Source organism: Eurosta solidaginis, chromosome 1, assembly GCF_040869045.1.
Source record: "Eurosta solidaginis isolate ZX-2024a chromosome 1, ASM4086904v1, whole genome shotgun sequence".
Lineage (NCBI taxonomy): Eukaryota > Metazoa > Arthropoda > Insecta > Diptera > Tephritidae > Eurosta > Eurosta solidaginis.
Genome location: NC_090319.1, coordinates 21,157,093 through 21,632,488, shown reverse-complemented (window position 1 = coordinate 21,632,488; position 475,396 = coordinate 21,157,093). Strand labels below are relative to the sequence as shown.

The 475,396-nt window shown below is 35.8% G+C and overlaps 1 protein-coding gene across 10 annotated transcripts; it reads left to right on the top strand.

Moving 5' to 3' along the window:
* The first annotated feature begins 115,264 nt into the window (after positions 1–115,264).
* Positions 115,265–443,821, top strand: Nlg3 (Neuroligin 3). Of its 10 annotated transcripts, none has more exons than XM_067782374.1 (14): positions 115,265–115,342; positions 116,622–117,255; positions 230,121–230,174; positions 289,869–291,245; positions 333,895–334,058; positions 396,329–396,565; positions 407,731–407,928; positions 408,003–408,395; positions 408,827–408,863; positions 423,830–424,042; positions 438,093–438,231; positions 439,757–439,908; positions 440,264–440,379; positions 442,266–443,821. In XM_067782374.1, exons 4-14 carry the CDS (start codon positions 290,380–290,382, stop codon positions 443,582–443,584), a joined length of 3,834 nt encoding a protein of 1,277 aa, XP_067638475.1. In that variant the 5' UTR covers positions 115,265–115,342; positions 116,622–117,255; positions 230,121–230,174; positions 289,869–290,379; the 3' UTR covers positions 443,585–443,821. The 10 variants fall into 10 exon arrangements, with proteins under 10 accessions (XP_067638475.1, XP_067638449.1, XP_067638469.1 ...); XM_067782348.1 differs by having other exon boundaries at positions 116,605–117,255; XM_067782368.1 differs by having other exon boundaries at positions 115,272–115,419.
* Positions 443,822–475,396: the final 31,575 nt, after the last annotated feature.

Below are 475,396 nucleotides of genomic sequence, written 5' to 3'. Positions count from 1 at the left end.
TTTCTGTGAAAAACTGGCGAAATAAGTTGAAGCCACGCCCAGTTTTTATACACAGTCGACCGTCTGTCCTTCCGCGCGGCCCTTAACACGATAACTTGAGCAATAATCGATATATCTTTACTAAAATGAGTTCACGTAGTTATCTGGACTCACTTTATCTTGGTATAAAATATGGCCGAAATCCGACTGTGACCACGCCCACTTTTCCGATATCGAAAATTACGAAAAATGAAAAAAATTACATAATTCTGTACCAAATATGAAAAAAGAGATGAAATATGGTAATTGGATTGGTTTATTGACGCAAAATATAACTTTAGAAAAAACTTTGTTAAATGGGTGTGGCACCTACCATATTAAGTAGAAGAAAATGACAAAGTTCTGTAGGGCGAAATCAAAAGCTCTTGGCAGGAATACTGTTCGTGGTATGACATATATAAATAAATTAGCGATACCCGACAGAAGATGTTCTGGGTCACCCTGGTCCACATTTTGGTCGATATCTCGAAAACGCCTTCACATGTACAACTAAGGGCTTCTCCCTTTTAAAACCCTCACTAATATTTTTAATTTGATACCCATATCGTACAAACACATTCTAAATCACCCCTGGTCCACCCTTATTATAATATCTCGAAAAGGCGTCCACCTATAGAACTAAGGCCCACTACGTTTTAAATAATCATTAACACCTTTCATTTGATACACATGTCATACAAACACATTCCAGGGTTTCCCTAGGTTCATTTTGCTAAATGGTGATTTTCCCTTATTTTGTCTCCAAAGCTCTCAGCAGAGTATGTAATGTTCGGTTACACCCGAACTTAGCCTTCCTTTTTTGTTGAGTATATTTTTGTTTCACCTGTACGAAAACACAGAAGCTTTGTTTGATTTATTTAATAATTACAATTAAAATTAAATTCCATTTGAATTGAACGCATGTAGCAGTATTTTTAAATGCATTCAAGAAAACAATGCGATACTTTAATTTTGAAAGCTACCAAGTCCGACTAGGTTTGTGTACGTGCCAGCGCCATTTCTGCTCGCTGAATGGTTGTAGCTATTTTTTTAGAAAACAAAATGATGAATAGATGTGCACTTACAAAAATTTATTTCGTCTCACTTGAACTTAAAAATTGAATATGGAATATACATACATATTAGTGAAAAGTTTGAAGTAAAAAGATAATTTAAAATTATCACTCATTTATCTAATAGAATATAATAAATAATAGCTGTGTTTTTTTAGCGGTTTTATTTATTTTGTAATCGAAAATTCAGTAACTTCCCTATAAGCTATAAGCTTGAAACTTGGAAAATAGTTCAGAACCCGATGACAATACAATAATAAGAAAAAAATTTCCGATAGGAGGCGCATGGATCGAAATGTAACAACAACTCGTATTTGTGCTGCGATAAGTCTCATATTTGGAACATATAATACATTCATGAATATAAAGCGGCATATGGAAAAAATCGCCGCAAGGTGGCGCAAGAATCGAGATATTAAAAAAAAACTTATTTTATGAATTTTAAAAGTTTTTACAGTGTAATTTTTAATACCTCTCTCGCCATTTTTTATTTTTGGATTTCAAAGTAGGTGTGGTCGCATTTCCATAAGAAGCTCGTGGCGATCCCTGTTCTAAGCGATGGAATAAAATTTGCCTTCTAGGTAGCAAATATTAGTTCAATAAGATATATAAGGTCGGTACACTACTGCGCTTTAATACATCTTTGCTACACGGCTAGTGTCTATATCTATAATTAAAGTATTGATTTTGGAAAAAAAATATTTCGAGACATTACTAAGAGTATTTTAATGCAACTCTCTTTAAAATAATTCTTATGTTTAGCTCTAAAAGCTCTTTTTTAAGTTGAACTTTTAGAGAATTATGTTTTGTAATTTTTTACACTACGCACGTCATTGCTACGAGCGAATGGAAATTCAACACAGCGGAAAGGTGTGTAATGGTGTGAGTAATAAATCAACTGCTCCTCGTTGATCCGGCTATTGAATGGGTTTGTCGTACTGCACCATACAATGAGCGTATTTTGTCTGCTAAAGTTGGTACGAGCTAAATAATAAAGGTAAAAACAAATATTTATGGTGAAAATTTTGTAACGCAGTTCATGGCGGAAATAATGGGTCAGTGTAATTCACCATTCTATTATGAAAGTGAGTTTTGTGAATATTTTAGTTTATTTTTCACATGCATAAATAAATAAATAAAAAATTGTGTTATATTTTTGCTTTTTTTTTTGTTTTTATTCTTTCTTGCTTGACAAATTGATTTAAACTACCTGAGTAGTTTTCTGAATTGAAGGGAAATAATAACACTCAAACCCCTGACATAGAAAATATTGGTTATAAATATTAAGCTCATAACCACCACATTTCAAAAAAAATTTTTTTTAATTTAAAAATTTTTTCTTTAGAGGTTATTTGCTCTTTCATGGAATGTCCCATACACGACAAATGAAAAATCCTGTACAATGATATATCTATACTAAAGTATATATACATACTTATTAATACTACTTAATCGAACTTAATTCGGGCTGAGGTAGTGAAGCATGAAAGCTTTGAAATAACAAACGAAGAAGAGGAAAACGGCAACAAAATATTTTATATAAAGCGCTGCAACAATTATGAAACTTACTCCACGGTCCGTGAGGACCTTACATAGACTGAATGAGTCCATAGTGTTACCAGAAGTTTTTTCCACGACCAAACCTTTCAAGAATACTTTCGAAAATAAGCGTTTTAAAATAAAACCAATCTCTAAGAAAACATTAGCAGCTTTTCAGCACCTATACCATTTGCTGCTTCTAGATCTAATAGCTGTGTCACCCCTTATAGCTGTAATTTTAGCCTGGCAAGCGCAGTGCATGAGCACAAACGATCCTAGGAACGTTTTCTGCCCCAATTCGTACTTCCTACATCTGCTATCACTGACTATGTCTAATTTAAAGTCAGGTGGCGCCAGATGACAGTGTACAGTCAGAATACTCGTCATGAGCATGCAATCCCCTATTTTCAATGCTGCTGGCTCATCTGAATTATCTCCCTATGGGAAATGTGAGCTGAAACGCGCATCAAGGGACCCATGATAATTACGTGACTATTTCTCATTCACTTTCTTTATTATTCCCTGAAATACATTTTCCCTTGCCATGACATTCCTCAACCACGCTCTTTCCTTGGAGCACTCGAAGTCTGCACACAAATGTTCCCATCAGGCCATCATTGCCCTGTGTATTTCGCTTTTGTTGAACATCACCAGATACCTTTCCACGACCTTTGCCAGGTTGAACATTTATTTTACTTGTTCTCTGAGAAGCCTCAGCTTCTTGCTTCACCATGGCGGCTTTGCTTTACCTCTGAATCATCATAGAGAGCAAGCTTTGTTGTGCGTAATGGTAAGCGTTTTTGATCGGTAGTCATTGTATTCTTTCAGTTCCTGCACATTGGTAACCTCTTTGGGTTGTCCGAGTTTTGTTTCTTAATGTTTCAGAAAGCTTAAGGGAGCAGTAAAAAATTAGAAACAGAAATTAAAATCTAAAAAGTAATCAGCCAGCATAAAAAAATTTCGTTTTGTGCAAAAAAAAGACCAAAAGGCATATAAGCACACATGTGAACTACGCATGGTTCATAGGAAAAAATATCACATTTGAAAATATAAACAAATTTAATTTTAAAAATGTATTTTTATCTTCCGTTAATGCAAATGTTCTTTATATTAATAACAAATTCCGCAATTGCAATTACAAAATTTATATTATTATGTAGATATGTGGAAATGCGCATTATAATAAAATAGCCTCAATCTTTGGCCACTGATTTGCAACAGTGAACTTTTAAATTTATTTTACAATATCATTACTTAACTAGATATTAATTGACAAATGTACTTCTTTAGAACCGTTTACTTCTTGAAATCAGGGACTTTTTTGAACCGATTTTTAAAAACCAGGTATTGTTTTGAATAGGGTAGTTTTTAAGTACAGGGTACATCTTTGAAACCGGATATTTAGTTGAACCGTGTACTTCTAAAGAATCGCATACTTATTAGAAAATAGTTCTTTTGTTAGAGACGAGTACCTGTTTAGAACTGGGTACTTCTTGGAACCGGGTATTTATTTGACTCGGGTACTTTTTAAGAACCATCGTTTTTCAGATCAGGGTACTTTCAGGAGCCATTCTTTGATTCTGCTAATATTTAAGAACCGGCTCCTTTAAGACCCCAGTTCTTTTTGAGCAGCGTATTTTTTTGAAAAAAGTTCAGCATCTCCTTGGACACTCCACCGCTTCTTTCTTATAAACAGTTCCGAAGTTCAGTCGGAGCTGCTGTCTCACACTTGACAAAGCATTCCGGTAAGGCAACATAGATATTTTAAATGACATGCAATATAGGATAGTGCAGTATCACAAATATTTGGGAACGAAGATCAAAGACATGGACCAAAATGTTTCGTTAATGGCTCTATTCTGATTCCTATTCTTTAATCAAAATATCTTTAATCTACATTTATCACTTGAAAACTAGCCACCTGAGCAGAATAGCATTGTAAGTCGTAAAGATGAGGGTGACAATGAAGGTGGGATTTCGGATAATGGGTTATCAGTTTAGCTTAGGGTCGTATGTGAAACTGTTTTTGAAAGTGGCGTGAGTATCAACACCAACGAACGACAGCCAGAGGAGATCGATGACGCGGAACCTTCTAATAGTACCTAATTCCGATGATTATTTGTCAAGTTTATTGTTTGGAGGGCTATGGAATGTGATTCCACCATGTATATGTATAATTTCCTAGCTAACTCGGCGTTTATAAAAGTGTTTTCAGTGTAACTTATAACTTTTTATAGACTCCTTTACAAAAGATTTTAACTGAAATTTGGCAGCACAAATAAATAAAGCACTCAGAGGAGGCGCCAGCAAAAAAATATTTGCCTATAGCTGATTTTTTGCTTGTAGCATGCGCTACAAATTAGCCCAAAACTCTTTGCGTATTTTTGGTCAACTGAACTGCAGTTATAAATTATCGAGCGCATAAATATAAAACTTTTTCTACACATATAGATACATCTTTATATAGAAAACATTTTCGACAATTTTCATACATGGATATATATAAATGTTGCCATATCTAAATCCTCATTTTGTTAAATAGTTGGGAAAAAATCTAAACAACACGACACCAGGACCACAATCCGACTGCTATGTTATAAATCTCTTCAAAGCCTGTGTGATGAATTCGTTACCGCACTTCTTCTATGATGGATACTGTTGTCTCGTGAGCGGATAGGTATAACAAGCTTTAAATCATCAGCGTACATTAGCGGCTTGCTGTACTTCAAAAAGTTGGGAGGTCATTAATGAATGCCAGAAACAACACTGGACAAAGTTGACTACCCTAAGGAACAACAGAAGTAATATCGACAGATTTAGACCGACAGTCATATATATTATTTCTAATTGTTGTTTTTATGTACGTATCCTTTTTTTGCTCTTATTTGGAATCCAAATCTATAAATAAAATTTTGGTTGTAAAGATGGATAATTAGCTAGCTTTGGGCACTATTAGTCGTAGTACTTTTGTTTAGCTATATTTATGAAAATAATTTGTTAAAAATAAACGATTGTGAGCACACAAAGAAATGTATCTGTAATATGGCACTATTGTGAATATTTGCACTGCATTACCGGCAAATGCTACCATAAGCCAGATGGCAGCGCAAGCTGTAAGTTTTAATTGAGTGTTAGAAAAGCTGGATTCTGTTGATATTTGATAAGACACTTTTATATTGGTTGCGCAAGATACGCACGGGTCCGTCTCGTTACTAAATATAACCGTTTGTTTTCTTTCTTTCAAATATGAAGATACCGAGGCGGGAAGGCTAAGCGATCGAGTTTGAACAGAAGTAGTGAATGAGAAACTTTATCAAAAGCTTCACAAAAATTTATATAATTGACATCGGTTTTGCTGCTGTTAGGCTTAAATACGCTCAGTACATGAGTTGCGAACTCCAGCAAGTGAGTCACGGTTGATTTACCCATGCAAAAACCATGTTGAGACAGATTTTTTTACAGATGGTGTGATGGTAGCGTGCTCCGCCTACCACACCGTATGCCCTGGGTTCAAACCCCGGGCAAAGCAACATCAAAATTTTAGAAATAAGGTTTTTCAATTAGAAGAAAATTTTTCTAAGCGGGGTCGCCCCTAGGCAGTGTCTGGCAAAGCGCTCCGAGTGTATTTCTGCCATGAAAAGCTCTCAGTGAAAACTCATCTGCCTTGCAGATGCCGTTCGGAGTCGGCATAAAACATGTAGGTCTCGTCCGGCCAATTTGTAGGGAAAATCAAGAGGAGCAGGACGCAAATTGAAAGAGAAGCTCGGCCTTAGATCTCTTCGGAGGTTATCGCGCCTTACATTTATTTATTTTTTTTAATCCACGCCAAACTTGGCACAAAGACAGTTCATTCATCAATTTTTAATGAAATGGGTATGATTATCGCTCGATTTCGCTCATTTTCAATATCAATTTATCCTGGGTCCGAATAAGCAAGAATTAAATACCTTTACTCGAGTGATCCTGTCAATGAAACGACGGATGGACAGACATGGCTTCATCAAAATATTTTACGATGCTGCTAGTGTTGATATGAGGAATTATATTTCTATATCGATTCCTTATGTTATTACCTACCACCTTTTACCAATTAAATTTATAATACCCTTACGTACAAGTACAATTAAAAAGAAAATCATGGTCGTCCAGAAGAAAGAACGGCTATACCATGTAAGTGTTTTTATCATGCAAAAAATTTGATTTCCCCCTAAGTTGTGCCTGCTTCCATTGGTTATTTTTCCATCTGCTCATATTTATGCCTTATATGTTTTTACATTATTACGTTTAATAGTGCTATATATTCGCTTTTATTAGAAGTAGAAGCTGCTGTTTTTAGTATCCTCATAATAAGCATTTGTCTGGAACGCATAATTATACATATTTGCTTCACTGAAATTTTGCACAAATTTCATAAATTGTTGCAGATGAAACCTCTGAAGTGATCTCTCCTACCGCCCTCTCAAAATAATTACGTCGTCGGCATTCATAACATTTATCAGAGTTCTTTTTTGCTTTCACAATTGTGCTGTTTTTGTTATTTAACACTTCATATTCACACTTTATTTGGTGATGGATATTAAATAGAAATTTAATTAAATAGCGCTCAATGTGCTCAGCTCAAGCTTGTCAAGTGTTCAAGTGTTTTTGGCAACGTTAAGCGCGATTTGCCAGTTGCTGCTCATTTCATTGCACCATCGCTATAAAATGCTCTTGTAAGACACGCAAAATTTTACTTATTACATTACTTATCAAATTGCTTATCTTAAGCTCAATTTTTCAGCACTTATACTGAACTTAAAAGCTCTTCGCTACGCTATGGTAATTTCATTTTATTATTATGCTCTATTTATTTCTGAAAAAAGTTTTAAAGAATTTTATTTTTGTTTATATTCTTTTTGGTTTGTTTATGACTTTTTAGTTATTTACTGTTGAGCATCAAGGGCACCGCAAAAATAACCGGATATGACATATTTAATGTGGAACAGATGTGGCCAAAATGTGTGCTTGCTTATGTAGTGCACATCAGCGTAAAAACATACATATATATTGTGCATTATATATATATGTAAGGATTCACGAACAAAGTCGTAGCCAGCCTTTTACTAGAGGTATGGCAGTTGCTTGGATTGGTATTATAAATTTTAATGTAAAAACGTTATGACACAAGGGGGCCTCTAACAGAGTTGGGCATTATTCGAATAAATTTTTGTATAGATTCGTATGTAAAAATATATGTAATACTCCTATATTGCTACAAAAGGCTAGGTACATCCCAAAGATCAGAGTGCCGATATATTGCTGTTTAAACTTTTTTGTTTTTGTATTCAATAATCGAATGTACCTAAATTTAAATTTTTTCTTGTCACACTTATGCCGCTACAATCACAAAAATTGTGTAGGCTGTCTTGTTTTGATTTCGAATTCAAAACACATTGCGAACATTTTCTATTAGCAATATAGGAGTATTACATATACATATGTATGAAAATGTGTCTACAGAAAATTATTCAAAAATAATTTGTCATTTGAATAAGCTATCATTGTGTAAATTTTTTATAGATTATTTACTTTTGAATAATTTACAAAATGAAAGTTTGTGTGAAAAATTGATAATTTACTCATTTAAATAAAAAGCAAAGAACTATTTCTTATCTTAACTGAAAAAGACCAAGTGTTTCTTTCCTTGTTTATTTTTATTCCAAGAACGATCAAAATAATTTATTCGTCACTCAAATAAAATTTCTTAAAATAAAAAAAAAAGTATTTGTGGTATTCCATCCCATTTCGACCAATTTTGAACCCGACCCCTTTAGAATTGCTGAAAGTTTTTCTTCTTTTTCTAGCTTACGAAAGACGTTTTTCAGAAGTTTTTCAAATTTTTTAATCCAACTCAAAAAAAGTTATGAATTTTTAAAAAAACACCGTTTGTGTTTTCAAAATGCTATAACTTTTTCAAAAATTGACCGTTTGGGATCTTCTATCTATATTCGTGAATAATCGACAAAAAATAAATTATTTTTTATTCGTTATTCGAATAAATTTTGGCCAACTCTGGCCCCTGACAGTGCGTCGAAAGCGCAATTCAAACAAAAAATCCTAAAAACGAGGTAAATAGCTATTAAAGCCCAGTTTCACAGTAGTTGGTTAAGCCAAGCTCCAGCTAAACTACAAAGCAGTTTTCAGTTACTGCTAATGCCCACCTTTGGGTTAAGATTTTTATAGGACAACATTAGCCGTGTTTTTTTACACGTGTATACGTCTACGCTTGCGGGTAAAAGAAACGCTTATCCTCACTCAGATAATGTTTTAGAGACCCATCTAGCGGCAGTAGTTAAATAACTGGCTACAGAACATGTTGTACCGAAAAGCGGAAACACAAACCTCTGTTGGCCATAGTGCATAACCTATCGCTGAATATGTTGCGGTGAATAGTGGGCACACACCATTTGTAGAGGTAATACATAGAGGTAGTGTAGAGGTGAAACATATACACATATTTCAGTTGCATCAGAATATAATGCGCAATGAAATTTAGAAGTACTACATTTCTGTCCAGCAATTTTAGAAGTGTAGATAAAGTTTAACGCAAAGCAGTCCATATAAAGTTTAAGCGTATTTGTATATAGATGTAAAAAACACACTTATTGGGCTTTTATTATCTAGATAATTTATATACACGGGAGTAGCTGGAAAAAATATTTCTACAGCCTTCGAGAAATAGATCTCTAGTTTAGAATTTCATATGCAACACCATTCTCTAATTATTACAGCTGACGATTTGTCGAACTTGTTCTCGCGAGACTCGGCTACTCGCTTGATTCTCGAATCTCGAAATACTCGTCAAGCTCGCCTACTTCTCGACATTCAATTTCATCGATGAATTGCCTGTTTTATATAAAAGCTTGCGATTTCTTCTGGGGCACAAGCGAACATTCCACCATACTACGAGCAAAGTACACCGAAATGCATAGAATACTGCCAATGAAGCGATTAAATTGAATGTTAGCAAGCTCGTGAGATTTACGAGTATTTCTAGTAACGATAATCTCGTGAGAAGCCGAGTTCTCGTTTTCTCGGGTCTCGAAATTCTCGCTTGTGTTCGAAAGACGAAAAAAAAATCATAAATACGGAAAATATTTTATTCAATAAATTAAAATTAAATTGTGCAACTGTCACGAATCTAGACGAGGTGATGACCTAATTCGTGCATGTTAGTATTGTGAGTGCAAATAGTGTGAGAAATATTCAATGAAGTATACTAAAAATTAAAAAAAGAAAAAATGTCACTAAATATTCCCACCAAAAGTTTCTTGAATAAAACGATCCTTTTATTACTTGTACAGAAGTAATTTCCAGACAGCGTAGAAAAAGAACCATACTTCGGCACGCGACATCTTGCCTTTACTTTTAATTTGATATTTTTCTCCCTTAGGGGAATGCTGGTACTCTGATTCCTGGCATGTTACTATCAACCAGGCAGTTCCTATCCTATACGATAAAACAAAGACAAGGCCACTATAACCGTTAAAATGGTATTCTGTTGCACCAGTTATGATGTTGACGATTTTAGCCAACATCATGTCCTTCATCTCTCTAACGCCAAATCACAAAAAATAGAAGGCATAATTTGCCATCTTCACCAGAGAAGTTAATGAAACCCTTATTCGTCCTCGAAGTAAACAAAAATGCAATAAAACCAAACCGATTGATTTATTACATATATACTAGCAAACCTGGCAGATGTTGTTCTGCCTAAATTTGGCCTATCGGCATACATTTTAATAAACTTTTTCCGTCTAACTCTGCCCTACTCTCTACACTTTTTCCTAATCTTTTTATTCACTGCTCTATCCGTCTTTTTCGCTTCATCTCCATCCTCGTCTCATTCTATATCTTTCTCAGTCTCCTTCTCTCTTTTCTCCTCCTTCTTCATCTCTTATTGCCAGTCCCAGAGGGTGGTATGTATTCTATTCCTGTCCCATTCCGAGTCTCAGTCCCAGTCCCACTCCGAGTCTCAGTCTCAGTCCCAGTCCAAATCCTAATCCCAGTCCCAGCCCGTCTCTGGTATACTTCCCGCATCGTAAAGCATCGTAAATACTAATATAGGCAAATATATATACGAAATTTCAGGCAAATCGAATAGGACGTATGTAAAAAGGTATGTGGGTATTATTAATTCTTGTCTTTATTTCGGCTTCGCATGCATATTTATCAGTTTTGCCAGGTTGATGCGACTAAATCGAATATCACAATAAACTTTAGAGCTCTTAGCAATAACTTTCATTTGATATCCATAATACACACACATTCTAGGGGTATCCGGGTCCATGTTTTGGCCTATATCTCGAGACCCTAGTCACTCAGCGGTGTAAAACTTACTCTGTATTATAGAACATATTGTAACGAATTTAGTTGCAAATCCTCTTATTTGCAATGCTCTGCTAAGTTCGAATCACTAAACTGTTGAATAAATAACTCCAAATTATAATAATGCAAAATGGCCTTTATTAAAGTACTTCACAATAACACTCAAACTGTACAACGAATAGCTTTCTTAATAACCAAACTGATTGATAGCTCAAATGAAACTCTACTATTCAAAATAATACTGCTATTGCTCGCTAGATATCGTCTTAATCGAAACTGCTTGACAACTCAAATCAAACTGAATTCCAGCGCCTCTACATCTGCGGCCTTTTATACTCTCTGGTTTCCCCGTTCGCATCTTCTAGAATCTACTAGCATTGTCCATGAGCTCTCAAACTTCTCAGCTGTAACTACAATTGCACAATTTTACAGTTTTTCTCATTGCATACTTATAGGAGTATCTCAGATATATGCATGTGTTAGTGCATTGACTCTCCGCTGCTCGTATACGTACATGGTTCATATATGTAGACGCAGTTATTGTTACGTTTATGTAGATACATAATGATTGAATTATTGATGTGCATTCACGTCACTGCTTAACATAGGCTTAGGGACGGCAGCACTCCTTAGTTTTGCTAATATTCGTAACAATATCAACAGCTTCAATTTGATACCCATAATATAAAAACACATTCTAGGTGTATCCGGGTCCATGTTTTGGCCTATATTTCGAGACCGTAGTCACCCAGCGGTGTAAAACTTTCTATGTACTAAAGCATACATCAACAACTTGAATTTGATACCCATAATGTAAAAACACATTCTAGGTGTCCACGTTTTGGGCTATATCTCGAGACCCTAGCCTCCCAGTTGTATGAAGATTATCCTGCACTATAGCACTCATCAACAGCTTTCATTTGATATCCATATTGTATAAACACATTCTAAGGGTACCCGGGTCCACGTTTTGATCTCAAGACCCGAGGCACGTAGCCAAAAAAAAAGGTAGATGTTGACCGATTCTCAGACCTACCCAATATGCTCACAAAATTTCATGAGAAACGGTTCAGCCGTTTCGGAGGAGTTAAGCCTCTAAAACCGTGACAGGAGAATTTTATATATTAGATATTTCGTTTGGCATTTGAAAAGGTAAAACATACAAACAAGTTTTTTTTCGTTTGGTCTGGCATTTCCACAAAGTTTGGGAGAGTGATTTAAATTTTTTTTTAAAAATCAGTAAACAATTAGGGACGGATTCTAATAATTTCATGGTATAGATGACTTTTTTTTTTAATTATTCAAACAATGTTTAGCCCAAAAAAAAAAATCAAATGGCCCTTATACCCAAGCGCTGACTGCACCCATGATCCTAAAATTTTACATCTGTTGCAAAAGGGAATGCAAAAAATTAGTAAACTTAAATTCAAAAAAGTATAAGCAGCTGAGTTGCACGGAAAAACGTTGATGATGCGCTTTAAAGCGGAAGCAGCTCCTTCAACAGCGGCGATGATGGATAAAAACAAAACGCGATAAATAAGCGCAGTCATCTTACTGAATGAACGGTAAAGCCGGTTGACGGCGCAATTTGAAAGTAAAGGTGCGGTGTAGCATTCAACTAGAACAGGAATTTAATGAAATGAATTAAAAATTAGAAACAAACAAATCTGAAAGCAAGAAAAGTGTATAATAATAATCTAGAGGTTTAAACGCAAACACACATACACACACACATACTTTCCTACGATGTATGTATATACGCGTTAAACAATGAAACAGGGCATTTACTTGCTCCTACATAAACACTCAGTCAAAATCCAGCATTGCATACAAATGCACCCACAAGCAACAACATTACTCAACGTCTTACATACATACACACAAACCATTTCATCTACTTATCCATGCTTGTGTACTTTAAACTTGAATGATTTGGGGGAAGACTTGCAAGGAGTGTAAGCATTCGAAAATAGATGATATGCAAAATAGGGGCATTTACTGTATATTCGAGACAGCAGTAGATAACAGAAGCCGCAATTCTGGTAAAGTTTGGTGACAGCAAAAATGGCATTAAATTGTCAATTTGCCAATTGCGGTATTATAGGTAATGAAAAGTGAATTGGAAATTAAAATAAAAAAACCAAAACAAATTACAATAGGCTTATATAGATTTCTTGTAGTGACTTCGTATCTGTCCTGATGTATAGCTCGTAATCATAGACGGTGTCGAGAAAAGACGAGATTGCTCTTGGAGTGTACGAAAGGAATGTTCCTTATAAGATTTTTGTTCCTGTCCATGATGTTGATGTCGAGTATCGAAGGAAGTATTATGATGACCAATGCATTTCTTATGCGTATATAAATATCGACCGCACATATTCAAATTACATCGACCCACAAAATTATGTTAAACCCAGCACAGCGGGATTTCAACATCATATACAAATCAAATCTACTTCAGGTTGATTTGGACTCATTTCAACGTTGGTGTACAATAAATGCATTAGTTCTAAACTGTTCCAAATGTAAGTTCATGACATTTCATCGGGTGAAGCCTGTCCTGTCGTCTTATGCACTTTATGGCACTCTTATGGAGCGTATATCTTCGACAAACGATTTGGAGGTTCTGTTTGACTCGAAACTGAGCTTCAATTCACATATTTCAGCTATTACTAATAAAGCAATGGGTACTCTTGGTTTTGTTAAATGCTGGGTTAAGGAGTTCAAGGGTCCGTATCTGACCAAAGTCCTCAACACTTCGCTGCTCCGCCCAATACTTGAGTATTGCTCGTGTGTTTGGTGTCCATTATATATTACTCATATAATGCGTATTGAGTCTGTGCAGAAACAAATTTAAATTTTTGCTCTTCGGGCCTTTAACTGGGACTCAAATCTTCATCTTCTGTCTTATAGAAGTAGAATTCTTCTCATTGATTTGCCAACTCTGGAAAATCGTAGAATATTACTCGGGGTAATGTTCCTACATAAGCTAATTCTAGGTGAGGTTGACTCCTCTGAGCTGCTAAGCCGATTGAACTTTGCAGTTCCTGCTAGGGTGTCCAGACACTACGTGCCCTTCCATTTACCCCTGTGTCGTATAAATTTTGGCAAAACTGATCCTATACGTGTTTGGTGCTCGTACTATAACGACTTCTATTATTGAATTAGTATCGAATGTTCGTTTGTTGCCTTACGCAATGCTATATTTTCAGTCTCAACTGATATCTTAAAGTTTACTTGTTTAATTTGTAATGATAGTTTAATTTTAGTTCTTGTTCAACGTTAAACAAAGTTGTAAATTTTTAATTAATTCCATTTTTAATTCTATACTTGTATATATTTTTACGCTATCTTTTTTTATGTTACTTTCCTTTGTATTTTGTTAGTCAACCACTCTTGTTAGTTGAGTTTAAATAATTAAATAAATAAATAAATAAATAAATAAAATGCCGACAGCAAGACCCATATCTGTTTACATTCGTCAACTCTATTTGACTGTCACATTGACTGTCATTGACCGCTAAGCAGCATGACTGACTGAACGTCATTAACAGTTTGTCAATGTAACTGCCAAAATATTATTGTTACATTATTTCTATAATTAGATCGAAGTATTAAATGCTGACTTTACATACATGTATTAAGAATGTAGGTACTTTTTAGTTTGTAAGTATTAGTGTAAACCATAGATGTTAAGTAATGATTAGATAATGCTAATGATTGCTAATTAACCTTCATTTGCGAAATTCTCTAATTCATTAAACAATTAGAAATAGTTCAACTAATTCCCATTAGATAATTGCAATTTTTTATCTAATGGTAAATCTAATTGCAATTAGTTGCCATTAGCAAAAAAAATTGGTTTACCTTTACAACTAGAAATTTAATTGACTTCTGCTAATGCAATTAGATATTCAATTAGCTCGAATTAGAATCATTAATTTTGATAAAGATAAATATTTTTCAAAGAATGATTGAAGTGAACGAATAATGATGTAAATAAATATAAATAATTGAGTCTAATTCGAGCTAATTGAATATCTAATTGCATTAGCAGAAGTCAATTAGATTTCTAATTGTAAAGGTGAACCAATTTTTTTTGCTAATGGCAACTAATTGCAATTAGATTTACCATTAGAAAAAAATTTCAATTATCTAATGGGAATTAGTTGAACTATTTCTAATTGCTTAATGAATTAGAGAATATAAACCAATCGCATCAATTACTAATTCTAATTGGAATTTAACATGTATGGTGTAAATCCGCATTGGCCATGTAAGAATTTTTGTATAAAAGAGAAAGTAGTTCTAATTAAAAATCAATGATATTCCATACGCTAGCCACTGCGCGTCCTTCGCTTATTAAATTTCAATAGTTTTTTTAAACAGTTCAAGGCTGATTCCGTAGTAATTAACGTGGTATTAGGGATCACCTTTCAATGTGTTTTTTTTGCTCCTTTTTAATTTTTCCTACAAATTGGCGGAACGGGACCTACTTGTTTTATGCTACTCCGAACGCCATCTGCAAGACATATGAGTTTTCACTGAGAGCTGTTCATGGCAGAAATACAATCGGAGTGCTTGCCAAACACTACCGAGAGGTATCCCCGCTTAGAAAAGTTTTCTTTCAATTGAAAAAAGTTGTTTTTAAAATTTTGAGGTTGCTTTGCCCGGGGTCTGAACTCAGAATCTTCGGTGTGATAGGCGGAGCATGCAAAATCAAACCTAAAGTCCAATCTTGAAGAATGCACGCATTGGACCATATATTGAAAACGAAATAATGCATGCTCTTCACGAATACTTAGCCTGGGTGTTTGAACAGCTTCACTGGTAGTTTGTCATCAACCAGTGTCTTGATATATTTTAGCCAGAATATTGCCATTCTCACTTCATCAAAGTTGGGAGCTGAAACCTGTTTTCCATCATCGGCGATTAGGGTATAAGGTTTGTCTTCTCTCGCTAGCTAGCAATGAAGAGAAATGCTCCTTCTTCAACTTAACCACGCTTTGTGCGTAATGTATCGTGGCGTCTATATCATTCCAGCAGTAATATGTCGTAGTCTTGAAACCTTCAGTCATCTGCCGAATTTTTTGGTAGAATTTCCAAAAGTTATTCCTATAAGCCAGCATAGCTCGGCCTCACGTGTTTTTTTTTTTTTTTTTGTTTTTTTTTTGTGGAAATAGGCGTTTCCTCTTCCCATATCTCGTACTTACCCAATGACTACGAGATTCAAGGGGATGGTAAGCCCAATACAAAGGTTTATAGCTTCAAAGCTTGCGCAACCCAATTGTCATCCTGAATGTATTATACACATATTAATTTCTTAAAAAAATGGATGCACTACTGAGAGCAATCCCTCCATGCCCATTAAGTTTAGTAAGTTTAATTAATTATGAATTACTTTTAAAAAACCACAAATTTGTTAGATGTATTCTATGTATAGTATACATTGTATCATTATATACAGTTGGCAAAATATATTGGATGCTAAAAAAAATATCCCGCAGAGGACCTTCAACATCGATAACACTCCCCAAAACAGAATGTCTTCATCGTTAATACAATAACAGCAACAACAACCGAATATTTACCATAAGATTGCTGTCCGCAAGTGTTGTGAACGTGCAGCGGTCTATTCTGCGAGGCAAAAAACTATAATTGTTTAGTATGCCAGCGTGTTCTATGGTTTTAGTACTCCAGCTCGGGTATAGTTGCAATTTTTTGCCAATGGATCTTTTACACGTGTACAATTTCAACTATGCTTCCTTTTTATGCCGAATGATGTTATTTTTCCAGAACTGCGCCTAGGAAATTGGCTCCATGGATCTGAACGAGATGCACACCCTTTAGCTTCGTAAGGTTTAGGGATGGTAGTTTAAACCGTTTTCCAAGCCCACAAGTAAACCTCTCGCAATGCTTCTTGCATAAGGTCCTACAAATAATATTAGCCGCGTTTTTTTTACACGTATATATGTCTACGTTTGCGCATAAAAACAGCTTATTCTCACTTAGATAAAACTTAGGAGGCCCATCTAGCGGCAACTAACTACAGAACCTGCTGTACCGGAAAGCGGAAACAAAAACCTCTGTTGAAGGTCTGTGTATAACGTATAGCTGAATCGGTTGCGGTGAATAGTGGACAACCAACATTTGTAGAGGTAAACATATAATTAGTGTAGAGGTGAAACATAGACACATATTTCAGTTGCATCGGAGTATAATGCATATTGAAATTTAGGAGTACTAGTTTTGTGCTCAGCAATTTCAGAAGAGTAGATAAATTTTAACAATTAGCAGTCCATATAAAATTTAAGCGTATATGTATATAGATGTAAAAAAAAAAATATAGCAATTACTAAAATATATACGCTATGTGCACATGAGTATAAAAATTAATAAATTTACATCATATTCACTCAAAAACATTACTATACAGATTCAAAGCAACTTTATGGTCTTGCTTATTCCAGTGATTTCATACTAAAACCAACTTACAAGTGCAAACCATAAATTGATTTTTAGCTTTATTGACAAGAAATATAAAAACTTAAAAACAGAAATAAAAAAAAAACCAAGTAAGGACGGGACTGTCTTCGGCTGTGCCGAAGACTTCATACATTTCATGAATGGGGATGAACAATAATCTTATCCCATTCGTAATCTCCAAATAATGCGCTGTATAAGATGATAAATATATAGTGAACTAATGTACATACCTAAACGATTTTAAGATAAATATAAAAAAATGGCAAAAAAATCCCTTATCTGAACGATCGGTTGTATGGGATATATATTATATATAGCTCCGATCGAAATGATTTTTTCATGAAATCTTCTATGATATATTAGAATAAATATCACCGAGTTTCACGTTTATACTTTCTAAATTGCGGCAGGAGTGACCAAAACCGTCTTATCTGAACAATCGGTTGTATGGGAGATATATGTTGTAGTGGTCCGATCCTACCGGATCCGACAAATGTCTAATATAAAATATAAATATATATAAATATACATCCTTGTGCCAAATTTCATTGAGATATCTCAAAATTTGAGGGACTAGTTTGCGTTCAAACAGACAGGCGGACGGACAGACGAACAGACAGACGGACGGACAGACGGACATGGCTATATCAACTCAGTTCGTCGCCCTGATCACTTCGGTATACATAATGGTGAGTCTATCTTCTATATTTCTCAACGTTACAAACATCGGACCAAAGTTAATATACCATTTCATGTTCATGAAAGGTATAAAAACAGAAAAAAGTCCAGCGTGGAAAATCTGTGCAAAACATGGGTTCATTTATCAAAAATATTTGTGTTGAACGGAAAACCAAACAAAAACAAACTTAGTAGTAAGTAAATGAGAAAGTAAATCTGCGCAATGTCAGGAGCGTTAAAGGCGGCAAAGTTAAACATTGAATTGAGTTTAGTGTTGGTGAGTGAATTCAATTTAGATGTTGCTTCTTAGAGCCAATTCGTCCATTTCAACCAAGTGAAGTTTACTAAGTTGAGTGGCTGAAGTTAAGTTTTAAACAAAAAAGTTCTACTAAATGATAAAAAAATTGTGAATACTTGGGTGGGGTGTTTGAGTGCAGGGCGAACGGGTGAAAATGTAGAACTTATGCAATAAACACTTAACTGCTTGTTGGTTTTTTTTCCTTTTTTCTTTCTCAACCAAATAGCCAGCAAATCCCACTTGACCTGATTCAAGTATAGCTTTCCAGCGAGTTTGGGTATAAAGAATGCTTGCGGTTTTTCTATTTTGACTTTACTCAAACAAATTTGTGTTCATTTTTTACAAAAGCAAAAGCAATTGCCAGTGAGAGTTTACCTGCTGCAGCTGCTTTGCAGTCTATCTGTCCGTCTGCTGGTAAGCCGCCCTTTTTTCAAGTGCCTTAATGGTAAGCCGCGCAAGCGAGTGGATCGGATTTAAGTGTTGAGCGTGAATGTTGCAAAAAAGTTGGCATATAACAGAAAATGGTGAAGAAGAAAACAATGCAATAAAAGGAAACAGTAATGAAAAATAATAGTTTAAAATTTTACAAAGTTTAGTCTCAGTGGTGAACGAACGTCGTAAAGGTTATGGGAATTTGTTTCGGTTTTTTTTTTTTTGAAGGAAAGGACCATTTCACGTCTTCTTTATGCCTTCCGGTGTAGGGTTAAGAAAAGTGCTACCTAGCGGTGAAGTAAGAAGGTGAAAGGGGATTTTTTTGCAGAGGACGAAGAATCGCGGCCGGACTTAATGTAGAGAAAAGGGCTAGGATGGCTCTGGTTGCCATGTTCTGCTGTTGAAGGACAATGGGCAAACTTTGGAGGCTCCCTGCAAAGGTTGTACATTGGTTTTACGATGTGTTGGTTGAACTCGTGGGCAAAATAGGTGCAGCCCGGACGGCAGTTCGGCATAGTCACGCGGGCTATGTGCTTGTGAATTACGCGCATTCCAACATTCAGAAACAACTACAATGCATAGGTTCTGGTCTTTTTGCCACGCTCACTATTCATACTCACTCATGGGTAGATAAGATGCTTTCCGCTGCTATAGCTGTTAGGGCATATTATATCTACTCAGATACTCAGGCGACTACCAAGGCGCAAAACTACCGTCAGGTCGAGGGATGTTATGGACAGATTGACTTCACTGGCGGTGGAATATAACTACTTTTTGATAAAAATTATTTCACCGTTAGAGTATGTGGTAACATAATGAAGCCACGTAGAAGTCTGCAAGTGAACGGTTCCTTAACTGGATAGCCGCGACCCAACCTTTCCTGCTGCAGGCTCATTATGGGCATTAATAAATGGCACTGGCTGCTGTCCTCACATTTAAGGTCTCCTCAGTGGGAAAAAACTAAAAGAAATTCAAGCTTTAACAGAATACTACCCTAGAGTGATAATATAATTGGACTTACAATAGTCCATATCCGGAGTTTCGTGACCATTATATGATTTTAAGCCTTTTGGAGAAAGTTATCGATGTTGATAGTTCTTTGCAGAATATAAATCCGGTACGTTCCGGTAACAAGCACCATTTTGGTACAAGCTCGATCACCTCGGGAATGATTTAATATGATCATATTGAACCTTCTAGGCCAGTCTCCCCACCCACTTGTTCCATGAGTAGCTTGGGGTCGCAAAACCTCTGCTGCTAAGGATTCGTCACGAGTAGGTGATGTTGACAATTGGGTTGGGAAAGCTGTAAATGGAAAGGCTTCCGCTTTCCAAACCCTTGAATCATTTGGGTATTTTAATCACCGCAGGCATACATGCCGCGGCTATATTCAAAGCCACCCAACCTGCTTCAGGGCTTCGTTTACTCTAAGAGCGCTGTAACACAGGAGCAACCGGTAGATCGATATCTCATTAACCGATGAGCTTTGGACACGTGTCTACACTCTACGTCTTCGGATATACCATATTTGTTAGCTAACGTCACCAAACGAAGTGACTCGTGAAAATAAATGGCTAATGCAGGATAAAGGCAGATTTATGGTCACATTACTTATGTATAAGTCGATTTAAACTATTTAAGATATTAACGCATCTGCGCTAGTTAATTTTCTCACAAATGAAACGCCTGCAGTTATTCACTTGCATTCGTTCTTTGTTTCTCATTCTCTTGCTTATCGCCTTTTTGAATAAAGAGCGTCTATTGTGGTCTATGGAGGTGCGACCGTTTTTCATGCTACCGAAGCAGCTGAGCGGCTAAGAGTGTTATCATTTGTGAAGGTATTGCAAGTTGCATTAGAAGCTTTAGGCACGTACAAAATAAGAAGATCTGCAGCTAATATCAGTGGTAGCATCAAGGGCATAACGGATTTACTCAATCTATATATGGGGTATTCCATCCCATTTCGACTAATTTTGAACCCGACCTCTTCAGAATTGGCTGAAAGTTTTTCTTCTTTTTCTAGCTTACGAAAGACGTTTTTCAGAATTTTTTTAAATTTTTTCATGCAACTCAAAAAAAGTTATGAATTTAAAAAAAAAACACCGTCTTTGTTTTCAAAATGCTATAACTTTTTCAAAAATTTACCGTTTGGGATCTTTTTTTTTTAAATTTGAGTTTAAATGTACTTTTCGGAAAAAACACAAAAAAAAATTTTATTTTATTTTTTTTTTCTTACATTTTTTTGTTATATAAATAAAATTGATAAAAAAATATTTTTTTTCAATTAAATAAAAAAAAGTATTTAAAAAAATCGGCCCACTCGGGGATTAGTGGGGATGATTGCAGAATTGATTGAAGTTTTTTATGAGAAAAAAAAAAATGGCGAAATTCGAAAAATCTCGAAAAACTGAAAAATTAAAAAAAAAAAAACTTTCAAAATTTTTTTGTATTTTTTCCGAAAAGTACATTTAAAAACCAATTAAAAAAAAAAAGATCCCAAACGGTCAACTTTTGAAAAAGTTATAGCATTTTGAAAACAAAAACAGTGTTTTTTTAAAAATTCATAACTTTTTTGAGTTGGATGAAAAAATTTGAAAAACTTCTGAAAAATGTCTTTCGTAAGCTAGAAAAAGAAGAAAAACTTTCAGCCAATTCTAAAGGGGTTGGGTTCAAAATTGGTCGAAATGGGATGGAATACCCCATATATACATCGAACAGCATGGCAGTACTAACGTTAATATATAAATTCGGAGTAGAGCTGGCAATTAAATTAAAAATATAATGAATTTTCCCCAAAAAAGTTTTTTCGTAGTTACTTTTCTTTTGTGTTTACCTTTCACTCAATTTTCACCAATTCGTGTTTTTCCTTTCTTTTTGTTTTTCTTACCAAGCATAAACATCTTGCGTTATAACATTTTATGCAAAATAGCCGCAAGTGTTTATATATATTTTAAAAGAATTTGCTGTAAAGACTTTGAATGAATTAAGCGAATGAAAAATTTTGCTGAAATTAAGAAAGAAGAAAATTAAAACAAGTAAGGAAGGATAAGTTCGGGTGTAACCGAACATTACATACTCAGCTGAGAGCTTTGGATACAAAATAAGGGAAAATCACCATGTAGGAAAATGAACCTAGGGTAACCCTGGAAAGAATTTGTATGACATGGATATCAAATGGAAGGTATTAAAGAGTATTTTAAAAGGGAGTGGGTCATAGTACCATAGGTGGACGCCATTTCGGGATATCGCCATAAAGGTGGACCAGGGGTGACTCGTGAATGTGTTTGTACGATATAAGAATCAAATGAAAGGTGCTAATGAGTATTTTAAAGAGAGTGGGCCTTAGTTCTATAGGTGGATGCCTTTTCGAGATATCGCCATAGAGGTGCACCAGGGGGACTCTAGAATTTGTTTGTACGATATTGGTATCAAATGAAAGGTGTTAGTGAGTATTTTAAAGGGAGTGGGCGTTAGTTCTATAGGCGGACGCCTTTTCGAGATACCGCCTTAAAGGTGGAACAGGGGTGACTCTAGAATGTGTTTGTATGATATTGGTATCAAATGAAAGGTGTTAATGAGTATTTTAAAAGGGAGTGGGCGTTAGTTCTATAGGGGGATGCCTTTTCGAGATATCGCCTTAAAGGTTTACCAGGAGTGACTTAAGAATGCGTTTGTACGATATGGATATCAAATGAAATGTTAATGATTATTTAAAAGGGAGTGGGCCTTAGTTCCATAAGTGGACGCCTTTTCGAGATATCGCCATAAAGGTGGACCGGGGTGACAATATAATATGTTTGTACGATATGAGTATCAAATTAAAGGTACTAATGAGGGTTTTAAAAGAGAGTGGCCCTTAGTTGTAGATGTGAAGATGTAGATGTGAAGATATCGACCAAAATGTGGACCAGGGTAACCCAGAACATCATCTGTTGGGTACCGCTAATTTATTTATATATGTAATACCACGAACAGTATTCCTGCCAAGATTCCAAGGGCTTTTGATTTCACCCTGCATAACTTTTTAATTTTCTTCTACTTAATATGGTAGGTGTCACACCCATTTTACAAAGATTTTTCCAAAGTTATATTTTGCGTCAATAAACCAATCCAGTTACCATGTTTCATCCCTTTTTTCGTATTTGGTATAGAATTATGGCATTTTTTTCATTTTTCGTAATTTTCGATATCGAAAATGTGGGCGTTGTAATAGTTGGATTTCGGCCATTTTTTATATCAAGATAAACTGAGTTCAAGTAAGTACGTCAACTAAGTTTTGTAAAGATATATCGATTTTTGCTCAAGTTATCGCATAAGCTGGCGAGCGGAAGGACAGACGGTCGACTGTGTATAAAAACTGGGCGTGGCTTCAACCGATTTCGCCCTTTTTCACAGAAAACAGATACCGTCATAGAATCTATGCCCCTACCAAATTTCAAAAGGATTGGTAAATTTTTGTTCTACTTATGGCATTAAAGGTATTCTAGAGAAACTAAATGAAAAAGGGCAGAGCCACGCCCATTTTCAAATTTTCTTTATTTTTGTATTTTGTTGCACCATATCATTACTTGAGTTGAATGTTGACATAATTTACTTATATGCAGTAAAGATATTAAATTTTTTGTTAAAATTTGACTTTAAAAAAATTCTTTTTAACAAAGTGGGCGTGTTCTTCATCCGATTTTCCTAACTTTTATTTAGAACATATAAAGTAATAGTAGTAACGTTCCTGCCAAATTTCATCATGATATCTTCAACGACTGCCAAATTACAGCTTGCAAAACTTTTAAATTACCTTCTTGTAAAAGTGGGCGGTGCCACGCCCATTGTCCAAAATCTTACTAATTTTCTATTCTGCGTCATAACGTCAACCCATCTACCAAGTTTCATCGCTTTAACCGCCTTTGGTAATGAATTATCGCAGTTTTTCGGTTTTTCAAAATTTTCGATATCGAAAAAGTCGGCGTGGTGATATTCCGATTTCGTTCATTTTAAATAGCGATCTAATACGAGTGTCCAGGAACGTATATGCCAAATTTCTTCAAGATACCTCACAATTTACTCAAGTTATCGTGTTTACGGACGGACGGTCGGACATGGCTAAATGAATTTCTTTTTGACCAGATCATTTTGATATATGGAAGTCTATGTCTATCTCGATTAGTTTATGCCGTTACAGGGTACCGTTATGAGAACAAAATTAATATACTCTGTAAGCTCTGCTCAGCTGAGTACAAAAAGAATTAAATGAGAGGCGCAATAACCTTCCAAGAGTTTAGGCCGAGCTTTTCTTCCTTCTTCTCTTGCGTCGTGCTCCTTTTTTTTCATACACATTGGTGGGACGGGACCTGGTTATTTTATTACGATTCCGAACGGCATTTGCAAGACAGATGAATTTTTACTGAGAACTTTTCATGGCAGAAATGCAATCGGAGTACTTGCCAAACAGTGCCGAGGAGCGACCACGCTTAGAAACTTTTTCTTCTAATTGAAAAAACTTTTTTCTAAAATTTTGATGTTATTCTGCTAGGGGCGTGAACCCAGGATCGTCGGTGTGGTAGGCTGAGCACCCTACCATCACACCACGGTGGCCACCGTTTATTTTATATTTATCTTAAAAATCGTTTAGGTATGTACATCTGTGCACCATATATTTCTTATCTTATACATCCGATTATTTGAAGATTACGAACGGGATAAGATTATTGTTTATTCACGAAAGGTATGAAGTCTTCGTCACAGCCGAAGACAGTCCCGTCCTTACTTGTTTTTGATTAATTACCTTTCAATACTGCTATCAACCAGGTGTTGATTTCTCACAATAAACAACTGTTGGTTTTGGTGGTACCACCTTGGATATTTTTTTTAACTCCACCAAAACTCGATATGCAATGTAGGATATCAACTGGAGAATGTGTTGAATATTCGTTTCTCAAAATCTCTCGAAATTACGATAATAATTGGAAAATATTAATGATGTTGTAGATCAACTCGAGAACTCTAAATTTTAACAAGTAAGGAAGGTTAAGTTCGGGTGTAACCGAACACTACATACTCAGTTGAGAGCTATGGTGACAACATAAGGGAAAATAACCATGTAGGAAAAAGAACCGAGGGAAACCCTGGAATGTGTTTGTATGACATGTGTATCAAATGAAAGGCATTAAAGAGTACTTTATGAGGGAGTGGGCCATAGTTCTATAGGTGGACGCCATTTAGGGATATAGCCATAAAGGTGGATCAGGGTTGACTCTAGAATGCGTTTGTACGATATGGGTATCAAATGAAAGGTATTAATGAGTATTTTAAAAGGGCGTGGACCTAAGTACTATAGATGGACGCCTTTTCGAGATAGCGCCGTAAAGATGGACCAGGGGTGACTCTAGAATGCGTTTGTACGATATGGGTATCAAATGAAAGGTGTTAATGAGTATTTTAAAAGGGAGTAATCCTTAGTTCCATAGGTGGACGCCGTTTCGAGATATCGCCATAAAGGTGGACCAGGGGTGACCCTAGAATTTGTTTGCACAATATGGGCATCAAGCGAAAGGTGTTGATGAGTATTTTAAAAGGGCGTGGGCCTTAGTTCTATAGGTGGACGCCGTTTCGAGATATCGCCATAAAGGTGGGCCAGGGGTGACTCTAGAATTCGTTTGTGCAATATGGGTATCAAACGAAAGGAGTTAATGAGTATTTTAAGAGGGAGTGGGCCTTAGTTCTATAGGTGGACGCATTTTCGAGGTATCGCAATAAAGATGGACCAGGTGTGACTCTAGAATGCGTTTGTACGATATGGGTATCAAATGAAAGGTGTTAATGAGTATTTTAAAAGGGAGTAATCCTTAGTTCCATAGGTGGACGCCGTTTCGAGATATCGCCATAAAGGTGGACCAGGGGTGACCCCAGAATTTGTTTGCACAATATGGGCATCAAGCGAAAAGTGTTAATGAGTATTTTAAAAGGGCGTGGGCCTTAGTTCTATAGGTGGACGCCGTTTCGAGATATCGCCATAAAGGTGGAGCAGGGGTGACCCTAGAATTTGTTTGTACAATATGGGTATCAAAAGAAAGGTGTTAATGAGTATTTTAAAAGGGTGTGGGGCTTAGTTCTATAGGTGGACGCCTTTTCGAGATATCGCCATAAAGGTGGACCAGGGGTGACTCTAGAATGAGTTTGTACGATATGGGTATCAAATGAAAGGTATTAATGAGTATTTTAAAAGGGAGTGGTGGTAGTTGCTTATGTGAAGGCGTTTTCCAGATATCGATCAAAATGTGGACCAGGGTGACCCAAAACATCATCTGTTGGATACCGCTAATTTATTTATATATGTAATACCTGCCAAGATTTTAAGGGTTTTTTTATTTCGCCCTGCAGAACTTTTTCATTTTCTTCTACTTAATATGGTAGGTGTCACAACCATTTTATAAAGTTTTTTCTAAAGTTATATTTCGCGTCAATAAAACAATCCAATTACCTTACCATATTTCATCCCTTTTTTCGTATTTGGTATAGAATTATTGCATTTTTTTCATTTTTCGTAATTTTCGATATGGAAAAAGTGGGCGTGGTCATAGTCGGATTTCGTTCATTTTTCATACCAAGATAAAGTGAGTTCAGGTAAGTACGTGAACTGAGTTTAGTAAAGATATATTGGTTTTTGCTCAAGTGATCGTGTTAACGGCCATGCGGAAGGACAGACGGACGACCGTGTATAAAAACTGGGCGTGGCATCAACCGATTTCGCCCATTTTCACAGAAAACAGTTATCGCCATATAATCTATGCCCCTACTAAATTTCAAAAGGATTGGTTAATGTTTGTTCGACTTATGGCGTTAAAAGTATCCTAGACAAATTAAATGAAAAAGGGCGGAGCCACGCCCATTTTTAAATTTTCCTTTATTTTTGTATTTTGTTGCACCATATCATTACTGGAGTTGAATCTTGACATAATTTACTTATATACCGTAAAGATATTAAATTTTTTGTTAAAATTTTACTTTTAAAAAAATTTTTTTTTTAAAAGTGGGCGTGGTCCTTCTCCGATTTTGCTAATTTTTATTAATCGTACATATAGTAATAAGGGTAACGTTCCTGCCAAATTTCTTCATGATATCTTCAACGACTGCCAAATTACAGCTTGCAAAAGTTTTAAATTACCTTCTTTTAAAAGTGGGCGGTGCCACGCCCATTGTCCAAAATTTTACTAATTTTCTATTTTGCGTCATAAGTTCAACTCATCTACCAAGTTTCGTCGCTTTATCGGTCTTTTGTAATGAATTATCGCACTTTTCCGGTTTTTCGAAATTTTCGATATCGAAAAAGTTGGCGTGGTTATAGTCCGATAACGTTGATTTTAAACAGCGATCTGAGATGAGTGCTCAGGAACCTACATACCAAATTTCATCAAGATATCTCAAAATTTACTCAAGTTATCGTGTTAACGGACGGACGGACATGGCTCAATCAAGTTTTTTTTCGATCCTGATTATTTTGATATATGGAAGTCTATATCTATCTCGATTCCTTTATATATGTACAACCAACCGTTATCCAATCAAACTTAATATACTCTGTGAGCTCTGCTCAACTGAGTATAAAAAGTTTCTCAAAGGATAGATAGTGATTGGAGAATGAAGTTCGATATCAACTCTAGAACTATCTGGTTTAAGAATAATTGAATAATAATGTTGGATATCACATCCGGAACTAGATATATATTTCGCTGGGAAAATTTGTTTCCCTTGTTTTTGGGTAAACAAAATACAGCTGTTGCCGTATCTACAAATTATTTAGTTAATAAAAAAACAATGTTGATGCACGAAAAAGCCTACCCCAAAAGCGAGCTCTTAAACTGTGACTGAAGTTAAACTGCTCAGTAGTTTAACTGGAGTTTAAATTTGACTAGAGCTTAAGTAAACTTGGTTTAAGTGTAGCTTAACCAACTACTGAAAAACTGGGTCTTAAAGAGCAATACTTACAACAACAGTACTGTTATCAAGGCAGCAAAACATTTAACCCTCCGATAGATTGTGGCACCTGGCCAGACGAGAAGGCTTTATTTTCGTGAATAACTTTCTTGCTACCGACCCGATCGTGAACAGATTTAGTGACTTTTAAGTTTAGAGGTGGTCTTTATAATAATTCCGAAATCGATATTTCTTTTCTTATTATTTTATCTGTTTTTTTCTACCAAAATTGATTATGTCACATTTTAGCGTAGTCGCCTGTCTAGAAGAACGTATTTAAAAGCCTATAAAACCTCATAGATCGAAATCATTTCAAAATTTATCAATAAAAATTCAAACTTATCACAGTGTGCCACGAGTTTTCTTCAAAATTTAAATAAAAATTCAAATATTTGTGGATAAAGTTCAAAGTGTAAAATTTCGTCTGGCCAGACGGCAACGCTAAGATGTGTTGAATTTATTCACCGCTAATCGGAGGGTTAAAACCGCACGGTTGTAACACTTGGCAGGGGTGCATAGAGAGAAAGCGAAACACCTCTAGCAATTTCTGCTGCAAAAGCGATGCACTAACAACGCGAAATTGCCGGCAGCTGACAAATGAATGAAGAGATAGAAAAAAAATTGGGAACTGTAATCTTAGCTTGCAGAAAAAAAAGCGTAGATACTCATTTACTTTTTTTAGTATATAGCGAAGATAGATACCTAACACAACCGTATATGTAGGTATGTCCATTTTTAATTTCAATACATACTATGTAGATAATGAATATAACTTTTACGTTACAGCAGGAACACAAATTGGAAAATTATATAGAGGGTTTTCGCTTGTAATGCATCCCTTTTGTAATATTTGGCATTATATTTATACATTTCGCATACCTCGATTTAATCAGTGGTCAACTAAAAAAAAATAAAACAAATACCAGGCGCGATAAGGTTTCTAGGCCGAGCTTCTCTTTCAATTTGCGTCGCGCTCCGTTAAACTTTTCCTACAAATAGGCGAGACGGGACCTACATGTTTTACGTCAACTGCGAACAAAATCTGCAGGGCAGATAAGTTTTCATCGAGAAGCTTTTCATGGCAGAAATAAACTCGGAGTGTTTGCCAAACCGTTACCAAATGCCACCTCGCTAAATGAAGTAACTTGTTTCTAAATTAAAAAAAAAAAAAAAAAATTATTTTTTTTTTTTTTTTTTTTTACAATGGCAATAATATTCTTGTTCATTCAACATTGTTTCTAACTTTTTTATGCTTCTCTGCCCGGGGGGTGCGCCCAGGATATTGAGGCACGCTACCACAATACCACAAGTTAACAATCTACACAACTTCGTGAGCTAATTGTCGGAACTCGAGGCAGTATGGCCACGGTAGTATCCTCAAAAAGCTTCGCGGTGTGACTCCGACAATATAAATATAATATATACATATGTATAACAACTCCATCTGATAATCATATTACGTCCTAGCTAAGATGAGACAGGCGTCATAAGATTAATTTACCCTGCAGAAGAGAATGCAAGGGCGATAGGGTGCAAAGCAAGGACGCAATTTAACTCTACAACAACGGTTCCAAAATGGACTGCGATGTGTGTGCGCGTATCTCCTGCGAGCATGTTAAAGTGTCGCTCTTAGTCCGTCCACCCAACTTTTATGTTCCAATATATGGAGAGGGCATGTACGCTCATATTCATTTATGCAGCGAGAGGTGTACATTTACTCAGATAACAGCGCTCATGGCGCTTAGCTCTTCAAGAAAGATTTCTTTTTTCAAATAGTATCCATCTCTCAAGGAAACGCATACGTTTTCTGCTACCTTTTTTTAAAGAAATATATGTGCGCTTTATTAAAACTTGAACACAGGTTGAGTACCAGGGATAACAATGATTTATGAGTTTTTATACTCAGTTGAGCAGAGTTCACAAATTATAATAACTTTGATTGGATAACGGTTGTTTGTACAGGTATAAAGGAATCGAGATAGATATAGACTTCCATACATCAAAATCATCAGTATCCAAAAAAAAATTGATTGAGCCATGTCCGTCCGTCCGTCCGCCCGTCCGTCCGCCCGTTAACACGATAACTTGAGTAAATTTTCAGTTATCTTGATGAAATTTGGTATGTAGGTTACTGGGCACTCATCTCAGAACGCTGTTTAAAATGAACGAAATAACCACGCCCACTTTTTCGATATCGAAAATTTCGAAAAACACAAAAAGTGCGATAATTCATTACCAAAGACGGATAAAGCGATGAAACCCGGTAGGTGAGTTGAACTTATGACGCAGAATAGAAAATTAGTAAAATGTTAGACAATGGGCGTGGCACCGCCCACTTTTAAAAGAAGGTAATTTAAAAGTTTTGCAAACTGTAATTTCGCAGTCGTTGAAGATATCATGATGAAATTTGGCAGAAACGTTACTTCTATTACTATATGTATGCTTAATAAAACTTAGCAAAATCGGAGAACGACCACGCCCACTTAAAAAAAATTTTTTTTAAGTAAAATTTTAAGAAAAAAATGTAATATCTTTACAGTATATAAGTAAATTATGTAAACATTCAACTCCAGTAATGATATGGTGCAACAAAATACAAAAATAAAAGAAAATTTCAAAATGGGCGTGGCTCCGCCCTTTTTCATTTAATTTGTCTGGAATACTTTTAATGCCATAAGTCGAACAAAAATTTACCAATCATTGTGAAATTTGGTAGGGGGTTAGACTCTAGGACGATAAATGTTTTCTGTGAAAAAGGGCGGAATAGGTTGAAGCCACGCCCAGTTTTTATACACAGTCCACCGTCTGTCCTTCCGCTCAGCCCTTGACACGATAACTTGAGCAAAATACGATATATCGTTACTAAACTCAGTTCACGTACTTATCTAAACTCACTTTTTATTGGTATAAAAAATGGCCGAAATCCGACTATGACCACGCCCACTTTTTCGATTTCGAAAATTACGAAAAATTAAAAATTGCCATAATTATATACCAAATACAAAAAAAGGGATGAAACATGGTAATTGAATTGGTTTATTGACGCAAAATATAACTTTAGAAAAAAAATTTGTAAAATGGGTGTGACATCTACCGTATTAAGTAGAAAAAAATAACAAAAGCCCTTGGAATAATGGCAGGAATACTGCTCGTGGTATGGCATATATAAATAAATTAGCGGTACCCGACAGATGATGTTCTGGGTCACCCTGGTCCACATTTTGTCGATATCTCGAAAACGCCTTCACATATACAACTACCACCACTCCCTTTTAAACCCTCATTAATACCTTCAGTTTTATACCCGTATCGTACAAACGCATTCTAGAGTCTCCCCTGGTCCACCTTTATGGCGATATCTCGAAAAGACGTCCACCTATAGAACTAAGGCCCACTCCTTTTAAAATACTCATTAGCACCTTTCATTTGATACCCATATCGTACAAAAAAATTCTAGAGTGAGCCCTGGTCCACCTTTATGGCGATATCCCTAAATGGCCTCCACCCATAGAGCTATAGCCTACTCCCTTTAAAAATACTTTTTAATACCTTCCATTTGATACACATGTCATAAAAACTCATTACAGGGTTACCCTATGTTCATTTTCCTACATGGTGATTTTCCCTTATTTTGCCTCCAAAAGCTCTCAGCTGAGTATGTAATGTTCGGTTACACCCGCACTTAGCCTTCCTTACTTGTTTTTTATTAGAGTTTGAAATTCTGTTTGAGCACAATTGTTCTTTTTCTCTTGTTTAGTATATTCTCTTTGTTTCGAATTTGTTAATTATTTGTTAATTATAAAAAAAAAAGTTGTTTATAATGCATTGCTGAATCCGAAAGTGACGCCTCTTCAGATAGTAAAGAGAGATAAATGAAATGTCTAAATTACTTGGCTGTTACTATTTTTCACACAAGAAATATGTACATTAGAAATTTTTCTGGAGCTTTTCTGAATATCACACTATAATTAAAATATTGATGTTGTATGGAAGATTAAGTTCAATGTAGAAATAAAAAAATAAATTCAAGGCACGATAAACTCCGAACTTGATGTTTCGGACTCGCTTTTTTGCATTAAAAAATCTGTTCTTTCCTCTCTTGAAAGTAACTAACTGTTCATTAATTACTTAATTATAATAATTAATAATTTTTAATTACTAATAAGTCATGAATTTTGCTTAGATGGTAAAGTTTCCTCTGTAGCTGAGCAGTTTTAGATTTCGACGGTTAACAAACCACTGCCTTGCAACGACTCGGTATGAACAGGATTAGCCTGGTTTCATTGGACCACTTGAGGGCGCTGTTACAACGTCCAATAAAGAGATTTTAGACCGCGCTTCTCTTCCAATTTGCGGCGTGCTCCTCTTACGGGACCTATATATTTTATGCCGATTACGAACGAAATTGAAAGGCAGATTCGTTTTTACTGAGAAGGTTTTCATGGCAGAAATACACTCGAAGTGCTTGCCATATCACTGCCGCGGGCTTACACCGCTTAGAAAAACCTTCTTCTAATTGAAACAACTTTTTTCCAAAATTTTGATGTTGCCTTGCCCGGGACGTGAACCCAGGATCTTCGGTGTGATAAGCGGAGCACGCTATTTCCACACTACCGTAGAAAACTTTACTAATTATTTCATTAACACTATGTGTGAAATTGGTATTAATTTACTGCTATTGTAACCCCTCGATTCATGATAATATTACCAACAATACAAAAGTTTGAACAATCAACGTAATAAAACAATACAGAGAAGCATTTTTCTTTGTGAATATAGGGGAAGCGGGAAATATAAAAATCACAACACAGAAGCTGCAATTACCAACTAATTAGCATCGTATTGCCTGTTGAACGCGAAAGCTTTTAATTGCATTAGATTAGGGTAATTGCAAGCACTAACACGCGTAATAAGTAATAGAATCAGAAAATTCTATCGCAAGTACCACAACTAAGCGGTGAAGGGAGTGAAATAGAGAGGGAAATACAGTAGAAATAAAAAAACAATTAATGCAATTTTAGCGGTCATGAAAGATCAAATATGCGAAAATCTTGTAAAAGAAGTTGCTGCAAAAATAGAAATTTCCGCGAAATACCAAGCGTTGAAATGTGAGCGAGAACGCTACGTGTAAGAGGAAAGAAATAGCACAAAAGCGTCAACAATTTTCCACAAACTAAGCGCAACAGTCGTGGCCTCATCAAAATACCCTGCAAGTGGTTTTAAGTAATAAATGCGCTTTCGTGGCGCTCATAAAGAAAGCGCATAGAAAAACTGCTTAATAACGGAATTCTCTCACGTTGATATATGGGTGATTCGACGTGAGGACGCAGTTTTGCAATTTGAAATTGTACAAAAAAAAATGTTTACTTTAATAACTTAACCCCTTCAATACTAATGGTACATATACATCTCAGGGAGTGCTTTCGTTTTACTAAATGCTAAATATTTCCTTACATCGTTGTTTGTTTTCTTCTCAACAGTTTTTACGAGTTATACAATCAGTTATGCTCTGTATGACCCGTTGTATGATGGAAGGGGATCATGCAAATAATTAAAAAGGTCACCTAATACCGAATGCCATCCAAAATATAAAACAAAATAGTAAGTGAGGCTTCAATACTATGGTCTTGGCATGCCTTTCTTGGCTAGGTGTGCCACCTATTCATTGGGTTAGGGAAATTATAACTAGCGCTTCATTTGTTGATATACTCAAGATCAACATGCTGCCATATGTCAGAGACGAAATGGCATTTGCTTGCACATTCCAGCAACTCGAAATATTTGAGAAAATTAGAAAAAGTTAGTTTAAGGACAGCGATAGCAACGTCAGGAATGGCCACCATAGTCATCAGACATAAACCCCAGTAGCCAAACGCAAGCCAGCATCGACCACGCAACTATGGGCAGCTGCTAAAAGCGCATGAGCGTCGATTTCTGTTGATAAATGACAAAAACTTGTTGACACAATGACACATCGCTGTGCCGCAACTCGAAGCAATAAGGGTCGTGCGGGCGGCCACCGTGGTGTGATGGTAGCGCACCCCGCATCCCACACCGAAGATCCTGGGTTCACGCCCCGAGCAAAGCAATATCAAAATTTTAGAGACAAGTTATTTCAATTAGAAGAAAATTTTCCTAAGCGTTGTTGTCCCTTGACAGTATTTGGCAAGCACTCTGAGTGTATTTCACCCATGAAAAAGCTTCTCAGCGAAAACTCATATATGTGCCTTGCAGATGCCGTTCGGAGTCGGCATGAAACAAGTATGTTCCGTCCCGCCAATTTGTAGGAAAAACTAAAAGGAGCACGATGCAAATTGGAAGAGAAGTGCGGCCTATAATCTCTTCGGAGGTTATCGCGCCTTAAATTTATTTCTTCAAGGGTCATGCACCTAAATACTCATTCCAGTATTAGCCGAAACCAATTATTTTACTTACTTACTTAATTGGCGCTTAACCGTTTAAACGGTTGTGGCGTCCAACATGGCACGCCAGTCGCTCCTTCTCTCTGCCAACCGGCGCCAATTGGTCACACCAAGGGAGTTTAAATCTTTATCTAATTATCTATAATATAAATATAAGTCGCTGAACTGCGTTGTAAGCGCGAATCTCGAGAATGCTTGAACCGATTTCGCTAATTCTTTTTTTTTTTTAGAATATTCCTTGAGGTACGAGGATATTTCTTACAGAGAGCAAAATACTTTCCAAGAAGTGAACCAGAGACCGACCTATTCGAGCGATTTCTGTTAAATTTAGTATATAGGTAAACCTTTGTCTAAATTAGTATTTACGAAACTTTTTTCCGGAAAGTGGAGCGGGCATTCGTTCGATTTACCTGAAATTTCCTATATAGGTAGCCCTTTGCCTAGATTCCTATTCAAGACACTTCCACCTAGGGACCGATATATTTGAACAAGTGCTGTTCATTGTTCGATTTGCTTGAAATTTTTCCAGGAAATGGACCACGGACCGACTGTGAGCCGGATTGGGCCTGGAACTAAACTGTAACTAGGACTGAAAATGGGATTGTGACTGGGACTGAAACTGAAACTCGGACTGGGATCGGGACTGTCACTAGAACTGGGTGGAGGTGAGGTATAAACTCCTTAAAAGATATGCAGATAGACCAAGGTTAAGGGAAACAACGTCTGTGGGGTCTACTAGTGTATATATGAAAATTTTACTTACAATTTGTTATACTAATAAGCTTTTGACCACGCAATATTTGCTGCAGTTTTTCTAAATATTTGTTTATCTTTTTAAAATAATGTTACGAATATTAGCAACACTAAGGGGTACTATCATCTCTAAGCCGATGCTAAGAGTGATTTGTATGCACATCCATAAATCAATCATAATGTATCTACATAAACGAATCAATCATTAAGTCTACACATATGTACGTACACGCAGCGGAGAAGCAACGCACAAACACATGCAGATATCTTATCTGTGATATGCAATTATAATTGTGGAAGTGTCGCTCGCAAACACACGCGCATATGAGAGCTATACACGTACATCTGTAGTTATAATTATAACAGATAATCAACTAGTAGATTCTAGAACAGAAGCGCCTAGAAGATGCAACGAGGAAATCAAAGAGTATAAAAGGCAGCAATGGTAGCGGCGCTACAATAAGTTTGATTTAAGCAGTTGCAAAGTATAAATGTTATTGTGAACTAAGCTTTAATAAAGACCATTTTGCATTATTGAATAGTGGAGTTATTTATTCAACAGTTTAGTGATTCGAACCTTAGTACAAGATTTGAAATAAGCGGAATTTCAGTAAAATCTTTACAATAAGATAAAGGTTGAAAGCCTTTTACGATTTGATTTGATAAATATTTGTGCTACGAATATCACAGGGAAAAACTAAATTTTTTGTATAGAAGCGATTACAGGTACTTTTTTAATTCATTCCTGCAATTTTGACCGTAGCTTTAATTCCAATACAGTGATACTTCAAAACTTAAAAAGAAATAAAACTGCGCCCTCGCATGGAATTCCCCATATACTCACGCGGTGAATTCTGCGTATATAAGTAGCGTTCTTTTTCTTAGTGCCAGTTGCTTTTCGCACTTAACACCCTCTAATCTAACTTTCTTTACTCCCTACAATGCTTTCTTCCCCTAATTTGATTTATTTGCTGAACTTATTTTATATACATATTCATTCTTACATTTTTCTTGGTTGTTTTTCATTTTTTTCTGCGCACATTTTCTCTGACAATGCTTTTGTTTTTTTCTCTAACTAAAATTCTTTATCATTTTCTACTGTTTTAAATTATGAAAACAATTTTTTGCGATGTTAGCCTTTAGAAGTCTTCTCGCTTGTGGCAAATTGATTTACGCAAAGCAGTTTACTTTGATGTGATTGGTTGAGTGAATTGCTGCACTTGATTTTCTAATAACTTCGGAAAAATTGTTTGTAGAGTAGATGTTGCATAAATTGCAATTTAGTTATATTGCCACTTCAAGTGTTTCGTTTATGGAATCCATTTTCGGATTATAAAATAAAATTTTTTTTTTGCTCCATGCTTATATTTGTAGACACAACGCAGAAAAAATTATCAAGTGATAAAAAAAGGCCTGATCACTTTGAGTTGACTACAAAAAATCCACTAATGACTGGTTGTTAAAGCACACAGCCTTGCCAACGCAATCACTTAAACTCAGAAGCTGATGTAGTCAACAGCTAAGAGCAGAAGTTTTTACTCACACATACACACGCATATTGCTAAATAACCAAGTATGAGATACAATTCTTCTAGAAGGCATGTACATGAAACGTCTAGACCTTAGGAGAAAAGGGGGAACGAAGTAACCGAGAGTATAAAAGCAGCGCAAGCTGAGGATTCAGTAATCAGTTTGATTTAAACACGCTATTAGTTGTGAAGTATAATTGTGAAGTACTACTACCAAAGTAGTCTAAATAAAGACCCTTTTGCAATGCTGAATATTGGAGTTCTTTATTGGAGAGTCCAGCGATTCGAACGTTAGTAGAAGGTGCATAAATATCAGGAAATCACCAAAATTCGTAACAGTATTATTTTTCTGATTTTAAAGTAAATATATAAATTAAATATTTCATACTATTGTTATTTAATATATCAGGATCTACAAGTGTGGCTGAGCAAAGTAAACTTTATGAAAGCTACCGACACTAAGATCGCCCCCCGCACAAAATTTTTTTTTTTTCCAAAATTTATTCGGAGCAAAATTTTTTTCACGAAGTCCCAGAAACCCACTATTTATATAAAGTATTTGTATAAATATAATGATGGATATTTGATCGTTACTGCAGTTTTTGTATGCATGCTTTAATCGAGTATCAATTTTCAAATAATATTAGCGCTCAACAGTAAGAATGCTCATGCAAATCAGTCCAATGCTCAGAAATATTTGCGCTGTTGATAACATACTGAATCAAACCTTACTTTATTGAATACAGTTTATTTAGAATCTTATATGATGACAATATAAGAGATTTTGTAACTTTCCTTGATGCGTACGATTCGATCCGAGATGTTATAAATGGAGAAAACAAATTTACAGGTGTAGCCTTGGAACACACAGTGGTTTAACCCTTATGGATATACCAGTTTCATATACCTTATACCGTACACCATAGGTCTGGGCAGACCTATATGCATTTTGTAAGGAAAATTGTAAAAATTTCATGAATTCATGAATAAAAACAAAGAAATTTAAATATTTATAAATTTTTTTTATTCAACTTTTCGCAAATTTTCATAAATACATATGTGTATAGATAAGTTTTTTTTTTAAATTTTCTTCACTTATGCATTTGTGGTACCTCAGGAGCTGCTCCGAATGTTGAAGACAAATAGGATCTAAACAACTCATATAAACAAATCGCGTTCTGCTTTTCAATTTATCATTATTATAGCATATATTTTACGATTTGTTTCCACTTGAAGTGCCACTTGTACTTGGTGCAGATACTTTAGAAGTAATAGGGTGACCTGATTCATCACCTGAGGACTATTCGACCTGAGGATGTACTATCGCTTTTACCAAATCTTTTAGGAAAATACGTCGTGCATCGGTTGCTTTGCATTTCTCTTTTTAATTTTTTATAACGTTAGATGCCAGTGCAGCCACATCCAACATATTGTAGAAGAAAGCCAATGGCCACCTATTAGTTTTCCTTTTGCATGTCTATTTTCCTAACATTTGATTCATTATGGCAATGCCACATTTCGTTTTATTATAAAACAGAATCGCATCAGGTTTTTGCAATTGCCCACTGGTTGTGTTGTCTTCATGATGGAAACATAATAAACAAACACATTTATTCTTTTTTGGGACATATGATATGAGGCTAACGTTATCCAGAAACCCGAATTCTGTGGATAATACCGGGCGGGATTTTATGGCCAACATTTCTTTTGGAATATATTTTCTGTTACGTCGTAGAGTTGTTCCAATATAAGCTAGTCCTGCATCTTTCAATTTATGGACGCCATTCAGAGTGGTACAAAATTATCAGCTATGACGGTTCTTCCAGAAAAGCGATATCTATTTGTAAGGCTTAATAAAATACGCTCGCCTTGATTGACATCTCTTGGCTGATTTCGTTCCTTGCTAGTGTACAAAGTTCTCTTCAAAAGATATGAATTGGAAGCGTCACAGGCTGAAAATATTTTAATGCCATACTTGGCGGGCTTCGATGGTATATACTGTGTAAATTTCGTACGCCCTCTGAATGGGAACAACTGTTCATCTACAGTTATATTTACTGTTGGCTTATAAAGTTGCTCCAATTGTGTCTTTAGCATAGTCCAAATGACACGAATGGGCGGAGCTTTATCATTATCCTGGCATGAAACACGCTTTCTTTCGTCGTCAAATATTATAAATGCAGTTATAGCATTAAATCTTTGTATGGATTTAGCGGCTCTATAGATTGGCAACGAATCTGGTCTCCACAATTCTGAGCAGTGCTGCATATTTGCATGATTCAGTGCTGCCGCTAGCAAAATTCCGATGTAGGCGTACAGCTCGTTTTCATCAACCATTTTCCATTGCTTTGGTTTTTTTCGGATTTTTTTTATGCTTTCTATTTGTATGTCGCATAATATAACTATCATATCCTCAGTTATTATAGACTTGAATATTTCAAGTGGACTTGAGGATAAAGAACTCTTCACAGTTCCACCAGTTTCTCTCAATATATTGTGGTTGCGAAAATGACCAGATGGTGGTGGAGTCTTACTCCATTTTGTTCCATTGGGAGCTACAAAAAATTTTGTTTGGTCGGGAATACCAACATGTCCTTCGCGCTCATCCTCGTCATCCGGGTTTTCAGGATCGCTTTCCACTTCAAGCATACTCACCACGACATCTGAAGCATACTTACAACCAAATAAGATGTATTCAAAATTTTCCGACATTTTTGGTCCCACTTTTTCACAAAAAATAAGAATAGAATAATAACTTGACCACAACTTAGCACACTATGATGTCAATTGACAGAATATTTTTTTGAAACAGTTACAATTTCTATTTGCTTTATCATTTTTACCGTTTTTTTTGAAAGTAATGACGAATAAAAAGCAACCATTTTATTAATTGTTACACTGATTGCCTCATAGGTCCGGCTGGACCTATGGTGTACAATTAAGGTATAAGTTTCTTAAATTAGTAATAAAGTCGAAACTTACAAATATTTTTAACTTTTTTATTTCATAATTATAGCTAATAGGTGCGTTGAGGATATCGTAAGATCTCAGGTGCGTAGCTTTTAAATTTCTGTGTGAAAAATGCAGTTAAATTTCGTATAGGTCTGGCCAGACCTATGTGTACCCATAAGGGTTAATAATTTAGGACTACCCTTCGAAGATTGCGATGGAACTGGAACGGATGGATGTTCTGTAATGACATCAGAAGTTAAGGGAGCTGTGCAGGAACTTATTAAAATATGTACCAATGCTAATCATTGTCCGTGTTTCAACCATTGTCTTAATAACTCGCTTGCGAAAACGTCGAAAGTCCTTCAAACAAAGTATTGTACTGCGCTGATGAAAAAAATGATCAGTTTTCGAAATCAGTCTCCGAAACGTACCATAGTTTTCAAAAAACATCTGCAGGAATCATTAAGTGAACTATGTGAAACGCGCTGGTCAGAAAAACATCATGGTATAATGCAGTTTGAAGAAAACATCACAAAAATTGCTGCTTCGTTTCAAGAAATTTCTACTTGGCAAGATTCAACAACAAGTTCTGAGGCCCGTTCTATGTTGAAATCTATTTGCGAGACAGAGTTCGTGATTTCAATGATTTGTTTGAGTAATGTACTTTCTGTTACACGACCACTAAGCTTACTTTTGCAAACACCATCAATAGATTTGAATCAAGCTTCTGAAGCATTCAGTGACACTTTGCGAACATTAAAAAACCATAGACTTGAAGCAGAAAGTCGTTTTTCGGGACTTTACAAAAAAATAGTCGCTTTAGCAGATGAGTTGAAGTTTGATATTGTCCTCCCACGAATTGCTAAAAAGTAAATACATCGAGCGAATTACACTTCATCAGACGCTGAAGAGTATTAACGAAAAGCAAGAAGAGGTATAGATCATATCATTATTGATTTACAAGGTAGATTACTTGAAGATACATTGCAAGTTTTTAATCTTAATTTGCTACTCCCATCGCGAATCATCAAAGAAAAAAAAGAATTTGTCTAAAGAGCTTGTCCAAGATCTTGGTAAAGGATACGCATCTCTTATTGGAGGAAATAAAATTTATCTAGATGGAGAGTACGAAGTGTGGTCAGAACGCTGGTCTGATAAGCAACACAAAATATCAATTCCATTATCAGCTGAAAAAGTTTTAAATGATAACAATGAATATGCGTTTCCATCAATAAATGCTCTATCAAAATTTTGGCCACGCTTCCAGCTAGCAGTGCTTGTGCTCTTCGACACTTCGCAGGTTGAAAACGTGGTTACGGTCCACAATGTCCGAGAACAGACTCACTGGTCTTGCACTTTTAAATACCCATTTCGATATTGAGATTGATATCGATCATATAATTGAAAGATATGTAAAAAAAGGGAAGCATAGAATTAAATTTACTTTGTGAATATGAACTATGCAGAAGATAAAAATGTTGTCAAAAAATTGGATGTACTGTTGTTAATTTGAATAACTAAATGAAACCACCGTGGTGTGATGGTAGCGTGCTCCGCCTATCACACCGTATGCCCTGGGTTCAACTCCCGGGCAAAGCAACATCAAAAATTTTAGAAATAAGATTTTTCAATTAGAAGAAAATTTTTCTAAGCGGGGTCGCCCCTCGGCAGTGTCTGGCAAGCGCTCCGATTGTATTTCTGCCATGAAAAGCTCCCAGTGAAAACTCATCTGCCTTGCAGATGCCGTTCGGAGTCGGCATAAAACATGTAGGTCCCGTCCGGCCAATTTGTAGGGAAAAATCAAGAGGAGCACGACGCAAATTGGAAGAGAAGCTCGGCCTTAGATCTCTTCGGAGGTTATCGCGCCTTACATTTATTTTTTTTTTTTTTTTAAATGAAACCAAATATCTGTATGAAATTATTAAACGATGTAAAAAAATACTAATAAATTTACCCCTAAAAAATAACGGTCCGCTATACGTCTCCCTTGTTGTTTTGTCTTGAATTTTCACGTATAAAGTATCTTGATGTGAACTTTGTTCGAAACACATCATCTATTGGGAGAAACAATTACTGACTGAAATCGCCCCCTCCCCCTAAAAAGGCAGCCTGGATCCGCCACTGGTCTGAACTAAAAGTTGTAAGAAAATTTGCCTTGTTTTGTGAGATTTCGTCAACTAAAAATGAAGTATAACCCTTCCAGTTCATTGGTTGAAAAACGCATTATCTCAGAATTCTTTCATAAATACCTTATCACATGCCAAATGTATTGAATTTCTGTTCAGACAGGACGTACTGAAACAAATTCAATGACAAAGCAACATCTTTATCATTTCACGAAATACTTGATAAAAAAAATTATTATTTCCCAAAAACCTTTTTGGCAGTTACAAATTAGTAACTCTACTAATATACCGCTTAAAGTACTTTTCTACTACAATTTACGTTGAAGAGGATTGACCTACTCCCCTGCTTTCCCTGCTTCGTAAAAGCAATCCGATTTGATATTTAAATTTGGGAGTGTCAAAGCTCTGCTCAAATTAAAGAACAACCCTCTAGTGATTGAATTATTATCTTTTTAAGCCACGTTGTATGTTTTAAATTGCAAAACTGGAAAAAACTTTTATCCTTTGTTTGGATCAGATTTCACTCCTTAATAGAGACAGCGATTAAATGCCCAGGGAAGATGATGAACCCGAGCGCGCAGTCATCATAACCGCCACCGACAATGACGACGTCAGAATAGCAATAAAAAACTACAAAGCCGCGGGCGCTGTTGGATTGCCTGTGGAGCTATGCAAGTACGGTAGCGAGGAGTTGGTAAGGCGCAGGCATCAACTTCTTAGCAAAATATGACCGAACATGCATGCATGCCTGACGGTTGTAATTTAAGTGTTCTTTGCTCAGACCATAAGAAGGGATATTGTGCCAACTGCGCCACCTACAGCACAATCAGACTTCTTAACATCGCACAGAAGGTGCTGTCAAGCGTATTATGCGAAAGTTGTAAGACTACCGTGAATCGGCTGATTGGACCTTGTCAGAGTGGCTGAAATTCTAGTAAATCTAGCATCGAACAGATTTTCACTATGTGTCAAATCTTGGAAAAAACCGCGAAAAATTAATTAACATAAATTAATTTTAATTAACCTATATCAGTTTTAAAGTCGTTTGAATATAGTTTCCCAGCAAAACTTATATGAATGTGTATATGCAGCTGTGCACGCGTATGTTTTTCCCCCATATCAATCAGCGCAGAATTGGTTCATAGCCCGCTAAAATTTAATAGTTATTAATTAAGCTGCGTACATACATACATACCTCGACATTTTGTCTACATATGCGTGATTTCAATATTCCAATTTGTTCAATATAAAATTTCAGCGCAGATGTTAAATAACATAAGTAACATGGAAAAAATTTAAATATTGGTTTGTACATACATATGTATGCATTAGGCCGGGTCGATTTGTGGGGAGGCAAAAAAAATCGCCCATTGCTCTGTGAAAATCATATTCCAGGAATCAAAATAAGAAACGTTGCCGAAGGAGCCATACCTCTAAAACGAATTCTGATGTCCCCCCCCCCCCCCCTCCCCTTTGGGTCGTAGGGGCAAATTTTGAAAAATCCCACTTTCAAATGCCTATGTTTTTTCTTTTTGGAGTTTATTTTTCTCTTTAGAAATTTTTTTAGTCAGAACATATGTAAATGAAAAAATGAATTTAATTAACTTAGTAATAGAAAATAAATTAAAAAAAAAAATATTAGAAATTAGCGTTTTTACAACCCCCTTTTAAAACCAAGGCATCACTGTGATGCATTTGCATGTCGTAAACATAGTTGTGTGGGTCTTTTATTCAACCGTTTTAAAAAATGAAGGTATCACTGTGACAAAATTGCAGATCATAAAATTGTTTGTGTTGTTTTTTTTAAGCCACCACAAAACACAGCAGGTAGAATTGAAATTACCCCTACCCAAAAGTTCGACCCAAAGGGGGGACATCAGAATTCTTTTTAGAGGTATGGTTCCTTCGGTAAAGTTTCTTATTTTGATCCCTAGAATACGATTTTCACAGAGAAATGAGCGATTTTTAAATCGACCCGCCCTAGTAGGCATGTACGTGCGCATGTAGATAAAATGTTGAAATGTCGCAAAACTCAACAATAAATCCCTTTTTAACTTTCAGTGTGTGTGTGTGTGGCACACCACTGCCCTGCCATTCAAACAACTTTTGATTTACATAGCCACAGTTTTTGCTTGTAACACAATTCAAATAAAATATTTCTTTCTACGACATGAGAAAATATGTTTATAAGGGTTGGCCACCCCTTCAGGCATGTGTATATGCATATACAAATTTTGGTCACGCTAAAAAGCGTTTAAGTAGTGTGACTGACACAGTGATAAAATCTCAGAGTTTAATATACAAAGTCTTTCTAGAGAAATCTGAACTTGGTTTCCTGTACAACACGCCGTTACTGTTTTCAATCGAGCCCAAAATGAATATTTGACATTTTGACCTATGTATTACCTACACGGTTCACACAAGAGTTGAGACTGGAAAAAAAAACATTTTTTTTATTTAAAAGGACCAGCCTAATGTATATACACCCAAATAAATTGGGAAAGGCAGTGATAATGGTTCGAACTATAAGGTATCCCTTCAGCCTACTACGAGAAAAGAAACATTTCAAATTTCAGTTGATGAGAGTGAAGTATGCTATTTGTTTTCACAGAAAACCGGAAACAGCTGTAATGACAGCTGCCACACCATCCACGAAACTAAGCAGGAAGGTACCTTTTGTCATGTCTAATTGAAGAATACTTTCGTGAGTAATTTTCCAGAGATTGGGGCCTAATACCGAACTCTGTGCTGCTCCGCTTGATACCTTAGAAACTGGTTTTCCAAATCTCGGAATTTCTAGCATGTATGGAGGTATACTGAAAAGGCTGAGTTAAAAGCATTATTGACGCCTAGCATGACCAACAAGACGCCTGATTTTGCTCGGTAGAAATCTACAAATTACAATTCTAAAATTACTGTTACGATCCCTGCTGGATACGAATATAAATGATCGGATAGCTTCGGAAATTTATTCGGCGCTCACCTACATGTCATATGAGCGCAGCGATTGAGATTCACTAGAGCAAGCAGTAAATCAGTTTTAAGGGCCAATTAAACTTCCTTAACCCTAACGCCATAGTAATAACTATATTTTTACTTATCCATATCAAATTTGCATCAGTTATTGGTGCCTTAACCAAAAAATCGTAAAAATTTCATAAACATGAAGAAAACGAAAAAAATTACAAACATATACCACAAAAAAATAAGTCTTTTAGTCAAAACGTATCCAAAACAATAAATAAAATCTACAGAAAGTTAATAAATTCTCCAAATTTTAGGTTATGGATATGGCGAAAAACCAAAAACCAATTGGTTGGCATTGGAATGGTTATGGCGTTAGTGTTATAGTATGGCACCAATTATCGATTACATTGATTTCCATAAATAAGGTTGATTCGATCAGCTGTTTTATCTGGTTATGGATAAGTCACCATTAATTGGCCCTTTAGCTTGTCCTTCAAGCAATAAACATCTCATGTGGAAACTCTATGCTCAAACTTTTTTCTCCGTTCTCCTTGTACACACATACAACTACAAAATTTTTCGTTTCTGTTTCTGATTGCCGAGCCACAATGAAGATTTTTATTAAGATGCTTTCAACGCATACCATTCCATCGCATATGTATACTAGTAACATAGCCAAAATCACCTAAGATATTGCGTTTATAAATGTAAAGAAACTTCAGACTTAGCAACTTTAGTTAATTTCGCCTTGCCCATTCGCATACAAAATTTCGCGATGCACTGTTATAAACATTCTCACTATAAAAGAAAAATACTTGCTAACATATTTTATGCCCTATTCATTAGCAGCTTTTACATTTGCAGCTTTTTCACTTGTAAAGTGTGTAAGCACCCTTGGCCAAAGCAAATGTCGATTTCCTCTTCTTATGCTTTGCTTGCAAAAAAGTTGGGAATGGGCTACTTTTTAATGTCAGATGGCGCCTGTTTTGCTCGAACTGCCGTTCTCCATAAAATACGTGCAATCTACTCATGTCGCATAAGTAGATTGCACGCACGTAGATTAAACGCAACTAAGGGCTTATGTGACGGGGCTTTGAAGAGCTGCTGGTTTTGTGCACCACTGTTATAAAATATCGCAGAATGGGTTAAAATAATATTATTTTACAAGATTATTGCCAAGTGGTTAAAGATAATTTATACAACAACTATGCAAGAATATGTAGATATGTGATAAATAAATGTTCTCGAATGCACTGCAACACAATTTTGGCAGTTAAAGCTGTGTCGAGTTTCCTAGCTGTAAAAATATCTAAGGCAATTCAAGCGCCAGAACATTTGGTAGAATTTTATAAAATTCGCGCTGCTATTATTCTTACGTATAAAAATATATTCACAAATAAACAAACATATATACATACCACTCTCCAACTCTGCCATAAGCAGTCATGACTTAAAAATGGAAATATTTTATAGTCATCAACATTTTAACCAGAATGCCTTCAACACTTTTTTTTACTGATTTGTGACATTTTTACAATTCCGGCTGCCATTACTCAGCATCTTTATGGTGTCCTTTTCTTTTTTTTGCTAACGGCACACCAACATAGGTTGATTTTATTGAAAGTGGGCGCTATTGCCTATAAACTTATTTATATCCATTGCAAATTAAGTTGAATTGTTGTAAGTTGAACCCACCTGAACCATTCTGATATTTCAACTGTGTTTGAATTTAGTTTGTGCGCTTTAGAGATTCAACAATAAATGTGAACTAACGTAAATTTTTATACTCAGCGGAGCAGAGCTCAGAGAGTATATTTAACGGCATAAACTAATCGAGATAGATATAGACTTCTATATATCAAAATGATCTGGGCGATAAAAGAAATTAATTTAGCCATGCCCGTCCGTCCGTCCGCCCCTAAACACGATAACTTAAGTAAATTTTCAGGTATCTTGATAAAATTTGGTACGTAGCTTCCTGGGCACTCATCTCAGATCGCTATTTAAAATGGACGAAATCAGGCCATAACCACGCCCACTTTTTCGATATCGAAGATTTCGAAAAACAGAAAAAGTGCGATAATTCATTACCAAAGACGGATAAAATGATGAAACTTGGTAGGTGGGTTCACCTTATGACGAAAACTAGAAAATTAGTAAAATTTCGGACAACGGGAGTGGCAACGCCCACTTTTAAAAGAAGGTAGTTTCAAAGTTTTGCAATCTGTATTTTGGTAGTCGTTGAAGATATCACGCTGAAATTTGGCAGGAACGTTACACCTGTTACTATATGTGCGCTAAGTAAAAATTAGCAATATCGGATTACGAACACGCCCACTGTTAAAAAATTTTTTTTTTTTAAGTCAAATTTTAACAAAAAATGTAATATCTTTACAGTATATAAGTAAATTATGTCAAGATTCAACTCCAGTAATGATATGGTGCAACAAAATACAAAAATAAAAGAAAGTTTCAAAATGGGCGTGGCTCCGCCCTTTTTCATTTAATTCGTCTAGAATACTTTTAATGCCATAAGTCGAACAAAAATTTACCAATCCTTTTGAAATTTGGTAGGGGCATAGATTTTATGACGATAACTGTTTTCTGTGAAAATGGGCGAAAATGGTTGAAGCCACGCCCAGTTTTTATACACAGTCGTCCGTCTGTCCTTCCACTCGGCCGTTAACACGATAACTTGAGCAAAATCGATGTATCTTTACTAAACTTAGTTCACGTACTTTTTTGAGTTCACTTTATCTTGGTATAAAAAAAGGCCGAAAACCGACTAGAACCACACACACTTTTTCGATATCGAAAATTACGAAAAACGAAAAAAATGCCATAATTCTATACCAAATATGAAAAAAGAGATGAAACATGGTAATTGGATTGGTTTATTGATACAAAATATAACTTAAGAGAAAACTTTGTAAAATGGGTGTGACAACTACCATATTAAGTATAAGAAAATGAAAAAGTTCTGCAGGGCGAAATAAACGCCCTTGGAATCTTGGCAGGAATACTGTTCGTGGTATGACATATATAAATAAATTAGCGGTACCCGACAGAAGATGTTCTGGTTCACCCTGGTCCACATTTTGGTCGATATCTCGATAACGCCTTCACATATACAACTAAGGGCTACTCCCTTTTAAAACCCTCATTAATACTTTTAATTTGATACTCATATCGTACAAACACATTCTATAGTCACCCCTGGTCCACCTTTATGGAGATATCTTGAAAACGCATCCACCTATAGCACTTAGGCCCATTCCCTTTTAAAATACTCACTATCACCTCTCATTTGATACCCATATCGTACAAACACAATCTAGAGTCACCCCTGGTCCACCTTTATGGCGATATCCCGAAAACACGTCCACCTATAGCACTAACGCCCACTCCCTTTTAAAATACTCATTAACACCTTTCATTTGATACCCATACCGTACAAACACATTCTAGAGTCACCCCTGGTCCACCTTTATGGCGATATCCTGAATTGGCGGCCACCTATAGAACTATGGCCCACTCCCTTTTAAAATACTCTTTAATACCTTCCATTTGAAACCCATGTCATAAAAACACATTCCAGGGTTACCCTAGGTTAATTTTGCTAAATGGTTATTTTCCCTTATTTTGTCTCCAAAGCTCTCAGCTGAGTATGTAATGTTCGGTTACACCCGAACTTAGCCTTCCTTACTTGTTTTTATTTTGTCTGAGCTATCGTTGCATTCAGCATTCAATTTTACCATTTAGTTGTACCAACAATACGCAATGCAATGCTTAGCCGCCTCTCTACCTATTGCGATTGAGCGACGATATTTGACAAAGGAAAAAATAACATTGATCAAAGTTTTATCATAACGATAAGGTAGATATTGTTAAACGACTGATTGCTATGGTCTTTCAGAATACGTACGTTAATATTAGAGATGGAAAAGTAGGCACAGTTGTAGCCTTTTAAAGGCTTTTTAGCGCATTAAAAAAGTTTTAGTACATTTCAGGTACATTGAAATGTTATTGTAGTCAGTCACAAATGCCGTAGAACAAACATGAGCCCTATCACCCAGGCAACATGGCTTCAAGCCCGGAAAATGCGCTGTGGGCGCAAGTGAAAACGTCCTTACAAGCGTAGAAATATTACACCGATGTTACTCTAAATCCAAGCGAGTTGTCCTTCTTGCAATCTTAGACGTAAGAAAAGTTAGCAATTCCTTAAACATCAAACTTCAGAGGGTCCTTGTACCATGAAAGTCATATAATGTCTTTTGTTGTAAACAGTTGTAATTCAAAATGTTTACTTGTTGGAAAAAGACAAAGAAAATTTTATTTTTTCATACAATTTCATTACTAAAATTTAAATCAAAAACCTTTGGCCCGGTCACTTTTTCCCGCTAGGAATATTCTACGCATGTTAACATAATCGCACCAGTCGACTCTTGTGTGGCATATTTAAGTCTCGAAAAACTAAAATTTTGAATAACATCTGTTTACAATAAAACCGGCGATATGCGCAGAAGCACCGGAAACAATTCTTGAACCTGACCTATGGAATGCCAGCTACGATCAAATTTTCACTCCGGAAATGCTTGAAAATACATTTTAATTTGGTTACGCATACGATATTGTTGCAGTCTTTACAGCTTGAAATGCAAAAGAAACTTGCAAAAAGCTCAATCTTTTCATGATACGCACAAATGAGTGGCTGAACTCGCGCGTACTCCAGTTGTCAACAGAAAAAACGAGGACTTGATACTCCCGAAAAAAACGAACACATTGCCAGAAGTAAGCTTAGAAACCTCTCTGGAAACATAACATCAAAGAAGGTAGACAACTTTTTATGAATAAGGCTTGCCACCGTTGCAGAGACTCCTAATCTTGGAACATTTCTCCCATTTTTAAAAATTTTCTAAAAGTCTTTTGCTGTCCATGCTTAAACTCTCGACTGTTGTCAATAATTCCTCTTCATCAAACAAAAAAAAAATATATATATACAATTTGAATATTTTCCTTTCCTAAAAAGTCTAGGTACACATACGTTTTTTAATACGTTTATTAATGCTATCGAAAAAAAAGCAATTAATTTTATATAAATGCATTTCCAATCGAACAAACAGGATTAGTGGAGGTGGAAAGATGTGTACCTTAGGGTGGTCCTTATAAATATATGATTTTTCCTATATCACCCCTTCGGACGGTAGTATTTAATTCAAAACTAGCACATACTGCATGGAGTGTCTTCAACTGGCAATATATCGCTTTAAACATTCCACTAAAGAGGGTAGAGAAGGGAACAACATTCTGAGACCAAGACTGGCTAAAATTCCAGAAATATGTATCATGAAGACTTGGGAAAGCTAAAGAGGTTACCATCGTAGAGACGTTGAAGGAGTGCAACAGCTTTTTATCAAAAGCGCTGAAAACTGCGTACAATAAAGCTCATCCTCAGAGAAGATTCAAGGAAAAGACAGAGCCACCATTGCAGTAAGGAATTGAGTCCTCTTGGTATTATTTTACATATAAATAGCTGACAAAAGTTGGGGAAAGCGAAGTGCTGGGACGAATATAGAAATCAGTGGAGGATTTATAAACGTAAATTTGAAGGTGAAAGAGGGTTTGATTGGCGAGATTGAGGGAAATCCTAGGGATATACATACGAGGAAAATCCGAGGGATATACAGTACAGGGAGTGATGAAAAATTACGACGGGGAAGGATCTCACCACATTAGTGAAGATTCCCTTGAGGCGCTACGAAACACACACTTCCCATAAGGAGATGACGCGCAAGATTTGTGAAACAATAACTACACTCCAAATAGGGAGCGAGCAGTGTCAGGATTGGAGAAAAATGCCAAGATTGAATGGGCGATAAAAACTTTTCCCAATTTCAAATCGGCGGGTCCAGATGGAATGTTTCCTATTGTCACGGATATTAACATCACTAAGTTATACCATCACTAAGGCGATGCTAAGGCCACGATAAGCAGTATTTACGTCAATAATCAAATCATGTATACACATATATAAGGTAGCCGAAAGATGTCACACAGATGCATTTACTTATACGCCTATGCATGCGCGAGATACTGTAAACTACAAACATTCACATCAATAATTCAATCATTATGTATCTACATAAACGAATAAATAATTGCGTCTACACATATGTACGTATACGAGCAGCGGAGCGGCAATGCACAAACACATGCATTTATCTTATCTGAGTTGTCACAAGAGAGAGCAATAATTTGTGCACGTAGTTGTGGCTGGCGATTTTGTAGCCGAAACTAACTAGTAAGTTCTGGAAATCGAAGAGCCTAGAATTATGCAGGGTAAACTATAAAAGCGGGGCAGGCGAGTAAGAAGTAATTCAGTTTGATATGAGATTTCGATTAAGCGCTATCTAGCTAGCTATAGCAGAATTATTTTGAATAGTAGAGTTTCATTTGAGTTATCAATCAGTTTGGTTATTAAGCTTGCTATTCGTTGCAAAGTATAAGTGTTATTGTGAAGTACTGTAATAAAGGCTATTTTTCAATTATTCAATATTGGAGTTATTTATTCAACAGTTTAGCGATACGAACTTAGCAGAGGGTTGCAAATAAAAGGATTTGCAAGTAAATTCGTTACACTATTATGTTTCAGATGGCATGTGGAACGTTTATAGAATGCGTTAGAATTATCAATGAGGGTTGCATTAAACTGAACCACGTCCCACAATCTTGAAGAACGGCTCGAATAGTCTGCATACCAAAAGGTCTATAGCTATTAGTTTCACATATTTTCTGCTCTCAAAACTCTAAAGAGATCAAAATATAAATATATAAAATCAAACACGAATGAAGCATTATTCTCCTGAGCACAACATGATTACACCAAGGCAAGTCAGTTGATACTGCACGCATAGGATGATCATGAATATTGAGATATCACCAGAGTGCGAGAAATATGCCCTAGGTATTTTTCTGGTCATTGTAGGAGCTTTCAACAATGTCTTCAAAGGAGTAGTCGTCATGTACTGTCTCAACGCGATCGAAGTACATCCGGCCTTAAGAAATTTGATTGGATCTATGTTAGGGTCCAAATGATCACGTCGTAATGAGGTCCATTCGAGGTTACACAATCTGTAAAGAGGTGAAGGCCGCAGGTTGGAGTATTATCACCAACGCTGGCTACCAACCAATTGCTAAGGAGGTGCGACAGAAGAAGAGCCAAAGTTACGGCGTTTCATCGATCCTAAGCGGTTGTTATCTACCAACAATCAGCTCTCTGATAGAGCTGGCATTTTGGGATGTACATGCCTAGGCATCTGGAGTCGGGTTGAATAGGACCTAATAGCAGGAGCTACTGGTGATCGCATAAAATTTTTGACTAAAGTTTTATTTACACGGTTTCGCAAAAGTGCTATGCGTGGTTTTTCACTTTCACCTACGATGTGCATAAATTTATACAAGTATGTAAATGTTGCAATGCTACACCCTTGTTGGCATATTTACAACAAACAAACATGCCGCACAGACAGCCAGTCTAACATATAGGGATTGCGCGCCAGATCTAAATATGAAATAAAAAAATTCTTATGCGGACACGCTTCTACTTTACACGTGTATTCTCTTAACTAAAATACTTACATATTAATACATAGATATTTTTGTATTCAAGCACATGCTTTTGTTGGCATAGTAGTCTAGACAGAAGTAATGCTAATTCGAATTGACTCAGAGATTCAAATAAGCTTAATAAGTCAAACACGGAAATGTTAGTTAAGTGTTTTGATTAAGTCCAGATTTGTAAAGTGAATTTCATTGAAAACCAATACAGACGGAAACCAACGAGTACGACTTTTTTGCAGTCATAAGTGCAAATATTGAGGTGTTTTAGAGTCTAGCTAAGCGGTTGATCGGTGTAAGAAGAAAGCTGAAGTACAAATACATAGTGATCGGTGTTTGGCCGTCTACACCACACTATTCGCGCTTATCTCTCTAAATAAATCTTAAGCGGAAACGCGGAAAGGTATATGCGCGTCAAGCAAAAACATGGTTATTTTCGCGCTAATTGCTGGTGATGGTTTTGTTTTATCTTTTTTCCAACTTCATCAACTTTCAGTACAGCCAGCAATGTAGTAGACTTTTTGTTATTATGCCCAGTTCGTTAATCGAGATGATCGTCTGCTTTCCTATAAACCGGATATCAAACATATATGCAAGTAAGTGTACATACATACAAGTACTCGTGTTTGCAATATTCGTGTATGATTAACCATGATTGATAGCTCAACAAAGTGGCTGATGAAAATAGCATCGACTCTCAAATGTGCAAAAGATTGGGGTGTCCAAAAATAAACACGATTCCTGGATCACACAACAACACCATGCATTAGGAAAAGTGCTGAAATATTTGGCGCTTAGATTAATTGGGAATATGGAAACAGCATTAAGTGCTGGACAGAACATAAAATAGGAGCATTGGTAGATCAGTAATTGCCTCAAGTATATTTCCGACATGAACAAATTTTCATTTGGCCAAAGAGATGCCGAAGGCAGTAGGTAAGAATAGCAGGAATAGGAATTGGGTTACGAATAGGAGCTGCATTAGGAAAATGAATAGGAATAGGAATTGGAATAAGAACAGGAATAGGAATATGAATAGGAAAAGGAATAGGAATAGTAATTGGAATTGGAATGGAAAAAGGAATATAAATAGGAATGGGAATGAAAATGAATACATATAGAAATAGGATCAGGAGAAAGAATTGGAAATGGAAGAGGATTACGAATAGGAATAGGGACAAAAATAGGAATAGGAAAAGAAAAAGGAATAGAATAGTAACAGGAAGAGGAATAGAATCAGGAATAAAACTAGAAATAGGAATAGGAATAGAAAAAGGAATTAAAAAGGATTAGAAAGAATTAGGAAAAGAAATTTGAACAGGGATTGGAATTGGTATAATAATAGGAACAGTTATAGGAATAGGAATGGGAATAGAAATAGGAATTGGAAAAGGAATAGGAATGGGAATAAGATTGGGAATAGGAATAGAAGTGGGAATAGGAATAGGTATAAGTATAGGAATAAAAATAGAAATAGGAATAGGAATAGGAATTGGAGTAGGAATAGGAATAGGAATAGGAATAGGAAAGGGAATAGGAATATAAATAGTAATGGGAATAGGAGTATGAATTGGAATGGGAATAGAAATATGAATATGAATAGAAACAGGGAGAAGGAATAAGAATCACAATTAGCTGTTGAGTTAACTTCGCACAAATTATTGATTCGGTTTTAACAGTTCACAGCCATAGTTACCATCGCACTACCATAGCTGCCTAACTCTGCTGTGTGAACTAACAAATTTTAATATCACCCTAGAAATTCGAATGAAAGCTGTTAAAATATAACAGTGACTGTTAGTATTACTTTCTATAGATTTCTGTTTAGCGATAGTCATAAGAACAAAGTAGTAAGCGCCGTGAGGGTAAGTTTCCCTCTTTAAGATTGCCTGGTGAATTGGCATAATATTGAAAGTTGTTTGTTGTTGAAATAACTAGTGAAATCAGTTCTTTTAACAGAAAAAATCATTTGGAGTAATTGAAAACCTGTAATTTTTACCGAGTATTTTAGATTTGACAATAAGAGTTTTACTTCTATTAAAAAAAGTAATTTGTTACCTTGCAAAACAACCATAATGCTATAAGTGATGTACGTATATTGGAATGATCTTCCGTCATCCCTTTTCAAATTTGGTTTCGAGACAAACCGGTTTCGGCGTTGTGCCATCACATCCACCCTGTCGAAAAAACAACAAAATAAAATAAGTCAGATAATGCTATAAGTTTTACTGAAAAACTGTTGATTCAAGAACACAAAACCTGATTTGTTGATTTAACTATCTTAATTTCTTTCAGTGCAATAGATTAAAATAAGGTTTATTTTGGAAAAAGTTTCCGTCATCTCTCGTAAATTTTGGTTCGAAGAAAACGAGGTTGTGCCATTTTCACTGCTCAATTTCATTCTGTTGCGTTTCTTGCTGAACTGAACTTCGTGTGTTCGTGAACTTGTAAGTTCGTGTGTATTCGTGACGCTTGCTACGTGATTATTTGCTGTATGACTGCAGGCGGTTTATTGGCAGGTAGAAGTTAGTGGTCCTAATTTGTTTGCCCTCTGGAGTTGATTTCGTGTTTTCGTGCTGACTTCAGCTACCTGCGTTTTCTACTTTTTTAGTTTAATTTTTCGCATAAAGTGTGCTTTATTGTTTGTTCCTTTATTTTACCTCCTTGACATATGGCATCAATTTATACATTTTAAAATATTCTAACAAAATAAGAAGCTTCAACTAGGAAGTTTAACTTATATATTAAAATATCAATTCTAGTTTTGTGAAAAATATGCAATTACTGTTTTTTTCTCAAATTCATAACAATTCCAATGCCTGTTCAATGAAAAAACAAAAACAAGGAAACCTTTTTTCAAATGATAAAAATCACGGTAATAAAATTGAACTTTTTCACTACTTTGCTGTTTCTCGTTTAGAGTGATAATAAAAACTGCAAAGCTTTCTGAATTGAATAGCGAAATTTATAGTTTTTCATAATGATTTTTTCAAAGTAAAAATGATTCGCAAAATAAAGTGAAAAGTTCCGATAAAAATTAAATCGATTATCTTTTGTTCCTTCATTTTTTCATAGAAAGGAGAATCGTCCTTTTTTGTTCATTAGCGAAACCTAATAATTGCAAGTAGCGAAAAAATTTCATTTTGATGTGAAGTTTGCTGCACCTAAAACGACTATGGCCGTCATATCACCTGCTGCTATTTACCAACGTTAAACCAAAACAAAGGGGAAAATTTTTTATTAGCTGCAGCGGCATGTAACGAAACCACAATAATTACACCGAGAAGGGTACAAAATTTGCTTGAATGCTGTGCTGTTTCTTATGCACCACGGCCTCAAAGCATATGCTTTAGCACAGTAAGAATGGTGCAGCATTTTTAAAACTCAGGCACAAGCCGACTGACGCAACTTGTAAAGCTCAATGTGCACTCAAATGAAAAAATGCAATTTTTGTTTACTTGTCATATGCCACGAAAAATTTACCCAACTACATTTTGTGTATGGTAAATTTTTGGTCCGTTATAAAGATGCATACATACCCAGCAGGAAAATAATCTTACTACGAGCTTACTATAAATTGGTTGCTAAGAGACCAGTAGCGCTAGCAATTTGCAACAGCGCTTTAAGCCTCGGGACAGTTTGCGGGTTGGCCGTATGGTCACAGCAGTATAGCGCCATTAAAAATAGGGCGAACGCACGACATCGCCTGAGCGTCTAAAGAAATCTTTGGTCCACAATAGAGTTAACGGATTGGCGATAGGATGCAGAAATGGCAGAAGTTACTACACACTTGTGTAAGAAGGGATCGAGTCTGCGGTTTATTGTGTTGATCCAGAAATGAGTAGATACTGAAGGCTGTCAGTTCCCTGAACGATATTTCAGGCGAAATTTGTAGCTATAGACAGAGTAGCAGAGACTCTGGAGGAAACGTATTTGAGCTGCAGTAGCATCAATAAAAATATTGCTAGTCAGACAGTCAAGGCAATGATCTCAAACAGTACTTCATCATCCATATGCCAGTTAATCAACTCTTACCGCATTCGTATATCAACCACAGTCAAAAAGATGCTCCCGAAGGGACTACCGCAATGAGCAAAAACGTAGCACATGCTCCGTGGGCTATCTGCTCCCCGCGGTACCATCTTTAGAGTCTTTGTCGGACCTTTGTTGCCGAAGCTACTACCGGTTAAGTATACAATTCCTCCGGATATGTGGCCTAAAGATATTACATTGTGTCTGCTCCGTTTGAAAACATCCGAAAGATATCCATTTAAGGATTCAATTGACTGGCTAGTGGAGAGGGCCCCATACCAATTATCCCTTGAATATATACAAAATTATCTAAATCCCTTAATTTCGAGTACTTGGCAGTTGCACGTATATATTGATAGCTCAGGCCCAAGAATCTTTCTTACTTAACTGGCGCTTAGTCATTTAAATGGCTACGGCCGTACGTTCGTTGAGCCGACTGAGGGCAATTGGTATCTAACACTATGGGAATTTAAAAAGATTTTCACCTGGCCTGCTAGTGGAGTGGAGGCCTAAAGTAGTATTTTCTGGCGAAGTCTGAGAAAGAATGATTATTAAATAAAATAAGAAGACTAATCAGCTGCTAACGCTTATCGGAAAAATTGTAACAATGGTAACGTATGAAATGTGTAGATCATATAAGAACCGGGAACTATACCTCAATGGCATAGTAGCTTTGAGAAAACATAAGGAATCAGGAACAGGAAAATACTTTGTCAGCCTTTTACAGGGGTTTGGATTATGCAATTTCCATAGTCATTCTCATTTAGTTCATTCATATGTACGAAGTGTGCTCTTTAAGTGGGTATTTTATGAAATCAATCAACAATAAGATAAAAACAATATGAATCACTGACTTCTACCTGCCAACGAATCGCATACGGCCATAAACATTTTAACTTGTCTCAATTTTCCTATTGGGTATTCCGAAATTTTTGTTTATGTGCATTCACTTTCTCTAACAAAACTGTGTGCGCTCGAAAATATGACAAACCTAACTTGTTGTTTACACATTTTTTCTTTTAGTGAAAAGTAATTATTGTTTACAAGTTTTGTGAAATTCACAAATCCATTTAATGTTTTGTTTATTTTTTAGAAGTTCTAGACTTTAAATAAGATCTCGGTAATTGTAAATAGAGCGCGCAAAAACTTGAGGCGTTTATAAAAAAACATTTTTTTTAGTTGGATATAATCCCGGGATACTGTTAGAACTTCTTTTGACCTACCTGTTTTTTTTTTATACTCATAATAAGCTCGCACGTAAGCTTGTTGAAATTTCAGGATATCTTATTTAAAATTGGTATTGTAATGCATTGCAACTTATCTTCAATCGCCATTTACGATGTGTAGCAATTAAGTTCCGTGAATTTATCGATAACGAACAAGAAACTAAGGTTTAAAAAATTTTATTAAGGCTTTCACAATAGACTTCTACTAAATCCGCACAGTATTCCAAAGTTTCTCCCATGATTATAAGCACTCTTGGTAGTCCTCCGAAGTTACACATTTAGAATCACGGTTCCACTGTTGATTTTGTTTACGAGTCTCAGGGTCAAACTAAAATATTCAAGTCTCAGCTCCAGTGACTACCCGTTTGGGCATTTCGCCACATTTCAATAAAACTTTAATCACAACACGTTGCTTGTGATGTACGTCACACATTTTCACTACGCCCCCAAAAAGTTACGTCTATTTTGAACTCTAACTAAAAGGAACATTCCCCTCTAGAGATGATGACGCATGAAAAAGGGTTGCCAGTTTTTGAATTATAACTAAATTCGCCGTGAAAAGGACGATGAAACGAAGACCACACCGATAACTAGTTGATCACACTAAAATTAATAATCGAAAATTTTTGATAAAAAATCGATAACGTTTTGTTAATAAATCGATAACTTTTCCATAAAAAACCGATAACATACCGATAACAAATTTATAAGACACCAATAACAAATCGATTATTTTGCTGTAACAAATCGATAACTTTTGATAGCAAATTGATAACTCTTCGTTAACAAATAGACAATGCTTAAAAAAAATCGATAAATTTGTTATAAAAAATCGAAAACTTTTTGACAAAAAATCGGCAATACACTGATAATAAAATGAAAACTTTCCGATATCTTTTGATACCAAATCGAAAAGTTTTTATTAACATATCAATAACATATTGATATCATTTCGATAATAAATCGAAAGCTGTTTGATAAATAATCGATAACTTCTCAATAAAAAATCGAAATGTTTTTAAAAACAAATCGGTAACTTTTCGATAGTAGATCCATAACGCTGACTTCAAAATAACCGGCAGCAAATCGAAAAATGATTGATAACATATAGATAGCCTTTCGATTAATAGCCGATAACTTTGCCAGAATAAATCGATAACTATTTGATAACATTTTTATATAATATATTGATGAATTTTCGATTATTTTTTGATAACATTTCCATATCTAACTTTTCAATAAATGATCAATAAATACACTCCTACTTTACAATATATATTTCCTCATATAGCATACTGGTCCCTAAGATTATGCTTACGCTTACATAACGCTAAAGCTCACATTCAGGATTCCCCCTACCTTGAGCAGAGATGTTAACACATCAAAAAGGGTATGCGAGAAATCAAATAGCGTTTTTTTTTAAAAAAAACCCGAGTTATTGCAATACATAAACCCGACTGTTGTAGGAATGAAGCCTACACTATGGACATGTTCAGACGTATCAGCCACTTCAACCCAAGAATGTAGCCATGCTATTCATGCTTTCATCGAATAAATAAAAAAATAAATAAATGTAAGGCACGATAACCTCCGAAGAGGTCTAAGGCCGAGCTTCTCTTCCAATTTGCGTCGTGCTCCTCTTGATTTTCCCTACAAATTGGCCGGACGGGACCTACATGACTTTATGCCGACTCCGAACGGCATCTGCAAGGCAGATGAGTTTTCTCTGAGGCTTTTCATGGCAGAAATACACCCGGAGCGCTTGCCAAACACTGCCGAGGGGCGACCCCGCTTAGAAAAATTTTCTCCTAATTGAAAAACCTTATTTCTAAAATTTTTGATGTTGCTTTGCCCGGGATTTGAACCCAGGGCATCCGGTGTGGTAGGCGGAGCACGCTACCATCACACCACGGTGGCCGATATAATTAATATTTAAAAAATCTTGAGCTAAATATGATAAGACGAGTACATGCCTCCGCACCTTTTTGTAGACTTCAAGATTTTTCCAGAAAAATGATGATTTCGGTGCCCTCTAAACACATTTCACGTTGTGTGTGCATCTATGATTCCCCAAACCTTTTTATTTCCCTTCCGTTGTAAGCCATATACGCCAATAAATTCAATTAAGGAATCAGCGACGCGCACACGTCAATTTCAATTTCTTATGTATTTACTACGCGTGCTAAATTTAGCTGCCCACGGAAATTTGCTGCACGTTAAGCGCGCATTGTTGCAGCTGCCGCAAATAGCATAAAATACACGAAAAAAAGTTTTTGTTGCACTCCTGACGTTGCCGCAAAAATTTAAGGGCACGCGTAGATAATTCCCATGTTGACGTTACAATTACGGTTGAAGTAAATTGTTTTCTTATTTTAAAATTTTTGCTTTTGCTTGCACATATGTACATATATATGAGCTAATGTTTGTTGTTTGTTTTGTACTGGGAACATTGACTTCGTCGACCATGTAGTGCGCATCTGGCATGCCTCATCACTTTCGCTTGCATGCGCCACGCCAAAATTAACTACTCATTTTATATACTCATATGGTTTTATTTATGCAAACATTTGGAATGGTTGACATACATATATATGTATACTAAACACCTTTCACTAAAATGAGCTAACTTGAAAATCAGAAATTTTTAAATTGTGCATATAAACTGATTACACAATCCGATAACTGCTGACCTGTATTCTTTATCAAACAATACCTTTTTTCAAAAGGGAGAAATGGATTCGCAAAAACTAAAATTTTTCTTTCGCGCATAGTTACGAGGCGGGTACGCAATACACGCTCACCATTTCATTTTTATAGTTGATCGCTTGTTTTCGCAGTGGTATATATGGGGCATTCCATCCCATTTCGACCAATGTTGAACCCGACCCCTTTAAAATTGGCTGAAAGTTTGTCTTCTTTTTCTAGCTTACGAAAGACGTTTTTCAGAATTTTTTCAAATTTTTTCATCCAACTCAAAAAAAGTAATGAATTTAAAAAAAACAATGTTTTTGTTTTCAAAATGCTATACATTTTTCAAAAATTTACCGTTTGGGATCTTTTTTCTTGTAAAAAATTTGTTTTTAAATGTACCTTCGGAAAAAATACAAAAAAATTTTTAAATTTTTTTTTTTAACTTTTCAGTTTTTTAAGATTTTTCGAATTTCGCCATTTTTATTTCTAATAAAAAACTTCAATCAATTCTGCAATCATCCCCACTAATCCCGGAGTGGGCCGATTTTTTTTTTTTTATATTTTTTTTATTTAATTGAAAAAAAAATTTTCAAAAATAAACATTTTTTTTATCAATTTTATTTATATGGCAAAAAATGTAAGAAAATGATTTTTAAGTATTATTTTCTTTATATATTATGGTAATGTTTACTGTTATGTAATGTTTACTGTGCCAGTCATTAATCCTGGTTATTTTAATCGTAGATTGCCATAATATATAAAGAAAAGAATACTTAAATATCATTTTCTTATATTTTTTTGTTATATAAATAAAATTGATAAAAAAAAATTTTATTTTCGAAATTTTTTTTTCAATTAAATAAAAAAATATAAAAAAAATCGCCCACTCCGGGATTGGTGGGGATGATTGCAGAATTGATTGAAGTTTTTTATGAGAAAAAAAAAAAATGGCAAAATTCGAAAAATCTCGAAAAACTGAAAAATTAAAAAAAAAAAAATTTAAAAATTTTTTTTGTATTTTTTCCGAAAAGTACATTTAAAAACCAATTAAAAAAAAAAAGATCCCAAGCGATCAGTTTTTGAAAAAGTTATAGCATTTTGAAAACAAAAATATTGTTTTTTTAAAAATTCATAACTTTTTTTGAGTTGGATGAAAAAATTTGAAAAAATTCTGAAAAACCTTTTTCGTAAGCTAGAAAAAGAAGAAAAACTTTCAGCTAATTCTAAAGGGGTCGGGTTCAAAATTGGTCGAAATGGGATGGAATACCCCATATATAAACATGACTTTTATGTTACAGCCAGCACTCTTGAGTAGGAAGCACTTGCTTGGCAAAGAGAGTCAGTGTTTGTATGTTATGAAGAAATTTTAAGAATTTTTTATTTATATATTTTGCCAAATTATTCCTGATATGGGGAGAAAGTTAGGATAGTACAAAGAAGTCGTATAGAGTTGGGAGAAAGGGCGACGGCGTTGCCATCTACTGCAGAAACCCAATTGATATTCACACATTCTGCTACTCAAATGATAAAGGTCTAGAATTCTTCGTTGTTGAGCTATCTGATCGCTCTAATAGGGTTCTAATTGCATATGTTTACTGTCCTAATAAGCATGTTTCGTTAGATCCTTTTTTTGTGTCCCTATCTCCTTTCCTTATCGATTACGAACACATAATTATATTTGGCGATCTCAAAGTAAATATTCATCCTTGTTAACTATTGTGCACTATTAGATAGCGTTGTGACTTCCGGTCTGTCTATTGTGAATAATTCCGTACCCACGAGGTTTGGTAACAATTGTAGCCACAGTCTTCTAGATTACTTTATAGTATCCAGCCAATCATGCGTTTTTAAATTTAATCAAATATCAATCGTTTTTTCCACGATCTTGTATTTTGTGCATTTGATATCCACTTTAACCACCCATCCTCTGACCAGATCTGTACGTATGGAGATTTTCGTTCTTGTAATATGAAAGCACTTATATCCGACCTTAATAGAATTGAGTAGCGTGGCTGCTGGTATCTACCCACCGCTAGTGAAAAACTACAGTTTCTTAGCTACTGCATGCTAACTGCATTTGACACCCACATCCCAATCCGACATTAAAAAACGAGTCCTTTCCCCTGGTTCAAAAGCATTGTCCAGAAAGCTATTAAAGCTCGCAGTAAAGCATATCGTGTATGGAAGTTCAATAGAAGTAGTGCTAACTGGGATGGCTTTCGCATAGCTGGAAATAGCAAGGAATGAGAAATTGAAGTATTTATCTGCTAAGCTTAGCCCAGCTCTACCGTCTGGAACTTTGTGGCGTAATATCAAAAACCTTCGAGTTTGGTCAAAGGGCAAATCAGAATGTACTTTAGAAGTTGATGTAATGAAGTGTATATACAAAATAAAATGGAATGCTATTGGCGATGATAGGCTACCTATTAAGTATATAAAGTTGATTTTATCCTATATTATAAGCCCCTTAACTCATGTAATTAATCGTTGTTTCACCACATCATCCTTACCTGATTCGTGTAACAGTTCAAAACTTACCCAGAGAAATTACTGTTATACCTGTCTTTTGATTTTCAAGGATATCCCTCCATGGCCATAAGTCAAAGCTTCTCTTCAAATTGTGCCGTAACATTGCATTATTTTAACATATTGGCCGAACTTTCAGTTTTTATGACTAAAATAGAGCAAGAAACACGAAGAAAGCAGTGGAAAGTTTTTTAAATTTTGTCATGTATTTTTTTTTCTGTTTTCATAGGTTAGGTTCGGTAAACTGGCCGCTCAATAAACGTATCACATTCAGATAAATCAGTACAAATATATGGTCCGGCATGGTCGAAGTATCTCTAATGCTTCCCTACATTCCAGGACATATCTTGATAAAGTTCTGTTTCAGATTATTGCCTTGATCAATATATATACTGACGCGACTGCAGCTTAATCGCGATTCCTCCAGAATTTCTTTTGCTTTTTCACGACTACAACTTCCGGCTGAGAGACACCGCAGTGGTCTGGCAGACTCTAGGATATACTTATTTAAGTATCGTAGCAGCTAACAGCAGACCCAACCCTTTCTAATTTTTTCAAACCATCGGTATTCACGTGCATAGTGGCTCTATTGTGGCCAAAGATATATTTGATATACGTACTTTTTTGCAATGCTGTCCAGCAAATAAAGACTACGTACTAAAGTATGGGCTTGAAAATTGCGCAATGACACAGTTTGGGCAATAGGCCCCACGGATATTCTAGCATTCTCTTGCATGCATACATTGTCTTGGAGGCTTCTTCGCTCTCTCTTCCACATAAAGTTTCCATGATAACTTATTATCCATTATAAATCTTGGATATTTGGTACTGTATTTTTCTGGTAGGGTTACACCTCCAAGTTTAGGCTTAGTCCATTTCTGAACTTTATTTCCCAGTAAGTAGTAGTAGTTTTGCAACACAGCATGTGATAACACTATTAACACATCCAGTCTATGTGTGCACCTTACGCTTCAAACAATTTGACTTAACCCATTAGTGCCCAGAGAGATCCAGATGGGTTAGGAACATAAAATTTTCAGCCAAGTATTTGTTTGCTCGTAGAAGCAAAATATAAAAAAATGAAATTTCTACATCTGCTGGTTTTGGAGTTATGAGCTGTAACATATGTGTAACGGTGGGCACTACTCAGGAAATTTTAATTGCCTTATTGGTAACTAACGATAAACGAAAATTGTTGAACTTTAAGACACAGTTCACTGCTTTATTGTATTTCACTTATTTATGTAGAGAAAATAAACAAATTCAGGGAACTTACGAAACAAATACATATATAAAAACTTATAATAAATACACATGTATATGCTTCATTTAGGAATAAAGATTTAGTTAGTATTGAAATAATGATATTTCTTTTATACATAAACCAACGTTACATTTTTTACACATAGAAGAAGGCTGAGCTGCACAATTTTGACCAGCGCAGCGACGCCTTTTTTTGTCTATAGTTTCGACCACAAAACGATTTATGCCGTCAAAACGGCTAGAATATTGAGATTCATAAGTAGCAACTCTACGGTAACTTTGAGGGGATTTTGTTACTCCGTAAGTTCTGCAATAACGAGAAACAATAGCTCTCCGGAAGTCCAGTTGGCTAATGTGTTGTCCTCCTTTTCGATGTAAAATCCAAGCGTTTTGTATTGAAACATCTATCAGCCAAGTAAAAATTGAGTGCCACCATTTTCTACCACGTGCTCCAATTCTATAGGCATTTACATTTTGGTACATTCTATCCGTTCCATCCATGTGTTTGTTGTATTGTTGAATAGAATATGGCAAAGGTAACATAATACGTTTCCTTTCCAATCGCGAATACCTACCACTGGTGGTAACAGGTACTTTGCCATGTATAGTAGAAGCTACACTCACCACTGCATTGTCAACCCATTTAGTTATTTTAATATCGGTTGATTCCATCTACGCGCTTTCCATGTAACCACGTTCAAGTTTTCTCAATTCTTCTTTCGACTGCAAAGGACATGATTTTGGAATTATGTTTGGTCGAATGGTTCCGGTTCCTTGGTAACCACGTTGCCTTAGTCCAACTAAGGCTGAGGGTGACGTGAATAAGTTGTCAAAATAAAAACTGAATTCTAAACTCTTGATACTTTCGTCAAACTCATCCTACATGCAAAATAGCGGGTCTATGTTTTTCCCGTATTGGAATGCATATTCCTCTTTCATACGAGGTACATCTCGAAATTTACTAAATACCCTAAAGGAGTATTCAGACTCCACATTTTGTACCCAAATCGTAATGGCTTACCTCTTATGAATTGCTTACAGCCATGGCGGCCATAATATTCCACCACTGATTCATCATATGACAAACATCTTTCCGGGTGAAAATGTTTTAAAAACGCTGCTTCAAAGCATCAGTATATGGCCGTAACTTCCATATTTTATCGTTTATTTTCTGCTTACCGTTATCTATAAAATGGATACAGTGAAATATTATATCAAAGTGGTTTCGACGCATAGCGTCACTAATCATTATGTTATGAAGATCTGTCTCGTTTGACCAATATCCTCTCTTCGTTGGAACATGGGAATAACCTGTGACTATAAGTATTCCAATGAAAACTCGCATTTCTTCTGCAGTTATATTTGGATTGGGCAGACCACAATACACAGCATAGCTATTACTTTCATTGCATAGCATATTTATAAGCTCGTCGTCAAAAAATTTTTCAAATTGCTCATGAGGTGAGATGTTACTACAGTCTACATAGTTGGGCTCAGGAAAAATATTGGGATGCGTTATATTATCATCATCTACCCACTGAAGACCTGATTCAGTGCGCAGTTTAGTTTTTTTGTTTGTTTTCCTATATATTTTCTTATGTTTTGTAATTTTTTTCCTACATGAAATCGTTTTTGAACCTGATGGTAGTGGGCCCCGATCTGGTCGTGAAGAGGCTTTGTCGCGAGAAATTTTGGTTGGCGTTTTTCCCAATAGCAAACTAGAAGCTGTAGAATCCAATGTAGGTGTGGTGGCATCAGATCTTAAAATATCTATATTTAGATTGTTATATGAGGAGTTCATAACGTCTCTAAGTGCATCTTCAAAGATTTCTGCTTCACTTTCATCTTCAGTACCCTCAGCAGTGAACCTTGTTGTACCTGTCTTTCGCATGATCATTTCACAGGGCTGTATTAACTGATATTTGGGCAAATTGTCTGGTCGTCCAGTACCATCTTCTTCTCCAGAATCCTCATCAGTATCAATGCTTTCACCACTTGGTGATTCAATAATTAATTTATCTAGGATCTCATCACCCTCATCATCCGAAATCCACTCTGCGATCATTTTTGTAGCTTCTTCCAAAGTCAAATATCTAAATTCAAAAATTATTATCACTTATGTGAACATATGACGAAAGAACTTTTCTACGCCTTACACATGCACAAAAACAATCTAAATATAAGTGCTGAAGAGTGCCCACTGTTACATATACGTAACGCTCCGATTGTCGGTTATCCCTAGAAGCGTACCACTACCAAACATTTCATTTTACATTTGCATAATTTTATATATATATCTCTTAGTAAATAAACACAAAACTTTCACTGCTAAAATGTTTCTTTATTATTTTAATATTTGTTCTTACCTTCGTTTCATTGTCATTTTGCGTTTCGCTTCACTTTTAAAAAAGTCTTTGTCACACAACGACCAACCGCGATGAAATAAAAAGTGCAACTGACTCAGTGCTTGATTGACATGGTTATCTACATTTTATTATATTTCTCGGAATGCAAAAATTTGAAATTTCACTAGCCTGCTATGATTAACGGGTGTTTCAAATTCAAACGTGCTGCGTTGCGCATATGTAACAGTGGGCAGTATTGGGTTAAGCTAACCGGTGAAAAGTAGCATTCTTTTCTTTTTTTTTTTTTGTAATTTGTAATTTGTACTTTTATTAATATGGTTATCCTGGCACAACAATTTAAAAAAATTATTTTACAGTGTCAGTCGCTATAACATAAATAAATTTTCTTAGATTTATGAGTAGTTAATGTAGTATTAGCAAGGAAATAGAAACAGAGGAATGTAACAAAGGGAAGAGGGAGTACAAGGGAGAGTAGAGTACAGTATTTAACAAGTAAGGAAGGTTAAGTTCGGGTGTAACCGAACATTACATACTCAGTTGAGAGCTATGGTGACAACATAAGGGAAAATAACCATGTAGGAAAATGAACCGAGGGAAAACCTGGAATATGTTTGTATGACATGTGTATCAAATGAAAGGCATTAAAGAGTATTTTATGAGGGAGTGGGCCATAGTTCTATAGGTGGACGCCATTTAGGGATATAGCCATAAAGGTTGATCAGGGTTGACTCTGGAATGCGTTCGTACGATATGGGTATCAAATTATAGCTATTAATGAGGGTTTTAAAAGGGAGTGGTGGTTGTTGTATAGGTGGTCGCCTTTTCGAGATATCGCCATAAAGGTGGATCAGGGGTGACTCTAGAATGCGTTTGTACGATATAGGTATCAAATGAAAGGTGCTAATGAGTATTTTAAAAGGGAGTAATCCTTAGTTCCATAGGTGGACGCCGTTTCGAGATATCGCTATACAGGTGGACCAGGGCTGACCCTAGAATTTGTTTGTTCAATATGGGCATCAAACGAATGGTGTTAATGAGTATTTTAAAAGGGAGTGGGCCTTAGTTCTATAGGTGGATGCCGTTTCGAAATATCGCCAAAAAGGTGGACCAGGGGTGACTCTAGAATGTGTTTGTACGATATGGGTATCAAAATAAAGCTATTAATGAGGGTTTTAAAAGGGAGTGGTGGTTGTTGTATAGGTGGTCGCCTTTTCGAGATATCGCCATAAAGGTGGACCAGGGGTGACTCTAGAATGCGTTTGTACGATATGGGTATCAAATGAAAGGTGTTTATGAGTATTTTAAAAGGGAGTAATCCTTAGTTCCATAGGTGGACGCCGTTTCGAGATATCGCCATAAAGGTGGACCAGGGGTGACCCTAGTTTTTGTTTGTACAATATGGGTATCAAATGAAAGGTTTTAATGAGTATTTTAAAAGGGCGTGGGACTTAGTTCTATAGGTGGACGCCTTTTCGAGATATCGCCATAAAGGTGGACCAGGGGTGACTCTAGAATAAGTTTGTACGATATGGGTATCAAATTAAAGGTATTATTGAGAGTTTTAAAAGTGAGTGGTGGTAGTTGTATATGTGAAGGCATTTTCCAGATATCGACCAAAATGTGGACCAGGGTGACCCAGAACATCATCTGTTGGATACCGCTAATTTATTTATATATGTAGTACCTGCCAAGATTTTAAGGGTTTTTTATTTCGCCCTGCAGAACTTTTTTAATTTTCTTCTACTTAATATGGTAGGTGTCACAACCATTTTATAAAGTTTTTTCTAAAGTTATATTTCGCTTCAATAAAACAATCCAATTACCTTACCATGTTTCATCCCTTTTTTCGTATTTGGTATAAAATTATGGCATTTTTTTCATTTTTCGTAGTTTTCGATATCGAAAAAGTGGGCGTGATCATAGTCGGATTTCGTTCATTTTTCATACCAAGATAAAGTGAGTTCAAGTAAGCACGTGAGCTAAGTTCATTAAAGATATGCCGATTTTTGCTCAAGTTATCGTGTTAACGGCCATTCGGAAGGACAGACGGACGACTGTGTATAAAAACTGGGCGTGGCATCAACCGATTTCGCCCATTTTCACAGAAAACAGTTAACGTTATAAAATCTATGCCCATACCAAATTTCAAAAGGATTGGTTAGTTTTTGTTCGAATTATGGCGTTAAAAGTATCCTAGACAAATTAAATGAAAAAGGGCGGAGCCACGCCCATTTTGAAATTTTCTTTTATTTTTGTATTTTGTTGCACCATATCATTACTGGAGTTGAATGTTGACATAATTTACTTATATACTGTAAAGATATTAAATTTTTTGTTAAAATTTTACTTTAAAAAAATTTTAGGCGTGGTCCTTCTCCGATTTTGCTAATTTTTATTGAGCGCACATATAGTAATAGCAGTAACGTTCGTGCCAAAGTTCATCATGATATCTTCAACGACTGCCAAATTACAGCTTGCAAAACTTCTAAATTACCTTCTTTCAAAAGTGGGCGGTGCCACGCCCATTGTCCAAAATTTTACTAATTTTCTATTCTGCGTCATAAGTTCAACTCATCTACCAATTTTCGTCGCTTTATCTGTCTTTTGTAATGAATTATCGCACTTTTTCGGTTTTTCGAAATTTTCGATATCGAAAAAGTGGGCGTGGTTATAGTCCGATATCGTTCATTTTAAATAGCGATCTGAGATGAGTGCTCAGGAATCTACATACCAAATTTCATCAAGATACCTCAAAATTTACTCAAGTTATCGTGTTAACGGACGGACGGACGGACATGGCTCAATCAAATTTTTTTTCGATCCTGATTATTTTGATATATGGAAGTCTATATCTATCTCGATTCCTTTATATATGTACAACCAACCGTTATCCAATCAAACTTAATATACTCTGTGAGCTCTGCTCAACTGAGTATAATAATAATAATAATAACAACAATATGAAAACATGATTGCATAAGTCGTGGCAGGTACGAGAAAAGTACATATAACTAGGAGAGCTGTAGTGATTAACGAGTATTAAAAAAACTAGTCACCGTATTTTTTAATTGCAGTGTATTAGACAGAAGTCTTAAACTAACTTGGAGTGAGTTCCAAAGACGTACCGCATTAATAAAGAATTGACGTTCATCTAATGTATCGAAGGATTTTCTGCGAATGACAATACACTTAGATTTATCAGGATTTATTGACAAACCATTCGCAGATGCCCATGTACTTATTTGCGTCAGGTCAGAGTTAAGGTCATTAATACACATACTAACACGGTCAATTGAACAGAGCACATATAATTGAACGTCATCAGCATAAATATGGACACTACAATGCCTTGAGGTATTAGGTAAGTCCTTAACATACAACACAAATAGCAGAGGGCCCAAGATAGAGCCTTGCGGAACACCCCTGTATACAGTTACGAAGTTAGACCTTTGTCCACCAGCGCACACGGCCTGAGATCTGCCAACAAGGTAAGACCAGATGAAGTCAATGGCGTGACTTGAGAAGCTAGACAAATTGTTTAGCTTGCGACATATAAGCTCATGATCGACTTTGTCAAATGCCTTAGAATGGTCGATAAGAGTTAGAAAAGCTAAATTATTACCATCAACTTCCATCCGGATGCTTTCGATTACATCTAGTAGCGCCGAAGTGCAACTTCGTTTCGGTCTGAAACCGGACTGACGGTGAGTAATTAGTCTGTTATCATGCACAAATGACATTATTTGCCTATGCAAAACACGCTCCAGAACTTTAGAGAGAAATGGTAGGATACCAATGGGTCTGTGCTCATTATTTTTCTTATGTACAGGAAAAATCTTGGCAACTTTCCAGTACTTCGGTAAAACAGATTTTGTTAGTATAGAGTTCACTAAGTAGGTCACATATGGCAGAATCTTAGGCAGTATTATTTTTAAAAACTTCACACTGATTTCATCAAAGCCAATGGCGTTAGACTTGATCGAAAGAATGCCTTTTAAAATATCACATTCGTCAACACACACAAATTCAAAAGGACTCACATTAATGTTTACACGATCACAATAGCTATGAGGACATACACAGGGTTTGATACAGGCAAACAAGTAAAATTTTTGTTCATTTTGTCTAAGTCAGTAAAAACAGGTGCTCTTTCTCTGGGTTTTCCCAAGCCAATTTCCCTTATTTTATTCCATGTTTGACGTGAATTTATTGCTTGGCTAAACTTAGCCTTACAAAACAGAGTTTGGCACTATTAATTACTTTGGTTATGGTGATTCGAGCCGATTTAAATTGTGTAAGTATTTCTAAACTACAATACCTCTTCCACCGAAAATAAGCCTTATTGCGCACATCTATTAAAGTTTTAATACTAGTATTAAACCAAGGCTTACTGGACCGATTAACTAATTTGGGTTTAAGGGACGTAGTAATCAAAAAACCAGCCGATTTTATCTTGCAGCAAGCAAGTTTGATCATCAACTGATATGCAATTTCGGATGAGGCTCAACTCCACCGACTCTACCGCAGAGTTGAGCAAATTATAATTAATTATCTTAAAGTCGCGATAATTAACGGAGCAGGGTATTCCAGTAGTCTGGAAATCGTACGTCATGAAGATTAAGTCGTGTTTTGAAAAACTAGGGGCAGACAGTTGGTTATAGTGGAGATATTTTTGGAGGTCACTCACAAAGAATAAATCTAGAAAAGTACTATTTGTGCGGGTGAAATGTGTAAGTGAGGAGGTGTTCACAGGGTATAGTCCAAGAGATTCCATACATAGTTTCAAGTCGGAATCGTTAAGCAGGTTGGCGGTAAAATTCCCGGCTATTGTAGTGTTACAGTAATTGCCTAGTAGTCGGTGCATAAATTCTATGAAATCCAAAAATTTGACTTGACGATTGGGACGGTATGTACATCCAATAAGGAGTTTACTATGAACAGAAAATACTTAGACATACAAATATTCTACGGGGTCGCCCCCTCCTGAGACACAACATAGTCTGCAGGACAAGCTATTGTTTACGTAAATTGCGACACCACCATCATGATCATAGCGATCATCCCTGTTCAGCTGGTAACCATTTACCCTCAACAGTTCGTTACTGTGGCGAGACGTAAACCATGTTTCGGATACACAAAGAACGTCAATGGCAGAGCCCTCAAAGCGGTATCTAAATTCATCAATCTTTTTGTATAAGCTTTGCGCATTTATGTGAATTATGCTCAGTTCGCTCGCTTGTCTGCATAGGACATGCAACATAGTAAAAGTAGCGTATATGGAACTTATAACATTAAGAGATGAAGAAGTCATAACAAGGACTTAAAAACAGAAACCTAAAAATTATACTACTGTACAACTCGCACAAGAGTAAATATATACTTAAAGAGTATATCATGGAGGAAAATTACATAGGTGGATACAAACAAGACATAAAAGTACAATAGAATATGAATATATAGAAAATAAATTGAATATGATTATTTATGAACATCCTGGTGGTCGCCACAATTATTCTGTCCTTCACGAAAGGATTGTTCGCTATCAGGGTTAGTGCATTCAAGTTCTTTCAGAAAGTCCAAAGAGTGTATAAGACAAGGATCGTCGGTTTTGCTGCTTTTAATGTAAACGAGGACCTTTCTCGTGAACACGGAAACGATTTTTTCCGTTTTTTAAGACTAAACGCATATTTGAAAATCTCGTGATTAAATCTAGTCAGTGACTCGTTGATATATCGCGCCTCGGAGTTAATTCCCACATGCGTCATACGTAGCCCATCATTGCTGTTTTGGCACCTGTATTCGGCCACGGCTTTTAGCAGCGAGTTCCTATCCTTTTCGCACTAAAATCTCATTTTCTGATGAATGAAGTCCCTCGCACTTTTGAATTTCCAGCCGTCAACAAGGACGCATCTATTGAGGCTTAAAAAGGCCGTTTTTTTGTTTGATTGAGGCAAGTTCTTGGTCTTTTCTATGTCTTTTGTACGTATGTATGTTAATCCATACCATAGCAGGGAGATCCTATATATGTCAGAAATTGCACGTTCTTATAATTTATTGTACCCTCACGGCTGGAAATACATTGAGACACATTGTTCGAGTCCTCATTCAATTTACAAAAGCTAGAAAACGGTCCTTCCAATCACGAAATAAGAAGAAGAAGCGAAAGATTGAAGCCCACCGTGAACCGGCTGATAGGACCTTATAGTGCGGCTTCAGACCTGCTAAATCTGCTATCGTCTAGATTTTCACAATGCGCCAAATCTTGGAAAAAACCCGTGAAAAGAGAATCGCCACACATCACCTCTTCGTCGACTTTAAAGCCGCCTTCGGTAGCACGAAAAGGAGCTGCCTATATGCCGCTGTGTCTGAATGTTGTTTCCTCGCTTATACGGCTGTGCAAAATGACGTCGAGCAACACCATCAGCTCAGTCAGAATTGGGAAGGACCTCTCCGAGCCGTTCGAAACTAAAAGAGGTTTCAGACAGGGTGACCCCTTATCTTGCGATTTCTTTAATTTGATGCTGGAGAAAATTATACTAGCTGCAGAACTTAACCACACTGGAACAATATTCTATAAAAGCGTGCAATTACTGGCATATTCTGAATTGATATCATCGGCCTAAACAGCCGCGCTATTAGTTCTGCTTACTCCAAACTGGAAAAAGAAGCGGCAAAGATGGGTTTGATGGTGAATGAGGACAAAACGAAGTACCTGCTGTCATCGAGTAAAGAGTCAGCGCATACGCGCCTTGGCAACCACGCTACTGTTGGCAGCCATAACTTGGAAATAGTAAAAGACTTCGTTTATTTGGGAACCAGCGTCAACACTAGCAAAAACATCAGCACTGAAATCCAGCGAAGAATTAATCTTGCCAATAAATGCTACTTTGGACTAGGTAGGCAATTGAAAAGTAAAGTCCTCTCTCGACGAACGAAAATCATACTCTGCAAGTCAGTTATCGTACCCGTCCTACTATATGGGGCAGAAGCATGGACCATGACAGCAGATGAAGCGGCTTTGGGAGTGTTCGAGAGAAAAGTTCTTCGAAAGATTTATGGACCTCTACGCGTTGGCGATGGCGAGTACGGAAGAAGATTTAATGATGAGCTGTACGAGCTATGCCATGTTATGCGAATGAAAGATGATGCTCCGGCCAAGAAAGTGTTTCTATCGGAACCCGCCTATGGAAGCATAGGTAATGGGCGGCCCCCACTCCGTTGGAAGGAAAAGGTGGAAAACGATTTAAACTCCCTTGGTGTGACCAATTGGCGCCGGTTTGCGGAGCCAAGGAGCGACTGTCGCGCCTCGTTGGACGGCCATAACTGTTTAGACGGTTAAGCGCCAATTAAGTAAGTAAGAAATCACCAATGAGCTGAAAGTGTTGCTCGATATAATTCAGGAAGCCGTACTAACTTGATAGGGCTCAATCATTGTTGCATTTTCCTTTTTATAGGCTTTTATTTAGTTTCACTTGGCTGTTGTCTGTAATCAAATATTGCAATTTAAATTTGATACACTTCCCGGTGTCCGATTGAACTGAAATTTTGCACGCATGTATAATTCCGATGCCAAATGCAATACTACTTTGCGAGAATTCGATAAATTAATCGATAACAGAGTTATCGGTAAAAATTTGTGCACACAAGCAATAAAAGCCTAAGTCCCACGAACGTCGCCCAAAGTCAGACGCGATAACAGCCTAACTAAATAGAAGTTAGGCTGTTATCACGTATGACTACCTGGTGCTAAATGTTGCATACTTTTCTGCTAAACGAAAGTTGCCATTTTATTTTAAAACAGATTTAACCCACAGAGCAGAGATATGCAATGAGCAGTTGTAAACTGAACGCGACATAGGCAAAGTCACAATAAAATATGATTTTAAGTTAGTTAACACTGTTTGACACAATTTTATATGTGCTCTCTGTCAAAAATGCTTCAACTAACTTAGTCCAATTTAATTTCGATTATGAATATGCGCCAATATATTCGGCTCATGATATAAATTAAACTAAAAAAAAAACTAACTAAAATTAACTAAAAAGTAAAAAATAAATTGACTGTAAAGAAATATAACACTTTATAATTTCATTGTAACCTGCGACAAAAAAATTCCATATTGTACATAATTATTTATTTTTTAACATTAAAACTTTACACCTAAATTATTAAATCTTACAGTTTATAACACAGTCCTAAAGGATTATATTGGGGAGAATGTCAGATTTCGCGAGGTGTAATATCTGTGGCGGTAGTACGGAATGTGCTCCCTAGACGGTTGTATCGCTAAGTAAAATATTTCTCTCAGTGACATTTATTTTTTGACTTCTTTATTATTTTTGCTCAGTTCATTTGTTTCAGGAAATACTCACAACATGTACTTTTTTTGTATTGACTATAATGAAGTATATAATACTAATCAACATAATAATTTCTTATCACAAAACGGATTTTTACTAATTTCTAAGCAAGAAAAATTAGTAAAAATCCGTTGTGTGATATGAAATTACTATGTTGATTAGTATTATATACTTCATTACAGTCAATAAAAGTAAAAGTCCCCCCTCCCCCCTGGAACCGTGACAAACCAAAACCAATTTTTCCCTCTCTAACCAATGAATATCTAAAAGTACTTGTAAACCGGCTCATTGCAATCTACATGGTCTTAAGCATATATGATTGCTTGGATTCCAAGCTAAAAAAACTGACTAAACTTTATCGGAACTTCAAAACACAAAAACAATTTCTGTCATGAAAAAGCGAGACCACTATTCCCCCAAAATTAGTGAGTTTGACATGTTTTTGTTTATGTTTTACATTTTATTATTACATTAACACTTTTAACAATAAAAACAATGCAAATAACACGCGAAAATTATTTCGGTCTCTAATGGTTCACTTTTTTCCCAAGAAAGTTGATTTTAATTGTGTTTTTATGCACCAAATTTTCAAACTAAGAACAAAATTTTCTTGTGTCAGAAAAAATAAAGAAAAAATGGCCGAATCTCAAAAAAACCTATCGAAATACAAACTGTTTCGTTTGTTTTTAATGAACTAGATTTCGTTAGTTTCTTGAAATATAGTTTACACACTTACACCAGTACTGAAGCCGTATTAGGAGGGAGTGCGACAAAAAATTTAAGATAAAGTACAAGAAAAAAATACACGAAAATAAAGTAGTCTCATATAGGTATTAGCAACATAACATCTCCGTGAGCTGCGATTCTGCTTTCCCGAACTGCAAACCTACATAACAATGTATGTAAAAACGTAATTATTGCGTTGGCGTTAGATATGCCTATTCCTATTATATTTTCGCTTTTAGATATTAACAAATCTTTTGAATTATTTTGTTATATTTTCATTGTATGCCACGAAGCCTGTACGAATCGAAAGTTAGATAAATGCTCAATTTGGTGTGGCACATTGGGATATTGACATCAATTCCAAGAGCGAATGAAACATGACTAAATGAAAATCACCGCCATGGTCATTCATGAAAATATTAAACATTTAGAAAAATTTGATTATGCCATTTTAGCTCCGAATGCTTACCGCCTCAATTTTTATTCGGAAAAACCGCTACACGTTAACACTTTAATAAATATTTTGATGGTAGCTTTGTTGTGATATAAAATTAGAATTTCTAATATGAATTTTATGCAAAAGTACAATTGGATAGTGGGAAAGTGATAAAGATATTTCTTGAAGGTTTTTGGGGAGTGTTATCAACGTTGATGGTACTTTGTTGGATTTAGATCGGATATATTCCGGTAACAAGTACCATTACTGACCATCTCGGAGACTTTTTAATATGACCATTTAAAACTTTCTCGACCATTCCGTACCCTAGTTCTTAGTTTCATGGAGAGCTTGGGGTCGCCAGATCCTCGGCTGCTAAAGAAACAGGACTAGCCATGGGTGGTAGGTGAGTTTGACAATTGGGTTGGAGAAGCTTTCATTTGTGCTGGTATCCTCAAAAACGGGTTACGCTACACAACCTCTAGAATCAATTGAGTACTTTAGTAGCTTCACACAACAGCCATACTTTCCACGGGTACATCGTAAGCCCACTAACCCGCTGGAGTTAACAACGCTGTCTACTGAGAATGCTTTCGAGAATACTGGTCCCGTATCGCGTTATACGATCCCTGATCGATATAAATTCTTAAAATCGCAATAGCCTTGTATCGGTTAATCTGATTAACGAAATATATGAAATGGTGGTTACCAGTACTTATTAGATCCATAACTTATTATCATTTCTTTGAATATTTTGAGAGTTTCAGTTTTATGGTTTTAGTGAAATTGCTTTTCAATACGAATAGCTGGATAGCAGAAGATTTGGAATAAGCGGAATTATCCGAAATTCGTTACACTATCAATTTACTAGCGAAAATTTGTTGACCTTTTATCGATTTAGTGTCAAAAAGTTGTCGATATTGTGCCAATAAATTGACGATTTATTATAAACAATTTATCGATAATCCATGAATTAGTTATATACACGTTATCTCAAATTTATTATTAGTTATCGTTTTGTTATCAAAAAGTTATCGATATATGATTATGGAAAAGCTAGCAATTATTTGTTGATAAGTTATCGATATCTTATCGATTTGTTAATAAAAGTGTATCCATTGATTATTAAAAAGTTGTCCATTTTATAAAAAAAAGTATCGATTATTTGTCAATTTTTCATTAAAAAGTTATCAGCTTTGTTTTATTTTTTATGAAATATTATTGATTTCTCATCAAAAAGTTATCGCTTTAATACCGAAAAGCTATCGATTTCTCTTCGATGTATTAACAAATTGTTATAGGCAAGTTATCGATTTGTTATCGTCGCCTCATCATAGTGCATTTTAAAGTTCACGTGAGAAAACGGCTCTAAAAGTTTTTTTTATAGACTGGCTTCAGAAGTCCCTACTGGGATGTTACTTGCACTGAGACCAATAATCAATGTGTTAATATGAAAGAAAACCCTTCAAATGTATAGGTAAGTACTTAAAATAAAAGAGCTATTTCCATTAATATTAAACTTATTCCTTAAGTCTCTCAATGTATCAACCCTGGGATAAACTTTAAATTGTTCTAAGCAACTGATTATCTTAAAATATATGAACCGTTTGGGATTCAGACGAAATCTTTTTTGTAACGTATTGAATGCGGTGGAAAAATGAGGATAAATTACTTTAACTTCGACGTTGAAGATTATATTTTAACAAATTTTTTTCTTGTTAATATCGGACAAGTTTCAATATTGGTTCAAGCAGGTTATTTGAGATATTTTAAATGATACTTTTCTAATTTTTAACATTCATCTAGCGGGGAGTAGCAGAAATACGTTTTGTAGATATATTTTGAGCTATCAAAAAACATTGTTTATAATTTTATAGCTGCTTAATTAAATGAAAAAGTTTTATTGCAAAGTTTGGTTGTTGCTTTAGATCTTGCAGTTAACGCGTTAGAAGTTAGGAAAAATAAAAAATGTCCAAATTTCTGCTGGCTTTAAGCTTATAAGTTGTCAAAGCTTTGTACCTATAACTGCGCAGAATCGTGCACAAGGGTATAAACACAGTACAGAAGGCTAAGGACTTACATAAATACAAACTAATAAAGCTTTGCTGAGAGCATTTACGGTCATATTCTAGTTCTTACCGGTAAAATTGTGTCCGGTAAATTTTGTTACTGAAAATTGTTACCATTTGTTATAACCGTGATTTCTGCCTTAATCTATTTGCATGTAGTCTGTTAAAAAAAAATACACATTGCAGAAGCAAACTTAGAATAGTATGCATTCAAAGTTTCAATTCTTCTGAAAAATGCAGAAATAAAAATAATAAAAAATCTTAATTTCGAAGCTATGAGTGTCTTCGGACTTCCTTATTCTGTACTTACTGAACTGTATACTCGATGTAATACTACCTCTACAAATCAGCAATAAGACTTTGTAAAAATAGGAATTGTATTGGGGACATAATAAATTTTTGGAGTTCCCTGCCCATTTGAATTTTTTTAATTCATCGCTGTAAATACAGTTGGGATATATACTATATATGCGACCGATCTACACTGTTTTTCCAGACAGCAATGAATGCCCTATACGTAAGCATTTGGTGAAGTTTGAAGCTTCTAGCAGTTAAAATGAGGTAGAAATCATGAAGAGCTTCTTAAATGAACATTCGGTTGTAGGAGATATATACTTTATAAGCGACTGATCTCTTTGAATTTTACATACAAGAATATGTGTTATATAAGTAAGTAAGTAAGTAAGTAAGTATATGGTGAAATTAGAAAATTTAGTTTGATAAATTTAGGAAGATATGAGAAAAATCCTGTTTCCTGAAAAATCAATTGTGTATCACCCGTATATGCTTTAGTGGTCCGATCTGGCCGATTCCGACAAATCTCTAGTCGCCCGAAGCTAAAGCGGAAGCGGTGTCCAAAAATTATAAACTATGCGGTACAACACAAATATAGGTCGGAACGAAATTGTGTCCAAAAATTTGTTATTATTGTTTAAAAGTTCTTGGTGCTATTTACATTATGGTTTAAATATATGTGTAAGGTCATCCTAAGAATACGAGCAATATAATATAAAGGCAAACTAATCTATGGTCAATATAATACAACTGTTAGGCTGACCCTACCTTAGTAATTAATCCTACGAAATACATCATCTCTGCACATGAACGGAATAATAATCAATTGGCAACCCTTACTCAATGTCAGCGACAAAAGGGCAGTTTAGATTTGAACAACGCGCCGTGAACAACGTCGGTTCGGCAACGGGCAGAGAAATCATTCTAATACTCATTTTACTTTCAATAAATTAAACCATTTAATTAATTTCATTTAAACACATATATTTTCCTATATTTAACTTTAAACTTTAATAAACATGAATTGTTAGTTATAATGTGCTAATGTGCATAAATCGGCAGCGTTTTTATTTAATCGGAATCCAGAAAATCCTGACAACCCGAAAGATCTTGAATAAAGACTCTTTCAGTTCAGAAGTGAGATGCTCCGCATAGCCTCACAGTGACAGTGTGAATTATATTGAAATATAATAGAACAAAAATATGTGTGTGTAAAACAACGAATTCTTGAGAAGATTCGTTCGTTTCAGGAAGATTGCATCAGAATACATGCAACATTCTGACAAGTGTAGACATGTTCAAAGTCTGTACATAAGACACAAACCGAAAGTTGATGTACATACATATGTTTTGTTGTTGTGTTTGCCTACGAGCGTACGAATGGACGAGCGTCGGTAAAGCATTATCGATAAAGCAGTATCAACGGAAAGTATTTGAATTGCATACGATATTGTCATGTTTTTGCGTGTTATAGAGCGTTGCTATAAATCGTAAGTTGCAAGCAAAGAAACAACGAAAATCCGTTTGTGTTCAAATTGCATGTTGTAATTGTTGTTGTGTTGCCTGTCGCGCGTACGAATGGACGATCGGTCGGTGATACATACAAAGTAAGACAGAGCAAGTGAATTTCGGTGGTTGATTTCAAATTGCGTGTTGTAGTTGTTGCCCAAAATTTGTTGCCTATCGCGCGTACGAATGGACGAGCGGTTTGCGGGGAAAAAAGGCAAAAGCAAGAAAGCAGAAATTGTGAATTATATGCGTACGAATATAACTGTGGCAAAGTATAGTTATCGGGCGTACGAATGTACGAACGGTTGATGAACATAGAAAATCAGAGCTTTGTATTTGAAGTAATAAATACAAGATTTTTTTTATTAACTCTGCGGTCTGCGTGTAGAGCGTGCGAGTGAACGAGTAAAGAATACGACAATGGTCGTTAATGTTATTGTTGTAATAATTTCAAAGTGTCGATCTCGCTTACACGACCATTCGTGTATATGAAAATATAAATAGACAAAAGAGACAACGTGTCGTAAAACTCGAACGAAAGGAAGAGTGAAGCAAAACAAATAAGTAAACAAATTCTAATTAGAATACTCGTTTTAAAAGAAGTAAACAAAATAGCAAAATGAAAATAAAAGTGTCAACGTTGAAAGTAGACGAGCTGAAAGAGCAGCTGCGTAATAATGATCTTTCAACTACGGGAACAAAAGCTGAATTAGTGTTACGATTGTGTGATTTCTTAGGTAGTGATGAAATCCAAATCGAGAATTCTGAATTAAATTTACAAACGCAAGTAAATGATTTAAGAGCAATGATGGAAATTATGATGACAAAAATACAAAGTTTGGTTCCAAGTCAACAGACAAATGCACAAGAAGTGAATGGTAGTGGCTCTAGTGTAAATGAAGGGCGTGTAGTTGTGTCACCCCAAAGTTCAATAAGAGTGGTGGGCAGAAATGCCAGTGTAAAAGAAATTGCTGAGACAATACCAGAATTTAACCCAACGAACGAAAGCTCTCTAACAGTGACACAATTTGTTAATAGGGTGGACAGTGCAATAAGTGCATACGAATGGGATGAGAAATGTTTACTTTTGGCAGTGTACAGCAAATTAAAAGGTGCTGCACGAATGTGGTTAGATGCTGCACCAACATTTTATTCTAATTGGCCTGATTTGGCAAGTGCGTTAAAAAGTGAATTTAGTTTTGAATTGAATGACGCACAAATTCATTATAAAATGGCAAGTTCAACGCGAATGCAAAACGAAAAAGTTAATGAATATTGTTTTCGAATGAGCGGACTAGGCCGACGCTATGGCTTGACTGAAAGTACAATTATAAAATACATTCGCGACGGTTTAAAGCATCGTGAGTTGCAAATAGCAATAGCTCCAATTAAGTTTAATTCTCTGAAAGATATGCGCGAAACAATTGAAGATTATATACAAAATATGTCGGTAACAAAACAGTTTAAAAACGAGTACATAAACAATCGCAATAAAGAAAGTGCTAAGGATATGAATCGAAGCGCAGTCGAAGCAAAAAGCGTAACATGTTACAATTGCAAAGAAGGTGGACATATCGCGCGAAATTGTCCGAAATCGAAACAGAATCGTAAATGTAAAGACTGTAATAAACTTCATCCAAATAATGAAGCAGAAAATTGCGGGAAAAAAGCAGTTGTTGTCAAGCGTTCTCAGTTACAAGAATCAACAAATTTTTTTCAAAAACCAGTCATTGTAAATGGTAAGTCATTAGTAGCTTTCGTAGACACTGGAAGTGAATGTAGTATGATCCAGCGATCAGCTGTAGAAAAGTTGAACATCCAAATATATCCATGCGCTGCAGAAATAGTAGGTACATGCGTTGGAAAACGTACATTAAAGCATAAGGTCAACGTATGCATGACAGTTGATGAGATAAATTTAAAAGTCAATTTATTTGTGGTCGATGACGATATTTTAACGACGGACGTACTTTTGGGCCAAGATATTTTTAAAAATGACGGCATGGTAGCAGAAATAAAAGCGGACAACTTTACATTTTCTACGCAGGTGAAAAAGATAGTCGTGGAAAAACCAGTAACAAGTTTTAGTAACATTAATTTTACTATAGACGACGAGAATTCAAATTTGCAAGCGTTATTGGAAGATAATATGGACGTTTTTGCAGAAAAGCTTTGTGACATTGGCTTAACTAATGCGACGAAAATGAGAATTGAACTGACAACGAATACACCGATTGCTCAAAAACCATACAGGGTTCCTGAGCCGAAAAAGCATCTTGTAACAGAAATGATTAATGAGCTTTTGTCATGCGACATAATTAGCCCATCGAAATCGGAATACGCAAGTCCAATTATTTTGGTTAAGAAGAAAAACGGTGGTGAACGCCTCTGCGTTGACTACAGGCGACTAAACCAGTTTACAACAAAAGAAATTTATCCTACACCAAACATAGAAGAAAGGCTGAGCGAAGCCTTGAGATACAAATATTTTTCAGTCTTAGATTTAAATAGTGGTTACTATCAGGTACCAATCGAAGAAGAGTGTCGAAAATACACTGCGTTCATAACAACAGACGGTTTATTTGAATTTAAGCGAATGCCATTCGGGCTTAGAAATGCGCCGGCGGTATTCCAGCGTTTAATGCAAAACATTAAATATAGGACTCAACCTGGTGACATGATTCACTATATGGATGATATATTGGTTGGTAGTAACAATATATCCGAGATGTACGAAAAGTTGACTAGAGTATTTGAAGCTTTACGGCAACTTAATCTTACTTTAAATGTCAACAAATGCGAATTTATGAAGCAGACAATAGAATTTTTAGGACATGAACTTCACCCCGGTGGTGTAAGTCCAGGCAATATAAAGACGGCGGCTGTAAATAATTTTTCAGTGCCAAAATCCGTAACCGATATAAGACGTTTCCTAGGTCTTAGTGGATATTTTAGACGCTTCGTGCCAGGGTACTCGATTATAAGCGAGCCGTTGCGTGAATTATTACGCAAAGATCAACAGTTTAAATGGACTGATAGGCAAGAGAAAGCATTTTTGATGTTGAAGACAGCGTTAACATCGAAGCCGGTGATGGCAAGTTATCGCGTTGAAGCAGATCATCAAATACATACTGATGCCAGTTCTGTTGGCATTGCAGGCGTGCTCTTACAGCGGGAAGGCAGTGACTGGAAACCAGTTGCGTATTATAGCAGATCCACAACAGATAGCGAACGTAGTTTTCACAGCTATGAACTCGAAGTTTTAGCAGTGGTTAGTAGTCTAGAGCGTTTTAGATATTACGTCCAAGGTAAAGAAATTGTAGTGGTGACTGATTGTAATGCAGTTACTACAGCGATGCAGAAGCGTGAGTTGATACCAAGAATTGCACGTTGGTGGCTACGTATCCAGGACTTTATTGTTAAGTTAGAACATCGACCAGGCAAAAGGATGGAACATGTTGATTTCCTAAGCAGAACACCAAACGAAAAAAGTGTAGAAATAGATACAGCATCTTTAAAAATTTCAAAAACAACAATAGAAATGGGAGATTGGATGTACAGTATGCAACAGCAAGACAATAATATTCGTTCTATTATTGAGAAATTAGAAAGCGGTGACAAAATTACAAATGAAGAATATAAGCTCGAAAATGGGCGGGTTTACCGAAAACAGAAAGGTGATAAATTATGGTTAGTACCAAAATCAATGCGTTACAAAATTATAGCTAGCGTACATGAGAAAGTTAAACACCTTAGCACGGAGAAAACTTTAGAAGAAACACAGAAATACTTTTGGTTTCCACGTATGCGAAATTTCATAAAATCTTTTATACAATCATGCGTCGAGTGTGCATACAATAAGCAGCGGGGTGGTAAAACAGAAGGGGCGTACCATTACGATGAAGTCGATCCTGTACCGTTTAAAACGATACATATTGATCATCTTGGACCTTTTCCCCGTAGTAAAAAGGGAAACGAACATATTATAGTTTTAGTGGATTCATTTACAAAATATACGGTAGTACGAGCAGTTAAGAGTACTGCAACCCGACATGTATTGACACTATTGAATGAGGTGAGCAGTTATTTTGGAGTGCCTACACGTATCGTAACAGATCGAGGGACAGCATTCACATCAAATGACTTTAAGAATTATTGTAACAATCACGACATCAAGCAGATTTTAAACGCAGTTCGAACTCCACGGGCAAATGGACATGCCGAGCGTACAAATCGAACTATTATGGGTATGTTACTTCCATCAACTGAAAACGACAAAAACTGGGATGAACAAATTCAAAATATACAGTGGGCTATTAACACGATGAAGAATAAAACAACACAGCGAACACCCCAAGAACTTTTATTCAGTTATAAGCCTAGAGATATTTTACAAAACAAATTGATATTAGCATTACATGAAGATAAAACTTTTAACAACGACGAGATGAAAGAGATACAAACAGATGCATCGAATAAATCAGCAAAGAGGGAAAGCAAAATCTAAATTCGACGAAAGACATCGTAAACCAACACAGTACAACGTCGGCGATCTTGTTCTCGCCGAAAATGAACAGGTGAGCACAGGTGGTTCTCGCAAATTGGAGCCACTGTACAAAGGGCCGTTTTGGATAACAAAGGTTATAGGTAAAGACCGGTATCTCACTGAAGACATACCTGGATCGAAACGTAAGCAACGACATTATACTTCAATTTTTGCATCAGATAAGTTGAAGCCATGGTGTGGTTTACCCAATTTTGATGGTTTTGACGACGACGACGACGGAGCCGAGGGCGACTCCAGTAATCAGGATTGGCCGAATGTAAGGTCATCCTAAGAATACGAGCAATATAATATAAAGGCAAACTAATCTATGGTCAATATAATACAACGGTTAGGCTGACCCTACCTTAGTAATTAATCCTACGAAATACATCATCTCTGCACATGAACGGAATAATAATCAATTGGCAACCCTTACTCAATGTCAGCGACAAAAGGGCAGTTTAAATTTGAACAACGCGCCGTGAACAACGTCGGTTCGGCAACGGGCAGAGAAATCATTCTAATACTCATTTCACTTTCAATAAATTAAACCATTTAATTAATTTCATTTAAACACACATATTTTCCTATATTTAACTTTAAACTTTAATAAACATGAATTGTTAGTTATAATGTGCTAATGTGCATAAATAGGCAGCGTTTTTATTTAATCGGAATCCAGAAAATCCTGACAACCCGAAAGATCTTGAATAAAGACTCTTTCATATGGTTGGCTCATTTCTACAGCAACAACATACCTTTGTTCAGAATGTCAAAATCTGCGAGTTGGTGTTAGGCGAATGGAGAGAAAATATAAAACTTTGCAATTCTTTTGTGTTGTGGGAAAATAATGCGCTAAATTAGATGCATTCACTGAAAAATATAACTGAAAGTGATGTGACTCTAGAATTGTTTGTACGATATGGATATCAAATGAAAGGTGTTAATGAGTATTTTAAAAGGGAGTGGGCACTAGTTCCATAGGTGGACGCCTTTTCGAGATATCGCCAAAAAGGTGGACCAGGGGTGACTCTATAATGTGTTTGTACAATATGGGTATCAAATGAAAGGTGTTAATGATTAATTAAATGGGAGTGGGCCTTAGTTCTACAAATGGACGCCTTTACGAGATATCGCCATAAAGGTAGAATAGGGGTGAATCTAGAACGCGTTTATACGATATGGGTATCAAATGAAAGGTGTTAATGAGTATTTTAAAAGTGAGTGGGCCTTAGTTCTATAGGTGGACGCCTTTTCGAGATATCGACCAGGGGTGGCTCTATAATGTGTCTGTATAATATGGGTGTCAAATTAAAGGTATTAATGAAAGTTTTAAAAGTGAGTGGTCCTTAGTTGTATATGTGAAGGCGTTTTCGAGATATCGACAAAAAGGTGGACCACGGTGATCCAGAACATCATCTGTCGGGTACCGCTAACTAATTTATATATTAATACCATGAACAGTATTCCTGCCAAGATTCCAAGGGCTTTTGATTTCGCCCTGCAAAACTTTTTTATTTTCTTCTACTTAATATGGTAGGTGTCACACCCATTTTACAAAGATTTTTCTAAAGTTATATTTGGAGTCAATAAACCAATCCAATTACCATGTTTCATCCCTTTTTTCATATTTGGTATAGAATTATGGCATTTTTTTAATTTTTTGTAATTTACGATATCGAAAAAGTGGGCGCGGTCATAGTCGGATTTCGACCATTTTTTATACCGAGATAAAGTGATTTCAGATAAGAACGTGAACTAAGTTTCGTAAAGATATATCGATTTTTGCTCAAGTTATCGTGTTGAAGGCCTAGCAGAAGGACAGGCGTTCGACTGTGTATAAAACTGGGCGTGGCTTCGACCGATTTCGCCCATTTCAAACAGTTGCGGTCGTAGAATCTATGCCCCTACCAAATTTCACAAGGATTGTTAAATTTTGTTCGACTAATGGCATTAAAAGTATTCTAGACAAATTAAATGAAAAAGGGCGGAGCCACGCCCATTTTGAAATTTTCTTTTATTTTTGTATTTTGTATTTTGTATTTTGTTGAATGTGGACATAATTTACATATATACTGTAAAGATATTCAATGTTTTTTTTTAAAGGTGGGGGTGTTCGTTATCCGATTTTGTTAATTTTTATTAAACACACATATAGGGGTAACGCTACTGCCAAATTTCATCATGATATCTTCAACGACTACCAACTTACAGCTTGCAAAACTTTTAAATTACCTTCTTTTAAACGTGGACGGTGCCATGCCAATGGTCCAAAATTTTACTATTCTACTCTTCGTCATAAAGTCAACCCATCTACAAAGTTTCATCGCTTTATACGTCTGTGGTAATGAATTATCGCACTTTTTCAGTTTTTCGAAATTTACGATATCGAAATAATGGGCGTGGCTATAGTCCGATTTCTTTCATTTTAAAAGCGATCTGAGATTAGTGCCCAGGAACTTACATACCAAATTTCATCAAGATAACTCAAAACGTACTCAAGTTATCGTGTTTGCAGGCAGACGGACGGATAGAGGGACGGACGGACGGACGGTCATGGATAAATGAATTTCTCTTTTCGCTCAGATAGTTTTGATATATAGAAGTCTATATCTATATCGATTAGTTTATGCCATTACGGATTACCGTTATGCGAACAAAATTAATATACTCTGTTAGCTCTGCTCAGCTTTGTATAAAAATAATCACAATTCAGTTCGGTCGAAATTTCTTTGTTTTACAGATGATGGAGCTTAACTTTTTCATAAAGGCTTGCTGGGAGTGTATCTTTCACTGTATGCTTTTGCACGAAAACTAACAAGAAATCTGCTTTTGTGGCAAATGCTTGGAGGTCAATGGAATACAGTTGGATTTATTCTAAGTTACAATTTCAGTTTGACACTCATAATTTCGATAGTTCAATTCTGAACTAAACTTTATTCCAGAAAACGAAATCCAACTTTTGAAAAAGCTTTTGTGTGAAGACAACTGTAGTTTAAAAATAGCTTTACTGTTAGCAAATTACAATAAATATTCAAAGCAGCTTGTAGGTACTTTTTTTATTATTTCTTCTTCTTCTATTCTGAACTCATTTTCGTTCAAAAGTAGCAAAAAGTATACAGAGGCTACCAGTAATGAACTTGCGTGGATAAAAGTACAGTTTAACAGCTGTGGCTATGAAAAAATGTTTATGCCAAATTTAGTTCGAATTGGGAGATTGTTATTCGATTTATAGCATTAAAGGTATGTTGGAAAGAATAACAAAAAAGCGCCGGGCTGCGCCGATTCTCAAAATGTCTTTAATTTTTGTTCTAAGCTCAACCATACCACTACTGAGGTAGAATAGCAGTCAAATGTAGTTAAATAGCACAGAGTTATTGCAAACTTTGTTAAGGTTAAACCTTTAGAAAAAGTGCGCGTGGTCCTTAACCGATTTTGATTAACTTCATTCAATCTATATAATTTGGCAAGGGTAGTCTCTCTGCCAAATTTCAATTTAGTATTTTTAACGGCTTTTGATTTACGGCTTGTTAAAGTTACAAATGTTCTTCTTCTAAATGTGGGTAGTGCCACGCCCAAATTCCAAAAGAATTATGAGCTTTGCGCGAATAAAACCCAAAGGCATCCTTGGCAAGGTCATGTCATGCGAATGGACGAAGATGTTCCGGTCGTGAATGTATTTGAGTTAACAACGCAGTTTAGAAGGATGAGACCTCCACTGCTTGGCCTGCTTTGGTGCATCCAGTTGGCGTCAATTATGGTGAAACACTGATAGTTGGCGTAACTTGTTACGAAATGGGAAAAATCGCTTAGAAAGTTAAGGGCCAATTAATTATGATCATCAACAAGTAGGCAATTGAAATTTTGAATTCTGTACTAAACTTCGTTGGCTGCAACGAAATCGAACTTTTGAAAAAGCTTTTGTGTGAAAACCTCTGTAGGTTTAAAAACAACTTTACAGGCACCACAGGGTGTTAGCAAATTTCAAATAATATTCAGAGCAGTTTGTAGATACTCTCTTTTGTTAAAGCCTAAGTTTGGGTGGAACAGCTCTACACTTGAAATGCTGTTGTTGTTTGCTTTGTGTAGTTAGTAGTGTTCATTTTCGTTCAAAAGAAGCAAAAAGATACAGAGGCTATCAATAATGTACTTGGGCGGGTAAAAATGCAGTTTAACAGTTGTGCCAAATTTCGTTCGAATTGGGAGGTTTTTGTTCGACTTAGGACATTAAAAGTATGAAGGAAAGAGTACCAAAAAAAGGGCCAGGTCACGCCCATTTTCAAAATGTGTTTAAGTTTTGTTCAAGCTCAACCATACCACTACTGAGGTAGAATAGCAGTCAAATGTAGTTAATTACCATAGAGTTATTGGAAAGTTTGTTAAGGTTAGACCTTTAGAAAAAGTGGGCGTGTTTTTTAACCTATTTTGATTATCTTCACTCAATCTATATAATTTGGCAAGAATAGTGTCTCTGCCAAATTTCAATGTAATATCCTAAACGGCTTTTGAGTTACGACTTGTTAAAGTTCCAAATTTTCTTCTTCTAAATGTGGGTAGTGCCACGCCCACATTCCAAAAGAATAATAAGCTTTGCGCGAAAAAAATGCAAAGGCGGCCTTTGGCAAGGTCATGTCATGAGAATGGACGAAGATGTTCCGGCCATGAATGTATTTCAGTCGATATCGCAGTTTAAAAGAACTAGACCTCCGCTGCTTGGCCTGCCTTGGTGCATCCAGTTGCCGGCAGTTACCTATCGTAAAACAGTGGTAGTTGGCGTAACTTGTTATGAAAGGAGCAAAGTCGCTTCGATAGTTAAGTGTCAATCAATTATGATCATGAACAAGTAGGCAATTGAAAGTAAACTACTTTCTTGACGAACAAAAATCATGATCTATAAGTCACTCATCGTTATAGTTATGATGTCTGGCTCGGAGTCATCAGCGGTGTCAATAAAAAACGAGATGGTTTTAGAGTGTTCGAGAGAAAGGTTCACTGGATGATGTAGTTATCCGTGAGGTACTGAGTAGCGAAGAAGGTATAAAGACACGTTCATTAGGGTGTTCCATATTTTTCGACTTTGGAAAAATTAACGGGGTGCGCCGTGAATTCATTTGCAGGGTTTTTAGAGGTCGCTGCCGAAGGTCAAACTTTTAGAATAATCGTTGTTATAATAAACTGATAAAACAGGAGAAAAAGGAAGTTTAATTTTCAATGTTAAGATTGTTTAAATTAGGACAAAAAAATCATTGATAGTTACAAGAAAATGTAGAATAGTAAATAATACCGTATAAGAACTATGCGCCATAAAGAAAATTAACCCTCGGTAGTGACCTTAAAAATTTAGAAAAATACTAAAATAGAAGAAAAAGGAGGATTTTTTGTTGGTGTGGTATCACTGCACCGAGCTTTAACTCTCACTTCACAATATATTGAGTTGAGAAAGTTTTTGATTGACGTTGTTTATTTTTTTATTGGCGCCCATCGCTTTAAGCGTTGTTTAAAGCTTTTATTAATTACATCCCATTTATCGGGTTTGTATTTAAACATGTGATTGAAATAGGAAAGATTTGTCGTGTTCATCTATGCGCATTCATTAGTTTACACTTTGTTTAACATTATCACTAATCATTCAAACATCAAGCATTGAGCGCCTAAAATTAGGGCTTTTCTAGATTTGTATATGTTTTGTCTAATTGCGTAACATTGTGCATAATAAATGCAGATAATATTAATTGCAATTGATACAAAAAAGAGAGAACTGTATTTACACACACATAGTGGCCCGTCGAGAGGGAAGGGGGAATGGGGTGATTCCCTCCGGGGTTTCTCAGGGGGCCCGCGATTTAGAGGTACTAAGACATTTTTATACTCAGTTGAGCAGAGCTCACAGAGTATATTAAGTTTGATTGGATAACGGTTGGTTGTACATATATAAAGGAGTCGAGATAGATATAGACTTTCATATATCAAAATAATCAGGATCGAAAAAAAATTTGATTGAGCCATGTCCGTCCGTCCGTCCGTCCGTCCGTCCGTCCGCCCGTTAACACGATAACTTGAGTAAATTTTGAGGTATCTTGATGAAATTTGGTATGTAGATTCCTGGGCACTTATCTCAGATCGCTATTTAAAATGAACGATATCGGACTATAACCACGCCCACTTTTTCGATATCAAAAATTTCGAAAAACCGAAAAATTGCCATAATTCATTACAAAAGAGAGATAAAGCGACGAAACTTGGTAGATGAGTTGAACTTATGACGCAGAATAGAAAATTAGTAAAATTTTGGACAATGGGCGTGGCACCGCTCACTTTTAAAAGAAGGTAATTTAAAACTTTTGCAAGCTGTAATTTGGCAGTCGTTGAAGATATTATGATGAAATTTGGCAGGAACATTACACCTATTACTATATGTACGCTTAATAAAAATTAGCAAAATCGGAGAAGGACCACGCCCACTTTAAAAAAAAATTTTAAAGTAAAATTTTAACAAAAAATTTAATATCTTTACAGTATATAAGTAAATTATGTCAAAATTCAACTCCAGTAATGATATAGTGCAACAAAATACAAAAATAAAAGAAAATTTCAAAATGGGAGTGGCTCCGCCCTTTTTCATTTAATTCGTCTAGGATACTTTTAACGCCATAAGTCGAACAAAAATTAACCAATCCTTTTGAAATTTGGTAGGGGCATAGATTTTATGACGCTAACCCTTTTCTGTTAAAATATGCGAAATCGGTTGATGCACGCCCAGTTTTTATACACAGTCGTCCGTCTGTCCTTCCGCATGGCCGTTAACACGATAACTTGAGCAAAAATCGACATATCTTTAATGAACTTAGTTCACGTGCTTACTTGAACTCACTTTATCTTGGTATGAAAAATGAACGAAATCCGATTATGACCACGCCCAGTTTTTTGATATCGAAAATTACGAAAAATGAAAAAAATGCCATAATTCTATACCAAATACGTAAAAAGGGATGAAACATGGTAAGGTAATTGAATTGTTTTATTAAAGCGAAATATATCTTTAGAAAAAACTTGTAGGAAAATGAACCGAGGGAAACACTGGAATGTGCTTGTATGACATGTCTATCAAACGAAAGGCACTAAAGAGTATTTTATGAGTGAGTGGGCCATAGTTCTATAGGTGGACGCCATTTAGGGATATCGCCATAAAGGTGGATCAGGGTTGACTCTAGAATTTGTTTGTACGATATTGGTATCAAATTCAAGATATTAGTGAGAGTTTTAAAAGGGAGTGGTGGTAGTTGTATATGTGAAGGCGTTTTCCAGATATCGACCCAAATGTGGACCAGGGTGACCCAGAACATCATCTGTTGGATACCGCTAATTTATTTATATATGTAATACCTACCAAGATTTCATGGGTTTTTTATTTCGCACTGCAGAACTTTTTCATTTTCTTCTACTTAATATAGTAGGTGTCACAAAAAGTTTACAAAGTTTTTCTAAGGTTATATTTCGCATCAATAAACCAATCCAATTACCATGTTTCATCCCTTTTTTAGTTCTTGGTATAGAATTATGGCATTTTTTTCATTTTTCGTAATTTTCGATATCGAAAAAGTGGGCGTGGTTGGATTTCGTTTAATTTTTATAGCAAGATAAAGTGCGTTCAGATAAGTACGTGAACTAAGCTCAGTAAAGATATGTCGATTTTTGCTCAAGTTATCGTGTTAAGGGCCATGCGGAAGGACAGACGGACGACTGTGTATAAAAACTGGGCGTGGCTTAAACCGATTTCGCCCATTTTCACAGAAAACAGTTATCGTCCCAGAATCTAAGCGCCTACCAATTTTCACAGGATTGGTAAATATTTGTTCGACTTATGGCATTAAATGTATCCTAGACAAATCAAATTAAAAAGAGCGGAGCCACGCCCATTTTGAAATTTTCTTTTGTTTTTGTATTTTGTTGCACCATATCATTACTGGAGTTGAATATTGACATAATTTACTTATATACTGTAAAGATATTAAATTTTTTGTTAAAATTTTAATTTAAAAATAATTTTTTTTTTAAGTGGGCGTGGTCCTTCTCCGATTTTGCTAATTTTTATTAGGCGTACATATAGTAATAGGAGTAACATCCCTGCCAAATTTCATCATGATATCTGCAACGACTGCCAAATTACAGCTCGCAAAAATTTTAAATTACCTTCTTTTAAAAGTGGGCGGTGCCACGCCCATTGTCCAAAATTTTACTAATTTTCTATTCTGCGTCATAAGTTCAACCCACCTACCAAGCTTCATCGCTTTATCTGTCTTTGATAATGAATTATCGCAATTTTTCGGTTTTTCGAAATTTTCGATATCGAGTGAGGAGACAAAAATAATTGTTTAGATGAATCCGAAATCGTAAAGTTTTCGTGGTGACACTGATGAAGGCTCACCTACAAAAAGTCTTCCAACAATACCACCAACTCTGTATCAAAGTCAAGATTATTTAAACGATTTCGATATCGGTACCGTGAATAATTAGTTTTTGCGATCTGATGAAGTCAACGAAATAATTCGTCGCGTCCATCAAAAGTGTCCTGTTATTTTTGCACGTGATTGTCATGACGAGGCATTTCCTACCTCGTTGTTAAACAGAATCTTGCCAAATAGAGAGAAAGTGAAGTGTGACTGGTTAGTGTGGAGTGCTAGTAGCAACGCTTTTTATTGCCTACCATGTCGCCTTTTAAGCACCAATACTTTAAATCGACCTAAAATATGTTGTGCTGATATTCGAAATTCCAGGTATGGAAGAAGCTATACGATAAAGTGCCATCACACGAAAATACTCAAGATCACATTAATTGTTATATTCAATAGCGATCTTTACAAAACCTTATTCAAAAGGAGACTACAATTGATACACTTATCAATGAACAGCTGATCAGTGAAACTCAAAAGTGGAAAGAAATTATATATAGAATTTTGGACACTATTTTAGTTTTGGATGAAAGAAATCTAGCTTTCAAGGCGAAAGTATATATCTTGGTGAACGAAAGGATGGACATTTTTTGGGCATCTAAGATCTCATAAGCGATTATGATCCCCCACCCAGAGATCATTTGGATAAAGTTAGGATTTCACAATAGCAGCACAAACGTTTACAAGTTCACTATCTTTCCCCAGACATTCAGAATGAGTTTATAGAAATTTGTGGAATTTGTGAGGGAAACTATATTAGATCAACGCAAGAAAGCCAATTATTTTGCTATTATGGTTGATGCTGTGCCTGATGCTAGTCACGTTGAACAGACTACATTCATTTTGCGCTAACTCCATTTCAATTAGAAAGCAACAGATTTTACAACTCAAGAACGGTTTTTGGCTTTCGTGAATTGTGTCGTATATATACCGAATGTCGACACACATGTATATACACGATATATTACTTACGTATCAGGATGTTCGTTTACTAATAAAAGCGTTCAAATGTTAGTTAAAATTAGTAGATATAATTAGTAATCATTTTATAGCAAAGGTATTTGTGATTACAGAGTTATGAATTAATATATGATATTTTATATGAAACCGCACTGCTCGTACTCGTATGACCGCTCTTCGGAGATATTCGTTTACTAGTGACGCCGGTAGAGTCGTGTTGTCAGTGTTGAACTTGTAGGGATGCATTTTAATAGGCGTGACAGCTCGGCTATTCCTGACCTGAATCGTCCTCGATTTCGTCGTCGGATTCAAGTTCAGGGCTATTGCTACACCAAGGTTTTATCTTATCGGAGGAGTAAACGGAGCAAAATTTCTTGTTTGTTATTTGGTAACCTGGGATGTCTTCCAATAAATAGCGATCATTTCCCAGGGCTTTTCGAACTATGTATGGCCCACGGTATTTAGGTTCAAGCTTTCTTGATTCAGCCGTCGAAGGTGGTTCATTCTCTATTGCAACTAGGTCTTCTTCGGTGTATATTTTTGGCTTTTTATGTCGTTGATCGAAACGTTTCTTCCATTTCTCACGTTCGTTGACAATGTTGACTTCGGCTTGATTGCGTTTTTCTAAAGCAGTCAACTTTGATGGCTCTTCGTCGATATCACTATGTATGGCGGCAAGTAATTCGTTAGATACGACGTCTCGGAGTTTAAAATCGAAGACAAGTTCGTTTGGACTAAAACCTGTCGTAGCATTTTTACGCGAATTAACTGACCATTGGAGATCTCTCAATTGCAGATCCCAGTCTTTCGGATTTTCGGTGGTAGTTCGCAGAAATGTTAGAATACATTGGTTCGCGCGCTCAACCTGACCATTTGCACGAGGTGTGCGAACAGCAGTTTTTGTGTGTTTAATGTTATTTTCATTGCAAAAATCTTCAAAGGCTTTCGAAGTAAAAGATATTCCTCTATCGGTTACGATGTGCGATGGAAGACCAAAATACGATGACATTTCGTTAAGGGACTTAAGAACGTGCAATGTTTTAATATCGCGAGCGGGCTTTACAACAAGAAATTTACTAAATGCATCAGAAATAGCAATTACGTAGCTATTTCCTCGCTTGCTGCGAATAAAGGGACCTAGGTGATCTATATGAATACGATAGAACGGAATTGGCTTAATAGCGTCGATATAGAGGCTGCCTTCGCTTTTGTCAGTACGTTGTCTTTGATAGCAGCATTTTATACAAGCAGCTATATAGCTCTTTACGCACCTTCTCATATTTGGAAACCAGTACGTCTGTTGAATGCGTTCGAGCGTTTTTTCAAGAGCGGGATGACCTGTCTGATCATGGCATAATTGAACAATGCGCCAGCGTACACCTTTGGGTACAACAAATTTTGCACCACCAGGTTGTTTTCTATACAAACGGTTGTTACGTAGTTGATATTCTGATTTTATTGCTTGTGTTTGCGATGACTTTACTGTACCATTTAAATTATTTATGTGTTGTCGTAGTTTTTCGTCCTGCATTTGCATCGTAAGGAGCCAATCATTCATGTCGATATTTACGTTCAATACGAATCCAGCTGGCTCAACCTCCCTAGCAGGTTGGTCAGGCATTCGGCTCAATGCATCAACATGTTGTAACCTACTACCTTGACGATGTACGCATTCAAAATCGTACTCGAGTAATTTTAGCCACCAGCGTGCTATTTTGGACTTAAGTTCTTTATTCTGCTTTACTTGCGCGATTGCAGAGCAGTCTGTTACAAGACGAAAGGGTTTTCCTAGTAGGTATATGCGAAAACGTTGTAGTGTTTCCACAACAGCGAGAACTTCGAGCTCGTAGCTGTGGTATCGAGTTTCGGTATCGGTGCAATGACGACTATAATAAAATACGGGCCGCAATTCACCCACATCGGTTGATTGTAGAAGTACACCTGCTAACCCAACACTACTTGCGTCGGTATGTACTTCATGTTGGGCTTTGTAGTCATATAACACAAGGATTGGTTCATTCGTTAGTAGGGAAATTAATGTCTCAAAAGCATGCTGTTGCTCAGGACCCCAAGTAAATTTGCCCTGATTATTTTTAGTTAGTAAAATGCAGAGTGGTTTCGATAAAATTGAATAGTCCTTTACGAATTTTCGAAAGAAACCCGTGAGACCTAAAAATCTTCTTACCTCCGTTACATTGGTAGGCCGTTGAAAATTCTTTATGGCGTTGACCTTATGTAGTCCCGGTGTAATGCCGTTCTCGTTAATGCCGTGTCCAAGGTACTCAATCTCTGTTGCCAGGAACTTACACTTATCAGGGCGTAGTGTAAGTCCTGCTTCTTTTAAAAGTTTTAGGAACCGCTCTAAACGTAGCAGTCCTTCACATACAGTTTTACTTGGTATTGCGATGTCGTCTAAATAAATTACAACTTCGCCCGAATTCATTTTAGCCGCGATTTTATTCATTATAGACTGGAAAGTCGCCGGCGCGTTTACGAGACCGAAAGGCATACGGTTAAACTCGAAGTGTCCATCTGACGTTACGAACGCGGTATATTGTTTTGACGGCTCATCGATTTCTATCTGATGATAGCCCATACGGAGGTCGAGAGTACTAAAATACCGGTTACCCGCGAGTTGCGCAAACTGTTCCTCCATGTTCGGCATGGGGAATGGTTGTTTCACTGTGTTTTTGTTAAGGCAACGGTAATCTATGCAGAGTCTATGCTCTTTGTTCTTTTTCTCCACTAAAATAACTGGAGACGAAAACGAAGATTCGCTCGGACGAATTATATTATTTTCTAACAACTCCGAAATTATTTGCGATATTATCGGACGTTTAGCAAACGGAACTCGATATGGTTTTAACTGAATCGGCGTATCATTCTTTAGAACAATTTTCATTTTTGAAACCCCGCATTTTCCAATATTTTCGATATTACTTGCAAACACTCCTCTGTACTCGTTTAGTACGTTTTCGAATTGTTGATTCTCTTTTTCATTTAACCCGTGTGGACTAGTTATGTTACGAACTTGCTCGATACGACATTCATCATTTTCAATTATTAAACGCGTACTCGAACCGCACAGTACATCCTTCCCGAGGAGTACGTTTTCCGAAATTAGCTCGTCACTAATAACCACTAGATTTGCTTCAAATGCGTGATCATCAATCTTTAACAATACATTCATTACGCAAGTGGAAATGTATTCTCCACCACCAAAACCTCGTAGCACTGTTATTACGTTTTTGAGTGTTCCTATACGGTTAGCAAATGTTTTTCGTACTAGCGTACGGGTACTACCTGGGTCGACGAAACCATTTGTGGCATGACCATTTACGCTTATATTCTTCACGATACCGTCGTTATTTTTTTAAATATTTTTATAAACAACCGGAGCTTCTATTGTGTTTACGATATCTTTCTTTGGGGCCGGACACTCTTCACTTCTATGTGTCGTGCGTTGACACTTTGAACACCTTTGTTTTTTCTGTGGCTCTGTACAATTAATAGCTAAGTGAACGAATTCAGCACAATTATAGCACTTTAGATTATTTGTTGCACGCGGGATTTGTTTATTGTTAGACGAATCAACGCATTCTTTCACAACTACTGGTTGCGATTTTGTTGTGGAATAACTTATTTTTGGTTTATATGCACTTTGTTGTACGTCGTTATAAACATTGTAACTCATTATGTCCTTCAACAAATCTTGACAGCGCGTATATTCGTTCGATATTTTGCGTTTAAGATCGTTATCATTTACACCATTTATAATGTGTCGCGCAATACTAGATTCTGTTAACCCACCTTTAGTTCCGAGTGCTAACATTTTATAAAAGTATTCAACCGGCGATTCGTTTTGGTGACGTTTTGTTCGCGAGAGTTGTATATGCGAATCCGCTTCATTAATCGTACACGGAAAATCTGTTAAGAATTTGTTTACAAACTGTGGCCAATTTACAAACGCGCACTGTAGTGAATCGATCCATAATTTTGCGGCACCACGCATTTTTTGTTGCACAGCAAAAATTATGGCACTTTCTTGCCAATTATAGGCATTTTTCAGCATTTCAACACGTTTAACGAATTGTATTGAATTTAAAGATGTTTCGCTTGTTGGGTTATAATCAGGTAATAGCTCAACAATATCTTTGATCTTATAAGCAGAATATTCGGAATACAATGGGATTGGAACACTATTTGCATGAAAAACATTGCTTCCAATTGGAATTTGTTGGAAAGGTGCAGTTGGTATCTCTGCCCTCTGCCACTGCGGCATGAAATTGCCACTTACATACGTTGTTGTTGTTGTTGGTTGCATATTTGTATTACACGTATACACGGGTGTAACAGGTGATGACGATATTGTCGGCTCGAAATTTTGCGTACGCGTATTCACTCGCGCATTTACATTTGTCGTTGTTTGTTTATTTACTAGGCGCTCAATAGTTTTCTCGAGCGCAGATATACGTTCTACCATAGTGACTTCGTCTGCTTCACTTTCATATTCGCTAAGATTATTTTCTTCATTTGTATTTAAACGTTGCAGGACTTGGTTTTTCGTGCCAGAAGTTGGCAAACCAGCGTCCTTGCATTTTTTTCGCAATTCTTTTAAAGTGATATTTATTTTCGACATTTTGTTTTGATTGCTTTATTCGATGTTATTTGTATACACGACAACACAAATGTACGAGCGATTAGTAATGACACACGTGCGAGTACGAGATAGATATAGACACGGTTTTTGAAACGTTAGCGAATGCGTATAATGAAACACAAACCAAATATAAAACGAAAATACAAAGAGATGCGACAATTGATGTACAAATGTATGCACGAATTGCAAAACTACCAATTCGAATTTTTCCGTTGAGCGCAGCTACAAAGCGTATGTCGCTGGAGCCCTAAAATTTGCCGGAGTCTCACAAAATGTGTGGTTATGTTTCGTGTTAAAACGTTTGACAATGAAACTTTCTATTTCACCCGTTTTCACAATTAAACCCGTTTTGTTATTTAGTTTTGATAACGCTTGTTGCAGTTATGCATTTTATTAATATTTTAAATTAATAATTTCACAAATTTTCGCACCGTTCGTAGGCGTAGTTCAATCTTACTTCTGAACTGTCGTATATATACCGAATGTCGACACACATGTATATACACGATATATTACTTACGTATCAGGATGTTCGTTTACTAATAAAAGCGTTCAAATGTTAGTTAAAATTAGTAGATATAATTAGTAATCATTTTATAGCAAAGGTATTTGTGATTACAGAGTTATGAATTAATATATGATATTTTATATGAAACCGCACTGCTCGTACTCGTATGACCGCTCTTCGGAGATATTCGTTTACTAGTGACGCCGGTAGAGTCGTGTTGTCAGTGTTGAACTTGTAGGGATGCATTTTAATAGGCGTGACAATTGTAACCAAAAAACTGGTCAGAAAATCGCTGATCAAATTTGCCATAATTGATTGAAGATTGTCGTGCACAAGGGTACGATAACAGCGCCAATATGAAAGGAGCTTACAACGGAGCACTACGTTACATTCTCCACAAAAACTCGAATGCTGATTGCTCGCCTTGTGCAACCAACGGCCTCAATTTATGTAGTGTTGGTGCTGCAGAATGTTGTACGGCTGCAACTACTTTCTTCGGAGTTGTACAAAAATATTTTACTATTTTCAGCAGCACTCCACAACTATGAGACATCCTCAAAAAAAAATGTACCGAGCTCTCTTCATAGTCTTTTAGCCAAAAGCCAAATTTGACTGTGCAAGCACACGGAGATGTTACCGGCTTTCTCAAGTCCTCAATTTGATTCAAAATACTGACTACCATTAATGAAAGAAACGCCGTACTCCAAGCTAGAGACGCCACCATAGATGTTGAGGTCCGACATCTAGATGCTTTATTAGCTAATTTGAAGTTGATCAGAAACCAATGGGAAACGATTTTAAACGAATGCTAAACAGTTGCTATTCAATTGAACATCTCGCCAAAGATTCCGGGCATTCGAAGGAGAAAACCAAAAAGACGTTCTGAAGATAATTCAAATGAGTTGATTACGGATGATTCAGAGTCTAATTTTAAAACCAATACATTACTGGTGACCGTTGATTCGGTAATCACTGGCATTACTGAACGACTTGCAGTTATGAGAAATTTGAACGAAACGTTTTCCTGTGGCAATTTTAAGACATGCATGAAACTACGGTTCGAGCGAGCGCAGCAAAATTTGTCGAAAAATACAAGTCGAACATTTCTCAAAGCTTATAATGCGAAATAATTCACTTGAAACACATTTACGGAGCAAATTTTGGCAAATGTCTGTCACCATTGGAATTGCTAAATGCCATCTATGTTCAAAATCTGTATACAATTTTGTTGTTGTTGTTGTTGTAGCAATGTTTCGCTCCGCCTCATAGCTGCGACCGATCGCAATTTGTCATCAATATCCTCTAACGGGAGTCCAAGGAAACTTATACTGTTTCAACAGGGGCGGACCACTATGATAGGGGTGTTAGAGGCGTTGGTTCCACATTACAATTAAAGAGATGGTTGGTGTCATGTGGGGACACATTGCAAGCGGGGCATACATTTTGTATGTCGGGGTTGATTCTAGATATATAAGAGTTTAACCTGTTACAGTATCCAGAACGAAGTTGAGCCAGAGTGACTCGCGTTTCCGTGGGGAGTATGCGTTCCTCTTCCGCAAGTTTTGGGTACTGTTCCCTGAGTACTGTGTTCACCGGGAAATTCCCGACATAAAGGTCCGACGCCTGTTTGTAGAGTTCACCAAGGACCTGCTTGTGTTTTTTGCTTCATAGGGCTGAGTTCCCAGGTGCCGTATTTCCTCAAAATGCTTACGGAGATGACTCCTTAATTCCCTAGGCGGTGTTGGCTCATCAATGAGATGTCGGTTGCGATGCCCAGGTTTCTGGGTATTCAACAGGAACTGTTTTGTTAGCATCTCATTTCTCTCCCTAATGAGGAGTATTCTCGCCTCATTATGTAGATGGTGTTCTGGGGACATAAGAATACAGCCCGTGGCGGTTCTGATAGCAGTATTTTGGCAGGCCTGTAGCTTCATCCAGTGAGTAGTTTTTAGGCTTGGCGACCATATAGGGGACGCGTAGCATGCAATCGGCTGGCCAATTTCTTTGTATGTGGTAATGAGCGTTTCTTAGTCTTTTCCCCAAGTGCTGCCAGCAAGGGATTTGAGGATTTTATTACGGCTCTGGATTTTTGGAACAATTGCGGCTGCATGCTCACCAAAATGTAGACCCTGATCAAATGTCACACCCAAGATTTTGGGGTGTATGACAGTCGATAACGTAGTGCCATCGACGTGGACGTTCAAAATGGTCGATATTTGGGACGTCCAAATTGTAAATAAGGTCGAGGATGATTTAGTCGGTGATAATGCCAGGTTTCGCGAGGCTGGAGAGATCAGGGAGGAAGCCGTTTATTCTGTTGCAAAGCTCATCCATCTGTGGGCCCGAGCTTGTGGCCATTATTGTGCAGTCATCGGCGTAAGAAACGGTAGTAACTCCTTCCGGTAGCGAAGGTAGTTTTGATATGTAAAAATTAAACAAAAGTGGGGATAGGACACCAACCTGCGACACCCCTCGTTTAGTTCTTCTTGGCTTTGATGTTTCGTTTTTTAATTGCACCGATGCCTGCCGACCACCCACATAATTTGCGGTCCACCTTTTAAGACATGGGGGAAGGGTAGACCCTTCCAAGTCTTGCAGTAACGTGCCATGGTTTACCGTATCAAAAGCTTTTGGTAGGTCTAGCGCTACGAGTACTGTTTTATGGTGGGACTTCTGATTTAAACCACAATTTATCTGGGTGCTAATGGCATTTAGCACGGTGGTGGTGCTATGGAGTTTTCTAAAGCCATGCTGATCACAGGCTAGCTGCAAATTTGCTTTGAACAGAAATGTATTAGAAATGTATTAGAAAAGATTATTTGAAACAATATGTGGCTGTTAAAAAAGAATTTTATTTCTAGGTTACAATAAAATAGTATAAATAGTAAATATTCTGTGTTAATTTTATTGTCAGCTCTTAGTCCAAAAATCATTTCTGTGGACATTTGATAAAATAACCTTTTTCAAAAATGCAAACTTTTCAGGAGAGCAAAAAAACATGTTTAGGGCATTCCACTATAAAGATTCCTTACATATAAAGGACAAAATCACTTAAACCTGGATACTGGTAATTAACGAAGTGTTCATCAATCAGTTGATTTATTTTAAACCTTTTAAAAAAATAAATAAATACAAAACAAATAAGTAAATTGTTTTGTCAAATGCCTTTCCTTACAGAAAATCATCCAACCTCATACAAGCTGTTTTTTCAAATTTCATTTTTGTAGAATAGGACATGGTTTTTTTGTCTTATGTCGACACAAGTTTTTTTGACGAAAGCCAATTAAAAAAAAAAAAACAAAAATAAGCTTTTTTTCAAGCGGCATTTATCTTTGAATTAATTTTATTAATGAATTTGTTTTAAAATAAAGAAAATATTCCATTTAGTTTTAATTAAAAAATTCAAAAACATTGTGTATAATATTTAATTACTATTTGCATTTATGTAAGTATAGAAAATAATGATAATAATTATTATTAAGTATGCTCTATATCATCTAGGTCCGAATCATCTTCGAATTCGCATTCACCTTCTGCTGGTAAATGTCTATAAAAATTATGAAAATTGGTGTTGATCAGGGGTAGCATATCCAAAAAATTTTGCTTTTTGTTTTTTGTTAAAATCAACAAAGATGTATAGCTCGTCGGCAACAGAGGAATCGCCTTTCTATGTGTATCATATGAGCAAGATAATAGCGTCGCTTGTTATAGTCCCCCCGTTTCCAGTAAGCTTTAAATATTGTTTCCTGTTGGTCCACCGTGATTTTTGTATTACACATTTTAAAGCGACCGACTAATTTTTCAGTTTTCTTTGCTGGCATTGTCTTATTCTTCCATGTAACAAATTCTTTTGCCAAATGTTTGTTTAGTTTATCAGTTTTCTTAAAATCTGTTGGCTTTGGATTATTCAGAAGTAGTTCCTCATTAAATTGTGGTGAAACTGTATCGCTAAGGTTGGATTCAACTACACCTTCCATCATTCTGAGACATTCCGATATAGTATTATGATTCGATAATGTGTTGCAACAAAAGAAACTATATATAAAGTGGGATACTTGCGTCGCTTTCGAGCATATAAGTGTTTTGAGGTGTTTTAAATGTCTGGGATATAAGCACAAAGCAGCTGAGTGCACGAATAAAGTAGCTTGTAGCAAATGTGCTGGACCCCATGATAGCAAAGAGTGCACATCTAACATTGTTAAATGTGTAAACTGTAGCGAACTTGTTCAAAAAAAAGTTATTGACGTCGATGTTAGCCATTACGCTTTCAGCAAATATTGTTCTGCGTATAAAAAATATTCGCTGCCAAGAAACAAGGCACGAGTGTAGCAACGAATACCAGAGGAGCTAAGTTGTATATATTTTAATATTAGCAGTATCGTCGCCAATAAAGCTGAACTAGAGCGTCTGATAGATGTACATGAACCACATTTAATATTTTGTTCGGAGACTTGTTCGACTGAAGAAATAACGAATCAAGAGCTACAGATACAAACATATAAACTTGTACGGTGCGATTCCCACAGCAGGCACACAGGCGGTGTGCTAATATATATAAATGAAACAATTGAATACTCAATAAGTTACAACAGAACATTAAACAAGAACATCTGGTGTATTATACTAAAAGTTTAAAATATTTTCCCCCAATATCAAATAGCTCTGATATATCACTCACCGAGCTCGCGTGATGCAGAATTTATAACGTACTTATACGATATTTTAAATAATAACTGCGTAACAAAGGATAATATTATCTTTGTGGGCGATTTAAATATAAACCTTTAAAAGAGCACAACTTATAGCAGACAGTTAGTTGACTTATTTTGATCCTTTGCTATGGAGCAAAAAATTGATTTTTATACACGAAAGGGGGATAAGGCAGATACATTGATCGACTTGTTATTTACAGATAGTAGCCCTATATCATGTTTAAAATTAGAAGAGCTGCAGATTTCAGATCATGAAACGATTAAATTCAAAATCAAATTACATAAACTATTTCAGATGAGAACGAAGAGAACAATAATTTCTTGGGAAAATTATACAAGCGACAGCCTTGTTAATGAATTACGACAGCTTAACTACACTGTCTTTGAAAATCTGAGTATCGAAAATAAGGCAACATTCCTATATAATACGCTATCAAGCGCAGTGACCACCCTGACATACTCTAAAGAAGTCAGTGTCAAACTTATGAACAAGTGGTATGATTTTGAGCTGGCTAACTTAAATAAACGTAAGCTAAATCTTTACAAGATCAGCCTATCCACCGGAGATTGGATTGAATATTATAGTGGGAAACGCCAATATAAACGGCTAATTAAGATAAAAAAAAGCCAAACACATGGAAAACAAAATCAACCATAGTGTTGGTGATAGTAAGGTCATGTGGAAAAACTTGAAAAATTCCATAAGCATGGCTAAAGAAAACAATGGTATTAAAAAAATTTTAATAAACGACCAACTCTACACAGAGGAAATTGCAATAGCGCAGTCTTTGAATGACTATTTCATTGATAGTATATTGGAGATTAGCATGAATATTCCTACTTCTTTTAGTAATGAAGGTACTATAGATGAGCAAAATGGCCATAATGTTTTTAAGTTTCAGAAAGTATCCACTTCAGAAATAATTGATATAGTAAGTAAGTTTAAAAATAAAATTGGAGGGAGTCGGAAGGAGTCGTTAAAGACTCCATAACGTATACAGGTTTTTTCTATTCTCAACTTGTTAATGAGAGCTTAGATAAAGGTCTCGTTCCTAGTTTATGGAAATCTTCTATAGTTGTGCCATTAGAAAAAGTTAAAAATACCATCAAAGCTGAGGAGATAAGACCTATTAACACGTTACAATATGATGAAAAAATTTTTTAAACAGTGGTAAAAAATCAGCTGGTAAAATATTTAGAAGATAATGTAATTATTATGCCTCAACAATCTGGTTGTCGAAAGAAACATTCCTGTGAAAGTGCTTTGCATTTGGTTATAGCTAACTGGAAAGAAGACTTAAGCAGGAAAAAACACACATTAACTGTGTTTTTGGATTTAAAACGTGCATTCGAGACGATCGACCAAAACTTAATGCTGTAAAAGCTTTCTTACATTGGCGTTTCTGGTATAGAACTAAAATGGTTTCAAGACTTCCTAATTAACAGATACCAAAGAACAGTGATTGGAACGTCCGTATCGGATAAAAAGGAGGTACCTGTTGGTCTACCTCAAGGGCCTGTGCTGGCACCCATACTGTTCAATATATATATTAATGATATAACTAGCTCCATTAAGCACTGTGAAATAAAATTGTTTGCTGATGATACATTGCTGATGATAAGTGGGAACAATATTACTGAAATATATGCTAAGCTGCAAGAAGATCTTAACAACGTATATGGTTGGTTATGCGTAAACAGACTAAAAGTGAATGTCAATAAAACGAAATTTATGGTTATATCTTGACGCAATTTTCAAAACAATGAGCTACAAAACTTAAATATAAATAACGAACTAATTGAAAAAGTCAGCATTATAAAATACTTGGGAATAAAAATAGATGATAAGCTGAATTTCAACGAGCACGTGGATTATACGGTAGGAAAAATAGCGAAAAAGTTATATTTTACACAACGAACCTGCAAATATTTAAATAGAAGGTATAAAATCATCGTCTACAGATCTATAATCGAACCCCACTTTATTTATTGCCCAACTATATTTTTCATCTTGCGAGATAGTCAGATATACAAGCTACAAAAGCAACAGAACCGAGCTATGAGATTCATTCTCAAAAAACGGTATGACACACCTATCAGAGACATGCTATGCTCTCTTAATTGGCTTAGCATGAGACAGCAACTTTTTTATTATACCATAAAATTTATTAAAAACATAATAGAAGGAACTTTGCCTGCGTATTTGAGGACTAATATAAAATATGTAAAAGATATGCACTCTGTAAATACTCGCAACAAAAATGATTTTAATCTGCCGGCTTATAAAACTGAAGCAGACAAATATAATCTGTATTATAAAGGTCTTAAATCCTATAATGAACTAACGAATGATATTAAATCATGTCATCCCAATAAATTTAAACAAAAATTGTACAATTATTGCAGAACACTACCAATTTAGTGCTGGACAGGCGGGCTTCCATAGCATCGATAGAAGTGCAGCGAAACTATACTGCTATGTAGCGCCAAAACTTCCAAGCTCTTGAACGCGTACAAAAAAGGTTGCCGAAGCACATACTGAAACGCATCACTTGATTAACTCAGTGCATCGCCGTGCAGATGTTGCCTTCGCGCTATACTAACATGCGTAAAATGCCTACATACTACACAAGCACAACACTTTGTTCGCATGATCTGGAAGTCTCCCATCCATAGTACTCCAAGGTAGGACATAGATGTAACTATTCTAGATTGCATAGTCCAGAAGACAATTATAAACATGTAAAATAGATTTAAGTTAGGCTTAGGAAAGCCGTAATAAATAAATACATTACATTATTATGTATATTATCTAATATTATGACGAAGGTACATAATCTGAATCGTTGTAATCAGTTTCATGAGATATATATTCTTCTGAGTGGTCGCTTTCAATGCTCCTAATTTGGGAAGTATTTAGATGTTGTCGCAACATAGAAATGTTATTAGTATCGAATAGCACATTATAGGATGGAGCTCTTTCATTTGGGAGTTCATTCAACACTTCACCATCCACGAAGCTAAACGGATGAACTATTTTTTTATTTTGCACACTTTCACTAGGGCATATATTGGACGTCACTTTTATTTTTTGGGGTAAAGCCACTAATTTTTTACCTCTTCCCATTTTTTTCAATAAACCTTGTTTTATTTTCGAAAAGCAACTTAAATTTGCTTATTTTACTTTTATAAGTTAAGCTAAAACACTTCTCTGCAAATAAGATTTCACTTTTTTCGCAATAAATAACCTGTATTGATGCAAGATGTTCTGTCACAACTGAATGATTGACAAATCAGCTTGTTCAAATTGAGAAAGCAGTTGTTTTAAGCATGCATTTGACAAAAGAACTTCAATCGAAACAATTTGTCTTATCAAATTAAAATTGTTGAAGTTACTCAAACGATATACAGAGACAAGTTTTTTTGATAAATTTCCGTTATGATTTTTACGTTGGAAATTCGAACTTAATCGAGACAAGCTCTTTTGTCACACGTAATTGTGAAAAACTACAAAAGAAGTTATTTCGATGACCGTTATAATTTTTGAACTAACGGTCCTAGGAATATGGCTATAAGACAGAAATATGCGCCTTGAAATTTCATATATATGATAAAAATCTTGGAGAATTGTCTTATTTCGAGAGAAGTTGTTTTGTCAAATGTCCACAGATTTGGTTGATGTGGTAAAACGTTTTTTTGATGTAATCCATCAATAACGATTCATGAACGAGACGTCATTAATTCAAGTTAATCAAATGTATTAGAGGATTTTTTTTAGGGGGCCCGTAAATTGTTTAGTCCCGGGCCCGAATTTTCTCCCTACGGCCCTGCACACATAAATACACACACACAGATTTATACAATGAATGCGAATAAAGAGGTAGTGGAAAAATTTCAAAATTCAAATACATATAGCTATTACCAATGAATCAAACAAAAATAAACACAAATTTAAACACATTCACATATGAAATTCGGCTTTTCATTCCACACAAATCGGAGACTATAGAAGAAAAAAAAAATCTGAGAAAAATTATTTGGTGCATACATACATAAATGACATGTGCATGTGTGCGTCTTTTAGTACCAATTTGGTGTGCATTGCCAAATCAACCTAAACACATCACCATACCACCAAAACATTTGCACTTTCGTTACGAATTTTACTTCATTGCAAAATTTCAGTTTTCACACATGGCTGTATCTATGATTATGATGCATATTGGTATATAAGTTTGTATATAGAAGTTAGATATAACAGAATGCTTTTGTTTTGGTAAGCTCAATGTTCAATGCGAAGTTCATGTGTTATGCGAATTTGGTGAATTTTGAATGACGTTTGCCAAGGCAAACTGCAAATGCCACAGTTAAAAATTTAAACATAAGTACACCTACCTACACACAAATATAAATGAATATGTTTTGGTATATATGTATGTATGTATGCATGTCATTCGCATTAATGTTTGCTTCATTAATTTTGATCACTCAATTACGTCGCACCAAAACCAGTTTTGGCCGCTTTGTTTTCCTTTGCTGTTGGCTCTAACACTACTGTTCGCAGTGGTTTTGGTTTCAAATTCGCTTTTATGTGTATATGTAGGTCATTTAGGATAGTTGCAAACTACTTTACAAGTAGTCGGCTGCCTTAGCGCAACATCCTACAAGATGTCAACTTACATATTTCTATAAAAGATAAATGATGATGGTAGCGTGTTCCGCCTACCACATCGAAAATCCTGGTTTCACACCTCGGGCAAAGCAACGTCATAATTTTGTAAATTACGTTTTAACATTAGAAGAAAATATTTCTAAGCGGAGTCGTCACTCGGCAGTGTTTGGCAAGCACACCGAGTGTATTTCTGTCATGAAAATCTCTGAGTGAAAACTTATCTGCTTTGCAGATGCCGTTTAGAGTCGACATAAAACAATTACGTTCCGTGCCGCAAATTTATACGAAAAATTGAAACGAGCATGACGCATTTTACACACCCGGGAAACCATAGGTAACTAGGAAACAAAACAATTCAGACGTCACTGGATAGATTACCCAGGGCAAAGAAGGCCCAGTGCTTAATCTTCCGGTAACGAAAATATAAGCCAAACTAAATAATCTAAGCAGGGAGGATCTACGAACTTTAGCTGCGTAATATACAGGACACTATGGTCTACGATATCGCCTAAGTAAGTTAAATCTATCCGATGCTCACATCCTGAGCTGGAAGATGAAATGCTGGTACACATTCTCTGCGAATGCGTCGGTCTGACAAGGCAGATACTCTCTCATCTAGGTGGTGTGTCTCTTAATCCTTATGTGCTATGGAGTAAAAAGCCTGAAGAAGTACTTAAATACATCAAAAGCCTCCATTTACGGCTTCCAAAAATTTACAATTTGCTTCTTAAAAATGCGTTGACGCCCATTTTTCAAAATCTTACTAAACTTCATTTTGCATCATAAAATCAACCAACGTAAGTTTTGTCAATTCATTGGATTTTGGCAAAGAGTTATCGCATTTTTTCTATTTATCGAAATTTTGATATCGTCGTTTTAGATGAGCGTGATTGCACACTGACTCCATTTCTTTTCACAACGTATTTATATAATAGTTAGGAAACCCTCCATGTCAAGTTTTAATGGCTTTTCGTTGACGGATTTAAAACCTTTAAGTTTAATCCTGAAAATGTGTGCAGTGCTGAACCCATTTTTCATAATTTTAAAACATTTCTATTTTAGGTCATTAAGTCAACCAACATAATATGTTCCAGCACCTTATCTGTCTTTAGTATTGAGTTTGGTAATGACTACCGCTTTTATAAATTTGTTGTAAAGTAAGCATGGTTCATATAGAGAGCAAGAAATATTCTATGACTTAATCACAAAATTAAAGCTGATAAGAAGGGACCATTTTTTTAACCTATTTAATATCATTTCTGGACTATTCGGAGATAATATTGGGATCACTTCGAGCCTTTTTGTAGTAATGTTAGGATAACTCCGGGACTAACTTGAGATCATTTTAGGATTTTTTTGTATTTTCTCGGGATTTTTTAAGTTTTGTTTCGAGATGACTTTGGAAAGGCGTTTGAGAATATTTAGGAACTATTTAGTAATATTGTTATCGTAAAGTAACTTGATTTCTTTTCGAAAATGATGCTTTCTATGTGAATGATATTTTTTCGATAACAAACATATATTTTTTCGATAGCAAATTTATATTTTTCGATAACAAGTCGATATTTGTTGGATACTAATTTGATACATTTTTGAAAAAAATCAACATTATTTCCTAAACGATGCCGACAAAGGAATTTAGCAGTTCCCGAAATGCTTTGGTAATTGTCCAAATTTTTTCTTTCTTCTATTCTAATTAAAATTGTTTCAATTAAGAAAAAATATATCATAACAATAATGATGATAAAATAATTACTGTTAGGCCTTGAGCTCGATTCGATCCCGCGATCTTGAAATGTGTAGGCCGATATAGCAACAAAATTTGTTATTATTTCGGTGACTACTTATAACAAATCGATGACCTTTTGATAAAAAATCAATTTTTTTTAATTAAAAAATCGATAACCGTTGCAAAATATTTCAAAATTGTTACGATAGCAAATGTTTAGTTTTGCGATATTGAGTCGATATTCTTTGATAATTTTTCTATATTAAAGTGATAAGTCAGCGATAACGGTTGCTCTCGATTGTAGAGTTATCTACTTCTAACAAATATACTTCTTATACTTTAAATTTATGATTAGATTATTTATTTTTAATTATCAAAAAATTTAAATATTTTAAGTCATCAAAAAATATCTTTTAAAAAAAATAATGTTTAAATATATTAATCCAAATTAAATAGAAAATTATTATTTACTATAATGGCGATCCTGCCAGGAGACCTATATCGTTATTTGATACAATTACTGAATGTGGCACTTTACGTATCGTAAAGCTACTGACCAATACAATACCGTAAATAGAAGTGCAACTAAGTGACGTGCTACCAAAGAAAATGTGTGTTAGCTGCTTAAACCAATTGCAGACTAGCTCTGGTTTCAGCAAATGTGCACACGATCTAGCCTCGAATCATCACATCATTGAAGACTTTTTAATATGACTTTGAAAGAAATTTTAAAAATTTAATTCAATGCGTTTTCATACAACTAGAAGAACTACTAAAATTTAAATAAAAAAGTGCTAATACTAAAAACTAAATTAAATTTTGTGAAATTTACAATTATTTGATTTGTACAATCTACAACAAACAAAAATCTAAATCAACAAGATAAAAATATTACTAAGGACATTGTGTTTGTGCCATAATTTTAATCATATTTAAAATAAAGGAAATGTTTCAATATGGAAATGACATCCGATAGCAGTGATGAAGACTTAGTTCCAATGAGTTATCATTGGGTGCGCTTCAAATGGATGTTATGGGTGGATTATTGCAAACATTGGAATAAACGTTGACAATTTCCATTTAGAATACTAATGCCTACGATTTTGAGTCTCATTATTATTCTTATGCTAGTCGAAATATCAACCGAACATATTACAACTACAACATATCCAACTTCTAGTCTTGAAGAAGTATGGAGAAAATTGCTATATGTAATCAAGGACCATCAAATAATACTTGAAGATTATTTTGGAACAATTAATTTATTCTGTTCAAATTAACAACATTCAAGCTCAATATCAATTTATGTTTTTAACTCCAACATCTACCTATCCTCAACATTTGGTGAGCTACTTTGTTCAAAATTTCACATTTTTTTTTGAAAAAGAGTACGTATTTTTTTTTAAATAAAAGCTTGTTGTCTAAATCTTTCGTTGAACCAATTTATAAACAAAATATTCAATATATATTTTAATACAAATTATTGATAAAATTATTAAATATATACAAAAATGTAATTAATTTTTCTAAATTGTAGTTTAATTAAGTACATTTGAATTATGTACACTTCTTCTCCAGTTTATATTCAAGAATATTTATCATCTACACATTAGAGGTTTACGCCGATCACTTTATCGGCGGCGGCGGCGGCGGCGTAGGCGGCGCGCCGGCGTACGCCGGTGTTCTTACTTTAAAAGCTTGATTTTTCTATTTAAAAATATAATATTTAGGAAAGGTTTTGTTTATATGTATTTAAGGAAATCAACGTGTTGGCCATTTCGGAAAGATCCGGGGTTTTTGCATCAAAATCTCGCAGACCGTTCAAAAATTTTCAGGAGTAGCTCCTTGCGAAGGGATTGTCCCTCGTTCGCATGCTCCAGAGAGGCTTCGAACCTAACCCCGGTCTTTGGAATTGGTACTGCTGCGTCTGCTGAAAAGAAATAGAGATACATAAAATAGTCACACTTTTGCCTGTATATCTCGTGCAAAGCGTAGTTTAACCTAGGGTTAACTCCTAATAATCGTCGCGAACACAATTTCTTTAAATCATTTGTCGCTCCTTGGCGGTCACGCATAAAGGCGACTTAGGGTTGCTATGAATGGTCTGTAAGTATTAACTCATGACTATCGTGGCACAGGGCGCCTCTACCTTTTTAGGCTGTTTTTAAGAGCTAAAATTTCCGATGTGCGAACAGTAGGAATCCCTACCGCCAGTCGCTACCACGCCTCCTGAGCCTCACACCATATGCCAGTACAGAAGCTATAGGACTGCGACTTCGAACTCATACCTTCGTCGACGTCACTTTCCTAGAAGCTCTAGGTGTAGCTCCAAAGACTTTCCAACGGATGCTTTTATCGCGCTATGCTGCCAAGCTACATTTTGAAACATTAGGGAGTGACTATTCGGCCAAAGATGCCGCCCTCGAAATCATAAGCAGTCTAAGTGGATGTCATTGCGTCATGGGTGAAAATCCGTATAATCCTCGGCGCATCTACATAATTAAAATTTTACAAGGACCCTGGGTAAAATTTTTAAAATGTAGACCAAAGATTGCAGACGTTTGTGTTCACAACATTGATTTCAATAGTCTTCGTTAAATAAAATTTAGAATGAAAGTCGACGGATTTTAAGTAGAAAGTTGTTAACTATTGTTTTCCGGCCTTACGATATAGGAGCTCATTATGGATGACCGCGTAGTTTCAGCTTTCAGACAAGTTCGACTGTCCGCTACGTTAGGGTAATATCACACATGGTCATTAGTTCTATTTTCTTGGGATTTTGCTTCACCACTTTGAGTGTTCTTGCGAAGGACAAAGCCTCACCTGGTAAATATATGTGCCTACGTATTCACAATTGTAAAAGGAGCCGTAACGTGCAGGTGACATTTAAACTTGGTTGATAGGCTATAATCAATGTGATTCACTCCAAGGGACTAGTTTTGGATAGGGCCGCCAACTTTAGGAAATGTCAAACCGGAAGACTTGGGTGTTGAAGGATGAAGTGTGAAAATCAAAATTAACATTTCAGATGCTACTGTATAGTTTCGCAAATAAACAACAGATGTTTGAATGTAAGCCCAAGTGATTTTTCAAACCCTTCTCATAAATACATATATCCTCAACTTAAGTATGAGGTAAAAATAATTTCAAAGGAGTGTTTATGCCCCTAGAACCTACTAAAGGATTTTGCATCACTGATTTCGCTTATTCTTGAGGACAGTTTAAAAACATGTTCGCCTTGGGTCATTTTATTTGAATTAATTGTTCATTACTAATTTTTTCAAAAATGCAAAGTGAGCATATATATTTATTATATAACTTTTCTTTTAGTATTTTGTTTTAATAACTTGGTGAATTGGGTGATGGAAAGTCCGTGTTAAGCTGACATCGAAAGCGCCTGTTATTTTAAATAACTTTTGAATATTTATAAAGAGTTAAATTTCGCAATTAATTTCTTATAACTGGCAGTGATGTGCATCCGTTGATACCACCTTCGACCATATCCGAACAATTTTCGACATGAACAATAAATGGTCTAAACAGTCTTAAACGAGTAGAAAATATAGTAACGCGCCGGACGCCGCGCCGCCACGCCGATATTTTTGACATTCGGCGGCGGCGTGCGAAAAACGACCAAAATCGGCGGCGGCGGCGGCGTTTATCGGCGGCGTATATCTCTACTACACATATAAGATATTTTACAACAATAGACATACAAACTCCGCAATACAAATAAATTCATATTCGAAAGTAACACAATACACTACAAAAAAGGAAATAACTTTAATTTTTAAAAATCAAACAAATTTCTACAATTTTAAAAAATCTATAAAGATTTTTTAAAATAAATTTTAACGCAATATTTTCTTAAATATCAATATTTTACATTAAAATGTAAATCATATTAAAAACTCAACAATATACCTATTAACATGACGCAATCAATGATAAATTCATACCACCCTCAAACGGATAAAAGATTAAAATTTTCATTCTCTGTCAACAACTTGGACATACATTATGCAGAGTACAATTATATATTGAACATATATTCTACATAATACAAGTTTTTAATTTTTGAATGATTGTGCATACAAAGTTGCCATCTACAATCATTCAACCTCATTTTAGGTTCTTCAAGTGCATCATTATAATTGACAATATTTCACAAACAGCTATTAAGATATTTTAAGCCTGAACAACATAGCAATAACACAACCAAATATTAATATACATAAAAATATTAATACAATAAATAAATAATAACAACACTTACCAAAAATTAAAAAATTAAAATAAACTATCAAGTACATTGAATCATCAAAAGATTGAGTACTGACATCAATACCAACTTAAACTTAACACAATTACATAAACACTTTCTCAAAATTCTGACAATTAAAAACAAAAAATTCCGATATATTTACAACAAAAAATTCAAACATTTTTCAAACTACAACACAAACCTCTTACAGTAATCAATAAACACTGTAAATTAACATTAAAAAAAATAAAACCGTTTAATAAATTTTGTTCGTTTCACTGGAGGGGGAGTATATGTAGAGTTATCTACTTGTTACAAATATACTTGTTATATTTTAAATTTATTATTAGATTATTTATTTTTAATTATCAAAAAATTTAAATATCTTAAGTCATCAAAAAATATCTTAAAAAAAAAAAATGTTTAAATATATTAATCCAAATTAAATAGAAAATTATTATTTACTATATCGATAATATTTGTATTTCGAAAAACGCCGACAACAAACCAATAATGGACCGAGTACAAATGGATAACAAACCGATATATCATCCAAAATAAATGTATAGCGCGCACATGTACCGTCGATGACAATCCGATAGCTCATTGATATCTAACTGAGAACATTTTTTTCGTTTGTTCGTTATACGAGTAAATTTTTCTCAACTCTGTTTTCTGGTACGTTTACTCCTTTCATATTTGATGCATATTCCTTTTTTTTTTTTTTGTTTTTGCTCCTGAAACGGGATCTTTTCCCCTCTAAGGGCTGAGTATTTTCTTTAAACACTTTTGCGAAAAGTACCACTAAAATACTGTGAACAAAAATTTCCTATTTCCCCTTTACAAGAGAATTATACTTCATATCGAGAGTGACTGCTACAGCGCAAGCGCCTGTAATGCAAATACTCACCGCAACTTTAACAAGGAATTTCATGGCGCTGTAAACGCTAAGCATGCGTGCAGAAGACATCGGCTGCTTAAACGGAAAATACCTTCCAAGCTATAGGAGATTTTCGTGGAGTTTCGTCAGTTGATGTGCGATATTTGTGTTGTTTGGTAATGAATGTAGATAAACACACGGAATTTACGCGTTTTCGCATAAGAATTTCATTACGGTACGGTGAAATGTGACATTTTTAAGAGAAATAAAAAGCATACAGAATTATTAAATATAATAGCAGTTTGTGTGTGTGTATTTAATTGCTAAGAAATTAAATATAAAAACAAAGAAACAAATTCCAAACTTGCTATGCAATTGAAAGCATATATGTATAACGTGAAATGCGCTTTTTGTAGAAAGTTTTGAGCAAACGCCCACAATTTTGTGGCTTTTGTAAGCCTTCTTAAAACGTGTTTGCAGTAAATTGTGTAATAATTGCTTTTGACGTTTGAAGCTATAAGATGCTTGCTGACTATCTAAAGCAAACAGACAGACACTTTGACAGTTTTTGTTACAACACGGAAATGCATTGTTACAACAACAACAACAAAATACTGATATACGTAACTGAAGCATATTACTGGTATTTTAAGCAATTTAGTTGAAACTGAATACAACGATATTCACACATACTTATATGCATGTATACATACATTTTTATGATATGTATGGATGTTCGAGCTACAACCGGCAATCGCTTTATGCAACGTGCGACAGTGCGTATGAGTGATCACTAACTATGTTACAATGGTGTGCGTGCTGTATGCAATAGCATTAAAAGCAAATCAATTATATGTATGTGAAAGGCTGCCACAAGCAACTTGGCAAGGTAGGTGCTGAGGTGTGTGTGATATGAAATAATGCGAATATATTTATATGTATGTGTTTAAAATATCACTTAGCATCCAGTTAAATGCTTTTCGCTTGTGCGTACGCGTGTTCACGTGTGCGTGTTAACACTGACTTATGTATATGGCGTGCTTTTGCGTATATGTGCTTGCTGGGCGCCAATATGTCGTCCTTGCATGGTCGCACGCAATCAAATGTCTAAAAGTCTAACGTTTAAGTATTTGTCGTCAGAAAGCTACATAGCTTTGTAGGTCGAACGTTCGTTCTAGCTGACATTCGGTTCATCTTAAAGTATGTTAAAGTGATGTCTGAAAAAATTTGAGTTTTGAGAGCATTAAAGCTATGTTTAGTTTTAAAAGTAGCTGTAGAACCTTAGAAAGTGCCTCAGTGATTTGCATTTAATTTCAAATATATAAAATCTTAAAATTTTCTTTGTGCGTGCAAAGCAAATACTGATCATGATACTCTAACAAAAAAAAAAAAAAAAAAAACAAAAAAAAACAAGGAAATCGATTAGGACTTTTCGAAAAATAAAGTGTCAAAATTTTTAACTCGTATAGAAAGTGAAACAACTTCTTTGTTCTCTAGCTTTTTGTAATGTTTAGTGTCAGAGGGTTGAACCCATATCTCAAAAGCAAAAAAGTGCAAGGAAAAATCAAAAAAAAAATAAAAATTTTAATATACTAAAACGCATATCCTTGCCCTCTCATTAAACTTTGAAAGTTGTGCGCATAATAAAAGAAATAAGAAAAAATTGCCTTTTCCCAAGAAATTGTAACAGTAAATCAAAAAATATGTATAAAAATAGTCATCGCTATCACTCGCGCTCGTTACTTAAGCTCCAAAAAATGTGTCAAGTGCAGTGAAACGTAGTTTGCGTGTTTATTTTTGATATTGTTCTGCTACACAATTTGTTGTTTGTATTTGAAAACTTGGTTGACTCAAGTCAAGCGTAATGGAATTCAATTGAAAATAAATTGAAAGGAAACAAAGAAAATACTTCGAAAGTTTCAAAGAAAAAACAAAGCAGACGAAGAAAAAAAAAATAAAACAAGTAATTTTAAGTGGATAATATAATAAAAGAAAAGTTTAAACAAAGCAAAAAATTTGAAAGAGAAAAATGTGAAAAGTGGAAAATCACAAGTGCAAGTACGTTCTTATATTGAAAATTAGCGTCGTATTTATGGCCGCTGAGTTGGCGTTAAATGGCTGCTTGCATATCACTTGAGCATGAATAAGGTAGGTGTATGAAGCAAATTTTTCTAAGTATAAGTTTATATTAGCTTCAGTTGTATGTTCGAAATTTCGAAAATTCGATACCGATTTTTTTTTAAGGTGAGTTGAGTCGCCACCCGGTTTTATTAGGCCCTTATTATGTATGTCACCGTGAGTGTTTGCGCCGCATTCACTCACATTCACATTCACCCAGAATTCGTATTTTATAACTTCTTACGTATTCGCGTTCGTTCTCTTACGTAGTCACTACGTATTCACTGAGACTGTCAAACCAAATACGTAGCCAGTATAGCCACTTATTACTTTTGTTATTTCGGAAAACTTTGCAGTGCAATTTTTTCGGAATAACATCGTTTCAACGAGCTGGCAATATTGCAGCGAAAGACCTGACAATCATTGTAAACACTGCTGACAATGGTAAAAAAAGAAAACATTGCAATATTATTTGAATGTTATTTTAAAATGAGTTGCTTGTTTATTTTCCAATATGCTCTTTTATATTGAGCTGTATAGTATATAAATATATAGTATATAAATATGTTTATTATGAAATTCCGAGGGTAGTGTTGTGGCAGGCTTGCAGCCTTTTCAAAAGTGTGTACTTAGTCAAACTGGCTACGAGTTGCGGTTGAATTTTGTATGTTTCCTTATCTTTTTTCCAAGTACTGTCGACAATCGATTTGAGGATTTTGTTGCGGCTTTGCACTACAGCTGCAATTTTGGTACCATGCGCCTTGAAGCTCATACCACAATGACCGCTTGGCCTACGCCCAAGCTTCCCTAGGTATAGCCTCGTTGCAGTTCGTAACGCTACACTGTTTGTAACGTTAACCTGTTCTTTCTCATAATATAAAACTTGAAATTTTTTACGACAAACAAAATTTCTGGTAATAGTCCAGAACAGGGGTCGACTGCTAATATGCGTCCAAAAATATAGAGGGAGGTGTCAAAAGACGCGTATTGACCTCTACAATAATAATCCGAAGGCGAAAAATAAAAATGTGTTTTCTGTCCGCAGATATTTACAGTTGAAGTCGGCAATTTTCACGTGGTTGTTGTAATGTCGTGCACTAAACAAAATTTTGTGGACAAAGGGATTTTGCACGCATTTAATTTTGATGCCACGCGCGGCCGAAGACTGCCAACGCGGAAAGGTGTTCTGCGCAAAAATAATATGGATGCCACCCCCGGTTTCGGAGGGACCCGGGGTCATTTTTCGGCTTTTCGTTTATAAATTTTGAACGAGTTAGTATTTTTATTTTCGTTTGACACCTCTCACGATATTTTTGGACGCGTATTAGCAGTCGACTGTTTTAGAGTATTATCAAATTTCTAATTTATTTTTTCAATATTTTTAGTTCGAATTTTATTAAATTCCCTCAATGTTCTTTCAAGTTGTATGTCGGGGTTGGTTCTAGATAGGTAGGAGTTAAACTTGATACAGTAACCAGATCGAAGTTTACCTAGAGTGACGCGTATTTCCCTAGGGAGAGTGATTTCTTCCTTTGCTAATTTTGGGAATTTTCTTTGAGTACCGGATTTGCCGGGCAAGTCCTGGCATAGAGGTCCGACGCCTGTTTGAGGATATCACTGAGGGCCTGTTTGTGCTTTTTTGCTTCATACGGGTGTGTTCTCAGGTGCCGTATTTCGTCATAATGCTTACAGAGATGACCCCTTAAGCCCCTGGGCTTGATGTGGCCAGGTTTCTGGGTATTAAACACAAACTGTTTGGTTAGCATCTCATTTCTCTTAATGCGGAGTACTCTCGCCTCATTATGTAGATGGTGTTCTGGGAACATAAGAAAACAGCCCGTAGCGGTTCTGAGGGCAGTATTTTGGGCCTCTGTTTTCTTCCAGTGAGTATTCTTTAGGCTTGGAGATCATATCGGGAACGCTTAGCATGCAATCGACCGGTCAATTGCTTTGTAAGTGGCAATGAGTGTATTTTTGTCTTAACTCCAAATGCTGCCGGCAAGAAAATTGAGGATTTTATTACGGCTCTGGATCGTCGGGATAATTGCGGTTGCATGCTCTCCAAAATGTAGATTCTGATCGAACGTCTCATCTGGGATTTTTGGGTGTAAAAATAAAATTACGGATTTAACTCTTATTTCCGGACTTTTATTTTTAAAAGTTCGAGTCCGGATTCAAAAAATAAAAATCCGAAAATAATTTTTATCTTGATCCAAATATATTAAAAGTCCAAAATTAATAGTTTTGCAAGGATTTATATTATAAAAGGAATAACAGTTTCGGTCCCTGTTTATAAGAAAATTCAAAAAAAAGTAGCATGGAGTAATAATTATTATAGTTATTACAAAGGCCACAATAAAATAATTATTTTTATTTTCCTATTACTCAGAATTAGTTTTTGACATAAAACTAAGAAAATAAGGATCGTGACGAAAGACAGTGACAAAACTATGGTATAACTATTGGTTATAATCATTCTCATTTTAATAGGTATTTTTTTTACTCGTAAAAGTTCTTTTAAAAACTTTTCCTTGGTGAAAGTGTATGGGATTCCGGGGATACCCATAGCATTTTCATGACGAATCATGCATCCCATTAAAAAAAAACCACAAAAAAACTAAAATCCGGACATGTATTTTATAAGGCCGAAAATAAAAGTTAAATCCAGACTTCTATTTTTTAAGAATAAAATAAAAGTGCGACCCCATAACTAAGATACGGTTCGTCGAAATGAAATGAATTTATTACCAATCCATTCTCGTAAATATCTATATTTGAAACCTGTAGCGACACTATAATTTTTTCTACTAACACTAGAAACTTGTTATCGAAAAACCATAACAAATTGTTGTTGTTGTTGTAGCGATAGAGAAACTCCCCGAAGGTTTCGGGGAATGTTATCGATGTTGATGGTCCTTTACCGGATATATATCCAATATGTTTCGGTAACAAACACCATTACGGTACAAGCTCGACCATCTCGGGAACGATTTATTATTGAACCTTCTAGGCCATACCACCAATAATTTTTTCTGAAGGACTTTTATTGCAAAAGGAATAACCGTTTGGGTCCCTGGCTATAATTTTTATAGGTTTCGCTTTTTTTATTCCTGTAAAATTTGACGAAATATGCATACACATTGAACGTAGGTCTAAATATAACTTTTCTCGGCTGTCTATGGAAAATTTCAATCTTTTTTTCACGAAATGTTAAGATTCTCAATTTTTACTCAAAAATTATAAAAAACCACAATAAAAAAGCGAAGTGAATGAAGCAAACGCGACTCAGAAGTAAGTGAATATTTTGACAGCAAAAATTAATGTTCGTGACACTTTGCGTCGCTATATAATAGGAAAAAACGTAAGACAATCACCTATAGTCACCGAGAGTCACCGAAGTGAATGAATGCTGTTATATGATACGAATTTGGTTTCACTTGGATAAAAGTGACTCCTCGCGTCGCTTTGCGTTATACATAATAACGCCGTTATTTTCATAAAGTGTATATATTGACTGCTGTGTGGAATATCACTCTATCTAGGCTGCCCTGTCGAAAACGCCCTGTCTCAGAAAACTTTTGAACAACACTCTATTTCAGAACATGTTCAAAAATGTTCTATATCAAAATTCGTCTTAAGAACGCCTTATCTCAGAAGTTTTTCATTATTACCCCAGCTAATGTTAAAATGTCTTTAATTTGAGCTCAGACATAGGATGTTATTCAAGTGTTCTGAGATACGGCGTTTTCGAAACAGCAGCCGAATTGGGACGATATTCTTCTCAGCGGTCGATATAATAGCAAGGACAACCTTCATGCCAAATTTGAAGTTAGTATCTTCAACACATTTTGATTTATGACTTAAAAACTTTAATATTTTCCTCTTCTAAATGTGGGCCGTTCCACGCCCATTTTCCAAAATTTCTATTTGTCGTCTTAAAGTCAACCTTCGCACAAAATTTCATCCATCATCATTTTTCCATTTGTCAAAATTTCGATATCGATTTTTCTAAAGTGGATATGGTCGTCTGCTGATTTTATTATTTTCCAACAAGTTTATATATGTTATTAGCAGCTAAATTTCAACCTGATTTCTTCAACGGATATTGATTTATGGCTTAAAAGCATCTTATAAATGACTTTACCATTTATCTATTTTTCGTCAAAAAGTCAACAGTCTAATCAGGTATCTAACATCATTTTATCTATCTTTGGTAATGAAATATCGCATATTATCTAATTTTCGAAATATCGATATCGATTTTGCTCAAAGTAGGCGTGGTCGCCAACCGATTCCGCTAATTTTCACAAAGTGCGTTTTTGAGAGGCACTGGCCTCTTAAGCGTCGAGATCTAAAACGGCTAGGCTACAGAGAAACTGATCAGCTGAGAAATATATTTATATTTTTTGGAAGAATTGTAACCACTGGATATCGGCATGAAAAGGCGACAGCTGTTTGGATGGTACCTTGCAAATTCTTCGAAGCCTTTTCTCCGTCTAGTGGAACTCGAAATCTGTAAAGATGACAGCTGTTTCCATGGTACTTTGCAAATTTCTTCAAGACTTTTTCTCAGGGAAGTGGGGCTTGAAGTAACCCAACTGCTATGAACCATCTGCTGCCAAATAGACTCAAACTAAGCCACATGTTTTTTCTTGTACAACTTTTTCCCCAACTACCTTATGCTGCATCTAAGTAGTACTGTTTTGAATCCCTCTACCGAGAGAGAAGACTTTGAAAAGTTGTACGGGTGCGTCCGGTTTGATATAAAGGCTTTAAAGATAGCCCATTTAAAAAAAAATTACAAGTTTGTTCAACAATTTATACAAGAAAGGTGTGAAAAAGTGCCCATTTTCTTACGAACGAAAATTGGTTAAAAAATTTTTTAATAAATTTTCTATCAATTTTGAATCACTTTTTGACTAAGCTATCGTTCGCAATACAGAATGAAGCCCGAAGTCTTTTAAAAACATTGCTCTTACGACCATTCTGGGGAAAAAATGACCGCTATATAGAATAGTTATCTTAAAATACGGAAAAGTAGAAAAAACTGTAAAAGTGAAAAAAAAAATGTCACACATCTCAAACATTTACTTAGGATCGAACATGCCAATGAAAAGGCCCAAATTATGCCTTTAACCATTACAACAATTCTCATCTATTTAAAACCACCTAAGCTACAAGCTTATGAATGTGTCAAGGCAGAACAACTCAAGATTTCTCAGTACGAACTTACAAGGTACGAATTTAAAAGCCAATCCAACGAATTAGTATCTCAATTTAGCTGATTTGATTGGCCGCATGCATAATAAGCTAGTATTTACCTTCGATTATTTTCCATATGTGGGAGTTTTGTAATTATGAAAATAGTTGAGCTCGGTTGCAGCTACTCATTTCTGCGTGATTATTTAATAAAAATTCGAACGTGCATTAACTCCACTGAAAATTATACATGATATACATACAGAAAGAATATCCATTGACTTCAGATATGTGCAAAGTATGACATAATTGCGTTCTAAGATGTGCTCTAGTCAAAGTCGGTAAAAACAATATCACAATTTTTTCTCCAAAAAAATTTTAAATTTATGACACGGGGTGTTGTGTTTTAACCCCAAATGTGACCAGTTGTATACTTATTTATCCTAAAAATTTTGGAAATACTTGTTTTGTGCTAAGGCTTAACGAGTGACTGCATCGCCTTCTCGTCTTTATTTTTGTTATCCTGCTTCTTCATAAAAAAATTGACTGCTTTAAATATTCTGTAATTAGTATGCCAAAAATGTGCGGAACGGGCAACTTAAAGAGCGGCGAAAAAGCAATTAAAACTTTTTTTCAACATTTGGAAGTTTTTATATTAACAATTAGGGAGATATAAGTTTGAGTGAAACCGCTTATTATATACCCAGCTGTGTGCTGCTACATATATATATAAAGGTCCTCTTCAAGGAGGAACTTTAAGGGGGAATTTCGTGAAAATTAAATCATTTCATAGCTAAAATATGCTAGTCATACATTGGAAAATATCAACTTCCTTAGAAAGCAGTAAACCAGTTAGGTTGATTTGGCCTAAATGAGTTCATAATGTTCCGAGAAGCTTGTTAAACAGAAAAACCCTATCAAAAACTTGGACTTATGTTAAAAAACAGCTCCGTATTCCAAGCAACTACAAGATCTGACAGCTGTATCACTCCGAATAGCAGAAGTTTTAGCCTGGCATGTGCAGGTTATTAGCGCAAAACATGCGCGATCGTTTCCTCCTCCAACCCGCATTTATTTCCTGAACAAGTTTATTTTAAAAGCGAGTGATGCCAGAAGGCAGTGCCAAGTCAGAATATCCGTCGCGTTTGTATAGCCCTCTTTTTTTAACGATAGGAGTCACATTACGCTCTAAACCTTACAACACCATGCTTAGTTCCACATTAATATGGTCGACATGCACAACTCTCTTCGTTTGCCACTCACCACTATCTTGCCAATTGCGTATTCGTTTCTATTTATAGTTTAGTAGATTGGCGGAACTGGGCCTTTTTGAAATAGTTTCAAAACGGTTTGGAATAATAAAAAATATGTAAATATTTGAAATAATATTAATAAAATTGTGATTCCATCAGGTTTCGAACAGCTAGTGGAGATCCTGCTTCCGTTTTTTATACATTTCATGAAAATAAAACGGTATATTAACGACGTCACGAGTCTCAAAATTGTAAGTACTTAAAAGAAAATAGATAGACCCGCCAATTAGTATACCGAAATAATCAGGATGAAGAGCTGAGTTGATTTAGCCATATCCGTCTGTCCGTCTGTCTATTTGCATGCAAACTAGTCCCTCAATTTTTGAGATACTTTGATAAAATTTGGTGATCGGGTTTATTTAGGAATCCGATTAGATATTTGTTGGAACCGGAGGGATGGGGCCACTATAGCTTATATATACAACAGATTTTTCATATCTTCCTCAATTTATCAGATTAAAGCTTCAAACTTCACTATATGCTTTCATATATTGCACGTATTGTTGTCTGAAAAATTCAAAGAGATCGGCCGTATATATAGCCAATGTCCCCCACAACCGATTGTTCAGATAAGAAGCTTTTCGTAACTACTGCCCCATTTTAAGAGCTAGAGGCTTCAAACTTCACCGAATGCTTACCAACAACGGATTTTTCAGATAAAAACCTTTTCGTAATTTCGCCCAATTTTAAGAGCTAGAAACTCCAAATTTCAGCAAACGATTACATATATAGCATATATTATTATCTGAAAAAATCAGAGAGATCGCTGGTATATATATTATATACCTCATATAGACTGTCATTTTTGCCCCTTTTTTACGGCTAAAAGCTTCAAGTTTTATCAAATATTTTCTCTTACGTCATATTTTGTTGAAATAATTGATTCGTGGTCATAGTTTTTACATGCATACCACAAAACACATGAAACTTTGAATCCTTACACAAAGTACCTACCTATTTTTTTATTTTATATTTATTATATAATTCATATCATATGCAGCCGATTATTTCGATATTACGAATGGGATTAGATTACTGTTCAGTCCCATTCATGAAAGGTATGAAGCCTTCGGCACAGCCGTAGACAGTCCCGCCTTTATTTGTTTTATTTTTGATACAAACTCTCTGTAGAAAATTTTTCTGCGAAAACCTAAAAAAATTCAAGTTTGTCCTTATCTCAAAGTTAAATCCGAAAATACACTTTCTTACAAATTCGATGTTATAACAAAATTATCTTATCATGCGTACACAAATATATAGGAAATACAACGTACAAAATTTCAGAATTGTCCATATGTTGAACGATTAAACGAACAAATCGTCAGTCATCCACTCAAGCATATGTTTGCTGGTAATTTAATTTTCTGCCTGATAAACTGAATTAAATTGAGTTAACTTTATTGATGTTGTTTATGCTTGAGATGTGTTCAGACGTTGATAACACTTTTAATGTTGCAGCATAAAACTAAGAATATTTCTTTAACCTTTCACATAATCATACCTATGATGAATGTGGCAAGTTCTACGAATCCTGGTTCGACGACGCTTTCTCGCAGCCTTTCTGGATATATATATAGCGATTGTAAGGTCAAAACTATACTATGAGGTTTTTAACAAGCACCCAAGAAGCACCTACCAAAATAATAACAGAAGATATGCAGGCTATCAGTGCTTAGCATAACGGGAGCCCTGACAACAGCTCTGACAGCGGCACTGTATACCACTAAGAACATTTCACTTGTAGACCTTGTGGCGAAGCAATCAGCGTTAAAAACTGCAACAAGACTATATGCCTCGGAGGCTTGAGCGCATACCATATGGCCATTCTAGTAAAGCGTCATTGAATACTAGACGAACAGGCTCTCTGGTCGCGTACCTGCGCTGCGATGGGGATTTTTGAGCCACTATAGACGTGTAAAGTTGGCCCAAAGAAGGCGAAGCAATACACGTTATCCAAAGTAATAGTAACGGTAGGGACCGCAGTATACTGCGCTCATGCCAAAATAAACATATCAAAGCTGCCAGATTGTACTGTTTTAAGGCAGAAGTAATAGCGGGGCCCAAATCAGTAGACAAATTTTAGGAAATAGCTTAATTTGCAGCCAAGTCAACTATATATTGACAGCCAAACAGCAATGAAAGCAATAATCTCACGTAACACAACATCTGAAGGTGAGTAATAGCATAAGCATACACTGAAAAGAATCACGATAGGGCGAAGCAAACATATATATTGGGTACTTGAGTGTGAAGGAATAGATGGAAATGAAAAGCGCATAAGCTTGCCATTAAGGGCGTATTATATTTGCATCTTTCACGATAGACGTCCCAAATAGATTGAGAAATATTAAAGAAAGGCGGGATTTGCACATGATCTAGCACGCAGAAAAGCGCAGAGCTGTAAAGTGGCCTAGGCTAGCGAGACAAACTGGACACTTGCTTCTAGCGTCATATGTTTTCAAATTAGTCCTTGTGTAGAGCAAAAAGTGAGGGTTGGAGAAGGCATGTATTCAATGTATGGTGAGCTTAGACGTAGCGCCGAACCTTTTGCTGCATTACAGCCCTAATTTTCCAAACTCCAAAAAATGAACAACAAAAAATTTGTTCGATTTGCCTTCGAAGAGATTAAAGCTGAGCTTCTCTAGCAATTTGCGTCTTGTTCCGTTTTAGTTTTTGCTACTCTGAATTCGAACGGCATCTGCAAGCCAGATACATTTTTTTTTTATTAGCTTTTCATGGTAAAACTGTGCTCGGAGTGTTTCGTAATTACTGTTGAGTGGCTACCCTGCATAGAAATTGAAAAGTACTTTTTTTAAATATTCGGCATTGCTGCGCCGGGACTAGAGCACTTGGATGTCGTCGAGGCAGCACGCTACCACCACACCACTGTGGCGGAAGAGGAGCACTCAGCCTTAGGCTGCGGAGAAATAAATTATGCTAAATTTCTAAATATGCTAGGAGGCCGAGTATATATAATACCAAGAGCCAAAAAAAGGTCTAATTGCAACTCTTTCTCGTTATTGGGGAGGACTTGGCGTGGTTGTGAGAGAAAAGTCAGGAATCTTATCAGAACGAAAGCTTTCTGGAAGATTTGTTACTTATTTGCCTACTTAATTTGCACTTAACCGTTTAGAGGGTTATGGCCGTCCAACAAGGCGCACCAGTCGCTTCTTCTCTCTGCCAGCCGCCAGCAATTGGTCACTGGTAAAGTTAACCAAACAAAAAATTGCTATTCTCTTGGTATTCTTGGATAAACGGCTTCGCAATGTTTTGCTAGTTGGTTTTTCTTATAAAGTGGGCAGACATAGAGAAGTACTATTATTTTCATAAGATTATACATACATATTTGTCTTTATTTTAAATTAGTTACAATTTTTAACAGCTCTGTATATATTAATACAGTTTGTTTAATATTATAGTTTATTTTGTTATTAATATTATAAAAATATTTCCAAATTTTCACACGACGATAGTTACAATGGCACTTTTATAATTTAACTTCTTCATCAGCTATATCGTCGGGTGCTGAGTTTGGACTCAAATCCTCTTACATTTATACTGGGGTATATGCAAAAGATTATATGCATTGTATAAAACAATGTGACCTGTCTCGCTAACTAAATACATATAAATAGCAAAAATATAAAAGTGAACGGCGGAATCATTGTTGATAATGAACTGCTAGAAAATTCTATAACATTGATCAGGTTCTGTTGAACGCGCCTGAAAATATTCTCCACAAAAACATACAATACATATTTAACTTATTGTGTTTAAAAAGAATAGTAAAAGGAAATTTGTAGAGATAAATTACAACCGTGCAGTGGGCTGAGTAAATAGAGGTCTCTGCCTTTACACCAGAATGAATGAAGGAAATTACGAGTTTAAAACTCAGTTTCAGAGAAGCTAGCTTATAAAGAAGTGAGACCTGTTCACAGAGTAGTTGTAAACTTTAATCTTTTTCCTCGCAAACTTAAATTTTTGTTCTTTGTTTTTAGTTCTCATTTTAAAGTTCTTTTGTTTTGTTATCACTTCCACATACATGAATTAAAATTTGCAATACAAATGTAACAAAAGGTGAATGCGAAAAGCAAAGGCGTATTTTCATGCATACAAATAAATTTTGTCAAGGTTTTTTGTTATTCTTTTGCATCATGGAAATGTAGAAAACAAATGAATAGGTAGTAATAAATATATGTCAACTCATGTATGCATTAATTTAAATTTTATGCAGTCACATTTCTATATAAATAAAGTAAAATATGTCATTTGAATATTACCAAAAATATGAACATGAATTTTTATATTCAGCCTGCTTTGCACACAGAGTATATTAACTTTGATTGGATAACTGTTGGTGGTACAGGTATAAAGGAATCGAGATAGATACAGACTTCCATATATCAGAATCTTCAGTATCGAAAAAAAATTTGATTGAGCCATGTCCGTCCGTTAGTCTGTCCGTTAACACGATAACTTGAGTAAATATCGAGATATCTTCACCAAATTTGGTACACGACCTTATCTGGACCCAAAATAGATTGGTATTGAATATGAGCGAAATCGGATGATAACCACGCCCACTTTGTATATATATAACATTTTGGTAAACACAAAAACGTGATTATTTAGTAAATAAGACACCCAGAATGTTGAAATTTGACGTGTGGACTCATACTGAGACTCTTGATAAAAATTTGAAAACAATTTTTAAAATGGCCGTGGCACTGCCCACTTGTGATAAAATCAATTTTACAAATATTATTAATCACAAATCAAAAATCGTTAAACCTATCGTAACAAAATTCGGCAGAGAGGTAGCCTTTACTATAAGGAATGCTGTGAAGAAAAAATAATGAAATCGGTTAAGCACCACGCCCACTTTTATATAAAAGATTTTTGAAAGGGTCGTGGACGAATAAAATAAGATATATCTTTGCAAAAAAGAGCTGTATATCAATGGTATTTCACTTCCCAAGTAGATTTATAACAATAAATAAGAAAAAATTAAAATTTAAAAAAATGGGCGTGGTACCGCCCCTTTTATGACTTAAAAATTTTCTATGTTTCGGGAGCCATAACTCGAAGAAAAATTAACAGATCGTAACGAAATTGTGTACACATATTTTCCTTATAGCAGAAAACATTTCTTGTTCAAATTGTCCGGGTCGGTTAAAGACCACGGCAACTGAGATACAAAACAAATTTAAAAGGGTCGTAGACTAGAATAGTAAGTATTAGATTAGAAAAAATAGTTTTGAATCAATGATATTTCATTTATCAAGTTTTATTATAAGAGGAAATGGGAAGACATTTTTTTTTAAATAGACGGTGCCACGTGTTATGTAGAAAAGTAATTTATCTGAAATGAAACGTACAATTGAAGCTCACGCTGAGTATATAATGTTCGGTTTCAACCGAACTTAGACACCTTTACTTGTTATTCCATAACACACTTATTTCAGTACTTACATGTATGAACTTTCTAAAGAAATTTGCTGGAAGGTGAATCAACATAAGCTTCCTTTTGGGCTTTTGAGTCTATTTGAATTAAGAAGAAGAATAAGGAAGTGAGAGGGATAGTGTGAAAAATAGGGCGACGTAAACAGAAATTTAGAGACGAGGGAGAGTGATAAGAGGAGGGAAAGAGAGAAGGTGAATGAGAGGAAGGGGCATAGGAAGAGAGAAAGAGCGGAAGACGGAATTGAAGAGGCTTAGGGATAAAAAGAAATGGAGATATTTTTCGTTGCTTACTATTTTAACTCGTAAAAGCTAATGTTTCAAATTGAAATGCCCATGACAAAATCAGGCGCCTTTGGCTCAAGTAAACAAAATTAATAATAATGTATTGGACTAAATAAATTTATTAAAAAGATCTAGGCAGACTAAAAAAAAAAATTCCTTTAAACGAGGAAAATGGCTGCGAACATAAGAAAAAAGGGGTTATGATATTTTGCAACAGAAACCCTTTCTCAAAACTGGTCAAATAATTTTCCTAAAAATTTAGAACATAAAATATATAAGAAAAATTACAAAGTTAGAAACCGCATTTGTTTCTTAATTTCACTTCTTCTACAGCTAGATTCTCGGGAGCTGAGTATTGAACTCGAAATCTCCAACATTCATACTTCATTCTATTGTAGAAGAAGATGCCTGTTTGTTGCTATTCAGTTATACACCATTAGGTTCAAACAAATTCTAAATGTTTTTAGTCCCAATTGTGTGCAATACTTATAGGCGCGCTACCAAGAGCTTAGTAACACTGTATTTATAGAAAATCTTCAATACTCAGCTCCCGAGAAGCTAGCTGATGAAGAAGTGAAATTCAGAAACTACCGCCGTTTGTAAGCTTTTAAATTGTTCTTTAATATAAACTATCGTATAAAGGGCACTCATCTCAGATCGCTATTTAAAATGAACGAAATCGGACTATAACCGCGCCCACTTTTTCGACAGATGGTTTTCTGGGTCACCCTGTTCCACATTTTGGTCGCTATTTTTGAAAACGCCTTCACATATAAAACTAGGGGCCACTCCCTTTTAAAACCTTCACTAATACCTTTAATTTGATAACCATATCGTACAAATACATTATAGAGTCACCCCTGGTCCACCTTTATGGCGGTATCTCGAAAAGGCGTCCACCTATAAAACTAAGGCCCACTCCCTTTTAAAATACTTATTAACACCTTTCATTTGATACCCGTATGGTACAAACACATTCTAGAGTCACCCCTGGTCCACCGTTATGGCGATATCCCGAAATGGCGTCCACCTTTAGAACTGTGGCGCACTCCCTTTTAAAATACTCTTTAATACCTTCCATTTTATACCCAAGTCATAAAAACACATTCCAGGGTTACCCTAGGTTCATTTTCCTACATGGTGAGTTCCCATTGTCTCCAATCTCCAAAGCTCTCAGCTGAGTATGTAATGTTTAATGTTCGGTTACACCCGAACTTAGCCTTCCTTATTTGTTAAGATAAAAATTCTAAGATGTGACACAAATAATTAACAGGTTGTAGCACAAAAATTAAAAGGTAGAAAATGCTGCTCGTGTGTATGTTCGCTGTGAACTATACGAGCAAATTTTGTCGGGGGGGGGGGGGGGGGGGGGGCTTTCACCACATCACATTATGCGTCACATATAAATTTACATGGTGAATTAGATCAACTGGTAAAAAAAGCTGGCATACGCTAACGCTATTTAACTTCGTGAATGCATTGAGAGGAATGAACGGATGTTTGTTTACATATATTTTTATTTCATATAAGCTTGACATACAAACGTACATACATATTTATATGCGTTATTGTTGTGTGTTTAAGAATGCAAATATTTCTTTAGAAACATTTTTTCGATAAAATTATTCAACGTTTTGTTAAAACTCGTAAAAAAAGTTCTACTTTCTGGTCTGTTTGTATAGATATATATCCTAATACACCAAAGCGATTAAATTTACGTACATATGTATAAATGTATCTATTAAGCTTGATTTACATAATCTGCATGCTTATGGGCTCCGAAAACACCCCGTCGTTTTTACTCAAATTTGTGGGATATTTTCACAGCTATCCGGAGAGTGCTTACGTGAAGCTTTTTTCTGGCAAATGGATCAGAAAATATCTATTCGCATAAATTCTATTCCCGGTTCGATTTGCCAAAAATTTTGTATATTGGTAACTCTTTGCCTAGTTTGGTATTTACGATACTTTTTTTTCGGTAAGTGGATCAGGGCCTATCTACTAGAAACAAATTATATTCATTGTTTGATTTGCTTCAAATTTGGTTTATAGGTAGTGCTTTTAATCATATGCCATTTTTGGAAAATGCTATGGCAGTGGATAACATTTAAAAATAATAAAATTCGACTAATTCGCGAATATGTGTTACACTTAATGTACGAAAATCTTATATATTATTTCTAATTGCTGTTTTTAGAATCCAAATATATAAGAAAAGTTTTGGTTGCAAAGATGGAGATACGTGCTATTAGCGAGTTTTGGGCATTATTCGTCGTAGTGCTCTTCTTAGCTATATTTTATTACAATAATTTTTTAAAAATAAACGATTGTGAGAACGCAAAGAAATCTGTTTGTACTATGGCACTATTGTGAATATTTGATAAGAACTAACACTGTGTTACCGGCAGTTGCTAAGATTTGCCAGATGGCAGCATAAGCGCATGTAAGTTTTTATTGATAGATGATTGACTGAGAGAACAGCTGATTTCTGTTGATATTTGATATGAGACTTTTGTATTTTGTTGCGCCAGATGAGCACGGGTCCGTCTAGATAATACTTATTTACATAATTTTTCAAATTCAAACTTATCTTTATTGACTTTGTAAACTATCTTGTTCCAGTTATTTTATGATTTTATTCATAAATAATTTCAGTAAAAAACTATTTTTAAGTGATGACAAAGAAGTATAGTTAGTTTCTCTTTTTGCTCAATTTTGGTAAGTGCTTTTTCTCAGTGTACAAAAATATCCAATATACCATCTGGGATATACCATATTATTGACACAAGATAAATTTAATTCAATAAACTGCTATTTGTTTGACGTTTTGATTGATTTTGTTAATTCAGTTTAAAATAATTAATTGTATTTCCTATTGGAATGCTGACATTATTATTTCCGTTGTATAATAATGACGTCTTTCAAGCAGAACTTAAAATTATGTCAGCCAAATAAACGTTGTCAAATAAATTGAAAGCTAAAATGAAATTGTATTAATTTTATTCAGCAATGAGTAACTCTGTCTCGTTAAATTTAATTTGAATGGCTTTTATTAGGCATATTTAGCAAATTTTCCGCCTCGAATGCAATGAAAACAATACAATTATATTATTTATGTACTTTAATTTATCATTCTGACAAACTTCTTCAATATCAAATTCCAAATTTACAAAAGGGGAAAACAATTTTACAGATACTTAAGCGATGCTAGAAAGATGTCACTTGTAACTAAATTCTATTGACATTTATTTTAGTTTTATTTAGTTAGAGGCGAATAAGTGGACTTAAGTAAATTTGGCGTTGTTGCTTTTGTGAAGTTATCAAAGTAATAAAAGTAAAAAAAACTTTATTATTCGCGAAATTATAAAAAAGAAAATTATGTTAACGGCTACCAAGTTAATCAGTTCAGCTAATATGAAGAGGCTTAAAAAAAAAACAAGTAAGGAAGGCTAAGTTCGGGTGTAACCGAACATTACATACTCATCTGAGAGATTTGGAGACAAAATAAGGAAAATCACAATTTAGCAAAATTAAATTAGGGTAACCCTGGAATGTGTTTGTATGACATGTGTATCAAATGAAAGGTGTTAATGATTATTTAAAACGTAGTGGGCCTTAGTTCTATAGGTGGACGCCTTTTCGAGATATCGCAATAAGGGCGGACCAGGGGTGACTCTAGAATGTGTTTGTACGATATGGGTATCAAATTTAAAGTATTAATGAGGGTTTTAAAAGGGAGTAGCACTTAGTTGTATATGTGAAGACTTTTTCGAGATATCGACCAAACTGTGGACCAGGGTGACCCAGAACATCTTTTGTCGGGTACCGCTAATTTATTTATATATGTCATACAAGGAGCAGTATTCCTGCCAAGATTCCAAGGGTTTTTGATTTCGCCCTGCAGAACTTTTTCATTTTCTTCTACTTAATATGGTAGGTGTCACACCCATTTAACAAAGTTTTTTCTAAGGCTATATTTTGCGTCAAAAAACCAATCCAATTACCATGTTTCATCTCTTTTTTCATATTTGGTACAGAATTATGGCATTTTTTTCATTTTCCGTAATTTTCGCGTCATAAGGTCAACGCACCTACCAAGTTTCATCGCTTTATCCGTCTTTGGTAATGCATTATCGCACTTTGTCGGTTTTTCGAAATTTTCGATATCGAAAAAGTGGGCGTGGTTGTAGTCCGATTTCGTTAATTTTAAATAACGATCTGAGATGAGCTCCCTGGAACCTACATACCAAATTTCATCAAGATACCTCAAAATTTACTCAAGTTAACGTGTTTACAGACGGACGGACGGACGGACATGGCTAAATGAATTTCTTTTTTCACCCAGATCATTTTGATATATAGAAATTTATATCTATCTCGATTAGTTTATGCCGTTATGGATTACCGTGATGCGAACGAAGCTAATATACTCTGTGAGCTCTGCTCAGCTGAGTATAAAAATGACAGCGCTTACACAAGTAAGCAATAGAAAATTTGATTTATATATAAACATGATTGATAAATTGCTAGTGTAGGTTATGATAATAACAAAATGCGCAATAAATCAAAAAAAAAAAAAAACAAACAAATTTGAACTCCTTTGTGTAAGCTTTAGTAGCAGCCCACTTACAAAGTGCTGCCAATGAATCTTTATTGTACAAGTTATAGCTATAATTTATAAATATAAACGTAAGTACATATAAAAGTTAAGTTCAGTTAATTAGAGGTCCTGGTGTTTATAATCCATGCAAAAAAAAAAACAAATTAGATAGAATATAGAAGCAATGTATGTAAAAGTATGTTTGTGTGTTTATTTGATGATGCACAATTAATCAAAGCTAATGCTTGCACTAGAATGAAAAAATTATAAATATAAGCAATGATATCTCATATAAATAAGGAAACGAAAACAAAAAATAGGAGCAGGATAATAGAAAAGTTAGAAGGGTAGAAAATCATAGAAGTTACTTTGGTAGGGGTCACACTGGATAGAACCCTCACGTGGAATGCTCATTTGGATGCTATCCTAAACAAAAACGCAAGAGCTTTCTTCGCCTGTACTCGTCTCTACGGTAAAACATGGGGGATATCTCCAAAAATAGTATACTGGGCATTTAATACTATTGTAAGGCCAATAGTCACCTATGCTTCCCTAGTTTACTGGCAGAAGGCCACGCAAAGAACGGCAACAGCAAAACCAAGCAAACTGCACCGACTAGTTTGCATTGGCATAACGGCCCCTACTGATGCACTTAGTGCCTTAGTGGGAATACCTCCATTCCCTATTCTGAAAGAGAAAGAGGCAACACTATGCGCATTAACACTTCGAAATTTCTGAGTTGGAGCAAGAAAATATGAGAGGATATATGAAGTTAATAAGAAAATTCATAGGAAATCCCATATTACAACTGCGTGAGTTATGTCCCCTAAGCTCAGAATCTTACGAAACTATGAAGAGCACATTGTGGACAGAACCCATTGGCAAATAGGGAATCCCTATAACGACCCTGACGCAGAGGTCTGGTTCACGAATGGATTGAAATTCGATGACGGACGAACATGAGTTGACATATATGGGCCGAAATTCAGGAAATCGACACCAATGGGATGCTACCCCACCATATTTCAGGCAGAAATCCAGGGTCTATGAAATAACTCTCACGAAATAAGTCCCACTTTTAAAAGCGAAATAAGTCCCACCAAAAATTGCTTAAAAAAATGAAATAACTCACATGAAATAAGTCCCACTTTTGAAAACGAAATAAGTCCCAACAAAATGAAATGATTTAAAAATTTACTTGAAATGAAACAACTCCCACTCAAAATGAAATAACTCCCCCTTGAATAATATATTTCTTAAATGAAATAAGTGCCACTTTCATAAACGAAATAAGTCCCACTTTTTCACTGCGATTTCAAATAAGAAGTATTTGGCTCTTCGAAAAAAAAACACACGACGAATAACATGAATAATCAAAGCAGAGAAATAATAAAGAAAAATCGTATGCAAGCTTGCAGAAGGCTTCTTAATGGAATGGATACTACGAATTTTGTTAGAGTTCCAGAATTTATTATTAATTATTTTTTCGGTCAAGCAACGTATAGAGAACGCCTACTAGTAACAACGTTTGGATTCGTAAATGGATTAAGTACAGATCAATTGTTCTTATTATTAAGATGGAAACCGTTTCGGAAGGACCATCAGATTAAAATTATCGACCCTTATAAATGGTTTGAAGATCCAGTGCATGGTAGACGGCATTATAGTTTTAACGTGGCATTGGGATTAGTTGTATTTTGTAATGGTGATATTAGAAAACATGGAACTCGAATTCCACATTCCTACTAAAAATATAATAAAACACATACATACGTAATTCATCAACAACTTATTTTAATATTGTTTTTCCCGTAGTTAAGTTCGGTAACAACACACATTTCTTTAAAGTTTTTTTATTATAGTAAGTATAAAGTAGTTTATAACAAAAAAAGGAGAGCCATAAGAGAGATAAGGACAAAAAATTATGGTTGTCCCTTTTACGAAATGTCCAATATATAACTTTTTGCATAAGAAAAAAATGAGAAATAAAGCCATAATGGCCTTATATTTCACGGCTCTATCGCACCCCTCCATAAAAAAATCATTTATTTATCAGATAAATATTTGAAGGGTTTCATGAACTTCTGCACGACAGTATGGACATACTAGTTTACTGGTTTGATCAATTTTGTGAGTTTGCATTGTAAGACAGCATTCACTGCAAATTTTTTAAGTGCTTACAAGGAATAAATAAGATATTTGGCTACTTTATGAAACAAACCACACACATATTATTATTAATTGTATTCTGGTTGGTTTCAACATAGTTTAACGATTCGTGTTCAATGTCCTCTTCCAAATATGATAATTCTTCAAAAAGATCTTCATCAGGCTCCATTTGTGCAATTAAATTATTTTTTGATAACACCAGTTGGTCAAGGAATTTTGAAGGAGTTATAGTACCTTGTAAGAAATCATTCTTGAATTTCGAAATCATATCTGCTTTCAAAACACAGGACTTTTTAATACGCTTTTTTACCACACAACCATTGGTATTCAGCAATAGTTCAAATTTTCTTACTTTTTCAAATTCTTGCACCTGTAAAAATGCTACAAATTTGAAAAAAGTAGCCTTCTTTGGAATGCTTTTTCCTATGGCGCCATTGTAAGCTTCTATTGCAGACGTAGTGCGGATTTCAGAATCGAAAACTGAAAAGTTATGTAGACCGATCTGTAATAATGAAATCATAACATCTTTTGTAAATATTCTGTAAAAGGGAATATTGTACCTTTTGCATCCATTGATTCTCAAAATATTTTATAAATGATTTGAATCTATCTAAAGCGTTAAATTTTCCTAAATCTTCGGTTAGTAGTTGGAAGCTACTATCCGAAATGTGCATTCCAGGTAATAATGGAAGAGATAGAAATTTGTGATAAATTCTAGATGCTTCTTTATTTTGCCGAATATATTGAGCGAGCCTTTTGTCCTTCATGGTTATGAATCGACGCAATGCCTGGCAATAATGGAACCAGCAACCAAACATTTTTGAATCAGGGAAACTTTTTTCAATTGCGCTTCTCAATCCTGTTTCATAATCTGTTATAAAAGTTGCTTGTGACAAATCAATAATGCTCCTTTGTATATAACTAAATAAATGCTGGTATACTTTTAGAGACTTTTTGGTCATCAGTACGAAAAGAAAGGGGAATACCTAAAAGAGAAAAAATAATAAACATATACATATGTATACATAATATAAATCATATATAGTTATGAATGAAATTAATTACCGAACCAAAGTATTCAAAATGTAAGATTAATAGTTGTTTAAAGCTTCCTAGAGGAAGTACAGAAAAAGTACCATCAATTAAAATGTTTCTTTTCGAATTAACAGGAATGCATTCTTTCATCAGTTCAACAGTTCTTTCGGCACAAAAAACGCAATATGCAAAGTCTTCTTCTTGGTGGCATATGTTGAAAAACTGCCATTGTTTATTTCCATTTAATTTGGAATAACCAAATTTATCATAAACTGCTGCGTCTTGGAAAACTTCCTGCACTTCTGCCGGTGTTTTGGGAGAATTTTTAAAATTTTTATTCGCAATATACTGCAAACTCCGCTGTATTTTATTAAAGACAATATTTTTGCTTTCGTTTTGATTTCTGCAAAGGCTTTATTAAGTACTTACTTAATAAATAATAATTATCATGTGGGTGGTACTTACTCCATGCTAGTATTCACAAAAATATTGCGAATACTTCCAGCGCAATTGTTTTCAGTTGGCTTTTCATTAAGACGTGCGCATTTTGTTTTTACATTATTTAAAAATTTTAGTTCTTTGTACAGAGCCTCTTGATTATCGTGATTGTGCGCTTTATAATTTTTGCTTTAATGCACTCGCTGCCAAATAAGATAATTCGTGATGGACAATCCTTTACATAACAAACATATAAATGTTTTTCTAATTTAGTGCACTTTTTAATATATAATTGTTTCTCAAAAAAAATATAAAGAAGCTTGCTGTTACTCCTCTTCCCTACAATTATTGCGTATGTCACACTCATGTTCACTATTGAAATTCACAAACTTTACTAATCAATATAATGATAAGGTCTTGTAAACAGCACGCTTAACAACAAATTTGAAACAATACCATTCATTTCGTAAAGAGCAAGAAATAACGGAACTTTTCGAAAGCATATTCTACAATACAATAATTTTTTTTTAAAAAGCAACAAAAAGAACATTATGTAATTCAATGAGAAACAACGTGAAGAGCAACAAATAACGGCATTTAGGGGTATGAAATAACTCCCACTTTACAAAACGAATTTATTCCCATTCAAAACGAAATAAGTCCCACTTTTTAAAACGCGTAACGAAATAACTCCCACGAAATAAGTCCTACTTTTAAAAATGAAATAACTCCCACTTTCAAAATAGCAATTTTTGGTGGGACTTATTTCGTTTTTAAAAGTGGGACTTATTTCATGGGAGTTATTTCATAAACCCGAAATCCATGTAATAGACGTCTGTGGTAGAGAATGCCTTCGGAGAGGCTCAATATCGAACAGCGTCTACATTATGTCGGAAAGCTAGGTGGCCCTGCGTGCTTTGCAATCCTACACAGTTACATCTAAGCTAGTGGATGAATGTATTGACATCCTTAATGACATTTTAGCCAAAAACAAGGTTTTGTTAGAATGGGTTCCCGGACATCTGGGATATGAAGGTAATGAACATACAGATTACCTAGCAAAGCAGGGTGCTAATGCAGCGTTCTATGGCCCAGAGCCCTTTTATGGACTCACAAAAGCATACACCAGAGAAAACATAAGTAACTGGGAAACAAAACATTTCAGACGTCACTTGATTGACTGCACAGAGCAAAGACAGGGCAAACTGTTTATACCTCTGGTAACGAAATTATCATTCAAACTGATTAATCTAAGTAGGCAAGGCCTAAGAACTCTCACTGGGTACTATACGGAATACTGTGGTCTACGATATAACCTAAGTAAATTAAATCTATCCGATACCCAAATTTGTTGTTCCTGTGAGCTGGATGATGAAACGCTGGTTCACATTCGCTGCGAATGCGTCGTTCTGGCTAGGCACAGACTATCCCATCTAGGTGGTGGGATTCTTAGTCCCTATGAGATATGGTGTAAAAGGCCTGAAGATATATTTAGATGCATCAAAAGCGTCCAGATACAAAATTGGGCTGAACGATCTTTCATAATAGATCTGCACAAAGGTCGCAGTGCTTCCAGACCTAGTAGTAATAATAAATACTTTGGTATCCATGTGAAACAGTTTGAGTTAATTTTAACGTCTATTGTCTAGAAGTAACTAACTTGATACGTACTGCAATTAAATTCAATTCAAAAAAAAAAAAAAACTTTACCAGAATTTTTTCTTCCAATCAGATATTTATTTAATAGTTAACTGAAACCTTTTGACTTTCTTTTATTTCAAAAATTTTTTAGAACTCTTTTTCGAGGACCCATTTTAACAGTTTTTTTCTTTTTTTGAGTCTGAAATTGTCCCAAGCGAAATTTTATGGGATTCCGAGAATGATCCTTTTTATTTTTCGGACTTTTTTTAGTCCCGCCCTATTACTCAAATGAAACGTATATTTTACCAGTAGACTCTTCTAAAAATGTAGGTTTGATACCTTTATGGACATTTGAAAGTTTTTGTTAGCAGTACCTAAAATTTGTGTCAGAGAAAAACTAAAATCAACTCTTAATGTTATAAAGTTAAACTTTTCCATAGTAAAGTCTCACCTGTTTTTTGCCATTAAATTTTATTCAATTGAGATATTGGCTCGAAATTTAATACACCGCATTCTATTAAAATAAGAAGGATTTTGTATGGAAAAAAAATCGTCTCGTTTGGATGAGCCGTTCCGTAGTTATAGGGCCAAACTTTTTTGCTGTTTCAAAAAAAAAAAAAAGCCGCATTTAACTTTTATTTTCGGACTTATAAAATATAAGTCCGCATTTAATAATTTCTATCGGACTAAAAAACTAGAAGTCGGAAAATAATTGTTTCTTAAACACATTTACTTTAAAAGTAATAACAGTTTGATTGGCTGCTTTCTTCAATCAAGTGTTGTTCATTTCCTGAACTTGATAAAAACTTTATTGTGGTGAATGTTCCAAACAGAGCTTGTTTTCAAAACCTAGCATTTTTATCCAACCAAGTTATTAGCAAGAACATACTTTCCCTTTTTTATTTATGGGGTACAAATTCATTCACATTTTTGGATAACTTTATTTTCCAGAGGCGCTTTGACAAGACATTTGTAAAGGTATCTCTATTTGCCTGTAAAATTTCTTCCTATGATTGTGATTTTCTCATATCATTATGAGTCTTTTTTGCCTTTTTCGCTATCCAACTAATTTTCAAGATACAAAAATACTATATTCCTCGACATTTCATGCGATCGCTTAAGGAACTTATGCGCCTCATTCTTTATTACGAAAAGAAAGTTCGTTTCGCCTCAGAGACAAATCGCTATTGTATTTGCAGTATGTTAGACGATAGCAACATATCATTGACAATTGCTTTCGTCGTTGAACATAAAGGAAGAAGCGTAAAGGACGAGCGAAAACGATAAAGAATACCATTGCTAGGGGAAATCGTTGGGAGGCGAATCGTTCGTCTGAGATATCGTTCGCAATACAGAATGAAACGCTATATTCCTATTGAAATATTTCCCAAATGCTGTGTCGCTTTCGTATCTAAAAGTGGTTTTGTAATCGACAATTGGCGCTTAGTGAAAATCTGTCCAAGGGTAGATTTGCCAAGTTTGAGGCCGCGCTGATAACGTACAATCACTTGATTAACAGTTGACTTCAATCTTTCGACTTTGGCTATTATGAAGGTTGATTCTACAATAGCTGGCGTAGTTTGCAGGATCACGCTTCCTGTGGACTGGACAAAGAACACTAAGTGGTAAATTATGTTTAACGCAACGAGTAATTTTTTTTTCGTGTGTGCCAAAGTTTCAATCATATAAGATCTTCCATTCACTTCAGTGAGTTTTAAATATTGGGTACTGTGAATGTGAGTGACTGCGTCATACATAATCTGGCCCTAAGACTTCAATCGTCGGTTACGCACTCGTTCGACCATACTTTGCATAGAAGTTTATGCATGCGCCTTATCAACTCCCCGCCATCGTATTTGCACAAACTTCCGCGCTTTTGTTGCTTTTTAATCTCATTATCGCTATTTTTACTTCGTCTCCGTCAGGTGGATTCAAATTTTTTCCATCACCATCTATTTCTGGTTTATCAAATTCTCTGTGTGTTTCAATGCACTTTCCATTAAGTAGCACAGATAAGTTTTCTCTTCATTATCTTAGTACCATCTGGACATCGGTTACCAGGTCGCCGTTTTCGTTTTGACATGTGTTTTTTCCGGACTCAAAACCATCTGTCTGTCGCTGAATTTCTCGGTGAAAAATGTAAGCGTCATTCCTGGCGGATAGCAGCTGAAGCTCCTCGCACTCACGCTTTTCGCTCTCTTTTTTTCTTTTACGTTGTCTCGCATTTGCTTTTAAGGTAGCCCTGCAGGCAGCGTCCTTAATTTTCGGATGCAAGGCGCATTTTTCTTCTTACCAGGTCTTAAACCTCACCAAATATTTGCATTTTTTTAAATGGTTAATTCTTTTTAAATTTTTTTAGATGTTTTTCTATTTTTCGTAAATTATTGAAAATAATTTATTTTTGATTTCTATTTGTTAAATTGACAATAAAATTCGAAACACTAAGAAAAACCGACTATATTTTTGAGATTATTTAAGCATTCCATAAAACAAGAAAAAAATGTGTATTGTGTAGACAGTTCAGTTCAACAAAGGCTTTAAATTGAAAACTTGGCTAAGTAAATCATTATCCTGCCTTATAGGTAGGCATGCAGAAAGGTCAGGAGCGCCTCGTAGTCGATGCTGTATGATTTTTAAAGAGGATGGGAAGGAGGAAACAGTGGTTCACCTCATCTGCAACTGTCTGGCACTAAGCGCAGCATGGAAGTGCTTTCTGGGTGGTCCATTTCTATATAATCTGAGCCAGGTTGTGGAGTATGACGTCAAGGACCTGGTAGCGTTTATCAGGTCCTCAAAATGGTTCGAAGATGAAAGGTAACGGCGTATTTTCGTGGTATCACAACGGGCCTAATATTACTGGCCTAAGTGTGCCCTCGGGCAGCCACCTCAACCTAACTTAATCTAAATCTTTAACCCTCTTGGTGAAATTTTTATTCATCTTTACGTTTCATCCAACAACCATCTTTCAAAAACATCATCCCATGAAAATAATAAAACCTATTCAACGCAGCTTTCAATAAGCTCTATCGTTACGGGTTACTTAATTAATTTCACCGCCTGCTAAATAGAGCAGTTGAATGTATAATTTAATTAATGACTCCTCACAATTGTCACATGGTTTAAGTGAATGATATACAACTTTTTTGTTTTACGTGTATTAGTATTTACTTTCGTGCAATAAAATTTATTGTAAATTTGCCGATAATCTGTTGGATTACGATCTCCCTGAGCTTAATTTACACACAATTTCAGAAATATGTAGTTACATTACACCAATCTAGATTTTGATAAATACCAACATAATTTGAAATGTACATACAAATAGTGATTATATACTTAGAAATTTACTTTTATTAGCTTAGTTGAATACTGTTTCAGTTTATTACAAGCACACATATATTTTTATATGTATGCATTTGTAACAAAAGTACTTCTTCTGCTTCAGCAACTAAATGAATTCGCAGAAAAAAAAATCTTTTTATTCATCAAACGTGATATAACACATTAGCCTCAGTACAAATTTATATGTACACACATACATATTTATCACACACAAAAGACTAAGTAACAATACATATTTATACATTAGTATATGTGTAAATAATATGTAGGACTGCCTAAGGGCAGCTCATAGTGGCGGCACAAATATAATAAATTAATCATTCGTCTAGTGGTGCTTGACTCGCTTAGACAACAAAAGCAAAGAAACAAATTGTACACAAAAACACGAATATTTTTGTGACAAAAGGAATAGGGTAATATAACATGCATATGAACTGAAAATGTTTATATATATGTACCAGAACTATTTACATATATGTACATACACTCACGAAAAAAATATAGTGGCACCATGTTGTTTAACACTTTTCAGCTAGTTTTGCTTAAACGAAATAAATTTCGTTATTTACAATTATTAGAGAAAAATTAATAGAATTTCACATGCTGATGGTTACTAGGACAATATTTTGAATATCACTACTTCAACAGCTAACATTTTGGGAGCTGAGTTTTGAACTCGATATCTCCAACATTCATACTGAATATTGGGATGTAAAGGCAGATGCCTCAATAAACGCAGCCATATATTTGTCCCGCTGAGCGCTTAATTATTTGTCTCTTATTATTTCCTTTTTGTTGTTGTTCGTTTTAAACCCAATTGTGTGCATATATAGTTTATGTGTGGAATAATTTTAGGCGCGTTCAACGGAACTTTATCAGCGGCATTAAATAAAAGAAATTGTTTACGCAATTTGTTTATCAAAATCTGTATAAATATGTAATAAAATCAATACTAACCAATGTTCAAGATCTTACGCAAAATTGGTTGGAACTCCATTCAAACTCGAACCACGAATCATTCGTTATATTTTGAAACTTTCACCAAAAATCTTTAGAAGTTTTTTGAGTATTCAGTTTTGTAGCTCATGGAATTTTAGCAAAATAAAGTTATAGTCTTTATCCCATTAAATTTTTTTGTATTGCGTAATTTTTTGCCAGCTAAGCTGAGCAATTCTTTTTCCTACAAAAAATTACGTTCAAAGTTTTTTTTTTGGAAGAAAATGCCCAACACAGATAACAAAAACAATTAGCAAATTTCAGCAATTTTTTTAGGTGATTTATGAAAGATTAACACTTTATTACACTAAAATTCAATTGTTCACAAAACTCAGAAAAATTCTAAAAATCCAGAGAGAAAGTTTACTGAAAATTCGTGTTTGAATATAACAGCTAGTATTTTGGGAGCTGCGTTTTGAACTCGAAATCTCCAACATTCATACTGAATAATGGGATGTAAAAGCAGATGCCTCAATAAACGCAGCCAAATACTTGTCCCGCTGAGCGCTTAATTATTTGTCTCTTATTATTTCCTTTTGTTGTTGTTCGTTTTAAACCCAATTGTGTGCATATATAGTTTATTTGTGGAATAATTTTAGGCGCGTTCAACGGAACTTTATCAGCGGCATTAAATAAAAGAAATTGTTTACGCAATTTGTTTATCAAAATCTGTATAAATATGTAATAAAATCAATACTAACCAATGTTCAAGATCTTACACAAAATTGGTTGGAACTCCATTCAAACTCGAACCACGAATCATTCGTTATATTTTGAAACTTTCACCAAAAATTTTTTAATTTTTTTGAGTATTCAGTTTTGTAGCTCATGGAATTTTAGCAAAACAAAATTATGGTCTTTATCCCATTAAATTTTTTTTTGTATTGCGCAATTTTTTGTCAGCTAAGCTGAGCAATTCTTTTTCCTACAAAAAATTACGTTCAAAGTCTTTTTTTTTGGAAGAAAATGCCCAACACAATTGACAAAAGCAATTAGCAAAATTCAGCAAATTTTTTAGGTGATTGATGGAAGATTAACTCTTTAATACACTAAAATTCAATTGTCCACAAAACTCAGAAAAATTCCAAAAATCCAGAGAGAAAGTTTACTGAAAATTCGTGTTTCGAACTCGAATATCTGTGAATTTTCCGCACGATTTTGAACTTCCATTTACATTGATGTTATTGCATATATGCACATGTTTTTATAAAAAAATTGAAAAGTATTCCAATGTTGCTGATCAAGTTCCGTTGAACGCGCCTAAAATTATTCCTCACAATTTTGCTTAAAAAACAGAGATTTTATAAATATGTACTCAATTTGGTTTAAAAGGAACACGTATCCTTTCGAATTCGATATCCCGCCAATTTTGTACAAAATATTGTAGTTTTGTTGACATTGATTTTAATACGTATTTGCACATGCTTTTATAAGAAAATAGTGAAAACTACTTTCCTTGAGAATAACTGTAAGAAAACTTCAAAAGCCCCTTGTTGCAACACTATTTTCCGTGAGTGTATGCAAATATGTAGCCAACTAATAGTTAAAGTCGAGCAGGCGTAAAGTTTATGATGCTTTGCTAGGCAAGCAAATTTATAATGCAATAGAAAGCGTGTAGAGTACATTTGTCCTTTTTTGTTTTTTGTGTCCTAGATTGATGAGTAGAACAACGCCCACCTTGTGTGATAACTTTTACCCAAATGTGTGATAAACTAAAAGTATTTCATATATGTATATTAAGCAGCAGTAAGCTTTGTAAGTACGTAACTTGTTTGCATATGAGAGAGTACATTCAAAAGTGATTTTATCCCAAAAACTTTGCTAGAGTTTTAAAGTGGTTGCTCATATGTTAACGATGAGCTGGAAAAAGCCTTTAAGTGACACTAATTTAACCGCTTAGTTGTATATTTGGTTTAGAAATTTTACAAAAAATGGTTATTGGTTTAGCACAAAGGGTTTGCATTTTTAGCTTACATTTTTCTTTGACGTAATCAGCCGTAGTAGGGCAAAGGCTGTGAAAATTTTGCTTAGTTGTTATCACCCAGCGTCTGAGGTTGCAATCACTATCGTATTTCGTCGCCGAATGCTCATTTCCATATTCAGTTTTCCATATTCAGTTAAAGGATTTATCTAAGTAAACAGGTCCAAGAATTATCAGCAAATTGTTTCATAGGCTTCTTCTCGATGAGAATCCTTCGTTGTGTAGCTGCGCATATCTTCTTTGTAGCGCATAGCAGATAAAATTTTCTATTTGATATCTTGGTGTATCTTTTAAGTGCTGGAATCTGGTACTACAGGTAGTACGAATGACCGTCTTTTGGGCAGCGGAAATATCAATCAACTTGTATTCGTTTGAAGGTTTATAATGTTTAGTACATATGAATTTTCCGAAGGCAGAAACCAAGGGCTGCGTCTAGTGAAACTTCTGCCATAAATCTTCTGCTACGTAGCTAAGCGTATATAATTGTTCTTTGCGAAGAACTATCTTTTTCAGCAAAAATCTCATACCATAATTTCCGCTTTCCCTTTCATAGACACCGTTGTAGATATAACACATGGCCTGTCCTGCAAATCGCTTCTAATTAGTTGTGCTTGTAATTCAAGTGGATATCAACCAGCCCTTCGCAGACTCCTTTCGTTGGACGGCTTAGACATTCTTGAAAATTTTATAGTTCAAAGTATAAATTTATAAGCAATGTTCGAGGATTTTTTTAATACATTTCATTATTCCTGAAATTATCGGCTTATCCTCTTTTTAACATGCTTGAATTAGCTTCACTTGTATGTATGCTTGTTTGTCCTTATTGAAGGCTCACGGCAGCGGTTAAATAACTCGCTACAAAACGAGTTGTGCTTAATAGCAGAGACACGAAACTCGGTGCTACGATGTTGTCAACATCAAGTATCTAAGTGGATTGTGGATAGTAAAACGGCACCATATTTAACTAGCATGTTAACCAGCGTTGCACGGGATGGACAGATACTAATCTAACTAAGAAGGTGTATTTTATCACATTCCTTCCCGTTACGCAAAGTCAAGTTATCAGTGTATAAGGTTTTATTGATCTTCTACAAAATGTATCTCCAAATTTTTCTCATTCTTACCCTTTATAATTTCGTTATCTCTCCCTCTTCTTTTTTTACACCCTATGCCTCTCTCCTTCTTTTTTCTTAGATGCCTGGTTCCTCTAATTTATCATTCTTTGCTTTACTTTTCAAATTTTATTTTGTCACACACAATTCATATTCAAAATCTCGTAACTTAATTAAAATAATTTAACTGCACAATTTGTGTCTATCATCTCATATAGACAGCTATTTTCACAATGGAATGCTTAAATTTCACAGAAATTTAAATCACTCAATGCAATCGATTTAACTTTTTGTGAATTCAATTCTAAGACGAAACAAAAGTTCTGCACTTAAATACGTACATGGCGTATGAGTAACTTTTGCTGGCATACAACATTTGTCGCACCACCCAGTGGCGCACGCGAATTTGAAAAGAAAAATCAAAAACCTTAGTCTTGATTGCAGGAACCTATAGTCAAAATTTGGTGATGATTGAAGTGTGGAAAACACACACACACAGAATTTAATTTGTATATATAGATTGTGCAACTAAGGCAAAATTTATTAAAATTGAGTAATTGAATAATTAAAATTTCAACAAAATTATACCAAATATTTTCGCGAATTCCGTTGAGTTAATATCAACATATTTTATTTGTGATTTCAAACAAATGTTTGTACTCACTGTGATACAATCAACACCAGCAATAAATATCACATTGTAATTCACATTAAGAAAATTACTCATAGGCCGTGGTATGTCAAAATGGTTTCTTCTTTTTGTTGCAACCACATCACATGAACACAAAAATAATTTTTTTTTACTGCACATATTACTAGTGTTGTTCAGATACTACCTTGCTCTCGGTATCGTACTTTTTAAAAATCTCAGTAAAACTTATGCAAGTTCACTCCACCAAGGGAAGCTCAACTGCATATAAGATAACTGCGAATAAATTCAACTCCTAGTAAACCGTGACCGATATACTTTCGCCCAGATCTGTTAATTACTGAGCAGTCAAGCATTAAGTGTCTCGATGAAACCATACATGCATCCGTAGTAAGAAGTGTCTTTCATTATACTGATGCACTACCATTGAGCAATAGCGCGTGAAAACTTCAATCACCATTAATAGCTGGATCTGGCTAATTTCATCAGACACCTTGTTTCTACCTCCGAATATAATAAATGCACACTTTTACGGAAAGAGAAATCTCTATTGTCAACTTCAAGAATCGAAGATACTGCTTTAACCCTTGTGGCGTGTTACCAAGCGGAAACTTTATTGTAAATTTCTTTCAAAGATGAACTCTCCTTGCCTTTGAAATGAAACCACAGCCACCTCGAAACTTTCAGCTGAGGGCCGTTCCCATGAAGAGGAGGTGAGATCTGTTTACAGATAACTACTGGTTTTAGCTGCTTCCCTCGGAACATTTTTTATCGACATTGGTGTGTCTCGTAAGAGTTATACTATATTACAAGGTAATAACTTTGTGTAAATACACCGTACTCTGAACTGAGTATAGAGCGCCGAATAATTTCCGAAGCCCTATGAAACTCTTGAGAGCATCTGTGCTCTACACCAGACTTTGACAAATAATGGCACAATTGTGCAGACTCAATTCACACGTATTCTTATTCTCTTTAGTTTAGTTGTCGCTGAGTATTTGGCGCAGTAACATCGATTGTGTTCGTCGCTCGCTATGTTGACGAATGTTATTAGCAAGCAACAACCATGGATCGTTTGTTAGTTTTTTCAACGCGACAAGCGAAAAATATTCAATGTTCACCAACGCTTTTGCGCAAATATAATGTATTTAATTGTATAAACCATTGTGAATGAAACTAAGTGTGATATCTTCTGCATGGACGTCAAATTTCCAAAGCGATTGGATCACCTGATTTGTAATTGACTATCGCTGTCTCATTCTGTATCTCTTTCTATCACCCGCTGAAGATATGCGCCGCCATATTGAACACCCTGTCAAAACGCTAAAAACTAACCATATTGAACATCCTGTCAGGCAGTTGGCAGATAAGATATCACACTTAGTTTTATTCACAATGGTATAAACCTTTTGCTTGCCATTGTGCGCATTAAAAAACAATAACAAGCGATCCTTGCTTGTTGCTTGCTAATAAGGGAATGAGCTACGCAAACCGGTGCATCAAGTGAGGTGCGCGATTATCGCGCTCTCACTAACACATCTGCATTTTGATTTTGCCGATGCCTGCTCTAGACAGCTATCGAGCCCACCACTGTTCTAGAGTCAAATCATGGCGGAACGATACAAGGTGGCAGCATGGGACAGCTGATCATACCCTTTTTTTATTTGATTTGATACATCAACTTTCGGCGCAGTACGATTTTGACATTTTCCCATCGAATTTACAAAAACAAAATACATGGAATTTTTATTCATATTTGTAGGTATGTCACCATGCTGCCACCTTGTATCGTTCCGTCATGAGTCAAATACTGTCAGTGCTTGTTGGGCGGGCCAGTACGCTTTATAATGCTGCTGTTTACTGTTATTGTGGTGTTTGCTTTTGGCATCCGGTTCGTTATAATTGCTGCTTAATAATTTTTTGTTCAATATTTCATCGTATATTGTACAAGCTATTCACTGTTGTTTTTGTTGTTTTGGTCACTTTCAAGCTGTTTAGATTTCCACTTCTAATATTTTAATGTTGTTCTTATGAATTTGTTTTTGTAATTATTTCAAAATGCCAATTCATTATGCTTGTTTAATAGCTATGAAAAGAATAAATAAATCAGTCGGTGCTTAAAAATAAAACAAATTGTCATAAAAATTATTGAACATGCAGTCTAAAGCTCGAAATTTTTTATGATTGTGTATTCATATACAGGGTGCCACAAAATGAGCAATTTACTATGTTTTTGAACACAGAACCGTGTGTAGAAAAAAGTCTATATTTATAGTCCGAGAAATGGCATAGTAAATGCAAAAAAATTGTGAAAGGCTTTTTTCAGATCTGGTTGTATTTTAGTTGATGGTTTAAGTCAGCACTCTCAATAACGATAAAGGAGGAAAGCAAATTTACAAATATTTTTCACAATTTTATATGCAATCATATTAAATTTTCTCAGAAATTTTCTTGCAGAGCAAGTTTTAAATTTGTTGAGTGCCGCTATGCAGAACACAACTTTACTTCGATAATTTGATATACTTGAAATCCCTTAGGATGCGCTTAGAAGGCTTAAAATCTGGGCGGCATCGAGCCGCACAAAATGTTAGTCCAAGCACGACAGAACTGATAATCTTCAGCAAAAGAACGAAAGTACCTAAATTTTGCTGCCTTCTCTAAAGCACAAAGCTCTCGCTCTCAAGTAGGGCTAAGAACCTTAAAGAAAACAAGCTATAGTGGAAATTTAATATTGGAACAAGTAATGACCAGACTTTATTCGGCTGTGTAGAAAACTTCATACCTTTCAGGAATGGACTGAACAATAATTTTATCCCATTCGTAATCTCCAAATAATCGGCTGTATAAGATAAGAAATATATAGTGAACAGATGTACATACATACCTAAATGAATTTTAAGATAAACATAAAATAAAAAATAGGTAGGTACTTTGTGTGAGATGCAAAGTTTCACGTTTTTTGTGGTCTGCATGTTAAAGCTGTGACTAAGAATCACGAATTTCAACAATATATGACGTAAACGTAAGTATTTGATGAAATTTGATGAAATTTCTAGCCGTAAAAAAAGGGCAAAAATGAAATTTTATATGGGATATATAATATATATACCACCGATCTCTATGATTTTTGCAGACAATAATACATACTATTTACCTAAGCTTTCGTTGAAATTTGAAGCCTCTAGCTCTTAAAATGGAGCAGTAATTACGAAAAGTTTCTTACCTGAACAATCGGTTGTGCGATCTTATCCATTTTTTCAGACAACAATACGTGCAATATACAAAAGCATATGGTGAAGCTTGAAGCTACAATCTGCTAAATTGAACAAGATGTGACAAAAATTCTCTTTTTCTAAAAAACCAGATATATGGAGGATATATGCTATAGTGGTCCGATACGGCCGGTTCAGACAAATGTCTAATCGGACACCTAAATACAACCGCTCACCAAATTTTATCAAGATATCTCAAAAGTTGAGGGACTAGTTTGCATAAAACACACAAACGGATAGACGGACATGGCTAAATCAAGTCGGCTCTTCATCCTGATTATTTCGGTATACTTAATGGTGAGTCTATCTATTTTTCTTTAAGGACTTACAATTTTGAGATTCGTGCCAAAGTTAGGCTGCGTGCGAGTTAGCCTAAACTTTAGGTACCTAAACTAATGAACCACTGAAACATTCCTGCACTGCAATAATTTAGGTAAAAAGCTGTCAGAACAGTCCGAGTTAAATTGACAACGTAAATTATTTTTTATCCTAGGAAAATGATAAGAAAATTTTACATTCTTCCTGTTTGCAATAGGTAGGTACTAGAGTAGGGAGCACTACGATCCATGACAGGTAAATAACCTCTAGATAGAAAACAAGAAGGTTCAGCGGTTCCATGGAACTTGGCCGCATTTTTATCAGCTGGTGGTCCACATGGCTGGTCATTGTGATGCGTGCTTGATCCTCCGCTTACAGTCTTCTAAATCTACCGTCCACCAGAAACCATTTGGAGATTTCGCCAACAGCACCACATTATGTTGGAAGCCCAGTCGCCACACCAACTAAAGCAACAGCCATCGCCCACTGAACAATACAGTACATGCCATGGTTCATGCATAAGCGCATATCGATAAAAATAAATAAAAATAAAAATCAATTTCTATTTTTTTGTTCAAGTTTGGCATTTCAATTTAGGTTGAAGAGTAAATTTTTTCTTTTGCACTGCCTTGCCGACAGTTTCCAGTGATTTAGATTTTTTGTGTATTTAGGTAGCAATTTATGCAAACTCGCACACAGCCTTAATATACCATTTCGTTTTCATGAAAGGTATAAAGTAAAGTGTGTAAGAGAATAGTTGCCAGAAATTGGGGCCTAAGACCAAAACTTATGATGTGGCTTTGAACAGCAGTAATAAGGCCAATCCTATCGAACAGAGCGATAGTGTGGTTGCCAGTCCCCAAAAAGCAAAATTACATTAAAAAACTAAGCAAAGTTCCGATACAGATTGCACAGCAGATTATTTTTCGTCTAAATTGAACGTTGGTAAGACCTTTAAGGTGAGGTCACCTCACTATTCACTGACCGGTCAAAAATGAGCTGCGGTGCTGGTGTTGGCGTCTTCTCCAAATGGCTAGAAGTCGCAAACCGTCTTCCAGACACACCTAGGTCGCTAGAAACAACTGAGATAATAGCGGTAAATTCACCGCTCTTATAAAAAGAGTGACTTTCTTAACTATTGCAAGACAACCGCACATTGGGACGGAAAAGGCTACAGTTGTTTCGATTATACCTTGTAAATCTCTTCAAAGCCTTTTATCCTGGGAGTGGCATTCGAATCAAGATGATCTGGATAAGGAAAAGTTATGATGATAGCCACGTTTTAGGATACTGGCCATTTTTCGCACAATAACAAAAAATGGAAAAAACCTTCAAAGGCATGTGCAGGAGGTTCAACAAAGAAGGTTGTATGGAAATAGTCACCCATTTGCTCTGCAAATTGCTAAATATCAGGTACCGAACTATAGGTGATTTCATGCTTTCCGATCTAAGAGATTTATAAAAATGCTTCATAAGTGACATCAACAGGTTTACTGACTAGCAGAATGGCTCGAGTTAAAATAAACTCAACTAAAGCGATTCTTGAGCCCGGTCTCGAAGGCCGTGCAGTCAGCCGGCCATACCGGAAAGCTTTCAAAAACTACCTCAGACCTAGTAACAACAGAGAAGACTTACCGCTTTTAGTTCAATGGCTTAGCTGCCACGCAGCTCTCCATGCAAAATATTGAGTAACTAATCTGTCTTTGTCGGAATTCGAAAAGTTTAAAAATTTTTAAAAACTTTCTTAGGTAAATCGGGCTTGAATCTTAATATGGACCGACCGCAACAATTTCGATCAAATGCGCTTTATAGACATTAGACTGGATCGATTTGTTAACCGATATCGCGCCATCGATTTTTCGATAGGATTTGTGCTCAGGAAAAAAACTGTTATCGACAACGTTTTTAGCGGACATTTTTTGGTCGGAAAGGGTACACATTAGGGCGGGTCGATTTAAAAATCGCTCATTGCTCTGTGAAAATCGTATTCTAGGGATCAAAATAAGAAACTTTGCCGAAGGAATCATACCTCTAAAACGAATTCTGATGTCCCCCCCTTTAGGTCGAACTTTTGGGTAGAGGCAATTTCAATTCTACCTGCTGTGTCTTGTGGTGGCTTAAAAAAAACAACACAAGCAAATTTACGATCTGCAATTGTGTCACAGTGATACCTTGGGGTTGTAAAAACGCTAATTTCTAGTAATTTTTTTTAATTTCTTTTCTATTACTAATTTAAATTCATTTTTTCATTTACATATGTTCTGCCTAAGTAAATTTCGAAAGATAAAAATAAACTCCAAAAAGAAAAACTTAGGCATTTCAAAGTGGGATTTTTCAAAATTTGCCCCTACGACCCAAAGGGGGGGACATCAGAATTCGTTTTAGAGATATTGTTCCTTTGGCAAAGTTTCTTATTTTGATCCCTAGAATATGATTTTCATAGAGCAATGGGCGATTTTTTTGCCTCCCCACAAATCGGCCCGGCCTAGTACACATATAAAAATTTTTTTAGTAGGTCATGAAAAAAGGTAACCCTGGAATGTGGTTGTATGACATGTGTATCAAATGGAAGGTAGTAAAGAGTATTTTAAGAGAGAGTAGGCCATAGTTCTATGGATGGACGCCATTTAGGGATATCGCCGTAAAGGTGGACCAGGGCTGACTCTAGAATATGTTTGTACGATATGGGTATGAAATGAAAGGTTTTAGTGAGTATTTTAAAAGGGAGTGATCCTTAGTTCCATAGGTGGAAGCCGTTTCGAGATATCGCCATAAAGGTGGACCAGGGGTGACTCTAGAATGTGTTTGTACGATATGGGAATCAAATGAAAGGTGTTACTGAGCATTTTAAGAGGGAGTGGGCATTAGGTCTATAAGTGGACGCCTTTTCGAGATATCGCCATTAGGGTAGACCAGGGGTGACTCTAGAATGTTTGTACGATATGGGTATCAAACAAAAGGTGTTACTGAGCATTTTAAAAGGGAGTGGGCATTAGGTCTATAGGTAGACGCCTTTTCGAAATATCGCCATTAGGGTGGGCCAGGGGTGACTCTAGAATGTGTTTGTACTATATGGGTATCAAATGAAAGGTGGTAATGAGTATTTTAAAAGGGAGTAATCCTTAGTTCTATAGGTGGAAGCCTTTTCGAGATATCGCCATAAAGGTGGACCAAGGGTGACTCTAGAATATTTGTACGATATGGGTATCAAACGAAAGGTGTTACTGAGTATTTTAAGAGGGAGTGGCCATTAGGTCTATAGGTGGACGCCTTTTCGAGATATCGCCATTAGGGTGGGCCAGGGGTGACTCTAGAATGTTTGTACGATATGGGTATCAAACAAAAGGTGTTACTGAGCATTTTAAGAGGGAGTGGGCATTAGCTCTATAGGTGGACGCCTTTTCGAGATATCGCCATTAGGGTGGGCCAGGGGTGACTCTAGGTTGTGTTTGTACGATATGGGTATCAAATTAAAGGTATTATTGATAGATGTATATGTGAAGGCGTTTTCGCGATATCGACCAAAATGTGGACCAGGTGATCCAGAAAATCATCTGTAGGGTACTGCTAATTTATTTATATATGCAATACCACTAACAGTATTCCTGCCAAGATTCCAAACGCTGTTGATTTCGCCTTGTAGAACTTTTTCATTTTCTTCTACTTAATATGGTAGGTGTCACACCTATTTTACAAAGTTTTTTCCAAAGTTATATTTTGCGTCAATAAACCAATCCAATTACCATGTTTTATCCCTTTTTCGTATTTGGTATAGAATTATGGACTTTTTTTCATTTTTCGTAATTTTCGATATCGATAAAGTGGGCGTGGCTATCGGACGGTCGGATTTTGGCCATTTTTTATACCAAGATAAAGTGAGTTCAGATAAGTACGTGGACTAAGTTTAGTAAATATATATCGGTTTTTGCTCAAGTTATTGTGTTAAGGGCCGAGCGGAAGGACAGACGGTGGACTGTGTATAAAAACTGGGCGTGACTTCCACCGATTTCGCCAATTTTCACAGAAAACAGTTACCGTCATAGAATCTATGCCCCTGCCAAATTTAAGAAGGATTGGTAAATTTTTGTTCGACTTATGGCATTAAAAGTATTCTTGACAAACTAAATGAAAATGGGCGAAGCCACGCCCACGTCGTTAAGATATCTCAAAATTGACTCAAGTTATCGTGTTAACGGTCAGACGGACGGACGGACGAACATGGCTTAATCAAATTTTTTTTCGATACTGATGATTTTGATATATGGAAGTCTATATCTATCTCGATTCCGTTATACCTGTACAACCAACCGTTATCCAATCAAAGTTAATATACTCTGTGAGCTCTGCTCAACTGAGTATAAAAACTTAGGCATTTCAAAGTGGGATTTTTCAAAATTTGCCCCTACGACCCAAAGGGGGGACATCAGAATTCGTGTTAGAGGTATGGTTCCTTCGGCAAAGTTTCTTATTTTGATCCCTAGAATATGATTTTCATAGAGGAATGGGCGATTTTTTTGCCTCCCCACAAATCGGCCCGGCCTAGTACACATATAAAAAATTTTTTAGTAGGTCATGAAAAAAACCTTAAAAATCAAAAAAAAAAAAAAAAAAAACAAAAAAAAAAAAAAAATAATTTCGCAGGCTTGAAAATTATTTTTTTGTGTATGCGTAGTGGAACTTTTTTTCCTGAGCCCAAGTCCTATCGAAAAATCTATGGCGCGATATCGTTTAACTTTCGTCCATACAAATCGACCCAAGTTAATAGACATATTATGTTGACACCTTTTATCATGAAGCTGCTACAGAGATAGTTCGACATAAAGCCATCAGAAATTTATTAATGCAGGAAAAGCGACGGAGATTTTCTATAGTATTCTGTTTTGATAATCTCTCAGAAATATAGTAAATTTTGCATTTGAAAGCATCTGGTAAATATGCATAAATCTAAATGTTATAGCGTTTTCTTTTCTGGCTAAAGTGTTACGTTTTGTACGCCGCGCAAGGGTTGTTGTTCTATTCTAAAAAACACGTAACGCCTTTACGGGTTATTTCGTTCTTTTGTGAGAATTGTTGCCTGCTCGCAACGCAAAAGCGTTACACTTTTACCCTATATAAAATGGCGGTGTGGTAGTGTAACTCTGTGAAACTCTCAATTCGTTCTTAAGTTCCACAAGCCAGATTCAAAAATGCACCCATTTTCTTTTTAAATGAATACACGTTGCTTTGTTGGTGATAATTGATTAAGCCATACACACACACACACCCTAACGGAGAATTGTATCTAGTTAATATTAAAGAGTTACAGCAACCAGCCACTGACTGATATGGACAGCGTTCAACTGCTGATAGAATAAGGGAACAGTCGACGTAATATGGGTGAACGATGAATCGGTAGACGGACAATTTACGGTGGCTGTTGAATTTACTAATACGACAGGTCAGTGTTGCGATCGATAACAGAAGGCGTAGAACTATCGAACATTTCTTGAAATTCGAAAGAATATGTTTACGTCACTTACATCCAATATCCTCGTCAATAGCTTTTCAACAAAATGTCTACTAACAAAATTTCTAGTAATTTATAATAAATTTCTCAATATTTAAGTTGCTACGACTTTAAGTACTACGCGAACTAGAGCACTTACAGCCAAAGAAAATCGATGATGTAAAAAAATGCTGTATAAATTTTTGAATTCTAATCTTTTTTAAAAAGGCACTTAAACAGCTTTATTTGAATTTTAATTAAAAAAATAAAATAACTAAAAAAATAAACAATTTACAAGCATTTTTTTTTTCTTTTTCCGCGATTCGTTTTATTTTATTTTTTTTTTCATATCCTTTTTCCTACTTTTATATTTACGCACGTGCGCTTTTGAATTTGCTTGCCTTACAGCTTTTCATACAAATCCGGTTTCAGCATTTTAAATAGAGCAAAACAGCAGAAGAAGGAAAAAAACATAAATAAGATAAAATACGTGAAAAATGGTAATGCAACAGCTGAGCTATATTAATAAAGTGGTTTTGGCTGGTGCTGATGGCGAAATTATTGGTCTGAGGTCTCCGCTGACGGCAAAACATTTTCTGCTTCAACTTGCTGTGAGTTCTTGTTTTGATAAATTTTATTGCCATAATTACTTTGTAGTGTTGTTGGTGTGCTTGTTGATTATTTTTATACTCAGCTGAGCAGAGCTCACAGAGTATATTAACTGTGTTCGCATAACGGCAATCCGTAACGGCATAAACTAATCGAGATAGATATAGACTTCTATATATCAAAATGATCTGGGCGAAAAAAGAAATTCATTTAGGCATGTCCGTCCGTCCGTAAATACGATAACTTGAGTAAATTTTGAGGTATCTTGATGAAACTTGATGTGTGGGCTCCTAGGCGCTCATCTCAGAAAGCTATTTAAAATGAACGAAATCGTACAAACACATTCCAGGGTTACCCTAGATTCATTTTCCTAAATGGTGATTTTCCCTTATTTTGTATCCAAAGCTCTCAGTTGAGTATGTAATGTTCGGTTACACCCGAACTTAGCCTTCCTTACTTGTTATTTGCTATATTTTATGCGCTTCTGAGCTCTTAATTGTTTTTGTAAATAGTTTTTTTAATTAAGTTTTTTTATGCTACACTATTTAATGTCACATAGCCGCAGCTGTCAATTTTGTGTTCATTTTGGTACTTTCATTACAATGCCAAACACAGCTGCAAAAGCGACAGCGAAGCTATTTACGAAATTAACACTGCAGCACAAAAGAGAAAAAAGGAAGTTTGAGTTTTAATAGTTAGTTAAGCATTACGGTATTCAATAATCTTACCCATACTTTTACATTTTAAGGCAATTCACGAGTAGTTGCAAATGAGGTGACACAGCTTTGCAATTGCATGAATAGACAATGGTTTGCGAGCGACCTTAGTAAATCAACATAGCAACCAACGAACAAAAACAGCCCTAAAAGATTCGTCCTAAATACTGACCACTTTGTTGATAAAAAGGCGACTTAACGGTGCACGGAATGCATGGATTGCACCGATTGTAAAATCACAAGAACAAAAGAACACAGACAAAATTATGTGCAATACTTGCAATGTATAGTACATTTAAATCTTTATCGATTTTCGTACAACGAATTGTAGATAATGAAAATCAACCATGTTTGCACGGTATTCCTCTCAATACTCTTATTTTGTTCACAAAAAGATTGAAAAATTATTATACATATTTTTTTCATCCTATTTTGTCATTTTATGTGCGAATCTTTCGCGTTGCTCTCATATCTATTTATCTATCTCTCTATATCTATATCTATATCTATCTATATATCTATAAATCTTATAAAATAAAGTCGCTAAATGGCATGTACGCACATAACTTCACACAGAGAGGTCCGATTTTAAAATGGTTTTTTTCATTTGAAAGCTTAGCTACGTGAGATGGTACAGTCAATATAATTTGAAGATATATATTATAGGGGCGTGGCAAATCGCCAAAATGTAGTAAAAAATCATAAAATTTTTGTTTACACAGCTATAACTCATAAACGGATGAATGGATTTAAAAAATTCTACTTTTCAGTAAAACTTTGAAATATTTACCTTCGATCTGCATAAAAAAAAAATAATTGATTCATTTCTTATATCAGCCAAATTGTTTAAAGCAAAGTAACATTTTTACGAAAAAATGTGTGGCGTTCGCTATCAACTGTGCGCGCTAATTGCTTTTGAGTGAGACATGATGCAAAATATATGTACATATATAGCATTCGCTGCGTTATTTAACTTTGGGCGTAGGTTTATAGGTATGTAATACATACTATGTATGGTTGTACATCACTACATAGTATAAAACAAAGTCGCTTTCTCTATCCCTATGTCCCTTTGAATGCTTAAACCTTAAAAAATATGCAACGGATTTTGATGCGTTTTTTTTTTAACAGATAGTGATTGAAGAGGAAGGAAAGGATGCACATATTTGGCTGAAAATTGGTGGAGGGGTATCTTAGAACCAAGACACAGACATGGGATAATTTTTATGCCGTTCCGGCTAGTGTCTTGAGATCAAAACGTGGACCTGGGTAATCCTGGGATATGTTTGTACAATATGGGTATTAAATGGAAGCTGTTTATGAGTACTTTGATACGGGGTACTTTTCGTACCCGCGGGTGACTAGGGTCTCGAGATATAAGCGTGGACGCGGGTAACCCTAGAATGTGTTTTTATAATATGGAAAACAAATGAAAGCTGTTGAAGGGTGCTTTAGTACAGATTAGTTTTCATGTCTATTTGTGAAGAGTCTCGAGATATAGATCAAAACGTGGTTCAGGATAACACTAGGATGTGTTTTTACAATATGGGTATCAAATTGAAGCTGTTTATGAGTGCATTAGTACAGAGTAATTTCTATACCGCTGGGTGACTAGGGTATCAAGATTTAGGTCAAAACCTTGACCCGGATACCTCTAGAATGTGTGTGTAATATGGATATCAAACGAAACCTGTTGCTGAGAGCTTTAAAGTAATTTTCATTGTGATATTCGATTTAGTCGCATCAACCTGGCAAAACTGATAAATATATATGCGAAGCCGAAATACAGACAGGAATAAATAATAACCACATAACTATTTACATACGTCCTATTCAATTTGCCTGGCAATAAGGGATGAAGAAGAATGGGAAAAACTTGAGAGAAGAGTAAATAGGGAAGGGGAAGGAGACTAAGATAAAGATAGAGTGAGGCGAAGATAGAGATAGATGAAGCGAAAAGACGGAGGGTGGAGTGAATAAAAGGATTAAGAAAAAGTGTGGGGGGGGGGGGGCAGAGTTAGATGGAAAAAGTTTATTAAAATTTTTGCAGATAGACCAAACTTGGGGCAGAACAACGTCTGACGGGTCTGCTAGTTATTGTATATTTTCAAGTAGGATATAAACAAAAATCGTGACAAAGCGAATCTCCTTAATGTCTAAAAGTAACGTTTGTATCGCGAATCAAATGAAACAAAAGTATACGCAATGCTATAAAACGAGATCAGATCATATTATTATTCGTATAAACGTACACACTCACATACATACATATTAGAGCGGGCACAGTTTTTGCCCACCAGGTTATAGCAAAAACGTAATCTATAGCTGATTCTAAGGAAAATTACTGAAAACACAATAGCTCTAAGTCCGATTTCGAGGTACCGACTTTTGCAAAATAGATATTTTGCATTGAATGTAGGGTTTGGCCAAAAAATCTTCATAGCTTCTGATACAATTATAGGAAAAATATCATATTGGGCTGACTTTAAAGGTATTTTACGTAAATTTCAGAATCTGTGTTTATATCTATTATATATAATATAAAATATAATCTGTATTAATATCTATTGTGTTTTGAATTTTAGTAGAGGTATCAGGCTTAAATTATGAGAAATTAGTTTAAAATGAAATTTTAATTACTTTATTATCATTTTTAACAAATTTTTTAGGGAACATTTCTTTACAGCTAAAATAAGTTCGGAAAATTTTCAACAACTTTCATTCAGATAGTTTTACTTTTTTCGAGTTCGTTTTAGTAGAAAAAAATTAAAAAAAACCTATATTTTCAAGTAATAAGCAAACATTTTTTCTACGAAAACAAATTCGAAAAAAGAAAAACTGTCTGAATGAAAGTTGTTGGAAATATTCTGAACTTGTTTTAGCTGTAAAGAAAAACAATTTTTCATAAGAAATTTGTTAGAAATGATAATATAGTAATTAAAAGTTCATTTTAGGTTAATTTCTCATAATTTAAGCCTGATATCTCTACTAAAATTCAAAAACCGTAGAGATATTAATACAGATTCTGAAATGTACGTAAAATACCTTTAAAGTAAGCCAAATGCGATATTTTTCCTATTATTCTATCAGAAGCTATGAAGATTTTTTGGCCAAATCCTACATTCAAATGCGAAATATCTATTTTGCAAAAGCGGAGAACTCGAAATCGGACTTAGAGCTATGGTGTCTTCAGCAATTTTTCTTAGAATCATCTGCAGATTACGGTTTTGCTATACACCTGATGGGAAAAAATCCATCCTTACAATTTGACCCGCTCTAATACATATGGGGTATTCCATCCCATTTCGACTTTCGATTTTGAACCTGACCCCTTTATAATTGGCTGAAAGTTTTTCTTCTTTTTCTAGCTTACGAAAGACGTTTTTCAGAAGTTTTTCAAATTTTTTCATCCAACTCAAAAAAAGTTATGAATTTAAAAAAAAAACACCGTTTTGTTTTCAAAATGCTATAACTTTTTCAAAAATTGACCGTTTGGTATCTTTTTTTTTTTAATTTTTTTTAAATGTACTTTTCGGAAAAAATACAAAAAAGTTTTTTTTTTTTTTATTTTTCAGTTTTTCGAGATTTTTCGAATTTCGCCATTTTTTTTTTTTTTCATAAAAAACTTTTTTTGAAGAAAACTTATTTTGAGTTGGAAAACGGAAAAAATGCAAAAAAAATTTTCAAGTTTTTTTTTCAATTAAATAAAAAAAAAAAATTCTCGGCCCACTCCGGGATTAGTGGGGATGATTGCAGAATTGATTGAAGTTTTTTATGAGAAAAAAAAGGCGAAATTCGAAAAATCTCGAAAAACTGAAAAATTAAAAAAAAAACTAAAAAAATTTTTTTGAATTTTTCCCGAAAAGTACATTTAAAAACAAATTTAAAAAAAAAAAAAGATCCCAAACGGTAAATTTTTGAAAAAGTTATAGCATTTTGAAAACAAAAACGGTGTTTTTTTAAAAATTCATAACTTTTTTTGAGTTGGATGAAAAATTTGAAAAAATTCTGAGAAACGTCTTTCGTAAGCTAGAAAAAGAAGAAAAACTTTCAACCAATTCTAAAGGTGTCGGGTTCAAAATTGGTCGAAATGGGATGGAATACCCCATATATATCAATTTCCTTTTAAAACTTCATTAGAGCTTTCATTAAGATCACTGATAATCTAACCGAAATTGTCCTTGCAGGCAATATCATGTGTTGGAAATTGTGCACTTCTTAGCAAAAGATTGCTGCAAAGTATCAAATAGGTGTTTTATCGTGTATTTTATTGTTGCATTGGGAAAGTTGTGTAATGCAAAATTTGCTATGCAATGATGGTAGGCTATATCTACCTGATTGTGAACTGCCCTTTTATATGTAAATGCGAAAGTTCTTGAGTAATGTTTGCAAGAGCATCACGATTAGCACTTTTCTATAAAAAATCTGTAACTTTTTCATAATATATCGTTGACTCTTGAGTATCAAATACCGGTAAATTTTCGATGAAAAATCGCAAAAATTTTGATTTTTGTTAAATACCGATAATTCGTCGATTTGATAAATAATCGTTCCAGTACAAATCAATTAAAAACTCTGTCGGAAAGTCTACGAAACAATAAAAATCGATTTTGTTTTTTTTTTTATAAAAAGCCTTTCTCGATAACATAACACTTTTTTAACAAGTCAATATCTTGTTTACGTCTCGCCGAAAACAAACTTATAACAAACCTTTCATTTCATGCGGAACGTCTCAATATACTGGAAACTCCTTCCTGCTGCAGCTGTATGGGGGATAATGAGGTGCAATCATCAAATAATTTTATGCTTGATTGCCCAGATTTTCCAGAACTAGGTGAAAGTACTTCGGTGGCGACTCACATGGTTCTCCCGAGGATTTATCCAAAGTTGACATCATTGTAATTCGGTACTTTATCGTTGTTACCCAACGATCCTCTAAGTAGCTACATCCACGTCACCGTTATGTTATTGCATGTGGTATCACAACGGACCCTAATGTTGTCCCAGTGAGCTTCCCCTATCAGGGTAGCTACCACCAAATCTGACCTAACCTAAACCTTTCTTTTCCTCATCTTGTCTTGCATGGCTGTCACATTTTGATATAGAGTAGTAACTACATTTACGCTTACTTATTATACTCCCTCATACAGCATTTATGTACATATATCTCACACAACACGCTCAGATTCTGTATTCTCCCATATAGCATGCCAATACACTACATACTACGCTTATATCACGCTTACGCTTACATACTGGATTCGCCCATAGCGCGAGCAAAGATGTTACGTCAGTGAAAATTTGGTCATGTTGCTTTACTTTACAGTCGCGTGTTCTTATTCACTGTGCTAACTCGCACAAGTATTATTGATAGAACAAATTGTAGACACATATTTCTTCAAATTAATGAAAAATTTTATGTAAAAATTAGAAATTCTCAATTTAAATTCTTTCCTCGGAGGGTCTCTCAGACAAAGAAGTGGAAGGTTGGCGCATGGGTGCTTCAATTGAATACGAGTCGATGCCGTGAATACCGATGGCTCCAAAATAACAGAAGTAGAAGGGCCTGCAGTATCCTGCACTAATTCCAAAAAAAAAAAAAAAAAAATCCTACAAGCTGCCAGATCACTGTATTGCTTTTCAGGTGGAATTAGGTGCCGTGACTAAAGTAGTACAAGCAATGGAGGAAAGAACGGGTATAAGGAGATATTAACATTTATTTTGGGCTCATGGCAAATTAAAAAGCGGATGAGTTAACTAAAAAGGGCGCACACTTCGAAGCTTGTACCGCATATGTCCCAATTAGAAAAAAGAAAAAATTTAAAAAAACAGGCGAGATCTGCATATGATCGACTAAGCAACAAGGGTCTGGTACCAAGCGCTGGCCTGCAAAGTATCGAACAGCATGTACAGGTGTTTTTGCTTTAGACTAAGAAAGTAACCCTTATCATTGTAAATAGGAGATTTCAGGTTAATGATGGATATTCTGACTGGACACTGCCTTTTGGTGTCATGTGCTTTCCAATTAGGCATTGTTAGTGATAGCAGTTTTAGGAAGTGGTGGTTGGGGGAGGAAACAAACGAGCATGTTTTGTTCTCGTAACAAGCGCTCGCAAGGCTAAGAATACAGCTATTTGGATTGGTACAGCTGTCAGATCTAGAAGCAACAAGTGGTCTTAAGAAGCTTCCATTATTTGGCAAGAGGAAAGAATTATTTTATTTATAAGTGTTTTTTCTAAGTGTAAACTTACAAATTTTACCAGAATAAAATTTACGCATATTTGTGTGTATGTCACTTTAGTCAGCCATGTTTGTAAATATTGTATTACTTGCAAATCCTCTTATTTGCCCTTTTGCTAAGTTCGTATCACTAAACTGTTGAATAAATAACTCCAATATTGAATAATGGAAAAATGGCCTTTATTAAAGTACTACACAATAACACTTATACTTTGCAACTAGCTTGCTTAACAATCAAACTGATTGATAGCTCAAATGAAATTCTACTATTGCCCGACAGATTGCGTGCTTAATAAATAACTGCTTAATAGCTCAACTCAAACTGAATTCCAGCGCCTCTATATTTGCTGCCTTTTATACTCTCTGATTTCAACGTTCGCATCTTCTAGGCGCTTCCATTTCCAAAATATACTAGTTGCCATCAGCTCTCAAATTTCTCAGCTGTAACTACAATTGCACGATTTTATAGCTTCTCTCATTGCATACTTTCAGGAGTATCTCAGATATATGCATGTGTTTGTGCATTGATTCTCCGCTGCTTGTATACGTACATGGTACATATGTGTAGACGCAATTATTGTTTCGTTTATGTAGATACATAATGATTGATCTATGGATGTGCATGATATCACTGCTTAGCATCGGCTTAGAGATAGCAGCACCCCTTAGTTTTGCTAATATCCGTAACAGTATGTATGCAGTAATATTTTTATTTATTTATATATACACGTGTAGAAAAATTTTCACAACTGTGCAAGATATGATTAAAGTAAAGAAAGATATATTTACGTCATTCAGCATTACGCAATTCATGCGATTTGTGATTTTGTTTGTTTGCAGACAAATTGGCAAATATTCATTTTCATTTTACTGCTTCATTATTTGCATGAGTTTATAATGTGAATTATTCATAGTGAGTACATAGCTTTTATATTACGTGTGCAAACACGTACCCGAAGTATACATATATTTATATAATTATATACATTTTTATATACATATAAACATTTATACATATACTTATTTATACACATGTATGTGCCCTGCAGCGAATAAGGCAAACAAAAGCGGAAAGCGACAGATTGTACAAGTGGTTTAATGGCTCCGAAATTGGTGCTAAAAGGACAGTTTTTAGCCTTAAATGTACCAACCGCTCTAAAGTCTGAGTTACATATATGTATTTTAAATAATTTATCAATACCTGGTTATTACAGAATGGAGGTTTTTCAAACCAGCAAAGAATGCCTTCAAACAGTTTGCCATTTCGTAGGACACTACAATGTTGATAGTGTCTGTTGAAAACGGTGCGAGGGTCCAGAATATTTTCTGAGCTCTTAGTTCAGAACAAGTGCAATTTGTTGCTGGCTATGAACTTATACTTTCTTCAATGTTAATATTGATAATAAAAGTACTCATGTTAGCATTAGATACGTGGTTTATTCACACATATATTCTCAAGATGTAATAAACCAAGTGTATGTGCTAAACAAGTAAGGAAGTTTAAGTTTGTTGCTTTTGTTTTCTTCGATATAAATGCGAACATGCATCTAAATACGTCCTCGCAAGTATGCGGAAATAAATGGCGTATTAAATGCTACATCCATTAGCAACGTTAATTAAAAATAACAAAAACAAAGTTGAAACTTTTTCAAGCAATGCAAAGAAACTGAAAAAAAAATAATTAATAAAAATAAATTAATTTTTCAATTTGCATTGTATAAGTGCTAAATAGTAATGTTTTATTATATAAAGGTGGGCTTCACCTAACGTTTCTAAAAAAAATATGCAAAATAAATAAACAACTTTTCAATGTTCCAGCGTGAATACTTCCGCAGCGTTGCAGTATCAAAGATCTCACTTGTATTAGAGCTGCCACGGCCTTTTTATTTATTCAAATTATGTTAAGCCTATGACGATGCCTGAAAGGTTTCTGATGGGTTTGTCAAACTTGGTGATTTGCTCTTCATAACCTACTCTTTGATAATCCTTTGCCAGTCTACAATTCTAGATGAATGCTTATCAATGTGTTTTGAAGTCAGGCGCTTTATACGAAACTTAGTGTTTATTTTAGACATAATATCTGGTGTCATTGACTGTTGCAGTTGACTTTGAATGTTCCTAAAAGAGCAATCCACTTTCATCATAAAATCATTGGTGAAGTGCTGAGTTCGAATAACTTTAGCTTTGTACCTCTTCTAAGAGGAATCATAGTATTTAATCGGCTATTTAGAAGTCTTGATCTAAACTGCCAGGGTTTAAGGCACGCATTGGGTCTTATTACTTATCTCGTATCATAAACATATTGTAAATTTTATGCAAATTTTTTTAAGAATGAAAGTTCCTAAGATCTGCAAATTTTCAAAGTGATACAAACATGTTTTGATTTACAAAACGGTATTGTTAATTTTTATTAAGTTTGTGTATAATGGTTACGACAACCTCCTTTCCAATTTCAATACGATATATTCAACGGCTTAAGGCTATGCTCGTTTTAAATAAAGATCCTTTCTGGGTCCAGCTTAGTCAGCATACCATGTGTTTAGTGTATCTTAATTTTTGCTCAAATTATCGTGTTAACGCACGGACATCGCTAAATCAACATTTTCTTGGGTGCCAAGTCAATGTATATCATAACGTGAGCTTATACACACATTCATTTAGACCATAGGGAAGTTAGTGTTACGGTTAAAAAGATGGTTGGTGACATGCGAGGTGTGTCTAGGTTGATTCTGAACAAGTACGAGTTTGACCCATTACAGTACCCACAACGAAGTTGGGTCAGGGTGACTCATGACAGGGATCACGGGGTACGTCCTGGCAAAAGCGTTTACTGATTCTGTGCGGATTTGGACAAACGCCTTCTTATAATCGTCTGGATCATATGGCTGTGTCGGATCTCATTATTGTGCTGATGTCCTCGTTTGTGGCAATTAGGCAAAAACTGTTCGGCATTTCATTGTGCTCTTTAATTTTGAGACATGCCATGACAGTTATGACTGCAGTATTTTAGCAGGCCTGCAGCATTTTCCAGTATGTATTTTTAAGACGAAATAACCAAACTGATGACGAGTAGCACATTTTGTCATTTTTACAAAATAATTTCTTCAGAAATGTCGTGAGAAACAAACTTAAACAATTAGTATGTCTAAAAAATGAAATATTTCAACGGTCTTATCGCTTTTAGTGCTACTATATCGTGAGCTGCATGTTTGCGCATAAATATCTAATTATACCTTTCATGAACATGAAATGGTATATTAACTTTGGTCCGATGTCTGTAACGTTGAGAAATATAGAAGATAGACTCATCATTAAGTATACCGAATTGATCAGGGCGACGAACTGAGTTGATATAGCCATGTCCGTCTGTCCGTCCGTCTGTCTGTTTGAACGCAATGTATTTTTGAATTATATTAGACATTTGTCGGATCCGGTAGGATCAGGCCAGTATAACATATATCTCCCATACAACCGATCGTTCAGATAAGACGATTTTTGTCATTCTTGCCGCAATTTAGAAAGTATAAGCGTGAAATTCGGTGATATATATTCTAATATACCATAGAAGATATCCTGAAAAAATCACTTTGAACGGAGCTATATATAGTATATATCCCATACAACCGATCGTTCATATAGAAAGATTTTTAGCCATTTCTTCCTTAATTTCCAATATATAAAAGTTAAACCTGGTGATATTTAATCTAATATATCATAGAAGATTTCCTGTAAAAATCGTTTCGATCGGAGCTATATACAATATATATCCCATAAAACCGATCGTTCAGATTAGGGGGTTTTTGTTATTTTTTATTTTATATTTATCTTAAAAATCGTTTAGGTATGTAAATCTGTTCATTATATATTTCTTATCTTATACATCCGATTATTTGGAGATTACGAACGGGATAAGATTATTGTTCAGCCCCATTCATGAAAGGTATGAAGTCTTCAGCACAGCCGAAGACATTCCCGTCCTTACTTGTTTTTTTTTTAATAGTGCTTACAAAAATACAAAGTAGTCAAAAAACTATTTTTTTCTTCATAAACTTGCCATGAAAAATTATTACGTTTGAGGAAAAAAATATGAGAAATCTTGATATTTTCTTTCTCATTGCGTGCTTAACTTGGCAATTCAGCTTACCATTTGTTAGCTTAAAAAAGCTGATAAGTTCTTAGAAGTCAAAGCATATTCCCGACTAAAGTAAATATATCATTTTTCTTCGTCAATAAATTAGTAAATAGTTTCTGCACTTATTTCCGCCACGTAAACAATGAACTAACTTTACATGCAACATGCACATATTTAATTTAATAAATAGTTTTGCTTTGATTTATTATTATAATTTTATTTTGCGCGTGTTTCATACACACCATGTATTGTACTGATAATACTTCAACAAAATGACTTATTGTGACTTTTTTGTGATTTTTTATATTTTTAAGAAAAAATATTGTTGCAAATTATAGAAGTTGAAAAATGCAAATGCTAAACTGAGTTTTATATAAGGAAGATTCGTTCCGTCTTGCAGGGTGCACGGATTGTTATATCCTACAGCATTTTAAAAAAACAACTGTAAAAATGTTTATGAGGAACAAAAATATTAAGGTGGAGCGCACATTGTTGGACTAAGTGAAGTTTATATCGCAAGCCTAATTAAATGTTTGTTCCTCATAAAAATGTTTAAAATTGTTATGTCAAAACTTTGCACATCAAAATTCAAAAAGCTTATGTCTTTGTTTAAGCAGACATTTTTCGCATCTTTTGATTTATTTATATAAGTTTAAAAATCAATCAGAAGCTACGTGTCGAGAGCTTGAAAGTAATAAAAAAGAGAGTGTGAAAATATGCGATGAAGTTAAGGCAATCGTAAATAAAAAAGATGGTGTTGAGAAAGAATCATATGCAGCGAAACTAAAGAAAAATATGAGTTGTGCACATGTGATTCTGAAACCAAAAACAAACCAAGAGAGTGAAAAAACGAAAATTGATATTAAGGCATCTGTTAACCCAGCAGACCTAAAAATGAAAATAAATGGAATTAAGAAAAAAAATAATGGGGCTATAGCAAATAATTGTATAAATAGTGATGACAGAGGCATTTTAGCAGACGAAATCAAGGGAAAGCTTAGTGAAAATTACGACGCTGTTCTTCCAGGTATGCGTTACCCTAAAATTCTAGTATGCGGGTTATCGTCAAAGATAGAATGTGATAAGGTACAGGAAGTAACAAGCGATGGAGCGTTTCTCGTCGCATCGCGCGATGCGATTACGCTCGATCATAAACTTTTCCTAAACACCTCGATAGCTGTCCCATCTGGAAAACTCTTTTATCTTAGATATTACAATATTATAGAGCACAAATCTTCGTTTAAGGTTTCAGATCTCAGAGTTATTGGGAAGTTCCTTAAATCTCGAAAGCAAAATTTCCAAGTTCGGGCGTTTTTTTTTTTTAATTTAACAATCCTTGAACCACCTAGCGAAGTTTTTCTTCCTTCATGTTAAATTGTCACCGCGTTCCGATGTGTCATTCAAGTTTTGAGAGCTAGCCCTGCGGGGAGTAGCATAAAAAGACTTTCCGATTTTGTGTGGAAATTGGTGGCAAAACCTCAAACGGAGCTAATATAAAGAAAGAAAGGTGCTGTGCTAACTGACACCAATTGGTAACGCCAAAAAATTTAAATCGTTTTCTACCTGATCTTTCCAGTGATCCGCCCTCTTAATGTGCTTCAAAAGAGCGGTGCCGATGAAAATACATCTAAAACGAAGTTCTTTATACTAACTTGAGCGCGAGAGCAGAGTCTGAAATAAAACTTTAACAGGGCCAACCTTACCACAAAAAATCAGTTATTGAGCTTGCCGATGAATTATCGATAACAAATAAATAACATATTGACATCAATAAGGTAACATTCTGGTAACAAACAGATAATTTGCAAAAAGGAATTGATAACATGCCGATAGGAAAATGTCAAATATTCGATAACAATTCGATAACTTTTCGGTAGATGGTTGACAACTTTTTAATAGTGAGCTATCGAAATTTTCGATAAAAACTAAATAGCTTTTTGCAAAGTTATCGATACCTTTTTGAACATAATATCGGTAAGTTGGAATAAATAAGCGCTTATTTAGCGACAGTGAATATCTGACTTTTCTATAACTAACCGATAAATTATCACTAAACTATGCTTTTAACGGAAAATTTATAATAGCTAGATGGAAATCGATAACTATTCTCCAGGTTGTCGATAACATACCGATAAGTAAATGATAATTTGTCGACAAGAAATTGATAACGAGCTTTCTCTTCTACTGTTTCATCATCTTCGCGTTTACTTCTCTACATTTGCCGTTTCACTTTCTATTTTATGTATCTATTTTTTGCTTTTCTGCCTTCTTTAATTTCCATTAACTGATTTGCTCTCTGATATCATTCATACCAACACTACATTTTTCATACACAATGTAGTGACTACACTTACGCTTCCCAAAAGTAATAAAGTACAGAAACCGATATTAATTTATTCAGGCGATATCAATGTGATAAACTCACGATAATGAAACCACTCACATGCAAATACATATATTTGTACATATATGAAAACGTGTACAAACACAATGACATATAAATATAGTTGATAAATATTGCTTTAACTCTTTCAGCTCCATTTTTCGCATTTGTATTCCTTTATTCCCTTCTCTAAAGCGCGTGATATCACAGACTGATATGAATGAATGCACATATCTACATTTACTGTTAGTGGGTCATGAACACGATAAAATCTATACACACATATAAGTAGTTATGTATATGAACATATAGTGTGTTAACGAATAAATGACGCTTAGGTGGTGTTTCAAGTGCATAAAACAAACCGCAAGAATGAATAAAAAAGAGGGAAATAATGCAGTGACCGAGAAAAGCTGCTTGTCATATGATTTCTATTATTCTTTTTAGCAATTTTAGCCCTGTTCATTATTATTTTTCCCTTTCATATTTGCACGAACTTAGATTTTTTTCTATAGGTGACAATATGAGTATACTCGTTTATGTATGTACATAGTAGGGATGTGACGAATGTGGAATTGTTCTACTTGTATGCATGCGAATATTATTTTGTGGTCAAATCTACCCGAAGTGAGACTTTTTGAAAAAAAAAGTCTACATGATTTGTGCTAAAAATACTACATTGCCTGATAAACACACATAGGAACTTCTTGATGAGATTCCCCTTTCCACGGAAAAACATGCGTACCTGAACACCCACAGAAACAGTGCAACACGAGGTTGTAGGAACAGATAAGAATTCCTTTATGCATAAGTATTTTACGCTGGCTGCGTTTATTGATGTGGAAGGTGCATTCAACAACATACAAGTTGATGCCATAGAATCAGCTATGGGTTGGGCAGTGGTCAAGGGACCAGTATTAGAGGTACACGCCGCTGAAAAACGCCGCCGCCGCCGCTGATTGTCAAAAACATCGGCGCAGCGGCGTCGGCTGCGGCGTACGGCGCGTTACTATATTTTCTAATCGTTTAAGACTGTTTAGCCCATTTATTGTACATGTCGAAAATTGATCGCATATGATCGAAAGTGATATCAATGGATGCGCATCACTGTCAGTTATAAGCAACTAATATCGAAATTTAACTCTTTCTAACTATTCAAAGTTATTTAAAAAGACAGGCGCTTTCGATGTCAGCTTAACACGTATTTTGCTACACCCAATTTATCAAGTTATTAAAACAAAACACTAAAAGAAAAGTTATATAATAATATACGGCAGCTCATAACTCAGCCGTACGAAGCAAAAAAAAAAAAAAAAAAAAAGAAACAAGAAGGTCCTCAGTGAACCTCACAAACAGGCGTCGGACCTGTATGCCATGAATTACCCGGTGAATCCAGTACTCAGAGAACAGTACCCAAAACTTGCGGAAGAGGAACGCATACTCCCCAGGGAAACGCGAGTCACTCTAGCCCAAATTCGATTTGGATACTGTAACAGGACAAGCTCTTACCTATCCAGAATCATCCCCGACATACAAAATGTATACACGCTTGCAATGTGTCCCCACATGACACCAACCATCTCTTTAATTGTAATGTGGAACCAACGCCTCTAACACCCCTTTCATTATGGTCCACCCCTGTTGAAACAGCAAGTATCCTTGGACTCCTGTTAGAGGATATTGATAACAATTCGTGATCGTTCGCACCTATTAGGTGGGGCGAGGCACTGCTACAAAAACAACAAAAAAACTTATATAATAAATTTATATGCTCACTTTGCATTTTTTTTTTTTTTTTCAAAAAATTAATCATGAACAATGAACTCATATTAAAATGGCCCAAGGCGAACATGTTTTTAAATTCCCCTCAAGTTGTTAAAAAAGCAAATTACCCAAAAAAGGTGCCGATTTTTTAAAGAATTTTATATTGGGATTGGCTGAAAAAATTTGCGAAATCAGTGATGCAAAATCCTTTAGTAGTTTCTGGGGGCACAAAAACTCCTTTCAAATGATTCTTACCTCATACTTAAATTACCTCATACTTTAATTGTGTATAAGAAGGGTTTGAAAAACCACTTGGGCTTACATCCAAACATCTGTTTTTTATTTGCAAAACTATACAATAGCGTCTGAGATGTTAACTTTTATTTTCCCATTTCATCTTTCAACACCCAAGTCTCCATGTTTGACATTTCATAAAGTTGGCGGCCCTATCAAAAACTAGTCCCTTGGAGTGAATTACATTGATTTTAGCCTATCAACCAAGTTTAAATATCACCTACATGATACGGCTCCTGTTACAAACGTGAATACGTAGGCACATATATTTACCAGGTGAGGCTTTGTTCTTCGTAAGAACACTCAAAGTGGGGAGGCAAAAGCTTTCCTAAGAGAGTCGAGCTTTGTGTGCTACTACCCTAATGTAGTGGATAGTCGAACTAGTGTGAAAACTGAAGCTGTCATCCATAATGTGCTCTTTTAGCATAAGGCCGGAACACAGCAATTAACATCTTTCAACTTAAAATCGGTCAACTTTCATTCTAAAATATCGTTTTGATTTAACGAAGACTATTGAAATCAATGCTGTGAACACAAGCGTCTGAAAACTTTAGTCTACATTTTAAAAATTTTATCCAGGATCCTTGTAAAATTTTAAATATGTAGATGCGCGATACGATTTTCGTCCACAAGTTACGCAATGACATCCACTTAGACTGCTTACGATTTCGAGGGGTCATCCTTGGCCGAATAGTCTCACCCTAACGTTTCAAGGTGTTTCTCTGGTATAGCTCGGCAGCATAGCGCGCCAAAAACATCTGTTAGAAAATCTTCGTAGTTACACCTAGAGCTTCTCGGAAAGTGACGTCGACGAAGTTATGAGTTTGAAGTCGCAGTCCTATAGCTTCTGTGCTGACATATGGTGTGAGGGTTAGGCGACGTGGTAACGACTGGTGATCGAGATTGCTGCTGTTCGCACATCGGGAATTGTAGCTTTTAAAAACAGCCAAAAAATTGGAGGCGCTTGTGTTCGTGACGATTATTAGGAGTTAATCCCAGGTACAACTACGCTTTGCACGATAAATACAGACAAAAGTGTGACCATTTTATGTATCTCCAATTCCAAATACCGGGTGCTCGAAGCCTCTTTGGAGTAAGTGAACGAGAGACAATCCCTTCGCAAGGGGCTACTCCTGAAAATTGTTGAACGATCTGCGAGATTTTGAGAAAAAACTACGGATCTTTACGGAATAGCCAAAACGTTGATTTCCTTAAATACATGCGAACAAAATTTGCCCGAAATATTATTTTTTTAAATAGAAAAATCAAGCTTTTTAAAGTAAGAACACTGGCGCACGCCGGCGCGTCGCCAAAGCCGCCGCCGTCGATAAAGTTATCGGCGTAAACCTCTAACCAGTATGGAAATGGGATCTCTTTTCTATTTCTTAACTGAGGGGGGGATTGATAATTTGTAAGCAGATATTTAGCGGGACACCACATGGTGGGGTACTCTCACTTTTGCTATGGCACATGCCTATAAAAAATATTCTCGAAAACTTCGACACAAATTGTGTGAAGATTGTATTAAACGCAGCAGATGTGAAATCATAGAAAGGACGTTTAAAAAACTTAGTAGATCTGTACAAACCATCCACCTTTAAATTTCTAGGGCCAAGCGGCCAGCAATTAACCCTATCAAGTAGTATCAAATATGTGAGACTGACAATCGATTTTAAGCTCAACTAATAGACGCGTATCGTTGTATCGTGGAACGGCCACGAAAGGCCGGCACTGTTTTATCCGAAGATGGTGCTATGGCTGTATAGACAGTGGTGCCACCAGTGCTAACGTTTGGCTATATAGTGTTACAAGAGGCTTTTGTGCGTAACCTTGGGAGTAGTCGATGATGAAATTTGGCATTTTTACGCAAACAAGCACAGAAAAAGTGAAAGAGCACTACGGGCTGTGCAATATCACGAACTACATGGCCATACGACAGTGAAAGGAGTAGAATGAGTATACAGGATATATTTAGGGCCAACACCCGTAAAACTTATAGCGGTCTGCACTGGTCACTGGGCTTAAGGAACGCATGCGTAAAGAATGGGTATTTCGCTGAATGACCACTGCAAAAGCTGTAAAGACGTCACTGAAAAGGATTATGTTGGGCATACTCTGTATGATGAGCAGCTGTAATTAGAATACGTTAAAAATCCCTACCCTTTTTGGAAATTCTGTGTAAAATAGCTGATAAAGGGGCTCCAAATATTTCTGATTTTATAAACAACTCGGGCTGGTTTAAGTACACTTCCGATGTAGCACTCAGTGGCTTCCAACTAGTTGTATGGCATCAAGAAGGCTAATAATTAGATACTTGGGCGACCTATGTTGCAGCCATTATACGCTTCCACTTTTTATTAAAAAAATATTTTGCGAAAAGCTCGAAAATGTATACATAAAAGGTAGTTGCAAAGTAATAAGCTGGTTAACCATCAAATCTACAGGCCGACAAAGTTTAGACCCAGAAATAGGCCACTACTTTTCGAAAAGGCTTTCGATACATTAAATCTATATTAAGTGTGCAAGCCCCCTAAGACAAAGCAAATGTCAAATTCTTCTTGTTATGCTTTCATTGCAACAAAATTTGCATGTTGGATACTTTTTCATGTCAGATGGCGCCAATGTCGCTCAATCTACCGTTCTCCATAAAAATATGTGCAATCTACTCATAATGCATAAGATTGAGTAAAACGCGCCTATATGAAAAACTGCTTTAGTGACGAGAGTTTTAATGAAAGCTATATTCCTCGTCTCCGAATATTCGTTAAATCCCTTATACGAGCGTGTAAATTATATTACGTATACGCCACGGTGTACATAAGTTTTCTACATGCAAATTAAATTAATTTTTCTTAATGCTTGAACTTTTTTTTTACTAATTATGTTTTATTATACATTCAAATCTTAAAGCGTTGTCAAAATATCTTTATACTTTCCATTATAATTTTGTCATTATTTTTTAATGCACTTAATATAAAAGTTTGCATTACAAAATTATTAGCATAAATATTTTTTTGTTCTTTCCTTGAAATGCAATAACTCTCACCATACCATAATCAAAACAAAAGAATTTTGAATTTTTCTTTTTAAAGCAATAAACATAAATTATCACAATGCACGCTTAGCTCGAATGAGTGTGATTATGAAAACAAGCAAAGTAGACAAAATAAAAATATTGTAACGAATTTACTTGCAAATCCTCTTATTTGCAATCCTCTGCTAAGTTCGAATCACTAAACTGTTGAATATATAACTCCAATATTGAATAATGGAAAAATGGCATTTATTAAAGTACTTCACAATGACACTTATACTTTGCTACTCGCTGGCTTAATAACCAAACTGATTGATAACTCAAATGAAACTCTACTATTGGCCGCCAGATTGCGTGCTTAATCAAACTGATTGATAGCTCAACTCAAACTGAATTACTTCTTACTCGCCTGACCCGCTTTTATAGTTTACGCTGCATACTTCTAGGCTCTTCGATTTCCAGAAGTTACTAGTTAGTTTCGGCTACAAAATCGCCAGCCACAACTACGTGCACAAATTATTGCTCTCTCTTGTGACAACTCAGATAAGATATATGCATGTGTTTGTGCATTGCCGCTCCGCTGCTCGTATACGTACATATGTGTAGACGCAATTATTTATTCGTTTATGTAGATCCATAATGATTGAATTATTGATGTGAATGTTTGTAGTTTACAGTCTCTCGAGTACACATAGACGTATAAGTAAATGCATCTGTGTGTGACATCTCTTTCGGCTGCCTTATATATGTGTATACATGATTTGATTATTGACGTTAATACTGCTTGGCATGGCCTTAGCATCGCCTTAGTGATGTTATAACTTAGTGATGCTAATATCCGTGACAATATTATTTTAAAGGCATACGAAAGTTTTTTGAGAGGGTGTGTGCTGTAGAGATGATTTGGATATTCGCTCTTACAAAAGCTTTTGGAACCGTATTCTATGTGTCGAATGTCAAGGTACAAGTTAAGTAATTCAGTTAGGGGGAGAACAAATTTTTCTCAAAATCTGACCTCTCCGATATGCTCTGAGAAAATTTTAAATTTATTTTATAATATTTATCTCAGACTCTCTTACCAATAAGATATAACTTCATAGTTGCAAAAAAAATAAATTGCTTAATATACACCAGTGTAGAGTTCGTACTGTATAAACTATGTGGAAGTTGAGAAAACATAAAATAAATAAAAAAAATTTATTCCACACTCTTGCCAAAACAAGATGAAAGAGAAACGTAAAATATCGCAATCAAGTTAAAATTATACAATTTATGTGTGTTAACTGAATTCGAGCGGAATTGTGCTGATATGATAATGGAACCGCAGTCTTTTTTTTTTTGCTTTTTTTTTTTTTGTTTTTTCGGTTTATAGAAACATATTTAATTATACACACATTTATAACAGACTGCACTGAAAAATAAAACTTGATAATTAACTTTTAAGCTAACAGGCGGGAAAGGAAACTTTGTGGTTTTTTCGGAATCATCAATACCATGTAAGCCCTTAAAACGGTAATGTTTTTTTTTTTTGTACTTTATCTTCCTCCAATATCCTTTAGCTCTGATATGGTTCTCAGACATTTTCGAAATCAAACTTTAATTTTTCAAATTGTATGAATTTTTCATACAACTTTATTATTAAAAAGGCATAAATTTAAAATTATTAAGAAGTATTCTAATCACTTTTAGTTATGCCGAGGTAAACTTAAGTGGTTTCTTACTCATTGCATTCAGATTTTTACAAAAATATGCTATTACGTGGTCCAGCATACAACACTATGTTGCTGTGTAAAGGATATGCCGGCAAAAAGTTAAAAACTATTTTCATTGGGACCTTGTATGTGTTAGGAGTAATACCGGTGAATTCAGCAAAATATTTCTTCGACACCATGGCGGATCAAACCACAGCTTTAGGCAATGATGGACCCTTCCAAACAGTTTCTGTTTATTTGTGATTTTGGTGGGCTACTTTTTAATTTGTGAATACCTGCTAAAATTTTATTATTGCGTCATAAAGAGACATCTCGAATATCTTTTTAGATTGGTGTCCTGAAAAAAAAATTAAGTTTTGGTTTTATTCATGAGGAAAAAACAGTACTTGAATGCTGGTTTTGGGCAGTGGTATGTTGCGGTGTTTGGAACTTTTTCTTGCAAATTTCTTGTTTATCAGGGTAATTAAGAGCGACATACTAGTGTACACACATTCACATTTAGGTGCTAACAGTGTTCGTTATTTGTAAGTCAATTGATTTCTTTTAATGCACGAACGAATGCATGCGGATATATACGCTGTTACCATAATTGCATAATTGTTATTGTTTTTGCTGTATTGGAATTTACTCGTGCAAAGTTTGTAGTCATCATCAAGTAGCTGTGAGCATAAGTGAAACTAAATCACATGTGTGTATGTTCCTTTGTTTGTTTTATGTATCAAAAATAAGAAAATAAAACAAAAAGTATGCCACAGTAAATTTACGTGCACTATACTCCATCTGCAGCAAGTCTCAACACCCAAAAGCAAATGGATGAAAAAGAAATCAACAAAAAGTAAAAAATTCTACAAACAAACTAACAAACAAGAAACTTATACAGAAACTTAGAATAAAAATCTTTCACGTAGTGCAGCAAAAAGTAAACAGGACAACACGATTTTCTGCGAGGTGACATAAAGTCAACGACCAAAAGCTCAATTGATGTTATGACCGTTTTAAATGGCCAAACGATCAATTGGCCTTATAAACACTTCAAATGGTTATACGGTCAAATGATTCTATGACCTTTCATAATTTGACTTTATGGCTCATGTCTACGGTTAAATTTTATGATAAAGTAACGTACAAAATGGCTATAACAAAATTACAACATCGGTATCCATTATAGGTAGGGTTACACTTAGAGTTTGGGTTCGGTTTGATTTAGGATATGGTAACAGTCTGATTTCCAGTTACTTTTACTATTACGATTCGGTTTTTGTTTAAGGATAAAGTTACCTTTGTGCTCGGGTGTAATTAAGATTCAGGTCTGAGCTATGATGGCTGTAACTAGAAAGGTTACGATTACTGTGACTAGAATTGTTGCGGCTACTGGTACGATTAAGTTAACACTTAATGTAATGGTAACATATACAGGAATGGTTGTAGTTATATTTACGATTACGATGATGCTGACGCTTACGGTTATGGTTACTTTGACGGTTACAGCTTATTATTACGATACCGGTTAGGGTATGGGTTACACCTTTGGCAACGTTTGGGGATAGTTGGGGTTCCTGTTACGGTTACGATTGCGAATATCGAAACAAAAACGGTAAATTTTATGGCTACAATCAGTATTACCGGTGCTCGGTTACAGTTTGTCACCGCATGGCTTCATGCCTCCCTCCCCACGGCGAGTTTTTTTTTATTCCAAATGTTATCGAAACTTTGGGTATAATAAGTTCTTCTTACCTCACAGAGGAACTCACCGGGTTAATTTTTATACGACTTTTCATTATAATGGTACCAAATTATAGGAAAGGAAATGCAATTTTCGAAAATTTTATATGAATAAAAATTTGTATAAGTCGACTGAGCAAAAAATATAACGAAAGCCATCAAGCATAACTGTTATTCAATAATTGATAGCATTTTTAAACGTGTAACTGCAAAATAAAATAATTAACTTTATGGTTACTTGAAAAAAAAGTTGGTTTTATGACCATAAATCAATGTCGTTGATATCCATTACAAATTTTACGTTATCACCATTACATATGGTCATAACTTCAACTGGCACTGTGGTAATTTAAAGTGGTCATTAGGTCAGTTCATGTTATGGCCCTTGACTTTATGTCACCACCCCACGATTTTCGTTTACTTTGTATGTACTCGTCACAGATGGGCACTTGTTAAGGGACTCAAGTTACAATAGGTTGAACTGGCTACTCCGTGAGAACCTTACAAAGAAAAACTTAAAAACCCTTTCAAAAACCAAGACCTTTGCCTAGAAATATAAAAGAACGCCATCCTATTGGCAAATACTAGAAGCTTTCTAGGACCTATGTTTATTTTCTTCCTCTAAATCTGAAAGCACTATCGCTCTTTGTAGATGTAGTCTTAGCCTGGAAAGTGTATAATATACGTGATGCTAAAATGAGTAAATGCCATTGGTCTACAGACGTCTCTTTTTAATGATCGGAATTACTTTTCCTTTACCGCACTTTGGTCCACGCCTTTCCCGCTGGGTCGATCATTTACAAGTTCTCTTTTTCTGGTTATCTCCCAATCTAATTGCTGCTTGAACGGTATGCCCTTTTTGTCAAATTTGTTTTTGTTAATTCATCCACCTTTTCATTCCATCTATTCCCATGATATGTTGAACTGGCCGCTCCGTGAGAACTTTACATAGGAAAACTGGAAAACCCTTTCAAAAACCAACTATTGGCAAATACTAGAAGCTTTCTCTGACCTATGTTTACTTTCTTCTTCTAAATCTGAAAGCGCTATCACTCTTTGTAGCTATAGTCTTATACTGGAAAGTGCATAACTGGAGCACAAAACATGTTTCATCGTATCCTTCCCTAACCCATACTTCTTAAATCTGCTGTAACTGAGCAAGCCTTATTTAAAAGCATGTGATGCCAAAAGGCAGTGTTCAGCCATTGGTCTACAGACGTCTCTTTTTAATGATCGGAATTGCTTTTACCGCGCTTTGGTCCACGCCTTTCCAGCTGGGTCGATCACATGTACAACTTCTCTTCTTCTGGTTATCTCGTCCAATCTAATTGCTGCTTGAAGGGTTTGCCCTTTTTGTCAAATTTGTTTTTGTGAATTCATCCACCCTTTCACTCCCATCTATTCCCATGATATGTCGAACTGATAGATCAACAAAAACTCTTAGTTCATTGCATAATTTTTAAGAAACTATTTTAAAAGTTGAAGTCAAATTAAACTTTGGTGAAATTTTAACACTTAAGAAAGCTACCCAACTATGTCATGTACGTATGTATGTTTGTTGCCATCTTGTAAGAATGTGAGGAAAACTCATAATATACTGATGAGAACTCTGTTCAAACTTTTTTCGAAATATAGCATTTGAACTTAATTCGATAACTGTGTGTGTGTGTATTTGTTGTGACAAAGTTATGAAATGAGAGAATGTGTTGTAATGAAATAGTTTTCTTTGGTGCAATAAATTGCACTTATTAAAGCTTTAGAATAATATCGTATGTCTGAAAAGGGGAAGAGATTTTTTGAACGAAGTCAATTTCAAATTAAACCCAAACAATGGAATCTTAGAATATAAAATATATATTAACTTTAGCAAATAAAAAGTTAAAACTGAGTTATATTCATAAGTAAGTTTTGGGAACAGCGCTATTACAGGAAATTATACCCATTCCGCCTTTTCGATACGTTTATACTGCTTCAAATTACACTCATATATGAACTTTTGTTGTTATTGTTGTTGTAGGGATAAAGACACTCCCCGAAGGTTCTGGGAAGTATTATCGATGCCGGATATAGATTTTGAACTATTCCGTAACAAGCGCCACTAAGTTAACAAGTAAGGAAGGCTAAGTTCGGGTGTAACCGAACATTACATACTCAGTTGAGAGCTATGGAGACAAAATAAGGAAAATCACCATGTAGGAAAATGAACCTAGGGTAACCCTGGAATGTGGTTGTATGACATGTGTATCAAATGGAAGGTATTAAAGATTATTTCAAGAGAGAGTAGGCCATAGTTCTATGGATGGACGCCATTTAGGGATATCGCCATAAAGGTGGACCAGGGCTGACTCTAGAATTTGTTTGTACGATATGGGTATCAAATGAAAGGTGTTACTGAGCATTTTAAGATGGAGTGGGCCTTAGGTCTATCGGTGGACGCCTTTTCGAGATATCGCCATTAAGGTGGACCAGGGGTGACTCTAGAATGTGTTTGTACGATATGGGTATCAAATGAAAGGTGGTAATGAGTATTTTAAAAGGGAATGGGCTTTAGTTCTATAGGTGAACGCCTTTTCGAGAAATCGCCATAAAGGTGGACCAGGGGTGACTCCAGAATATGTTTGTACGATATGGGTATCAAACGAAAGGTGTTACTGAGCATTTTAAGAAGGAGTGGGTATTAGGTCTATAGGTGGACGCCTTTTCGAAATATCGCCATTAGGGTGGGCCAGGGGTGACTCTATAATGTGTTTGTACGATATGGGTATCAAATGAAAGGTGGTAATGAGTATTTTAAAAGGGAGTAATCCTTAGTTCTATAGGTGGACGCCTTTTCGAGATATCGCCATAAAGGTGGACCAAGGGTGACTCTAGAGTGTTTGTACGATATGGGTATCAAACGAAAGGTGTTACTGAGCATTTTAAGAGGGAGTGGGCATTAGGTCTATTGGTGGACGCCTTTTCGAGATATCGCCATTAGGGTGAGCCAAGGGTGACTCTAGAATGTTTGTACGATATGGGTATCAAACGAAAGGTGTTACTGAGCATTTTAAGAGGGAGTGGGCATTAGGTCTATTGGTGGACGCCTTTTCGAGATATCGCCATTAGGGTGAGCCAAGGGTGACTCTAGAATGTTTGTACGATATGGGTATCAAACGAAAGGTGTTACTGAGCATTTTAAGAGGGAGTGGGCATTAGGTCTATAGGTGGACGCCTTTTCGAGATATCGCCATTAGGGTGGGCCAGGGGTGACTCTAGAATGTTTGTACGATATGGGTATCAAACGAAAGGTGTTACTGAGCATTTTAAGTGGGAGTGGACATTAGGTCTATAGGTGGACGCCTTTTCGGGATATCGTCATTAGGGTGGGCCAGGGGTGGCTCTAGAATGTGTTTGTACGATATGGGTATCAAATTAAAAGTATTAATGATGGTTTTAAAAGCGAGTGGACCTTAAATATATATGTGAAGGCGTTTTCGCGATATCGACCAAAATGTGGACCAGGTGATCCAGAAAATCATCTGTCGGGTACTGCTAATTTATTTATATATGCAATACCACTAACAGTATTCCTGCCAAGATTTCAAGGGCTGTTGATTTCGCCTTGTAGAACTTTTTCATTTTCTTCTACTTAATATGGTAGGTGTCACACCCATTTTACAAAGTTTTTTCCAAAGTTATATTTTGCGTCAATAAGCCAATCCAGTTACCATGTTTCATCCCTTTTTTCGTATTTGGTATAGAATTATGGCATTTTTTTCATTTTTCGTAATTCTCGATATTGATAAAGTGGGCGTGGTTATGGTCGGATTTCGGCCATTTTTAATACCAAGATAAAGTGAGTTCAGATAAGTACGTGGGCTAAGCTTAGTAAAGATATATCGGTTTTTGCTCAAGTTATTGTGTTAACGGCCGAGCGGAAGGACAGACGGTGGACTGTGTTTAAAAACTGGGCGTGGCTCCCACCGATTTCGCCCATTTTTACAGAGAACAGTTATCGTCATAGAATCTATGCCCCTACCAAATTTGAGAAAGATTGGTAAATTTTTGTTCGACTTATGGCATTAAAAGTATTCTAGACAAAATAAATGAAAATGGGCGGAGCCACGCCCATTTTGAAATTTTCTTTTATTTTTGTATTTTTTTGCATCATATCATTACTGGAGTTGAATTTTGACTTAATTTACTTATATACAGTAAAGATATTAAATTTTTTGTTAAAATTTGAATTTAAAATAATTTTTTTTTAAAAAGTGGGCGTGTTCTTCATTCAATTTTGCTAATTTTTATTTAGCACATATATAGTAATAGTAGTAACGTTCCTGCCAAATTTCATCATGATATCTTCAACGACTGCCAAATTACAGCTTGCAAAACTTTTAAATTACCTTCTTGTAAAAGTGGGCGGTGCCACACCCATTGTCCAAAATCTTACTAATTTTCTATTCTGTGTTATAACGTCAACCCATCTACCAAGTTTCATCGCTTTAACCGCCTTTGGAAATGAATTATCGCCTTTTTCGGTTTTTCGAAATTTTCGATATCGAAATAGTGGGCGTGATTATAGTCCGATATCGTTCATTTTAAATAGCGATCTGAGATGAGTGCCCAGGAATCTACGTTCCAAATTTCATCAAGATACCTCAAAATTTACTCAAGTTATCATGTTAACGGACAGACGGACTGACGGACGGACATGGCTCAATCAAATTTTTTTTCGATACTGATGATTTTGATATATGGAAGTCTATATCTATCTCGATTCCTTTATACCTGTACAACCAACCGTTATCCAATCAAAGTTAATATACTCTGTGAGCTCTGCTCCACTGAGTATAAAAATGAGCTAGAACTTCTAGAGAACACTTTAATATAACCACATTAAAACTGCTAGGGCATCACGCCCGCCCCTCACTCCTTAGTTGCATTAGGAACTTGGTGTTGCCAGAGCCTAAGCTGTTCTGTTGGAGAAGCTATAAAGCACACAAACTATTAGACAATCGATACCCACCACCTTTTCGTCCACTTTAAAGCAGACTCTACATGCGCGAAGGAAGTTTTCTTGTATGTTGCTTTGAATAAAAATAAATCCCTCTCTCGATGAACAACTCTACAAGTCACTGCTCATGCCTGTCCTGATGTATGGCTCAGAATCATGAACTGTGCCGAGAGAAGATGAGATAATTCTTGGAGTGTTGAGAGAAAATTTCTCCAGAAGATTAAAGGTCTGGTCCGTGATGTTGACGGTGAGTACCGAAGGAGGTATAATGATGAGCTGTAGACTCCTACAGCGCAGATATGATGACAAATATCCAAAGGCTTCGTTGGATAGGTCATGTTATGCTAATGTACGAAGACGCTCCGGCCAAGAAAGTATTTCAGTCGACAACGCAGTTCGGAAGCAGAGGAAGGGCGAGACCTCTACTAAGTTGCCAGTTGCGTCAGTAATCGCAAAGCAGTGATAGACTGCGTGAATTTTTACGAAACGACCAAAATCGCTCAGGTGGTTGAGCGCCAATTAATTATGTTGATGATACCCACCTGGATGTAAGAGCGCTTAATCTATATTTAAACCCGAACCGTTATAAAAGGGTTAAATAAGTCCTTTCGTGGGACATGCTCGAACTATGTAATTAAAATTCATTTTATATCAAGCGATCACGTTCCTTGGTAATTGGTCCTGGATGCATTCGGAACTATCTGAATTTTTTCAACCTCTTTGATATGTTCGCATCAAAATTTTGCACACATTTCAATTCGTTTGGTTGTCGTCGGTTTGATATACAAACGTAAATTATAGAATTTAATAGTATTCAATTTGAAATAAAATAAAAAAATTTCTATGTAGTTTTTCAGCTTTACTGATCTATTAGGGTCAAGTGCAAATAAAATGCGATTTATTCCACTATTTAGCCCAACGTTTCGATAATTATCCTTATCTTCTTCAGGGGCGGTCTATATTTGTTTATAACAAAATACAAAAGACAAAAACAACATTAGCAATAAAATTACACGATCTAAATTACATAGTTTCAAACAAAGTATTGCACAATTATAAATTTGAATTTACATGAAATATTACTCCACAAACAATTATTTATATGCACTCACATTGGTATTTAAAAAACGACTTTATTATTACTTTACAAAAAAATTAAATGCGACCATCCCTTTAAGTATAAATTAAATACCGCCAAAAATTGTATACATAAAGTACTGACCATCAGCAATCAATGTCTTCATAACGCTAATATAGAAAAATCAAAATGACGCTAAGAAGTAACAATTATCCCAATAAATTAATATGTAGTCTAATTGGCCGTAAACATCAAGAATTAATAAATATTCCCACACAAACCACAACGAAAGAGTCACCGAACGAGCCAAAACAATATTTTAGTACGATCTATATTCCCAGGCTCTCAGAAAGTCTAGCGCAACACATAACAAAAAACCCAAAATAACAGTGGCTTACAAATCCAACCACACTCTATCAACATCCTTTACAAAAACAAAAAGCCCGATCGACATACAACAACAAAGTAACGTGGTACACCAAATAGAGTGCAAAGGAAATGAAACTGAACATTGCAACAAAATATATATTGGCACTACGAAGAGGGCGCTAAACACACGACTTGCAGAGCACCAAGCCGATATCAACAAACAAAAACACAGCACGGCGTTATCACAACACGCGGTAAACAACAAATACACAGTAGATTTCACAACAACAAAAATAATAGACAAAGAGACGAGAGAAAGAACAAGGTACACACTCGAGAGCCTAAGAATAATGCAAAACATAGAAAAGGCAATGAACAAGAAAGAAGATACACAAGACATAGCCGCGACTTACTTATTATGCCTATGACACAGATAATTAATTTTAGTTTGACAAGTTTACCATATAGTGATGGTAGCATTTAATTTTTTTGTAAAGTAATAATAAAATCGTTTTTTAAATACCAATGTGAGTGAATATAAATAATTGTTTGTGGAGTAATATTTCATGTTAAATTCAAATTTATAATTGTGCAATACTTTGTTTGAAACTATGTAATTTAGATCTTGTAATTTTATTTCTAATGTTGTTTTTGTCTTTTGTATTTTGTTATAAACAAATATAGACCGCCCCTGAAGAAGATAAGGATAATTATCGAAACGTTGTGCTAAATGGTGGAATAAATCGCATTTTATTTGCACTTGACCCTAATAGATCAGTAAAGCTGAAAAACTACATAAAAAAATTTCCTTTGGCACACCAATAAGGAGTTGCCTCGCTATTTCAAAGATCTAAACATAAAATACCGACAGCTTAGAGTAGGTGGATGTTGACATTTGCTGATTGCTGAGATTAATTGAAAATTCGTATGCATTTTCTAAGACATGTACATATGTATGTACGGAAAATCAATACCAACAACAAGGAAGACGAAATCCATAGACAACTTCCCAAAGCGCATCAAATACAAGGTATGCATGCTTGTACTTAAGTACGTAATTTATTATTGCGTATGAACATACATATGTAGATATGTATGCATATAAACAAACAAACCACAAAATGATAAGAACACAAATATAAATCGGGATTAAGGTATAAATCAAAAGCAATTAAGAAAGCCTGGGAATATGGCGAAAAGCGGCTTTATTGCTTAGTTATGATTTTTTTTTTGTGTTTAAACAACTTTGCTCACGCTATCGACTAGAAATATTCCTTCTACGTTAAGTAAATCTGCAGTGAGAATACTTACGGTTGTCTTCATAGTTCATTAATGCTACTGTATTAATGCTCCGACGGTGGCGCGTACCAACAAGCTCCCTGTGCAGAAACTGTCAGGATGGGGGGAAGATCATGGTTTAATTATTAAAGGTTACCCATGTAGCCCTAGACAAACCTGTGCTCTTCGCATTCCAAACTCCCAAATCGCTCCTAAAAATGAAAAGTGTTAGTTCTCTTCAACTCCTTTCTGAATAATGAACAAAACTTTAAAACAGTACTGAAAGTTTTACTTTTCAGAAAAAAAATGTTAATTGGGTACAATTTTTTAGTTTTGATAACATTCGTGATAAATTGAATAATTTTGCAGTAAGTTTTGGGTAAATTACAAATAAAAACGCAATTTTTTGACACTGATGATTACTAGAACTTTGTTTTTATTTTTCATATGCCACAAAATCCCGCAAGGCGAGAACGAGGTGCTGTTTTGATGCACCTTCTTGTTGCTGGCCGTAAGGTTGTTCGGTGCTCTTTTCCAAACATTTGGTTCAGCCGTTTGAATTTCCTGATTTTGTTTACGGAGTACTAAGTAACTTCCAGAAATTCTGACTGTGTGTAATTGCCAATAATTTGAAACCTCGCGTGTGCTGAAGCTGGGCATAGCTAAAGTGAGTGCGAGACTATTTCTTTGCAGTTTTCCTCGCCGCAGCTCAGTCAATGCTGTAAAAAGGGATCTCCGTTCTTTTTTCATGCAGGCCAGCGGCCAGTGATTGATGCATCTCGACCATCTATGCTGCATCCAGCATTAGCGACGACCTGAAGCGACCTCTTGCAGCTGCTGGTGGTCTTAGACGATGTGATAGGGGAGTTAAGCATCATGTGCGCTGCTTGAGTAAATGCCCAGGTGTCTTTTTTTTTTTGTTTTTCTCTGACGTTGTGGCAGCGTACTGCCCTCAAGTGGCCCGATGAAACCAGGCTAATCCTGTTATTTTTTTTATTTTATTTTTTTTTTTTATTTTTAAATTTTTTTTTTTTTTTTTGTATCCTAATTCTTATTTATGATTTATTTATAATTTGTACTTTTTTTGTTACCGAGTCTTTGAGAGGCAGTGGTTTCTCAAGCGCCGAGATCTAAAAACGCTCAGCTACAGAGAAACTCATCAGCTGAGAAATATAGTTATTATTATGAAAATCTATTCGAAAGATATTTTTCCGGATTAAAAAATGTATTGGATTTCAAAGCTTTTAAAACGCATTTTTTTTCTAAAAGAAATAGAGGATAAGACATCAGGACATCTGCTTGGAAGATACTAGCCGAGTTTGAAAGACGGCCTGACAGCGAAAGCTAAAGTTGCTGAAAAGACTTCACCTCCAACACCGCAGTCCGTATATCCATCTTAGGATTTATTTTTATGACGCGTTATGCACAGCATCATTTTCCCTCCAAGCAACTCAGTGTCAAATGTGACTAGCAGATTGTTTACTACGGCCACATTATCTAACAAAGCCCTTGGCTAAAGTTTTCTCAGTCATTGTGTCTCAAAAGGTGATGACATACTCTAGCGAGATTAAAGATTAAAATCTTGCAAGTAAAATTTTCCAGTAGCAAATTTCCTAAACGTGATGTTGATTTATGCTTCACTATATTCCATTATTATCTCTATTTTTCTAAGTAAATCCGAGTTAAAAAGATAATTTGCCGTTATGCAAGTGGGCCTAAGCTTACTAGCTCACTGTTAAAAACTCAAAATGTATACTTTATTTTAAGGTAATCCTTCACACTATTTTGCATAAATTTTTGCCGAATTTGAGCCTTTTTGAAAATAAAAAATATATAAAAATAAATGTAAGACGCGATAACCTCCGAAGAGATAGAAGGCCGAGCTTCTCTTCCAATTTCCGTCGTGCTCCTCTTGATTTTCCCTACAAATTGGCCAGACGGGACCTACATGATTTTATGCCGACTCCGAACGGCATCTGCAAGGCAGATGAGTTTTCACTGAGAGCTTTTCATGGCAGAAATACACCCGGAGCGCTTGCCAAACACGGCCGAGGGGCGACTCCGCTTAGAAAAATTTTCTCTAATTGAAAAATCTTATTTCTAAAATTTTTGATGTTGCTTTGCCCGGGGTTTTAACCCACGGCATCCGGTGTGGTAGTAGGAGCACGCTACCATCACACCACGGTGGCCTTTTTGAAAAAGGGGTTTAAATTTTTCCCTAATCTCCTCTCCTTCTAAAACACAGCCATGAGTGCGTAGTGTCACATTTTTCAAAAAGCTATATCCCAAATCTCATGTAATTGAATCATGGGGAAGATAATTTTATTCATCACTTCTTTGCCGATGTCCAGGACTGCGAACAAAATGACTCAGATTCTGGGCACAAGGGTTTTCTACACTCTGGCAGGGGTTGGGAAAGTGGATCTTTCACTACTTCTTAGGCTCAGCAGCGTAAGCAAATAGATCATTGGTACCACTAGAAATTAACCAGGTTTGACGAATGTTCCGCCATTTGGCACTCATTGAGAGCACTCAAAAATGAACAAACGTGCCTTCGAGGGAAGTATTAGAAATTTCCAGGCACGCCCTATTAACCGAATATCATACCTTTAGTAGCTCAAAAGAAAAAGTATGAATGTTTTCAATGCAATGTTTGCCTTGTTACTTAATTAAAAACTTGAAATCCATCTTTTAAAATTTCATGACATGATTTCAAAACATGAAACTTTTAACAACAAACTGTACTAGAAGACTTTAAAAAAGTTTATCAGCATTCGGACACGCTCGCTTTAAGGTGTCCATATAAATTACGAGAACATCAACACGTTTTAAGATCTTTTGATTCCCTCAGCTTTGCTATCGAAACACACTAACAATAAAGGTTTCCTTATGGACACTTAGTATATACGGATTTAAGAGTTTATGTAAGGAAATATAATACCCTCGTATGTAACAAATTAGCACAAAACACAAGGGAGATACATACATACATATATATACTTATCTACGTACATAAATAGAGCTGTGTAAATTCACGTAAATACATATGTACATAGTCATATATGTGAGTACATACTAGAGGTTTACGCCGGTGACTTTATCGGCGGCGGCGGCGTTCACTTACTCCAGAGAGGCTTCGAAACTAACCCCGGTGTTGTTGTTGTTGTTGTTGTTGTAGCGATAAGGTTGCTCCCCGAAGGCTTTGGGGAGTGTTATCGATGTTATGATCCTTTGCCGGATACAAATCCGGTTCGCTCCGGTACCATAGCACCATTAAGGTGCTAGCCCGACCATCTCGGGAACGATTTATGTGGCCACATTAAACCTTCAGGCTATTCCCTCCCTCCCTACCCCCAAGTTGCATGAGGAGCTTGGGGGTCGCCAGAGCCTCGTCTGTTAGTGAAACAGGATTCGCCGCGGATAGGTGAGGTTGACAGTTGGGTTTGGAGAAGCTATATATTTCGCTGGCAACCTGAAAGGTTGCGCTACATAGCCCCTTGAATCTGGTATTTTAGTCGCCTCTTACGACAGGCATACCTAACGCGGGTATATTCTGATCCCCTAACCCGCTGGGGGAATTGGAATTTGAGACTAACACCGGTCTTTGGAATTGGTACTGCTGCGCCTGCTTAAAAGAAATAGAGATACATAAAATAGCCATACTTTTGTCTGCATATCTTGTGCAAAGCGTAGTTTCGCCTAGGGTTAACTCCTAAGAATCGTCGCGAACACAATTTCTTTAAACCATTTCTGGCTCCTTGGCGATCACGCACAAAGGCGACTGACGGTTGCTATTAATGGGTTATTAATACTCATGACTCTCGTGGCACAGGGCGCCTCCAGTTTGTCGGCCGTTTTTAGGAGCTACAATTCCCTATGTGCGAACAGTAGCAATCCCGACCACCAGTCGCTACCACGCCTCCTGACCCTCACATCATATGCCAGCACAGAAGCTATAGGACTGCGACTTCAAACTCACGCCTTCGTCGACGTCACTTTCCTAGAAACTCTAGGTGTAGCTCCGAAGACTTTCCAACGGATGCTTTTGTCGCGCTATGCTGCCGAGCTACACCAGAGAAACACCTTGAAACGTTAGGGAGTGACTATTCGGCCAAGGATGCCGCCTTCGAAATCATAAGCAATCTAAGTGGAAGTCATTGCGTAGTGCGTGAAAAACGTATAATATTCGGCGCATCTACATAATTAAAATTTTATAAGGACCCTGGATACAATTTTTAAAATGTTGACCAAAGTTTGCAGACGTTTGTGTTCACATCATTGACATCAATGGTTCTCGTTAAATCAAAAAGATATTTTAGAATGAAAGTCGATCGATTTTAAGTTGAAAGATGTTTACTGCTCTTTTCCGGCTTTATGATATAAGAGCTCATTATGGATGACCGCGTAGCTTCAGTTTTCAGACTAGTTCGACTGTCCACTACGTTAGGGTAGTAGCAAACATGGTCATTATTTCGACAGTCTTTGGAAAGCTTTTGTTTCACCACTTTGAGTGTTCTTGCGAAGGACAAAGCCTCACCTGGTAAATACAAATATGTGCCTACGTATTCACATTTATAAAAGGAGCCGTAACGTGTAGGTGATTTTTAAACTTGGTTGATAGGCTATAATAAATGTGATTCACTCCAAGGTACTAGTTTTGGATAGGCCGGCAACTTTATGTCAAACCGGAAGACTTGGGTGTTGAAGGATGAAGTGTGAAAATTAAAATTAACATTTCAGACGCTATTTTATAGTTTCGCAAATAAACAAAAGATTTTTGAATGTAAGCCCAAATGATTTTTCAAAACCTTTTCATACGTAACATATCCTCAACTTAAGTATGAGGTGCGAATCATTTAAAATGAGTGTTTATGCCCGTAGAACCTACTAAATGATTTTGAATCACTGATTTGACTTATTCTTTCAGCCAATCGCAATAAAATTTTTTTTTAAAAATTGTTACCTTCTTTACTTTTTTAACAACTTGTGGGCAATTTGAAAACAAATTAAAACGCCTTGGTCATTTTATTTGAATTCAGTGCTTATCATTAATTTTTTGAAAATAATATGCAAAGTGAGCATATAAATTTATTATATAACTTTTCTTTTAGTGTTTTGTTTTAATAACTTGGTGAATTGGGTAATGCAAAGTCCGTGTTATGCTGACATCGAAAACGCCTTTTTTTTTAAATATCTTTTGAACAGTTAAAGGGTTTTATTTCGCAATTAGTTTCTAATAACTGGCGGTGATGCGCATCCGTTGCTACGACTTTCGGCCATATCCGACCAATTTTCGACATGAACAATAAATGGCCTAAATAGTTATAAACGCATAGAAAATATAGTAACGCGCCGGAATTTTTGACATTCGGCGGCGGCGTGCGAAAAACGACCCTAATCGGTGGCGGCGATGTTTATCGGCGGCGTATATCTCTAGTACATACATATAGTTAAAGCATAGCTTAAGCGTTCTAGTATACGCAAAGAAACCGAACAGTAGAGCGATGATATCAGAGATATTTTGCCCTGTCGCAATGGAACGCTTGTTGAGCTCATGTGAATTGAGTTAGATAGATTATGGGCAATTGTGTTGAACTGCCAGCAGCATTACGCCTCAAATTGGATCAGGTAACAAATCTCTGCTGCAGACGCCAGAGGCACATAGATTAGTAACATTAGCAAGCACACATGCATATATATGTATGTGTACGTTTGTGTATATGACAACGCATGCTAGTGTTGGTATTTACTTAGATAAATTTTCGATTTTTAGAATAAGAACGTTCGCACTCCATGTTAAGGTGAGAAACATAGCGTATTGAGATAAATAGGTACATATGTATAATAATTTCATCTCATGTATAATACATATTTATTAAGCCACAAATTGAGATTAAACCATTTAGCCATTTCGTAAAAGACCCTTTCAGAGTGGGCGTAGGGTAATTTATAATTTTTTTTTTTTTCTAGCGGAATTTAAAGGGTTGTATGGTGCAAACCTTTCAAGGCCTTGCCGGGGCAATGTAAAGCTGTTCCAAACCAATTGTTAACCTCACTTACCCTTTCCGAGTACTTTTTGATGAGTAAACATCTTTTTTATATTACGCGATAACCATTAATATAAGCGTAAGGTGGGAGTAAGCGTTAGCGTGGTCTTTAAAGTTGGTGTGCTATATGGAGTAATACAAAGTGCAAGCGTAGTCTGTATTGAAGAAGATTTGTTTTCAAAAAATTACCGAATCGTTAAACAACAATTTGTCGATTTTTTTTAAAGAAATTAAAGATTTTTTATAGAAACAAATAAAGGTGTCTAAGTTCGGGTGTAACCGAACATTATATACTCAGCGCGAGCTTCGATTGTACATTTGATTTCAGATAAATTACTTTTCTACATAACACGTGGCACCGCCCGTTTAAAAAAGAAATGTTTCCTCATTTCCTCTTTTAATAAAACTTGATAAGTGAAATATCATTGATTCAAAACTATTTTTTGCTAAGTTATAGGTTATTATTCTAGTCTACGATCCTTTTAAACTTGTTTTATATCTAAGTTGCCGTGGTCTTTAACCAATCCCGTCCATTTTTACTAGAAATACTGCAAGGAAAATATGCGTACCCAATTTTGTCACGATATGTAATTTTTTCTTCGACTTATGGCTGCCGAAACATTGAAAATTGCTTAGTCATAAGGGGGCAGTGCCACGCCCATTCTTTTAAATTTGAATTTTTTCCTATTTATTGTTATAAATCCACTTGGGAAATGAAATACCATTGATATAAAGCTCTTTTTTGCAAAGAGAAAGCTTTAGCTTTTAATTTATAAAAGTGGGCGTGGTCCTTAACCGATTTCGTTAATTTTTCTTCAAAGCATTCTTTATAGAAAAGGTAAACTCTCTGCCGAATTTTGTTACGATAGGTTTAACGATTTTCGATTTATGATTAATAATATTTGTAAAATTTGTTTTATTATAAGTGGGCGGTGCCACGTCCATTTTAAAAAATGTTTTCAAATTTTTATCCAGAGTCTCAATATTAGTCCATAGGTCAAATTTCAACATTCTAGGTGTATTATTTACTAAATAGTCAGGCTTTTTGTGTCCTCCAAAATGTTATATATATAAAAAGTGGGCGTCGTTATCTTCCGATTTCGCTCATTTTCAATACCGATCTATTCTGGGTCCAGATAAGCTCGTGTACCAAATTTGGTGAATATATCTCAATATTTACTCAAGTTATCGTATTAACGGAGAGACGGACGAACGGACGGACATGGTTCAATAAAATTTTTTTCAATACTGATGATTTTGATATATGGAAGTCTATATCTATCTCGATTCCTTTATACCTGTACAACCAACCGTTAACCAATCAAAGTTCATATACCCTGTATGCAAAGCACGCTGATTATAAATATATGTATGATTTATCGAAAAATTATCTGATTTTTATCAAAAAGTTATCGAACTGTCATCGTCAATTTAAAAATTTTTTAATGAAAATTATAAATTTCTTATCATGAGATTAACGATTAATTACCAAAAATTTTCCGTACGGTTTTCAAAAAGTTGTAGATATTTATGGAAAAGTTATCACCTTACTACCGAAAAGCTATCGATTATTTATCGACATGTCAATTAAAACCTATCGGTAAGTAAACCGTGAGTTACAAATTTTGTATTGGCGTGTTATCTATTTGTTACCGACGACTCAAAAGTTTGCTATGAAACAGTTGCCGATAAAACTTCAAAAAAACGTTTATACATTTGTAAATTGTCAATTGCAAGCCGTCAAGAAACCTATAACAAACCGTTAACTAGGAGAAAGCCAGCCAATAGCAAACCGATAACTCGACGATAATTTTGCTTTCGATAGTAAGTCGATAATAAAATAATAATTTATAGTTGCCGATGGATAACGACTAAAAGCCAAAAATATTTTGTTAAAAAGCTCTAAATTATTTGTTTCTGTTAAAGTTGCCTCTGTTAACGTGACCTCTAGTTGGCACTCATTCCATGAGAATGCAGTGGAAATGGGTTTTTTTTGATAACTTTGTCATGACGGCCGACGTGGTGTGTTGGTAGCGTTCTTCGATCACGACACCAAAGGTTTTGGGTTCATCAGCTAAGTAACATCAAAAATTTAAAAACAGGTTTTTTATGTAGAATATGGTTTTCCTAATCGCGATCGCCACTCGGCAGTGATTTGGCAATCACTCCGAAGGTTTTTCTTCCTTGAAAATCTTCTCTTTGAAAACTCATCTACCTTCAAATTGCTGTTCGTAGACGGCGTTAAACATATAAGTCGTGTCGCGCCAATTTGTAGCAAAAATTAAAAAGACACAGTACAATTGGAAGAGAAGCTCGGCCTAAATTTTCTTTGGAGCTATATCGCATGTTGCATTTTAACAGGACTCAGAATGGTATTAGAAACAATAATGGAACTTTTCGAAACATAATTATGTGAACCATTGCTCGATTGCTGTTAGGGTGAGTTCGCTCCAATCCCTTTTTCTCTGCATAATGCTTATTTGTAAGGGAATTGCCTTTTGACTCCTCAAATACCTTTACTGTTACGTTGTTGTTATTACTGTAATAATTTTGGAAGGTTGAGGGGTGTGCTGTAAATGAGAACAGTCTTGAAATTAATCTATTTCCACCCCTCGAACGTTCTGGTCTGTGGATTTATGATGCCTCTTGCGATAGGTATGCCTAAAGCGGAAAAACTCCTAGCCAGTCAACTCATATACATCAACGAAAAGATATGGTTTAGCACCATCAATTTAACAACCATTGCACCACAACTCTGAATCGTAGATCGAAAAGGTTCAGTCGATTCTCAATATTCTGATTATGAAGTCAAGGAACTCCTTCCCTGCAGCGCTTTACTTATCAGCAGATATGGGTATATATGGTTGCCCGAGTCCATCCACACGAAATTAAGAGACAGCTTCGCTGGACATGGAGGTTCAAGAATCTGCACAATCATTTCAAGCGGTTTCCAGAACAATTTATACTATGTACAAACACACACCAAATTGGGAATTTATACCATTTGGGCAATTTATTACGCAATTTATCATTTAATAAATCATAATAATAAATTGCCAATTTAAAAAAATTACGCAATAAATTGTTTCAAACTGCAAATGCAACCTTGTAAAATGTGTTTATTGAATAGAGTTAAACGTCAGTTATGCATGGCTGAACTATATGGTTGGCTCATCTCAGCAGCTAATATTATTTTTTTCATTTCACTGGAGTAGGGATTGTCAAAAGAGGATGGCAAACTCAAAATGAAACCAAAACATTGAACACATTTTCTTATAACACCCAAAATTTCAAGGTTTTATGTTTTCATTCCAGGCCTAATACCCACACGCACATTTTGACAGTCTGAACAAAGGTATGTCCTTGCTGTAGAGATGAGCCAACTAGTTATCAAATTACTATTGTCTAAGCTAAATTGAGTTGTATGAACACCACTCAATTTAAATCGAAATTGCCTCAATTTATTTTTCTGTTTGAACATAGCATTATACCTTCACCAACTCAATCAACAACTTCATATTTCCGTCTCACCGCATCTGTCTGCAAAGGCTCGGGCGATGCCAAGTTACACGAGGAAGGAGGAGGTTGAATACAATGATATTTCAGCGTAGTCACATCAAATCGGTAATGGTGCTATTTTCGGAGCGTACCGGATCAATACCACCAGCATTGACAAACTCCCCAAAGCCTTAGGGAAATCAAGCAACAATTTCGCTACGTCACGCATTTTTGTAGGAATAGACGGACTCTCAGCGGTAACTCCTTGTGGCTTCTTCGAGATAGCCACATAATAACCTGCATTATGTATTTAGCAATTCGAGCCAAATGCGATTTGTAATAAGTACCAAAGATTCCTATGTTTGCGTGTAAATATATATAGTTAATAACCAAATTCCATTTAATTTTCACAGAGACGCCAGAATTGCAGATACTCAAATCTGTGTTTTATGTACGGCGATGTGGGAGGGTGCATCCGTAGAAGATTAAAGAAGCTCGTAAAATTCAGCTCAGGAATGGTTAAATGTACATATATACACACTTATCACTTTTACACCACAACAGAAAGTGCCAAGAAGGATTAGGCCAAGTTGCTGTAAATCTGACAAAAATATATCCCACATTTATGTAACTCATGACCACCTTACATTTACTGACTTTAAAAAGCGAACAAACACATAACGGCTATTTATAAGATAGAGAAATGTCACCGAAAAGGAATAAGAATGTGCAGTAAAAAACAAAATACGAATGTCATAAAAACGAGTTTAATGTGTTTCCCGCACAGTACACATATATACATTCGTGCTTACGCTTGTATATACATTAGGGCGGGTCGAATTAAAAATCGCTCATTGCTCTGTGAAAATCGTATTCTAGGGATCAAAATAAGAAACTTTGCCGAAGGAACCATACCTCTAAAACGAATTCTGATGTTCCCCCCTTTGGGTCGAACTTTTGGGTAGGGGCAATTTCAATTCTACCTGCTGTGTCTTGTGGTGGCTTAAAAAAACAACACAAGAAATTTTACGATCTGCAATTGTGTCACAGTGATACCTTCATTTTTTAAAACGGTTGAATAAAAAACCCACACAACCATGTTTACGACATGCAAATGCATCACAATGATGCCTTGGTTTTAAAAGGGGGTTGTAAAAATGCTAATTTCTAATAATTTTTTTTAATTTCTTTTCTATTACTAAGTTAAATTCATTTTTTCATTTACATATGTTCTGAATAAATAAATTTCTACATATCTAAATAAACTTCAAAAAGAAAAAACATAGGCATTTCAAAGTGGGATTTTTCAAAATTTGCCCCTACGGCCCAAGGGTCCTTCGGCAAAGTTTCTTATTTTGATCCCTAGAATATGATTTTCACAGAGCAATGGGCGATTTTCTTGCCTCCCCACAAATCGGCCCGGCCTAATATATATACATACATACATACTCGTAAGCTAAAAAGTCATTGCTGGTAATAAAGCTTCAGTTTCCACATCAAAGTAAAAACCGTGTATTATTATTTTTTTTTTTTTTGCGAAAATGAAGAAGACACCAAAAGATTTAATAGAGTGTGAAAATGAAAAGACTGTCGTTGGCGGTGTTACTTAATCATATAAAAAAAAAAAAAATAAGAAGGAAATTTAGGTGAAAATCATTTTGAATCCAATTCTTAGAAAGGATTCTTAGGAAAGACAAAGAATCGTTGGTGAATTTTCAAACAAATCGTATAGTACTTATAAACAATCGCGTAAGGAACATCTGTGTCAAATATTGATTGCGGAATGTACATTTAAGATAAAGTTTGTATGTTTGTATTTGTTTTTCCCGATACATTTCTGTATCTCATGAAAAATTCCCTTAGAAATTATTAAAAATTTGAGTATTCAGAGCTTTAAGTAAATCTCATTAATTCATATTGGATTTGACTAAGAACATGCATATCAGAGGCTTTTTAAGGTCATATGCACTCTTTATTGCTGTGTACATCTTCGCCTCCCATATTCACTATTGCGTTCTATATACATGTAAGTATATACCCTGCAAAAAATCGTGTGATAAATCCCTAAAGAGAGTAGTCTGCGATTGATCTCTTTTATCCACATTGGGGTATAATTAATCCCCTTTAGTCCCTTTTGGGTATATTTGGCATCAGTCAGTTTGAAATTTACGTAGCCAATTGAAAAAACAAACAGCAATGAAATAAAGAAAATTAAAAATATTAAATGTGAGTGAATAGCATTGTTTAATAAAAATGTGGAGCTCTATACCGAACCTAAAATACTAGCACAATATATTCCATTATGGTAACATTTGTTTTGTTTTTATTAAAAATAGAGTTGTGTGACTCTGGCTGTAGGGACATGGAGAGAATATGTACGAAGCCGCTCGTATGGATACAAAAAGGGGTACAAACAGTAGGGAAAATTTCTGTCCGACAGTACCCGTAGGGGTAAAAAGAAGTCGTGTCGAACAATATCCAAAGTGCTAAAAAGAGGAAGTGTCGAACATTACAAAAAGGATCTATCCGACCGTACCCGTAGGGGTATAAGAAGCACCAGTCCGACAATACTCGGTCAGGTATAAACAGGTACACTTGGTCTCTACATAGGACATGCTCAAAGAGAAGGGACCTCTCCAACCCAGATAAAGAGATCAGAACTGGCTATTCTGGCATATTCCTTTTCAACTTATCCCGGATTCATCCTAGACTAGTCGCATTTTTTGCAGGATAATATGCTCTTTTTAATGGTGTGTGCATATATGTATGTCCAGAGAATTAAAACGCAGCACCTGCTTTGGCTAGGCCATGTTATGCGAATGAAAGATGACGCTCCGGCCAAGAAAGTGTTTCTATCGGAACCCGCCTATGGAAGCAGAGGTAAAAGGTGGGCCCTCTCCCTCGGAAGGACCAGGTGGAAAATGATTCAAACTCCCTTGGTGTGACCAATTGGCGCCTGCTGGAAGAGAGAAGGAGCGACTGGCGCGCCTTGTTGAACGGCCATAGCCGTTTAAACGGTTAAGCGCCAATTAAGTAAGTAAGTAAGCATATGTGTGATTTTTTTCTTATTCATCTGCTTTCCTTGATGTTGTTGTTGTGCAGCATTTAATACTACAGGAATAAAGATGTATCGACACAGCTAATAGTCGCCACAATGTCGTATGATTCGAAAATATGCCTGCATTTAACACTGGCAATTTATTTTAATTTATTTTGTAACTTGTGAGGAGTCACCATACTACATTTTGGTTCATAATTCCTCGTTATAAACAGACAGTATTTTAAACGTAACAATTTTTAATGTGTTTCCAACTTTTAAAATTGTCACAGAGTAAAAATTATATTTTGACGAATATTAGCAACACTAAAGGATATTATCATCTCTATGCCGATACTAAGCAGTGATTCGTATGCACATCAAAAAATCAATCATTATGTCTACCCATGTATCCGTACGAGCAGCGGAGAAGAGACGCACAAACACATGCATATATCTTATCTGAGATGCTCCCAAAAGTAGGCAATTAACTGTGGAAGTGTCATTCACATATACACGCGCATATTAGAAGCTATACACGTGCGTCTATACTTATAATTTTATAGCCGTAACTGAGTAAATTCTGGAAGCGCCTAGAAGTATGCGAAATAGAAATCACAGAGTATAAAAGGCAGCAAAAGTAGAGGCACGACAATCAGTTTGGTTTAAACAGTTGCGTAGTATAAATGTTATTGTGAAGTACTTTAATAAAGGCCATTTTTACATTATTCAATATTGGCGTTATTTATTCAAGAGTTTAGTGATTAAAACGTTAGCAGAAAATTTGGAATAAGTGGAATTGCACTAAATTCGTTACAATTGGTGTTAGAAAAGGAATTGTTGAATAAATTCCGAAGACTTCGAATACCACTTGGACATGGCAAAGTGGATTGAATTGAAGATCCAGCAACTGAAGAAGGAGTTGGAGAGCCGTTGATTGAATACAAGCGGCGTTAAACTTGAACTTCAGGCACGACTACGAAAGGCAATGGAATTAGAGGGAATTAACGTGGAAGGGTATGTCTTTCCTCTTGATGGCGAGGAGACAACAAAAATTGAAGAGACTTGAACACGATTTTGGCTGCAATATCTGCTCAAACATCGACAATTGCATCTCAACTGGAATCACAGGAGACACGTATAACATCCAAGATGGAAGCACAAAGACACGTATATCCGAAATGTCGTCGCAAATGTCATCTCAGCTGGAATCGCAGGAGAACCGTATAACAGCGAAAATTGGAGCACAAGAGGCACGAATATCAGAAATGTCGGCGCAAATTTCAGCACAGATATCATCGCAGATCTCTTCTCAACTGGAAGAGCAAGAAGGACGTATTTCCTCGAAGTTAGAGGCGCAAGATACAAAAATTTTACAGTTTGAGGAAAAAAATCGAGGCCGAGGTGGATGCTTTGAGAGGACGTATCGAGCAGTTGCAACTAAATCGCCCAGCAGTTTCAACGAGTAATCCAAAGGTAAAAACACCATCCTTTGACGGTTCTGTTCCTTTCGAGGTCTTTAAGCTACAATTTGAGAGACCGCAACAGTGAACAATTGGAATGCTGAAGTTAAAGTTACTGTACTGTTCATGGCGTTGAAAGGCCTGCAGCTGAGATTTTACAAACCGTTCCAGAGGGCGAAAGGAACTGTTATGAAGCATTGATGGGCGCTCTAGAGAGACGATACGGAACTGAGCATAGGAGACAGATATACCAAATGGAGTTACTGAACCGCTTCCAGAGGCCTGGTGAAACATTGCAAGAGTTTGCGTCGGATGTTGAAAGGCTGGCACATTTAACGAGCGCGGACGCACCCGTGGAATACACTGAAAAGGTAAAGATTCAGAGCTTTATAAATGGCATACGTGACGTTGAAACAAAGCGAGCTACATACGCAAACCCAAATCCAACATTCGCAGAAACGGTATCACATGCTCTGACTCAGGAAACAGCGTCGCTTCTGTGTAAGCCAGTTTTCAAAGCATGCCGTGTGGAAGTAGAAAGGTCAAAGTGGGTAGACGCAATTCTAGAAGCTTCAAAAGGAACCCAACAGAAGAATAATGGTGCAACCAAATGCTTCAAGTGCGGTAACCCAGGTCATATTGCTCGTCATTGCAGCACAGATCCTGGTAGTTCCAACTTCGGTGGCCGTAAACGCAAAGCTGGTGGAGATAAGCAAGATCGAGTCAGATGTAAAGAGCGAAAACTTGCCCCAGCTATTGAATGTCCTGTGATATCTGTGTCGCAAATTGGAAGGAAATCAAGCAGTATTACCGTCAGATGGAATGTCGATGGCAAAGAACGTGTACTGACTGTAGATACAGGCGCATATCGTTCCTTAATCCGATCTGATTTGGTCAATAGGAGAGTAAAGTTATTACCTGGAGCAAGGTTGCGTACGGTCACTGGCGAGTATAACCAAGTCCAACTGAAGTGGTATGTGAGGTATTAATTCATTGTGGCGGAGATTGTTGACGAAGTCATATTGGGAGTGGACTTCTTAGTTGACCATGACATTAGGATCGATATGCGGAGAAAGATTATACGCTATAAGAACCAGGATATACCACTTAACTTTTTTTTGGAGAAAGGGTTCAGCAATAATCGAGTACTGGTGGAGAAGACTCGACAAAGACCACGAAAGTCAAAGGTAAAGGGTGATGGATCGATTGGGCCAAATAAAGCGAAATCAAAATTACCTGCGAGAGAAACACTGACATCGACAAATCCTAATGGACGCACTAAAACGAACGAAAGAATTTTCCAGAAAGGATGCAAGGGTGGTTTCAAGCCAGCGCGCACTACTCTTGTGAATCGTCAAGATGATACTGATGATGCAAAGTCAATCCGTTAAGATCAAGCTCTGCGAAGTAGTTCTTCTTTGGCCAAAGAACAGAGGTCGTTCCCTCACAGGTCCACGGTAATGAGTAGTAAGATGAAACACAGGTACGACAAGAACAATAATTCGGAAGGTTTCCGAGATTTGGTATTGTTATACAACCCTAACCGGCGGAAAGGTGTTCCATCCAAATTTTGGTGCAGTTGGGAAGGCCCGTATAAAGTTGTGGAGAAGATCAGTAATACCATCTACCGCATACAAACCATTGGGAAACCACGAGATAGAAAGGTGGTTCATTTAATTTGCTAGCAGTGTTTAGATCGAGAGATTTGTCTGATCGGGACGATCAGACTTAGGTGGTGGGCAGTATGACGAATATTGGCAACACTTAGGGATATTATCATCTCTAAGCCAATACTAAGCAGTGACTCGTATGCACATCAACAAATCAATCATTATGTCTACCCATATGTCCATACGAGCAGCGGAGAAAAGACGCACAAAAACATGCATATATATTATCTGAGATGCTCCCGAAGGTAGGCAATTATCTGTGGAAGTGTCGTTCACATATACACGCGCATATGAGAAGCTATACTCGTGCATCTGTAGTTATAATTCTATAGCAGTAACTAAGTAAATTCTGAAAGCGCCTAGAAGTATGCGAACGAGAAATCACAGAGTATAAAAGTCAGCAACAGTAGAGGCACGACAATCAGTTTGGTTTAAGCAGTTGCGAAGTATAAGTGTTATTTGAAGTACTTTAATAAAGGCCATTTTTGCATTATTCAATACTGGAATTATTTATTCAACCGTTTAGTGATTCTAATGTTAGCAGAAGATTTGGAATGAGCGGAATTGCACTAAATTCGTTACAATATGTAAAAATACCACACGACCACAAGCATAATTTATATTTATTAAGTTTGAAATATTTTAAAACTACAGACATTTTCTTGAGTGATTGCAAATTTTCCAGTTCAAAGCTTTCAAGCACTCATTTTACACTTCAGAATTGAAAGCCTGAAATAATGAAACTTACGTCAAAAACGTATCTCTCTGCACATCTTCATGTATGAATTAATAGGAAAAAACAAAGATTTTCTAGTGACAAATTAGGCCAGTGATATATATCTATGTTTGTATGGTAAGAGACGCATGATTAACCATTTGCCAGGCGTCAAATGAACAACAATACAGTTACAACAATAACTTGTTTCAAAACAATAAACAATGAAATCGGCCTTAAGTGGAGCAACGCAAAACTTGAGAATCAAGATAAAGGATTAGGAAATGCAATTGATATGGTATTTTATTGTATGTATGTATCCTGATTTGTTTATTTGTTGTTTTGTCCAATTTTATGTACACATTGGAATATTGGCAAATGCTTTTCTCATTTTCCTGCTTGTTTTACAGCACGATATCAACTTGTTGTGAAGGTCATTTTGAACGAGTGAATGGATTGATTTCTACTAGAAAGGTACTTGGTATATAAAGAATGTGTATGGGCACATACCGTACATATCGAATGATAGACATTTTTTTTTCATATCAAGATAACACATAGATGTATAGCTGTATATAGGGATAGTATGTTATCCTGCACCCTAAGCTGTCAACTACCAATAAGCTCTCTGATGGATCAGGCGCTTCGCGATATACATGCCTGGGCATCTGAAGTCGGGTTAGCTGCCAACGTGGGAAAAGCCGACCCGCACGTGGGGTCTATCGCTCAAACTCTCGCATTGGATACCTAGTGCAATATTAAAGCCCAGGCTTAGCTATGGGGTTATTTTTTGGTGGACAGTCATACAAAAAAGATCCAAAAAAAAGTACATATACCAAAACACTTGAATGACTAGCATAACGAGAGCCCTGAAAACTAACCAACAGCAGCATTGCATACCATTCTGCGCATTCCAACTGCAAACCTAAAGGAAAAAAATATGACGTTAACAGGCTTAAGTCCTTGGGGGATGCTTGAGCGCAGGCCGCATGGCTATAGCACTATAGCGCCAACTAATATAGGGCAAGCGAACTACATAATCCCATGCCTTAACCCCCCTAACGGATCTTGAAGCACAATAGAGACGGAGGGTTGCCACAAGTGTGCGTATGTATGTGGTCGAAAATACTATACACGTGTATACTAATGATTCTTGATTAGCGGACGGGGTTGGGTCTGCTATTTACTGTGGCGATTCAAAAAAAGTAGATCCTGTTCCAGGCTGCCTGCGTTGGCGCGGTCAAGGCGCCAGCAAGAAGCAGCGGCGTAGTAGCCAGACTTAAAGGCAGCTATTAAGCTAGGTCTTAGAGAATTTCTAGTGTTTGACAAAAGGATATAGTGACTTTGAAACATAAGTCTTATTACCTCAATGAGGGTTTTCCGTTTGTTCGTCAAAATAATTCTGGTAACGCTATGGACACATTGAGTCCATGTTAGGTTTTTATTGACGGGCCAATGCAAACTTACGTAACCTGATATGGAAGTTACTTACGTATCGTGTTTTTCCCTCAAAAGCCGATGAGATATTTTCTCTGAGTCACGCAACCAAAAAGCTACGTCTATTTGACAGCTACTCTTTTTATACTCAGCTGGGCAGAGCTTACTGAGTATATTGATTTGGTTCGTATAACGGTACCCCGTAACGGCATATACTAATCGAGATAGATATAGACTTGTATATATCAAAATGATCTGGACGAAAAAAGAAATCCATTTAGCCATGTCCGTCCGTACGTCCGTCTGTCCGTACACACGATAACTTGAGTAAATTTTGAGGTATCTTGATGAAATTTGGTATGTAAGTTCGTGGGCATTCATCTCAGATCGCCCACTTTTTTGATATCAAAAATTTCGAAAAACCGAAAAAGTGCGATAATTTATAACCAAAGATGTATAAAGCGATGAAGCTTGGTAGGTGGGTTGACCTTATGATGCAGAATAGAAAATTAGTATGATTTTGGACAATGGGTGTGGCACCGCCCACTTTTAAAAGAAGGTAATTTAAAAGTTTTGCAAGCTGTAATTTGGCAGCTGAGTATGTAATGTTCGGTTACACCCGAACTAAGCCTTCCTTACATGTTTGCTCTGCACTTGTTTAGGGTTTGAATTCTAATAAAAAATTTTTTTTTCGTTTTAAATTAAAATTTTCAAAAAATATTTATACTAACAAATCAAGAGTGCACACATAAAGCCATCAAACTTTTACAACTAAAATTGCTGTGATGAGGAAATTGATTTTTACTATTCGAATATATAATTTTTATTTTTTTTATATTGAGAAATCGGAAACACTTGTGTTATTTCATTTGTTCAATTCAATCTTATTTATAGCCACACAAAAAGGTACACAGTTTTTACGAGCAAACGTCAAAATAATTTGTTGCAAAAATGTATGTAGATAAAAAAAATCGAATCTAAAAGCTACCGGCAGTGCGATTTGTCCCATGTTTTCGATTCAATGCTTCGTCAATCGGGCGATGTCTTTTTTCCTACTCAAATGCATTACATTGAAGCAATCAGTTTGTTTTTTATTTAATTTTCCGACTTTTTTCCATCAATTTGGATCGATCGAATGGTTGAGTGATTGAGTTTACGTTAACGTACCGGACTGTGTATGGTTGTTTTACACATTCACAGACACTTGATAAATTTTATTATTGATATTAGTTAGAGACAAAATTCACAAAATTTGCACTCGACGTTGGTTAAGTACGTTGGTTAAGGCCGGTCAATAAAGACCTCACATAGTCTGAATGCGTCCATAGTGTTACCAGTATTTGTTTGACGACCAAACGTAAGAACCAAATCAGGTGCCAGGACTCATTTTATAGAATAACTCAATTCTATTGGCAAATACTAGAAGTTTTCTAGGACCTTGCTTAATTGCTGCCTCGGTATATGGCAACTCTGCCGCATTTCGTGGCTGAAGCCTTGAGCTGGTGAGCGCAAGACATGAACACAGAACGTGCTCAACTATTTCTTCCTGCAGTTCACACTTTCTACAACTGCTCCTACTGAGAAGGCAGCATCCAGTTAATATGCCCATCGTTAGCCTTAGGGCTTCCTGTTTCAGAGCATGGCGATGGTTACTAAGAGGATTTCCTGATATTCACTTCTTCATTTGCTTGGTTTTCGCAAACTGAGTTTTGAACTTGAAATATTGAACGTTCTTGCTTCATACAGATGTCGAGGGCAGATCTATCCACTCAGCCATATGAATGCCTCGCTGCACGCTTTGTAAAATGTCTCTAAGTATTACCTTTCTTGTTGCTGTTAATTTTATATACAGTTAGGAACATATTGTCATGGATATTAACATCACTAAGTTATACCATCACTAAGGCGATGCCAAGGCCACGATAAGCAGTATTTACGTTAATAATCAAATCAAGTATATACATATATAAGGCAGCCCAGAGAGATGTCACACACAGATGCATTTACTTATACGCCTATGTGCGCGCGAGAGACTGTAAACTACAAACATTCACATCAATAATTCAATCTTTATGTATCTACATAAACGAATAAATAATTGCGTCTACACATATGTACCATGTACGAATACAAGCAGCTGAGAATCAATGCGCAAACACATGCATATGCTGAGCAGTTTGAGAGCTACTGGACTAGTAGATTCTGGAAGCGCCTAAAAGATGTATAAAATTGTGCAATTTTAGTTATAGCTGAGAAGTTTGAGAGCTCATGGACAATGCTAGTACATTCTGGAAAAATGCGAACGAGGAAACCAAAGGGTATAAAAGGCAACAGATGAAGAGGCGCTGTAATTCAGTTTGAGTTCAGCAATCAATCAGTTATTGATTAAGCACGCGATCTGGCGGCCAATAGTAGAGTTCAATTTGAACTAAAATTATTATAACTAATAATTTTTATAACTAAAATTACTGTGTATGTTTGTTTACTGGTGTGTTCAGTTTATACTTATATTTAAAAATTCATGAGCCTAACACCGGCTTATAATAATTGAATTTCAATGATTATGTTTTTTCTAAGAGAACCTGAAAAGAAAGAAACATTTACTGGCATATTGCGATCGACCATTTCGAAAACCGCCAACGTAATCATCATCAGGCAATTTTGTAATGTTATCAAAGGTTTCACCGGGATTCGAACCGTGAATCACATGGTGAAACTGCAGTAGCCTTTAACCACTAGGCCATCCTGCTGGTATTTGTTTTCATGCTTCAGGTTTTCTCATTTCTACACTAACAACACAATTGAGACATTCTGTCTCTATATTGATTTGTGTGCTTTTTCAGGTTCTCTTAGAAAAAACATAATAATTGAAATTCAATTATTATAAGCCGGTGTTAAGCTCATAAATTTTTAAATATGAAAATTACTGTGATCAGGAAATTGATTTTTACTACTCGAATATACATATAATTTTTATTTTTATATAATGAGAAATCGGAAACACTTGTGTTATTTCATTTGTTCAATTCAATCTTATTTTATAGCCACACAAAAACGTATACAGTTTTACGAGAAAACGTCAGAATTATTTGTTGCAAAAATGAAGAAAAAAAATCGAATCAAAAGCTACCCGCAGTGCGATTTGTCCCATGTTTCGATTCAATGCTTCGTCTATCGGGCGATGTTTTTTATAAGCTTTTATTTACTTTCACTTTTGTTGTCTGTAATGGAATCTTGCAAGTTAAATTTGATACACTTCCCGGTGTCCGATTGAGCTGAAATTTTGCACACATGTATAACTCCGATGACAATGCAATATTACTTTGTTAGAATTCGATAAATTAATCGATAACACAGTTATCGGTAAAGATTTGTATTTACTTTGGCATAACAGCCTAAGTCCCATACAAACACGCCGGTACCTATCCGTGGATTGTGATATTTGCACGTGGTGAATCACGCGTGTCACGCGTGGTGAATCTCAACGCTTGCGAAAAGCGGAGACACAACCCTCTGTTGTATTTCTGTGTATAACCAACATAGCTGAATTTTTAAGGCTGTTTAACTCTGTAATCTTTTCTGTAATTTATTTTGCTTTTGGAAAAATTACCTATTTGAAAAAAGCTGGCTGAAAAATATTGGCATAACAGCTGAAGTTAAATCAAGAATGGAAAATCTTGGAAAATTTGAGCAGATGTGGCAATTTCGCGCGTCCGTTGAACGAAATATTGACAATCTGCTGATCATCGCTAGGAAATTAGCGACATTCCATCAACTAAGCAGCACTTTAGAAATACTAATGTTATTATTTGGCCGCTCAAACACACATATATTAATTGTGCATTATATCTAAAATATACAAATACACCATAATAATTTACTCGGCCAAAGCCATAATAATTTACACGGGTCATCAATTCTTTCTCTGATTCAAAATCTGAACTACCAGCGCTACCGTCAACAGCTCAGTGTCACCATTGCCAGTAGCAATAACACCAAACTCGTGCCTGACACACAAAAGTCGTTTCACTCAATAGCGCAAGTAAAATGTACTACGCACTCACCACTAAGTAGCGTCAAAAATTCGCTTGGAGTCATTTCGTCAATGAGCTACCATTGCGCTGGCACCGCATTGGCGCTGGCGCCATGCAATTTACATCACTAAAATTGCGCGAATGCCCAGGCTCATGACTTCAATACTTATATTTACTATGCTTTAAACTTTGATCGTTTCTGATTATACGCATATGTAACTGAAATATGTGTTTTTGTTTCACCTCCTTTACTTATATTTAAAGCTTTTCTAAGAACAAGCTTCTATTACTTGTTCATAAAACGAACTAAAAAGTAAAAAATAAAATTAAAGAAAAAAAACTTTTTTAAAAATAAACTTTTATTATTTTGGTTAATAAAATTAACTAAAAAGTAAACAATAAATTGACTCTAAAGAAATATAACACTTTATCAGTTCATTGTAACCTTTAACGATAATTAGGCTTTTTCGTCTGCGACAAAAAAATTCTATATTGTACATAATTATATATTTTCAACATTAAAATTTTACACCTAAATTATTAAATCTTACAGTTTATATCACAGTCCTAATTGTTCTAATAAAAGCGTGTTACATTGCGATAGCAAGAAAAGGAGATCATAAATGTTCTTAATTATACCATCAAAATTTAACACGTTTTTTATTAGAACAATTTGGACTGTGATATAAACTGTAATATTTAATAATTTAGGTGTAAAGTTTTAATGTTAAAAATATATAATTATGTACAATATAAATTTTTTTTGTCGCAGACGAAAAAGCCTAATTATCGTTTAAGCTTACAATGAACTGATAAAGTGTTATATTCCTTTAGAGTCAATTTATTGTTTACTTTTTAGTTAATTTTATTAACCAAAATAATAAAAGCTTATTTTTAAAAAAGTTTTTTTTCTTTAATTTTATTTCCTACTCAAATGCATTACATTGAAGCAATCAGTTTGTTTTTTATTTAATTTCCAACTTTTTTCCATCAATTTGGATCGATCGAATGGTTGAGTGATTGAGTTTACGTTAACGTACTGGACTGTGTATGGTTGTTTTACATATTCACAGACACTTCATAAATTTTGTTATTGATATTGGTTAGAGAAAAATTAGAAAATTTGCACCCGACGTTGGTTAAGCAGGTTGGTTAAGGCCGGTCAGTAAAGACCTCACATGGCCTTAATGCGTCCATAGTGTTACCAGTATTTGTTTGACGACCAAGCGTAAGAACCAAATCAGGTGCCAGGACTTATTTTTTAGAATAACTCAATTCTATTGGCAAATACTAGAAGTTTTCTAGGATGTTGCTTAATTGCTGCCTCGATATATGGCAACTCTGCCGCATTTCGTGGCTTGAGCCTTGACCTGGCGAGCGCAAGACATGAACACAGAACGTGCTCAACTATTTCTTCCTGCAGTTCACACTTTCTACAACTGCTCCTACTGAGAAGGCAGTATCCAGTTAGTATGCCCATCGTGAGCCTTAGATCTTCCTGTTTCAGAGCATGACGATGGTTACTAAGAGGATTTCCTGATACACACTTCTTTATTTGCTTGGTTTTCGCAATCTGAGTTTTAAACTTGAAATATTTAAAGTTCTTGCTTCATACAGATGTCGAGGGCAGATCTATCCACTTAGCCATATGAATGCCTAGCTGCACGCTTTGTAAAATGTCTCTAAGTATTACCTTTTTTGTTGATGTTAATTTTATATACAGTTAGGAACATATGTATTAGGCCGGGCCGATTTGTGGGGAGGCAAAAAAATCGCCCATTGCTCTGTGAAAATCATATTCTAGGGATCAAAGTAAGAAACTTTGCCGAAGGAACCATACCTCTAAAACGAATTCTGATGTCCCCCCTTTGGGTCGGACTTTGCAAATTTTGAAAAATCCCACTTAAAAATCCTATTCTTTCTATCCATTTTCTTTTTGGAGTTTATTTTTCTCTTTAGACATTTTTTTAGTCAGAACATATGTAAATGAAAAAATGAATTTAACTTAGTAATAGAAAAGAAATTAAAAAAAATTATTAGAAATTAGCGTTTTCACAACCCCCTTTTAAAACCAAGGCATCACTGTGATGCATTTGCATTTCGTAAACATATTTGTGTGGGCTTTTTATTCAACCGTTCTAAAAAATGAAGGTATCACTGTGACACAATTGCAGATCGTAAAATTTCTTGTGTTGTTTTTTAAGCCACCACAAGGCACAGCAGGTAAAATTGAATTTGCCCCTACCCAAAAGTTCGACCCAAAGGGAGGGGGGGGGGGGGGGGGGGAGACATCAGAATTCGTTTTAGTGGTATGGTTCCTTCTGCAAAGTTTCTTATTTTGATCCCTAGAATACGATTTTCACAGAGCAATGAGCGATTTTTAAATCGACCCGCCCTAATATGTATATACTCTTTGTTTTACAATCAAAGTTGTGTGGAATAATTTTAGGCTCGTTCATTGAAACTTTTCACAAGTGACATAGGGTTTTTAGAAATTCTTCCATTTCTATATAAAATATATTTATATAGTAGTGAATAGCGGAATTATTGATTATAAGCATTCCTATGAAATCCAATTAATTATCGAAAGCTCCGTTGAACGAGCCTAAAATTATTACAAAAAATTTTGGTTTAAAAAAGCATAGAGTTTATATGTAATAAAAAGTAGTGACAAAAAATAAAGGCAAAAGAAATAGCAATTATACCGATGGCGCTGCTTGGTCTGTCATTTCAAGTGAGCGATTAGTCATTATTGGAGTAAGCTGTCCCTCATCCGTATAAAATACTGAAGTGAGAAACTTCTCAGAGCTACCTTCAGGAAGACACGTTCGTAAGAACTATGTAGAAATCCGTCACTTAAAAGTTCAGCCGTATGAAAAAGGGAACGCGATGTGGTCCTCAAGACCCCCTTAACTCAGTGAAGCTAGTTTTTAAAGAAAAATACGCTAAACTCGCAGTTGGGAAAAGCAACCTCCCCATGGAGACGCGCGTCTCTTTAACTAAACTTTAGTGTGGATACTGTAATACGTAAAACTCTTAGGTATACAGAATTATACTGGAAATGCCGAATGCATGTCTCGCTTGCAATATATCCCCACATGACACCAATCATCTTTTCAATTGCCTTTACTTCTCTGGTTCAACCCTGTTGAGACTACAAATTTTCTCGGACTACCTTTAAAGGATATTGATGATTATTAGTGAGCGGTCTTACGTATTGGATGGGACCAAGTACTGCATTAACAACAACAACAGTGTTCAGTCCGAATAGCCTTCATGAGTTTACGGAGCTCTACTTTTTAATGATTCGGCTAACTTTGTGAGTCTAAAGTTTTCTTACAATTTTTCTATTGCTTTGGTTACGGGTACTACTTCCTCCTCACAAACACTAAAGCATAGATGTTAAGTAATGATTAGATAATGCTGATGATTGCTAATTAACCTTCATTTGCGAAATTCGCTAATTCATTAAATAATTAGAATTAGTTCAACTAATTCCCATTAGATAATTGAAATTTTTATTCCAATGGCAAATCTTATTGCAATTAGTTGCCATTAGCAAAAAAAATTGGTGAACCTTTACAATTAGAAATCTAATTGACTTCTGCTAATGCAATTAAATATTCAATTAGCTCGAATTAGAATCAATTATTTTGATAAAAATAAATTTTTTTCAAAGAATTATTGAAGTGAACGAATAATGATGTAAATAAATATAAATAATTGATTTTAATTCGAGCTAATTGAATATCTAATTGCATTAGCAGAAGTCAATTAGATTTCTAATTGTAAAGGTAACCCAATTTTTTTTACTAATTGCAACTAACTGCAATTAGATTTACCATTAGAATAAAAATTTCAATTATCTAATGGGAATTTGTTGAACTATTTGTAATTGTTTAATGAGAGTATTTTAAGAGAGAGTAGGCCATAGTTCTATGGATGGACGCCATTTAGGAATATCGCCATAAAGGTGGACCAGGGCTGACTCTAGAATTTGTTTGTACGATATGGGTATCAAATGAAAGGTGTTACTGAGCATTTTAAGAGGGAGTGGGCCTTAGGTCTATCGGTGGACGCCCTTTCGAGATATCGCCATTAAGGTGGACCAGGGGTGACTCTAGAATGTGTTTGTACGATATGGGTATCAAATGAAAGGTGTTACTGAGCATTTTAAGAGGGAGTGGGCCTTAGGTCTATCGGTGAACGCCTTTTCGAGAAATCGCCATAAAGGTGGACCAGGGGTGACTCTAGAATATGTTTGTACGATATGGGTATCAAAGGAAAGCTGTTAATGAGTATTTTGAAAAGGAGTGATCCTTAGTCCATAGGTGGCCGCCGTTTCGAGATATCGCCATAAAGGTGGACCAGGGGTGTCTCTAGAATGTGTTTGTACGATATGGGAATCAAATGAAAGGTGTTACTGAGCATTTTAAGAGGGAGTGGGCATTAGGTCTATAGGTGGACGCCTTTTCGAGATATTGCCATTAGGGTGGGCCAGGGGTGACTCTAGAATGTTTGTACGATATGGGTATAAAACGAAAAGTGTTACTGAGCATTTTAAGAGGGAGTGGGCAATAGGTCTATAGGTGGACGCCTTTTCGAAATGTCGCCATTAGGGTGGGCCAGGGGTGACTCTAGAATGTGTTTGTATGATATGGGTATCAAATGAAAGATGGTAATGAGTATCTTAAAAGGGAGTAATCCTTAGTTCTATAGGTGGACGCCTTTTCGATATATCGCCATAAAGGTGGACCAAGGGTGACTCTAGAATGTTTGTACGATATGGGTATCAAACGAAAGGTGTTACTGAGCATTTTAAGAGGGAGTGGGCATTAGGTCTATAAGTGGACGCCTTTTCGAGATATCGTCATTAGGGTGGGCCAGGGGTGACTCTAGAATGTGTTTGTACGATATGGGTATCAAACGAAAGGTGTTACTGAGCATTTTAAGAGGGAGTGGGCATTAGGTCTATAGGTGGACGTCTTTTCGAGATATCGCCATTAGTGTGGGCCAGGGGTGACTCTATAATGTTTGTGCGATATGGGTATCAAACGAAAGGTGTTACTGAGCATTTTAAGAGGGAGTGGGCATTAGGTCTATAGGTGGACGCCTTTTCGAGATATTGCCATTAGGGTGGGCCAGGGGTGACTCTAGAATGTGTTTGTACGATATGGGTATCAAATGAAAGGTGGTAATGAGTATTTTAAAAGGGAGTAATCCTTAGTTCTATATGTGGACGCCTTTTCGAGATATCGCCATAAAGGTGGACCAAGGGTGACTCTAGAATGTTTGTACGATATGGGTATCAAACGAAAGGTGTTACTGAGCATTTTAAGAGGGAGTGGGCATTAGGTCTATAGGTGGACGCCTTTTCGAGATATCGCCATAAAGGTGGACCAAGGGTGACTCTAGAATGTTTGTACGATATGGGTATCAAACGAAAGGTGTGACTGAGCATTTTAAGAGGGAGTGGGCATTAGGTCTATAGGTGGACGCCTTTTCGAGATATCGCCATTAGGGTGGGCCAGGGGGACTCTAGAATGTTTGTACGATATGGGTATCAAACGAAATGTGTTACTGAGCATTTTAAGAGGGAGTGGGCATTAGGTCTATAGGTGGCCTTTTCGAGACATCGCCAATAGGGTGGGCCAGGGGTGACTCTAGAATGTTTGTACGATATGGGTATCAAACGAAAGGTGTTACTGAGCATTTTAAGAGGGAGTGGACATTAGGTCTATAGGTGGACGCCTTTTCGAGATATCGCCATTAGGGTGGGCCAGAGGTGACTCTAGAATGTTTGTACGATATGGGTATCAAACGAAAGGTGTTACTGAGCATTTTAAGAGGGAGTGGGCATTAGGTCTATAGGTGGACGCCTTTTCGAGATATCGCCATTAGGGTGGGCCAGGGGTGACTCTAGAATGTGTTTGTACGATATGGATATCAAATTAAAGGTATTAATGACGGTTTTAAAAGCGAGTGGCCCTTAGATGTATATGTGAAGGTGTTCTCGCGATATCGACCAAAATGTGGACCAGGTGATCCAGAAAATCATCTGTCGGGTACTGCTAATTTATTTATATATGCAATACCACTAACAGTATTCCTGCCAAGATTCCAAGGGCTGTTGATTTTGCCTTGTAGAACTTTTTCATTTTCTTCTACTTAATATGGTAGGTGTCACACCCATTTTACAAAATTTTTTCCAAAGTTATATTTTGCGTCAATAAACCAATCCAGTTACCATGTTTCATCCCTTTTTTCGTATTTGGTATAGAATTATGGCATTTTTTTCATTTTTCGTAATTTTCGATATCGATAAAGTGGGCGTGGTTATGGTCGGATTTCGGCTATTTTTTATACCGAGATAAAGTGAGTTCAGATAAGTAGGTGGGCTAAGTTTAGTAAAGATATATCGGTTTTTGCTCAAGTTATTGTGTTAACAGCCGAGCGGAAGGACAGACGGTGGACTGTGTATAAAAACTGGGCGTGGCTTCCACCGATTTCGGCCATTTTCACAGAGAACAGTTACCGTCATAGAATCTATGTACCTACCAAATTTGAGAAGGATTGGTAAATTTTTGTTCGACTTATGGCATTAAAAGTATTCTAGACAAACTAAATGAAAATGGGCGGAGCCACGCCCATTTTGAAATTTTCTTTTATTTTTATAATTTGTTGCATCATATCATTACAGGAGTTGAATTTTGACTTAATTTACTTATATACAGTAAAGATATTAAATTTTTTGTTAAAATTTGAATTTAAAAATTTTTTTTTTTAAAAAGTGGGCGTGTTCTTCATCCAATTTTGCTAATTTTTATTTAGCACATATATAGTAACAGTAGCAGCGTTCCTGCCAAATTTCATCATGATATCTTCAACGACTGCCAAATTACAGCTTGCAAAACTTTTAAATTACCTTCTTGTAAAAGTGGGCGGTGCCACGCCCATTGTCCAAAATCTTACTAATTTTCTATTCTGCGTCATAACGTCAACCCATCTGCCAAGTTTCATCGCTTTAATTGCCTTTGGCAATGAATTATCGCATTTTTTCGGTTTTTCGAAATTTTCGATATCGAAAAAGTGGGCGTGGTTATAGTCCGATATCGTTCATTTTAAATAGCGATCTGAGATGAGTGCCCGGGAATCTACATACCAAATTTCATCAAGATAGCTCAAAATTTACTCAAGTTATCGTGTTAACGGACGGACGGACGGACGGACGGACGGACATGGCTCAATCAAATTTTTTTTCGATCCTGATTATTTTGATATATTGAAGTCTATATCTATCTCGATTCCTTTATATATGTACAACCAACCGTTATCCAATCAAACTTAATATACTCTGTGAGCTCTGCTCAACTGAGTATAACAAGTCGATTAAATCAAGTCTGCAAACACCAGATCAACAGACAGCGCTGATTATAATAGCGAACAAAATGGGTGACCGAAGGATACATATATATGAATATCTGTTTGTATGCTAACTAGGGCGGCCCTTAATTATATTAAGAAGCAAAAAAAGTGTCTGGATCTTCGATCACACTCCCTAGAAATATGCGAAAAGTACAAAAACGAATATATAAAAAGTTGTTTGCCAATCTAAAAAGATGAAAACGTTTGCGCAAGGAGCTTGAAAAGACGGATTATAATTGTTTATATACCTTAAACCTACAAACGGTCACATGGGAGGCACCCTCTCGATGGTGTGGGGGCTTAGCTGAGCTCCATAGGGCTAGGCTATGTCACTGAGCGGTTTGGGGTTTTGCATCTACGTCGTTCAGCTTAGTTGGAGGGCGGCGGGATGTTGGAGACCAAGATACGCTGAACCCTCTAATGTGTGGTGTTTTTCGGACCATGCCTATTGGATGATTTTCAGCCAGAGAATATTGGGCTGTCTTCTAACGGAGTCCTACGGACCCCAGGCCAGCTCGGGAAGTATTGATGGCCTGACCAAAGTAAGGGCGTTGCTGTGTCAGACGGTTTTCTTCCTCATATCTTATATTAAACCCGTTAGCCCACCTTGCTAAGTATGATGAGAGAACGGGTTGGGGGTTGGGGGTTGGGGGCTTGGAAACGAAGTCACAAGCCAAGGAAGACAAAAACGGTATAAGCGACGCGTAGGACTCGAGAAGCGAAGGTATTGGAGAGTCAATTAGCTCTGTGATGGAAGACAAACGAGTCCAAACGGAGAAGTAGAGTGGAGAGGGGTACGGGGTAGAGACAGTAAGAGAGTTTTCCATGCAACACAAAAATCTATACAACACTTGGGAGCAGTTGTCCTCCCAACCGAACTAGAGAGCGAGCACTTGGAGTGGGCCCGTGAAGCGGTAGAAGTCGAAGGCAGTTCAAGAGTTTTGCTGCAAATAACCATCGGTAATGTAACCGGTACGAGGAGGAAGAAGATTTGAGCCGCAGACTGAAGAGGAAACGTCCGAACAAAAGCGACAATTCTGCTTTATTGCCGCAGAAAGGACCCTGTCTCATGAGCGCGAGGTAGGACAGCCTCATAGGCAAGACAATAGCGAGGGAGTTACTTCCGGGAAAGCAATAACAGGGAAAGTGTAAGTCACCGGGAGGACCTTGAAAGTCCACGGATGTGAAAGTGGGAGATTAGCTAAAGGGAGATATCGCTAAGACTTCAGTTCTCTTGGAGAGTCTTGGGGATGCTGCTGAGATTCTGGCTGATGCCTCTGGGTCGAGTGAATTGGCGAAGCATTTACTGTCTGTGGTACTAGCCGATTGTAGCAATCTTTCCGGACAGATGAATACTGAAAGATGGAGGTCTGTACAAAATGAGTTATCAGGCTCATCATTAAGCTATAATGATGCGGGAGCATCACTAGGGGTGTTGCAAAAGTCTGAGGATGATTCCGTGCTACAACAGCGCGATCCTGCGTTGGTAGGAGGAAAGTTTTCAAAGCTTTCAAACGCAAGACCGCTTATTTTGGGGTGGTGGACAGAGCGTAGATCCCAATGATACCAATAGTTAAAATATGAATACCATGCGTGAATAACTGCAACTTCGGCAGCGTAAAGACCCGATTATACCGACACAGGTTTTCAAGATACTTACTGTATCTCGGCTTATGAAGTAGGGCCGGCAATAAATCGTCCACCTATTCAAGCTGAAGAGGATACATACATCGTGCACGCACCTTACCCAAATGTCCTAAGGTACAGGCTAAATTTTGTATGTGATTCGGCAAAAGACGTACCAAGGATAACAACCCTAGCACGCTAAAAGCAAGCGAAGTTAAAAAGGACCGCGTAACCTTAAAAGCGAAATACAGGAGGATGATGCGGACATCACGATTAAGGTACTAAAAGGAAACAAACAACCACATGGTGCTGCGAGTCATGCAGGGGAGCATTTAAAAAAATATCTACGCCTCAAGAAGAGAAGTTCCGCGGATAACAAACGTAAGATGCAAGAAGCGGGAACGGTTGAAAAGGGCCTTAAAAGCTTTAAACCAAAAAGGTAAGAGGAGGAAGTAAAGTGCCGACAAAAAATGTTTAGGGTGTCAACCAGCCTGATGGTCCTGCGAGATAAACAGATAAAGTTTCAATACAGTAAAGTGACGACGAGAGCACAATTGAGCAGGGTTCGTTTGGCGTGGCGCTTATCTTAAGTCTCTTATTGGAACGCAAGGGTTTTGGACTCAGCGCGCGCAGTTATGGCGTTTACTGCGCGCATTCGCGAGGAAACGTGCTAGCTGCAGTCATGGTAAGGAAACAGCTACTTTCATCCTATATGGCTTATACTGCGAAAGCATCAGTAGGGGAATGAAAGAGGCTAACGATAGAGGAAAATCGTAAATGGCGATTGTTCATAGGCACGAATGGAAATGCGCACTACTATTTCAATATTTTGTGGAGTTATATCGAAAATCGGAAAACATTCGAAAATAAGGGCTACCCTAATGCTTACATGAGAATGAATACATTATTGTAGTTAAATTATGTTCAGCAACAAGAAGGGCAAGCAATTGGGCAGCAGTGAGAAGGTCTCTCGGATTCCATTTTATATCACAGATTTACTTTGGCTTTACTGATTGTACAACATACATACACATACACGCATGTATATGAATACAAGTACATATGAACTAATGAAGCAACCCTGCAAAACATAGTGCGATTAATCCCAAAAGACACTGGTCTCCGATTGATGTCTTTTATCTACATTTGGGTATAATTGATCCATCTTAGGCCCAATAGGGCACAGTTCAGATTAGTCAGTTTGAAATCTATGTAGCTCATTTTAAGAAATATTACACCGAACCTAAATTATTAGGACTTAACGACTACGCCGGAGTTAGGGCTAAATTTTCGGAGAATATTTTTTATTCCTTTTTAAAAAGCGGGAGAATAACTTACATCAAATATATTTGGTGGCTTGGCAAACCCTTCGATTGTGTTTCTGCCATAAAAAATGCGACTGGACCCAATTTGAGGCCCTATTGAACCGAAAAGGGACTAGTCTTTATATCTTCCCATATGGGTACAAACGGGATTGGTCAATCAATCCCTGTCGAGTACAAATGGGTACAATTATTCTCTTCATAAAACATTCTCAAACGTAAGGGAACAGTTCAACTCATACAAAGATTTCAAAACTGGCATTGGTCGCATACTCCTTTGCGACTAATCCCGGATACATCTTAGACTAATCGCATTTTTTGCAGGGAAAAGAAATACATATACATATAAATGCGTATTTTCGAATGGTAAATATATATCCGTAGCATATAATTCGATTCTGACTGCTGCAGGCGCACCTCAATACAAAATTGCTTGAAGCACGGATTATTTGACGTTCGCGTGTAAAGCTTCTAGCTAGTAAACAGTGAAAAAAAAAAACAAAAATTGGTAAAGGCGACATACACATCGCCATTATTCATACATACATACATCCATTTTCTATGCGTACAAATATGTACACAAGCAAATGTGTTCCTTTTTCAATAAATAAATATTTTCCATTTTTTTTTTTTGTTTTTTTTTTTTTTTATTATGTATATGCGTACTCGTATGCATATTGTTTTGCGGTTACGGGTATTTAAATTTACTTTTACTTATTTAAATATGTTTTATTTGTATTCTTTTGCTCTCTGTTTATTTCAGCGTTATTGAAAATATAAAAATTAAAATTTTATTTTTCGATTTTCTTTTATATGAACTCCACTGGTATTTATATAAATGATAAATGTATGCGTATAGTAGAGCTATCTTCTGTTATGGACTTTTGAAAGCAGGCATTAAAATATTACCGTAAGTCTGTTTTTTTGCGCACAATTTAATTATGTGTACACACTTGATCAAAAATATTGTAACGAATATTTGGGAGTTCCTGATAATTATACACCTTCTGCTAACATTCGAATCGCTGAACTGTCGAATAAATAACTCCAATATTTAGTATTGCAAAATGGTCTTTATTTAGACTACTTTGGGAGTAGTGATTATTTCAATCAAACTGATTACTGATTCCTCAGCTTGCGCTGCTTTTATACTCTCGATTATCTCGTTCGCAAATTCTCCTAAGGTCTAGGCGTTTCACGATCATATGTTCTAGATTAGCTGCATCTCATGCTTGGTTACCCGACTATATACATTTATATTTGTAATGTATGCTTTTCTTCTAACCATATGCGTGTGTATGTGTGAGTAACTACTTCTACTCTTAGCTGATAACTACATATGTGTACATATATGAGCATGGGTGGGCATGAGCTTACCACCTTCTAAGCGGTCATATACGTATACGACGAGCGAAAGAAAAATTACTACTTCGTCAAAATCAACGACCAAACACATTTAGTTTGATTTTGACGTCCGTACAATAAGGAAATGTCGCACGCACTATTACCACACAGGACGGTCGAAAAATAAGTACATATGAATGAAAAGTTTCCAGGATGCTTTGAAGTTATCATGGTGGAATAAACAGGTGAAGTAAGCCGTCAATTGTCTCGCTCTAAATTCTTCTTTGTTCTGTCATTCGGCCATATGAAAATTTTTCACCATTGTTGTCCCCGAAAATGTGTTGTTTTTTTTTTTGCATTTTTTAGGATCAAAATTTGGTAGTTTTAGTTTTTTTTTTATCACATTAACCAGTAGGTGACCATCGATGGAATTTTTCTGTTCATCACAATTTTAGTTTTATTATTTTTATTCGATACCAAAAGTAGTATATATATATATTGCGAGCACTGATCCTGTGTATCTCCGTTTGCATTGGCGTTAGGTGGCACTGATATACTGAAAAAACCAGTTTCTCTAATGGCCTTCGTGGCAAGGTGTTTATTTTTCTAACTACTTCTATTTTTAATTGGGGGTAAACATTTTATCCTATCTGGCTGTTGAAAATATATCCCTACTGTTTCAGACAGCGTACACCTTCAGTCGTTTTTTATTTACATCACCTGGTGATTCCACCCTGGAAGTTATTTTTGTTAAAAACAGCTAAAGTAGTGCTTTAAAAAATAATAATTAATAACAAAAATATAAAATGTTAATTAAAGCTCAACTCCAATTTATAACATAAAATAGAAAAACTACGGAGAAATGTATTTAATTAAATCATCGTAATTTAAAACGACATTTGAAACTTTAATTCTGAGGAGATTTTCCAAATGCTCATCAGTGAGTTTGCTTCCGTACGAGTTTTTAATAAAAGCCATAGGTGAAAGCACTGATTCACAGGGGATTCATGGGTGAGAGTATTTACGCTCCTGTGGAATAAAATGAAATGTCGACATAAGCTTTGCTTGTAAACCTAATTTATAGTTATTCCACAAATGAAGCATTGTAGCCTATTGGAGGTATTTAAAGCAAAAAACTTTACTTTCCATTCAACCTGATATATTTTGCGTTCATAAGTATGCCCACACATCCGTATTGTACGACCAAACACTGTACCAAGAGTGCGTGTGAAACGTGCTTACAGTACAAGCGCTGAAGCTAAACTAAATAAATATTAAATTTTTCATTCGTGCTGGCCACGTGTTATGGCGCAACGATAAACGGTGGCAGCATGGTTACATGCCCACAAACACATTTAAAATTCTATGTAATTTGTTTTTGTAAATTCGATGGACAAATGCCAAAATCGTACTGCGCCGGAAGTTGATGTATCAAATCAAATAAAAAAAGTTTATAATCAGCTGTCCCATGCTGCCGCCTAGTATCGTTCCGCCATGTCACGTGTTCGTGTATACTAACAAATTCTCAAGTTGGTAATCGTGTATATGTAGTGGTGCCCACTGCTGTATATGAGACATCCCTTCACTTCACGCTACTGGTTATGTATGTGGAATGTTCTGCGTTGCCTCGTACATAAGCAGCTGTGGGCACCACTACATATTGTGACGAATATTAGTAACACTAAGGCATACTATCATCTGTAAGCCGATTCTAAGCAGTCACTTGTATCTACATAACAAATCAATCATTATGTCTACACATATGTACATACAAGAAGCGGAGAGATATGCACAAACATATGCATATATCTAAGATGCTCACAAAAGTATGCAATCATCCGTCGAGGTATCACTCGCATATACACGCGCATATGAGAAGGTATAAACGTGCATCTGTAGTTTATAGCTGGTTTGTTTTTAGCTGGTAAACAAATAGTAAATTCTAGAAGGAGAAACGCCTAGAAGTATGCGAATGAGGAAACCAAAGAGTATAAAAAATAGCACCAGCTGAGGTATGGTCAATCAGTTTGATTTTAGCACGCTATTCTTTGCGAAGTATAAGTGTTATTGTGAAGTACTCTAATAAAGGCCATTTTGCATTATTGAATATTGGAGTTATTTATTCAACAATTTAGCGATACGAACGTTAGTAGAAGGTGTAAAATAAGCGGAGTTTCGCTAAATTCGTTACAGTATACACGATTACCAAATTGAGAATATGTTAGTATACACGAACACGTGGCGAGCACGAATGCAGAATGTAATCCTTTGAATAAGTGTTTTCACCTATGGCTTTTATTAAAAATTCGTACGGAAGCAAATTCACTGATGAGCATTTAGAAGATCTCCTCAGAATTAAATTTCAAATTTCGTTTTAAATTACGATGATTTAATGAAATACATTTTTTCGTAGCTTTTCTATTTTATGTTATAAAATGGAGTTGAGCTTTAATTAACTTTTTTATATTTTTGTAATTCATTATTATTTTATAAAGCATTGTCTCCGCACTATCTCTGTTTTTAACAAAAATAACTTCCATGGTGGAATCACCAGGTGAAGTAAATAAAAAAAGACAGAAGATGTATGCTGTCTGAAACGGTACGGATATATTTTCAACGGCCAGATAGGATAAAATGTTTACCCTCTATGAAAAATAGGAGTAATTAGGAAAATAAACACCTTGCCGCGAAGGCCATTAGAAAAACTGTTTTTTCAGTATATCAGTGCCACCTAACGCCAATGCAAACGGGAATACACAGGAAGAGTGCTCGCACTATATATAAAGATTACTTTTGGCATCGAATAAAAATAAAAAACTTAAACTGTGATAAGCAGAAAAATTCCATCGATATTCACCTACCGGTTAATGTGAAAAAAAAACTAAAACTACCAAATTTTATTCCTGAAAAATGCAAAAAAAAAAAACAACACATTTTCGGGGCCAACAAAGGTGAAAAATTTTCATATGGCCGAATGACAGAACAAAGAAGAATTTAGGGCGATACAATTGACGGCTTACTTCACCTGGTTATTCCACCATTCCACCTTCAATGCATCCTGAAAATTTTTCATTCATATATACGTATTTTTCGACCGTCCTGTGTGGTAATCGTAAGTGCGACGCTTCCTTATTTTACGGATTTCAAAATCAAAATAAATGTGTTTGGTCGTTCATTTTGATGAAGTAGTAATTTTTCTTTCGCTCGTCGTATACGTATATGGCCGCTTAGCAGGTGCTAAGCTCATGCCCACCCATGTACATAAGTGTCGCTGCTTGCTGTTTTTGTTGTTGTGATTATTTACTAGCAGTATAGTGATGTCAACATTCGCCGCAATACATTGGTATATGACCTTTTTTTTATATTGAACGCACTGTCCTCTAGTGTCCTAATGAAGTCAGGCTAATCCTGTTCGAGTATCAGCACCGCGCAGTACTGCCGCTAAGCATTGCGTTACTGGGAAAAGGAGGGTCTATTGTCACTGGGAAAAGGCGATTCTATCGTCACTGCTTCGCATGCGTACTTCTCTGTGCTGCCCCTCGGCATGCATCAATCGCGCAATCACTTGAAATGCCATTTTTCTCACAGCAGTTCAACAAGGTAAATCTCTGCCTTTTAGGGGAACTACACGCCTCATGGTAGGTTCTTCTTTAAAAACTTTTTGTACCGTGGAAAGGAGGGCAATTAAATATTATGTGTTTTGCGTTTTCCAATACGGTGTGACAGTGTGAACAAAAAATATTCTTTTCTATCCTGCGCTTGTGTAGATACTACTTGAATCCGCGGTGCCCACTCAATATTTGCGTGAGGTGAGAGTTTAGTTCACGGTGCTTTTGATCATACCATTCCACTATATTCTGAACTAACATGAAGTTCCTGCACCCTTTCTTGGATCCTTCCCACGTTCTTGCCACCCAGCTATTGCTTGTTACCTTGCACTTTTCTAAGCGTCTTCAGATGGTCAGCCGATTCTAATGTCATACCGATCGACTATTTCACTTGAAAGTTGATCTTTTGGGATTTTCCGAGAAAAAACAAGGATCGCGTCGTTAGACACCATTCGATAAGCACTTGCAAAAATATGGTAGGCTGCTAGTACATCTTTTTGGTGGGTTATTTAAGAGGCGTACCATAATGGTGCTGATAATAATGTTATCGAATTGGTTATGTTGGATAAAAGCTGAAGGATAGCGTTGCATGGACCGTCGGTGTTCGGAATTATGCGAGTTTACTTCAGAAATTTTCTCTCCCATAACACATAAGAATATCGAGCATTTCTGCTAAAGCATATGCAGAAAATTTTGAATCAGTTCAGTAGATCAACCCAAACAAACTCTCTCTGTGTTGGAATAAATTTGTCTCTGTCAGTCAGAAAACACACTGAGACTACTACTCACAGCCTCTGCAGCTAGGAGGGACAAGCGAGTAAATTTTGGACATTACAATGCCCTCAAGGGGGGTGTGAGTAGTCCTGCCTTGTGGAACATAGATGACATCCTTCAGTTACTGAAAGCCAATGGATTTGACATACAGGTGTATGTAGTGACGACCTACGATCTCTCACTGGGTACTATACGGGACACCTTTGTCAATGATATCACCTTAGAACTTGAAATCTATTCGACACACAAATTTTTTGTTTGTGAGCTTATGATGAAGCGCCGACTTACATTCTCTGCGTACGCATCACTTTGGCAGTGCAGAGTGTCTCCCATTTTAGGTGGCGTGCGTTAATATTTAACATTTTTTTCTTTTGTATTAATATATAAACTTAAAAGTCAATTAGAATCAATTATATTGGCATGAGCGCTTCTTTATTTATTAGACCGCAAAACTACAAGAAGTAGTAATCGGCTTATAATTTATTGTATGTTCTCTCTATTCCACAACCGTGTACAACAATAAATGCCCGCAACCGCAAATCAATTTGACTGCTATTTGCTTAGTAAGCCAAAGCATTTAAATGAAATTTCCGTAAGTTTGTAAAGTAAAGAAAGGCGTTTAGTCAAAGTAAAGCTGAAACACAAATAAACGGCTGAACTATCAAATATTTGAAGTGAGTTGTGGAGGAAGTAATTTTCTATCCAAATTTTCGTCTGATTAGTTGCAAACATATAGAAAACCACACCATTTGTCATGTGGGCTACTCACACATATAAGCACACAAAACTACAAAACACAATTGCAAATATAAAGATTGAATGATTGTATAGTCAAAAAAACTCAAAACATAGAAAATGGGATTGATTTTTCACTATGTATATTTTTTCATATGTAAGGCCTTCGGAAGTATTTTAGGAGAAGGCACCGATGCCCGACTGTTTTGGTTGTTGTTAATGTCCTTGTCAAGACAAAGGCCGACATCATTGCCATACACGAAGCAGGATGGACGGAACAAGGCAGCGAAAGCGATAGACCCTTGCAACGTCTATTACAGTGGCCATATTAAAAATTGTCAAATTCGGAGCATTTAGGGAGCGAAAGAAACTGCGACATCAAATATTATCATTTACGGCTATCTCACCACGATCAGCTTTAAGGCGAAGTTTACAACATCTTGTTTCGATGAGGTGGACGAAAAGAAAAAGCTCTCGTTCAATGAAAATCTAAACAAGACAAAGGATGATCGCCCATAGTGTCACGCTGCCTACGGGCGCGGCAACGAGCAGTATATTGTAGCATTATCGTTATGCAAAGAAGGAAAAGAGGCGGTGATTTTGAAGGCAAACCGTGAGACAGAATGGCGTGAGTGTGAGAAGCTTGAGATATTGGCTGATAGGAATATTTCCCGAAATTTTTATGAAAAACCCCGTCGGATGACGGAAGGTTTCAAAACCTGGGCAGATTTGTATAGGAATGATAATGGCGACCTAATAACTGATATGTGCTTAAGCTGTATAGGAAAACTTCTTCTCATTGCCAGCTAGCGAGGGAGAAGACAAGCCTGATAATTCAAACGCCGATGATGGAAAATATGTTCCGGCACGCAACTATGAAGGAGTGAGTAAAGAGCATACATCAATCAAATCCTGTACAAAATATGGTCGGAATGAGCGCATGCCTCCAGATTGGAATTTGAATATGTTCTGCTCAATACAAAAGAAGAATCTTTGATTTGCATGTAGAATCCAATAAAATTATGATTTTAAAAATTTTCAAATAAAAGACACATCTTATTTGAAGATTCGTGATTCATTCAGATCAAAATAACTCAACTCCTGCTGTTATCAGGTATACATTCAAGAGATCTGGAAACCACCTACAGCTCTAAACAAGAAGTGCCAGTTTGGACTAAATAGACAAATGAAAAAAAACAAAACCTTATCACCACCAACAAAATCCAGGCTTTATAAGCCACTCGATGTCGAATAAATTTTTGAGTATTCTAGAGAAAAGTTCTTTGAAAGATTTCTAGTCCCTCCAGTGATTCCAATGCGATAAAAATAAAGTAAAATTTGGGAAAATGCTTAATATTCCTACATGATGTTGATTGGCGACAGTTATAGCCTTATGAAATTATTGGCATAATTTACAACGCAACTGTTAGATCGCCCAATGCCTAAGCGTATAAGTGAGCGCCAAAGAAAGATTATGATCATGCGTGGCGTATGAGTAACATTTTTGGGTTGGGTATTTTGGTTAGCAATTTGAAATAAAAAAACAGAGAGTTTTAAATGCTCAGTTGTCTCAACCATGGTATAAATATTACAAGGTAAAACCGGTGAGAGACGAAATGACGTTTAAAAAATTTTTAAAATTCTCACTGCTCTCACATTTTTATTTTTTTATTTTGGCGTTGTTTTCATAACAAAAATATAACAAACTGTAATATATATATATATACGACAGCATGACACTCTTAATACACGTCCAAAATATCAAGAGGGTTATCAAAAGACGCGTTTTGGATCCAGGATCGCGAATCCGAAAGCGGAGGTAAACAATTTTAGGTCTGTCAAGAAATATTTGCGAAAGAAATTTTGAAGCAAGATTTTGAGCAATTGGGAAAAACTTTACAACAGGCATGACGTAGCTGAATGCGTTTATAACCATTTCAACTATCGTAGGAGTGCGAGTTCGACTCCCACTCCCGGGAGAAAAGGCTTTGAAGAGATTTACAAGGTATAATCGAAACAGCTGTCGCCTTGTCCGTCCTGATGTCACGTTGTTTAAAATTTTTCCCAAATTATTAAATAAATTATAGAAATTTTGAAAATTTTCATGTGGTTATTGTAATTTTTTGATTTTGTCGTAACCACAAAAAAATTGTGAACATGAGTGTTTTGCGTGGATATAGTTTTGGTCTCCAAACCGGTGTTGGACCCACCCAAGGTAATTTTTTATAAGCGCGGCCAAAGGCCGCCAATACAGAAAGCTGTTGTGCGCAAAGATACTATGGATCAGACTCTCGGTTTCGGAGCACTCCGGGGTAATTTTCGGTTTTTCGTTAATATCTTTTGAACGATCTAAAATTTTTATTTTCCTCCTTAGGATTATTGTTGTCGAGGTCAATACGAGTCCTTTGACATCTCTCTCGGTATTTTTGGATGCGTATTACCAGTGGCATGCATTCGTATAGAATTACCATATATTTGTTCTAATATTAATATTACGATATTTTATCCAAAACCGAATTTTTTACTGGTGGAAATAACGTTTTTTTTGGTGGGAAAGAAATCTCAACGGTCAACCGCATTCCAGAATTTACAATTCAAGAATAATATAGTGGTTTCCCGCAAAAAGAAACATCAGGCCACAATCCTCTTCTGAGGAATTTTCCTCTACAAATTGTTTAGAAATTTATCTACGTTTGCGCAACAAGAAGAAAAACCCGACTTACCGCCAAGGTGTACGGAAGAGATACATATCTACTAATAATAACAATTTGGTGTGATATATATCTGAGGATTTTGACGTCTAGCTTTCCATCCAATTCGAAGGATACGTATGGTGTATTCGTTTTCTACGAACTAGCTCACCTAAATACATGTTTTGTGCCGACCCAAAAATTTATCTGCTTAGGCGGACGAACTTTTGGTGCCAACGTAATGCCGAGGGACAATCAATAAAAAAAAAAAAAAAAATCAATACCATTTATAAAAATTGTCTTAAATATCTTTGATGGATAAGCCAACACACGAACTATCATACCCCAACTGGACGATGATGTTTAGCTAAGCTGCGAAGAGCTAAAGCGTTTTTGCTGGCGTGGGCAAGTTATGAGAAGATCTCCAATGGTTTCGGTGAAGCAGGTGGGGGAAGACTTTGATCTGGCGTCAGTTATCGCGGAACAGGGTTGGCTGGAGGACTTGTTACGCAACGACCAGCATCTCCTAAATGGTTAAGCGTCAATTAAAAAATGCATCTTCCAAGCGAGAGGAAAAGGACCAAAACAAACCAAAGAATATCTCCAATATCATTTTTTTCGAAGTAGCGAGGCCACTTGAGACTGGTGATCTCATATAAAGTGAAGTTTCAGCATATTTAAGGCTTAAAGACGTATCAATCAAGTCAAAAAGGATGAATGAAAAATTAATAAGGGTGGTCTCCAAGATTCGTTCTTCTTTCCCTTTGCAAAAATAGCACGTGTTGAGGCATCCATTATATTGGTAACTCACTTTTTTGCCATATACATAAAATCCGATTTCAAAATTTTCGAAACATTTTTTCACTTATTTATACTTTGGTTTGACATTTCCACAAAGTTTAAGAGAGTGATTTTAAAACTTTTTAAAAATCAAAAAACTATTATGGCCGCCAAGAAGAGTAAACGGTTTTACCTGGTAATATTTATACCATGGTATCAACTGTCGTTGCTAGGGTCAAAACAAAAAATTGAAATACACATATGGTGCGTATGTTAGTATGTATGTATATTAGACTGGGTCGATTATTACCCGATATCGCGCCATCGATTTTTCGATAGGATTTGGGCTCAGGAAAAAAAGTTCCACTACGCATACCCAAAAAAAAAATTTTCGAGCCTGCGAAATTTAATTTTTTTGAATTTTTTTCGACTTTGATTTTTAAGGTTTTTTTCATGAGCTACTAAAAAATTTTCATTTGGTTGCAAAATTTTCATGTATAGGGTATACAAAAATGTCCGTTAAAAACTTTGGCGATAACAGTTTTTTGAAAAAAAAAAAATATATATTTTATTTATGGGTCAGACATATGTATACATATGAAAATTTTTTTAGTAGGTCATGAAAAAAATCTTGGAAATCAAAGTCGAAAAAAGTCAAAAAAAAATAAATTTCGCAGGCTCCATAATTATTTTTTTGTGTCTGCGTAGTGGAACTTTTTTTCCTGAGCCCAAATCCTATCGAAAAATCCATGGCGCGATATCGTTAATTTTCATACATACAAATCGACCCACCCTAATGTATATATCATTATTCTAAAAGCTGAGTGTAACTTGGTTTAAGAACCTTAAACTTATGCCTTTGCTTTTAGGCATTACCTTTATAAGGAAAATTTTGAACTGCACATTTCCAAGCCGCTTGCTCAAGTTTTATTATGTAAGCACAATAATTTAATATGAAATTTTATGCAATAGCATTTGATAAACATGTTTATATATATTTAGTTGCATCAACTTTTTTTATCTGCTGAAAGAAGCTAACTATCAAAATGTTATTGGATGTCATTCTAGGTCAAGATGAATGTGTAATTTATATCAGCATCGTTTTCGTCTGAAATGATTCAGGTAATTCTTAAAATAATTCGCTTATATTTGCAGCTAACAAGGTTAATTTAGAGTGTTGCGTAGAATAGTTAAATTACGATCTCGATCTCTTGGGCTTTATTTTCAAAGAGCCCATCATTTGTAACTTTCTTTAAAAACGATATTTTAGCAACGTGATGTGCAAAACCTTGTGCGAACTCACAATGAGCGATGTCCAATTCTCGGGTTGCTAGTCCAATGAAGCCACACAGTTGCTTGTACGAACAAGCCAACTCATTCAATGGTGTTGAGTTCGCGTTGGTTGCAAACGACGATATTTATTTTAAAGACAAATCAAAATGACATTCGCCGAGCTTCGAATTTAGTGGTAAGAAATTCATCATTTCCCCATCTCAGTTCATTGCAGCGCCGCGAAAATACTGCCTGAGCTATTGGGCGATATGTAGCTCCATATTAAAAAGTTAAGTAGTTATTTAGAAAATTGTTTTCTTAAATTAATAAATTTTGCCCTTATATTTGATATTGAAACACCGTTCAGTTTATCCAAAACAATCAGAAAATGAATGATCTTTGAATAGTCTAGGAATTATTTAGAAAAAATTTCAAAGGTGTACCGGAATAGTCCCGAATTAACCCCAAAATTTCTCTGAAATGATACCGAACGAATACTAAAGCAATCTGCAAATTTGATCGAAATAATGCTATGGTTATAGGGACCGAAAATAGTACAGCAAAATTTTCAAATAAACTTTGGACTTTGAAAGTATCAAAAGCTATCTCGAAATCATCACAGCACCAAGTGGCCTATCACAGGTTTGCTATCATTGTCTCTCTCTTTTTTTGACATCGCAGAATCCGAATTTTGATGGGTATCATTTATTTATGATTGGCATGTGATACATAACGTTCTGTACTATTTGCCTTCAGAGAGCATTCAAGAAACCAGCTGTTCTAATTTAGGGTGCAAAAAATGCTCTCAGGACTTTGTGAATGAGTCTAACGATATTGTTTTACAATCGGTATCTTCGAAAAACCGATGACTCGTTGTTAACAAATCAATAAAAAATGGGCAGCTTTTTGAAAGCAATTCAATCAGCTTTTTGAAAGCAATTCAATAAATTTCTATATAAAATCGATACATTTTCGATAACACGCTGATAAAAAGTTTTTAATACCCGATATTAAATCGATAACTTCTCCATAGTAAACTAACAAATTTTTGTTAATATATCTAAAAAACATTTAATTTTCTATAGTAAGTCCACGCATTTTACTAATTATATTGAAAAGTGCTTGATAACAAGCTGATAATCGGACCTGTTCTGGATTTCGATTCCGACCAATTTATTCGGAATCGCAATGGATTGGTGTTCTGTATATCGATTCCGAACAGACTTGGTCGATAAAAGTTTTGCATCTGAGCAGTCGGAATCGAAAGTAATTAGCCTATTAACAACAGATAATTACATTATTTTTCCCACGAATAAGTTTTATTAAATAATTCATTTTATTTGGAAGATTTATAACAAATTTTTGTTGGAATATTTGTTTATTTAGTATAACAAATTTTAATTTAAAAATTCCTATCAAAAATTTTCCAAGCTAAACAAAGCGATTCCGGTCGAAAGGAAGCCGACGTGTTCTCAATTTCTATTGACCGATTTTTGCGTTTTTTATGCACAATTCCACATCTTCTTTTCTCTGCAATTCCGAAAACCATTGGTGCTGGCATTTTTTTTTCAAATTTCGAACGATTTGAAATCGATTTGTTTCAATCGGAATTGAGAACACCAAAAAGAAATCGATTCGGAATCAGCCTCGTTTTACTTTTCAAAACGAGTCGGAATTCAGAACAGGCCTGAATAATTTGATTTTCGTTAAAAAAATCGAGAGCTTTTCTATTTAATTAAATTGATAAGAAATCGGAAATACTCGGATAAAAAATTTATAATTTTGTGTGAATCGATATTTTTCGATAACGTGTCGATAACTTTTGGAAAAAGTCGATATCTTTCCGATAATAACTTTGCTATAGCAAACCGATAGCTCTTTGATGAAAAATCTATAACTTTTATTCTGTAAAGCCAATTTATAATACTTTGATAACAAATCGATAACTCGCTGCCAAACCTGTTTTTTTTCTTTATTTTTTTTTACTCTCCAATTAAATTGTTCCCACATTATGAAACTGAGTAGTAACTACGCTTATGCTTACATTCTGGATTCTCCCATACCGTGACCATGGATATTAACGAAAACGGGGGTTAAAGATATGACTTTCATATATATGTAAAATCTAAACCGAAGATCTATGGATGTTAACTTGTATCTAAATGTTTTCAAGTTAGAGTATGTACCCAAAAATATCTACGTTTCCTTTCTTCCACCCTTGAGCTAGTTATCATGCACAGCATTGATCGACCACTTGTGTACTACATGGAAACCTTTATATAAGACATAATTGCGGTGCGTCTCAAAATCTTAATACGAACCCAAAGCTATTTAGCACGAAACCTAATTTCAAATATTCAAAGGTAGCCATACAAAAATCACACACACGCTCATAAATACTTACATACGGGCACATGTGTTATGACTAGAGTACCTATACGAATAATTAAAAAAAAAAAAAATTCAAATGGCCAGAATTGCTTACGAGGTGAATGACGACATAGCTTCTTTTGAATATCACCAAATATATTCAAATAAATATTGTACATTTGAATTTTAAATTATGTCAATCAACTGACAAACTGATGAGAAAAAGAAAACAAGTAAACTCAAGCGTAGTAGACACATGAGAAAACGATGAAAGGGCAGCAAAGTAGAAAGTGTAAACATTGCTCATACTTGTAAGCTTGTGCGTGTGCCCCTGTTTGCGAAGCAACTCAAAAATGTGTTGATGCAGAATCAGAATGAATTTGGTTGACATGTTAAGGGCACAACAGTTGCAACAACAAAAACAAGGATATTGTATTGAAATTTGGTTGCAATACAACAAAGTACATGATTACGCCACATGTGCACTAAAACAATCGTACATAGTGGGGCGAAACTTGATGCAACATAGCAATGCTGACTTGCATACCCTGTAGGGAAATCAATAGCTAGTGACGTAGTAAGTTTTATTTAACTAAACAATTGAAGTTCCATGTAGAACTAAATAACTCGAATAGTTGAAGCAGTCCCTCACTGTGTCATTAATTGATTGCAAAAGCCTTCATGGGCAGATATCTACCGAATTATGGAAACCTGTTGAAAAGCAGCAATTTAGTGCCATGCTATCAATTATGCGGCGCGAACTTTATAAACCGCTACCACCCTTCGGATGAGCGAAATGAAGTGGAAGGGATGTTTCCTTAGCAAAGGTCACCCTTCGTTTGCGTGCACAACGGATCGCACCTTAAAATTATCTCGGCAGTGTGCAAATTACATACATGTGTGGTGTCTCGACGTCTTATAGATACCATCCTCATTCCCTTTTGATTTGGATCCTAACATAACATCCTGCCACCGTTTTGTCATAGTGGCGGTGGTTTTCAGCCCGTACGCCAGCAATAACGGGACGCCACGTAGCTCTTATTGTAAATGACGGCCACGTCGAGCAAGCAGTTACCATAGACAAACCCTGTAAGATCCACCAGTGTGACAAGCCAAAGCATAAGCCTTTGCATCAGCACTGATATTCCTATCCCGCCTTCTCCGCCACTGAAACACGCCTTACCTCGTCGCCGTTGCTGCTGTTCTGCTATTCTACCGACCCCCATCTGTAGCCGTCACCATACCCTCCCTTGCTACTGGTCAAATACAGTGCAGTAGCTGCATTCCGCTATCATATCGCTAGTCAGCTGTGAATGTTAAACGATTGTTCATCATCTCCCTGTAGAGGCAGTCTCCAACACTGTACGAGCCGAACCGGATACGGAAATCGGCTGCCTTAACAATGCAGCCGTATATGTATGTGTGTGTGTGTATTCGTATTTAGCACATAAATACTGTGTTTGTGAGATCTCCACTGAACCTGGATTTACTGAGTGTTACCTCACCTTTGACAAAAGCCCCTCCAAGATTTGTATAAATTGCGTAAAGGAGTTATACCGAAAATTCTCCCACATTAATAATCGCTTGCCTGAGATATACGTGGGCGAAATATATGACCGATCCCGATGATTTAGTTAGAGTCGGTGTAAACATCACAAAAAAAAGTTGCATTGGTGACTATTATTTGACTTATAAATGTAGGCGAATTGTTTTCATTTCAGCGAACATAACTCCAAATTTGAGAAATCATTACGATAGTTTCTATGAAACTTGCTAAATACTAGATATCTTCGCCTTCTTCTGGTTTATACTAGTTTCAATCATACCCAACTTGTGGTAAAGTTTCATATTTTTGAAAGTTTTTAAAAAAAATTTGCAGTTTTAGGTTAAGTTTCCTTATGCGCTAAAATCATACCAGTTAAAACCTTTAATAATTCCTACAGGGTACATTTTTAACGCAAACACTAACAACAAACAGTGACATAACAACAAAGAGTTTGCATAGAAAAAGAAAAATATCAACAAACTTGAAGATGGGTTGCGGTTGAGCCAGTTGCTAAGCCAATATTTGTTTGTGTTTTAAGTACAGACGAATTGAATTGAGTTAGAAAACCTAGCAAGGGAGCACACAAAAAGGGACAGAGAGGCGAAATGTGTAAATTACTTGCATAGGCACGTAAATAAAAAGGGTGATGGGCGAGATGTGTAGTAGTATAGCAAAAGTCAAGGCCTTTATATAAACAAGCTCGGAGAAAGAGATTTTAGCAAAAGGGCTATGCAAAAGCACCTAAAATGTCGCTAACCAACCGCAACACACTTTAATTTAAACATAAAATTGTACATCTTTTGTGGTTTTGTGTTGTTTATTTGGTTTGGTTACTTTAGGGGTGGCTTGTGGTTTTCAAAGTTGTATTAAAAACATTTTCCATTTAGGCAACTTACTGCACACGCCTTTCAATCAACGTTTATGTATGTGTGTGTATGAACATCATACATACATATATAGTTAGCTCACTTAGTATATATGTATGTATGTGTGTATAAAAGTATGTAAGTTTGTTTTTTTAGAAGCGTGTTTGCATATGTGTATAATCTTTGTGTGCAAGCAACCAAAACTTGCAAATGATATTTTATGACTTTTTAAAACGTCATAGCTTTTAGAATTTGCATAGAGTGTTGTTCATGACATACACGCTTATTGGACTCGCTTAACTATTCCTTCCACAAAAATATTAAATTTAGGGAAGAGAAATTTCTTATGTACATAATTTCATATATATATTTTTTTTTTGATAAATAAAAGGCTTGAGTATGAAGTACTTTAGAAGTTCTATGTATAAAGAGGTGTTTGCCGATACCGACCAATTAAAAAATAAATAAATGTAAGGCGCGATAAACTCCGAAGAAATCTAAGGCCGAGCTTCTCTTCCAATTTGCGTCGTGCTCCTCTTGATTTTCCCTACAAATTGGCCGAATGGAACCTACATGTTTTATGCCAACTCCAAACGGCATCTGAAAGTCAGACGAGTTTTCACTGAGAGCTTTTCCTGGCAGAAATACACCAGGAGCGCTTGCCAAACACAGCCAAGGATCGACCCCGCTGAGAAAAATTTTCTTCTAATTGAAAAACCTTATTTCTAAAATTTTGATGTTGCTTTGCCCGGGGTGTGAACCCAGGGCATACGGTATGGTACTGTAATTATTATTGGCTTGTTATCGGCTGCGAAATTAACGTCGAATTATCGGCTTATAATTGACGGATAACAGATGTGCAATCGATGATGCATTTGGAATTTTATCGGTTTATGTATATCGATAACACGCTGAAAGAAAACTGGGTACAACCAAAATCAATAAATTTTCGATTAAAAATCAATAACTTTTGGAAAATATATCCAAAGCACAAAGACACCAAATCGATAATATTTCAACCTAAAACCGATGACAATTCGATAATAAATCGATAACTTAATAAGCTTTCTAAAATTTTTGATGTATTATTTACATAAAATTTTTTGAAATAAATATAATGTATCGATAAGTTCTTGTTAACACAGCGAAATTTTTTCAAAATAAAATCGACCACTATTCGATAACGCAAAAATCGTCGACAAAAATTGATTAAAAAAAAAAAACAAAAATAATTACAAAAAATTATTGTTCTGGCCTTTAGCTCATTTCGAACCTTGAATACTTTTTCCTATTTATTGGCGAAAGGGAATTGTGTACATATTTTATGCCAACTCCATAAGACACCCGCAACGCAGACGAATTTTCACTGAGAAGTTTTTATGATAGAAATACAATCGCAATTTTTTTCAAACCACTGTCGAGGAGTGACCCCAATTAGAAATACTTTTTTCTAACTAAAAAACTTTATTTTAAACCTATTTTTCACGACAAAAAAATATATAGCTCGCACATACGACTTCGATAACACACTGGTAGCAAACCGATAAATTCTCCTTTGAATGGTGATATCACGCCCATAACCCTTCGATAACAAACCTATAACATTTCGATTGCACGCCGTCCGTGTTCGGGTTCGACTTCAGTCTTACCTCTGTACTTTCTAATGATTCCCTGCTTCTATCTTTCTTTCGCACTTTCACTTTAGCATTTATATATCGCTCATTAACACACCCATAACTCGCGGATAACAAGCAGATAACACTTCGTTAACACGCCGTGTGTTTCAGATTTGACTTCAGTTGCAATTTCTAAATTTTCATTTCCTCATCATTCCATACGGCGGCCGACGTGTTGTGATGGTAGCGTGCTCCGTCTACCACACCGGAGTTCCTGGGTACACGTACCGGACAAAGCAACATCAAAATTTTCCAAACAAGGTTTTTAAATTAGAATACAATTTTTCTAAGCGGGGTCGCCTCTCGGCAGTGTTTGGCAAATACTCCGAGTGTATTTCTGCCATGAGAAGCTCTCAGTGAAAAGTCATATGCCTTGCAGATGCCGTTCGCAGTTGGCTTAAAACAAGTAGGTCCACTAACGTCTATTTGTAGGAAAAATAAAAAAAAAGCACGACGCATATTAGAAGAGTATCTCGGTCTAAAATCTCTTCGTAGGTTATCGCGCCTTACCTTTATTTTAATTAATCATTCCATACAATCCATTTTCCTTTCTTAATTTTCCCTATATCAGGACTAATCCAACCCGTAAGCTAAGATATTTGTCTACACATCAAAAATCGTAGGCTGATTAAAGAAAGAATCATAAATGACCAATACCCTAAGCAAATTTGTTCAATGTACGTTTCTGGAGTATTCTAGAGCATTCGAAGAATTTGCCGAAATTTCCGTTGCTCCAAAGGTATATATCGATGGACAGCACAAGCTGTCTGAGCTCACAAAGAGGCACAAAGGGCACTCGATTACTTCTACTTATATTTTTCATAAAAACGCAATGGTCTGATTCACGACACTTTCTTAAAGGAGGTAAGATAGACCCATAAGTAACTAAACCAAAAACTATAAGGATGATGAGCTGAGCTTTTTTGTATTTCTGTACTGTCTGACTGCTTGTACACAAACTAGTTCCTCTTTTTTTTTAGATTGCTTGATGCAATTTAGTGAACGCGTATATTTAGATGTTACATTTTTCGAGTATCAAACAACTTTTTCTTAAAATCTGTGGTCAAAACTTGTATGCCAGCCTGTTGACAATCATTAAATCTCGCACTTTCATCTAAAATATATCATTTGTGGGTATGGACTTGCCCTTAAATCTAAAAATATTCGAGATGTCACAGCAAATAAATGGGAAACCTATATCTTTCTAACAAGCAATATCTGATCTCTTTACGATGAGGACTACATTCGCAATCGACCCAGATGTAATGAGTGTCAAGGGATGACAAGAGAGATTTAAGCATCGATTTCTCTATAAAGTAATCTAAAATTCGAAAAAAAGTTATCAGCTATTTATAACTTTCATGAACATGAAATGGTATATGAACTTTGGTCCGATGTTTGTAACGTTGAGAAATATAGAAGATAAACTCACCATTAAGTATACCTAATTGATGAGGGCCATGTCCGTCTGTCCGTCCGTCTGTCTGTTTGAACGCAAACTAGTCCCTCAAATTTTGAGATACCTCATTGAAATTTGGCACAAGGATGTATATTTATATGTATTTATATTTATTTATATTTTATATTAGACATATGTCGGATCCGGTAGGATCAAACCACTGCAACATATATCTTCCATACAACCGATTGTTCAGATAAGACGATTTTGGTCATTCCTGCTCAATTTAGAAAGAATAAACGTGAAACTCAGTGATATATATCTTAATATATCATAGAAGATTTTCTTCACTTCTCACTCACTCAGATCACTTTGATCGGAGCTATATGTAGTTATATCCCATACAACCGATCGTTCAGATAGAAAGATTTTTGGCCATTTCCCCCTTAATTTAGAAAGTACAAACGTGAAACTTGGTGATATATATTTTAATATACCATATAAGATTTCATTAAAAAATCATTTCGATCGGAGCTGTATATAATATATATCCAATACAACCGATGATTCAGATAGAAAATTTTTTGGCAATTTCTCCAAATATTTCCAATATAAAATCGTTAAACTTGGTGATATTTGTTATAATATATCATAGAAGATTTCATGAAAAAATATTTCGATCAGAGCTATATATAATATGTATTCCATACAACCGATCGTTAAGATAGAAAGATTTTTAGCCATTTTTCAATATAAAAACGTTAAACTTGGTGATAATTATTCTAATATATCATAGAAGATTCCCAACCGATCGTTCAGATAAGGGGGTTTTTTGCCATCTTTTATTTTATATTTATCTTAAAAATCGCTTAGGTATGTACATCTGTTCACTATATATTTCTTATCTTATACATCCGATTATTTGGAGATTACGAACGGGATAAGATTATTGCTCAGCCCCATTCATGAGAGGTATGAAGTCTTCGGCACAGCCGAACACAGTCCCGTCCTTACTTGTTTTTCTTTGTCTTGGACTTACAAATACTTGAGCGAAGTATTGAAATGCAAATTGGATCACCCTGTATAGTTTTCCATTTCACAGCATTTGTAAGTTTTAATCATACTTAGATAAAACCGTGCACACATAATTTTTAATCTACTGAAGTAAGATAAATACTTGAATATGAGCAGGTGCATTAAAAAAAAAAAATAAATTAATATTGCCTACCCAACCGCCCAAAGCATAATAATAAATTTTACAAAATTTCAGTTTTGCGTACTTTATACGATTTACTATATTAAACATTACGGCGTTTTCAAAATTAATTTGAACTGATTTGCACGCCTAAGGTATGCTCCTGTGAGTGTGCGGAAATTTAATTGAAAATCCGCTTATAAATAAAACATACGCATTTATATGTATGTTTTAATATTTATATAAAGAAAAATGTATTATAAGTAGAGTAATCATGGGTAACACTGCATTGCGCGGCTCAGTTGCGTCAACACCGTATCCGAAATTGGTAGTGCTGGCGTCAAAGAAGAAGTGGGATAGCGCCAAGTGATGGTAAGATCACCTCTGTGATATAAAAACAGCACATGCAAAACAAAAAAAAAAAACATCGTATTGAGTTACAGAATAGCACAGTGTCTTAAATCTAGCAAATCAACGTACTAACATTATGCGCGTTTGCGCTTCAGTTTGGAGCTAACGTCACATATGGCGGAAGCAGCTCAAAAATTGAGTTGTGAGTATATCGAGTATATTACAGAGACCCACACCACCATGTTGGTGCACTGAAAGGCTAGTTTGTTAAGTCCCTGTTCTCAAATCTATTGCTAGCTTTGACGAACTCCACCTGCCTTGGAAACATTTGATTGCTACGTGACTGTTGGAGTAAATTTGAACGGACCAAAATTTGCTAGAAAGTAGCCATCGATAAGCCGCTTTTGTGGCTGTAAGCAGTATAATAAAGTTACAGCAAATGCTCGGCAGCCTAAAACTTAAAGAGAGCAAAAGATTTTTTGTGTTTGGATGTAGTGTATAGTAGAGTATAATCTTAATCTTAATCTGAAACTGTTCTCGAATTGTTGGTTCTAGTTAAATTTGCTATTTAAAATAAATCTGGTGAAAGTTCGAGCCCTACCCTGCTGTTGTTGTTGTTGTAGCGATAAGGACATTTCCCGAAGTACTTGGGGAGTGTTTTCGGTGTTGATGGTCCTTTGCCTGATGCAGATCTGGTACATTCCGCTAACAACCACCATTAAAGTACTAGTCCGACCATATTGGGAACGATTTTGTATGACAACATGAAACCTTCTAGGCTACTTCCGCCATCCCACACCTTAGATCCATGAACAATTTCGGCTTACCAGAGCTTCGGCTGTTAAAGGAATATGATTCGCCACGGGCAGGTGAGGTTGACAATTTGTTTGGAGATGTTATATATTGCGCCGGCAACCACTTGATAGGGTTGCGCTACCAAAGCCCTTGAATAAATTTGGTATTTAAAACGCCTCTTACCGCAGGCGTAGCTCGCGCAGGTATATTCTAAGCCCCCTAACCCGCTGGGGGCGGTTATTTGAAAGATGGAATTTTCTAGCGCCTGGTGAATATAACTTTGCAATTTTGCACTTGATTGACTCTGAGGCCCCTTGCGCTGGATCAGATTTCTACGGTAATTCGTGCAGTCTCCAGTAGCTCGCCTAGCGTCAAGATGTCTTCCGATTGTTGTTGGAGCTATATCATTGGCATACACTACAACTTGGCAACTATTCCTTTTTGACTTCAAAAATAAGGTGTTCAACGTAAGGTTATACACTAAAGCGATAACATATCTCTTAGCGATAACATACCTTATTATGGAGAAGTCTCCCAGGCATGATCGAATAGTTATTCTCATTGGAAGTTGCTCCACGAGTGTCACAAGTGGCCGATAAAACACAATGTCCGATGTGGAATAGAATACGACCTGCGAGTAAGTGTTGTTATCTCTTTGACAGCTCCGAAAAGATAAAATTCTATAAAAACGTTCAATTTCTGGCGTAAACTGGCGACATTGGCATCATCGCCCTGAACACCTGCGCCGTAAGTTTTTCTTACTTCAAACTGAAAAAAGAAGCGGAAAAGTCGGGTTTGATGGTAAATGAGGACAAACTAAAGTACATGCTATCATCAAGCAAAGAGTCAGTGCATTTGCGCCTTGGCAGCGAAAATATCAAAACGGTAAAAGAACCCGTTTATTTGGGAAACAAAATTAACACAAACAACAACATCAGCTCTAAAATTAAGCACAGAATCTCTCTTACCAATAAATGCAACTCTGAACCAGGAAAGCATTTAAAGAGTAAAACTCTCACTCAAACAAAAGTGATGCTCCAAAAGACACTTTTCGTACTCGTCCTACTAAATTGTGCAAAAGCGTGCCCCAGCAAAACATGAGAAAATGCGGCATTGGGAGTATTCAATAGAACAGTTTTCGTAAGATTTATTGGCAACGCCAAGAACCGAAAAAGGTTTAATGCTAGAAAGCATTTTCAACGAAACCAATATAGGGAAGCAGGGGTCGGGCCAAGCTTTAAACGATTTAAGTTCTCTTGGTGTTAACAATTTGTTCAAGTTAACCCTTTAAACGGTTAAGTGTCAATTAAGTTAGTAAGTAATTATTTAGTTTCTCACTTCCTTGCATTTTGACTAAAATTTATACGAGTTGAAACCAACAAAAATTTGTGAAAAATTAGCACCCTGTCCACCTTTTTCAGAACACCATGACTTCCCCTAAAATGGACACACTTTTGCTTCGTATTCAACTTTAGGTTTAGCTATTCTTTCTTTAACATCAAAACTTTGCTTGAAATTTTTCAACTATTTCCTAAATACTGCAATTTGTACACAATTTTACTAAATGACAAATTTTTCTGGAAAATAATACAAATTCCTATTTGAAACATTTACATAAAGAAGAATATACATACATACATACATTCATACATACATATGTATGCGCTCCTTGTAGCCTCATTCCATAACAATACATGCCATTGGAAATAGTTCTAAAGTTATTTGTTGCTTGCCAATTGTTATCACAAATTGAGTACATACGAGCAAAAAGAAATCAAAATTTACAATGCAATCATACAGCCATACAACAATATGTGTGTACTACATAAGAGCGAGGCGGACAACTGACCAAAACATGTGTTAGCAACTATTTTTTCCGGACAAATTTTTTAGCATATTTCTGCCTGGTTTTTATACTCAGTTGAGCAGAGCTCACAGAGTATATTAACTTTGATTGGATAACGGTTGGTTGTACATATATAAAGGAATCGAGATAGATATAGACTTCCATATATCAAAATAATCAGGATCGAAAAAAAATTTGATTGAGCCATGTCCGTCCGTCCGCCCGTCCGTCCGTCCGCCCGTTCACACGATAACTTGAGTAAATTTTGAGGTATCTTGATGATATTTGGTATGTAGGTTCCGAGCACGCATCTCAGATCGCTATTTAAAATGAACGATATCGGACTATAACCACGCCCACTTTTTCGATATCGAAAATATCGAAAAACCGAAAAAGTGCGATAATTCATTACCAAAGACAGATAAAGCGACGAAACTTGGTAGATGAGTTGAATTTATGACGCAGAATAGAAAATTAGTAAAATTTTGGACAATGGGCGTGGCACCACCCACTTTTAAAAGAAGGTAATTTAAAAATTTTGCAAGCTGTAATTTGGCAGTCGTTGAAGATATCATAATGAAATTTGGCAGGGACGTTACTCCTATTACTATATGTACGCCTAATAAAAATTAGCAAAATCGGAGAAGGACCACGCCCACCTTTAAAAAAAAATTTTTTTTTAAGTAAAATTTTAACAAAAAATTTAATATCTTTACAGTATATAAGTAAATTATGTCAACATTCAACTCCAGTAATGATATGGTGCAAAAAAATACAAAAATAAAAGAAAATTTCAAAATGGGCGTGGCTCCGCCCTTTTTCATTTAATTTTTCTAGGATACTTTTAATGCCATAAGTCGAACAAAAATTTGCCAATCCTTTTGAAATTCGGTAGGGGCATAGATTTTATGAACTTAACTGTTTGCTGTGAAAACGGGTGAAATCGGTTGAAGCCACGCCCAGTTTTAATACACAGTCTTCCGTCTGTCCTTCCGCTTGGCCGTTAACGCGATAACTAGAGCAAAAATCCACATATCTTTACTGAACTTAGTTCACGTACTTATCTGAACGCACTTTATCTTGGTATAAAAAATGAACGAAATCCGACTATGACCACGCCCACTTTTTCGATATCGAAAATTATGAAAATGAAAAAAATGCCATAATTCTATACCAAATACGAAAAAGGGGATGAAACATGGTAATTGGATTGGTTTATTGACGCGAAATATAACTTTAGAAAAAACTTTTGTAAAATGGTTGTGAAACCTACCATATAAAGTAGAAGAAAATGAAAAAGTTCTGCAGGGCGAAATAAAAAACCCTTGAAATCTTGGCAGGTATTACATATATAAATAAATTAGCGGTATCCAACAGGTGATGTTCTGGGTCCCCTGGTCCACATTTTGGTCGATATCTGGAAAACGCCTTCACATATATAACTACCACCACTCCCTTTTAAAACTCTCATTAATACCTTTAATTTGATACCCATATCGTACAAACAAATTCTAGAGTCAACCCTGATCCACCTTTATGGCGATATCCCTAAATGGCGCCCACCTATAGAACTATGGCCCACCCCCTCATAAAATACTCTTTAACGCCTTTCATTTGATACACATGTCATACAAACACATTCCAGGGTTTCCCTCGGTTCATTTTCCTACATGGTTATTTTCCCTTATGTTGTCACCATAGTTCTCAACTAAGTATGTAATGTTCGGTTACACCCGAACTTAACCTTCCTTACTTGTTTTGTTTCGAAAACTCAGTTTAGTTATTTTTGCCATTTTCTAGTTTTGCGCTCGTCAACAGCAATAAAGATGGCGCCATGCTGATACACAATATCCTTTATACGATAAATTGCTCCTACAATGTACATACAAGTTGAGGTATGTATATATGTATGTTGGTCGGTATAGTGACTTCGAAAATATATTAGAAAATAACCCAGTAAATATAAATTCTGGACGGAATTAACAACTACTGTAGTTATTAACAGGTAGTGTGGTTTCTTATTATATTCAAGCACCTAAGTTCAAATGTGCTCCGTAAATTAGTTATCCCATAACTCTTTTCGTCTTGATTATTAATTTTATAAGCAGTATTTCCGCTGTTCACTATTATATCAATATTAATGTCTGTATTTAATTAACGAGGATATGCCCATATTGCTTTATACAATGGTTTATGTTATTGATGCTCCAGAAAAATTACAAATCCTGCAAACGGCGATGGTTACTAAGGCATGTTTCTGAATTTCACTTCTTCATCAGCTAGCTTTACGGGAGCTGAGTATTGAACTAGAAATCTCCAACATTCATCCTTTATACTCTGCTCTATATACTTGATATTGTTTTTTTTTTTTTTTGTTTTTTTGTTTACGTCAATAACATAAACCATTGTATAAAGCAATATGAGCATGTCCTCGTTAATTAAATACAGAGAAAATAATTTCATTTTATTACACGATCAATATAATCATCTGATTATGTTTGATATTGGTAAAGGATTCCAAGTTGAAATTCGAGCTCAAGTCCATAACAATAATTTTTATGAGAATTATTGTTTTCTTAATTTTTCTACAATTGAAAAATTGTTTTTTAATTTGTAATAGAAGCTAGAAAATATGTCAGACACCTGCCTAAGCTGGTGTCAGTAAGTCTAAGCTGCGTAGATAAGTCTATAAGCTTAGAAATCTTCTTAATGGATCTAGCTGCACAACTATGGCAAGTGCCTGAAAAATATTTTCTCTTATATTCCAAATTAAAAAATAAATTTTCAATTATATGAAAATTAAAAAAACAATAACTGTCATTAAAATTATTCTTCTGAGTTCGAGCTCGAATTCGAACCTGGAATTAAATTACTAAAACAATCTTATCTAAGCAGTTTTCCAAAATCGTAACATAATTTAAAGCAAAAGAAACCAAAGATAATTAAATGAGCGCTTTGCTTTTGCAATAGATCAAAAAAAAAAACTGTAAAAACTAAATTAAATTCAAATAGAGAATGGAAAACTAGAAAGCACTTTTTAATGATATTTTAAGTTTGCCTTGTGTTGTTTTGCTTGTGTTGGTCAAAGAAGAATGCAATTTATAAAAAAATATCTTACTTAAGTTTTTAATTTGGAAAAGGAAGATATAAAGATACAAGTAGGCGTGAGCCGAGGCGTAAAGCTACGGAGGATCGCCAAAGACGAACGGCAGAAAAATGGTCAAACTGGCGGTAGGTAATGCACCACTTTACCTATTTGAAGATTAGCGGTGTTTTCGTTAAAATTTCGCAAAAAGATTATTGAAAACGTTAAAAAATAGTTAAATTGAGGTCATTATATCAAAATAAAATTTTTCTTGCGTTGAAATTGACGAATTTCATGCCACATTTCCACCATGAAGAGTTACCTACCCGCGATTTGATGGTTTGCTGTTTCACACTATTTCTTCTGTTGCGATTTTCTTTACCGTTACGTCTATGGTACAGTACAAAGTATTTGTGAAATTCGAAGTGTCAACATTAGGCCGGGTCGATTTGTGGGGAGGCAAAAAAATCACCCATTGCTCTATGAAAATCATATTCTAGGGATCAAAATAAGAAACTTTTCCGAAGGAACCATATCTCTAAAACGAATTCTGGTGTCCCCCAATTTGGGTCGAACTTTTGGGTAGGGGAAAATTTTGAAAAATCCCACTTTGACCCATTTAGAGTGCTCCAATCGACTCCAGATGTATGACCGACCACCACTAACACCCCCTGGAACCCCCCTGGGGGTTCACCATACAGACATTTAAAAAAATTGCCGGTTTTGCACTTTACATGAAAAAATCAGCACAAACATATCCATACCAACTGAAAAGAGGTGCACCACTGCGTATACGTAACATTTTATTATTACGTATAAAAAAAAATTTGCAATAAAATAATTTGAAATGTTTGTATGGTGAACCCCCAGGGGGGTTCCAGGTGGTGTGCCACTGTCATCGGTTGGTCGGGCCTCCAAAGTTAGTGGGGCTCGGTCATACATTTCGACGCGACTGGAGCACTCTAAATGGGTCAAAGTGGGACTTTTAAAAATTTGCCCCTACCCAAAAGTTCGACTCAAATTGGGGGACACCAGAATTCGTTTTAGAGGTATGGTTCCTTTGGTAAAGTTTCTTATTTTGATCCCTAGAATACGATTTTCACAGAACAATGAGCAATTTTTAAATCGACCAGCCCTGGTCAACATATATGGTCGGAAACACAATGATAACAAATCTCAAAATTTTCAAAAACAAATTTATATACTTTTGTTAACAAAGCGATACATTTTTCGTAAATATCCGTTAAATTTCTGATAACAAGTTGAACATTTTTGTGAAATTGTGAAATCTAGGCAGGTTCTATACAGTACCATGAGCGACATGCATACTTACTAACTTAATCGAAGCTAAGCCATTTAACCGGTTATGGCCATCCGACAAAGATCGTCAATCGCTTCTTTTGGGGTTAACCTGCCGCAGTTGGTCACACCAAAGAAATTTAAATGATTTTCCACATGGTCCTTTCAGCATAATATGGGCTGCCGTCTTCCTCTGCTTCCATAGGCGCGTTCCGATAAAAATAATTTCTTAGTCGGAGCGTTATCAATTATTCCCATAAGAGCGGGGAAACCAAACTCAGACATAGCGGCACATAGGCAACTCCTTTTCGTGCTGTCTATGGGGGCTTGAAAACAAACACAAGAATAATAATAATCTTTTGCTTATGATCCTTTAGTTTGAACTAAAAAACGTCGTTCTTTCATATTAGATTTGTTTAGTACATACTTTGGCAACTTTTTCTTTCATATCAATAATTAAAATATCTAAATAATAAAAATTACTGTAATAATTGCTTAGGCGGCCACCGTGGTGTGATGGTAGCGTGCTCCGCCTATCACACCGTATGCCCTGTGTTCGCACCCCGGGCAAAGCAACATCAAAATTTTAGAAATAAGGTTTTTCAATTAGAAGAAAAATTTTTCTAAGCGGGGTCGCCCCTCGGCAGTGTTTGGCAAGCGCTCCGGGTGTATTTCTGCCATGAAAAGCTCTCAGAGAAAACTCATCTGCTTTGCAGATGCCGTTCGGAGTCGGCATAAAACATGTAGGTCCCGTCCGGCCAATTTGTAGGGAAAATCATGAGGAGCACGACGCAAATTGGGAGAGAAGCTCGGCCCTTCGGAGGTTGTCGCGCCTTATATTTATTTATTTATTAATAATTGCTTAATTATTATTAATTACTAGCATACGCGGCAAACGTTGTCCTGTCCTATATTTTACAACTGGACTTCCCTTCCCTCTATCACTCTCTGCATCATCGAATAGACTACTCCTTTTAACTCCATTTTCTTTCATGTCTCCTTCATATTTCTGGCCTTTTTCTTATTCCCACACGCATCTTATTTTTATTCTCCCTCGCACTCCTTATTCCATTCCCACTACCCCTTCTATTTTCATTCCCAATCTTACTCCTTCCATTCCCTCCAACCCTTCTACTTAAGTGACTTCATTTATGGAATCTGCTTTCCAAATATTGGATAGCATCTTCAAATATTTATGATAGCGAATTTTTAATAAAATAGAATAAAATAAAATAAAGAAAAATAAAATAAAAGAAAATTAAATTAAATTAAAAAAAAAAAAAAAAATTGAAATTAAAAAAATTAAATAAAATAGAATAAATTAAAATAAAATAAAATAAAATAAAATAAAATGAAATGAAATAAAATAAAGAAAAAATAATAATTAAATTAAAAAAAAATAAAATAAACTAAAAAAAAAAATAGAATAAAATAAAATAAAGAAAAATAAATTAAAATAAAAAATAAAACAAAATAAAATGTAATAAAAGAAAAATAAATTAAATAAAACTCAAAAAATAAAAAATTAAATGAAATAAAATAAAAATAAAAGAAACTAAAATAAAGTAAAAAAAATTAAATAAAATAATTAAAATTAAAAAAATTAAATAAAATTCGATAAAATAAATAAAATAATATAAAATAAAGTAAAATAAAATGATTAAAAATAAATAAGATAAAACTAAAATTAAATAAAATTGGTTTTAAATCGATGTTCTGTTATCCAAGAATTATCGATTTATCAGCTCAATTTTATCAAAATGCTATCAATTTGTTAAAAATTTTCTATTTGGAAGTTATCGAAAATGTTCAATTTTTTATCAGAAAGTTAACGGATATTTACGAAAAATGTATCATTATGTTAACAAAAGTATATAAATTTGTTTTTGAAAATTTTGAGATTTGTTATCGTTGTGCTCCCGACCATACATGTTGACACATCGAATTTCATAAGTATTTTGTACTCACGCCCAGAAACGTAACGGTAAAGAGAACCGCAACAGAAGAAATAGTGTGAAACACCAAACCTTCAAATCGCGGGTAGGTAACTCATCATTGGGGAAATGTGGCATGAAATTCGTCAATTTTAACGCTAGAAACATTTTATTTTGATATAATAATAACGTTTTTGTGAAATTTTAATGAAATCACCGCTAATCTTCTAGTAGTTAATGTGGTGCATTGCCTACCGCCAGTTTGACAATTTTTTTTGCTGTTCGTCTTTGGCGATTCTCTATAGCTTTACGCCTCTGCTCACGCCTATATATCTTAATTTTACAAAAAAGGACTTAAATAAGATATTTTTTATAAATTGCATTCTTCTTTGACCAACAAAAGCAAAAGATCTAAATAGGCAAACTTAAAATATCATTAAAAAGTATTTTCTAGTTTTTCATTCTCTATTTGAATTTAATTTAGTTTTACAGTTTTCTTTTCATTTGATCTATTGCAAAAGCAAAGCGCTCATTAAATTATCTTTGGTTTCTTTTGCTTTAAGTTATAGTTGTTTTGTGTATTTCATTTGAAAATAAAGTTTCGCAAAAGTTCAACATATTTGAATTGACAATGATGATTTGAGAGTGCTTTTTTCAGACTTATTTTTAATTTTCATCTATGTATATTATGTTTTTTTTTGGAACACAGAAATATATAAAAGAAAATAAGAAAGTTTTTGGCAAAGGAATCTTATATGTATATATGTATATTGCGTGTCTTATTTTCGTATTTTTTTGTTGTTTTACAGTTGCTGCATTTTTTGTCTTTAATTTTCGTAAAAAGTAAAAAAAAAAACTATTTAAACCTTGCTGAATGTCAATTTTCTCATTCATTTGTGAAGCTGAAATAAGTACATACACATAAGATTATGTATAAGCACATACATACATATACACATGGGAATTGAGCAGGGCTACAAACCAATACGTAAAGCAAAGTTATTAAGTACAAGTAGTTTAATAGTAATGTGACGAATATTAGTAACACTAAGGGTTACTATCATCTCTAAGCCGATACTAAGCAGTCACTTGCATCTACGTAAACAAATCAATCATTATGTCTACACATATGTACGTACAAGCAGCGGAGAGAAACGCACAAACACATGCATATATCTTATCTGAGCTACTCACAAAAGTATGCAATGATTGAAGTATCACTCACATATACACGCGCATATGAGAAGCTATAAACGTGCATCTGTAGTTTATAGCTGGTGAGTTTATACCTGGTAAACAAGTAGTAAATTCTAGAAGGAGAAACGCCTATAAGTATGCGAATGACACGGCTTCCTCGGCGGCGGTACGAAGTGCTTAAAAGATATGCTTATATTAATTTTGCTTTCTATCGAGCTTTAAGCTGCACAGAGGCGGGAGCGTATATTGCCTGCGACGAGTGAGCGATTCCAGTCGAAGTTAGGTCATCGAATCGTGTGCCCATCTAAAAAAACTGTGTATATGGCGTCCATCTATCACAATGTGATCGTTCTGATTGCGTATACTTCGATCTGGGGACAGCCATGTAGCTTGATGTTTATTTTTATGCATGTACTTCGAGCTGGATAAGACCATGTTTTGAGCACCGGCGAAATCGATAGGCCACAGTCCATTTGACAGTTTTCATTGTGAATAATGAAATTTCCGACCGTAGAGCCAAAAACACCTTCTTTGCCCACACTGACTTAAAAATCGCCAAGCACGACTTTTATATCATGGTGGGGGCAGCACTCTTATCTGCATTCTAAAAGTAGGAGGCATCATTTAGCTCACCATCATGGATAGATGGATGATATATTAAAAAATTTCACTTTTATTCAGATAGCAGCGAGATGTTCGTCCACGCGTGTGATCATCAGTATTTGGAGACAAAGTCTTTCTTTCAACACGAAGGGACATGGAAACTGAGCTTATTTGATGTTAGTTTTTGCCTTCACGAGAACATATCCTGCCAGTCATCTGCGCCAATCCCATTAATTGAACAGTCATTACAGATGCATGATCTCAAATGATAGTTCTTTAAACTTTTAAAATAAATAAATGTAAGGCACGTATAACTTCCTATGAGATTTTAGGCCGAGCTTCTCTTCGAATTTGCGTCATCCGGCCACGCAGGCAGCGCACAACCCATTTTGATAACAAAACGATAACACGCCGATGGCAAATCAATAAATCTCCGTCTTAAATCTATAGTTTTTCGGTTATAAATCCATAATTTTTGTTTACAAATCGATTATTTTCTGATAACGAATCGAAAGCAAATCCATAACTTTGGATTCAAAATCGATAACCTTTCGATAACAAATCGGTGACATGCGCATACAAAATTTATTACGCTCCAATAAAAAATCTACAATTTTCGAAACTCAATGAATAACTTTTTTATAACATACCGCAAACTTTTCGATAGCTAAACGATAACTTTCTGATAGTGAATCGATAAATTTTCGATAAATGTTTGATAAAAATCGATAACTTGTTGATAACAAAGAAATAAATTTCAATAACAAACTGATACTTTTTCGATACTAAATATGTTGCCGGCAGCACTTAGATAATCGATCTTTTATTTTATTGTAAAAATACGATAACACGCCCATAAACAAGCGATAACTCATTGATAACCTTTGTTATCGATAGCAAATTTATACCACTACGATAACGAGTCGAAAACTCAGATAGGTTCGGAACCAGATTACAACACTGTTATTTGTATATTTTTAGTACAAAAAAAAATTTATAATTTTATGTAAATATAAAATACAAGTGAAAACATTCAAATATTCATACGCATGCACAGATATACATATGTACATATGTAGGCATATGTACTTAGATTCCTTTGCATGTGTTTTCCTGAAAAATTTTCATTTTATATTTTCGCTGAACTCATCGCAAATATTAAACAAAACTTTTTTACTTCGTGTGCATTTGTTGAACTGCCATAATTTTTGTGCTAAAAACTTTTGACTTACAACGACTGAGCGTACGTTGGTGCCATAAGTAGGTGGCATTGAATGAGATGGGTGGGGGAGGTGCTGGCATACATTTGCCATACACGGAGAAAATGTAGTAAGGTTTGAAAACAGTAATTTACCAACTTCTTGATTCAAGCCAAGTCGCAAGTACAAACGACGAAAACATTGGTGTGCATGTGGTATAACGGTGCATCGACTTCCGTTGTTATATGACCCACATATTTTTATTTTCCTACTCAATTTATTCACGCTTAAAATCCTTTCATCATAGCAAATGCATTCTTCGTTTTTTTTTTTGCACTAACTTCATACATTGTTGCATACGGAAGAAAAATGTGCAACAGTAATTTTCACATGATCTTAGAAACATTGTGAATATTTTCAAATGAGTTAAGTTTGTTGCAAAATTCTATATAAGAAACCAATTTAGCTACTAATGAAAACATAAAAAAGTTGTAATTTCGCTTCTTTACTTATTTACTATTTTATGCGCTAAAGCAACTGAGTTCTTAATCAAGAAAATTTGAACAGGTTCTTGTTTCATTAAGTACTGCATACAAAGTAGTGTACCTTTCTTACTCAGTCAAAGTGCGCTAGTTATTCTTTTTCGATACCTCAAATACTTTTTTTGAATGTGTACACATCTTTACTCACGGTAAGGATAAATCCTAAATTTAGTTTAAGCGTAGTGTAATCGAGAGCGCAACTTTTGGAAGTGGTATGCCAAATAGGAGAATACGGAATGTCGACGTAGTGTGTAGTGTGTGGAATTGGTATGCTGTATGGAGAAGTAGGGAATGTAAGTTTGGTCACTTCTCTGTAGCATAATGTGGAAAGAATGCAAAACAAGGCAAGGAAAGGAAAATAAATGTTTGTTATAAAAGTGTTATCGAGTTGCTTCAAAGAAGCTACCTATTTAGTTATCGAAGTGCTATATTTTTGTTATCGATAATATAGGTAATAAATTTGTTAACGACTTCCTATCAAAAAGTTATCGATTATATATGAAAAGGTTATCTATATTTTATGAAAACAGATTTCGAAAAATTATCGATATGTTATGAAAATGTTATGGATTCACTATCGCATAGTTACCGGTTATTTATCATAAAACTTTCCATACGATATCAAAAATTTATCGATTTTTTATAGAAAAGTTACCGTTTAACTATCGGAAATTAAATGATTTGATACTGATGTATTGCCAATTTGTTATCGGCATGTTGCGATATTGTAATAATACGCTGATAAAGGCGTGTCAACGATTTGTAATCGAAAAGTTGTAAATTTATTTTCAAACAATTGTAGGTTTGTAAAGAAAATTTAACGCTTTGCTATGGAAACTTGTCGATTTGTTATCGGAAAACTATCGATTTATTATGCATATGTATGTTAACAACTTGCTGTCGAAAATTTATCAATTTTGTATTAAAACGTTATCGATTTTTTATCAAATACTTTCGATTTCTTATCGGCACTTTATCGATTTTTTCATAGTGGCTTATTGGATTGTTGTGTAACAGATACTGCTAAAATTTCCATAAAAAATCGATGAAAATTCGGTAAACCGTCGATCGAAACACAATAAGAAACCAGTAAAAAGCCAATGACTCGGGGCTTGCAGGCTGAAAACAAACCGATAACTCGAAGATAATAGTTCGATAACTAAAATAAAATGATACATTTAAGGAATCGGTTGTTAACAAAATAATTAATTTCTGGTAAAGTTGACTCCGCTTAACTTCGACCGCTGGGCGAGCGCGATTCAATTTAGAATCGAAATTAACGAGTTCTTGGACTTGGATAAATAATATCTCCTCTCCTACAACTCTCTCAATTTTTAGAACACCGTTGGAAGTAATGTTATTGGGTTAAATACCTAGAAAGTAAATCACTCAGGAAGCTTTCTTTGAGATTCAATATGGAGGATAAAGCTGGGAAGTATCAATTTTTTGTGCAGCTTTAGGTCGGCTCCTGCAACAGCTGAAGCCTCTCTCCAAAAGTGCGTGCACTTGCTTTGCGAGATGGTCCACAAACCGGTACTCCTTTCAGAGATGCTTTTGTTATCTAACGCACTGGACAATATGGGCATTGCCAATATGTTACAGAAAAAATTAGTGGTTCAAAAGAGTGGCAACAAATAAATCTTGCAAGATTTTGAAAGGCTCCTAAAACCACGTATCGCAGACGCCGTAGAACAACCGGAAGGGGTCTTATCCAGGCAGCATGGCTTCAGGCCGAAAAAAGCACTTCAGGAGCAATTGTTGTCTTGCTTGCCTGAGATGGTCCGCGAACTAAACAAAAGTGGAATGCAGAGCAGCACAAGAATCAATTCTTGTTCCCTACCTATGGAATGTCAGTTACGATGAAATTTTCATTCTCAAAATGCCTGGTGATTTATTTTTGTTTGGATACGTAGACGACATTGCTGCAGTCTTTACAGCTCCGAAACATAATAGAAGCAATCTGGCAGCAGACAAACGGAATCGATACTCCTAACAAACAAATTTGAAATTTTAATTTACTTATATAATGTAAAGATATTACATTTTTTGTTAAAATTTGACTTTTATTGTTATTTCTTTTAAGCGGGCGTGTTCATCATCTGATTTTGGTATTTTTAAACGGTTTTATTTAGCTTGACTTGACAGGCAGGCCGCACTGCCGCATGCACGGCCGTTGTGAACGAATTTTGTAATTGAAATTTATGTAACTTCCCGTTAAGCTACAAGCTTGAAACTTGGAATATAGTGCAGAACTCGATGACAATGCAATAATAAGAAAAAAATCGCCGCTAGGTGGCGCAAGGATCGAGAAATTCGCAAAAATCGTGTTTTTGGTCCGATTTGGCTCATATTTGGAACACATAATACATACAAGAATAGAAGTCGACCTATGAAAAAATCTCCGCTAGGTGTCGCATGGATCGAGATATTCACAAAAATCGTATTTGTGGTCCAATTTTGCTCATATTTGGAACACATAAAACATCCAAGAATACAAAGCGACTTATGAAAAAAATCACCGCTAGGTGGCGCAAGGATCAGATATTCACAAAAATTGTATTTGTGGTCCGATCTGGCTCATGTCTGGAACACATAATACATACAAGAATAGAAAGCGACCTATGAAAAAAAAATCGCCGCTAGGTGGCGCAAGGATCCAGATATTCACAAAAGTTGTATTTGTGGTCCGATTTGGTCCAAATTTGGAACACATAATACATACATGAATAGAAAGCGACCTATGATGCCCGATTTGGCTCATATTTGGAACAAATATTCCATATAGCCCGGTAGAAGTGACATGAAAATATTTTGGACTTGGAGGAGGGTCAAGCATACGTGGCGCAGAGTCGAATAAAGTCTTTGGAGGAATTATGTATTGAGGACTTAATATGTAGCAAATTGTCAGGAAAGAGACCTTGTAATAATGAGTCACTAAATGAACTAAATCGAATGATAAACAATAGGCAATTAAATAAAGACTAAAAACTTGAAATTAAAATAATTATCAAAAACAATTTTTTAATTAAACGGTTTTATTGAAACCAATACTCACATGAAGTAATAATAATAAGAAAAGCTGGAAAATAATTAGATAGGTCCTAGGTACTACTCATCACACTCCTCATCAATCTAGGGCGTTGATCAGACAATTAAATAAAAGCGTTGGACGCGTCATATTTCTATTTATAGGCATAAGTAAAACCAATTGAACCTTGATAAGGAGTGCGATGACTAGTACCTAGGACCTACATAATTATTTTCTAGCTTTTAGTATTATTATTGTTTCATGTAAGTATTGTTTTCTATAAAACCGTTTAACTTAAAAATTTTTTTTTAAATTATTTTATTTATTTAGAACACATACAGTATAATTGGAGTAACTGTCCTGCCAAATTTAATCATGATATCTTCAATGACTGCCAAATTACAGCTTGCAAAATTTTAAATTACATTATTTTAAAAGCGGGCGGTGCCATGCCCATTGTCCAACGTTTTAGTAATTTTCTATTCTGCGTCATAAGGTCAACTCACCTACCAAGATTCATCGCTTTATCCGTATTTTTAATGAATTAACGAACTTTTTCGGTTTTTCGAAATTTTCGATATCGAAAAAGTTGGCGTGGTTATAGTCCGATTTCGTTCATTTTATATATCGATCTGAAATGAGTGCCCAGGAACTTACATACCAAATTTCATTAAGATACCTCAAAATTGACTCAAGTTATCGTGTTTACGGATGGACGGACATGGCTAAATGAATTTCTTTTTTCGCCCATATCATTTTGATATATAGAAGTCTATATCTATCCCGATTAGTTTATACCGGTACGGGGTACCATTATGCGAACAAAATTAATATTCTCACAGCTCAGCTGAGTATAAAAAGTCTACATTTTAAAACTCACAGTTACTGAATCTGGACGCAGGAACAACAAGAGGCTTTTAAAAAACATATAATATGGATAGAAATTCGGAGGTTATGCGAAAGCTGTTCCATGGTGGGAGACGGTCCACGGATATACAATTGCTGCGACGGCAGCGGTTGTGATGAATTAGGCATTTTACATTCCAACCCGCAAAAAATAAAATAAAATAACATACTTGCAGAAATTTCTTGCGTTTATGCATATAAACATCTACAAGTTTCTTTTTATGTTATTTCGAATAAGTTTGAAGTCTCAAATTAAGTTTTAGAAACTGAAAGAATGTGCTGTTGGCTTGTATTTGGTAATGTAAAACCCAAACCTGTTTAGTTGCGTTAACACCTGCTAGCATCCCCATAAATATATTATGTTTCAATTCAGAGTATTTATTTATAAATGTTTGTATATATAATAATATATCTGCTATATTTATTAGCAAAGTTTGTAGAAAGAGAATGTGATACTCATGCATATCTGTCTAGTATTAATTGTATCTATATTTTGATATGTCTTTATATTACTTAGTAAACGTTTATGCCTTAAGGACCTGATTGATTGAATTTTGGCTTTTATTATACATATGTACGTAGATTTATACATTCGAGTCAATACTGTCACAAAAATAGACATTTCCATACGCTTTTTTGTATTATTATATTTGAATTTGTGCCCTGCAGGAAATCGAACTTGCTGTGGGCAGTGCCAAGCCCTTTTTGTTTAATTCTTCAATATTTCTTTTTTCAGCCATAAAGTCAACCAGCATATCGAACTCCATCGCCTGATCTATATTTAGCAAGGAATAACCGCATTTTTTTCATTATTCGAAATTTCGATATGGATTTTCCTTTAAGGTGGGCGTGGTCGCAAACCTATTGTTTTTTTTTCATAAGATGAATGTATTGTAAGGAATTTTTACTCCTAATAATTATACACCTTCTGCTAACCGCTGAAGTGTCGAATAAATAACTCCAATATTCAGTATTGCAAAATGGTCTGTATTAGACTACTTTGGGAGTAGTACTTCACAATTATACTTCACTTTACAACTAGCAGCGTGTTTAAATCAAACTTATTACTGATTCCTCAACTTGTTCTGCTTTTTTACTCTCGTTTACCTTGTTCGCCAATTTTCTTAAGTTCTAGTCGTTCCACGAACCTAAGTTCCAGAACAGCTGCACCTCATGCTTGGTTACCAGCTACATATATGTATATTTGTAATTTATGCTTTTCTTCTAGCCATTAGCGTGTGTATGTGTAAGTATCAACTTCTCCTCTTAGTTGATGACTACATATGTGTATGTGAGATATTCTTCGTCGCATTCTACGTAAGTTTGGGTGCTTGCTATTTTTGTTCGTTGTGATTATTTACTAGGTTAAGTCCGGTGAAGGTCCGTTGTGATACCACATACACCAAAAATAACGGTGACTTAGATCTAGCTACTTAGAGAATCGTTTGATAGCAACGATAAAGCTCCGTATTATACCGATCTCAAGTTTGAATAAATCCTCGTGAGATCCAAGTGAGTCGCGACCGAAGTACTTTCGCCTAGTTCTGGCAAAAGCTGGGCAATCAAGCGTAAAGTGATTTGGTGATTCCATCTCATCATCCTCCATACAGCTGGAGCAGCATTTAGTTTCCAGTATATTGAGACGTACCGCATTTATACCCATGGGACAGTGCCCTGTCAAAACTCCAATGACCATTGACAGGTGAGCCTTATTGAATCCAATTATATCAGCAGACCTCCTACCATCCACTTTCTGCCAGAAATATATTGCTACCCTGCAAGAAGTGGTGTCCGCCCAACGTTTTCTGATCTGACTTGAGGCCCAGATATGTAGGAGCAATCCACAAGTGGCCAGCGGGATCCCGAAATCTCTACACCCATATTCATCCGGTTCAGTTGTACCGATGTGGGCAAAGAGATCCGCTTGGCAGTTACCCGGGATATCACTATGGCCCGGGGCCCAGATAATCTTAATTGTAAAATAATTCGATGCAATCGCAAGCGAGGTCAGGCACTCCCAGTCCAACATCGATTGCACTGTAGTTGAGCTCAAGGCCTTGATAGCCGCTTGGCTATCAGAGTAGATATTAAATTCCCTAACGTAGTAGCACTGGAGAGCATTCCATCCACCGCATCCTTAATCGCAGCAACTTCCGCTTGGAATAAACTGCAGTGATCAGCCAACTTAATCTTGCGGCTTTCATTTAGCTCTTGACAAAAGACCTCTCCCCCACCAACCTTTCCCTCCAGCTTCGACCCATCCGTGAACAAGTTAACCGGTCCCATGCCCCAGATAATTCCTCTTCCCCACTCCTCTCTCGGTGAAAGAACTGGGGTGAAGGTTGTATAGGGATCAGTTATCGGCATACAATAGTCCGTTCTCTCCGGTATAAAGTCGAAACTGGTAAGAAGGCTAGAGTGTCCGCAGCCAGGTTATTTACTAACAACATAATGATACTAATAAAGCAATGGCGACCTTCCTGCCAAGGTTGAACACGACAGCTTCAACGGCATAGGATTTTTGGCTTAAAAGACTTTAAAATTTTCTATTTCTTAATGTAAGCGGTGCCACGACCATTACTAAAATTTTAGAAAAATTCATTTCTTATGATAAAGTAAATGCACATTTCATGGTCTCATCAGTTTATCCGTCTTTGATTATGAATTATCGCGTTTTTTCGATATCAAATCAGAATTACCGATTTTATTTCAGACGTATTATGTTTCACAGTAAATGTATAAGCTATTGATACAGTCATTTTATTAGATTGCATGTATTAGCATTGAGTTATATGAGATAAAATAAAAGTAAATCGGTAAAGTAGTGAATGAGTTTTAAAACTAAGTGTGACAGCTCAGGCTCACATGCCATTCGAAATTGGCCCGTTTTAGATAAACTTCGTCGTCTTTCCATCGCTTACGTCATCTATGTATTTTTGGGTATACTGCTCACCACATTTTCATTTTGTTTCATAATCCGTTGTTGTTATTGTCGAATAATTGCATGACGAGCACTGATGCCCATCTATGTCGTCGATGACGTGTCGATTGTGTCATAGAGCAATTTTAATAATGTGCGGATTCTTGTAAAGTGGTTTAAGCTTGCTTATTCGCAAAAACAAGGGGAATGAGCTCGTGCATTTTCTATATAGCGTATTGCTTCCTCCAGTGGTTTAGGGGCTTAGAATATACTTCCGGTAGGTAGCTCTGTCGAAGGAGGCGACTTTAATACCCCAATGATTCAAGGGGTTGTATTGCGTTACCCTTTCAATGCGTTACCAGCGCAATTTAAAGCTTCCCTCACCCAACGCTCAACCTCTCCTATCCGTGGAGAAACCTGTTTCTTTAGCAGCCGAGCATCTGATGACCCCAAGCTTCTTATTGAACAAGGTGGTGAATGCTCGTGGAGGCCTAGAAGGTTCAATATGTTCATATTAAATCGTTACCGAAATAGCCGGGCCTATACCTTAATGGTGTTTGTTACGGGAACCTACCGGATCTATATCCGGCAAGGGACCATCAACATCTACAACACTTCCCAAAATATTTGGGGTGTGTCTTTACCGCTACAACAACAACGACGACTATCATTCATCAAAAGTTCTGTATTCTCAACTTGTAGCGCAGCTAACATTTTATTGCCCCTTATAGCAAAGAGTGGGAAGTCTTTCCCTGCATTCTTCGATTTTGCGTTTACTTATGTGTCGGGAGACCATTTCAGTTACCCCAAATTTATATCCGGAATACGAAAAACTATCGGGCTGTTATTATTAACGTATTGTTATCGGCATGATATTGGTTTGTTATAGACTAGTTTTCGGCTCATTATCGATAACAGTTTTTCTCGAAGATTTATCGGTATATAATGGGTGAATTATCAATGTGTTATCAGTTTATTATCGAATTTTTGTCGATTGGCTATCAAGAAATATCAATAAATTTTCAATCAAATATCGATATTTTTTTCGAAAAGTTTCGTTAAAAAATCGATAATTTTTCCATAGCCAGTCGATAACTTTTCCATAAGAAGCCAGCATCTGTTTCGATAGTAAAGCGTTATTTTTTCGACAATTTTCGATAAAAAGTCGATAATTTTTGGATAACAAGTAGATATTTTTTGATAATTTGCCGATATTTTTTCGATATATTTTCTACAAGAAGTCAATATGTTTGATAGTAAACCGATATTTTTCAAAATTTTTTTTGATAATAATTTGAAATGATGGATAAACATTTGCTATCGATGGCAATTTCATTACTCTTCGAGAATTAAATCATCTATAACAACCCAATAACACGCCGGTAAAAAAAACTGATAGCATCCAAAATAATTGTATGTATACTAGCTTGGGTCGATTTGTAAGGACGAAAGTTAACCGATATCGCGCCATCGATTTTACGATAGGAATTTTTTTTTTATACTCAGTTGGGCAGAGCTCACAGAGTATATTAAGTTTAATTGGATAACGGTTGGTTGTACATATATAAAGGAATCGAGATAGATATAGACTTCCATATATCAAAATAATCAGGATCGAAAAAAAATTTGATTGAGCCATGTCCGTCCGTCCGTCCGTCCGTCCGTCCGTTAACACGATAACTTGAGTAAATTTTGAGGTATCTTGATAAAATTTGGTATGTAGGTTCCTGAGCACTCATCTCAGATCGCTATTTAAAATGAACGATATCGGACTATAACCACGCCCACTTTTTCGATATCGAAAATTTCGAAAAAAAGAAAAATTGCGATAATTCATTACAAAAGAGAGATAAAGCGACGAAACTTGGTAGATGAGTTGAAATTATGACGCAAAATAGAAAATTAGTAAAATTTTGGACAATGGGCGTGGCACCGCCCACTTTTAAAAGAAGGTAATTTAAAATTTTGCAAGCTGTAATTTGGCAGTCGTTGAAGATATCATGATGAAATTTGGCAGGAACGTTACTCTTATTACTATATGTACGCTCAATAAAAATTAGCAAAATCGGATAAGGACCACGCCCACTTTTAAAAAAAATTTTTTTAAAGTAAAATTTTAACAAAACATATAATATCTTTACAGTATATAAGTAAATGATGTCAAGATTCAACTACAGTAATGAAATGGTGCAACAAAATACAAAAATAACAGAAAATTTAAAAATGGGCGTGGCTCCGCCCTTTTTCATTTAATTTGTCTAGGATACTTTTAACGCCATAAGTCGAACAAAAATTAACAAATCCTTTTGAAATTTGGTAGGGGCATAGATTTTATGACGCTAACTGTTTTCTGTGAAAATGGGCGAAATCGGTTGATGTCACGCCCAGTTTTTATACACAGTCGTCCGTCTGTCCTTGCGCATGGCCGTTAACACGATAACTTGAGCAAAAATCGATATATCTTTACTAAACTCAGTTCACGTACTTATCTGAACTCACTTTATCTTGGCATGAAAAATGAACGAAATCCGACTATGATCACGCCCACTTTTTCGATATCGAAAATTACGAAAAATGAAAAAAATTCCATAATTCTATACCAAATACGAAAAAAGGGATGAAATATGGTAAGGTAATTGGATTGCTTTATTGACGCGAAATATAACTTTAGAAAAAACTTTATAAAATGGTTGTGACACCTACCATATTAAGTGGAAGAAAATTAAACAGTTCTGCAGGGCGAAATAAAAAACCCTTAAAATCTTGGCAGGTATTACATATATAAATAAATTAGCGGTATCCAACAGATGATGTTCTGGGTCACCCTGGTCCACATTTTGGTCGATATCTGGAAAACGCCTTCACATATACAACTACCACCACTCACTTTTAAAACTCTCATTAACACCTTTCATTTGATACCCATATCATACAAACAAATTCTAAAGTCAGCCCTGGTCCACCTTTATGGCGATATCTCGAAAAGGCGAACACCTATAAAACGAAGGCCCACTCCCTTTTAAAAATACTCATTAACACCTTTCATTTGATACCCATATCGTACAAACAAAGTCTAGAGTCACCCCTGGTCCACCTTTATTGCGATACTCGAAAATGCGCCCACCTATAGAACTAAGGCCCACTCCCTGTTAAAATACTCATTAACTCCTTTCGTTTGATACCCATATTGCACAAACGAATTCTAGAGTCACCCCTGATCCACCTTTATGGCGATATCTCGAAAAGGGTCCACCTATAGAACTAAGCCCCACGCCCTTTTAAAATAATCAATAACACCTTTCATTTGATACCCATATCATACAAACAAATTCTAAAGTCACCCCTGGTCCACCTTTATGGCGATATCTCGAAAAGGCGAACACCTATAAAACGAAGGCCCACTCCCTTTTAAAAATACTCATTAACACCTTTCATTTGATACCCATATCGTACAAACAAAGTCTAGAGTCACCCCTGGTCCACCTTTATTGCGATACTCGAAAATGCGCCCACCTATAGAACTAAGGCCCACTCCCTGTTAAAATACTCATTAACTCCTTTCGTTTGATACCCATATTGCACAAACGAATTCTAGAGTCACCCCTGATCCACCTTTATGGCGATATCTCGAAAAGGGTCCACCTATAGAACTAAGCCCCACGCCCTTTTAAAATAATCAATAACACCTTTCATTTGATACCCATATCATACAAACAAATTCTAAAGTCACCCCTGGTCCACCTTTATGGCGATATCTCGAAAAGGCGAACACCTATAAAACGAAGGCCCACTCCCTTTTAAAATACTCGTTAACATCTTTCATTTGGTACCCATATCGTACAAACGCATTCTAGAGTCAACCCTGATATACCTTTATGGCTATATCCCTAAATGGCGTCCACTATAGAACTATGGCCCACTCCCTCATAAAATACTCTTTAATGCCTTTCATTTGATACACATGTCATACAAACACATTCCAGGGTTTCCCTCGGTTCATTTTCCTACATGGTTATTTTCCCTTATGTTGTCACCATAGCTCTCAACTGAGTATGTAATGTTCGGTTACACCCGAACTTAACCTTCCTTACTTGTTTTTTTTTTTTTTTTTTGATTTTGAAATTTCAAAAACCTGTTATCGACAACCTTTTTAGCGGACATTTTTGGGTCTGACACGGTATACATATGACAATTTTTTAGTATGTCATAAAAAAATACCTTAAAAATCAAAAAACAAAAAAATTTTGCAGCCTCGAAAATTATTTTTTTAGGAATGCTTAGTGGAACTTTTTTTCCTGAGCCCAAATCCTATCGAAAAATCGATGGCGCGATATCGGTTAATAAATCGACACAGTCTAATGAATACAACGCCCATTAACAGTCGATAACAATGCGATAACTCATTAGTAACGGTTGTTAGCTTTTCCTTTCACATTCTTTCCTTTTCGCTATTTAACAGTTATTAAAAGTGTGTTCATTATGACCTATGACATATTTTTTGGCGTATTATTAGCGTGTCACAGAAACTTTAATCCATATCACTGGCTATTTTACACCACAGAAATCTTTTGTTTAATTGACTTGAGTCTTCGTTTGGCACAACACATCCCATAAAGAGTACACTAACAAAATACACGGCTATGCATTTGCTACATCAGTGCAAAAATATAGCATCAAAAACCGTAGTTTATTTTTTCCATATTGAATACCAAACCATCAAATGTCAAAACAGAAAAAAAAGTGCAAAGAAAAAATTTAATATGAAAAAAGTTGCTCACTTTCCGTAGCTTATATTTGCTATAGCAACGTTTTCAACGTTAAATACACAAAATTCTGAGCATCCTTAATATGAACAGAAAACAGAAGCATCTAAGCAAAAGTAACCATTTATTTTGCCTACATTCCAACGAATTTTTTATTTTTTTTTTGTTCCTACCTCTCTTCTATAACAAAGCTCTGCCATGCGATTTTCATTTCTGTATTTTAGTATGCCTTTGCGTTGCTCTTATCGAGATTTTCTTTTTATTTATTTGGACTTTAATGGTATTCTTTGTTATATGATAAACGTGTGGCGTAAAGCAGTTATATGTGCATACACATACATACATTTATCAATTTCTAAGTGTGTTTATATGTATTTAGTCCAGTAATGCGGACGGAGATTCAGTAAGGCAAGCAGTCAATCTGTTTTAGCTTGTACTTTAAGTAGCTGATCAATAGATATGAAACTTCTTGTTCTCTGAGAGTACCCAAAAGGTTCATTGTTCAAACATTGTAAAATTGAATTTGGGCATTTTAAAATAGCTTTCGGATATTTTACATGGTTATGATTCAATTTATGATTCACATCGTAAATTCACTCAAACTGGTCAAATGAGGTACCGAAAAATGTAAATTTATGGCGGGATTACAAATCCATCACCCGTTATAAATCCATCCGTGACAACGCGTTTCATAGCAAGGACGGAAATGAAACAGTTTTTGTAGTAACTTTCGATTGGTGAAAAAGTATTAATATTATACTGTTTCGCATCGTTTCACTACAAATACTATTTTCCATTTATTTATGATTTATCACCAAATTTTTACAAACATTTGCCTTTTTTAAATAAATTTTATTAAGTTGTAATCTCCTTCCTTGCCAATTTAATCGAAAATAATGAAAACGCACCGATTGCTAGGAGCTTTTTTGGCGCAGTTTGGGAAACTCTTTAGCCATCTAAGGTTTAAGACACATTTTTTGAATTGACAGAGAGTGAATTTTTCAAATCTATTTATATGTGCTTCAATCATCTCATTCTGTGCTAATATACTCTCCAAATAAACACATGCTACTCAAGAAAAAAACGCGCGTTTGTATTCGAAGCTCTGGCGGCATTGTGCACCACTGGTCTGTTCTCAATGACTGTTTGCTTTATTTTGCTCATTCGACGTAACCGTATAGGTTATTTGTGTTGGCATTTACATTCTGTCCACTTGGCACTGAGCCATGATTTTACACGTTCCATGAGAATTTTTGTAAGCAGTAAAGCTCCTCAAAGGCGCCTCTGCCAAATAGCGATAAAATCAGTTCAATAACTTTATTGCTGTTCATTTTGTTCTGTTAAAGGTTTTGTGTACCCTTTGCAAAATTTCTAAGCCATAAAACATATCATTCTAATATATTTTAGATATTATTACCTATACGATGACATGGCATTTGTTTTTGTTTTTTTTTTTTTTTTGGGTCAAATACTTTTTACTTCATCGAAAACGAATTAAGTGTATTCATGCAAAATCACCTGCAAATAACTTGGCTGCGTTAGACTAAAGCAAAAATAATAATAATAAAGTTATTCAAGAACTATGCCGATATTCATTTTATTTTCTGGATAAGATTTGATGTGTTACAGGCTATTGAACTAATACGAAAACAAAAAGCTGCAGCAGCAAACAAAAAACTAGCTGAGGTCACTTTGATCAAATTTGGTTAATTGAATTCTTCTTTTTATCCTCGCTATTTTAATAAAAATATCTATGAATCTTGTGGCGTAAAGTATAAAATAAAAAATACAAAAATTTTATTAAATATTTATATGATATTGAACAGCGGAAGCATTGCTAAGAAAGCACTGCTAAAAATTCTATTGAACGCACCTATAAATATTCCCCACAAAAGGAGTAGCAACAATGGCAATGTTTATGAAACGCTTTCGAAACAAAATTGTAAATAACCAATGCGAACTTTGTGAGACTGTAATCCTGCGTTTTGTTAAACTAAAATTTTTTGAGCTACCAAACCGCGTATTAAAAAATTCAGAGAGCTTCAAAAAAAAATTTGAAATTTTCGTAAAATTTTCTTCGAATTTTTCCGAATATTGGTTTGAAAAGTTTAGTTTACAAAACTCATACAAGTTTTTTCTTAAAATATTGGAAATAAGCAAAAGAAGAATTTCAATGACGAAATTTGATAGCAATTTTTAATTGTTTTTTTTCTGCTCGCTGTTATAGATGTACATATATGCGCAATTATGTTAGAATCATGGTATGACGGTATTATAGTTGATAATATAGGCAGCAATGTGTCTGTATAAAAATTCAAAATAGAACAAAAGTAATGGAAAAAGTGTCAACCGAAACTTACAAAAAAAATTTAAATAAATGTAAGGCGCGATAACCTCCGAAGAGATCTAAGGCCGAGCTTCTCTTCCAATTTGCGTCGTGCTCCTCTTGATGTTCCCCATAAATTGGCCGGACGGGACCTACATGTTTTTTGCCGACCCCGAACGGCATCTGCAAGGCAGATGAGTTTTCACTGAGAGCTTTTAATGGCAGAAATACACCCGGAGCGCTTGCCAAACACTGCCGAGAGGCGACCCCGCTTAGAAAAATGTTCTTCTAATTGAAAAACCTTATTTCTAAAATTTGATGTTGCTTTGCCCATAGTGTGAACCCAGGTCATACGGTGTGGGAAGCGGAGCACGCTATAATCACACCACGGTGGCCGAAAGTTTATGTACATATATAACTCGAAACTGGCTCCAATTATATCTACTGCTTATCCATTCTCTCCTCTCTGCATTTTTCTCCTTCTCATTAACGCTTTCTTATCTATATATATAAAAAGAAGTGTACATTTTGATTGTCACCCCATAACTCGAGAACGGATAGAAAGATTGCCATGAAATTTTTAGGAAAGATACAGGAAGGATAGGTGATGGTTAGTTGATTTTGAAATCCCAAATCGGTTTAGCCATTCTTGAGTTATGATTTTTTTTAGAAAAAATTCAAATACATATATAAAAATCAAATTCTGAAGCTAGTATCTCTCTAAATATTTGTCTTTCCCGTGACCTTCACCATTCTGGTGGTTTACTTTCATTTCAAATTTTTTCAACTTTAATTTTAAGTTTCATTTGATTATCCATTTCAGTTGAATTTCAATTTCAGCTTCCATTTCGCTTTAAATTTAAATTTTAGTTTCAATGTCAACTTTAGTGAGAATACTCTCATACCTACGAATATAAATCTTAGATGAGGAAAAAAAACCCTTCAACCTATTCATGAGAGCGGTAGTAAAAATGATGTTACCAACTATCGTCACATATCGAAGATTCCGGTTATTTCAAAACTTTTTGAGAAAACGGTGATGAGTAAATTTTTATCACTGCTTTAGCATTAAATTTGCCCACATCAGCACGGTTTTTTCCAGGACGTTCGACAGATACCAACTTTGCCATTTTTTTCAAATTATTGTATCGCGGCTTTAACAGATGGCTGTCAAGTTGCCTGCATCTATACAGAGATATTCAAAGCTTTTGATAATATATCTCACAGAGCTCTATTAGCGAAATTACAAAAACTTGGTTTTCATTCCGCATTTTTGCAATGGATATATTCCTATTTATCTAACAGAGTAAATTTTGTTGTCATTGATAATGTAAATTCACCACCATACGTAGCAACCTCAGGCGCGCCTCACTGTGGTATCCTAGCTCCTCTTTTTTATTCTTTTTATAAATGGCGTACGTGTTTGTTTCAAGCAAAGCAGTTATCTCCTCTACGCTGATGAATTAAAAAATCTTTTCAAAATTAAGAATGAGTTCGATGTTCCCACTCTTCAATCAGAGCTATTTAATGGCTGGTGCTGTAAAAGAAGGCAATTTGGATAAGATTTAAAACAACTAAGGCATGACGTGGCTGAATGCGTTTGTAACACTCAACCATCGTTGGAGTTCGGGCTCAATTTCAACTTCACCTTCAATTTCAATTTATATTTCGACTCCAATTACAACCCCAACTCAAATTTCAGTATCAATTACAATGCCAACTCCAATTTCAGTTTCACTTTTCAATTTCAATTCCAATTACAATTTCGGTTGAAAACTTTAATTCCAAATCAAACTCCAATTTCAATTCAAATCCCGATACCAATTAAAACTTTGAACTCTATTTCAGTTTTAGTTTCAATTTTAATTTTATATTCAATTTCAATTTCAACATCAATTTCAACTAAAACTTCAATCTCTGCTTCCACTAAGATTCCAATCTCCGTCTCAATCTTAATCTCAATCACAATTTCAATCTCAATCGCCATTCGATTCTCAATTTGAATGTCTATCTAAATCTCGATCTCCACCTTCATCCCTATTTCCAAGTATATCTCCATCTCCAATTTCATTTTCATCTTCATATCTATCTCCATCTTCATGTTCATATCCATCTCCATTCTTAAATCCGTCTCCATCTCTTTTTCTATCTCCTTCTCAAATCCATGTCCACTTCGATCTTCATTTTTACTTCCATCTTCAAATCCATCACCATCTCCATCTCCCCTCCCTCTCCATCACCACCTTCATTTCCATCTCACCCCCAGACCCATCTTCTCTCCCTCTCTATCTCCCTTATTTCTCAGTCCTGCTATATATCTCCCTCATCTCTTACGCCTTTTCCACCTCCTTCATATCGCCCTTACCTCTTCCTCGCCATCTTTTGCACATCTCCCGCTTATTCAGGCAGAGTTTAAATATGTAGTGCTCTGAAGTTCTTTAAGTGTAAACAACGCATTTTGTTTTTAAAGAATAATTTATTCTTAAATGTTCATTAATATATTGTGACAAATATTAGCAACGCTAAGGGATACTATCATCTCTAAGCCAATACTAAGCAGTGACTTGTATGCACATAACCAAATTAATCATTTTGTCTTCACATATGTCCATACAAGCAGCGGAGAGCAACGCACAAACACATGCATATATCTGAGATACTCCCAAAAGTAGGCAATTATTTGTGCAAGTATCACTCACTATCACTATCTATCTCCCAAATTGGAAGGAAATCAAGCAGTCTTACCGTCTGAGGGAATGTAGATTCAGGAAGAAGAAGAAGGGTTCAGCAGTAATCGAGTATTGGTGGAGAAGAGTCGACAAAGACCAAGAAAGTCAAAGATATAGGTTGATGGAACGAATGGGCCAAACAAATCAAAACTGAATGGACGCACTAAAACGAACGAAAGAATTTCCCAGAAAGATTGCAAGGGTGGATTCAAGCCAGGGCGCACTAATTTTGAAACGTCGGAACGATACTGATTATGTGAAGCCAATCCGTCAAGAGCAAGTTCTGCAAAGTAGTTCATTGGCCAAATAACAGAGTGCGAGAGAGCGACCCAGATTAATGGGCAGTGAGATGAAACGCAGGTGCGATGAGAAAAATAATTCGGAAGGTTTCTTGGAGGTAGATTTGTTACTATTATACAACCCTCACGGGCGGAGAGGTGTTCCATCCAAATTTCGGTGCCGTTGGGAAGGCCCGTATAAAGTTGTGAAGAAGATCAGTGATACCATCTACCGCATACAAACCATTGGGAAACCACGAAATAGAAGGGTGGTTCATTTGGAGATGCTAGCGGCGTTTTGATCAGGAAATTTGTCTGATCGGGACGATCAGATTTAGATCGGAGGCAGTCTGACGAATATTAGCAAAGCTAAGGGATACTAACATCTCTAAGCTAATACTAAGCAGTGACTTGAATGTAGATAACAAAATTAATCATTATGTCAACACATATGTCCATACAAGCAGCTGAGAGCAACGCATAAACACGTGCATATATCTGAGATACTCCCAAATGTAGGCAATTATTTGTGCAAGTATCACTCACATATACACGCGCATATGAGAAGCTATACACGTACATCTCTAGTTATAATTTTATAGCGGGTAACTAAGTAAATTCTGGAAACGACTAGAAGTATGGAACGAGGAAATCGTAGAGTATAAAAGAGCGCAATCTGAGCAGTCATAGAATCCGTTTAATTTAAGCACGCTATCTGTCCAAAAGTAGTAGTGTTATTGGGAAGTGCTTTAATAAAGGCCATTTTGCATTATTGAAAAGTGGAGTTATTTATTCAACATTTTAGTGATTCGAACGTTAGTAGAAGTTTGCAAATAAGCGGAATTGCACTAAAGTTCGTTACAATATAATATCATAATAGTTAGTAACATTTTCGTTGCTGCATTGACTAGTTTTGTTACTAATTTGGTATTAATGTACAACAAATATTTCTATAAATAAATTCATATGTAGATGTGTATATTCGTAAACGCGTACTTTGCACAAATACAAAAACTAGGTCATATTTAGGTTTTGAGTTATTATGCAGCACATTAACTTTATAATTAGTTGCGGATTGTTGACGGCAGCAACTGAAGCAGCACTAGTAGCAGCAACAGCAGAATCCTGGCGCAGCATGTTGACTCCAATGATGCGCACTGGGGCGTAGTCAATGTAATGACACTGAAAATGGCACAGTGCCCATGACACAATTTGTTTGTGTGTGTAGCTTTCACCCTGCGAAATATAGTGATGGAAATCCCAAGAAAACAAGAAAGAAGAAAATTAGAGCCGCTTTTTCCTATAAACTTTAAAACTTATTTGCCCTATTAATACAAAGTTAGTTCACAAAAAAAATTTTTTATTTGGCAAATAAATTGTAAATTTAACTTAAGAAAACGCCTACTTCACTCTTATTTTATTAATGTGTTAACAAAATTAAATATGTATTCATCTTAATATATATATAGCTTCTGTAAATGTGTTTGTGACTGAACTGCTCCTAAACGACTGGATTGATTTTGACAAAAGTTTGTGTGTGTCTTTGCATTTAAATTTGAGGGTGCTTTAGATTCACAATTTGTTTTTCTGAGAAGTGAATCAGAGGCCAAACATATTCTAAAAAATAATAATTTGTAGTGCGATTTGTTTGAGATTCGGCACAGAGCTATCTTCTTGACAAATATGTATTTATTCGTGAAAACCGCCTGCAATTTTGCAAATAATTAGGTAGATTTAATATGCTTTGTACAGAGTGATCCAAAATTGCATATTCCTGGACGAACATAAATATAAGGTAAATTTTTTTTAGTTTCGTAAAAATTTTTCGAGATTGTCACTCATCATATCTCAAACATACTTTTCATCTTAGGATAACCAGGTTTGACACGTCTTCTATTTTTTATGCTAAATACATTTACGATGTCGAAAATGAGGATTCCAAGAATATGTGGTACTACATTGGGTATACGGAATTTTTGTGTACGAACAGTTCATACAAAATTGAGGTTCGGTTTTACATGTCGAATATTTGTTAAGTTACGATTATTCGAATAATCTAAATAAATCAACTATAAGAAAAATGAATTTCGATTTTTAAACACACAAAAGTCTAATAATCGAAATATTCGAATATTGTTAAGAGCTTTTATTAAAGCCATAACTACACGTTCATGAACAGTTCATACAAAATCGAGGTTCAATTTTACATGTCGAATATTTGTTATGTTGCGATTATTCGAAGAATCTAAATAAACCAACTATTCGAAAAATTAAATTCGATTTTTAAACATACAAAGTCTAATAATCGAAATATTAGAATATTGTTAAAAGCTTTTATTAAAGCCATAACTAAACGTTCATGAACAGTTCATACAAAATCTATGTTCGATTTTACATGTCGAATATTTTTTGTGTTGCGATTATTCGAACAATATAAATAAACCAACTATTAGAAAAATGAAATTCGATTTTTAAACATACAAAGTCTAATAATCGAAATATTAGAATATTGTTAAAAGCTTTTATTAAAGCCATAACTAAACGTTCATGAACAGTTCATACAAAATCGGTGTTCGATTTTACATGTCGAATGTTTTTTGTGTTGCGATTATTCGAACAATATAAATAAACCAACTATTAGAAAAATGAAATTCGATTTTTAAACATACAAAGTCTAATAATCGAAATATTAGAATATTGTTAAAAGCTTTTATTAAAGCCATAACTAAACGTTCATGAACAGTTCATACAAAATCTATGTTCGATTTTACATGTCGAATATTTTTTGTGTTGCGATTATTCGAACAATATAAATAAACCAACTATTAGAAAAATGAAATTCGATATTTAAACATACAAAGGTCTAACGTTCGATAATTTTCAAGAGCCTTTATTAAAATTATATTCATAATTATCTCATTATTGCTATATGAAATGTCTATTGAAGTCAAAACTGTAGCTGGTTTTGCTTGGTGTTCCTTATTTTATTGTCAATTTAACAAATGATAAAGAAAAAGGAAGAAAGTCTAAGCTCGAGTGAAGCCGAACATTACATACGCAGCTGTACACTTGAAATGCTGTTGTTGTATGTTTTGTGTGCTTAATAGTGTTACAATGCTGCGCAATAATACATATATAAATAGCTCTATTTTGAAAAAATTTTTCTTCGAGTTATGACTCCTGAAACATAGAAAATAGCTTAGTCATAAAGGAGGTGGCATCACGCCCATTTTTTAAAATTTGAAGTTTTTCCTATTTATTGATTTAAATCCACTTGGGAAATGAAGTACCATTGATATAAGGCTATTTTTTGCAAAGATATAGCTTTTTTTATTCGTCCACGACCCTTTTAAAAATCTTTTATATAAAAGTAGGCGTATTCCTTAACCGATTTCGTTAATTTTTCTTCAAAACATTCCGTATAGTAAAGGTAACTACTCTGCCGAATTTTGTTACGATAGGTTTAAGGATTTTTGATTTATGATTAATAATATTTGTAAAATTGATTTTATCACAAGTGGGCGGTGCCACGACCAATTTAAATATTTTTTCATATTTTTATCAAGAGTCTCAATATCAGTCCGCACGTCAAATTATAATATTCTAGGTGTATTATTTACTAAATAATCAGGTTTTTTGTGTTTTCAAAAATGTTATATATATAAAAATTGGGCGTGGTTATCATCCGATTTCGCTCATTATCAATACCAATCTATTATTGGACCATATAAGCTTGTGTACCAAATTTGGTGAATATATCTCAATATTTACTCAAGTTATCTTATTAACGGCCAGACGGAAAGACTGACGGACGGACCGACGGACATGGCTTAATCAAATTTTTTTTCGACACTGATGATTTTGATATATGGAATTCTGTATCTATCTCGATTTATTTATACCTATACAAACAACCGTTATCCAATCACAGTTTTAATACCCTGTGCATAAGTACAGCTGGGTATAAAAGAAGGACGTGTGGCACTCGGGGACTGCCGCGGTAAAGCTATTGCATATTATCAACTTATACAATTATAATATTTATGCAACATTTTGTTTTCTTTAATATTAATTCAAGTTTTGCCTTTGATATTAATTCAAGTTACACTTTTTAAGCGTGGTGACCGATAAGAAAACAAATTTTTTACTTTTATTGAATAAATGAGAAGTTAATATTGACTTTAACTTTAACATTAACTTTTTTTTTAACTTTAACTTTAACTTTAATTTTAACTTTAACTTTAACTTTAACAACATTAACTTTAACTTTAAATTTAACTTTAACTTTAACTGTAACTTTAACTTTAACCTTAACTTTATGTTTAACTTTAACTTTTAACTTTAATTTTAACTTTAACTTTACCTTTAACTTTAACTTTAATTTTAACTTTAAAGTTAACTTTAACTTTAACTTTAACTTTAACTTTAACTTTAACTTTAACTTTAACTTTAACCTTAACTTTATGTTTAACTTTAACTTTTAACTTTAACTTTAACTTTAACTTTACCTTTAACTTTAACTTTAATTTTAACTTTAAAGTTAACTTTAACTTTAACTTTAACTTTAACTTTAACTTTAACTTTAACTTTAACTTTAACTTTAACTTTAACTTTAACTTTAACTTTAACTTTAACTTTAACTTTAACTTTAACTTTAACTTTAACTTTAACTTTAACTTTAACTTTAACTTTAACTTTAACTTTAACTTTAACTTTAACTTTAACTTTAACTTTAACTTGAACTTTAACTTTAACTTTAACTTTAACTTTAACTTTAACTTTAACTTTAACTTTAACTTTAACTCTAACTTTGACCTTAACTTTAACTTTAACTTTAACTTTAACTTTAACTTTAACTTTAACTTTAACTTTAACTTTAACTTTAACTTTAACTTTAACTTTAACTTTAGCTTTAACTTTAACTTTAACTTCAACTTTAACTTTAACTTTAACTTTATGGTAGAGATCCAATTGCTAAAAATTGCTCCTGTTGCTAACACCGAACTTTTTCGAACCTTTTCGAATCTTTTCGAACCTTTTTTGACAAATATCCGTTACGGTTTTTTTTGATTTAGTCGCCAAGCCCGCGATAAAATCCATGCAATAGCTTAAAAATATATACAAATAAAAGGAAAAACACCAAAAAATGCAAAATTTTATTTCTGCAGCATTTGCACCAAAAGACGTTATGGCTTTTTAAAAAACTGGAACATAATATATCTTCATTATCTTTAAAGTTAAGAAGGAAACGGCTGCTATCCAGCTTAAAATTTTATTTGGGCTGCTGAGGGATATTCGTTAATGAAGTACATAAGTAGCCCAGTGTGAAAAGGATAAGTTAATTATTTCATTAAATAAATTTCTGACTCCATTAAGTTTATGTGTGAAATTGGCACTTACCACGCGCTTCCAAACATTATAGCATTAAACGACATGTTTCTCAAAGTATGCAAAGATATACCCGCTTTCCTTTTACATGAAATACAAAAATTACTGCTTTCTTATTTTCGCTGAATGAGAACTTTGTTACAATTTTGTGTGGCTCTAAGTGTCATATCGCTGGGAAAACTTGTTATTGGTTTATTTCTTTTGTCAAGTACTAGCTTCGTTACAATACAATAAGCATACACCTACACAAGCATATACATAGATATGTTTAAAAGAAAATCATTTGTGACTTTGATCATTGCAAAGCACATAAAGTTTCATAATTTAATAGATACTTTAAGTAGATTGGGTATTTTAAGTAGACAAGCCACTGAAAATGAAATTCGTATTTTATTGTTCTTTTAACAACTTCTCATATTAGCAAATCAAATTAAAATTTTTAAATGTCGCCAATTTTTATCCTTAGATATTTGTAATATAATTGTATCTTTCGTTAAATGCTTAAACTTCGAGGTATTTAAAAATGTCGCATAGCAAAGCATGCCGCCCATCCCTACTTAGAAGAAACTGGTGTTGGGGGCATCAAATGATGTTAAGTTTTCTTCACTTGTTATTTAAAACTGGTCTCATCTGCTGTTGTATTTGCATCTGATTCATTTTTTTTACAAATTGGCGGACCCAGATTTTTATGGTGTCTCCGAAATTCATCTGCCAGGGCTTATGGAATTTATGATAGACAGTTTTTCATACCCGTAATATATTCGAGGAGCTTTCCACACCAATTCCGAGGGGTCAAAGCATTTAAGAAAAATTTTCTTAAATATTTTTTGACGTCAGTTGTTCCGTCACTTGAGCCTAGCTGGCCGCCACGGAGAACGAAAATCGATACTGATGATGCCACAATGCCGAAACCGGTTTGTTTCGAAACCAAATTTGACAAGGATGATGGAAAATCGTACCAATATACATCTTTTTGGAAGGATTGTACCTCCACAGTTTGAACCACCTGGTCTTAGTTTTTGTGTCGCTTCAAATATGTAAAAGAGTTAGTCCCCAATTATTGAGGGTTTATTTTGGTTTAACCCAGTGCCAACTGACAAGACTAGGCTCTTTGCATGAAAAATCAATTCAAATATTAAAGCACAACTCTTTCAATAGTAGGGTTGTATTAACAAATTGTGCAGGCAACAATATCAACGGTGGTTTCCAGCCTTATAAGCTGTGGTTCAGTGTAACAGGTCTCGCTAACTTTCCCAGCACTAGCTCTTCATCAGTTCATACGATTAAGTGTCAAAATTCCAACGCAATATATTTAAAATAAGGGGTGTCCATGTAGCTGTCTGGACTTTTGCATTTGGGAACATATATAAAACATTTTTTGACGAACTTCAAATAATCCAGATGTTGACAGATATTACAGAATCAAGGCTGAGCCAAAGGGCTGCCTAAAGGACTTATTTGGTTAACTATTCTGCATAAAAATTCGTCAAGCATAGCCTTTATGTAAGTGTGTGTATAGTGGAGAAAGCTCGGAGTGCTTGCCAAATCACTGCGGAGGGCAAAACCGCTTAGAAAACTTTTCTTCTAATTTAAAAAATTTGTTTCTAAAATTAAAATATTGCTTTGCCTAGGGCGTGAACCCAGGATATTTAATGTGGCAGACGGAGCACGCTACCACCCCACAACGGCTTTGAATATTTTACCGTGCGATTTCCTAACGGTCACGAAATGTCCGTCGGTAGATCGATATTTACAAAAAGTCTTTGGGAAAATGGCATCTTGGCCTGAAATTAATGGATGCGTTCACTTCGTCATCATAAATGCAGCTGAGTTTTTACATATTACTGAGCTACACATCATAGCTATCCAAAGCACAGTGCCCTAACAACATTTCATTCACAACTAAGATATGGAACTTAGTGAATTTCAGTATCACTGCTGAGTGCCTGACATCAACAACGAACTCAAAGTATCTGTTAACCTGCCAGGGGTTTGTGTTAGACAGAGGCCCATTGAGTGTGGCCAGAAATCGACTAATTCGACTTGTGAGATGCTGCAGTGGTCAGAATTAATTTCCGGTTGACTCCGAGCTCCTGACCAAATACTCTCGTCATCCAATTTCCGCCTATAGCTTTGAAACATCCTTAAATGAGTGCTCGAAACACCTGCTCAATGCATTTTCTACGATGAGGGTGTATGGGTTGTGAAGCTAACTACGGTGGCAAAACCGGGTAAGAGTAGTCAGTATTGCTAGGGATGACGTCAAGCTGGGTGAGAACTCTGAAGTGCTTATTGTCCATAAATCTATATTGGGGCTAAAGCTGCTATTCTAACAATGTCCACGGGGTACATAGTAGCCTTAGACAAAGTTGGTATTGCACCGAACTTGATATAATAAACAGTGTCTAATGTGTTTCAATAGACGATGAATGATTTAGACCATCAATCAAAGAGATAACCGGTACAATTTGTGTGCAAGCGCCAAATAATGAAACTGATGACTTGCATCATAACATGCACCTGAAATTTTTGGTTTGGTGAGCAAGCACACTACCCCATGCCACGTATATCTCTTATATAAGTTGGAATCACGATGCCAGCTGGAAATGCAGCTTAGAAATTCTGATGGGTAAAACCCGATAATCTTAATGTTGAAGCTCACCATGCTTGACTTTCACCTCCAGTGACACCCTGAACCACCTTGATTTGAGCCGCATTTAGGACTACAGTCAAACTGAGTATAAGGTTTTACAAATATTCGCTTACCTGTGTTTTTGTCACAGCCACTGAAAGATCACAGTAAACTTCAACGACTACTCACTGACTGTGACAGCATCTGCTACCCGTTTGCTATCACGCTTACCAATAATAGCAATCAGCGACTCAAACACAGCCCTCGTTACAAGAACAATGCAAGCTTCTGAAAAGCTTCTTAAACTGCGACTGACTAGCACTAGATGCCTTAGTAAAATTCTACAGAAGCGGATATGTAAATGCCCGAATTAGCAATAGATATCCACTCTTGGATCAATGTCTACACGCCGTAACAGCCAAAGTCATTTCTCAAAGTTTTGAAGCGGAGGTTAAAATCGATACCAGAAATCAGGGTATAGCGATAAGCTTTTTAGAAGATGTAGTTATAAAAAAAAATCTACTAAAAATATAGTGGCATAATAGCTTAAGTGATGTAAATATTTGAAAATCGCAAACAAACGTATTTCACAAAGAGTCAAACCGTCACGTAAAGATTTGAAAACTTATGTAAAAATTACTTTTTTTTGTACATATTTGCTGCTTTAGGGCATTTGCAGCGGCTGTGTTTTGCTGTGACCTATAGTGCTACTTTTCCGCAGCACAATCAGCAGGCAAAAATAAAGAACTGATTCCTGCTATCATAGGTTCTTCCGCTTGAACTACAGTAACTTATATAAGCCGCTGTGACTGGGAGGTCACTATGACATATTGCATTATACCTCGTCAATCACGGCTTTGGCCTTTAACCTTAAAACTAAACCGCTGCTAAGTTGCTTCAGCAATTTTTACTGACTTACATTTATTATATTAAATGTTCATTGTACCATTTCGTTTTATGAATTAAATTTTTTTTTTTACCCTGAAGTGCTCTACGATGTTTATGCAGGTTAAATGTTTGGCTGCAGATGTTGCAGCTACAACGACAACACCAACATTGATAATAGCGACAACAATCTGCTACATTTAGAGACAAAAATAATAATACTCGACATAGCAAAACGATGTTAAATGCACTGAGGCGCGCATATGCAGCACTTCATAAACACATATGTACACGTACCAGTAGACTCACGTATACATCTACATACATACATGCACATCAGAGGTCTGCTTTGAGTACTAATAAAATTAGTGCACTTAGTCATGAGCCAAAAAATTGTGTCTAAATGTGTACTTAGTCAAGTACAGACAAATATTATGAGTGACTAGCACATAAAATAGAAAATACATACGAGTGCCCCGCCCATACATATATGACATTGTTGCGTATAAACTGAAATCATAGTCGCTTTAACTCAGTAGCATGTTGGTTTCGTGTGTAATACACTGTATACTTCGTTTATAATCGGTTTTTCTTTAGCGCTGTATTCATTTTAGTTTCGTGGACATCGTTGTGTTGCTAGCGTCAGAAGACTGATATGACTATATTCATTTTATTGCACTATTAGTCTTACTTATTCCAATTAGCGTTTTCGTATAACACAGTTGACTTTCTTGCTCAATAAGACAATTTAGTACTGAACTGCTTCGTGGCTTATGAGCGGTTATTCATTTTACAAAGCATGACTTGGTAAATGTGTTTTAGTGGATATAAGGCTTGATATTCTTTGTTTGTGTACGCACTAATACTAATTTTTTGGTTAGTCCACTAATAACCTTAAAACATGAATAATTGCAGCTCACTGATACACATATATATATTTGTGAATGTGTATGGCATCAAAAGTGGCAAGAAAATAAATTCAAATTGCAGGTGTAGCTCGTATTTGTTACGTATACGCCATGTCGACTGTAGGGCAAATAGTGAAATTTAAGCGCGCATTCATATTTACACAACTATATACATAATATTATACAGTTGCGAGAAGTGTGTATGCAAATTGGTGATTTGATGAGACACTGCATATAAAACGCTGGTAAATAAAAATAAAACAAAAGAGTATAGTTAAAAGCTGTTATAAACAAAAGCATAAAACAATAATACCAACTGACAACTGAGTAGGTATGACAATTGTCCTTAGGCTGGGATTTAAATACATTCGCGCGTAAAGTAGCGTAACGTACTGCAGTTAAGCATTGAATAAGTGCAGTTGTACCGAATCAAAACTACAATAATTACAAAACAACACCAGTGAGGCTAGCGCCTGTGGTATGTTTAAATAGATATGTGTTTGTTTGTGTGTGAGTTCATATCTGCGCTTGACAACAACAAATGTAGTCTATAGTGCGCTGAATACTGCTAAATAGTCTCAAAGAGGATACGTGCGTATGCAGGCATCTGTATTCAAAAGTGGAAACTGTTTTTGTGTATAAAATCGTACACAAAATTCATTAGCAAATATACAGCAACGAGCACGAAAATAGCAGGTGCAATTTTATCGATAAATAAATTCTTCTTTATTTTCAATTTCCATTAACTAAGTAAACAAATTTAATGAACTTTGTAACTGAATCTAAGTAATCCAAGTTCAAAAACGTTTTTGAAAATATACGAAACTATTTATTAAGGTGTTTTGAATTTTTTTGGGTATGCAGTTTTGCAGCACAATAAATTTATATATAATGAAATAAAATATTATAGGTCTCCCAAAATTCGTATTAACGTTTTTTCCGTTTGGTGTTTTATATTTTTTCCATACAAAGTACACATAGGTTCTTGAACTATCTATAATTTGTCCTTTGTTTGACTTAAAGTATTTTTGTATTGCAAAACTGCATACTCGATAGCATTCGGAAAACTCTAAATAAAAAGTTCGAAGTAAAAAATCGATGTTCAAAATAAAATTCTTGAATTTTCGGATTGTTTTTCGAAAAATGTTTTTGAGATTGGTTAGCATGGTTTCAGATACAAAATTCATTGAAATTTTTCTTAAATCATGGCAAATAGAAAAAAGAAGAATTTAGCTTACGAAATTAGTTTGATACTCACTCTCACTCTAACTCCTACTCCAACTCACCCTCCAACACTCACTCCCACCCCTATTTTCATTCCCGCTCTCACCCATACTACCACTCACATGTCCTTTCCCACTCCCACACTCACTCCCACTCACATTACCGTTCCCACCCCCATTCCAGTTCCCGATGTCATTCTCATTTTCCTTCCCACTCCAGCTTTCTCTACCCACACCCATTCCTGTTCTTATTCCTCGCTCCCGCACTTTCCCGTTCCCACTTCCCGCTACCAAGCTATTCACAGTCGCATTCTCATTCCCGCTCTCACTCCCACCATCACTACCGCCCCCACTCTTGCCCCCTCCTACTTTCACCTCAATTTCCACATATATATAAACCCAATTTAAACTTTTCCTAATGGGGGGCGTGGCACCGCTTACTTTCTCATTTTTTTTTTTCTAAATTATCCCTGAACCATAACGAACGAAAACAAGTAAAGGTGTCTAGGTTCGGGTGTAGCCGAACATTATATACTCAGCGTGAGCTTCAATTATACATTTCATTTCAGATCAATCACTTTTCTACTTAACACGTTGCACTGCCCGTTTAAAAAAAAATGTCTCCCCATTTCCTCTTACACTAAAACTCCATAAGTGAAATATCGTTGATTCAAAATTATTTTTTGCTAAGTTCTAGCTTATTATTCTAGTCTGAGATCCTTTTAAACTTGTTTTACATCTAAGTTGCCGTAGTCTTTAACCGACCCCATCCATTTTTACTAGAAACATTTTCTGCTTTAAGAAAATATACGTACACAATTTTACTATGTTACTTATGTTAATTTTTCTTCGGTTATGGCTCCCGAATCATAGAAAATTGCTTGGTCATAAAAGGGGCGGAGTCACATCCATTTTCAAAAATTTTAGAGTTTTCAAATTTAATGTTATAATTCAATGTATAAAGTAAAATTCTATTGATACAAAGCTCTTTTTGCTAAGACAGAGCTTATTTTGTTGGTTTACAACCCTTTTACAAATCTTTTATATGAAAGTGGGCGTGGTCTTTAATCGATCTCGTTAATTTTTCTTCAAAGCATTCCTTGTAGTAAAGGCAACCTCTCTGCTGAATTTTGTTACAATAGGTTTAATGATTTTTGATTAATATTAATAATATTTGTAAAATTTATTTTATCACAAGTGGGCGGTGCCACGTTCATTTTAAATATTTTTTTTTTCCAAATTTTGATCAAGAGTCTCAATATCAATCCTCATCCAACACTCTAAGTGTATTATTTACTAAATAATCAAGTTTTTTGAGTTTTCCAAAATGTTATATATAAAAAGTGGGCGTGGTTATCATCCGATTTCGCTTATTTTCAATACCAATCTATTCTGGGTCCCGATAAGTTTGTGTACCAAATTTATCGTGTTAACGGACAGATGGACGGACGGACATGGCTCAATCAAATTTTTTTTCGATACTGATGATTTTGATATGTGGAAGTCTATATCTATTTCCATTCCTTTATACCTGTACAAACAACAGTTATCCAATCAAACTTAATATACTCTGTGTGCAAGGCACGCTGAGTATACAAAATTTTCATAACATTTTTATAACAAATCAATAACTTTTCGATAACATGCCGATAACATATTTGCAACATTCCGATATCAAACCGATAACTTTTAAATAATTTCTTGATAACAAAGCGATAATTTTTTTTATAATATCGATAACTTTTCGAAAACACACGGATACAAATTAGGTATCGGATCAACTCGATAACTTTTTGATTAAAAGTTAATAACATTTCGTTAACCTTTTGACAAAGAATCGATAACTTTTTGCAAAAAGATCGACAGCTTTTCGCTAAGACGCATATTACAAATTGGTAACGCTCTGCTAACAAGCGGATAACTTGGCGATAGCATTTAAATAACAAATCGATAACTTTCCGATATCAAATCGCCATTATAAATATCCGGCGATAACAAACGAATAACATTGCGATAACATGTCGATAAGTTTTTGATAACAAATCTATAAATGTTTGGTTATATACCGATAAATATTCGATAACATTTTGATTGTGAACAGATAGCACGTATATAAAAAGTCGACTACTCATACGTGGCCTTTACTATCAGTATAAAGTTTATAACTCTTCAGTAACAAATCGATATTTCATCAATAACCTTTTTTTATCAATATCAAATTAAAAACTTGTTGATAACAAATGGAAAGCTCGTTTATACCTTTTCGATAACATGCCTAAAGCAAACCTATAATTGGTCGATATCGATAGGAAATGGACAGCTTGCCCGTAACCTGCCAGTAATAAACCGATAACACTTCATTAACAAACCGTTACCACTTTTATGACAAACCGTTAACACTTTGATACAAATTGATAGCACGCCCTCAGGTTTCGGTTTTTTTGACTTCTTATATTTAATTTTCTCCCCTCCGTTCCATTTTCCTTCCTTTCCTTAATTCACCATTCCTCGTCTTTCTCCTTTATTTTCTTATCATTTTTTACATGCACCTATTTACACTGCAAGTAACTGTAAAATCGTGTGAGTGCGTGAATATTCTTTTAATCAGGCGCACTTACGAAGTATTCAACTTGAAGTCGCAATCTGTATGAAATGCTAGACAATCGGATAGACAGCAAGTATATACAACAGGCTCGCCTACAATTCCAAACTTGGTTGTACTAGTATAACGAAAGCAGATAAGAACTGTAAGTATTAGCACAAACTGTCAAACAGATGTAAATGAGAATTGCATAGCGCATTTATTGTTCATATCCATATATGTGGGTAGACTAAATGTTTGAGTGCGAAATGAGCGAGAACTAAGTGAAAGAGAATTGAATGAATGCCACAGATGCGCAACCAACAGACCAACTTTGAATAAGAAGACAAATTCATTCGTACATATGTGGATATATTTGTATGAATTGATGTATATATGAACTTGTGTATATACATATTTAGACATATGCAAATATGTTAGTACACAAGTAAACAGGTAAAGCAGTAAATCCAATGGAGTATATGCAATGTACAACAAACAAGGACAAGGCCGTTTTCCACTGCATTTCATTAAATCCTACCACACACACACACGCGTACTAACGTACGAAGAAGAGACAATAGCAAAGCTATTAGTAAGACAATAACAAATATACGTACACACATACTCTTACGTGCAAAATATGCAAATAAAAACAATTTTAACTATAAAAACTGAAACTGCACAACAAATGCTAAAAGCTTTAGCAAACGAAACGGATACGCGTCAAATTTATATATGTAAATCTTTTCACTTTTTATACTCAACTGAGCAGATCTCTCAGAGTATATTAACTTTGTTCGCATAACGGTAATCCGTAACGGCATAAACTAATCGATATAGATATAGACTTCTATATATCAAAAGGATCTCGGTGCAAAAAGAAATTCATTTAGCCATGTCCGTCCGGCCGTCCGTCCGTCTGTCCGTCCATCTGTAAACACGATTACTTGAATAAATTTTGTGGTATCTTGATGAAATTTGGTATTTAGGTTCGCTCATCTCAGATCGCTATTTAAAATGAACGAAATCGGACTACAACCACGCCCACTTTTTCGATATCGAAAATTTCGAAAAACGGGAAAAGTGCGATAATTGATTACCAAAGACGGATAAAGCTATGAAACTTTGTAGGTATGTTGACCTTATGACGCAAAATAGAAAATTAGAAAAATTTAAGGCAATGGGCGTGGCTCCGCCCACTTTTAAAAGAAGGTAATTTAAAAGTTTTGCAAGCTGTAATTTGGCAGTCGTTGAAGATATCATGATGAAATTTGGTAGGCACGTTACTCCTATCACTATATGTGTGCTAAATAAAAATTTGCGAAAGCGGATGACGAACACGCCCTCTTTAAAAAAAAAAAAATTTTAAGTCAAATTTTAACAAAAAAATAATATCTTCACTGTATAAAAGTAAATTGTGTCAACATTCGACTCCAGTAATGATATGGTGCAACAAAATACAAAGATAAAAGCCATTTCAAAATGGGCGTATCTCCGCCCTTTTTCATTTAATTCGTCTAGAAATCTTTTAATGCCATTAGTCGAAACAAAATTTACCAATCCTTGTGAAATTTGTTATAGATTTTGGTATAGATTTTAGACATAGATTCTATAACGATAACTGTTTTCTGTGAAAATGGGTGAAATCGGTTGAAGCCACGCCCAGTTTTTATACACAGTCGACCGTCTGTCTTTCCGCTCGGCCGTTAACATGATAGCTTGCGCAAAAAACCATTTATATTAACTAAACTTAGTTCACGTACTTATCTGAAGTCACTTTACCTTGGTATAAAATATGGCCGAGATCCGACTATGACCACCCCCACTTTTCCGATATCGAAAATTACGAAAAATGAAAAAATACCATAATTCTGTACCAAATATGAAAAAAGAGATGAAACATGGTAATTGAATTGGTTCATTGACGCAAAATATATCTTTAGAAAAAAACTTTGTAATATGGGTGGGACACCTACCATATTAAGTAGAAGAAAATGAAAAAGTTCTACAGCGCGAAATCAAAAGCCCTTGGAATCTTGGCAGGAATTCTTTTCGTGGTATGACATATATAAATAAAATAACGGTACCCGACAGAATATGTTCTGGGTCACCCTGGTTCACATTTTGGTCGATATTTCCAAAACGCCTTCACATATACAACTAAGGGATACTCCCTTTTAAAGCCCTCATTAATACTTTTAATTTTATACCCATATCGTACAAACACATTTTAGAGTCACCCCATGTCCACCCTTATTGCCATATCTCGAAAAGGCGTCCACCTATAGAACTAAGGCCCACTACGTTTTAAATAATCATTAACACCTTTCATTTGATACACATGTCATACAAACACATTCCAGGGTTACCCTAGGTTCATTTTGCTAAATAGTAATTTTCCCTTATTTTGTCTCCAAAGCTCTCAGCTGAGTATGTAATGTTCGGTTACACCCGAACTTAGCCTTCCTTACTTGTTTTAATACAAATCTGCTATTTGTTTTGCTTCCCTGCAAAAAATGCGAGTAGTTTAGAATGAAGCTGGTATGATTTGCAAAGGAGTATGCGACTATAGCCAGTTCTGATCCCTTTTGTGTGAGCATGTCCTATGAAGAGACAATTGTACCTGTTTATGCCTAATCGGGTACTGTCGGACAGATCCTTTTTGTAATGTTCGACAAATTGTCTTTGTACCCCTATGGGTACGGTTATATATGTCCTCTTTTTATGCCTACGTGTACTGTCAGACAGATCTTTTCTGCACTGTTCGACACTTTCTCTTTGTACCCCTATGGGAAGTGTCCGACAGACAGTTTTTGTATCCGTACTGGTAATGTCGGATATATTTTCTTCCTGTCTCTACAGCCACAATCACAAAACCTCTTTGGTGCGCCTATGGGTACTGTCGGACAAGCCCTCTTTCTTCCCGTACGGAATTTTGTACGGATTTTATAATTTTTTACACCTTAATACAATATTCATAATTTTTTTTCGTACTGGTGTTGTAGAAGAAAAAAAAAACAAAAATTATGATAATGGATCATATGGTCCTAGTATCTCAGGTTCGATACATAGCTCCGCATTTTTTTTAAATAATGCTATTCAATCACATTTAATTTTTTTATTTTATTCATTCCGTTGTTGTTTGTTTTATTTTTTTTTATTTATTTATTTATTTTTTTTTTCAATGGATTACATAAATTTCAAACTGACTGATGCCAAATATACCCAAAAGGGACTATAGCGGATCAATTATATCCCAGTGTGAGCAAAATAAATCAATAGCATACCACTCTCTTTATGGATATATCGCACAATTCTTTGCAGGGTTATATCAAGCATTGCATATATGTATGTATATGTTAGTATAATTTTTTGTATGAATTAAACATCTCGCTGAATTGCAGCATAAGAGGAGGCATCTGAATTGCATTAGCTTACTTGAGTTGAGGCTTAAGGAAATTACTTTTTCGCTGAAAATGAGTGTGTGTGCGTGTTGGTAAATGAGAACTGAAGGTTAGCATAAGAATAGATATAGTTCATATATGAACTTTCAAGGTTGGATTAACTGAGCCTTAAATTTAATAAAACTAAATAATTTTAAAATAAGTAGTTACGAGGAATATAAATTGAAACTACTCGCTAGCAATTTTAGATACCTTGAAGTATATTAAAAGCAGAGCTATTGGGTGGAATCTTAATAGAAACTAAATTTTGATACAAGATCTGTACCAAATAAAAGAACATTTCTTCAATAGGTTGGTCAGGATGGAACTGGCTTATCCGTGAAAATCTTACATGGTCTGAATGAGTTCATAACTTTATCAGGAGTTTGCTACATGAAAATAACGAAAAAGAATATCAAACAATAGGACCTATTTTATAGCATAACTATGACATTTATGCCAAATGCTTCTTTTAGCCCTAAAAGATGTGCCACTCTTAAATGTTTAATAGCATTATCTTTGACACTTTGCAGCCACATGTCTGGTTATATGTTTAGTATACTTGGTCGATTGTGTTAACTATTCGAATGCATTTTTCACTTATAGAAAGTGCAATGTCATCTACCTATGCCGTAAGCTTGACGCGTTCTTCTTCAAGCCGCAATGTTGTTGTTGTTGTTGTAGCGACAAGGTTGCTCCCCCAAGGCTTTGGGGAGTGTTTTCGATGTGATAGTCCTTTGCCGGATAAAGAGCCGGTACGCTCCGGTACCACAGCACCATTAAGGTGCTAGCCCGACCATCTCGGGAACGATTTATGTAGGTGAGGTTGACAATTGGGTTCGGAGAAGCTATATATTGCGCTGGCAACCTGAAGGGTTGCGTTACACAATCCCTTGAATTTGGTATTTTAGTCGCCTCTTACGACAGGCATATCTACCGCGGGTATATTCTGATCCCCTAACCCGCTGGGGCTTCAAGCCGCAATAGCAGTTGCTTGTTAACCAGCGTCCACTTCAGTGATGATAATATCTCGCACTGTAGCGTGACCATGTCCCCAGATTTTGTGGCCTCATACAACTCCCATTAAGAAGGAATTTAACATGCAGCCAATCTTTCTGGTAAGGCCTGGATGTATTTCACTGTAACCAAGGCCACCGCCAATGGTTCGGTCAGAGATGTTTTTTGAACCGCGGCAGTAACTTAGAACAATCCAAAGGCTTACGTCATATGTTCCGAAGCTTTCTCTATGTTTATAAACAATCTATGCAGCTTGGTTTCTATCGACTTGGCCGTGGTGTAGGCAGGTTGTGTGTTAGAGTTCAGCTTTCGATTCATGTCGAGTTGAAATACACATCTACCAGCCTTTTGAAGGTTTAGAGCAGAAGTAATGTTAAGATATGGGGTCTGTAGTCTTTGTAATATATATGACAGATGACTCAATCTTATGCAACTATCCAGTATTATTTAAAGCCATTTCAAAATAACTCTGCTCGAAATATGTAGCATGCCCGGGAATATGCCGCATGGGCTGGCGATTTAAACTGAACTTGGTATCGGTCATCAAGCCCGGCACTTTCCTTTTCGTGAACGAAGTATAAGTTGCCCGGTTCTTCTGCATTATCTTACGATGAAAATTATGTTTTTTTATAAGTTCCTGGACTATATCAGTTCCCACTGGGACTTTCCTCGTTCATGCTATTTGGCAGGAGCATTTAATGTCCGCGCATACAATTTTCCTTGAGACTCTGTTACCTCTCTGAATTTCATGCTGATGGATTCCAAACAGATCCCCATACTCGTCCCTGCTTGGCTTTTTGCTAGCTAAAACAGCTAACTGCTTCAAAAAAGCGGCTTTGCTTTTCCTCTAAATCTTCTTGCAAACGAATCCTGTTTCTTTAACAGCCGACGCTCTGTCGACCGCGAGTTTCTCAGAGGGTGGGAGGGCGGTAGGACCAAGAAGATTTCATGTGATCCCACTAAATCGTTCCCGAGATGGTAGGGCTAATTCCTTAATGGTGCTTGGTACCGGAACTTACTGTATCTACATACGGCAAAGTACCATCAACGTCGATAACACTCCCTTTGGGGAGTGTCTTTATCGCTACAAAAACAACAACAAAAGAAGACGAAAGGCTCTGTTATATGCAGTCTTGTTGTCCCAGTTTTATTGCTTATTCTTTCAGGAATTTGTACAAGTTAATTGAGCTGGGGTTTCTAAAGATGCGTCCCTTCTCTACCATTTGAAGGGGATACTGAGCCTGATATGCTCATGGTCTGAGCCGGATGGTTTATCAAGCGCCGTCCAATTATACCTTGAAATATCAGAAGAGGCTTAGTTAATTCTTGGCGCATCATCTTTAGCTTAAAGCTAATAAGCTCCTTTTTTAAAGAACTCAAGCTTTCAGTAGTCAGTTGTCCGAAATAAATAACCAGCACAACAGTCAGTGACTGCTTTGCTACATCACTCACCCCTTCAGAAACACCCGTAGTCTTAGTGTCACCTCCCTTTAGCACTACCGAGAAAGGTGGATTCTTAGCATTTTCTACTTCTGGCTTGTCTCCCACTTCCACATCCGTGGTTGTCACATCGCCATTTTAAACGTCCTCTCTGAGACTGGATTCTTTCTTAATCTAGAAAGCTGGCTTGCCGCTTTTTCTTCTGGAAATATAAATAGTAAGTCAAACATGTCTTCGAGAAAACAGAACAAGCTCTTTCCAAAAAGTTTCCCATAATCCATAACCAGGTGGATAAATATCTTCTTTGGTGCTTTAGCTTATTCAGTCTGAAACCTTGAAACGCTCTTGTCTGTTAAACTGTTCATGGTAACGTTTCAGGTAAGCCTTTTTTTGTTTATTTATTACTTTGATAGTCGAGCGGCGATCAAGACAATAATATAAAACAGTACTTCACCAAGAAGTGTGCTGGAATGCAAAGAAGCATTGGAGAGACTTCGCTAAGACCGAATCATACATCTGCTCCCGATCATAAACGGGATGGAAGGTAACAAGGAAGCCGATTTGTTGGCAAACGAAGTTGCAGCACCCGATCTATCTCCGTTTGGGAGAAAATAAAATTAGACAGAAGTAGCATATGATCCATTAAGCAGGAAAGGCGTGGACAGACGACGGTAGACTCAAAAAGTTTATCATATGAAAACACAAAGTTGCAGGCTCAGGATGGTCATACTAAATGGACACTGCCTTCTATAGTCACATGCTTATAGGTTAAGCCTCATCATTAACAGAAGATGTGGGAATTTCGACCTACAGGAAGAAAGGGTTGGCCACGTCCTCTACTCGTATCATGAACTCGTGAGGTGGAGGCTCAAGCTAAGCTAGGATCAATTAACCAAAGCCCTAGAAAACTTCTAGTTTTTGCCAAAAGGACAGAGTTATTCTATAACATAAGTCCTCGTGCCTATTTATGTTTTTCCGCATGGTTTTCAAAAAAAATCTAATAACACTATGGACACATACAGTGAATGTGAAGTCTTAATTGATCGGCTAGTTCAACCTAACGATATTAGCTCGAAATATGCGGGACACCTCCTCTCTGTTCTACCTCCAGTTGAATTAAAAGCAAATATCCAAACATTGCTGATTTCTTTTTTTTTCTCATTTTTTTTAGGGTGAGCTCATGAATAGTGGGAAATAAACCAATGTTACAAGGCGTGCTATTTAATAAAAATGTCTTTTCGAATATCACGAAGCTCAAGCACACTAGGCTGTGCAACGTCTAAGAACTCCAACAAAAGACTTTAAAAAAATTGTTATGCATGTAATAACCGAGAATGCATAAGACTAAAAAGGCCACGTGAAAATAGAAGGGACACAAAATAAAGAAGAAAAAGCCTGTACTTTTAATTAGATGAAACAACTTTGGCAATTAAGAAAAGAAAAGCAATTTGCCTAATAGAAGTTGAAAATTTGTAAAGTGCTAAGTACATTGAGTGCGCAAAAGAAGTAACGTTAACAACAACAAAATGAAATATATAAATATACAAACAACAAAAATTACGCGCAACAGCAGGTAAAATAATATAAACGACGTAAAAGAAGCTGCCTGAAACCAGAAACGTAGCAAACGAGCAGCTACAACAATTGCCATTAACGCATACAGCGCTGTATATAGCGCCATAATGATAATGTTATTAAATTCATTTAACTTGCTAGCAACAACAACAACAGCACAAACAACCATACTCCTACTACTCTTGATATGTGTCAACAGCGGCGGTAACAGCGGCTTATTTGCCATTGCGGCTACAGCAACGCAGCACAGCTCTTCTTCGGCAAGTCAAATTGCCAATACGAAAAGTTACATTCGCAACGGACGTGATATTAGCATATATGGAAATGGTGGTGATGCGAGCAATGGAAGAAGTAGTACGGCAGCCGCTTTTCGTGCCCTACTCTCCGCAGCTGCCACTGATTCTATACAATCCATGCGTTCGATGTCCTCATTAACGTTCAGCGGTAGCCCCACCATTGTATCTGGCACATCAGCATCATCGTTAGCTGCCCCATCACCGTTTACATCAGCATCGTTGACCGCAGCAAATTCCATGTCAGCACCATCACTATCTTTAACGGGTAGCAATTCTTTAGCATCCGCTAACTCGGCTGCTGCTGCTTCAGGCGCCCTATTTACGTCCGCGTCACTAACAGGTGGTATTGGCGGTGGTTCGGGTGCTGGTAGTAGTGGTAGTAGCAGTAATCGTAACAATCGTCAAAATGTTAATGTTGGAGGTGGTAATACTCACAATAATGCCAATAGTTATGGTCATGGCGCACAAGTTGATCAACTGCCAGCGCAACTTTCGTCACGCATTATACATACACGTAACGGTGCCATTTCCGGTGTGATTGTTCAGCTAGAAGGGCGTCATTTAGATCCGGTTGAAGCGTATCGTGGTATACCATATGCATCTCCACCTGTGGGTAATTTACGTTTTATGCCACCAGTATCAGCGGCAATGTGGTCGGGTGTTAAGAAAGCGGACAGGTGAGTGTTGTTTGCAAGTAAAGTTTGTATATGGGGTATTCCATCCCATTTCGACCAATTTTGAACCCGACCCCTTTTGAATTGGCTGAAAGTTTTTCCTCTTTTTCTAGCTTACGAAAGACGTTTCTCAGAAGTTTTTCAAATTTTTTCATCCAACTCAAAAAAAGTTATGAATTTTAAAAGAAACACCGTTTTTGTTTTCAAAATGCTATAACTTTTTCAAAAATTGACCGTTTGGGATCTTTTTTTTTTTAAATTTGTTTTTAAATGTACTTTTCGGAAAAAATTCAAAAAAATTTTTAAAGTTTTTTTTTTTCTCATAAAAAACTTCAATCAATTCTGCAATCATCCCCACTAATCCCGGAGTGGGCCGAGAATCTTTTTTTTTTTTTCTTTAATTGAAATAAAAAAACTTTAAAATTTTTTTTGTATTTTGTATCCCAAACGGTAAATTTTTGAAAAAGTTATAGCATTTTGAAAAAAACACCGTTTTTTTTTCAAAATATTTAAAACTTATTTTGAGTTGGAAAACGGTGTTTTTTTTCAAAATGCTAAAACTTTTTAAAAAAGTGACCGTTTGGGATCATTTTTTTTTTAATATGTTTTTAAATGTACTTTTCGGAAAAAATAAAAAAAAAATTTTAAAGTTGTTTTTTTCAATTAAATAAAAAAAAAATTCTCGGCCCACTCCGGGATTAGTGGGGATGATTGCAGAATTGATTTGAGTTTTTTATGAGAAAAAAAAGGGCGAAATTCTAAAAATCTCGAAAAACTGAAAAATTACAAAAAAAAAAAAACTTAAAAATTTTTTTTGAATTTTTTCCGAAAAGTACATTTAAAAACAAATTTAAAAAAAAAAGAACCCAAACGGTCAATATTTGAAAAAGTTATAGCATTTTGAAAACAAATACGGAGTTTTTTTAAAAATTCATAACTTTTTTTGATTTGTATGAAAAAATTTGAAAAACTTCTGAAAAACGTCTTTCGTAAGCTAGAAAAAGAAGAAAAACTTTCAGCCAATTCTAAAGGGGTCGGGATCAAAATTGGTCGAAATGGGATGGAATACCCCATATAATATTTTGCTGTTTTTAGAGTTTTATGACATAATTACGTAAAAAGTGGGGGAAGGGTTGTTGGATATCACACTACAAGCAGGTTAAAGCGGTATGCGTATATATGAAACGAGGGTATCAGATCGACCGCGCTTTTCAGACTACAAGTTGGTCTAATCCAATATCTTCTTAGATATTTATATTCATCTTTGCTATACTAGAAAGGATGTTATGAGAATAGCGGGCAAGGAAAGATCTTAATGCCAATGACTTGCTCTATGTAAGGAAATTTCAAGAGTGTTTCAGAGAAGTTATTAAAAAACCAAGGGAAAATATGGCAGATAAAGATTTTGGTCGCCTGCTGAATTGAAAAATGCGTCAGTAATAAAGACTTGTGAAGCTTGATATGTAAGCATATTGATGTACGTCTAGAGTTCGCAAAGGAGTTGAAATTATACCACAAAATAGGTAAACCGTCAAGTTATTCCGCCAATAATGGCTTATTATGGAATGTGAAACTATCGTCCAGTTATTGTTTTCCTATCGACTTCAACGGAATATCCTTCATAACAAACCGATGAGTCGTCGTAAATGCGCAAATAGCAAACTGATAGCACCCTGTAAACAAATTGATAGCCTTTCAATGACAAATCGATATCTTTTTGATTACAAATCGATATATTCTCGAAAGTATATCGATAACTTTTAGAAGTAAATAGATAACACGACAATAGCATACGACTCACAAACAGATAAAAAGCCTAAAATTATTCTAAAACTTTTCCAAAAAAATCCAATAAATAATTTTCAATAATAAAACTATAACACGCCGATAATAGCAAATTAGTAAGAGTCTGCTAAGAAATCGATTACACGCTGATAACAAATTGGAAGCCCTGTTGCCACACTGATAATTATCGATAACTTTTCAATAACATATCGATAGCTTTCGATAACAAAACGCTAGCTTGTCGACGAAATTTAACGATAAATTTTGTTGTCGATAGAAAGTTTATAACATTTCGATAACAAACAAACAACTCTCTTCGGCTGTGCCACGACCCTCGTAGCTTTCATAAATGGAGCTGAGCAATCGAATTTTATGGAATTTTAAAACTTCGTAAAATCTGAACGATCAGATGTATAGGATTTATATTATATATATATATGACTGGCCTTGAACAATGCATGCCATATGTATTAAGCATCTGGTACAAATTTAAGTTTCTACCTTTTAAAATGAGGAAAAAATGACGAAAACTTCTTATACCGAAATATCGGTTGCTTGGAGGATATATGTTATAGTGCTCTGATCCGGTAGGTTCCAACAAATGATTAATCGGGCACCCAAATATACCTGCTCACGAAATTTAATTAAGATATCTCAAAAATTTAGGGGCTAGTTTGTATTCAAAGGGACAGCTCGTCATTCTGATCATTTGCGTATACTAATTTTTGGGCGTATCTCAAATCTTTTAAAGACTTAGAGCTTTTGAGAATCGGGCCGAATTCGATAGTCCAATTCGCTGTAATGTATGTTATTTTGAAAGTACAGAGCGCTATATACCTTCAAAGAGATAAAGGCCGAGCTTTTCTTAAAGGCTGCTTACTTTTTCGTACAAATTTCCGCGACGAAACCTCAAGTATTTTTAGTCAACTGCGAACAGTATCTGCAAGCAGATGAATATTCCTTTCGACTTTTTTATGACAGTTATACACGCTAGATAGAGGGCAGCCCCCCACTCCGTTAGAAGGACCAGGTGGAAAACGATTTAAATTCCCTCGGTGTGACTAACTGGCGCCGGTTGGCAGAGAGAAGTAGCGATTGGCGCGCCTTGTTGGACGGCCATAACCATTTAAATGGTTATGCGCCAATTAAATAAGTAAGTAAGTATACACTCAGAGTATTTCAAAAAGCTCTGCCGGGTTCGACGACACTTTGGAAAAATTTCTTCCGATTGAAAAGGTGTGTTTGGAAAGAATTTGATGTTGCTTTTCACTAGCTCTGAAACTACGAATTTTGGTGTGATAGGTAAGCGCCTTCTTCTTCATGGCACAGCGTAAGACCAGAATAACCATCGTTTTGTTAATCCAAATCGTGATATACGTTGTTTTTGTACTGCGCACCTTCTTACTCCTCGCTTTCTATTACATCTTCTTCGCACTTGCTGCTTTTTCTCTTTCGTTTCACTTTCTTCTTTTTATGTATGTCATCAATTCACTCTTTTCCCTTCGTAAATTACCACTAACTGATTTTCTGCTCTGGCTCTTTATTTCTAACAAAACAGCAGTGTACACGTCTAAAGAAGCACTTGCATGCACAAAAATTTTGCATATGCTCAAGGCTTCAATATATATTTTGGTGATGTGTTTGTCTTGAGTTGCTGTCTGATTTCGCTCGTATCAACTCTACTACCACGTACATTGTTCCCGCAAAACACTAAAGTGTAGTCACTACACTCAGGCCTGAGTCCTTTAATCCCCCATACCATATACTTATATCCCGTACCGTGAGCAACGATACTTACACAACCAAAAATAATAATATAAAATAAGCGAAGGACTCTACAAGGTCAAATTCTTTATGTATATTGGAACGATTTTCCGTCATCTCTTGTTAAACTAGGTTTGGAGAAAAGCCGTTTTCGGCGTTGCGCCATCATCAGTGTCGACATACGTCCCAATCCATTTTAAGGATAACTATGGATCTCGGCAAATCTATCGCCGCCTTCACGCCAGCAATCGAACTGCCTGTACAAGCACGCTTTCTTCAGTGAACAAGCGGGTGTACAACGATATCTACTACTGTATCAGCTCTTAAAATTGCCTCGTAAAAGGCAGTCGGTTCTATGTACCGGAGCGACTCGGCATTTTTCCCGAACAAGGACTGTCATTTGAGTGTGACCCCATCTAATTTGTTTCGCCCCTCCCACAAATTGTCATCCTCCCAGCAGCTCCTTGCAGCAGGACTGCTCTATATTCTCTTACTCCGGGAAGGCATCGAATCCAACCCGGGTCCGTCTCCTGACCCCGGTTCTGAGAAATGGTTTTGCTGCATCTGCCGGAAAAGAATCTTTATAGGACGGTCATACTCTGTTCAGTGTTTCAGGAGATATAAAAAAGTTTACATTTCGCGTGTTCCATTACAAATACAATTGATATTTCAAACCAAATAACTTTGAACCACTTGAGGGTGCAGACTGTGTGCCGAATCTTCTCTGAAGTTCACTTTTATTAGTTTTCAAAGATCACTTGAGTGTACTTCAAAAAGAGGTAAGTGCTGGCTAGAGGTGGGTGATAGCATATCAACGAAAGCCACTTCGCACCAATTCGCAATAAAGGTCTACATTTTATTAATGTTTAAATTGCTAACCTTTTTGGCCTTTAACTGCAATTCTTTAAAAATATTTGTTTGTGTTTTTAACAGCTCTTTATGTCTCAACAGCCAAACTAATTGAGTACTGCGCGTGTAGTTAAATTTCTAACAAAGTATGAATAACAATTTTGATGTAAGGCAGACTTTTGCTCTACAGTAAAATTGCTTCGTATTACAAACTTTTTATATCCTGAAATTGAGCTCAACTTGGTAACTGAAATGCTGAATTAAATTATAGGACATCTGTTGTTCACAAGCGTTGTACAGCAACTCACTTATCTTTTTAAAATCGTTTATATACCCTGTAGGAAAAATTAATAATTCTGAATTGGTACACTCTCTTTTACATACTTTAAACTGGCGTCTTTTATGGCGATGTCCTATGCGGTGGAACTTGTCCCGCGCTGCATTACATTTTCAATAGTTCTGAATTAGTGACATTTAAGCTTCTATCGAAGTCGTTCTTATTTGGAACTTAAGGTGTACTTTTGAATCAAAAATTTTTATCACTATCCTGTAGAGAAAATCTTTAGTTCAAAACTGATGCGTTTCGAGTACAATTGGAGCACCGCTTTTTCACGCTTCATCAATTTTACATGCCCTAAAGGGAAGTTGCTAAGTAGTGATACCAATTTCTGCTTCGCAACTAGACCTAAAACGCCAAATGAATACTAGTTCCTTATTAGCTGAATTTTTTTCAGTTATAAAATTGACGTTTGGGATTTTAACATTTCATATTTAAAATGTATGTGAGAAATAGGACACCATCCAAAAAAGCTGTTACCATCTTTTTATACCTTTCATGAAATGAAATGATATATAGTAACTTTGGTCCGATGTTTGTAACGTTGAGAAATATAGAAGATAGACTCACCATTAAGAATACCGAATTGATCATGGCGACGAACTGAGTTGATATAGCCATGTCCGTCTGTCCGTCCGTCTGTCGGTTTGAACGCAAACTAGTCCCTCAAATTTTGAGATATCTCATTGAAATTTGGCACAAGAATATATTTTTGTATTATATTAGACATTTGTCGGATCCGGTAGGATCGGACCACTATAACATATATCTCCCATACAACCGATCGTTCAGATAAGACGATTTTGGTCATTCCTGCCGCAATTTAGAAAGTATAAACGTGAAACTCGGTGATGTATATTCAAATATATTATAGAAGATATCCTGAAAAAATCACTTTGATCGGAGCTATATATAGTAATATCCCATACAACCGATCGTTCAGATAGAAAGATTTTTGGCCATTTCTCCCTTAATTTAGAAAGTAGAAACGTGAAACTCGGTGATACATATTTTAATATATCATACAAGATTTTTTGAAAAATCACTTTGAGCGGAGCTATATATAGTATATATCCCATACAACCGATCTTTCAGATAGAAAGATTTTTGGCAATTTCTCCCTTAATTTCTAATATAAGAACGTTAAACTTGGTGATATTTATTCTGTATATCATAAAAGATTTCATGAAAAAATCTTTTCGATCGGAGCTATATATAATATATATCCCATACAACCGATCGTTCAGATAAAATGATTTTTGGCCATTTCTCCCTTAATTTCCAACATAAAAACGTTAAACTTGGTGATATTTATTCTAATATATTATAAAAGATTTCCTGAAAAAATCTCTTTGATCGGAGCTATATGTATATAGTATATACCTATCCCACACAACCGATCGTTCAGATAGGACGATTTTTAGCCATTTCTACCTTAATTTCCAATATAAAAACGTTAAACTTGATGATATATATTCTAATATATCATAGAAAGGTATGAAGTCTTCGGCACAGCCGAAGACAGTTCCGTGCTTACTTGTTTCACTTTTCCATTAGTTCGAAACTATCGAATTATCCCCTTCATAATATCGTACTAGTAAATTTCGGTGCGGCTCGGAGCCAACGAAATACCAATAAAAAACTAGATCTTAACTGTAAATGTTTACAATAGTTCGAAACTATCGATCAAGTGCCAAAAAACAAAAATTAGTTCAAAATTGAAATGCAGCGTTAACAATTTCCACCGTCTAGGACATCGCCATGTTAAATTCACCAGTTGGAAATATGTAAAAGAAATAGATGGCGATCTCGTAGTGATTCGGAATGTGCTAGAAGCGCACTAGTTTTGAGCTAGATATTTTCCCTACAGGCTGATTTCAACTGGCGAATTTAATATAGCGCTCTCCTGGGTGGTGGAAGTTCTCCTCAGTGCATTAACTTTTCTGTAGTTCCGAACTACATAAAAATCTCGGCGTTAGAGCAAGTTGGTTTATTGTTTCTTTTTAAAAAGTTTCGAACCAGTGTTAAAATTCTCTAATTTTAGGTGAATTTATTTCGTTGGTACTATTTCTTTTGTTCCGAACCACACCGAAATTCAACATGTTGCTTCTAATACTACTTAATCAACTTTTACGATAGTTCAAAAGCACTCCATAAATATTTACATTGAAAATAATATTTCTCTTTTTGAGATAGTTTTCATCCAGGGGAATATCGAAATAATTTAGCTGGTACCTTTCTTTATTACCGGCCTTTGGCCGCTTTTTAAAATAGTATCCCTGTATCGTTCTAACACCGGCTATGCCTTACAATATTCGCTTGGAAACCCTTCATACGTGTGTATATGTATAGGAAATAAGTATTTCCAAGTTTCCTTGGAATTTCTCTTTGAAGGACTTAGGCATATGAATTTACTCAAGTAATAGTTGTTTGTCATTGTCTAAATGTATTCTCATGAATCGTGGCGAGAATATTCACTTGGGAGAACTTTCCTGCTGATTTGCTAACCTAATATTTGAAAGTGTGAAGAAGGAAGATATACTCATAGTCGAAGCTTCTTAGGCTCAAAGCCATATATTTTTATACTCAGCTGAGAAGAGCTCACTGAGTATATTAATTTTGTTCGCATAACGGTACCCCGTAACGGCATATACTAATCGAGAGAGATATAGACTTCTATAATTCAAAATGATCTTGGCGAAAAAAGAAATTTATTTAGCCATGTGCGTCAGTCCGTCCGTCCGTCTGTTCGCAAACACGATAACTTGAGTAAATTTTGAGATATTTTAATGAAATTTGGTATGTAAGTTTCTGGGCACTCATCTCAGATCGCCATTTAAAATGCACGAAATCGGAATATAACCACGCCCACTTGTTCGACATCGAAAATTTCGAAACACCGAAGAAGTGTCAAATTTCATTACCAAAGACGGATTAAGCGATAAAACTTCGTACGTGGATTGACCTTATGATGCAGAATATAAAATTAATAAAATTTTCGACAATGGGCGTGGCGCCGCCCACTTTTAAAAGATGATTTGGAAGCTGAATATGTAATGTTCGGTTACACCCGAACTTAGCCTTCCTTACTTCTTGCTAAAAGCATATTATCAAAAATAAATTAAATATGAAATACAAAACCCACACTTTCAATTCGTGAAGTAGAAAAAACCTACTTTATATCGAAATAGCTCGTATTTCCTCTTTAAGATCTAGTTTTTGACCAGATATGTGTATCACTAGTTACTGACTTCCCTACAGTGTGGCTACAGATATCCCTAACGGGTATCTGCAATGTACATAAAAGAAATTAACAAAGCGGAAAATTCTGCAAAAGATAATGAAAATAATGAGTAATTTTTGACACAAGAAGCCATTTTATAAAGCTTACAATATAATTTCACTTTTTTAACTTCTAACTTTAAAATTGAAGAAAAGTACATACAAAAATGTAAAGACATTTGCATTTTTCATATAGAGTCTTATTTATGTACAAAATAAAAAGGTTGCTTAAGTACGTACATAAGTTTGAAGCTTGCGCAAAGAAAGTCATGGGAAAAGTGTGTTATATAAATGTTTCTTGTTGCTTGAAAAATAATGTCATTTGCCAACGTATTTATATACCCTTCACGAAGATGAAATGGTAAATTTAACTTGGTGCGATTCTCGAGAAGTTAATATAACGATATGATGAGCTGAGTTGATTTGACGATGTGCGTCTGTCCTTCTATCTGTTTGAACGCAATCTTTTCCCTAAGTTTTGGAAATATTTTGGTGAAATATTTTTATGTCGCATTAGACATTTGTCGGAAACGATTGGACTGGATTAACATATGATATATCTACCATACAACCGATTTTTCGGATAAGAGGTTCCTTGTCATAGCTCTTTTAGATAGTCATAGCTTTTTTAGATAGTCTATCGAAAACTGGAAAAAATTTTAAAGTCGATGGGTATAGTACAAAAGTTACAATCATATTCGTTTGCAAAGGGCGATTCTAAACTTAAACAATAATGGGTCAAGTAAATATTTCTTAGGCGCTTTTATACAATTAAAGATTTTTTTTCCAATTTTGTTTTCATTAAAATTTAATGGCTTCAGTAAGTTTTAAGCATATTTACGAAGATGAATGCTATTAAACTCATAATTAGTTTCCAGTTTTGAAGCAATGCAGGGTTTATATAATGTTCTTATAAATTAGTGTAAAAAGTTAGCCACAAAGATGGCCAAACTGGAAAAGAGCGAAAAAAATATGTTTCGTTGGGAAAATGTTCACATATGTATTATGTTTCCCTAGCTGATATCTTATATATATTATTTCTAATTGCCGTTTTTATGAGCAGGTCCCTTTTCCGCTCTTATTTGGAATTCAAATCTATAAATAAATGTTTGGTTGTAAAGATGGAGATTCGCGCTATTAGCGAGCTTAGGGCATTATTGGTAGGTAGGTAGGTAGGTGAAATGGCTGCGACCCTGGTCGCCCAAGTAGCTATTTAAAGCCGTTTTGATGCCATGTAACTCGTTTAAAAACCTACGGAATGTTACGGTAAATGTTAGAGTTGTTGATAAAATTAAGAATATTCAGGATTGCTATCACAGATAAACCTCTGAGGTCTTCTAGAAATGGGTTTCCAAAGAATCTGAGTCGGGCTCTTGCTAGAGCCGGGCATTTACACATAAAGTGTTCTACTGTCTCCCTGGCATTTGTATCTTTGCAGCTTCTGCAGTATTCATTATACGGAATGCCCATCTTTTCCGCATACGTACCTACTGCCCAATGACCGGTGCAGACTGCTTTCAGTTTGCGTGTGTTGGCCCTGAATTGGTTCAGAAGACTTCTCGTCCTCTTTCCATCATATTTTGGCCAAATGGATTTTGATATTGCACAGGTGGTGATGTTATTCCACCTTGTTTGTGCTTTCTTCGAGTAGAAGCTTTGGATATTCCCCTTGGCTACTGCTATTGCCTACTTCGACACTGTTTATTTCCTCGTTCATCTCCGATGAACCCCTGCGTGCCAGTTTGTCGGCCTTCTCGTTACCCTCTACCATCCTTTGACCCTGGACCTTGATAACGCATAGTTCTAGATTTGTGGATAACTGGGATATGAGTCGCTTACAAGCCCATACTAATTTTGGCTATCCTAAAGGATGCAAACTTTACCAGCTATATTCAAGCCCTCCAGTGATTTGCAGGCTTCACAAATCGCGAGAATTTCTGCTTGAAACACGCTGCAGTGCGATGGGAGTCTGAATCATGCAGACAAATTTAGGGACTCAGAGAAGACTCCGGCCCCCACTCCCGATTCCATCTTGGAGCCGTCAGTGTAGATTTGGATGTCGTCGACCCTTATGCCCGGGTTTCTCTTCCACTCGTTCCTGCTTGGAATGGCGGTATTACAACCGTATTCAAACTTCAATTTTCGAGGGTAGTAATCTGTCTCGGTACTACATGTACCATCCGGAAGTTTCTTTAGGATACTGCTATGCCCTTGCTGAGTATCCTTCCAACACCCATACTCCCTGAGTCTCAGTGCATTTTGTGACGATGTAAAAAGTATATGCAAGTCGATCGGAAGCAGGTGCAAAATGGGGTCTAGAGCAGCTGTGGGGAAAGTGCGTCCGGACCCTATGCCACCAACACACGCAGTGCGCTGGACTTTTAGCAGACTCGTGAGATTGTAGCTCTTACTTAGAGTTTCCCACCAGACTATGGAACCATAGATAATCACCGGTCGCACCACCGCCTCGTACATCCAAAATACCATGTTTGCCTTGAGTCCCCATTTCTTACCAAATATTGATTTGCAGGCATAGAAGGCGATGCAGGCCTTCCGTACCCGCTCCTCGATGTATACTTTCCATTCAACTTGCAGTCAATTGTTAGTCTCAGATACTTGGTACTGGATGAAAGGGTTAGTTGCTGGCCATTTAAGAATGGTAGTCTGAAGGCAGGTGGCTTATACTTCCTCGTGAAGAGAAGCAGGTCCGTCTTGTCGGGATTTAACCTAAGGCCACATCCCTGTGCCCACGTGCTGAGTTTAGTGGGCATTATTGGACATAGTGCTTTTGTTTAGCTATATTTTATTAAAATAATTTGTTAAAAATAAACAATTGTGAGCACACAAAGAAATCTATTTGCACTATGGCACTATTGTGAATATTTGATTAGAACTAACACTGCATTATAGGCAGTTGCTAATATTCGATGGCAGCGCAAGCACACATGATCTTGATAGAACAGCTGACTTCTTTGATATTTGATAAGAGACTACATTGTGGATAAAAAAAGTGTGATATCTTATACGTCAACTGCCCGACAGGATGTTCAAGATGGCTACTTTTTAGAATTTTGGCGGCGCATACGGTCGCCTATATTCAGCGGGTGATAGAAAGAGATACAGCATGAGATCACAATAGTCAGTTTGAATGCGCACGGGTCCGGCTAGTATATAGATTGGGAATGACAAATCTTTTTTTATACGACAGCGAGAGAAACGGAAAATCGGCTTATAGTAAACAAAGCTATAGGCTCGCAAGTGTCCAAAGGTACGCAAGCCCGATTTTTGTCCATTATTCGTGTTTTTGGCGGTGCCTAGGAAAGTCTTGTGGTCAGTCATTCTAAGATCTTGGGAATCTACTACACCTTTTTTAGTTCTAGTTCAAAAAGTTGCGATTGAAGTTCAGACTTTCTATTTGTAGTTCAGAAAATAACAATTGGAGTTCAGAAAATTTAAATTAATGTTCAGAACTTCTATTTGTAGTTCATAAAATTAAAACTGTGTAGAAAAATCTCATGACTTCCCAGGAATTTAAATTTCTCTCATTTCGCAACACTGTGCTACCAACAAGTCCATTATGTATTTGTGAATTATCGAAAAAAATTGCTTCTATCTGTTCTTTGTATAACATATATCTTATGCAACTTTTTTTTTCAGGTATTGTAAATTTTCGAAATTTGAAATTATTCCTCAGTCCCATTCATGAAAGATATGAGTCGCAAATAGTTCCATCCCAGCACAGATAAAACAGTGATGTATATTTTGCATACCAAAATGCTAAGAAGACACTATTTTTTAATCAGTCCATGTAAATCATTAACTGACTAGGCTTTTAATGACTTGCCGTTTGACTATCAATATATATTGGCGCTACAGCAACGCTTCTTCAAAAATTTTTGCGACTTTCTGGACGGCTATAATTTCCACCTACACAAGACACTGCAGTGGTCTGTTAACCTGTAGGATCTTCTTATTTGTGAATCTACACAGTAAACAGCAGAGCGAAAACCTTCCTTTAATTTTGAAATATCGTTATACACGTACATACATAGTTTGTTCTGCTATTTCAAAGATAACTTTACAAAATATTCTATCGAATTAGTTACTTTTTCGATACAAAAATATGAACTTCTTCAAAACGTTTCGCCATATCGCTTTAGTTAATTCCAGTCCTATTGAAATAGTTCATAAATTCTGAATCGCTTCCGTGATCTGATAAGAAAAAGGGCGACGTTTCCGGCGATCATTTCTTCAGAGATTAGCGAATCACGTTATAAAAATGCTTTTAGTTAACTAATATTGCCTTCACGCATGCTATGAAATAAGTATGCTTATTTAGGAAATGCATAAAAATACCTACATATTGTGGCGAATATTAGCATCACTATGCTATTAGTAAATAATTACAACAACAAAAACAGCAAGCAGCCACTTTTATGCACATTTATACACACGGCAAGCAACACTACCGTAAATAGAAAGCGACGAAGAATACCTCACATACACATATGTATTCATCAGCTAAGAGAAGAAGTACCCTGCAAAGAATGCGGTCTAGGATGAATCCGGGATGAGTCGCAAAGGAGTATTCGACCAAATCCAGTTTTGATCTCTTTATATTAGTTGAACTGCTCCATTCTGTTTGAGCATATCCTATTAAGATACTATTTGTACACATTTATACCCGAAAGGGATCGATAGGACCGATCCCCATTTTCGCTTCAATAAGGACTCAAACAGTGACTAGCCGCATTTTTAACCAAATTGGTAGTAGAATGATACTCGCCGATGAAATCCATTTTAAAATCAAACAATAATTAAAATTTTTTTAGTTAAATTTTCCAGTTTATATTGAAATATATTCTCTGAAAATTTTACCCTAATTTCGGCGTAGCCGTTAGGTCCTAGTAATTTAGATTCGGTATGGGGCTCCGCATTTTTCTTAAATAATTCCATTCAATCACCTGAAATATTTTTTATTTTACTCATTTCGTTGCCGTTTTTTTATACTCAGTTGAGCAGAGCTCACAGAGTATATTAAGTTTGATTGGATAACGGTTGGTTGTACATATATAAAGGAATCGAGATAGATATAGACTTCCATATATCAAAATAATCAGGATCGAAAAAAAATTTGATTGAGCCATGTCCGTCCGTCCGTCCGTCCGTTAACACGATAACTTGAGTAAATTTTGAGGTAACTTGATGAAATTTGGTACGTAGGTTCCTGAGCACTCATCTCAGATCGCTATTTAAAATGAACGATATCGGACTATAACCACGCCAACTTTTTCGATATCGAAAATTTCGTAAAACCGAAAAAGTGCGATAATTCAGACAGATAAAGCGACGAAACTTGGTAGATGAGTTGAATTTATGACGCAGAATAGAAAATTAGTAAAATTTTGGGACAATGGGCGTGGCACCGCCCACTTTTAAAAGAAGGTAATTTAAAATTTTGCAAGCTGTAATTTGGCAGTCGTTGAAGATATCACGATGAAATTTGGCAGGGACGTTACTCCTATTACTATATGTACGCCTAATAAAAAGTAGCAAAATCGGAGAAGGACCACGCCCACTTTAAAAAAAAATTTTTTTAAGTAAAATTTTAACAAAAAATTTAATATGTTTACAGTATATAAGTAAGTTATGTCAACATTCAACTCCAGTAATGACATGGTGCAACAAAATACAAAAATAAAAGAAAATTTCAAAATGGGCGTGGCTCCGCCCTTTTTCATTTAATTTGTCTAGGATACTTTTAACGCCATAAGTCGAACAAAAATTAACCAATCCTTTTGAAATTTGGTAGGGGCCTAGATTTTATGATGTTAACTGTTTTCTGTGAAAACGGGCGAAATCGGTTTATGCCACTCCCAGTTTTTATACACAGTCGTTCGTCTGTCCTTCCGCATGGCCGTTAACACGATAACTTGAGCAAAAATCGACATATCTTTAATGAACTTAGTTCACGTACTTACTTGAACTCACTTTATTTTGGTATGAAAAATGAACGAAATCCGACAATGACCACGCCCACTTTTTCGATATCGAAAATTACGAAAAATGAAAAAATGCCATAATTCTATAAAAAATAAAATAAATGTAAGGCGCGATAACCTCCGAAGAGATCTAAAGCCGAGCTTCTCTTCCAATTTGCGTCGTGCTCCTCTTGATTTTTCCCTACAAATTGGCCGGACGGGACCTACATGTTTTATGCCGACTCCGAACGGCATCTGCAAGGCAGATGAGTTTTCACTGAGAGCTTTTCATGGCAGAAATACAATGGGAGCGCTTGCCAGACACTGCCGAGGGGCGACCCCGCTTAGAAAAATTTTCTTATAATTGAAAAATCTTATTTCTAAAATTTTGATGTTGCTTTGCCCGGGAGTTGAACCCAGGGCATACGGTGTGATAGGCGGAGCACGCTACCATCACACCACGGTGGCCGCCGATTTTATATTCTATACCAAATACGAAAAAAGTGATGAAACATGGTGAGGTAATTGGATTGGTTTATTGACACGAAATATAACTTTAGAAAAAACTTTATAAAATGGTTGTGACACCTACCATATTAAGTAGAAGAAAATGAAAAAGTTCCGCAGGGCGAAATAAAAAACCCTTAAAATCTTGGCAGGTATTACATATATAAATAAATTAGCGTTATCCTACAGATGATGTTCTGTGTCACCCTGGTCCACATTTTGGGCGCGATCTGGAAAACGCCTTCACATATACAACTACCACCACTCCCTTTTAAAACTCTCACTAATACCTTTAATTTGATACCCATATCGTACAAACACATTCTAGAGTCACCCTGGCCCACCTTTATGGCAATATTTCGAAACGGCGTCCACCTATAGAACTAAGGCCCACTCCCTTTTAAAATACTCATTAACACCTTTCTTTTGATACCCATATTGTACAAACGCATTCTAGAGTCACCCCTGGTCCACCTTTATGGCGATATCTCGAAAAGGCGACCACCTATAGAACTACCACCTCTCCCTTTTAAAACCCTCATTAATACCTTTAATTTGATACCCATATCGTACAAACAAATTCTAGGGTCACACCTGGTCCACCTTTATGGCGATATCTCGAAACGGTGTCCACCTCTGGAACTAAGCATCACTCCCTTTTAAAATACTCATTAAAACCTTTCTTTTGATACCCATATTGTACAAACAAATTCTAGGGTCACCCCTGGTCCACCTTTATGGCGATATCTCGAAACGGCGTCCACCTATGGAACTAAGGATTACTCCCTTTTAAAATACTCATTAACATCTTTCGTTTGATACCCATATTGTACAAACGCATTCTATGGTCACACCTGGTCCACCTTTATTGCGATATCTCGAACCGGCGTCCACCTGTGGAACTAAGGATTACTCCCTTTTAAAATACTCATTAACACCTTTCTTTTGATACCCATATTGTACAAACAAATTCTAGGTTCACCCCTGGTCCACCTTTATGGCGGTATCTCGAAACGGCGTCCACCTATGGAACTAAGGATTACTCCCTTTTAAAATACTCATTAACACCTTTCATTTGATACCCATATCGTACAAACGCATTCTAGAGTCAACCCTGATCCACCTTTATGGCTATATCCCTAAATGACGTCCACCTATAGAACTATGGCCCACTCCCTCATAAAATACTCTTTAACACCTTTCATTTGATACCCATATCGTACAAACGCATTCTAGAGTCACCCCTGGTCCACCTTTATGGCGATATCTCGAAAAGGCGACCACCTATAGAACTACCACCTCTCCCTTTTAAAACCCTCATTAATACCTTTAATTTGATACCCATATCGTACAAACAAATTCTAGGGTCACACCTGGTCCACCTTTATGGCGATATCTCGAAACGGTGTCCACCTCTGGAACTAAGCATCACTCCCTTTTAAAATACTCATTAAAACCTTTCTTTTGATACCCATATTGTACAAACAAATTCTAGGGTCACCCCTGGTCCACCTTTATGGCGATATCTCGAAACGGCGTCCACCTATGGAACTAAGGATTACTCCCTTTTAAAATACTCATTAACATCTTTCGTTTGATACCCATATTGTACAAACGCATTCTATGGTCACACCTGGTCCACCTTTATTGCGATATCTCGAACCGGCGTCCACCTGTGGAACTAAGCATCACTCCCTTTTAAAATACTCCTTAACACCTTTCTTTTGATACCCATATTGTTCAAACAAATTCTAGGGTCACACCTGGTCCACCCTTGTGGCGATATCTCGAAACGGCGTCTACCTGTGGCACTAAGAATTACTCCCTTTTAAAATACTCATTAACACCTTTCTTTTGATACCCATATTGTACAAACAAATTCTAGGGTCACACCTGGTCCACCCTTGTGGCGATATCTCGAAACGGCGTCTACCTGTGGCACTAAGAATTACTCCCTTTTAAAATACTCATTAACACCTTTCATTTGATACCCATATCGTACAAACGCATTCTGGAGTCACCCCTGGTCCACCTTTATGGCGATATCTCGAAAAGGCGACCACCTATACAACTACCACCACTCCCTTTTAAAACCCTCATTAATACCTTTAATTTGATACCCATATCGTACAAAAAAATTCTAGGGTCACACACCTTTCTTTTGATACCCATATTGTACAACCAAATTCTAGGGTCACCCCTGGTCCACCTTTATGGCGGTATCTCGAAACGGCGGTCACCTATGGAACTAAGGATTACTCCCTTTTAAAATACTCATTAACACCTTTCATTTGATACCCATATCGTACAAACGCATTCTAGAGTCAACCTGATCCACCTTTATGGCTATATCTCAAAAAAGCGACCACTTATACAACTACAACCACTCTCTTTTAAAACCCTCATTAATACCTTTAATTTGATACCCATATCGTACAAACAAATTCTAGGGTCACACCTGGTCCACCTTTATGGCGATATCTCGAAACGGCGTCCACCTGTGGAACTAAGCATCACTCCCTTTTAAAATACTCATTAACACCTTTCTTTTGATACCCATATTGTACAAACAAATTCTAGGGTCACCCCTGGTCCACCTTTATGGCGATATCTCGAAACGGCGTCCACCTAAGAAACTCTTAATGCCTTTCATTTGATACACATGTCATACAAACACATTCCAGGGTTTCCCTCGGTTCATTTTCCTACATGGTTATTTTCCCTTATGTTGTCACCATAGCTCTCAACTGAGTATGTAATGTTCGGTTACACCCGAACTTAACCTTCCTTACTTGTTTTTTTTTAATATTTCTTAAACTGAGTTACATAGATTTCAAACTGACTAATCCCAACTGTACCCAAAAGGGACTAAAGGGGACCAATTATGCCGAAATGTAGAACAATCGGAGAGCAACCTCTTTAGGAATTAAGCGCACAATTTTTGGCAGGGTAGTTACTCACACATATACACGCATATAACTAGAAGAAAAGCATACACTACAAACATACATGTATATAGCTGGGTAACAAAGCATGAGGTGCAGATGTTCTAGAACACATGACCGTAAACGACTAGACCTTAGGAGAATTGGCGGACGAGGTAACCGAGAGTAAAAAAGCAGCGCAAGCTTAGGAATTGATTTAAACACGATATTAGTTGCTAAGCGAAGAGTAATTATGAAGTACTACTCCCATAGCAATCTAATAAAGACTATTTTGCAATACTGAATATTGGAGTTATTTCAATTCGATTGTTAGCAGAAGGTGTATAATAATCAGGAAATCACAAAATTCGTTACAAAATATATCCACAGCTATGTGAGTCTGTATATGCAACTGCGACTTTCTCTTTATCACATGTGACTCTTAATTAATATTTAATTTGTCAAACACTTTCATACTTGCCTGATTAAGGGATATATTTTCGTGAAAGTTTTAAAACTTGAAACCAAATTATTTGTATGTATGTATATTTTCACAGTTGGTATTTTGCTGACGCACCTATTTTATTGCATAAACAATATTATAAACAAAGTAAATATCAATCATAAAGCAAATATGAAGTGATTAGGCAAAGTGTTGGGGAAAATTTGATCTCAAATATGTATGTACATAAGCCTATAGTCTGCCTTCAATATATACATCAGGGCCATTCAAAACTGAAAGTGCATCTGTATTAGTGAGAGCGCAATCGTCGCGACGATCGTGCGGGTGAATTGATTTTTCATTTATTCGCAAGCATAGATGAATGGATTTGCAACTCTTTGTTTCGAGAGAGCGCTGTCAAAATGCACATTTTTTATAACATTTATCAATGATGCCACTCCAAACAAAAATGAATAGATCTGAAAATGGGAATTTTTGACATACATTTCGGCGATTATAGTTTCATTCATTTAATAAAATGATAGTCGTAAAATATTTATTTCCTTAAAGTTATTTTACAATAATACGACTAGTTAGAGTTAAATATAAACAAATCTAAGTAAAACTAACATTTCGATTAAATTAGTTAGTCAAATATTGTAACGCATTTAACTCGCAGTGAAAACCATATATTCTATTGAAATTTCAGTAAATCGGACCTATGATATAATAGTTAACATTATTTTATCCTACATGTCTGGCGTTCCAGGTTCTGTGATCAAAATGGAATGGTTGCATCGGGAGTTCATATTTACAAACCCTGTTTTTAGTGATAACTTTTGAATGGGAAATAATATTTACCCTCCGCCTTCGAACTAATAATACTTACACTAAAACAAGTTTTTTTTATCCCTTTTTCCATAAATTTTGAACGCTATTCTACAGTTGTAGGTCAAACTAAAGTTTGTCAAAATTTTTGGCATGTTTTTTGTTTTGGCTGGCACATTTTCTGTTCTGGCACCCGCTTCAGCTGGCGCGAGGGATTTATCTGTGATTGTTGCCAGCAACAACTAGAAGATAAATCCCTCGTGAGAGCGAAAATATGAGAGCGTAAACAAAAGATTCGTATCAACCTAATCTATGCTAGCAAGCAACGAGCTAACAACAAGCATGTGTATCGCGCATAATTTTTCATACATATTTTGATACCGATCTGCCGATACCAACCACTGATGTTGCTACGCCAAGTGCCAAGCGACGACTAGAGCCCCCATTACTGATACTTAGCATAGACTTGACTTGGCGTAAACTTGGCAACTTAGCCACGATTATACTCCACTTGGCGCATAAAATCTGGCATCATAATCAGCGTTGAAATTTATTTTTAAATAAATGTCAATTTGTATGACAAAATGTTAAAATGAAATGGAAACAAACAAATGACATCTCAAAATGTAAACGTCACTTAGAACTTACATAGAAAATCAAAATTCAACAGACTGCTAAGTTAAGTTTTGAGTAATCAGTAACATGCAATGTTAATTTAACAGAACTGTAAGTGACAGTTCGCAAGCCAAGTCAAGTCTATGCTAAGTATCAGTAATGGAGCCTTAACTCAATTAACGACGACAGAGCGAATCATATGCGTGTGAATTGAGAGGGAACAATTGTGCTATGAAATGAATGGCCCTGATTTAGATCTTTACCTATTTATATGGCGGCCGCCGTGGTGTGATGGTTGCGTGTTCCGCCTACCACACCAGAGAAAAGCAACATCAACTTTTAGAAACAAGCTTTTTCAATTAGAAGAAAATTTTTCTTTCGAGTTAGCAGGTTATATAAATGGAATATATATGATAGAATTAAGTGGCAACCCCAAACACATTTACCGTATAATAAATTAGGAGTAAGTAAATAGCATTTTCTGATCAAATTTAACATTTTAAATTAAATGAACCTTTTTTTTCAAATCAAATAAAACTATTTTCAAACCAAATGAAACTTTTTTAGGTAAATAAACTTTTTTTAGGTCAAATGAAACTTTCTTCAAAAAAATTAAGCCGCTATAAAATCAGCAAAGAAAATTTTTAAATAATATTCACCTTTCTTCAAATAAATTGAAACTTGTTTCAGAAAAAAATTAACTTCTTTCAGAAAAAATTTAGCTTTTTCAAAGTTAAATGAAACTTTTTTCAAATCAAATGAAGTTTTTTTCAAATGAAATGAAGTTTGTTACAAACCTTTCAGGTCAAATGAAACTTTTTTCAAATAAAGTGAAACTTTTTTCTAATAAAGTGAGTTTTTTTCAAGTCAAACTTTCATTCACATAAAAAAAACTTTTTTCAAATAAAATGAAACTTCAGAAAAAATGAAACTTTTTCAAATAAAATGAAACTTTTTCAAATCAAATGAAACTTCGTTCAAATCAAATGAAGTGCAAATAAAATTATTTTAAAAGAACAACAACATATATGTATGAATATATGTAAATATAAACACTAACGAACAGAAAAATTGCAGTGGCAATTTTTTTCATATTTCTTCCGTTGAGTTCTTCTTTTTATTTTCAATATTCAAACAAAAATCCCTAAAATCTTGTACTACTACTAGAATTGTGTAAACCAAAATCAAAAGCGTTTTCGAAAAAAATCGAAAATCCAAGAAAATTTTACGAAAATTTCGAACATTTTATTTTAAGTTCTTTGCATATTTTTGAGTTCAGTGTTTTCTATCCAATCAATTTTGCTTAATATAAAAATAGAAAACAATATACTAGTAAAACTCCTCTTAAAATTAACACTGGTTTTTGAAATTTTTTTTACCGTTCCAGATTTTCTTCGATGTAAAAAAATTTTTTCGCGGTTTGTATGGGGAAATCTAAAACATTCTTTAGAAAAAAAATTATCGAAAATCTATGCAAATTAAGAGAGACCTATAACATGCACTTTATTGGAGTAAAATGGTTTGAGCTTTTAAACTTCGTGCAAAGATATCGAAATAAAATGTGCGAAGATTTCGTAAAAATTACTTAAATTTTCGATCTTTTTTGAAAACGTTTTTTGATTGGTTTGAAAATTTTAAGTTAAACAAGTAAGGAAGGCTAAGTTCGAGTGTAACCGAACATTACATACTCAGCTACCAAATTACAGCTTGCAAAACTTTTAAACTACCTTCTTTTAAAAGTGGGCGGCGTCACGCCCATTGTCCAGAATTTTACTAATTTTCTATTCTGCGTCATAAGGTCTACCCACCTACCAAGTTTCATCGCTTTATCCATCTTTGGTAATGAAATTTTCTATATCAAAAAAGTGGGCGTGGTTATATTCCGACTCCGTTCATTTTAAATACAAATCTGAGATGAATGCCCAGGAACTTACATACCAAATTTCATTAAGACACCTCAAAATTTATTCAAATTATCGTGTTTACGGACAGACCGACGGACGGACGGACATGGCTAAATGAATTTCTTTTTTCGCCCAGATCTTTTTGATATATAGAAGTCGATATCTATCTCGATTAGTTAATGCCATTACGGGGTACCGTTGTGCGCACACAATTAATATACTCTGTGAGCTCTACACCCGGCTGAGTACAACAACTGAAAGAATTTATACTTGAAATATAGAAGAAGAAATCAAATATTCAACTGACAAAATTTGTAACAAATTGCCACTGTTATTTTTCTGTTCCTTACTGCATGTTTTTCTCATTAAATAATTTTGTATATAATCCTTTCTTGTTATTAATTTTCACTTTAGCACACCTGCTGCTTTGTGCATTCGTTGGATTTTTTCGCATAACATATACTTTAGTGCTTTTAATTATACATTCGAACTAGAGTTGCCATATGTGCCTAATTTAAAAGAATCTGAACCCTTATATGTATGTATAATATATATGTATAATATTATGTATAACATGTATGTATAATATTAGATTCTGCAGATTTTTTTCTCTTTAAGCTCTGTTTTTCATTCAACAAAATCGATGAACTAATACAGAAGTTATAAGCATTCAAATAAATATATCCATACAAATAAAAAATAAATGAAAGGCGCGATAACCTCCGAAGAGATCTAAGGCCGAGCTTCTCTTCCAATTTTCCCTACAAATTGGCCGGACGGGACCTACATGTTTTAAGCCGACTCCGAACGGCATCTGCAAGGCAGATGGGTTTTCACTGAGAGCTTTTCATGGCAGAAATACACCCGGAGCGCTTGCCAAACACTTCCGAGGGGCGACCCCGCTTGGAAAAATTTTCTTCTAATTGAAAAAGCTTGTTTCTAAAAGTTCATGTTGCTTTTCCCGGGGTGTGAACCCAGGGACATTGGTGTGGTTGGCGGAGCACGCTACCTTCACACCACGGTTGCCAACATATAAATAGGTAATGATCTAAATACATAAATACGCACGCTTGCTACATATACATACATATGAATATAGAAATTAAAATAGTAGTCACAAAACTGATTCTCAGTTCTTTCAGTGCAGCTCAGCTCATTCTCAATTTCTTCTCTCGCATGTAGTAGCCACACTTGATTGTTTCGAACAAAACTTGTATAAATGTTTGACGTAACATTTTAAAAAGAGAACTTGTAAGTTATAGAAAAGTAAGGAATCAAATCGCAGAAAGGTAATTCACCACTGGAGTAACTTTACATGTTATTCGGCAATTTTAATTTTCGTAACACTTTAAGTTGAAACGATTCCAAAACAACTCAAACTTTTATTTTGTCGGAAACATCAACATTAAAAAAGGATGTTTCTTTATTATCTTATTAGACTCTTCTGAAAATTCTTAAAAACTTGAACAAAATGTTAATAACTTTTGCAAAAAGAGGGCGCAATTTTGCATTTCGTTTGGACGAGAAGTTGCAAAATGTACCCGATAAATAGGTGTCCCGGTATCTCATAATTGCACAGTAAATTCAAAAAAGGGTTTTTTCGTTTTGTATTGATAACTGAAAAACTAGTTTTTTATTGTTTCCCCGTTTTGTGTGTTTTTTCGGTTTGATGGTTTTCTTATTGTGGTTTTTTTTTTTTTAACAAGTGGCACCATCACCATAAATACAAAGTAGAGAGTGCAGTGAGCGTAAAATTCTCTTTGAAATTTGCTCATGTATTGACAGTTGATCGCCGTTAAAATGACCTGTTAGATCAGTTGTGTTAACAGAACAATTAGTTAGATTGATTAGGGATTTGTCAATTTTACAAAATTTTGTTAACTTAAGAGCGACAATTTCTGTTCTGTTGAAATGACTAAACTAATTTGTTCGCTTGACAAAGAGCTCGGTAGAATTAACCATAATTCGTACAATTTCACCAATTCTCCGTTAAGTCAAGAACAACAGAACCATTTCTTTCAGTGTACAACTGCAAACATAATCACAAGATTGCCATCTATTCGAAATTTTTAAAAATATTCAATTAAGTGAAACTTTAACTTCAAAATCACTTAATAAATTTTGGAGTTTGATACTGTGATTTTCTAACGAAAATTGAAGTAGTTTGAAAAGGAATCAATTCTATCTCTCACGATTTTTTTATGCTTCTTTTCTCTCCATCATATCTCTTTCTCTCTTCTCGCATCAAGCTGCGATTTATATTGCCACGAAATTAACCTATCAACCCAGCAGCGGTCATAAATTGTACCTGGCGTTAATGTGCTGTAATAAAAATATTTACCGAATTGTATTTATTTTATCGATATCGAATTTTTTTTTTAGAATACACGCAAATTTTATGAGCACTAAGTTGCTGCAATGCACTTAAGCGAAAAGACCCGTGCAAGTTACGAGCAGCATGAGATAGCTTTAATTCGGTGGATAAATATATACTTTTTTATCGGTTTTATTTTTCTTATTTATTTTTTTTTTTTTTTTTTTGACAAAAAATTTACTCAACTGAAAACAATTTTTCAAGTCACCCTCGTACATGTAATAAATGATAAGTAGATATCAATCACATTTAGGGAAATATCTCTATAAAACGAAAATATACGGGCAAATATCCATGTAGATATTTTGTAGGTATTTGGGATGCTTTTTTTTAAATATAAGCGCAGATACCAGCTAAATAACACGTTTTAAGGGGATGCATGTATGTACCAGTGTATGTAATGATGCTATAAATCGCCCACTTATTTATATAGCGCTTAAAGAACTTTCAGATTTTATTGTTATAAATGTAGCCAATAAATTTATATATGTATCTATCTATACCCTGCAAAAAATCGTGCGATCAATCCCTAAAGAGATTGGTCTCCGATTGAACACTTTTGTCTAAATTCGGACATAATGGATCCCCATTAGTTCCTTTCGGGTACATTTGGAATTAGTTAGTTTGAAATCTATGTAGCCCATTTTAAGAAATATTAAAAAAAAGTAAACGAAATAAGTAAAATAAAAAATATTACAGGTGACTGATTCGAATTATTTAAGAAAAATGCGGAGCCCTATACCGAACGTAAATTACTAGGACTTAACAACTGCACCGGTGTCGGGGTTAAATTTTTGTAGAATATTTTTTATTTCTTTTTGAAAAGCGGGCGAACATATTACATCGAATAGATTTGGTGGCTTAGCAAACCCTTCGATTGTGTTTCTTCCATGAAAAGTTTCTCAGAAAAAAGTCCTCTGCCTTAGCAGATGCATTCCGTGTCGGCCAAAAACCCTTAGGGTGACCAGCCAATAGGAATAATTTAGAAGATCACACCACATATTGAATGAGAAGCGGATTAGTCTTCCCGGATACATACCACGAAAAAACATTATTATTATTTTGGAATGATGTAACTGGTGGTTTAACATATGTATATATTTCATGTTCTTTTAAATTTGTACATAATTGTAGGGCTGGACTAAATTTTCCTTTTAGGAAAATCAAGTATTTTTGTTCTATTAAAGATCCTTTAATTTAAAAGAAATAAACACCACCCTCTACTGCTATTAATTCAATGTACTTCGTTTATATACAAAACTTATTTTAAATTTTGCCAGGACTTGCAGATCCCTATTTGAGTCCTTATTGAACCGAAAGGGACTAGTCTTCATGAGTTTTCATATGGTTACAGAAGCGATTGGTCCTTTCGATCCCTTTCGGGTATAAATGGGTACAATTAATCTCTTCATAGGACATGCTCAAACAAAAGAACACAGTTCAACTTATACAAAGAGATCAAAACTGACAGTGGTCGCATACTCCTTTGCGAGTCATCCCGGGTTCATCCTAAACTAATCGCATTTTTTGCAGGGCATATATGTATATGCAGGACTGCGTATGATGGTATACATATATGCATGCGGTAGATATATCGAATGGATTCAAGTATTTTTTACCTGACCAACTATTTATTTGTATTTGTTAGTGACTTGTCGCTAAATTGAAGAACGCTATTGCATTGTACATAGAAGGCACCCTCATATATATATACATACATAAGTATTGTATCATTTATCTGTATTTGCTTGAAGATTTATGTGTTTCTGCGCTGCGGCGTTAACCGTGCGCTTGTAAATAATTTAAGAGTAAAGAAAAGCTTTTAATGCCTCGATGGCTAAAATATTACAATACAAGTCGTATTTTTATACTCAGCTGAGCAGAGCTCACAGAGTATATTAACTTTGTTCACATAACGGTAATCCGTAATGGCATAAACTAATCGAGATAGATATAGACTTCTATATATCAAAATGATCTGGGCGCAAAAAGAAATTGATTTAGCCATGTCCGTCCGTCCGTCCGTCTGTAAACACGATAAATTGAGTAAATTTTGAGGCATCTTGATGAAATTTGTAATGTAGGTTCCTGGGCGCTCAAATGAGCGAAATCGGACTAACCACGCCCGAAAAACCGAAAAAGTGCTATAATTTATTACCAAAGACGGATAAAGCAATGAAACTTGGTACGTGCGTTGACCTTATGACGCAAAAATTTTGGACAATGGGCGTGGCACCGCCCACTTTTAAAAGAAGGTAATTTAAGAGTTTTGCCAGCTGAAATTTAGCATTCGATGAAGATATTATGATGAAATTTGGCAGGCATGTTACTCCTATTTCTATATGTGTGCTAAATAAAAATTAGCAAAATCGGATGATGAACACGCCCATTTAAAACAAAAATTTTTGTTTAAGCAAAATTTTAACAAAAAATTTAATATCTTTACAGTATATAAGTAAATTATGTCAACATTCAACTCCAGTAATTACGTGGTGCAACAAAATACAAAAATAAAAGAAAAGTTCAAAATGGGCGTGGCTCCGCCCTTTTTCATTTAATTCGTCTAGAATACTTTTAATGCCATAAGTCGAAAAAAAAATTTACCAATCCTTGTGAAATTTGATTCTATGACGATAACGGTTTTCTGTGAAAATGGGCGAAATCGGTTGCAGCTACGCCCAGATTTTAAACACAGTCGAAATTCTGTCCTTCCGCTCGGCCGTTAACACGATAACTTGAGCAAAAGTCGTTATATCTTTACTAAACTTAGTTCACGTTCTTATCTGAACTCGCTATATCTTGGTATAAAAAATAGCCGAAATCCGGCTATGACCACGCCCACTTTTCCGATATCGAAAAATGAAAAGAATTCCATAATTCTATACCAAATATGAAACAAGGTAATTGGATTGGTTTATTGACGCAAAATATGACTTTAGAAAATTCTTTGTAAAATGGGTGTGACACCTACCATATTAAGTAGGAGAAAATGAAAAAGTTCTGCAGGACGAAATCAAAAGCCGCTGGAATCTTGGCCGGAATACTGTTCGTGGTATTACATATATAAATAAATTAGCAGTAACCGACAGATGATATTCTGGGTCACCCTGATCCACATTTTCATCGATATTTCGAAAACGCCTTCACATATACAACTAAGGGCCACTCGCTTTTAAAACCCTCACTAATACCTTTAAGTTGATACTCATATCGTACAAACGCATTCTAGTCACCTCTGGTCCACCTTTATGGCGATATCCCGAAAAGATTCTTTAGTGCCTTCAATTTGAAACCATGTCATACAAACACATTCCAGGGTTGCCCTAGGTTCATTTTGCTAAATGGTGATTTTCCCTTTTTTGGTCTCCAAAGCTCTCAGCTGAGTATGCAATGTTCGGTTACAGCCGAAGTTAGCCTTCCTTACTTGTTTTTTTTTTTAAGTATTTCTGTAAATGAAATAAATAGCGCTGAGATGAGGACTTAATTAAATAATATACTTTGTAAAATATATTTATTAGCACCAAATATAATTAAGAACCTGCCTTTATAATGCAATTTTGTAGCCTAATAAACTTTAGTCTAGGTTAGGTTAGGCAGAGGCGCGTGTGAATAAACCATACCTCCACTCGTCGGCATTTTTATCCATTGTGTGTGACCTCAGTTTATGCCGTGCGGCGGTATAATCTTCCTACCAGATTACTTCCTAGTGGTGCTCAATAAACCGTTTGCTTTCGCTGACCTCCCTCAATCTCAGCCACACTATCGAAAAACCATGCGCCCAGAAATATGAATCGTCTTGTTTGCACTCCCGGACCTCAGCAGAGAAAGTGATGAATCGTCTCCTCTTCCTCCTCAACTTGACAACAGCTTCTGCACTGGAAGAATGTTGACATGCGCCACCGTCGGAACCTTAATGCAGTAGCACAATGCCTTATGATAATAGACGTAAATATTGTCACTGCGGATTTGTATAGGTCGAGAAGAAAGAATTACCATAAGGATCTTGAGAACTCGCAATCATCCCGATTGGTTCACAGTAAGTCCGTTGACCTAATCTCATATTCCAGAATTTTTCTGAGAAGAGTAATATATGGGACATTACTATCTTGGATCAATCAAGCTGCTCTTTCGTAGCGTAGACCTTCGCCTGGAAGACACTACATGAGTCAGGGACTCGGTTCGATTGATTTACCTGCAAATGCTTTGAATACCCTCAAGCTCTAGTTTACTTTCTCATCACTTAATATGCTAATGGATTTCGATAGATAAGCATCGTTGGGTTCCCAAAGTTTTATAGGACGAACAAATGTTTAAGCCTTAACTCGTTTTTTGATGTAATGTCTGAGTATATTATTTATGATAACCAAATTGTTACCTGTGATGACTTTAATATTAATACTCTTGTATGGGTTTAAGCTGGGATTACCCTTATTGCTTTAAATGTATGAAAACATTTTTATTTGAAGCAATTTTTAAGTTATAATTTATTTAATAATTTAGGAAAAATTTAAACAATGTGACATCAGGACGGACAAGGCGACAGCTGTTTCGATTATAACTTGTAAATCTCTTCAAAGCCTTTTCTTCCGGGAGTGGGATTTGAAGCCGCACTCCTACGATGGTTGAAGTGTTACAAAAAGTGTTCAAATCCCACTCCCGGGAGAAAAGGCTTAGAAGAGATTTACAAGGTATAATCGAAACAGCTGTCCTCTTTTCACGTTATTTAAAATTTTCCCAAATTATTAAATAAACTAAACTCTTATTTGTGATTGTCACAGGCATAATTTTGTCGATAATCTTGCAAGTTCAGAACTCTAAGTAGATATGATTTCAACTTTATATACGTCAAATTGTACTCCAAGCCTCCTAGACTATTTTAAAGCTTTAGACTTAGCTAGTGTCTTTAAATTTTACCAAATCTATTTTTCGTCGCATCATCGTAAGATTTGGTTGAACTAGCTGGTCCGTGAGACCCCCACCTAGGCTGATAGCTGAGCCACTACTAATAGCTGGAGTCTTACGCTTGCGAGCGTGGTGCTCGAGCACAAAACGTTCTGAATAGTTTCCTCCACCAACCGGCACCTACTACATCTGCTATCACAGACAACACCTAATAAATGAAGCTCATGACGATAAAAGGCAGTGTCCACTCAGAATACCAATCATGAGCTTATAGTCCCATCTTTTCACTGAAACGAGTAACTTATTTGTTGTTGTAGCAGCGCATTGCACCATACAACAAGTTGTTATCAATATCCTTTAACGGCAGTCCGAGGAATCTTGCAGTTCCAAGACGGGTGGACTAGAGAGAAGTGGGTTTTGGTTCTACATTGCAATAGAAAATGCGGTTGGCGTCATGTGGGGACAAGTTCTAAGCAGGACATACAAAATGTATGTCGTCGTTAATTCTGTATAGGTAAGAATTTAATCTATTACAGTATTGAGATCGAACTTGAGCTTGAGTGGCGTGAGTCTCTTTGCGAAGGTACCTTTCCTCTCCTGCGAGTTCAGGGAATTTGACCACGATAACGGGTTTTCCCGATATTTCCTGGTAAAGACGTCCGTACCCATTTTCTGACTATCACTGGGGACCTGTTTGTGTTTTTCTTCTACATGCGGATGTGTGCTCAGATGGCATATTTACTTATAATGCTTGTGGTGATGTCTTTTTACTACCTTGGAGGAGAGGCCTCTCCAATCAGATGCCTGTTGGGATGCCCAGGTTTGTGGATACGGAGTCTCGGCCTTTTTGACTCCGTCTATCACTACTGTGATGTCACCTATTGTAGAGTCCTTCAATCTTCCCATGAGGTGTGGCTTCAGAAAGCTCACAAGGGAATTAATTGAACTTTAAGTGAAGTCTGTTTGTCAACAGTTCGATTACCGAAAGAGTACTGCATCGAGTACCACTCTCAAAAAAAAAAAACAAAAACATTTGTCGCCTTGCCTGTCCTCTTTTCGAGAAGACTCAACTTTTCGCTTCATTCGAAAAGCATGTTTTTAAATAGTTTAATTTAATTTGACTCTGTGTAGCAAACAGAATTTTAAAATTGAAATTTAAGTAAGTTCCCGATAAGCCAAGGATCGATATATTAAAAAAAAAATTTTTTTGTTGTCCGATTTGGCTTATTTTTGGAACACATATTACATACAGAATAGATCCCGCTAGGTGTGGCATGGATCGAGATATTAAAAATACTCATATTTGTGGTCCGATTTGGCTCATATTTGGAACAAATATTATATACCATCCGGTAGAAGTAACATCAAAATACTTTGGAGTTCGAGGAGGGTCAAGCATATGTGGCGCAGAGTCGAGTAAAGTCTTTGGAAGGATTATGTATTGAGGAATTAGATAGTAAAAAATTGTCAGGAAAGTCCTTGCAGTAATGAGTCACTAAATGAACTAAATAGATTGAGAAATAATAGGCAATTAAATAAAGACTAAAAACTTGAAAATAAAATAATTAAAAAAAAATTTTTTAGTTAAACGGTTTTATTGAAAACAATTACAATATGAAGCATAGCATAACCTGATTAAGATTCAGTTTGTCTTACTTATGACTATCGATAGAAATTTTACGTGTCCAATGCTTATTATTTAATTGTTTGATCAACGCCCTAGATTGATGAAGAGTGTGATGACTAGCACCCAGGACCTACCTATTTGTTTTCTAGCTTTTAATATTATTATTACTTAATGTAAGTATTGTTTTCAATAAAACTGTTTAAATTAACAATTTTTCTAAAATAATTTTTTTGTCACTTTAGATAATAATTTTGAGAAAACCAGAATTGGTCCAAGAAATCTGATGCTATATTTCAGATCACAGAGTCAAGGACCTCAAATTCACTTCTTGAACTGAATTTTTTTTTTTTTTTATTTTGTTGACCTGTGTAATCTTCGGCATGAACATTTTCCCACTAAATAACATCTTTCCACTTTTCCGTTTTCCCTTAATAAGTCAGTCGCTTAAGTATTTGGATGTACATACCCATGAATAAAGGTGGAGTAAATAATTCATTTTTTATATCTTGTGACTGCATATTTATTTACCTCCTACTATATTATTTTGTTGTAGCAATAAATCAAATCAAAAACAGACCGGAAACATGAGAGTTTAATGTCACTGAAGCGAGAAACCCAGCCGCTCATAATTTGCCTTTCTGTACACATTAATTTTCTGCACAATCAAGTAATCAGCAGGAAAAGTGGATAAACAAGGTATACAAGTGAATAAACATAGTGTTGATGGATCGCTATAAAGATATGCAAATAAGCACAGATAGGCAAATAGGATAGGTGGAAGGTGTGGCTGGTAATAGGTAATAGATAAAATGTTTATATTAAAAGCAAGAGGTCAGGCGGTGCTGAACAAGTATAATGAAAAACTTCAAAGAATTTTAAGCGAAGCTTTGCTGTTGTTGGTTTGATTGTGTTAACGAAATTTCCCAACGGTTTAAGGTATTGTTGTATGCATCATTCACACGAGAGGGGAGTGGGGAAAAGGATTCATCTGGGGCAGAGGACCAGTTAACTTGTTCACGGATGTATCGAAGTTGATCGGAAAGGCTGGTTGGTGTCTTTTGTCAAGAGCTAAATATAAGCCGGAAGTTTAAGTTGGTTAATCACTGCAGTGTATTATAAACGGCAGATGCTGCGATTATGGATGCGGTGGATGAAATGCTATCCAGTGCTACTACGGTTAGGGAATTTAACATCTACTCTGATAACCAAGCGGCTTTCAAGGCCTTGAGCTCAACTACAGTGCGATCGAGGGTGGTCTGGGAATGCTTGACCTTGCTTGCGATTGCATCGAATTATTTTACAATTAAAGTTATCTGGCCAGAGTGATATCCCGGCCAACTGTCGAGCGGATCTCTTAGCCCACATTGGCACAACTGAACCAGATGAAGATTGCTGTAGGGATTTCGGAATACTGCTGGCCAACTCTGGTTTGCTACTCCATAGCTGGGCCTCGAGTCAGCTCAACAAATGTTGGCGGACACTACCTCTTTTAGTAACAAGATCTTTCTGGCCGAAAGTAGATGGCAGGAGGTGTGCCGTAATAATTTTGTTCATCAAGGCTCACCTATCAATGGTCATTGGGGTTTTGACAGGGCACTGTCCCATGGGTATACATGTGGTACATCGCAATATACTGGAAACTCAATCCTGCTACAGCGTATATCGCATACTACTCGTGCAAGAGAATAGTCAACAGAAATTGGGGGCTAAAGCCAAAACTCATGATGTGGCTCTATACGGCGGTCATAAGGCCCATCTTGACGTACGGAGCTTTAGCATGGTGGCCTACCCTGAACAAGCAATACAACACTAAAAAACTAGACAAAATACAAAGGGCAGCATGCGCAGGGGTAACAGGTGCACTTAGATCATGCCCGACGGACGCACTAAATGTTATACTTAACCTGCTGCCACTGGCCCTCCACATCAGATATACACCGATCAGCTCAGCCATCAGGCTAAGGGAGTCTAGATGCTGGACTGAAAAACGATATGGCCACAGTGACATCCCAACAAGGCTCGCCGATGTGAATTCGACAACAGATTACCTCTCAAAAACACTGATCTTCGACAGAAATTACAAGATGCAGATACCATCTAGAACGGATTGGTCGGCCGAGAAATTTGGAAGGGAGGGGGTCACCTCACGGATCCAAAATGGACTGCGTCATCGACGCCGGTGTATTCTTCAACCAACTAAATGTCGCAATCCCCGTCCGCCTTACAAACACAGCTAGCATCTTCCAATCAGAGCTGCAAGGAATAGAGAGGGCCTGCATCTTCCTGCTGCAGAACCGGATAGATGGTGGGGTAGTCATATACTCCGACAGTCAAGCGGCGCTAAAAGTGCTAGAATCACCGTACACATCCTCAAAAGCAGTCGATAACTGTAAGAGGGTGCTACGTGAAGCAGCTAACCAGGCAGCTATCATACTCAGCTGGGTACCCGGCCACAGGAATATTGACGGCAACGAAAAAGCGGTTGAAATAGCAATGGCGGGAATATCGTTAAACATCACGGAAGCAGTCGCGGTGCATAGACCACTCACATCAATTAAAAGAGACATTATCACCTATCTTAGGAAAATAGCAATCCGTGATTGGTACTCTACGGACACCTGTAGAATCACCAAAACTAATCTGGCCAGAGTACAACCAGAAAAGAACCGATGATATACTAAATAGGTCTAGGCAGGAAATATACAGAATCACGGCCACTATTACAGGGCACTGGCCCGCACGCGAGTAGAATGGGTATCCCCTGCAATGAGAGGTGTAGGAGCTGTAGACAGAAGAGTGCCGGTGAATCGGTTACTCACTTCCTCTGCTAGTGCGCAGCCCTCGCGAATTTTCGGTTTCGAACTCTAGGCAACTATGTGTTTCCCGACTTAAAGGCGGTGTCAAACTGCCGCATCAAGGAAAGCAGTAAGTTTATAGTTTTAACCAAGTGGTTTGAGTAAAGTATAACGCAGGGTACATCAGCCAACATATAATTGGTTCCAGGAGAAAGTGTATCAAAATGGCGCCTAGAGCGCTACTTGGGCCCGGCTTCATAGTCGGGCAGCACAGCAACCAACAGCCGTATGGAGGATGATGAGGTTGAATCATTAAATCACTTTATGCTTGATTGCGACCTTTATTTAGATCTATTGTGATTGACCCTTTTAGCCTTTTACTGTTTGTGAAGGCTTTTAATGTATTTAAGTACCTTTTCAGGCTTTTTACTCTATATCCCGAATGCACCAAGAGTCACGCCACCTAGATGGAGAAGCCTCTGCGTTACCAGAGCGACGCATTCGCAAAGAAAGTGAATCAGTGTTTAATCCTCCAGCTCACAAAAGTGACAAATTGACTTATCAGTTAGATTTAACGAACACTGCGTGACTTTTTTGGTGCTCTCTACTTGGATTATTGATTTGAATTTGGCTGATATTTTCGTTGCAGGTAGTATGCACAATTTGGCTTGTTTTAGCCTTGGGCAATCAATCCAATCTGGTCTGAGCTGCTTTGTTTCCCATTTATATAAAGTTTCCTTGGTGTGTGCCTTTGTGAGTCCACATTAGGAATGTTACTATAGCACCCTATTTTCCTAGGTCATGTGCTGGTATATTACCTTAATGTCCTGATGTTGGGTAAATAAATAAAATAAATGTAAGGCGCGATAACCTCCGAAGAGATCTAAGGCCGAGCTTCTCTTTCAATTTGCGCCGTGTTCCTCTTGATTTTCCCTACAAATTGGCCGGACGAGTCCTACATGTTTTATGCTGACTCCGAACGGCATCTGCAAGGCAGATAAGTTTTCACTGAGAGCCTTTCATGGCAGAAATACACCCGGAGCGCTTGCCAAACACTGCCGAGGGGCGACCCCGCTTAGAAAAATTTTCTTCTAATTGAAAAATCTTATTTCTAAAATTTTGATGTTGCTTTGCCCGGGGTTTGAACTCAGGGCATACGGTGTGGTAGGTGGAGCACGCTACCATCACACCACGGTGGCCGCCGATGTTGGGTAACTCATCCTAAAAAAACCTCTGTTTTGGCTCACATATCATTAATGGAAAGAATGCAATCATCCACTAGCCTAGAAGTATCTGCGCAAAACTGAAATGCATGCAAGGATGACTGAATTTCTTCCATTCTGAGTATACTTTTCGAGGATAAGCCTCTTTAGACACATTCTGCACTGCAAATCTTTATTGCATAGATTTCTGCGTAAAAAAATAGGCGAATAGCATCTCCTTAGAATCGACTACTTAAAGTGTGACCCGTAGATACCTACTTCGGTTTTTTCGTCATCAAATTTTCACTCATCGGTGAACCGGACCTCTGTGTCTGTCCACCATGAACACCTCCAAATTTCGTAAGATTTTGAGCGTAGTGAACATTGCATCACGTAATCATATGCAATATCGGATTTTTTATTAATTTCCTTATAACCTTCATATGCTCTGTTATGTTTATGATCTTTAGCTTAGATATAGTTTGAAGGCTTAGTGCAACAAGTGTTGCCACTTTCTCAATTAGGATACGGAAGTGAAGGTATACCCACTTAAGGTCCAAAGGCATCAACAGCGAACGTTTCATCGCATCTGTTACGCTAATATAAACTATTCGATGCAGTTTGATATATTTTGTTATTTCTGTTCTTTTTTTTTTTGTTTTGTGTTCTTATCGTGGTTTTTGGCCACTAAACTAAGGTAGTCTATTATGCGAAGATATCCCGCCTACCCCACAGTATTTTGATTCCACCGAAAATCGGATTTTAGTACCACCCAAATTTGGTTATGGTTTTCTCCTCCGGGTTAAAGGCGCTAGGAGAGTTTTGTTGGTACTCGTGGACAGCCCTTTGGTATCTCACCACCTTTTGTATTATACACAGAGCTTGTTGCATGCGATTGGATATTGTTTTCACATGCACCTCTGCGATGTAGATTAATAAGTTATCTATATCTATGGTTCACAAGAGAGGAGAGATTAAGTTCACTCGAGGGTATCCATATAACCAAAATTGACTCAGTTTCCGCTCCTAACTCCAGAGGATAAGAATTGTAGTCTCAGCGGGCCTTTAGAACGGTTCATACTCATCCACAACTTGGTGATGAGTACAATGTATATGGCAGCCTCAAAAGATATATCTGAAGAGGGTTTGTCAAACTTTCGCCTGGTTACAGAAAAGAATAAAGCGTCATCTGCATACAACTGGAGCAGTATAAAGTACATTAGTACTTTGATATCTACCTCCTAAACTGACACTGAACAGTAACATGTCAGAAATCCTTAGTGAATCGAGCAATTTCCACAGAAACTGTTTGTCTAGCATTTGCTTAGCTGACTCGATATCGAGTTATACAGGAACGGATTACAAGTGACCAACTAAGTTCAGTGCTACTTACAGCACGCCACAACTGATCCATTCGGGCTTACATATACGCATGACAATACGCTAGAGATATTGCCCCTGAAAGTCTTCACCGCGAGTTATATAGCCCGAAGAGATGGCATTGTACACCTAGTAACATTCTTTCCTGAATATATCACCATCTTCACTGCTTCTTTATGTACCACGAAAAATGTGATGTATTTGATTTGTTTGCGGTTTCCTTCTTCACACTATAGGCTTCTCGCAAACCAGAGTCTTCTCTACATTCGAGGCAGCTTTATGATAAACGCGGTCGGGTTTTGTTTTTGTTGTAGGGTAAAGTACACTTCTCGAATGTTTTGGGGATATTTATCGATGCTGATGGTCCTTTTCCCTCTATAAATCAGGTACGCTTCGGCAACAAGCACCATTAAGATACTAGCCCGACCATCTCGGGAATAATTTAGTATGACCACATTAAACTTTCTAGGACATCCTGCCTTCATCCCCTAGCTCCGTCAAGAAGTTGGGGTCGCATAACATCTCCTGCTATATATGTGTATGATAAATGCATATTTGTAACAGGCTTCACGTCGAGTAGTTGAGCTTGACAACTTGGTTGCGGAAGTTATGAATTGCGCTTATCAACCCCATGAATGCAGTCATGTATTTGGCCACTCCAGCGTTTGGACATGATTCTCCGGATCATGAAAAAAATTCCGGGCGCCGTGACGCATAAGGATTTGCGTAGCAGATCATAATGAGTTTCTCGAAGAGAGTTGCACGCTTATTCATCTCATCTAGGCGTGAGTCCACTGGAAATCCCAGAGTTAGGCAGGCGCCATTGCTTGCGCTCATACCCTCAATATTGCTCAGATGCATTGCTTGGAAGTTAGTGCCCATTTTCCTTGATTAGATTTCAGCTGATGGGCAGTTGTTCGATTTCACTGCACCTCGCACATCCATATTTATTTCATTCCGAGGTCTTCTTTTAAAATCCGAGACCGAATTGAGTATTTTGTTTTAACGTTCCTTTACCGCTGTCCTTTTCCTTCCGTTATTAGTGCTTGACTAGATCGAGGGGATATGTTTGCGGCCCCAGAGCTTCAATGTTCGTGACATTTCTTTTTAAATATATCGTTATTATTTTCATGAGAGCACGCGCGGGGTATAAAGTGTTCACTTTCACCTGAACTAAGACTTCCTTACTTGTTATCCACTAGATTTATAGTGTATCAGTACAACATAATCTGTCTTCTACCAATAAACTCACGTAGCTCATAAAATGGCGTGAGCTTCCTGCTTCAAATTGGTTTATTAAAATTTTCCTCCACGCTCGAAAGTAATTACAGCTGCATAGACGTACATACATACATACGTAGTTACCTGTAGTTAATTTATGTTAGCTTGCTTGTACGCCACTTTTTTTAATAATGCTGCTTGTGAAGTGAGTACCTACCACCGGCACACTTCCTAACTACATAAACACTTTAAATGGGTTTACCATTTACAAACATTTTTCCATTTTACTGTGGCGCGCCCTACGCCATTTTACTTTTAACTTGCACAAAAGAGAAAAAAGAAAGAGTGAAATTAAAATTTTAATGTTATAAAATTTTTCTATTAATTTTTACTAAAATGACAACGCTGATATCTAAATTGAGCCTACCATACAACAACAACTCAAGTTTTATCTTCCTAGAATAATTTTCAACTTAACTTAAACTAAAATGTTCATATTATTGCGGCTTTAACATACAAATCTTTTACTGGTTTGTTGGGTTTATTATTATTGTTGCAGTGGTAGCTTGAATTGCGGTTACTCGTAACATAATTATTACTAGGTTTTTGTTGTCACCACTTAACTGCTGCGTTGAGCACATAAACCCATTAACTGTCGAAGCGTGAATTTTTATGCTTTTGGATTTTATTAGGGGGTAATTTTACGGGGGCGCAAAAACGTTGACTATGCTTTCATTAAAAACTTGTTTAATACACATAGTAAATTATTACAACGTTGTTCATTATTATGTATGAGCTGCATATAATTATGTTTAAGCTTTAATGCATGCGTTCTAACGCATGGAATTAACTTCAACGCTTTTGGTGGATTTGATGCAGGTATTCAGAACTTAGCGAAACAAATACCACAAAGTAAGGAATGGGAAAACCGCATTCAACTCAAGTAAAAACCAAGGGTTTTGGGTTTTACGAAAACGACCCTCAGGTTAAATTTTTTGATGTGCAAACATGGTACGTGGGAATACTGAACGTAAATGTAAAGTGTATGTGTAAGCGTTAGCGTGAATGTAGACTTTTTAGGGGGCATGCCATATTGCGAATACACGTAGAATGTAAATGCAGGCGTAGTGTGAAGTATTGGTATTGTCATGAATTTACGGAAATTCCGCTTATTTGAATCTTCTGCTAACGTTCGCATCGCTGAACTGTCGAATATTCAGTAATGTAAAATGGTCTTTATTTAGACTACTTTGGGAGTAGTACAATTATACCACACAGTTATACTTCACTTCACAACCAATAGCGTGTTTAAATCAAACATATCCCTCAGCTTGCACTGCTTTTATACTCTCGCTTTTCTCGTTCGCCCATTTCTCCTAAGATTTAATCGTTTCACGAACCTGTGTTCTAGAACAGCTGCACCTCATGCTTGGTTACCATTTATATATATGTATATTTGTAGTTTATGCTTTTCTATCAGCCATATGCGTGAGTCAACTTCTGTTCTTAGCTGATGACTACATATGTGTATGTGAGATATCTCTTCATTTCGAGGTACTGGTTATGTGTGTGGAATATTCTTTGTTGCCTTGTACATAAGTGTTTCTGCTTGCTGTGTTTTGTTGTTGCCATTATTTACTAACAGCAAAGTTATGCCAACATTCGCCGCAGTATTTTTATTGCATATATTTAATACTCCTATATAGCTACAAAAGGCTAGTTACATTCCCAAACATCAGAACGGCGATATATTGCTGTTTAAACGTTTTTGTTTTTGTATTTAATAATCGAATGTACCTAAATTTAAATTTTTTCTTGTCACGCTTATGCTGTTTCAATCACAAAAATCGTATAGGCTGTCTTGTTTTGATTTCGAATTCAAAACACATTTCTAGCATTTTCTATTAGCAATAAGGAGTATGACATAAATGTTTTAAGGCGTTGACACAATGACATTTTTCATATAGATGCGTTTAACACAAGCTTATGCCTTCCAATAACATCGCCACAATCAACCAAGATGTTGCGTTTGTAAATATGAAGGAACTTCAGACTTGGCAATTGAAGTTTATTACGCCTTGCCCATTCACATACAAAATTTCGCGAAGCACTGTTGTAAACATTCTCCCTATACAACAAAAATACTTGCTAACATATTTTTTGTCGTATTCGATTCTTATATTGCAGTTTTTAATTGTGAAAAATTTTATACTGTTTTCACACAGACGGCTTATTGAATAATAAAGGCAATTTTCTACATTAAGACGCTTATTGAGCTCAATCTTCCCTACAAAATTCGAATCTATTATTATTTCATTAGTAGCTAATCGAATGCCTAATTAAGTCAAAAGCAAAATGCAACTCTGTTGGCAGCGTTCCGCTTCTTAGTTTTTGGTGTGTTCAGTGCTTAAAAATGTCATTTGTCAAAGTAAATGTCATTGTCTGCATGGCGGAACGATACAAGGTTGCCGCGTCGAACAGCTGATTATAACCTTTTTTATTTGATTTGATACATCAACTACCGGCGCAGTACGATTTTGACATTTGTACATCGAATTTACAAGTACATGGAATTTTTTTTGTTTGTAGGTATGTCACCATTCTCCCACCTTGTATCGTTCCGTCATGATTGTCTGTCTCATCCTTCATTCTAATCGAGCAGTTACTTCTGTGTGAAAGCAAAAACTTTACGATTTCATTAGCAGGTGAAATGAGAAAATTAAGTTTTGTGTGAAAACAGTATTAGAAACTTTACCAACCAGTGGGAAAAATTATTTCACTTGCAAAGTGTGCCAACACCCTTAGCCAAAGCAAATGTCAAATTATTCTTCTTATGATTTGTTTAGAACAAAATTGGGGATTTGGCTACTTTTCAATATCAGATGGCGCTAGTGTCGCTCATTCTACCATTCTCCATAAAAATACATGCAATCTACTCATAATGCATAGGCATGTGTTAAACTCATCTATATGAAAAACTACTTATGTGTCTGAGCTATTACTGTATGGATTATTAGAGAATAAGAGCCTAAGTCAGACGTCGGCAAAATTGAAAATGCAGATGTGTTAGTGAGAGCGCGATGATCGCGCACATCACTTTATGCATCGTTTTGTGTAGTTCATTCGCTTATTAGCAAGCAACAAGACAAGATCGTTTGTTATTATTTTTTGAATGCGCACAATGGCAAGCAAAAGGTTTATAAAATAAAATACATTGCATTTGCGCAAAAGGGTTGGTCAAAATAAAATATTTTTCCTTGTGCGCATTGAAAGAAACTAACAAACGAACTTTGCTTGTTGCTTGCTAACAACATTCGTTAACATTGCGAGCGACGCGCACAATCGATGTTGTTGCGCCAAATGCTCAGCCACTACTAAAATAAAGAGAATAAGAATACGTGTGAACTCAGTATGCACAACTGTGCCACTATTTGCCACCGTCTTACCTAAGTATAGTCATTACCAGCGGAGGGCACCACCACATATACACGTTTATCAAATAGAGAGTGTTAGTATACACGAACGCGTAGTTAGCACGAAAGCAAAATCAAGTATCTATTTAGTTTGATTTCAGCACTTGTACAGTGAGCACGTGTCACAAGCATTCTTTTGTACTCTGTTTTTAGCGCGCGTGCGACATGTCCTTACTGTAAGAGCATCAAAACCAAACTAAATGAGCTGTCGTTGATTTTGACGAAGTAAGCGTTGTGCTCTTGCTCATCGTATACGTATATGGTCGCATAGCAGGTGCTAAGCTCACGCCCACCCCTGGTCATTACACAGTAGCGTGGGAGCAAGTTGTGTGTTAGAGTTGATATAAGTGAAATTACACAGCAATTCAAGGAAAACACGTCACTTTCATATATGTTAAAGAATCTCTGATCACATACACATTTTTTGTACATGCAAATGTTGGAAGAAATGCATACACTGCGTTTTTTCTTTTGCAAATAAATTGCTAAAACATACATGAAAAAATGCACGTTTTTAATTACTGATACAAAAAGTGTTTACAAAAGCAAAGGGTTTAAGTGAAAATTTATTTTTAGGGTTTCTACTCTGATTTTAGTCATTCTCTTAATAACTTAAATTTTATTATAAGTAAATTTAGTCTGAGTTACATAATTATTTATGGTTAATTATTTAATCTGCATCTAGCGTAACATAAACTACTTGTGATTAAAAATTATTTTCTAATTTTTAGTTTGATTAGCTTAAAGAAGATGGTTTTTTGGTTTTCTCTAACTACTTGTTTTTAATTTTTTAGTAATTTTTTGTGCTGCTCTCAATTCACTAAAAATATGGTTATGTCATTTTCCCCGAAATAGTCATATGGTCAAACGGAAGATGCCTAAATGGCCACTTTACCCAATTTTGAAGTCAGAAAGTCAATTGGCCTTGTGGCCACTTCAAAGGGAAAATTGACTTTATGACCAACTCATGTGCCCATAAGCCAAATTGGCCTAATATCCGTTGACTTTATGTCACGCAACCATCAAATTATTAAGTTGATCCTTGATACATACGCAAAGTTTCAATTGATCTTATGGCAATTTTAAGTGGTCATAAATTTGTCAGTTGACCTTATTACCGTTGACGTTATGTTATTCAGGCATTAAATTGTGGTATTGGTATTTGTTACATGTGTAAAGTTTCGACTAACCTTCATGTCATTGGAAGTGTTCACAAGGTCAATTGACCTTATGTCCGTTGCATTTAAGTCACCTCAACATCAAATTAATTCATTGTCATCGGTCCCTTATACGTGCGAAAGAATAAAATTGAACTTATAGCCATTGGAAGTGGTCATAAAGACAATTTAGCTTATATCCGTTGACTTTATGTCACACCACCATCAAATTATTGCATTGTCATCGATCTTTGATAAGCGTACAAAATTTGAATTAAATCTGTCAGTTTAAAGTGTGTTAAAATCGAGTGAAAGGACTCGGTTACATACAAACATACTGGTGAAGCTAATATGAGGGTGCTAAAAAAAATATATTAAATTGAAAGAAATAAAAAAGGTTATACAATTTTATAAAATAAACTTAAATAGAATAATTTATTTAAACAAAAATAAAATGAAAACAATTTTCTAAATGGACTTTCTAAATATATTTGAATCACTCTTTTATCCTAAACATTACAAATTAGACTATATTATTCGTTCAAAGTTTATGGTCTCTGGGTTATCGCGCGCTGCTCAAAACTCGAAAGCAACATTTCCAAGTTCAAGCCATTTTTTGAATTTCCTCGATCCCTCGCGAAATTTTGCTGCCTAAAGTTGCATTTTCATGGAATTCTGAAGTATGTCATTAGTGTCAAGAATCTAGCTCTACGGGAAGGTACTCAAATTGCTGTCGAAAAATTACACATGTTGTAAATGGACTTTCTAAATATCTCTATCCCTGTCCCACCCAACAAACTCTTTTTCCTTAATAGTGTGTAACCAAAACAGAGCTCAAAACACTGGTAAACGTTTCTGGTCTCTGGGTTGTCGGGAAGTTCCTAAAAACTTGAGAGCAAACTTTTCAAGTTCGCACGATTTTTTGAATTTTTAGGACTCTCCGACCACCCAGCAAAATTAAGTTACAGTGGTTTGTCATCTGTGGGGTCGTTATAGGCGGAATGACTCTTAAGTATAAAAATTTCAAACTTTTTATACATTTCTGCGTTTTTCAACAAATTGCTTATAGACAAGTGCAGACAAAGCAAATGCCGAGTAAAATTCAATAAGTGTAGAAAATTGTGCAATTTAAAAGTTAATAAAACAAAAAATTTTATGCATTTATTTACGTAGGGATTTATGCAAATATTGTTACATGTTCCCACTACCAGTTATCTGTTCTATGTATTCATTTTCAAATAAATTATGTCTTTTTTCCTCTTTTTTTTCAAACATTATTTTTTGTCCATGTCTTTGTGCACAGATTCAGTCCTGTTTGCCCGCAACGCCTACCCGATATTTCAAACGAGACAGCCGCCTTAGAACGTATGCCCAAAGGGCGTTTGGAATATTTGAAACGTTTACTGCCCTATCTACAAAATCAATCGGAAGACTGCCTATATTTGAATATTTATGTGCCGATACAAGGTGAGTGTTGTTTAAGAAATATATATAGAAAAATATGTATGCCTATGTATCTATATCTTTTAATAAGGAGAAAGTTGTGTGAAACGTGCTTAAAGCTAAGATTGTGAAAATGTGTGTAAACGAGTTAAAGTGTATCGAATTGTGCAAGTTCTAAAATATGTTGTTGAATATATGTGTGTCCAAAAAGGTTTAAGCGTTTTAAGAAATTGACAGTTGTCAACTTTTAACTTTACTGCTCGTTTCTGTTATACTGCAAACTTCATTTAGTGATGTAATAAGGGTAACCCGAAGGATACCAGTGCGTCCGTTTGTGTGCTGCTTCTAAAGCCAAAAATCACTTTTCAAAAGTGAAGATAATAAAGTGAGCCCAAAAACAGATTTATTCTAATTATGTTCAATTCAAAGTATTACAAGTTTTTAAAGGGTAGCAAATTCTTTGGGCAGCATTGAAATAGTGACCAAAAATTGCTAAATTGCTGTTTTTAAGGTGTTTTTTAATGACTTGGAACAGATATGGTGATTATTTGGGTGAACCTTTGTAAATTTGAAATGTAAAAATCTCAAGTATGCTTGGCGAAAAGATATTTATGGCTAGAACCGATTTTTTTCCACCAATTTCACAAACTTGATACTTTGCTGGGAAAGCTTCTACACTCAGAGAAAAAATCGTTCCAAAATTAATGAAACAAGTTCAGAGTTAAGAACATTCGTTGACTAAAGTCTATTAAGTATGTTTTTTCTTAACTCGTGACCGATGGGCTTGTTTTAAGAACAGTGTTTCCAAGCACACCATTCGTATTTTATGACCAGTTTGGTATTGATGTGTGAACCTTCTGTGATCATTTTAGGCGCTACTTGGACTTGCTTTAAATTTTTCCGCTTGGTCGATTTAACATTTTCCGGTCTCAATGCAAGAACTGTGTGTGCTTGATCTTTGGGGGAGGGGAGGGGGGGGGGGGGGGGAGTGGGAAGGTAATTTTTTCAATTAGACAAGAAAAACGTAAGCATGAAAACAATTACCAGCAGGACAGCCTAGTGGTTAAAGGCAACTGCCGTTTCAGCATGAGATTCACGGTTCGAATCCCGGTGAAACCTTTGATAAAATTACAAAATTGCCTGATGATGATTACGTTGGCGGTTTTCGAAATGGTTCCATCGCAATATGCCAGTAAATGTTTCTTTCTTTTCAGTTTCTCTTAGAAAACATAATAGTCGAAATTCAATTATTATAAGCTGGTGTTAAGCTCATGAAATCTTAAATATAAGTATAAACTGAACACACCATTAAACAAACATACATAAATATGTAAAACTGAGCCCGAGTTTACAAAGCTTATCATTCGCAACGAAGAAGAAATTTACAAAAACAAATCTACATGGCACACAAATTAATATAGAGACAAAATGTCTCAATTGTGTTGTTAGTGTAGAAATGAGAAAAACTGAATTAAGCATGAAAACAAATACCAGCAGGATAGCCTAGTGGTTAAAGGCAACTGCAGTTTCACCATGTGATTCACGGTTCGAATCCCGGTGAAACCTTTGATAACATTACAAATTTGCCTGATAATGATTACGTTGGTGGTTTTCAAAATGGTTCCATCGCAATATGCCAGTAAATGTTTCTCTCTTTTCAGTTTCTCTTAGAAAACATAATAATTGAAATTCAATTATTATAAGCTGGTGTTAAGCTAACGAAATCTTAGATATAATTAATAATAATTTTTTTTTAATTAATAAAAAATATTAATAACAAAAAAACTATTATTAAAATCCAAAAGATGAAAAAAAGATAATATGCATTTTTCCATGTATTTCTCTCATTGAGAAATTCATTTTTTTTTAAGAAAACTATCTAAATATATACTTAAAACATTTTATACCAACTTTGAAAATTATCTGTGTATATGTGAATGGAATTGAACGAAAGATAAGAATCGAACTCGCGTCACACGATCGCAACCGCAACATCATGGCCGCTGGGCTACGAAGCTGCTAGATAGCTTCTGCCAAATGTTGTATTTAACATTGTAGTGCACGAATTGTACTGTTTCTTTTTTCTTGAATTTAATTTAAGAACATTACACTTAATTTAAAAACATCGTTCTCATTACTAGAGCATTTGCTGATATTTTAAAACCAGCCGTTCTCTTTTCATGAAAACGGTGCCAGTTCAAGAACAAGGTTGTTGTTTTAAGAACAGGTCGTTTTTTTCAAGAACAAAAAAGCTAGAACATGAAAAGTTTGAATTGAGTCCGGTAGTGCTGGATTTCAGAACGGCGTTTTTCTCTGGGTGTACACTCGGCTCTCACTTACTACGTACGGCTGTTGCAGCACTAAAACAGTGGTGGCAGCATTAAGGCTGTGGCGGTGATTGTACGAACAACACCGTCGTTGTTGTAGTAGTCTAGTCGTTGATTAACGATCAACGACGTAATACGCATGCAGGACGCAGCTTTGTTAACAATAAAAAAATTATTCGAAAACACGCTATAAAAATATTATTAAATTGCTCGAGTCTAACAAAATATTAAAATTAAGCATATTGATAACATTAACACATACATAAAAGTTGCATCCTGACCCCAAACTACATCTGCAAAGTTAAGAATTTTGACTGTGAAGCTTTTCATGGCACAAATAGAGTCAAAGTGTTTGCCACAGCACTACCGAGGAGTAACCCCGCTATGAAAATTGTTTTCAGTTGAAACACATTTTTCTAAATTTTTTGATGTTGGTGTTTCCGGGCATTAAACCTAGACCGCTTGGTGTGTTAGGCTATCACGCTACCAGCACACCACGATGAACGTCCTAGAAATTTAACGCACTTTGACTAATCTTTATAAAGTTTTTCTCATTGTTTACTACCGCGGGTAATCGGATGCAGACTTGAAAATTTTAGATTTCTCATCCTTAAACAAAAAAAAAACAAATAAAGGTGTCTAAGTTCGGGTGTAACCGAACATTGTATACTCAGCGTGAGCTTCAATTGTACATTTCATTTTAGATCAATTCTTTTCTACATAATACGTGGCACCGCCCCTTTAAAAGAAAATGCCTCCCCATTTCCTTTTAGAGTAAAACTTGATAAATGAAATATCATTGATTCAAAACTAGTTTTTTCGAAGTTATAGCTTATTATTCTAGTGTACGATCTTTTTTAACTTGTTTTATATCTAAGTTGCCGTGGTCTTTAACCAATCCCGCCATTTTTACTACAAATATTTCTTAGTATAAGGAAAATTCATTACGATATGTTAATTTTTCTTCGAGTTATGGCTCCCGAAACATAGAAAATTGCTTAGTCACAAAAGGGGCGGTGCCAAGCCCATTTTTAAATTTGAAGCTTTTCCTATTTATTGTTATAAATTCACATGGGAAATGAAATACCATTGATATAAAGCTATTCTTTGCAAAGATATACTTATTTTATTCGTCCCCGACCCTTAAAAAATCTTTTGTATAAAAGTGGGCGTGTTCCTTAACCGATTTCGTTAACTTTTCTTCACAGCATTCCCTATGGTAAAGGCAACCTCTCTGCCGAATTTTGTTATGATAGGTTAAACCATTTTGGATTATTATTAATAATATTTGTAAAATTGATTTTGTCGCAAGTGGGCTGTGCCACGCCCATTTTTTAAATTTTTATAAAGATTCTCAGTATCAGTCCACACCTCAATTTTCAACACTTTAGCTGTATTATTTACTAATTAGTCAGGTTTTTTGTGTTTTCCGAAATGTTATATATATAAGAAGTGGGCGTGGTTAACATCCGATTTCACTCATTTTCAATTCCATTATATTCTGGGTCCAGATAAGCTCGTGTACCAAATTTGGTGAAGATATCTCAATATTTACTCGAATTATCGTGTTAGCGGACAGACGGATGAACGGATGGACGGACGGACGGACATGGCTCAATACAATTTTTTTTCTATACTGATGATGTTGATATATAGAAGTCTATATCTATCTCGATTCCTTTATACCTGTACAACCAACAGTTAGCAAATCAAATTTAATATACTCTGTGTGCAAAGCACGCTGTGTATAAAAAAAATTTAACTTTACTTGGAACTTGCGTGCAGACTTCTAAGTCAAGATTCATTCAAAATTCATTACCCCATGGCATAGGTGAAAGTTTTCAAGTGAGTTTAGATTTACTCTGCTCCGAAAGCAGAATAGAAGTAACTACTAAAGCCGAAAATTCAGATTTAGTGCGATCGAGGGTGCTACAGGAAAGCTTGACCTCATCTGATCATCAGAGTCACAGAAATATGCCTGGCCATGCGGATCGCTTAATGCGCCTTAGTGCAACTGAACTGAATAAAGATGGCTGTAGGGAGATCGCAGTACTGCTGTGGTGTGCTCATCTACAGATGAGTCTCGGGCCATCTAAGTAAAAGTTGGGCGGACACAACATCTAACAAGGTGACGAGATCCTTCTGGCCGGAAGTGAATAGCAGACAGTCTGCTAAACAAATTTTATTCCAGCTAGGCTGATTTTACATCTGTAATTTGGTTTTTGACGGGTCACTGTCCTCTGGTAGTCCATTCTATTTATCTCAACATACTGGAAAAGAAGTTTTGATGCATTCTTTTGAAGGCTGTCTGTTTGGAAACACCGATGCTTGACAATTCCGATTAAGTAAGAATTAGGCGTTCGTGCTTCGGTATCGGCTCACGTGGATCTTCAAGGGACTTATCCAAAGTCGATTTGAGTCTTGTTCGAAACTAAAGTAATTTTGTCCCGTAGCCTGAACGTGGAAATTAAAATTTATTTTAAATGATATATTACCAATGAATACTTAAATAAAGCTTTGAAATAGGTGATTAAAAGATGAATAAAACAATTTAATGTCGTATGGTTTCTTACTATAAGTCATATGCAAGCCTGATTTTATGTGTGCAATAAGTCTTTTAATTAGCTTTGGGTGGGATTCTATCTCTCATTCTACCTTGTTCATACCCCTATTACCTTATTATAATGCTTTATATAAGCCTGATTTTGAGTGACTTATTAGATTATACTTTGGATTGAGTAGGCAATTAAAAAGCAAATCCTTATCTTAATTAACAAAAATCAGGCTCTGCAAGTCGCTCATCTAACCTGTCCTGTTGAATAGCCCGGAATAATGGACGTTGTTGGGGAATATATGGTGGCTCTTGGAGTATTCGAGAGAAAAGTTCTGCGGAAGATTTATGGCCCTGTCCGTAATGCCGAAGAAAGTATTTCAGTCGACGTCGCAGAAAGCAGAGCAAGGAAGAGACCTCCACTGAGTTGGGAGAAGCAAGTGAAGAAATACTTGACCGCGTTTGTGCTCCTAGCTGGCGTCAGTTATTGCAAAACAGGTATAGCTGGCGTGACTTCTTACCAAACGGCCAAAATCTGTGAGGCGGTTAAACGCCAAATTTATTGGTGGCAAATTCCTGCTCACATTCTTTTCGTTTGTTTTTGTTTAATTTAGCATAGATAAATATGTACTCAGCTAAATGACTATTCGTAAGTTCAAATTTATTTCCATTTTAAAATTTTGTTTATTTAGGTTATTTTTCATTTCGGGTATTAAAGTCAGCTGCTGTCATTTGAAGATGGCACAATTTCAACTCAATATCAAAGACCAAAGAAAACTGTAAAAAAAAATAAATAAAACAGTTTATCTTGAGCAATTTAATTTTACCAAAAAATGTCACTGCTAAGAACACAAAAATAATTGACTTCGTTTGATATTTATTGATTTTGTCATATTATGGACATTTAGAACAGCACAACAGCAATGAAAATTTGTTAAGACTTCTGCTACTAAAAGTCAGTTCTAAATTAAATTGACATATGTATGTATACATATGTATGTACACATTAGGGCGGGTCGATTTAAAAATCGCTCAATGCTCTGTGAAAATCGTATTCTAGGGATCAAAATAAGAAACTTTGCCGAAGGAACCATACCTCTAAAACGAATCCTGATGTCCCCCCCCCCCCCCCCTTTGGGTCGAACTTTTGGGTAGGGGCAATTTCAATTCTACCTGCTGTGTCTTGTGGTGGCTTAAAAAAAACAACACAAGCAATTTTACGATCTGCAATTTTGTCACAGTGATGCCTTGGTTTTAAAAGGGGGTTGTAAAAACGCTAATTTCTAATAATTTTTTTAAATTTCTTTTCTATTACTAAGTTAAATTCATTTTTTCATTTACATATGTTCTGAGTAAATAAATTTCTAAAGAGAAAAATAAACTCCAAAAAGAAAAAACATAGGCATTTCCAAGTGGGATTTTTCAAAATTTTCCCCTACGACCCAAAGGGGGGGGGGACATCAGAATTCGTTTTAGAGGTATTGTTCCTTTGGCAAAGTTTCTTATTTTGTTCCCTAGAATATGATTTTCACAGAGCAATGGGCGATTTTTTTGCCTCCCCACAAATCGACCCGGCCTAGTACACATCGTATCATTTTTGTGACTACTTTATTCTATAAATACATACTTTCTTAAATCCCAATAAACTTTCGAAGTCATAAAAGACATATAATTCAAAGCGCTTACAATCTTTATTAGCTCATTTAAGAGTCCGGCCTGAGGTTATGTCCCTTCTTGCAATGGTCGTCCGATATGGGAATTATTTCATACATTAGGTTAGGTTGAACTGGCAAGTCAATAAAGACCGCGCATAGATTGAATGTGTCTTATGTTATAGCATAACTTCGTCCTATAGGCAAATACTAGAAGTTTTCTAGGATCTGCTTAATTGCTGTCTCGATATTTGGCAACTCTGCCACCCCCAATAGGTGGAGCCTTGACCTGGCAGGACATAAACACAGAACGTGCTCAACGGTTTCTTCCAGCAGCTCGCTTTTTCTACTGCTTCTGTTACTGACGAGGCCTTACTTATAAGCATGTGACGCCAGAAGGCAGTGTGCAGTTAGTATGTCCTTCGGATCCTTAAGTTTTCTCTCTTCAGTGATATAAGCCCCTTTTGTAAGTCTTATGTCGCATGCTTCGCACATAGTATTAGAAATTTTGCAGCACCGCGCTTTTGTCCACGCCTTTCCTACTTAATAGATAATATGCAACTCCTGTCTCCTTTTGACTTCTCCCATACAGATTGGGGTGGATATTGTCGTTTCAGCGAGTTTTGAACACTCCTTCCCCAATACACCGTCCTGAGCGAAGTTTTTCCAATGCTTCTTTGCACTCCAGAACACTTCTTGATGAAGTAATGTGTGAGATTTTTGCCTTAATCGCCGCCTGACTATCAAAATATATATTGACGTGATAGCAGCTTCCAGCAGAATTTATGCTGCTGAGTTTTGGAATGTTAGGACATAACGCCGTTAATGCTAATCTAAGACATACAATAGGGCTCAAATTTTTCATCATATCAGAATCATAAAGCACTCTTATATGATCGTATTTGTGATGCTGATATTTTTCACATTTTCCGGAGTCATATTGGATTACTAAATTATGAGCGCTCCTAGATTGTTTTAGCGGTACATACCTACTTATATGCAAATACGAAGTAATCAATAATTCCCGTCAAACGATCTCGGGGCACGCATCGTTTTAGATATCCCAATGAGTCCCAAATTTGGGAAGAATATATGCCTCAGGGATATGACCACGAAGGAGTCTTTAATGACTCTAATATGATAACATTATGAGCAGACGGATAATATACATTTTACCTAACTAGGCAGCTTCGGAATAGAAATACAAAAATGTTTATTGTGGCATATCGTTTTAAATAAAAAATTCAATAATAATGAACTTCTTTCAACCGAGCCAAAAGCTTATTGGCTTTGGTGTAACCCATGACTGAATCTAGTCGAAAACCTGATATTACCGCTGAAAGTCCCTGGATTTTACCAATAGGTGTTTTGAGCATTTTCTGATTTTTTATTACCGTTATTTCTTGGCTGGCATGTCGAGTCGCCTGTATCTCCAAATAGTTCTGACATCGACATATCCTACTTATGGTGAAAGCAACAATAATACTGTAAAGAGTTCTGGGGATTTCTGAAAATTATACACCATCTGCTAATGATCGAATAGCTGAACAGTCAAATAAATAAATTCGATATTCAGTATTGCAAAATGGTCTTTATGTACACTACTTTGGGAGTGGTAAAATTATACTTCACAACTAATAGCGTGTTTAAATAAAAATGAATAGTTATTCATCAGCTTGTGCTGCTTTTATACTCTCTGTTACCTCGTCCGCATATTTTCCTAAGGTCTAAACGTTTCACCTTCTAGAACTGTTGTATCTGCTGCTTGATAATTTAGATATATGCGTGTGTATGTGTGAGTAACTACTTCTGCACTTAGCTGATGACTACATATGTGTATGTGAGAAAATTTATTTGCTTTAAGCCTCTGGTTATGTGTGTGAAATATTCCTCGTCGCCTTGTATGTGTACATGTACATTAGTGTGACTATTTACTGTTTTTGTTCTTGTGGTTATTTACTAAGAGCATAGTGATGCTAATATTCGCCACAATACTTTCAGTATCTGTTTATATTAAGGGCTTCCTCTCAGATAGCATCTCTTTATACGGGTTGGGGAATGATTTTCATTTCCAATACTGAAATGTGACGTTTAACGGGCAAAAATGGACCATGAATAAGGATCATAAATAACTCTGAAAATAGTCATAAAACAGTCTTTTTAGAGTCCAACTAATGCCGAAAAAGAGCTAAATGAATGATATGATATATGAAATTACTCTCTTATCGGACGACTATTGCAAATTTGTAAATTTTGGACTCCAAAACTAGCTAATAAAGAGCGTAAATGCACCAATTTGCTTACTCTCTTACGACGCCGAATCTTTGCTGGGTTTCAACTTTTTCTTTCATTGGTTGTTGTTCTTGTAGAGAAAAATTGCCACTACAATTTTTTTCGATTTTTCATGGTTCAATTATATGGTTGGCTCATCTTTAAAGCAAACAAAATATGTCTGTTCAAATTGTCAAAGTCTGTGTATTGGTGTTGGTGCGAATGTTATGGAATGGAAATATAAAACTTAGCAGTTTTTGTATGTGTAAGAGAATATTGCCAATGTGTTGGCTCCATTTTGAGTTTGCCATCTCTTTTTGACAATCCCTTCGGCCATGCAATGAAATAAATGTAATCAGCTGATGAGATGAGCCAACCATATAATTGAACCATGCTATTTTTATAACTGTACAAAAGAGTCATCTTTTTTATGGCTAGCGAAATTTTTTTTTTTTCCTTTGTTCCAATTCCGAAACTAAACATAACAGACAGAAATAAACATTTTTATGATCCAAAGTAAAGACTTTTTAGCTGCTTCGCCATCACATCGTTTGACTGTAGAAGAAAGAAAATATAAAAAAGGTATAAATTGCTGAATCTTCAGTTATTTTAAATCTCGGTCAACATAGTAGTCAACTAGAACCGTTAACAAAGAATTGCTGTGGATTGGTGTTAACTTTATTAATAGATATTCATTATGCTTTAGCTGCTGTTTTTGTATTTTGCCTTCGTTACATAAACCTATTTTTCAACCTTGGTATTTTTTCTTTACAACATTGCTACTTTCATTGTTAGCTGTCATTGTCCTTCTTTTGCTTGGCGTCAAGAAAAAATACATTTTTTATGTAGGAGTTGGCAACTTTACATTAAGGTGGTACAAAAAATTTAGCTTAACTATCAATGAGAACTAAATTTGATCAAAAATTCTGGCTCTTCTTTGGGATAACTGGCGCCAGTTGACACCAAGGGAATTCCTCTTTCTCTGCATCCGTAGGCGGATATCAACAAAAATGCTTTCTTAGCTGAAGCATTATCTTTCATTTGCAACATATAGATGAACACCACCCCAAGCAGTATTCTATGGTTTTCTAGAGTAGGCAGATTGATGAGAAGAAGCCTACTTCTATAAGGTGGAAGATGAATGCTAGAATCCCAACTAAGACCGCGAAGTGAAAATATTAAAAATTGTTTCTACACAGACTCAATCCGCGTTATATGATTTTTTTGTCCAGGACACCAGACACACGAGCAATATTCAAGTACTGGTCGGACCAAGGAAGTCTATAGGATCGTCGTGAGATAAGGATAGTTAAACTCTTTGGCCCAACGTTTAACAAAGCCAAGTATACCAGCTGCTTTATTTACAATGGATGAAATATGCATATTAAAATATAGTTTTAGGGCGAAAAGTATACCTAAATCCCTAACTGAAGATAATCGCTCCAGAGGTGTTGCATTTAGAGTATATAGTGTCAAATATGGCATCACTCGGTGACAAGTCATAAGCTTACATTTTGAGAAGTTTAAAACGAGTAGGTTCGCTATGCACCAGCTCTGAAATGAATCCAAGTGAACCTGAAGGAGCTTTCGACTAAACAAGTTCGCGGGCAAGTATGTATGGCAAAGTTTTACATCATCAGCATACACAAGAGCCCGGGTATGTTTAAGTATTAGTAATAAGTGATTTATGAACATGGTAAAATGGACGGAATTTAAAAGATTCGCCTTGGCGATTCTCCAGTAAAGGGTGATCAGTAGCTTTCCACACTTGATTTAACTTCTACACACGGCTACACACTCCATGATGAGATAGCTTAAAAGCAAGCTCTCCTCAAAAAAGCAGCCTTCATACAAATTTTTCGCGTTTGGGCGCTGGTGAACCCTAATAAATCATATACTCTGTTAACGCTGCTCTTAGAAATTAATGCCATATAATTTCACTGCATTGAATGTTACAAATAATAAATATATACTTATTGTTGCGGTTAGTGTGGATGTTCTCACTGCAGAGACACACCTATGAACATTAAAAGGAAAAGGTGATTCTAAAAAACATGAAGAATTTTTTACTCGAAATATTAGGTTATTTTTTTTTTTTTGTGCATTAACTTCAACAAACAATAAGTAAAATGGTCAAAGTTTGGGTTGATCCCAAATAAATACCTCAGTAGTGGTATGGTTGAGCTAAGAGCAAAACATAAATAAATTTAGAAAATGGGCCTGTCCGTCCTTTGAACGAAGTTTGGCATCAATATTTTTTTCATAATTAGAACTCTTTGCGCTGAAAATGAGCGAAATCGCCTGAAACCTACTTCTACTTTTTATAATAAGCGTGGTTTGCACACAGATTATATTTTTAGTTTGGTAGCATAACGGTTGATAGTAACGGCATAAACGAATCGAGATCAATATAGACTTGATTCAGCCATATTCGTCTGGCTGTCTGTGCACACGATAACTTGAGTAAATACTGAGATAACTTATTGAAATTTGGAATATGTGTTCCTTGGCAGCTATTTCTCATTACTTTTTAAAATGAGCGAAATCGGATGATAATCTCGCCCATTTCTTACTTATATAACATTTTGGCAAACACAAAAAAAACAGATTATTTAATAAATAATACACCTAGAATGTTGAAATTTTAAGGTTATACTGATATTAAGAATCTTGATAAAAATTTAGAAAATGGGCGTGGCACCGCCCACTTGTGATAAAATCAATTTTAAAAATATTATTAATCAAATGTTTCATTTTGCAAGTGGAATTATAACAAGAAAAAGCAAAAATTAAAAAAATTTTAAAAATGGGCGTGGCACCGCCCCTCTTTTGACCAAGAATTTTCTATGTTTCGGCAACCAAAACTTGAAGACAAATTAATATATCTAATAATATTGGGTCCAGATATTTTCCTTATAGCAGTAAATATTTTTAGTAAAAATGTACGCGATCTTTTAAAGACCACGCCCACTTTTATATATAAATCATGTTTAAAAGTGTCGTAGGGTCTAATATTTTGGATAAATTATATTTCATTACCAAGTTTTATTATTAGAGGAAATTGAAAGACATCTTTATTTAATGGGCGGTAACACGCCTCTATTGCGATCAAGCAACATTTCTAGAGCTTCAAAAAAAAAAAAAAATTAAACCCTGAAATGAACTGTGCAATTGTAATTCACGCTGAGTACATAATGTTCGATTACACCCGAACTAAGACACCCTTACTTGTTATTTTAGTATTTATACCTCACAGCACAAGATAACCCAAGAAAGTCAAAAACGACTCCCTACAAATCACAATCCCTTAGGTGCGTGTATCGAAGAGGCAATGTGTAGATTAGTACTGATAGAGATGTTATTGCCAGTACGTTGTCTCTTCTTTTCAGCAGCAACTGTAGTAGTTGAAATCAGGGTTAAATTAAAAAAAAAAAAACAAGTAAGGACGGGACTGTCTTCGGCTGTGCCGAAGACTTCATACCTTTCATGAATGGGGCTGAACAATAATCTTACCCCGTTCGTAATCTCCAAATAATCGGATGTATAAGATAAGAGATATATAGATGTACATACTTAAACGATTTTAAAGATAAATATAAAATAAAAAATGGCAAAAAACCCCCTTATCTGAACGATCGGTTGTATGGGATATATACTATATATAGCTCCGATCAAAGTGATTTTTCCAGGATATCTTCTATGATATATTAGAATATATTTCACCGAGTTTCACGTTTATACTTTTTAAATTGCGGCAGGAATGACCAAAATTGTCTTATCTGAACGATCGGCTGTATGAGAGATATATGTTATAGTGGTCCGATCCTACCAGATCCGACAAGTGTCTATTATAATACAAAAATACATCCTTGTGCCAAATTTCATTGAGATATCTCAAAATTTCAGGGACTAGTTTGCGTTCAAACAGAGAGACGGAGAGACGGACGGACGGACAGACGGTCGGGCAGACTGCCATGGCTATATCAACTCAATTCGTCGCCCTGATCAATTCGGTATACTTAATGGTGAGTCTATCTTCTATATTTCTAAAAATAAAAATGTAATTAGCGTTAATCTCCGAAGAGATTTTAAGGGCGAACTTCTCTTCCAATTGCGTCGTGCTCCTTTTAATTTTTCCTCCAAATTGGCGGGACGGAACCTATTTGTTTTATGACTACTCCGAACGGCATCTGCAAGGCAGATGAGTTTACACTGAGAGCTTTTCATGGCAGAAATACACTCGGAGAGCCTGCCAAACACTGCCGAAGGGCAACCCCGCTTAGAAAAATGTTCTTCTAATTGAAAAAACTTGTTAAATTAAGTTTTGATGTTGCTTTGGTGTGTGGTTGGTGTGGCGGGGTGTGAACCCAGGACCTTCGGTGAGGATGGCGGAGCACGCTACCTTCACACCACGGCGGCCGCCAAGAAATCAGGATTACCTGTCGGTAAACTAGTGGCTCTAAAATTAATATTAAATAAAATTGTAATATGTTAAGGTCCAGTTGCCAAGGGCGCAGAAGCAGCCCATGTCGGGAAAATTCCAGTTCCTAGGGAGCAAATTTCAGCAGAATTATTTTTCCCAATTCTCCAAAAGTCATCTATGAAACTGTGGTTGAAGAAGGATATTCATGAAGCCTGAATTCAAAAATCATGTGGCTCATTTATAAAGGGTAGGGAGATGGCTTAATTATTTTAAACAACCATTTAATTGAACTCGTATCTGCAGCGGTATAATTCTAATTTTATTAATTTGTACTATTTATAAACGTTAACATAAATAAACTTTACTACTCCTCTGACCTAAACCAATTAAAAATTCTGAGGAAAATTGTTACTATGAAATTTAAGATAGCATCACATTCAAAAGCTTAATGCTGCCCTTTATAAACAACAAAACTTTCGCAAATAATTTTTGAAAAGAAATTTATTGGTGCAGTATTTCAACAGAAATTTTCTTTTGAATCAAGATAAATATTAATTTCTTGAAACGTTAAATTTATTTATGGTTTTTGCTTACTTAATATCACAAAGCTTAGTGTATATCCATTATATATATGTATATACATATATTCATTAGACTGTGCTTAAAATATATCAAAAGGAGCTTGCCACCAAAAATGCATAGCTTTCAAATTATGTTCTGAGCGAATGTATAAATAATTGTAGAAAAAGGCAATCGAGAAAAAATTGTGCAAGAAGAAGAAGAAGAAGAGGAGGACTTAGTCCGTTTTTCAACAGATTGATAGTCGCAGGAGTGTGGGCTCGAGTCCCACTTTGAGGAGTAAAAGCTTAAAAAATATGTACAAGGCATAATCGAAAGCTCGGCTTAACTTCTCTTCCGAGGCATATCGGGCCTTGCATTTTTTATTCATTTATTTTTCATCTAAACAGCAATGGCCTCGTCCGTACTCATGTTACATTTTTTCCGATTTTTCAAAAAATATTAAAAAAAGGCAATAATTAGCATTCATGGTTAGGTTAGGTTAAGAGGACGTGCGTGGGTATTACCCACACTACCCCTCAGAGCGGCACATTCGTTTAACTACATTATCTCCCAGTGGTCCTCAGCGAACCACTTGTTTTCACTGATGAACTCAAGAAGAAGCGAGACGTCCACCTTCGCAAACTCTGCCAGGCTGCCGAAGAACCATGGATCCGGGAATATGAGCCTTCTTCTTTAAAGCGCAGGACCTCGGCAGAGAAAGTGGTAGATCGACTCCTCTTCCTGACAGCTTCTGCAGAGGGAACTTGTTGGTATTCGCCACCGTCGGAGCATTTGTGCGATAGCACAATAACCTGTGATGACACCCGTAGGTTCCCTCACCACAGATTTCTTCAGTTTGAGAAGGAAGATGGTGCCTTTCCTATCCAAGCATGGCCATAAGGACCTTGAGACTTCACAGTCAGCCCTTTTGGTCCATAGCAAATCCGTTGCCCTCTTCACATATTCCTCGATTCTACCCAGAAGATAACTTACCTGTGGTCGGACGGCGCTGTCCACCTCAATTATGTCCAAATCGGAACCTTTCCTAGCCATCTCATATGCAAGTTCATTCCCTTCGATACCGCTGTACCCAGGGAACCAGCAAAGGGAGACATTGAGATGACTTATAGAAGCCAGAGATGCTCTACACCTCCGCACGATATCCGATTTTTATTACTTTCATGGTTAGTTAAAGTGCTTCTAAAATATATGAACAAAATTTTTGTAAAATTTAATTAAAACTAAAATTTCTGCGATAAATCTGAGATTGTGGGCGACCTTTTTAATATATGTGTATAACTAGAAAAAAAAATTTATGGTTTCATATAAATTGGAGTATAACTTTTACGAACATTTGCTTCTATCTCGATGAACAAAAAACAAGTCCTAAAAAAGGATTCCAAATAAAGCGCCTGCGTTGACTGCAGCAGATACGTTTGCTTTGGTTTGTTCTTTGCAATATCTAGAGATTTTTGGATACAATATTTATTGAAGATTGGTTAATAAAAATGCAAACAATCATAAACAAAATTCGCCGTTTGAAAAGAAAATCAGATCCGACAAACCTTGTTCGTCCTTAAACATTGGTTTACCTGCATGATATTCAGTAATATTGTAAACATTTCTATAGCTTATACTACCTCTTTATTTTCCCTCACTATCTTTCTCCCTTTCCCGCCTCTCTCTGTTCTGTTGCCTCTCCCTTTCCCACCTCTCTCTGTTCTGCTTCCTCTCCCTTTCCAGCAGTCCTAACCTATTTCTCTACCTCTTCTTCTCTCTGAACCTCTCCCTTTCTCTCTCACCCTTCCTCTCTCTGCCTCCCTCTGTCTCTCTTTCTCTCTCTCCCCCTCGGCCTTTCCCTATTATACAAGGCAGTTTTAAAATTATATACCATTCACAATCTGAAATTGTTTTTCGGTATAATCTGAATTGAGATGATCCTTGGTCACCAACTGTTCTCGCAGTTTGCTAGTAATTTCGTTCTGCATAAATATTTGTATAATTATTTGTTCGTTTCCTGTTACTTGTTCGTTTTTTTCGTTATGTTATAGCTATGTTCTTGAAAACAAACTTTTAAGCGGTCGGAAATTTCGTCACGAATAGTTCCTGATTAAGCTTTTTTCATTCACCGACCTACGTTTCTTAGTTGTTATTCGCAAAGATAGAGTCTGGTATATTCAAAAGATTCCGTATCTTTTTATTGCAGTTGTCGTACCATCAGAAAGTTGGTCACTCAAAGGTAGTTGAACCGGTGAAAATGTTTACACTACAATAACGCCCTTCTCTCATATAGAAATAAAACAAGTAAGGAAGGTTAAGTTCGGGTGTAACCGAACATTACATACTCAGTTGAGAGCTATGGTGACAACATAAGGGAAAATAACCATGTAGGAAAATGAACCGAGGGAAACCCTGGAATGTGTTTGTATGACATGTGTATCAAATGAAAGGCATTAAAGAGTATTTTATGAGGGAGTGGGCCATAGTTCTATAGGTGGACGCCATTTAGGGATATAGCCATTAAGGTGGATCAGGTTGACTCTAGAATGCGTTTGTACGATATGGGTATCAAATGAAAGGTGTTAATGAGTATTTTAAAAGGGAGTAATCCTTAGTTCCATAGGTGGACGCCGTTTCGAGATACCGCCATAAAGGTGGACCAGGGCTGACCCTAGAATTTGTTTGTACGATATGGGTATCAAATTAAAGGTATTAATAAGGGTTTTAAAAGAGAGTGGTGGTAGTTGTATAAGTGGTCGCCTTTTTGAGATATAGCCATAAAGGTGGATCAGGTTGACTCTAGAATGCATTTGTACGATATTGGTATCAAATGAAAGGTGCTAATGAGTATTTTAAAAGGGAGTAATCCTTAGTTCCATAGGTGTACGCCGTTTCGAGATACCGCCATAAAGGTGGACCAGGGGTGACCCTAGAATTTGTTTGTACGATATGGGTATCAAATTAAAGGTATTAATAAGGGTTTTAAAAGAGAGTGGTGATAGTTGTATAAGTGGTCGCCTTTTTGAGATATAGCCATAAAGGTGGATCAGGTTGACTCTAGAATGCGTTTGTACGATATTGGTATCAAATGAAAGGTGCTAATGAGTATTTTAAAAGGGAGTAATCCTTAGTTCCATAGGTGTACGCCGTTTCGAGATACCGCCATAAAGGTGGACCAGGGGTGACCCTAGAATTTGTTTGTACAATATAGGTATCAAAAGAAAGGTGTTAATGAGTGTTTTAAAAGGGAGTGATGCTTAGTTCCACAGGTGGACGCCGTTTCGAGATATCGCCATAAAGGTGGACCAGGTGTGACCCTAGAATTTGTTTGTACGATATGGGTATCAAATTAAAGGTATTAATAAGGGTTTTAAAAGAGAGTGGTGGTAGTTGTATAAGTGGTCGCCTTTTTGAGATATAGCCATAAAGGTGGATCAGGTTGACTCTAGAATGCGTTTGTACGATATTGGTATCAAATGAAAGGTGCTAATGAGTATTTTAAAAGGGAGTAATCCTTAGTTCCATAGGTGGACGCCGTTTCGAGATACCGCCATAAAGATGGACCAGGGGTGACCCTAGAATTTCTTTGTACAATATGGGTATCAAAAGAAAGGTGTTAACGAGTATTTTAAAAGGGAGTAATCCTTAGTTCCATAGGTGGACGACGTTTCGAGATATCGCCATAAAGGTGGACCAGGGGTGACCCTAGAATTTGTTTGTACGATATGGGTATCAAATTAAAGGTATTAAGGAGGGTTTTAAAAGGGAGTGTTGGTAGTTGTATAGGTGGTCGCCTTTTCGAGATATCGCCATAAAGGTGGACTAGGGGTGACTCTAGAATGCGTTTGTACGATATGGGTATCAAATGAAAGGTGTTAATGAGTATTTTAAAAGGGAGTAATCCTTAGTTCCACAGGTAGACGCCGTTTCGAGATATCGCCACAAAGGTGGACCAGGTGTGACCCTAGAATTTGTTTGTACAATATTGGTATCAAAAGAAAGGTGTTAATGAGTATTTTAAAAGGGAGTGATGCTTAGTTCCACAGGTGGACGCCGTTTCGAGATATCGTCATAAAGGTGGACCAGGTGTGACCCTAGAATGCGTTTGTAAAATATGGGTATCAAACGAAAGATGTTAATGAGTATTTTAAAAGGGAGTAATCCTTAGTTCCATAGGTGGACGCCGTTTCGAGATATCGCCATAAAGGTGGACCAGGGGTGACCCTAGAATTTGTTTGTAGTTAGTTCCAGAGGTGGACACCGTTTCGAGATATCGCCATAAAGGTGGACCAGCTGTGACCCTAGAATTTGTTTGTACGATATGGGTATCAAATTAAAGGTATTAATGAGGGTTTTAAAAGGGAGAGGTGGTAGTTGTATAGGTGGTCGCCTTTTCGAGATATCGCCGTAAAGGTGGACCAGGGGTGACTCTAGAATGCGTTTGTACGATATGGGTATCAAATGAAAGGTGTTAATGAGAATTTTAAAAGGGAGTTATCCTTAGTTCCATAGGGGGACGCAGTTTCGAGATATCGCCATAAAGGTGGACGAGGGGTGACCCTAGAATTTGTTTGTACAATATGGGTATCAAAAGAAAGGTGTTAATGAGTATTTTAAAAGGGAGTAATCCTTAGTTCCATAGGTGGACGCCGTTTCGAGATATCGCCACAAAGGTGGACCAGGGGTGACCCTAGAATTTGTTTGTACAATATGGGCATCAAACGAATGGTGTTAATGAGTATTTTAAAAGGGAGTGGGCCTTAGTTCTATAGGTGGACGCCGTTTCGAAATATCGCCATAAAGGTGGACCATGGGTGACTTTAGAATGTGTTTGTACGATATGAGTATCAAATTAAAGGTATTAATGAGGGTTTTAAAAGGGAGTGGTGGTTGTTGTATAGGTGGTCGCCTTTTCGAGATATCGCCATAAAGGTGGACCAGGGTGACTCTAGAATGCGTTTGTACGATATGGGTAACAAATGAAAGGTGTTAATGAGTATTTTATGAGGGAGTGGGCCATAGTTCTATAGGTGGACGCCATTTAGGGATATAGCCATAAAGGTGGATCAGGGTTGACTCTAGAATGCGTTTGTACGATATGGGTATCAAATGAAAGGTGTTAATGAATATTTTAAAAGGGAGTAATCCTTAGTTCCATAGGTGGACGCCGTTTCGAGATACCGCCATAAAGGTGGACCAGGGGTGACCCTAGAATTTGTTTGTACAATATGGGTATCAAAAGAAAGGTGTTAATGAGTATTTTAAAAGGGAGTAATCCTTAGTTCCATAGGTGGACGCCGTTTCGAGATATCGCCATAAAATTGGACCAGGGGTGACCCTAGAATTTGTTTGTACAATATGGGTATCAAAAGAAAGGTGTTAATGCGTATTTTAAAAGGGAGTGGGCCTTAGTTCTATAGGTGGACGCCGTTTCGAAATATCGCCATAAAGGTGGACCAGGGTGACTATAGAATGTGTTTGTACGATATGGGTATCAAATTAAAGGTATTAATGAGAGTTTTAAAAGGGAGTGGTGGTAGTTGTATATGTGAAGGCGTTTTCCAGATCGCGACCAAAATGTGGACCAGGGTGACACAGAACATCATCTGTTGGATACCGCTAATTTATTTATATATGTAATACCTGCCAAGATTTTAAGGGTTTTTTATTTCGCCCTGCGGAACTTTTTCATTTTCTTCTACTTAATATGGTAGGTGTCACAACCATTTTATAAAGTTTTTTCTAAAGTTATATTTCGTGTCAATAAACCAATCCAATTTTTTTTTTTTAATTATCTTCTTTTAAAAGTGGGCGGTGCCACGCCCATTGTCCAAAATTTTACTAATTTTCTATTCTGCGTCATAAATTCAACTCATCTACCAAGTTTCGTCGCTTTATCTGTCTTTGGTAATGAATTATCGCACTTTTTCGGTTTTACGAAATTTTCGATATCGGAAAAGTGGGCGTGGTTATAGTCCGATATTGTTCATTTTAAATAGTGATCTGAAATGAGTGCTCAGGAACCTACATACTAAATTTCATCAAGTTACCTCAAAATTTACTCAAGTTATCGTGTTAACGGCCATGCGGAAGGACAGACGGACGACTGTGTATAAAAACTGGGCGTGACATCAACCGATTTCGCCCGTTTTCACAGAAAACGGTTAGCATCATAAAATCTATGCCCCTACCAAATTTCAAAAGGATTGGTTAATTTTTGTTCGACTTATGGCGTTAAAAGTATCCTAGACAAATTAAATGAAAAAGGGCGGAGCCACGCCCATTTTGAAATTTTCTTTTATTTTTGTATTTTCTTGCACCATGTCATTACTGGAGTTGAATGTTGACATAATTTACTTATATACTGTAAAGATATTAAATTTTTTGTTAAAATTTTACTTTAAAAAAAAATTTTTTTAAAAGTGGGCGTGGTCCTTCTCCGATTTTGCTAATTTTTATTAGGCGTACATATAGTAATAGGAGTAACGTCCCTGCAAAATTTCATCATGATATCTTCAACGACTGACAAATTACAGCTTGCAAAAATTATAAATTACCTTCTCTTAAAAGTGGGCGGTGCCACGCCCATTGTCCAAAATTTTACTAATTTTCTATTCTGCGTCATAAATTCAACTCATCTACCAAGTTTCGTCGCTTTATCTATCTTTGGTAATGAATTATCGCACTTTTTCGGTTTTACGAAATTTTCGATATCGAAAAAGTGGGCGTGGTTATAGTCCGATATCGTTCATTTTAAATAGCGATCTGAGATGAGTGCTCAGGAACCTACGTACCAAATTTCATCAAGTTACCTCAAAATTTACTCAAGTTATCGTGTTAACGGACGGACGGACGGACGGACGGACATGGCTCAATCAAATTTTTTTTCGATCCTGATTATTTTGATATATGGAAGTCTATATCTATCTCGATTCCTTTATATATGTACAACCAACCGTTATCCAATCAAACTTAATATACTCTGTGAGCTCTGCTCAACTGAGTATAAAAAAAGTGGGAACTAGCGCTCTTTCCATCATTAACATTCGTCCGAATATTCGTTCTGTACTCATTCCGTTGTTCGCTTTTTTTGTGCGTTCTTGAATAATTAAAATTCAAATGCGTTTCGTGTGTCAGCACACGTATATATATAATTGTTTTTCATATTTCGAAGTAATGTTAAGATGTTTCCGCAAATAATCGCGCCGATGTCTAGAAATGATTGCGGCATGATCCTGCAAACAATACCAGAACAGTCTTCCAAACCTTATAATATAAAACCGAAGTGTTAACGAATACAATTCGAAATGATCTTCAAATAACCCTCGAAATTGTCTCAAAGTTATCGCGACATGAAAACAATTCGCTAAAATCTTGGAATATATAATTTCAAAACGATGCCGAAATAGTTTCGAATAGATCCCGAATGCGTTTTGAAGTAATCCGGCTATGGCTCAAGTAATCCCGAATTTTCCCAAAAACTTTCCTTTACATTGTGTAAAAAAAGATGTCGAACTATCATAACTTTCACGTAAAACTTTAACATTTGAATGTTTGGGTTCGCGCCGTCCATGTCCATTCACAGGACTGAAGACCATAGTATTTCTAAAGGACCAGTTCTTTCAAAACACCACAGATCTGATAATATAATTTCTACACGCTTGAAAAATGAAAACTTTATATTAAATTTTTCGAAATTTTGCATATCATAAAACCGGAAATGTAATGGGTGTCTTTAATTTCTAATGGGTTTTGTGATTCATCGCAGTTCGTCCATTTGTCCTTGCATGCGGACGTTTTGCTATCATTGCAATTGAAAGCTGCGGTCACAGACAACACTTGTAGAGGTGGTAGATTAGTAAGCATGATTTTTCCTAGCTGGGCAATTATACTTGAACGTGCTTATCTTCCACTCAAAAATCAAAAATACGCTGATCCAGCAGGCGATATATGAGGAACGCTACGCTTCCGTGCTACCGACAGTGTCAAGCTCCATTAGTTGTCAAAATCATTTTATTTATTTATTAATTTTTTCATTTTTCTAGCCTTTTCCACAAAATTAATTAACTTTTATTTTGTTAGCTTGTAAATGATTTTATCTAAAGCTTACTCTACCTTGCGTTATATCATGCCCACGCGCCCTTTGGCTATTACGTGCTTCACTCAAACAAGGTAAACAAATTCAGTAAAGCTCTTGCACAGCATTAGACTAAAATTATTTTAATCAAAAAGGTGACGCTGTGGAACTTCTTCAAAATATATTTAGTTTATTTTTATAATGCCACTTCAAATAAAATTTTCCCCACACTAATTAATATTTGTGTAAACATTTTTTCGCTGATTCGCTATTATCCTGCGGAAATTTGCATAAAATATGGAAGGGACACACTTTAAGTTTCTTCTCCTTTTTGACTGCTTACCACAAGCTGCGTTAAAATTACATTTAAAATCGAATATGCGTGCATACATACGAAAAAATATTTTGGTATCAAAACCGCACTTTGGGTTGTTATTCGATATAAAAGTAATATAGGGTGACTTTCATCCCATGCATGCTAGTCTGAAAATAAAAATTAAATTATAAAAAAATAAAGTTTGGGTTTTGCGTGGGCCATGTCGTGAACTCAGGACGTTGGGTGTGAAATGGGATTACGCTACCACAACATCACAGCGGCTTGTTGTTCACATCTTCCACTGCTCTTCCACTGCTCAATACAACGAGTAACAGCCTCAACTCCAAAATTAGTTTTAATATCACCCCAAAAAGTTTTTTTGTTGTTGCAGTGTAATATTGTACAGTTATATCAAACTTTACAAACATTGCACTATTCTGGTGCTAAATTTGGAATTACTCCAAAAAAATTTAACATTGCACTTTATTTTTTTTGCGTAAATGTTAGTGCAAGCATGGATTTAAAAACCAGAACTGAAACTGGAAATTAAGTTACAGTATATTTTTATTGGCCTAAAAAAAACACACAAAAAAAAAATAAAATCAATCAATTCCTTCAAGACTGAAGGCTTAACTGAAAATCTAATATCGTTCAAAAGAATCGTCAGCAACAACTAAAACCCAAACCTGTGATATGGCTATATAAAGACGTCATCAGCCCAATACTAACATATGGAGCTTTAGCGTTGTGGCCAGCCATGGGCAAACAGTACAATATTGTAACGAATTTAGGGAAATCCTGGTTATTTTGCACTTTCTGCTAACGTTCGAATCGCTGAACCCTCTAATATTCAGTTTTGCAAACTGGTCTTTATTTAGATTACTTTGGTAGTACTTCACAATTATACTTCACTTCACAACTAATAGCGTGTTTAAATCAAACTGATTAGTCATTCCTCAGCTTGCGCTGCTTTTATACTCTCCGTTGGCTCGTTCGCATATTTCTCCTAAGTTCTAAACGTTTCACCTTCTAGAACTGTTGTATCGCATACTTGGTTAGTTGGCTAAATGTGTGTGTATGTGTGAGAAACAACTTCTTCTCTTAGCCGATAACTACATGTGTGTATGTGAAATATCTCTTCACTTCGAGCTGCTCGTTATGTGTGTCAAATATTCTTCGTTGCCTTGCACGTAAGCGTGGCTGCTTGCCGTTTTTGGTTTGTTGTGATTATTTACCAACAGCCTAGTGATGTCAACATTTGCCACAATATTTAAAAGATGAGTAAAGAAAAGCGTACAACCTTCGCAGTAGTAACAGCTGCACTATGGTCGTCTCCAAGAGATGCACTTAATGTGCTTTTAAACCAGCTACATTTAGACTTTCACATACGTGAAACTGCAACATGTTCGTGAGTACGAATGATGGAACACGAGTCAGTATGGCAACAGTACTGTTTTTCCAGTATGGTTCTTTATCAGATAATCACACGCCACTAGTAAGTTTTGATATTGCGATGCAATATCGCAATTCCACACCACACCCACGGTTCCGAAATGGACTGCAATTTGATAGCGGGTGTTTTCTGTGAACATATTAAGGTATCGCTGTCAGTTCGTCTTCCCAGCTTTGTAAAGTTCTGGGTAAAGATACGGCGTGTACCTTCATAGTAAGATGGCACGAGGTATGCGTTTACTCATATCCAAGTGGCTCTAATGGCGCTTAACTTCCCACAATCATCTCATCTTTGGCCATCACTAGCTGCCGCAGCTTACATCGCAAATATAACCCTTTTATGGGTACCCGGTCACAGGAATATGCAGAGTAACAAGAAGGCAGACGAGATTGACGGTTTCAACTGGTACTACTCGAACACGTGCAAGATAACCAAGAACACTTGGACGATAATGATAGGGGGAGAACGGAGCACCTACTAAGTAGATCAAGCAAAGAAATCTTTAGGACCACTGCACAGTCACGTGCCACGTGCCGACCGGCCTGCCTACGGAGACAATGTGGATTTTTTCAAAAGCATTTTCAGGAGCTGCGGCTAGGAAAGTAGCAAGAAAAGAGTCGCATACTACCTGTGTGAATTTCCAGCCTTAGCTCATGCTAGGTTTATAACTAAAAGTAGTTATATTCTGCAGTAACTTCAGGAAATTCTTTAAAAGATATCAGCAGGCTTTTTCTCGGCACCAATCGGTTTGAACGGAACACCAACCAGCCATACTAAATCAGTAGCGATTGGTTCCGGGAGAATGTGCATCAAAATGGCAGCCCGTGCGCTACTTGGGCTTGGGTATCCAGGCAGCATGGTTGCTGTGCCATCAACCAACTATGATTTATACAATTTCAAGTCAACTTACATATATTTTATTATGCTTACACTTCAATTGATACATTTTTAACAGTCTGTATAAAATACGGACTTTGTTTATTATTAGAAATCGGTGAGTTAAATAGCTCCCGATGGCGATATCGAAATACCAACAAACCTTCATTCATTATTATTATTTGGTAAACAATCGATCTGAGTTGAAAATGATTGACAGTGCTTCCGTATTTTTGTTTGTTTTATAAATTTGGAGCAATTTATTTTAATGGAACGTGACAAATAATCGGATTATGACAGCTAAATGAAATTGATTGTGCGCCAATTATGCTGTACATTGAGGTTAGGAAGTTTGTTAATGCCTAATGTATAGCGCATAACTGCTTCTCAAGTCAGGATTAATATTTGACTTGTTAATATATACTCACTGTGCTAAAAATAAAAAATATTGTGTTTTTTTAACGGTTTTATTTAGCTTGACTCTGTGTAGCAGCGTTGTTTACGAATTTTGTAATTGAAATTTAAGCAACTTCGCGATAAGCCGCAAGCTTGAAACTTGGTATATAGTTCAGAACCCGAAGACAATGCAATAAAAAGAATAAAAAACTCCACTAGGTGGCGCATGGATCGATATATTTCAATTTTTGTTCTAATAGGTCATATATTTGGAACACATATTACATACAGAAATAAAAATCTCTTTGTGAAAAAAAATCCCGCTAGGTGGCGCAAGGATCGAGATTTCTAAAAAACGTTAAATTGACGTTCTTAACGTTAATAAACGAAACGAAATGACTTTGTTTCGTTTATTAACGTTGATTATCGTAACGAAATGATATCGGTTCGTTGGTTAGCATGCCTGAAAAAAATCGTATTTATGGTCCGATTTGGCTCATATTGGAACACATTTTACATACAATCCGGTAGACGTGACATCAAATACTTTGGAGTTCGAGGAGGGAAAAGCATACATGGCGCAGAATCGAGTAAAGTCTTTGGAAGGATTATGCATTGAGGAGCTAAATTGTAACAAATTTTCAGGAAAGAGTCTTTGTAATAATGAGGCACTAAATGAACTAAGTAAAATGAGAAATAATAAGCCTTTAAATAAAAATTAAAAACATGAAAATAAAATAATAAAAAAAATTTTAAGTTAAACGGTTTTTTTGAAAAGAATACTTACACTAGTAATAATAATACAAACGAGTTTTTTGAACATCTCGGTCCTTGCGGCACCTAGCCGGAATTTTGTTTTTTCATAAAATGATTTCAATTTATATATGTAATATGTTTTCCAAATATGAGTCAAACAGGACCACAAATACGATTTTTTTTAATATATAGATCCTTGCGCCACCTAGCGGAGATTTTTTTCTTATCTATATATTAATACGCTAACAAAATTTCCTCACAATCAATTTACAGGCTGTTTCACATAGTTAGCGTACGTAAAATCATATAAAAGTTATATGAATCGATTCGTATGGATCAGCCGCAGTGCATAGGCCTATTTTTGTTAACAAATATTACTCTATTTGTTTATAATTAATAGAAGAAGTTTTTTGTAAATTCGATAAATTGCCATCTGTAATACCCATTATGTTCACAAACCCCCCTGAATTCGAAACTCCAAAAGCTGCATTGTCGCGTTGCTCAAATGTTTCATCTCTACATATGTATATATTCGTACGCGCCAAACGGTAAGAGAACTACTGCCTTACTCATTTTCAGTTCAAATAAAACATTCAGGCCTGTTCTGAATTCCGACTCGGAATGAAAAGTAAAACGACATTGATTTCGACTCGGTTTCTATTTGGTGTTCTCAATTCCGATTGTAAAAAATCGATTCGAAGTCGATTTCGAATCGTTTTCATTCCGATTCGGTAACCAGTTTAATCAGCTGTTTTTGTTTATGTGTTTTGATTTAAGTATCATAAAATTTTATTTTAATTAAAAAATGCCTGCAGATATGGTTTTTGATGCGCAGACGCAAGAATACGTGCTATTGTGCGTGCGAATCGTAAAAATGCGCTGGATCGGAATTCAGAACAGGTCGACTTCATTTCGATCAGCATCGATTTGTTTGCCTAATAGATTTCTTGATAGAAGTTTTTAAAGAAAGATTTATTATGCCAATTTAACTCAAATTTAAACAAAAAATACACACAACTCTTCCAAATAAAATGAAGAATTTAAAAAAAATTATTTGAAAGACAAATATCGCAAAATTTGTGTATAATCTGCCAATTAATTTTCATTCCGACTGCTCAGAGGCAATACTTTTCAAACCGATAATTTTTGGTCGGAATCGAAATTGAGAACACCGATCCATTTCGATTCCGAAAAAATTGATCGGAATCGGAATCCAGAACAGGCCTGATTGTTTCCCATTGTTGCCACTTACCTATATTGGTCTGTACCAAAATCCTTAAAAAATTGTTCTAAAATAATTGTTAGTGCATAAAAAACCTTTAAAGAGAAGTAATAACTTAACCGGCCTACTTTTTTGGACAAATTTTACTTACACGTAAATGCATAGGTCTTTATTTAACAGATTCTTTGTTTTTCATCTTAGCTGCTTTCAAAAAAAATGAAATCACAAATAATGAGTCAACTTTTGTTCAAACTCACTAAATTTATTTATTTATAATAATTAATTGCAAATTTGACCCAAAATGTTTTTGTATTTCCATATTTTATGCTCATTTTAGATATAGCACGTCTTATACTGAACAAAAAATAAATAAATTTGCTACAAGGATATTACATTAAAATTTGTATAGTGTCTTTTATGCTAATTTATTTTGATATTTCTTATTTTATTTTATTATATTATCTTTTACTTCAACTTAGTTTATTATTATTTAAATGCAATTTGATTGAATCGGAAAATTTCACGTTGTATATTAAACGAAAAAAAACGACCCAAAAACGTTTTCGATTTTAGGTCGTAATATTGCATAGGCCGTATATTACTCTAATATCTATATATTAATACACTAACAAATGTTCCATACAATCAATTGACAGGCAGTTTCGCATACCTAGTATACGGTAAATAATATAAAAGTGATATGAATCGATTCGTATAGACAGCTGCAGTGCATAGGCCTATTTTTGTTAACAAATATTACTCTATTTGTTTATAATTAATAGAAAAAGTTTTTTGTAAATCCAACAATTTCTCCAAATATCGATATTTACTTTCTTGCACAAAAGCGCGCCATCTGTGGACCAATTATATAAGTGATCTAAGACACAAATCTACATAAGCGTACGCGCTAGACAGTGAAAGATTAAAACATGGTTTCTCATTGTTGCCACTTACCTATAATAGCCTTTACCAAAATCCTAAAAAATTGTTCCAAAATATTTTGTAGCGTTCCAAAAAATCTTAATTAGAATAAATTTTTGACCGGCCCATTTTTTGTGGAAAATTCCTCTTACGCGTCTTTATTTAACAGATTCTTTGTTTTTTATTTTAGTTGTTTTCAAAAAAACATGAAATCTCAAATAATGAGTTAACTTTTGTTGAAACTAACTAAATTTATTTATAACAGTTAATGGCAAATTTGCCCGAAAATGTTTTTATTTATTATTTAAATACAACTTGACTGAATCGGAAAATTTCTCTATGGATATTATACGAAAAAAAAAAAACCAAAGAGGATAAATCAACAAAAGACATCACTTAACATGTTTGCTTCGAACACAAACTACTCGCTGATGAAGATTGTGGTTACTGACATTTCTTCTTACGGCTGTTCGCAAAAACACGGCGAAAACCACGGTTGCCACTTCGGACTTTGTTTTGTGCGCTGGTACCTTTTTGTAAATTTTGGTGCTTTTTAAGCAAGTAGCCACGATTTTGATATTTTTGTCTTTTTCACTACTGCACAGATTCAAAAATCGTTCAATCATGTAATTGCAGCAGAACAAAGGCCATTCCGGCACATAAAGGAGTAATGTCGGAATTTACAAAAAACCAATATTGTAGATAGTTGACGAAACAGCAGACTTAGATATATCGATCGATCAAATTAAAAATTTATTTCGAAATCACGTGTGTCTCATGGTAATTTTATAAAGCTTGCCATTAATGGAGCCAATAAGATGGCCACCGAAAAAATTAATTGAAAACAAAATTTTACATTTAGTGCATTCAAGCGAATCGACTAGAACTAGGTAACCTGTAACTCTGCAAAATGTCTGAGTTTGTACCCCTTTTCTTATTCTGTAAGAAATATTGCCACGATTTTGTTATGCCACAATTTGTATGCTGCCATGACTTTGTTATGTGAAATTATCTCATTAATTCTCATACATCAGATGATGAATAGCACTGTGATATTGAAATATTTTGGGTCTTATTTATGTATATGGGCAATTTGCCTTTAACTTTTAGATTTTATTCTTTTAGTGGCGGCCACCGTGTTGTGATGGTAGAGTGCTCCGCCTATCACACCGAAGATCATGGGTTCACGCCCCGGACAAAGCAACATCAAAATTTTAGAAATAAGGTTTTTCAATTAGAAGAATATTTTTCTAATTGGGTTCGCCCCTCGGCAAGGTTTGGCAAGCATTCCGGGTGTATTTCTGACATAAAAAGCTCTCAGTGAAAACTTATCTGCCTTGCAGATGCCGTTCGGAGTCGCCATAAAACAAGTAGGTCCAGTCCCGCCAATTTGTAGGAAAAATTAAAAAGGAGCACGACGCAAATTGGAAGAGAAGCTCGGCCTAAAATCTCTTCGGCTGTTATCGCGCCTTAAATTTTTTTATATTTATTCTTAGCTTTAAAAAAATTTATTTTGCTTCTTTTAGCCTTTAATCTTTGTCCATATAGCTTTTTTCTGCAAAAAAAGTTCTGGCAACACTGCTCTAGTGTTTTTACATGCGGGAAAATTAAAATGAAAAGTAGGAAGCAACTGTCAGTAACCCTAATCTTTTGAAGCGGGTGTTTGATATCAAACATACGAACTGACGCCTCTTGTTATGTATGCTCTTTGAAAAGTCCCATTTTGCATGAAAACGGCAACCGACATCATGGCGGCCGTATTGCATATGCAGTATATTACCCACTATATTTATTATTAGGCTAACTTTGTTGGATTATATATCCATTAATCGTATGCTTGGATCCCATAACCCTAATTTGTTTACGTAGCTTAAAGTTATGAAATTAATTTCATTTTAGTAAATATGTTTACGTGAATAATTTCAATGTTTTTGTTTGGTTTTCTTTTCTTTCTAATTTATTATGCTTTTTTATATCTCAGTATTATATTGTTACCAATATTAGCAAAATTAAGGAGTGCTGCCAGCTCTAAGCCGATGCTAAGCAGTGACGTGAATGCACATCAATAATTCAATCATCATGTATCTACATAAACGAAACAATAACTGCGCCTACATATATGTACCATGTACGTATACGAGCAGCGGAGAGTCAATGCACAAATACATGCATATATCTGAGATACTCCTATAAGCATGCAATGAGAAAAACTATAAAATTGTGCAATTGTAGTTGCAGCTGAGATATTTGAGAGCTAATGGACTAGTAGATTCTGGAAGCGACTAGAAGATGCGAATGTTAAAGTCAAAGAGTATAAAAGGCGACAGATTTAGAGGCGCTGGAATTCAGTTTTATTTGAAGTTTCGATTAAGACGATATCTAGCGAGCAATAGCAGTATTATTTTGAATAGTAGAGTTTCATTGAGCTATCAATCAGTGTGGTTATTAAGCAAGCTATTCGTTGCACAGTTTGAGTGTTATTGTGAAGTACTTTAATAAAGGCCATTTTGCATTATTACAAATTGGAGTTATTTATTCAACAGTTTAGCGATACGAACCTAGCAAAAGGGCAAATAAGAGGATTTGCAGCAAATTCGTTACAATATTGTTGACAGACGATATTTTATGGTAGATATATTCATGAAATTGAGTGTTTACAAATTTAATACAAATTATTTACGTACATAAATCTCAATGGGAATCCCAACATTAAATATCCGAAAATTAGAGTCTCCATAATTCCACAATGATAACATTAAAATACGGAAAAAAGTCTAAGTGCACTTATTGCGTATTTTTTTTTTTTTTTCTTTCGTAAAAATTTGTTTTAGTAAACTCTGCCATCTTTCTCATTACATAATTTTTTTATATTTTTATTTTATTTTTTATGAAGGTATCCTCTATTCTACTCGAAATTTTCGTTTTGCGTTACACTTACATATTACATATGTATTTTTACAAAATTAAACTCGGTAAAGCATCAATTGCATACCTAAAGGGTGGCGTGAAATAGGCTAAATTCCTTTAGCACATTGCTTCGTTTTTAACTAAGAGTTCGTGTTTTTTGAATTATGACACTATTGAAGTAAATGGGCGATATATGTACATATATGGGTGATATAGGCCTACTGGGCAACCGAGCACCCAAAACTAACTTCGGTAGCGCGCCAACGGGAACCTTCCGGATGGTGTGGAAAAACCTAATTTTCAATTCAATATCAAGTAATTTCACCATAATTCTATGTCAAATTCATTTGATTTTACAGAATTTTTATATTTTTGTTAAAACGGTATAATTACATGTGAAAAATTTGTAGAAAATTTAAGAAAATGCAATCAAAAAGTACAACGCCTTATATCAAATTAAAAATTTTAATGAAAAATTTAAGTTAGTTAGACCAGTTTGCTATATTTCCAACACATGATGCATAGACTGAGTTGAAAAAAATACAAGTTGGTAGAATTTCGACCACAGGCGATACTAGTTATTATTATTGCATTGTCATCGGGACTAAACTATGTTCTAAGTTTCAAGCTTATAGCTCATCGGGAAGTTACTTAAATTGCAATTACAAAATTCATTTCGCTACACAGAGTCAAGCTAAATAAAACCGTTTAAAAAAGCAAAAAAAAATTTTTTTTAACGCTTTACCCTACATACGGCAAATCATGTGGGCTTCCAATTGCCTCTTTTGCGAGTAAACAATCTTTATGCAGGCAAACGCAAAATTTTCTATCTAATTGCTTGTACAAACCGTGGTGTTGAATTGTTTCAGACTTAAATTCTGATGCCTTTGCACGACATTATTAGCAAATAACATCATAATAAAAAACTTACACTTGATTTCCGACAAATCACGAGCCCCTTAGCAAAACATGATTTTGCCATCTAAAGCGTCACACGCCAATTCTTTCCTAAGTAATAAAATAATGCCCCATAATTGACTGAAACTTTGTTTTAAGTACTAATATTTCCTAAAGCTTGTCATTCTGGCGCATCTGTCGTTATTTTCTGTTAAAAATTTAAAATCTTATTTTTGGAAAAACTTAAGAAATTATCGAATATTCAGCAAAAGTTTGTGGGAACAAAAAAGCCGACGTAAACTTTACAACCAACAAACGAAAAGTGGCAAACGTTTGCAAAACTTTGACTTCAGCTGACTTGGTAAATAGAAAAGAAGAACGAGAATATGAAGAATATGAAAGTTATCAGAATTAAAAAAAAAAAAAACAAAAAGTAAGTAAAATTATAATAAAAGCAATTGTTTTACTTATGAGTGAATGTTTGCATGCAAATAGAAATGTGAATTTAGATACCAAACAAAAAATTGAATTAGTTTAGGATGATTGCGGGTTAGGTCACAAAGGAGTATGCGGCTATATAGTTCGTGCAAGGGGCTTGGAACGAAGTATGTTCCAATCTCCCAGTTATGCAGGCCCTAATTGCAGTGTTTTTAATGTGTTCTACTTCCCTTAATCTTTTCCGTTATAATAGCATGAAATAAATAACAAAGTATACAAAAAAATCTTTAAAACCATTATAAGCTTATTAAAAAGATGATAACTTATAAGGAGGAGAATGAAATACGAGTCCACCAATTACAATCGAGTGTTGCTCAGAATCACGTCCATCCAGACACAAAAACTTATTTATACATAAATTATATTGGATGTAAGCCGCACTTCATTAGCAAACCAAAACTATTGTGCTCAGCATCTCGACCTTTCCGACTTCATCAACAATGTAGCTCTTACTTGGATTGAATTTAAAAGTATGTGTAACAAATGTTCATAAGTATACGTAAAACAAATATCTTTAAACATAGTTGTATACATATATAAATAAATACATAATATTCTTGTATGTATTATGTGTTCTAAGCATGAGCCAAATCAGACCACAAATACGATTTTTGTGAATATCTCGATCCTTGCGCCACCTAGCGGCGATTTTTTTTCATAAGTCGCTTTTTATTTTGCATGTATTATGTGTTCCAAATATGAGCCAAATCGGACCACAAATACGATTTTTGTGAATATCTCGATCCATGCGCCATCTAGCGGCGATTTTTATCCACTGGTCGATTTCTATTCTTGCATGTATTATGTGTTCCAAATATGAGCCAAATCGGGCCACAAATACGATTTTTGTGAATATCTCGATCCTTGCGCCACCTAGCGGCGATTTTTTTCTTATTATTGCATTGTCATCGGGTTCTGAACTACATTCCAAGTTTCAAGCTTGTAGCTTATCGGGAAGTTACTTAAATTTTAATTACAAGATTCGTTCACAACGGCCGTGCATGCAGCCTGCCTATCAAGTCAACCTAAATAAAAAACAATGAATGTGTACCTAGGCGTAGAACTAGTTCAAAGGTACAAGTAGTATTTGTCTACATAAGTTTTGTGCTAGTCTAATCTACAACATGGTTACCGTGGTAGGAGTGTAAAAATAAATGGCAGCTAAAATTTTTCAAAATAGCATTTATTCATATATATGTATGTATGTATATTAAAAAGGAAAGCTATCGACTTCTTTATATATATGACACATTAGCCGTGTTTTTTAACACGCGTATATCCGTTTACGCTTAAACTTTATATTGACTGCTAAGCGACAAACTATAAATACACCTCTGAAATTGATGCGCATAAATTTTGTCCTACTAAATTTCAATACGCATATACTCAGATGTAACTGAAATATGTGTCTTTGTTTCACCCTCTACACTAATTATATGTATTCTATGTGTGTCCACAATTCATCGCAACTGATTCATCTATATGTTATACCCTCTGGCCATTAGAGCGTTGCGTCTCCGCTTTTCGGTACACCCTGTTGCTGTAGCTAGTTGTTTAACCACAGCCGCTAGATGGGTCTCATAAGCATTATCTAAGCGAGGATAGGGGTTTTTTTACACGCGCAAACGAAACGTATACGCGCGTGTTAAAAAATACGGCTATTATTATGCATATTTACATTCGTATGCCTAGATACGTACATACTTAAACGTTGCATGAACATTCATAGCTACTCCAGTATGAATATATTCGTTCGCACTTTGACTTAGTTAAGAAGCAGCCTATTTTGTTACACTTCAATAATTTTGAAAAGACACACTGATAGCAAATATTAAACTTCCTATGCATGACTATGCATTCATACACATACATATATACACCTTAATGTACCCGGCAGAACAGTTTTTCAAATAGAATCCAAAAAGAGTAATTCCAAGTTAATCCCATACTTGTACAGTTTAACTTAATATCAAAATTTGATTTGTGTATATCCTAAATATAAATTTTGTTGAGGGAGAAATCAGACTCGAGCATACCCTAATACATTTTAAAATAAGGGTCTTAAATAAAGGGTTATTTGATGTTATCTTTCCCAGGTTTTCAGAAAAGGGGTTTTCGAATTACGTTGTACCAAACCAACCCCTGATGCTCTTCACGTAGTAATGCTTATTAATTTGGCATGGCAGAATCCAGAATCTAGACGTAATATACGTTTAGGCAAAGTATGTGGTGTTGATATGATGTATGGGAGGAATACAGAACTTAAGCGTTTCATTGTAGTAACTACACTGCAGACCTGTAAAGTACTGAGTACATAGTTGTCCTAGTACCAAATAAGTACAAGCACTCAAGTACTTCAAATCTAAGTACAAAGTATAAGTACTACAGTACTTGTACTTCGAATCCGAAGGTACCAGTAGATAAACGAAATACTTGCTAGTACACGACAGAACTTTTACTGATAAAATATGTCAGTTTGATTCATGAATGGAAAATCAAAATGTACAACATCTGTTATAAAATTTTGATTGAATATAAGTAAAATTTATATTAGAAAACAACAAGAAGTAAAAGAACATACTAAATAAGTATAAATTGTCCTTCATAAGAGAATACCTCCAAAGCATATTAAAATCTGTTGATGTATCATTAAGATACCTTTAAAACTCTTCTTCAACCATTTTGTCTAAGTTAGGTGATCATAAGGGTGCTGGTTGATCATGGCCTATTTATTCGAATAACTTGTCTATTTTAAAAAATTGAGGGTTAAAAAAATATAATTGTCATAAATGCATACAAAGGTAAAGAATAAGGTATTAATACCTGGAGTTTTAAAGTAAAAAAGTAAATCATTTCTTTGTGCATCGGTCAGCCTGGGATTCCAAATTCGATCTCCATGTGCCTTCTTGCGTGATGAGATGCTTCAGTGATAAAAATTGTGTACATATCTGCGGTGGATAATGTAGTACTTAATATAGCTTGTAAGGATTTAAACCATCTGAGCTTTATGCTAGGGCATAAAAACTGCAACAATGGCGCCATAATTTCCTTCAGATGCTTCCGTAAGCGCCCAAGGAAGTTATTCTCTATAACTAGTGAATCTAAAAGATATTGTTACGAATTTTGGCGGCACTAAGGGGTACTGCCATCTCTAGGCCGATGCTAAGCAGTGACGTGAATTCACATCAAAAACTCAATCATTATGTCTACACACACGCGTGCAGGCGGCGGAGAAGCAACGCACAAGCACATGCAGATATCTTATCCGAAATGCTCCTAAAGGTATGCAATTGTGATTGCGGAAGTGTCGGTCACACACACAAGCGCATGGGGTATGAGACAAGCTATAAAAATTATACATCTGTAGTTGTTGCTGAGAAATTTATAACTAACTAGTAAGTTCTGGAATTAGAAAAGCCTAGAAATATGCAACAAGGAGGTCGGACAGTATAAAATGGCGACAACAGTGGAGGCGAGAAATCAGTTTTATTTGAGCTATCAATCAGTTTGGTTGTTAAGCAAGCTAGTTGCAAAGTATAAGTGTTATTGTGAAGTACTTTAATAAAGGCCATTTTTCCATTATTCAATATAGAGGTTATTTATTCAACAGTTTAGTGATTAGAACTTTGCAGAAGGGCAAATAAGAGCATTTTTAAGTAAATTCGTTACAATATACTGAAAACAAATTGCAACTTAACCCTTCGACACAAAATGGAGTTCTGCAGTTGTTTTAAGGATTTTGAGGAAGTATTTGCAGTTTTGTAATAATAATAAGACCTTAATATAACTATTAACACAGATTATTGCTGATAAGCTCATGGTAGGAACTATTAGTGAAAAATACGTATATTGTGATGCACGGCTAAAAAACAAAAAAAATCTTCGAATTTTTGAAGCGCCTGCGTATAAGACACCCGCTAAAGCATGCCGGACTTAATCACTGAAGCCATACAACAATTTTATCAGGTGGGAAGAGGTTTGATGACAGAGTGATGAGCTTCACAACTCTGAACTGTGGAAAAGAAATCATTCCAACAAATGTTGAAAGGAAATTCGTTAATGACTAAATTAGCGAACGATCTACAAAAATTTTTAGTATCATAAAATATCTCATATTGGTGGAAAATACCGTTTCGATCAGTATTTGGGCTGATTGCTAAAAAATATTAGTTGATCCGCTTCAAAACCTTACACGTACTTTATTTGTACTCATTTTTCGAAGTACTGATACTTGTACTTGTACTTTTTTTTTACAGGTCTGCTATACTGTAGCGTAATGTGTAGACAATGCACATGAGGGAGTAAATATAATAAATACAAAATAAATCAGACAGCAAATTAAGGCATGACAAAGAAAAGAAATTAACGGAAAGCAAAAGAAAGGCTATCGATTGTTTATCGAAGAGATATTGGTTTGCTATTGATAAGTTATCGATTTACCATCGAAAACTAATAGCTTTTTTGTTCAAAAATTAACGATATCTTACAAAAAGTTATCGAAAGTTATCCAATTGTCTTAGGAGTGCTACCGATTTGTTTGTGTGTTTATAATCGAAAAGCTATCGACTTGTTATCGAAAAATTAACTATTTTTTGAAGAAAGGTAACTGATGTGTAATCGAAAAATAATCAATTTGTTATCAGTAATTTATCGATTTATTTTAAGAAAAGTTATTGATGAATCGATAAATTATGGAAATGTTATCGATTTGTTTTCAAAAAGTTTCCGACTTGGTATCGAAAAGTTATCGATTTGCTATTCACGACTCCCGTAATTATTTTTTAACTTTAATAACCGGTGCCTTTTTCATAGAAGTACCAATTGCGACAATTGTCGTTTTTACTGAAGAGATAAAATTATTGCCTAAAATGTTTCTGTTTTCTTCTCAAACACATGTGAAAATACGAAAGCTTGGCTTCTCGTGAGTTTTCCGAATATCGCAATACTCGTAAAGCACGCTTTATTGGTAGTAGCAAAATGTTTGCTTCATCAAGAGGTGCTCTAAATGGTTTATTAGAATTTTCGAAGATGACTTGGGTTTCACCTAACTTCCGTATAAGCGCATCGCCTGATATTGATAAAAGCAATTCCCAAATGTCATTCGCTTATTTTTTTTTTCTCAAACTTTCTTCCATCACCTTCTTCGTACACACTTGCTAAGGTAAAAACCGTTTTGTTTCTACCCAAAACACTGCACTGGACTAGTTCGCAACGCACTCCGAGTTAAGCAAAATATTTTGTATGATTTCTATATCTATGCCATTTTGGTGTATCCTAATGTGTAACAAAGAATAAGAAACAATGCCATAAAATAAAGGGACAATAAAAAAACCGTATACTATGCGAAAGTGTTACGACTTATCGGCGTGGGAAATCAAAATAAGTTTGTTTTTGTTGAACTTTTGCCACCTTAGTGCTTTTGCTACTTACATATGTATATTCAGTAGTGCAGATATTGACTTACAACAATTATATTGAATTTTATGTAAATATGGAAATATGTTTTGTATTTAGTATTAACATTATAGTGCATATTCGATTTTTATTAAGGTTGATACTCGTGTGGAAAATTGTACTCCACGTGTAATTTTTTTACCAGATTAATTTACATACGAATTTTATGTGGCACGCCCTAGAGGTTTAGGTTATAAATCTGACTTCTTATCCTGATTTATTAATACCATATACGAAGAATACTCTCAAATAATTATGGCAGTGCTAACTGAAAAAAAATTTACATTATAGGCCTTTTTCAGTAAAGAAAGAATTACATTATAGCAATAATAATAAAATAGAAACAACAGTTCAATTCAAACCCATGATCTCACAAACCAATAGGCCGATAAAACAACAATAAGATTGTTAGTGACGAATCTAAAAAAATACTTTATTATTCGACACATTCTCTCGTCATTTGAGTCGCTGAACTGTCGAATAAATAACTCAATGTAATTTATTTACAACACTTCTATGTTAGAAGTACTTCACAATTATATTACTCGTGTACTTTACTTACAATGATTTAAATTTATATTATTGACTATTTATTAGTTTGCGCGCTCAGTTGCCTCGTTTCTCACAGGGCTCAAACTTTTCGCGAGGAGCCTCCTCTATAAGTTGTTTATTTACTTCTCTTAAGCTTCTGGATTTCATATTTACTTTTATATATATGTATGTGTATTCTTAAGTAATATGCCTTCTTTATTGCTGTGTACACAAATGCGTTACTGTTTTCTATTTCATCTGCTTGTCTCGCTGTTACTGATGTAATAAAACTGTTAATATTCGGTACAATACATCACAGGACGCGGTGTATAAACGGGTCCATAAAAATACTAAATGTTAAGATAAGCCATATCTACATATATTGTAACCATACCGAATATTGTAACAACCGACAGATGTCGCAGCGATGTGAACAGAGTGGATATATTAATTATGAAGGCAAACGTTTCAAAACATTTAAAAAATAAGAGTGACCACAAACCCCATCTTACAATTACCAATTGTTATCCACACACGATAGGAATCTGCTTTGTCACCATTTACTTTCAGGATGTGCCGCACTATTTTAGGTTGTGTTCAACCTTTGAGTCTTTGAAAAAAATATGCTCAAGCTAGAATAGATAACATTCCAATGAAGAAGACCGCATTACTCTGAAGAAAATGCTTTATTTGCAACTTTTTATTTCAACTATTTATCGAACGAGAGTTCGAGTTAACACCATTCAGTATTAGGTAGCTTATTGGTGTTTTGTTCGTTTTTATGACCGGTATACTTACCGAGGACTATTCCAATTTGTAGGAAAAATTAAAAAAGGAACACGACGCAAATTGGAAGAGAAAAATCTCTTCGGAGGTTATCGCGCCTAACATTTATTTTTTTATTTTTTAACTGGCCAAGCCTTAAATGAAGACTTATGACAAAACACGAACACACGATTTCTATGATATACAGTTTCTGTTAGTTCAACTTAATCTGAAAAAATTTTGCGGCGTTTTGCTTAAGTTTTTCTCTAGATGAAATTATTGTTGTTTATGTGCCTTTATATTCATTTATTTCATATACAATAGAATTTGCCATACCCACATTTAATATGTTAATGCGGATACAATTTTATATCTTTATTTTTATGTTTTCATAGTCAACATTATTTATCAATAAAAGCTAATATTGTTCAATCGATGAGAGTCTGTCAATCCAGTGGGAATCGAGAAAATTACAAGTCAAAGTAAAAGATTATATCAAAACATATATAGGCACATATTGTTAAGAACACGCGTGGGTAGATAACTACTAAAATATGTAAATATATTTGAACGTGCCCTGAAAATTGTATTCCGTACGTACATATGTACAATATTTTATTATGTATAATGAAGTTTGTTAAAACCCTGCACAAAATCATGCAATTAATCCCCAAAGAGAGTAATCTATGATTGATCTATTTTGTCTTCATTGGTGTATAATTGATACTCTCTAGTCCCTTGTGTACTCAGACTTTTGGAGAGAAGCCTTCTATTAGGAATTTAGTTCCACGAGTGTGCGGAAAAATAGATTGTTGGAATGCTGTAAGCAAGACGGCCTTTATAGTTATGACGAAATTGATCAATGCTGAAAGGGAGCGCAGAGATATGCGCATACGAAGTAGTGGCGACTAAACCGCCTTTCCCCTCCGTGAAGTTATGACTAACGACGGTCCTATGGGGTGCGGACACATGAACAGGATTAGCGTGGTTTTATTGGGTCACTAGATGGTAGTGCGCTACCCCAACTTCCAATAAAACCAAAGTCCCTTTTGGGTACAGTTGGGATAAGTCAGTTTGAAACTTATGTAGCAAATTCTAACAAACAAGCAAAAACAAAAACGAAACGAAATGTGGAAAATAAAATAAAAATTTATGGAATTGAGACGAATTATTTCATAAATATCCGTAGCCGCAAAACGAGCCTAGTATACCAGTATCCTAGATTTCACTATCGCAGGAATTGTTTTTGTTATATTTTTCTACAATACTAATACTAAAAAAAAAAGAAAAATATTGTATTAAAGTTTAAAAAAATTATCAAATCGGTAAGAATCCCAAGTAGAAAGACGACTTATCCAAAAGTTTTCGTAGGCGAAAAAGGAGTATCTGTCCAATAGCAGCCGTACCGGGTCCGAAGGGGTAATCAAACAGGTGCAAAGAGGACCTGTCCGACATCACCAATTGGAGTACAAAGGGGACCTTCAAACAGTACTCCTTAAGGGTATAAATCAGAGGAGAAAAAGGATCTGTGCGAGAGTACCCATAGGGGTACAAAGGGGACCTGACCGACACTAGCAGTAAAAAGAGGCACTGTCCGATAGTGCCCGCTCAGGTTTTCTGCGCCAATTTATTGTTAAAAAAGTGTTAACTTAAGTTATTTATTAGAGTACTAGAAAACCCGGCAGACGTTGTCCTGCCCTAAATTTGGCCTATCTGCATACATTTTAATAAGCTTTTTCCGTCTGACTCTGCCCTTCCTCTCTTCACTTTTTCCTTATCCTTTTATTCACCCCCCCCCCCCTCCATCTTTTACACTTCATCTATCTGCATCTTCGTATCATTCTATCTCTTTCTCAATCTCCTTCTCTTCTTTCTCTTCTCTCAATTTCTTCTCATTCTTCTGCACCCCTTATTGCCTCGTCCCAGAGGGTGGTATGTATTTTATTCCAGTCGCAGTCCTAGTCCCACTCCGATTCTCAGTCCCAGTCAAACCCCGAGTCTCAGTCCCAGTCCCAGTCCTAATACCAGTCCCAGTCCGTCTCTGGATAATATATTACTCTGTACTAATGTTCTCATCAACAGCTTTCATTTGTTATCCATATTCTATAAACACATTCTAGTGGTACTCGGGTACACGTTTCGGCCTATATCTCGAGACCCTGTACGTCGATCGCAACCAAGCCTTTGTAGTAACCACCGCGTGACGTTTACGCAACCTGTGTGAAAGTTTAAACAAAATTGACCGACGCATCTCTTCAAACACCGGCGACCAGCTAACGCACATTTTAGCCTTTCTTTTTATACTCAGTTGAGCAGAGCTCACAGAGTATATTAAAAGTTTGATTGGATAACGGTTGGTTGTACATATATAAAGGAATCGAGATAGATATAGACTTCCATATATCAAAATAATCAGGATCGAAAAAAAATTTGATTGAGCCATGTCCGTCCATCCGTCCGTCCGTCCGTCCGTTAACACGATAACTTGAGTAAATTTTGAGGTATCTTGATGAAATTTGGTATGTAAGTTCCTGAGTACTCATCTCAGATCGCTATTTAAAATGAACGATATCGGACTATAACCACGCCCACTTTTTCGATATCGAAAATTTCGAAAAACCGAAAAAGTGCGATAATTCATTACAAAAGACAGATAAAGCGACGAAACTTGGTAGATGAGTTGAACTTATGACGCAGAATATAAAACTAGTAAAATTTTGGACAATGGGCGTGGCACCGCCCACTTTTAAAAGAAGGTAATTTAAAAATTTTGCAAGCTGTAATTTGGCAGTCGTTGAATATATCATGATGAAATTTGGCAGGAACATTACTCCTATTACTATATGTACGTTTAATAAAAATTAGCAAAATCGGAGAAGGACCACGCCCACTTTAAAAAAAAAAATTTTTTTAAAGTAAAATTTTAAGAAAAAATTTAATATCTTTACAGTATATAAGTAAATTATGTCAACATTCAACTCCAGTAATGATGTGGTGCAACAAAATACAAAAATAAACGAAAATTTCAAAATGGGCGTGGCTCCGCCCTTTTTCATTTAATTTGTCTAGGATACTTTTAACGCCATAAGTCAAACAAAAATTAACCATTCCTTTTGAAATTTCGTAGGGGCATAGATTTTATGACGTTAACTGTTCTCTGTGAAAATGGGCGGAATCGGTTGATGCCACGCCCAGTTTTTATACACAGTCGTCCGTCTGTCCTTCCGCATGGCCGTTAACACGACAACTTGAGCCAAAATCGACATATCTTTAATGAACTTAGTTCACGTACTTATGTGAACTGACTTTATCTTGGTATAAAAAATGAACGAAATCCGACTATGACCACGCCCACTTTTTCGATATCGAAAATTACGAAAAATGAAAAATATACGATAATTCTATACCAAATACGAAAAAAGGGATGAAACATGGTAAGGTAATTGGATTGTTTTATTGATGGAAATATAACTTTAGAAAAACTTTATAAAATGGTTGTGACACCTATCATATTATGTAGAAGAAAATGAAAAAGTTCTGCAGGGCGAAATAAAAAACCCTCAAAATCTTGGCAGGTATTACATATATAAATAAATTAGGGGTATCCAACAGATAATGTTCTGGGTCACCCTGGTCCACATTTTGGTCGATATCTGGAAAACGCCTTCACATATATAACTACCACCACTCCCTTTCAAAACCTTCATTAATACCTTTAGTTTGATACCCATATCGTACAAACTCATTCTAGGGTCAACCCTGGCCCACCTTTATAGCGATATCTCGAAACGGCGTCCACCTATGGAACTAAGGAATACTCCCTTTTAAAATACTCATTAACACTTATCTTTTGATACCCACATTGTACAAACAAATTCTGGGGTCACCCCTGGTCCACCTTTATGGCGATATCTCGAAAATGCGACCACCTATACAACAACCACCACTCCCTTTTAAAACCCTCATTAATACCTTTAATTTGATACCCATATCGTACAAACACATTCTAGAGTCACCCCTGGTCCACCTTTGTGGCGATATTTCGAAACGGCGTCCACCTATAGAACTAAACCCCACGCCCTTTTAAAATACTCATTTACACCTTTCTTTTGATACCCATATTGTACAAACAAATTCTAGGGTCACCCCTGGTCCACCTTTATGGCGATATCTCGAAACGGCATCCACCTATGGAACTAAGGATTACTCCCTTTTAAAATACTCATTAGCACCTTTCATTTGATACCCATATCGTACAAACGCATTCTAGAGTCACCCCTGGTCCACCTTTAAGGCGATATCTCGAAAATGCGACCACCTATACAACAACCACCACTCCCTTTTAAAACCCTCATTAATACCTTTAATTTGATTGATACGATATCGTACAAACACATTCTAGAGTCACCCCTGGAACACTTTTATGGCGATATTTCGAAACGGCATCCACCTAAGGAACTAAGGATTACTCCCTTTTAAAATACTCATTAACACCTTTTTTTGATACCCATATTGTACAAACAAATCCTAGGGTCACCTCTGGTCCACTTTTATGGCGATATTTCGAAACGGCGTCCACCTATGGAACTAAGGATTACTCCCTTTTAAAATACTCATTAACACCTTTCATTTGATACCCATATCGTACAAACGCATTCTAGAGTCAACCCTGATCCACTTTAATGGCGATATTTCGAAACGGCATCCACCTATAGAACTAAGGCCCACTCCCTTTTAAAATACTCATTAACACCTTTCGTTTGATGCCCATATTGTACAAACAAATTTTAGGGTCACCCCTGGTCCACCTTTATGGCGATATCTCGAAACGGCGTCCACCTATGGAACTAAGGATTACTCCCTTTTAAAATACTCATTAACACCTTTTTTTGATACCCATATTGTACAAACAAATTCTAGGGTCACCTCTGGTCCACTTTTATGGCGATATCTCGAAACGGCGTCCACCTATGGAACTAAAGATTACTCCCTTTTAAAATACTCATTAACACCTTTCATTTGATACCCATATCGTACAAACGCATTCTAGAGTCAACCCTGATCCACCTTTATGGCTATATTCCTAAATGGCGTCCACCTATAGAACTATGGCCCACTCCCTCATAAAATACTCTTTTAATGCCTTTCATTTGATATGCATGTCATACAAACACATTCCAGGGTTTCCCTCGGTTCATTTTCCTACATGGTTATTTTCCCTTATGTTGTCACCATAGCTTTCAACTGAGTATGTAATGTTCGGTTACACCCGAATTTAACCTTCCTTACTTGTTATATATATAGATTTTTATTTTTCGCACTTCACTATAATATTAAAACGAAATCCAGATTTTCGTTGCTTTTGAAATTCTGCTTAAAAATTGCACATGGAACAACTAAAGACTCTCCTGAATTAAAAAAAAAAATGTCATAGTACCTCTAAATGGCGGCCCCCTCAGAAACCCCCACCCTCTCAGCGGGCCTGGTGATATGCTATACTTGATATCATTCGCTATAATATTTTTTATTGATAAGCACGTTGTTTAATTAAACACCAACCAATTACACGGAAGTATATCCGCACCCCTGAAAATGTGAATGCCGGTGCGTATACGTAACATTTTATTATCAAGTATAAAAAAATAAAAACATTTGCAATAAAATAATATTGAAACTGAGATATAACCTATCCTATATTTCAAGCTAGATCAAACTACACACGTGGTGCAAAACAAATTCTAAATCGGTTTAGTAGTTTAGTAGTCCATTGGCGCCAAACATAGTGACACGTGATCTTTATATATTAAGATATAACAAAATACTTGTGAATTGTTTTAATGAGTAGCATTGCCGTAGTAAAAAACCTGAATTAATTTAGATGGATACTTCAATATAAACCGCAAATGAAACTAAAACAATTAAATTATTGTTTTATTTTAAAATCAATTACATCGGTGAGTATCATTCTACTACCATTTAGGTCTAAAATGCATCTGGTCCCTCATTGACTCCTTATTGATACCAAAAGGAACTATTCTTCATATATTCCTATATTGTTACAAAGCGGATTAGTCTTATCGATCCCTTTCCGTTATAAATGGCTACGATTAGGATCCTCATATACATGCTCAAACAAAAGGGAAGAGTTCAACTTATATAAGGGGATCAAAACTGGCATTGGTCGCATACCCCTTCTTAGACTAATCGCATTTTTTGCAGGGAAGCTATAGAAGATTCAATATTATATATAATCCAAAAGATTATGGAGTGAGGAATAAAGTGGAAAACGATAACACTCCTCTTATATAAAAAATAAAAAATAAATGTAAGGCGCGATAACCTCCGAAGAGATCTAAGGCCGAGCTTCTCTTCCAATTTGCGTCGTGCTCCTCTTGATTTTTCCCTACAAATTGGCCGGACGGGATCTACATGTTTTATGCCGACTCCGAACGGCATCTGCAAGGCAGACGAGTTTTCACTGAGAGCTTTTCATGGCAGAAATACAATCGGAGCGCTTGCCAGACACTGCCGAGGGGCGACCCCGCTTAGAAAAATTTTCTTCTAATTGAAAAATCTTATTTCTAAAATTTTGTTGTTGCTTTGCCCGGGAGTTGAACCCAGGGCATACGGTGTGATAGGCGGAGCACGCTACCATCACACCACGGTGGCCGCCACACCTCTTATATAGTAAACATAAATTTTCGTTGAAAGGATAAGTGAAATAAAATTTCGCCACTGTCAAATAATAAAACAATAAAAAACTTTCAAACAACAGCAAGAATATACGGTACAAAGTATTATAAACAACTCTCTCATCATTAAACATTTAGGTCAACTGACTGCAAAGCGCTGAAGGTGAGAAAATGCAAAAGTGAACAAAGTTTATGTGGGTGTATTGACATAAATTGTATAGCCTGCTGCGACTTTTAGTCGAACCCTATTTTTAAACGATTTCTAGATATATTTTTCTCCAGCGAAACGGAAAGACTAAGGAAAATTCTATCTAAGGGTCATGTGGACGCTGCCATTATTTAATTACTTAGGCGGTTTGACAGAGGACCAGTCAAAGTCTTGGCGTATGCAGATGACGTTTCAGTCTAAGGCGATAGGTATCACCAACAATAAACTCTCATATGGAATAAGCGCTTCAGGATGTACATGACTGTGCATCTGGAGTTGAGTTAACATCTGACGCGGAAAACCCCGATCTACCATTACTTTCTAGGAAGTATAAGATCGTTTATTGGACTGAGCGTATGCTTGGAGAGGTAAACCTACAAGAAAAGTAAGCACAAAATATTCAGGAAATATGCTAGGTAGAAGTTTCCTTGAACACTCCATATGAAACAAAGAGCGAAGAAAACCTCTGCGACACTGTATGCATGCAAAGGGGATGCTAGTTTGCACTTGAAGCATATTGTCGAAATTCTCTCATTAGGTGTTTTCGGCAATATGCAAGCCCATAATTTACTACGTGGTCCTAGTTTGACGAACAGCCACACAGAAAAGTACGTTTACCAAAAAACTTGAGGATGCATGCAGATTAACAATGATAAGCATTACAGAAGCCCTGAAAACCAGCAAGGTAGCAGCATTGCATTAAATTTTTCACATTTCACCTACAGATTTAATGCACAAAAATATAGCCCTAGCAACTACAACAGGGCTTAAGGGCTCGGCACATCTAGAGTGGAGGGCGTATGGTCACAGCAGTGTAGCGCCACTAAATATAGGACGAACGGTCGACATGGTTCCGCGCCTGAGCTTCGAAAGAGATTTGAGTGCCACAATAGAACCAAAGGGTAGGCGCAAGGATACAAAAATGGCGGAATATACTTTACATGGGTATATTGGTAGCTCCAAATTAACGGAAGTGGTCGGGAATGCTGTTTACTGTGTTGTCAAGAAATAAGTAGATCCTGCAGGCTGCCAGATCACTACAGTGTCTTACTGGTGAAAAATGTAAAAACGAGATTAATCCTTGGCATAGAGGCCCGATGCCTTTTTGTAAATGTCTCTGGGAGTCTTACCGTGCTCTTTTTTTCATACGGCTTAGTTATGAAATGTCGGATTTCTTCATAGTGCTTACGGAGATGACTTCTTAAGTTCGTGGGAGTTGGGGCCTCTTCCTTATGGTGCCGTTTTGGATGTCCAGGTTTCTGAGTTTCTTTATTTTTGCCCAAAGTACTAAAGTTTTGAGGATTTTGATTCTGCTCATCCCATCCAGTGTTTTTGGATGTTAAACAGTCGATAGCGTAATGCCAGCGACTAGGATGTTGGTCGAAATTTACTTTGTGCATGTTGTAAATAAGATCGCCGAAGTTTTGATCGCTGCCAATTTCAAATTTCACAAGGTGAAAAACTGTAAAGACTAGTGAGAAAGCAGTTGGTTTTATGGCATATCTCATCGCTGGATAGGCCGTCTAATGGGGAAGGGAGCCATGATTTGTAAAATTAAACAAAAGTGGCGATAGGACCCCACTCTCAGGCACCCCTTGTTTAATGCCTCTGGTTTAATGAGTGAGGAATTTAAGTGAGGAATATAAGTGAATATCAAATGCGAATTTTGATTTAAAAAATCTAACAAAGTAATATTACTACCTGGAGTTATAGAAAATTTTAAATATGCTAATGCGCCATACACTAAATCTTTAATAGGATTTGTGATCGTTTCTGTAGAGCCCTGTTAACTACTATATTTATTTGCTGCGCATTTTTTCTTTTATCTACAAGATGTACTAACACACATAAATGTATCACAGTTGCCAATGTACTCGCTCCCCCATATAGCTCCTTTGCTTTAGACACCCTTGCAATACTTACACAATACTTTGAGCCAAGTGGCAACTATGGCCATTTCACGGTAGCGGCTGCAATTAAAGTTTTGCAAATATGTACATTTTAGCTTCAGACCGTCAGTTATTGACGACAACTCGTAGAAAATTTAAATCGGCTTTGACGGCTGCGCATTCTAAAGTAAAATTCTTGGTAGTCCTTTTGTTAACTATTTGGAAAAGCTGCAAGTGGTATTAACCATTGAATGTGCATAAGTCAGCCAATGTAGATTCCTACCAATATTGGTATTTACACACACATATATGCCTCCTTAAAAGTGTGATTTCTCAATACATCAATACATGAAAACTTAATAGCTATGGCTTTATGTATGGATCGATATGTATTCCTAAGTACTTTCCACAACAGCGTCTGCAATTTTATTATACGATAAAATGCAATGAGAATATACAATCGCAGTTATTTTTCACCTACACAAAAATTGAATAGCTACATACTTGCCAGGTATCATGACATTAGCTTTTGTTGCGTTTATGTATTCCTTTTCCTGTTTTTTTTTTTTTTTTTTTTTTTTGCATTGTGGGATTTGAAAAAAATTTACAATTGCATGCTTGGAGGGCTTTGTGTTCATGTCAAACATTTATTATCAAGCGTATCTCAGCAAATTAACAAGCCTACTGATGGTCGTTATTAAGAGCAAAGAAGCGTTTCAATTGGCGAGACGAATACTTTTTCGTTTACACTTAAAAAGTTTTTTTCATTCTTCAGAAAATTAACTTACAATCGTGAACTCTTCCTTCACTTCCCCTAATTGTGTAATGTCTTTGACTTAAGTGTTTAGGAAAGAAGCCAATAAATTCGTTTATTGGGAATACCTCCCTAATCTGATAGAAAAAGATGCAACACTAGGCGCAGTAAGACTTCCATATATTATGGAGTTGAAGCTAGGAAACATGATAGGGCATATGAAAGTAGTAAGAAAATTCAGAGGAAATCCCATATTACAACTGCGTGACGTTATGTCCCCTAAGCTCAGAATCTCACGGAACTCTGAAGTGTCCATTGTGGATAGGGCCCACTATCTTACCTTTCTTTTCTTTTCAATTTTATTTTATAAAATCTTTTTAAATTTTATTTTATACATTTTTTTTTAATTTTATTTTATTAAATTTTATTAATTCTATTTTACTTGGTTTTCGGTGTACGGACGTGTAAGTGTAATTAAGACAAAATTAATGTATGAAGAAAAGAATAAAAACCAGTCTTTTAATCACGGGTCTCCACCTAAAGCCGGCAAAACATAAACACTATTTTTTTATTATTTTATATTATTGTACTTTTTATTTCGTTTTATTTTATTTTATTTTAATTTATTTTATTTTATTTTATTTAATTTTATTTTATTTTATTTTAATTTATTATATTTTACTTTTTTTTTATTTTATTATATTTGGAAATATATTATATTTTATATTATTTTATGTTATTTTATTTTATTTTTTTAATATATTTTATTTAATTTTATTTTATTTTATATTATCTATATGCTTTTATTTTATTTTATTATTTATTATTTCTTTATTATATTTGATTTTATTTCGTTTTATTACATGTTGTATTTTATTCTATGTTATTATATTTCATATTATTTTTTCAATCAATTAATCTATTTTATTTTATTTCATTTTATTTTATTTTATTTTATTTTATTTTATTTTATTTAATTTTATTTTATTTTATTTTAATTTATTATATTTTACTTTTTTTTATTTTATTATATTTGAAAATATTATATTATATTTTATATTATTTTGTTATTTTATTTTATTTTTTTTAATATATTTTATTTAATTTTATTTTATTTTATATTATTCTATATGCTTTTATTGTATTTTATTATTTATTATTTCTTTATTATATTTGATTTTATTTCGTTTTATTTCATGTTGTATTTTATTCTATGTTATTATATTTCATATTATTTTTTTTAATTTTATTTCATTTTTAAATTTTTTAATTTTATTTTAATTTATGTAGTTATATTTTATATCATGTTTAATTTTGTCTCATTTTATTTAATTTTATTTTATTTTGTTTTATTTAATTTTGTTTTGCGTTATTTTACTTTATTTAAATTTAATTTATTTTATTTTATGTTATTTTATTTTGTGATATATTATTTTATTTTTTTTATGTTGTTTTATTTTATTTTATTTTGTTTTATTTTATTATATTTTATTTTGTTTTATTTTATTTTATTTTTTTATTTTATTTTATTTTATTTTATATTATTTTTTATTTTGTTTTATTTTAATTATTTTATTTATTATTTGTATATTTTGTTTTGAATTTTTATTTTGTTTGGATTTATTTTATCTCATTTTATATTTTTTATCTATTAATTAACTAACAAAAAGTATACAAAGTTGTAGCGAACACCACGTTTGTCTTTATACGCACTTCTAATAGCAGCAAAAAAATTACACATTGACTCATATTTGCTGATTCTTCCGCCATGCCAAGAGAGTCCGACCAAGAGAGTTCTCGTCTAATGGAGGAAAATTTGTACCTAAAGCTGTACCCAAAAATTTGGTGAATGAAAATCTGTCCGTCAAAAGGAGGTATCCTCTCTTAAGAGGTATTCGTTATGGGGATTCTCTCTGTATTCTTATTTTGAATATTTGGCCTTACTAAATTTTATTGAGTTATATACGTCACAACTTACACCGTTTTGCGAATATTGCAGAGCTTTCTTATAATATTGAAATATTGCTAATACTGACACTGGCATGAGCTTATTTCCGTCCATCAGAGAAGTGATTGATTAATTTCTGCAATTATTTTTTTTTTCTTTTTTTTTTGCACAGCTGAGATATGAGATAACTTTACACGGGTTCTACTTTCTCCACATCTTCGACCAAGTTTAACTTTATTAACCCTCATCATGAACCCCACATCACTTCTCTTACTGCTTTCAATATCAATATGCCGCAAGTGCTATTTTTCTTCTTAATACATTTGAATTTCTGCCAGATGAGCATGCAGACTTACACTGTTTACTTTTCAGCGCATATCCATACACCGATTTATATGTATTTGTTCAACCTACATTCATATGTATAAGCACATAGATATTTTACACATGTGCACATCGAAATGTAGCTACAAATTTGTGTTTCCACCTTCATTGCTCACCTTTGCTTTTTTTTTTTCTTTTTAAGTCTGAATAAAATTGATGACTTCGCGAGCTCGGGTGTCAGTATACATTTGCCTCTCTTTCAATACTTGCAAAATATATCCTTATTTTGCAATATACTTTTTATAACATTCTCTACACATATACACATATATATGTATGTGTATTTATTTATAATATACCAATATCTCAAAGCTTAAATCTTCACAGTATTGTTAGATGCCTGTTGACTTTGGTTGAAGCCATCGCGCACACAAACACACACACACACATACACAGCCATTAAAAAAAACATGATTGTGTTGCTACTTTAGCTGCTGCCCTTGTCAGTTGCTTTCATATGTATATTGTATTATATTTTGATGTCACCGTTACCGTTACTCAACCTGTAATCGCATTCGCCTGGAAATATGCAATTTGTCGTTAGGATTTGTGGCTTTAGCAATTTCGATGTATTATCGTTTAACAACATTACGTGGCGCTCTACCGTAAAACTGCTTAAACAAATTGCGGATAAAAAAAATTCATAGACGTCTGTATTGGCAAGTGGCGCTGTAATGCGTGTGTATATGTTCGTCATAACTTCTTAGCGCTTTAAAATGTTGGTTAGTCGTAAAGTAGATAATTTCAAGTTTACGTAGAAATCTTTTTAAGTTTTTAACTTTACTCACTACTTTTAATATCAGTATTCTCCAGTACTATTAATCTTTTATGTTGTAATACTATTTGTGGCATCATATAAAGTACATTTAAAACTAGACTCATTCAAAGTGACACAAGAAGTGTGATTTTGTGAGTCGTAAATCAACTGCTTGGTTTGCTGAGAACGATGTTGATTCCACCATACGTTGAAGGGCTTACAAGTGTACAAGTAGGTACAAGTGAAAAAAAAATATGTTAAAACGGTAGCAAGATATGCCTGAGCCAATCTTAAACACGAAGTCATAGCACATCCAAGTTTTCATACTCAGCTGAGCAGAGCTCACGGAATATATTAATTTTGTTCGCAAAACGGAACCCCTAATGGCATAAACGAACCGAGATAGATATAGACTTCTATATATCAAAATAATCTGGGCGAAAAAAAGAATTCATATAGCCATGTCCGTCCGTGCGTCTGTCCGTAAACGCGATAATTTGAGTGAATTTGAGGTATCTTTATGAAATTTGGTATGTAAGTTCCTGGCCACTCATCTCAGATCGCTATTTAAAATGAACTAAATCGGACTATAATTACACCCACTTTTTCGATATCGAAAATTTCGAAAAACCGAAAGAGTACCAAATACGAATAAAGCGATAAACTTGGTAGATGGATTGACCTTATGACGCAGAATAAAAAATTAGTAAAATTTTGGACAATGGGCGTGACACCGCCCACATTTAAACGAAAGTAATTTAAAAGTTTTGCAAGCTGTAATTTGGCAGCTGAATATGTAATGTTCGGTTACACCCGAACTTAGCCTTCCTTACTTGTTTTGTTTTTTTAATTGAATCAGTACAATTTTTTAGCCAATTAACACCAAAACTTAAATAATTCCAGTGAAAGCTGTATTTGCATTCGCTTCTAACTATTTTCCCCCTGTTTACTGGAAAAACGAAATGCCTTTCTTTAACTTACCAAAACTGATTGTCAGAACTACATATAAATCTGCCTTATGAAGCCCAATATTAATTTTGACTTCAATTTAAACTCCAAATTTATGTTGCGAAGACAGAATGGGAGAAATAAGGAATGCGGATCTTGCGCTCCTGCTACCGTTCTTGTCGGAAAACAAGTGGTTTATTTTAGGCTTTTAAGAAATATTTGGTTAGAGAAAATCGATAATCATCGGAAAAAATTTTTAAAATTGTAGAGTGGGTAGTTTTCGAGATTGTAACGTATTATGATCTACCCTACTTTTTATTTTAAGCTATTCGGAAATGTATGTCCAATTAGTGGGGTGAATATTAGCAGCTTCGATACATCACTTTGCCATTAGTAACAAGTAAAGAAGGCTAAATTCGGGTGTAACCGAACATTACATACTCAGCTGCCAAATTACAGCTTGCAAAACTTTTAAATTACCATCTTTTAAAATTGGGCGGTTCCATGCAAATTGTCCAAAATTTTACTAACTTTCTATTCTGCGTCATAAGGCCAACCACCTACCAAGTTTCATCGCTTTATCCGTCTTTGGTAATGAATTATCGCACTTTTTGGATTTTCAAAATTTTCGATATCGAAAAAGTGGGCGTGATTATAGTTCGATTTCTTTCGTTTTAAATAGCGATCTGAGATGAGTGCCTAGGAACTTACATACCAAATTTCATTAAGATACTTCAAAATCTACTCAAGCTATCGTGTTTACGAACAGACGGACGGACGGACATGCCTAAATGAATTTATTTTTTCGCCCGGATCATTTTGATATATAGAAGCCTATATCTATCTCGATTAGTTTATGCCGTTACGGGGTACCGTTATGCGAACAAAATTAATATACTCTATGAGTCTACTCAGCTGAGTATAAAAAATGCTGGCCACACATTTACGTACACAGTAATAAAGAGCACTCATTACTCAGGCATATACACTTACATAAACATATATAAAAGGCAACAGCTAATGTTAGATACAGGGGTGTACACTGCAATAACGAGTGCATATGACCTTATACAAACCTTAGATATACATGTACATACATATAAAATCAAATCCAATATGAAACACAGAAACGATAAATACATACGTAGATTTGCGAGAAGCCTGTACGGGTAAAGTCTTGACCCTGGGAGAAATAGGCGAGCGACGCAACTGAGAGTATAAAAGCAGAGCAAGCTCAAGAATAGTGATTCAGTTTGATTTTGAAATCTTCTAGGTGAAGTACGCGGCGGCCGCTGTGGTGTGGTGGTAGCGTGCAAAGATCTGCTTTGAGTACTAATAAAATTAGTGCACTTAGTCATGAGCCAAAAAATTTTGACTAAATGTGTTCTTAGTCAAGTACCGAAAAATACTATGAATAACTAGCACATAAAATAGAAAATACATACGAGTGCCCCGCAACACATATGTCCCATACACATATGACATTGTTGAGTATAAACTGAAATCATAGTCGCTTTAACTCAGTAGCATGTTGGTTTCATCTGCAATACACTGTATACTTCGTTTGCTATCGGTTTTTCTTTAGCGCTGTATTCAGTTTAGTTTCGTGGACAGCGTTGTGTTGCTAGCGTCAGAAGACTGATATGACTATATTCATTTTATTGCACTGTTAGTCTTACTGATTCCAATTAGTGTTTTCGTATAACACAGTTGAATTTCTTGCTCAATAAGATAATTGAGTACTGAACTGCTTTATGGCTTATGAGCGGTTATTCATTTTACACAGCATGACTATATAAATATGTTTTAGTGGATGTAAGTGCTTGATATTCTTTGTTTGTGTACGCATTAATACAAATTTTTTGGTTAGTCCACTAATAACCTTAAAAGATGAATAATTGCAGCTCACTGGTACAAACCAACATCGAAAATTTAGAAAGAAGTTTTTTCAATTAAAAGAAAATTTCTAAGCAGAGTCGACCCTTGACAGTAATTTGGCGAACACTGCCCGTGTACTTCAGCCAAGAAAAGCTTCTCAGTGAAAGTTCATCTGCCACAGAGATGCCGTTCGGAGTCCGCAAGAGATCACGACTCCGATTCATTACCGGTGCAAAAAGCTCACACAAATACATTTTTGGCACCATGCAAGATGCTCTAAAATTATTTGTAAGAAAATATTCCGTTTTTAAACTTATTTTAAAGTAAAGTGATTTTAAACAAAGTTTTTTTTTATACTCAGTTGAGCAGAGCTCACAGAGTATATTAACTTTATTCGCATAACGGTAGTCCGTAACGGCATAAACTAATCGAGATAGATATAGACTTCTATATATCAAAATGACCTGGGTGAAAAAAGAAATTCATTTAGCCATGTCCGTCCGTCTGTAAACACGATAACTTGAGTACATTTTGAGGTATATTGATGAAATTTGGTGCGTAGGTTCCTGGGCGCTCATCTCAGATCGCTGTTTAAAATGAACGAAATCGGACTACAACCACGCCCACTTTTTCGATATCGAAAATTGCGAAAAACCGAAAAAGTGCGATAGTTCATTACCAAAGACAGATGAAGCGATAAAACTTGGTAGGTGCGTTGACCTTATGACGCAAAAAAGAAAATTATTAAACTTTTGGACAATGGGCGTGGCACCGCCTACTTTTAAAAGAAGGTAATTTAAAAGTTTTGCAAGCTGTAATTTCGCTGTCATTGAAGATATCATGATGAAGTTTGGCAGGTACGTTACTCCTATTACTATATATATGCTAAATAAAACTTAACAAAATCGGATGATGAAGACGCCCACTTTAAAAAAAGCCAAATTTTAACAAAAAATTTAAAATCTTTAGAGTATATAAGTAAATTATGGCAACATTCAACTCCAGTAATGTTGTGGCGCAACAAATACAAAAACAAAACAAAATTTCAAAATGGGCGTGGCTTCGGCCTTTTTCATTTAATTCGTCTAGAATACTTTTAAGGCCATAAGTCGAACAAAAATTTACAAATCCTTGTGAAATTTGGTAGATGCATAGATTCTATGACGATAAAACTGCTTTCTGTGAAAATGGGCGAAATCGGTTGAAGCCACGCCCATTTTTTATACACAGTCGACCGTCTGTCCTTCCGCTCGGCCGTTAAGGCGATAACTTGAGCAAAAAACAATATATCTTAACTAAACTTAGTTCACGTACTTATCTGAAGTCATTTTATCTTGGTATAAAATCTGGCCGAAATCCGACTATAACCACCCCCACTTTTCCGATATCGAAAATTACAAAAAAATGAAAAAAATACCATAATTCTGTAGCAAATATGAAAAAAGAGATGAAACATGGTAATTGGATTGGTTTATTGACGCAAAATATAACCTTAGAAAAAACTTTGTAAAATGGGTGTGACACCTACCATATTAAGTAGAAGAAAATGAAAAAGTTCTGCAGGGCGAAATCAAAAGCCCTTGGAATCTTGGCAGGAATACTGTTCGCGGTATGACATATATAAATAAATTAGCGGTACCCGACAGAAGATCTGGATCATCCTGGTCCATATTTTGGTCGATATCTCGAAAACGCCTTCACATATACAACTAGGGGCTACTCCCTTTTAAAATCCTCATTAATACTTTTAATTTGATACCAATATCGTACAAACACATACTAGAGTCACCCCTGGTCCACCTTTATGACGATATCTCGAAAAGGCGTCCACCTATAGAACTAAGGCCCACTCCCTTTTAAAATACTCATTAACATCTTTCATTTGGTACCCATATCGTACAAACAAATACTATAGTCAGCCCTGGTCCACATTTATGGCGATATCCCTAAATGGCGCCACCTATAGAACTATGGCCCACTCCCTCTTAAAATATCTTTAATACCTTCCTTTTTTTACACATGTCATACAAACACATTCCAGGGTTACCCTAGATTCATTTTGCTAAATGGTGATTTTCCCTTATTTTGTCTCCAAAGCTCTCAGCTGAGTATGTAATGTTCGGTTACAGCGAACTTAGCCTTCCTTACTTGTTTATTTGTAAATTTGCTTTTGTATTTATACTTATATTTGTATTTGTATGTAGCTAATACATTTTTCCGCAAATAAAATGAATGGTTCATAATATTCCCAACAAATTACCAATAATCCAAATTTGTTTCAAATTAAATTCGGTGAAGCACGAATATTACTGTTACGATAGAATTTGCCATAACTAAGTTACTCATACGCCATGTAGTCATGCGCCAATATACTGATTTATACATCAACCAAATTTAGCTTCATATACTTAATGTTGTACTTATGACAACACGTGCATTATCATGGCATCATCAACAGCAGCTGATATTATATGGCACTTTACTTCAACACTCTCAAACCATGTCACATACCGCGTTTCGTTGCACTTTATATCGTTTCATACTAAACATATATCTTACCTTTTGCTTTCACCCCTTTTTCAATATAATTGTTCAATATAAAATCATTTTGCGAATATTAATATACAAACGAAAAAGGGCAATGTGTGGTGAAAAATATTATATGAGGACATAAAATACTATGGTCGCTCGCTTCCTATCGACTGCGCGCTTGAATGCTTGCTTGTCTGCTTGACTGCTTGACTGACGTGAGTTATCTTATGTAGGTATGTACATAACATAGTCAATAGATATTAGGTGTGAGTTTTGAGTATCATGAACAGCAGCAAAAATAATTTTACCGCAATGCTAAATATTCCAACCCATTCGTGTAGAAAAAATGATGAAAATTTAATTTTACTACAATTGCCCGATTAATAGGGCGTGAATGTGCATTGATATGAACATACTTTTACCATAAAATATGTATTTATATATGCCGATATTAACACGTCGTTATGTACATGTGTGTACTTATAGCTGTCAGTATGTTTCAAAAAAATAAGCAAAAAACATTAAAAGAATCGATAAGCCCACAATTTTAAAAACCGATTCACGTTGAGCTTCCGCGACAACTTACTGTCTACAATGATTCGAATATATTTTGCACATTTCTCTGCAGGGTCAAATCTCTTAACTTAGACCTAAACCAACTTGGGACTTTGCACCTCGTTTTGCGTTGGCAGTTAACCCGACATGAAATACCAGGTCACCCGATCCATCACAGAGCTTATTGTTCCAAGGCGCTTTTCGCTTATGATAACTGCTACACCAACTGCGTACGCAGTAAATTTTACAGGTCCCGTGTCGAACTGACTGAGCATTTGGTTGTTAATCAGCGTTCAGAGCATACTCCTTATATTCCAGGGATTTCTCTATGCTTATTACCACCCTATGCAATGCGGTGTCTACCGACTTGCCTTTGGTGTACGCATGCTGTGTTGTGGAGAGCAGATTTTCATCCACTTTGGACTTTATGTACACATCTGTCAGCCTCTCAAAAGTTTTGATCAGAAATGATGTTAAGCTAATGGGTCTATAGTCTTTGGGATACGCGTGACCGATCTTCCCCGCCTTTGGTAGAAAAGCTACACGAGAAGTTCTCCAAGAGTGTGGTGCATGATTCAGTCGTATGCACCCATCGAATATTATTTTAAGCCATTCCATGGCCGCATTACTTGAGACTTGTAGCATGGCCGGGAATATACCATCTGGGCCCGGCGATTTAAACTTAAAAAACGTCTTCACTGCCCACTCGATCTTGGTATCGGTCATCAAGCTAGGCACTACTAGCTCGTTGATCGAAGTGTGAGTGGTGTCTGCTGGCTCTTCTAAACCTCAAAGGATTCCTCACTATTACGTGACAATTCCCCGTTCTCTTTCTTTATTAGTCCCTGGACTATGTTTCCCTTTGCTAGGACTTTTTTCAACCGTGCTGTTTCGCTGGAGCATTCGCCCTGGTAATTTCACACTTGTAGATCCTCAGTAGATCCCTGTGCTCGTCCCGACACGCTTCGCTTTCCGCGGTCTTTGCGAGCTTAAACATTTCTTTTACCTGTCTTCTTAGAAGAATCAGCTCATTCAATTACACTAACCAGCAGAACCTTTGCAAGCGTTACAACCATTAAATACTGCATTCCATTATTGAAATAGAGCATCTATTTATATAGTTACTAGTGCTGGCTTGAACGAAGCGCAAACTATTTGTGATAGATGGTGTAGTTTTATATATATGTAAATTATATCAATTGCATTGTTAAAGTTGCATTTTATCTGTATTTTCTAAATAGGATTTACATCAATTAGTATCCCATGGTTTCAATATGAATCATAAACTAATGCTAATGCAATCGCTATAACATTTATTGCATTTTAGAGTATAGTTATTTACTTGAGAGTGAATAGAGATAAAGTAGGGCGAAATCAACGCTAAGCTATACTGCATAATGAAAGCTTATCAAATGTGGTTTTCCTGCAGAAATCACTAATACGTCATGCACGTATATAAATAGAACTCAGAAAAGGTAACGGATTCACTTCAATTATCAATACGATGCTATTGTAGGATCATAAACTGAGTACAGCTCCCATTTTTTGAACAATTTTTTTAATGAAAACTGTAACAACTTACACCTTTTTCTCCTTTTTTTAACAAACGCAGAAAATTACGTACTTTTTAAAAATATTTTCAAATTACCTTCCTTTATAGCAGGGACGGAAAATAATAAGTTTTTTTTCGGAGTCGAAAAGTCCTGGTCAAAAAATTGTTCTAGTTAAAAATGTTTGAGTTCCCAGGTATCCCTATAGCAATATCGAATCATGCATCCTTTTTATTTTTCGAACTTTTTCCATAAAAGTCCACATATAAAAGTAAAATCTGTATTTTTATTTTTTGAGTCCGATAGAACTAGTTAAACTCGAACCCGGACTCAAAAAATAAAAGTCCGAGAATAATTTTTATCTTGATCCAAATATATTTAAAGTCCAAAATAGTTTTCACAAGGAATTATATTATAAAAGGAATAACAGTTTCAGCCCCTACTTTATAGGATAGATCTCGACATCATATCTACTTACTGTTCTCTCAGCATTAATTAACTATTTTTGTTACTCATACGCCATGGCATACCTAGTTGCTTTTGAATGTGTTAATTGTATCGATTCGTATTCTCATTTTCGATACATTCGCTCCAGCATTTTGTAGAAGATGTGTTGGTAGCCTATGTTTAGTATGAATCTCCATCGAAATTCAAAAGCAGCTACGGTTGGAGTATTGAGCTTGCGTTTGGAGGAGTCGTCGCTCCACAATTTGTACTTCAAAGTAACGTAGATTCGATCAGTTTTTTTCTAAGCAAAGTGAGGACAGCTTTGAAGCCTCGTATTCGATCGCCACGATTTTAGTTCACTTGATCAATAAGGACGAATATTTGGGTTTGAAAATAATACTTTCGAAATTTTCTGTAACACTTATTTATAATAAAACGAAGCATGAAATTTGAGAATATTCGTCTCAGGAGGGTCATGTAGTAACTTAATCGGCGTTAAAATTGGCAGCAGAGGTCTGGAAGTTCCAGTAACAACTACCGCGTACTTAGCTATGGGTTTAGATAACACGTAGAGTATTCTATGTGTTCAGTGCCTGTATGACCGGACTTGGAGAAGGCGCCAGTGCGCTCATTCAAACGTTACTGGTACTTTCCTTACCATGCATGGAAAAGCGTTTCGAAAAACGAAAACAATAACTAAGTCAAGTCTAACTACCCTACCTAAGTTCTGTTGTATAGACGTGGCTAATAGCGACCTACAAAATTACGGTCTTTAAAATTTTCAAATAAAATTTGAGTTATGATTGGGCCAGATATATAGAAGATACATCTTTGATTAAAGAGGTATTTCAAAGAACAGTTTATAGAGGTATTACTTGAAGGAAAGCGACTTTCTGTAATTTCAGGAGTATTAGAAAATCTTCTGAGAGAGAGAGTGTCAAAATATGCATTAACTATTTTGCCTACCAATTCGAAAACGCGTTATTTGATCGACGTTTTAAATATTTATTTACTTACTTGTTAAATTGGCGCTTAACCGTTTCAAAGGTCAAACAAGGTGCGTCAGTGGCTTCTTCGCTGTGTTTGCTGGCGCCAGTTAGTAACATGAAGGGAACTCAAATTGTTTTCCACTTAGTCTTTCCAGCGGAGTGGGGGCCACCCTCTTCGTCTGGTTTCACAGGCGGGTTCCGGTGAAAACACTTTCTTAGCCGTAACATTATCTTTCAATCGCGTAACATTGCCTAGCCACTATAGCCACTGCATTTGAATTCGCAGAGCTATTTTGATGTTTGCATAAAGATCCTAGAACACATCGTAACCTTTTTCTCTCGAACACTCCCAAAGCCGACTCATCTGATGTTGTCATGTTTCATGCTTCTGCGCCATGAAGCAGGACGGGTATGAGAGGTGACTTGTAGAGTATTATTTTCGTTTGCCGAGAGAGGAATTTACTTTCATTTCAATTGCCTATCTAGTCCTAGTGACATTTATTGGCAAAAGTGATTCTTCGCTGGATTTCAGAGCTGATGTTGTTGTTTGTGTTAATCCTGATTCTCAAATAAACAAAATCTTTTACTATTTCGAAACTATAGCAGTGGCGCGATTGGCAATCCGCGAATGCTTGATGACCGCAGATACTTCGTTTTATCTTCATTCACCCATTTAGTTCGCTTACTTTTCTAGTTTGGAGTAAGTAAAATTTACGGCGAAGATGTTCATACGCCCAGTTATTGCACGCTTTTTAAGAATATTGTTACGAATTTAGTGCAATTCCGCTTATTTCAAATCTTCTACTAACGTTCCTATCGCTAAACTTTTGAATAAATAAATCTAATATTCAATAATGCAAAATGGCCTTTATTAAAGTATTTCATAATAACACTGATACTTCACAACCAATAGCTTTCTTAAATCAAACCTATTCCATGACTGCTGAGCTTGCGCTTAGTTACCAGCTATAAAATTACCAGCTATAACTACAGATGCACGTTTATAGCTTCTCATATGCGCGTGTATATGTGAGTGATACTTGCACAAATAATTGCCTACTTTTGTGAGCATCTCAGATAAGATATATGCATGTGTTTGAGCGCTTCTCTCCGCTGCGTGTACGTACATATGTGTAGACATAATGATTGATTTGTTTATGTAGATACAAGTGACTGCTTAGTATCGGCTTAGTGATGATAGTATCCCTTAGTGTTGCTAATATTTGTCACAATATTATTCCAGAGCTGTCAAGTTCGGCAGCTAGTTTTATTTTCTCTAGCATCAAATTAACGAAATCGCACGATATTGCCTACCCTACCTCAAACTTCGTTTAGTTTCAAACGGTTTGGATAAGTTCTTCTCCATTCTGGCTATGTTGATGTTGCTGGTCAACGTCATTTTGCCCACTCATGTAAGTTTTTCGGGAAAGCCATTTTCAGACAAAGTCTCATATAGGCAGCTTTTTGTGCTGTCGAAGGCAGCTTTGAAATCGATGAAGAGGCGATATATGTATATCAATTCTTTTTTCGCTGCATTTTGGTGTATAGCGAAGTCACAATGATAAGGTCCTATCAGCCAATTAACGGTGGGGTACAAATTTTTGGCACACCATGCTTAGTGCCTTTTATGCAGTATAAGGAAGGCTGATTCCACGATAGTTGTTGCTTTCAAGATTTGAATCAAAAGCGAAGAAGCAATTTCTCCGTGGTTTAGCCCACAGAATACAGTAAAAGGCTTGTGATTTTAATATAATAATATATATTATTATAATAATATTACTATCACAGTGTGCTTGTATGATTGGACTACATTTGCCTAATTCTGCTTTTATTTAATACGAAATTATCCAATTGTCATAACTTGAATTAAAATAAAATTTTCCATTTCCGTTTTATTTCTATTTTCTAGTTGCATCACGTGATTCCACTAGCAGTGGCGGCAATAGTAACAACAATAATGGCGCAAACAGCGGTGGAAACAGTAATAGTGGGAGTGATGGTAGTGGACAAAATAAATATCCAGTGCTCGTATTTGTACATGGTGAATCGTATGAATGGAATAGCGGTAACCCGTACGATGGTTCCGTGTTGGCGAGTTTTGGTCAAATACTTGTCGTTACAATTAACTATCGTTTAGGCATACTAGGTGCGTATTGAAGGTATAATAAAGAATGCAATTTTAAAGTGCAGAATGCAGAAAAAAATGTTTAAGACATACGTAAATACACATTTTCTGGTTTGTCTTAAATGCTAAACAAAATACTTTTTTAAACCGGATTCTTTATTTGAACCGGATACTTATTTGAAACCGAGTATATTTCTGGAACCGTGTACTTATTTGAAATCGAATTCTTTTTGAAACCGAAAACTTTTTTGGAGCCGAATACTTATTGGAAACCAAATTATACCAGATACATTTTGGAACCGGTTACTTATTTGAAACAAATACCAACTTTGAAACCGAGTACTTTTTGAAATTTGATATTCCTTTTGAGCCGGTTTTTTTAAAATCCAGTTAGAAAAGTTTCCTTTTTTAACAGGTTACTACGATGGAATCGATGACTTCTGCGGAAGCGGTGACTATTTAGAAGCCGGCTACTTTTTTGTAACCGATTATATTATTAAAACCGATTACTTTTTTGAAACCGTTTACTTTTTTAAACCTTTCACTTTGTTAAACCGCTTACTTTTTTAAACCGTTTACTTTTTTAAACCGCTTACTTTTTTGAAACCTTTTTTTTCAGAGCTGCTATCTTTTTTGAAACATTTTCTTTTGAACGATCTTAACTGGCGCAACGACAGTTACTATTTTTAAACCGAATATTTTTTGAAAGAGGTTACTTTTTTGAAACCGGTAATTTTTTTTAAATCCGCTAATTTTGCAACCGATTACATTATTAAAAGCGGTTACCTTTTTAAACCGGTTACTTTTTTGAAACCGGTTACTTTTTTGAAAAGGGTTATTTTTTTAAACCGGTTACCACTTCAATCCGGTTACTTTTTTAAAACAGGTTACTTTTTTGAAACCGGTATTTTTTTTTAATCCTCTACTTTTGCAGCGGTTACATTATTAAAACCGGTTACTTTTTTAAACCGGTTACTTTTTAGAAATCGGTTACTTTTTTAAAACCGGTTACTTTTTTGAAATCGGTTGTTTTTTCAAACCTGTTTCTTTTTTCAAATCGGTTACTTTTTTGAAACCGGTTACTTTTTTGCAACCGTTTACATTTTTAAAACCGGTTAATTTTTTTAAATCGGTCACTTTTTTGTAACCGGTTTCGTTTTTGAAACCGTTACTTTTTTGTAACCGGTAAATTGTTTGAAACCGGTTACTTTTTTGTAACCGGTTACTTTTTGAAACCGGTTACTTGTTTTCAGCCAGTAACTTTTTTGGAGCCGGCTACTTTTTTGAAACCGGTTAATTTCTTAAACCGTTTAATTTTTTGAAACCGGCTACTTTTTTGTAACCGGTTACTTTTTTGAAACCGGCTACTTTTTTGTAACCGGTTACTTTTTTGAAACCGATTACTTTTTTAAACCGGTTACTTCTTTTGAGCCAGTAACTTTTTTGTAAGCGATTACTATTTTAAAACCGGCTACTTTTTTGTAACCGGTTACTTTTCTGAAACCGGTTACTTTTTAAACGGATTACTTTTTTTAAATAGGTTAATTTTTTGATAACTGCCCTTTTTCAAAACCGGTTACTTTTTTGAAACATGCACTTTTTCAAAACCGGTTACTTTTTTGAAACATGCGCTTTTTTAAAACCGGTTACTCTTTTGAAACCTGCACATTTTTTAAAACCGGTTACTTTTTTAAACCGGTTACTTTTACTTTTTATAAATCGGTTACTTTTTTAAAACCGGTTACTTTTTTGAAATCGGTTGTTTTTTCAAACCTGTTACTTTTTTCAAATCGGTTACTTTTTTGAAACCGGTTACTTTTTTGCAACCGTTTACATTTTTAAAACCGGTTTCGTTTTTGAAACCGTTACTTTTTTGTAACCGGTAAATTGTTTGAAACCGGTTACTTTTTTGTAACCGGTTACTTTTTTGTAACCGGTTACTTTTTGAAACCGGTTACGTTTGAAACCGGTTACTTGTTTTCAGCCAGTAACTTTTTTGGAGCCGGCTACTTTTTTGAAACCGGTTAATTTCTTAAACCGGTTAATTTTTTGAAACCGGCTACTTTTATGTAACCGGTTACTTTTTTGAAACCGGCTACTTTTTTGTAACCGGTTACTTTTTTGAAACCGATTACTTTTTTAAACCGGTTACTTCTTTTAAGCCAGTAACTTTTTTGTAAGCGATTACTTTTTTGAAACCGGTTACTTTTTAAACGGGTTACTTTTTTTAAATAGGGTAATTTTTTTATAACTGCCCTTTTTCAAAACCGGTTACTTTTTTGAAACATGCACTTTTTTAAAACCGGTAATTTTTTTGAAACCTGCACATTTTTGAAAACGGTTACTTTTTGGAAACCTGCCCTTTTTTGAAACCTGCACTGTTTTAAAACCGGTTACTCTTTTGAAACCTGCACATTTTTGAAAACGGTAACTTTTTCGAAACCTGTTCTTTTTTGTAACCGGTTACTTTTTCGAAACCTGCCCTTTTTTGTAACCGGTTACTTTTTTGAAACCCGCACACAAAATTTTTAGAACTTGAAACTTTTTTATAAATCTCAAAACCTTTTTTTTTTTTTAGGTGCTACCTGTTTTGAAATCTTTACCTTTGATAGAACACTTGAGCAACCTAAATAGATTTACACCTGGTTCTTGCAGCGAAGTGTGGGTGGTAATCAAAAGTGAAAAATGTTTTTGCTTCACTTTATAGTTATAGTTGTCATAGAAATAGTATGACATTTTATTAAACTTGGTCACAATAATTTAGATAATCACGCGCTTATCAAAGAGATTAATTAATAACCGGTTGAAAGCAAAATACATATTTAACAAAATTACTAAATACAATTAACAAATTTTTCCAAAATATGTTGTTCGCAAAAAATATATTATATTACTTTTATAAATTTTATACAAATCGCCATAAACAGCTCCTATGTTCGTGTCTATTACTACATGCATACCAATTTGTAGTATTCCGTACAATCTACATTGGCTTGCACTTAAATGTGTCATGCAAATGTGTATATACATAAATATGTATGTATGTATGCAAAGTGTAGTTTATTAAAAAGTACAATTAGCGCGCAGATTGCAATGACACATTCGAAACACATACACGCATTCATACACACAAAAACATTCACATGATGTCGCTGACAAAAGGGTGTGCAGAGAAAAAAACTTTTATTACTATTTAGCTTGGTATGTTTGTATGTTTGGAGCTTAACATAACATTCATTTATTTCCTAATTTGCATACGAAATTTTCTTTCCAGCAAAGTAATGCTTTTGGCTTTTACTGTAATATTAGGAGGTTCACGTCTGTGCGTGTATGTGTGTCGCATATTTCGCACAAGTTTATATAAGTGTGCGTACGTCTCATGCTGATTTCATAGTTGGCAGTGTTGAAATGGCGCTCTTGTGGATGCCATTAGTGTGTTATGCTGCTGCTTCTGCTGCTAAATTTATAAATTCAACTTTTGCTTTTATGAATTTTTCATGAGGTACACCACTAACTAAACCAACCAGCGTACCAAACAACCAACTACACGAGCCAGCAACGAACCATTTAGGTCTTTTGCACACAAAGCGGAGTACAGTAATTCCAATTGTTTCCGCCCACTAAGCGACGAATGAGCAAAATGCGAAATACTGGCCATAACAGTAAATGAAATTTTTCATTTAAAATTCCGACTAAATTTCACATTTAGAAGGTCAACTGCTGTGGATTTAGCGTGGATAGAGGTGTGGCCTTTGCTGGCTAAAATAGCAGTTTCGCAAGCATGCGAAAACGCATTGCTATTGAAATGGCTCTTACATCATTTGTCAGATTGAAAGTTCAAGCTAAAATAAATATGCTAGAAAGTATTAGTTTGAGTGCAACGGATTTTTTATACTGTGTTGTCAGTTTTGTCTTTTTTTACATCGTCGCTTACATTTCACATATGTACATACATATGCCTAAGACCCGGGTTTTCAGTAAAGGTCAACTCAGTTTGTCAGTTAAACTACGCTTATCCTCATTCTGCAGTTTTTTAGTCTACATTAACTGAAGTTTGAGCTTCGTTTGTTCGAAATGGCGTCGAATATACCCAACAAGCATTTAAACTTGAGTACAATTAGAGCTCATGTTGATAACTTGTTTCGAAACAGTAGCTTAACGCGAGGATCATAGCGTTCTCAACAAAAGCGGGAATTTTTTATAAAACAAAAAAATGCAATCACTTAAGTTGAACCAATTTAATTCCCAACATGTAGTTCTCTAACTGGACTCAAATGTAAGATTCCATACTACATTATTTTCACGAAAATAATATAAGATATACATAATTTATTTTTGATTAATTAGGCTTCATTACTGCTATCAACCAGGTGTTTACTTCTCGTAAGAAACAGCTGCTAGTTTTGGTGGTACCGCCTTAGAGATTTTGTTTTCAACTCAACCTCAACTCTATATCCAATGTGGGATATCAACTCGAGAAATTTGTTGAATATTCATTTGAGAAACGTACATTTCTCATAATCTCACAAAGGGCGGAAAGTAATTTAAGAATGATGTCTCATGGAAGGTTTCGACGTTGGGGATTCTAAAACTATACATTCTACAAAATTTCTCAAAGGTTGGATAGTGATTGGAGAATGTAGTTGGATATAAACTAGAGAACTATTTGGTTTAAGAACAATTAAATAATGATGTTGGATATCACCTCCGGAAATAGATAAATATTTAGCTGGAGAAATCTTTTATTCATATTTGTTGGGTAACCAAAATCCAGCTGTTGCCGTATCTACAAATTATCTAGATAATAAAAAAACAATGTTGCCGCAGAAAAAAGCCTAACCCAAAGGCCGCCTTAAACTGTGACTGAAAAACTGCTCAGTAGTTTAACTTGAGTTTAAATTTGACAAGAGCTTTAGCAAACTTAATTCAAGCTTAGCTTAACCAACTACTGAAAAATCGGGCCTAGGCAAGAAGCATGTTCGAGAAGTTTGTAATGCTTAATACTTACAGCTACACTAAAAAACATTTTCTAAAAACCAGAAAAGTAGCTTTTAATATAAGAAAAAATGGTGTATATTGGTACGTCATAGAAATTTTCCTCTAAACCTGGCAAAGTAATATTCTTTAAAATGAAGATAATTTTTTCAATGGTTTTTGGAATAGTTTTCTTAAAAACGAAGAATATATTATAAAAATGATTTTAAATTGAATCGTGTAACTTTCAAGGCCGTGGATTTATAGTCGTGGTGCTGAAATTTACAGCAGAATTTTCTTATTCACTGAGCCAACTCGTACTTGTAAATATTGCGAAAAACATTGGATGAAGTATTCTTGATTGAAAAAGTTGAACAAATATTTTACTTCTAATCAACACGGTGGGTTTTAAAAAATTTAAATTTTTCTGCCGACCACCCGGGAAATTTTTCTGTGGGCTTTCTCTAGGAGGTGCCTAGGTGCTTTTTTTTTTAGAAACACTTGAACTTTTTAATTTTTGCAATTAAAGCTTTCTACGCGTTATTGATAGGGAGATCTATTTTAACGCAATAATAATCATGTTTTTTTGCAAAAAATAACGTAAACATTTATTTTATGTAACGTTGCATACAATGCAAACAGTTATTTTAAACAAAGTTTACAAACGCATTTCACAAATACTAACTCTTCTCTATTAGATTTATTTTTTGTCAATGATCTTCATAAAATGATTCACTACACGCAACTATCCGCCTCCTGCTTCTCAAAACACGACCTGATATTCCTAAACTACAACTTCCAAACATCATGTAGGCCAAGTTCGTTCGCGTATCGCGATTACAGAAGTATGGATTATTATTCCTTTGCTGAGTCCGTTGAGTCGGTTGAATGGAGCTTGATTCGTACGTTAACATTGGTTGATGACCAGACAAAGTTTCTGCAGGATAATATAAATAAGTTATTCGATGATCACGTTCCACTAAAAATAAAAACACCTAAATACAAGAATAGCCCTTTGTTCAATGCTACATTAAAACACCTTATCCACCTTCGTAACCAAGCCTACTCACAATGGAAAAGGTACAAAACAGTCGAAGCGCATAGCTGCTTTAAAACAGCTCGGCTTATTGCAAACAAAGCCATAAGGCTGGCCAAGTCAAATTATTTTAAGTATAAGTTTAGTTCTGCTTTGAATACAAAGAAAAAGTGGAACAAAATCAAACAAATAGGAATTGGTAAGCCCAAAAGTGACCTGTATCATCCCCCTGATATCGACATCAACGAAATAAATAATACTTTAGTAAGACTACCAAACTCAGCCTACAATGTGTGTATTGATAACTACTCCGTGCGTGTTAATGTTGACACTAGCCCTTTCGAGTTTGTTTGTGTCGATAATTGTGATGTTGTCCAAGCCATACTTTCTGTGAAATCTAACGCAATTGGGCTTGATGGTATATGTTAAAGTTTTTAAAAGTCATTCTTCCCAAAATCCTTCCCCACATTACTTGGTCAACTCAATTTTGACGACCGGTGTCTTCCCAATATACTGGAAAGCTGCAAAAGTTATTCCAATCCGAAAACAAAATAATGAGTATCGACCAATAGCCATACTCCCTTTCCTCTCTAAGGTCGTTGAACATATTCTACATGGGCAAATCGTATCATATGTACATGAATACAAGCTCCTGTCAGATAGTCAGTCCGGTTTCAGGTCAAAGCGGAGCTGTACAACGGCACTATTATCTGTGACAGAAGAAATTCGTGAGCGAGTGGATGAAAGTTACATTGCCTTCTTAACACTTCTTGACCACTCCAAAGCTTTCGATTCTGTAGACCACACTCTGCTCTGTAGGAAGCTGGAAAACCTATTTAACTCCTCTGGTCATGCAGTTGCCCTCATAAGATCATATCTTGGCGATAGGACTCAAGCAGTATGTATAGATGGTGAAAAGTCTGACTTCCTTCATGTCTTAAGAGCCGTCCCTCAAGGCTCTATCCTGGGTCCTCTGTTCTTTGTTCTGTACATCAGTGACTTACCCGATTTCCTTAAGTATTGTAATGTTCATATCTACGCTGATGATGTGCAGTTATTTACGTGTTGTCCTCGTGATCAAACTAGCTTGTGCATAAGTAACTTGAACCACGATTTGAATCAAATATTTTCATGGGCTGCTATGAATGGCTTATGTATAAACCCGAATAAGTCAAAATGTATTGTTATTCATAGGCGGTCTTTTCCCACTAATGATTTAGAGAATGTAGTGTTCGACAATTCCGTTATAGAATACGTAGATACGGCAAAAAACTTAGGTGTAATTTTTAACAAAACATTGACATGGAAAGACCATATTTTTAGAACGGTTGGGAAAGTGTATGGAATGCTTCGTACACTATGGTTAACACAGTATTTCACGCCTTTGCACATAAGACTACTTCTGGCTAAAGCGTACTTAATACCTACGCTACTCCATGGTTGTGTGATTTACTCAAACTGTGACTATCTGTGCAAGAACAAACTAAATGTTGTTTACAACAACATTGCTAGATATGTTTATGGGTTGAAAAGATTTGACCACGTATCTCAACATGCTGAAAGGTTGCTAAACATTTCTTTCGAAATTCTTTTGAAAGTCAAAACACTGTCCTTCCTCCATAAATTGATACACACGAAGGAACCTGACTATCTATATCGTAAGCTTATTTTTCTGCAATCATCAAGATCGGTGCTTCTTCTTAAGCACATCAGATACCGCTCGCTAACCTCTAAGCGCCAATTCTTTGTTACTGCAATACGTCTTTGGAACTCGCTACCTACTAGTCTTCGACTCTTAAGTAATGCTCTGCACTTCAGAAAAGAGCTAACATCATTTTTTAACGACTCTTAAACTGGATCTCAAATTGTTGTTGTTAAAATGTTCATTTCTAAGTCCTTTTCCTTTCTCTGTGTCTTCTTTCTTTATTTGTTAAATACAATTCAATCTATAACCAGCCAAAGGGTGTCATCACTACTGCTGTCTTTTAATATTTATTAACTACTTTTCTTTAGTTTTAAGATTTACATTTACATACATAAATATTTCACTATTGTCCGCTATATTTAATTTAATTTGATTAATCTAATTTATTATTATAAATGTTCAATTTTTATAGCTCATGCTATTCATGACTAGCACTGTTAAATAATTTGTCAAAATTGTTGCGCTAGGAACAAATTTTCAGATAAATACATACATACATACATACATACAAAGTTCGTTAATCAGCTTCTACAATTTATTTGAATCACCAATGGCAACTATTGTATTCGCAAACTGCTATCAGTAAATGACTAGAGTATTCTGGATGAGATATTTTCACACTGTACTTAACCCACGTCTATTTAAAGTCTGCAGCACAGATTCAAAAACTTAAAAATAAATAAATGTAAGGCGCGATAACCTCCGAAGAGATTTAAGGCCGAGCTTCTCTTCCAATTTGCGGCGTGCTCCACTTGCTTTTCCTGCAAATTGGCCGGACGGGACCTTCATGTTTTATGCCGACTCCGAACGGCATCTGCAAGGCAGATGAGTTTTCACTGAGAGCTTTTCATGACAGAAATACACTCGGAGCGCTTGCCAAACACTACCGAGTGGCGACCCCGCATAGAAAAATTTTCTTCTAATTGAAAACCCTTATTACGAAAATTTTGATATTGCTTTGCCCGGGGGTTGAACCCGGGCATACGGTGTGGTTGGCGGAGCACGCTACCTTCACACCACAAAAAGCGAGCCCTTTTCCATGTTTTGAACAAAAGTAAGGCACGTGTTCTATTACAGCATGAACTTTAGGTGTAATACCAAGTCCTCATAACTTGTTTTAAATTTTTTAATATGCACTTTGAATTGCGGGTCTAGATTATGCGAAAAGCAAGGGCCACTACCATACCAAAATCTTGAAAACACTGAACATATTTCATACATTTACGGCCATATTTTTCTGAAATTCTTCTCAAAATATCAACATTTTTAAACAAATTTTTGCAAGAATTGCCGTTAAAAAAGACTGTCCGAAGTAAACTTCATGATCTACATGGCATTGCTATCTATTTCAGATCCTTTTAACGTGCTTTGTTTATAACTCCTAGTAAGAGATGAAGTTCCGGAGGTCGAATCAACTCTATTATTTCAATGTCTTCATCAAAATTAAAGAGTGGTTTGTTTACACAATTTTTAAAAAACTTAGCAAGCGCCGAATATGAGATTTCGCGGTTGGCTTTTTTGACATTAGGCACCTCCTAGAATAAGCCCACAGAAAAATTTCTCGGGTGGTCGCAGAAAAATTGTAATTTTTTAAAACCCACTGTGCAAAGGAAAGCTTTAAACAAATATTAAAAATTCTTACTCACTTATGTAATAGTAACTGAAACCTCACACAAATGTAGTAGCAGCCATCACCGTAACTGTGACCGCAACTTAACATAAATGTTATAGTATTTGTACCGCCACTGTAACTGCCGTGACTGAACTGTAAAGTGACAGCCTACTTCTTCATTTTTGACCTCTTCCAAACTACTGCTGTCTTGTAGCGATAGAGAAACACCCTGAAAGTTTTGGGGAGTGTTATAGATTTGATAGCCCTTTTCTGAATAAAGATTCAGTAACAAGCACCATAGTAGCCCAACTATGTCGGAAACGATTTAATATAACTACATTGATAGTTCGAACTCAAATATCTCTTCAGGCTTTTTACTCCATATCAAGAAGGAATTAAAAGACACGCCACTTAGATGATAGATCTTCTAGCTTGCTAGAGCGATGCATTAACAGAGAATGTAAGCCGCTGATTTTTCGTCCAGCTCACAAAAGCGATAGTGTTTTGTATGCAATAGATTTAACTCACTTAGGTCATATTTTAAACCACAGTATTTAGTATAGTACCCAATGTTTATATTACTGAGTTTGGCTGATAGTACTGGTGGCGGGAGTATAAATTATTTGGCCTGTCTTTGCCGTGGGCATTCAATGCAGTGTTTTATGAATTGATTTGTTTCCCAGTTACTTATGGTTTAACTAGTGTGTACCATAAATCGCTCCGGACCATAGAATGCTGTTATAGTACCATGTTTGGCTGGGTAGTGTGCTTAATTATTAACTAATTTTGGGTTCCCAATTTATTGAGCATTCCAGTGCTTTCATATACAAGCTTAGAAGTAATTTCGTAATACTACCTTGCTCTCAGATATAATGATGCTCTTCGAGGTTCTATCCGTAAACATTCTCTATCGCAAAACTTCTGTTGCATAGATTTCTGCCTAAAAAATTATTGGATAGCATCACATTAGTATCGGTTTGTTGAAGTTCCCGTTTTTTCGTCATCAAATTTTGATCCATCCATGTAGCATACCTCTGTGTCAGTGTTAGTAAATGGATCTCCTCTTTTCCAAAGAGCGTTTTGTTCACAATTGGAAATTTTCGCTTTGTTCTACGAATAGGAGCCTTCAGTTGCATTATGAGATTTTCTATGAATTTTCTCATTCCAAAACATTAAGAGCTTAAACTTACTTAAGATGTATCAGCATATGTTAGCAGTTCTAACTGCTTGAATTTTTTTAGCGTCAAATTTGTTCAAAAAAATAAAAATATGAATCCGGCTTTCTTAGTTATACTAGATGTTGTCAATATGTAGTATGATTCGCAGTTACACTCTGTTGTTGTTGTTGCTGTATCGGACCTTGGAGAGTGTTATCGATGTTGATGGGCCTTCGCCTGTTAATGAGACAGGATTCGCTACGGGTATATGAGGCTGAGGATTGGTTTCGAGAAGCTATATATTTCGCTGGCAACCTCTTGAGAGGGTTGCGCTACACAACCCCTTGAATCAATTTGGTAATTTAGTCGCCTCTTACGACAGGCATACCTGCGGCGGTTATATTCTATGCCCCCTAACCCATTCCCATCACTATATTAAAAATCTGTTTAAAAAAATTTAAATAAGATTCGGCCATAAAAGGCGAGTTCTCAACTGCTCAAATATCTTAGAGAGGCACATGTGTCTAGTAGCGGAAACGTATGTCATGAACAAAGAATGGTTCCGAAAAGGCGTTAGCGTTTCACCCCGAATGTTATGATTTAATATTTTTTGCCTAAACTCTCTAGACTATAAGCGTTTCATAAAAAAAACAAACAAATTTTCTAAATCCACATATTTTTTACAAAAAATTCTCCTTCCAGGTTTTTTAAACGCCAATACAGATCGTTACTCAAAACTACCAGCCAACTATGGCCTAATGGATATCATTGCAGCGCTGCATTGGCTAAAAGAGAATATAGCTGCCTTTGGTGGTGATCCACAAAGTATTACGCTGGCTGGACATGGCACAGGCGCCGCATGCGTACATTTTCTCATATCTTCACTCGCTGTGCCAGATGGTAAAGAACGCAAAAGCATAATAAACTATACATACAGACAAAACAATTTGCGATTTTCTCAATTATCATTCCAGGTTTATTATTCAATCGTGCCATACTCATGTCTGGCTCTGGTTTGACGCCATGGTCATTGGTTAGTAATCCAGCAAAATATGCTGCCATTGTAGCGCATCATGTGAATTGTGCACCCGATTTACCACATGCACATCTCATGAAATGTTTGCGCGACAAAACGCTAGAACAATTATTGAGTGTACCGATACGTCAGCCAGAGTTTGGATTTGCTTTTGGACCAAGCATTGATGGCGTAGTCATTGATTGTGGCGATTATGTGCCACCAGCACCTGGCTCTATAGTGGCACACGCACAAGCTTCGTCTTCTGTGGCAACGGGCAGTGTTTTGGGTGGAGATGCGGGCATTGCAGCAGCCGGTGGTTGGGGTACGCCAGGACAATTGGAGAATATTGGTAAGTAGGCGCTGTTATGATGGTGTAAAATTATATTATGGCGTATACTATCTTATTTAATTGGATTTAAAAGCACTTAAATAAAAAAAAATAACGTTATAATTAATTTGTTTTTAATCTTTTATCTTTATCTGATTTTTTCAATTTTCCATATTCACTCACCAAATCACACACAATTTGTTCTTTGGTGATACTTCATCTTATCCGGCATACATCTCATGTGGTATGCACTTAACGTTCACGCCCACCAATACATATAAATACCTACACATATATTTGCTGCATTGCAATGGGATTACGATATATCATGGCTTTTGGTGTATTCGATTACTCGGCTTACTGTGGCTGCTTAATGCGCGGATACTCATTAATGTCATCTTCAAATACTCTGGGATTTCAATTCACTTTATTCGCGTTCATAATTAATTCAGTATTAATGAGAAAAACAGCCATTAACAAGTTGTCAAGGTATGTATGAATCCCTTATGCTGTTCTACCCAAATGTTTTTTCTATAATCAAAGATATCTCTCTTTGGGAGGTAAATATTTACGTCTTAATAAATATCTTGTTTATATGTATTTATGTATGTGTTTCTATAGAATCAAACCGAAATTTTTTTAAAAAAGGCATTAGATTGATGAAAACCAACACAATAATAACTGAATTATTATGACAAGTATCAATAAAACATGTAAAGGTGTCTAAGCTCTGGTGTAACCGAGCATTATATACTCAGCGTGAGCTTAAATTGTACATTTCATTTCAGATAAATTACTTTTATATATAACACGTCGCACAACCCGTTCAAAAGAAAAACGATAAGTGATTCAAAACTATTTTTTGCTAAGTTATAGCTTATTATTCTAGTCTACGACCCTTTCAAATTTGTTTTATATCTAAGTTGCCGTGGTCTTTCACCGATCCCGTCCATTTTTACTAGAAATATTTCCTGCTATAAGGAAAATATGTGTACCCAATTTTGTTACGATATGTAAATTTTTCTTCGAGTTATGGCTCCCGAAACATAGAAAACTGCTTAGTCATAAAAGAGGCGGTGCCACGGCCATTTTTTTAAATTTGAACTTTTCCTATTTATTGTTATAGATCCACTTAGAAAATGAAATACCTCTGAAATAAAGCTCTTTTTTGCAAAGATATAGCTTATTTTATTCGTCCACGACCCTTTTAAAAATTTTTATATTAAAGTGGGCGTCGTCCGTAACCGATTACGCTAATTCTTCTTCAAAGCATTCCTTATACTAAAGGCAACCTCTCTGTCGAACTTTGTTACGATAGGTTAAACGGTTAATGATTTATGATTAATAAAATTTGTAAAATTAATTTTATCACAAGTGGGCGGTGCCACGCCCATTTTAAATAATTTTTCCAAATTTTTATCAAGATTCCCAATATCAGTCCACACGTCAAACTTCAACATTCTAGGTGTGCTATTTACAAAATAATCAGGTTTTTTGTGTTTTCCAAAATGTTATATTTATAAAAAGTGGGCGAGGTTATCATCCGATTTCGCACATTTTCAATACCGATCTATTCTGGGTCCAGATAAGCTCGTGTACCAAATTTGGTGAAGATATCTCAATATTTACTCAAGTTATCGGGTTAATGGGCAGACGGACAGACGGACGGACGGACATGGCTTAATCAAATTTTTTTTCGACACTGATGATTTTTATATATGGAAGTCTATATCTATCTCGATTCCTTTATACCTGTACAACCAACCGTTATCCAATCAAAGTTAATATACTCTGTGTGCAAATCACGCTGAGTATAAAAATAACAATTCGAAAATTTACAACAGCGAACACGAAAATATCAGTGGCAAATTTTTCAAATTTCTTAAACTAAATTTTATTTTTTTTTTTTTTCGATAATTTAGAAAGAAGTTTCAATTAATTTTTTATCTTAAACTGTGTTTGTCAATCTCAAAAATGTTTTCGAAAAAATTTTAAAATTTGTGAAAATTTTAAAAAATTCTATCTTTTTTTTGGGGTTTTCCGAATTTTTTGGATTATGCAGATTTTAACCGCAGGCAATTTTAGTCTAACAAATACCATTAAGAAGTCTTTCGAAATTCGCACTGTTTTTTGAGATTTTTTTGTTTTCGAAGGATCTTTCTCCATAATCCTCTGCATGTATTGATACGACTTCGGCAAACCAAAATAAAAAGTTCGAAACTTTTTTAAAATTTTTTGAATATCCAAATTTTTTCGAAAGCGTTTTAGACATGACTTACTAAGTTCCAATAAAAACTTAGAAATAGTTGTTTCTTACATTTTCGAAAGTGAACAAAAAAGTAAATTATTTAATTGACGAAATTTGATAATGCTCTGCTATTTACGTTTTCCCTGCGGTTTTTACTGAATTTTCGGGCGAATATGAAAGTCCAAACAAAAAATTGCAAAAATCCAAACGCTGTATGTGAAGATTATATTGAGATTTATCTAAGTTTTGGTGATTTCACTAACCAGTTGAAACTACAAGCGCACTCAATAGCAAATGAAACAAACGAAAGAAAAATGTTGATAGTAGTTAAGTTACTTAAACAAGATGAAGGCAGCACTCGATGAATCGACGGTAGACGTCCCATTTCGTTATGCGAAATTAAATGGAGACACAGGGTTGCATAGGATCCATCAAACAGGGAAGGCGTAGAGAGAAGTGCGTGGCTGCAAAACTTCTAAGGTCATGTACAAATCCTACGACTTAAAACTCCTTTAGTTGATCATATCAAGTTAGGCATCATCAGTAACAGCAGATGTAGGTAATGGAAGCTGCAGGAAGAAATTTTAGATAGATCTTATGGATTCTAGACTGATAGAAAAAGACAGGTAAAATCAAACGAAATACGGGTCAATGCAACCGAAATTTCTGCAAATTTTTATCCATCGCAACAAGATTCGTTTATTGGTAATTGACCGTTATAGTAGTCAAATGAACAAAACAAGTTTTTGCGAAAGCTTTGTACAAAAGTACCTATATTGCGGCATTTGCAAGGCAGATGAGCTTTCATTGAGATCTTTTCATGGCAGAAATACACTCGGAGTGCTTGCCGAACAGTGCCGAGGGGCGACCCCGCTTAGGAAAATTTTCTTCTAATTGAAAAACCTTATTTCTAAAATTTGTATGCTGTTTTGCCCGGGGTGTGAACCCAGGGTCTTCGGTGTGGTAGGCGGAGCACGCTTCCATCGCACCACGGAGGCCGGTATATACATACGTAAATATGTGCATGCATATAGTACACAGCAGACATAAGTACAAAGTAGAGAGCGCTGTGAGCGTAAAATTCTCTTTTAAATTTGCTCATGTATTGACTGCTGATCGCTGTTGAAATGACCGGTGAGATCAGGTGTGTTAACAAAAAAATCAGTTAGATTGATAAGAAATCTGTCAGTTTAATAGAATTTTGTTAACTTAAGAGCGAAATGACTAAACCAATTTTTTCGTTTGACAAAGAACTTGGTCGAATTAACCATAATTCAATCAATTGCACCGAATATCCGTTAAGTCAAGAACAGCGATTGTTGATTTTACTAGCACCATTTCTTTCAGTGTAGAGACTTTCCATTACTTCACTGGTATACATAATTCTTATGGATATCGCCTGGGGCGAAATATTTGTTTCAATTAGCTGTATTAGTTACCGTACATACAAAGACAGTGCAGCGAACAAAGGCCTAAAGGTTTCGCTGGCTAGGCCATGTTATGCAAATGAAATAAGAGAAAGTATTTTTATAGAAGTGAAATTTACAAGCTGGCCCTCTTACAGGCTAGCTTCCTTGATAACCTCAAAGATACTATTTTCACTCGTCAAAAAATAAAAAACAAACAGTTTTTTATTTGGGCTACCCTAATGCGTCATATATATTTACGCATTTTTATCATGTTAGTTAGACACCCGTCTACACATAAGCACTCGTTATAAATTGTGAATCGTTAGTGCACTTGATTTGATTAGACTTTAAATCCCATCAACCAATTTACAGATTATGCAATTAATACACACCCTCGTAAAGATGAAATGATAAGAGGTGACAGACACGCGTCTCTATCAACATATTCGTACATATAGGAACATAAGCGTACATATAAACAACTCAATGTAGCGGGTATATGAGATGTTAAGTGCCGACATGAATGACTCTTTAAATATTTTGATTTAGTTCTTATAAGAGCGATATAGAGCAATAAAGGGTAGACTTATTTTTATAGAGACTTATTTTTTTAATAACATACGTGTCTCTCACGACCACAGTAATGTTATGCCAGTCTAACCGAAGGGATCTCTGAATCATCTGAAAAAGGCAACTAACATTAAAATTACTTTAGAAAAATTTTCTCGGCATTGGTTTGACAAGCCCTTCGAGTGTCACTTTTTCTGCAAAACAAAACACTTTCAGGCATATATTGGAAAAACGGTACAGTTTTCCGCAGAAGCACTTAATTATTATATCCGAAAAGAAATGGTAAAACTATTTTGAAAACAAACCTGTAATATTTCCGACATGATTCTTAAACAGCCTCGAAATTACTCGGTATAAAATCCCAAAACAGTCGAAAATTAGTCCTGAAGTAAACTCGAAACCAATCCTCCACAAATGGTCTCAAAATAATAAAAAAAAATGTAAGGGGCGATAACCTCCGGAGAAATTTTAGACCGAGCTTCTCTTCCAATTTGCCGTGCTTCTTTTCATTTTTCTTACAAATTGGCGGGAGAGGTTCTACTTGTTTTATGCCGACTCCGAATGGCATCTGCAAGGCAGATGAGTTTTCACTGAGAGACTTTCATGGCAGAAATACACTGGGAGTGCTTGCCAAACACCGCCAGGGGTCGCCCTTCTAATTGAAAAAGCTTTTTTCTAAAATTTTGGAGGTTGCTTTTCTCCTGGGCGTGCACCCAGGATCTTCGGTGTGATAGGCGGAGCACGCTACCATGACACCACGGCGCAAAGTGGGGTATTTGATTAATTCAGCTGGCCAAAAGTCGATTTTTCAAAATATTCCAATTTTCTTTATATACTCTCCCTGGTGTCCCTAGATGTCCACAGAATAGTATACATACCTCAAAACCCATCTGCAACGTCAACGGAGCTAACCCCGCACATCTAAAAGTGTATAAAAATTATGTGCATTTCGATGTATTTTGGATTAAAAAGCAATATACAGTTCTAACCTAAATACTTGTTCACTTGTTTAGCCTTAATCAAACCTAGTTACATTTTCTTTCAGGACAGGTGAATGTCTTTTTAATTCGTATGTTACATTTTTTATACCGCATGCCTTAACTGAGTTATTCTACTTGTAATGGTATTACTTTTCAATATTAAATTTTTTTAAACCCTTGCAAACAGAAAGATATATCTCTTTTTCATGGCATATCATGTCAGTAATTTTTTGGCAATACATTAGCGTATGTTTTTTTCAAAGTTTAATAGCAAAAACGGCTGGGCATACCCGCAATTTTTTGAGTGGTGATGAATTTTGTAAGAGACTGATACCCCTATTGGCCAAAGGTGGCAACCTTGTGAAAACATCCTCAGTGGCAACACCTAGGTGAAAAGTCTTAGAATGTAATACTATATCGACGCACCAAATTTGATTAAAATCGGTCAAGCCGTTTCCGCAATGGTAGTGGATATACAAAGAAGTATAAAAAAGGAGGTGAGGTGGCAACCGTAAGTGGCAACCCTATTCAAAAGTGTCAATAGAAATGCGGAGTGAAATACTTTTCGTTTGATACCAATATTGACATATATATCTCATGTAGTGCCGAAAAATTACCCCGGGTCCCTCCGAAGCCGGGGGATCGATCGAAGTAATTCTGCGCGGAGCACCGTGAATTTACTGTCAAAATTTTCCGTTCATAAAAATAAAGTGGGGCAGCCACCTTTTTAACAGAAATAACTGCTGTTTTAGTTGTGGCCAGCTAGATTGATCAAATACCCCACCGTGCGGCGGTCGCTGTCAAAATGATTGCTGAATTGAAAAAGCTTAGAAAACTTCTTTGAAAGGAGCTTGAAACAGCTACGAAAATATGCCTTAAACAGTCCAAATTAGCCCTGAAATAATCTTGACTAAATTAAAAATATTTCCAAACCGAACACCATCTAAAAAGGTTCCAAAATAGTCCTGAAATCTTTTCGAAACAGTCCCGAGCGCACCACTTAAACGGCATCAAATAATATTAACAATACTAACAATAATAATAATAATAATAATAATAAATAAAAAAAAAAAAAAAATAATAATAATAATAATTATTATTTTTATTATTATTATTATTATTATTTATTGTAATAATAGTTATAATAATAATAATAATAATAATAATAATAATAAAAATAATAATAATAATAAATTCAGATAGGTCAAACGGTCCCAAACGGACCTCCATTCAAACACTCTCCCGAAATTTTCCAAAATTATCGCAAATAAGTCTTAGTCAGAATAGCAATAACCAGATTTAACAAGTACGGATGTCTAGGTTCAGGCGAAACCGAATGTTATCTACATACCTAACACAAAAACGTGTTCGATCGTTTTCACCTCCAACGGACATAGCTCAATCAAAATCTTATCAATCCAGATAATTTTTATATATGAAAGTCTATATCTATAACGGTTCTTTTATGCCATTATGTACTGCCGCCATCCAATTAAAGTTATATTATCCTTGTGTAAAATACAAGGTATTCATTACCCTGGTGTCGTTATTCGGATGGTTTTGTCTCCAGTCAGCCTTTTATTCTTTATATATTGTTTTAGTCTAACTATGACAAATCTCCGACCTCCACTCAAACCGGCGTACTATTGATTTCTTTATGTTCACCTCGTTTGTTTGGTTCCAGAGTTACAAATAAAATTGTTTGAGTATGAGTTCTTGAGGATGAAATTCGCACTAATTTGGTTTGTATATAGAAGAACACCAAACATTTTTTTGTTCGTAGTTAATACATATAACACGTATTTCTTTTCGGTTAAAGAAAATAAAAAAAGAAAGGCTTGCATGGAAATTCGTATATTTGTCTGTATGCATTCACAAATGACAATTTGCCTGATTTCATTTACTTTGCAATTTCCGGATTTATTCAGAATTTTCATTCATTGAGGATTCTACGACTATTTGAATGGAAAAAAGAAGTAACAAATATTTGTGTACGGGTATAGTAGAGAATCAAAAAGTAAGAGTAGGAACTTTTATCATATTCTTTTAAATTCTTTCCTCCGAAAATTTTAAAGTTTTTATTAAGGATTTTCAGAATTTTTTAGATTTTGCAATATTTAAATTCAGATTAGAAGTTAAAGATATCTCAATTTGGAGTTGATTTATTTATAGCAGCCGCTTCTTCATTGCGATTTTTGTTCCTCTCAAGCACCTGTGACGTTATGCTTATGTCCTCTTCTTACTATTGTGATTTCATTTAGAGGTTCCTTATTACAATAAATGCTTCTTTTTTTTTTTTTTTTGTAGCGATAAAGACACTCTCCGAAGGTTTTGGAAAGTGTTCTCGATGTTGTTGATTTGCACTCTTCTCTCTCAACCTCTCTTCTCTTTTCGTAACCGCCTACCGCTCCCTCACCGAGCTCTTTGAATTTCCGTCATGACTAGTAGTAGCTGTGTTTTTATACTCAGTTGAGCAGAGCTCACAGAGGATATTAAGTTTGATTGGATAACGGTTGGTTGTACATATATAAAGGAATCGAGATAGATATAGACTTCCATATATCAAAATAATCAGGATCGAAAAAAAATTTGATTGAGCCATGTCCGTCCGTCCGTCCGTCCGTCCGTTAACACGATAACTTGAGTAAATTTTGAGGTATCTTGATGAAATTTGGTATGTAGGTTCCTGAGCACCCATCTCAGATCACTATTTAAAATGAACGATATCTGACTATAACCACGCCCACTTTTTCGATATCGAAAATTTCGAAAAACCGAAAAAGTGCGATAACTCATTACAAAAGACAGATAAAGCGACGAAACTTGGTAGATGGGTTGACGTTATGACGCAGAGTAGAAAATTAGTAAGATTTTGGACAATGGGCGTGGCACCGCCCACTTTTACAAGAAGGTAATTTAAAAGTTTTGCAAGCTGTAATTTGGCAGCCGTTGAAGATATCATGATGAAATTTGGCAGTAACGTTACTACTATTACTCTATATGTGCTAAATAAAAATTTGCAAAATTGGATGAAGAACACGCCCATTTTTTAAAAAAAAATTTTTTTTAATTCAAATTTTAACAAAAAATTTAAAATCTTTACTGTATATAAGTAAATTAAGTCAAAATTCAACCCCAGTAATGATATGATGCAACAAAATACAAAAATTAAAGAAAATTTCAAAATGGGCGTGGCTCCGCCCATTTTCATTTAGTTTGTCTAGAATACTTTTATTGCCATAAGTCGAACAAAAATTTACCAATCCTTCTCAAATTTGGTAGGAGCATAGATTCTATGACGGTAACTGTTCTCTGTGAAAATGGGCGAAATCGGTGGAAGCCACGCCCAGTTTTTATACACAGTCCACCGTCTGTCCTTCCGCTCGGCCATTAACACAATAACAAAGAGTATATATTTGTTAAGAGGCGTCACTCGATACTTTGTTGTTGCCAAAGCAACCCTGCCATGTCGAAGGTGATTCTCAAGGAAGTTTTGTTTAGTTTTTTTAATTGAATCCTATATAGTTATGCGGTAAAGTGACTTTGCATAATTACGATTTTTGGAAAGAGAATTAATTAATTAATTTAATACAATCAATAAAATAAACACAAATACCCCACGAAAATTTATAGAAGGCGTTTTTATAAATACATCTGACAAAAAAAACCAACGACTACCTTGAGAAAACATCGAGTAATTTGCTTTGGCAACAACAAAAGTATAGAGTGACGCCTCTTGACAAATATATACTCTTTGACAATAACTTGAGCAAAATCCGATATATCTTTACTAAACTTTGCCCACGTACTTACCTGAGCTCAGTTTTTCTTGGTATAAAAAATGGGCGAAATCTGACCATAACCACGCCCACTTTATCGATATCGAAAATTACGAAAAATGAAAAAAATGCCATAATTCTATACCAAATACGAAAAAAGTGATGAAACATGGTAACTGGATTGGTTTATTGACGCAAAATATAACTTTGGAAAAAACTTTGTAAAATGGGTGTGACACCTACCATATTAAGTAGAAGAAAATGAAAAAGTTCTACAAGGCGAAATCAACAGCCCTTGGAATCTTGGCAGGAATACTGTTAGTGGTATTGCATATATAAATAAATTAGCAGTACCCGACAGATGATTTTCTGGATCACCTGGTCCACATTTTGGTCGATATCGCGAGAACGCCTTCACATATACATCTAAGGGCCACTCGCTTTTAAAACCCTCATTAATACCTTTAATTTGATATCCATATCGTACAAAAACATACCAGAGTCACCCCTGTCCCACCCTAATGGCGATATCTCGAAAAGGCGTCCACCTATAGACCTAATGCCCCCTCCCTCTTAAAATGCTCAGTAACACCTTTCGTTTGATACCCATATCGTACAAACATTCTAGAGTCACCCCTGGCCCACCCTAATGGCGATATCTCTTAAAGGCGTCCACCTATAGACCTAGTGTCCACTCCCTCTTAAAATGCTCAGTAACACCTTTCGTTTGATACCCATATCGTACAAACATTCTAGAGTCACCCCTGGCCCACCCTAATGGCGATATCTCGAAAAGGCGTCCACCTATAGACCTAATGCCCAGTCCCTCTTAAAATGCTCAGTAACAGCTTTCGTTTGATACCCATATCGTACAAACATTCTAGAGTCACACCTGGCCCACCCTAATGGCGATATTTCAAAAAGGCGTCCACCTATAGAACTAAGGATTACTCCCTTTTAAAATACTCATTACCACCTTTCATTTGATACCCATATCGTACAAACACATTCTAGAGTCACCCTGGCCCACCCTAATGGCGATATCTCGAAAAGGCGTCCACCTATAGACCTAATGTCCACTCCCTCTTAAAATGCTCAGTAACACCTTTCGTTTGATACCCATATCGTACAAACATTCTAGAGTCACCCCTGGCCCACCCTAATGGCGATATCTCGAAAAGGCGTCCACCTATAGACCTAATGTCCACTCCCTCTTAAAATGCTCAGTAACACCTTTCGTTTGATACCCATATCGTACAAACATTCTAGAGTCACCCCTGTCCCACCCTAATGGCGATATCTCGAAAAGGCGTCCACCTATAGACCTAATGCCCACTCCCTCTTAAAATGCTCAGTAACACCTTTCGTTTGATACCCATATCGTACAAACATTCTAGAGTCACACCTGGCCCACCCTAATGGCGATATCTCGAAAAGGCGTCCACCTATAGAACTAAGGATTACTCCCTTTTAAAATACTCATTACCACCTTTCATTTGATACCCATATCGTACAAACACATTCTAGAGTCACCCTGGCCCACCCTAATGGCGATATCTCGAAAAGGCGTCCACCTATAGACCTAATGCCCACTCCCTCTTAAAATGCTCAGTAACACCTTTCGTTTGATACCCATACCGTACAAACATTCTAGAGTCACCCTTGGTCCAGCTTTATGGCGATATCTCGAAAAGGCGTCCACCTATAGAACTAAGGATTACTCCCTTTTAAAATACTCATTACTACCTTTCATTTGATACCCATATCGTACAAACACATTCTAGAGTCACCCTGGCCCACCCTAATGGCGATATCTCGAAAAGGCGTCCACCTATAGACCTAATGCCCACTCCCTCTTAAAATGCGCAGTAACACCTTTCGTTTGATACCCATATCGTACAAACATTCTAGAGTCACCCTTGGTCCACCTTTATGGCGATATCTCGAAAAGGCGTCCACCTCTAGAACTAAGGGTTACTCCCTTTTAAAATACTCCTTACCACCTTTCATTTGATACCCATATCGTACAAACACATTCTAGAGTCACCCCTGGCCCACCCTAATGGCGATATCTCGAAAAGGCGTCCACCTATAGACCTAATACCCACTCCCTCTTAAAATGCTCAGTAACACCTTTCGTTTGATACCCATACCGTACAAACATTCTAGAGTCACCCCTGGCCCACCCTAATGGCGATATCTCGAAAAGGCGTCCACCTATAGACCTAATGCCCACTCCCTCTTGAAATGCTCAGTAACACCTTTCATTTGATTCCCATATCGTACAAACACATTCTAGAGACACCCCTGGTCCACCTTTATGGCGATATCTCGAAACGGCGTCCACCTATGGAACTAAGGATCACTCCTTTTCAAAATACTCATTAACAGCTTTCATTTGATACCCATATCGTACAAACACATTATAGAATCACCCCTGGTCCACCTTAATGGGGACATCTCGAAAAGGCGTCCACCGATAGACCTAAGGCCCACTCCCTCTTAAAATGCTCAGTAACACCTTTCATTTGATACCCATATCGTACAAACAAATTCTAGAGTCAGCCCTGGTCTACCTTTATGGCGATATCCCTAAATGGCGTTCATCCATAGAACTATGGCCTACTCTCTCTTAAAATACTCTTTAATACCTTTCATTTGATACACATGTTATACAACCACATTCCAGGGTTACCCCAGATTGATTTTCCTTATTTTGTCTCCATAGCTCTCAACTGAGTATGTTATGTTCGGTTACACCCGGACTTAGCCTTCCTTACTTGTTTTTTTTTTGTTTTTTGTTTACATGTATATACATCTACATTTGCACGTAAAAAACGCTTATCCTCACTTAGATAATGTTTAGGATACCCATATAGCGGCAGTGGTTAAATAACAAGCTACAGAACGGGTTGTACCGAATAGCGGAGACACGCACCTCTATTGGTCATAGTGTATAGGCTATAGCTGAATCGGTTGCGGTGAATAGTGGACACACACCATTTGTAGAGGTAAAACATAGACACACATTTCAGTTGCATGTGAGTATAATGCGTATTGACATTTAGTAGTACTAATTTTCTGCGCAGCAATTTCGGAAGTGTAGATAAAGTAATGCACTTGGCAGTCCATATAAAGTTTAAGTGCATATATATATAAATGTAAAAAAACACAGCTATTGCTTCATTGTTTACAGATATAAACTTCTTTTTTCATTTGGATCATTTCTTATCCAATTTTAACTATAACAAGTAAGGAAGGTTAAGTTCTGGTGTATCCGAACACTACATACTTAGTTGAGAGCTATGGAGACAAAATGAGGGAAAATCACCATGTAGGAAAATGAACCTAGGGTAACCCTGGAATGTGTTTGTATTACATGAGGAAGTGGGCCATAGTTCTATAGGTGGAGGCCGTTTAAGGATATCGCCATAAAGGTGGATCAGGGCTGACTCACGAATTTGTTCGAACGATATCGGTATCAAATGAAAGATGTTAATAAGTATTTTTGAAGGGAGTGGGCCTTAGTTCTATAGGTGGACGCCTTTTCGAGATATCGCCATAAAGGTGGACCAGGGCTGACTCTAGAATTTGTTCGTACGATATGCGTATCAAATGAAAGGTGTTAATGAGTATTTTAAAAGGGTTCTATAGGTCGACGCCTTTTCGAGATATCGTCATTAAGGTGGGCCAGGGGAACTCTAGAATGCGTTTGTACAATATGGGTATCAAACGAAAGGTGCTAATAAGTATTTTAAAAGGGAGTTGGCCTTAGTTCTATAAGTGGACGCCTTTTCGAGATATCGCCATATAGGTGGACCAGGGCTGACTCTAGAATTTGTTCGTACGATATGGGTATCAAATGAAAGGTGTTAATGAGTATTTTAAAAGGGTTCTATAGGTCGACGCCTTTTCGAGATATCGTCATTAAGGTGGGCCAGGGGAACTCTAGAATGCGTTTGTACAATATGGGTATCAAACGAAAGGTGTTAATGAGTATTTTAAAAGGGAGTGGGCCTTAGTTCTATAAGTGGACGCCTTTTCGAGATATCGCCATATAGGTGGACCAGGGCTGACTCTAGAATTTGTTCGTACGATATGGGTATCAAATGAAAGGTGTTAATGGGTATTTTAAAAGGGTTCTATAGGTCGACGCCTTTTCGAGATATCGTCATTAAGGTGGGCCAGGGGAACTCTAGAATGCGTTTGTACAATATGGGTATCAAACGAAAGGTGTTAATGAGTATTTTAAAAGGGAGTGGGCCTTAGTTCTATAGGTGGACGCCTTTTCGAGATATCGCCATAAAGATGGACCGGGGTGACTCCAGAATGAGTTTGTACGATATGGGTATCAAATTAAAGGTATTAATGAGAGTTTTAAAAGGGAGTGGTGGTAGTTGTATATGTGAAGGCGTTTTCCAGATATCGACCAAAATGTGGACCAGGGTGACCTAGGAGATCATCTGTTGGATACCGCTAATTTATTTATATATGTAATACCTGCCAAGATTTTAAGGGTTTTTTATTTCGCCCTGCAGAACATTTTCATTTTCTTCTACTTAATATGATAGGTCTCACAACCATTTTATAAAGTTTTTTCTAAAGTTATATTTCGCGTCAATAAAACAATCCAATTACCTTACCATGTTTCATCCCTTTTTTCGTATTTGGTATAGAATTATGGCATTTTTTTCATTTTTCGTAATTTTCGATATCGAAAAAGTGGGCGTGGTCATAGTCGGATTTCGTTCATTTTTCATACCAAGATAAAGTGAGTTCAAGAAAGCACGTGAATTAAGTTCATTAAAGATATGTCGATTTTTGCTCAAGTTATCGTGTTAACGGCCATGCGGAAGGACAGACGGACGACTGTGTATAAAAACTGGTCGTGGCATCAACCGATTTTGCCCATTTTCACAGAAAACAGTTAACGTCATAAAATCTATGCCACTACCAAATTTCAAAAGGATTGGTTAATTTTTGTTCGACTAATGGCGTTAAAAGTATCCTAGACTAATTAAATGAAAAAAGGCGGAGTCGCGCCCATTTTGAAATTTTCTTTTATTTTTGTATTTTGTTGAACCATATCATTATTGGAGTTGAATATTGACATAATTTACTTATATACTGTAAAGATATTTAATTTTTTGTTAAAATTTTACTTAAAAAAATTTTTTTTTTTAAAGTGGGCGTGGTCCTTCTCTTGAATTTGCTAATTTTTATTAAGCGTACATATAGTAATAGGGGTAACGTTCCTGCCAAATTTCATCATGATATCTTCAACGAATGCCAAATTACAGCTTGCAAAAATTTTAAATTACCCTCTTTTAAAAGTGGGAGGTGCCACGCCCATTGTCCAAAATTTTACTAATTTTCTATTCTGCGTCATAAGTTCAACTCATCTACCAATTTTCGTCGCTTTATCTGTCTTTTGTAATGAATTATCGCACTTTTTCGGTTTTTCGAAATTTTCGATATCGAAAAAGTGGGCGTGGTTATAGTCCGATATCGTTCATTTTAAATAGCGATCTGAGATGAGTGCTCAGGAACCTACGTACCAAATTTCATCAAGATACCTCAAAATTTACTCAAGTTATCGTGTTAGCGGACGGACGGACGGACGGACATGGCTCAATCAAATTTTTTTTCGATCCTGATTATTTTGATATTTGGAAGTCTATATCTATCTCGATTCCTTTATATATGTACAACCAACCGTTATCCAATCAAACTTAATATACTCTGTGAGCTCTGCTCAACTGAGTATAAAAATGCATTTAAGACTCAGCTGTACCATTTTATTTTATTACAAATGTGAGCGTTTGTGGGAATGATTTTCGTTTATACTTGGGCAAGGATGCTTGTAACCCAGCAAAAAATCATAAAAGCGGTCATAAGATATAATTTTACGTTTTCTATTATAAGGAATTAATTATTAATCACGTTATTGATTAATTTAGCTGAGGCCACATGTAGTTAAATAAATCAGTCACATAATGCAGAGACTATCCCAGATCTACCTACGACAGGGATTGCGACTGGGAAGGGGGATTGGAACGGGAATGAGTATGGGAAAAAGAATGGAAATAGGCGATTTTGTGTCAAAAAAGTTACCATCCTTACATCAGACCTTTTGAACACATCAGGTTGTAGATGGTTCTTAGATGGTAACTTCATTTGTTTGATTAAGTTTAAAAATATAAAGTCCTGTTCTACATCCGATATGCACCCATTCGGATATAGCCTTTAGACCTGTTATACGAAGTTGTCACTTTGCGTGACTGTCTCCCATATTTCCTACAGAGTACTCGTATATATGTACATATATATTCATTTATCCGGGCACATATTCTTATATTACACTATTCTCACATTTCCGCCATCAATTTAAAATAACACTTTTTTCCTTTGCTTTCCCACTCTTATATTTACATTGTAAATGACTGAATACATATCGACATATACGCAGATATGATCTGTTAGCTGGAGTCACACGTGCTGAGGCATTTTTCTCCTTCAATTCTGGTGACGTGCAGTATGGCATTGAGGCGGATCGTCGTTCGAAAATACTAAAGGCATATGTAAGGAATACATACACGTATCATCACAATGAAATATTCGCAACGATTGTTAATGAGTATACGGATTGGGAAAGACCTGTACAACATCCAATTAATATACGGTAAGCAGAGTTTTTTTTGTTGTAATAAATAGAGACTGGTTGGTAAATATGAAAACATACAAACACAGGTGAAACTATATGTATTCATATATACCTGTCAGAGAGATATTGAAGTTGATAAAGCTGAAAAGCCACATATTTAGCTGTATGTACACTAGAGTGGTTACAAGGTGTATTGTGAATTTAACTTTTTGTTCTATCTTTCGGGTCATCCTCCTAAAATATGCCAATAGATCAGAAAATGATTACTGCAAAGTTTCAGGCCAATCCGATAATGTTAACACGTGCCTCATTGAGGTCAAAGTTAGGAAAAACAGCGATTATTCAGAAACAATTTTAGTGTTTCGTCAGTAAAAGCGAAACCATTAATGCCAAGAACTTCACTCGTATATCATTCGATAGGTAATTTTATTTTTATTAATTTTGATCAGGGTGGCTGCATTAAGATTAAGATGATCGGATTAATGCCAAATATTGCTAAAAATAACCGTTTTATAAAAATATTATTCAGATCAAAGTTAATAAAAATAAAATTACCTATCGAATGATATACGAGTGAAGTTCCTGACATAAATGGTTTCGCTTTTACTGACGAAACACTAAAATTTTTTCTGAAAAATCACAGTTTTTCCTAACTTTGACCCCGATGAGGCATGTGTTAACATTATCGGATTGGCTGTGTTAACATTATCCTTGGTGAACTCCACAAAGAGGCGTCGGCCTTTATGCCCAAAACTTTCGGAAGAGGAACGCATACTCCCCAGGGAAACGCGAGTCACTCTGGCTCAACTTCGTTCTGGATACTGTAACAGGTTAAACTCTTACATATCCAGAATCAACCCCGACATACAAAATGTATGCCCCGCTTGCAATGTGTCCCCACATGACACCAACCATCTCTTTAATTGTAAGTTGGAACCAACGCCTCTAACACCCCTTTCATTATGGTCCACCCCTGTTGAAACAGCAAGTTTCCTTGGACTCCCGTTAGAGGATATTGATGAAAATTTGTGATCGGTCGCAGCTATTAGGTGGGGCGAAACATTGCAACAACAACAACAACAACATTATCGGATTGGCCTGAAGCTTTGCAATAATAATTTTCTGATCTATTGGCATATTTTAGGAGGGTGCCCCGAAAGATAGAACAAAAATTTAAATTCACCACATACATTGTAACCACGCTAATGTACACACACGCTTAAGCGAATTATAGTTATGAAAAGGAGTTTCTGTAAAAAAATAATACTTAAATTTAGTTGACTTAAAAAACGTAATTTATAAAATTAAATTTATAAATCAGTTTTAAGTTTTCATATATCTGCATATTTTCGTCGTCATTCTATCTACATACCTATATATCTGTGACCTCATGCAATAACCGCTTAAGTCGACTTAAGAAGAATTTGAGTTATTAGTGGTATGGTGTTCGCGAATTAAAGCTACATAGTTGTGTCCAACCAGTATCCGTCAATGTAAACTAATAGAGAACTTATTAGCAAGTGCATAATCGCTGAACTCGAAACTGTACTAATTTACATTTGCATAAGTAGCTTAGCTTAGCTTAAGAAGAATTGTAAACATTTATTTGTGTTGCATAATACGTCTATCCAATTTTTCCTTAAGCTTATGAAAATATGCATAAAAAGCTTCCTCATAAAATTTGATATATAACTTATTCAGAGACTTGAATTTGTTACGTCAGGAGGATATTTACAACAATATTTACGTAAAAGTATACTCAAATGAAGTTATGAGAATTAATACAGTACAGTTTTTCATATCCGTGAACATAATCAAAAGCAGCATAATTCCTATTTAGGTTCTATACACGATACGTCTACTTCGCGAGTCATCTATGTACGTGTTGACTCACTGTTAATTTCAATCGGGTTTTCATTTTCACGAGTCATTCAGAGTAATGTGGGTATAAAATATACTACAATGTTTTCACAAATACGACAAAACTGATCCTGGACTCAGACCCTATTAGTTTTATACGAGACTTATGCGGTTTTTGCTTAGTTTGTTGAATTGTTATCGATGTTGATGACCCTTTGCCGGTTATATATCCGGTACGTTCCGGTAACAAGCATCATTAAGATCAAGGGCCGATCATGCCGGGAATGATTTAATTTAACCACAGTGAACCTTCCAGGCCATCCTTCCCGCCACCTACAAATTCTATGAGGTACTTGAGCTCGCCAGAGCCTTACCTGTTAAAGCAATACGATACAGGAGAAGGGGGGTTTCTGAGAGGACCCGCGATTTAGAGGTACTATGACATTTTTTTTAGTACAGGAGAGTCTTTAGTTGTTCCATGTGCAATTTTTAAGCTGAATTTCAAAAGCAACGAAAATCTGCATTTCGTTTTAATATTATAGTGAAGTGTGAAAAATAAAAATCTATATATATAAAAAGAAAAGCTAAAATGTGTGTTAGTTGGTCGCTGGTGTTTGAAGAGATGCGCCGGTCGATTTTGTTCAAACTTTCACACAAGTTGCGTAAACCTCACGCGGTGGTTACTACAGGTACAGGGTCTCGATATATAGGCCAAAACGTGGGCCAGTGAATGCCTAGACAGTGTTTATACAATATGGATATCAAATGAAAGCTCTTGATGAGTGCTTTGGTACAGAGTAATATATTATCCAGAGGGACTGGGATTAGGACTAGGACTGGGACTGAGACTCGGGGTGGGACTGGGACTGGGACTGGAATAAAATACATACCACCCTCTGGGAGAGGCAATAAGGGATGCAGAAAAATGAGAAGGAATTGAGAGAAGAGAAAAGAGAAAAGGAGATTGAGAAAGAGATAGAATGAGACAAAGATGGAGATAGATGAAGCGAAAAAGACGGAGGGAGGAGTGAATAAAAGAATTAGGAAAAAGTGAAGAGGGGGGGAGGGCAGAGTCAGACGGAAAAAGCTTATTACAATGTATGCAGATAAGCCAAATTTAGGGCAGGACAACTTCTGCCGGATCTTCTAGTATTAATATACGAAATAAACTAAAGTACCCGGCAGATTTTGTTATGCACGAAAATGGCTTTGACTTCATTTAAAACTTGAGCCTCATTTCCCAACTTAATTCTCTTTCCCATTCTCTTCTAATTTATCTTCCATTTATCTTATTATTCTTGTCCATCCCTTATTTTATTCGTCTCCTTCTCACTGCCAAACCCATTTCCAATCCCACTCCCACTCCCGTAGAACTATGTATGTTAGTCTTTCTCACAAACAACTGAAACGTGTTAGTTTTCCAAGCGAAGAAGTGACACGTGCAAGCTTTCGACGCGTAATACTAAATGCGCTAGTTTTTCGTGCGAACACTAATAGTGCTACTCTCCCTTAGATACAACCATTTTTATCATCATCATTCATTGCCTAAGCGATTTTCCCCTTTTGTAATATATAACGACATTTGTCTCTATTTTGCGATAACTATGGCCAATTGGGAGCACCAAGTGAGGTCAAATCTGCCTCCACCTGCTTCTTCCAACTCAAGAGAGATCTCCTTTTTCCTCTTCTTCAAAAGTACAGTATCGACTGAAATACTTTTTTAGCGGAGCGTCCATTCGCATAACAAGACCTGGCCAACAAAGTCGATATTTGCCGTCGGGATCACGGACAGGACCATAAATCTTTCGTAGAAACGTCTCATCTTCTCTCGATACCGTCAATGATTTCGAGCCATACATAAGGACAGCTTTTATTGAAGCTTCTCACACTCATGCGGTTCTGTCTCACATTTTTCCTTTTAAAAAGGCATCTTTCTTCCTGCTTCGCCTCTAGATAGCGATCCAATATACTGAGTTGCTGCGCCCATACGCAGTGTTTTTCCTAAGGCTGCGCCCTCCTTTCCCACATGCAGCACAATATTCTTTATGGTACTAGTTGTTTTTGCGGGCTCGATGGACGCGTATAGTGTTAGCAGTAGCGGAACGCATTGAGAAAAAAATATACCCACACTGCTCGTTCACGTCACCATATCGAAGATTGCTCTCGGCGAGCAGGTGTGAGAGCCGACTGGAGTATCCATCACCTCTTAGAGTGCGCACATCCCGGACGCTGGAAGTATATCTGCCATCGATTTGACGTCGTGACCAATTTGTTTTCCTGTTTTTTTACCAGGAGACAGTAAAGTAGCATGGTGTATCTTTAATGCTGGAACCTGGCTTTGCCGATGACCATTTTTCCAGCCACGGCGAAGTCAATAAGCCTCAACCCATTGGGAGATGTTAAAACGTGGAGACACAATTTTCCGACTGTATCAAAGACCCCTTCCTTGCCCACCATAACTTTGAAGTCGTGATTTTAATATCATGTCGAGGCCAATCGTCATATGTCTATTCTAGTTTTTCACAGAAGGAGTCCCTATTTTTTTCGTCTGCATCGTCTATACAAAGATGCGTAAGCACATTTAAACGAAATATTGAAAAACTTCGCTTGAATGCGGATCGCGGCCAGACACTCGTTTACAGCCATAACATGGCGGCCAAATTTCTTTCCCATCATGCCAGTTTGCCATTAAACAGTTAAAAAAAAAGAAGCCAAGAACTTAATTCGAAATTTCGGAGCTAAATTACAAAAAAAAGGTTGGGCTCTAAAAAGTACACAATGGCAAGACCATTCATGTTAGTATTTACGAGATAATATCGATATCGAGTAAATTTAAATGCAAATTTACACTCATACGCTGTAATATACAAACTTACATCTTAATATAAAAAAACACGTGTCACACAATTGAGGCCAATGGACTCCTAAACTACTGAACCGATTTTGAATTTGTTTTGCACCCCGTGTGTAGTTTGATCTAACTTGAAATATAGGATAGGTGACTGGGTGACTAGGGTCTAGGCCAAAACGTGGACCCGGGTACCCCTAGAGTGTGTTTATAGAATATGGATATCAAATGAAAGCTGTTGATGAGTGCTTTGGTACAGAGTAATATATTATCCAGAGACGGACTGGGACTGGGATTAGGATTAGGACTGGGACTGAGACTCTGAATGGGACTGGGACTGGGACTGGAATAAAATACATACCACCTTCTGGGACAAGCAATAAGGGATGTAGAAGAATGAGAAGAAATTGAGAGAAGAGAAAAGAGAAAGGGATGGAGATTGAGAAAGAGATAGAATGAGACGAAGATGGTGTTAGATGAAGCGAAAAAGACGGAGGGAGGAGTGAATAAAAGGATTAGGAAAAAGTGAAGAGGGGGGGAGGGCAGAGTCAGACAGAAAAAGCTTATTAAAATGTATGCAGATTGGCCAAATTTAGGGCAGGACAATGTCTGCCGGGTCTTCTAGTTAATATATATAAAATTCTCATAAAATGTAAATTTTAAATTCATTTTATTGAATAATTAACATCAAATAACTGAAAGTGTTGAGATTTCCCTGCAGTCAAAAGCCAAAGTAGTCAGCAAGCATTCTAGTTCATAGACTAGAATTTTGTGGTGTTATTCATACTTTTTAGTATTTGAAAATTTATTCCACTAGAATTTCGTCTGCCGGACTCGAGGAAATGCGCGAGTGCTTTCTGTAGCCAATTTGCAATGCATACTTCAGTTGACAATGCTCGACCATCACCGTTACCTCAACAGAGGTTAAAGAAGCCATTGAAAAGGCCAAGCGAAAATCGATACTGATGATGGCAAAAGGCCGAAACCGGTTTGTCTCGAAACCAAATTTGACAAGGGATGACGGAAAATCGTTCCAATATACACCAAGCCTTTCATATCAATAGTCCCAGACGGAAAACATATGCCGATGCCAAAACGCGTTGGGCCATGACGGCGTCAGCAGCATAGCACATTTTTTCTACTTGTCGTTGAAGGCCTTTGCCATTCCAGAATAACAGAGAATGACCGGAAACCTAGCCAGTTTCTACCGATATTATCCTTTTAGTAAGTAACGAAAACGTTTAAAGCCTTTATGTTTCCCTCAATTAAATGGAATTTTTCGGTTACTCAGCCATCAGCATGCCTTCCGTAAAGTGCATATCACTACCACCATTCTGTGCTCCATTAACACTCATCATAGGACCGTACTAGTGTAGCTTGGCCTGTTTTGATACAGTCAACTATGATTGGTTCGTTCCCTCTCCGTTAGATAAATAGATAATTTATTGAGGATTGCACCTCATTTCAGCCGACTTCCATGATGAGCCCTAGCAGTTCTCCCATAAACTTAGCCCTTCGTCTTAAGATTGCGTCGCATTGATGATCGATCACAAAATAGACATGTGTTATTCAATTTTTATATATATGTACGTATTTTTATTAAAATTTATTCCAAAGTATAATGTATTGAAGTGATAAATTTTAAAGTTATACATATATGTATATATAAATACATTTTATGTATATGAAATATAATGAATAAAATTAATTTGAGCTAATTTATCCATTTTCAAGTAATTTTTTACCCGACTGGGATAGTACATTAACTAGTAAGAAGCTGATGCCAATATCGACTAGTATGTCAACTGGTGTTACAATGATGCATACACTGAGTAGCATGCCAACTGGAATGTTGATGTTGAATACACTAACTAGTAAGTCAATTGGTATGATATTCTAACGAATTCTGGGAATTTCTGACAATTATGCAGCTTCTGCTAACGTTCGTATCACTAAACTGTCGAATAAAAAACTCCAATATTCTGTGTTGCAAAATGGTCTTTATTAGACTACTTTGGGAGTAGTACAATGATACTTCACAATTATACTGCACTTCGCAACTAATAGCGTGTTTGAATCAAGCTGATTAACTGATTTCTCAGCTGGCGCTGCTTTTATGCTCTCGGTTTTTCCGTTCACCCATTTCTCCTAAGGCGGCCACCGTGGTGTGACGGTAGAGTGCTCCGCCTACCACATCGGATGCCCTGGGTTCAAACCCCGGGCAAAGCAACATCAAAAATTTTAGAAATAAGGTTTTTCAATTAGAAGAAAATTTTTCTAAGCGGGGTAGGCCCTCGGCAGTGTTTGGCAAGCGCTGCGGGTGTATTTCTGTCATGAAAAGCTCTCAGTGAAAACTTATCTGCCTTGCAGATGCCCTTCGGAGTCGGCATAAAATCATGTAGGTCCCGTCCGGCCAATTTATAGGGAAAATCAGGAGGAGCACGACGCAAATTGGAAGAGAAGCTCGGCCTTAGATCTCTTCGGAGATCATCGCGCCTTATATTTATTTTTTTATTCATTTCTCCTAAGGTCTAGTAATTTCGCGAACAGTTCGAGAATAATTGTATCTCATGCTTGGTTCGTTACCAGCTATGTATATGTATATCATGTATACATGTAGTCCACGCCTCTCCCTTAGCCATATGCGTGTGTATGTGTGAGTAACTACATCGGCTGATGACTACATATTTGTGCGTTTGAGATATCTCTTCGTCGCCTTTTGCATACGAGTGGCTGCATTATTGTTGTTGTGCATTTACTTAGTAGCAACTTAATGATGCTTATATTCGTCACAATATTGATGCAGAGACTGGCAATCGATATTTCGTAGAACATCGCCGTGTTAAAAATTCGAGTTGCTAATACGGAAAAATTACAGAACTCATACTAGTTGACATTTTTGGCAAACTAGTACTCTTCTAGTATACAAATAGTTGGTTTGACTGCAGGGTTATTACATGTGCCCAGATATGACATTTTTAGAATCTAGCAAATTAAGTTATGAGCAGTAAATATACACAAGGAAAGATACAGGTATAGAATATACTAGAAAATTTTCTTTGAAGAAGCTTTAAAAAAACGATTTGGTACTAAATCTACTATTGAGTTATTAAGAGTAACCAAAATTAAACCCAGCTGGCATTCACCGAGGGCAATCACTATGCGCGCAATTATTTGCTAACATAGAGGAATATGGTTTTACATTCCCATTTAGCCTAAACTTACCTAAATATACTGTAACCCATTCGTTAGTTAAATTTATTCTTTTAGTAGCAAGACGAAGCAAGACGTAACTTTCTTAAATATCTTGTTTGAGATACTCTCAAAAGTTCTCTTAAAACCATAGTAGTTTGTATTGTGTTCAAGAATAACAATCAAAGCAAAGAAAGCTTACTTAACTCAAATGAAAGTTGAGCATTTTATGGCCGCATTACAGTTTGCAGCAAAGTGAAATGATTATGATTATGTCGTAGTCTGTTTTTTCGTAGTAAGTCTGCTGTTTTTTTTTAAATTTTGTACAAAGTTCTAGTTTTCATTTTTATCAATTTTTTTTTTCTTCTTTTCTTTGGTCTAAATGGTAGAGCATAAATATGCATAAATATGGTCCTGCTTTGAATTTTGGCCTTGGATTCAATAGCGGTAATCGAAATATGCAAACGTGTTTGCGTTGAAGCAGCTGGAAAATCATTTTCGCGATTTAAAGCTAAGCGCATTCTATAAAATCTGTACGTACATACGTATATGTGCATAACTCTATACATACATAGGAACATATACATGTCTGTAGAAGCATGCATTAAAACTTCATGGTATTTTGTGCAGCCGAAACATCTGAATGTATTTCGCTTCACTGCTACTGTGGCGCTTAATGTAAATTGAAAATTCACCAAAGTCGCCTTAGATTATTTACATATCTTTGTTTATGCTTTGAACTCTAGAGAATAAACGGACGTGAAAGCATAAGCAGCTGTTTTTATTTAAAATATATACCCACTTTGCATTTTCAAGCTTAAGAGCAATTGGTATCGCGTGGCAATTTTCTTCCAAGTAGTTGGATCTATACAGCCATTGCGTGCCTAATTCTACTGTGTGGTGTTTTTGTTTTGTGGACGCCGCTTACAATTACCATGAACCTCAAACGTTTACAAAGTTTCAGAGGAGTTCGGAGCTTAGAATTAGTGGCAGTTTTGTTACCACTCCGGCTGGGGGACTCAACACTATCCTGCATTTACCACAACTGCATTTGATTGGGAAGAAAAGATCCATTATTGAAGCCCTGCGAATTAGAGAAACTGTTAGCTAGAAGAATGTGGGAAGTGTCATACTATATTCTTGGGCATGAAAGCCGCACTTTCAATGCCAGTACTCATTGGTTATTGTATTCCAACAACATTTCCGAGAGTTACATAGTTTACAGTATGCACTCCCACTTGCCAAGAATGGGCAAAACGGCAGCATGCAGTTCAGGATGCCATAAACATATGTATTTACTGATGGCTAAAATCTTGATGGAAAGATGGAGAATGATATATTTTCACAGAACCTAGGCCTAGAGATTTCCTTTCGCCTTGCTGATCATAAATCACTTGAAACGTGTGCTTTAAGACGGAAAAAGTGTCTTCTGGGACAACCAAGCCCCATTAATATGTATGTAGGGTTCGACCTAGGGGCGGCCGTTTATATCAAATAAATGTAACCACGTACACTACCAGAATAAGTTACACAAAGCGATTCTCTTGACCGTGTGATCAGTTTTATTACTTAATAGTTCTTAAAGTTAGTTAGATTAAATTTAGTATATAGATTTTTATATATATGTAAGTAATTTTACTGGCAACGATTGACAACCTTTCTGTTCAAGTGATGCGACGTAACTTAAATTAACTGAAGTTTTACTTGATTGTCTTGTCCGTTTTTCGTCAGGCTCGTTCAGTTTAAGGGTTTTGTGATTTTATGTCAGAGCTATATTGCCGGCCACTTCTTGTACGGCAATCCAACTCCACATGTATATAGAATTAAGTCCATCACTGAATAACGCAGATATCTCAATGAAATGGCCCAACACCTCAATATCAGCCTTATATGTATAACAAGATACAAAAATACTAGCCACTGAGATTATGAACGAGCCAGGAGGGGTGCGACCATCAAAATCCTTATCAAAATAATGCGGTAGTTACATATATGTATGGCGTTTTGGTGTCCCAAGTTTCATGCTGGCATGCAATTTATTGGCTCATTCCTTTTAACCTTACCTTACCCTTTTAAGCGCACTGCAGTCTGTAAAACGAATGTGTATCAATGTTACCCGAAAAGTCTTGCACAAAATGACAGGTCTGTATCCAAGAGCATGCAGAATCAGCTGTAGAAGAACAAAAGGTATATTTCTTGGCCTTAATTGCAGAGGTTATTTAGTGTAAAATTACTTGAAGCCGAAGATTTATTTAGCCCCAACACTCAGTAATGGTTAATATGTTCGTAAATCGTCATTTATAAGCTCAAACCTGAACAAAGTACAAGTTTTTTCGAAAAGATTTTTTCGGAATATCTCTGGGCCTTTTAAAGCGACTAAAGAATTTATATAAACCGACCTTAAGCCTGGGTTAGATTCAAATGGTTTAGAGCAGCACTTAAGAGATTAAATATTTTCGTACAAGTTAATCTAAAATCAGCGCGCGTACTGGGTTGTAGAATATATGATGTGTGTATATTTATGCAAAAAAGTATATGAAAAGCAAAACACTGCGATACCGACATACGCGTGTACATTAGACAGTATCGGTATCTATACGCAATAAAATAATTTCAAAAACCGGCACTAAATTAGAAACTTTTCTCGCGAATTTTGACCATTCTTGTGAGAGCAACTAAAACTGCGTTTTTGAAGTATTGGATACATGGTATAAATATTACCAGGTAAAACCATTTACTCTTCTTGGCGGCCATAATGGTTTTTTGATTTAAAAAAAAATTGGAATCACTCTCTTTAACTTTGTGGAAATTCCAAACCAAAGTAAACACAAAAAAATTGTGGGTTTGACATTTTCATTTTTTTTTTTTTAATGCCAAAACAATAAAATGCTTATGAAATAAGTGAAAAAATATTTCGAAAAGTTTTGAAATCGGTTTTAAGTTATAAGGCAAAAGAATAAGTTACCAATATAATGGATGCCTCAACACGTGCTATTTTTGCAAAAGGACAAAAGAGAAGGCCTTACTTCTTAACCTCTTCTAATTAAGAAGAAGAATGTTGGAGACCACCACTATTGATTTTTCAATCATCCTTCTTCACTTGGTTGATACGTTTTTATCCCCAAAATATGCTAAAACTTCACTTTATAAGAGATCACCAGTCTCAAGTGTCTTCGCTACGACGGAAAAAAATTATCTTGGAGATAGTCTTTGGTTTGTTTTGGTCCTTTTCCTCGCGGTTGGAACATATATTTTTTAATTGGCGCTTAACTGTTTAGGAGATGCTGGTCGTTGCGTAACAAGTCACTCCAGCTAACCCTGTTTCGCGATAACTGACGCAAACAGGGGGCACCAAGTGGAGGTCTTTCCATAACTTGCCCACGCCAGCAAAAATGCAGTAGCTCTTCGCAGCTTAGCTAAACATCATCGTCCAGTTGGATTATCATAGTTCGTGGAGACTGCATTTACCGGCTGAACGGGAAAAGTCTGCAGCCATGGTGTAGAGCTAATATGTAGGCCTATACATCAAAAATATTTAAGAAAATTTGTATAAATGGTACTGATTGTCCCTCGGCATTACCTTGGCACCAAAAGTTCGTCCGAATTAGCAGATACATTTTTGGGTCGGCACAAAACATGTATTTGGTGAGCCAGTTGGTAGAAAAACGAATACACGATAAGTAGTCTTCGAATTGGATGGAAAGTTAGACTTTAATCTGCTCAGATAGTAGATATGTATCTCTTCCGTACACCTTGGCGGTAAGTCGGGGTTTTCTTCTCGTCGCGCAGACGCTGATACATTTCTAAACAATTTGTTGAAGAAAATTCCTCAGAAGAGGATCATAGCCTAATGTTTTTCTTTTGGGGGAAACCACAGTACAATTCTTGAATTGGAAATTCTGGAATGTGGCTGACCGCTGAGATTTCTTATTTTCTGGTTATTTCCACCAATAAAAAATTTGGTTTTGGATAAAATATCATAATATTAATGTTAGAACGCAAATATATGTGGTAATTATATACGATAGCATGAAACTGGTAATACGCGTCTAAAAGTACCGAGAGAGGTATCAAAAAACACATATTGACCTCGAAAACAATAATCCGAATGCGGAAAATAAAAATTTTAGATCGTTCAAAAGATATTAACGAAAATCCGAAAAATGACCGCGGAGTGCTCCGAAACCGAGGGTGGGATCCATAGTATTTTTGCGCAGAACACCTTCCGCATTGACGGCCTGTCGCCGCGCTTATAAAAAATTACCTTGGGTGGGTCTAACACCGGTTTGGAGAACAAAATTATATCCGCGGAAAACATTTATGTTCACAATTTTTTTTTTTGTGGGTACCACAAAATCATCAAAATTACAACAACGACATGAAAATGTTTAAGATTTCTTTTGCAAATATCTCTTGAAAGACCCAAAATTGTTTACCTTCGCTTTCGGATTCGCGATTCTGGATACAAACCGCGTCTTTTGATACCCCTCTTAATATTTTTGGAAGTGTATTAAGAGTGTCATGCTGTCGTATAGAATTACCAAATATATTACAGTTTGGTATATTTTTGTTATGAAAACAACACCAAAATAAAACAAGTAAAGACGGGACTGTTTTCGGCTGTGCCGAAAACTTCATACCATTCATGAATGGGGCTGAACAATAATCTTATCCCATTCGTAATCTCCAAATAATGCGCTGAATAAGATAAGAAATAAATAGTGGACAGATGTAAATACCTAAACGATTTTAAGATAAATATAAAAAAATTACAAAAAACCCCCTTATCTGAACGATCGGTTGTATGGTATATAACTATATAAATCTCCGGTCAAAGTGATTTTTTCATGATATATTAGAATATATGCCACCGAGTTCCACGTCCAAAATCGTCTCATCTGAGCGATCGCTTGTATGGGAGATATATATTATAGTGGTCCGATCCTACCGGATCCGAAAAATGTCTAATATAATACAAAAATACCTCCTTGTGCCAAATTTCATTGAGATATCTCAAAATTTGAGAGACACTGTTTGCATTCAAACAGACAGACGGACGGACAGACGGAGGGAAAGACTGACAGACGGACATGGCTATATCAACTCAATTCGTCTCCCTGATCAATTCTGTATACTTAATGGTGAGTCTATCTTCTATATTTCTCAACGTTACAAATATCGGACCAAAGTTAATATACCAATTCATGTTCATGAAAGGTATAAAAATAAAAATGTGAGAGCAGAGAGAATTTTAAAATTGTTTTAAACGTCATTTCAGCTCTCACCGGCTTTACCTTGTAATATTTATACCATGATGGGATATTTGATGTCTGGTTTTAAAATTGACATGTAATAATTTTTTCTCTGAGAATTTATTTAAATTTTTTTTTTCGAATTTTCTTTGGAGCTTTGTCATAGTCTTAAAGTAGTATTTTTTTTGTAATTTGGCGCAAGATGACACACATTTTAAGATCCTATAAATGGGTTAGCAAGAAAAATTGATAAAAGCGCGTCAGAGCTCAAATGTACGTTAGAATTTTACATAAAGCAACCTGACCATCATTACACTGTGTCGGTTCTTAATTGTCGGACGGTAACTTTGTAATAAGACAGCCCATTTTTAGAATAGATTCGTGATTATTTTTGACATCAGAACTTCTATAAATCCTTCTTATATAACTTTGGGCTTAGCTGTTACTTTTCTTTTCTAGTTTGACCAATAAGGAAGCATACTTTAAGAGCCCACAACTGTTTTAGCAGACAAACCTATATGAAAACGACTTTAGTGTGAAAGCGAACTTTGAAAGGAAAGAAAGACCAAAAGTTACTACATACGAAAAAATATCCTATTTCAAATTCGTGTTCAAAATGCTTGTTCACAGACACACTAAATATTAGCTACAAATTTAGGAACGGTATTTTGTTCTTCATTTCTCTACTCAGTCTGCTGTACATATACGCACACATACCTAGAAATTCTTAATATTTTAAAGTCGTTATTATAGCCCAGCAACAACTACATTTTATCTTAAGTAGCGATGAACTAAATATCTTCACATACACAAAATTGCATATACATATATACGTATATCTGTGTTATTTGTTTAATTTATGCTCTGTTTAGACTGCAAAATGTACAAGCATTCCATTTTTATCACTTTTTTGCAGTGACGAAACCCTGGAGGCTTTAAGTGATGCACAAGTCGTAGCACCGGCTGCACAAACTGTCGACTTACATTCAGCGGATCATCGCAATTCATATTTGTATGTCTTTGACTACCAGACAAAATATGGAGATTATCCACAGGTAAAAATTAAAGTCATATAGCTATATATTTTAATACTTACATATGATACAAAGGTAAGGGCTGTCTTATTTTAAAAGAAATTAGATTATGAAGGCATTTTAAAAGAGTTGTATAGACATAAGATAAAACGTACTTTTATAATTACGTTTTTTGCTAACGTTATATAAACTAATAGAAGTATACTAAATAGTTTAAAAATTTAATTAATATCTGCTTTTGATTAAACAGAGCGACAAATTTTAGACCCAGAAATGAGCTAAAGGATAACAGTACGTTGAATGTGAATCTGATGTTAGAATTTTAAACTGGTTCTGGTTTTTGAGTTATTTGTACTTTATTTGCATTTTCGTTTGATGGTTTCTCATTTCCAAGTGATTATTGTCACTTCTATTTGATGCTTTTGCACTTACAATTGTCTTCTCTCATTTCCATATGACGCTTTAGCATCTACGTTTGACTATTCTCAATTCTATATGACGCTTTCGCATTTAAAATTGACTATTCTCAGTTAAAACTGTTTATTCTTAATGACAATTTACGCTTTCGAATTTTCAAATGACGAGTTCTTATTTACAAATTACTATACTCATTTCGATATGAAGTTTTCGCATGTGCAATTAACAATGACGCTTTATCACTTGACTATTTTTATTTAAAAATGACACTATTCAATTTTCAGATGACGAATTCTCATTTACAAATGACTATTCTCATTTCGATATGTCGTTTTCGCAATAACAATTGAAAATCTCATTTCCTTATAAAGCTTTCGCATTTACAATTAATTATTCTAATTTACAACTGGCTATTCTCAATTTCAACTGACGCTTTCGAAATTTCATTTGGCGCATTCTCATTTACAGTAGACTGTTCTCATTTCCGTACTGGGCTCTTGCACTTACGTCAAGGCTTTGATAAATTTTTCTTTTAATTGTGATCCGTTCGCTATACTTTCTCCACACAAATCTTTTTCAGAAATTTGGGATCTAATTTTAGGCTTTAAGGCCCTTAGGTCTCTACTGAAAAACCTTAAAACCCAGTAAAAAATTAATGCGATTATTGAGAGATATTTAAGTTGTACTTTGTTTGACTAAAATTGAGTGCGCTATAAACTTGCATACTCAAAAAAAAATTCAGAAAACTCTTCATAAAAAAAGCTTTCGTAAAATATTCACGAACTTTCGAAATTAAATTTCGAACTAAAAACTTCACTTTTTTAAAATAAAATTGATTGTGCTATAAATTTGTTCATCCAAAAAACCGTAAAACTTGAAAAGCTTCCAAACCTTTTCTTAAAATTTTGAAAGGTTGTTTTCGAAATTCGAAAAATTGCGAAAATTTCGAACAAACACTTCCGATTTGAGGAACTAAAATTGATGGTGCTACAAATATGTATACTCAAAATAAAATCCGAAAACTGGAAATAAGAAGTTCGAAATTTTCTCCAATAACTTTCGAATTTTCGATTTTTTTTGAACATGTCTTTTCAAAGAAGTTTGTTGATTCTCCCCCATTTCATTTCAGCGCCAAGGCTGCATCCACGGTGAAGACTTACCGTATTTATTCGGCGCTCCGTTAGTTGGTGGTTTCACTCATTTTACGCGAAATTATACGAAAACTGAAATTAATCTATCGGAAGTTGTAATGCTTTATTGGTCAAACTTTGTGCGTACTGGGTAAGTAAATGTGTAATAAAGTGGAGTTTTTCTAAATTGAATGAAACAAGCAGGGATCCAAGCAACAGCCACTTTTTTAAAACTCGTCACAGAAAAAAAACATTTATATAAGAAAAACTAGTTTTTTTGTTTTCAATAACATAAAAGGTCTAACATAATTTTAAGTAGCCTGTTTAAACGAGTCCATTTCTCTGCATCTCTAACTTTTTTAGCAATATTTTGATATCAAATTAAATATTTTATGGCATTGTTGAGCACACGCATAAATGAAAAACTAATTAACAAATTTTAAGGCAAAGCCATCCTCACCTCAGTACAAATATTTGCTTTCTTACAATATTCTTTCACTCTAAAGCAATCCAAACGAGCAAATGGAAGGCGATCATTCAAATAGTCGACAAGAACGCAGCCGATATAAGACAGTCGAATGGACAGCGTATGAGAGTGTGCATAAGAAGTATTTAAATTTTGGTAAGTAAATGAGGGCGAAATATTGCTGCGATTTTCAGCTATTTATATTAACTTAGAATCACTTGTATAAAGCTGCAAGGCATCCCGGTAGATATGCTTCTAGGATAAGTGTTTACGTAGGGGCTATTCAAGTTTGGGGTCCCGTTTCTTTGCGGACTCCGGGGCAGATCCGGTTATTTTAAGGGAAAAATTCTTGCTCCTGTTTCTCTTCGGGAAAAGTTTATGTTTCAGTTACTTCTCAAACAATGTTCCTATTCCAGTTTCTTTACAAAGAATGTTCCTATTCCAGTTTCCTTTCAAACAATGTTCCTATTCCAATTTCTTTTCAAACAATGTCCCTATTCCAGTTTCTTTTCAAACAAAGTTCCTGTTCCAGTTTCTTTCCAAACAATGTTCCTATTCCAGTTTATTTTCAAACAATGTTTCTATTCCAGTTTCATTTTAAACAAAGTTCCTATTCCAGTTTCTTTTCAAATAATGTTCCCATTCCAGTTTCTTTTCAAACAATGTTCCTATTCAAAAAATTTTGTTATTCCGGTTTCTTTTCAAACAAAGTTCCTATTTCAGTTTATTTTCAAACAATGTTCCTATTCCAGCTCCTTTTCAAAAAATGTTGCTATTCCGGTTTCTTTTCAAGTTCTTATTTCAATTTTTTTCAAACAATGTTGCTATTCCAGTTTCTTTTCAAAAAAATGTTACTATTCCGGTTTCTTTTCAAACAAGGTTCCTATTTCAGTTTCTTTTCAAACAATGTTCCTATTCCAGTTTCTTTTCAAGCAAAGTTCTTTTGGAACGAAAGTTCCTATTCAAACAAAGTCCCAGTGTATTTTGAACGAAGCTTTTTTTAAACAGGTCCTGTTCCAATTTCTTTTCAAACAAAATTCTTGTGTACTTTTGAAACACAGTTTTTGTTCCAGCTTCTTTTAAAACAAAGCTCCCGTTCCACTTTCTTTTCAGACATATAGAAACTAGTTTCTTGAAAAAAAAAAAGATTATTTTCAATCAAGTTTTGAGGTTTCATGTCCTTTTATCTGTGGTTCTTTCAACTCTAAGTAATCCAGTTATGAGTCTTCATTAGGCACTCTTCAAATTTTGGTTTATTTTTTTGGCACAGTTCCTTTTCATGTTTCTTTTTTAGTTAAAGCTCTAATCCAGTTCCGCGTTTCATTTTATATTTATTGTTGCTCCTTTAAATTTTTTTATTTCAGATTTAGTTCCAGCTCCAGTTTCGGTTCCTATTTCGGTTTCGGCTTTGGTTTCGGAACAGCCGCCAGATCACATTTAGGTTCGCTTGCTGGTCCAGCTCCGATTCCTTTTCGCCCTGTGTTCAGACAAGTATAGGTTTCAGTTTCATTTTCGATTTTAGTTTTGGTTTTGGTTTTCCGCTTCTCATGTCAGTAAAAGTTTCGGCAACGGAATTTGTTTGGCTTTTGGCGTAAGTTCAGACTTGCGTTCTTATTTTATGTTCAGAATTTGTTTCACTTGCGCATCTTATGCCACTTCAGGTTTTGGTTCTGGCTTGGGTTCATCTTCTGAGGCTAGCTCTATTTTCTGTAGCAGTTTCGCTTTTGGTTCCACCTCAGTTTCCAGATCTGAACCCGGTTCAAGCTGAAGTGTAAATTTCAGCTCCTGTTTCAGCTCGGTCACAGTTTTAGTTCCGAAAAAGTTTCAATTCTTGTATTGGTTCTTTAAAAAATGCTTAGTTCGAAGGGGGACATTTGTTTGAACCGAGACCAAAACATTGCTGTTTGCTGCAGATAATACATCCTGCTGTGGATCTACCTAAAAGACCTTATTTTATCCTACTCTAATTTAAATTAATTTAAGTATTTACTTACATATATGAGTTCTGATCATCATTTCCATATTTGCTTTCTAATTCACAGACACAAAACCCAAACTGAAAAACCACTATCGTGCACATCGACTATCTTTCTGGTTAAATCTTATACCCGACTTACATAAGCCAGGCGGTGATAACGTGCCAGCCGCGCATCATCAACTTCGTGACGACAGCGATGATGAATTGGACAATAATATTGCAAGTGATGCAACCATTAAACCCCTCAACCCACCCTATTCACCACATGCAGGCACTGCAGCACTTGGTAATTTTACATTATTCACCAATCAAGTATTCTCTTTGCTGAATCTATCATCACCCTCATCAGCACGCAATGGTTCACGTTATGGTGGCAAACTATATCCTGGCGATGACGATGGCGAAGCACATGCAGCGGGCAGTGGAACAGCACCCGATACACAAGATGGTTTTGCAGCTTATTCAACTGCTTTGAGCGTCACCATAGCAATTGGTTGTTCATTACTTATACTTAATGTACTCATATTTGCTGGTGTCTATTATCAACGTGACAAAACGCGTCTGAGTGAGCCGCGTGCACAAACAAAATTGAAACGACAAGAAAATGGACAAATGCCAAATAATATCTGTGGTGATCTTGAGACATTAACGATACATACAAAAAATGATCCGGCTACAATTTTGTCACATCATCACGCGTTGCAACATCAACATCAGCTACCACCACCAGAATTTGCTGATATACCACATCGTGCGCCACCGCCACCAAAGCATTTAAAAACGCTACAAGATACAAGCGGTGGTAGTATGAATTTGGGGAACGCGGGTGGCGCGCTCAATGCGACGAATAGTACATTAGGTGTTGGTGGTGGAATTATGGGTGGTGTTGGTAATAACACAAATTTAGGTGCAACAAGTGGCCCAGGTGGATGTGGAAGTAACGATGGTAGTGGCAGTGGTGGTGGTGGTGGGCGCGGTTTAACGAGTACCGGTGTTGCTACAAATAATATGATAAGTCTAATGTCATCGCCACATGCATTACAAGTGATGGGCAATCAATGTGGCACGCTTACCAAAAAAAGTTGTATGAAACAATCGCAGCAACAGCAACAGCATCAACAACAACAACAATTGGTTGCAACACATCAGCAGCAACTGCAAAGTCATCATAATCAAAATATGACCACATCGTTAATGGGAGGAGGTGGTGTTGGCGGCGGCATTGGTCCACCACCACCTTCGGTATCCAGTGCACAAGCACATCAGCATACACATGTTGCTCAACAGCAACAACAACAGCAGCATCAACAACATCATCAACAGCAGCAACAACAGCAATCACAGTTACAACAACATCCGTTAATGGATGAATTGCGAGTGTGACATTAATTGACGGTGCGTTTCAAATGTGATCTCTAACGGTGATGAAATGATTGTGATGTGATGCGTAATACGATACGAATTAATCCCAATTGATGTGAAGAGTGTGTCTCTGTGTGTTAATATAGCATGTTTGATTGATAGATTTGTATAGATATGTAGTTATACTACTATACTCATAGGAGTTCAAGCAAACATCGTTTAAAATTTCAAGGTAAGAAATTACGTATACGCCGTGTACAACCCAGTTTTACCTATACGAAATTTGCAAGTAGAATAATGAAAATAAACAATTTGCACTATATTTGTATAGTGTTTAAGTGTGTGTGTGTGTTTGTATGAGAGTATGATTGAACGAAACTAAATTGAGATTGCATTTTGTAGACGCATTATTGTTAATTTTTTAAATACCTAAAGGTTGAAGATACTAAATTGAATATATACCCAAATTCACATAAATATGTATGTATTAAGCTGGGTTGATTTGCATGCACGAAAGTTAACCCATATCGCGCCATCGATTTTTCGATAGGTTTTGGGCTCAGTTCCACTAAGCATGCCCAAAAAAATAATTTTCGAGCATGCAAAATTTGATTTTTTTGACTTTTTTTCTTTGATTTTTAAGGTTTTTTTCATGACCTACTTAAAAAATTTCCATTTGATTTTCAAATGTTCATGTATACCGTGTCCGATTCAAAATTTTCCGCTAAAAACTTTAGCAATAACAGTTTTTTGAAAATGAAAAAAATATTTTTTGGGTTTTGAGGAGTGTTTTTGTGAAAAAATTTATTTTTTCGCCATTCTTTTTTTTAAGGGTTTCTTCAGAAACGTGCAAAAATGTTGCCGATGAAAACGAATTTGTCTCATAGTTCCTATCCCACTTAAAATTATGCGATAAAAACGTTGGCATTAACAGTTTTTAAAACAATTATTTGTTTTTTTTTTTTTTTGTTTTTGGGACTTGTTTTGGTCGAAATCGATTTTTTTTCATTTTCAAGACTCCAAATCATTTTTTATGTATATGTTTCCGTTATACCCACCAATAAGTATACCAAAATGATCAGGGAATGAGCCAAGTTGATTTAGCCATTTCCGTCTGCCCGTCCGTCCGTCTGTCCGTTTGTTTGAACGCAAACTAGTCCCTCAATTTTTGAGATATCTTAATGAAATTTGGTAAGCAGTCATATTTTGATGGGGGATTTGACATTTGTCGAAATCGACCAGATCGGACCACTATAGCATATACCTCCCATACAATCAATTGTTCAATAAGAGGGTTTCCGCCATTTCTGCCCATTTCTGCCTCATTTTAACAGCTAGCAACATCAAATTTTACCACAATCAGCGTATTGGGCTGCATAGTTATCTGAAGAAATCGTCAAGATCGGACATATTTATAATAAAAATTGATTACAACCGACTGTTCAGGTAAGAGGATTTTCATCATTTTTTTTCGAAATCGATAACTAAGAAACGGCATGTTTCCACAACTTATTAAATTTTGTTTTTGTTTCTTAATTTTTCTCAAATAAGACTTATTTCAAAGCAGCAAAATTATATCTACCATATTTCACTCTTCAATTTTAAGAGTTCAAAAAGTTTAGAATATTTTTTGGTTGTTAACTCAAAAAACCGAGAGTATAGTTTTGTACAGTGATTTAAAATACTGGGCTATTAAAGAGTTTTTCCCTTTGCAAGAACAAATTTCAAACCACACTTTTTTTTTTTTTTTTTGTGTGAGAGCTATAAATTGGTAGTACGCCGAAATCATTCCCAAAATCATAGTTAAAAAACCCCACCAAATTGACGCTTAAATTGTTCTGGAACGACCCTGAACTTAACCCCAATAGTGCCCCGAAACAATCAAGAAATATTCCCTAAATTTCTACCCAAATAATTCTTAAAGGTTTTGTCAAGAAATTATCCCCAAATTGACCACAACATGATACCAACCGTGCCCGAAAACACCTAGAGATAGTATCCAAAATAATTCTGTAATCATCTCAAATTGCCCCGGAAGTGCCTCTAAATAAATGACACCGAAGTGATGACGAAAAAAACCCGGAATGTTTCATGAAAATTACCACGATATAATCTGTAAGATCATACAAATGCAACATCAAAAATTTAGAAACAAGTTCTTTCAATAAGAAAAAAGTTTTCTAAGCGGAGTCGACCCTGGGCAGTGATTTGGCAAACACTAGGAGTGTATTTCTGTCTTCTCAGTGAAAGCTCATACGAGTATGCCTTTGTAGATGCTGTTCGGAGTTGGTGTACAACATGCAGGTCCTGTACCGCCAATTTTTAGGAAAAAATTTAAAAGGAGCACGACGTTAGTTGAAGAGAACCGCGGCCTGTATATTGCGTCTTGTCTATTTATTTTTCACGTTTTTAGCTTCGCCATTACCTTCTAAATTATCCTGTAAGACCATATCATTATGATACCAAAACTAATTCGTTATAACCCGAAATATATAAATTCGTAAATCATTTCGAATGAACCCTGAATAAAATTATGTGGTCTGATAAAGTATCCCGAAATAGCCCCGAACATCCCCTAAAATCATCAAAAAATTTCCTGTTAACCGTTCTGAAATTACCACAAACGAATCGCTTAAAAAATGATCCCGATATGACTCTGGAATTATCCTGAATGATCCGTGAAGCCATTCCGTAATGACAATGAAAGAGTCTCCGAAATCTCTTGAAAGTGACTCCAAAATGGAAAAATGCCCAACAGAGCATGTAGCATATTTTCTGCTATTAAACTAGGCGTAGCTCATGGCAGAGCCAGAGAAATATTATGACCTTTTTTGCTATGGCTCTGTGAGCATATTTTTCGTTACTACTGCTGCTCTGGAGTGGCAAATGCAAACACTGGCTTAAAACACATCTATTATGTGTCGCATAATCTGTGTATGAATTTGGGTATATATACAAAATTATATACGATGTATTAGCAAAAATCAATAAGAAATACAGAAAGTAATATAAAATTAGTTTGATTAAAAATAAAAAATTTTGAAACTTCAAAAATTTATTATATAAAGGATTTTCAAATAAATCAATTATTTATAACACAATTAATTAATTTGAGTTAGCATTTAAAAATATAGGAAGAGGAATGAATAAAATATTAGAGAGTCGCAAACACTGTAAGATAGCCAAACCGGCGTTGAGTAAAAGGTTTAGATGCTGCCGTTACTATATTTATGGCCTTCCTAGAAGGTAGTGCATATTGTGGCGAATATCAACAGTTCCGACGAAGCATAACTATGCTGGTAGTTCATAAAAGCTGGACAAACACAGCAGCCTAGACGACCATTATACACACATTTTCAATGCAACGAAGAGTGCAGACGACATTACTCACACACATACATTCAAGAAAACGGCAAATATGAGGTACATAAATATGAGAGAAAAAAATAAGCAGTTAATCGGGAGGGCTGTTCGCGAAAGATCTAGCGCTTGGGAGAAATAGGCGAAAATTACAATTGAGAGTATATAAGCAACGCATTCTCTTAAAGAATCGATTAGTTGATTCTTGGTTCCAATTGGAGCTCGAGACCAGAACAATAATTTTTGTGATTGTTATTTTTTTTTTTTCTTTTATTAGTTTTCTATAATTGAAGAATAAGTTTTTAATTTGGAATAAAAGATACAAAAAAATGTTCAGACACCTACCGCAGCTGCGCAGACAGATCCATTTTGAAAGTTACTAAAGCGCCAAATACACGACACGAACATTTCCGCGAACATTTCGCAATCTTGTTCGCAGCTTTGGCCATACACCATACGAACTTTTGGCCGAACATTAGAAATTTTTTATTGCCCATTTTACTTTTCCGCGCACGTCTATTCCGTTCAGAAATTACTACGATTATGAGCTATTTCGCCATACACGCACGAACAGTTCGCGCAAATGGTAACATTTTCGCGAACTGGCAAACACCACCATACACGACAGAAAAGCTCGCAGAAACATGACATAACTGGAATGTTCGCGGAAATGTTCGTGTCGTGTATTTGGCGCTTAAGCCTTCACCATCAGCAGCGGTGGGCATCACTACATATACACGGTTACCAAATAGAGAGTGAGTTAGTATACAGGAACGCGTAGTGAGCACGATAGCAAAATCAATTAACTATTTAGTTTGATTTCAGCGCTTATACAGTGACCACGTGTCACACGCATTCTTTTGTACTCAGTTTTAAGCGCGAGTGCGACACGTCCTTACCGTACGAGCATCAAAATCAAACTAAATGAGCTTTGGTCGATTTTTACGAAGTCGTCGTGGGCTCTCGCTCATCGTATATATATATATATGGTCGCTTAGCAGGTGCTAAGCTCACGTGCTGTATGCTGCAGACATTGGTGCATTATCGGTAACCGTATCGGTAACCTTATAGCAGCTGATTCGACCAACCTTTTGGGAATCAATGTAATCGATTATTCGTGCCATATCGTAATGCTAAGACCGTAACCGTATCGTAACCAACCAATTGGTTTTTGGTTTTTTCGCCATATCCATAACCCAAAAATATTTGACTTGGTGAATTTAATAACTTTTTGTAGATTTTATTCATTGTTTTGGATACGTTATGACTAAGAGACTTATTTTTTGTGGAATATGTTTGTAATTTTTGCGTTTTCTTCATATTTATTAAATGTTCACGATTTTTAGATTAAGGCACCATTAATTGATCACAATGTATCGTATAGGGTTACGATAGGCATACGTCTACAGCGATACGACAAACGGCACGAATGACTCCGCTTTAAGACACGCTGCACTAACCACATAGCTACGCAGCGTATATTTGTTGGACTGATATATTGCTTCTCCTGTTCATCTTTACCAACTATATTTAATTTTTTTTTTTTTTGTCAATTACTTTTTGGCATTTTCATGTGATCTTGGTTTATTAACAATTGTTTTTGTTTTACCGGCCTATTGACACGGGATTCCAGGTTCTAATTTGAGCTCAAGGCCAGAATAATAATTTTTAAGATAATAATAATTATGTATTTTTTTTTTTTTTTTTTTTTTTGTATAATTGATTCCTCTTGTACATGTGTAAATAAAGTCGTCTGCGCTCTTTGTTTCTGTGAACATGTGTGTATCATGTCATATACGCTCTTAGCTGTTGTGTACATGTGAAGATGTGTGCATAGGTTTTTGCTGCCTCATTTGCTTACATTGATGCATTTTTTTACTACCACAACAGTGATAGTTCGGAATTGCTAAAATTCGCACAATATGAAGACCAATCCTGAATTAAGTATTTAGCCATAGTTTATTTAATTATTGAATAATAATCTCTCAAATACAAATTTAACTTAGTCTTCATTTTTTAGCGTTCTTTTATATCACTTCTGAGCTAGATAACGCATTGCTATTCATTTACGCTTTTAGAACAAATTTTATAATTTTTTAACCAAAAAATACTTTTAGTTACATAACAATAATGATTTTTTTCTTATTTTAAGGTTTTTCTTCCAAAGACTGAATTTAATACACGTTAATTGAAATTTGTAAATTGACTAAAGTAAGAGATGTAGGTATATGAGTTTGTGGATTTGTATATAATACATGTTGTTGTAGATTTATTGTACATATTGATGAAAAACTATAATTGAAGTAAATAAATAAGCAAATTGGTAATATAGTATTAATTTATTTTTTATTTAAGTTCGTTAACGTTAATGTTCAATTAAATTTTTATTTTATGTTTGAATGTAACCCAAAGTAACGTGAGAGACATTTTGACTCAGTTACGGTTGAACTGGCCGGTAAATTAAGACCTCACATAAACTGAATGTGTCAATAGTGTTAGCAGAATTGTTTGTTGACTAAACGGAAAAACCCCAATAAAGTACCAGGACTTACTGTTACCGACGAAGCCTAACTTATAAGCATATGATGCCAGAGAGTATTGTGCAGATAATACAAGGATCGTTAGTCTTTAGTCTTCTCTCTTGAAGGATATGCAAAGCTTTGTCAATCTTACCTCGTAGGATTTGCAAATTATCTTCGAAATTTAAGGCATATGATGCCAGAAGGCAGTATCCAGTCAAAATACCCATCATGAGTATACAGTCTTCACCATGCGCTCAAGCAGCCCCAAGGACCTGAGCGTCGTCGCAGTTGTTAATGCTATGTTCGTTGCTATCAGGTCTATTGGAGCTGTGCAAAATGCACAGCATTGATAGCCTGCATACCGTCCTTAATTACTTGAGGTAGGTTCTTATTTATGTGGCTGTCCATCAAGTAAGGACTCCATAGTATGGGACAGGCTTCACAATCGCTGTTTATACCCAGTGAGAAAGAGAAGGCGATAAATCCCACGTACATCGCAACATTCTTTAATATGCATGGAGTGCTGTCGAGGACTTGTTCACTCCCTCCTGCACGTTGAGCTTCCACGGCAACTTACCGTCTAGAATTGTTCCTAGATATTTTGTGCAAGTTTCATCCTGCAAGGTCGCCGCCTTTTTTGCCAACTCATCGGCCTTTCTGTTTCTTTCCACCCCTTTATGGCCGGAAACCCAGCATAGCTTTTAAATCCAGCCTGAGTGAAGTGTCTCTTCTTTACATTTCAGAACACTACTTTATAAAGTACTGTTTGAGATTACTATCCAAATCACCGCCTGCATATCACTATATATGTTGACGCGACTTCAGTTTAAGCATGCTTCCTCCAGAATTTTCGCAGCTATCTTCACATCTTCAATTTCAGCCTTAAAGACACTGCAGTGATCTAGTAGCTTGTAAGATCTATCAGTTTCTGAATCGAGACAGAAAACAGCAGGCGCTTTCATTTCGAACCATAGGGTTACTCATAAATAGCATATTATTCCATTTCCGAAATCTTGTGCCAAACCTACGGCTTTATTGGGGCTCCAAGGTCTGTTTTGAAGCTCATGAAAAGGACTATATAGTTCGTTTGTCTTTTATTAAATCACGCTATACTGATTTGGACATACGGCCTGCAATATTTTTGGCATAAGGTCTGCAAGTGGATGTGCAAAATGGCATGCAATGCTGCTGTCGCGGTAGTTCTCAGGGTGCCCATTATACTTGGCTTGATTATCTGCATACCTCCCACCCCCCCCCTCCCCCTTCCCAAAAGCTTTTGGTATACATTCATCTTTGTGTGGTCTTCCACTTAACTAGGTCCCCATAGTAAATTACGGGATTCAAAATTGCCGTAAATATCCAACGAGAGAGCATAAGCGGTAGGCCTAACATACAGTTAAGCATCCTTTAGCATGTATATAGAGTAACGGAGACTTTCTTCGCTCTCCTTAAAGCATAGAGATGTCGCGGCCACTTACCAAGAATTTTGTATAATTCCTAGATATTTTGTGCTTGTTATTGTAGTAGCGTTAAATACACTCCACGAAGGTTTTGGGGAGTGCTAACGATGTTTTTCCGCATAAAGATCCGGCACGTTGCGGTATCAAGCACCACTAAGGTAGAAGCCCGACCATTTCGGGAATGATTAAATATTAACCTTCTAGACCATCTCGCTCCCCACTTCCGATGAACATGTGGTTGTCAGAGCCTCCGCTGCTAAAGAAACAGGACTCTACACTATTAGATCAGGTTAAAAATTTGACTGCAGAAGCTATAATTTGCAATGGCAACCCTTGAAAGGGTTGTGCTACACATTTCAGTCGCCTCAAACGACAGGCATGTCTGCCCTGGTTATATTCGAAGCCCTTTAACCTGCTGGTGTAGTTCTCTTAAAGGTTTACCCCTCCAAGTTTGGGCTTATGCAATCAGGGGCCTTAAATTTCCTAATAAATAGTTCTAGTTCGATTATTTTCTACTTTGGCGGTTTACGCGACTTCATATGCCTGCGCATTTACTTCCTGGAACGCTTAGTCCATCTAAGAGCTGTTTGTTTCATTGGTCCCCTGTTTCCGCCGTCTAGCGTCCCCAGCGTTGGTTGTAATTTTGGCTATGTTTAGCTGCGTATAATAGAAAACTGTAAATATTGATATATACTGATCTATGTAAGTTCATAGTTAATAATGTGTATCTAAAGAAACTTTGTAAACAATTAAGAATTCGAAATTGTACTTAGGATATAAACAAAGCATAGGTAAGTATAAGTCATATACGAGCAAAAAAATAAAATATATATATACACAAAAATCTTGTAGCTGATTAAAAACAAGAATAAAAAGAGATAATTGTAAATGGATAAAAAAACATAATTTTGAATTTATTAAGATATGTAAATGAAAAATAATTATTTAGAGGGAAAAAAATACTTAAACTCTTAATATGTAAAATCAAATGATGTGAATGAAACTGTAATTATCACAGTGCTGCAGTTGAACTTAACAGCACTTGCTAATTATATATTTATTTCGTGAAACGTATTTGCAAAAACAAAAAAAAAAAAACCTAGTATAACTTAAGATGAAATTCTACTTAGTAGTTACGTAAACAAATTGTGGCAATATAAAAAATGTTAATAGAAAATCATAAAGTGATAAGACAAGTAAATTTAAATTTGCGTAAAATAAAAGAAATTAATAATGATGAATAAAATTAAGGAAAATATAAAACAAGAAAAAATTTAACTTTTCTTTACATTTTTTGCATTGAAAAAGTAAGTACCGAAATATTTTAAGTAATTCTAAAACCTTATTTACAGCAGCGAACAAAATACTAGGAGTGGCTAATTTTTTTAAATTTCGTCAAATAAATTCTTGCTATTTTGTTTTTTTTTTTTTTTTTTTAATTAGGTTAGGTTGAACTAGCCGATCAATAAAGACCTCACTCAGACTGAATGTGTCCATAGTGTTACCAGAATTTGTTTGACGACCAAAGACGACCAAGAAAAACCTCAATCAGGTGCCAGAACATATTTTATAAAATAACTCCGTCCTATTGGCAAATACTAGAAGTTTTTTAGGACCCAGCTTAATTGCTGCCTCAATATCTGGCAACTCTGCCGCCAACTAATAGCTGAAGTCTTGGCCTGGCGAGCACAGGACATGAACACAAAACGTGCTCAACCATTTCTTCCTGCAGCTCACACTTCCTACACTTGCTGTTACTGACGAGGCCTAACTTATACGCATGTGACGTCAGAAGGCAGTGTCCAATCAGTATGCCCTTCGTGAGCCTTAAGTCTTCTCTCTTCAGAGATATGAGCCAGTTTGTAAGTCAAATAAATTCTTGCTGTTTTTTTTATTTAAATTCAAAGCTAATGAATTTTGTTATTGAAACTACTTATGCAAATCAATTACATAAACATTCCCGAATAAACTTTAAAATTCGAGAGAACTTTTTACAGGCTAGGTTTGATTAAGAGGGCGTGCGTGGGAATTTCCCACACTTCCAGTCGGAGACATTTTCATTCATTGTAAGTCCGTCCAGTGAGTGTCGGGAGGCCGCTTTCTCTGATAAAGTAGGAATGAAATATCCACTTTCCCAACATCTGCCAGACTGTCGAAAACTGGGGCGCCCGGTACTTTGAGTCATCTTGTTTGCAGTCCTGGACATCGGCAGAGAAAGTAGTGAATCGACTCCTCTTCTTCCTCATCCTGACAGCATCTGCTGAGTGAGCTTGTTGGTATGCGCCACCGTCGTATCATTGGTGCGATGGTACCGTAAGAATTATCACTGCAGATTTGTTTAGTTTGAGAAGGATACTAGTTGCTTTGCTATTTTTGAACATGGCCGTAAGGACCTTGCTTCCTCACATTTATTCTGGTTCGTCCATAGCAAGTATATTGGCCCAATCTCATATTCCTCAGATGTTAATGCAGCAGTGGTCGTACGGAGATTTCTCTCTCGCTCATGTTCGTTTCGGAAACATTCGTGGCCATCACTTCTACAAGGATTGTGGATTTTACTGCATTCCGCTATCAACACCTACACGAACACTTGTAGAGGAATTAAACAAAAAGTTACGTTTAAACCTTCCTGAGGTGCGCTGCTCACTGCGCCTGAAATACCCAGGGGTGCTAGCAATTGCTCCTTCTCAACCCTATGTTGATTGCTCTTCTTGTTTAACGTATTCCAGCAGACAAGTATCGTTAGTATCGGTGGATGACTGTATTGGACATGCCATGGCCAGCCCACCAGTTCTTTCCGAAGGCCCTTTTTCAGGTGTAGTATGCTGCCAGAGCTTTATTTTATCTCACTACCTTAAGTCAGAGTCGAGTTTCATTTCAAGATATTTGGCTACAGAAGATAGATTTATCGTTGTGCCGGTTAACTGAGGTAAGTTAGAGAAGGAGATTTTTGTTTTTCTTGTGCAGTACAAGCACCTTCTTTTTAGGATTTTCCCTAACCCCGCTTTGCCCTGTCCATCGCGAAAAGCAGCGAAGTGCCATATCAATGAGGTCACTAAAAGTTGGCCGGAATTAACTTGTGATCAGAATCACTAAGTGGTCGTTGCTTCTGCCCCAAATATTTCTAAAATATTATTCCTTTCCTTGCCCAAATCAGAGGCGATAGCCCACCACTCTGAGGTGTGCTGCTATTAGCCATTTAACTAACAGATCCAGCTCTTTTAGTTGCATTAACGATCCTCTTCCTGAGTATAGAATCGATCCATGCAACTATGGAGCCTAAGGTTCCATGTCAGGGAAGTGCTCCGCAGATGGCTTTAGTTTGAGTGGTGTTACCCTCAATGTCAAGAAGCCTGCCAAGGTGTATTTGACCACGAGGTGTGAACCTTGTAACATAGTGTATTACATCAACCTTCCCAAGTGACGAAAGTACTTCAACCAGTCCCATAAGGGGCTTGTTCATTTACATAGTCAATAGTAGTTGCGAGGAAATGGCAAATTTTCCTCTTTAGAGTTTTGAGTACGAAGGACGAAAGTCTAAAAGGTCATTAGCCCTTTGGCTCATGAGGTGAGTATTTCCCTGCCTTAGGAATGAAGAGAGTTGTGGCACTTCGAACGCAGCATAAATGTGCCTTAGCCAGTTTGTTGGTATCTCCAAAGAGTGGATAAGTTGATCCGGAATAATCATGTCTGATCCAGCAGCCGTTAATGTGTCCAATTCACCTTCGTGAGCTTTTCTATAACATTTAATATTAAGAGGTTATTGGTTATTTTGCAAGTTATGTAATATTTCGAATCGTCGAAATGTCGAACAAACAACACAAATATTCAGGATAGTAACATTTTCTTTATTTACAACACTACTGTGTTAGTAGTACTTGACAAATAAATTACTCCCGTTTTCCACGTTTAACGTTTTGAGATCAAACTGATTGGCCACTCCTTAGCTTGCGCTGCTTATATATTCTCAGTTGGATTGTTCGCCTTTTTCTCTTTGGGTATAGACTCTTCACGAACAGCTATCTCGAATAATTGTTTATTTATTACATTTTTCGGTATTTTATATTAGATTTGCGTCATTCAAGTATGGGTTAAGGTGGTATGCACTCTTTATGGCTGTGTTGATCTCTGCATCTCATGTTCACTGTTGTCTTCTATGTATAAATATGTGAGTATATGCCTGAGTAAAATGCGCTCTTTATTGATGTATACAGATATTTATGGCTGTTTTCTATTTCATCTGATTGCCTTGCTGTTGTTGTTGTCCAGTATTTACTATTAGCGTCATAGTGACGTATCGAAAGAGCTAAGATTCGCTACAAAATTGTGAATTATTTTTGGAAAATCTATCGACATCTATGAGAATACGTGAAGAAAAAGCCATCGATAAATGTCTCAAAAACACATTATTATATGACAATCAAAAGACTACCCTGCAAATATCGTTGGATCATGTTGTCCACTGGAGTACTTACCATTATACTCCACTGTAATGCAACAATGGACCAACTCATGTTTCTACACGAACATATTGTAAGCCGATCATTGTTCGTTTTTAACGATTGGCATGACTAGACGATGTTTATATGGACTGTGGGTACTCCATGGATTACTCTGATGTAATGCGGAGCTGGAGTATATGATCCAGTCCTAGGACATCGCAGTGTTAGTTGGACCATATTTTTTGTATGAATTGTTCTTAATTTTGGAGCACTCCGTTGGTCCATAGTGAGTACACCATTCATGCATGCATGGACTACTCGCGATTTTTGCAGGGTATTTATACTTCGCATATACGAGTAGTACATATATGTAGATATATCGGTGTGCACGATATATTTGGTGTTATTATCAAATATTCAAATAGTGAAGTGATATTTATAAATAGACACATTTGACTTCGTTCAATCTATTTATAAGCGATAACCCAAATTGGAATCATTTCAAAGTGTTAAAAAGTTAAGCGATTTGCATAAAAATTACGCCAAAGTGATAAAAACAATGAAGAACAAAAAAATGGAAAAAAATTTTAATAAAAAAGTTGTAAAGATGAGTTTGCGAACATTATGCAATGCAGTGGCAAAAATGGAAATGAAGCGAATAAAGAAAGAACTAAAATATTTTTTCACTTATGCAAAGTTTATATAGTTTGAACAACAAAAAACTGTTTCACACCATTTGCGGCGAAAAATATTTGGTAGGAGAGAATTAAATAACTACTAAGTGACTTGACACAAAATACTGAGGGGTACTGAAAAATACCATTATAGAGGTTTCTTTGACAATAAAATTTCAATAGGATGAATGGTTAAGTGAATACCTACAAGAAGATTTTGATGTGTAAACATCTGTGCTCACGGTAAGGGGAAATCCTAAATGCATGCGTAAGATGTAATTGCCAGCGTAAGCGTAAGCATAGTTTTTGTAAGAGATATGTTATATGGGGGATACATTTAGAATGTAAATGCATAAGAGTAGACATAGTGTTTGACGAAGTAGCGTAGAGAATGCCACAAAGCACAACACAGGCCACAAGAGGGCGCAAAGGGCACGCACATTACTCCGACATTTTAAGCTACCCAGTACCTACATTACACATATAACAGCGCTTAAAAATGCTATTAAATGGAACAAGAAAGCGTGCTTCATGGAACTAGTGGATAACGGCGATTTTGATCTTTAGGGATTGGCTTATAGAACAATGATGGCTAAAATTAAAGGACAGAAATCAAAGCAACCCACATATCCGTTTTTAATGAGAAGAATTGTCGAAACTCTTTTTCCGACACGAGATTACCGGTCATATCAAAGCGATGACCTCAAAACTATGGAAAACCGATGAATAACAGAACAGAAAGTACTACTACACATTGCGCTGAAGACTACAAGTGTTCTGGACCTTAAATCAGCGATAAAATCTGAAACATCAGTACTTACGGATCTTTTCAACACACATATCCAAGTAGACGTCTTCCCCCGCCCGCATGGAAGAGTAAAAATGGTTCCTTTTGCTGAAACCTGCTAAGGGTCTGCAGCAGACCCTTGAAAGCCATGTTCATTTGTCAAATAGTCAGTTTGGATTTCAAAAATCAAGAGACACGATAGATGCAATAGAAACAGCTGTCGACATAGCACGTGCAGTCATAACCGGAATTTAAAATAAAAGGAAGATTATTGCACTGATTACTTTGAATATTAGAAATGCTTTTAACACTGCGAACTGGATGCACATAATGACAGCGTTACGAAACCTTGGCACACCTACTTAGCTGCTCAGAAAAAGTACTCATCTTTGATAACCCTCTTTGATATGGATGAGGGACCAAAAAAGTACATCATCATCGGCGGTGTCCCTCAGGGATCTGTTCTAGCGCCAACGCTATGGAATGCAATGTACGGTTTATGCTACAAATCGAACATAACGGTGGCACACATATTGTCGTAGAATCAGTGACCAAGAAATTGGATTTGCTCCAAGCATTATGTAATGACGCCGTAGGTAGAATAAAGGAATTTATGACGATCATGGGACTAGAGATGGCTAGCAATAAAACAAAATTGTTCTAGAGACCTCAATTTGAGCACTGTGGATGAGTTAGTCCTAATCATTGGAGATTATCATATAAATTCAAAATCTTACTTGAAATGTTTAGCAGTAAACATTGATTCAAAAATTACTTTTAAGGAGCACTTCAGGACGGTGGTAGAGAAAGTTTTTAAGGTTTGTGGAGCTCTATCGCGAAAAGTTCCCAACATCGTCGCACCAACGTAACCAGCTCGATAATATTATATGCAGTACCAGCATAGTACGGATCTTAAATGACCCACCAAAAATATATACTAACAGTCTGCCGTATTACGTCTATACTAGCGTCAATCCCAAGAGAGCTATTGTCAAGTGAAATCAAAAGATGTCAAAAAAAGCGAAAGGGCACGAACTATAGTAAAGTGGTAAGAACGGTGGGAAAGGTCGAAGAAAGGTCGCAGGATCTTCATGTTAGTTCGTAATAAAATAGAATACGTTAAGCGGAAGCACAACTAACTAAACTAACACCTCACACAGAAATTGAGCTTCAAGGAGTATCTACATAAGTGTAGAAAAAAGATTATCTATACCCGCCAAAAGACACTCTGTACGCAGCATTTTTTTTAGAGGAGCCTTCCATGAGGAATTTAGATCACCTAGCGTGCAGAAACATTCATTGATGGACTGCTGAGACCAAAATGGCTTTTCTGATGATGACGCGATTAATGCATGCCGAAAGGGAGCGCAGAGAATGTGCAAGGCCTGTAGAAGGACCAAAACACTTACCACGTAAGTGGTATTTGCAAAAGGAGTGTATGATCTGATTGTGATGAGAACTATAGGTGATGTGATGTTCAGGAATGTGCTGCTCGCTCTTATCAACTCATTTTTTATTCGTTCTATTGCTGCTTTTCCTCGCTCGATGTGTCGACTTTATAAATTCTGAAATATGTTTGTGGATGAAGAACTCACAGTTCAATTTCATGGCGCTGGATTAGTTGTGACTTAAATTTATCTGGAGTTTCCTGACGCAATAGGACCAATGATTACGGGGAATGTGATAATAATAATAGATAAAAGAACGAAAAAATTAATTCGTAATAAATTACAGCAACTGGTTTTATCGCGCCAATTGTGAACACCAAATAACGTCAATTCTTCCGGAGCATCCTCGTCCATTTGCATAACTTGACTTAGCCAGCAAAGCCTTTGGGGTTTTGTTCGCTGCACTATCTTCATATATGCGTAAAGCGCTATCAGCTTATAACTTTACGTCCTTCCATAAATCTTCAGAAGAACTTTTGTCTCGAACTCTCCAAGAGCCATCTCATCTTCTCTCAAAACCGTCCATGATTCCGAGCCATACAATAGGACATTCATGATGAGCTACTTATAGAGCGTCGATTTTTTTTGCTAAGAGATTACTTTACTTTTCAATTTGCTACTCAGTCCAAAGTAGCACCTGTTAGCAAGAGTCACTCTCCTTTTGATTTCAAAGCTGACACTGTTTTAATGCTCGTTTACAACTAGACGATATCTCTCACAAACTTGATATTAAATCCGTCAACAGTGACGTGGCTGCCAAGGTACGAATGCGCCGATTATTTCTGATATGACAGCAAGTACTTCATCTTGTCCTTATTAAAAGTGAAAGTTGATGCGGACCAACCTAGTATTTATATTAAGCGTTCATATTCTGTGAGACCTCTTTTAAGCTTCTTAAAATTCCGAGGAAAAACAAAAAAAAAAACGTTTTAACTCTAAAGTAGAAACAGAGAAGCGCCATTCGGTCAACAGGTGAGCGTTAGTTTCAGTGAGGTAGATTTAAGGAAACAGGCAAGAAACGGAAGTTTTGTAGCGGCCTAGCAGCAACCAAGAATACTTCGCAAGCAGCAGCGGATGCATTTGTCTAAAACATTTAATAGCTTACAATCGACGACGACGCACGCGCCACCTTAAATATCTTAAATTGAGAAGTAACGTTTCTGTTTGTATGCTCCGGGAAGCTGTACGTGTATAAAGTCTAGCTTGAACCAAAACGCATATCATTTGACCTTATGGGCGTTCATCTCATGTGACTCCACTTTCTCAGAGGGCCAACCCTTGCTAATATCGTCAAAAAAAAAAATGGTCCACACTTTTTGCGTGCTCGATCTGACATTGAAGTTAGGTTAAGGTTGAATGACATGGAAATTTAAAATATTTGAAACATTTATGGGAATCACACCCTAACTCACCTATTTTTCTAAAATATTGACAAATTTGAAAGAAATTTAATGGATATTGACATACTTTTGCTGAATATGAATTTGGTATGTTTCGAATGATAAATCCAAAAGTTCATGGAAATTGCAAAAGCCAATCGACAAGTCGTCATACTATTCAGATATTTTGAGCAAATCCGATTTTGTTTAATATTATTTAAAAAAAGATAAAATATAACACGAGTAGTGGTCATATATTTGTGTATAAAGGTGGTCCATATAAACCAAACAAATGTTTTTTTTTTCAGCCTTATCGCTCAAGGCTGTAGTAACTAGGTCAGTTTTTTGTTTTTGTTTCTTAATTATAATACCCAAAGTCGATAGAACTGTGGCGAATATTAACAAAAAAAAAAAAAAAAAAACTTCACCAAATCAAACAGATTAAAAAGAATACAACCAGAAGGCAACAGTGATCATGAGATGCAGAATTATGACAGAAGTAAATACGCAACAAATTGAGCAAGCTTTTCGCGGCAATTCTAAACCAGATGTCGGAAAAATGAAAATGAAGCTTGTAAGTGAGTGCGCAGTGATCGCTCAATTCACTTGATGCATTGTTTTGTGTTGTTCATTAGCAGAAAACCAAGTTCGTTTGTCATCAAATACGCCGAGTGTATTCCTGTCACGAAAAGCTTCTCAGTGAAAACTCGGAGCACGACGTAATTCGAAAGGAAGCTCGACCTTAAATCTCTTCGTGAGTACATTTAATTTGAAAGATTTACCACAATAGTAGTGCTGTAATTAGGAGCAATTTATACTCAGAACACTTGCGTTTATTTATTCCAAAGTTCAGTCTTTCTAGCGATAATAGAAGGCGCAGAACTATCAAGCGTTTCAAAGAATACATTACAATACAATAGTTGGAGAAATCACATATGAATTCTGGTCCAGTTAAGGGGGTTTAGGGGTGTTGCACAGTGATTATAGTCCAGATTATAATATATTGAGTTTTCATAGAGCTATTTTGGTTTGAATCCCTTTCCAACACACCAGGCATGCTTAACGAACGAAACGATATCATTTCGTTACGATAATCAACGCTAATAAACGAAACGAAGTCACTTCGTTTCGTTTATTAGCGTTGATTATCGTAACGAAATGATATCGTTTCGTTCGTTAAGCATGCCTGCAACACACTTAACCATTTCCAATGGGGTCCTATTTTTGACGCAGGTATTGCAGTCTGAATGGGCGAGACGAAAAAAAAATCGTTTAGTTTATTTATAAGGACTACCCTGATGTTTGTGCATAATCAGCTTGCAGCATTTCATCCACAATACTATAAAGCTATCTAGTATGTAAACATAGATATATACAAAAAGGTCTCGATTGTTTTAAATTTGCGAATTTCCTTCACGCACACACATATAAAAATTTGATTGGGAATTCAAATAAAATAATTTATGGTGAATGACTGGGAAGGATATATTAATGGACAGGAAAATGGCAAAAATATTACATTTTTTAAGCAAACAGATTTTTATCGAACAAGCACTTATACTCACACACACAAACAGCACTTTTTAAATGCCAACGAAAAAAATATAAAAAACGACAGTATTCTGATTTCATGTGCATTAGAGCGGCCCTTATTTTTAAAAAAAAGGTTTTCGATTTCAAATCGCCATGCCGAAAAATATTGCTTTTTTTCTAAATATTAAAAAACAAAAAATTTAAGGCGCGATAACCTCCGAAGAGATCTAAGGCCGAGCTCTCTTCCAATTTGCATCGTGATCCCCTTGATTTTCCCTACGAATTGGCCGGACGGGACCTACATATTTTATGCCGACTCCAAACGGCATCTGCAAGGTAGATGAGTTTTCACTGAGAGCTTTTCATGCCAAAAATACACTCGGAGCGCTTGCCAAACACTACCGAGGGGCGACCCCGCTTAAACAAATTTTTTTCTAATTGAAAATCCTTATTTCCAAAATTTGTTTGATGTTGCTTTACCCGGGGTGTGAACCCAGGGCATACGGTGTGGTAGGCGGAGCACGCTACCATCAAACCACGGTGGCCGCCAATAAAAACTTAGAGAACTGGCATATCTCAATCCAATTTTTTCTATACTAATGAGGTGGGTTTGTTCAAAGGCTGCTCAGTCGAAGGGAACTGACTATCCTCCACCCTAATGCATTGATTTGGAACCTAGGCGCACAAACGGCAATCAAACCAGAGTCCCCACAACCTTTGTTCCAGGTGAAAGAGACAGAGTAGGATGGCGGCTTTTCTTAAGTAATGTAGCCGTGGTATTTACAATCCAAAGACGGTAGCGGCTTTCTACAGTTATAGATATAGTACTAGCCACCTGTACTATTAGTAACGGTGATGCATTGTCACCACCAGATAGTGTTGACGGAGTACTATTAGTAGCAGTTACGCTCGGAAAGAGGACATGAACGACGTTGATTCTCACCAGAGAGTGATGATGAAGGACTATTAGTAACGGTGACGCTTTGGTGAGTATTGGGGATGTCATACTAGTAATGGTGACGCTCGTAGAGAGAATATTTTCGATGTTGTTCCTCACCGTGGAGGTATGACAGAGTACCATAAGTATTGGTGATGCTCGGAGAGAGAATTTGCACGACATTGATGCTCAATAGAGGGTGATGGTGGACTACATTTGGTAAAGGTGACGGTGGGAGAGAAGATATTAAGAACGTTGGTCCTCACCAGAGAGTGATGGTGGAGTAGTTTTTGTAAGGGTGACATTGGCATTCAATAGAGAATGACGAAATGGTCTATACTCTGGAATATGATTCCTCAGGATCGACTAAAGCGAGTGGTAGAATGACCTATATTTTTCCAATGGCAACTTGGTAAACAACCCGGCTTATCTATGTTGAATGCTGGTGCTTTCATCTCTCTCAAACAACAAACCTGTTGACTGGAGCCAACTTTAGAAAACAGCCTCTTCATATTCAATATAAATAAAAACTCAATATATTGGCTTTAGAATTCGACCAGAGTAGTAGTAAATTACGCCTGGTCACAGACATTGGGACATGTTCCACTCCCACTCGAGCAGAATGATCTTGCAGTACCTTTCTTCTGAGTAATAGGGAAAAAGTGAGATTTCCTTATGGACAGTGGGTTAGACCTGTCTGACAGATCAGACGTGGTAAATAATCCGCTTTGACCGAAAGGGAATCTCTTAACAACCATCACAGTATCAGGCTTGCACGGTTTTTTTTGGGTAGATGAGTATGCAGTAGATATGTATGTGTGTCGGTATGTATGCACAGTAGTTAATAGGAAATGCATACAAATGTTGGTATTGGATTGTATGTAGGATGGGTATCACATACTGATAACTTTGATAAATTGAAGTTATAGACTTCCTTAATTCTCTTCTTTCGTTTGAACACACTTTTATCCGTCTTCATTTATTCATCTAAAAACCCTATGCACGACCTTCTAAAACTGTTCAAACTTTTCGAAAATTTGAGTTTTAAAAAAATGTTGCGATTTTCTGAGCCGGTCTATTATACATAGGTACATACACACATACCAACATACATAAATCCTGCACGCTATAAAAAGGCACCAAAAACAGATTTATTATGCAAATATTGAAAGAATAAGTGAACACAAACTTCCCTTGACCTCCTCCTAAATACTCAATTTTTGTTTTCATGTTCTTCTTCCATTATAGACTTATAGTGAGACAAAAAAAAAAAGAAAATATTTAAAGAATTGAAATCAAGTAAAAGTGTCTAAGTTCGGGTGTAAACGAACATTATATACTCAGCGTGAGCTTCAATTGTATATTCAATTTCAGATAAATTACTTTTCTACATAATACGTTACACCGCCCGTTTAAAAAAAAAATGGCTCCCCATTTCCTCTTACAATAAAACTTGATAAGGGAAATATCATTGATTCAAAACTATTTTTTGCTAAGTTATAGCTTATTATTCTAGTCTGCGACCCTTTTAAATTTGTTTTATATCTAAGTTGCCGTGGTCTTTAACCGACCCGGACAATTTGAACTAGAAATGTTTTCTGCTATAAGGAAAATATGTGTACACAATTTTGTTAAAATATGTAAATTTTTCTTCGAGTTATGGCTCATAAAAGGGGCGGTGCCACGCCCATTTTTTTAAATTTGAAGTCTTTCCTGTTTATTGTTATAACTCCATTTGGGAAATGAAGTACCATTGATATGAAGCTCTTTTTTGCAAAGTTATAACTTATTTTATTCGTCCACGACCCTTTTAATAATATTTTATATAGAAGTGGGCGTGGTCCTTAACCGATTTCGTTAATTTTTCTTCAAATCATTCCTTATAGTAAAGGCAACCTCTCTGCCGAATTTTGTTACGATAGGTTTAACAATGGGCGGTGCCACGTCCATTTAAAAATTCTTTTAAATTTTTATCGATAGTCTCAATATCATTCCACACGTCAAATTTCAACATACTAGGCGTATTATTTACTAAATAATCAGGTTTTTTGTGTTTTCCAAAATGTTATATATATAAAAAGTGGGCGTGGTTATCATCCGATTTCGCTCATTTTCAATACCAATATATTCTGGGTGCGGATAAGCTGGTGTGCCAAATTTGGTGAAGATATCTTAATATTTACTCAAGTTATCGTGTTAACGGACAGACGGACGGACATGGCTCAATCAAATTTTTTTTCGATACTGATGATTTTGATATATGGAAGTCTATATCTATCTCGATTCCTTTATACCTGTACAACCAACTGTTATCCAATCAAAGTTAATATACTCTGTGTGCAAAGCACTCTGAGTATAAAAATATCAAATCTGTTTGTGAGACTAAGCACATATTTTCGAAACAAAATATTACCATTAAGGGATTAAGAAATTTTTCGATGTAGCCATATTTGTTTTTGTGTACATGAAGATTGAATAGAGTGATTTTTGGCGCGAGCTAAATTATAGGTGGAGGGATTATTAAATACATTCGTGAAAATATTTGATTGTATAAACATTTAAGTGTAGATATTGAATAAAGGTCTTAATTTTCTTCCTCCTCATTATTTATGGTGGCCGTCGTGGTGTGGTGGTAACGCACTCCGAATACCATACCGAAGGTCTTGGGTACGAGTGCCGGGCAACTTTAGGTTAGGTTAGGTGAAGAGGACGTGCATGGGAGTTCCCAACAACATTTTTATTCATTGTGAATACCCTCAGTTAGTTCCGGATGTCGGCAAATTCCTCCAACTTGATTACTCACTAATGGTCCTCAACGAACCATTTGCTTTCTATGAGGAAACCGTTCTCCAAAAAATCTGATTCGTCCTGCTTGTAATCCTGTACATCAGCAGAAAAAGTGGTTAATCGACTCCTCTTCCCTATCAACTTGACAGATTCTGCAGAGGAAGATTGTTAGATGCGCCAACGTCGGAGCATTGGTGCAATAGCGAAATTACCAGCTAAGACAACCGTTAGTATTATCATTGCAGATTTGTTTAGCTTGAGACATGGCCACAAGAACCTTGAACCCTCGCAGACATCCCAGTTGGTCCGCAGCAAGTTCGTTTCTCTAATATCATACGCCTCGATTTTCCCCTAGAAAGAACCCAGCGGTGGTATTGCGGCGCTGCTTGCCTCGCCTATGTCAATTTCGAAATCTTCCTGTCCATCTGATCTTGAAAATTCATTACGTTCAATATCGCTGTGTTCTGGAGCCCAGCAAACCGAGATATATGTTTTTTTATTCATGGCGTGGCATGTTTGTTTGGTTGGTTAATTGGCGTGACCAGTCCTTTCTGATTTTGAAATATATCCCGCTGAGTTTATACACTTGGAAAGCTCATCCCTCATTAGAACCTTGAGTTTTGGGAAACTCTCGAGAAATAAAGTTTCTAAAACCTTAGTTCTTGTTCAACACTGCGCTGAATGAGATTGAAGTGCGCTAGCATCTCTTTCGGCTATTGACAGAAAGTGCCGGAACTCTTCGGCCACCTCCTTTCCCTGCATGTTACGATGACACATCACCGTCATCAGAGAAACGATATATCGACTTGCAAGGGTCATGGTACACTTAGTATTTTGATTAGCTCGAGACCTGCCTAGCCATTGGGCAAGATGGCTTCCCTATTGAAAGTAGTAAATGTATCTTGTTATGCTTTTTATGCCTCCACTATTGCGAGCATCTCGGATGTGAGATAAAACTTTAAAAATGGACGTGGGCACTAGTGCTGCAAAGGCCTCAGTCTAAAAGCTAGATCCATCCATAAATACTTAGCTGGGGTTCCACTGAGAGAGCTCGCCCTCTTCTTTCTGAAAGGATACGGTTTGCGGCCAGAACACTTAACTAGCCAGATATCGTCATAGTGCTTACCGAGATATCTTTTTGTTCGTCTTGGATGCCGAGCCGCGTTAAATAGTTCTGTACTGGGATGTTCCACTGTGAAAAATTCAGCATGGAAAAAACGCTCCATTTCGCGCTAAATGCGGAATTTTGGAAGACCAACTATACTGTTGTTGTTGCAGAATTGCTTCACCCCATCTAATAGATGCTGTCATCAAGATCCTCTAAAGGGAGTCCGAGAAAATTTGCTGTTTGAACAGGGCTGCACCAAAAAGGAACGTGTGTTTGAGGCGCTGCTTCCACAAAGTCATTGAAAAGCTGGTTGGTGTCATGTAGGAAAACGTTACAAGCAAGACATAGATTGGATATGTAGTAGCATATTCTGGATAAGTAAGAGTTTAACCTATCACAATTTACAAATTGAAGTTGGGCTGGAGAGGCTCGTAACGCCCTAGGGAGGTTGCTTTCATCATCTGCGAATTCAGGGTATTTCTTTTTGATAACGGAGCTCACAGGGAAATCCATCCATAGTAATCCAGCGACTTTTCGCGTATGTCTCTGAGGGCCTTTGTGTGACCTTTTTCTTTATGTGGTTGACTTGACTTATTTATAGTGCTTCCGGAGATGATAACTTAAGTTCCTGAGAGATTGACGCAAATACTGCTTAGCATGGCCTTAGTGATGGTATAGCTTAGTGATGCTAATATCTGTGACACTGCCCTCCACCTAAGTCTGATCGTCCCGATCAGACAAATCTCCCGATCTAACTGCCGCTAGCATCTCCAAATGTACCACTCTTCTAATCCGTGGTTTCCCAGTGGTTTGTATGCGGTAGATGGTATCACTGATCTTCTTCACAACTTTATACGGGCCTTCCCAAATGCACCGAAATTTGGCTGGAACACCTTTCCGCCGGTGAGGGTTGTTTAACAGTACCAAATCTCCCTCCAAGGACCCTTCCGAATTATTGTTCTCATTGTACATGCGTTTGATCTTACTACTCATTATCCTTAGTCGTTCCCTCGCACTCTGTCGTTTGACCAATGAACTACTTCGCAGAGCTTGCGCTTGACGGATTGGCTTGACAGTATCGTTCCGCCGTTTCCCAACAGAAGTGCGCGATGGCTTGAAACCACCCTTGCATGCTTCCTGCAAAATTCTTGCAGTCGTTTTAGTGCGTCCATTAGGGTTTGTCAATGCCGGTGTTTTTCTCACAGGTACTTTTGATTTCGCTTTGTTTGGCCCATTCGTTTCATCAACCTTTACCTTTGACTTTCGTGGCCTTTGTCGACTTTTCTCCACCAGTACTCGATTTCTGCTGAAACCTTTTTCCAAACTGAAGTTAATTGGCACATCCTGGTTCTTATAATGCATAATCCTTTTCTGCATGTCGATCCTGATGTCATAGTCAACTAGGAAATCCACTCCCAATATGACTTCATCAACGATTTCTGCCACAACGAATTTGTGTAGAACCATGACCTCCCCAATTAAGACCTCACATACCACTTCTCCATTGACTTGTTATACTCGCCAGTGATCGTACGCAATCTTGCTCCAGGTAATGGCTTTACTTTCTTGTTGACCAAATCAGATCGGATCAACGAATGAGATGCGCCCGTATCTACAGTCAATACACGCTCCTTGCCATCCACATTTCCTTTGACGGTAAGATTGCTCGATTTCCTTCCAGTTTGCGACATAGGTATCACACGACATTCCATAGCTGGGGCAAGTCCTCGATTTTTACATTTGACTAGCTCTTGTTTATCTCCTCCAGCTTTGCGTTTACGACCAGCCAAGTTGGAACTACCATGACCGGTTCTGCAATGACGTGCAATGTTACTTGGGTTACCGCACTTGAAACACTTCATAACTCCGGCATTATTTTGTTGTAATCCCTTCAGTGCTTCCAAAATTGTGTCTACCCAATCGGGCCTTTCCACTTCCACGCGATGAGCTTTGTATGCGGGCTTACTCAAAAGTGACGCTGTTTCCTGAGTCAGTGCATGGGTACCGTTTCAGAAAATGTTGACTTTGGGTTCGCGTATGTGGCTCGCTTCGTTTCGACGTCCCGTATGCCGTTAATAAAGCTCTGAATCTTTACCTTTTCTGTGTATTCCACGGATGCGTCCGCATTTGCAAGATGAGCCAATCTTGCAACATCCGAAGCAAACTCTTGTAACGTCTCGTTTGCTTTTTGGTAACGGTTTTGCAACTCAATTTGGTATGTCTGTTTTCTATGCTCGCTTCCATAACGTCTCGCGACAGCGGCCATCAATGCTTCATAGTTGTTCCGCTCTCCTTCGGGAATCGTCTGTAGGATTTCGGCTGCTGGCCCCTTCAATGCTACGAATAGAGCAGCCACTTTATCTTCAGCATTCCAGTTGTTCACTGAAGCTTGAATACCTCGAAAGGAACAGAGCCGTCAAAAGATGGAGTTTTTATCTTCGGATTGCTCGCTGGACCAGCTGAGCGATTTAGTTGTAACTGTTGCATAAGACTTTCAACGCTTCTATCTCGGCATCAATTTTGACCCCGAGTTGTAAAATTATTGCATCCTGCTCGTCCAGTTTCGCAAAGAGCTGCGATGATACCTGTTCCGAAATGTTTGTCGACATTCCAGATATACGTGCCTCTTGCGCTATCAATTGAGATGACATATATGTCTTCTGTTCTTCCAATTGAGATGACATTTGCGACGCCATTTCGGAAATGCGTGCGTCCTGTAACTCCAGCTGAGATGCCATTGTCGATGTTTGTACAGATACTGTGTTCGTCACTGTCTGCGGTGTTTCGTTTTTTTCTTCCATTTTTGTTGTTGTTTTGTCGCTATCATAATGAAAGTCATACTCCTCAGCATTGTAGATTCCTTCAAATACCATAGCTACACTTAGTCGTTTTTGTAGCTGGGATTTATCGCCAAAAGTAGCCACTCCACGGACTTCCAACACCTCCTTCAGTTGCTGGACCGTCAATTCACTCAACTTTGGCAAGTTCAAGTTTATTCGAAGTCTTCGGAATTTATTCAACAATTCCTCTTCTGACACCAATTGTAACGAATTTACTTGCAAATCCTCTTATTTGCAATCCTCCGCTAAGTTCGAATCACTAAACTGTTGAATAAATAACTCCAATATTGAATAATGGAAAAATGGCCTTTATTAAATACTTCACAATAACACTCAAACTTGCAACGAATAGCTTAATAACCAAACTGATAGCTTAAAGGAAACTGACTTTCAAAATAATACTGCTATTGCTCGCTAGATATCGTCTTAGTCGTAACTGCTTGACAACTCAAATCAAACTGAATTCTTTTTACTCGCTTGTGCCGCTTTTATAGTTTACGCTGCATACATCTAGGCTGTTCTATTTCCAGAACCTTACCAACTATTTCGAGTGTTTATAGTTCTCATATAGTTTCTACTTGTTTACAATTTTCTACTTTTCAGCGTCTCTCAGATTTATGTGAGTTTGTAGTTTACAGTCTCTTGCACACACATAGGCGTATAAGTAAATGAATCTGTGTGTGACATCTCTCGGCTGCCTTATATATGTGCATACATGATTTGATTATTGACGCAAATACTGCTTAGCATGGCCTTAGTGATGGTACAGCTTAGTGATGCTAATATCCGTGACAATATCATAGAAGATTTCCTGAAAAAATCACTTTGATCGGAGCTATATGTATATAGTATATACCTATCCCATACAAGCAATCGTTCAGATTGAAAGTTTTTTGGTCATTTCTCCCTTAGTTTCCAATATAAAAACGTGAAACTTGGTGATATATATTCTAATATATCATAGAAGATTTTCTGTAAAACTCATTTAGATCGGAGCTATATATTGTCACGAATATTAGCAAAACTAAGGAGTGATGCTACCGTCTCTAAGCCGATGCTAAGCAGTGACGTGAATTCACATCCATAGATCAATCATTATGTATCTACATAAACGAAACAATAATTGCGTCTACAGATATGTACCATGTACGTATACGAGCAGCGGAGAGTCAATGCATAAACACATGCATATATCTGAGATACTCCTATAAGTATGCAATGAGAAAAACTATAAAATTGTGCAATTGTAGTTTCAGCTGAGAAGTTTGAGAGCTGCTGGACTAGTAGATTCTGGAAGCGCCTAGAAGATGCGAAGGTTTTAATCAAAGAGTATAAAAGGCGGCAATTGTAGAGGCGCTGGAATTCAGTTTGATTTGAGTTGTCAAGCAGTTTCGATTAAGACGATATCTAGCGAGCAATAGCAGTATTATAGTGGAGTTTCATTGAGCTATCAATCAGTGTGGTTATTAAGCAAGCTATTCGTTGCACAGTTTGAGTGTTATTGTGAAGTACTTTAATAAAACCATTTTGCATTATTACATATTGGAGTTATTTATTAACAGTTTAAAGATTCGAACTTAGCAGACGATTGCAAATAAGAGGATTTGCAGTAAATTCGTTACAATTTAATATGTATCCCATACAACCGATCGTTCTGATAGAAAGGTTTTTGGCCATTTCTCCCTTAGTTCCAATATAAAAACGTGAAACTTGGTGATATATATTTTAATATATCATAGAAGATTTCCTGTAAAAATTTCGATCGGAGCTATATATAATATATATCCCACACAACCGATTGTTCAGATAAGGGGCCATTTGCCATTTTTATATATTTATCTTAAAACCGATAAGGTATGTACAACTGTTCACTATATATTTCTTATCTTATAAAGCGCATTATTTGGAGATTACGAATGGGATAAGATTATTGTTCAGCCTTATTCATGAAAGGTATGAAGTCTTCGGCACAGCCGAAGACATTCCAGTCCTTACTTGTTTTTTCCTAACTATGCTTGAACCATAACAAAGGAAACAAAAAAAGTTATCGAAATCGCTCAAGCCGTTTTTGGGATTTAGCGAGACCATCGCACAGCAATTCGTTTTTTACCCAGCGTGTACTTGTACAAATCGGTATTATAACTTTGATTGGATAACGACAGTCTGACATGGCTTAAAGGAATCAAGTGAAATATAGACTGCCTTATATAAATAACATCAACATAGGAAAAAGTTGTGATTGTCCGTTCACTTCGTTCGTCCATTAACGGGATAACTTGAGTGAAAACTATTTCGATGGTGGCTTATTTGTACCAAGAATAGATTAGTATCGAAAATTGGGGAAACTGAGCTATAACCACGCCCTAACTTCGACATCGAAAAGTGGGAAAATGTCATAAATCTTTATCAAGGTGAATAAATTAACGAAACTTGATATATGATTTAAATTATGGTATTTAAGTAAAGGAGCGAAGTTTGCATATAAGCGCCGAACACATTTTTAAGATTCGGGTATTATTTCGTATGCGGTACTCACTTTGGATACTTAGATCCGAATACTTTTTTTGAACCAGGTTCTTTTTTAGAATTGGGTATTAACTTTCGTATACCATGAACGTTATTTCTTATTTATCTTTTAAAACCCTATAATAAAAGAAAAAACTAGTAAGAAGTCCGGCTTCTAAATATCATGACAAAAAAATTCATTACAAGCAGTCCTAGAGCTGCCATTTTTCTTGTCCAAAGAATATTCATATTCAGAAATTTTGGTGCAATCTTAAAGTACATGGAATAATTTCAATATATTTACATATTCATAGTTAATTCTTAAATTCTGTATGCATTCTCACAAAAGCAATGTTGGCTTTACACAATTTTATACTCCAGTCGGCTGGTCACAGACACTCATTGTGTCGAAGTAAGATAGACAGTTTATCATTTTCAGTATGAATTAAGAATAGAATACCTTTATACTACAGCACATAAAAGACGACCAACTGTCTACAAACAATATGTAAATAAAAGTATTGTATGAATACAGGTCTCATATAAATATATAAGCATATAAGTATGTATGTTTCAATTTGTGGTTGGCATTCATGCATCAGGGCAGAATAGAAAAAAAAATCGACCCGTTTGAGCAAGGCCTGAAACCAAAATAGAAGCCGAATCAGAAAACCATAAACGAAGTTCTTAATTAGACTTGAAAATAACTAACAGAAACGCACTAAAGTAATGGAACAATTTGCAAGAAATTTTGTCAAGACTACATAAATAAGCAGTACTTATTGTTACGAATATTAGCAACACTAAGGGGTATTGCCATCTCTAAGCCGACGGTAAACAGTGATTTGTATGCACAACAATAAATCAATCATTATGTCTACACACATTTTCATACGAGCAGCGGAGAAGCAACGCACAAACACATGCATATATCTTATCTAAGGTGCTCACGAGAGAGGGCAATAATTTGTGCAAGTATTACTCACATGAGAAGTTATAAACGTAGTTGTGGCTGGTGATTTTGTAGCTGATAACTAACTAGTAAGTTCTGGAATGGAAAAGCCTAGAAGTATGCAACGAGAAATCAAAAAGTATAAAAGGCGCGGCAGTAGAGGCGCAAAAAGTCAGTTTCGTTTAAGCAGTATTATTTATTGTGAAGTACTTTAATAAAGGGCATATTTCCATTATTCAATATTGGAGTTATTTATTCAACAGTTTAGTGATTCAAGTCTTAGCAGAATATTGCGAATAAGGGGAATTGCAGTAAATTCGTTATATTATTTATCATACTGATCTTTCGGTTATATCAATTAAGCTTGGACACTAAAGCGAAGGCCGGGAAACTCAGTGAGTTTGCACAATAACACAAAGCAAATTTTTGATGCTGCTTAGCATTGAGTTAATGGCGTTACATGCGTACTTCAGTCAAATAATATTTGTGTGTCACGTTTGGTGTTATTGACGACTTTGAGTTGATGAAGCTAGTGCTGATAATTCAACGTGTGTACATGAGAACGCAAAAATCGTCTGATTTTTTATACTCAGCGTGCTTTGCACACAGAGTATATTAACTTTGATTGGTAAAAAGGAATCGAGATAGATATAGACTTCCATATATCAAAATCATCAGTGTCGAAAAAAATTTTATTAAGCAATGTCCGTCCGTCCGTTCGTCTGTCCGTTAACACGATAACTTGAGTAAATACTGAGGTTTCTTCACCAAATTTGGTACACCAGCTTATTTGGACCCAGAATAGATTGGTGTTGAAAATAAGCGAAATCGGATGATAACCACGCCCACTTTTTATATATATAACATTTTGGAAAACATAAAAAACCTGATTATTTAATAAATAATACAGCTAGAATATTGAAATTTGACGTGTGGGCTATTATTGAGACTCTTGATAAAAATTAAAAAAAAAAATTTTTAAATGGGCGTAGCACCGCCCCCTTGTGATAAAATAAATTTTACAAATATTATTAATCACAATCAAAAATCGTTAAACCTATCGTAATTAGCAGAGAGGTTGCCTTTACTCTAAGGAATGCTTTGAAGAAAAATTAACGAAATCGGTTAAGGACCACGCCAACTTTTATATAAAAGATTTTTAAAAGGGTCGCGGACGAATATTATAAGTTATATCTTTGCAAAAAAGAGGTTTATATCAATGGTATTTCATTTGCCAAATGGATTTATAACACTAAATAGGAAAAACTTTAAATATAGAAAAATGGGCGCGGCACCGCCCATTGCGCAGCCTTGTAACACTATTAAGCACACAAAACAAACAACAACAGCATTTCAAGTGGACAGCTGGGTATGTAATGTTCGGTTTCACTCGAACTTAGACTTCCTTACTTATTATACTCAGTTGAGCAGTGCTCACAGAGTATATTAAGTTTGATTGGATAACGGTTGGTTGTACAGGTATAAAGGAATCGAGATAGATATAGACTTCCATATATCAAAATAATCAGGATAGAAAAAAAATTTGATTGAGCCATGTCCGTCCGTCCGTCCGTCCGCCCGTTAACACGATAACTTGAGTAAATTTTGAGGTAAATTGATGAAATTTGGTACGTAGTTTCCTGAGCACTCATCTCAGATCACTATTTAAAATGAACGAAATCGGACCATAACCACGCCCACTTTTTCGATATCGAAAATTTCTAAAAACCGAAAAAGTGCGATAATTCATTACCAAAGAAAGCTAAAGCGATGAAACTTGGTAGGTGGTTTGACCTTATGACGCAAAATAGAAAATTAGTAAAATTGTGGACAATGGGCGTGGCACCGCCCACTTTTAAAAGAAGGTAATTTAAAATTTTGCAAGCTGTAATTTGGCAGTCGTTGAAGATATCATGATGAAATTTGGCAGGAACGTTACTCCTATCACTATATATACGCTTAATAAAAATTGGCAAAATCGGAGAAGGACCACGCCCACTTTAAAAAAAAAAATTTTTTAAGTAAAATTTTAACAAAAAATTTAATATCTTTACAGTATATAATAAATTATAGCAACATTCAACTCCAGTAATGATATGGTGCAACAAAATACAAAAATAAAAGACAATTTAAAAATGGGCGTGGCTCCGCCCTTTTTCATATAATTTGTCTAGGATACGTTTAACGCCATAAGTCGAACAAAAATTAACCAATCCTTTTGAAATTTGGTAGGGGCATAGATTTTATGACGTTAACTGTTTTCTGTGAAAATGGGCGAAATCGGTTGAAGCCACGCCCAGTTTTTATACACAGTTGTCCGTCTGTCCTTCCGCATGGCCCTTAACATGATAACTTGAGCAAAAATCGACATATCTTTACTGAACTTAGTTCACGTACTTATCTGAACTCACTTTATCTTGGTATAAAAAATGAACGAAAAATACGAAAATTGAAAAAAATGCCATAATTCTATACCAAATACGAAAAGAGGGATGAAACATGGTAATTGGATTGTTCTATTGACGCGAAATATAACTTTAGAAAAAACTTTGTAAAATGGTTGTGACACCTACCATATTAAGTAGAAGAAAATGAAAAAGTTCTGCAGGGCGAAATAAAGAACCCTTGAAATCTTGGCAGGTATTACATATATAAATAAATTAGCGGAATCCAACAGATGATGTTCTGGGTCCCCCTGGTCCACATTTTGGTCGATTTCTGGAAAACGCCTTCACATATACAACTACCACCACTCCCTAAGCCCCACGCCCTTTTAAAATACTCACTAACACCTTTCATTTGATACCCATATCGTACAAACATATTCTAGAGCCACCCCTGGTCCACCTTTATGGTGATATCTCGAAAAGGCGACCACCTATAAAACGAGGGCCCACTCCCTTTTAAAAATACTCATTAGCACCTTTCATTTGATGCCCATATCGTACAAACAAAGTCTAGAGTCAGCCCTGGTCCACCATTATTGCGATACCTCGAAAAGGCGTCCACCTATAGAACTAAGGCCCACTCCCTTTTAAAATACTCATTAACACCTTTCGTTTGATACCCATATTGTACAAACAAATTCTGGGGTCACCC

Bases quoted from the DNA above. Each gene is read 5' to 3' on its own strand.
- Nlg3 (XM_067782374.1), top strand. From the start codon at position 290,380: ATGATAATGTTATTAAATTCATTTAACTTGCTAGCAACAACAACAACA. The intron at 408,396-408,826 runs GTAAGTAGGCGC...TAATTAATTCAG, and splicing joins AGGACAATTGGAGAATATTG to TATTAATGAGAAAAACAGCC. The intron at 440,380-442,265 runs GTAAGTAAATGA...TCTAATTCACAG, and splicing joins TAAGAAGTATTTAAATTTTG to ACACAAAACCCAAACTGAAA.